Source organism: Primulina tabacum, chromosome 3 (assembly GCF_025594145.1).
Source record: "Primulina tabacum isolate GXHZ01 chromosome 3, ASM2559414v2, whole genome shotgun sequence".
NCBI lineage: Eukaryota > Viridiplantae > Streptophyta > Magnoliopsida > Lamiales > Gesneriaceae > Primulina > Primulina tabacum.
Window position 1 is genome coordinate 12,380,853 of NC_134552.1, and position 460,076 is coordinate 12,840,928.

The 460,076-nt window shown below is 34.6% G+C and overlaps 50 protein-coding genes, 2 long non-coding RNA genes and 5 pseudogenes across 110 annotated transcripts; 27 read left to right on the forward strand and 30 right to left on the reverse strand.

Moving 5' to 3' along the window:
• The first annotated feature begins 677 nt into the window (after positions 1-677).
• On the forward strand, positions 678-4,796 carry LOC142540433 (peptidyl-prolyl cis-trans isomerase FKBP20-1-like). The gene is made up of 6 exons (XM_075646565.1): positions 678-842; positions 2,691-2,819; positions 3,281-3,414; positions 3,494-3,573; positions 3,904-3,996; positions 4,506-4,796. The coding sequence occupies exons 2-6, from the start codon at positions 2,711-2,713 to the stop codon at positions 4,648-4,650; spliced, it is 561 nt and encodes a 186-aa protein (XP_075502680.1). The 5' UTR covers positions 678-842; positions 2,691-2,710; the 3' UTR covers positions 4,651-4,796.
• A 602-nt stretch (positions 4,797-5,398) lies between these two features.
• Positions 5,399-9,835, reverse strand: LOC142540434 (E3 ubiquitin-protein ligase SDIR1-like). 10 transcript variants are annotated; one of them, XM_075646574.1, is made up of 10 exons: positions 9,654-9,835; positions 8,858-8,927; positions 8,547-8,637; positions 8,372-8,426; positions 8,231-8,283; positions 7,908-8,136; positions 7,665-7,776; positions 6,829-6,874; positions 5,886-6,011; positions 5,399-5,645 (listed from the first exon to the last, which is right to left on the reverse strand). In XM_075646574.1, exons 3-10 carry the CDS (start codon positions 8,622-8,624, stop codon positions 5,520-5,522), a joined length of 825 nt encoding a protein of 274 aa, XP_075502689.1. In that variant the 5' UTR covers positions 8,625-8,637; positions 8,858-8,927; positions 9,654-9,835; the 3' UTR covers positions 5,399-5,519. The 10 variants fall into 10 exon arrangements, with proteins under 10 accessions (XP_075502689.1, XP_075502688.1, XP_075502686.1 ...); XM_075646573.1 differs by having other exon boundaries at positions 8,547-8,648; XM_075646571.1 differs by having other exon boundaries at positions 8,547-8,687.
• A 1,893-nt stretch (positions 9,836-11,728) lies between these two features.
• On the reverse strand, positions 11,729-13,277 carry LOC142538432 (protein LATERAL BRANCHING OXIDOREDUCTASE 1-like). The gene is made up of 4 exons (XM_075643754.1): positions 13,029-13,277; positions 12,592-12,836; positions 12,142-12,466; positions 11,729-11,986 (listed from the first exon to the last, which is right to left on the reverse strand). Exons 1-4 carry the CDS (start codon positions 13,275-13,277, stop codon positions 11,729-11,731), a joined length of 1,077 nt encoding a protein of 358 aa, XP_075499869.1.
• A 2,513-nt stretch (positions 13,278-15,790) lies between these two features.
• Positions 15,791-19,034, forward strand: LOC142538433 (uncharacterized). The gene is made up of 5 exons (XM_075643755.1): positions 15,791-15,897; positions 16,270-18,088; positions 18,467-18,668; positions 18,762-18,950; positions 19,028-19,034. The coding sequence occupies exons 2-5, from the start codon at positions 16,288-16,290 to the stop codon at positions 19,032-19,034; spliced, it is 2,199 nt and encodes a 732-aa protein (XP_075499870.1). The 5' UTR covers positions 15,791-15,897; positions 16,270-16,287.
• A 297-nt stretch (positions 19,035-19,331) lies between these two features.
• Positions 19,332-22,121, reverse strand: LOC142540435 (ribulose bisphosphate carboxylase/oxygenase activase, chloroplastic-like). The gene is given in 10 exon segments (XM_075646578.1): positions 19,332-19,606; positions 19,690-19,971; positions 20,194-20,666; positions 20,877-20,935; positions 20,937-20,963; positions 21,054-21,159; positions 21,293-21,452; positions 21,455-21,578; positions 21,580-21,597; positions 22,018-22,121. Coding segments are annotated over 10 exon segments (1,410 nt in total). The 5' UTR covers positions 22,063-22,121; the 3' UTR covers positions 19,332-19,490.
• A 1,669-nt stretch (positions 22,122-23,790) lies between these two features.
• LOC142538986 (uncharacterized) lies at positions 23,791-24,832 on the forward strand. Its single transcript, XM_075644283.1, has one exon. The coding sequence runs from the start codon at positions 23,936-23,938 to the stop codon at positions 24,614-24,616; it is 681 nt and encodes a 226-aa protein (XP_075500398.1). The 5' UTR covers positions 23,791-23,935; the 3' UTR covers positions 24,617-24,832.
• Positions 24,833-33,970: 9,138 nt separating this feature from the next.
• Positions 33,971-34,872, forward strand: LOC142540436 (uncharacterized). Its single transcript, XM_075646579.1, has 2 exons — positions 33,971-34,107; positions 34,204-34,872. The coding sequence occupies exons 1-2, from the start codon at positions 34,015-34,017 to the stop codon at positions 34,300-34,302; spliced, it is 192 nt and encodes a 63-aa protein (XP_075502694.1). The 5' UTR covers positions 33,971-34,014; the 3' UTR covers positions 34,303-34,872.
• Positions 34,873-39,534: 4,662 nt separating this feature from the next.
• Positions 39,535-51,537, forward strand: LOC142540437 (SAC3 family protein A-like). 4 transcript variants are annotated; one of them, XM_075646583.1, is made up of 15 exons: positions 39,535-39,968; positions 41,379-41,718; positions 41,803-42,314; positions 42,520-42,555; positions 43,645-44,091; positions 44,643-44,744; positions 45,690-45,787; positions 45,872-46,034; positions 46,542-47,033; positions 47,120-47,260; positions 47,475-47,534; positions 48,626-48,756; positions 49,579-49,712; positions 49,815-50,050; positions 51,160-51,537. In XM_075646583.1, exons 1-15 carry the CDS (start codon positions 39,912-39,914, stop codon positions 51,259-51,261), a joined length of 3,051 nt encoding a protein of 1,016 aa, XP_075502698.1. In that variant the 5' UTR covers positions 39,535-39,911; the 3' UTR covers positions 51,262-51,537. The 4 variants fall into 4 exon arrangements, with proteins under 4 accessions (XP_075502698.1, XP_075502695.1, XP_075502696.1 ...); XM_075646580.1 differs by lacking the exon at positions 39,535-39,968 and having other exon boundaries at positions 41,598-41,838; positions 41,937-41,991; positions 42,099-42,314; XM_075646582.1 differs by lacking the exons at positions 39,535-39,968; positions 41,379-41,718 and having other exon boundaries at positions 41,780-41,838; positions 41,937-41,991; positions 42,128-42,314.
• Positions 51,538-52,644: 1,107 nt separating this feature from the next.
• LOC142540439 (ABC transporter G family member 1-like) lies at positions 52,645-55,161 on the forward strand. Its single transcript, XM_075646585.1, has one exon. The coding sequence runs from the start codon at positions 52,829-52,831 to the stop codon at positions 54,995-54,997; it is 2,169 nt and encodes a 722-aa protein (XP_075502700.1). The 5' UTR covers positions 52,645-52,828; the 3' UTR covers positions 54,998-55,161.
• An 867-nt stretch (positions 55,162-56,028) lies between these two features.
• LOC142540440 (uncharacterized) lies at positions 56,029-68,695 on the forward strand. Of its 4 annotated transcripts, XM_075646590.1 has the most exons (19): positions 56,029-56,240; positions 56,575-56,668; positions 57,256-57,477; positions 59,006-59,101; positions 59,429-59,481; positions 59,593-59,689; positions 59,981-60,054; positions 60,510-60,627; positions 60,724-60,834; positions 61,204-61,280; positions 61,805-61,871; positions 65,338-65,403; positions 66,335-66,442; positions 66,564-66,694; positions 67,314-67,380; positions 67,487-67,554; positions 67,628-67,720; positions 67,926-67,997; positions 68,072-68,694. In XM_075646590.1, exons 1-19 carry the CDS (start codon positions 56,185-56,187, stop codon positions 68,433-68,435), a joined length of 2,034 nt encoding a protein of 677 aa, XP_075502705.1. In that variant the 5' UTR covers positions 56,029-56,184; the 3' UTR covers positions 68,436-68,694. The 4 variants fall into 4 exon arrangements, with proteins under 4 accessions (XP_075502705.1, XP_075502702.1, XP_075502703.1 ...); XM_075646587.1 differs by lacking the exons at positions 56,029-56,240; positions 56,575-56,668 and adding an exon at positions 58,026-58,072 and having other exon boundaries at positions 57,341-57,477; positions 67,628-67,719; positions 67,925-67,997; positions 68,072-68,695; XM_075646588.1 differs by lacking the exons at positions 56,029-56,240; positions 56,575-56,668 and adding an exon at positions 58,026-58,068 and having other exon boundaries at positions 57,341-57,477; positions 67,628-67,719; positions 67,925-67,997; positions 68,072-68,695.
• A 1,347-nt stretch (positions 68,696-70,042) lies between these two features.
• On the forward strand, positions 70,043-85,070 carry LOC142540441 (uncharacterized). The gene is given in 19 exon segments (XM_075646591.1): positions 70,043-70,267; positions 71,072-71,151; positions 71,442-71,492; positions 72,119-72,634; positions 72,722-72,979; positions 73,967-74,032; positions 74,369-74,545; positions 75,023-75,074; positions 75,149-75,262; positions 75,264-75,434; positions 77,349-77,459; positions 79,199-79,390; positions 80,138-80,413; positions 80,933-81,556; positions 82,116-82,606; positions 82,695-82,755; positions 82,849-82,917; positions 83,672-84,092; positions 84,668-85,070. Coding segments are annotated over 18 exon segments (3,570 nt in total). The 5' UTR covers positions 70,043-70,078; the 3' UTR covers positions 83,744-84,092; positions 84,668-85,070.
• A 2,028-nt stretch (positions 85,071-87,098) lies between these two features.
• LOC142540442 (uncharacterized) lies at positions 87,099-92,178 on the forward strand. Of its 6 annotated transcripts, none has more exons than XM_075646594.1 (5): positions 87,099-87,216; positions 88,855-89,200; positions 89,288-91,241; positions 91,341-91,547; positions 91,674-92,178. In XM_075646594.1, exons 2-5 carry the CDS (start codon positions 88,908-88,910, stop codon positions 91,995-91,997), a joined length of 2,778 nt encoding a protein of 925 aa, XP_075502709.1. In that variant the 5' UTR covers positions 87,099-87,216; positions 88,855-88,907; the 3' UTR covers positions 91,998-92,178. The 6 variants fall into 6 exon arrangements, with proteins under 6 accessions (XP_075502709.1, XP_075502712.1, XP_075502713.1 ...); XM_075646597.1 differs by having other exon boundaries at positions 87,104-87,216; positions 88,852-89,200; XM_075646598.1 differs by having other exon boundaries at positions 87,104-87,211.
• An 888-nt stretch (positions 92,179-93,066) lies between these two features.
• LOC142540443 (deaminated glutathione amidase, chloroplastic/cytosolic) lies at positions 93,067-97,972 on the reverse strand. Its single transcript, XM_075646599.1, has 9 exons — positions 97,792-97,972; positions 97,158-97,294; positions 96,645-96,773; positions 96,453-96,511; positions 95,284-95,396; positions 95,111-95,203; positions 94,885-94,987; positions 94,459-94,541; positions 93,067-93,457 (listed from the first exon to the last, which is right to left on the reverse strand). Exons 1-9 carry the CDS (start codon positions 97,879-97,881, stop codon positions 93,428-93,430), a joined length of 837 nt encoding a protein of 278 aa, XP_075502714.1. The 5' UTR covers positions 97,882-97,972; the 3' UTR covers positions 93,067-93,427.
• Positions 97,973-99,205: 1,233 nt separating this feature from the next.
• Positions 99,206-111,645, reverse strand: LOC142540445 (uncharacterized). 2 transcript variants are annotated; one of them, XM_075646603.1, is made up of 3 exons: positions 111,521-111,645; positions 101,227-102,963; positions 99,206-100,109 (listed from the first exon to the last, which is right to left on the reverse strand). In XM_075646603.1, exons 2-3 carry the CDS (start codon positions 102,928-102,930, stop codon positions 99,729-99,731), a joined length of 2,085 nt encoding a protein of 694 aa, XP_075502718.1. In that variant the 5' UTR covers positions 102,931-102,963; positions 111,521-111,645; the 3' UTR covers positions 99,206-99,728. The 2 variants fall into 2 exon arrangements, with proteins under 2 accessions (XP_075502718.1, XP_075502717.1); XM_075646602.1 differs by lacking the exon at positions 111,521-111,645 and adding an exon at positions 103,249-103,411.
• Positions 107,098-111,669, reverse strand: LOC142540444 (uncharacterized). 2 transcript variants are annotated; one of them, XM_075646600.1, is made up of 3 exons: positions 111,521-111,669; positions 109,502-111,237; positions 107,098-107,894 (listed from the first exon to the last, which is right to left on the reverse strand). In XM_075646600.1, exons 2-3 carry the CDS (start codon positions 111,203-111,205, stop codon positions 107,514-107,516), a joined length of 2,085 nt encoding a protein of 694 aa, XP_075502715.1. In that variant the 5' UTR covers positions 111,206-111,237; positions 111,521-111,669; the 3' UTR covers positions 107,098-107,513. The 2 variants fall into 2 exon arrangements, with proteins under 2 accessions (XP_075502715.1, XP_075502716.1); XM_075646601.1 differs by having other exon boundaries at positions 109,502-111,381; positions 111,521-111,645.
• Positions 111,670-114,888: 3,219 nt separating this feature from the next.
• On the reverse strand, positions 114,889-124,541 carry LOC142540446 (putative serine/threonine protein phosphatase 2A regulatory subunit B''delta). Its single transcript, XM_075646604.1, has 13 exons — positions 124,074-124,541; positions 122,771-123,013; positions 122,562-122,667; positions 122,293-122,392; positions 121,440-121,545; positions 121,234-121,324; positions 119,406-119,547; positions 117,851-117,998; positions 117,616-117,725; positions 116,784-116,940; positions 116,368-116,493; positions 116,105-116,254; positions 114,889-115,430 (listed from the first exon to the last, which is right to left on the reverse strand). Exons 1-12 carry the CDS (start codon positions 124,218-124,220, stop codon positions 116,114-116,116), a joined length of 1,617 nt encoding a protein of 538 aa, XP_075502719.1. The 5' UTR covers positions 124,221-124,541; the 3' UTR covers positions 114,889-115,430; positions 116,105-116,113.
• Positions 124,542-125,524: 983 nt separating this feature from the next.
• LOC142540448 (serine/threonine protein phosphatase 2A regulatory subunit B''beta-like) lies at positions 125,525-133,305 on the reverse strand (annotated as a pseudogene).
• Positions 133,306-138,035: 4,730 nt separating this feature from the next.
• Positions 138,036-139,697, reverse strand: LOC142538987 (phosphoenolpyruvate carboxylase kinase 1-like). The gene is made up of 2 exons (XM_075644284.1): positions 138,807-139,697; positions 138,036-138,452 (listed from the first exon to the last, which is right to left on the reverse strand). The coding sequence occupies exons 1-2, from the start codon at positions 139,603-139,605 to the stop codon at positions 138,397-138,399; spliced, it is 855 nt and encodes a 284-aa protein (XP_075500399.1). The 5' UTR covers positions 139,606-139,697; the 3' UTR covers positions 138,036-138,396.
• Positions 139,698-141,679: 1,982 nt separating this feature from the next.
• LOC142540449 (inositol phosphorylceramide glucuronosyltransferase 1-like) lies at positions 141,680-153,066 on the reverse strand. The gene is made up of 10 exons (XM_075646607.1): positions 152,661-153,066; positions 151,774-151,894; positions 146,579-146,764; positions 146,186-146,349; positions 145,463-145,570; positions 145,198-145,335; positions 145,003-145,110; positions 144,469-144,754; positions 144,263-144,386; positions 141,680-142,145 (listed from the first exon to the last, which is right to left on the reverse strand). Exons 1-10 carry the CDS (start codon positions 152,910-152,912, stop codon positions 142,004-142,006), a joined length of 1,629 nt encoding a protein of 542 aa, XP_075502722.1. The 5' UTR covers positions 152,913-153,066; the 3' UTR covers positions 141,680-142,003.
• A 1,274-nt stretch (positions 153,067-154,340) lies between these two features.
• On the forward strand, positions 154,341-157,933 carry LOC142540450 (cell division cycle 5-like protein). The gene is given in 3 exon segments (XM_075646608.1): positions 154,341-154,604; positions 155,166-157,341; positions 157,344-157,933. Coding segments are annotated over 3 exon segments (2,601 nt in total). The 5' UTR covers positions 154,341-154,427; the 3' UTR covers positions 157,592-157,933.
• A 2,635-nt stretch (positions 157,934-160,568) lies between these two features.
• Positions 160,569-176,237, reverse strand: LOC142540451 (putative lysine-specific demethylase JMJ16). 3 transcript variants are annotated; one of them, XM_075646610.1, is made up of 13 exons: positions 176,113-176,237; positions 168,320-168,484; positions 167,911-168,203; positions 167,749-167,820; positions 167,378-167,455; positions 166,683-167,210; positions 166,354-166,578; positions 165,553-165,714; positions 163,940-164,308; positions 162,138-163,533; positions 161,942-162,045; positions 161,516-161,713; positions 160,569-161,192 (listed from the first exon to the last, which is right to left on the reverse strand). In XM_075646610.1, exons 3-13 carry the CDS (start codon positions 168,196-168,198, stop codon positions 160,881-160,883), a joined length of 3,732 nt encoding a protein of 1,243 aa, XP_075502725.1. In that variant the 5' UTR covers positions 168,199-168,203; positions 168,320-168,484; positions 176,113-176,237; the 3' UTR covers positions 160,569-160,880. The 3 variants fall into 3 exon arrangements, with proteins under 3 accessions (XP_075502725.1, XP_075502726.1, XP_075502724.1); XM_075646611.1 differs by lacking the exon at positions 176,113-176,237 and adding an exon at positions 169,139-169,796 and having other exon boundaries at positions 168,320-168,376; XM_075646609.1 differs by lacking the exon at positions 176,113-176,237 and adding an exon at positions 169,139-169,796.
• Positions 176,238-180,517: 4,280 nt separating this feature from the next.
• On the forward strand, positions 180,518-184,346 carry LOC142540452 (NAC domain-containing protein 53-like). Its single transcript, XM_075646612.1, has 6 exons — positions 180,518-180,868; positions 181,727-182,004; positions 182,316-182,504; positions 182,887-183,396; positions 183,489-183,603; positions 183,709-184,346. The coding sequence occupies exons 1-6, from the start codon at positions 180,682-180,684 to the stop codon at positions 184,116-184,118; spliced, it is 1,689 nt and encodes a 562-aa protein (XP_075502727.1). The 5' UTR covers positions 180,518-180,681; the 3' UTR covers positions 184,119-184,346.
• Positions 184,347-184,665: 319 nt separating this feature from the next.
• LOC142540453 (malate dehydrogenase [NADP], chloroplastic-like) lies at positions 184,666-193,464 on the reverse strand (annotated as a pseudogene).
• Positions 193,465-195,126: 1,662 nt separating this feature from the next.
• Positions 195,127-197,601, reverse strand: LOC142540454 (putative small nuclear ribonucleoprotein F). Its single transcript, XM_075646614.1, has 5 exons — positions 197,469-197,601; positions 196,651-196,738; positions 196,483-196,520; positions 196,132-196,196; positions 195,127-195,445 (listed from the first exon to the last, which is right to left on the reverse strand). Exons 1-5 carry the CDS (start codon positions 197,472-197,474, stop codon positions 195,376-195,378), a joined length of 267 nt encoding a protein of 88 aa, XP_075502729.1. The 5' UTR covers positions 197,475-197,601; the 3' UTR covers positions 195,127-195,375.
• A 3,352-nt stretch (positions 197,602-200,953) lies between these two features.
• Positions 200,954-206,018, forward strand: LOC142540456 (uncharacterized). 9 transcript variants are annotated; one of them, XR_012819101.1, is made up of 4 exons: positions 200,954-201,118; positions 201,226-201,283; positions 201,370-201,426; positions 201,708-206,018. It is a non-coding gene; the product is annotated as an uncharacterized LOC142540456 (long non-coding RNA). The 9 variants fall into 9 exon arrangements; XR_012819099.1 differs by having other exon boundaries at positions 200,954-201,105; XR_012819100.1 differs by having other exon boundaries at positions 200,954-201,105; positions 201,232-201,283.
• An 84-nt stretch (positions 206,019-206,102) lies between these two features.
• LOC142540455 (SEC12-like protein 1) lies at positions 206,103-210,346 on the reverse strand. 2 transcript variants are annotated; one of them, XM_075646616.1, is made up of 11 exons: positions 210,055-210,346; positions 209,689-209,786; positions 209,287-209,419; positions 209,093-209,184; positions 208,114-208,213; positions 207,956-208,028; positions 207,734-207,854; positions 207,155-207,274; positions 206,686-206,756; positions 206,372-206,575; positions 206,103-206,277 (listed from the first exon to the last, which is right to left on the reverse strand). In XM_075646616.1, exons 1-10 carry the CDS (start codon positions 210,214-210,216, stop codon positions 206,376-206,378), a joined length of 1,170 nt encoding a protein of 389 aa, XP_075502731.1. In that variant the 5' UTR covers positions 210,217-210,346; the 3' UTR covers positions 206,103-206,277; positions 206,372-206,375. The 2 variants fall into 2 exon arrangements, with proteins under 2 accessions (XP_075502731.1, XP_075502730.1); XM_075646615.1 differs by having other exon boundaries at positions 206,103-206,575.
• Positions 210,347-213,714: 3,368 nt separating this feature from the next.
• On the reverse strand, positions 213,715-215,836 carry LOC142540458 (uncharacterized). Its single transcript, XM_075646617.1, has 2 exons — positions 215,506-215,836; positions 213,715-214,052 (listed from the first exon to the last, which is right to left on the reverse strand). Exons 1-2 carry the CDS (start codon positions 215,773-215,775, stop codon positions 213,939-213,941), a joined length of 384 nt encoding a protein of 127 aa, XP_075502732.1. The 5' UTR covers positions 215,776-215,836; the 3' UTR covers positions 213,715-213,938.
• A 320-nt stretch (positions 215,837-216,156) lies between these two features.
• LOC142540459 (bark storage protein A-like) lies at positions 216,157-218,097 on the reverse strand. 2 transcript variants are annotated; one of them, XM_075646618.1, is made up of 6 exons: positions 217,771-218,097; positions 217,594-217,661; positions 217,338-217,493; positions 217,018-217,224; positions 216,515-216,694; positions 216,162-216,432 (listed from the first exon to the last, which is right to left on the reverse strand). In XM_075646618.1, exons 1-6 carry the CDS (start codon positions 218,006-218,008, stop codon positions 216,256-216,258), a joined length of 1,026 nt encoding a protein of 341 aa, XP_075502733.1. In that variant the 5' UTR covers positions 218,009-218,097; the 3' UTR covers positions 216,162-216,255. The 2 variants fall into 2 exon arrangements, with proteins under 2 accessions (XP_075502734.1, XP_075502733.1); XM_075646619.1 differs by lacking the exon at positions 217,771-218,097 and having other exon boundaries at positions 216,157-216,432; positions 217,610-217,656.
• Positions 218,098-218,373: 276 nt separating this feature from the next.
• Positions 218,374-222,795, reverse strand: LOC142540460 (glucosamine inositolphosphorylceramide transferase 1-like). Of its 2 annotated transcripts, none has more exons than XM_075646621.1 (4): positions 222,035-222,795; positions 221,299-221,421; positions 220,415-220,582; positions 218,374-220,259 (listed from the first exon to the last, which is right to left on the reverse strand). In XM_075646621.1, the coding sequence occupies exons 1-4, from the start codon at positions 222,374-222,376 to the stop codon at positions 218,577-218,579; spliced, it is 2,316 nt and encodes a 771-aa protein (XP_075502736.1). In that variant the 5' UTR covers positions 222,377-222,795; the 3' UTR covers positions 218,374-218,576. The 2 variants fall into 2 exon arrangements, with proteins under 2 accessions (XP_075502736.1, XP_075502737.1); XM_075646622.1 differs by lacking the exon at positions 222,035-222,795 and adding an exon at positions 221,663-221,851.
• A 6,852-nt stretch (positions 222,796-229,647) lies between these two features.
• Positions 229,648-233,782, reverse strand: LOC142540461 (RING-H2 finger protein ATL38-like). The gene is made up of 3 exons (XM_075646623.1): positions 233,003-233,782; positions 232,087-232,184; positions 229,648-230,239 (listed from the first exon to the last, which is right to left on the reverse strand). The coding sequence occupies exons 1-3, from the start codon at positions 233,159-233,161 to the stop codon at positions 229,840-229,842; spliced, it is 657 nt and encodes a 218-aa protein (XP_075502738.1). The 5' UTR covers positions 233,162-233,782; the 3' UTR covers positions 229,648-229,839.
• Positions 233,783-241,520: 7,738 nt separating this feature from the next.
• LOC142540462 (uncharacterized) lies at positions 241,521-247,332 on the reverse strand. 6 transcript variants are annotated; one of them, XR_012819102.1, is made up of 15 exons: positions 247,059-247,332; positions 246,253-246,364; positions 245,941-246,053; positions 245,746-245,868; positions 245,491-245,663; positions 245,239-245,314; positions 244,786-244,872; positions 244,047-244,127; positions 243,919-243,951; positions 243,233-243,287; positions 243,060-243,080; positions 242,956-242,986; positions 242,162-242,240; positions 242,017-242,087; positions 241,521-241,924 (listed from the first exon to the last, which is right to left on the reverse strand). XR_012819102.1 is itself a non-coding variant. In XM_075646628.1 (15 exons), exons 3-15 carry the CDS (start codon positions 246,290-246,292, stop codon positions 241,823-241,825), a joined length of 1,074 nt encoding a protein of 357 aa, XP_075502743.1. In that variant the 5' UTR covers positions 246,293-246,364; positions 246,450-246,879; positions 247,059-247,196; the 3' UTR covers positions 241,521-241,822. The 6 variants fall into 6 exon arrangements, 5 of the variants coding, with proteins under 5 accessions (XP_075502743.1, XP_075502741.1, XP_075502739.1 ...); XM_075646628.1 differs by lacking the exon at positions 242,956-242,986 and adding an exon at positions 246,450-246,879 and having other exon boundaries at positions 243,060-243,101; positions 243,234-243,287; positions 247,059-247,196; XM_075646626.1 differs by lacking the exon at positions 242,956-242,986.
• Positions 247,333-248,641: 1,309 nt separating this feature from the next.
• On the forward strand, positions 248,642-256,874 carry LOC142540463 (putative sodium/metabolite cotransporter BASS4, chloroplastic). Its single transcript, XM_075646630.1, has 14 exons — positions 248,642-248,967; positions 249,081-249,171; positions 249,497-249,604; positions 249,694-249,761; positions 250,095-250,173; positions 251,222-251,280; positions 251,384-251,452; positions 251,551-251,664; positions 253,262-253,283; positions 254,015-254,082; positions 255,879-255,964; positions 256,165-256,291; positions 256,476-256,577; positions 256,659-256,874. Exons 1-14 carry the CDS (start codon positions 248,773-248,775, stop codon positions 256,731-256,733), a joined length of 1,263 nt encoding a protein of 420 aa, XP_075502745.1. The 5' UTR covers positions 248,642-248,772; the 3' UTR covers positions 256,734-256,874.
• Positions 256,668-257,179, reverse strand: LOC142540464 (uncharacterized). Its single transcript, XR_012819103.1, has 2 exons — positions 257,096-257,179; positions 256,668-256,918 (listed from the first exon to the last, which is right to left on the reverse strand). It is a non-coding gene; the product is annotated as an uncharacterized LOC142540464 (long non-coding RNA).
• Positions 257,180-257,982: 803 nt separating this feature from the next.
• On the reverse strand, positions 257,983-265,506 carry LOC142540465 (nuclear pore complex protein NUP1-like). Of its 2 annotated transcripts, none has more exons than XM_075646632.1 (10): positions 265,086-265,506; positions 264,312-264,346; positions 263,326-263,441; positions 262,403-262,598; positions 262,071-262,176; positions 261,874-261,971; positions 261,693-261,788; positions 260,983-261,600; positions 260,276-260,697; positions 257,983-259,703 (listed from the first exon to the last, which is right to left on the reverse strand). In XM_075646632.1, exons 1-10 carry the CDS (start codon positions 265,375-265,377, stop codon positions 258,089-258,091), a joined length of 3,594 nt encoding a protein of 1,197 aa, XP_075502747.1. In that variant the 5' UTR covers positions 265,378-265,506; the 3' UTR covers positions 257,983-258,088. The 2 variants fall into 2 exon arrangements, with proteins under 2 accessions (XP_075502747.1, XP_075502746.1); XM_075646631.1 differs by having other exon boundaries at positions 264,300-264,346.
• Positions 265,507-269,657: 4,151 nt separating this feature from the next.
• Positions 269,658-275,452, forward strand: LOC142540466 (AT-hook motif nuclear-localized protein 14-like). Its single transcript, XM_075646633.1, has 5 exons — positions 269,658-270,095; positions 270,943-270,995; positions 271,919-272,050; positions 274,611-274,763; positions 274,943-275,452. Exons 1-5 carry the CDS (start codon positions 269,699-269,701, stop codon positions 275,222-275,224), a joined length of 1,017 nt encoding a protein of 338 aa, XP_075502748.1. The 5' UTR covers positions 269,658-269,698; the 3' UTR covers positions 275,225-275,452.
• A 646-nt stretch (positions 275,453-276,098) lies between these two features.
• LOC142538434 (uncharacterized) lies at positions 276,099-277,664 on the forward strand (annotated as a pseudogene).
• Positions 277,665-278,418: 754 nt separating this feature from the next.
• LOC142540467 (ras-related protein RABC2a-like) lies at positions 278,419-281,085 on the forward strand. Its single transcript, XM_075646634.1, has 6 exons — positions 278,419-278,810; positions 279,202-279,270; positions 279,342-279,407; positions 279,649-279,770; positions 280,297-280,425; positions 280,631-281,085. The coding sequence occupies exons 1-6, from the start codon at positions 278,657-278,659 to the stop codon at positions 280,739-280,741; spliced, it is 651 nt and encodes a 216-aa protein (XP_075502749.1). The 5' UTR covers positions 278,419-278,656; the 3' UTR covers positions 280,742-281,085.
• A 1,265-nt stretch (positions 281,086-282,350) lies between these two features.
• Positions 282,351-286,136, forward strand: LOC142540468 (monocopper oxidase-like protein SKU5). The gene is made up of 7 exons (XM_075646635.1): positions 282,351-282,777; positions 282,941-283,050; positions 283,117-283,387; positions 283,531-284,030; positions 284,139-284,507; positions 285,066-285,322; positions 285,448-286,136. Exons 1-7 carry the CDS (start codon positions 282,637-282,639, stop codon positions 285,507-285,509), a joined length of 1,710 nt encoding a protein of 569 aa, XP_075502750.1. The 5' UTR covers positions 282,351-282,636; the 3' UTR covers positions 285,510-286,136.
• A 226-nt stretch (positions 286,137-286,362) lies between these two features.
• Positions 286,363-294,635, reverse strand: LOC142538435 (pullulanase 1, chloroplastic-like; annotated as a pseudogene).
• Positions 294,636-302,669: 8,034 nt separating this feature from the next.
• Positions 302,670-312,624, forward strand: LOC142540470 (putative pectate lyase 18). Of its 2 annotated transcripts, none has more exons than XM_075646638.1 (5): positions 302,670-303,233; positions 304,255-304,969; positions 305,043-305,234; positions 305,312-305,517; positions 312,299-312,624. In XM_075646638.1, exons 1-5 carry the CDS (start codon positions 303,094-303,096, stop codon positions 312,525-312,527), a joined length of 1,482 nt encoding a protein of 493 aa, XP_075502753.1. In that variant the 5' UTR covers positions 302,670-303,093; the 3' UTR covers positions 312,528-312,624. The 2 variants fall into 2 exon arrangements, with proteins under 2 accessions (XP_075502753.1, XP_075502754.1); XM_075646639.1 differs by having other exon boundaries at positions 302,672-303,233; positions 304,255-304,957.
• A 346-nt stretch (positions 312,625-312,970) lies between these two features.
• LOC142540469 (protein RNA-directed DNA methylation 3-like) lies at positions 312,971-323,241 on the reverse strand. The gene is made up of 19 exons (XM_075646636.1): positions 322,881-323,241; positions 321,712-321,965; positions 321,473-321,628; positions 321,219-321,377; positions 321,000-321,083; positions 320,251-320,318; positions 319,821-320,186; positions 319,670-319,721; positions 319,417-319,575; positions 319,173-319,316; positions 318,970-319,072; positions 318,738-318,884; positions 318,615-318,669; positions 318,456-318,514; positions 318,278-318,344; positions 317,289-317,325; positions 317,142-317,193; positions 313,996-316,295; positions 312,971-313,189 (listed from the first exon to the last, which is right to left on the reverse strand). Exons 1-18 carry the CDS (start codon positions 323,083-323,085, stop codon positions 314,005-314,007), a joined length of 4,458 nt encoding a protein of 1,485 aa, XP_075502751.1. The 5' UTR covers positions 323,086-323,241; the 3' UTR covers positions 312,971-313,189; positions 313,996-314,004.
• Positions 323,242-325,023: 1,782 nt separating this feature from the next.
• On the reverse strand, positions 325,024-327,868 carry LOC142540471 (uncharacterized). The gene is made up of 3 exons (XM_075646640.1): positions 327,787-327,868; positions 326,225-326,586; positions 325,024-325,726 (listed from the first exon to the last, which is right to left on the reverse strand). The coding sequence occupies exons 2-3, from the start codon at positions 326,582-326,584 to the stop codon at positions 325,574-325,576; spliced, it is 513 nt and encodes a 170-aa protein (XP_075502755.1). The 5' UTR covers positions 326,585-326,586; positions 327,787-327,868; the 3' UTR covers positions 325,024-325,573.
• An 887-nt stretch (positions 327,869-328,755) lies between these two features.
• Positions 328,756-330,265, forward strand: LOC142540472 (uncharacterized). 2 transcript variants are annotated; one of them, XM_075646642.1, is made up of 2 exons: positions 328,756-328,989; positions 329,109-330,265. In XM_075646642.1, exon 2 carries the CDS (start codon positions 329,198-329,200, stop codon positions 329,963-329,965), a length of 768 nt encoding a protein of 255 aa, XP_075502757.1. In that variant the 5' UTR covers positions 328,756-328,989; positions 329,109-329,197; the 3' UTR covers positions 329,966-330,265. The 2 variants fall into 2 exon arrangements, with proteins under 2 accessions (XP_075502757.1, XP_075502756.1); XM_075646641.1 differs by having other exon boundaries at positions 328,757-328,989; positions 329,170-330,265.
• Positions 330,266-330,871: 606 nt separating this feature from the next.
• Positions 330,872-338,098, reverse strand: LOC142540473 (protein FLOWERING LOCUS D). 3 transcript variants are annotated; one of them, XM_075646645.1, is made up of 6 exons: positions 337,655-337,838; positions 336,070-337,494; positions 334,227-334,946; positions 332,284-332,329; positions 331,427-332,210; positions 330,872-331,245 (listed from the first exon to the last, which is right to left on the reverse strand). In XM_075646645.1, exons 2-5 carry the CDS (start codon positions 337,436-337,438, stop codon positions 331,463-331,465), a joined length of 2,883 nt encoding a protein of 960 aa, XP_075502760.1. In that variant the 5' UTR covers positions 337,439-337,494; positions 337,655-337,838; the 3' UTR covers positions 330,872-331,245; positions 331,427-331,462. The 3 variants fall into 3 exon arrangements, with proteins under 3 accessions (XP_075502760.1, XP_075502758.1, XP_075502759.1); XM_075646643.1 differs by having other exon boundaries at positions 336,070-338,098; XM_075646644.1 differs by having other exon boundaries at positions 330,872-331,258; positions 336,070-338,098.
• Positions 338,099-344,822: 6,724 nt separating this feature from the next.
• LOC142540474 (DEAD-box ATP-dependent RNA helicase 40-like) lies at positions 344,823-352,014 on the forward strand. Its single transcript, XM_075646647.1, has 8 exons — positions 344,823-344,979; positions 345,605-346,981; positions 347,173-347,409; positions 348,555-348,623; positions 349,169-349,438; positions 349,534-349,884; positions 350,181-350,458; positions 350,628-352,014. Exons 2-8 carry the CDS (start codon positions 345,620-345,622, stop codon positions 351,682-351,684), a joined length of 3,624 nt encoding a protein of 1,207 aa, XP_075502762.1. The 5' UTR covers positions 344,823-344,979; positions 345,605-345,619; the 3' UTR covers positions 351,685-352,014.
• Positions 352,015-352,304: 290 nt separating this feature from the next.
• On the reverse strand, positions 352,305-355,946 carry LOC142540475 (ras-related protein RABF1-like). Of its 2 annotated transcripts, none has more exons than XM_075646649.1 (8): positions 355,763-355,946; positions 355,361-355,437; positions 354,039-354,122; positions 353,571-353,665; positions 353,365-353,470; positions 352,948-353,037; positions 352,772-352,858; positions 352,305-352,521 (listed from the first exon to the last, which is right to left on the reverse strand). In XM_075646649.1, the coding sequence occupies exons 1-8, from the start codon at positions 355,785-355,787 to the stop codon at positions 352,486-352,488; spliced, it is 600 nt and encodes a 199-aa protein (XP_075502764.1). In that variant the 5' UTR covers positions 355,788-355,946; the 3' UTR covers positions 352,305-352,485. The 2 variants fall into 2 exon arrangements, with proteins under 2 accessions (XP_075502764.1, XP_075502763.1); XM_075646648.1 differs by having other exon boundaries at positions 354,039-354,140.
• Positions 355,947-359,713: 3,767 nt separating this feature from the next.
• Positions 359,714-360,376, reverse strand: LOC142538436 (uncharacterized). Its single transcript, XM_075643756.1, has one exon. The coding sequence runs from the start codon at positions 360,374-360,376 to the stop codon at positions 359,714-359,716; it is 663 nt and encodes a 220-aa protein (XP_075499871.1).
• Positions 360,377-363,862: 3,486 nt separating this feature from the next.
• Positions 363,863-368,471, forward strand: LOC142540476 (amino acid transporter AVT1C-like). 5 transcript variants are annotated; one of them, XM_075646654.1, is made up of 13 exons: positions 363,863-363,881; positions 364,803-365,032; positions 365,332-365,627; positions 365,720-365,934; positions 366,121-366,144; positions 366,263-366,443; positions 366,665-366,884; positions 367,036-367,171; positions 367,262-367,281; positions 367,469-367,614; positions 367,807-367,850; positions 367,950-368,012; positions 368,177-368,471. In XM_075646654.1, the coding sequence occupies exons 2-13, from the start codon at positions 364,833-364,835 to the stop codon at positions 368,270-368,272; spliced, it is 1,641 nt and encodes a 546-aa protein (XP_075502769.1). In that variant the 5' UTR covers positions 363,863-363,881; positions 364,803-364,832; the 3' UTR covers positions 368,273-368,471. The 5 variants fall into 5 exon arrangements, with proteins under 5 accessions (XP_075502769.1, XP_075502766.1, XP_075502768.1 ...); XM_075646651.1 differs by lacking the exon at positions 363,863-363,881 and adding an exon at positions 363,929-364,413; XM_075646653.1 differs by lacking the exon at positions 363,863-363,881 and adding an exon at positions 363,929-364,153.
• A 7,625-nt stretch (positions 368,472-376,096) lies between these two features.
• On the reverse strand, positions 376,097-382,706 carry LOC142540478 (N6-adenosine-methyltransferase non-catalytic subunit MTB-like). 4 transcript variants are annotated; one of them, XM_075646657.1, is made up of 7 exons: positions 382,569-382,706; positions 379,261-381,733; positions 379,002-379,085; positions 378,771-378,875; positions 378,395-378,503; positions 377,196-377,347; positions 376,097-376,621 (listed from the first exon to the last, which is right to left on the reverse strand). In XM_075646657.1, exons 2-7 carry the CDS (start codon positions 381,718-381,720, stop codon positions 376,184-376,186), a joined length of 3,348 nt encoding a protein of 1,115 aa, XP_075502772.1. In that variant the 5' UTR covers positions 381,721-381,733; positions 382,569-382,706; the 3' UTR covers positions 376,097-376,183. The 4 variants fall into 4 exon arrangements, with proteins under 4 accessions (XP_075502772.1, XP_075502770.1, XP_075502771.1 ...); XM_075646655.1 differs by having other exon boundaries at positions 379,261-381,787; XM_075646656.1 differs by having other exon boundaries at positions 379,261-381,794.
• A 3,105-nt stretch (positions 382,707-385,811) lies between these two features.
• LOC142540479 (protein ENHANCED DISEASE RESISTANCE 2-like) lies at positions 385,812-397,034 on the forward strand. The gene is made up of 20 exons (XM_075646660.1): positions 385,812-386,306; positions 387,562-387,636; positions 387,730-387,783; positions 387,873-387,985; positions 388,115-388,245; positions 388,307-388,353; positions 388,444-388,544; positions 388,737-388,832; positions 388,903-388,967; positions 389,244-389,315; positions 389,457-389,603; positions 389,701-389,999; positions 390,091-390,154; positions 390,243-390,418; positions 390,551-390,652; positions 390,865-390,915; positions 391,004-391,147; positions 391,302-391,397; positions 391,484-391,585; positions 396,733-397,034. The coding sequence occupies exons 1-18, from the start codon at positions 386,154-386,156 to the stop codon at positions 391,308-391,310; spliced, it is 1,899 nt and encodes a 632-aa protein (XP_075502775.1). The 5' UTR covers positions 385,812-386,153; the 3' UTR covers positions 391,311-391,397; positions 391,484-391,585; positions 396,733-397,034.
• Positions 392,265-393,887, forward strand: LOC142538437 (uncharacterized). The gene has a single exon (XM_075643757.1). The coding sequence runs from the start codon at positions 392,265-392,267 to the stop codon at positions 393,885-393,887; it is 1,623 nt and encodes a 540-aa protein (XP_075499872.1).
• A 1,301-nt stretch (positions 397,035-398,335) lies between the features above and the next one.
• LOC142540480 (GATA transcription factor 8-like) lies at positions 398,336-403,303 on the forward strand. 4 transcript variants are annotated; one of them, XM_075646663.1, is made up of 4 exons: positions 398,336-398,623; positions 398,702-398,788; positions 401,485-401,723; positions 402,278-403,303. In XM_075646663.1, exons 3-4 carry the CDS (start codon positions 401,508-401,510, stop codon positions 402,899-402,901), a joined length of 840 nt encoding a protein of 279 aa, XP_075502778.1. In that variant the 5' UTR covers positions 398,336-398,623; positions 398,702-398,788; positions 401,485-401,507; the 3' UTR covers positions 402,902-403,303. The 4 variants fall into 4 exon arrangements, with proteins under 4 accessions (XP_075502778.1, XP_075502779.1, XP_075502776.1 ...); XM_075646664.1 differs by having other exon boundaries at positions 398,336-398,531; XM_075646661.1 differs by having other exon boundaries at positions 398,336-398,788.
• Positions 403,304-408,396: 5,093 nt separating this feature from the next.
• Positions 408,397-411,382, forward strand: LOC142540481 (auxin response factor 18-like). Its single transcript, XM_075646665.1, has 4 exons — positions 408,397-408,751; positions 408,901-410,043; positions 410,272-411,143; positions 411,231-411,382. The coding sequence occupies exons 2-4, from the start codon at positions 408,913-408,915 to the stop codon at positions 411,292-411,294; spliced, it is 2,067 nt and encodes a 688-aa protein (XP_075502780.1). The 5' UTR covers positions 408,397-408,751; positions 408,901-408,912; the 3' UTR covers positions 411,295-411,382.
• Positions 411,383-415,416: 4,034 nt separating this feature from the next.
• Positions 415,417-430,003, forward strand: LOC142540482 (uncharacterized). 2 transcript variants are annotated; one of them, XM_075646666.1, is made up of 18 exons: positions 415,417-415,645; positions 416,710-416,919; positions 417,153-417,219; positions 417,723-417,906; positions 423,949-424,001; positions 424,641-424,729; positions 424,986-425,222; positions 426,303-426,367; positions 426,660-426,720; positions 426,813-426,930; positions 427,013-427,094; positions 427,180-427,252; positions 427,323-427,384; positions 428,426-428,521; positions 428,706-428,860; positions 428,934-429,030; positions 429,525-429,602; positions 429,683-430,003. In XM_075646666.1, exons 1-18 carry the CDS (start codon positions 415,639-415,641, stop codon positions 429,788-429,790), a joined length of 1,842 nt encoding a protein of 613 aa, XP_075502781.1. In that variant the 5' UTR covers positions 415,417-415,638; the 3' UTR covers positions 429,791-430,003. The 2 variants fall into 2 exon arrangements, with proteins under 2 accessions (XP_075502781.1, XP_075502782.1); XM_075646667.1 differs by lacking the exon at positions 416,710-416,919 and having other exon boundaries at positions 415,418-415,645.
• A 2,648-nt stretch (positions 430,004-432,651) lies between these two features.
• On the reverse strand, positions 432,652-434,222 carry LOC142540483 (uncharacterized). Of its 2 annotated transcripts, none has more exons than XM_075646670.1 (2): positions 434,064-434,222; positions 432,652-433,517 (listed from the first exon to the last, which is right to left on the reverse strand). In XM_075646670.1, the coding sequence occupies exons 1-2, from the start codon at positions 434,119-434,121 to the stop codon at positions 432,874-432,876; spliced, it is 702 nt and encodes a 233-aa protein (XP_075502785.1). In that variant the 5' UTR covers positions 434,122-434,222; the 3' UTR covers positions 432,652-432,873. The 2 variants fall into 2 exon arrangements, with proteins under 2 accessions (XP_075502785.1, XP_075502784.1); XM_075646669.1 differs by having other exon boundaries at positions 434,043-434,215.
• An 8,227-nt stretch (positions 434,223-442,449) lies between these two features.
• Positions 442,450-448,551, forward strand: LOC142540484 (uncharacterized). Its single transcript, XM_075646671.1, has 14 exons — positions 442,450-442,581; positions 443,221-443,309; positions 443,566-443,802; positions 444,851-444,915; positions 445,208-445,268; positions 445,361-445,478; positions 445,561-445,642; positions 445,728-445,800; positions 445,871-445,932; positions 446,974-447,069; positions 447,254-447,408; positions 447,482-447,578; positions 448,073-448,150; positions 448,231-448,551. The coding sequence occupies exons 1-14, from the start codon at positions 442,517-442,519 to the stop codon at positions 448,336-448,338; spliced, it is 1,386 nt and encodes a 461-aa protein (XP_075502786.1). The 5' UTR covers positions 442,450-442,516; the 3' UTR covers positions 448,339-448,551.
• Positions 448,552-451,144: 2,593 nt separating this feature from the next.
• LOC142538438 (uncharacterized) lies at positions 451,145-452,665 on the reverse strand (annotated as a pseudogene).
• Between the last annotated feature and the right edge of the window lie 7,411 nt (positions 452,666-460,076).

Below are 460,076 nucleotides of genomic sequence, written 5' to 3' on the forward strand. Positions count from 1 at the left end.
CGATTACTCAAGTTAAAATTCACAGCAACAATTTTTAGATTTACTAAGTCTAGTAGCAGAAGATATTTGATTTGAGAAAAAAAAAATTGAATGACATATTTAAAATAACGCTTATTTTGAGTGTATTTGAAATCTTTTATAATTATTATTGAGATTATATAACTTTATATGAAGTTTATTTAAAATTAACTAAAATTTTGTCGATGAAAACAAGTCAAAAATTTGAAATTCATCAATCAAATTACAACTTAGACAAATGTTTTTGTCTAAATTTATTATATTGTAGACCTATTATACAAAATGTTCAAACTATTTTAAGATTTACAATGTTTCAATGAAAGCAAGTGGAGTAAAATATTTTGCATAATTTCACTTCGAGTATGTCTCATATCGACGATCTTATCGATTTATATTCAGTGAGATGAGTAGATTCGATTTATATTTATAAGAAAAATAGTACAGTACTTTGACATAATAATTAATATTTTTTCATGAATTAAACCGAGACAGAAATTTATCTCGTAAAATTGATCCGTCCGAATATTTCATATGATTTTTTTCCTGTCGCACAACCGTGGTTCAAAGTTAGAAAAAAGGAAAAGACCAAATGATGTCGTTCCACGCGCTGTTCTCTCACGTGTGGTATCTACCCTGCACTTGCCGTGAAGATTATAAAACCCAGCAAAATGGGACTGCGGAAACAAAGGCACCGACGATACAGCAGACGCTATATGGCCGGCGATCTCTATCTCAACTACACCTCCGCGCGACGATTTACCCAGTTTACCCTTCATCCTTCCTGGAATTACTGTTCTGCCCTCTACCCTCCACTTTCCTCTCAGGTGCGCATGCCTCTCCGCTTCTTAACTGATAAAAGTATTATGCTCTGTTTCACAGTATTATTTGATGATTTTCTTGAATTTGGAGTGTTTTCACTCCATGTGGTTACCGATTTATGTTGAAATTTTGAACGTGGAAGAGGAAGGGTAAGAATTGATGGGTTGCGATTGGGCGTTGTTTGGGTGAAGTGGTGTAATATATGTCTTATAAGCTTGTAGTTTTTATGCAATTGTAGTGGTTCATCGGATATTATTTGAAAAGGTTGTTTTTCTCTTGGCAATGATATAGTTATTTTTTGCTCCATTTTCTTAACCCCATACATAAAAAGAGAGGACTAAATGGTTTTTCTTTGGTTCCAAAATAATGGGGGATCTGAAAAACGAGTCTCTTTCTTTACGCCTTAAATTTAAGAAATGAGCAAAATGGTTCTTTTTCTAGCGGGTGGGTTTAAAAAAGTGGATGTAACTGCATGTGCTTCTCATCAAGTCGAGCTGTTGAGATTTTGGACCTTGAATTGACACAAGCCCACGATGTTTGTTAATTCAATCACCAATTAGAACCCTGTGGTGGCTCGAATGTTTTGAATGAGGTACAGATGTTGAGTTATTAAAATTCTTGAATATTTTTTGGAGAAAAATTCTATAAGTGATGGTTTTCCCGGTATAACTTTTCATATGGCTCTAACAGAAAAGACCAAATTTACCTTAATAAATTTCTTATTGGACTGACATTGCAGAGGTACCAAAGCGCATCATACCACCGACCAGCTATCCTTTAAACCTAAAAGAGAGGTCTTTTTTTTGTTGTGCCATGAGTTGAACGATGCCATTGGAGTGTTTGAATAACTATGATATAGCTATAAACCGTTTTGTTATGTTTTGATGTTGTAAATTGCTACTTGTGGTTGAACATAACCATTTTAACAAGTCCCAATTTTTGAAGTGGCAAGTGATTCAAGTATTGTCATTACTTGTTCAAGATGGCAAAGAGTTTTCTTTGTTTACAAGCAGTCGTGAGAAGATTTGTAGGTTATTTAACAACGGTTTTTGAATTTTCTTTCAATGCGCTGAGTTGACATTGTCATTAGCTGGATGATGTTCTGGTAAAAAAATAAATAGATTTTATTAGTTCCATTAATTTTTCCGTGTGTTTTATGTCACTATTTCATAATTTTAGTCAACAGATTTGAATTAATAGAATTCAAATATTTACCAAATCTGAAAAGATCGAACTAACCAGAAAGGATTCGTTGATACAGCGCGTGATATACATTTTATTGAAGTGATGTATAAGAATGCGTTATATTCTATTATCCATTAGCATGAGTAAAGTTGTTGAGCATTATAAAACAAAACATCCTAAATACTGGAAACCATTGAATGATATAAGACAAACTTCGTATAACTATATAAAACAAACATCAATATCTAAGTGGAAGTATAGAACAACACAAAACAAACATCATTAAATATGAATTACGATCTTATTGTTTTCACCTTGAATTCACAAACACTGCATCTAAGTTGTTTTTGAAATGTGACTTGAGCCTTTAAGACACTTGAGACGCTTTCATCACTAGCTTGCTATGCCTAGGTGCATGGGTTATGCTTCACTCTACCTTTTGCCTAGGGACACACTTTTAATAACGATAGAAGCTGGAACATGTAATCTGTGATTGGGCCATGCCTCTATTTGATTTTTTCATGTTAACCTCTATCTTAATCCATTTTGTTCCTGGGCTAAAAAAATGTACATGGTTTGATGTACATTTTTTTGGGTAAAAACAATTGTATGCTTTCTTGTGCGTTGCGCGTGTAATGCTGTGTAGCTCAATATCTTTCCACCCCCAGGCAATTAACAAAGAACAATCATGAGTGATTCTGTTGATTTGACTGGGGATGGAGGTGTCCTGAAGACAACGATACGTCGAGCGAAAGCTGATGCCATTGCTCCTTCAGAGACCCTTCCTCTTCTCGATGGTACGTTAATACAGCATGCACATAGAGTTCCTTGGTACTGTGGAGTTTGCTTTACATCTTCACTATTTTACTTAGGTTCTACATCATCTGCATGTTTTTATGAAAATGGCGTGCTTAGAATTTTTGATAAATGAAAACACATTTTTGTGAGTCACGGTGTTTTTTTTCCTGAAAATGGAGTAAAGATTTGCTACCCGTAATAACTTTTCGAACTTGAACCATGTCTCTTTGTTTACACGCAAACACTGTCAAACATGTAATAGATGGTTTCAGGACATGGACATTTGGTACTCATGAATAGAGTCGTGTTTCCTAAAACTATTGGGATGAAAAGTTTAAATAAATGAAGTTTTCTTAAACTGAAACTTCCATGTCTCTTTTCTGATGGTTAATATCTGTGACATTTCTGCTCGTACTGCTTAGAAGGATTAATTTTTTAATATCTTGGTTCTCGTTGACAGTTCATTATGAAGGCATCTGTGCCGAAACTGGTGACGTCTTTGATACTACACATGAGGATAACACTATATTCACCTTTGAATTGGGCACCGGATCTGTGATTAAAGCATGGGATATTGCACTGAGAACCATGAAGGTGAATATAACTGTATTCATGGAGCTATTATTGAACATTATTCTTCCTCAATCTTTTGTTCCTTCTCTATTTTTGGCAGGTTGGTGAGGTTGTAAAGATCACCTGTAAACCAGAATATGCCTATGGCAGTGCTGGTTCTCCACCTGATGTTCCCCCTGAGTACCTATCTCTTCTTCTTAACTTTGAACAAGTTTCATGAACAGAAGCTATTAAGATTATACTTTTGGTTGCCAGAAAAATATTTGATATCATTATAACGAACAGTTTTGTGATCCCAGACACATTTGAACAATGTTCAGCAACTTCCTTATTTTTGCTCGGCTTTTTTTTCTTTTTATATATGGTAGTTGATTTCGAGAGTCGAATACGTTTCCCAGATTATGTCTATTTATGGTTTCTAACGACACATTTTTCTGTATAATCAAAGTGATTCGCTCAAAATAATGTTTCTTGTAATCTATGCATATCATCTTTGAATTATATATGCAGTTCAACGCTCATTTTTGAGGTGGAGTTGGTAGCATGCCGTCCTCGTAAGGGTTCTAGTCTAGGCAGTGTTTCAGATGAGAAGGCTAGACTGGAGTAAGTATCATCTGTTAAATTTTCATTCTAAGCAGTTTGCATCGATTTAATTTCCCGTTAATATGACATCCACACTTATTTATTAGGGTTTGGAATAATAATAGAAACAACTTCGGAGTTTTTGGATAGTTACAGTTATAATGACACCTCCCTCCTAGCTGAACACAGTGAAATTCATGGAGAGTCCTACTTCTAAAAAACACACACTAATCCCTTTTTTTAAGCTCGTTTCTCATCCCTGTATTATCTACAACGAGAACTGTTGTAGTCATTATTTCAAACCTCGAGAGAGTTTCACTATCATTATGTTAACTCGAGAGTTGATCTAAGAAGCTCAAGATGTTCAAATAAATTGGTTGACGACGCCTAAAGTATGAACAATAAAGTTGATTAGAACCTCAAGCGGGGTCGATATTCGTTTCATCTATGATTTGATATGTGTTTTAGAACTGCATTAAAGTTTCCCAAATTTGAGAATAGATGGATGTTTATGTTACATATTTGTCCAGGGAGCTCAAGAAGCAGAGGGAATTGGCAGCTGCAGTGAAAGAAGAAGAGAAGAAGAAAAGAGAAGAAGCAAAGGCAGCAGCTGCTGCTAGGATTCAAGCCAAACTTGAAGCTAAGAGAGGAAAGGGTAAGGGCAAAGCTACATAAGCTCATTGATTGGCCTTGTTACTTGTAAAATTATTATTGCATGAACCTATTGTATTGAGAACTTCAATGGATATGCTTAATCTGAGATATTATGTAAGCAGTTATCAATGACTTAACTGATCAAATCTAAACTATTAGAACTGGTACTCTCTGTGCAATCACCTTTGATTTATTTTTCGCCGATTTAGTCCTTATGCTGCTATATGTTCGCTACATGTTTGAACTTGATCATAGTAAAAAGTTCATTGAAAAAAAAAAGAGGAAATTTGACATGTATATATATTAATAAAGTAAAGGTTTTTTTTTAAACATTTTTATCTGCAGCTGATTCAAGTGCCCCCTAACTGAACAGCACACGAATGGTCGCCTACAAATCTGTTTGTTCTCGATCGAAAGGATTTCGCAGTTGCAAGGAATTCGTCAAAATCCAAGACCTTTAATATTGTTAACCTTTTCAAGATGAACTATACTTCACCTTCTCGTCAATAAGAAAAAAATTCACACAAGCTTGCATTGACGTATACGAAATTCCTTTTTCAATGATGATATATAATATATAATCAATTAAGCTCGCAAGGCATTAAAAACTGGTATGCACCAAAAGGTCGAGTCTATGTCACAGTTCAATGCTGGACAAACTCTATGTTACAATTTCGTCTCGGGTCGAGTCTAATATCGAATGTGGCTAGCCACATTCATCTATGACTATGAGGTAGACGGGCAGTATACAGGAAAGGAAATATCGGAATCAATGCAATTAATAAATATCTTTATATTCTATTGAATCCAAGTTTTGGACCAGTTTACATATTTATACCTATATGTAATGACAAGTTAGCACATAATCTTACATCCCCAGAAATGTAAAGCTAGACCATATATGAAGCATCGTCTTCTCCTTGTCCAGTCTCAGACCATTGTGATCCGGCTCTAAATTTGCAAACTGGGCATGTCCCTTGTTGCCGTAGCCATGGATCAATGCAATTTACATGAAACTGCAAAAGAATTCATGAATAAATCGATGAATGGCCTATAAAGAAACATAGTAACCAAGTACGACCTCCAAACAAGGCAACGAGGCTGTACATCACAACATTGATTACACTGAATCATGTGAGACACAAATGCAATGCAACAATAATTAAAAGAGTGATGTATACATCCGTATTTTATAAACGGAGATACAAACTGAACAAACATATCCAACAAACGAAAAAATTGCGCTAAAGACAAACCTGGTGCAAGCATGGCAAGCTACGAATGAGCTCTCCAACATCAACTTGCTCCAAGCAAACACTACATGTCAAATCATCATCCGAGGTCTTTATTGACCCTTGTGCATTTGAAGGATCTTGCTTCTTCTGCATTTAATTTTTTTTAAAAAAAAACAGAAGGCAATTTGTTAATGATGAAATCAACAATGATCTGCCACACAAACTATACGGCAACAACAAAAATGAGGGGATATATGGAAAGACTTTTTTTTTTCTAAATCCCATTGCTTCATATAAGGAGAAAATGCAATAGCAACAGATAGAAAAAAAAATCTACATACCATATGCATAAAAAGCATTAGAGTTAAAATTTTCCTTTTGCTTTTGGAATCTCTTTAAATACCCAATTACTATTAAAAAAACAATTGCCAGATAAGCACCTATATGATCATACAGATAAAGAAAATTTATGTTTTTCCCAAAACAAAACAAAAATACAATAAATTACTCAATACATTATGAAAAAACCCATTTTCTCAAATAAACCTAAAAAAACACAGGAAACAGAATCATCATATCCATTTTCTGTCAACTTTCAATCATCTTTTTAGGCTGGGTTATTTTCCAAAAGCGTTGCACAACTGCTGATAGCTGTGTAACATAACAACAGGAGTCGTAAGACCAAACAAATAAAGTTGCCTATGTCAATTAGCATATATCAATATGTAGCACTTTGAATGTTTCAAGTTGTTTTTCTCACAATACATACATATATATATATGAAAATAAAACATGTTGAAGACACAATGGTTGACATATATTTCTGAATAGTAGTAATGATTGTGTATTCTCTCCAACACCTTAAAAATAAATTTGAATTGAAAGCAAAAGCCAATAAAATACCTAGTGTCAGCACAAAACTCAGCTGATATAAAAAATAATAGAAGGGGAAGAAGCACGGTACCTCAATTGAAGTTGAAGAAGAAGTTTGCACTACAGATGGACCAATGCTGTCAAAAAGACCAAAGAAAGATCCATGAACAATCAGCAAAGAGGTAAAACCTTATTTAATGCTGAAAATTTTCTCTCAAAGAAAGAGAAAACCATCTGTCATGCTGTGTTCCATTTTTTCCCTCATTCCCGCAGAAAAAATGAATAACATGGTCCAGGGAAACGAACAAATTGTCAAGATTTAGAAAGGAAACACTCCAACAAGCAGTCCATTCAACACTTAAATGAGAAAAGTTGGAATTACTGAAAATTTTGAACTTTAAAAACTTCAAGACTTTACCCTACAATGCAGTTCAACACAATCACCTTACAAATAAACAAAAGGTAACAAAAACAATTGAACAAAAGTAGATATCTAAATCAAGTAATACATATTTATACTTTCCTCTCTTGTTTGCTGCATTTTATAACATTGCCTGGTATGATAGCTTATCAGAATATATTGAAACATGTAACCAACTAAATGTGCAAGTCAATCTCGAAGGTTAAATGAAGGATTTCTAGAACATAACTAAAAACTAAAACAAAAAATTTCTAGAGCGACAATAGAGTGTCATCATAGAAATAAGCTAAAATCATAGTAAAAATACTACTACTGACATATCAGTGGCTAAACCAAAACGATCTAATATAGCAACAGGGAAAAGGTGCGCTAGAACTGACAAAACAAAATTATTTTTGCAAAAGTCCTATTAACAAATATATTAATTGAACATATACTATATGAAAGAATAAAAGCAAAAAGATTTTCATATTTTACTAAAAGGAAAATTTTCCGCCTTGACTAACCTTTGAGGGCCTGACACCTTGTACTTGTGAACTGGAAGAGCATTGATCTCTTCCTCGGTCATAGAGGCCGCGGGAATATTGTCAGCATCCAGTGCTCGCAATGTTTCATAATCTGGACGGTGAATAACATGCAATTTTTCATCAAATTTTTTTTAAAACTTAATTCTGCACATCTCTAAATGATCACCTACAAATAGGACACTTTTATAGCTTGATACCAGATTTTCCCACAACAAATAATACCTAAATCATCAAATTCCCTGTCCAGAAGAGCAAGCTGGAGTCTGAGACCTTGCAACCTCCCCCTCGTCGCGAGAGCTATAGATGGTGGCATGTGCAGCCGTAGTTCTGTGTGGCCAAGAAGTCCACTAGCAGCAACAGCATGAGCTTGAGCCTGTGCTTGAAGTTGCTGACAAGTTGCGTACATCCTAAGGGTGGTTGCCATAAAAAAGACACCAAGCACAAGCCAAAGCTTTGCAATGTTGAAAAGAGGGTAATGACTCAATATTTAGTATTTAACAACGGATTTATGTGAATACGCCAATTTCATAGAGAAGAACACCAACCAAAAAATTAGGAGACATTTGATGCGAGTTCAAAATCATAAACAGCAATAGCACTGCCACATAAAATGACAAATCGCAGAACAGTCAATGGGATGAACTAGCACAAAAGAAACAACATAAAATGGTAATAAGAAATAATACCTGTGACAAGAAAAGCAAGCGAGTTTGAATTGACTGGTCGTGCAGCATGAACCCGCTGCTCAGAATTAATTAAATGACAATCATGTGTCAGAGAGAGAATTATAATCGTGCAGTGAGAAAAATGAAGACAAGCCACGGTTTACAGAAGCAAAACTAGAAAATGCTAGCATATTACCACTGCACGCCGCTCAGGAATCAATCCTTGGAAACCAGTTTCTATATCTCCTCCCGTGCCTCGGAAAACAAAACTCATGGTACTTCAAAACCTGTTGCGGCACTAAACAACAAATTGTTTCCCACAGAATGCGAATTTATCCTTCAATAAAAGTAATAAACTGTAACAGACTAACAGTCATCTGACAAAAGAAATAGAAAAATACAACAAAGGTTCTGCAGATTGAGCCATGCCTATACTTGATTATAAATCAAAATTTTGTACGCATAAAAGTGGAAATACACTCAGACCCATGAACGCCAACCTCTCACCTGTTTTAGTCACAAAAATGAACTCGCCATCCTCAAATTTCATCAACTCGCTGCAAGCCCTCTATCGTATCTTAAAAAAATCAACGTGTTTGCAAAGTATCACAACCAAAAACAACTAGTTAAAATCATTAGCATTTATTCTAAATGTTCTAAATAAAGTTCCCTGTCAAAACAAGTTGTTATCCACAACCTTCTCCATGTTAGCAACTGATGAGATTCAGTAAAATATATCTCTGACATAGGAAAAAAGCAGCTATCATGCTTTCTTTGCAACAACTATCGCTTAAAGTTAATGCTGATAGTTGAAGAATCGCGCAATTTAATGAAAAAGAGAATTCAACCAACAAACAACACAGTGTTCACTTAATACACCAGCACAAAATCTAAACAATTCGATCAATCAAAGACAACTCCTCTCCAATTTTGCCGACGAAAATAACATGGACACTATTCTAGATCAAATTTCACACATTTCACCATCCCACCCTCCTGAACAAAAGAAACGAAACAACCAACAATTTGGAGCAAAATGTATGCTCGAGTTCACCTCATAACACGAGCTACAAATACAAAACATCAAATAATTTACTACCAAGCAAACATGACCACAAAATTGCAACCCCATACAATCTTTTTTGCACGCATAACATCGCCATTAAAAAACATTAATCTTCCAGAGAGAGAAATATTCGATCCCATTTCTCCTAACATTGATGATGATTGCTTCCATTAAAACAACAAAAACTCGCAATGCTACACGAGCATCCAAAATTGGAAAACGAAACAAGGTTCCTACCCAGATGGATTCCGCTGAAATTACAGGATCATATAGAAAAAAATGTGATCTTGGTTGGATTTATGTGGGTTCCGAGGCACAAGAATTGAGTTGACACGAACGCGTAGGGCTTTCTTATATTATATTATTAATTATTAATTTGAAAACCACATTTTCTTCGCAAGTTTTTGGAATTTATGTCGGAACCATGTAATCCATAAAATTTTTTCATGCCACGCCGTCATGTTGGTATTGGTTTTTTATTTTATTTTTTGATTCTGTATAATTAAATTACTTTAAGTCCTTAAACCCTGATTATTTTTCACTTCATCCCTCAAGCTTTTAATTTTTACAGTTTAACCCCTTTTGCTCCTTCGACACTCTTACATCAAATTAAAACAAAAATAATCACTCGTAGATGTTCGAGTTGATGAAGTATGTTAATATTTTGATCAATAGTTATGAGTTCAACTCTTCCTACCAATATTTTCTAGAGTGTGATTGTCTCACATGATTTGTCTATCTAGTATATTTACCTAACTAACGTGGTTTGCAAGTGACTGCATTAGTTCGAGAGTTTATCAAGTACGTATCGAAATATAGCAACTGTGGGTTCCATCGTCATAAAAAATAATAAAACAAAAATACACCGACAAATCGAATGATTTTCTATAACCACAAAAGGTGTATAATATATACACCATATTTTGTATATTGGGAAACATGTAAATGATCTTGTAACTGTTAATATGTGTGTGGAGCTTAATCCTTTATTTCAGGGTATTTTAGGTGTTTTACATATATTAATGTAGCTCTGATATTAATTATATCCGTTGGTAGCTGTCAATGTATTAGCATTCACATACAGAGAGAAAAACATAGAGTGACAAAAAAATAATTTTGAGAGGGGACATGTTCTTGTAAAATTCTCTTTTGTTTTTTTGATTTCATTATAATGAAAATTTGAAACTGTGGCAAGTTGGAGTACCTCTCACTTAAAGAATGTGAGAGAATCACTGTAAATCTTGTGTACTCTTGTGTTTATCTTTCGTCATCGTTTATCGCTTTCGATAATCAATACTAAAACCATAATTCTGAACAATTGGTATCACAGAGCATTATACTGACATGACTGGTGATGTAGATGTAGATAGAGTACTGCTAAATTTGTTTACACATTAGGTGATTATGTTGTTAGCTGAGTTTCGAAATTACAAAACTTTGTTGCACTTCTATAACTAAGGATGAGTACTTCGTTGCGAAAAAATATACATGTTTGATATCACTTCATAAGATCAGCATTGGAGGATGGATTCTAGCTCTTGAGAACATTGAAAAAATTCGCAATTCAATTGATATATATGTTAACGAAAACTGTGACAGTTGAAAATTGAAGTTGTGCGTAACTTCATTTGGACTTCTCTATTGAGGGGTGAGGAGTCGTTGCCTCTGCAGTTGGAACTGTCATTATGTTAGTAGTCACATAAATAAAAACACAGAGTGACGAGAAAATAATTTTGAGATATGTCATAGTTTTGTAAAAATTCTATTTGTTTTTCTTGGTTTCGTTATAGCGAAAATTTGCGACGGTGACAAATGGACGTAGCTCCCACATCGAGAGCTGATCACTATAAATTTCGTGTGTTCTTGTGTTTATCTTTTATCGTTTTCGGTAATCAAAACAAAGACCATGATTTCTAACATTAACTATATGTTAATTGAGCTTTTCATTAAAAAAAATTAAATTAAAACTGTTTATTTGGATTATAATTTGTTGAATAATTTCTTATAGATCGTTTAGTTTTGATTTTAGTCATCTAACCATTGTATAAATAATTTTAGTTTTATTCATTGGACCTATGTTGGGATGAAAAATTGTGCATCCAATGGGTGAGTGACACCTCATCGGTGCTCACATAGGTGTGCACGGTAGATGTATATATATAATTCTTCAAACAGACAAAGCTCAAAAAAGAATGAAGGTTTGTATATATATATATATATATATATATATATATATATATATAATTCTTCAAACAAACAAAGCTCAAAAAAGAATGAAGTTTTGGGAGTTGATTTGTCGGCCCAAATGAAACTTAGGTCTCCAACTTGAGATATTCTATGTTTGCCAACTTGCCATCCATTTTCTTGGCTAGAGTGTATCTAAGATAATCTATATATTTAACGTCATTTCTGTAAATTTGTGGGGAGCGATCATCGTCCACCATGGTTTCCACTGGGTTCAACTCAGCCTCATTGCCTGGGATCACGAATGCCGCCACGGATATTCTTCCTTTTTCTTCGTTAGTAACCGCTCTATGCTCGATGCTCTTGTATATCCCATTGCTCCAAGCCTCCATAACCAAGACAACGTATATATATATATAGATTTTGTCCATTAGAAAATCACAAAAATATATAAGGTCAGCTACACGAGAGTTTAGATATATTTAATCTCAAGTTTAGGGTAGCTAGCTTGAACTCAACCATAAAACAAATAGACACGTACCTCGAGAACATCACCTACGTTGACAACAATCGCATTTGGGATAGGCTTAACTGGCACCCATTCCCCCTTGTGCTTTATTTGTAGTGCAGTGATTTCATCTTCTTGCACGAGTAGAGTGATTGAACTAGCATCAGAATGTGGGCTGACTCCAAGTACCAAGTCAGGCCTACAACAGTTTGGGTAATAGTTCATTCTAATGCCTTGTTTCACACCTTTATGCAAATCTTTCAGACAATTTTCTTCCTTCCCCATTAATAACGACAAGTTTTTAAATATTTCATCCGTCACCCTTTGAATTTCGACCGCGTATTCGTCTACAGATTCCCTGTTAGTAAAAAGAATAATATGAAACTCATCAAAATTAATGCATGTACGTTCTCATTTTAAACTGTGTAGTATATCATGCAAATGCAAAAGAGCTAATACCATATTAAATGAAACCAAACATACTTGAAAGAGGGTATTGTGAGAGGCCAATACTTCATATTCCTCGTATTGGATGGCAGTGTCATCAAGAAAATAAGGTCATTCCAATCGAGTTTTTGATCCTCCGAGACCACGTAACCTTGTCCATATCCTTGAATATCATCCACGGCCATCGCATATTTCTTCTTCTCCGTTAATGGGAGAGCGAAAAACGCCGCTACACTTGCCTTCATGTTGGGTATAACTTCATCACAGTTGTGGTTAATTACCTGCATCCCATTCTATCATATGCTACCATTTTTCTTTTTCGTTCATATATAATGAAGGGATCCATTGAACTATATTATATAAATTTAGTCCACATATGTTAAGGCATCAGGCATCAACACAATAAATATATCTATAACTTTGGATTAATAGACGATGAATCAATAATAGTTTTGCACTTTCAACATTTTTACCTGGAAGAAACCCCATTCCTTACATGCAACATCCAACTTTCTTCTTTCGGCTTCGTCTCCATCGGAAAGCAGAGAAAGATCTATGATAGGAATATGTAAAGAAAGATGGGATATATCAGAATCTTTAGGTCTATCCTCGTCGTCTTTGATGTACTTTTCGGGGATATTCGTGGGATCATTTCTTACGATTTCTTGAACACTTGGCACAGGCAAGGAGCTTCCATAGCCTAATCCTTCATCTTCTTGCATTGTGCCCATAATTCTGACTACTTGTGAATGAATGTTCTTCCTAGTGCCTATACATTTGGTGCAATATTTATACACCAATCAACTGAGAATCTTGGAATTAGTTTCCATAGGAGATTCCAATTCAGTGTTTCATGATTTCTCTAATTGTCTAGTTGCTACAAGCTTAATAATGACAGTTCTTGGTTTTTGGTAATGTCCATAGACGATCAGATAATATTTTGCAATAAATTAATCATTTTTTATACTTTCATAATTTGGTTACTTTACATCATTAACAAGGTTTGTTTGTAGTGGTTAACATTATGTTTATACCCATCGAATGTTCATTATAGCAAAATCGATCCATACCTTTAAGCCAAATATATTATTTTGAGTTCTTTTCACTTTATTATATATATATATAAACCAAAATTATTTACATAAGTTTTATTTTTCAATGTTGAATTTTTTAGTTTATTTTTTGAATATATGTTGACAAAGATTTTGATTATAAAAACCGATTTGCCTTACTAGATTCTATATAACAATATATGTTGCTAGTATTTCGTCTTTTTTTTTTTTTTTAGAATACACTGTCTTTTTTTAAAACTACCACGTTGTAATAACGTAAAAAAATTTTATTTTTAACTTAAAATTAAAAAGTAAAAAAGATATATACGAGACCAAAGATGTAATAATTATTTTTAGTAATTTACGGTTGTTGATGAATTTTTAATAAAGATGCAATTGAAGTAGCTTAAATATTAGGCTTCGTTTTGACAAGTACTTATAATTTTTTTTTATTAAACTATTTTTTTAAAAAAAAATTTAAAAGTTATTTTAAGAACAAATATATGTTTGGACAAATATTGTATAAAAACATTTCTACAATTAAAAAAGATTTTTTTTTATTTTCATCATTGTCTTAATTTCTAAAAATATCAAAAAATATATCTACATTGTTTTTTTTTAATTATACTAATTGGGTACACTTTTTAAACAATATTTTTTTAAAACGTTTTACAAAAATCTTATCCAAACACATGCTTCAAATTTTTTTACCATATAAAACACTAAAAGAGTTTTGTCCAAACGGAGCCTTAAACTCTATCATCAATCAATTTATATTACAAAGAATACTTAAATAAAAGAATGTAATTTTTAATACCGCATGGGTATCTCCGCTATTTGTTGGATTGTCCGCGGAGAGAATTATTCTTGGTTATACCAATGGATCATATATAATTAATATTTTCTAAGATTTTGACTTTTACAACGAACATCTATTAATATTGTGATATACTAAAAAATATAATATATTTTTCTACTGCTTGACTCGTAAAATAAAATGATGATAAAAAATCTATTGGTAATGACAAAATATTTAATTGATTTTAGCTTACATTATTATAGAATTCGAGCTAAACATCGCACTAAACCAGTGTCATATCACATCCATTTTTATCTTCTTCTTTTTCTTAGCAATGGCCACCCGTAAAGAGGATAGTTGACTTTGGCTATTGATAGGTAATGATTCAATTTAATTATTCAATTTATTATTGAAGCTCAAATTAATTATAAAAGCCCAAGCCCACAATTAATTATAAAAGCCCAAGCCCATTATACACTCCAAAAAAATCTATAAATATGAGAGGATTCTCATTATTCAAATGAGGATGATTTTATGCTTAAACTACTTTTTAGCTTTCAATTAACATCTTTGAATTATTTTCTGACTTGAGCGTCGGAGTGTCTAGGTCGAGAAAACCTCGGCGCCTCTTACGTTTGTTTGTGACGCAGGTGATAACCCACAAAGATTTCTATCCACCAGCTACTTGAACTCGTTTACGAACTAACAGAATAATTCGGATAATCACAATATTTGACTGTATCAGCTACCTTGTTCTAATATTTCTTGTGCTAAATAAATTTTTCATTCAAGTCTTCTGAAAACGTGTATCACTGGGTTAAAATCATATAATCCGATATTTTAGGACCCTTTGATACAAAAAAAAAAAAAAAAAAAAGAAAAGAAAAAATAAAACAAGATACAAACTTAAATAATAAGGTTTATTTTGAGATCGGCCTATGATATATTATTTTTGTATCCATTTTATATAGTATCATTTATTTTTTTAGTTACGATAAAATAATTATTTATTGAAATAATCGATATACAATCAAACATATACTAATGTTACAAATAGAAAAATTAGATTATGTGAAATAATTTTATCAATAAAATATATACACTAAATAAATGTAGATAAATCAATCAATCAAAATAAAATAAAATAATTAATGTATACATGAGTTAAGACCATTGAGAAGAAATAATTGAAATTTCGATAGATTTTATATGAAAAAATAAATAATATATATTCTAAAAAGAACTAAATACGGGGAAAAAATTCATTATGTTTTTAGGTAATTTTCCCTCAAAATTATTGAAATATGAGGCTTTCATTTTTTGGCAAACTCCCAAAATGGACCGGGTCTTGGATAAGCCCAGATTACATAACCGGTCTATCCGGTTGTTCTTTCGACTCTTTGCCTTTCTATAAACAAAAAACCTAATTCTCCTCTAACTCGGTTTCGTTTCAATTCCCCCACGATTCTCGATCGAGTTTCACAAAAAAAGGTGATTAATTAACTTCAGTCGAGTAATTTCTTATAAACCACCACCTCGGAATTCATGTCTTTTTGAATGGCCATTGCCGAAATTAATTAATGTTTATTGGGTCTTATAGTGTTTATCTGTTGCTTTCGACTACATTTGCATGTTTGAGAATTGAATTTCTATTGTTTTTCTCTCAAGCTTTTATTTTTTGTGATAAAAAGGGTTGTTTGTTCTTCGTTTGGTTGGATTGAAATGAGCGTCTGCGTGATTCAGACTTAGGTTCGGTTTTTCGTTTCAAGATTCTCGTCTTCTCTGGCATTTTTTTTCATGTTTTGGGAGTGGGGAGGAGAATAATGGTTGCCCAGAAAGTGATTTGTGTTCTTTTCTGTAAAGGTGAAATCTTCATGTGAAATGGCTTCGGATTTGGAACCAGTAGCAGTGACTCCGCAAAAGCATGACCCAGCTTGGAAGCATTGTCAAATGTATAAGATTGGGGATAAAGTTCAGCTCAAGTGTATATACTGTGAGAAAATTTTTAAAGGTGGTGGGATTCATAGGATTAAAGAACACCTCGCGTGCCAGAAAGGGAATGCGGCGACTTGCTTGAGAGTTCTACCTGATGTACGGCTCCAAATGCTCGAGAGCTTAAATGGGGTTGCGGCAAAGAAGAGGAAGAAACAGAAGCTTACAGAGGAGACCTCTAGTTATGATAATCCAGGGACTATTGTTGTCGATCCATTAAGCAATAATTGTGATTTAAAGACTGACGTCGATTTGCTTCCCGTTCCTGAATTGCTTGAGCACAATGTGGATGTATATTCGAGTAGAGAAGACATTGTGAGCGGCAATATAGGTGGTAGAAAAAAGAAAGGGAGGATTAGGAAAGCGCCTGATGTGGCCAATGCTAATGCTATTGCTTTCAATAGTTTCCAAGCTATGAAAACAAAGAAGATTAGCGATCCAGTTTACATGGCATTGGGACGGTTTTTCTTCGATGTGGGGTTACCTGCGGAAGCTGTAAATTCTGCTTATTTTAAGCCAATGGTTGATGCGATTGCCTCTCAGGGAGTAGAGGCTATTAGCCCATCTTTCCATGATCTTAGGAGCTGGATTTTGAAAAATGCGGTACATGAATCCAGGAGTGATGTTGATAAATGTAGAAGAGATTGGGAAAATAATGGGTGCACTATTTTGGTGGATGAGCGGAATTTGAAAAAGGGTAAGACCTTTGTTAACTTTTTCGTGTATTGTCCACTAGGTACAGTCTTTTTGAGATCTGCTGATGTATCCGACACCGGAGGTTCTGCAGATGCCCTTTATGATTTACTTAAGCAGACAGTGGAAGAAGTTGGTATGAAAAATGTTTTGCAAGTAGTAACAAGTAGCGAAGATCGGTACATCATTGCCGGGAGGAGACTTTCCGACACATGTCCAACTGTTTTTTGGAGTCCTTGTACTCTTCATTGCATTGATTTAATGCTAAAGGACATTGGAGAACTTCCAAGGGTGAAGATTATACTTGACCAAGCAAAATCAATCTCAAGATTTGTTTATTCAAATCATGTTGTTTTGAACATGATGAGGCGATTCACATTTGGGATTGATTTAGTTGATCTGGGAATTACTCGCTACTCAACAGATTTTGCTACATTAAAAAGGATGTTAAATGTTCGACATTATTTGCAGTCTATGATTGCTTCCGAGGAGTGGATGGAAAGCCCGTACTCAAAAAAACCCGTGGCATTTTCTATACAAAATTATGTAAATAATGAATCGTTCTGGTCTACATGTGCCTCAATTATTCGTTTAACAGATCCACTCTTGCGACTTCAGAGGATTGTTTGTAGTGAAAAGAGGCCTGCTATGGGATATGTATGTGCTGGAATTTACAGAGCCAAAGAAACAATTAAAAAGGAACTTGCCGATACGGAAGACTATTTACTTTATTGGAACATCATTGATCGTAGGTGGGAACAAGTTCAGCATCATCCCCTTCATGCAGCTGGTTTCTATTTTAACCCCAGATTTTTTTACAATCTTGAAGGGGATGTGCATCATCATTTTCGATCACTAGTTTATGATTGTATAGAGAAATTGGTTTCTGACCCTAAGATTCAAGACAAAATTATGAAGGAAACAGCATCGTTCCAAGGTGCTGTGGGAGATTTTGGGCGAAAGATGGCTGTTAGAGCTAGAGATACTTTACTCCCCAGTGAGTTTCCTTTTCTAATATCGGTTTACATTACATTTATATTTGTTTTCACATCATCCCACTTTGATGGATCCCTCTTAAATTTGCACAATGCCCTATTCCACTTCCCTCTTAATAACTTTAACTTTTGCAACAAAGATGCTGTGATTGAGGATCGATAGCACAACACTCTTGATGTGTGGTATCAAAAGTATGTTTCTTGACAAAAAGAAAAGCCCCCCTCACGTATCACCCCCTAAGCGAAATTAGCATGAACCTGCGAGCACATTTTTCAAAAGATAATTTGTTGGCATACCATGACAATTGGAAATTTGTCTTCTTGATTGATGAATAATATGGTATTCATGAACTTATTCATATCCTATTTGATTGTTTTAGCTGAGTGGTGGTCAGCATATGGTGGGGGATGCCCGAATTTGGCTCACTTGGCTATTCGAATTCTCAGCCAAACTTGCAGTTTGTTCCCTCATAAGCTTAATCACATTCCTCTAGAACACATGCACGAAAGGAAAAATTGTTTGGAGCACCAGAGACTCAGTGACCTTGTCTTTGTTCAGTATAACATGTCCTTAAAGCACGTGTAAGTAGAATTTACAACTGATTTACTTTATTGTTAATAGATTTTGAAGTTATAGTCTGTTTCTTATTAGTTATTACTTGATATGATTCAAAGTGGAAAAGAACAGGGATGCACGGATCCAATTTCTTATGAGAAATTTGAGATCATTGAAGATTGGATAATGGAGAAAGAAATAGGCTCTGAAAGTTCAGAAACTGCCGACTGGATGGCTGTTGATCCACCCTTAGGCAATGCTACGCTCTTAGGATCATCAATTGACGATTTTGAAGCCTTGGGTTCCTGGTACTGCTGCTATATGTCGAGAAATATACATTAAAGAGTGTTACATTATACATTACTAGATCATTGCCAATTTGCAGGATTTGAAGATTTTGAAATTTTTGACTGGCTGAAAGAAAGTGAAGAAAATGGCAACGAGAACATAGCAAGCATGTAGATTCTGGCCAAGAAAATCTTCGTTCTGATGGGGAAGGTATATGTAATAAAGATTAATATAAGAGAGGTCATATTACTTAAACTATCTATTGTATGACATGTATGACTTGTTCGGAATATATGTTAAAGATTAATGTAAGTGAGGACGTACATTAAACTATCTATGTTGTATGATACATATGACTTGTTCGGAATTGAATGCTACTTGTAAATTTGGAGCATACCTGGTGATGCATCACACTTGTATATTTCATTCAATCATTTGGTAGTAAACATGCAAAAGTAGATCCAGTACACAGCACAAAACTAATTCTTACTAGTAGCCTAAACACTACTCGAATAACCTATCTCATTTCAACCCCATTGGGCAGAAAAACAGAAACAATTCTAGTTCGTGTATAGGCACGACCCATTGTCGCTCCTTGCAGTTGGATCGAAGTTAGATGCATTTCGGTCTGTGCAACCTTCAGGCACTGGAACTCCAACTTGTTGGGCTGCTTGGCCTGCCAAAGGAATGTAGTAGAACAGCAAGGGAAAATAGAACTTTCTACTATGCACAATATTAGGCAATAAACTCAGACTCTACCGTAGAATGTCCCTCTTTCGATAGCATCCTTGTTAGCATCTCCCAGGGCAGCATCTTTCAGGTATTTGTCTGCCAACTGCACTCTCTTCACATTCTCCTGCTCCTGGACCAGCATGAACCCGTATTCAAGCAATTTCTCAAGCGTCATTTTTGGTTGCTCGAACTTCGGTGGCCCTTCCCTCGAGTTCACGAGCTTCTTACCGATGCTCTCTACTCCCACTTTGCTTATCCATTGCCTAACTTCGTCATCGTATACTCTTGCCCTCAGAGCACCGAAGAAATCTGGAAGACAGCGAGGACATTCAGTTTGGGTTTCAGTAAAATTTAACTCGAAATATTTGAGAAAAAATGTTCAAAGCTTATTTTTAGATTCGTGGAGGGTAATTACTCTATAGAAATGGTAGAACTGTACAATAACTGGTATAGGACATGAGTAGAAATAAAGATAAATAAATAATTAATCATCACTCTTAAGGACGGGTCGAATAAACTGTCTGCTCTTACCTATGGATTGTCCAGGGAAGGTGTCGACCAGTTTGATAATAGCTTCTTGTGGGACATTATCAGTTCGGAAAATACCAGTGCAGACACCGATACGATCCTCACGAGTAGGAGCCCAGTAGAACTTCTCCATACGGCCATCACGAATTAGAGGGGCGTACAAGGTTGAGAAGTCGTTGCCCGTGACTATGATGGGGACTCGCGGATTCTCCTCTTTGTTGTACATACCAGGGAGCTGCACATTTGTGGGGTTGTCAGCAATGTTCATGAGAGTGGCATTCACCATTTGGTTGTTGACTGTATACTGTGTGGTTCCACCCATACGGCCGGCACCTGCATCGAGATCGTTGATGAATAGGCAGCACATTTTGCCTTTCCTGATGATGTCTGCTGCTTCACGATACCTCTGCCGGACCAGCTTCGCCGGTTCTCCGGCATTACCGCTCTCCAGTTCTCCGGCGCTCATCATGATGGGGCTGTAGATAGGTTTTTTTTGTCGGAGAAAATGGGCTAACAATATATATATATACGACAGAGCCTGAAAATTAATATCACATCGAAACTCTGTATTAATGCATGTGTTCGTGTAGAACTTCTGTCCCCTCAAATCTGCCATTTTGTATATCTAAAATATTTTTCTAAAATAACAATCTCTACATACATAGATATGTTAATACTTCACTCACTTGATTCCCATCTTGGCGAAGACAAGCTCGCACTGAAATGATTTACCCTGACCTTTGCCCTCCCCAAATACCCAAAATAAGAGGAACCTGCACCAAACATTAGTTTAAAGTTAGAAAACACGCAATTTATTTGGATGGGATAGCCTAAAAATAATGCACAGAAGCAATCAAAATCACCTTGATGTTAGGCAAGCTCATGAAATTCTTGGAAATGTGAACAACAAGCTTGTCCATGAATGCAGGAGCGATGTAAAATCCACCCATTGTGTTGTCCAAGTTATATCTGCCATCAACGATCACCATTATCAGAACTAGCTACGCCCTCGTCGAATTTTTAGTAAAAAATATTCGTATATAATTTTCCTGGAAATCAAGAATCGTGTATATAAAGTGAGATGCAGACAGAAAAAACCTACGTTTTTAGCCCAGTGCTGAGGTACTCGTACGAGCTCATGATGGCATCGTGCGTTCCCATACCGTCGGGTGCTTGGAATAGGGAATCAACCTTGCCCTTTCCTCTGGTAATATCTTGTTGATCGTCGGATATATCGTTGCCTAGACCAGCCCATCTATCGATTTTTTGGCCCCTTCTGCAGCCACAATCTTCAAATTTGAAGATGGGTTCTTGACTACAAAGGAGGAGTTCACCTTCTTCAAGCTGGTGCCTAAGAAAGAAGAACTCGGGACCGCAGCTCCAGCACCGGGATCCATGCAAGTTCAGCTGCATCATCATATGTCTAAATTCCAAGTCTTGTTGCAAAATTGAAGTTCCTATTTACTCTTCTCCAAGATTCGTACGAGTATAAAGCTAACTTCATTCAAACAACGAAGAAGTTGCCATTGATCAATTAACGAGTGATCAAGATCGTGAAGTGGAAAAAAACATAATTATATACACACGTGCATATTCATTTATAACAAAGCTTAAGACTTTTAATATGTAAAAGCTAAGCAAAGCCATGACTTTAAGTATTTTTCTTTTTTAAACTCTGAAAAGGTTTGAAGTTTGATCAAGCTAATCAAAACCAATTCAGAAAAGGCTTCGAGTATATTTCCTTCGTAATTAATGTTTAGCTAAACAAGTATTGAATCTGTAAAAGGCCGACATAGAACGTAAAACATAAAATCAAGAAGTATGCACCGGTAGATGGTTAACGACTCCGGCAGTTGAGAGGGCGGCTGCCATTGTTGTTAACCGTGACTCGACTTGGTTGTGTACAATTACAAGTTGTAGGAGAACGAACTTACTGCAAAGGGAATTTAAAAAGGGTACACAAATTTGAAAGGACTGGACTTTGCATCCTCAGTGGCCACACGCTGAAGATAACCCATTACCACGTAGTCTATGAATTAAAGGCTGAAATTGCTGAGACTCATTTTTTTTTTTTGGGGGGGGTTGCAATTATTCAACTTGGCTTTTGAGGATGGCATTTCATCCCCACTCGAATTTCTAGGTAAGATTTTTAGATTAAGAAAAATTAGTAAACAATATTGTTCGGATTGGTTTGTCGTTTTTTTCCTTTTCCTGGAATTTTTTTCCTGGGTGGTGAACAGAACTCGAAGGTGGGGTGAAATTTGTTGATCTTTCCACCAAAAAATAATAATAATTCTTGAAAGTTACTACTATTATGGTTAAATTGAAAGAATATGTGTTAGTTTGTATGGTTTCTAATTAAAAGTGCAAGTTTTTGCATGTAATTTTTAGATTTTAGTTACTATATTTTGTTTTTTTTTTTTTTATTACCGAATATCATATATTTTTCTTGTCCAAAATTTAGATAGCGTCCTACAAGCCCCGACTTCTATTTGCGTCTGGAGTTTTCTTTTAGATTTTAGTGTGAGCAGTGACACATCTGGATATTTAATATTTTTTGTATGAATGGTCTTCAAAAAAATAAAATTTTGTGACATTTGATAAAATAAAATGGTGGTGGAAAACGATTTATGGGATAGCAGTTGCATTTTATTTAGTTTTTTTTTAAATACACCAACATATAAAATAATATCAGTTGCATTTTAAATATTTTTTCCTTCGTTTTTTTACAATCAAATTAATACATTTTATTATTATTATTATTAAAAGAATGAATCAATTGCGAAGAGGTAAACACAGGTAATACCCAGATAATAGAAAAATTCAAAGGATTCCTAGATAATTTATCGAACATTTTTAGAATGTAAGATTTTTTTTATAAAAAAAAAAAAACTAATAACTTGATCAGGTACAAAAATTTATCCTTTGGTTTCACGTGTTGATCGTTTGTTGCTCTGGTTTGATGTTTTTTTTAAAAAAAATTGTAATGTTCAATTGTTGTTCCAAACCTAAATATATTTCAATAAATATTTTATGTTAGTAAAAAATTTCTTTCCTATAAAGAAATTGAGAGGAAACCATATATTCTGATCTAAGCATTCCTGACTAAACAGCTTATGCATGTATAAAGTTGATTCAAATTACTCGAAGCGAGTAAGAAATTGATAATATTGTGAACTCAATACGTATCTTTCCTTAATTTAGGCCGCAAATTGAACAGAGTAAATATATTTTTAGATTCTGTAATTATATTCACATAATATTTGTATGTTATTTTCAAATTTCATGTAAATAATAGTTGAATAGTGATTTTTCCACATAAGTAATTTTTTAGATTTTGTAATTATATATTTGTATATTATATGAGGCACGCGTGATATATGTACGTAACGACTAGTATATTTTATACGTACGAGTAAATCTCTCGTAACGGTGGTCGATATAATTAATTTTTATAATAAAAAATAATATTTTTAAAATAAAAAAATTATTTTATTATTTGAATCGAGTATTAATAAAAATATTTGATGTATACAAAAATAGTGCTAGGTAGACGGGCATGGCCGTAAATTTTAAAGCCAAAATTAAAGTGATTTTAGTTAAAAGTATATTGTCAGCATAATTTACTTATTGTCAAAATCTAAAGGTGAGAGTTCTTCATCAATCATCACGTCCCACCAACGAATTCTTCTTTCCTTTTTTCATCCGCCATTAGAGAACCCGTATCTGTACCTTCCATCAGTCCATGGAAGATAAACTGAACAAGAAGATCAAGAGCTGCTGCAAGAAGAAGCAGAAGCACCAGCACCCGAACGACCAGACAACCAGACCCACATCTGATTTCTCCTTCAAACCCAGCGCACAAGTCAAGGGTCTCAGATTTGGGGGCCAATTCATCGTAAAATCCTTCACTATCCGACGTGCCGGTACTCTCGAACTACTCCGCCTACTCTCCATTCCTCCCGCCAACTACCACAACCAACCCAAACCGCGGTTCCCTTCGACCACCGTGTACGTGCCTACCAACTTCACGATCCTCGCTCACGAGGCTTGGCACACGCTCACATTAGGTCTGGGGACGAAAAAATCCAAGGTGGTGCTCTTCGTTCTGGAATCGGAGAATATGAAGGCCGCGATGGATAGATTCTGGCCGCCGGAGATTCCCATGGGTGAAGTGAATAAGAAGCTGATCAGAGGGCTGACGGGCTGCGAAATGTCCCGGTTCAAATTCAGGAAAGGATGTGTAACTTTCTACGTTTACGCCGTTCGAAGGATTGGCAACATGGGTTTCGCTTGCGCGCAGGATCTGAAAATGATTCTGCAATCGGTGGTTGCGCTCAAGGATTTCATAGATCACACGGCGATGCTCGCCTTGCCTAACCAGAGAAGCATCAGCTACACCCCGCCGGTCGCTGCCGTTCATTAGATGAGCTGTCCGTAGCATCTTTTGCTATTCCAGAAAATGTTTCGAGGATTTGACTTAAAATATTTGTTTCTTTCCATTTTCCGGTAAAGTTTTTTTTTTCATAATTTTGTTGGAGTTGTTTATTTTTGGTTGGGGGTGTTATGTTATGTTATATTTTATTTCTTCCCGGATCTGTATTTTAGGAGTAATAACTCGAGTCAAGTGGAGTGAAGATTTTGCCAGTTTATCTTCTTATATATTTTATTGGGATTGGATATTCTACTGTGTTGAAAAAACAGCATTTTGTGTTGTGCATTTTTTTACACGAGATGATCACGTGATCATCTCATGGACACATCACATCACATGAGATAAATTTAAAAAATTGTCAGATTAAACGAGACGATAACACGTACTTGGGATGTGTTTTCAACCAACAGAATATCAAAATCCATTTTATTGTCAGTTGGAATTTATTACCATTCAGTGATTTACATTCACGTGAATCTTTAAAATTTATTGCCTTACGATTCATTCCATCCCACATTCCCTCATTGTACGGCATTTGATCAATTCTAAAATATTGTCCTAAAAAAATTTGATGGGATGGATAGTAAAATAACTTTCATCAAACATTTTTCAAAAAAAATTGATCTTCTGAAAACACTAAAATGTATTTAGAGATGATCATTTTTTAAAAACGAAAATTGACCGAGTTTATTCCCCTAAATATCCCAGAAAGAATCGAGTAAATTTGGTATGATATATGCCCGTGGAACACCACATGACACTCTCCACGATGCATTATATGTCTCTCGCTGTTAACAAAAACTTGCATGAAACGATCTCATGAATCGTATTTTATGAGACGAATATCTTATTTGGGTCATCCATGAAAAATATTTTTTTATGCTAAGAGTATTACTTTTTATTGTGAATATCGGTAAGGTTGACATGTCTCACAGATAAATATTTGTGAGACCGTCTCACAAGAGATCTACTCATCGCTGCTATGGTAGAATCGAATTATGTATCTTAAAAACATTTCTTCATTAAAAAAATCGAATTTTGGAGCAAAATGTGATTTGAATTTACTTTTAATATTATTTAAAATAATATACGAGTGAGTGCGTGTGATTTGAATTGCATGCTTAATTAATTAATCACTTTATTTACTTTCTAGCTACTTCGATTTCGGCCATAAATCTAACTACAACAAGCGTCGATGTGTAATGCATTGGAAAAGTGTCGATATTATGAAATCTGGTTGTACACCCACGATGATGAATCTTGATATACTCTTGATGAAATTGGTGAGCCAGGTAAGAAGCTCCAACGGATCAGATCAACAATTTTTAGTGTGGGAATTTTGAGTGAAGATCAGGGACGGATCCAGGAATAAAAGTTGGGGGCTTGAAGTCAATATGATAAGTTATATATTATTAAAAAAAAATTTACATTATATCGTTCAACGAAGTTGTGCCCTACGAAATTTTAAAACATAAAATTCATCAATAATAGAATTTACATCAATATGTTTAGTTAAATCTCGTTCAATATAGAGTGTCAAACAATCGGCAAGAAAGGCATCCTCCATTTTATTGCGAAGTGCCGTCTTCACATGCTTCATTGCTGAAAATGCCCGCTCAGTAGTGGCAGTAGACACAGGTAATGTCAAAACAAGATGAATCAATCTAGTCAACATAACATAAACACTTGACCGTCCACTCTCGGTCAATTGCTGACACAACTCAACAAGTGTAGAAACCTTTAAATTCTGCATCACATCAAGTTTATAATGTATCAATTCATACTCCAAAGCAACAATTTCTTGATCTGTGAAATCTCCAGGATAAAACTTCTTCGCAAGCTTGCAAATATCATCACTGTTAAATGAGTCAAATGAATTTTTAGGATCTAAAGCTGTACTAAGAGAAAGAAGTTCCACCGATGACTCATTGAACCGAGTATTTAACTCCATCAAAATGAAATCTATTGCTGCATTAAAAACATCAAAGTGGTGATGTTCTATTGTAGTTTGCCGACAGGAACGTCCAATCTTATATAGACAATCAAGGTCAGGTACATCAATTTCATTTCTTGAGCAAAAAGCTTTAACTTCCTGAAGAAATTCATTCCACCCACATTCTCTAAATTCTTGAAGGCAAGTTTTGGTAGTAGTGACAAATGTGATAGCAGTCAAAATGTCTTGAGATTTTCTTTGAAGAATTTGACAAAGAGTATCTGTTGTTCTCATAATTTTATGCATTAAGTGCAAAATAAACACAAATTCAAAGCTTGCCATGTTTCTGTAAATCCCCCGAACTTCAGCCTTAACTCTTCCATTTGGAGAATAATCACTGAGAACTTCAAAAACTTTGCAAGTTGCAGTGTACATACCTATCAAGCTTTTTACCGAATCATAGTGAGAACTCCAACGAGTAGCTCCTGCTCGTTGCAAATTACCAATCTGGTTTGCACCACTTCCAGAATCACGTTCTCCAATTGACAACATATACTCAATTTCATTTCTCTGTGCAGTATGTAATTCAGCAATGCGCTTAGTAGAAGAAGTGACAATATTAACAATATTGTCCAAATGAGAAAAGAATTCCCAAATAACACTAACATCCTTAGCTGCAGAAACCAATGTCAGTTGTAAATGATGTGCAAAACAGTGGACATAATATGCATAGGAACAATCTTTGAGAAATAATGCTTGAAGTCCATTCCACGCTCCACGCATATTGCTAGCACCATCATATCCTTGGCCTCTGATTTTCTTAACATGGAGATCATGATGAACAAGAACATTTGATATCTCATTTGTCAAATTCATTAAGGTAGTGTCACTAACACTTTTGATGGCAAAAAATCTTTCTGTCAAAATCCCATGATTGTTCACAAACCTCAATATAATGGCCATTTGCTCTCGTTTAGATATATCTCGGGCTTCATCAACAAGAATACAGAAGTATTTATCTCCAACTTCTTCACGAACCATCTGTCGTACTCTATTGGCCATAATATGTAAAATCTCTTTCTGAATTTCTAGAGCGATATATTGGGCATTTTTTGGAGCATTCTCAAGCACAACTTCATCAATTTCTATATTCATTTTTGCAAAAGCCTTCACCAATTCAAGAAAATTTCCACGATTTGATGAAGATAGAGATTTATCGTTACCTCTAAAAGCACAACCTTGAAGTGCTAGCCAACGAAGAGCTACAATTGAGGTGCTCAAACGCAGACGATTTTTCTCTTTTTCCTCTTTAGATTGTGCATTCATCACTTTATCAATATGTTGTGAGGGCCTCATCAAATTTTCAGCCCTTCTCTCACACATAGTATGAGGTGAAGAAGCTGCAGAACCAATATGGGCAAGAAAAACACATGTTTTTCCTTGGTTTACCCTTTTCCAATTGTCAAATCCTTCATTGACCAATGCCGAGATATTAGATGAATTAACATCATTCAGGAAAAGAAAACAATAGAAACAATATGCCTTATTTGTTGAAGGCGAATACTCCAACCAATAAAATTTCTGAAACCATTTTTTCTGAAAACGACGATTCTGGCTTCCAAATTTTGTACCTGGATACTCCAACATATCTGGTTGATAAGGCCCCATATTTAGATATGAACGTCTTATCGCATCTCGTACATTAACATGATATTCACATATCTATTTTCTTTTTCCTGGATCTCGTTCAATAAAAGTAGACGAAGACTGATGATCGTCTCTAGGAGAGGAACATGAATAAATTTGGATATTGGGAAATAGAAGACTTTCACTGGATTGATGTTGCATTGTAAGGACCGTAGGAATTGAATTATCTTTACTAGCTTGACGATCTCTCTTCTTAAAGAAAGAGGATATCAATGTTTTTCCTTTCTTTGCAACAGATTGATATTCCATTTTGAAATAGTTCAATTTATAATCCTAAACAAAAATAAAATAATTATTAACCAAATAAACAATTAATAGTCACTCAACAACTCAACAACAAACAATCAAGAAACCACAAATCACACACAGAGAAGCTATAAAAAACAAAATAAAAAATGTATAGCCGATTCTTACCTGGATTGTTGCCTTGCCGATGAGCAATTCGATTTCTTCAGGAGTCCGCAATTCTATTCTGTCGCTAAAGGGCTTGGGACTTGGGAGAGAAATTTTGTAGAATTGAGGTGGGGCGGATCAGAGGATAAATTTGGTCTCATCCTTGTAAATGGACGGGACTTGATTGGACTAAGACATTGATGTACGACGATTTTTGAAACAACCGTCGCTATTAGCGACGGTTTTTCAAAAAACAGTCGCTAATAGCGACTGTTTGAATAAACCGTCACTAGTAGCGACGGTGCAATTAAAACCGTCGTCGATCCAGATCGACGGCGGTTTTACTAAAACCGTCGCAAATATTAGCGACGGTTTTTGAAAAACCGTCGCTAAATTATTAAAAAAGTGCGCTGGGCTACAGCCCAGTACAGCCCTAGAATACATCCGTCTCTGAAGATAATGGCTGTGGTAGCACCTGCAAACAATGAAAAGAACTCGTGAATGGGCGCCGGAGGGGTGTCCGGCGTAGCCACTCCGATGCTAAAGTAAGGAGGTTGAAGATGGACACAAGCAATATTTGAAAGAAAATATGTGTAATAATTAGAGTTCAAAGATTTCAGAATCACTAAATGACATTAATACATGTTATTTATAGTAGAAAATGGAGTAGGTACCTCGATTCTCGTGCCACCTACTAAGTATGGTAAGTCGGCTGCCCATAATTATAGCTTCTGATGACTTCTAGGACACTCCAAGCCCAAGTTGTTCTGACAGATTAGACTGCCTGTATCGATCTCACTCGAGTATGGTGCAAGTTTCGAGATGACCTAAGTGATGACGTACCCGGGAACTCATAAAACAGCCTGGGCTCTTGACTGCCCGGGAAGGTGAGAAGCGCCGACTGTCCGGGTGGTTCAGTGAGGGCCCGGGCTATTGGTATAGAGCCCGGGCAGAGCCACAATGCCCGGGACGAGAAGCCTTGCCCGGGTCTTTAGGAAACTTTAACCGGCACATGAGTCATGATCTCGGCCATCCAAGTAACAAACCGGGTTCCAAGTAACAAACCGGGTTAATGCTGACCCGGATTCTAATGGGGTATCACCAAATCTCTTCATTCATGTTACTTAGACTATGAATGTAAATCGAAATTAGTCGCTATTAAGGAAAGTATTTTGATGGCGATGAGATCGATTGTTAATCAGATTCTCTCAAAGCTATACTATGGGTGCTCTAATCTTGGAAGAAATACGTTCAGCTTGTTCCTCTACACCAGAATCTTCCATACTTCATTGCCCTCAAACAGCCAATTTTCTGGCTCATGGATTAGCAAGAAATAGTGAGATAATGAAAATAAATGTATGTAATATGTAATGATGTTATTCCTTTGCTTATTGAGAACAATGTAATCCAGGATTTGATTTAATAGTTATAATATCTTTAAAAAAATCGGAATTTTAAAAAAATATGTGGAGTCGTTCCTTTTATGTGGCAAAATTTTATTGCTTCTCTGTAATTCAGGATTTGATTATATATTTTTTTAAAAATAGTAATCAAAATAGGCAAAAATTTGTGTGAGACGGTCTCACATGTCGTATTTTGTGAGACGAATCTCTTATTTGGGTCATCCATGAAAAATATTATGTTTTATGCTAAGAATATTACTTTTTATTGTGAATATCGGTAGAGTTGACCGTCTCACAGATAAATATTCGTGAGACCATCTCACAAAAAACTTACTCATCAAAATATTATAAAGAAGAGTAAAGATTAATGAAAGATTGTTGGGTACCACTTTTTAGTTCTTCTCTGTTTTCACGGAAATGGGCACAATCATGAACCAGTGAGTCCCATCCCCAACTTTTGTTAGCCTTCGTCCCTTGGGTTAGTTTGGTTGACATGATAAAAAGATGGTTAATCAGTAATCACTCGTCATCATACGTTTGATATAAGCATTGGTACTCTCAATTATCGTGTGGGTTCTCACATGTCCTGTGCATAGCCCGCACTGTACATATTATATGGGAGATGAACCATCACAGCTTGTCCATATGATTTTTTATACAACCCAAGACAATAATGTATAATTCATGTTTTATCTTTTAAAATAATAACTAGTATGAACTAAATTTATACATATGATTTAATAATATTTATGATAAGAATTCAAAATAAATATTAAAATATAAAAGTTTATTCAATTAAATATAATTGTTAATTTTAAAAATCGTCTTAAACCCAGCTTACGGATTTACTACTCACTATTTAATTTTTACTTATTTTTCAAATTATATTATTCAAAATAATAATAATAATAAATAAATAATAAGATGTAAAATAATAATAATAAATGAGAAGAGACGAATTAATATCAATAATAAAAAATTAAATCATTAATTATAACGAGAATAATAATTGTATAAAAAATAATTTTAGAAAATAAAAAAATGAATTTTTACTATTAATATCAGAATTTGTATAATAAAAAAAGTTAATAATAAATAATAAGAAAGAATTTTTTGATAAATAATAACAGCGACGAATCGAAAAAATAATAATTAGTAAAATAAAGATGAATTAATAACAAAATAATAAGAATTAATCAACGTATAATAAACAAAGTCATTGAAAATGGATTCATATTTAGGTAGGGTGATTATATACAAATAGTGAGGATATTTGATCATTTCAAGATAATACACAAAATTAATCCACATTTTAAAATCATACCAAACATCATATATTTTATATCACTATGTTATTTATCATTATCTCTTATTTTTTAATCACTCTAATTACTAATCTTTTATACATCAAACGGAGCGTTACATAATTGATAATCCTCCCAGCTCAATTATCTGCCTTTCTTAATCGAATGATTGGATGCACTTTACCTTGATTTCAAAAATAATATTATTTATCCAACCCAAAAAATAATAATCATTTTATTTACCCACTAAAAAATAAATGATGTTTTATGATTAAAAAAAATTAGATCATTAATTGATTGTTTTTTTCCTCAAGGATATATCATGTAATAAAACAACACAAAATTTTTCGTAATACAGTTTTACGAGTCAATTATATGAAACAAATTTTATATTTGGGTCATGCACGAAAAATATTACTTATTATTGTAAATATAAACATAATTAACCCGTCTAATGAATAAATATCTGTGAGACCGTCCCGCATAATATTTACTAAATAAAATAATTATCATGTTTTGATTGTTCTCATTACACAAACAATAATATTTCAAATAATTATATTAACTTATATTTTATAGGAATTGAATTCATAAAACATGCTACGATATCAATTAAAAAATTAGTTATTTGCATCTTCACATATATTTTAAGATATCGTATATGTTTTGTTCAGTGTGGTTTATTTAACTATGTGACTTACATACTATTATGTTGGCTCGGAGATTCATTCAGTACACACCGAAAAGATAGTGAATGCGGGTCGTCGTCATTAAAAAAAATTGATATCAAATTATTAAATATAAAAAGTTTGATAATTGTTACAGTCAAAAGAATGGGAAATACATGAAGTACGTGAAAAACGACTAGATTGTAGCAAAATCTAAAGGACACGAAGAACATTAGTCCTTTTACTTATCGACCTGAAAGCGTCATCCACTCATCCACATCCATTAAACGTTAGCGACCAACGGAATCTCAATCTTCGAAAGATTGATTCATTTTTACTTTTTATCAAGACAATTACAAATGGAAACAAATCTCACGTGATACACCTAAAGCATCCCAACAATTATTCAAAATTATGAAAATAATCTCAAACTTAATTTTCATATAAAGAAAAGCTTTAATTGTAATGGAGAGATATAACAGATTTTTTCGATCTTTTCTTAAAAAAACTAAATTCAAATGGTAAGATATAGAAGATTGAGTAAGTATCTGGTGAGACAGTTTCAAGTACTTATATTAGCGTAATGAGTTGACATGGTTCTTACCTAGAGTGAAAATTAATACTTTTCACATGAACAAATGATATTTTTCATAAATCGGGTCGAGTCGAATAAGAGATTAATATCAGAAAATTAAATCTTAAGACGTACTCATAAGAGTTTTTATGTAATATATTTACCTTAGCTGATTTATTTCAACTTTAGTGAGCAAAAATTTTGGGAAAAAACAAACGAGACGCAAATTACGTCGACGATTGATTGAATTTGGGGAAAAGATCGAGATTCAGTCAGTTGCTAACATTTAATCAACGTGGATGACATTTTCGGGTCAAGAAATCAAGACAAAAACTTGTGTAAGACGGTCTCACGGGTCGTATTTTGTGACACATATATCTTATTTGGGTCATCCATGAAAAATTATCACTTTTTATGTTGAGATTATTACTTTTTTATTGTGAATATCGATAGAGTTGATATGTTTCACAAATAGAGATTCGTGAGACCGGCTCATATGATACATACTCAGAAATTAAAGTAGGGAGATGATCATTGTAAAACGCAACATAGAATGAGAAAATTAGATATTATCCCACCCAATTTTTTTGAATTTTATCTATTATTTTCCTAACATAAATTGTTTTATGTAAATTATAATGAATCGATGATTGTGAATATACATTTAATGACGAATTATTTTTGTTAGTTTGAAGAATTAAATAGAAATTGATCTTCCAGCATGTTAAAAACTAAATATAATCGTGAACACTAACAAAATAGTAAAAAGAGAAAACCAAAAGTTTTATTTTATTAATATATTTTTGTAAGTAAGTAATTTAACTCAAAAATAAAAATATTTATTTTGGAGCTCGTGACATGCAACCAAGCGCTAGAAAACAAATATTTCCAAGGTATCATGTTAAAAGTACGTATTTTGTATTTAAAAAATAATATTTTTAATTGGTTAGATCGATAATAGATCAATCTCATAAAAAAATAGGTCTCTTGTGAGACAATCTCACGATTTTTTATCTTTGAAATGGGTCAACCCTACCAATATTCACAATAAAAAGTAATATTCTTAGCATAAAAATAATAATTTTTTTATAGATAACCCAAATAAGAGATCGTCTCACAAAATACGACCCATGAGATCGTCTCACGTAAGTTTTTGTCATCCTAAAATTGATTTGAAAGACATTTTCATTAGAGTTTTTGTGTTATATTAAAATTTATAAGTTGGATTTTAGAACTCAAAATGAGATGTAAAATCTGATTAGATTATTCTAAATAAATTAAAATTTCATATATTTTATTATCAATAATAATTTTAAAAATAAATAAAAAATATTATTTTTGTTTTTTGACATTGAAATTTTGTTAAATAGTTTTGGGGTTCACGGTGAGGAGATCCCATTCCATATAATGGAAACGCCAAAATTCGAAGTCCGGCGTCTTCTCAAGGACAAAAGATTCTGGGTCGCCTCTTTCATAATCACCTGGGCTGCAGCTCTCCAGGTTATTTACCATTTACATTCACAAATCTTCACTAATAGTTGCCCATCTGTTTTGATTTGATTCTCAATTGTTGTAATAATTATATAAAAATTGCAGGGCCATATGATGTGGTTACAGAGGCAAGATTCCTTCAAGCAGAAGTTTGGTGACCTTAAACCACAAATCGATTTGGAGAAGGCAGCTGAGAATCCATAAATTTGCTCGTCCTCTCTTGTAGAAAGATATGTTTTGTAATTTTTAGTAGAATTTGCTTTATAACCTTTATTTTAATGAGAAGATTCTATGGCGCGTTTAATTCGTAAATCCACTATCAGTTTTACTTGAATTTGGCATGTTTTGATCAGATTACAGAGTAGCTCGAATTTTGCCTTTATGTTGAGTGATGTTGCTGAGATACGGGACGGTGGCTAAGCGATTATTCTCTCAGTTGAGCTACGCCGGAACAATTTTTCGATCCCCTTCTAAGGTTCTTGTTTATCTCGAAGGTCCGATCCGAGCCTCCGAAGTGAAGATCCGACCACCCTGCCACCGTCCCGGATTTCAGCAACATCATTGAGCATTCCTGTTGGGATTGTGACAGCAAAACTGACTTAGCACAGAGGTATTAAGCACGAAGCCATAGCACACCATATATCCTTCTAACAATTTGGGTCGAATGCTGTGTAATGGCGAAATGGTGAGGTTAGGAGCTAGAATGTTTAGTGTTTGAATTGCTGCTCGACAATTTTGTCTGGGATTTTGTTGATTGGTTTAAGAAATTTGAATGTGGCCCCTTTATATGTGCTAAATGTGCATGCCATAAACTTGCTAAGAAAAATGATCTGAGCATTAAGGTCACTGCTTAAGGAGTTCGAAGTCTTTCATAGTATCCGAAAATTCAGCCGAGAGGTGTTATGTAGTGATTATAAGTTGCTTAATGTCACGAATCCCTCTTTTTCGACCAGGTTAAGTCCGTTAATTTTGATTCATGAAACAATAATTAGAGGTGTTACTGAAATATCTCGTTGTGGCTAATCAATTTGTCCATGGTGGAGCAGTTGGTTTTCAAGAAGTTGAATCATCTTCTGAGTTATTTCGGACGCGTTCATTTGAAAACGATAAAAACATCCTTGGCACAGCTGGTTGAACATTTTCTTTTCTTTCCAGCGCTTAGGATATTTTTTCATCAGTGTTAATCTATGTAATTCTTCCTCCAATTCTCTGTTTTATAGAATACGACCCGTGAATTTAGTCACACATATTTCTTGCATCTCCGAGCACAAATTTATTCGAGGTTTTTAACATCTGGTTCGAATCAAATTATGAAAAAAATGGATATTTGTATGCATTTTTCATTGTATTAGATCATGAAAACTCGTCGAGATGGAGATTGGAGAGATAGCTTACGTCTAAATGTGATGGGCTTTCTATCATATTAGATATGCTTTATCATATGTTACATACATTGTGTTTGGCCTAAAATTTCAAAATTTCTGCACACACATCGATCGTAATGTGTGTGTTATATTAATTGCTCGTGGGCACATGTTTCTAACATCAATTAGATGTTTATCGCAGTTTCGTTTTATGGTAACCTTAAATCACCGAGTGTGTACGAAAGATATATTACAATCTTAAATGGTACTTGTACAAGAAGTTGAGTAGGATTTCGGAAATTAGACTAGGATCAACTTATAATTTAGAAATTCATTTAATTAAATTTGAGTATTTTATTATTTGATGTAGAGGAGGATGATCACTTCTTTAAAAATGAAGGATGCATCCAAAGACCAAGTCGCAAGCCACTCACCTCTCCTTCATCACATCCACAAACTACTCATTTACTTTCACTAACTCCAACCAGGTGTTGGGGATCAAATTCCTCTACATTCTCAATCACCACCAGACCCAATCACATATAAATCTCCTCCATTCTTTACTCAATCACCAAACTTAACGCCAAGAGCCAAGAACAACCCTCCAGAAACGTCAATCTCCATGAACCCATCGACAACAATGCGACTCAAGTTGACGTTCTCAAGAAACAGCTGGCAGCGGCAGGCATTACGTGCGATGTACAAGTCCAGCAATCTGGGAACATCACCATCGGCGAAGCTCTCGAAGCTACAGCCCTGACGGCAGGCCATCAGCCGGTGGATTATAGTGACGCGGCTGCCATACAGGCGGCGGAGGTGAGGGCCACACGAAGAACCTACATCGTGCCCGGTGGTGTTGCTGCGGCTGCTCAATCAGCGGCCACTCGAAATGCTCGGCTTCATAGGGATGAGGATAAGACGAAACTTGGAGAAATTCTATCCGAAGCGAGTACCAAGCTGCCATGTGATAAGGCAGTGACGCGCCGGGATGCTGAGGGGGTGATCGGAGCCGAGCTGAGGAATGATCCCAATCTTTGCCCACGACCCGGAGGTGTGGCTGCGTCTCTTGCTGCTGCTGCAAGGCTTAACCACTCGAACATTTCTTCTACTAACACTAGCACTACAACTCTTACTCCGATTAATAATAACTTATAAGCAAATATTTATTAATATATATTTTTAAAAACGGAAGAATAAAGTCTATTGATATGTATGTAATCACTAGGTATTTGCTATTTAATTTGTCATGAATTGGACATCAATAGAGACCGGGCTTTGTAGCCCAGTGGTATCACCCGTCAGATTAGCTGACTTCCCCTCTCTTGGTTCAATCTCTCTCCTGGTGTGTGCTGTAATCGGAAAAAAAAAAAATTGGACATCAATATATTATATTTATGTTTTTTTAGATCTGTACGGCTGTCTTGATATCATGATTAGCCATCTATAAAGGTTGTCTTGACACATTATTATTTTGGGCATATTTTAAATATTTATAAAATTGTTTTTAAATTAAAGTACCGTAATCTGAGGTGGATATTGATTCATTTTCTACATTATTATTTGAGTTTTTTTTCCAATACCAGTTATTAGGGCATCCCACATTGGTTGGTTAATGGGTGTTAATAACACCCATTAATTTGCGCCCACAAGAATTAATAATCTTGGCTGACATGGCAGCCTCGAAATTCATCAGAATGAACGGCGTTATTTCGAAATTTGCGACGGTTTTTCGTAAACCATCGCAACTTTGCGACGGTTTTTCGTAAACCGTCGCAAAGTGAAAAGCGTCTGTTTTTTTTTAAAAAGGTCGCTATTTGCGACGGTTTTTTAACACCCGTCGCTATGTGCGACGGTTTTTCAAAAACCGTCGCTAATTATCACCAACGGCTATTTTCAAACGGCAAAATTATGCACCAACGGCTATATTCGATTATCGTAATTCGTTTTCTTTGTATTTTGTGTTTTTTTTAAAGAGATTGTGTTGAATAATATTTTAAATAAAAGAGTCCAACTTTTTTTTCATTTCTTAATAATATTTTAATGAATATTGGAATTAAGTTATTTTTAAAATAATAATACTATTTATTTTTAGTAATATTTGTTGTAAAATTTTAAAAATATTAGAAAGATATTGAAATATTAAAAATAAAAAAAATGAGTAAGTGGACAGTGGGACCCATAAATAATGAAAGTTGAAATTAAATGAATGTGATTGTGTGTTAATAATGGGGAAATGTTAATGTAATGAATATGTGGCTCGTGGACCCCATCATTTTTGATGAGATGGAGAGTTATTAACATGGATTAATTCCGACGGATGCAGATGCCCTTAGGCACACTCAGTGAATGAATCACTTATTATTTTTAAATATATATTTTAACATAAAATTAAAAGTTTATTAGTAGGGAATATATTTAATTTAAAGAATGAATGTGGGATAACAAGAATATGAAATTTAAATAAATCATGAATAATGTTAAATTGATAATAAAAAGGAGTTTTGAAATCATATTATTTGTTAAATAATTGAATGCATATAAATAATTTGCCATCATGATTTTTTTATTAATCTTATTTACATACTTAAAACGTGTCGGAATTAAATTATTCAAAGAGTCTCTTCCTTTATAGATTATAATATTATATTTTTAATATTTCGATAAATCTTTAAAGTTAGACCACATTGAATATTCAAATTTTGGAACGTGAGAATTGCGGATGAAAGCATGTTCAAGAAATCATGGTTGTGTTTTCATCATACAACATATCTTGAAATAGTTTTAGGCATTTGATATTAGTGAAAATACAATTGAAATATCATATTTGTCCACGCTCATCTCAGTGTCCATCAATGACGTGACACTCATGTAATCAGATGTATAATTTTGATATACTTTATCATATTTAATATATGGGTGTCATATATTTGGTGGGCATAGAAGTGAGTGAACAACATATCAAAATTATATATATATTCGCTAACACACAAATATCCATAAGTACATAGTATTAAATAAAATTATTGTTTCAATAATTGATTAAAAAATTGGAAAGAGAATAATGGGTTGAATGAGAGAAAAACAGGGAGAATGAAAGTAGGAGAAGTTATATGTATATTTATCAAATTTTAAAAAGTTTCATCAACACATCATTATAGGTTTTAATTTAATTTTAATTAATCATATAAATGTATTCCAAATTAAGAAAACTTAGCACAAATATGCCCCCAACCATTTCCATTTGCTTCAGTGTACAATTGTACATCAATTGTAAATTGAAAGTTATAACATACTGAAAATCTTCATTGTCCAATTAAATTATTTCCAAATGACGAAATATATATATATATATATATATATAACGACCAAGAGAACGAATTTGAGATGCTGAAACTTAAGATACTGATACAAATATTTATAAAAAGCTAAAATATAAAGAAAATATTAGCCAAAAAAATATGTCAAGATTAAATATCAGAGTGGTACGAAATGAAGTTTTCGATGAAGATTTTTAATTTTTAATTTTACTAATAGGAAGATAAATACCGATAAATCTTCCACAACAACATGTTTGACTCATTTCGAATTTGAATTATTTCGAGCTTAATATAACTAAAAAATTTAGGAGACTGAATTTGAATTTGAAGGAGATGTAAAGTTAATGAATTTATTAGTAATAGGTATTTTACGAGGCGGTCTCGTGTATTTTTATACATTGGACGAGTCAGTTCGGTCCATATCTACAATGAAAAATATTTGACAAAATAATAATATTTTTTTATAAATCAGATCAAGTTCTATATATATCATACGAAATTGACGTGATAGTATATCATGAGAGTTTGGTTATTTTCAAGGCATAAATTGGGAATAATATTTTGGTTTAATTATCATTAATTTATTCAGCATGTCATATGCTTTAGTTTTATAATTATTATAAGTAGCTGATATTTTTGAAAGAGATAAAGATATAAAAAGGGAAATATAAAATTATTTTTGAAATTATAAAAAACTTCTTCGAAGTAACAAAAATTACCTATCGAACACCGCCGAGTAATATCATATGGTCACATAGATTCTTTATATTGTAAGTCTCGATTTTGCCTTTGGGTTCACCATTCTACGTACATCTATCAAAATCATTCAACCCTTCAATCACGAGTAAACTCGAGGCTGATTTTCTGGTTACTACTCTTCTATTCGTGCTTGTTTTTGAGGTATCTGATCGGAGAGAAAGTAGGTTTTTAATCCGAGATCGATTGCGTCTGCAATTCGGTTTTCAAGCGGGTGTTTTGTTTTGCAGGGTTAGTTAGGGTTTGGAATGCGTAATTTTTCTTTTAACGTTGGATTGGAGGATTTCGGAATTGTTTTTTTGTTTTTTGTTTTCCTGAAAAAGATTGACAGGCTTATCTTGTGAAGGCGCTTGATTGAAAGTTTAACGAGAAGACGATGAATCAAGGGGAAAGCATGGAAACTGTTACCACACTGGACCGCAATTCTATCGAGGTAATAAATCACTCTCTGATCTGTTGCTAATTGACAATACGAAGTCGTTTCGTTCATGAACTTTTGTTAAAGAAGAAAGTGGTTTTGTTGCCAATGATTTTTCACGTTTTAAGAGACTTGTCTTTTTTAGCAATAGCTTGTTTTACCACTTCTGGTTAATTACGTAGGTTTTGGAAGTTATGTAAGACATGAATATTCTAAAATCTATTGTTGAGGCTTGTAAGCATTTTGCTCAATTACGAGGTGCCTCAATATTGCTTATGTATAGGGTTTCTTAGTTCCAGGCACTGGCCCATCTTCATGCATTTTAATGAACATTTTGCATACATTTTTTGATCCCTCTAAGTCCTATGTTCAATTATTGCCATTTGTACCCGGTGTCATGATGGCTTACGTGTCTCTTTCTGCAGTACCTTGTGAGTTTAGGGAAATTACTTACGTTTCATATGTGGGAAGGATAAGAGGGGATAATAGCCAAAGGTTCTGATGTCGAAGTTTCATAATGATCATTCAATCATTTACGAACCTGTTTAATTTGGAAATGGAGAAACAAATCTCAAAACCTTCGGTAACTTCCATTTACGTTCTCTTCGGTTTGGACCTGTTTGCAATCTTCCCCATGAGATCTGAGTAGCTGGAATGACTTTGTGGATCTTGTTAACCCTCTTTCTGCAGTACCTTGAGAGTTTAGGGAAATTACTTACATTTCATATGTGGGAAGGATAAGAGGGGATAATAGCCAAAGGTTCTGATGTTGAAGTTTCATAATGATCATTCAATCATTTACGAACCTGTTTAATTTGGAAATGGAGAAACAAATCTCATAACCTCCGGTAACTTTCCATTTACGTTCTCTTCGGTTTCGCCCTGTTTGCAACCTTCCCCATGAGACTTGAATAGCTGGAATGACTTTGTGGATCTTGTTAACCGCACAATGATAAGAGCCTGCATATGTAAGGTTAAAGTGCTATTCTGAAGTTAAAAAATATTCAGGATTGTTTTGGTTAACCCAAGAAGATTGAATTGTAATTAGGTCATACCTCATGCTGGTTTTGGTGTTTTCTATTTTTATGGAGAACTTTGCTATGTTACCTGATGTTTTAGCTGGATTTTTTGATCGCTTGTTGACTTATTGCTGAGTGGTTCAAAAAAACTGTATAACATTACTTGAACTTATATGCCTTGATGGTTCATGATCTCATATTATGTGAGAGGGCTGGTATGGCTTATTATCATTCAAGCATATAAGTAACGTGAAAATTATTCTCTCAAGTAGGTCTTAAATCTTTTGCTATTCCTTCCAAACCTGCTTGAACTTTACACAATAAGTTGATATGTTCCTATGGTTGGGATGAGTTCCTGAATTTGTGGTTCCTTAAAATTTATTTATTTTCCCCCTTCATGTATCAGAAACATCAGATTGTTGATCCACATCAAGCTCATACACCATATTACTCTCCAAAATGTGCTGCGGTGTCATGGAGCACGCCAGGAGAGAATCATAGCTTGAAGGAGAATGGAATTGTGACTGATTCCAACTACATTCACAGTCAGCAAGTGGAGATAACCTTGAGAAATGTTCAAGATGGGATGAATACAGCATCTGGTGCCTCCACGTCAAATTCAGGAGCCACAACTATGACACAAGGTTATAGTGGGCGTGCTGTGTATCCGAACAATGATTCCTTCGGGTATACCAGCACAGGATATGCAGCGTATTATAATGGCTACCAACAGCAACCAAACCAGTACCAACAACAATCAAATCAATATCAACAGCAATCCAGTCGATATCAACAGCAACACAGCCAGTATCAACAACGATCAAATCAAGCGTACGCACAACATGTAGGGGCATACCAAAACACAGGTGGTCAATATGAGCCTCTTTCCTCATTTCAAAATACTGGGTCTTATGCTGGGCCTGCAAGTTTCTCTAGCACTTACTATAATCCTGGTGATTATCAGACATCTGGAAGTTACACAAGTGGCAACTATGCTAGTCAGACAAACCCGTGGCAAGGTCAGCCCTATACAGCTTACAATTCTCATCCGTATCCAAATTACACGCCAGACTCAAATTCATCCTACAGTTCTACCCCCAGTGTAGCAACAAATCATTATCAGCAGCACTGTAAGCAATGGGAGGACTATCACAGGCAATCTCAAATGGAAGTCTGCTGCGCTCCTGGAACTGAGAAGCTATCTATCTCTAGTGCGTCTGTTCTGAGTTCTTCCATTCCTAATGCAAACAGTGGATACACACCTTCAAACAACCAGATGCCTATAGCATATACCCCTTCTTGGAGGCCTGAATCTGGTTCATCTGAATTGACTCCTGTGCAGGTTTGGTAGTCATTACCATTATTTTATGCTGAAAATTAGAAGTTTGTGTCTTATTACGCACTGACACTCTCTCAAGCCTTTGCCTGGGTTTCATTCATGCTTTTATTTTCTTTCAAAATCCTTTTTTTATTCTTATTACATATATGATGCTCAAACAATTTTGGGTAACGGAATAATTATTTGCATTGTTCTTTCCCTTTCTTAGAGACGGAATAGAACTATGTTGCTGATGTGGCAACAGGTACTTTTGGATCGCTAAATTTGGACAAGTTTAAGTTTATGTCTTGGAACAAGTAGTATAGAGATGGAGTCGGGCATGATCACAATGTTACAAAACTCTATGTGCAGATTTTTCTAAAGATAAGTACCTGGACATTTGGAAGAATTTGTCATGAGAGACAAATAAGCTCATTACTATGAATATGTGTCTTTCTTGGCTGCCTGAATCCTTTTGTCCCAAATAGACTCTTGACATGGAGTTTTATAATTGTAGAATTAATATTTACCGTACTGTTTCCATAGCATCTTTTAAGCTTAGTATTTCATATTGATCCCCTTTTCATTATTTCTTGATATAAATAGCTCTTAATTCTATCTAGTGAGAAAGTTAGTTTGATAGAACCCTGAATTATACTTCTGGCGATATCTGGAAAGTGGATTTGTCTAATAGTGGATAGAGGAGCACTTGAACAATCCTGCGATGCATGTATATTAGGCTGTTAATGTAGTATTGTCATCAATATATTTATATGTTAATTTACTCTGTCTACTGTATCTGCCCTGTATAGCTTGTGCACAAATAATTTTCCATAAAAGACAATAATCTTTTCTTTTCAAGTACCAGTACTTGAGGAATCATTTGATTTATAATAATTCTCAACCTCTTCTTTTGAGTTTGAAGCTTTGCCTAAGATTTCTTCGTATAACCTTCAAACCAAATTTCCATACTTGTTCAAATATTAAGCAAGGGATAACAATGGCTTTCTCAGGGACCAAGTACCATGTGAAAAACAATAACAAATTGACTGATGAATAGCTTATTAAGATGCATGGTTTGTCCTGGAAGAGTTTTCTGTCTATTAAATAGTGTAAAGCGTGGAGTTTTTAAAATAGTTGTGGATTTAGTAAAATAGTTAGATCTCGCTACTTTTTTGTTATTTGGTTTTCAGGATCCTAGTTCATGGAATGATTTTGGATTTGTTTGTCTTTTCTTTGGTGATAGTTGGGGGTGGGGGACACTAGCTCATATCTCTTAAAGCTTAACTCTCTGACAGGTAGTTGTTCTTGAGCATGAATGGTCTACCTCATTAATGTTTTTTTCTGTTGTTAGCCTGTCACAGCAAGTGGTAGTAGCGTAGAGAGTTACAGGAAACATGGGGATTTGGTTATCCAAAATTACCCACGTAATTCATTGCAACCGCAAGTTCCAAATACATCGGGTATAGTGTACACGTATGACAGCTATCAAAATAAACAAAACCCTGCATTTTCTAAAGATGCTACAACACAGTATCTATCTTACCAATTTTCTCAGAGTCACCATACATCCTCTCAACTTGTCTCACAACCTCTTGAACCATTAGATGCACGAAGAGTAAACAAAATCCAAATTCCAAATAATCCAAGAATTTCTTCAAATTTGCCTTTGAGTGTACCAAAATCTGACAAAGATGACTCTACAATTGGCACAGCTGCAAAACCAGACTATATTGGTGTTTCAGTGCAACTGCCCAATGAAAAAGTTTTGACTGATGATGCAGCTGATTCCATGCTCAAGGTTTGGTCATCTTGTCATGTTCATCTGCCTCATTTTTTCAGTTCGTTTGAAATATGTCAGAAATGATGATTGTTGAATAAATGCCATGGTATCTTCATTTCGTAAATTATCTTTCCATACGGTACCTACTTGTAATGTTGGTTGAATTTATTGCTTCCAGATCCAGAACTTTCACCTGCTTCAACTTAATGAAAAGGTTCACATTATGAAGTATGTTTTATCTGACTAGCTTGTATCTGGTTCTTTCGTGCACATCATGCAGATTTCCATAGACTCCAAGAGCATTTGCTTAGAACCTTGATAAAATTTCTACACCAGCCTTGCTTTATTGCACCAACTAGGAATGGATGGAATTAACGAACACAATCTTCTATCTTGCCTTGGTTTATCATATTAAGTTTTAAGTGTATTTTTCAATGTATTTATATATATTTACATGTCATTTTATTTGGAAGTGCCAAAGTGCTGCTATAAAAATATGAATAACAACCTCTGCCATCACAGTCTGTGTTTGTAAATACCAACTATAGTCATTGTCTTTGCTGTTGCAGCCTGGCATGTTTCCTGTGTCATTACGTGGATATGTTGAAAGGGCATTGGCCTGCTGCAAAGATGACAGGCAGATTGCGGCTTGCCAAGTTCTTATGAAGGAGGTATAGCCTTTGGATTAAATCTTGCATAAGCAATTGTAAGAAAAGAGCAGACAATAATTTACCATGACTAATATAAGCAATCTAGTATCTCGGATCTCCAGCACTGGTAGCAGTTTTTGAATACCCGTTCTTTGTGCTAAACAAATTTCAAGGTTGAATATAGTCTCTCAACCTCTTGTGCGTTGACAATTGCAAAATCAACTTCCTATATTTTTCCAAGTTTATGAATCAGTAAAGATGTCAGTGTCCAATTACTGTTGCTTGTCAAAGCCTACCTCATCCCTTGATCATCGAAAATTTGAAATGCCTTTCTTTTTCTTGAAATTTTCTTGAAATTTCAAGGTTGAATTTAATTTCTCAACCTCCCTTTTCTTCATGTTCAATTTTCGTATTGCGGCTTCTCCCAGTGTGTCGACATAATAATAAGAATTTTTCATATGTTTTTCCCTTTTAATGTTGCCCCCTGATTGATGGCACATTTGGAAAGCGTAGTGGAAATTATTTTGACAATTAATTTTCATAATTTTCACAAGTGCTAGCTTACAAATGGAAAAGTTAATTTTATGCTTTCATCTGAAGAAAATCTCTCACTATTTTTGTGTCCAAGATTACTTGCTGTTTGTACTGGAACGGAATCAGGAAGTTCAGATTTCTAGTTGATGTTCCTTCTGAATGCGACGGACCTAAAGCAATGTTTCTATCAATCAATCCCATTCCTTGACTGGTTTGGAAACAGCTACAAGAATTTGAGTACTACAAAGGCCTTAGTTTCACTTTATTTTACAGAATGTAAAATCTTTCAATGTCTTTGTATGCAACTAGGTTCATCGAAAATAAACAATGTCTATTCTATCCCCGCATGATTTTGCGAAATTTGGTAAACCCGGTCTGTGAGATTCATTGTGATACTGGATACTTACGTTTTCTTAATCAATTATCCCACAGCTTATAACAAAGGCAACTGCTGATGGTACACTATATACAAAAGATTGGGATACTGAGCCTATTCTTCCCCCTCCCAATGCTGATACAGTTAACAAGGAGTATGTTTCTTCTGTTTTGATATGTCATGCACAGATCCATTCATTCAGATCAGGGGCCAATCATATGTAATATTTATTCTGCAGGGCTGCAGAGTTTTCAATCCTAACCTCAGTAATGCCAGGGAGCAAAAAAAGTTCTACTCGGCGAGCCAAAAGTAGGTGGGCGCCTATTCTGGATGTGAATTTGGCTGAAACCTCTGCCAATCGGTCTGACAAAACTCCAAAATACGGTGGTTGGAACAAACAGGTATTGCCTTTTTTCCCTGAAATTTTTTAGTTCTTGGTCTCCTTCGAACTTTATCTGTTTATTCTGCTTCGTTGGTAGTTATGTATGTCAAAATTTATCCTCATCATTTTATTACTATGGAAATGAATGACTTCAAATCTTGTTATTAGTTCAATGGTTTCTACGAGGATTCGTCTGCCTTTTGTTATTCTGTACAATAGTCTATAAATTTACACGTGGCATTGTGTTTGATACATACTAAATTAGCACGTGTGCATGATTCTGTGATTGTTCACTTCTTAATATTGGTATAAAAACTTCTTAATATTGTCATGGTGAGGAAGGCAGTGCCATGTGTAATATTCTTTGTGTGGATAATCTCTAGATTTGACAAAAGTTTCATTCCATATTTCCATCTAACTTGATTGTTCCTGGGTCTCATGAATCATGAAGAAAAATTTGGATACTTTTTCATGAGACACTGAATGTTTTGTTGATCAAACCGATCACTCATCCATCTGTTTGCAGTTTACATATAGGAAAATAGAGAATAAGGAGGATAGTCTTGGCAATCGATTCTCTTCTGCAGATCCAAAAGTTTTTAGCAAAAATCTCACAAGACCAGCAAAGAGGCAGCGTCTTGCTGATGACCTGAATGCTGCTTATGATGTGGATGATTCCTGCGACAGTGACGTGGGACAGAGTTTAACAAAGTACTCTGTTGCTGCTGTTGCACTTGCGGATTCATCCGAAGAGAAGAAGAGACGAGAAAACCGTTCAAAGCGTTTTGAAAAGAAACATGGGAATCGCGCAGAAAATAGTAAATTTAAAGCCAACAATGTGGAATATGGAAAATTGTATGCAAGGCGAGCTAGTGCTTTAATACTTAGTAGAAATGTCGAGGAAAGTGGGAGCAGGGCTGTTGAAGATATTGATTGGGATGCTCTTACGGTCAAAGGAACCTGTCAGGAAATTGAGAAACGCTATCTGCGTCTTACTTCTGCTCCTGATCCAGCTACAGTATATTCTCATGCTTCTTCATGTTGTAATTTCATGGCAATCTACATGTCACTAGAAATTATTATAAGGCATACACTACTTTGCAGGTGAGACCTGAAGAAGTTCTGGAAAAAGCTTTACTCATGGTTCAAAATTCTCAGAAAAATTACCTGTACAAATGCGATCAGTTAAAATCTATACGGCAAGATCTTACTGTACAACATATACGTAATGAGCTTACAGTTAAGGTATTAATACAATAATACTATTAACATTTCTATGTTTTCACTGTCGAAGATCTCTTCGTGTCATCTATGTTTTGCTTATCCATCATCATAATTAGATATAAAATTCGACTCGTTCTTTTTTAGATGTTGGTTATCTCATGTATCATTCAGATTTTACTGTAGAAATTTTGGCAATTACTGTCATCTAATACTATGATTGCTCTTTTGATTCTAGGTCTATGAAATGCATGCTAGATTGTCGATGGAAGCTGGGGACTTGCCAGAGTATAATCAGGTTTGTTCTTTCAATTCTAACTGGCTTATTATATATTTTTTAGATTGGTTTTAGGTATATATGATTGGGACATTTTCTAACTTTTGACCCATCTCACTGCATGTTTTTTTTTGCTGAGATACTAAATGGAATGCAAATGCTTCCGCATATTGACACTGATTTGAAATATTTAGTGGTCATTCTGATGTTTGAATGATGATAATATTCGAATGTTTTTATTAAATGAGATGCTTAAAACGGATACTATTATGATAATGGTGAAGTGGATTATACTTGAGGGAGCAATATTCTTGGTTTTTGATGCATTGTTTATAGGTCCTGGTTGGATACTGATAATTTTCTAGGAACTTGCATAAATTTTCTGTTTGTAGGAGGACAACTGAAAATAAAAGCAAATATTGCATTCTTTTATGCGAAAGGTTTAAAATTTTAATACCAAGAAGAAATCTGACACCAGGTAGCTTAGTGAGTTCTCAGACACAGGCTGAGGGTGCATATTTTTTAACTTAAAATAGAGAACCATTCGTAAAAAAAAAATAGAGAACCAATATTGTGATTATGTTATCCCTGCAATTTTGGTCTTGTTTTACTGACTATAGTGAAACTCTAGAACTAGTGAGGTTGGGGTTTCATCATTCCTAAAGATTCAGGTAATAGACTTGAGTACATTATTCATTAGTTTTCCTAGTTTATCCGGGTTGTTATCATGTGATCACTTGTTGTTTATTGATTTCTTTTATGATCTACACAGCAAAAACTACAGGTAAATATGACATTATGACTGACAATTTAGGCATCTTATCAAGCGAAAATAAAATAATAATTATCAAAGAATTTCAATGGAAATCAAAATGTATTATTTTCCTTCTGATTTGACGGGGAGGGGCTTTGGGAAATTTAATTTTTGAAATGTGGTTTAATTTGGTGTGGATAACTATTTTTCTAAAGTTTATCTTCTTTTTTTGAGGAATTCTCAAGTTTTTTCTGTGTGTGATACTTGGTTTTGTTGACCATAATTTAACTTCAAAACAAGTACAGCAGGGGTGCGATCGCCTGATGTTGTCAACTCTTTTGTCATTTTGTTTTTGCAGTGCCAATCACAACTGAAAGTGCTTTATGCAGAAGGAATTAGGGGATGCAATATGGAATTTGCCACATATAATTTACTATGTGTAATATTACACTCAAATAACAACAGGGAGATCCTGTCAGCTATGTCAAGGTTTGTAACAATCTCTAGGTCTGGTTATTTTTGCATTGGTTCACTTCCTAGCGATTTCCAAAATACGCAACTTAAAACAAAACCCATCTCATGATTGATTACAATTTACAATGAAAAATTGATGCCTCGGTCCATCAGGAACCCTGCCTCTGCATTGTGTTTTACATGTAGTCGATTGTGGTCTGCTCTCTATTTCACTACTCCATATTCTCTTCAATTTGCTAACTTCCGAATTCATCTATGAAGCTCTATTATCCTGGGATTGGACCCTACCGATTCTTGTATTTGGGAATGTCAAGTAGGGATCAAGGATGAAATGTAATAAAAACTTATCAAAATTGTAAGCAAGCTCCAATTGTTTTCTGCAAAAATTACACTCATATTCGGTATCAGAACCATTGAACTTTTAAAATGGGACCACAAGAAAATGAAAACATGTAACTGCACCATTGCGGTTGCATCTGCTCTTAATGCCATAATCACCAAAAAGAAAATGAAAATTGAGAATTCTCAATGCGGATGAGGATAAAAATTGAGCAATTTGTGTATTAATGTGCAAAAGATGCTCTTCAGTTTGAGTTAAAATAATCGTTGAAAAAAATCGTTGAAAAAAATCTGTTGTATTTATTGAACATTTAACCTTTATGTGACCATGATCCTGGTGAAATCAGCACTACTTTGTATGTGTTAGTTTCTAGCTTGGTATGCTAGTGAAATAAATTTTCAGGCTCTAGCTGGTTGGGGTTACATGCCTGCATACTCTTGGAGTCAGTGCCCTCCATGATTTGTCACGCCGTTTTTGTCATTGAATTTGTTTCCCAGGTTATCAGCTGATGCTAGAAAACATGAAGCAGTAAAGCATGCACTTTTAGTCCACGCGGCCGTAACGTCTGGAAATTACGTAACGTTTTTCAGGCTGTATAAGACAGCACCTAACATTAGCACATTTTTTATGGGTGGGTTATTCGCATGGACTTTTTATATAGTATTTGGATAATACCTCTATCTTTTATATGATGAACAATTTCTTCCATATGATAAACAATTTCTTCCTGCAGATCTTTATGTTGAAAAGATGCGGTATGCTGCTGTAAAATGCATGTGTCGATCATACCGTCCTACTGTCCCTATTTCATATATTGCTCAAATTCTTAGCTTCATCAATGCATTGCCTACAACTGAAGCAAGTGATCACAAGGAAGTGGAAGGAGTGGAGGAATGTATTGATTGGTTGAAAACTCATGGAGCATGCCTGACTTCCGATAACTCTGGGGAAGTGCTGCTTGATACAAAGGTAACATTTCTAGTGTATTTTCCTTAAACATTTCACTATGATTTGATGGTCAGAGGGAAAAAAGAGTTGGAATTATTGTTCAAAGAGCTCATTTAGTGGTTTGGTTATTCACATGGGTAAGAGTATGCATTATTTGTGGTCGGCCCAAATAACTGAACAGTGATCATATTCCAAAAATTATCTAAACATTAAAAACATTATCCATCATGTGCACATGACATTTTATTGTAATTTTTATTGAGTGTTGTTCCTATGGCCTGTTTGTTTCCTGGAATGGCAATTTTTGGAGTGTCATGGTTGAAAATTAGAGGTGGTGATGGATAGCAAATGGCATATGCATTACAGGTATTAGGATTTCCTCCCAATTCCTTACGTTCTGCCACTTTTGTCCGTAAAATGCCTCATTAACCAATTCAGCCAGATTGTTTGGTCTTTCCCCATATGTGAGGGCTTCTAGCCTCTTTAGCGTACATCTGGCTAAGAAATCTGAAATAGTAGTGGTGCACAATTGTTGCTTGTGTTTTATAAACCAACTATATGTTTTGATCTTTCTTTTCATAGAAACCCAATTTTCATTGCTTGAACTTTTGTGATGATAATGCTTCTCGAGTTTTACGAACATTCAGTAGTACATTATGGCTCCATCCCTGAGCAGAGCTCTCATTTCCTGTCTACCTGTGATTTCCCAAACTAACACATCCTTTGCTTTCATTCTTACCGCCAAGTCCTTCTGAAAGAACACGAAAGTTCTTCAAAAATGGCAACCAGATAAATCGGTATTTAGTTCAGTTGAAGGTTCATTGTGCAAAAATGCTTGGTACATAGCTAACTAAAATATGATTAGTGAAATTGCTCTGTAACTTTTTGAAACTGCCCCACAAAGGAGTGCAAGAAAATACAGAATGGCAGAGAGAGCATGCATGTGTGCAAAATGGACTTTTGATTTTATACTGAATCGAACATTACTTTTATGTTCTTGACATGATGTAATCAAATCAAAAGAGCTCTAATATGTCTACTTTGTTTGGCCGGCTTAGCCATATTTGCTAAAATGGCGGTGTACATTCTCAATTGTTTCTCTGATTTGTCCATGGTTTTCGTACGTGCAGGCTTCTGTATTGAGTCTCTATATGCCAGAACCCGAGGACGCTGTGGCTCATGGAGATGCTAGTCTTGCCGTTAATGATTTTCTAACTCAGAATTTAGCTTAGAACGACAAATCCTGAATGATACGGAGGACTTCCAGGAAAAGGTGACATTCCCTTTGATACATGCCGATAATCATGAAATGGGAAATCAAAAAAATCGTTGAGAAACACAATTGTACTATAAATTTCTTACGGATACGATGGAAGACTGCAAGTCGTGCGGTTAGAAAATTTTGAATCCGGTCGACATCAATGTATTCCAATGGACAAAATTCTTTATCATAACATACCATTTCGTGTAATAAAATAAAAAAAGGAAATTTAGGCTCTTGTTTATAATCATGGGTTTAAAATGTATGCTGTCGTAGTTTTTGCGTATGGTTGTTGTTTTATTTATTTATTTATTATTACTATAGATACAATTTTAAATTTTAACTCAAAGAATTATTCTTCTTAAAAACTACTAGTTTTTGACAGTAACAATTTCATACCAGTAATACTGAATGTCTGAGAATTGCATAGTGATAGGAGGATTAAATTTGAAATTCTGAAATTTAAAGGAAATGAATTATTATATTCTAGACAAGTAATAACTAAATAAATCTGAGTTTGTGGAAAATTTTAAGAGGGAGATTGATGAGGTGCCACCATCTTTCAGTAAATTTTGAGATATAACTTTGGTCAAACATTTTTTGTAAAAAAAATAACTGATCAAAATTATTAACATGTACAAATCATAAAACTCATTCATAAATTAAAAATATACTCCATTTTATTGTTCTTTTGGACAGAAAAGCTCAGAGATGACTTTTATGCCTAAAAGTAGCTCAACATACAAGGTAATTAAGTTCACTCGAATTTTCAAACTAGAGGAAAAAATATATTGTATAATCGCTGCCCCTTAATTTGAATAACAGTAGATTACCATCCTTACCTACTTTAATATTTTCTTTCATGATTTCGGTTATTCAAATAGTAATACGTGTGGATAAAAAATTAGGAGGTGTAGGTCACCTCTCACATCTATCATTCAATCAAATAAATTATTTAAATTAAATATACCTACTATTAATCAAACTCAAAACCTTCTTTCGCACGATTATGTTTTCATGTTTTGATTCTATAATTAATTTACATGCGAATAAATTATATGTGTGCGCCCATTATCAAATAGTTAAAAAGTTTTAATTAAGCTAAATATCATATTCTTGATTAACTGTATGGATAATATAATTCCACCAAATTTGGGATAAAAAATCTTATGAACTTTAAAAAATAATTTAAAAATAATCAAAATATATGTGTGAAAATATATGATGAAACATTAATTACAGGGATCGCATGAAAATATGTATCCCATTTGTTGACCATTGGTGGCATAATTAAAACCATTCACATTTTTGTACATTTCTTGTTATATATCTCCCCATTCATGCAGAGTGGATTAAAAGCTCGTTTGCAAATCCAACACCTTTTCCTTTCCTAGAGAAGCACAAGTCAATTCACACAGTTGGATATGGCAATCTTTAATTGTATTTTCATTTAAAATTTCATCTGTTTTTGTTGCTCCACAACTCTTAACCTACTTGTAACCAGCTGGATTCTTGCTCTAATTTACTCCATTGATCCAATGTCGAGAGTTGCCTCTGCAGGGAATGAATTGGTTCAAGAAACCATGGAGTTTTACAGCTGTTCGGGGGAGATGTCACGCGCTGCCGCCTCCCCGACGCTGGGACAGCTTCTGAAGTGCGTCGGCGACGTGAGGAAGGAGGTCACGGGGGACGAAACGCCGGTGCATCAGGTTGTGGAAATGAGCATGGAGCCTCGCTCTCTTCCATTTCTGCTTACGTTCAGTAATCTTACTTACAGTGTCAAAGTTAGCCAGAAGTTTTCCCTCCTCCGCCGTGGAGCCGGTGCGACGAAAACCCTTCTGGATAACATCTCCGGGGAGGCTCGTGACGGCGAGATAATGGCGGTTATGGGTGCTTCAGGATCCGGGAAATCAACCCTCATCGACGCTCTCGCGAATCGTATGGCGAAGGGAAGTTTAAAAGGCTCTGTCACGCTTAACGGTGAAGTACTAGAGTCAAGAATGCTGAAAGTGATTTCTGCATATGTAATGCAAGATGATCTTTTGTTTCCCATGCTCACAGTTGAAGAAACCCTCATGTTTGCTGCGGAGTTCAGGTTACCAAGGAACCTTTCGAAATCCAAGAAGAAACTCCGAGTCCAAACGTTAATCGATCAGCTTGGCCTACGAAACGCCACCAAGACTGTCATCGGAGATGAGGGCCACAGGGGAGTATCCGGCGGCGAACGGCGGCGAGTTTCTATCGGAATCGACATTATTCACGACCCCATATTGTTGTTTCTTGACGAGCCAACGTCCGGGTTGGATTCAACCAGCGCTTTCATGGTGGTAAAAGTACTGCAAAGGATTGCACAGAGTGGGAGTGTGGTGATAATGTCCATACACCAGCCGAGCTACCGGATTCTTGGATTACTGGACAAAATGATCTTCTTGTCACGCGGACAGACTGTCTACAGTGGATCTCCCTCCAATTTGCCACTGTTTTTCTCAGACTTTGGCCACCCCATACCAGACAATGAGAATAGAACCGAGTTCGCACTCGATTTGATTCGTGAACTTGAAGGATCATCAGGTGGAACAAAGTCCCTCGTTGAATTCAACAGATCTTGGCAGACATTCAGAAGGTCATCAAGAAATTCTGAACCAATTCCCGACCCACACGGATCCGTCAATCTTTCACTTAAAGAAGCAATCAGTGCCAGTATTTCAAGAGGAAAGCTAGTTTCCGGAGCAGGCGCAAATGACACAAGTAACCCCACATCAATGGTCTCCACATTTGCAAATCCACTCTGGATTGAGCTAGCCGTACTCTCCAAAAGATCTTTCACAAATTCAAGAAGATTGCCCGAGCTTTTCATGGTCCGTCTCTGCGCTGTCGTGGTGACAGGATTCATCCTCGCCACCATGTTTTGGAGACTCGACAACTCCCCAAAAGGTGTCCAAGAGAGACTCGGATTCTTCGCATTCGCCATGTCCACAACTTTCTACACCTGCGCCGATGCTCTCCCCGTTTTCCTCCAAGAAAGGTATATATTCATGCGTGAAACAGCGTACAATGCTTACAGAAGATCATCCTACGTTTTATCCCATTCCCTAGTATCACTTCCATCACTACTATTTCTCTCCTTAGCCTTCGCTGCCATTACATTCTGGGCAGTGGGACTTGACGGCAGTTTCCTCTTCTACCTCTTGATAATCTTCGCCTCCTTTTGGGCCGGAAGTTCCTTCGTAACATTCTTATCCGGTGTCGTCCCACACGTCATGCTAGGATACACCATTGTTGTAGCCATTTTAGCATACTTCCTACTCTTCAGCGGCTTCTTCATCCACCGAGACCGAATCCCACCATACTGGATATGGTTCCATTACTTATCCCTTGTAAAGTACCCCTACGAAGGTGTTCTGCAAAACGAGTTTGGGGATATGGTAAAGTGCTTCGTACGTGGGATCCAAATATTTGACAGCACCCCTTTAGGGGCGTTGCCGAATTCTTTGAAAGTGAAACTTTTGGGTAGCCTTAGCAGCACACTGGGGATCAAGATTAGCACCAACACATGCTTGACCACGGGGGCTGACATTTTGCAGCAGCAAGGGGTGAATGATCTGAGCAAATGGGATTGTTTGTGGGTTACTGTGGCTTGGGGTTTCTTTTTTAGGGTTTTGTTCTACTTGTCCTTGTTGGTGGGGAGCAAGAACAAGAGAAGGTAAAAAAAAAAATTCAAGTACTTGGAATTTAACATGGCCCTGAATGATTTATCTGTTTCCTCACCTATGAACTGTGTTTTTTTCTAAAAAAATAAATGGGAATTTTGTATAATTTTCTAGATATATAATTAATGAATGCAAATGATGTGTTTTTTTAAGTAGTGAGATTCAATTTTTGTAATTTCTTGGTTGCCATTTACTCTGCATTTCTTTGATGATTTATGTCTTGGTGACAAATACATAATTACTCACTGTGATTTTGGTCGTCTATAAATTAAATTTTAATCTTAGTTTGTTATATTTATAATTTTAGTCTTTTTTCTATGTGATGTTTGTTATGATACCTGTGCAACGCCTATATGGCTATGAGATGACACTCACACAAAAAATCATGATTAAAAATGACTAAAATTATCGAAAAATTGAAAATTAAATACATGACTAAAACTAATATCAGATAACTTATGAGTTGAAAATAGTAAAGTAACAAACATATAACACCAAAATTAAAGTTTTGCTAAAAAAATATAATTGACGAAATAAAAATTATATCTATAAAGGACTACAAGTCAAACAAATATAACTTTGGGTTCGCTTGGTGTGTAGGATGTGATAACTGAATTATTGATAATTTGGTTGATAAATGTTTGATAGGATAAGATATATAATTTGAGAGATATATAATATCATGTGTGGTGTGAATTCAAGAAAGTGATAAAATCATGACAAATTTATTAATGACCAAAATACCCTTTAATATTTTATTTGAAAATATTTCCCATGTCTATTTACTTATCCCCAAAGCTACTCATTGTTACCAAAAAATTGGAATGCGATATACTGTGCGGTGGTCGCTTTTACAAGAAGAAAGAAGGACAATGGAGTGGACCAAACCCACTTGCAATATTTTAATTGACATTCAGGGCTATTTTGGTCATTTCACTTTCTGAATATTGTGTGATAAATGTTATCCAGCTTTAAAGCATGGATGTATACTCCAGGAGAAACAGTCAAATTTGTCTAATAAACTTGATGATAATAAGGAAAACGAAGCGCACTCTGGAAAAACCCTTAAATTAAATCATGTTGGCGAATGCATTATCTTTATAAGCACGTAGTCTCTGTATTGTGAGGACAATTAGCTATTCCGCGTTAGGAATTGAACTATAGAATCGGTTTTCGCTGACACAATGTCGTGGCTGCGATCGGCGGTGAACAAGGCGGTGGAGGTTGGAAACAAGAAAAAACCTTACTCGCACAGACGTAGCTAGAAAAATTTTTTATCCTGGACTGAATGAATCGATAAACAACATTAAATAATATAAATTAAATATTTAAAAATTCTTTCACGTGAAATTTCCAACCACTAGGAGACTAGCAGCTCTCATTCTCTTGTTTCCATTTTGGGAGGACGGCTGTAAAAGAAAATTCTCAAAAAATGGGCTAAATATTAGGCTAAAAATTGGACAAAAAATAAAAAATATAAGGCTAAAATTTAAAAATAAAAAAAACTCAATCTATGTTTCTAATCAGACACAAAAAAATAGACTGGGCTGGAGCCCACCCCGCCTTTGGGTGGCTCCCTCCCTCACAGTAAGAAGCTATGCGGATTCTGTCGTTCATCATGCCGGTCAAGCTGTTGCCGAGGGTGCCAAACTCATCCAGGATCGCATTGTAAGTTTTCTGATTTATTCTCCCGCTCTTTTATATTTTTTTCGCTGCGATTTCACATAGTAAAGCGGAGTGGATGTAGAGGCTCGTTGGTTTGTATTATTTTCGGAATGTGATGGAATGTTGAAAGCTAGTTACATATTACTGACCGTTTGTTGGGGTTTCACGGAATGTACATAGCAATGTTCACACAAAAAAATGGCAAAAGTAGAATATATATTTTTTGTTTGTGGGTATTGACTTTGACTGTTGTTGTGTGATATTATTTGGCTGTTGGTGTACTTAATGCATATAGAGTTGAGAAAGGTCTTAGTTATATTTTGTAGAAAGAACTTCTACTCCCTTATTGATTGGTCATTGGTGATGGTTTTCTTTTTGTTCATGATAGGATAGAAGATTTACTTTCTTTTTTTGGTGTTAGGATGTTCAGCGCTTTCAATTTAGAGACTAAGATGTATAGTATATACCAGCCCAATTCTAGAGGAAAAATATTGGCTGTTGCATTATAGGTGGATCTTTCTTTATATTTATTATGGCTTTCATTTTTTGGCCTATATTCATTTGGTAGATTTCCCATTTGTTCTCATCAGGGTGGTCGGAATTTCAGAAGCTTTAAACTGGCAGTGAAAAGGTTAGAAGAGGCCTCTGTTTCTTGTAGGGGAGCTGAGAGAGCTGAATTGATGAGGAGATGGCTAGCTATACTAAAAGAATTTGAGAGCAAGTCTAGGACCTCATCTGAAGACAAAGAAAAGATCAACGAGCCTAATCAACTTTCTGAAGAGTCAAAGGAGAGTCCAAGAAGACAGTCAATGGTCAGTTCAGTGATTGCACAGCTGTACTTTATTTGTTCTACTGCACTGGGCGATATCTATTCATTCTCTGTCCCAGCTTTTCTACTTTCGTACTTCATCTCACACTGAAGTCGAATGAGGCACACTTACTGCGTAGATGCCTATTGCCTAACCCTTTGAAACTTAGGCAATATGTTTAGATGGAGCGATAATTTCTGAAAGTGGAGAAACACCAAATATCTTTACTGATATCCTCCATGCTTGCATGACATACTTGGATAAAATTCAAATGTCAGCTACTTGTTTGGAGATTTGATTTCTGCCTTGACATTTGCAAATTATGAACCCTGAAAATCTCCAATAAGTGTGTTATAGATGCGAATCTTCTTTCAGCAGAAACAAACGCTCCAATACACAATGGAACCCTGATTTGGATGAGATGGACATAGGTCCAGAGCGAATATAATTTTTAATCCATTTAGGACTTTGTTCTTGTTTGTACAAGTGTTTGCACCTTCTACTTTTATGTGTTTCTATTGGACTAAATCACAAATTTTTAAAATGCCAAGGTCGTGGATTGACAATGCTATTTCCATGGTACTCTTGGAACAAGTATGTAAGTGCATTTCTATTGTACATCTTTGTTTCATAATATAAATCTTTTCATGTATAAAAAGAGGCCCGTTGATTCCTTTTGTAAGTCAGGTAGATGCTCTTCTCATACCATAATTTTAAAATAATGATGACTTGGCTGCTGTGGATTTATCTCCGCTTTTCATCTTTTTATTTGAAAATTTCAATTTATGCATTTTGTCAACCATTTTGTTCTTGCTGTACTGAATTGAAGTGGCGCACCGGACTTGTAGTCATTTTATCCTTCAGAACTTCAACCTTCCGTTGTTTCACAATTTGTTTTGCTGGTGTATGTGTTGAATATCTGTTACTAGAGTAGTTGTGACAATTAATTTATTATTTATCCGATTAATTTATTTGTCAAAGATCTTTATGGTTTACAACTTTTGAAGACTTACCGCAGCTCCTTAGCCTTGTCGTAAACGTTAAAATGGAATGTCACGCTTGTTTACTTCCTTTTTGAATGAATATAAGGGAAATTTGTAAAGGGTTGAAGGATTATTTAATATTTTGTGATAACATATAGTTATTCCTGATGGCTGGAGTGGCTGGCTATCACGACTTATTAGTACTGCAATGAGAATTGTGACTTTTTCATATAGTGATGGTGTGCCTGCTGACATGTTCAATGGAAGGTTTTTAAGATTGGAATCCAGAATCCCTTGATTCCTTATATCTGACTATATAGGCCTTGGTGTTGAAGTTTTTCTTGTTTGATCTGTATTGGAGTTGAGCAACTCATGCGATTAAAGTATTTATGAACTCAAGTGTGATTTCAATTGTTTGATTTGTTTCTAATGTTTTTGTTTGTTTTGGCAAAATTTAAGCCTTGATCTGTTTCTAATTGATAATTGTGAAATTGAATTATTAGGGTTCCAAATTTGTTATGTTGCCTAATTTATTGCAGCATTGACAGGTATTGTATTATGATTCAGTTATGGGTGGTGAGCCGATGACATTTCGTGATGTCTTTCTCTACAGCCAAGCTTTAGAGGGAATATCCATATGTATGGTAGGTGATCAAATCATAATCATTCAGTTGGTATATATCTGATGTTTTTTTTATCTGAAAATTTATTCTTTTATTCTTCATTTTAAAAAATAAGTTTGGTGCTTTTGTTGGGTGAACTGTTCATGATATGGCGCTTTCACCCTTTTGGGTTGCGAGAGATATTCAAGATAGAAGTTGCAGCAATTAATTGTCCTGGAAAATTAATTAAGTTTAAAGTTTTGAAATGTAACTTTTTTCTCGATACCCTGTGTTAATATGTTCTATTCCAAGCATTTGAGATATGTATAAATTGTAATTATGGAGTTGGTTAACTTTTATGTGATTTAGATTCTCGAACCACCGAATGAAGATGAAGTTCCTTTGCTCCTTGATTTATTTGGGTAAGTGTTTCATGATCCCAGACAATACTTTATGGGTTCCAGCTTTGTTCTTAGAGAACATGAGGTGAAATATAATTTGCTCCATCTTTCTACTTTCATTCCTTCTTTCAGTTTATGTCTCACCGGAGGGAAAGAAGTGCATAACGCAATAGTGAGCAGCATTCAGGATCTTGCAAAAGTTTTTTCCAGCTATGAAGATGAAGTATTGGTGCGGATTGATTCATTGAAACTGTTGTACCTTTTTTCACAGACCAATGCTACTAACTTAGAAGGATGACGTTTGCGAATTTTTTACCATTAAATTTTTTTGTCTCGCTCTGTGATTGATAAATCTGACCATACTTTGTGCTCCAGTATTCTCATTAAAGAAGATTGATATGAGACCTTTAATTTTGATATTAGAATATGATACCTGATCCTAAGTCATGACTTAGGAGTGCATCCAATGTCGTTTGAAGTGGTTAAGTGGTTGATGAGTACATTGTTATTATTGCGGTAGGTGAAGAGGGAGGAACTGCTTCAGTTTGCTGAAGGGGCCATAACAGGGATGAAAGTCAATGCTGATATTGGAAGGTATTAGAGAACACTCAAGTTTTTAGCTTCATTTTCCTGTACTTTTTTTCCCTTAAAAATTTTGAATTGATATGTAGTGTGAGTCTCCGGTCCATGTGAAAGCGAAGTTCTGTTTAACTTAACGTTACTTAATTTTAACTCGCTAGTATCAGAGAACACTCAGTTTATAGCTTCCTTTTCCTATACTTTTTTCCCTTGCTAATTTTGAATTTGTATGTAGCGTGAGTCTCTGGTTCATGTGAAGGCGAAGTTCTGTTTAACTTAATGTTACTTAATTTTAGCGCTCTGGTATTAGAGAACACTCAGTTTTTTAACTTCCTTTTCCTACGTATTTTTCACTTAAAAATTTGGAATTGGTATATAGTGTGAGTCTCCGGTTCATGTGAAAGCGAAGTTCGGTTTAACTTAAGATTTTTTTTCTTACTTTTTGGTTGTTTCTGTGTGCCTGCATGCAGAATTGATGCCGAAGTTTCCACCTTGAAGAAAAAACTTGATGAACTAAAAGCATCACATAGGCATGTTGGTGATGGTCATGAAACAAACTATAAAGGGGACATTTCTCTGACAATAGAGGTAAACTTGGCCACACCTGCCCATTTTTCTTTGATAACATCTTTTTTTGGACCGGAAGTTCTTATTTTTATGTCTTGGTACTTATTTTTCCTTTAGGATCTAAAAGAGGCACTTTCACATATCAGAGCTTGTTCCAGATTGGAAGGGCTCCTGCTGAAAAAAAAGGCTCTTAAATATGGAGATACTACTGAAATTCATGCTCAGAAGGTACAATGTTTGCATACTATACCTTCTGCTAAACAATGCCCGTCTCCTTTTCATAGCATCTTGTTCGTAGTGTTAGATAAGACTGAATGGGGCATCTTCTGGTTTCCATTTTTATCAGTTTGCCTTTCAATTATTTAAGTTATTTTTTATATATGAGGTTGCTCTCCTTTTTTACTTTTTTTGGTATATTGTCCCTTCCTGCACAAGTTTTTGCAAGTATATTCATTGGATGCTGCTTTACCTTGTTGCTTTTGTTGACCTCTACATGTGCTTGGAGTAATTTTTATTGGAATCTGCTCCTTGATTTCTAAAAATTCTTATGCAATCTTTTTGTCTGCATGTCTAAAGTAGTTTTCTTAGCACTGGCAGGTTGATAAGTTGAAAGTCTTATCGGAATCTCTTTCCAGCTCGTCGGGGAAATCTGAGAATCGCATAGCTGAACACAGGTTCCTCCATAAGCAAATATGTGCTATCCATTTTCTTTTTTTATATAAAAGTCCCAAATAGGTGCTGGAGGTGTTTTTAATGATTGTATCTTGCTATTCTATTAGAGTTGCTGTTTATCTATGTTTATTTCTTTCTTAATTTTTAGTTGTTTGCGTTATTGTATATGGGTTTTCCATGTTATGATAATATGATGATCAGATGATGTTATTTATAGAGGCGCAATGAGGTGTACAGTCCTTTCAGTTTTAGGGCAAGGAGCAGGAATTCAATAAATCATATGCCTAATTAATGAAGGAACATGGAATTAAGTTTAGTTTAATGTATTTAGTGCAGTAATTTTGCAATTATTGTAACAACCAGACTCTTGTTATGCTACACTCGGGGGTTAGTGGGATATGCCCCCTGATGCTATTTAAATACTATTACAGAAACATGTCAATCCCTCGATGCTTTGTTTTATTATATGGATTTGTATTATTAGTTATTACTGTCTGAATCTATGGTTGCCTTGACTTTTTCACAGAGTTCAGAAAGAAGAGGCGCTAAAATTCCGTGTGAGCAAAGCTACTGAAGTTAGTGAAATAGAAAAGGTATTTCTTCCTACAGAATGTGATTTTTTGTTTGCCGGGAAGAAATCTTGAAAATCAGAAACCCATTTCTGTCATTTAGATGATAAGATTAAAAAATACACTAGAAATGTTAGTCTTTGCATGATAATCTGACTTTTATGAACGGTAATGAACATGCTTTCAAATGCATTTGTGACACCCTAGACACCCCAGACTTAACCATGTACATGATACATATTTGAAAATTGTATGTGGACATAGAAATATATTTCGTGTATATACCATAATTACTGACTATAGCAGCTAGAATGGTTGACTTGTACAAAAGTTTCAGCAGCGTCTCTCTGTGAACTGTATTTAACCACCTGTCTCAAATCAAGTATCAAAAGGAATGCAAATTCAATAAGCTAAATTCATAAAACTCACAACTAGTATGCCCTTCTAAAACTTCCACTACATAACGTAATTTAACTCCATTCTTTCAAAACCACACAAGTACATAAAAACCATCAATATATATGTACATAAGTTCCGAAATCACTTTCTTAGTCATTCATACAACACATACATACAAACTCCTTCAAATACATTAATGTCTACATATCAAAGTACTTTTATCCCTTCAACCATTCAAGTAATTACCATTACTACATCTATTTCTTAAAACTTTACATGTATGATACAACCATTCTTTTCTTTTTCAGCATTTTGGCATATGACTTACCATCAGTTTCATTCTAACCTTTCTTGCCTGAATCACATGAAGCTAAACAAAATGAGTTTATAAAACTCAGCAAGTGGAATTCGTTTAATATCGAAGTACATATATCATAACTTGAAAAGAAGTACCCTCACTTGTACCGTGCACACCATCATTCCTTGAATGACATAAATAACAACATATTGATGATGACTTTCATACTTGATTTTTTTTCTTCATTTTATGGCATTGATAGCTCCATGTTCATTCATTCATTAAACATGTACATATTCAGTCGCATTCAGTCATTGTACATGTAAGTAGACCAACACATTACATTGCGGGTTTTCCATACTTTCAGGTATTAATTGTCATTCATTAACATATACCCATCAAGTAATTTCTCTATATACATTTTATCAAACACTTGAGATACACGTTCATTTTATAGTTTTTTCATTTCAAAAGGATACATATAATTCATTCTTTCAATTTTACTTAATACATAAATATATTATGATAGAATTTCCTGAACTCTTGAAATAATGAAAGAAGTTATACATACTTCATCAATCGTATTTAACATATGTTCATGTGAGCAACAAATGATCGAATTCAACTTACAACCGAGGAGGGACGATAATCTTAGTGCTTTGGTGGTGTTCTTAGACTGCAAATTCATAGGATAATTCATGAATACCGAAAATTTCCAAACATCATATGAAATTTCTCTATTTTTTTTTTAACTAACCCACTATAACTAAGAAAAAAATACCTACTCAAGATCACCTTCTTGTGTAGATGAGGAATCTACCTTGAATTGAAGAAGAAAATGGATGTTTGATGAAGAATTTGTGAAGAGGATGGAAGAACCCTAAGTTCTCAATTGGTTTTCTGGCTTGGAAAGGAGTTGGAATGGAATAAATTGTGTAAAAATCGAGTTATCTACCCTTTAAATGCTCACAATCGTGTCTTGGAAACACACTTTCGCAGCTGGGTATTGTGTTTCCAGAACATGCTACCAGGGTCTTGGGCGCGGTGGCACGTCTTGCTTGCGCACCGCACAGAGGCACGCTTTGTCACGTCCAAAACATTATTTTCTCTTCGAACTGGCAAAAGTGGTAAACATGAAAGTTGTAGTTCTATGTTTTGGCTTTCATTTTCAATTAGCCTTACTCAATTATCATATTGGACCAGAGAGTTATACTCATTCTACCAAAATGTGTCATTGCAGAAACGACAATACATAGGACACACTTCGGGGTTATTTGGACCCTTCTTTTGATTGGATTTAGACAAACCAAAACATAAAAGTTATAATATTATATCTTGGCTTTTTAATGGAAGTAGTCTCACATCATTCAGATTAATATTTAAATTATCATGCTAAAACCGTAACCACCGTTGCATTTTTCATATCATTTTCAGCAATTCATTACATATTTAGCTCAAGTTCAATAAGTTCCAGTCGTAAACTCGTGTTCATCATATATTTTCATATATCAAAAATATTTAACACGAGTTATAACAATGAAAGAACCTCAATATTATATAACGAGTCATGTTCGTGTGAATTTCCTAATTCTTAAACATGAACCACATTATGCAATGGAAATTTAATTCATATTAAGAATATATATTGCTTTATATTCGTAAAATAAGGATGATAGAAATACCGTAGGTAGAGCATAAGGACCTATGGACGACAGGGCATTACAACATTTTTAGGAACTGTTATCATTTATCATAAGACTAAAAGAAAATGTGCCAATCTACTGCTTTTTGGAATTTCTCTTCTGACATAAGATTTGTGGAGAAAATAAGATCCATCTAGAAAGAACTTTTACATGTCTGTATTATTACCCTTCGCTGATCACGCCATGGCATGTGATGATTTATTCTGTATTTAAGCAAGTGAATTCTTCCTGCCGGATGCTAAATGAATAATTCCTTGAAAGATTGATGGATTGCATTAGATCATACCCTTCGCTGATCACGCCATGGCATGTGATGATTTATTCTGTATTTAAGCAAGTGAATTCTTCCTGCCGGATGCTAAATGAATAATTCCTTCAAAGATTGATGGATTGCATTAGATCACACCATTAGGTTGGCATACCTGAAATTTGATGATGTTTGAAATGTTCACTTCTTTGCTTCTAATATCTGAATTTCTAGCTTAACTGATTGATGGTTGACTTTATGCTTGTGCAAAGTGTATACATTAAAGTTTTATATCTATTTAATAGGATAAGATGTTAGGATGGGAACTGCAGCTGTTGATGGTTGACTTTATGCTTGTGCAAAGTGTATACATTAAAGTTTTATATCTATTTAATAGGATAAGATGTTAGGTTTGAAACTGCAGCTGTTATGGGAACTTCCTTTGTTTCATCAGTATGGCCCATTTGCAGGATCAGAGAAGTTTTCCTTTCTTTATGTAGTGTATTAAAGTAAAAAAAAGTACTTATATGTCATTTAAGGACGTTAAATAAAGTTCCTTGGACATTAAAAAATGATGCAAATTTTTCTTCTGGCCTACTGTTGGATTCTATAGATCCATTTCTGATGTTTGATATGGCTTGGACCTTGTAATTATTTTTTTTTCCTGCCAGGTAGTAAGAGAATAAAATGTTATTGATGAAATCTAGTGTTGATCAGAAACTTTATTCTCTTGATGTATTTTTCCATGAGTTGGTTTATGTAGTGTCGGTTCTCTATCATGATTGCTTCGCCAAATTGCTTTAGTTAAGCAACTAGGCTTTTGTCTTGATTGTCCTTTTTCAGGAACTAGCAGCTGAGATATCTGGTCTTGAGAAACAGAGAACTGAACTTGAAACTGAATTGAAAAAGGTGTAGATCTTATTTGCTTCATAAAAAAAGACGCTGTTCGTTGCAAAAATGACAAGTGCATAATGTTTCATTTGTATATCCTGGCAATTTATTTTTTGCTTTCTGGTCTGCTTGTGTTCATATGAATGTGGTGGTTCCTCTATGATAACCAATAAGTGTGCTTCATGAGAGTAATATCTTTGGATCCAGAGTTGCAGCCATTGTCGTGAAATAGTTATCATTGCCTAATTTTTTTTATATAACTTTTGTTTATTGATTTAACACTGTCAAGTTGTTGGATAGCAAATTATTTTGTCGAAACATCTGTATCAACGTTTTGTAGGACTCTAACAGAGTTTTCATTTTCTTCTTTTTTTTCTCTTTTGGGAGGACCCTAGTGTGTTCTGATACTGTTCAAATAAAACCAATGCTTTTGGCTTAGGTCTGTGCAATTGTAATTCTCTTACTGTGTTTTTTTGTAAATCCATCATCCGCTACTGGAATTTCAAGGTCGCTTTCACACACTTAAATAAAGAGAATTCCTTTTCATGAATAACATTATTAAAGACCAATTTTGATGTGACCAATATTTTCTTCCTCCATTTATGTCTCTTTCATTTTTTTAAATATGTGGTTTCAGTGCTTAGTTCCCGAGGATCTATTATTTATTTACTTAATTCTCATCATATTATTAATAAAAATTTTTTCTTATAAAAAAAATTTAAGATTTGAATTCAGATGCAACTGTACTCGGGTCTCATCTGAATGATATGCTTCCCTGTTCTTATTGCCTAGGATCTCGACCATCATAAGAAATTAATAAATCCACGTGCATTTGACACCTCCATTAGGCATTATCATGTCATCTCTTAAATAACAAGACTATTGACTTTTTTTTCCTAATTTACATTTTGATTATGAATAATATGTCGGAATTATTTCAATGACTAAGGTTAATATCTCCTTATCTGCCGCGCAAGCTCGTTTTCGCAATGTAATGGAAGAGAGGGATAAATTCTTCGAAGCAAATGATCAGATTGTTGCCCATCTAAAAACCAAGGTCTACCACTCTGTTAAAAAATTATCATGTTTTCCTCCGCATGTGTAAAATTTATGTGTATACTGTTGGTTTGATTTTGCCTTCCAATTATTTGATTGGATTTGTCTTTGCAACTTTGTAGGAAGACGAGCTATCAAGATCCATCAACTCGTGTCAAGCAGAAGTAAACGTTCTTGTTACTTGGATCAACTTTTTGGAGGATGCTTGGTCTCTTCAGTGTTCATACACCGAGTCCAAGGAGAAGGATACCAAGTATGTTTCTGAACACTGACAGCATCGGATTTTTGGACCGATATCGCTACACTTAAATTTTTCCAAGCAACTCTCGGCATATGCATCATTGCATTTAAAAAAAATGATGTTAAATAGTTTTTTAATGTTAAAATATAGAAATTAATGTGAAAATATAGAAATTAAATTGAAACTAAACTCCAAAAATTATTTTTTATGAGACTAAATTATTTAAAAATGCAATTTTTGTTATTTTAAATTTATGATTTTTATAATAATTTTTTAGAAAATGTTAGGAGTGGTGTGATCGTTTTAAAAAAAATCAAAAGTATAGATAAAAATATTAATAATTTTAAATTTTTGGGAAAATGAATGAGATATGGTAGTTACAGGTGAATTAAAAATTTAATAAACATAGATTTTTATGATATTTTTTTAATTTGAGAAGAGTATTTCACCGTGACCCCAGAAATAATTACTCTAATTTCCTCATGCTTATAAGATGGTAGGTACAGGTTTTAGCTTCTGTTCTCAAACTTTTCATATTCATCATGTTTTAGTCCTGAGAGTTCTATTTTCTTTGTTATAATATTTGAACTTTGAAATTATATTGATACTAATTTATGACTTCGTTTTAAAGTGCTGAACTGGAGAGACACGAAGGTTACTTTATGAAGTTGGTTACTAAGCTGCTCTCTTCTTATGAGGTGCTTATTAGTCTCCCCTTAGATGACGCTTGAGCCAACTATATTCCCGTTCTTACAAAAAATTTCCGAATTATATACTCTTTGACACTCTTATTGTTCTATGCAGAAAGAATTGAGACATCCTATTGATCGCATTGGGAAATATGTCGAGAATTTAAAGACCCTGACTCAAGGGTACTTCCTTATGTTATGTTTGCAGTAGATTATGGTTCCAAATTCGACCAAAGTGCCTTTTTTACCTTTTCAGGTCAGCACTAACTCTTGATACAGAAATGGACAACTCCAAAATTTTGAATCCAAGGAGAAATCTGGAGGAGGAATACCTTGATTATGAAGCTAGGGTAAAAACAATGCTCCCTATATTTCTGCATCGTGTTTTCATAATCCCAATATGTAAAACTGAGAACAGCTTACCAACACTAGTATTTCTTTTTCTTTTTTTTTTTTGAATCAACCGTGCTAGGCGTGCTTTTGTAGAAAAACAGGAAGATGCCAAGACTAATTACACTTGAAATTTACAGAAGTCAAGTGTCTTATTTATTGCTGATCATAACTACTTCCAGCGTAGTGGACAACATGAGAGAGCAGTTCTATGCTCAGCAAGGAAAAATCTCCAGGTCTGATCCTCAAAATTCTTCTGTTTCCCACATTTTGTTAACCATTCTTAAATTTCCTGTTTTGGACCGTTCAGTAAAGAAAATCCCAAGGTTAAAGAGCTATTCGACAATATTGAGAAGCTAAGACAGGAATTCGAATCCATTGAGAGGCCTAATTTGGAAATCGAGAACCCTACTAAAGAGTCAGATGCATCCCCTCGGGGTAAGTCAAGAGAAAGTGTTCCACAACCCACAGACCAAACTGCAGAGGCACTTGAAGCTGAGGGCCAAAAGCCTCCTGTGAAGCCAGAGCATGTGCTTGACCCCGAAGCAGAATTGGCAAAGCTGGAGTCAGAATTTGGCAATGTTCGTCATGATTACTCGACAGAAGAAATCGGTGAGTGGGAATTTGACGAGCTCGAGAGGGAGTTGAGATCTGGGGACTCGTCTGGCAACTAGATGGATGCCGTATGCAACAGCGACAGTGTTCTGTTTTGCTCGTAGTCTTCGAATCTTGGTAAATGGTTCTGAGCTCCTCGAGCAATATTTTAGCTTTGGGAGTTCACTTTAATGCTTGCTGCATTTTAAGTTGTCCAAGCTTGTGTACATTTTAAAATGTAAAATAAATTAAATGTCTGTAGATCTCAATATGTTGTTTTTTTCGGAGCTCAAATTTTTTTAATGTTTTGAGATGACAGAGGCTTGTTTTTATTGCAGTTTGTAATTTTTATTTTATTTCTATTTATGGAATTTACAGTTTGTAATATTATTGATGTAAAATGTCTTGTTTTTATTTTTGTTTCGGATAGGTCGTCGTTTTATCTTTTTTTTGTCAGGCCCTATACGGTAACTTAAGCCCGATTCAGAGCTTTCTCGGGCTTCGGACCTGCCTTCTAACTATCTTGGTCACTGGATTAGACCCAACCCAGTAACAGTGAATAATATTCTCTTGTGCCTAAAATCTTAGAAATTTTTTTGATAAGATTGTTCTAACGACCCCTAATTAACTTATTTTCTCTATTTTAAAAAAATGCCTCGTAATTAATTTGATGAAAGTAAAAGAAAGTAAAAGATACACATTAAAATTATAGGTGAAAATTATATTTTTTGTTGTTGATTTATTGGTCTAGTGTTAATGGTTAGACTCCAAAATCTATGATATCTCGGATTCAAATGTCACTTAAGATTAAATAAATAAATTTCAAAAAAATATTCTTTAAAAAAATAAATGGCATTGGGGAATGCTTATTTTTTTTAATACTAATTAGTATATCTTTCATATGCGATACACATAACGTTATTTTATGTAATTAATTACTAAACTAGTAAATATTAGTTTTGAATAATAAGTATTTAAAATTATTGATATAATATAATGAATACATTTAAATTTTAAATATTATTATAAGAAATTATTATTAAAAAATGTTCATGTTATTTTAGATAAAGCTCAAATGAATATGACAATCTTCTATCAGTTAAATTGACTTTGTTATCTTAGCTGAGTGGAACTATGATTATTAAAAAGAATAGAAAAAGATATTTAAACATCATATGTTATTTTGTTTATCAAAAATTTAAACAATTAATAAATAAATTTCAAAAAATCAATTTTTTTTTGTAATTTATTAGATGAATAGATTTGATTGAATATTTTAATTATTTTTTAAGATATGTTCAAAAATATTTATATTAAAGTTCTATTGAGATTTATAATAATAATAGTAATAATTTACGAACAATCAATATAAAAAAATTCATGACAATATTCTTTTAAAAAGTTGAACATAATATTATACAAAAATGTATATTTTATTTAATATGATAAATAGTAGTGATACTAAATCTATAAAAATAACACAAGACTTCAAATCTAAATAATATTTGATCATCTTGTATTAAATTTAATCGATCAAATCAATAAATTATTATTATTATCAATCAAAACAAATATTATATTAACTATTTTTTATTTTTATTTTTTTATTATGTTAAGTTATTAATCTACATTTTATTATCTCATTTTTACCTTGGAACGGTTTATAAATATATAAATTCCACCGAGACAGGCATACTGTATTATTATATTACTTTTGTCCACGATGTCGTCCAGGAGTTACAGTCCATCGAGAAGCACAGCCAGCTTCAGGATGCCGTTGAGCGGCGGCGGCGGAGTGTCTAGGTTGAGATCCTCCGCTTCAAAAAAGCCTCCCGAGCCGCTGCGTCGAGCTGTCGCGGATTCTTTGTCCACTGCCGTTCCGACGAATCTCGAAGCATCCCGGACATTACGGGTTTGGATACATGCCACTTCTCGCTCAATTTTTCTTTTGCTTTCAGATCTTGTTTAATGTTCTTTGCTCGAAATAACCAGTGTTTTCTTGCTCTAGTATTTGGTATTTCGTCGGGGGGAAATTGTGATTTTGAATGTGCATTGTGGGAATTTTTGTAGGGGATGGGTTTTAGTGGGTGAATTGAGCTGGGGATTGATTCCGGGGTTGTGGATTGTATGAAGGGATTTTTTTCCCATGAAAATGTATCTGATCAAGATACCATGGGTTAATCTTTCGTGTATCTCTTATAATTGCAGTTAAAAGTTTGCTTTTTGTTGTTTTGATGCCATTTTTGTGCGATTTTTTTTCCTGTCGTAAGTTGTGTGCCCGACGAGACCGAGGAATCAATAATAATAACAGCCGAGATGTGCTTTGCAGAATGTCTAGCAGACTATTTCAGCGATGACTAAGTAAATGACGTACAGACAGCATTCCAGATTTCTGTGAAATATTTTGGTTTGAAATGAACTTATTATCCAAATCACAACACCAATCAAGCATTCTATTAAATTTCATCTATTCTTTTTTTTTTTTACCTAAACTTGCTTCATTCGGTCAAAGTATAACCCAAATGTGACTTTCCCTTTTGCTGGAATTTGATCTCTGACATTGGAAAAATTCAGCTCTAAGTTCTCTTTATTTAGACCTCACTTCATTTCGTGTCATTTTGCGTTGATTTACTTATTAGACTTACCATCTGATGGATATGTTCCAAGTGGTTAAAGGGTGAGTAATTTTATATCGGATTTCTTATTTTAATGGCAGGAATACCTGGCAACACATGCGACAGTAGACTTGGCATATGTGGTGATTCTAGAGCACACTCTTGCGGAGAGGGAACGCAGGTAGACCAATATTTTTTACGCATGCTTCTGGTTTTTACTTCAATAAACGTCTCTTTTAGCCGTATTCTGCCAGTGTCTTTGCAGTTGCTATGAATTTGTAGATTGGACTGCAAACTATGCTATTCATTATGATCATTAATGTTTTATAATATTCTTTTTTCTGTTGTTGGCACTACATGTTTCATTCTTAATCTTTTATTATATCTTGGCTACATAGCATTTTGGAGATTGGCCTTGTTAATTTTTTTATATTCATAGTGTGAGACTTATTTATTGCTATGTATGATCAGTCCAGCTGTAGTTGCGAGGTGTGTGTCACTTCTCAAACGGCATCTTTTAAGGTGATCTCCTCTCACCATTTTACAATTTTCTTCCTTTGGAGACCTTGAACATGATCATGTGATGTATTTTACAATTCACAACATAAGGAGATATGCTGTATGTACAATTTGTTCACAGTTCACCTATATTGTCGATGCAAATTAAGAGGCTGGAAGCTTTGTTTTCATATTTATGGAAATCGAAAATTGTATCTTGAAGAACGTGTATTTGGTTGGCTATATGTACAACATAAGATCAGACATGCCACTTGAAAAATAATTATTACATAACATTGCCTGATAAATGGCAAATAAATTTTTTTTTTTGTATTTACGTAATCTAGTAAAAATGTGTAATAACATTTTTACTTTTTGGTGTAAGGACCAATTATAGTATCACTACCAGGCTCATTTGATCTCTTAAAAAGAAAACAGTTCAAATTCTTTTGATGCATAAAATTCGGGTTATTGCTATGCCTTTGCCCCAATAAACAAGTACAATATCAAATTAGCTTGGTGTGGATGGTTGGCAAGAAATAAAGTGCTTCTATGATAGAGCAATACCCGGGGTTACAAAAACTTTTTACTCTGTCTCATGAAACTAATTATCTGATTATCTCATCCTAAAATCCTCTTATTTATTGCAGGTATAAACCCACTGAGGAGACATTACTGCAAATTGATCGGTTTTGCATCAGCATAATTGCTGAGTGTGATATGACCCCTAACCGTAAATTGGCACCATGGTCACGTTCCTTAAGCCAACAGTCTGGAACTGTGCCATCTATAAATGTGAATCCTTTGCCTGTATCAAGTTTTGCAACTGGAGCACTTGTTAAATCCTTAAATTATGTTCGCTCTTTAGTAGCCCAACACATTCCAAAGCGATCATTCCAACCAGCAGCTTTTACTGGAGCCCCATCAGCCTCAAGACAATTACTTCCTACATTGTCATCTTTGTTAAGCAGATCATTCAGTGTTCAATTGAACCCTGCCAATGGTAAAGAATCTCTGGAGAGCAAAGATGCATCTGTGACATCTGTTTCTGAATCTCCAATTGCTGAAGAAGTTGATGAAATTGAAGATGAAGAATTTTTAGCAACTGATGTTTTCAGATGGCGCTGGTGTGGAGATCAACAGTCATCACTTCTGTTGCCCAAAAGGTGCTATTCTTCTGTTTCCAGCTGCTGCATTAAGCTAATTACGATACATGATTCTGCTTTAATGATTTATTTAATGCTTGGGTACAGTGAATTTATGTTGAATTCTCCAGAAGTGGGTTCTCGTAACTTTTTAGAAGTAGGCGCAGCAGCTCTTCTTGTCGGGGACATGGAAGCGAAAATGAAGGGGGAAGCTTGGAGAATATTTGGGAGTGCAGACATGCGATATCTTGATCAGCTATTGCAGCCATCACTGCTCACCACTGTTACCAATTCTGCTTCAGCCTTTTCACATTTGAGAGCAATAACAGCACTAAAACGCTCTAAATCAGGATCTAACCAAATCTGGCATGTTCAATTTCTTTGATTATTTTTTGAAATGCAAAATGTGGTCTACCCTTAAATTCTCATGCTATCCTTTATATTTTTTCCATACTCCATTCGATTACATTATGCATGAGATGTATGTGCTTTCTTCTTCTCTATTATAATTTGGCATTCATAACATAGCTGTGACCCAAAATTTCAGTAATGTTGTCTAGTAAATCCATAATTGAATGATGACCTGTTATTTATTGATTGTCAATTCTGAAGGGGATATGGTTTTTATGGTTGATTATACTCAGTCGTAGCAGCACGCTTGAGACCATGAGGTCTTGTGCCCATTAATCATCTTGATGTTCAGTGAATGCTTTACGTAAATTTCCTACTTGTGTTGATGGGAGATTAAGATTTGGAGAAGCCTCTGCATTTGACCCTGTGTTATTATTCTTGCCTGTGATACCCCTCAATCTAATGGATTGCTATTATGAATTGGTGGATGTATGGGTTAAAATTTGACAAAGACTACGTGGTTTGCAGAAGGTGTGATTGTAATTGCCTGTCCAATGTCAAATTGTGGGATATGTGAGAATGGCTTTATAGGACCATGAATTGAACTCCTTTAGAAACTAAGTTTGATTATTTACACTACATACAAATTCAAAAATAGTTGCTAGTAGAATGCATTGCTGCTTGTGAGGGGTTGGGGCATGAACAACGTTTGAGTTTTACGGTGTTGGGAGTAATAATTTTTTGCATGTGTTGTGCGAGCATACAAGAAAACTAGTAAAGGAAATTTTGTTCTTTCTACATAGTAGTGTTTTGATCAATTCATGTTATCTTTTAATTTTTCACCTCATAGTCACTCCAAGTTATGTTGACCTCACTTTCAGACTAAATATATTTTAAAAGTTTCTGTAAGATGTTTGATATCTAAGTGATGCTCATATTTTTCTTATTACATGCTATCTTGAGCGAGTTTATAATTTCTATTAATTTATCTTGTCTATTCAGGGAAGATTCTCATTCAAGCACCTTCCGCCCTCGCGCAAGACCACTTTTTCAATATCGGCATTACAGGTAAAGATTGAAGAATGTTTCTTCATTTGTGTTAATGACTCGCCATCATGCTATGGGTCAACTACTCGTTGATAATATTAACACTCCTTTGTGTGCTTATTTGATGTTCTTCATATGTTGGCATGCCTACTTACACTTGTTTATATCACTCTTACTGAGAGATGTGTTTAGATTTTTGGTTCTTCAATAGCCATTTATTCCTGAATCTACATTTGTGTTCATCCACGTTCCATGTCTGTATATGTTTGAACGAGCTAGTTAATTTTTTCTGAATCTCCCTCTCTTCTTGCTCTCTCTTTCTCTCACATGCACTTCATATATTTTTATTTGTTTCAGTGAACAACAACCTTTGAGATTGAATCCTGTAGAGGTGTGTGAGGTTATTGCTGCTGTTCACTCAGAGACACCATCAGCAAATTCAAATCTCTCGACAATTTCAGCTAAGTTAAGACACAATGGAAGGCCATCGATGGATGTTGCAGTGAGCGTTCTTGTGAAACTTGTAATTGACATGTATGTTCTGATGCATTTGCTTACTTCTGCATAATCTATAAGATAAATTGGAGTATTTGTACTTCGTGCATTCACATGTATATGCGATTGTGCTTCGCTGTATGAGTGAATGTGAGTTATGGGAAAACAATTGTTCATGAGATTTGATGGGGATTAATTGTGTTACCTTTATGGAAAGATAGCATGATATTTGAAAGCTCATCTATTTGATTCTGTAAGATTAGGTTATTAATTCCTTCATTATGCTAATCCTGGAGTCGGCATACACTGTACTTTAGAATGTTGTTTATTAGAGTCTTTGATTTTTCATGATCCCTTATTTGGGCCTGATAGTTTCTTGTTGTTCACAAAGTTGCATGCAAGTAAATATCAAAAGAACCGTCTTTGACAATATTGATTGAGCATAAGCTGTGTATACTATAAATAAGGTTGCTTAGCTTGATAGTTCAGATGATCATTTCTAACCTTGTTTTGCAGGTATGTTTTGGATTCTGAAATTGCTGCTCCTCTCTCTCTATCCATGTTAGAGGTACTTCTTTCATCACAGTTAGTTATATAGTTAATCTGTAGGTATAGCTACTTATTTTCTGTATGACGGTGTAGGACATGCTAAATTCTCCTAGAGTGATGTCAAAAGCTCGAGCTTTTGATTTAATTCTAAACCTTGGTGTTCATGCACATTTGTTGGAACCTCCAGCTCCTGATGGTTCCACGGCTGATTGAAGAAGAGCTTTCCAAGGAGTTATATTTCAAAAATGGAGCTCAAATTTCCTTTATGGGAAAGAAAAAATCCAAGAATATCAATAAAAGGGAAAATTCGTCAGCTATTGACAAGTTTGAATGTTGGATTTTAGGCATTCTCTTTGAGGTTCTTCTTCATCTTGTTCAGGTTATTCCTAAATGGATCAAATCTTTTGTGCAGAACTCTTCGTATTCAAATTCATATTGTTAACCCTTCTGGTTTATATGGGATAGATCTCTTCGTATTTCCATCGATATAATATATGCGGAACTGACAATCAAATAAATTTAAATGAGATGCAATTGATTTATTTTTGGCCACTGTAATAGTTGCATAGAATCTAGAGTTTCTGTTGGTTGATGTGGGATAAATCTCTTTGTATTTCCATCCACATAAGATATGCGGAACCGACAACCAAATAAATTTAAAAGAGATGTAGTTTGATTTATATTTAATAGTTGCAAATAGTCTTAAGATTACTAATTTGTGCTACTCCAACCGCATTTGAAAGCTTATGTCTAGTTGTGCAAAGGGTGTCGATTTGGTAAGATTATACACATCATTATATTTTGGGTGTGAAGAAAATTTTGGATGATGCAAACTCCCCATACTTTGCTTGCCAAGGTACAAGAAAAGCTAAGACTGCTTCTCAGTTTTTGGACTGTTTGATAGTTCTTCAAGATAGAAAACTGAAAATGTTCTTCAAAAAAAAAAAAGAAATCTGGAAATCGCTGTTTTAAGCTTTAGCAGCATGAAGTGTATACAGTTGCTATATTATTGATAAATCTTCTTATATTAGTATTCCATCTCTTCCTCCAACCTCCACATTGCCGATACTGAACCAAATTGAATTAGCTGGAGTTAGATATGTCACTATTTCTTTTACTGATTTCTCTTTTGTGTGTATAAAAAAAGGCCTCGTTGTTATGTTAATGTTGAAATTCCCCTTCATATTCTTCATCGCAATTATACATAGAGTTGATCACGGAGCAAAGTCTTAGCTGATAGTTATGCTTGCCTTTGATGAATATGGCAATTTCTTGGTTTCGATCAGTCATGGATGTGCTTTGATGTTTATGCAAAAAATTATGTTTGATAGCTTCAACATTTTCCTGGAATACATTTATTTCTCCTAGAAAATACATCCAATAGTGGAATAAATGAATTTGCCTTTTATTTTACTGCAATTTAAAATTTTTTCAACTCTGTCATTTTATGTTATTCCTCTGCGCATTTGTGATCCCCTTGACTTTGAAATGACATGCTAGGAGCATAGTAAATTCGATTTTTCTTCTGTTATGGTTTGATGCTCTGGAGTGAAGTTAAAATTTCGTTTCTCAAAATTAAAACTATGAAGTTCCCGGTTATTTTAGAAATTTGGCTCACGAATGGAATAAGATGTGTGTAGGTTTTATGTTGACTAGGATTAAATTCTGGCATTTGCAACCCAACCTATGGGAAGCTGAATGCAAAGGTATGCATTGGTCTCCATACTGGTGAAAAACTAAAAATTTGTAATTATGAGAGACAACAAGAATCTAGTTAAATATCTTTTACTCTTGAAATTTCTGATTGCTCTATTGTATTGAGATTTATGATTTATTTCTGGAGAAGAGTCTTCAGTGGATTTTGCTTGTTTTTATCTCACTTCCGTGTGTGAATTTGTTTAGACTGCTTAGGCTGAAAATGTTCTCCAAACTTAGTACCAAGCTAATCAGATACGTTTCTAAAAATGTGGCTAAATAATCGCTTCTTGAGTTTATATATTTTTTCTCTGATCGGTGATGGGACCATATGTGTATTTGTTTAGACTGCTTAGGCTGAAAATGTCCTCCAAACTTAGTACCAAGTTAATCAGATACGTTTCTAAAAGTGTGGCTAAATAATCGCTTCTTGAATTTATATATCTTTTCTCTGACCGGTGATGGGACACCCCCCCCCCCCCCCCCCCCACACACACAACAAAAAAAAAACCCTGACAAGACCCTGACAAGGTTTTTTTATATGTTTCAATATATATACGTCTTCAAAGTTCCTCACTGATGTGCAGCTGTTTCTCAGGTTGAAGAGAAAGAAGAGTCTGTCTGGGCGTCTTCCTTGAGCTGTTTACTGTATTTTGTCTGTGATAGAGGCAAAATTCGGAGGAGCAGATTAAAAGGTCTTGATATTAGAGTGAGTGCATCTACAACCTTATTTCAAGATGTCAGTTGTTGAGAAAATAATGACAATCAATTCCATGTTCAAATCTGTGGACTGATATAACTTTTTGGTAGATGAAATTTGCCTAAATTAGTTTTTATTGAAATTCAAGTACATTTTACCTGGAACTTTAAAGAGATGGATGTTAATAGAAATTACTGGAAGAGATGCAGAATTACTAACACACAATATAAGTCAGTCTCCTATCATCTCTTGGATGTGAGATGGTGCAGGAACTAAATTGAAGAGATCCATATTTTTTTGTTGTTGCTGGAACTGAAAGAGTAAAGGCATGTTCTAGAGTTTCTGTATTATTATTAACTTTTTCCTTTTTTGTAATTGAAATATTTCTAGTTCAAGGTGAAAATTGTATAATTGGATATTTAAGCGGGGTGAAACTTGATTGGTTCCTTAATTTTCATGTTTAATTTGTTCTGCACCATCTAGTAAGAGTGTGGCATATTATCATTTTAAAGTGGTTATGATCTTAAAGTTCTTCATCTTAGAGTATGTCCTATTGCCATCTTAAAGTGATTATTTTATTTGAAGACTGTGTTCTTTTGAGGCACAGCTTGTGCAATTATTTGCGGCTAATGTTATCTCAAACGGTTCGGTCATGACTTTCTTGGTGTTTTCTTCCATAGATCAACTTTCTTTATTTTTTAGCACAAAGACTTTTGCTCATCTTCCATGGCAATGCCTTGTATTCCGGCCTTTGTCTTATTCACTGTCCTTATAGGAGCTGATCATCATGATTATTCCACATAAATGCTCAATCCCCTTCTTTTTGCCAAGGAAGCGTTTGTTCTTGTACTGTAGCCTGAAAATTTGATTAGAAAATCTTTTATTGACATTTATCACCATCCAAAAGCTGTATGGTATAATTTGTATTTTCCCGTAAAGTCAAACAATTATTACTCATATCCGCTTCTTTCATAGTGGAACTCATAATTCTAATGCGTGTGCCCTTATCTGCATAATTTGAAGGAGCACCGCAAATATCTAGCAAAATGTCACAATTTTCTGTTACCATCCAATTATCCAAATACCTTTGAAATTACTCTCTGTTGGAATTGTATTGTTAAGATATATCCCCTTATACGCATAGTTTTGAGGAGTACTTCGCAAATATCTAGCGAAATAGCCAATTACTCAAACACCTTTGAAATATCCATCTGATGGAACTGTCTTGTTAAAGTACAAAGCTATTGTCAGACAATATTACAAGTTAAATATTTTTGGGAAAATGGTTTCCGACATGGTATTAAAATTTAAATCCACAGGGTTATAGTTTCAAAATCCCAGATGCATGAAACCCCAAATACTTTACGTGAATTTTTGGATATTTATGGCCTTTGTACTCTAGTACCCAACTTACATTTATGGGTGCACCTTGGTTATTAGTTTTTGTTTCCCTGTCTCTGGCCTATATGTTATGGGCAAATCTGAGTGAAATTTTTGTTAGGTCTAACCGGATAGACATGGAATATTTCGTTATCAATGAAGTCGTATATGATATAATATATTTCGTCATTTATAAAACTTTATTTTTCATCGCTACTAGCTATGAAAAATTCTCTGTTTCTTTCTAATTTGTACTTATTTTTTCCAGTTCTCTCATTGTTGGGATTTGAGCTCTCCCTCTTCCTTTTGTTTGGGTATTATATTAAGAGCAAGCTTCTATATTTTATCTTTGAATTCTTTGATCACAGGTTATTAAGGCACTCGTACAGATCAGTCGAAGAAACTCTTGGGCACAAATAGTTCATTGCAATCTTATTTGCATGATGACCAACATGTTTTATGAAGTGTCTGAGCTATCTGAGAAAGTTGTTTCGGCTGCCCCATTGTTTATTATGAAGCAAGTTGACCTGATTGGGGGAATTGATTTTATATTTGTGGAGGTATTATTATAATCAGTTCATGGAAAATAGTGCTTGTTTGCCATGTTTGAGAAGAATGTATGTTTTAATTTTATTTTTAACATTAAGAATGGCAGGACGTGCCTTTTGGCTTACCAACCTTTCCCTAAGATAACAAGCTTAGCTTGGTCATTCCTACTTGTAGGATCTTTCATCTATGCTGTATTGAATGCATTATTGTGAATAATCCACCCTTAAGTAAATAAATTGCTGGATCTGCCTCATTTGTTTTCATCCTTGAATGTTTTTACCATAATTATGCTGCCTTTTCCTTAATGTGGTGGTCCCTCCATTTACCCCATCGCAAAAATTTTAGTGGTAATTATGTTGATTGAACGTCTGATTCTTTCATATTTGTTGGTCATGAGATCATGCTAGGTGTTCTCCATTCTTTCTTTCAACTGCACATTGACCTATAGGAATGAATTTCGAAAGAGATTGAGCTTTCCCCTTGATGCTGATATGCTGTGCTAATGACAGTTCCATGTAAGGAGTTAATGGAACAAATTCTAAATGGGAGTTATCAAAATTTACATATAACGCATGCTTTCAACCTTCCCTTTTTAGTGTGTTTGTGAATATGGCCATGAACCTACACTTTCTGGTTTTCCACTCATCCAAGCTTGTCAATCTCCTTTCATTATAAATTTTTTTGGGGGGTATTTTTGGGGCGCAATGTGCATTCAGAAATATTGCTAAATCTGTATGCCTTTTTGTTTTTGAATGCAGTTTGTGCTTTCTAATTCAAGAGAGGAAAGAAGAAATCTATATCTGGTGCTCTTTGACTATGTTTTGCATAAAATAAATCAGACGTGCATTGCATCTGGAATTTCTGAGTATAGTGATGATGAGGTTCGACCTATTGCTACCTTGCTCATGCTTGCAGATGCACCTGAAGCTATGCATATTTCTGTCAAGCTGGGTGTTGAAGGTATTGTGGAGCTGTTGAGGAGATCTGTTTCTTCCGCACTGTCCACATATCCTAATAACGAACGCCTTGTGATGGTAAACTTTGACTTCCTTATTTGTCTGCACAATCATAGCTTGATGTATTATTTACCATGTGATTAAGTACTAGGTCAAGTCTATCTGAGATTCAGTTTTACAGACAAGAAGGTTTTAACAGTGAGCTTATGCTTTCTGTTTTAAATTTCCCTACCTCAATTCCATTCTCTCTCTGTTTTCTTCCCCTTGTTAAAACATTTGATACTCAATTCCATTCTCTCTCTGTTTTCTTCCCCTTGTTAAACACTTGATACTCTAAAATGTGCAGTTCTATTGGATTGCTAAAGACGTCTTAATTTTCCTCTTTTTACACACTGCTCTTCAAACCTTTTACTAGTTTTCTGAACAAACTGTTGGACCCCTTTTCCTACATGTAATTCCTTGTGGGGGTGGATTAGGAATTTTTTTCGATTTTGCTTATATGTATATATAAGAAGTGGGCTTTGATTAAAATTAATTTAAATGAGTGGGCTTTGATTAAAATTAATTTAAATGAAGTATATATATACCCTCTTGCAGCTTTTAGAGAGAGTTGTGGAGAAGTTTGACACCCTCATAGGACCATTCACTCATCTAGAACAAGAATTTAATCAAATGATTCAAATCACAAAATCATTCAAGTATGTCCAAAGCCTTGGTGGAGGTCTTGGGAGTATTGGTGCTGTGAAGGCAAAGCTCCCTTGGACAACTTTACATTCTCTTCTACATTCTGAGCGGGATGCTTATCGTCACAATGGCTATTTGTGGCTAGGGGATTTACTCATTGCTGAAAATAGCGAGGAAGGAAATGTTAATCTCTGGTCGAACATTAAGAGCTTGGAGCAGAAAATCTCCCTTGCTGCAGTTAATGACTATTCTGCTGATTTAGATGTACCTATATCAATTTGGGTTTTCTGCGGGCTTCTCAAATCTAAAAATAGCCATATCAGATGGGGATTTCTGTTTGTGCTAGAGAGGCTGCTGATACGGTGCAAATTTTTGCTTGATGAGAGTGAAATCCAGCATGTAATAGGAGGTGATTCTGCAGCACATATTCACGACAAAAGTCGTCTTGAGAAAGCAAATACAGTGATCGATATTATGAGCAGTGCCTTGTCCTTGATGGCTCAAATAAATGAAACTGATCGTATGAATATTCTGAAGGTATCATCTATAATGTTATTTGTGAAAATATATTTAACCTGGAAGGTTGATATGAAGTTGTATAAATTAATCCAATATAGCTTTAACTGTATGACCCATCCACATTTATGTTAAGGAAGGAGGTGAAGGGCACATTTCTCAAAATGTTTGTTCAAGGCTATTGGCCATGTGGATCTTGAAACTGTAATCTCAATACCTCTTTCATAGAGAAACTTAGATATTATTACCTGTCATGGAATAGTACTGCCAAGGATATGTTGGTGAAAGTGTTTTGATGCTTGGAGAAACTTGAGATTTATTTTTTCTGCTGTTGCTATTTTATTAATGATTTTAAGGGTCAGACCTTGTCTTGGGATGTCATACTTTTACTAGGACAGAGGAAACTAGGCAAACAGATATATTTTTGGCGCTTCTTAGTACTCTGCAGATAAAGAATAATATTCTGGCAGGGATATAATAATCTAGTAGCTTGTGTATTAAATGTTAAAGTGACGTCATATGAGTATTTATTGTCATGTATACTGATACTCTGTAGTTTTCTTTTCCTGTTTATGAACAGATGTGTGATATTCTGTTCTCTCAATTGTGCTTGAAAGTAGTCCATATGCCATTTGGAGATATGAAGCACATCAAAGATTCTAGTGATTCAGATTGGAAAAGGAAGGCAGAGGGAGCAGAGCGTTTCTCCCTTAATGAGAACCTTGGCCAGGATGATATTTTTGAAAATATGAACAGCAAACATGGGAAAGATGTACATTTTTCAAATTTGGAGACTGCATCCATGGCAGCACTGCTTCTTCATGGACAAGCCATTGTTCCCATGCAATTGGTTGCTCGTGTTCCTGCTGCCTTATTGTATTGGCCTTTGATCCAGCTTGCAGGTGCCGCTACCGATAATATTGCATTGGGTGTCTCTGTAGGTAGCAAAGGAAGAGGTAATCTTCCAGGTGGCACATCAGATATTAGAGCTACACTTCTCTTACTTTTAATTGGTAAATGTACAGAAGATCCTGCTTCTTTCTCTGAAGTAGGTGGAGAAGAATTCTTTAGGTGACTTTTCAGTTTACACTCTTTGACAATAAGATTCTTACATTTTAACGACCATTTAAAAGAATCTATTTGTATGCGTATTTGGCAGGGAATTGTTGGATGATACAGATGCTAGAGTGGCATATTACTCTTCAACCTTTCTTTTGAAGGCAAGTATTTGATGTCCTTTACTGACGTTGAGGCTTGAGCTGGGAAATGTGATCGCAATAATATTAAACCTAATAACAATTTATATTTGGCAGAGGATGATGACAGAGGAACCAGAAAGTTACCAACGCATGCTTCAAAGTCTTGTTTTAAGAGCTCAGCAGGTGAACTTCTAATTTTTACTTCATATTTAATTGGATGAAACATGTGGTACTGGGTTACTTGTGTCTGGAATTTGATGTAAACGGTAAAAAAATTAGCGATCGATTCGTGGACGTCGGATAACAACATTCTTGGAAAAAGCATGCTACGAAAATAGAGGAATGCAGAACATTTAAATAGGAAGTTCAGTGTGTGCTACATCCTTTGTCGTCTAGATATATGACACTGGGTTCCTTTTGATCTGAAAATTTAGTTGAGTCTTGTTCTTGCACAAGTATCATGTGTGACGTAAGTGCAATGCATCACATACGTGCCAAGTATTCACGAGCAAGAATATGTGGAACTAACAGGGATGCCTATAAAATGCAAATGATATTTGGTGTTTGATGTCCTGATAGATATTTTCCTTTTTCTTGCTATCTCGGATGTAGTTAGGGATTGGAAGTTCGTAATGTATTGACATATTTGTTGTAGTTCCTTCTATTCCGCGGATCACTCATCCGCTTTCTATGTAATAGATTTTAATTTTTGTATAAAATTTTAGTTTCCTATCAAAATAAAAAAAAAAGATATTTTCCTTTTTCTTTCTCTGGTTTACAATCTCTCATCTTGGCTCGCTAACATTTTTGTCCCAGGGAGAATAGGGTGCATTTATTAAGTGAATCTAGTGCACACAACACAATCTTTGAAAATGCACTTTCTTGTTATGATCACGAAGCACTCTGGGTTTGATATGGGTTATACTTCTCTTTGCAGAGCAACAATGAAAAGCTTTTGGAGAATCCATACCTCCAGATGCGTGGTTTGCTCCAACTGTCCAATGAATAGTGTTTTTTTAATTTGATTGGTCTTATTTGAGGGATTAGTTGTTCACCAAAATTGACGATGGTTTCTTGCTATGGAGTAACGTGTTTTGAAGTGAGATGCGAGACGCTTATCTTTTATCATGCATCTTATGGGGTTGGCTGTATATTCTTCAAGAGTTTTTTGTTGATCAGAGTGGTGGTCAGATCCAAGTGGCACGGTCGATCTTCTCTAAAATGCTGAAATATCCAGCCTGCGAAATAAGATATGTTTTGCATTAGCCTGATATTTATGAAATGGCTGCACGTTTGCAGCAAGATTTACCTCTACAGGCTGAAATGTATCGAAGATCTGAGCTTTGAGCCATCTTCAGGTACTTACCTCCACCTTCTGTTTCCAAAAGTACCATCTAAGATTCTAAATTTTCCGTTGTAATCCAAATGTTGATTGGCTAATTTTTGTAGTCTAAAGCTTTTGGATTAAAGGTTGTAATTGGTTCACTTCCGGAAGTTATAATTGTTAATTTTTTTTAAAAATATCTAAGTGGGGTAAAGAGTTGATAATGAATAATTATGGTGTTGACATATGCAAACAATTGCTGGTGAGCCGATGAACGGCGGCCTATCAAATAAGAGAAACTTTACATTTCCATTGTAATTTTCCTACTTTTGCCACCCCCTCCACAAATACACCCGCGCTACCCCCTTTACTAAATTTCCAGTATGATGCTCATATGATTCCTTTGAGAGTTTCATTCTGGATCTGTCCTGTAGTCGAATTGGTTTCCCCTTCTCTAATGGGAAAACTCGACAATTTGTGTAGTCTTTTAAAGAAAATTATCACCTCCCACCTCCCAATTTCTTGAGTCCGCCCTCGAGTCCAAGTTAACGCGACTGCTACTTTCCTGATGATAATTGCTGCTCTTTTCTGTTTTTCATGTGGATGCAGTATTTGGTATGTGCGTATGACGAATATCAAGTCTGCAGATCTCGAATTCTTTCTGATGCCATATCCTTATTCATCCAAATTGCTGAAGTCTTCGGGCAAGCTTCAGAGCTCTGTATTTGTTTTGATGCAACTGAGAGAGGGTTGGCAACAACATATTAATTCAATTCTGGTGGCTGGAGATCCATCTGTACATATAATTTGCTTAAAATTTTGGTGGCTTTTCTTGTTCTCTAATATTTATTTTTTGAAATTTCCAAATTAGTATAGAATTACCGTGTTCTTGTTTGTTTAGTTAGCATTACAATAATCCTAGACAAAATAGAAAAATATGTCTGTAATTATAGAACATGTAAATAACTTAATTTTGTGAAAGTTTTAACGCATTCCTCATTGATTGGGTTAATAGGAGGATTGATTTTTACATGTTATACTTTATAACAGGCTTCATATTATCTATGGCTATGCATTCAAGTCACAAAATTCCTATATCGATTGATTCATGCAATTAATTCAATATTTTGCATCAAGATAGTGTATATTATTTTATTTTTAATGTATAATCTTATTGCATTCGATTGGAAAACAGGGAATTCTTAGATTTAATTTGGAAGGCATGCAAGGCCATCAAAGGGAGAGATCGGCCAAGCAACAGAAGCTGCAATCTTGTAACATATATAATATATGTTGCTTGAGAAATACTTGGTAATACAAAATAAAATTATATAATTAATTTTCCAATTTTAAAATTATTTGAAATTAAAAGTTATATATAACATTTTTATATGATTTTGACTTTTTTAACAATAACAATATGTTGATAAATTTATGCTGGCTTGTTTCTTTAAATAACATATGTTAAATCAAATAAAGGTAAATTTTCCATTGATGATATCAAAATTTTTTTATATATGTTTAATAATAAAATATAATATAATTAACCCACAATATCTTTATTGATAAGATCAAATTAAATAAAAATAAAATTACTATTATTCATACCCATAACCAAAGAACAATTTCAAAACTATAATATTATCCCAGTTTATAATATAAATATAAATAATTACAAAAACTTGATTAAAATCCAAAGAAATTTTTGAAAAAATAAAAATCATACTAGCACACAATACTAAACATTAATATATAGAAAGTGCTCTGTAGAAACTATTTCCAATTAATTTGATTAAGACCTAATGAAAAGTACAATTATATCCTCGTTATAAATGAAGCAAGAATCTTGATGATTTGTTTCCCTAAAATAACTATTTTAAAAAAAATTCAACACTATTTTTTTTTTAGCCGCAGAGGAGAGAAGATCGGTAATTGTTTCTAAACTTATTTTAGATAATTCACCATTTTTAAAATTTATTTTAATTTCTTCCTACTATGTAGCGTTAATTTTTCTTCAGATTAATTAGAGTTGTAATGTATCTAAATATTCAATTATTATATATGCTTATTTATTAATTATTTTTCAAGGTGCGTGCTCAAGTGCTAACATATAAAGGTAGATGTATAGTGTTGAGTATAGCGTACCCGATCCGATCTGATATTTTTGTAAACATATTGAGTTCGGGTAGAAACCTGAACCTGAAATATCGAGATCGGGTTGTTATCGGGTATTACTAATATTTTTTTAAAGTATAATATTATGATATCTATGTTTGTGTGATCAAACATCTAGCGCTCAATCTTTTTCTTTTCTTTCTTCGTACTTCATGGTGGCTAGGTTTCAAAACATCACTCGTTCAATCCTACTCTGCGACTGAATCATCACTATCGCCCACTCCAACTCCAAAGTACGAAAAGAAAATGCGACGTGCGAACCAGCAGTTCAACACTCCGCGTCTTTGAACCTGGACTCTTGCGTTAAGCATTCATCGGTTCCTACTGGTTTAGTATTCATATATAGTAAAAACGTGTGTGAGACGGTCTCACGGGTCGTATTTTGTGAGACGGATATCTTATTTGGGTCATCCATGAAAAAATATTACTTTTTATGCTAAGAATATTACTTTTTATTGTGAATATCGGTAGGGTTGACTCGTCTTACCGATAAAGATTCGTGAGACCGTCTCAAAAGACCTACTCTTCGTATATGTTGTTTTTGTGTAGCATTTGGGTCTGCATTGTTAAGCATTCGGGTAAGCATCCCTTATGTACTTTCTTTTTATTTCTTATTTTCATGCAATTGAATAATTTTATTGTGAAATTGATTATGAAAATACAGCCCGAGTTTTCGGGTAATTTTTTCCGGGTCAATTTCGGGTGGGCACGGGAAAAAGGGCGGGCGGGCCCAAAACAGACGCTCCATTATACGCGCGGCATCGGAATATTTTTTAAAAGTTTATAGTGATTGACTATTTTGACCCCCAACGCATCTTTATTTCCTTAATTAATTACATATTGAATAGCCATCAAATCAACATGTCGCCAAACAGATATGATTACACAAGCGTTTCTTTTTCACACTGAAAACTTTGTTCCAATAATATCTTTTCTTGGAATTTAATTAGTTCAAGAATTCCGAATTTCATCATCTCCGTTCAGTAAACTACAATCTCTTTCTACGTTTCTTTCCTGTTTGGCTGTGAGCAAATTATTGCATATAGTGTGATATGTGGAAGTTTGTTTGTTTGTTTGATGGGGTTGTGTTATAGGATTCTTGGAGTAACTGGATACAGTAATCGTGTAAGATTCACATTTTATTGATTTTATTCTTGTGTTGGAGAGTTTTTGAATTTTTTTGAAATTTTTTGGACTTATATTAGGCAAGTAGTCTCGAGCAGTAAATCTTCGTAATGACGCTTTATTTTCGGTAAAGTTTGAATCCTTTAAATTTTTTTCATCTGAAAACATGAAATGTATCATATCTTTAAGATTGCAACGGTAACTTCACTGCTTGAAGTTTATAGCACCGAGGGTGAAAGAATGAAGTGATTTGTGAGTTTTGTTTTGATATCTTTTTTTTTAAACTTTTGGGTGGAAATGTGTGAAAAGAAAAAAAGTAAATTTATTTCAGGGAAGGATTTTACATAATTTATTTTTCTTCAAAATTTCCCTCTCTTGTGCGAGGAAGAACCCAAGAATGTGATTTGGGATTTGTTGGTCAACTCTTTCTTGCAATTTGCAATAATTGAATCCAAGACCGTACTGAATCTGAAATGGGTTTTTGATTTATTGTTCTTTTCCTTTTTTTATTGGTTTGCAAATTTTTCTACAGCAAATGGTCCTTTACTTTCGGTCAAGTTTATCTTTTTCCCCTAAATTTGAGTTTTTTTTCATGGAAATGGGATAAATGGAGTGGACTTTCATGTTTGGAAGAGTTAAGATTGAAGAATATAGGAATTAAGGGTAGATGGTCATTAAAGCAAAAGAATCAGCTGACACTAATGACAGCTCCTGGCCACGAATGTTTTTCTAATCATGAATCAGAAGCACGTTGATTTGTTTTTTTTAATGGGTTCTAATGATTCTTGTTGATGGTAAAGGTTGTGAATAAGTACTGTATTTGTATAGTTTATGCGAAGCTTTTAGCATAATCATTAATGCTAATTCAGCGAGGATATCGCTAATTTTTAATGCGAAGGTTCATTTACTTGTTACAGTATCGAGTTTTGCTTTCTGATTAAATTGGCTTGTGTTGCTAATTTTTAGGTATTGTCCATGCTATACCAGGATATGTGCTCCACATAGAACATATATTGTAGGATGCATTAAAAAAATGTACATTGATCCCACACAAAATTCATTCTACTGTATGTGATACATGGGGACTATTTCTTCGATTTAGCATAGAATATAACATTTCTTGATAGGTCATTTATATAATTCCTAATCTGATAACCTGGTTGTTAAACTGGTCACGTTCCAAGAAATTCTTTGTGGTTTATAACTAGTGACCTTGATGTTCTGGGAAACTTATATTGGCGTTTCACTTGGTTTGTATGGAATTTTGCCAACTTTTCAGATGCTCTTGTTCGTATTCAGATTTCTTTATTCTAATTACATATTTGTTATATTACTGTTAGTTATAGTGCTAAAACATTGTACTTAATTCAAGAGGTTTCGTTTAGAAAACATCATTATTATGCCTGCGCTAGTATGTTCACATTGAGTTTCTACTGTTGCAAGCTTACTTACTCGTCTTTTTTTCATTCTTCTTGTTGTTGTAATTTTTTTAGCAGATCACTTACAAGTTCCATAATAGATAACTAGAGGTCGAGCTCAAGTTGCAAAAATGAAAAAGCTATTCTTTTTCAGATCCAACAATGGAAATGGTAATCAAGTCTCCCCACCATCAACAGATAAGAGAATTTATTGCGAAAAACCAGCAGAAAAGTCCAGAATAAACAAACATGATTCTGAGGATGGTGTATATGGTGACGCTCCATGTTTAAGAAGAAGCCTATCGTTCTCCTCTGGATCTTTTTATGAAGCTGGGAAAAGGACAAAGAACTATGCGAACCAAAATGGCTCTCCATGCAGTACGAGCCATCACTCTCACAAACAATCAATTCAGTCGTCCTCACGGTTGGCAATTACTATTTTCTACAATAATTTTTTAGTCTATTCCTGTTTTTGTCCTTATAAACATACGTTACAACAATTCTTGTTCAGTTCTCGTGCTTCGACTCCTGAGAGGCGAACCAGGATTAACTACTCTGATGCTGCTGTGGTTGATAATTCACAGAGAGTGGAGAAATCTAATTGTATTGTTTCCAGAGCACACTCTGATTTATCTGAGATCTCTTCTCATTGCTCCAGTAATGTCTCAAGCAAGGTCTTGGACCGTTACATTGATGGAGAACAACATAATGAAAGTAATGAAGAAAATGTGAATTTCTCCTTGAATGATCAATTGGACAAACGAAGTGTCGTGGTTAAGCGACTGCCTCCTGGTTTACCACAAGATTCCAGGAAGCAGAAACCAAATTCCCAATCTTTTAGAGAAACCAAATTGTCCCAATTTCATCCTTCTTCTAGAGTCTCAGGTGATGATGGGTTTCGCCATAAGTCCCCTCGAAAACTTGCAAGAAAAGTGGTTGAGAGACTTTCCCATTCTCAACTTTTACCTGAAATGAGGTCCAAAGAAGTATTCCCTGATAATCCTATCACCATTGAAGACATTTATAACAGAAACTATACTGATGAAATAACTTCAAAAAACCGTGTAACCAATTGGAATCGTGAGACTGGTGGATCTTATCATGACGAAATGTCAGAATTCTTGGAGAGACAGTCTTGTTCTGGGGATAAAATTGAAGTTGGAGAAAATATTGATACTTTGACTGATACAGATTTGAAGCTGTTCAAACAATTTAAGGAAGCCGAGGACCGAGCTGCACTTCTCTCAGAAGAGCTTGAACAAGGAAACTTTCTCGAGGTTAGAGGGTTTAGCTTACCTATATTGATTCAAATCATTAGGAGCTTGACAGAGGAGAAGGCAAAAATGGCCCTTGAGGTTTCATCAGTCCTGCAAGATAGGATTGCTGAAAAGGCGTTATTTAGAGAAGAACTTAAAATAGTGAGGGGGGACTTGGATTCACATACTCGGCGATTGGAGAAGGAAAAGAATGAGTTGCAGTCTGCACTTGAAAAGGAATTGGATAGGAGATCAGTTGAGTGGTCCCTGAAACTTGAGAAATACCAGGCAGTAGAACATAGGCTTCGCGAGAGGGTAAGGGAATTAGCGGAACAGAATGTGGGCCTTCAAAGAGAAGTATCTTCCTTCAGCGAGAGGGAAACAGGCACTAAAACCAAAATCGCAAACTCAGAGAAACAACTTGAGGAATTAGCAATTCAGGTCAGAGAAACCAAGGAAGAGAATGACTTTCTGCAGAAAAATCTACCTGAACTGAAAGATAAAGCTAGAGTCTTAGAAGAAGATCGAGACTGCACCAGAAGAAACTATAAGGAAAAGGTTACTGAGTGCAAGGATATGCATCAAGCTATCAGTAGACTTCAGAGAACCTGCAGTGATCAGGAGAAGACAATTGATGGGTTGCAAAGTTTTTGTGAGGAACTCGGAAAGAAGATTTCTTGTGAGAATTATAATTTTGGGTTGGCTAAGGTGCAAATGGAACAAATGAGACTTACTGGAGTTGAGCATGCACTAAGGAAAGAGGTTGAATCATCAAGGGTCGAAATTGATTCACTTCGTTGTGAGAACATTAATCTACTTAATCGTCTGAAAAACTATGGGAATGAGGGAAAGTATTCAACTTTCAAGTTGGATCAAGAACTACAGAACCGTGTTGGCTCCTTGCAAGATCAAGTTATTCCGCTGCTGATAGAGAGTAATCAACTTTGTCGGAAGCTACTCGAAAACATCAAATCAAATGCCTGCCAACTCTTGAAAATGGGATCAAATTCTGACACGGCTTTCACAGACCAAGTTCTTGAATGTGAAGTGAAACTCCAAGGTCTAGAGAGGGCTGCTGAAAACTTAACGAGCAGCATGCGAACCATTTCCAGTGTCTTGCACGAAAAGTCCACAATTTTGCATGATAAGGTGCACCCTGTTGCTATGGGTTCTCATGAATCACCCAGAAGAAAAGATGCACAATCGGAGGTGAATCGATTGAGACGTTTATTTATCTTTTTCCCACACATTAATTTTGATTTTTACTCTCTCCATTACCTGAAAACAAATCTTTGGTTTACTTTCCAGGACATAATTCTTTCGGAGCTGAAAGCTGAGACCTTATTGACTAGTTTATTGCGTGAGAAGCTTTATTCGAAGGAGCTCAGCATAGAGCAGCTTCAAGCTGAGCTAGCTGCAGTGGTTAGAGTTAATGACATTCTAAAATGTGAAGTGCAAAATGCGTTGGACAATTTTTCTTGCGTAAACCACAAGAAGAAAGATCTTGAACTTCAGGTGAACTTAATACTAATGAATTGCTACATTTTTCTAGTGCTCGTATCAATCTGGCAGTATGTATGATGTTACTATCGAACACCTATTTTTTAAATAAAATCTCATCTTCTCTATTGTTCTCTGCAGATGATGAAAAAGGACGAGATTATCGATCAACTTGAAGGTGATTTGCAAGAAAACAAGAAAGAATTGGCTATAGTAAAGGGAATACTACCAAAGGTATCTGATGAAAGAGATCTCATGTGGGATAATGTGAAGCAGTATAGCGAGCAGAACATGTTACTAAATTCTGAGATTAATGCTATGAGAAAGAAGATAGAGGCCCTTGATGAAGATATACTTCTCAAAGAAGGCCAAATCACCATATTGAAAGACAGTATAGGTAAACCTTTCGACCTGCTCGCTAGTCCAGACTCTACCGATAATTTCTGCTGGAAAGATTCATGCTAAAGCGACTGCAGAAAGAATGATTATCGTGAATATTGATTATAATTAGAGTTTTATGGCTTTTGTTTTGATTGATACTGTATCTTTTTATACCTCGTTGCATAACAAACTTAGGAAGCTTGTGATTTCTTGTAGAATTCTTGGTTCTATTTTGTGTTTTAATAAACATATAATTGTGCAGTTAGTTTTTTTCCCCAACCAAGTACGATGTGTATAATTTGAGTCAAAAGGCTCTTAGGGACTGAGCCGAGGGAGGACAAGTACAACCTTTGAGCAAATTATTTCACATTAATTTTTACAATTATATGGAATTCAAAATTATTGTTACTTGCAATTAAAAAAAATGTCACTTGTATTGTATTTTTTATTTTACTTTTTGTTAAAAGAAAAAAAACTAAAATATTCTCTGTGCAAGTTGAAATAAGTGCTTGATTTTTATAAAAATAGGACCTTAATAATGAGAGATTAAATTATTGTGCTTTGAATAAGGATCAAAATTATAATTTTCCTAATACTATCGTCACAGTAAATCCTCGGTTCTACTATATTCGTTTGTTGATACAAAAAAATTTCCTTAATTGTTATCGTTAAAAGTCAAATCGAAGAAAAAAAACCAAACTTAAGTTTAATTTTTTTTTTAAATGTGAATTCAAACTCAGTTGTTTAATTATCATCTTTTCCATTTAGTTATATATGAAGTTTAAAAGTGAATTACCAAAATTACACGATAATTATCCCGTCCCTTACGGTTAATTTGGATGCCCTTTGACATTAATAGCTAGATCGAACAGGCCAATTAAGATTAAAAAATTAGTATATATTTGGCTTTTTTTAAAAAAATAAATTCTTTTCAACTGTTTATTTTTTTCATTAAAGTAACACCTATAATGACTTTATACGTTTGGATAGAATGGTCTTCATCTGTTTTGAAACAACAATTTTCTACGCGATTTTTTATATACACAAAAAAAAGATAATGGTTGTGAGTTTCATCGTCGTTAAAAAAACCTAATTGAACATTATATTTAGCGGAATTCGTTTTATTATTAAAACAAAAACATTTTATTGTATACGACGAGCTTAGGCACATTCAGTGAGTCAGCTCCATGTTGTATAAGTATGTAGATTGCAGAGTGTATTGACACAAGTACATAGATATTGGTGGTAGTGCAGTTCAGAACCTCCGAGGACATGAGCTTAACTGCTGTCCCAATTTGTGGCATATACGTCTCGATGGAGAGATCAAACAAGACAACGAAGATTCATTAATTCGTCGTGATAGCCATCATCTATACATATTATTGTTCTTAACTTATTATCACTAGAAATGAACTGGAGAGTCGAAAAGAGATTAAGATGCTTGCCCGGTTGCCTGCCTTCTCCACGTACAACTTGGAATCAAGAATAGCACCTTCTATAACTCACAGAGAAGCTTATCTCCAGAATCCGATTGGCTTGCGATGCTGTAAAGTAAAATCAACTGACTTTAACACTTTTGAAGAAAAATCTACAGATGCAATGAACTTGAGCATGACTTGAACGACTTTGAATTAGTGAGAGTTTGAAATGCAAACAGTACACGATCAAGAAAAATTTTATAAAAGCAGCCAAGTCCAACTGGCTTGAGATGAGTATTCTTTGTATGAATTATGATATGATGGGATGACAGCATGAATTAGAAGTTTAGAACTAGACATAAGGAGCAACAGATAATTTTCATATGCAACATTAGTTCTTTGAAAAGTAAAATAAGTGAAAGAAGCACTAGCTTACAAGTCAGCATCACCCAGTGTAATATCTCTAATTATTTTAGGATTATGTCTCATTATTTTAGGATTGCTTCTACGAAGAATCCGAATTGAGACTTGAGAGGGATTTAACAAGGCTACAAAATATCTACATTTACTTGCAGTTATTTGATCACCTTTACGAGTTCCGACAATTTTGTATGGTAAAAGAATTTCTACAAATTTTTCCATTGCATACTGGCATTCAAATCTTTAAATTTGTAAGCAAACAATGAGATATTTCAACTATAAAATAGTAACATGATTAATAAGTTTTTTTTTGGGCATGAAAAAAGAAAATCCTGATGTTAGCTTAGAATGTGTTACAATTCTTCCTTTAACATAATTAATCATGCAAATCTATTGTATCTGATAATAAAATAGACACTGTTCAAGTCTAGTTTAAAATGATGAAGACCTTCATATCCCATTTTAGAGACGTAAATTCAACATTGATAGGACCAACCAGAAAATTACCCATGAATCAACCAAGTAGACTGAAAAGTAGTCTATGATTTTTTGTGCTTCGGTTAACTTAATCTAAAACCACAAATTAATTTCCACTGCCCATTCTGATTTCTGCACCAACCATGTATGCCTCAAGTGACAAGGGAATTACTTAATTCTACAAGTTAAATACAACACTAAGGTATGAGTTTGATAATACTTAAATTAACCTCAGAAATTGGCATCTTTGATCTGACAGAATCAATCAACGAAAAATCAATTTCCGCAACAATAATGCCCGTTGAAAGTCGATCTGTAGCAGCAACAAGAGGCAGAAATATCAACAACACAAATAATGTATGCCTGAATTGGAATGTCAACTAAAGTCTAAAACATTACAAATATTCGACATACACATCCAAAACATTTCAATAAGGGAAAAAACATCCACATCCAAGCAGTAAAGATATCAGCCGTTCATCTAAATTTTTAAATTTTTTTTATAAAGTTGTATGTGGAAATTTTCAGCACAGATATTCTTCAGATGAACGAGTGACCCCTACAAGAGAGAGAAACTCAAATAAACATAGATCAAATCACGCACGCTGGAAGGCTAATATCAGTCAAATTCAGAAGATACAAGAAACAGCAGTGACCTGGTAGCCGGCCAATAACTGTACCCCATGGATCAATTATCAAGGAAGCACCATAGCTTTCTCTTTCATCACTATGCTTCCCAGCTTGTGAAGCAGCTATGACCTATGTTATTGTTATTTATTATTAATATTACTACCACTACTACTATCTACTTCAAAATAATTTTGTATTCAGTGCTAAAAAAGCACATATGATATGGCATAAAAGAAGGTATAAGTGGCATACATAGCACTGAGTTTCAATAGCACGTGCACGAAGCAGAACCTCCCAGTGTGCCTCACCTGTCACTTTTGTAAAAGCAGCAGGCACCAACAACACCTACAGAACAAGAAGAAAGCATAAAAATTTGGTGGCAAGAAAAAATAACTACACACAGGGGATGTAATATCTGAGTATACCTGAGCATCATGTTTGAACCTCAGCTGCTGGTATAGTTCAGGAAACCTTAAATCATAGCAAACTGTTAGACCCAAGCATCCAAATGGGCTGTCCACCGCAACCAACTCTTTTCCTACGCCAAATAATCAGTTTATAATGTTTACTGCACCGGACCGAAGCGTGATAAAATCCCAAGTTATACTATCTAATGTACTTGAGGTGCTGTTGATGAAGCTTAACATGGAATCCACATGCATCCTAAATTATTTATTGCTGAACAATAAACAGATAACAGATTTAGAAAGTTTTAAAACTGTTTACTACTGAACCAAGCAAGGGATGATGGGATAGTTTGATAACAGGTAAGAGATTCATTCCAGGAATAGTTCACAAATATTCTTGATGTCTCAACCAAAAAGGTAAACTAAGGGTAACAACATCAACGACTACAACAACAACAATAATAGAAGACATCATAATTTCACAGAGCATTTGAAATAAAGTTGCAAATTTACAGGGAAAAATAAATATAAAAACCTAATCCAAGTCGCATCACTTGATAGAATTCAAATAGCCAATCTAAATGATATGTCAAAGACTTGAGAGCTTTTTTATTCAGTTTCTCTTATCAGCTGCTGGTCCTCATGTCTTTCTGTCATTACATTTCTTTTCCTCTAACCTTTTGTTGACTTTTCCCCGAATTCTCCAGTTTCTTTCAACCATCAAACACTAATTATTTCCTCTCAAAAAAATGCAGCAATACAAAGTCCGTCAAATCCATTGGGGCGTCCATCAAAGGCCAAAAATACAGTAGAATGAAGCAGCAACACAAAACACACTTGGCAAATAGCATTGTACGGCTCATGTCATTATCAATGCCTTTGCATTACTTAATTTTTTCCAACTTCGAAAGTGTTAAATTATGCTGAATATAAAAGCTTTACTGAATCCATTAAGATATTTTAACAGGTGCAGATTCACTCCTTTCGGGGTAACCCATTCCTTGTGCTAATAGTCTACAAGAAATTAGAGAGATTAGGGAGTCAGAGAGGTAACTTCCCGAGGATGCAAAGACGCAAGTAATCATGTTGCGGCAACACTAAATTAAAGTTTAAGAGATGGGATAGAAAGAAAGGAAAAAAATTAATCAACTATACATACAAATCTGAAGAAAATAAAAGGTGCTTACCGGCTTCAGTAAAGCTACTCTCCTTGTAAACTGCGCCTCCAGGAACATCAACGTCGAACCTTCAAATATTGACAAAATTAAATTAGAGTATACAGTAGCAATGAGTTCAGATATCAAAATTTTCATTTGCATCATAAAATCATAATATATTACTTATAATAAGGTCAAACAAAGTAAAAGTTAAAATCGCACATGTGCATCTTCCTATATGTGCTTCTAATATTCCCAGCATCATCAATCAACACATGAGTATTACTCAAGTGTGCATCATCAGAGCCTTTTTCCTGGAATCCTCCGAGGGATAACCAAATATTTGACTCCCTGCAAATAACAACAGTATGAATATTAATCGAGTTGGAAATAGAAGATGAACAATATATTAGTGCGTCAGCTGCAGATCTTTCACGTGGCAGGGAATAGACTCATGAAACTCAAGTCATCAACATGTACTTCCCACATAAGGCTTCAAGAAGAGGACATACAAACTAGTTGGGATCCACATATGAAAGTGAATTCAAAATTAATGGTTGGCTTATTATTATTATTGAAATCAGGAAAAGTTGTGAACTTCAAATTCTTAACTTCTTCAATTTTGAAAAGTGCGGATGAAACTGGAACAGTCAACATAATGAGCACCTATTAAGAAGAATCAAAGCACAAGCAATGGTAGAGGAATTTTAATTTGAAAGACACTAATTATTTTACCTTGCAAGGGAACAATATTTGTTCATAATTGGCCCATCTAATGGTTCAGCAATCTTAAGACTATCACCAGTTTTGGCACCCACATAGGAGAAGTTCTCAGGAAAACAAAGCAATTTTGCGCCAGCTGTAACTGCTTCCTTGAGCAACAACAACTTGAAAAATTAGTTCATTAAGTAAAAAAATCAAACCAGAAAAAATTAATAATGCAGTATTAGTAAGTTTACTAAGAACAAATGCAAAAAAATCGATCTTCTTATAATTGGGATTGACAAAGAATGCTTCTTTTTTAGTTTCCAGCATTTCCTAGTCTAGCGGATCAACATATCGCATCAAAACCAATGGCTCAAAGGAAAGCTTGACTCTGACAATAATCAAAGACAGTTTCGTGCGACAACGGAAAGTTTCGCCAGTACACTAAATCATGAAATCGTTCTAGCTCATACTGTTCCATTAACTATGAGTTCGGGTGGCCAACAAAATTGCTAATGTTACAGATAATTCACTTAGAATAACAAAAAATTGAAAAAATTAACTGAGTCCACGCTTAACACTGTATCCGTAAGAAAAAGTTTACAGGTCACTCATTTTGTTTAATTCACACTATTTTATGTTCCTTGAAATGGATAGCAGGTACCTTAACGAGGCGAGAGCAGGTGGCGAAATTGGCGGAAACGTCATTGATGGAGGTCATTTGAGCGGCGGCGATGCGTGCAGGATTTGCCATGATGACTAGCGATGATTCTGATAGGTGGAACTGCTCCGCCGGAGATGGGAGATGATTCGGGTGAGGAGTTGTATCGTCGATATATATATATAGAGGAAAAAAATGGCTTATTTCCTTTTGGTTTAATCTCAAAAACCCCCTTAAACTGTAATAAATATCATAAACCCCCCAATAGCATAACCCCATAAATTATATATTATATTACTTTACCCCAAACCCCTCAATCAATTATTTAGAAAAACATTATAATTGCTAGTAACCGAGCATAATGCGTGTTACAAAATTTTATATTTCAAAATTTTGATTTAATTCGTAAACCTACATAAAAATAATTATTTTTCATAAATGAAAAAAAAACCACCATGTCAATTTAAATAAAAATGATTATAAGTAATTATAAAATGAAATCTATTGTTAATTGTTAAATATGATAACTGAAAGTGAAGCAGCTAAATTGAAAGACTGATATCTTGTGAGACGGTCTCACGGATCTTTATAAGTGAGAAGGATCAACCCTATCGCTATTCACAATAAAAAGTAATACTCTTAGCATAAAAAGTAATATTTTTTCATGAATGACCCAAATAAGATATATGTTTCACAAAATACGACCCGTGAAAACGTCTCACATAAGTTTTTGCCAAATTGAAAAGAGGTTGAGGAAAATATGAGATGATAATTGAAATTGTGTGAGGTTTGAATTTTTTTTTAAAAAAAAAAGCTACAAATATCAAAGTAATAAAAAGTGACCAAGACAAAGGACGTAGAGTTGGAAAGAAATACAAAATTTTTTTATATACTAAAATAGTTATTCTAAGGTTCCAATCTTATAAAATAGTAAAGATGAACAATTTAGTTCTGTTTCTGATTGATTTATAAATAGATTTTTAAATAATTTTATTTATTTTAATTAAAAATCTTTAATTAATGATTTGATTTAATTATTTATAAATAATTAAATAGTGAAATAAATATGAAAAATTTAATATAATAATACAATTTGTAAAAATATAATATATTAATCGAAAATGTTAATTTTAACACAAATATACATATAAAATATAATGATTAATATATATAGATAATTTTGATGTAAGATCTAAAGGCCTAGTAAGATCTGAACAAGTGGAGTGTTTTGATGGAATAGACGAGGCATGGGGCGTATATTTTTCAAAATGAAATTAGATGACATCCCTTTTTAGTTTTTAATCATTTTCGGCGTTATTACCACATATTTATTTTCTCGTACAAATCACATTCATCTCATCATATTATATAAATTGGACTAGATTGTAGAAAACGAAGCACCACACAAGATCTAGGGAAAAAAAAATATTGTGACGTATAAATTAAATTATCAGCAAAAAGGGTTTATTAAGTCGGGGCTGGATTTACCAACCATTACCTGGACCAAAAGAATTTCAAAAGAAAGAAACCAAACTTGGACATAGAATACAATACATTTGAATCAATCTCAAGAAAAACGAAACGGGACGGGACGCAATTTACAAATCAAAATATCAATACATCTCGAGAGATCTCCTAATACAACAATGAGGTAGGTGATGGCAATGGTTCCGACCTTGGCGTATTACAACTCCATGAAGAACACTGATCGGACCTTAAATGCAAGTTTATGATGTTTTTTCAAATATTTTGCGACATTGTAGCCTACAATTTTATTATACCGATGAGATGTTTGACACAAGTTTTATGATACTTGTCTCTCTCAAGAAGCCATTTTATATCATGAAGAAGATTTGATGGACATACCTCTAATCTTTGGATGATGTTGAAATCTCGGGTTCCAACAGCAGGAGAGCTGGCATGTATCAAGCCTTTTCCAGCTAACCAATATCCTCACACGATCGAAGTGTCCCATCTGGATTTCTAGTCTCCCCGTGTCTTTCGTGTTTCATGCTCTTTGCTTTTTTGGCCTTCATGCGACGCTTTTTCTCATTGGCATCAACCCATGTGTAATCAGATGGTATGTGGAAAGGGTCGACTTCATCACGAAAGCTGCGGCCTTCGCTATCACTTGATTGGCCTCCGCGGCTACCCCTTATCCATGAAATCCATGATGTTGAGCTTTCTGACTCCTTTGACTTGCCATCCTGAAAATGTGCAGGGCTCGAAAGAGGGGTCGAGAACTCCTCCGTGGGTTGAAGCTCGTCGAATTTCGTAAATGTTACCAGCACACGTATTGTTGGAACGATTGGGATCGCAATCTGTACAATGACTGATTCGTTAGTCACACATGGCACAAAAACATCCAGCACGTTCGGGTGAACTCCAAGAAAGAAAGTAAAGCCGAGGAAAAAATCATTTTTTTTGCAACAGGCACAACTATCTTTCAAAGCGTGCAGTAATAATTCGTACAAGTACAACACAAGTACTCCTCAACAATTAAGCCTCAAACATCGAAACTTTAATTGTATTTTATTTGCACTATACAAGCATCTCGTGCTTCATTTCAAAACACACAAGGGGTTAACTTCAAACGTCATATAATTAGAAATTAACTCATGATGGAGCGGTATTTGCTTAAAATTTAAGAAAAGGTGATCATATTTGTTACAAAAGGCTCGACAATTCTAGACTAACAGATATAAAGATATTTAGATGGAAAGACAACAAGGAATTACGAGCAAAACATATTTGTGAGGAATGCACCATTATATATGCCACTTGTTCTTATTAGGTCAACCGTCAATGGTAACAGAAGAAGAAAACTAATTAAAAAACCAATTCAACGTCTTCATCTTTAGCTTCACAGCAGCTTGTCTGACAATAATTCCTCAGAGGCCAATATAATATCAATTCTCGCCCGAGGCAGTGACTGATGTTCCCACAACAAAGACACAGACCCACTCAAATTTTTGCATTCTACAATAATCAATATCACGATGTACTCGTAATATTGGAGACGGAGCAATCATGCAAACAGGAAAGGAGATAATCTTCCCTTTTTCTCAAGTAACTCAAAGATTAAACAAAACTAAATTCTTGTATTGAAATAAATTCAACAAGAGACAGGACTATAATTTTGGTGTTTTCAGTGTTTCCAGATAGAAATTGGGCATAGATGGTTCTGCATAGATGTCAATATATCAGCTCTGTATCATTTTAAATTTTACCATCCAATGGGGTCATCCACTTTACAAGAAACATCTATGACTAAATGAACTATTGCAGTTTTTTTCGAAAGGTAAGAGTTAATGGACCCTTTTCCAACTTACTACACCCATGACAAAGTCCAAAGCTCTGCAAACACGTGCGTGACTAACATTTGCAAAATTAAATATATCACCAACAAAGTGCACGAGAGGAGAGAATCATAAATACCTTCACAGGAAAAGTGCCAGGAGGAAGTTTGGTAGTCAGCAGCTCCCGCAATCTTCTAACAGCTTTTACCTTGTTTGCCAGAATGTCAAGCAAGGGCAACATCTCTTCTGTTTTCAAAGGGAAATCAGGTGTCAACCATAAAACAGGTCTTAAACCTTTCTTATACTCGCTTTCATTTTTGGGTTCACCAGAGGCCCCTTTCTTCTTTTTCTTCTTGCCACTTTTATCTTTTGACTTTTTAAGATCCCCACTGTCTTCCCTAAGAAACTCAGACGAAGATCTTTGACTGTCATTGGGCTTATGCTTGCTATCATCTGATGCCAATTTTGAGAATTTAAGACTCTTTGAATCCTCGGGCTCATCTCCTGGGGCCTTTGCACCTTTCTTATTCCAACCAAACCAACTTCTCTTTTCTTTGGTAACACCATTAGATTCAGAACTTTCAAAAGAACCACCACTTAAGTTTTCATGGCAGTCCTGCACTTCAGTGTCTTCGTCCTCCCCAAAACCAGATCCCGTGCGAAGCGCAGAATCTAACTGCATTCTTTCGTCAGCTGTCAATACATCATCATAATCGTCATGCTCACTTGCACTAGCCATTCTGTCATCGTCATTAACTGAAAATAGTTCCTCATCCGTCATAGCGCCTGGAACCCTCCTCGACTTCACACTAATCATCACATGAAGCATATCATAAACCTTGGCTTTCCAAGTTCCAACCATCTCAGTCCTTTCCTGTCTTCTCCAATTTAAATGGGAAACAAGCTCCGCCTGAGTGACGTCAATTCCAGGCCTGTACATGTTAGTTTGAGACATCAAAGTCACTTCATGAGCAACTTCAGCTTCTGATGGTTGCACACCAGCTCCTTCAAAAGCATTTGTGATCTCTTTCTCCTTGTGGGCAAGCACAATCAAAGAGCCAGGAGGCAAAGAGACATTGCCATCTTCTGATGAATGCCCCTCCCCAAGAAAGAGAATTGTTTGATCAGAGCGTTGAATACGAAACCCATCAAACCCAGCAAGAGTCATATCTGCCCGTAGATTAGAACCACGTTTCCATATCCGATAAGTGTCTGATGGGGCAATTCTACTGATGAATGGTATCACTGAGCTCTCAAAGTGGAAGCTAATCTCCATATAGAAGTCACGTATTCGGGCTGCTGAAGCCACAACCCTAGGAAGTCTACGGCACCATTTTGCCCAGGCCAGAGGCTGGTAATGTCTGGCAATGATCATGGCAATATTCTCCTCCCGAGTACAAACTGCCTCTTGGAGAGCACTCCATCCATTTTCGTTCTGAAGACTCCAATCAGCACCCGCTGCCATTAAAATTTCAGCTGAAATCGCATCTCGCAAACGAACTGCGAGGTGCAATGGGGTTTCCCTTCCAGGAACATCCCGCCTGTCAATCACCACGGACACAGCATCAGCATCTTGTTCAGCAGCCAAAGACTCAGCCTCCATGTTAACCTCTCCTGCCTTCGCTAACCGAGGGAGCACTGCCACAATCCTTCTCAATGCTACATAATCACGCCGCAGCACAAACAAATGGGCAGGACTATGTGCATATTTTGACAAATCCTCCATTGTAGTTTCTTCGACTAACTCCACCCCCTTACCTAATATCAGTTCTAATAAGCTGCAATTGCTTCCACTATTCTTCCGAACCACAGATGGAAACCAAATCTCTACCGCATTGTGCATAAACAATATCCCTCACCCATGATTCTAAAGAGCCTATAAATTAGAAAAACCAATAACACAATTAAACCTCGCAAGATGATCGCAGATACTCCAACATATCAAACTTTCAAATCCAATTCAACATCATACAAAAACCCCAGCAATATCTTGACAATCATTTCACTACTTCTCAGGAAATTCTGACAAAACTCAAAGCAATAAAAGTGCACAAAATTGGCACCGCACGCAGAGCTATTGTTCAAATTCCAGCTCCAAGCTGTACTTGGGCCAAATTTTACCATAAATGTTCAAATAAAAATGAATAGGTTAAAGAATTACCAGCGGAGCGAAGGCCTTCACATGTGGAAAACTGAACTGATTTTCGAAAGATGGAATGGAATCAGTAGAGCTTCAGATCTCCACACCCCTCGCTTTCTCTCTCTAAAGTGTCAGAAATTGCAGAGTAATATGGTGTGCGTATATGTATGCATAGATAGAGAGAGAATTAAATATACACACACACGTGTATATATATCGATTAGAGAAAGCTGTCCTGGTAGCTGTTTCTGGCGAGCATGTTCTCGGTTTGCCCTCCGATTTTGGTCATATTACCAGTTTGCACCACGACTGACAATTTTTTTTAATCATTATATTCGAATATTTGTTTTATGATGCCATACCCTTTTTCGAGCACAGCTAGATTAATATAATCCTGCATTGTAGGAAAATATCGGAGCTACGTTTGGATGGGTGGATAAAATAATGAAATGATTAAGAGAAAAATGATAAAAAAATGATTGAAATAGATAATGATAAAATAATAGTATGTTTGGTATGATTGTTAAGAATGAGATAAATAATAATCTTTTGATGAATTGACAAAATTGTCCTTCCAGTTTGTGGCGGCAGCCGGCGGTCGGCCGGCCGGAAGCGACGACGGTGGCGACAACGACGGCGGTATCGGCCGGCGGTCGACCGACATGAGGAGGAGGCGGCCAGTCGACGTTGGTCGGCGGTAGCGGCGGTGGTCGTCGGCGATGACGGTCGGCGGCGATCGTCCGACGGTCTGTGGAGTGAAGTGGTTGTGAGTTTGGATTTAGGAGAATGGTAAAATTGGAAAATTATGATGTATTAACAGTGAGATAAATAATATGAGTGATTATTTTATCCCATCTAATATAACTTAATCATTCGTAGGAGAGATTGATTTGGTTAAATAAAAAACGTACCAAACGGGTGATTAGGTGGGTTAAAAAAAATAAACTCACATAATCACCCCAACCAAACACTGCATAAACATTATAATGATATTTATAATTTATATTAAAATATTAATCGTCTCACAAATTTCAATCTAATTATAACAAATTTTTCTCTCATATTTTCAAAAATATCATCAGTGCCGTACCTGAGAAGTAACCTGAAAATTTGAGAGTATGAATCGAACTTGAAAAATCAAGCTCTTCGACTAATAGACCACCGTTTAAAAAATATATATATATATATAGACCATCATTTTCTATCAACAATTATTTGAAAAAACTCTAACCGGATTATAGAGAAATCATTTGATGATTTCAATATGCAAAGTACGTGTTGTTTATCAGTGTAATATAAATGTAATCAAATCAGTACCCCCAAACTATCAAGAAACTGGCTGGATTCAATACATCTGAATTTAATATAAAATCAAGAAACCAGTACCATTAACAAATGCTACAACTAGGATAATTCAAATAGTTAAAAAGAAGACCACAACCGCGAGAATCCACAACGGAAAATAAAGCAATACACCGTGAAGAAAAGTGGTGGGAAAAGAGACCACTGATCACATCAATGGAGAAATTTATCAGCAGGATGAGAGTAGAACATGTTCAATAAATTTCTTATTTAGCATCACAGACTAAATTTGGAGACACATACATCCAGCAGCTCGTCAATGAATAAAAGACAGGCGAGACAGATATAGAATCTCTAATGGTAAAAATGTTGCATGTAGCCATGGTTAAATCCTTCTCCAAAGTTATGTCCCATGTCAAGGAAAATAAGATTTGACCCAAACATCAGACAGGCTTTGATAAGAAGAAAAACAGAGCAAAATCCTTCAGCCAAATCTGCTATTTTCCAAGAAATTTCACTTCTCAATTCTACTGGTCTAAAGAGTCGCAACATAACATCAAATTGTCTCAAATTGAGCATTGCAAAGGATCATACTGCCATTAGAGTCAGAGACAGGCCAAATGTGAAAATAGGAATTAGGATATCAGAGTAAAGGGGCATGAAGATGCCATTCTTGGAGGTGCATAAATAGTCTAGTAGTAAAATATATCCTATTTGAGTCACATCTTGATTCCCAATTCTGATTTTGCAAGCAGAGATTACTAGGGTGGGGGGAATATGGTATAAAGCATAAATAATTGATCAGTTGATAACTTCTGAACAGAAAATTTATATCTAACACCAGTGGAGATCTCACCAAACAGACTCAAAATGGAGCCTCAAGCGAATCGTCCCAAATGTCTGCACTTCTGTCCGAGGCATCTTCTGCATCTTCCTCCATCGAGAGCCTAATATATTCTCTGTGTGCAAAGCGGTCCCATTCGGTCAAATTTGGATTCTCGTGCTCCTTTTCATCGAATGAAGGTGGAAAAAAAAGACTTAGGGGAGAAATCCTACCAAGCACATCCAACTTTGCCTTCTATTAACTTCAACTATGAAAAAAATTTGCATAAATTTTACCTGCCGTATTAGAAAAGGATCTAACGCCGTGAACTTATTGAGGTTAAAAAGGATATTCTCAAACATCCAGAAACATTCGTGTCTCTAAACATTCTGCAGGATACAGAAGATAAGAATTCTTATGACAGAGATAATACGTATGTGGTCGAATCATGAATCATGGATTCCTTGTCCATTGTTAAGCATGCACGTTAGAATGGGAGATGAGGCATGTGAAATGAAAGTGGTTGGACTTGAAGAATACAAGCACCTCGCCCGACGAGTCCGAAAACGCTTCCCACATCTCAACAACATCTGGCTATCTACTGAAATGCAGGTTCGTGTAATATGAACAATGTATTGATTTCTCATACCAGTGGTGGAACCAGGGGGACTGTAAGCCCATTTTTTATATATTTTAATGAAAAAGTACATATAATATTATATTTCGCTCTTCGTAAATTTTTTGAATTTTAGTTTCATCCTCTCGACGCAAATAAATTCTTCCAGACTCTGCCACTAGTTTTCACATGAAGTTTTCTTGTAGAAATTTGGTAGCATGTTGAGAAAGTCAGCTGACAGTAGTAAATGCTCATCACTTTCAATTAGGATGTCATCCATGGATCGAAATCCTACCAGCATTGGAAGTTTCACTACACAAACGTGACACGACAAACTGGCAACATATGAGGCGACTCTAGGGAGGGAAACGAGCACGAACGATCCACATATTAACTTTCGGATGGCCACCGAGGCTGATTTTTCCGTAGGAGCGTTAGGCTCGACGTGGCGTTTTCTCATTGATGGTACGGGGAATACAAGAAGAAAAGTCATGTATGGTTATTTGAGTGTTAACAAGGATAGATTTTGGTAGAGAAATCAAAATCCATGGAGTTCAGAGACAGGATGATTCGAAAATCTGAGGAACAATATCACCCTCTTTGTTCGAGAAGTCAAACATACGTGTTTCATGAAAAAGGCGGATGCATGGTACCGTACAGATGTTAGTGTATGATTTTGATCCAACTACATCAAAGTAGAAAGATATTCGTAATTAAAAGGAATTAGATTGTCCATCAGATACAACAATAAGTTGAATAATACCTCATAAAATTTTATGAAATGTTGTATTTAAGAAAATTCTAGTACTTCGGACAAGCGGAGTTTTGATGGAACAGACGCGGTATGGGGCGTATAATTTGTAAAAATGAAATTAGATTACATCCTTTCTAGTTTTTAATCATTTTCAGTGTTATTACCACATATTTATTTTCTCGTACAATTCGCATTCATTTCATCATATTATATTATATTATATAAATTGGAGTAGATTGTAGAAAATGAAGCACTACACAAGATCTAGTAAAAAATATGTAGTCACATATAAATTAAATTATCAGCAAAAAGGGTTTATTAAGTCGGGGCTGGATTTACCAACCATTACCTGGACCAAAAGAATTTCAAAAGAAAGAAACCAAACTTTGACATAGAATACATGTTTGAATCAATCTCAAGAAAAACGAAACGGGACGGGACACAATTTACAAATCAAAATATCAATACATCTCGAGAGATTTCCTAATACAACAATGAGGTAGGTGATGGCAATGGTTCCGACCTTGGCGTATTACAACTCCATGAAGAACACTGATCAGACCTTAAATGCAAGTCTAGGATGTTTTTTCAAATATTTTGCAACATGTAGCCTACAATTTTATTATACCGATGAGATGTTTGACACAAGTTTTATGATACTTGTCTCTCTCAAGAAGCCATTTTATATCATGAAGAAGATTTGATACAGACTTATACCTCTAATCTTCGGATGATGTTGAAATCTCAGGTTCCAACAGCAGGTGAGCTGATATGTATCAAGCCTTTTCCAGCTACCCAATATCCTCGCACGATCGATTTGTCCCATCTGGATTTCTAGTTTTCCCGTGTCTTTCGTGTTTCTTGCTCTTTGCTTTTTTGGCCTTCATGCGACGCTTTTTCTCGTTGGCATCAACCCATGTGTAATCAGATGGTATGTGGAAAGGGTCGACTTCATCACGAAAGCCGCGGCCTTCGCTATCACTTGATTGGCCTCCACGGCTACCCCTCATCCATGAAATCCATGATGTTGAACTTTCTGACTCCTTTGACTTGCCATCCTGAAAATGTGCAGGGCTCGAAAGAGGGGTTGAGAACTCCTCCGTGGGTTGATGCTCATCAAATTTTGTAAATGTTACCAGCACCCGTATTGTTGGGACGATTGGGATGGCAATCTGTACAATGACACATTCGTCAGTCAAACTTGGCACAAAAACATCCAGCACATACGGGCGAACTCCAAGAAAGAAAATAAGCCGAGGAAAAAATCATTTTTTTTGCAACAGGCACAACTATCTTTCAAAGCGTGCAGTATTAATTCGTACAAGTACTCCTCCACAATTAAGCCTCCAACATCGAAACTTTAATTGTATCTTATTTGCACTATACAAGCATCTTTTGCTTCATTGCATAACACATGAGGGTTAACTTCAAAACGTTATATAATTAGAAATTAACTTCATCATTATAGAGCGGTATTTGCTTAAATTTTGAGAAAAGGTGATTGTATTTGTTACAAAAGGCTCGACAATTCTAGACTAACAGATATAAAGATATTTAGATTGAAAAACAATAAGGAATTACTAGCAAAACATATTTGTGATTAATGCACCATTCTATGTAGCACGGATACTCATAAAAAAAATTTCAAAAGTATCATACACGCATACGGACACTCTGATACGCGTGTTGGATATGGCAAAATACGTGTGGTTGACTTTTTGTAAGTTTGACCATTCGGATACGTCTTGGACACGGCGGGACGAAGTTTGCTTATCTTCTTAAATCATATGTAATATTTAGTACAAAATTAATATATATACATAATATTAATAATTGTCGTATCCTAACCGTATCGTGTCTTATATTTTCAAAATTTGCCGTATCGTCGTATCTGTATCCATGCAACATAGGCACCATTATATATGCCACTTGCTCTTATTAGGTCAACCGTCAATGGTAATAGAAGAAGAAAACTAATTAAAAAAGTTTTACAATTCAACGTCTTCATCTTTAGCTTCACAGCAGCTTTATCTCAATAGTTCCTCACTGAGGCCGACATAATGTCAACTCTCACCAGAGGTAGTGACTGATGTCCCCACAACAGAGACACCAACCCACTCAAATTTTTGCATGCTACAATATCACCATGCACTCATAAAATTGGAGACTGAGCAATCATGCAAACAGGAAAGGAAATAATTTTTCCCCCTTTCCACAGCAACTCAAAGATTAAACAAAACTAAATACTTGTATTGAAATAAAATTCAACGTGAGACAGGGCTATAATTTTGGTTGTTTCCAGATAGAAATTGGGCATAGATGGTTCTACAAGATCACCATGTACTCGTAATATTGGAGACGGAGCAATCATGCAAACAGGAAAGGAGATAATTTTTCCCTTTTTCTAAAGTAACTCAGAGATCAGACAAAACTAAATATTTGTATTGAAATAAAATTCAACTTGAGACAGGACTATAATTTTGGTGTTTTCAGTGTTTCCAGATAGAAATTGGGCATAGATGGTTCTGCATATATGTCAATATATCAGCTCTGTATCATCTTCAATTTTACCATCCATTGGTGTCATCCACTTTACAAGAAACGTGTATGACTAAATGAACGATTACAGTTTTTCTCGAAATGTAAGAAATAATGGACCCTTATCCAACTTACTACACCCATGAGGTAGTCCAAAGCTCTGCAAATGCGTGCATGACCAACATTTGCAAAATTAAATATATCGTAACAAAGTGCGTGAGAGGAGATAAGCATTAAATACCTTCACAGGAAAAGTGCCAGGAGGAAGTTTGGTAGTCAGCAGCTCCCGCAATCTTCTAACAGCTTTTACCTTGTTTGCCAGAATGTCAAGCAAGGGCAACAGCTCTTCTGTTTGCAAAGGGAAATCAGGTGTCAACCACAAAACAGGTCTTAAACCTTTCTTATACTCGCTTTCATTTTTCGGTTCACCAGAGGCCCCTTTCTTCTTTTTCTTCTTGCCACTTTTATCTTTTGACTTTTTAAGGTCCCCACTGTCTTCCCTAAGAAACTCAGACGAAGATCTCTGACTGTCATTGGACTTATGATTGCCATCATCAGATGCCAATTTTGAGAATTTAAGACTCTTTGAATCCTCAGGCTCATCTCCTGGTGTCTTTGCACCTTTCTTATTCCAACCAAACCAACTTTTCTTCTCTTTGGTAACACCATTAGATTCACAACTTTCAAAAGAACCACCATTTAAGTTTTCATGGCAGTCCTGCACTTCAGTGTCTTCATCCTCCCCAAAACCAGCTCCCGTGCGAAGCGCGGAATCTAACTGCATTCTTTCGTCAGCTGTCAATACATCATCATAATTGTCATGCTCACTTGCACTAGCCATTCTGTCATCGTCATTAACTGAAAATAGTTCCTCATCCGTCATAGCGCCAGGAACCCTTCTCGACTTCACACTAACCATCACATGAAGCATATCATAAACCTTGGCTTTCCAAGTTCCAACCATCTCAGTCCTTTCCTGTCTTCTCCAATTCAAATGGGAAACAAGCTCCGCCTGAGTGACGTCAATTCCAGGCCTGTACATGTTAGTTTGAGACATCAAAGTCACTTCATGAGCAACTTCAGCTTCTGATGGTTGCACACCAGCTCCTTCAAAAGCATTTGTGATCTCTTTCTCCTTGTGGGCAAGCACAATCAAAGAGCCAGGAGGCAAAGAGACATTGCCATCTTCTGATGAATGCCCCTCTCCAAGAAAGAGAATTGTTTGATCAGAGCGTTGAATACGAAACCCATCAAACCCAGCAAGAGTCATATCTGCCCGCAGATTAGAACCACGCTTCCATATGCGATAAGTGTCTGATGGGGCAATTCTACTGATGAATGGTATCACTGAGCTCTCAAAATGGAAGCTTATCTCCATATAGAAGTCACGTATTCGGGCTGCTGAAGCCACAACCCTAGGAAGTCTACGGCACCATTTTGCCCAGGCAAGAGGCTGGTAATGTCTGGCAATGATCATGGCAATATTCTCCTCCCGAGTACAAACTGCCTCTTGGAGAGCACTCCATCCATTTTCGTTCTGAAGACTCCAATCAGCACCCGCTGCCATTAAAATTTCAGCTGAAATCGCATCTCGCAAACGAACTGCGAGGTGCAATGGGGTTTCCCTTCCAGGAACATCCCGCCTGTCAATCACCAAGGACACAGCATCAGCATCTCGTTCAGCAGCCAAAGACTCAGCCTCCATGTTAACCTCTCCTGCCTTCGCTAACCGAGGGAGCACTGCCACAATCCTTCTCAATGCTACATAATCACGCCGCAGCACAAACAAATGGGCAGGACTATGTGCATATTTTGACAAATCCTCCATTGTAGTTTCTTCGACTAACTCCACCCCCTTGCCTACAATCAGTTCTAATAAGCTGCAATTGCTTCTCCAATTCTTCCGAACCACAGATGGAAACCAAATCTCTACAGCATTTTGCATAAACAATATCCCTCACCCATGATTTAAAGAGCCTATAAATTAAAAAAGCAATAACACAATTAAACCTCGCAAGATTATCGCAGGTACTCCAGCATATCAAACTTTCAAATCCAATTCAACGTCATACAAAAACCCCAGCAAATCTTGACAATCATTTCACTACTTCTCAGGAAATTCTGACAAAATTCAAAGCAATAAAAGTGCACAAAATTGGCACCGCACGCAGAGCTATTGTTCAAATTCCAGCTCCAAGCTGTACTCGGGCCAAATTTTACCATAAATGTTCAAATAAAAATGAATAGGTTAAAGAATTACCAGCGAAGCGGAGCGAAGCGGAGCGAAGGCCTTCACGTTTGGCAAACTGAGCTGATTTTCGAAATATGTAATGGAATCAGTAGAGCTTCAGATCTCTACACCCCTCGCTTTCTCTCTCTAAAGTGATGTGCGTCGGAAATCGCAGAGTTATATGTATGCATAGATAGAGAATTGTATACACACACACACACACATATCGATCTGTATTTGTCGCTGTTTCTGGTGAGTATGTTCGCGGTTTTGCCATCCGATTTCGGTTATATTACCAATTTGCACCACGCGTGACATTTTTTTTATATCATTATTTTCGAATATTTATTTTATACCACCCCCTTTTTCGAGCACAGCTAGAGTAATATCATTCTGCATTGTACGCAAATATTTACAGTGTAATGATATTTATAGTTTATATTAAAATTTTAATCCGTTCACACAACCAAATTATAATAAATTTCTCTCATTTTGAAAAAATATCTTTTAACTTTGTCGTCTACATTGTCGTATTTGAGATTTGAGAATCTGAGTTAAATTTGAAAAATTGAACACATCGATTAATAGACCGCCATTGCCTTTTAAAAAAATAGATCATCATTTTTCATTAATAAAAATTGGTAAAACATATCAACATGATATTTATTATATCATTTTCAGTTTATAAGTCATTAATATTTTTATTGTCTTTTATCTTAGTTCTCTACATCATTATCACTCAAGCAAACAAACTGTAAGGCCCGAAATTTATTAGTCTTCATTAATGTGATATTCGAATATATGAGAATGCATGACATGTAATGAGAGACACTAAGTGAGATGGGAGTAGGAAAGACATGAGAAATTAGAGTTTTAATGCAAGGAAGACCGCACCCGCACCATGAAAGATACCGCACCCGCGGTTGACGGACAGAAAGATGGGCATTTTTACAGTAGGGTCACCGCACCCGCGGTCCAAGAAGCAGTACACCCGCGGTTGATGGCCAGTAGGTTAAGGAATTTGGTGCGAACCAAGACCGCACCCGCGGTCCACATGACACCGCACCCGCGGTCGTCGAATTGTGAAAAATGAAAAGTGGTGGCGAGAGCTTAGCGCACCCGCGGTGGAAAGAGAGCGCACCCGCGGTGCTGCATGCGAGAAATCCACCTTTGATTCTTATGTTGACACATGGCAACGTATATATACTTAGTGCATGATTCATCTCTTCTTCATTCAGCATACCAGCGGCGAGAGAATCTCCTTCAAGCTTCAAGCTTTTCCTCCTCATCTTCAACACTTGGTTGTGACAAATCCGTTTAACCGAATTTCGATCTGAGCCTAGATTTGTTCTCCTAACAACCAAGACTACAAGAGGATGTAAGTTTGGTTATGTTTCAACATGATTTAGATTCCATGTGTTGAAAGAAGTATGATATGATAGTTATTATGTGTTCTTGACATGTTGGACATAGTATAATCGAAACCGGATCGAGAAAATGATAGCATATGACATCGTTATGATTTTCAGCATGTATCGAAATGAGATATGCAGATTTCAGAAGTTATATATGTTTATGATGAAGATTATGAGTTGTTGATATTGATTATGTTGTGTTGATATGACCGGTATCGAGAAACTACGTCGTTATGCCGTCGAAATGTACCGAGATTGAATATTGCTCCGTATGTGTATCCTTTTGAGTTAGAAGTTGATATGATGCATTGTATATATGTCATTTCAGATTTGGTTTGACAGATTCGATATCAAGAATACGAGACTTCGACTTCTACGAACGACAAGAAGGTATAATTCATGTTTTGTTTTGGGAAGACACAACTCAAATGAGATTCAATTTGAGTTTCCCAACAAATCACATACTTGTTCTGTTTGTACTTTATATTGATTTATATATATGTACTGAGATAGGAGTATCATTGGTAGATACGCCAATTTTCTAAACGTTCGGTGATATCGATGCTTCGGATCAGATTCACTCCGATTGTAGATTTCGATACAGACCAGACCGAAGTTTAGGAATAAGATGTAACGCCACCCCGATTGGGAGAGTAGGTGGGAGACCTGTTACATTTTATTCACACCGGGATCCCTAGAGTTAGAGTTAGAGTTGAGTTGAGTCAAGATATGACTTGAATTGAGTTGCGTGCTTATTTTATTTTGGTTTCAGAGATTATGGAACCCATTGTTACTGCATGCTTATTTTGATTTAGTTTCATAGACTATGAAACCTATTGTTATGGATTTTATGCATGATAATATGCTTTATGATTTATATTGTGTATATGCATGTATACATGTTTTATACTGGGATTTATTCTCACCGGAGTATCGGCTGTTGTCTTGTTTTGTATGTGTGCATGACAACAGGTGTGACAGGATCGGGGTCAAGAAGATGATGAGAGAAGATGAGTTAGAGTGGTGATTCCGGACTTATTGTAGACTTGGTTTAATACTTGAAATTTAGTAGTTGAACCTTAGACTAGTTTGAATAATTGTTGTACATTATTGTACTTTTATACTGAGATGTATATTAGTTAAATTCCATTACGTTCAGCACTTACATTTTAAAAAAAAAAACAAATTTTCAGACCATGTTTATCTTAATTGATAATTAAATCCCAAAGATTATTAAGAAGATAATTAGCGTCCGGGTCCCCACACAAACCCTCTTATTCATATATTACATATTAATCATTTGACTAGGTCTGTTATCAGACGATCTCACGAATCTTTATCTGTGAGACGGGTCAATCCTATCGATATTCACAATAAAAAGTAATATTTTTAGCATAAAAAATAATACTTTTTCATGGATGACCCAAATAAGATATTCGTCTCACAAAATATGACCCGTGAGACTGTCTCACACAAATTTTTGTTTAATCATTTTCAATAATACTAACACTATATTTTTCATTCGGTTTGAATTATTTTTTTATTACCATTATCATTCATAAATAAAATAAGTCATTCAATACTAAAATAAATACATTTTCTTTTTTTAGAAAAATTAATTACCCCCCACACACACACACACACAGATATATATATATATATATATATATATATATGTATATATATAAACTCATGCTGCCAATTTTTTTCCCCAAGAAACCAGCAAATCAAATATGAAGATATGAAAAATAAATCTGAGCTTTTTTTTTTTTTTGCATAAACTTGATTTGATTTTTAAGAAAAATTATCTAGTATCAATTGATTCCATTCAATTTAATCAACCTCATATCCATTGTAAACCCCTCGATCACATACCACATACTTTACAACTCAAATCTACATAAACTACTAAACAATTCGGTGCCTAATTATCAAGTCACACATTTGCTTCTAACAAAAAGTTTCGATTAAAAAAAAGGTAAATAAAATCAAATCGGGGTTATGGAATGAAATACAAATGTAATATAAATGTCAGTACCCCCAAACTATCAAGTAACTGGTTCTATTTAATACATCTTTACATCTGACTTTGAACATAAAATCAAGAACCCAGTACCATTAACAAATGCTACAACTCGAATAATTCAAATATTTAAAAGAAGACCACAACCGAGAATATCCACAACGAAAAATAAAGCATACCACCGTGAAGAAAAGTAATAGGAAAAGAGATAAGAATTGGCTCTAAAGAAATAATTTAAGTCATATAATCCTCTCTACGTAAAGGAAAATGGACAAATCTGTGATTCAAGAATCCGTTGACTGTTGGTTGCCAATCAACAATTAAAGAGATCCCACCGAGCCTTTCCAAGACGTCCAAGCATGGAGATATCAAATCTTAGCTTGATGAGCAGGCCAAGCTCAAATTTTCCCAGACAGTCTTCAAACGTACCATTGGTATGACTAAGCGGAAAGCAGATAGCTGTTTGATGGATTGTCTCACAAATATAAAATTCAAGAGACCCCTGATCACATCAATGGAGAAATTTATCAACAGGGTGAAAGAGCTATAAAGTAGAACATGTTCGATAAATTTCTTATTTAGCATCACAAACTAAATTTGGAGCCACATACATCCAACAGCTCGTCAATGAATTAAAAACGACAGGTGAGCCTGATATACAATCTCTAATGGTCAAAATATTGCATGTAGCCATGGTTAAATCCTTCTCCAAAGTTATGTCCCATGTCAAGGAAAATAAGATTTGACCCAAACATCAGACAGGCTTTGATAAGAAGAAAAACAGAGCAAAATCCTTCGGCCCCATTTATCAACTCTGCTATTTCCCAAGAAATTTCACTTCCCAAATCTACTGGTCAAAAGAGTTGCAACATAACATCAAATTGTCTCAAATTGAGCATTGCAACGGGTCATACTGCCATTAGAGTCAGAGACAGGCCAAATGTGAAAATAGGAATTAGGATATCAGAGTAAAGGGGCATGAAGATGCCATTCTTGGTGGTGCATAAATAATCTAGTAGTAGTATATATCCTATATGAGTTACATCTTGATTCCCAATTCTGATATTGCAATCAGAGATTGCTAGGGTGGGGGCAATATGGTATAAAGCATAAATAATTGATCAGTTGATAACTTCTGAAACAGAAAAATATATCTAACACCAGTGGAGATCTCACCAAACAGACTCAAAATGGAGCCTCAAGTGAATCGTCCCAAATGTCTGCACTTCCGTTCGAGACATCTTCTGCATCTTCCTCCATCGAGAGCCTAATATATTCTCTGTGTGCAAAGCGGTCCCATTCAGTCAAACTTGGATTCTCACGCTCCTGTTCATCGAATGAAGGAGAAAAAAAAGACTTAGGGGAGCAATCCTACTAAGAATATCCAACTTTGCCTTTTACTAAACATCAACTAAGAAAAAAATTTGCCTTAATTTTACCTGCCGTATTAGAAAAGGATCTCGAGTCTCAAACGCCATGAACTTATTGAGGTTAAAAAGGATATTAAAAACACTGCCTGAGAGTTTGGCTCCTTTTAAGTCATTTAACGTAAAATAGCCCTCATCCTGCATGGAAGTAATTTAATATCATGAAAATGTCATAATGGGTAGAAATCAACAGCCCAATATCATAAAAATTTTAGCAGCTCGGGTCCTGGTCCTAGTGCGCCCGACCCATTGCCATCCCTAGGTAGGAGCACGTTGCACCAGTGCATAACAGAAAAAATGTCATTCAGAAAAAGGGAAAAGGGGGTCCTAGTGCTCAAAACTGTTTTTATAAACATGAAGTACATGCAAAAGAGATGCATAAAAATAAAAAAAATAAAAAAATAAAAAGAATTCCAAGGAAAATTCACCTCTGGATTAATCATGTCAACTATCTGACACAAAATATCCTCAAATAGCACAGGCTCTTGGGCCATGCATTCCATTCTGTGCAGCTGTTCTTCGTAAAAAAATTGCATTTCATTTCTTGTAATAGCTCCATTTCCATCTAAATCTATGCACTTGAACCTGATAAAGGATTGTTAAATTGCTGGCAGATATGGGTTTAACAGAAACAATCAACCTTCAGAAGATTTCTTTCAGAGATAGGGTGCAATATCAACCAAAATAATTACGCAAAGAGATAAATGTAAGGAAATGAGTGGCAAAGGAGTATAATATAACTCTCTTGGCTACGTTAAACATAAGCACTTACATTTTAGAAAAATAAAATAATGTCAGATACCTAAGTCCAACATGAAATGAATAGAGTTGTTCACATTCTTTCAGCTCCTGTAAAAGATTATAAGATACTCAATAGGACCAATACTCAAATGCTTTCTCCGTGAAAGCTATATTCTCCCATTAGGTGATCTATCACAAAGGTAAACTTATGGAAGTCGGTGCTTCTCAACCCATGTAGGGTTCAGAAAAAAATCAGCCTCACAATTTCCTGGTTACCCACACTTTTCCTCCACTTAGGGATGGGAAAGCAAAAAAATAATAAGCATAAAGCTCGGGTAAAATTTTAGCTCCCACACCATGCACTCCAAGTATCAAATTGAAAACTTCATTGCTTTCTACAACATAGAAATTCTGTCAAACTACAGAAGGAATAAACTCAACCTATAAGGCTATAAGGATCAGATACCAAAGTCTACCCCTTGCTTCAGTTGATTAGTTAAACACTTAAACCGCACATACCAATACTCGAGACTAGGCTCAGATGATTTATCCTCCTCTGACAATATGAAGTAAACAAAATCTTCATATCCCATCTTTCCTTCAATCTTACTCGTGAACTTTCTGGGTACCTAAGAAAAATTCCAAATATATAATATTTAGAAAGATTAGAGAAGTGTCCTGGTACAAAAACATTTTCCTTCAATTAATCAGACAGTGTGGCTGGTATAGAATAAGACACTCAAAGAACACAAACCTGAGAAAATATTCTATCAACAATCCTGTACGTAAGTGCATGGTTACCATATCTAATGAGGTTCTCTTTGTCAATCAGGAAATCATGGTCCGTGTCCAGCTCCCAGAACTTGCAATATATAACATAAAAATGCTCATAGGAGAAGTACCTGAAGCAAAATAGGAAATGAGGAAGGGAAAAGACAAATCATGGGGAAAAAGCAGGTACCAGAATTTCGCAGAGGATAAATACAAGAAATATGCAAAATAAAGCCTCTAGTTATCAGTGTTCTAAATGACAGTCGGCGGCCCCGTCCACGCACGAGGCAGTTGTTTTAAGTGGTCCAAGCTATACGGCGGTGGGCAGACGGTCGAGGGCGGTGGAGGCGGCGAGCAGACAGACCAAGTGAGGCAGTCAACATTTTTAAGTTGTAGTCAACATAAATTTTAAAAACCTAATCAAAGTCAACTAATTTTAAAACTCAAAACCTAGTTATTTATATCACACTTCTCTTTCTTTTTATTAACTTTTGGTTCTCACTCCTCACTATCAACCACTAAACCCACCACATAAATTGTCCGCCGCAGCCGCCAATAGCAAGAAGCTTTAGGTTAGGCATTGTATATTTATTATTTAACATATTTTTTAATAATATATTTCAGATTTTGTGATTTCAAAAATTCAATTTGTTTTTTTCCTATTATTATTAATTTATTGTTGAAGATTAATCGCGAAAAAGGATAAACAACCGGAGTTGAAATTTAAGCCAAAGTCTAATGATATTTTTTAGAAATATGAGGTGTTGTATAATAAAGAGAAAAAAGATTTGATCACATGCAAGTTGTGTAAGAGGCTTATCAAAGGAAGAGTTTATAGAATGAAACATCATATTGCAGGTATCGTGGAACAAGTTGAAACATGTCCTAAAGCATCCGATGAGGATTTACGTATTTATTTGCACATTATCTAGATGATATTATATTGTATGAAGCTTCTTTATGTTTAAACATTATTTAATTACACATCTTACGTAAAAAAATGATGACTATTTGTGATTATATTGCATGATTGTATATGATTATCTGTAAAAAAAATTACTTAAAAAGTTCAGCCGCCTAGGCATTGCCTAGCCGAGGCGGTAGGCGTTCCCCCCACCCCCGCCCTGCCACGCCACCCGCCATTTACAACATTTCTACTGCTGCTAAGTAAGAATACTTTTGGAAATTTAACTCAAAGCTCCTCGCATATAGATAAGTAAAGCCTCACTCCATTCCCTCTGTTCGAATTATCAGCTCCCCATTCCCTCACTTCTGCCCTCATATCGGATAATGTATGGACATTTTCAACAAGAAAATGCCAGCACTCAATGGAGAAAGAGGGAGTATTATTTCCCACAATCATTTTTTGGCAACTCGATTACAGCAAGAAACGAAACAACAGCAGGTGGGAAACCTACAAGATATGGATTAGTTCTATGGTTTCCCTAGTCCAATAATGTACATCTGACTATCATGCAGAACAAGAAACATGAAATAAAAAGTAAAAAAATTTTACAATAAGCAACTACTTTGCTTACCGCAAGACTTTGTTGATATCCTCTTCCTCATCAGCATGTTGCATTGCAGCAACTAAGTTTGAACGCCTAAGCTCCCTGAGGGTAAGATGGCCATTACCCGATCTATTCACGTAGTAAAATATTCTGTATATCACTGTTTCGGCTGGACATAGCAATGAAATGAACTGTCAATTCAACCACAGAATGTGATTTCTTTAACAAGTAATTGCGTAAAAGAGTTCAACTGGAAATCAGTAAGTCAAGGGAGTCAGAATCAGGAAACAATACCATTGACTGTCTAAAGATCAAACAAAAAATTATACACGCCCTAAGATACAGAGGTGGTGCTCTGACAAATTCATAAAACAGAACCTCAAGACTAAAGAAAATCAACAGCGTATTGCTACCATCAAACATCTCTTCACCAAATCTCTTAGGCAAAAAAACAGAAAAAGTGTAAAATAATTTATTTTAGGCACATTAAGACGCAACACTCCAAACCTAGCATCAGCTAGTTAGTTAATCATTTGGGATTAAATTACTCCATGGTCACGGTTCAAGCCTTCATTTAAATCATGATACTGCAATGAAAATTGTGAATACTAGGTGAGTTTATCAATCTTATCTTATCTTATATGTTGTAAAGAGTGGGGACGAAAACAAAACGAAATTACCTCTACATGGAATGTCGGCCCCACATTTATGTAGGACAATCAGGAATACTCAAGGCATATTCGTAGATGATACAGCAATGAAACTGTGAATACTGAGTGGGTTTCTCAATGTTATATGTTATGAAGAATGTGATGGAAAACTAAACGAAATGACACTATACATGGAATGTCAGCCTCACATATGTAGGACACTCCAATTTTCCAAACTCAACACATACTATCTGTTTAAGTTTTCTGTTCTAGCGTTACTTCTTTCAAGATAATATTTCTGTCAATAGCTACCAGCTGAAAATCGTATTCTGTAACTCTTTCAAAACAGGTATTGATACATGATGAGAAGAATATAATTTCGACATAGAAGGAGAGATATAAGAGAAAATTGTGTCAAAGAGGGCACTGAAGAAAATCATGCTATGGTAGTAATGTACATTTCGTTATATACTAACGAATAAAGCATCTACAACCGCCTTCATTAAAATTCCATGATAAATCCTCTTGCATTCCAATTTATTATTACAGTAATGATGTCCATGGAAATATATTAATATTTTTCAAGCTGGTTCCACTAGTGAGATAATCTACGGTTCAACTGGTAAAAGTAAATTCACAAAACACCACTTTTAGCCCTTTGCAAGATATAGAACAAGTTAATGTAAGAAGATAAGAACACAAATTAACGTGTGGCTAGTCTTATAATACTAGTTTTAGAATCTAAACTAATTTTTTAGTAATATTTCCACACCTGTGCATTTCTGAAATTCAAATTTACAAACAGGAAAACACAATATTAAGCTCAGGTGCAAGAAATAGAGCTTTATGAACATGAACATCAGTCTGGATCGATGACATGAAGTGTGAATACATCAGTCTGGACACTAACTGACAAGAAACATAGATGAACCACCGTTTCAAAACCAATCTCAAACATGTTGCAAGAAAACCATCTATTAATTAGTAAAACCATATCCAGGTAGGCAATAATCTGAAAGACATTTTACAAGCACCTGTAAAAGCATGGCGGTGAAAATGGTAGTTGCAATTAGATACGGTATGACTAACACTGAAGCAATAAAAAGTAGCATAAAAAGACAATCAAAATAAACCATATTCAGATCCAACATAAGTCAAAATAAATCAAACAAGCAAGAGTTTGGGATACGTCATTGAGAACATACCATATCTTTCCTGAAATTCAGGGGTACTCTGCAAGAACTCCAACCCCGGATGAGTTGCCAAAAGTTCGCGAAGCAAAGGTTTGAAATCACCCTACAGTCAGATAATATTATTCCCAGACAATGCAATGCACGAGATTAAGTAACAATCTCAACATTCGTCTTGCGAAGTTATGTTAAGAGAAAATCACTATCAGACATTGCATAACCTGAGTTAAATATTTCAGATCAGGCTGCTTCAAAATCGTGAATATTTGTGTTGCAGTTTCATTTGTCAACATGTTTCCATTGATCCAATAATCAACAAAGGCGTCCCTGCTCGCAAGTTAGATGGAGTAAGCATGTGCATCATCGCAACAAGATTGGTCAAGTACATGAGTCAAGGTGTAAACGCCAGCCGCTTGCTAACAGTAACTTATAAAAAAACGAGGGTGCTACCCTAAAAATAACAAGATTAGTCGAATTAAAATTGACTGTCAGGATTAATCTAGGTCTGTATAATTATTACCAAGCTATCCATTTGCACTTGAGTTACTTTGGTTCACTAACGTGTTGAAAAATTCAATTAAATAAAAAGTAGTCACTCCAGAAACAGCTAAACCAAGAGCTCGAGTAGAGATTTTTTGCATAACTTAAATTAAAGGCTCCGATTGAATAACATGGGGAAGCAAGATTTCCCCAAGGCAGGCAGATTGTTGTGGCACCTAGCATCAGTAAACTGCATATTAAACTTCACATGATGAATCTTTCACTGGATGCACACAAGGAGAGCGAAAAGGATGAAACATCAAAGCCTTCATGATACTTCATATGCTCTCATTATAGAATAAAACAATAATACATATTGATGAACGCTCAGTAAGCCCATCCAAGTGATAACACTGAGATCAATGTTGGAATACTGGACAACATAACATCATATAACAATTGGTGAATTACATTAATAAGGTTATGTCAATTGCTTTTCATCTATTCACACATGAATGGAAAGCATTAGGAAATGTTAAAAAATGGAAAGATCAATAGAAAAACGCAATCACAACCATAGCAACACCAAATTACCTGGTCACGATTCCAGTGCGATCATTATCTATCTTTCTGAAGAGAACAGTAGAGAAGAATGATGGGAGCTTGCAAATCTCCTTTGTCACCAGTTTAAAATCTGAAAATATGTAACATTATAAGTACATAAACATATCAGGGACTAATAGATGACATGTTTGCATTCATCATGGTCATATCAAAAATTCCAAATTGTTATAAATAACCATAATCACAACTAAAACTTGAATTTCTAAGAACATAAAATGCATATATTTCATGAAGCATACCATTCATTTGGAGTCCATCCATGTGACCATAGAAAAACTGATTCACTCTAAACAAGCATCGCTCTTTCAACTCATTTGGCGGTGGGCGGCCATTTAGAAAGTAAAACTGCAAATTTTGTACAATACAAATGGGAACTTGTCAACAAACACAGTGAGGTAAATAAAATTTCAACACTTTCCAAGAACATTTCAAGCTCAAACAATTTCACCTGAGGTATAAGCTCTTTTACAGGCTCATTCACTAATTTCAGGGGAGAGCCGAATGCAGATGGCCCAGGCCTATGTTTCATAATTCGAGGTGAACCCGATGAGCTTCTAGGTGAAAGTGGAGGTGTACTCCCACCAGGAAACATAGAAGGCAGTGCATTATTTGCTCCAACATTTGTGGTAGATGACGTACCAGCTACATTAAATGAACCACCTCCCTTGGCGTTATTCAGCAAAGATTTTACCTGCAATTCATAGTTGGATCTTTGAGAATAATAAAGATTTCTATTTCTGATACAAAGAGACCCAATAAAATAATCAAAAAGGCATTGCAACGGGCAATCGGCTGTTCGTTCAGTATCATGATCCAGTGGTGTATTGAATGATGATCTGGATATTAGGTCACTGGTAATTAATTTTTGCAAATAACTAGAAACTTTATTTTGAAAAATAAGGTGAATAAACTTATATTACGATAAATATAGAAATTGCAATATAGATGCAGATATGTAAAAACCCCATTAGGATATTTAAGCAACATCTTACGCAAAATGTCAATAGTTCCATATCTAATCTAATCTAACAAATAAAAAGGTACAACTATAAACTCGACCAAAGAGTTTGAGCTCTTAAGTTCTTTGTGATTAAAACTAAAGAGCATGGGACAATCTGGACCTAGCTTCACTTGGATAGGACTTTTACATCCCTGCCTTTTGCCTAGGACTACAAAAACTTATACAGACTGCAAGAGAGCACAAAGAAATTTGATTCCAAAGAAAGGATTTGAATGCTGGAAACTTTAATCCTATTCTTTTCAGCTAAGGCCCCATTTTTTCCCAAATAAGGGTAAAAACTGGCCAACCTATGTCAAAATTTGAAAACTTCATCGGGTTCAAGAGGGCTCAGTCACTTGAACTCAAATGACACAAAATTGTGTGGTCATCAATATCACTGTTTCATATTGGTTCTAGTCGAACCAGATTTCACACAAGCAGCAAATCTTGCTCCTGATTTAAAAAACTGAAAGATGAAGCACAAAGTTCAGAAAAGAACACTTTTCTCATGCTTTTCCTTGTATTTCCTCGTTTAAGAACATATGACAATTATCTCAATGAAACCGTAACGACGACATTTTCGTGCACACAGGTGAAAGTATATTCCCCAAACTAAACCTACCAAATAACAAAAATGAGTTGCATAAAACAAAAAAAGAAAAGAAATTTCCAGTACAGCACAAATTATTGTACGCCGATCATGAATTATCACCAAAAAACGAAATGTACAAGAAGCTCAAGAGAACAATACCAAAGAATTGGTTTCAGGAAGGGACAGCCACTGATCAAACAGATTCTCAACGACGTAATTGTTAGCTTTTATAGCCAAAGAAGACAACTCGGGAAGCTGCAGGAGTTCAGCATCGAGGCTCGCAATATCGGCATTGACAGCATCCATATCTTTATCAGAACCTCAACTTACAAATCCTAAAATCTACGAAAGCGCTTTGAAACATCAAAAATAACCTTAATAACTAAAAATGACGGATTCCGTTTTTCGTTTCTCCGAGTTAAACAACTCACGAATCCCCGTAGATTTGAAATCGGTGACACGGGCCCCAAATGTGCAATACCTACGAATCTGCGCACAAACCCACCCCGGAATTCGATTGAGGCTCAGATCGGGGAGCACGTAGATTGATCGCAAACCCTTGAGAGCACAGTAAAAAAGCGTTTATCTGTTGGCAAACTCGGATCTGTTGAAAGCAGAGCCATAACGAGGAAAAAAAAAATTTTAAGTAATATTTATTAATTAATTAATCCCTAGTATTATTTGAACTTTTTTCCAGTTTTATTTTCAGAAGAAGAATAATATACCATGATAAAAATACACATATTTTACGTGTGTTATTATTATTTTTAATTTGATCAAATAATAATAAAAAATTAATACGAAATTATTTTCATCTTAGAAGAGTTACTTATTTTAAAAAAATGTTTTGTTTATATTTTTTTTATGTAAATATAGAGTGACTTGAGGAAATTTTTAATATGATAAAAAGAATAATTATAGAATTAAAGATTTTGTCACACACTTAATAATATAATATAGATATTAAAAAAATATTACATTTAGATAATAATAAATATTAATATAAAAATTAAACTATCAAGTCCACTAAAATATCTAATAACTGTTCTACAGTTGTTCGATAATATCCAACGATATACGTTTATTTTTTTGATATAAAATGTATGATATCTTGATAAACTCCACATGTGTGAACGGATAAAGATCAACAACCCGTACCTAACAACGCTTGGACAAGTGGTATATGGTTTCTGAAGTATACCAAATAATAAATGGAAAATCGTAGCTCCCACAAATCTTTGATATTTCTATTTTTCGAGAAGAATAAATATGGATAATAAAAATTGAAATTATAACCAATATCTTATATATATTCGACAAATTCTATTTATATATTTATTTAAGATTTCAAGTTCTGATTATCAAAAAAACACACCTTTTTTCCCCTAAAAAAACATCTATCATTACGCAAAATTATTCAAATACGTGTCATATCAATTTTGGCAGATCCAACCTCTTTATGGCTGGCCCAGCTAAGCCCCTTCAAGATGCTGATTCGAATTGAGCTTAACCTTCAGCGAAAATGTACATCACCCTAACATTTCGAAAATTATTGTCTCGAATTTTTTCCTTGTAGGTTGAACTGAGTTAAAAGTAGCAGCAATGCCAACGCACGTTCAAAAAACTTTATACAGAGAAATTGAGAACAGGAGTATACAACCGTTTTCGCACAAATACAAGTAAAATCAATGTACATGCCTTTGGCTAAAACCATGTTCCTTCAACCCAGCTTTACTCAGCAACAAGTCGATTCAACGCTCGAAAGAAACCTGCCTTTCGCTTCACAAAATACAACTAATGAGACTCGAGCCTAAAATCTAAATCCAACGAAAGAAAAACGCTCTTCAAAACATATTTACATCCAAACTACTGTTTATATGAAGTTCAAACAACTTATCTGCCGGTGATTGGACCAAGAAACCGATTACATTTCATGACAACTACAGGTTAGAATTCAGGTAACTCGAAAAAGGCAACAAGCAACAAATACAGAGCGATTTTCAGAAGCACTAGAAAATAACTAAGCATTGGCTTCACAGAAATAAATAACAGTATCATTTTCCTATATCTAGGGAGAAGGAGAGAAAACGAAAAGCTAACATTTTTATCTTTGGCCGATTACTTGCAAGTCAGCAAATGGTGTGCTCTAATCAAGCCTTCTCAAATGATCATGGAATAGAATTAAGAACATTATAGCTTGCCCAAAATTTTCCAAACAATCTTCCAACATATTATCAGTGGGACTGAAAGGACTGTATCCCGTTTGGATGATTGTCCCACAAAATATTTCTACATAGCCATCTGGAGTGATACAAGGAATTCGCTATAAACATCTGCACAAAAAACCATGTGAAGTCAAAAATAACAATAGAAATATGTAGGTGTCATCTTATCAAGGCAAAAAGGTGAAAACAAGTTTCATTTGATATTAAAACCGGACATCGATAAAAACGCAAGACAGGTAGCGAAAACTAGAGTCTCTAGAGTCGAAATCAACCCAACACATCATCATCGGGATTGAGAAGTGAAACAATGAGGAGATCGGTTTTCCCCATCACCAATTCTACTCCTTTCTAGTAACATTTGCCTTTTTAAAACTTCTTGCCAAAATATTAAATATTTCCAAACCAAAACAAGACTCCCACCGTAAATAATCTCAGTATTGGGCTTTTGTTAAAAGTCGAGCTTTGTATTGTACCCCATTTTTCATTTTGCCGGAGACAAGCTAGCAGGTAAGTAAACAAGCTATCATCTGAGAATGAGGCTGAGGGGAAGAGGCACTTCAAGGTGCTAGACTTGTAGTCATGTACATCTAGCATCCTACATGAGTCATTTTTCTATTCAATTTTCACGTTTCGATGGCTGAGAATGGAAGGGTTAATCAGCTGGTACAGCATTCTTTTCGAGGGTAAACAGAATAAGCATAGTTATCATTCATCACCTTACAACTCTTGGGGTTGGCTACGTAGATCTCAAGACAGCTTTCTGTCTCAAATGAAAATCTAAATTATCTCCAAAATCACTATGGGCCCAAGTTGATTTAAAGGAGTTATCTCATATTTTGAGTCATCGATCTATATTTCACCCCATTTCCTCCAAAATGCAAATAACTGATATTATCTGCACCTTAACCATACACATCTATCAGTATTACTCTCATGTCGACTCATTGTCTCCCCGAGACTATATCTATTGTTCACATTTCACATTCAATTCAGTCTCATGTAATTGCTCATCCACCAAACTGTGACTCAGGCTATCTTTTCATGTACCTACATTAAATGACAATTAAAAGTGCGCAGCACAATAACTGGTTGTCTTGTTGAAATGTATATACATCTCAACCCCAGTAGGGATCTAACCTCACAAATTAAAAAGGAGCTTCAAGTGATTCATCCCAAACATCCGCACTTCCATTAGAAGCATCTTCTGCATCTTCCTCCATTGAAAGCCTAATATATTCTCTATGCGCAAAGCGATCCCACTCAGTCAAGTTTGGATTTTCACGCTCCTGTTCATACAACTGAAATTGCTCAAAACAGAGTAGGCCAAGCAACTCCAATAAGCACATCCAAAGTCGTAGAACACTCTAAAGAACAAATTTGCATTGATTTACCTGGCGAATGAGAAAAGGATCACGAGTCTCAAAAGCCATGAACTTATTGAGGTTAAAAAGGATATTAAAAACACTCGCTGAGAGTTTGTTTCCTTTAAAATTGTGTAGCGTAAAACATCTCTCATCCTGAAATGAAATAATTTATATGTCATGCAACGATGTGATAATTTGATTAAGCATAACAGAAGGATGCTTTAACTCACACCATCTATGCAGACATTTAAATAAAAGTGAACCAACAAAGTGTTGTTCAAATATAATAATTCAACAGATAATGCATGGATCAGTTCTCAGAACAATCTCATGAATTTCCACATTAATGAGAGCGTCAAGCAAATAATATCCAATTGCAGTCTAATCCAAGTGCAGCTTTCTTTTTAGATATCTTTTGGGAAGGAAACAACTAGTTAATATTTTTTATTAAATCGGTTAAGATTCCACTTTGCAAAATGGCGTCCTTAAAGCAGCAGGTTACATAGCAGAGGGAGACAACAAAATCATACAAGAAATCCCGATAAGCACAATGATTCTATGGTCTTCAATGAGAAAACAAGACAAGACCTGAAGTAAAAAAATTGCACAAGGGAAGATAAATAATAGCCATTTTGCTTTCTACTACTCTTTTGATCATTAAAAGCACATTAACGGAAAAGAAAGTAGAGCGTGGATTTATCACTTAAGCAGATTCACCTCTGGATGGATCATGTCAACTATCTGGCACAAGATATCCTCAAAGAGTACAGGTTCTTGGGCCATGCACTCCATTCTGTGCAACTGCTCTTCATAAAAGAATTGCATTTCATTCCTCGTAATAACTCCATTTCCATCTATATCTATGCACTTGAACCTGATAAAAAAAATAGTATTTCAAATGAAAACCAAATAGATTCAACAGATGAGTCATCTATCTCCTTGAGATTCCAATTCAGAATATGGTGGGATATTACTGACCAAAATAATGGTGAAAAGAAACAGATGCAATGAACAGCATGCTAAAGCAGCACAAGCTAATTCTCTTGGCTTGGTAAACTGGCAAATATTCAGCACATGGGAGAAAATGAAAACTAGATTTCAAGAACCACAGCCGAGACCAGAGTAAGAAAAGAACAACGATCCCAAATTCTTATAAGCTTTATTTTCCACTCCATGCATTTCAAAGAGCAATGAATTTACTTTTTTTCCTCCACGGGAAATTTCACAAAACACTATAAAGGGAAAAATTTAACCTAAGTCAAGCACACAAGTGTCTACTTGTTGATGAATAAAATCACACTTACCAATATTCAATACTAGGCTCAGATGATTTATCCTCCTCCGATAGTATGAAGTAGACAAAATCTTCATATCCCATCTTTCCTTCAACCTTACTTGTGAACTTTCTGGGAACCTTCAGAAAAAATTTCAAACATAAATTACTTGGCATAAGGAAAAATCTCAAATAATAATACACGACTTTCATCAATTAAGTAATCAAACACTATGGTTTGACAAGAAAACGACAAATAGAGAAATCAAACCTGAGAAAATACTCTATCAACAATCCTGTAGGTAAGTGCATGGTTACCATATCTAATTAGGTTCTCTTTGTCAATCAGAAAATCATGATCCGTGTCCAGCTCCCAAAACTTGCAGTATATAACATAAAAATGCTCGTACGAGAAATACCCGCAGCAAATGGGAAAATGACAAAGAATGGGGATTAGAATATGAACAAAAATGTGGATTGAAATTGGCCTCTTTAATATAAATTATCGACCACTCAATCTCTTTCGATTTAAGGAAGTGCCATGTTAAATTGAACAGTATAGATATATAGTTAAAAGGTATATGCTTTGGATAATATTTGCTGGAAGTCACATTATTAATTGTTAAGTAAATAAAAGACATTTGGATATCAAGGAAAAAACATTATTTGTCAACAACCAATAAAAAAGAGTATCCGAGCGAGTACATGATCATGTGAGATTGTTCATTGTTTTAAGAATCTCATCACACAAGGCATCTCATGAACAACCAGAAACACAAAAACTTGATTAGATTTACTGTAAGAATCATGGAAAATCTATTCCAAGTAAAATGAATAAAAAACCTTGTGTTTACCATAAGACTTTGTTGATATCCTCTTCTTCATCGGCATACTGCATAGTAGCAATTAAGTTTGATAGTTTCAGCTCCCTCAAGGTAAGATTCCCATTACCCGATCTATTCACGTAGAAAAATATTCTGTATATTACAGTTTCAGCTGGACACAGCAATGAATTGAACTGTTAACTCAAACACTGAAAGCTGATTCCTCAACAGGCAAACAAGTAAAAGAACTCCAACAGAAACCAGCAGATCACACAGAATCAATATTGACACGGCTTTTTATGGCTATAAAAAACAATCATATCCATAACTGTTCTGTGTTTCTTTATTCAACAGCAAAAATTGACACATATATTTATATACATTGTGCGATGTAGTGCTCCAGGTGGCAGTGGTAACAGCATATTTAAGCAGCAAACATACATATCATTAATCAAATTAAATTAGAGTACACCATAGGAGTTTGCAAGGAAAAACCGATTCGGACATACCATATCTTTCTTGAAATTCAGGTGTACTCTGCAAGAACTCCAGCCCTGGGTGAGTTGCCAGAAGCTCTTGAAGGACAGGTTTGAAATCATCCTACAATAAAATATCGCCAGCACAAGGAGTGATAATTGTGACAATCCTTAAACTCAACTTCCATAATTTATTAAAAGGCAATGGATGGTTGCCGTGTAACCTGCACCAAATATTTGAGATTTGGCTGCTTCAATACTGTGTATATTTGTGTTCCTGTATCTTTTGTCAGAATGTTTCCATTGATCCAAAATCAACAAATGCATCCCTGTTAACAAATCATTGAATGGAGTAAGAGTGTTATGATGTATAAAAACAAAACTGGCCAAATACACGAACCAAGGAAATATATATGTGCTGATCAGAACTAAGTCCCTAACTGATCCATTATATTGCTGGAGTTCACTTCCATACTGGCGACCACACCCCTTAGAATAACTAATTTTTGTGTGGATGGTGAAACACTTTTTGGTTTACCTAAAATACCCCCCATTATTTTTAAACTTACTCTCCTATTTTAAAGAAGTAAAAATTAATAAATATTTTTAAAATCATTTAAAATAATCCATAATTTATAATTTTATATTATTTCTTTCAAATATATGTGTCTTTTAGTAATATTTTTTTCAATTTAACTTAGATTGTAAAAAATAAAAATATGAATTAAAATATATAAATTTATATTATATCCACTATGTCACGCACAGTGCGTCTGTCTAATTATACTAGTTTGCATGAAGTACGGGCAAAGTCAACAATAGTAACACAGCAATTACCTGGTCACTACTCCAGTACAATCAACATCAATCTTTCTAAAAAGAGCAGCGGAGAAGAACGAGGGGAGCTTGCATATTTCCTTTGTTACCAGTTTAAATTCTGAAAACAAATGAAAATATAAGCATAGAAACATACCGTGACTGTTAAATGTATGTTCATGACTTCATTCCATATGGATGCTATCATAAGTTCCAAATGCATCGGTAGACGAAATAACAACAAATAAAACTGAAAATTGTTATACCATTAATGACTAACCATTGATTTGGAGTCCATTCATGTGACCATAGAAAAACTGATTGACTCTAAATAAGCATCGCTCTTTCAATTCATTTGGTGGTGGACGTCCATTTTGAAAATAGAACTAAACATGTTGCAACAATCAAGTAATCAATATCCATCATCAGAGACATAAAACAAAAGCAGCAGCATTAATTTCAACACCACTAATGCAACCTGAGGTATAAGCTCCTTTACAGGTTCATTAACTAATTTCAGGGGAGATCCCAACGCAGACGGGCCTGACTTGTGTTTAATGATTCTAGGGGAACCTGATGAACTTCTTGGCGAAAGCGGCGGTGCACTACCAGCAGGAAACATTGAGGGCAATGAGCTGGTTGCTGAAGCATTCCCGCTAAATGATGTTCCAGATACATTCAAAGGACCACCTGCTTTGGCACTATTTAGCAAAGATTTCACCTGTAATTCATCGTGGGATCATTGTGAATATCTATAGTTCTGTTTCAGTAATAAAGCGGCTGAAACGAACATTCTGAAGGTGCTGCACTGAACAATCAACTATTTTTTTTACGAACTTCAAATGCTCAAGGACAAAGAAAATGATACCCCCTCCAGATTCAGTAATAAAGATATGGGTAACTTATCGAAACAATTGACATAAAAAAAAATAACCCACCCCACTAATTTAGTATAAAGATATGGGCAAGCTAATTTAGCACGCCCAACTACTATCAACTTAATTGGCACAACAAATAACCCACCCCACTAAAATTTGGTCTATATTAAATCAGGTTTGTGCTAGCCCAATTTATTTCTTTTATTTATCTTCGTTGCTTTTTAATCAAAAACTGACAGAAAATATGATAAAAATCAAGAAATTTTATGAATAAATAACTAAATCAGTTACTTCATTTTTCAGGTATACAAATTAATAAAAAAAACAGAAACTATTAAAATAATAATAACAATTTATTTTCCCAACTTACTATCGAATGACCTGGCCTGACCATTACCCGGATAAAGAAAATAGCAGAGCGCATAATACTATTGGGTCAGATTTCACAGGTTTATGGCTCTCAGTTGACACCCTGAATTCATTTATATTTATACCAATTCTGTCCAGATTAATAACCGAAGTACAGTAATCAGTCTAAGCTCTAACTAACTTCTTGAATGTAATCTTCTTTAGACATGTGGTAACACTAACCATACACCAAGAATCTTCTACCATCAGAAAAGTATATGAAATTAAAATTAAATGCCGTAAACCAAACATCGGATAGCACACGAGTTCTCCAAGCTAATAAGCTACTGCAATTCGTTAAATGTTTCAAAGAACTGAGAAAATTCAAGAAATGAGACTGGGAGAGAACTTTCAACAAGTGTGCTGTTTCTGGAAATCCATGTTCAGCTTTACGAAACATATACTTAATAATAGATATATCATTGGAATTCTCTATACGCGGTTCCAGACCACTACCAAATCAGATAATCCACCACTCTTTTGCAATCTTAATACTCGATGCCAATCTATGTCGTCCATTAAACAACGTCATTGACTTTCAACGCCTACCCAAGAAACTGAAAAATAACATCTAACATAAAGTGAAAAGGCGGACAGAAAAATAACTACCAAGGAGTTGGTTTCAGGGAGCGAAAGCCACTGATCAAACAGCTCCTCGGCAACGCGGGGATTAGCTTTAACGGCCGAGGGAGACACCTCGGGAATCTGCAAGAGTTCAGGGTCGAGACCGGCGGTATCGCCATTGAAACACACATCCATGACTCTCTCAAATCCTCAGATCTACAGATGCTTCTTTGACCATTAAATAAAACCTCGAACCGCCAAAAATTACATAAAATGTCAAATTTCTGCAGTAAAACCTCTGTGATCTTGGCAGATTCAAAATCAGAGGAGCGCGAACAATTCCAGATGTATAGCAACCACGCAAATGCGTAAAAGAAAACCTAAAAACCGATTAAAAGTGAGATCGAAGACCGGAAATTATGCAGGGAAGAATTCCAAACCCTTGGGAAGAGTGAAGCGAGTGTTTGCGTGATAGAAATCGGTAGGGTTGTGATTGATGTATGACATCTGAAAATGAAACCAGAAGAGCAGAAGAAATGAAAACCCAAGACTCGTGGCCTTCGTCACGTGTGATTTTTTCCTTTTTCTTTTTTTTTTGCGTAGTATGGTTACGTCTATAAATTGAAATTCGGCCCACTGACAGGGATGGGCTTGAACAGTGTGATGATATAAATAATTATAATTAGAAGGTGGGATTTCTAAGCATATCCCAAGTGTCAAAACGGGTTGAGTATTGTGTGAGGGTAGACTCGTGCACCAAGCCTAACACGTTTTTTTATCACTCGTGTTTGATTTGTTTGCAGTGATATTTAACTCGCGAGAACCAAATATACCTAAATAAACAGTAAGACAAACGAGATCTAATGTCATAAATCTGAAGAGACATGTTAATTCAATCGTATAAGTGTTTTTTGATCTAAATAAACGATGACAACCATCCACGGACACCTTTAAGACGTAAGGATATCAACAAAAAAAAATAAATAAAATCGAAAAACCACTCATCCTTTCTTGAAACAGAGTCACGAGCGTTGTTGCATCACTTTCTTGGCACCCCAGTGCTGCCAAGATTTTCTAGGCAGAAGCCAGGGCGCCCAAAGTTGAGGCCCCAACGCAGCACTTACTGCTTGGAAAATCCAGGCAACCCTTTGGGGCACGCCTCTCATGTTATTTAGGAGCGTCCGTTTTCTCTTCAATGTTTTTAATTCGATTTTTCTATCTGTTTTCGCTTAATTTTTCATTCATTAAACTAAAAAATATAAATAAAAAGAAATAAACATTGAGAAGAGACGTTGATTTAAAACTAGGCAGTGAATATTGATAAATATTTTGCAAGCAACAACAAAATGAGGATATGGGAAACTGTTATCGCTAAGGCCTGAAATTCAGGTACGGGCCTGGCCACTATGCTCCATAATTGCAAAATGGACAGAGACGTGGTCTCTAAAGGAGGTAACATTTGATTATATGGTGGTATTAGACCCGTATTTTTATGCTGAAAAAAATCAATGCTAATATTTTGTATACTATAGTTGCTGCTCTCATTGTTTCACAATTAAAATAGTATTTAAATTTAAGTATTAATATTAAATAAGATGATACAAATAATATGAATCTCAACTCTAATATATTTTTTGGTGTGCATGATAATGGGTGATTGATTTTTAATCATTCACTTATAATGTGCTTGGTGTACGTGATTAAGATTGCGATAGTCTCGTTCAGCTCACACTCGGCCTGTACTGTATGTATTATTATCAGCTTGCTGGTGGTTGTATAATCCGTTGGGGGAGAAGAGATGACATGAATAATATCAATCTCAATTCTAAAGGAAAACTTTATCACAAATGATTTTTTATCAATATATAGTTGCTATTTTTATATTTTGATTTATAGTTTTACATATAATTATATAAGGTATAGTTTGGTACACATGATAGGATAAACATGTAATATTTATAATATAAAGATAAATTAAGGATAAATAAGATGTATGATATTATATTTAATGTTTGATATGATTTTTATAAGAGTGATTAAATTTATATATTAGATTGTAATGACAAAATTAACCTTATCATAATAAATTTTGTAATTTCAAAGTTGTTGCTTGAATTCATATTTCTTATCTATTCATGCGTCGACAGTGCTTGCATGATTTATTTATTTTTACCTAATTTTATATATTATATAATATGATAATTGAGACCTTGATTTTGCAAGTCAAGTCAAATATCAAATTTTAAGGTTAATCGAGTGATACTAATAATTTTATCGAGATTTATACAAATCATTTATATAATTATCTCGAGTTCATTTATATAATTATCATATAATATAATATATAAAAATAATAAAAATATTTATTTGATTTTAATAACTACCTACAAGTGAAATTAGAGAACAATAGGGTTTAAGATTTTTATAAATTGAGGGCACTTAAGTCATTTGTGGTGTTTTTATCATTAGATTAAAATTATCACACCTAATAGAACATATATTTTATCCTTATATAAAGTTATTTATCAAGGGCTCATGATATTATCATGGGTTTCTAAAAAAGTACCAAACGTGGGATAAAAAGAATTATTTATCAATCACTCCCTTATCTCGTATACCAAACTATGCATAAGAAATTAATTTAATTTAATAAATATTAAATTATTATTTGATATTAATGTAATACATTACTTATTTAATATTAAAGTAATACATTACTTAATTAATATTTATGTAATACATTACTTTAAATAATAATCAATATAAATAACTATACACATTATTTATATAACTTCATACATAATAAATATAAATTTATATAATTATTAACATTCATAAAAAAAATAAATTATAGCACATACATATATATAATAATTATATATTACATATAATTAAATATTATAATAAATTCTAGTATATAGAATTTTAATATCAAAACCTGCTGGTTAATAATAAAATCATGTGCATGACAAGCATAGTTCTCCATTGCATATTTATATTTAATATATAATTATAAAATATATAATATGCACATTATTCTAGCTATACAAAATATATATCAATGAGTTAAATTTCTGTAAAAAAAATACATATATATATAATTGAAAAGTAAATATATATGAGAAAAAACTGGTTGAAGAGTCGAGTTACAAAGTTGAAGCCTATAATCATATCTGTATTATTAGACAAAAATACAAGTTAGAGTAATTAAAATGCATAAAAAACAGTTGAAACAAATCGCTCATAACGGAGGAGAAAGCCGAAAATCGCCAAAAGATTAGGAGAGTGAGTATATAGGCAACTAGTAGAGTTTTTGGAAAAATCATCGCTAAAATTGTCGCAAACTTAGGGCGGTTTTTTAAATTTCAAATTTGTGACGGAATTTAATATAGAAATTGTGTCGCTGGTTATACATAATCCATCACTGTATTTAAGTATTATAGTTTTTAAAAACTGTCACTAAATTTTTCGATGGTTATATATAAATGTCGTTAATAACGATATTTTATAAAAATTGTCGCTACTTTTAGCAATGTTAAGATCGCTAAAATTAGTGACGATATTTATAAATTGTCGTTAATTAAGCGTTTTATTGTGATGTATTAGTTATGATATTGACTAAACCATAGTTTTACACATAACTATTTCGAAAATTATTATCTTATTAATTCATCAAAATCATTAATTTATCATATTCTCACAGTTCGAAACCCAAAAAAAAAATATGATTTAAATATATTATTAATTTTATCGAATATTAATTTGATATAATCGATCTTATAGACACTCACTGTGAGCATCGCTAAATCAACATTCATAATTAGATATGTTGAAATTTTACATCTAACATGTAAACGTCAACTCAAAATTCACATAAGTGCTCACAACGAATGCTCGCAATATCTATACACACACATAGTGTGTATATATACAAATTCTCGATAAGTGTGTGTATATATCATAGTTAAAATTTTAAAAACATGGAAGTACGTAGACTTGAATATCTCTAGAATGAACGACTTTGATATTTTTAAATTTTTAATATTTTTTAATGAAGTATGACTCTGAGATTCCATATGGCGTATAATGTGGAACATAATAGCTTATGAAATTTGAACTCGTTTACCTCCTACAAAGTCAGAAGAGTACTCATGTGGTCCTAACAACAAAATTTTAATAATGTCTCCTTCAATTCCTATCAAAGACAAAACTAATGACTAATTATGGTCAGCTCATACATTTGATATCCCTTTTCTACACTATACCATGCCATATATTCACTATTCAGTTCAAATATATATATAATTGTGTATATATATATATAATTTTACAATTTTTTTATTTACATAATTAAATAATGACTCGCATCAAAATGGGGAAGTAATAACTTCAAAAGTCATACTTGGTGTCAGTGGCGGAGCCACATGCTTGTGTATCCGGGCTTTAGCACGGATGGTTTAATTTTTTTGTTAAAAAAATTATATGTAAATTTTGTATAATTTTGGAACAATATGATATTAGTTCGGGTAGATCAATTTAAAATATTAAAAAATTCTACAGTTTAAAATTTTAATCTAGGCATAGTCATATTTTTTACTCCGCTACCGCTTGGTGTTAGGTTTCATGTATGAATTTGTCGTCCACAAATAAATATAATTGACCCCTTGAATAAGCTCTACCATATGTTAATTCATGCAGCCATTAATTACACACTCGACCATTATTTTCTTATTTGTATTGCTATAATATCAAAGCCGTCCTAATATAATATATATATATATATATATATATATGTGCTTTATCTGTGATAAATATATTATTTTGCTTATCAAATGGCAAGGGACCCGACGACACCCACGTGAAATCTTCTTTCTGTCCAAACAAAGCAACAACAAAAAAATTGATAGTTTTTAATTTTTTATCTGGAACTATATATGAATTTTAAATTTTTAAATCTTATCTTTTTTGTCACTGAGTTATTGATGAATCAAGCTAAATTTAATGTATTAAAAAAATTTAAAAATTTGACCGTCAAAATTACAGTACGAATGCCGTAACACATGGCCCCGCCTTTGCCGTACGTAAAAGCCTGTGAATATGTGTCGTAAAAAATGAGCAGCGAATGTCAGTGGGTAATTCGCCACAAGATAATTCACATGTGGTTCGTCAGTTTGACGAAGATGACCCACCCGAAGAGAATATTCTAGTTTTAAAAATTTTTTGGTATCTAAAAATAAAATATTCAGTCATATCCAAAAAAAAAAAATTAATTTTTAATATAATTTATTCACCATTAAGAAAAACAAACTGTACAAACACGTAACAATGTCAAAACAAACTACACAAACACGAGAAACGTGGTTTGTGCAAGTGATAATAACAAGTGGACACAGAGTAATTTACCAGTGTCTCAAATTACAGAGACCATTGCACAAAATAATATATTGCAAACTACGTCGCTGCATCTCAGATATAACTTATAATTGGGTCTTACGGGAAAACCCGAAGTTGCCACTCTCGAGTTCAGTTGCCACTCTCGAGTTCACTCTATGTACATTTTCACAGGAAAAGAGAGAGAGAGAGAGAGAGAGAGAGAGAGAGAGAGAGAGAGAGAGAGTACGCGCGAGGCCTGGAAAGGTGTGATTTCACGTGCCTCAGGGTAGGTCGACCGTTGATGCTGACTCTCCTCCGTTTATGATCCATGGATGCACTGAAAATTTACCCAGAAAAATAATTTATCAGACTAAGATTTACCATAGCTGTAAATTATGACTTCGAATCTTAAACAAATAATTTTCGTTTACTATGGATTCCGATTAATCTGTTATGAGAGGAGATAAATCTGAGCAGTAATTTTAACCAGAAGGAAATTTGCTTTTCTTCGTTCGCAAAAACGCAAAAAATTTTGTGATCTATGAAATCCTATCACATAATAGATATAATGTTTATTATTATTATTATTATTTTTTAGAAAAACAAACCTCAAAACCCAAAAAAGCAAAAATGAGAAAGCAAATACAATTCAAGAACCGAAACAGATAACTAAATTGCACAAACTACTTACTCAAGACTTGTTCAGCGGAGAATCTTCTGAAAACATCTCTACAGATCAACTCCCTCAACAGATCCTTCGCCTCCGCCGACACAGATCGGAAAATCTTTGGCGGAAACCTGACATTCCCCCGCATAACCGCCTCGAAAGTTTCCGCCGGTCCATCGCCGTAAAACGGCGGCACTCCCGCGAGCATGATGTACAAAATCACTCCACAGCTCCACACATCGACTTTCTCGTTGTATTCCTTCCCCATCAACACCTCCGGTGCCACGTAATAAGGCGTCCCCACGACCCCACTCATCAACCCTCCCTCGGAAACTCCAAACCACGCCGCGGATCCGAAATCCGCCAATCTCAACCGTCCCCGAGAATCGAACAAGATATTGTCAGGTTTGATGTCCCTGTGAGCTATACCCAAGCGATGGCAGGAGGCGACGGCGACGATCAGTTGTTTGATAATCGCAGCTGCTTCAGGCTCGGAGAAACGGTGACCGGAAGACACGCGGTCGTACAGATCTCCACCGTCACAGAGATCGGTGACAAGGTGGAGGTAATCGTCGTCCTCGTAGACGCCGTGGATGCGGAGAATATTGGGACAACCTGACAGAAGTTGGAGGATTTTGGGTTCTACGTCGAGGCAGAGACGGTCGGCTGGGTCGTCTGAAAGGGAATGCTTGTGTATCGATTTACAAGCAAAAGAGTCGGAATCAGCGGCTGCAGAGTGCGGATAACAGCGGTAAACGACGCCGAATCGGCCTCGGCCGAGCTCCTCGCACAGTTGGTAATATTTCTTGAGGTTTTCGCACATGATAGGAGGATTGGCAGGTGAAAAATGAGATGATGACGGTCAGTTGTCGGGTCGGGCTTATACAATAAATTGAAAAGGGAATATTCGAATGGAAGGGATTTCGGGGGCTATACGGTGTCGTGTGCGACAAGAATTGAGAGGCAAATTTTGGAAATTGGAACCTTCTACCATGCGCATATGGCGTGCGCAGGTTAACATATTTAATTTAAAAAAAAATTCAACCTTAACCTCTCCAATTACATGACATCTCAGTCACACTTGACGATTCCCCGTGCCGCATCGGTAGTCTCGTCAATTTTTAATAATTAATTCAAAATATTCAAAGAGAACGACATATTCCGACCTTTAAATATTAGAAGATATAATTTTTAGATGATTTTTTTTTTTTGGCTTAATTTTTCTCGTTTAGTTTGTCCAAAAATCAGATTTGACTATTTATTTTACCTATTTATTTTTATCTAGAATCAGACAACAGTTTGACGTTGAAATGTCGTCCAAATAAAAAAAAGTGTCACTTTCATATATAAAATAAATAAATACATATATGGATCTATTGGCGTTTTTTCAACTTTTTCGATATATATAATGCAACCACAAGAATGATACATGACGCAAGCTTATATACAATTGGTTCATTTGATTAGTATGATTTACAAATTATACATCGAAAAATAATAGACGTAGGTTTTCACGTCATTGCAAAAAGAAAAAAAATTTGAAAGTAATATTTATTTATTATTATTATCAGATTTAAATAATGTTTTTGTTTTTTTATTTATCGTTCCAAATTATTGTACAACTCACTCATTAATTTTTATAATTACGATAGAACTCTTATTTGAATATAATCATTTTAAATTACACTATGTCATTTCATTAGTTTTATAATTATGATATTACTTATTTTTTAATATAAATAAAATTAATTTTAAAAAATTATACAAACATGTGAAACATGGGTCGTTACACTAGTGGTATTTCCGGAGAAGTGTATAGATCCTCAAAATATTCATTTTCTTTTGCAAAAGGGATATTATATATATGGTACCGATATTTTCCGAAAAATTCGAATTTTGTTTATTTAATGTAAATATACAAAAAAATAAAGTTATTTCAGTTAATTTAAAATCAATATATTGAAATGAGTAGATGAAAAATAATGTGTAAGATCGGTATTTTGAAAATAAATCAATTTTCGACAATATTAACAATGAAACATAACTCTTTTTAAATAATAAAAAAAAGGGCAATATAAAACTCAATTATTGTTCAGAAGCCAAACCGACTTCAGAAACTTGTGGGTTTACTACACTCGCAAAGCTAAACTCACCTATGCATTATTATTTATGTCTCGATTTGTGCATATTTACGTTTGTCGTACGATGGAAGGGTCCATATGTCGGAAAAATCAAATCAATGGATAGCAGCTTAGTGGATATGATTCATCGAATGCCACCAAAATCATCTTATCGAGTGGAAAGCTTTTAGACAATCCATCTATGCAATTGTCTTTTCTTTTTTATTTATATATGGTCGTAATGGGTATTGAAAATGATGGGTAATATATTTATTGACTTATTTTTTGAAGACTTCATCGAACTAAGTTGTTTAGATAGATAATTTGCAAATCTATTTAATTTGAAAGTTATTTTTTTTAATTCATAACAACGGATTTGAAATACTTGTTTCGTGGAATGATTTGAAATGTATTCACTTAAATGAGTAAGACCTCAAGATTAGAGTGGTATTAGGTTCAAATAATGAGCAAGTCTCTTGTGAGACGATCTCACAAATCTTTATCTGTGAGATATGTCAACTCTATCGATATTCACAATAAAAAATAATACTTTTAACATAAAAAATAATATTTTTTCATGGATGACTCAAATAAGAGATTCGTATCACAAAATACGACCTGTGAGACACAAGCTTTTGCCTCAAATCATATCACCTATGTTTAGTTAGTTAGATTATGTTTAGATAAATCTCCGGCCGTCATTGCATAAAAAATCAAATCATTCGGTCCAAACAGAAACACAAAAGATCGACCACAAGAAATCCATGCAAAAACAGAGACTTCAACATGTATTTGGTTCCCATGCAAAATTAGAGGAATATAAACCGAATATATGATGTCAATTTACATCCCCAATTTTGTAAAAGGGCCATTCAAGCCAGGTGATCTAACAAACGTAGAAAAAAAAAAATAATTACATGGAAAACTTTGTCAAAAATAAATTACAGAGCCTTTGAACACAGTTACTCTTTACCAGCTTAACACAAGATCAACAGCTTCATCTCAGGTCAGGTTCTGGTTCCCAGCAGTATTTCATCTCTTGCTCCGTGTATACAGGCAAGCCAAGCGTCGTCAAACAATTCAATACACTGAGTCATCCAACTAGCAGAAATAACAGAAGGTCCTGTTTCTTTGCGCATCCCTCTCTTCATAACCACGGATAAACGCTCTTATCGAAAGATGTTCTGAGGCATACGTTGCAAATGAAGCCAAAACAAGGGCTCCCACAACCATTAAGCCTAACCTGTTAAACCAGATGTATCATTCACTATAAAGACTTAATAGTTAAGTTGGTCATTGGACAGTTCCGCAGATCAAATTCTATTTCACATACTGATCAGTAGGCGCTAGATTATTCACTCCCTAATCTTCATACGATTTTCCATAATTACTTCTGGTTTTTTAGCAAATAGGTAAGCCAGGAATCCAATAACTATATAGATCCAAGTTAAGTAATATTAGAATAATAGTGCATCAGCAAATAAACATTAACAGTAGGATGCTGAAAGATCATAAATTCGAGCAAGATTCATTTGTCTGATGCACTTTCAGAGAGAAACACATGAAGTAAACAGAAAACGTCAATAAGACCAGCAATAAAGGTTTCCTGGGGAAAAAATAACCTAATTAACCATAATTAAATTACAAGTCAGAATCATGGAATTAAAAATTTAGGAAATTTTTACACACTTCCACATATCATATCATTCTCTGCAAACAAATGATCAATTGATAATTTCAAACAAATGTATCATGACAACTCTTGGGGTGCAATATCTGCTCCTGTTAAGAAAACGATCGAACCGTAGTGTTTGGGTTGTTATACAATTTAAAATATTTGAGTTGCACCGTTACTATCAGCTGTAACTTTTGGTAAAACGACAAACATTCGATCATAACCTTACAATTGACATCAGAGTCGAGCTCACGTGTTCGATTCACATAAATTGAACGGAGTCAATTGTTGTGAGAGAGACTGTTGTGTGCAATAATTGTCTCCGCTAAGAGAGCGATCGAACTGTGACCTTGGGCTGCTGTTCAGTTTAAAAGATTTGAATTGCAGCATTACTATATGTTATGTTTTCGGCCAAACGACAATTTCTGCTATAGTTTTTGGTAAAATGACAATCGTTCAATCCTCCAACAACTATTAGCCAATCGCTGCTGTAATATTTTGACACAACTATTGTTCTTTATACAACATCGAGACTCAATAGTCGGTGATAAACCATCTAAATCATCACGGATTGCTGCCAAGAGGGTTCATCATGTCCTTCCTCTTTAACAAAGAGAGTAAGCGAAAATAGCACCCACCCATAGTTAGCAACAAGTTCTAAGATCTAGTTCAAACAAGCAGCTGATAAATCATGTGAACTCGAGCACATTTACGACCACTCTACGTATAATTTTATGGGCACATTATCTTATTGTATACAGGCACTATAGCGCTTCCCAAGGAAATCTGAGTTTGTGATGCAATGTACCATCACTTTCAAATGTCTAGACAATAGGACCATTTGTTAGACACTACTTCATTGGATCCAATCTTCCTGCCATATTCTGAGGCGTTCTAAAAGTTAGAAATATTAAGAATTATGACTAAACCAACACAGGAATTAGCATTTCAAATATAAAAGAATCAAACTCGAGCATTTCATCACCTGTCCTTGACAACTCAGAATTCAACACTTAGCCGTCATAGGAATCCAAAGGAAAAGGCTTGGAACCAATGACTTGAGTTTTAGAAAGGCGTTTAAAGATTGAAAACCCACAATTTAACAGATGAGTAATCAGAATAATAAGCTTCATATTTTAAACAAATCTTCACAGAGCATCATATTTCACTTGGGTCCTTAACTTCACCATATCCATCATTATTTGTCTCAAGTGATAGCTATCCAAAATTTCACGTGTCCTTTGTCAACCACTTGAAGGGGTCAATGTTTAAACGGAACTTTACGGTTAGTTCTCAAATGCTTAAAGGGCCAAAATTCAATCCAACTTCACGATTTATCTTTTTGTCCTCCACAACATTTTAACATTCACTAGAAATAAAAGAATTAAGAACTAAATCTAAAATATGAAATAAATAATATCACCATCATGAAAAACTTAACTAAGCAATTGTTTAATATCCGACATGTAAATTGATACTACAGGAATAATCCAACTCAAAAGCAGGTCAAACAGCAGATCACTGGAGACTAGAGAGCAGATAAAACGAACATCTTAGCAAGCCTAGTTCTATCTAATCAATATTCACACAACCATCAACCAAAGCTGAAATGGTGCAAAATTTAGAATTTCTTACAACTAAAGTTACAAAAGTTGAAAGATAATGTCATTAACACACAAAAATACCTTGAAAATAAAGCAGTGATCCCAAAAAGACAAGGTAATAGAGGAGCTGCCAAAGCTAGTGATGCCATCCCAAGTCCATAATACCATGCAGAGGCATCACAAGACGATATTTGTCTTAGATGACCTGAAGACAAACCAAACACTATAACTCCAGTCATATGGATACACGAACATGCTAAACTAGGTATTTCCTTGCATGTATATACCTTTTCCAGAATCATGATCGTATGACGCAGGATTAGATGAAAATGATGATGCTTGATTGGCCGCATGCTTTCCCCATCGATGGATAACATGCAGATAACTTCCAAACAGTATGAAGAAAATTGTGAAGGTCCATTCATACACAAGAAGCAAACCAGTCCATGGCATTATTTGCCGAGGCACGATCAACATCGAGAGTGCAAGCGACAAAATTGCCGCAGCGAAGCATATAACCACTGACATCGCACCAAGAAAAACAGGCACCTTATTATAGGTAGCATTTGGGAACTGTATCACAATACACCATCACGTGAAAATAAAAATCAGAATGTATAGAATACAGCTCAACAATTTATTGTTATGTGTACATCAGAGAGTATCACCAGTGCTAAATAGATTGCAATATCAGCATGCAGAGAATAGACAATGTATCTTAGTGCAGCAAGTTCCTTTTACGAAAATTGGAATTAAGGATCATCCACATAATCTTAAAAAGAATATTTCAGCATAATCTTAAGCTGGGGAGTATAACACACCTGCTGACTAGAGCTGATGGTAGAGGAACTGACCGCAGAGTAACTAAGAATACCTCCAGATCTCAACTTGTAGACGAGGTGTCTAATATGATCAAACAATGATCGTGTCTGTGTGTATGAGCAACCATTTCAAATATAGAGAGTAAAGAGCACATTTACAAGCATTTAATGAAAACGAATATTATAGCTCCGAACCTGTAAAAAGGAGCGATAATAACAGAAAACCAGGAACACAAATGGAAGCAGAATTAGAAACTTGACTACTACATCATCTTTTGGATTTTGACCCCCACCAGTTCCTGGAAGACTTGCTTCAAGCTTTACCCTAACATTCTGGGTTATATCAGCAAAAACTAAACTAGTCAACCAAGGTGATGTAGGATATACACAAGTATTGCATCCAACAATAAAAAGCAGACGAATCTCAATAATATGTCGACTTAAAATTTCAATAATTTACCTGCCAGACATCGACTGGCTTAACAAGCCAAGACGTCCACCAATCCCAAGGCTTGAGAGGACCAAGTGTATAATGAATAACACGGAGTTCTTCCTCATCAACCATCCACTACACGTTTGGACAACCAAAAAAGAGAAAAATCTGAGGATTTTCGGTAGACATGGGATAGGAGATGAAGAAATTCAGGGAGTCCGGTAACTACCGGACTTCCTCTAGTACATGCCTCTTATTGCACCTTAACATTCTTAATCCAAATGTACATACTACCGCAATTTCAACTGTTAATATCCACCACCAATTTTTAAGAGACATCGAAATCTAATGGAATATTATCAGTCCAGCTCCTGTAAAACCTATATAAAGTCTCAACTCATAAAGCACATTTTTCAGATTAAACTTCTGGTGAAGCGCATGTTAAATCTTTTCTTCGTAAATATTAGATAAATATGAGGAATAATTACGCCACCCAACCCATATACCAATAAAAAGAAGAGTGTTTGGAAACACACAAAAGTGACAAGTAAAATAGAAAGAGTCACAAATGTACTGAACAGGCACCTTCCTTGAGCCAGCTTGCCAGCCTGAAATAACTGTGTTGTAATACACGGGAGCAACAATTGACAATTACTTAACTTTTTTTTTCACAGCGTCTACTTCCTCCCTTCTAAATTAGTCACATCCGTAAACAAAAACAAAATCAGCTATGGAGCTATGAGATGTTACCTTATTGGCAAGCATGTAAAGGCCAACATCTGCATTGTATAGAGTAGAAAGTCTCTCCATTTTGGGAATGGGTCTAGATTTCAACTCCTCTGGGGATAAATGTGGGTCAAAAATGCGTGCACTGGCAAAGTCGGGGTAGTATGAGTTGAGAAATCCTTGGTCACCTGCAGAGTACGGGGAAAAGTTTGGAATAAAAAGGAGAAGAAAGAAACTCGATAGTCCTCATAACAATTATTTGAACAATTTAGCATTAAAACAATTATTCAAGGTAAACATGACATTTCCATCTTAATTTAATGACACAAATAGTCATATCAAACTACAAAGTATTATTCACACAGCATGTATTCACCAAAAAAACCACAGAAATGGAGGAACACCAATATGCTATACCTCCAGTGTAAGAATACATGGTGGTCACTTTGGTCATCATGTCATTGAACAATTCTTCTGACGGTTCAACCACCATCACTCCTGAATTCAGCCTTTCTGAATGCTTTAAGTTGGCACAAAAGTTTCGACACTTGAAAAGATCTTCGATGCTCTTAACCACGATTGTATCAGCATCAAGATACACCACTGCCAAAACACAAAGTAATAACATTAAGAACGGCCATGAACCATCGAATTATCTGTTGTTAGTCAAACTAGCGTATATCTTATCTTGTATCTTAGGCTGGTAGCGTATATCATATCTTATCATAGGCTGATTTGTTGGTTCCTATTTTTGGGGATCTTGCTGTATCCATTCCTATTCTATAGGAATTAGCTGTTAGGAATTAGCTGTACTATATTGTGTATTTATGTACTGTGTTCCTTGATCGTGTATGTGATGATTAGAATTATTCTCTCTCAAAACTTCATGGTATCAGAGCCATGGGTGATGAATCTGAGAAAACTCCAAAGGGATCTGTTCCGTTTCCCTCCTCTTCTTCTAATCCTTCTGAAAACAGTCCTATAACTAGTTTTATCATCAGTCATAAATTGACTGATAAAAACTATCTCCAATGGTCCCAATCCATGATGATGTTCATCAGTGGACGAGGACGAGATGATTACCTCACTGGTGTTGCTGTTCAGCCGAGTCAAAGTGACCCGACTTTCAAAGCATGGCATACTGAAAACAATCTTGTCATGTCTTGGTTAATCAACTCGATGACCATAGAATTGGCGAGAACTTCCTGTTGTACACTACAGCGAAGGAAATTTGGGATGCGGCCCGTGATACTTTCTCCAGCAGCGAAAACACTATTGAACTTTTTCACATTGAAAGCACACTGCAAGATCTACGTCAAGGTGAGCAATCTGTCACATTGTACTTCACCACCCTTACCCGATATTGGCAACAACTAGATCTCTTCCAGTCATATAAGTGGAAGTGTGCTGACGACAGTGTCTTCTTTCGCCAAATTATCGAGACCAAGCGCATATTCAAATTCCTTATGGGTCTAAACAAGACTCTTGATGATGTGCGAGGCCGTATCCTCGGGTCTAAACCTCTACTAGCCCTTCGTGAAGTATTCTCTGAAGTCCGCCGAAAAGAGAGCCGTAAACGTGTCATACTCAGCCAATCAGACAGTCAACTAACCATCGAAGCCTCTGCCCTCATCTCCACTAGTGACACCCTCACTGACCTCACAGCCCTTGCCTCCCGCAACAACAGCAACAATCATCCAAAAGGTCGACCTTGGTGTGATCATTGCAAGAGGCCAGGCCATACAAAAGAAACGTGTTGGAAAATTCATGGCAAGCCTCTTGATTGGAAGCCAAATCGGAACCAAGAACGAGAGGCACGTGCAAACACAGTCACACAGCCTTCCCATCATGCACCCACTCCCTTCACCAAAGATCAAATGGATGCCCTACAGAAGATGTTCACTCATGTGGGAATTCAATCGACTGGTGTTGGCCTTCATGTGTCTCAGTCATCCTCTACTCCATGGATTGTCGACTCCGGAGCTTCAGATCACATGACAGGTGACAGATCCTTATTTTCCACTTATTCTCCTTGTACCAACTACCAAACAGTGCGTATAGCAGATGGCACACGCACCCGAGTAATTGGAGAAGGCCAAATTCGTATCTCTGAATCTATTGTCCTTCAATCTGTGTTGTTTGTTCCTACTATTGACTGTAATCTTATCTCAGTGAGCAAACTCAATTGTGACCTTAAATGTGTGACCACTTTCCATTCGAATTGTTGTGTGTTTCAGGATATGAGCTCGGGGAAGACGATTGGCAGTGCTAGACTTTGTTCCGGCATCTATCTCCTACAAATCAAACCTAAACCGAGAATGTGTGACAGTCCTCAGTGTTGGTCAATCAATAAATTAGAAAGCCAATTAGGAAGTCAGTCCAATAAAGATAGTGCAATCATGTTGTGGCACTATCGTCTTGGCCATCCCAATTTTTCATATCTAAAAAAATTGTATCCTTCCATGTTCATCAATAAAAATCCGAACTTATTTCACTGTGATATTTGTCAATTTTCCAAACACACTCGTGGCATATATTCACCGGTGCCATACAAACCAAGCACACCCTTCTCTCTCATTCACGGTGACATTTGGGGTCCAAATCGGATTCCAAATATCACCGGGGCTAGATGGTTTCTCTTGCTTGTTGATGATCATACTCGTTTAAGTTGGACCTTCCTCATGAAAGATAAGTCTGAAACAATAGCGATCTTTAAAAACTTTTATGCCATGGTTCAAACACAATTTCAAACAAATATTCAAGTGGTAAAAACTGATAATGCTAGGGAATTTTTTAATACAACTCTCAGCCCTTTCTTTCAATCTCGCGGTATCGTGCAACAAAGTTCATGTGTGGATACTCCACAACAGAACGGTGTCGCGGAAAGAAAGAATCGCCACATCCTCGACATGTCTCGTTCTCTCCTCTTTCAATCTAATGTACCTAAAAAATTTTGGGGTGAAGCAGTTCTTACAGCCACATATTTAATCAATCGCCTTCCCTCTCGTGTTCTTAAGTTCAAGAGTCCATTAGATGTGTTTCTGTCCCTATACCTTAGTAGCCACTTAATCACAAAGATACATTTCAAAGTTTTTGGTAGTACGGCCTTTGTTCATGTCCATTCTCAACATCGTGGTAAGCTTGATGCTCGCTCGATTCGTTGCATTTTTCTAGGATATTCTCCATCCAAGAAAGGGTACAAGTGTTTCTGTCCAACTACGCAAAAATTTTTTCACTCAATGGATGTTACATTCTTTGAGGATAAGCCCTATTTTTCCAATAGTGTAATTCAGGGGGAGAACCACACTACTTATGAATCACACAATTGGGAATCTCTTCTTGAAAACACTGATCACACACCCCTTCCAAACACAACTCCGGTTTCTGTTCCAATTCCGATTGCCTGCTGTCACTCCTGATCCTAATTCATCCACCTTATCTCCGTGTGTTTATCCCAAACACCTTCCTCTTCCCGATGAATCAATCAAAATGTACACTCGGAGACAACGAGTAAGCTTGCCTGAACAAAACCAGCAACCGAGTCCACCAGGAGATGATCATAGTCCAGAACTTCCTATTGCTCTGAGGAAAGGTACTCGGACCTGCACCAATCACCCTATCCAGAGATTCGTGTCATACTCCAACCTGTCTACCAAATACAGAGCTTGTGTGACGGCATTAGATGAGATTTCCATTCCGAGATCTGTTCACGAGGCGATGAAGATTCCGGAGTGGAAATCAGCTACTCTACCAGAGTATCGGGCCCTGCAAAATAATGAAACATGGATCTTAACTCAACTTCCTCCAGGGAAGCGAACCTGTAGGGTGTAGGTGGTTGTACTCAGTGAAACAAAAGGCAGATGGAAGCATTGATCGTTTCAAAGCTCGTCTTGTGGCACAAGGGTACACACAAAAGTATGGTATTGATTACCAAGAGACTTTCGCACCGGTTGCTAAACTCAACACTATCCGGGTCTTGCTCTGTATTGCGGCGAATCAAGAATGGCCTTTGTTCCAAATTGACGTGAAGAATGCATTCTTGAATGGTAACTTAATTGAAGAAGTTTACATGGATGTTCCCCCGGGATTTGAATCTGAGCAAACAACAGGAAAAGTGTGTCGTCTCAAGAAAGCCTTGTACGGACTCAAGCAATCTCCTCGTGCATGGTTTGAGAGGTTCACCAAGGTGTTGAAACAGGACAACTATTCTCAGTCGCAGGCTGATCATACTCTTTTCTATAAGTACTTTGATGATGGGTGTATCACCATCATTATTGTATATGTAGATGACATCATCCTCACCGGGAATAACAATGATGAGTCACGGCGGTTGAAAGGCCTTCTCGCAAGAGAATTTGAAATCAAAGATTTGGGGCACCTAAGGTATTTTCTCGGCTTAGAACTGGCTCGGTCTACAAAGGGAATTTCTGTGTCTCAACGCAAATATGTGATGGATTTGCTCCATGAAACAGGAATGAGTGGATGTAGGCCGGTTGATACTCCAATAGGATCCAAACACACGCCTGATGCCTCGAACTGAAGAAGCCGCAGCTGATAAAGGTCAATATCAGCGCCTCGTAGGGAAGTTAATCTATCTCACTCACACGCGTCCTGACATTAGTTTCTCTGTTAGCCGAGTAAGTCAGTTCTTGAGTGATCCTTCAGATGTTCACATGGAGGCGGTATATCGTATCCTTAGATACCTCAAAGCTGATCCAGGGAAAGGCCTCATGTTTATGAAGTAACCTAACAGATCTATAGAGGTATATACTGACGCTGATTGGGCCGGTTCACCAAGTGACCGAAAATCTACTTCAGGGATTTGTTCATTTGTTTGGGGCAATCTTGTTACTTGGCAAAGCAAGAAGCAACACGTGGTTGCTAGAAGTAGCGCGGAATCTGAATTCCGTGCTTTAGCTCAAGGGATATGTGAAGGAATGTGGTTGGATCGTCTCCTAAAGGAGATGAAAATCTCAACATCAGGCCCTATTCATCTAATGTGCGATAACCAATCAGCCATTGCTATAGCCAAAAATCATGTTCATCACGACAGAACAAAGCATGTCGAGATTGACAGGCACTTCATTAGTGAGAAGATCGAGAGTAATGTGATAAGATTGACTTATGTTCCCTCACGACAGCAAGTTGCCGACATCCTTACAAAGGCTCTATTTCGTCCCAACTTTACCGAGCTAATGATAAAACTTGGTCTTACAAGTATTTATCGGCTAGTTTGAGGGGGAAGTGTTGTTAGTCAAACTAGCGTAGATCTTATCTTGTATCTTAGGCTGATAGCGTATATCATATCTTATCATAGGCTGATTTGTTGGTTCCTATTTTTGGGGATCTTGCTGTATCCATTCCTATTCTTTAGGAATTAGCTGTTAGGAATTAGATGTAATCTATTGTGTATTTATGTACTGTGTTCCTTGATCGTGTATGTGATGATTAGAATTATTCTCTCTCAAAACTTCATTATCTATATTTAAAATGACCATCAATCAATCATCAAAAAGGAAAAATTCCAGCAAGTTTTATAAAACACGTAAATTATAGAAGAATTTAACCTACAACAGATTTACTGCCTCATTGTTAATACAAATGGTGATCACCTTTTTTGTAGTCTGTCATATTGAATATCTTAAGCTTTGTGTACACTCCCCAAAACCTTGAAGGACGTACTTGATTGGGATTTTCCAACAAACTAATTGTTTTCACAATCCAGCCATCTGCCTGCATGATAGAAACCAATTATAACAATTGAAATAATTAAAATAAATAAAGAGCACCTGCACTATCATCGTTATCATCAGCATCTCAACACTTACTTCATTATCCAAAATAAGGATCAATGAACCAATGTCCCTGGTTCCAAGACTTGAAATAGAAGAATCTACCAAAGACCCTTCCTTTTGGTAAAAAAAGGTAAGGTTCACACAAAAATTTATTTAGAGCTTCAAAAGCACGGGACTGAGACCCATTGAAATACTTGTGCTGCCCATGTTAAAAAAGCAATACATTCTACACTGATTTCGTCGCAACTTAATTTCGGAGCAATAACTTCATATCATGAATTCATCAAATATACTGAACTACCCGAACTGTATCACAACATCATTTAGTTAGTAAGGTAATGTCTCAAAGATTAAAGAATTTTTATAGGAAAGTACTGTTATGGAATCTACTTGAAGTTTAATAAGGGCAAGCAACTCACTCATTACTTTGAATTCAAAATACACTTTAAATGAAAAAAATATCCCAATACTGACGAAGGAAAAAAAAAGCTACCCAAGATGCAAAATTTAAGCTTGAAATCCGATTATCCTAATCTCCACAACATATAAAGCCAGCATCGTCCTTAATCACAAAAAGCTCAAACCAAGGTACAGCCACTACAATACTCAAAACCAAAAAGAAGCATCGCATATTCGTAGCATACAGTCTGTACAATCTATCTTTGAAGCAAAAATAAATAAATAAGGGAGAAAATAAAAGAAACCTTAAGCAACTTTTTAGCATAATTGGAGACTCCATCCGAAGCCAAAGTAACCATATCCTTGGTAGAACCCGTCTCGCGAATCGACTTCCCCAAAACCCGCACGCCGAGTAGGAATTCATCTCCATAGAGTAAGGTGACGTAAGCTTCTTTCGAATTCTGAGATCCCAAAGTTTTATCGCAACTGCATACTCCAATCATCACAATCAATAACAGCGAAAGAGTAAATCCTGGTTTTAACTTATTCGATTCCATAATCCTTCGAATGGTATTTTGAGAAGGTTTCGAAAGATCCGCCGATCGAATTTAAGGCAAAAAGGGTTGGGATTTCCACAATCGTTTTACCCAGGTCTTTCTTGTCGTCTCCAACCGTCCAACGAAGACTTGTCAACTTTGTCGTTCTTAATTGATTCTAATGTATTTTAGTGATTTTAAAAAAAGTATTTTAGTTGAATTTTTTTTAAGGTAAAATGTGCAATTATTTATTTAAAATTAGTTACTCTGTACACGCGATACATGTGTGTACAGTTTTTTTATCATTATCGATAGACTAAAGTGAAGTTTGACTAATTATTCAGGGACAAAATTGATATTTGAATTGTTGAAATAAAAAATAAAAATAAAAGTGTGTGTTGAAATTTAAAAACAAAAAACAAAAATGTAATATTAGTATCATAAAAGGGTAAAATTGAAAGAAAAAGTTAGTGTCCTTCCTAAATGGTTACTATCATGTCCTCAACTTTAATAAAATATATAATAGAATAGAATAGATTAGTGAATGAAAACACGAGCGTTTTTATGATTAGAAATTAAAAGTTATTTTCATAAATTCGATTTGAATTATAACATTTACTTATATATATGAATATTAAATAGAATATTTTTATGCAAAATTGTGATGTAAATATTTAACAAAAAAGGGTATCACGAGTCAATTTTGTTAACGGAGTCTCATATTTAGATCATGAAAAAATATTATATATTATTGTAAATAGGAGCAAAATTGATCATTCTCATCGTACAAGAGATCCATTAATCATTTCAAAATTATAGATAAAAATAGGAAATGTTTTATTAATTAAAATATGAAAATTACAAAAAAAAATTAACTTAAACATGTTTTTTTTTTTTTGCACTCATTTAATTTTGAAAGGAGTCGGGATCTTGGACATGTGAATTTCCGCTTACTCTGTTGTGATTGTTAACAATGAAGTGAAAGAAATATTCTCGTTTCTTTTTTATTTCAACTAGTAAAAAATACACACGTGTTACATGTGTTATTATTATTTTAATTTGATCAAATAATATTAAATAATGAATACAAAATTATTTTAAATTCAAAAGAGTTGTTCGATTTATAAGAGAAGTTTTGTTTATATTTTTTTAATCTAAAATATCAAATGACTTGAGAAAATTTTTAATAAGATAAAAAATATAATTATAAAATGAAATATCTTGGTCGTAGAGTAGTTACTTGAAAAATCTCATATTCAATAATATAATAATAATATAAATAGTATAGATAATATATAGTTATTATTGAATCCTAACGAAGTGACTTTGAGGATTTATATGGAAATTGCCGTTATATTTTTTTTAATAAAAATATTTTGTTTTTTTGTTTTTTATATTTGAACCCATAAAACCCCTAGACAAGGATCGCCATCCTGTAATCTGTATACTATACACCCACTATCTCCTCACTTCGCACACAAATTTTCCAGCAAACCCTAGATACGGCGACAGGGGATATCGAAAATCGTTGCGAAGATGAGGATCATGATTAAAGGCGGTGTTTGGAAAAACACCGAAGATGAGATATTGAAGGCGGCGGTGATGAAGTATGGGAAGAATCAGTGGGCACGAATTTCGTCTCTTTTAGTTCGTAAATCCGCGAAGCAGTGCAAGGCGCGTTGGTACGAGTGGCTGGACCCCTCAATCAAAAAGGTAAGAGTTCGATTAATGTTACAACTTTGGTGTTTTTGGAAGTATTGTGTAATTTAGTTGTGAAAGTAGTTGGACTGAATGGAAACAACATGTATCGGAGTGAAGGCGGGAAAGTCAGATTAGGGGAGAGAGTGAAATAGTGATAGAAGAAACTGGGGAAAATTGGGGATTTGAATTATTTGGATGGAACTACTGTTGCTGATTTTAGCTGATAACACGTTTCCATTTCTTCTATGAGCCATTACGATTTTATTACTTTTTCTTTTTCCTTGTTCTTGCAAACTCTGGGAAGGGTTGATTATGTGTTATCTGATGTATGTATCCACGTGCATGCAAACTTAAGAGACTGTTAACGCTTTTGCACCTGAAAGAGTGATGATTTGTTTTTTGCTTTTGCTATAATTTCATGTATTCTTTCTTGTGTATTGTAATGCAATCCAAATTTTCCACTAGAGAAGTTTTGTAGAAGGTTTTGAACGTTATAGTCATTGTAACTTGGATTATGTGATCCATGTTTACTGTGTTAGATAAATGACACGCGTCTGTGTATGTGCTATGTAGACTGAGTGGACCAGAGAAGAAGATGAAAAACTGTTGCATCTTGCTAAGCTCATGCCCACACAGTGGAGAACTATTGCCCCGATTGTGGGTCGTACTCCATCACAGTGCCTTGAACGATATGAGAAGCTCTTGGACACAGCATGTGCTAAGGATGAGAACTATGAACCTGGTGACGACCCAAGGAAATTGCGGCCAGGAGAGATTGACCCAAATCCGGAATCTAAGCCAGCTCGTCCTGATCCTGTGGATATGGACGAGGATGAGAAAGAGATGCTTTCTGAAGCACGAGCTCGGTTGGCCAACACAAGAGGCAAAAAGGCAAAGAGGAAAGCTAGAGAAAAGCAACTTGAAGAGGCCCGACGACTTGCTTCGTTGCAGAAAAGGAGAGAATTAAAAGCTGCTGGAATTGACATCCGGAAAAGGAAGAGAAAGAGAAGGGGAATTGACTACAATGCAGAAATTCCCTTTGAAAAGAAACCTCCTCCAGGCTTTTATGATGTTGCTGATGAAGATCGTCCAGCTGAACCAGTCAGTTTCCCAACCACCATTGAAGAACTTGAAGGTGAAAGAAGAGTTGAACGGGAAGCACGTCTTAGAAAGCAGGACATTGCGAGGAACAAAATTGCTCAGAGACAGGATACTCCATCAGCAATACTACAAGCCAACAAGCTCAATGATCCTGAAACAGTAAGAAAAAGATCTAAACTTAATCTCCCTGCACCACAGATCCCAGACCATGAACTAGAAGCGATTGCTAAGATGGGGATTGCCAGTGATCTTATTGGGAGTGAAGAATTAACAGAAGGGAATGCTGCAACACGTTCTCTTCTTGCAAACTATGCACAGACATCCCAGCAGGGTATGCCTTCAATGCGAACACCTCAGAGAACTCCTGCAAGCAAGCAGGATGCCATTATGATGGAGGCTGAGAACCAGCGGAGATTGACTCAATCTCAAACTCCCCTGCTTGGTGGAGAAAATCCATTGTTGCACCCATCAGACTTTTCTGGAGTCACTCCTAGGAAAAAGGATATTGCAACTCCAAATCCCCTCTTGACTCCTTCAGCAACTCCTGGAGGTGCGGGACTTACTCCTAGAATTAACATGACACCTTCACATGATGGGTATAATTCTGTTAGCATGACCCCCAAAGGTACTCCAATGAGGGATGAGCTGCACATTAATGAAGAAATAGATATACATGACCGTGGCAGGTTAAGGCAATCTGATTTGAGGAAGGAACTGGTCTCTGGATTGAAAACCCTTCCACAACCCAAAAACGATTACCAGATAGTTGTCCAATCCTTCCCCGAAGAGGATGAAGAACCTGAGGAGAAAATTGAGGAGGATATGTCCGACAGGATAACTCGAGAAAAGGCTGAGGAAGAAGCGAGACAACAAGCATTACTTGAGAAAAGATCGAAAGTGCTGCAAAGCGAACTACCTAGACCCCCACCATCTTCGCTGGAACTTATTAGGGGGTCTTTGATTAGAGCTGATGAAGACAAAAGCTCTGTTGTACCTCCAACATTAATTGAGCAGGCCGATGAGTTAATACGAAGAGAGCTTCTATTGTTACTGGAACATGATGAAGTGAAATATCCATCGGAAGAGAAACCTGCTAAAGAGAAGAAAAAAGGGTCTAAACGTGCCTCGAATGGGAAGTCTGTGCCTGCTCCTTCAATTGAAGACTTTGAAGAACATGAGCTGAAAGAATCTGACGCATTAATAAAGGAGGAGGTCCAGTTCATTCGAATGGCTATGGGCCACGAAAAGGAATCACTCGATGAGTACATAGAGGCACATGAAACTTGTTTAAATGATATCATGTACTTTCCCACTCGTGATGGCTATGGTCTGTCGAGCGTTGCCAACAACGTGGAGAGACTCACCGCTTTTCAAAATGAGTTCGAAAATATAAGGAAGAGGATGGATGATGATGCTAAAAAGGCTCTACGGCATGAGCAGAAGATTAAAGTTCTTACTAATGGCTATCAAATGAGAGCTGGAAAACTCTGGACACAGATCGAGGCAACCTTCAAGCAGATGGATACTGCAGGAACAGAACTTGAGTGCTTCCTTACTTTGCAGAAGCAAGAACAACTAGCAGCCACACGGAGGATCAGTAACCTTTGGGAAGAAGTTCAGAAACAAAAGGATCTCGAGCATATTTTACAGAACGCTATGGTGATCTATTACCAGAACTCGAAAGGGTTCAGAATTTGATAGATTTGTACCGATTACAATCAAAAAGACGGGAGGAAACTGCTACAGAAGACAACTACCACCTATCGTCGAGTGCCGAGGTGGAGACTGCTGATCAATCCGCTGCACAGGATCTCGAGACGTCAGCACCTTCAGCCATCACTGATGAAATAAACTCTATGGAAGTTGATACTTCTGATGTCTCGAAAGACGATGCATGAAATTAATTGTCTCGAAAAATATTGGCATGTCTATTTGTTTGTAACAAGAGCTGTCGATATTTGCATTCTAGAGATGAACATGGGGCGAAAATGTCGATCCATTTGGATTTGGTTTCTACGGGAAACATGTCAGCCACCAATAATTTGTTCAAATGCATGGAAGTCATGTATTGAAGAGATTAGCTTTGTTTCTCGCGGATTCACATTTTGTTTACGAATTGTATTGTGATGATTGTTGTAAATTTAGTATTCTCAGCAACGTATTTGACGTTATCTTCCATGGATGATATGTTCTCCAACTTACACACAAAGTTACTGTATAAAAGTTATATTTTATATTAATGGTGATTGGTCCTATGCAAAAGATGTTCTGAATCCAACTCGATATTTTAATCAAGTGGTTCAACTCGATTGTAGATTTTGTTTAGTTGGAAAATTAAATTTGAAACTCAATTGACCTGCACAATCCCTTATCAGAGATCTCGTGTGTTGAGCTAAAAAAATCATTCTTATTAAAGCAAACATTAATTAAATTAAACATCAAAAAATATATCAACAATAAACCTAATGACGTTTAAAAATCCACGATAGTAACTATTAAATGTAATATTTTGTCTCTTTAAATAAATTACACCTCCCAAAAATCATACATGGGTCCGGGTCTAGTCCTAGACATAAACTTGCTTTATGTAGTATGACTTGAGTAATGATTTGGGTTCGGATCCTCCCACCCTTAGAATAAGATTTCAAGAATTTGGTCGACTTGTACTTTAATAACGTTTTCAAATTTAATTGGAACTCTTCATGAGTATTAAATGATATAACAATTCATAAAAATGTTTTTTTAAAAAAACTTGTAATTGACTCATTGTGAATAGATAGATATGGTGTTTGATTTGAATTATGAAAAAATATATTTTTTATGTTATTTTTTTTTATCTTAAATATGAATCGAACTAACATTTCTCACGAAGATATATATATATATATCTGTAACATCAAATCTACTCCAATAACCATCCAAATTAAAAGCTACTTTCTTGCTAAAAGACATTCTATGGTAAATGCGAGTTGTACACACATCTACAGTTCAGGCTCAACACATATCTGTTGGGAATATATAATAGTTTTTTTTATGTCTTAAACACTTATTTTTCAGCTACATGTGCCCTGAATCAATTTCGAGTCTAGTCGAAATATATATTTTGGAGCCAATAAATTGGTAACTTCTTGCATAATATGGAATCTATATATTTTTTTCTTATAATGACTGAATTCAAAGTCATTATTATTTAGTGTGCATTGTGTAAACATTGTGATAATACAATAGTTTATATGATTGATCATTGCTCAGATACTTAGTTACTTTACCAACTCGACATCAAATTGGATCCTTATTTATCTTTACTAGTAGTTGATTATAGCCGAACAAATAAATCCTCATTATTGTTTTGTTAAACATCAACAACTATAAATTCCATTTGGCTATTTTGAACTGATAAAATATCATTTTAATTCCAAAAATTTCCATAAATTTTATATAGGCGATAGAGTGAAATTACATGTTCGGTTTTTCGACAAGCATGTTTTCCATTATTTAGTCTTTCGTTGATCAACTTACCATCATAGTCTACTAATTTATACTTTTTTTTCGATTTTAGTAATTTTTTCAATAGAATACTGAAGTGACCTCGTACAAAATAACGATGTCACGATAAGAAAAGAAAAAAGAAATTAAAGTTGTAAAATTATGTAAATTAATGGACTGAAGATATGAATTTATCTGTATCATAACCAAAATTAAAGAACAGACACAAATCTGACTGTCCATCCACGCCAGACCGAGTTCATGCAGATGCAGGGAATTCAAGGTACCTTCCAGCAAACACCCGCTAATTCTTGTACAAAACTCACGCTTAAATACCCCTCCAAATCTCGCAGAGGGAGGCAGGCATTAAAGAACAAGAAAACAGCAAGCACCCACGGATTCAACTATTTCATTAAACCATTGGGTTCAGAGGAGAAAGAAGAATAGTGGGTAAATGAATAATCATTCCGAAGGAATTTTTTTCTTAATTATTTTATCGAATTCTGGGGTTAATTATTTGTCACACACTGGTGATTTCTCGTTATTTATCGGCATGTGTGTCAGAGTTCTATACATTTGTCAAAAACTCATTAATATATGGATTTTCTTTTATTATATATATATATATATATATATATATATATATATATAAATATGCAGCTTGATTACGAGCTCGAGCTACTCGAACTTGAGTCGAGCTAGGTTGAATTGAGCTCGAGTCGAGGTCTACTCACAAGTAGCTCAACTCCTTTATCACTAGTAAACGTTTGATAAATGTCTATACTGTGTGGGGAACATTAAGTCAATATGACGTAAAAATGCAACATAAATCCCGTTAGAAAATTTGGCCTGGCATGTGTCACATTCCCATCCCCCTCCTTCCATTGTAATTAAAAAAGGTAGTACAATTTAAAGTATGATATTTTTAAATCACAGTTACGTCTTTCCCCTTTTACACTTTACTTTTGAGAATTTATGTGTGATTAAAAAATGACAGACGATCTCACGGATCATATTTTATAAGACATATCTCTTATTTGGGTCATTCATGAAAAAATATTACTTTTTATGCTAAAAATATTATTTTTATTGTGATTATCGATAAGATTGACTCATCTCACGTATAAAGATTCGTGAGACCGTCTCACAAGAAACATACTCTCTGAAAATATATATATTTCAAGAAGTTGTCGAGTTTATATAGAGAATTGTAACTTTTCACATGGCCAATGAATGCAAATTGATACTACTTTTATTAGCTTTTCAGATTTGACTTGTGCAATATACATACTAGCGATCATATCCAATTAAAGCTATTATTTAGTGCTATTGTTTAAAAAAAAAAAAGAGTTTCATTCACCCCAAGGTGGAATTATACTTAGCTCTCGATTAAACTTCAGAATCGGATCCTATGTATACTTGGTACAAATACATGTTTACTCAAACTAGGAAATGTAGCACTTGTCGTCTCTAAAGCTCACAAAAAACATAAAGAATTACATTTTTATTCATTACTATCCCAATTAAATATAAAATGATGCTCCTTTAAACTATGCAAGTAACAAATCATGCTCTTGAGCGACTATACCAAAAAATTGTGAGAACACTATTAATGGACGATGTATGCGGGACCGAAAAATGAAGCTCAGTATTTACAAGGTTTTAGGTTAAGAACCTGATTTGAACATAGAGCTGGGAAATCTACGCCGAGCCCTCGTGAATCTTCTCGTTAAGAAGTCGGGTCACCAATCTTTGTTCATCAGTTGAATTCTCGTTGTGTAAAAGTCTGTGTAGTGTATGCAGCTCCTCCAGATTAGCCTTCTTGAAGAGGCAATTCAATATTCTCACAACCCCAGGATGGTTTTTTTCGATTTCTTGATCATTCAAGGGCTCGTACTTCAGGATGAAGGTGCCACTACTTTCTCCGGATTGGGATTGCTGAGGAATCTGCATGAGTGGCCGCGATTTCCAGTAATTTGAACAGACTCGATTTTGGTCCATAGCTTGAATAGCCTGCGCAACAAAATGCACAGGTGTGAGAGGGGCGTGGGTTATAGAAACAATGTCCCGGAGAAGCTATATTCTACGCTCTCAATCATATGAACTGACTGCGTTCAAAGCAATGCCCAACCAACTATCTCAAAGACCGGGCAGTTGCTATCTGAAGATCGAAGAGTATGGATTTGAGTCGTATCAAGTATGCGAATATAAAGAAAAAGGAAAATTAGTACGCTTAAGGTAATAGAGCCTTAATTTGATTTAACTCCGATATTTATTCAAGTTAAACGAGACACCAAAAATTGAGGGGAAAAAAGGTACTGGTTCAAAGCTCTTGCCTGCACAATTGGTGGTGAAGAGAAGCCAAACATTTCCATGCCATCCAAACTCCCAGGAGGCTGCAAAGGAGGGAGCTTCTGTCTTCCTAACTTATGTTGCTTCGTGATCTCGTGATTGACTCTTTCCCGAACCATTTCCCAGCATCTGGCAGCCGAGACATGAACAAATATTTCACTAGGACAGCGCTCCAAAGAAACCTAAAAGAAATATATTAAAGTTCATAGTGAAATCAGTCATGAAACAAGTAGGAAAGGGAACAACATCAGCTAACTACGATAATCTCAAAAGAAGTCTGAAATCATTAATTCGATAAAAAAGAGGAAGCATACACTTTTTCCCAGTCAATGGTCAAACAACTTCTATGTATTTATATTTGTACCATGCATAAATGCATGTGAATGTTTCAATCAAGAAAAATCTTGTACCATAAATAGAGGCCCATCCCGTCCAGCATCCAGAATTTCAGAGACATAATAGCACATATTAGATGGATCTAGTACATCTATATACCGCACGCGACTTCTAAATCCTGCATTCAATAAAAAAAACTCATACGATACCATATCAACAAAATCCTAAACAGAGAATATAAGCTTGATGGACGATTGGTACACATCTGACCGTTAGGATAAATGGCCCGACAATCACACCACTGCTTTCCAGCATGCACAGATCCAAATTTCAAAGGTTCAACATTGCAATTAATTCTCCTAACTACTTTCGCAATTCGAGGCCCCTTCTGGCGATAATATCTGTCCAGGTTAATCTGCGAACTAAATGGATTAGTTGACACAGTTTGTAAGTTGTCGCTTGATGTAGAATCGACTTCCAACTCCGATTTTTTATGATTATCTTCTTCATTGGATTTTCCCTTGTTATTTTGTGGGTTAAATCCCAAACATGCATTTGCCTCATTACGTTCAGCCGTCTCTTTCTTCACTGATACAAATTTACAAGAATCTGCATCATCGAAGGGCACTTTGAAACAGGGATTGCTCGGTGAGTTATCACCAAGATTTGCTTCACCTTCTTTCCGTTCTTCAGCTTTGATACACTCTGAACTAGAGCCATGCTTCACTCTGTCAAGCTTATCAGCAGGACCAACAACAGCTACTGTTGAGGATGGATTGTTTAAACAGCTCACAGGATCGCAAACTGGTTTCGACACATTTCCTCTATGTTGTTCACAATCCTCCAAAAAAGTATCTCTATTGGGTCCTTCTCCCTCAACATCAGTCAAGAGTATAGCATCTTTGTGTACATTAGCCAATGACTGCTTCCCCAGAGGTTTCTCTGTAACCACATTTTTCTCAGAAGACGCATTTCGACTACTAACTTGAGAAGGCTGAGGTGATAATATTTTTATTCTGGGAGTTGACTGTAAATTGTTTTTCTTGTGGCATGGAGAATTATGTTTTGATGCCTCATTTTCTGGGGAGGACAGGCTTGATGATGGCTTTACACTTTCCAGTGCCAATACCACCTCAGATGGCTTTTCCTTCTGGTAAGAGTTTGTGCTGCCAGTGAATTTCATTAAGTTCAAACTTCTTCCGTCCATTTGTTCTATAGAAGATAATGTAGTGGGTAGGGAACTCGTCTCTTTTGGAGCTTCTTGAGAGGTATTATGCGATGACGATTGGCCGACAATCCCAGAACTTTGCAGATTGTCTTTTGAGACATAAGAACTTAGGGCAAGTCCGAGATCAAGCCTTGCCCATCTATATATTGCACTTAATTTCCCCTCCAAAGCTTCAACCAATAAGTTCAATTCACCAATGTCGTAACGAAATAGGAAAAACTTGGCGCCCCATGAACATGAACATAACTGTTTGGCATGGTTCAAGCATGCATATTTATCAGGAGAACAATGGTGACAACCTGCAGCAGACAGGTGTAGGTCAAAAAGGCATATACTGCACTCCCTCTCACTATTAGCATCAAATGAGCTTTCCATCTTCAACGCCTGTGAGGACTTGCAAAGGAAATCCCTCCGCAGCCGCTCCATCTCAACCCGAGCCTACATTAAAGTACAATTTTCAAAAACTCTTCCAGTTAGTCTAAGAAGAAAAGCACATGTACATAATGTATTAAAATGAATAACTTTGGCAGTTAATAATAAAATAATACAGACACGATATATTAAAGTACATTAAAAAACTCTTCCAGTTAGTCTAAGAACAAAAGCACATGTACATAATGTATTAAAATGAATAACTTTGACAATAATATAATAATATAGATACTCAACAGCATGAATCATAAAAGTAATATAGGTTTCTCTTTTGTCCTGCCGTGAGATGTTCCAAGATTCACGCGAAACATCATCGATGCATTCTAAAAGCGGTTTCAAGCTAAATATTGTATTATCACTTGATTTCACATCAACCATGCATGTTAAAAAAAAAACATGTGTCCATAAATACCTTGAGTGCTTTTGATAATATCCCATCTTTTCCACAAACATCCTTCCACCTTAAATTGTTTCGAGTGTACTTTCTCAATAAGTTGTACTCCCAATTTGCCTTCACAGCTTCTCTAGCTGCGCCAAGCAATAGCTTATCATGTGAAATGGTAGATTTTCTGCCTTGCTCGCAATAAAGCTCAATAGCATTCTGCCCATGTGGCAACCAGTCAACAGGAGCAACATTAACAGCTTCAGCACAGTTAAAACCACAGTTGAACCCAGCATGATACGCTCGAGGGAACGTTAGGATAAACTCTCCTTGATTCTGTACACACCGATAAACGGGCACTCCTTCAGACTTGAGGATCGACGGGGAAAGTTGGGTGACCTGCATATGATTCATAGTCAGGGGGTGAACTTTGAATCTCGGTATCAATCCAACTCAACATAAATATCAAGCTCGTTCCATTTTCTTACTTCAGATACAATTTTTTATATCCAAGAACGCCACCCATCTAAATAGCAAGATCGCTTCATTTTCTTACTTCAGATATACCATTTCACATCCAAGAACCCCACCATCATGGTTGACTATCAAAAACGAAAAACTTGAAAGTTGGCTGCACATTTTTTTTCCATTTTTACTTTTGGAAATGCCTATTAATTTGCCTAATGCTTCATTTACAAATAGGAAAAAGTCTTCACATTTTCTTCTACCAAACTGGATTAACCAACGAGAAAATTTTATAACTTAAAAGTCTGTCCTAACAACGGCTGTACCTGGTGAACCAGCAAAATCATCATACGAATGCAAAATTTGGTGGCTAGAAAAATTAATAGCCATGGAACAGAAGAATGAATTCAGTACCCTCAAAGCAAAACAATGATAAGCGTAATTTTTAGAGTGAGAAATTTAAGGGTAGTGAAAAAGTTTAAATTGCTGGACTGATCAATTGATGGTTCAAATTTTGATTCTCCATCATCCGTAGTATGCATGTGAAGGTTTGTGTAAATGTGGATATGTATTTGTCTGGGTCATGCATGTATCGCGAAGACATGAAATCCTGATATTTAATATACTCACTTCCACATGTATTCAAATGTGTGAGCGTGTGCGTACAGCCAAGCATAGATTTAATATATATAAGCTCAAATATATTTTTAGTTCAGGACTTCCGTCTTTAAGTAAGATATCCAATTCCTGGTTATCAGTTGTTTTTATCCTTTTAATGGGCAATTGTATTATATTTTATAAAAAAAAGCCTTCGAAAATTGCTAAATGTATCAGTTCGATAGACTGATCTAACGGCTGTCGCTCCATCTGTAGGTAGCAAGTTATGCTATCAAAGAGATACTACTCGCTCAAGGAAAATCTAGAGTGTGTGTATTTATTTTTTCTGAAGAAATATCTTATAGATTATACAAAGCCAAGAGAAAGTGCTGAGCAAAAATAAAAATCTGGTTGATGTCTACGAAAACTTTTACCAATAACCAATTCTCGATGGCAAGCGAGTAAATTGTGAAAGCAGTGGTGTTTCCCAATAAAAATGTTTGATATGCAGATTTCGTCACTCAAAAGTATCTGAAGCTCAGCAATAGGCAAATAAAGTTCGATTGAAGTGTTCCACCTACCAACTTATGAAGCAGGTCTGGCTGTTCTTCAAATAGGTCAGGCAGGTGTTTCCTCATTGCTGCCTCCAATTTCACTGCATCTGATCCTGGAACACCATACCACATTTTTGGAGCTCCCCAATGCATGTAATTCAACGAGTATAAGTGGTGATCCTCAACATGCTGTAACCAATTAATATAATGTCAGGGAAAAAACATGAGAATAAGAAGTACCAATAATCATCAAGCAACTTATAACTCAAATTGGGTGATAATATAAATGACGTTGTCTTGAAATCTAAACAAACATTGATCTGTTCTCAAACAACTGTTTATAGCCAAACACACAATACAAAGTCTGAATGAACAATATAAAATAAAGAACCCAGTATCATCCAAATGATCAGTTGTGTAGCTTTATTTATGTGTAGACATTTAGTCTTCTTTATCAAACCGCCATGCAACACTAGAAAAGAAAATATGCTAATGCAAAAGCACCCAAAAAACCTTATTTATGTGAACCTTTAATCATCATAGTTGTATTAAATCTAACTTCAATTCAAAAGAATTTTCCCCGTTCAGTAATAAAAAGTATTGGAACCGTGAGTTTGAAGCAACTTTTCCTGTTACAATCAACGATTTAAAAGGAAATTTCAACTTTTCTGAACAAAGTGTGATGAGAGAATTGTTGGTGCTACTTTTGAACATTCACAAATTACCACGAAATCCAACCATCTAGGAATCAGCATATTCAATGATAATATGATCTAAACAAATAACGGGCACTATGACCAAGAAAGTTGGGATGATTTATTTCAATACCCAGCAAAATGAAGAAAAACACATTCCAATGTACAGCCAAGGAACCAGAACACCAGATATATCACTGCTCTCAAACGAAAGAACAGAACCAGGAAGCCTAGGGAAGTTATTCAAGTTCCATCCTGAATTGACATACTTCATGTCAGAAGCAGAACAAACTTGGTGAGAAGTTTTTGGAAATCCACTGCCAAATACTCCTGTTTCCAGATCAGCCCCATAAAGCACCTTTAAAGAAAAAGAAATGGTCATAACAAACAGAAGGAAAGAGAAGCTCAAATGACAACCAGAAAAATGGCATTATTAATTTACGATAAAGATTGAAATCTTACCTCAATTTCTTCTGTTGGTTTTTCCACCATCCTCCAATATTCTCCCTCAATACTCTCAATTGTAGGCTGCCACTGTTCCTCAGACATATTTATGTCACATTCTGATGCTAAGGTACTGCTATTTTTTCTAAAGTACTGAGCCACAAACTCGTCAGAATATTTTTTAAATTCGTCCATGGTAAACTCAGGACCGTGTTCAAAGCCAAATCTTTCAGCATCTGCTCGTTCAACTTCACCTGTAATCTTGACTTCCTCATCACTCTTTCTGTAATCAACTTCATTTTTCATAGATTTCCTTTTTCTTTTCCTCTTGTTATAATTCACTTGGAATATCTTTCTCATAGAATCCCGATTTTGAAGTTTTTCAATCCGCTGAACACGAGTGACAAACTTAGACCTCTCCCACATATTTTTTTCCTTAAGAGGACAAGGAGGTTTCCATGAAGCTGGAGGTACTATACGACAGATCCCATATGTTTCTGCTTTAGAGCGTATACTTGCAATGTATTTTAAAGTATCTTCAAACTCCTGGGAGTATAATATGAAATTAAATCAACATCGTCACAATATTCTTAAGATCCATAACAAACTTAGTCTCAAACCATGTCAGCATTCAGATTGACATAATTGTTGGGCAATTATCACAGTGGAGTAAAAAAAAATATGGGTGCATGCAGTGGCCGAGAAAAAAGTACCTCTTCAGAAGGATAAAACACAGGAGCCTCCTGAAGATCAGGCCTATGAGATGCTTCAGGACGCCATTTCGCAATAACCTGTTCCAAAATTCACATGAATCATCTTAGCTTTTCATACATCCGCTACTGGCAACAAAACATGCTGCTTGCCGGTTCCCAACATTAGGAAACCCTTTCCATTGTAAATTTAGCTTAGTAAATCAAAGTCCTAAGCCGTGAATAATAAAATTGGTAAATGCAAGCTTCACAACAACAGAATGTTATCATAGTTATGTGCTTTAATACATGTTTTCACAGTTGTGCGGACAAGTTCGTCCATCCAAATGCATGTTTTTTACACTATTCAAAAAGAGATAAATTAGAAGGCTGACCTTTTGGCAGCTGCTACACTTTTCACACCCACGAATAACCCCCTTTGGAAGATGGTGCCCCATGGAAATTGGCTGCAGGCATAAAGAAAAAATATAAATAAACTGAACTCAATAATAAGAGCACTAAAATGCAGAAAAAACACAATGAATAATGAGATCAACCTTCTCAGACTCAGATTCATCCCCAGAGTTGTTATCAAACTCGCAGTATTTAATCCAAGGCCTACGCCTAGAGCACCTTGAGGTTTTTAAATCATCATTACAGTTGACCGCGATTTGCAATGTCTCGGTTTGTGATTCGGTAGCAGAATCAGAGGTTGTGGATAGAGTTACTTGATTATCTTCCGCTCTATTCACAGTGAAGGGTGCAAGTGACTCAAACCCCGGTGGAATTGTTGGTAAATCCATATTATCTTCTTTGGCACAAGGTCTAACAAGTTCTGTGGCCATCACCACTGAGAGAATGAAGAAAACAAGAAAAGAAAAACAGGTGAAGTAATTACTGTAATCGAAGTGAGTAAAATTATACCCATCCTTATATAAGTAATAAAAAACAGGAAGCGAAATTTACCTAGAAATAAATCATCACTGAACTGAAATTGGAGCCTGCTGAGATGACAAATTGTCCCTAAAAGCTCAAAAGCCAAGTTAGCATGGAACCGAATTAACTCCAAATAAGTAAATTATAGGTGCTTTTCCAGTATTTCTGCTTTTCCAGTATTTCTAATAAGTTTTTCTGCATGATCAGTAACAAGAAGAAAAATGTCAGAACAAAAAAGTATCTAAGACTGGAAAGCATAACAATAATAGAGAACGAAAGTATAAACACCGGTGGTTCCATATGCAAAACGAATCAAAATTTCACTCTGAAAGCTGTAAGTTCTGAATGCGTTAAAAACCAGGAAGCAGAAGACAAATTTTTAAGATATTTGCTGATTTTCCTCTTTTTTGCTTTACCCAAGATTCACTCAAGAAAGCAAATCTTGGCGAATCTATCGAGCTAGAATCGACTCTACGCCAATTCTAAGTCCCGAATACAATCAACAATTTCAAGTGGCTCAAATATACCTTTATCTGCTCAATCAGGTCACGTCTTAATTTCGTTTCCAAATGAAGCACGAAAGGTATCAGAACGCCATATATGTTATTAAAGTTTGAGATCTGTGACTTTGTCTATAGCCACATACTTCAAATTTTTATCAGATGGTAATTATGGCTATTTAATTTATATCTCGTAATTTCAGCAGCGAGAAATCCCCTTAACAAAACCACAAAAAAAGTTATATAAAAAAAAACTAATCAAACCATCCGTAAATTCTGATATTTGCTGAGATATAGGGAAAATGCACAAGGATGGTATGGATCTACGAAAGGAAAATAATAAACTTACATATGATTCATGGATTCAAATCCACTTCTAGCAAAATCTGCCGAGACTTGAAATCCCTCAACCCACATATCCCAGAAATAAAATATACTCAGGAAAATAATCCAAGCAAAAGATGCTAGTGTATCCGGATTTGACAGATCTAACCCTAACCCAGTTCAACCCATAGAAAGCTTAATCCAGACACAAATTATCACCCTCTTAGATATTCTTTCTAAACAAAATTAATTTGCAAACAGCAGAAAACCCCCATTATTGGTACTTCGAAGATTCTATTTATGGATTCAAATCGAGATAAACCTCACAATATCCAAATATCTCCATACATGGTCTTGATAAACTACAAAAAAATATCCAAGCACACAATATCGTGACTTCTTAATCTCCAGATCCCAAAGAAAACATTGAAAGTATTTTAACTCCTTCCCCTAACAAAACTACAATTACAATTTCTTTAACAACAAAACCCTAATTACGAGAAAACTCATAGACCATGTACACATGTGAGATAAAAAAAAAAACCCCTTTTTCTTCTCCTTCACTTTTTGTATTGAATATTTCTTCACAAGGAGAAAAAAAGTATTATTTTCATCCGATAACAAAAATCAAACATGTTAGGTCAAATTATCACCTTAATGGAAATTTTGATTTTTTTTCAGATATAGTAATTACCATTATCAAATTATTATATCAACATATAATATTGAATGGACCGTTGAAAATAATATATTAAATGTTGAAAAATAATATTTAAAATGTGTGTATTGAATATTTGAATGTTGAATATTTGAGTTGTAAATATTGAAAATTAGTGTGTGATGATGTAGGTAATGATGTATTTTATTTTTGGATTATTTGTAAAGATTTCCTATAAATAGATCTCTCATTTGTGAAGAAATTTACAATTGAGTAGAGAGAAAAATATTATAAAGTGTGTAGTTTGGTAAATTTTGAGAGTTTGAGATTTTTACTTTTTACCATAAATTTTTACTTTTCACAACACGTTATCAGCACGAAGCTCTAAAATTCCTCCATACTTTTCCAAGCTCCAAACAGAAGAAAAAGATAACAAAAATAATAATATTTATTTTATTGTTATTTATTTATTGTGTATATATTTAATATATAATATAATGTTATTATTAGAAATAATAAAAATAAATTTTTCAAAAACTTGTTATAAATCCTGGGAGGATGTTAAGACGACATCTCACACTCCCGGTAAGGGATACGACAAGTATAAAAGCATATAAGATTTTTAAACAAAATAACTTATGACACATCATTATAATAATGTGATATGATATACATAATTATTTAAACATGACTAATATTATATACACCATATTATTACCATAAAATTATACAAATACATACATTTATTTTTTTGTACACCAACGGTCATAAACGGTAACAAAACGGCTAGTTTTTGCCCTATAAATATGATCTCACAAACTCTTTCAATCACTCCAACTTTCTTCTATTCTCTAAAAATTATTCTTCATCAAATTTTTCGAAGAAAAAAGAAGATGACTTTCTCAAGGTTATTTTTAATTATTTTGGTTATCATACTCACGAGTCTTTTATTTATCGGAAAATATCCTTCTCGTGCGTTTTTTTTATTTTTACAAATGCTTGTAATTGTTGTTTATCCATTACTTTGTATTGCAATATTCATTAACTAATAAAATGCATCGTAATTTTTTAGCACCACCATGTCAAATTTGACAAAGCTCGAATTTGTTGCGCTCGACATCACGGGAAAAAATTATATGCCATGGACTCTCGATGTAGAAATGCATCTTGAGTCATTGGGTCTAAGCGAGACCATTAAAGAAAATGGTATATCTTCATCACAAGAAAAAGCAAAAGCTATAATATTTTTGCGTCGACATCTCGATGAAGGTTTAAAATGTGAATATCTCATCGAAAAAGATCACATGGTTCTGTGGAAATGATTGAAAGAAAGATTTGAACATATAAGGGAAGTTATACTTCCGACCGCCCGTGATGAATGGAATATGTTAAGATTCCAAGATTGTAAGAAAGTCAGTGATTATAATTCAGCGATGTATCGAATAATCTCGCAGCTAAAATTTTGTGGACATGAGGTTACAGAATCGGAAATGCTTGAAAAAACATTTTCCACGTTTCACGCATCAAATATAACTTTACAGCAACAATATAGAGTGCGTGGATTTGCGAGATATTCTGAACTCATCGCCTGTCTTCTTGTGGCGGAAAAGAACAATGAGCTATTAATAAGAAATCATCAGTCCCGACCCACTGAATCAACAGCATTTCCAGAAGTAAATGATGTGAGTAAAAATGAATTTAAACCTGGAAACCAAAATCAAATTCAAAGACAAGGTTTTGGTCGAGGTCGAGGTCGAGGACGTGGTCGTGGTCGTGGACGTGAAATTGGCCGAGGTCGTGGTCGAGGCCGTGGTTTTGAAAACAATAGAGATAGTTATTTTTATAACTCATCTCAAAAGGGCGTCACGAACCACCCACAGAAAAGGCATCATGAGAACATGAGTGTTAATGAAAATCACTCGAAAAGATTTGAAAGTTCTTGTTTCAGATGCGACACTCCAGGACATTGGTCTCGTATTTGTCGAGCCCTGAGCACCTTTGCAAGCTCTATAAAGAATTGATAAAGGGGAAAGAAAAAGAGACCAACTTCACTGAACGCAGTGACCGTTTGAGTTATTCAACTCATTTTGATGCTGCTGATTTTATGAATGATTTCTCTGGAAATGATCAATATGTTGGTGGGATAGAAATGAACAATATCGATGCTACTGATTTTCTCGATGATTTCTCTGAGAATGAACAATATAATGGTAGAATATAAATGTACAATAATTATTTTTCATGTATTCATATAATAATGTTTTATTGTACAATTATGATATGTGTTATATTTACATATGTATTGTCAGTAATCTTATTTCATTGCATATTTTTTTTTGAAATTCAAATATGGAAAATGCTATAAGCAAAGCTGAAGTTTGCATACCCGATAGTGGTACAACGCACACTATTCTCCGAGATAAAAGATATTTCTTGGAACTAAAACCAACAAAAACAACGGTGAATACAATATCAGGTCCTGTAGACTTGATTGAAGGATGTGGTACGGCACAATTTTTGTTACCTAATGGTACAAAATTTTTGATCAATGATGCTTTATATTCACCACAATCGAAAAGAAATTTGTTGAGTTTTAATGATATATATTCCCATGGTTATGATACTCAAACAATGAATGAAGGGAATGTGAAATATATGTGTCTTATCACATATAAATCAGGAAAGAAATATGTGATTGAAAAACTACCAATGCTCCCTACTGGATTGCATTATACACATATAAGTCTCATTGAATCAAACATGATAATAGATAATTCTTCAATATTAACCAATTGGCATGATCGATTAGGACATTTTGGTTCAACAATGATGCGAAGAATTATAGAAAATACACATGGTCATCTACTGAAAGACCAGAAGATCTTTCAGAATAATAAGTTTCAATGTAAAGCATGTTCTCTTGGAAAACTTATTATAAGACCATCGTCAGCCAAAATCCAAACTGAATCACCAATGTTTCTTGAACGTATTCAGGGTGATATTTGTGGACCAATCCATCCACCATGTGGACCATTCAGATACTTTATGGTATTAATTGATGCCTCCAGCAGATGGTCACATGTATGTTTATTGTCAACTCGAAATGTTGCATTTGCAAGATTACTTGCTCAAATAATAAAATTGAGGAATCAATTTCCCGATTATACAATCAAGAAAATTAGACTTGATAATGCTGGTGAATTTACTTCCCAGACTTTCAATGATTATTGTATGTCTATGGAAATCATTGTTGAGCATCCTGTTGCTCATGTACATACACAGAATGGATTGGCTGAATCATTGATTAAACGTCTGCAAATGATTGCTAGACCAATGATTATGAAAACAAAGCTCCCTATTTCTATATGGGGACATGCAATTTTACATGCTGCTTCATTAATTCGCATCAGACCAAGTGCATATCATAAATACTCCTCACTGCAGCTTGTATTTGGTAAAGAACCAGACATTTCTCATCTGAGAATTTTTGGATGTATGGTGTATGTGCCTATTGCACCACCGCAACGAAAGAAAATGGGACCTCAAAGAAAGGTTGGAATTTATATCGGTTATGATAGTCCATCAATCATTCGATATCTTGAACCTCAGACAGGCGACGTGTTCACAGCACGTTTTGCTGATTGTCATTTTAATGAGGAAATCTTCCCAATGTTAGGGGGAGAACAAAAACATATCGAAAAGGAAATTACATGGTATGTATCATCATTGTTACATCTGGATCCAAGAACAAAACAATGTGAAAAAGATGTACAGCAAATTGTGCACTTGCAAAGAATAGCAAATTAAATACCAGATGCATTTGCAGACACAAAAGGGGTAACTAAATCATATATACATGCTGCAAATGCCCCTGCTCGAATTGAAATTCCGAAGAAACAAATTGAAAATACTCATGATGTCATTAAACGCCTGAAGCGTGGAAGGCCAGTCGGTTCCAAGGATAAAAATCCTCGAAAAAGAAAGTCATAGAGAAACACGATGATCACAAAATAAAAAATGATGTTCCTGAAGAAACACTTGATGATGAAAATGTTCTGTCAGAACCACAAACTGACGAGAATCATGAAATCTCTATCAATTATATTAATACTAGAAAAATATGGAACCGAAAAGATATAGAAGAAATTGATGATATATTTTCTTATAATGTGGCAATCGACATCATAAATGATAATGAAGATTATGAACCAAAATCTTTTGGTGAATGTAAAAATCGGCAGGATTGGATAAAATGGAAAGAAGCCATCCAGGTTGAATTGAATTCGTTAAATAAACGTAATGTTTTTGGACCTATAGTCCTTACACCTGAAGGTGTAAAACCTGTTGGATACCAATGAGTTTTTATTCGAAAGCGAAATGAGAAAAATGAAATAGTAAGATATAAAGCTCGACTTGTTGCACAAGATTTTCTCAAAGGCCTGAAATTGATTATGAAGAAACGTATTCTCCCGTGATGGATGCAATTACGTTTCGGTATTTGATTAGCTTGGCGGTATCTGAAAATTTAGAAATGCGTCTTATGGATGTTGTTACAGCTTACTTATATGGATCACTTGATAATAATATATATATGAAAATCCCTGAAGGATTTAAGATGCCTGAAGCACAAAGTTCAAAACCCAGAGAATGTTATTCTGTGAAATTACAAAGGTCGTTATATGGGTTAAAGCAATCCGGCCGAATGTGGTATAATCGGCTAAGTGATCACTTGATGAAAAAGAGATATGTAAATAATTCAATATGCCCTTGTGTTTTCATTAAGAAAACAACATCCGGATGCGTAATTATTGCTGTATATGTTGATGATTTAAACATCATTGGAACAAATAAGGAAATTCAAGAAGTTGTGTCATATTTGAAGGAAGAATTTGAAATGAAGGATCTTGGAAAAACCAAGTATTGTCTGGGTTTACAAATTGAACAAAAAGAATGTGGAATGTTTGTTCACCAGACAAATTATACAGAAAAGATCCTTAAACGTTTTAATATGGATAAATCAAATCCTTTAAGTACTCCAATGGTTGTTAGATCATTAAACATAGAAAAGGATCCATTCCGTCCATGTGAAGATGATGAAGATATTCTTGGTCCAGAAGTACCATATCTAAGTGCTATCGGTGCCCTTATGTATCTTACAAATTGTACAAGGCCTGATATATCTTTTGCCGTAAATTTGTTGGCAAGATTTAGCACATATCCAACAAAGAGACACTGGAACGGAATTAAACATATATTCCGTTATCTACGAGGAACGACAGACTTGGGACTTTTGTATTCAAAAGATGCTAATCCAAGTATAATTGGTTATGCCGATGCTGGATACTTATCTGATCCACACAAGGCACGTTCCCAAACTGGATATGTATTTACTCGTGGAGGCACTGCAATTTCTTGGCGTTCACAGAAACAAACGCTCGTAACAACTTCATCAAATCATGCCGAGATTATTGCACTACATGAAGCAAGCCGTGAATGTGTGTGGTTAAAATCAATGACCCAACATATCCAAATCTCATGCGGATTATTATTCGACGAGAAGCATGTGATACTATATGAAGATAATGATGCATGTGTTGCTCAAATGAAAGAGGGATACATAAAAAGCGACAGAACTAAACATATTCCTCCTAAGTTCTTCGCATTCACCAAAGAGCTAGAGAAGAATAAATGTATTGATGCTCGTCACATTCAATCAAGTGAAAACTCATCAGATCTCTTCACAAAGGCACTTCCTACGTCAATATTCAGAAAGCACATATATAATATTGGGATGCGCAATCTACGAAATTTGTGAAGAATTGTTCGTGTCAACATGAGCGGGAGCTTACGTGACTGCACTCTTTTTCCCTTACTATGGTTTTTATCCCAATGGGTTTTTCCTAGTAAGGTTTTTAACGAGGCAGTACAAAAACACGTAATGAAGACATCTTCGTATCATGATCATCATCACAAGGGGGAGTGTTGAAAATAATATATTAAATGTTGAAAAATAATATTTAAAATGTGTGTATTGAATATTTGAATGTTGAATATTTGAATGTTGAAAATAAGAGTTGTAAATATTGAAAATTAGTGTGTGATGATGTAGGTAATGATGTATTTTATTTTTGGATTATTTGTAAAGATTTCCTATAAATAGATCTCTCATTTGTGAAGAAATTTACAATTGAGTAGAGAGAAAAATATTATAAAGTGTGTAGTTTGGTAAATTTTGAGAGTTTGAGATTTTTACTTTTTACCATAAATTTTCACTTTTCACAACATGGACTAATATTAATCTGAGGGAAAATATTTAACTTGATCGAAGTATTTTGACTTACCAGATGGGATGGTGGTGGGGAGTGGTGCGGGTCATTTTTTCCTTTTAACAAAAGTGGAGTGAGGCGTGAGGACTGCTTCCTTTTGTTTGTTTCGATTTAGATACCAGGATCTGGTGTGGTGTGGTGTGATGTGGTTCGGTGCGGTATGGGTTCGAAAATTTTTTAATATCTATGTTATATATATTATAATTGAGCGAAAATTTTATAGTTCTCGATATCCTAGAAGTGATTATAGTGAAACCTAAAGATTGAGTTTCGATTCAAACAAAAACGTGAAAAAATATGTAGACTGATTGTTTATATTTTGGTGATACGGTGTTTGAGTTGTATTTTTTTTATATAAAAAAAGAAAACCCGCAGCCACTAATTTCTCTGTACGCTCTAGATAAATCCAAATGGTCAATGTATTAACTTGCAAAACAGGCAGACCAGATAAATAACATCGAACAAGCTTTGTGTGACATAGTCAAACTGGGAAGACAAATACAAAGAGAAATTGGGCACATGACATCTTGATATGTGTATGTCATACTCTACCATCTCTATTATCTTGGGCTAATTGTATATTTCTTGCTCATTAGATGTTATACATGATATGTGTATATAAGATATATTGTCAAAATTTTGTACTTACGACAAACATATTAGTCAGATTATGAATGTTAGAATAAATTATAACAAATCTTGTAAATTCTAAATATAGAAGTAAATAAATATTTCTAAATCGAGCTAACTTTTTATACAACATTTAATTTTCTACGTTCCACCTCTCAATTAGGAATGGAAAAAAATCAAGTTGGCCCAAATTTACGGGTTGGGCTTGACTTTTTTTTATAGAACTCTATTTCATTTAGTTTTAACATTTGGAAATAGAATTTTATTTAACTAGTTTATGGCATTAAATATATGGTAGATGAGAGTGAGACAACAAATTGTAAATAGGGCAACAACTTATTTTGCCAGCTGCTCTAAAAATAAATTGTGAATGACAAAAACTTGTGTGAGACGGTATCACATATCGTATTTTGTGAGACGGATCTCTTATTTGGGTCATCCATGAAAAAAGTATTATTTTTTATGCTAAGAGTATTATTTTTCATTGTGAATATCGGTAGGGTTGACCCGTCTCACAGATAAATATTCGTGAGATCCTCTCACAAAAGACATGTTCATTGTGAATTTAATACGAATTTTGTAAATCTGGTCTATATCACATGTGCAAATATAATACCATTTCTCGTCTATTTTTGTATCGTTTAAATTTAAATTTGTTTCTTATATCAATTTTTTTAATAAATATCATATTTTAGCAAGTAATTTATTAGAAAAATTAATTAAACTCCTTATAGAAAAGTGAGAGTTGTTTTATGTTCGCATGATATTTTGTATAATTTTTTTATGAAACGATGAAGATTTGATCATATATAATTTTCGGAAACTCGAGTTTGAATGACTCCAAAATTATTTGAAATGAGCTCAAGTTGGGAGAAAATGTCTCGGACTGGATTAGATTTTTCTTTTCTTTTTTTAAATCGACTCAACTCGATCACGTCCTTATTCTACATCTCTCTAATTTTTAAACTGCATATTTTAATTAACAAGGTATTCGTCAGATTTATTTTCTAATATATTTGATTTTTGTAGTATATTTTAACATCATAAATTAATAAACGTGCGTAATGATATTAAAAAGTTTTATTTTGTTTGATACAATGGGGTTGGGATTTACCTATGTAATATAACTAAACATTACACGCAATATATGAGATTTAATCTCGTAGGAAATTTTATTTTTTTAATAAAAAAAAAAAAACTTAAGTAGGAACACTGTAGTACATGATATATAATTAATCAGATAAATATTTAATAAAAGAGCAAAATGATTATTTAAGAGAACATATATTGCCTATTTTAAACTTAATTTTTTTACCTATTTTAATGAAATTAAATTATTATTTTGTTTAAAAAAATTATATAAAAATTTCGTAAGTTTCGACATGAATTTATAAATGTTAATATTATTTAAAAAAAATATAGTATCAGTATTGTTCTTCGACCCCATAATCCAAAAGTGATGTTAATATTCAAAAGAATAGAAAAAATTAAAAATATTTATGGGTAGCTAGAATCTTCTTCCTCGACAGATAAAATAAAAACTTTTACCCTTGCTAGTATTATGGTTCACGTTGGAGCTGACGAAGGCACTTCCGTCACCAAAAACCCATCAACATAATTGTATTTCTATTTAATCTATACCAAATTTTTTCTGCGGTCACTAATTTACCGTTGCGTATTTTTTGTTCGTAAACGCATGGTTACTAAGTTTTAATATATGAGAGTAAAGTATCGTTTCCATGATGAGTGTATTGATAAACGTATATCGGTTTTTGTGATTAGAATATTCACGACTTTATTAAGATGAATCAATAAAAGGTTTGGTTCACTGAAAATGAATTAATTGTAAATAAATATTAATATAATAATCGAATTGATAAAATATCAATGAGAGAAAATATCTAGAAGAGTGATTTCATTTAGTTTCCACGATAATTATTCTCGGATGCATTTATATTCATGAATTTCAATCATTTAATGACCAAGAACACTTAATTATTTTATTCCTCATTTTCCAAGTGAAGAATAAATTGTATCATTCAAGTTTTGATTCAAACATTCATAATAATAATCTAAAATTAAATGATAAATACAAACGATAATCTTACCCAGGCATCGCTAGAGTTATACGCATTCCGAATGATATAAACATTCAATTATGTGTCTCAAATGATCTATCATCCTAATCCATCTCCCGAGTTTTAGAATTAATCAGACAACAAACAATTTATGGCCAGTAAATTGCAAGCGATTAAAAACAAAGAAACACAATTAAACCAAAAGTAATTCAACCACATAAACAATGTAGTCAAATTATCGTATCAACGAAATTACATCATCGTCTAGAATAGAAAATTAGTTCATAGCGGAATCTAAACAAAAACAAAACATGTTCGAAGGTTTAGACATCACAACACAATAAATTAAAGGCGAATGATTCAATGCCAAATCAGAAGTGGCGTCTCTATCATCAGATTCATCGTTCTTCGTCTTCATGATCTATCTTTACGTTCCGATTCTTCGTCCCAGTGTTTTCTCTCATTTCTCGCTGCTTTTTCCTCCAAAACGGCCGTGTGTCTGTTGTAGGTTTCTTTCATTTTCTTTTATGCACTATCGGAAGCCCTAAGTCTGTTTCCGCATGCCTCTTGCGCGCGGTTGCGCGTGTTCTGGCGCATCCGCACGCAGGCTTCTGGAATATGTGCGTTCGTGTTGCGCGCGGCTGCGTGTGAACTGGCGCGGCCATGCCCGCACCTCTGCCCTTGTGCTGGACATCTGCGCATGCGGCTGCGCGTGTTCTGGCACGACCGCTTGCCCCCTTCTGCCGCGCTTCTCTGTGCGTGCACCTCTTCTGTTTGTCTTGTATCAACGCGGCTCTAGTTCATCATAAAAAATGCCCCTAATCGTTATCAGTGGTTTATCTCATGCACGACACAAAAACAGCAAAAACCAAGCATAATTCTGTTCGAGACTAACATAATTCAAATGGATTATTGTATAAAATACGTGCAATTCTTGCACTTATCATTCACACAAACTAAATTTTTTTTATGTACTCTATAAGTACACGTGTGTTTTTCGGATGAAATTTGATAAAAAAAATTGAAAATCTATAATTATTTTATGATATTTGAGTATTGATTGATTTAGATCCGGTATAAAAGATAAAATTCTGAGTATAAAATTGAAATAATTATATTAATGTAAACATGTGTTATACTGGTTTGTGTATTCAAATATCATATATTAATATTATATTTGAAAGAATTGATATTTTGAAATATCATATATTATTACAATATTTTTAATATTTTGCAACGATTTCATCCGGAAAAACACGAGCATTAATACAAATACTTGTTATACATGTATGAGTACTCAAAAATCATATATTAATATTAGATATGAAACATTATGTACTCGAATATCATATAGTATCACCCTATTTTCATCGTCCTTGTACCGATTTTCCTTCGAGAAAAACTTGCCATTAATATCGATATTTTTTATATATGTTCGAGTACTAAAAAAATCATATATTAGTGTAAGATTTGAAACATTTTGTACTTAACTATCATATAGTAGTAATATATTTTCAATGTTTTGTACTGAATTTCATCCGGGAGAACAATTTGAACTTCTTTGGGGATAATCTGCTCTTGTAAATTTGACGTTTTAGTGGTTTATTTACATATACTATAATGAAATAAATGTGTTACATTAGTTGAATATAAAAATTATATATGTAAAATTGGATGATGTTTGGTCTGTCTAACTTTTGGGATGAATCGTAAAAGATTTAATTGAAAATGTGGACTATTTATTTGACCTAATTCTGCGTCTCCACTCCTAGAAAATGGCAGCTGTCATATTGGATTAAACCTGAGCTCTCCGATTTCCTGAAATTCAAAGTTATTTTTTAGTATCAGACCGAATCGATCAATCTTAATTGTGGAAATGGAATCGTCAGGCAAGAAAAAATCATCTGCGTCTCCGAATACGCTGGCGCCGGGCTTCCGATTCCATCCGACGGATGAAGAATTGGTGCGGTATTATTTGAGGCGGAAAGTCTGCGGGAAAACATTTCAATCGGACGCGATTGCTGAGATCGATATCTACAAGACCGAGCCGTGGGATCTTCCAAGTACTGCCCTTCAGAAACCCTTGATTGCGTGGATGGGCTGATTTTTGTTTTATTATTTGCGATGTTTTTTGCTTTACATGTTATTTTTTTGGGATGGAGTAACTTGGTTGATTATGAACATTTCTTTCTTTGTGTAGGCGATCCGATGAAGGGTTTTCTGTGGATTTGCTGTCCACCAATTTTTAGAGTTTAATTCAGTGACAATGGATTATTCAGTTTGTTAATAGCAAGCATGGATCGTTCCTCATCAATTTTTCTTTTCTGATATTTGACTACGAATTGTTATAGTGATGGAATTTTTTATTTAGATATACAGAGATTCCATGTATAGAAATTTGTGGATTTATTTGGCAAGGTTTTGTTTGTGTCCACGTTTAAGCATGCTTTGCTGACGTTGCACAAAAATGTTCTTCAACTAAAAAACGATCAGTTTTTAGAATGGAGAAACCAACATTTCTCCGCTCCCAGTGGGTGAATGTTGAACTTAGCTATTTTGAATTTATCCATGCTTTGTGTATGAATTCTTCGAGTTGCATTTTAATTTTATCTTATAACTTCTATTATCATATAGATATATAATGAACTTCTCTTATTTTATTATCTACCTAGCTGGTAAGGATGTATTAGCAGATGCATTTGGATATTATGACTGAAATTACCGGATTTAGTTTACGAAAATTGGATACTCGCCATTACAACTCCTTGTTATGGTTATTCATGATTAACTGCCGAGCATATCACGTCAATGACCAATATGGATTGTTTTTTTCCTCTAGCTTAAGGCTGTTGGTCCTTTCCCTCTACTACATTATCCAAGTTTGAGATGAACTTGACTGTAGCTATTGGCCTGGTTTTTAGGCATGTCAAGGCTGAAGACTAGAGATCTGGAGTGGTATTTCTTCAGTATGCTGGATAGGAAATATGGTAATGGAGCAAGGACAAACAGAGCAACTGAAAAAGGGTACTGGAAAACGACCGGAAAGGACAGGGAAGTTTACCATAGAAAACATATTGTGGGCATGAAGAAAACTCTTGTTTATCATAATGGTCGTGCTCCAAAAGGTCAGAGGAGCAACTGGGTTATGCATGAATACAGGCTTACTGACCTAGAATTGGAGGGAGCTGGAATATCTCAGGTGGGATAGCTTGATTTCGTTTAAAATTATTTACTATTCCGCAGGACAGGTATTTTGTTCGACGGAATCTATATGTTAAATATACCTGAAACCTTAAGAATCGTAACTTGGTACTGGTCTTTTGGGAAAAATAATTGATTAGAAAAATTGATTTATGGGTATGTTGATGCTGTAGCAAGCGAAATTATTAATAGAATTTGGGAAGAAATATATTTTTTTGAATGATAATTTGGATATTTTTTGAAAAATTAATGATTATTGTTATGGATAATGCTTACAATTTATTGACCTGTTCACTTACTTGTTAAAAGGATGCATTTGTGCTGTGCCGAGTCTTTCAGAAAAGTGGTTCAGGGCCCAAGAATGGTGAACAGTATGGGGCACCATTTTTGGATGAGGAATGGGAGAATGATGAGTTGGAACCAGTTCCCAAAATGGATGTTTTGGAGGAAGAGGACTTTGGCGATGATGCATATCTGGATGGGAATTACCTTGGACAGGTTTGTCCTTGTACCATGATTGTGTTTTCTCGGATTAAAGCCGGTTAATTATGCTTGTCTGGGTGGGAATTACGTGAGACACAATGTTTGCAATCTTTCTGTAATATGTAACTTTGAAAAGGTGAATTACTGGTTTTGCTATTTTAATGCTATTGGGGATTCACAAGGTTTTCTGGGGGACTCGAAAAATAAATTGATAAATAGCATTGTTCAAAGACTTGTAGCAATATATCTTTCCTCAATTTATAGTGAATATTTCCGGGATGGCATTTGCACACCCTTCAAGATATTGAGATAAATGACTTAATATCAACTTAGTAGATGTTCCCCCATGATGATGTCCGTTTCGCAAAAATTATTTGCTAATATTTCTGTTTTCCAGATTCTTGGATCAGATGTTTCATCGGATATTACTCATCCTCAGTTGAACTTCCAATCTGCTGATGGCAGTCTTGGTGGTGAAACACCAGAATCAGTCAGTGACACCAAAAACACCCAAAAGCTCCTGGATTGTGCTAAACCATGCTATGGACCAGAGAAGTTGGATGATACAAATTTATATGTGCTGCCTATTCCTTATGATATGAACGGAAATTTAGTCAAGCATGAATACATTGGTGAATCCAGCAAATCTGGGAATTCTGAGGATGTGGATTACTTACTTGACGAACCATTTCTGGATTCTACTGATTATCTTCCATTTGGAGATGAAGGTTTCATTGAAGCTAATGATCTCTCCAATCCCGTTGAAGCGAATGCTTCTTCTTTTGACATGTTTGAGGAGTACCTTACATACTTTGATGCCAGTGAGAACTATTCTGAGAGATTCGCTCCTGATCCTTCAGCAATACTTGAAAGTGAGGGTGCTCTTCACACGTCCCTTTGTCAGAAGGTGGTTGTTTATTGTTACTATTTTATTTTTTAATTTGTTATGTTTCCGATGTCACTTGAAATGCATCACTCCAACTCGTTCTTTCATGCCAGGAACCAAATGAAGGAACAAAGCAAGATATTATTCCAAGTGGACAGATTGTTGACGATCGTAATAATTATTCTGCATCTCCATCACATAACCAAGAGTCGGCAAAATATCAATCAGGTACTTAAAGGATACCTACATTTTGCTTTGTATTTCCCTAGAGCCCTAAAATAGTGCAAATTTTGTTTGTCTAATCTAACTTAGGTTTACCTTCTTCCCCTGCAGATTTTAAGTATCCATTCATCAAACAGGCAAGTCAAATGTTGGGCAACATCCATGCACCACCAGCATTTGCTGAAGAATTCCCTCTAAAGAATGCGACCATGCATTTCAATTCCGTGCCCCAATCTTCCACTTCTGCGCATTTCACTGCTGGCATGATCGAGCTAAGGAATTTGACAGTAGGCAACAGTGGAACTTTCCCACCTTCTGGAAAGCATGAGAACCTGAACATTATTCTTTCATTTGGGTTTTCACGTGGTGAAGATGGTTCTGCCAACTTGGAATCTCGCGTAAACATACATCCGGGAAAGACTGTCTCAGCTATCACCAGGGATTTGTTGTATTTCGTCTTTCTGTTTGTCTTAGTTCTCTCCATGAGCTTTAAACTCGGAGCACATATATGTGCCAATTAAAGTCTCCGAGTGTTCTACTCTATTTAATTATAAGATCTGCACATTTATTTTATTTTGGGTCGGTATTGGATGAAAAATAGCTGGTAGGACGTGTAGGGATTTTAGACTTTGAGCAGTCCGCTTGTCTGCTATAGAGAATTCCGTCAAATCTGATTATACTAATGATACTGTTGGGATTTCATTAATGTTATTGTCAGCGGGAGAGATTCTTGCTTTTAACGTGTATAATCGTATGATTCTTCATTTTGATTTGTTTTTCATTGTTAAAAGCGGCGCGGATGCCGACAATGCCAGGTTTAATGTTTGTAATACACCATAAAAATGAACAAACGTGTCTGTGTTAGAAATTCGCAAATTTTTTTATGGGTTAAATTTTTTTTTTCCCACATCGTTTCGGCTATTCATAAATTTTTTCCAACATCGTTTCGGCTATTCATAAAAACTGAGGCAAATTTGCGGCCGCTATGCATCGTTACGAATGTGAAACTGAATTCACACATCAGGAAAACTATGTTATTCAATAACAATCAATAATTAAAGTGTGACAAAATAAAATTCACATATTTTATATATCAAGCAAATTATAGACTACAAAGTACAAACATCAGAAGACAGTACCAAGTCGAAAGATACATGAGTACGGGAGGTGCTGCGCATCGAAAGCTGAGGCATAAAAACTCAGCAGCGGAAAATGAGTTCAAAACTTGATGAATGGGATCCAAACTACCCCAATTTTTGAATATATACGTATCTACATCATCTTTTTCTAGTGACTGTAGGAAGCTTGGGACAATGGGCTATCTAACCGCATGTGCAACTAGCCGCTCTTCGGTTTTACATTTCTCCAGGAAGCATCGTGTCTCCAGGAAGATCACACACAGCAACACCCTGAAAAAAAGACATACATCGATGCAAATTTCCAGGATACGGTATCAAGAATATCAGAACGTTCTCTCAAATGCTACCAAGCCAAGAATTTAAAAACTTTGTGGAGCGCCAATAGACACAAGAACCAAGCTTTTTATGAAGAAATATTGGTGAGAATCTTACTGACAGAATAACAAAAAAATAGGAAAAGTTGAGCGAAATAATTAAATTCCGGGACAATCACCTCTCCGGTGAGATGGGCTACGCATTTCTTCTCAGCAAGAAGTTCAGCTTCTGTCTACAAATAACAAAACATACCCGTTGTATATTGAAGTCGGGAGAAATTGTACAGGCATACAAAAATACCTTCTTGATTCGACTCCAAAGGTAGTCATCAAATACTACATCTTTGACTAGTTCATAATCACCATCTCCCTGAGAACGTAAAAATTAGATTAAATGAAGCAAAACTTCAAGAAAAGAAAATCATATTAAATGACGTGGAAGAAAACTTCAGCAAAAAACTTACTTTTGATCTGCATGGCATACTGAAAACAATATTCTCTGCTATACTGTAAGGATTTCCAGTAGTATACACCTAAATTTTTTTCCATAGGATACACAATATCAAAGTCCAACCAGCATGAAATTCAATATGATATAGTTATATCATATATGTCTCCAATAATGAAGCAACTATACATTTAAAGTCTATTTATAAGCTAAAATGGAATCAGAGAGTACCCATCCTCTCAACCGAAAACAAAATAAGGTTTTCATTGTAAAGTAAAACTTAAAATGCAATCCCTCTATTTCTTAGATATTGCTTGTGTAATATGCAAGATATACAATATAGAAGCTCGTTTCGAAGCAAATAATAATATCCCCACTAAATGTGGTCTGGAGCATGAGTTAGTGGCTTTATAAAATTGCATTTAATTCTACTGGCGTCTTGGGTTAGTCAATTTTGTGCAGTAAGGAGTAAGGACGCACGTTAAATAGTTGGAAGTAGAATCCACTATGTAGAATCTCACTTATGCAGATTGGGATGTAACATATAATTTTATTAAAGCGTTCATGTGTTCATCAGTTTGTTAGTTATGGATTATTTTTATCAACACACTGAAATATGATTCCATAGACTCTAAAGTGATCAAGAATCCAACAACTTACTCCAGATGAGAACCAATCCCCTTCAGGAGTAGGAGTTACAAGAGATCTTATTGCATCTAAAATTGAAACGGCAGTGGATGCAGCCGAGGACCTTCCCCATTTTTGAATGAGTACACCACCTCTCTGAAAAATCAATTTCAAATCAGACCTGTTATTGCTGTGTTTGAAAGCATTTTACCCTTTCATATAAACCTAAGCTTATACATCTAACCTTTTGAACCTTCTCAGTGAATTCTTCTTCCAACCACTTCGTATCCTTAACAACCTCTTTCACAGGCAAACCATCTATTTTAGCATTTAAAAAGTTGGGAACCTGATTCAATATAAAGAATAATTTTGCTATAAAAAACGAAACAAAACCTTAAAACATAACGAGCTTAACGTGAAATCTGATGAATGACCTGCGTTGTTGAGTGGTTTCCCCATATGGTAACATTAGAAACTTTGTCGTAAAAAACTCCTGCCTTCAAGGCAAGCTGTATAAACCATGAAAAAGAATGTCATATTTTGAAAAGTACTACAATTATTCTCATTTGTGACAATACAAAGCATAAAAAATGCATCCCTGCAATATCACATAGAACAAAAGCATCAAGATGAGAGGTCCAGGTTTGGAAAAAAGAATCATGATTTATATCGTCGTTAGCCCTATCATATTTTCTCGAAGAATGAATATGTTGATAGTTTTTGCTCACCTGGCATTTTGCTTGATTTTCATCTAATCTAGTCAGGGCGTGGAAATTTTTTGCAGGAATATTTGGTGCATTCTTCAAACAAATCAACGCACTTTAAAAAAAGAAAATAACAATAATATTAGTAAAAAAATTAAATAAGATGAAGAACTATGAAACGAGAACACGAGAAACATAAAACTACTTAGTATTACAAGGGTTTCCCACGACAATCACTTTTACATTACTGGATGCGACAGCATTAAGGGCTTTTCCCTGCAATAAAAGGTAAGAATATAAATGTCGCTTGATATGAAATTCAGGAAGTCACTCCAAGAAAATACAATGAAATTAATCATCCATCCATAACTCTATGTTATTTCAAGAAAACGGCACCTGTCCAGCAAAAATCTGCCCGTTTATGTCTAGTAAGCCGGCTCGTTCCATTCCAGGGCCACGAGGCTTCGCTCCAATCAGAAGTGCCCATTCTGCATCTTGGAACACCTCATATGGATCAATGCCGATGCTCACTTCTCTCAACAAAGGAAACAAAGAGTCCTCTAGTTCCATTGCAACTCCTGATATGTCAAGTTGAGTTCAAACTTTTCAAGTACAGCTTGCAAACAAATCTAGCCAAATCTTAAGGGAATCAAATCTATCATAAATTTAAAGAGGAACCAGCATGATTAATTAAGATCAATCAAATCTGCAACCGAGCTTTTCAAAAGACCCCATTGTTAATATCAGACAGTGCACTTATTGGTAGCAGTGAAGCCATTAATGTAATCGGAATAGGAACACTCATACCTTCAAGAGCTTGGATAGAACGCTGGGATCCCAATAGTTTTAATGCAATTGGTTGATTTGGCCCAAAAACCTCCCCCGAAAGCAAGCTGATACACCAGTACAAAACAAGTATAAATTTTCTTGGACCTTAAAATAAGAAATTGCAGTCACGTGGAAAACGATCCACAATTTGGCCCTCAATTCAATTCGACATGCTGTCACTTGTGAATGATAATGGAGAAGAAACCTCTTACTCTGAAAAGAAGATGATTGGATATCATCCCCGCTGCACCAGAGACAGCGACATTTATCAGTTTCTTCCAAGATTGGGTTTCCTCTTCCTAAAGGGCAATAGACCAAGATCAGTGCTTTTCATGTCCGAAATTTAAATGAAAAGGTTTTTTCTCCATCCGTTTTTATGACAACAAAAAATTTCACTTTTAGTTGTTCTATGAATTTTAGGACATTTTCTCCCAAAATACATGACAAGAGATAGAAACAAGACATTAACCGGAAAACGAACATTTCATAAAAAGTAAACTTCTACTACCCAAAGAGTATAATATAGTTTATTGTTTAAACTTTAAAGCTAAACTATTAATATTTTATTTTATGGGGGAAATTTTGGAAAATTCCCAAGTGCAAAACGAAATCAAATGTAAAATACTCACAGCTTTGAGATCATAAGTGAGACAAAAGACTCCATAACATTCGGCTTTCTTCTACAGGTCATCAATCTTCACAGCCACCGGTGCTTGAATTTCACTACAAAATCCATCATAAAAAATAAACAATCACCCAAGACACCACCAATCCAACCAAGAAAACAATACTAACTATTAGAAGTCATTTGATAAAACACGTTTTATTATTAGTCGCATTTGTTCTTCTTTACTGTTGGTATAAATAGGTTGACTTGTGGTAGTTGAGTTTCGTGACTTTCATTTTACAAAATCACAATCTGATATACAGAGAAAGAGCTTTTCTCATTCATCAATGAAGTTTTGCCTCCACATTATGTCTCGCTTTCTTTCTAATATGGTATCAGAGTATTGAATCCGATTGCTCCTTTGTTCTCGCCATGGTGAAAGCTAATGTGCCACATCTTCAAGCTACGACTTCACAGAGTGGGAGAATTATCGATGATTCGAGTAGCCCGTAATTTCTCCAAAATGGTGATCATCCTGGTCTAGTGTTTGTATCTCACTTCCTTGCAAGTAACAATAATAATACCTGGAGTCGTGAGATGTCTATGGCACTTACTGCTAAGAATAAGCTTGTTTTCGTTGATGGAACGTTCGTGCGTCCTTCTCCTGAAGATTTGTTGTATGATGCCTGGATTAGATGCAATAGTATGGTGATTTCGTGGCTACTTAATGTTGTGAGTCGAGAAATAGCTGATAGCCTCGTGTATATGGCTACCGCACATAAGATTTGGATAGATCTCCGCGAAAGGTTTCAATCAAGGTAATGCACCTCGAATTTTTCAAATCAAAATGTTATTGACTGGTTAACAACAAGGTTCAATGGATGTTAGCACTTATTATACTCGTCTGAGAACTTTGTGAGATGAATTGAAAGATTTCCAGCCGGTATCGGTGTGTAATTGTGGTTCTATGAAGGATTGGGTGAAGTACCAAAATCAAGATTATGTTATGCAATTTCTGATGGGACTCAATGAGTCATATGCTCAGATTCGTGCTCAAGTTCTGATGATGGATCCGATTCCTGTAATTTCGAAGATCTTCTCATTGGTGGTTCAGGAAGAACGTCAACGAACCATACATTCTGACATTTCTGGTTCGTCATTGGATCACTCTTCACACTCGTCCCCTAATCCGAGCATAGTGATTGTCAAGGGACCTTCATATGGTAAAAATGATAAATGTAGAAAATCAGATCTGCCAACTTGTTCTTACTGTCATTATCCGGGCCATACCAGTGATAAATACTACCAATTGAATGGATATCCACCAAGTCATCCCAAATACAAGCCGAAGCAATATTCTGTAACCACCAGTAATGCATCTAAAGTTCGAGCAAACCATCTTAAAGTTGCTGATACTCCAGCCAATTCAGAGCCAACCAGCAGTGCACCTGATTCGCTAAGTCCCGACCAATGCAAGCAGCTCCTTGCCTTCTTGAGCACTCAACTGCAGCTTAACTATGGCACCACTATGGATTCGAAGCAACTTGAGGCATCTGCATCGTGTCTCAGTGGTATCTCTTCATTATCCTTTTATGATTCTTCTATCCTTAATAATCATTGGGTCCTACACACGGGAACCACACATCATATTTGCTGTTCTCTTGCGTATTTTCATTCCTATAAAGCCACAAATTCCACAGTCACACTACCTGACAATTCCACAGTGGCAGCAACACATATAGGAACTGTTTTGTTGTCCCCTGACTTGATACTCGAGAATGTGCTTTTTGTTGGCAGCTTCCATTTCAATCTTGTTTCTGTTAGCTCTCTAACCGAACATCTAAAGTGTTCTATGTCATTTTCTTCTGATTCTTGTGTCATTGAGGATATCACCAAGGAAATGAGGATTGGGATGGGTAGCCGCGTTGGTAACCTTTATGTTATGAATCCATCCAACACTTTTCCTACAGTCTGTAATGTTTCTGTTACTCATAGCCAATTATGGCATTATAGAATGGGACATCCCTCTTCGCCTAGATTGTCTGTATTAGGCCAGTTATTTCATGATGGTTCAATAAATCCAAGTGATGTACTTGACTGTTCAATTTGTCACCTAGCTAAACAAAAGAGATTATCATTTTCTCCCAACAATCTAACTTGTGATATTCCTTTTGAGTTAATTCACATTGATGTTTGGGGTCCATTTCATCCTTTGAGTGTTGAAGGATATAAGTATTTTCTTACCATTGTTGATGATCACACACGATACACTTGGATATATTTGATGAAAGCCAAATCTGATGTTTTGTGTATCTTACCTGATTTTTGCAAGTTGGTCCATACACAATTTGGTTCCAAAGTCAAATCTGTTCGTTCTGACAATGCCCCAGAATTGAATTTCTCCAATTTTTTCAAGGCCGAGGGAATTGTATCCTATCATTCATGTGTTGAACGACCATAACAAAATTCCATTGTGGAACGAAAACATCAACACATCTTGAATGTAGCTCGAGCTTTGTTGTTTCAATCACATGTCCCTTTAGTTTATTGGAGTGATTGTGTCTCTACTTCAGTCTACCTCATCAACCGAACTCCTTCTTCACGTCTTTCTGATAAAAGTCCTTTTGAGTTGTTGTTTCAGAAGCTGCCCGCTTACTCTCACCTTAGATCGTTCGGGTGCCTTTGCTATGGTTCTACACTTTTGAGCCAACGTTCCAAATTTTCTCTTCGTGCCATCAAATCCTGTATTTCTTGGATATCCCTCAGGTTATAAAGCCTATAAACTTCTCAACATTGACACCAATGAAATTTATATATCTCGGGATGTTGTTTTTCATGAGCAAATTTTCCCGTTTGCAGAACAATCATCTCCACTCGACTGTTCTTCTCATTTCTTTTCTGAAAATGTCCTTCCCACACATATTCATCTACCATCAACAGCTACTGACCCACTACCACAATCTCATTCTAAAAGAGTGTCCACCAAGCTTGGTCACCTACGTGACTATCATTGTTTTGCTACTTCCTCATGCTCACCCGAGCTGTCTACTGCTCACCCCTTGTCATTGGTTCTTAGCACTCATCGACTTTCACCTTCCTACCGAGCTTTTGTCAACAATATTTCATCCATTCCTGAGCCTAACACATTCTCTCAGGCTGTTCAGCACTCGGAATGGTGTCAGGCCATGACTGATGAGTTGAGTGCTTTAGAGAGCAATAACACTTGGACCATTGTTTCCTTGCCTACTAGGTAAACATGTTGTTGGCTACAAATGGGTCTACAAAGCCAAGTTTCTAGCAGATGGGACTCTCGAACGATATAAGGCCCGCTTGCTCGCAAAAGGGTATACACAACAAGAAGGGGTTGATTATTTTGAGACTTTTTGTCCTGTTGCTAAGTTGACCACAGTCCGAACCTTATTAGCTTTAGCAGCCATTCGAGAATGGTCCTTGATGCAACTTGATGTAAACAATGCATTTTTGCATGGTGACTTATTGAAGAGGTTTACATGTCACTTCCTCCCGGGTATGAACGAAAGGGGGAATCATTGCCACCTAATGCTGTTTGCAAGCTACAAAAATCCTTATATGGACTCAAACAAGCCTCTCAGCAATGGTTTGCTAAGTTCTCTTCCACTCTTACTCAAGATTGGCTTCGTTCAATTCCATGCGGACAGTTCCCTATTTGTTCGTACACACGGTGATGTGTTCTTGGCCTTGTTGGTATATGTGGATGACATAGTAATCGCCACAAATAATGATACTGAAGCCGAGAGTTTGAAACTTTTCTTGAACATGCAATTCAAGTTAAAGGACTTGGGCGACTTGAAGTATTTCTTGGGCACTGAGGTAGCCAGATCTTCACGAGGTATATACATATGTCAGCGTCATTACGCACTTCAGTTAGTCACTGAAGCCAGACTTATTGGGAGTAAACCTCGCACAACTCCCATGGATGCCAATTCGAAACTCAGTCAAGATGATGGCGAGTTATTAGCAGATCCGTCCATGTATCGTAGGCTTGTAGGAAAGCTACTTTACCTCACTATCACACGTCCGGACTTGGCCTATTCAGTAAACAGACTTAGTCAGTTTGTTTCGGCACCACGAACTGCTCATTTGCAATCTGTGTATTCAGTTCTAAGATATGTGAAGGGTACAACAGGTCAAGGCTTGTTCTATAGTTCGAATACCGAAGCCAAATTGCATGTGTTCTCGGACTCTGATTGGGCTGCATGTCCTGATTCACGTCGCTCAGTCACTGGATTTTGTGTGATGCTGGGCAGCTCATTAATTTCCTGGAAATCAAAGAAGCAACAAACAGTGTCTAAATCTTCTGCTGAAGCCGAGTACAGGTCCATGGCAAATGCTACTTGTGAAGCCGTCCGGATGATTTCATTGCTCAGAGATTTGTGCACGGTCGATTGACGTACCAGTGACGCTGTTTTGTGACAATCAAGCAGCCATTTATATAGCATCCAACCCTGTATTTCATGAGCGTACAAAACATATTGAAATTGACTGTCACATTGTGCGCGAAAGAATACAATCAGGCATCATTCGAGTACTGCATGTTGCCTCTCATTTGCAACTTGGAGATATATTCACTAAGGCTCTTCTTCCTACAAAGCTTCGAGCACTGATGGTCAAGATGGGAATTGAAAATATTCACTCCCCATCTTGAGGGGAAATATTAGAAGTCATTTGATAAAATACGTTTTATCATTAGTCGCATTTGTTCTTCTTTACTGTTGGTATAAATAGGTTGACTTGTGGTAGTTGAGTTTCGTGACTTTCATTTTACAAAATCACAATCTGATATACAGAGAAAGAGCTTTTCTCATTCATCAATGGATTTTTGCCTCCACATTATGTCTCGCTTTCTTTCTAATACCAACTTTCTTGAAAATACACGTACACACATAAAAACACGGCAACTTACTTGGAAGTTACGGAGCAGTAAATCTTGGAACCGTGGGATACGGAGGCTGGCCTGAGGAAAAGAGAACGACGATTGTAATGACGACGTAACGCGTAAGAACACTTTAAAGAACTGCAAAGGGCGGGTCTTTTGCATGAAGAAGATGGGTTCAACTCTGCCACCGCCGACATTGAAACGGTGGCAGCAGAGATAGTAGATGCCGGAGATTCGTTCCACTGATTGTTGCTATGCAAGCGGATATAAAGTGTGAAGCTGAAGAATCAGTGTCAAGAAAGATTAGGACATGAAAGATATAAGGCTAAGGTGATGACACTTGTCAATAAATCTCATCTCTCAAATTGTTCTTTAACCTTATCAAATCAAAATCTTAAAATGGAAACTAATGAAAAATGTGATTTTATTTGAAAATATGCAACCGGAATGCTTTTGTTCGGAAGAAACAATAAACTGAAACGATGAAAATAAAAAATAAGCGAAAATTTTAATTATATTCTTTAACCATAATGTGTTATTAAAATTTAATCACATAAAAAAGATACATTTCTCAGATAACCTGGAAAAAAGAAAAGAAAAAAATAAAATACAAATTTATTCCCATTAATTAAAATATGATATTCAAAATAAATAAAAATAGTATATAATGTCTAAAAATGTAAAACACATTTTATTAAGATTTGTAGAATGGTGTAAGATAGACTTACCCATCCTTTCAGTGGTAGAATTTTCGGTTTTAGCAAAGGATGAGACGGTACGGTATCCTTGGAAAAAATTTGTGTAAGACGGTATCACAAATCGTATTTTGTGAGACAGATATCTTATTTGGGTCATCCATGAAAAAATATTACTTTTTATGCTAAGAGTATTAATTTTTATTGTGAATATCGATAGGGTTGACCCGTCTCACAGATAAAGATTCGTGAGACCGTCTTATAAGAGATATACTCAATATCCTTAACCTCATTGTATTGGAAAAAATGGCTGTTTTCTAAAATATAATTTTTTTTGTCAAAATATAGATTTATATGTGTGTCTGTAAGAAACAAAGGGATACAAGATTCACGTGAAATTTTATTGCTATTTCACTTATCATTTATCAAGCACCACACTACAACGTTTGGACAAATTTTCATTTGATACCTAATTTGTACGTTTGCAGGAGATAAATGGCTACCGTATGTGGTTCAATAAATTTGAGCACATGATAGTAACTACCCAAGAGGACACCAACTTTTTCTTCCAATTTTACCCTTATATGATACTAATATTACACTTTTGTTTTTTTTAATTTCAACACACACTTTTATTTTTTATTTTTGTTATTTCAACAATTCAAATATCAATTTAGTCACTCCATAAATTGTCATATTATACTTTAGTCCATCGATAATGATACAAAAATTTGTACACACACGCATCACGTGTGCTTGGTAACTAGTATATAAAATACAGGAGGTGCATAACAACGTCTCAACGATGTTGGCATAGATGTACAATATATTTTCTCACTATGTCAAAACTCTATATATGGATTGTTATATTTATAGTCATGTAACTAAAAAATGTAGCTATATAAATTTATACTAATGAAATAAAATATTATTTGTTACATTTGTAAATATACAAAATTTTAATGCATCTTTCTCCTGGTAATTGATGAAATCCATCACCGTGGATAATAAATTCCAGTCTCGCTTTGATTAATATATTTTGAAGTCTACCGAATCAACATGTAAAAACTTGTACAATTTGGACATTGTAGTGGATTTTATTCTTTTAAAAAATATACATTTGATTTCTTAATATTTTTTCAAAGAAGCATAACCAAACAAAACATCGAAGTTCTCTTATTTTTCTTTTGAAAAATACAGGTTTGATCCAATCTTAGTAATAGGAACACAATCAAAGTCCTGATGTGAAGGATTTGACCAAAAATAAAAGTTTGAGTCTGATTGATTCCAAGATTCATTCCTTACAACCTCAAAATCATACATTGCCTTTAAGGTCTGCCGAGATATTGTACATATCATACACGAAGATGAGATGGGCATTCATTTTGCAAAATCCGACAAATCTTATCTAAAATACTGATAATGATGCAAATTCCCAGTTCTAAAAATGCATCAGAAAACAGGAAATGGAAAGCAGTGATACGATTGCTCCAGAAGCTACCTAATCGCGGTCTGCTTCTTCTATTTCTTCATCCTCTGGCACCCCACGAAGATAAAGAACATTATTACATCTGCAAATGCGATATACATGAGACACGGTTACTTAGTAGCAACAAACAGTGAAAAAGGTTGCGCCCTTAGTATGATCAGCAATTCAGCATAGGTAAATTTGCAATCGTAATAAAAGAGGGAATTTATATCATCACTTCATATAAGTTAAAAACAACCCTGGTTTTTAAGGCAACCTTCAACATATGCACATCTCTCGTACAACCTTAAATTCACAAATCAGTTAAAGTAGGGTAGTTCTAATTTTCAAACAATCTGGAGCAAACTTCATCAAGAGTAAACATAATATGTTTGGTGGCTTCACAGTTTTGAAAATAAGTTACCAACTTCACTTCAATGGTTGGGAAATAAGATTCAAAATAAGGACGGTGTCACGATGGTGTCGTGACGGGTCCAGATGACGAAATTCCTATACATTATGGTCACATTTTAATGGAGAGGTCACATTCCGAGTAGGAACATTCACAAATAATAAAAATGTGTCTTCTAAATAATGAAAGCACCGAGAAAAAATTAAGTGATATTTAACATGAAATAGGTCTTCATCCAATCAGGGATAAAATTTCAGATCGAAACATAGATGATTCTGTGAACTTGGGACCGTAATTTGAGGATAGCAATAGAATGAGATATTAGTTAGGTAGTTGGTAACTTCAGAAAACCAAAATAGAATTGGCTGGTTCAGTACCTAATTAAAATCTCCCCAAGACTTCCAGTGCATTGCCCATCAATGTATTCTTCAGCATTTGCAAGCTGCCAAAAACAATAATCATGACATGGAGCAGCATCGAACTGGTTTTAACCATTTAAAGAGGAAAGACTGCAATTCACTTTCTTGATTTATTTCAATCACAATCTTGTCAATTTTTACCCTTCTATATAATATTTCAAAGTTCTTATGCTCCTTGAAAATTTTTATGAGTATCAAAAGCATTAGCAATCTCCACAATGACTATCCTCATCATAGTCATTACAATATGGTCCTAGTGCATTTTGGCATAACTTGAAGTGATAGTATTAAAACACTTTCAGTTGGTACCTGCAAATTCATATATGAATCTACGGAGACGAGGAAACCTGAAAAAAAAACCCAAAAGAGAAAAAAAATTTGATCGTGATATTAACATATCAGGGGAAACCAATAGCACCAGCAAATGTCCATACACAACCAAATCATAGAACTTGAGAGCACAAGTCGCTTCATTACCTTTGTATTCCATGCCCCATTTTAGTTTTACCATTACAGGCTTCCCAGTCAAATTGTTCAAGAAAGGCTTCGGGTTAACTGGAACAGTCTATAAGCACAAAAAGTAAAAGATTTCAAAATGAAGCAATTGTTACTTGTCCAAGTTAAAGCATATACATCTAATTGCTGTAAACACAACAGCGTGAAAACTTCTGCTAACAAAACTTCCAAAGAAGTCTCCGCCTTTCGGTGTAATAAAAAAGAAAAAACGTAGACAGTGTGATTGTATGATCACAAGCCTGAACAATGTTCTCAAGCTCAATGTTGAAATATTCGACTGTTATTTGGGCAGTTTCCCATAAGCAGCATGCTTTTGACTAAAAAATAAATTGATACGGTGGAAGAGCAGGGATGCCACATGTTCAAGATCCTACATATTTTGTTGGGTCCGTTTCTACCATAGTATACAAACAAAATTAGTAAGGAGTACTGAAGAAGTCAAATACATATTTTTTTTAAAAAAACTGGCAATGTTGTTCATTGTTAACAACTATAGCAACTCAACTCTAACCATTTGTATGATATAAAAAACTCCATTTGTAGAAAAATTTAAAGAAATCAATACATATGACAAATCCCGAATTAACGTCAAAGTAAATGGCCTCAAGTTACACCAAACCAAAATACAATATCCTTTCGTTTTCAACAAACAATTACAAATAAAAATGGCCAGACTACCAATTCCTTCCCTCCATCACTTCTTCGCCGAGAGTAACACAACAATTGCACCACAAAACTGATAGTATTTGCGAGAAAAGAAATAACGGAGAGCGACTTACAGCCATCGCAGAGGTTTTTGGCAGGAGAGCTTTTTCTTCGCTCGTCTCAACGATTCCGAGAGTATAGATTGGGCTTAGGGTTTTGGAAAGCAGAAATGTTATAACGACGTCGTCTTGTCCGTCAATTTCCCACCTTTATTATTATTTTATTATTAAATAAATAAATAGGGTGACATAAGCAAATTATTATTATAAGAATCTTATAATTAGTAAACTGGCTTAATTATTACTACATGAGCAAAAATTTGTATGAGACAGTCTCACGAGTCGTATTTCGTGAGACGAATTTTTTATTTAGGTCATTCATGAAAAAAATATTACTTTTTATGCTAAGAGTATTATTTTTTATTGTGAATATCGATAGGATTGACTCATCTCACAGATAAAGATTCGTGAGACTGTCTCAGAAGATACATGCACTGCTCTATGACACTATAAATGGCTTGTCCATTTGGCTTACTTGTTGTGTATAGAACTATATATAATTATTATACATTTCCAAATATGTTTTCTAAATAATATTTAAATAATTATAATATACTTTATTTAGATTAATATATGGAGAAATGTCTAAGAAAAATTGAAATAATTTTTTTTGAAATTCATCAAATTGGCAATGTCTACAATACATGTATTTAATCAGATACAATTTGAAGGGTTTCGTAGGTTCATTGATCATGGTTTGACAGAATAACTTTATAATTTTCTAAAAATAGAAAATACAGATCGATCTAATCATAAAATTAAAATGATGGTTAAAATTTAATTGACATATATATTTCTTGGAGAGAAAAATTTTAAATTTTAAAATAAAGTTGAGGGTTTCCTTTCCCACCTAGCATGTATGATGTAAGTCTCACATCAATACTTTTCCAAGAAGCCAAGTGTACGTAATATGGATGATTTCAACATTTTTAAAAGTTTAAAAGCTCATGATCAAAATTGTGGAAGATTAACTTTATTGTAATTAGATTATGCATGAAGCTAGATCACACTCCATCCTTAAAATTTATTAAACAACTTTTATCATATATTAATTAATATTTAATAAATTTCTTTAAAAAAATCGTGAATCTGATCTAAAGTTAATAAGTATCTCGTTGAATATATGTAATGCATTAAAAATAAAATGGCATGCAACTTTGAAAAGTTGGGGCTTGGTACTATTATAAATATGGACCTTGGTTTGATCTTCTTGAACACATGAGTGAGCGACTTATATTTTGATGATTGTATTTGTTTTTTTACGATATTATTTCAATATAAATAACACAAAATCTTGTTGTTTTTTAGACTTGTTTCGGTTGTTGGGTTCACGAGTTTCGAAATGGCTCAATATTGTAAAGTGATGGGCGCTGCTTTCTTGATAATGCTCTTTGTGGACGTTGTGTTTTCAGGCAGAGTTGGAAAGGTTGTCAGCAAAGAGGAGGAGGGTATTGTAGGGGCAAAGGAAGAGGGATCAGCGCTTGGTCCGAGTTTGGGTTATGTGCATGGAGTTGGCTCGAAAAATGGGGATGTTGAATATGACGGTAATAAAGGTGGAGGAGGAGGAGGAGGAGGAGAAGGCGGTTTTGGTGGAGGGGGACAAATAGGATGGGGAGGCTTTGGTGGTGGAGTAGGATGGGGAGGTGGTGTTGGCGGTGGTGGTGGTGGTGGTGGTGGAGGAGTAGGATGGGGAGGTGGTGGTGGAGGAGGCTTTGGTGGTGGAGGAGGTGGAGGAAGTGGTAGTGGTGAACAAGAAGGTGAAGGTGGTGGTGGTTCGGGAAAAGATTCGGCTACTAGCTCCAACTATGGTTGGGGGTCGAGCGGATGGAAAGGAAACACAGGTGGATGGCAGTTGGAGTGGATCCGAGTAAGGTTTGGGTCATATGGTGGGGAAGCTGTCAGATTTGATGAACCATGATTTATGTTGATGATAATTCAATATTGAGAATGTCATGATTTTTAAATAAAATTGTTCGAGTTACCTACTTTTAAAGTTTAATTTGGTTACATATATTGGTATTTCTTTAAAAACTATAATTTATGGTTTTTGAATTTTTGCTTCAAGTATATTTAAAATTTTAAAAAAAGTATTTTTCAGCATTTATTCCATCTTCAAAATCGTTTGTATATATAAGCATAAAAGATTATTACATGTGATCAATCTATTATCAACTTAAACAAATTGGAAGAAAATAATCAAAAATTATATACATATTTTCAATGAGGCTGAATTATTTTTCTCGAGTCACATTTGACATTGGTTTTTTTTTTTTTTTTTGGACTTGATTTTAATTAACACCACGAGGTTGAGATCCAAAATTTTAACATGATGTTATAAACATATCAATATTATACCAAAATATCGTATCATTTAAGAAAACAATGTGGAAGTTTTCAGATACACATTAAACATACCAACAAAATAAGATCTGAAACGTTTTGAAATTCAATTATAATAAATATTTTTTTCAAAAAAAAAAACTACATTTATTATATAAAGGTAAAAACTTGTGTGAGACAGTCTCACGGGTCATATTTTGCGAGACTTATCTCTTAGTTGGGTCATCCATGAAAAGTTATTATTTTTTATTATGAATATCGAGATGCTTTACATATCTCACAGATAAAGATTCGTTAAACGGTCTCATAAGATACTTACTCTTATATAAAACCTTTTTTGGGGTTTTTTTTAATTAATTTAAAATAAAAAATATTTCAAAATAATTTAAAATGAAATAATTTCGCTAAATTACTTTAATATGTGCTTCGTAAACACGGATTAGAGTGAGGTGGAACATTATCCGTGTTTTGTAAGCACGGATGCTCGTTCACGTGGAGCATCCGTGCTTACAAAGAACGGATTCTCCACGTGGCACGAGCATCCGTGCTTTATAAGTATGGATGCTCCACATCACTCCACTATAATATATTATATTATTATAATATTATAATATATTTGACATTCTTCGAAGGTTACCCACATTTCTTGATTATTACAGTAAATTATATGAATATCTTTAAAATGCTTTCTCTTTGCATCTGTTTTAGTTTTATAAGACAATCTTCGATCCTTAATTTTATTTTAATGCAAGTTTTGCATTAAAATTGTATTATTACATTAAAATTTTAATTTATATTTTACTATTATATTATTTATAAATAATTTAATCAAATCATTATATCGATTATACCAAAATTGTACGATATACCAAAAAGGTACGGTATCGATATATACTGTTTTATACCAAAAAAATCGTACATTTTAAATTTTTTATAAATTTATTGATTTAAAATATTATATATTTTTAAAATTTTTGTATATTTTTTAGGTATTTCGGATTTTCGGTATATATCGAAATTTTCAAATTAAATATCGCTACCGTACCTAAATCTTCGGTATACCGAAAATTCGATAAATTCAACATTTTTTCGATACGATAATCTCGATATACCGAAATTTGATATTTTTTTCCCAAGAACATGCATTCCTGCCACTGGGCACATATCGGAAAATGGAAACGTGGGCCAGACCCAAGTTAATAAGCCCAATATACAAAATCCGAGCCCGCATCCATTAAACCCTTGAATGCCCATTAATAGGGTTTAGAAATTTTAAGCCGTCAACACCAGAGCATCGGCGATATCTTCTCCGGTGAGATTCGAGGGTAATGCATTACTGTCTCGTTTAATTTTGTAATATTTTATGAACATGTTAGTTTATTTTGTACGCTTCTTCGTTTTTATTTTCTTCTCGCTTTTTGATATAATTTAGGTGTAGGGTGAAGGTACAAGATGATAGGAAATTAAATCTGGTGTCCGCAGTGGAACAGGTAAGGGAATTTTCTGTACCGGAAAATTTATATACGTTAAATTTTGCAGTTCTAATTTTCTAAGCGTGGATATTATTTCTTGAAAGGATGATATTGGAATGGCTGCCGGTGGTCTAACAACGTGGATTTTCTGTACAATTCCGGTAATTTTTGGTTTATATATGTTCTTATCTGCCTGTTTCACGTAAATGTGGCTCAGAATTACTAGAAGTGCAAACTGAAGTACTCACTTTACCATTGTAAAATACACTTGGAATGTAAATGCTGGAGACATTTCTAACTGGACATCCAATATGTGACGTGCGGACTATTGAACAATGAAATAAAACTAAAACTCATGATTGTACAAGTAAATAAGATGCTGAATATTGCTCTTATTTTAATATTGGGGCTTAAGACTGAATTTTTTAAAATAACTTAACAGGTTTGAAACCGAATTTTTTTGGGTTCGAGTTATTTCAGTGCTCTAAAATTTGGCCTAGGTGCTAGTCAACGGTCCACCGCACCGAAAAAGTGGTAGCCTGTCAGCGTAGGCGGTAGTATGAGGAAGTAATATGGGTAAGAATGATTGTATCCGTTATAACCGTTGTCGTTGTTAGAATTTTAGAACCTTGACTTATTTCAAGTTTGATTTTGAACTTCATTTGTTTAGCTTGAAATATGTTTGCAAAATGTTGGTAAATGAGTTCATGAGCGGCTGGCAAGCTATCATAGAAGATAATTTATGCTCGAAATATATTCAAACATGTTCAAGATTGGCTTGAACTTGATGATTTCAAGTTAAAGAGTTTTCAAGTTGGCTTGAAAATCTTGCAAATCAATTCAATTTTTCTACTCCTCAAACCAACCTGAATGGAGAAAGGAAAGTGATGAATCGTGACAGGTACTTATGACGGGCTTCTTTGGTGTCTCAGATGTTTCTCCTGGTACTGCCAACTTGAAGTTGTGCTTGTACCGAGCATTTAAGATACAAGCAAACCCCTGATTATACTATTGTTTATCTGCCTGATTCCCTCTCTATCCTGTATTTAGAATTTTTCGTCATATGCTTTTTGCACAATGATGCCTTATTTTTTAGAAACCAAAACCTTATTATAACTATTATTTACCAGTTGTGGAAACTATCATGCTGTAAATTATAATTTAATAACTTTTTGGTCAACTTCAAGAAATTTTCTGATTTTTTTAACCTGATGAGGATGCGCCTGATACTTTTTTGTATATTATGGACTTGCACATAATGATGCGAGCTTTTGTGTTTTCACACCTACATAAAGATTATGACTTCAAATGGGATTACCCTTTGGGTCACAGTGAGAATGTTTGCGACTAGAAAGAGTAAATGGTTAGAATTCAGAACTTGTAATTGACCGCTTCTCTTCTGTCGGAAGACATGGATAATTGTTGGGTATTTTGTTTTGAGTAATCTTCTATCATAGTGTCATTCAAAGATGAGGTTTGGTGATTTTGATCAATCGTGATTCTTTATGTATTTTTTGCTTTGAAAGAGTGGAATAACCTGGTACACGCATACAATCACAGTGACAAAATTGTGAATGAGGTAATTTTCAAAAAAATTGAATAATCGATTGTGACTTAAGACTTCAATAAAGTGTGTAAAATAGGTAGCTAAGCAAGAGAGTGCTTTTAGTGGTTATAATGAATCTATGTATTATAGTAATCGTGTAAATTTCATTAAATCTATAAAGTTATAAACGAGAGCGAAGTAGGAAATTGTTTCACTTGTCATGAGAAAATGCACCTCTAAATGCCAATTGCATATTTGCGAAATTTTAAAAATAAATAATGTATATGCTTGCCAACCAAGTGTGAAATATGATTTGTAAAAGTGGGGATATGATGTTTTTTTTAAATATAGATCTTGATGAATTTAATAAAGAAAAATACCGATATATTGAGATTTGTGTATTGTAACAATTTTGTTCGAAAATGTGTTTTTTGAAGTTGATAATGTGAATAACCGAAATACATTAACTCTTAAAAAAGATTTTGTAAATGTGTTTTCTTGTTAAATCTTTTGGCTTAAACTTTCAAAGGTAAAAATATGATGAAAATAGTAATATGTAGGGTGAGTAAAATATATAACTAACCTTATTTTGCAAAAGTTGCTCGTATGCCTATTATATGCATTGTTTATCTCTGTTTACAACTTGCTTTAAATGCGATATGTAGAAAAGTACATGAGACGTGTATTTCATCCTGCTCATACCGGATATTATTATCTCTGTAATATCATTGTCGAAATTTTTAGCCAAAAGATTGTAGACTGTAGTTGCTTTTCTCATTTTAAGAGTTTCTGCCATTCTCTTTAACAATTTGAAAGCAAAACTATAGAACAAAACACTTGCAAATCAATGCACATAGATCAAAATAATGGTAATTTGTTATTTACTTAAAAATTCACTGAGCTCTTTATTGGCAAGAGTACAAAGCTGGCGTCCACTGCTTTTCCACAAATCATATTTACAGTTTGCTAGCAAAAATATGCAATAAGAATTTTTGAAGTTCAGAAGATGTGCAGTGGGAGTATCAGGAACAATATTTTCATTTGGGACTAGACGGAGTTTGTTGATTCAACAATGAGTATTGAAAGGCATACAGTTCCAGAGGGATATATATTTGGACTGTAAAAATCCTTTGGGAAAATTTACATTTGGTGGTTTGCTAGGATAATCTCACTAAAGTGCATTACCAATAATGGACAAAAATCAGGGTTAAAGAGGCTACTAGTGATTTGGGCTGAATCCCATAGTGTTAGGGCTAGACTGAGTTTTCTATGTTTCACCCCGTGAACTAGCAATGTTTTCAGTGAACTCAAGGGCCTACTAGCCATCATGGAAATAATCTTAGCATTGATTTTCTGAATCCGGACCAGAATTTTGTTTATAGTTCATGTTTATATTTTCATTATGAAGTTTGTACCAGGCTAAGCTAAAGTGGTCTTCTTGAATCTAAACAATCCAAGTCCCAAAAACCAAGTGAAGAAAAGTTCTTAATATCCAATACCTTATTTGTTTGAGTTTTGTACGCAAATAATTTAGGTGTATGTTTTTAATATTCAATGCCCTATTCTTCGAAGCCATCTGTTGCATGATGTTCAAAACTAAGAAATGTTCCTGATGAGTTACATGAAGATAAAGAAAATTGGAGGACATTTTAATTGTCTCTGACTTATTGGTAAAAGGTACAAATCAGAAAGATTTTGACCATTTCATAGACAACCAGTCAGGTAAAATCCAAGCAATACTTTATGGTTGAGTAGTGCGTCAGGTTAGCTCAAGTTGCAAGGCTATGTATGTTAGATTTTAGAAATTTATCTTCATTTCTGACTTAAGCATGCCTGACCATGACTTCATGAGGAAAGAGTATGACTGATCCTTTGGCCAACTTGAACTGCCCAGCTTTGGCTGTAGGTGGTCTAACAATGTGGCTTGGATATGATGTTCGCCTTGCTCATCTGATATATTTGGGTATCTATACAATCTCTCATTCACTATGTCATCTGTTCTAGTTATTGTGAGTTTGTACGTGTTCTTATGTGTTAGGTTCACCTTAATGTGGCTCATAATTATTAACTCTTTAAGAATAAATTCCTTGACGTACAGTTCCATTAACACCTCTTGCTAGTTATTTTACCTACAAATTCATTGATTTGTTATCATTCCATTGCATAAAGTGTTTACTAAAGAATTTGTATTTTCTGTGTGATTTATCAGTTGCTTCTCAGAGACAGGGTTCCTGAGAAACGAAAGGCCTGTTGACTGAGAGACCACCTTCACTTGCGTCTGGTGAATTAAATGGATAAGGCAGAGTACACACGGTCTTGGCTTGAGATTTGTCTTTCATCCACACAGTGCATTGGAACTTGTGCTCTTAACTATGTGTTTTGTCCTTTCCCACTTTTGTATTATCTGTCTCCTGCTGCTGTAGATGAAAATTTTCAGTTATCCTCATCCTCCCACCTGAGATTTGAAATCATGTTGCTGTATTGTGAACGACGAACATCACTAGGAGAATACATTGAACTCGTCGAGAATTTAACCACACCACCAACTTGTATCTCGGTTAGTCATCTGCTAATATCATATAATAGATGCTCATTGGGTAAAATCAATGACAACCATAATTTATTATTCTACATTTATCTCGTTGTTGAATATAACAATTTTATTCCATTACAACATCGCCTATAATCCAGACAAGCCGAAGAAACCAGTCATATTTACGTGATGGAATTGATAGAGCCTTTTAGGATAGATTATCTGTGGTTTTGTGCTACAAGTGACATCAACTTGGTAATTTTTCATGTTTTGGTCATACTATACCTTTTGATATGAGAGTAACCTGCGGCTACTATGCAGTTTGGTTAGTCGTCTCATTTTCTTGCGCAGTTGATGTTTGTAAATAAGTGTGTAAGCTGACATTTGTTGGCTTCCCTTTGTTTGATTTACCCCTGCAGATGTAGGCAAACTGGTCCGAGGAGGAAAAGGTACATTGCATCACCCGCAGTTATGGAGGTGATTCGAGCTTCTTCGTTACTGTAAAGTACTAGTTGCAGGGACCATGAAATAAGACTTGTTAGAACTTTTTATAGTAATTGATGGCAGCTCTGGTTTATGCGGTTTTCTGTTCTGAAAGTTTCTGTAATAAACATTTGACCTACGTTCAATTTTTATATACTACACATGCTGATCAATGAATTCATATTTATCAATGAGAACTCGTCTCTAAGAATTTATAAAGTAATTTCAAAAAACACATCCCTATGTCGTATGAACAAATGATAAAACAACCAAAATGAGCATACAATACATCGTCCTGTTATGCGAATAAACTGATAGTACCATTGACGCATTCCAAAATCTCGAACAATATTCATCAGCAAAACAAATCTCATCAGTAACACTAGAAAAACTATTACCAAATGTAGTCGCTAAAAATTAAGTTTCCTTTTGTTCCAGCAAAAAATCAATCTGAAAAATGCAGAAACATAAACTTTTATTAAGCATCTGAAAGCAAGTGGTGGATCGATCATCTCGTCATCTTCCAATCCATAATATAGACTACCTGATCACAAATCTACCGGTCCAAACGCTCCCCATTTTTGGTCATCGGACTGAGCATCACCCAGAAAAGATTCAATATTGGATCTTGCAGATTGATCCTTAGCGAGTGGAAAGTTCCAGAATGAGTCAGAATTTTGAAAGAAAATGTAAAACGCAACAACGGAAGCCAAAAATAGCCCCAACAGTAGTATATAGATTTGCCATTCTGCAATTTCAGGGACAAGAAAATGGTAACCTTTGTTAATTTAAATTAAATTTAGAATATAAAGAGGGCGGTGCTCCAGGGAGGGGGGGAAGATAGATGGACACAAGAACCTTTCCAATCGGCAGGAACACTCAGTTTAGTAATCATTACTCCCCATTCGGTAGACGTAGTAAGAATTACTCTGCAGAGTCGAGTGCAAAAGCTTAAACGAAAATAATGTAAACAATTTAAAATGCTAGGTCTGTCACAAAACAAAAGAGAAGATTAACAGCATTTTCCATTAACCAATCAACAGGTTTGTGAGGATAATCAAGTGGGCAATCTGATGGAGAAATTCATTTTAGGTCAACTTGAATTACTGATAAACCAGATGGTATATAAATTAGACATCTAAATAACAGAAGTAAAGAACTAGCAAAAATCTGGTATATTAACAGTATGTCTGAATAATTAAGAATAAATGAGAAACCGTCATTGTATAAATTGATTTGAACCACATGAAAAAATATAAAAATACTAGTTAATGGCTCGGGAAAGAGCATTCATATGTTGATTTTGATGACAGATTTTAAGTCTTACCTTTCACTGGGGCAAAAGACTAATGATTCAATGTTAGCGCCCAAGTGCAACCTCTTGCTCCAATGGCTGACTTCCATTTTTTTAATGTCTACGACACATATATCTCCATCCTTGCTCCCCCTGTAATTCGAAAGGTTGTGAAAATTTATTTGCTGACAGTAACGTCATCAATACCAAGCTAAAACGTTCTTCCAAAGAGATCTCGCGCTCGGCAAATAAAATATATTCTTGTCTGGCAATAAGAGTATCATTGACATTAAATTACCTATTGAGGTTCATATACGATCAGACTAGAATCAGCATATCAATTTTTACATTTTTATTTTCTCGAGTACTATATTGTTTTTAACTACTAAAATTCCATTGAAATGTTTCTGTGCTTCTAATGGACCTACAATATTAGACGTCCAAAATAATATTGTTTTTACAATTTTTCCTCTTTAATTTGTTTCAAAACCAGTTGTCACTTTCAGCAAAAGGTACTTCTAGAAAATAATACATATATGATTTTTTTCCCCAAAATAAACATATAAACAAAATAGAAAATGAATACAATTCAAAAAGAGGCTGGATACTTACAAAGCAAGATATTTTCCATCCAAACTCACGGACATTATTGAAGCTGGCTTTCTCAATAACCTCTTGTGCCCAACTTTCTTCCATGAACTTATGTCCCAAACAACTGTCAGTGCTTTGTTTCCTGTGTAATACAAAACATATCTCAAGTCTGAATTTCCAACAATTATTAATTTCAAGCACCTAGGTGACTGCATGCTTGGAGAACTTGTACATTTGACATACCTTTTTGAACACTGCAAAATAGAAAGGGTTTTGTCCCGTCTTTAGAAAATCGGCAAAGTTCAATGCTTTCATCCTGCGACAAAAGAAAGATACATAGATATGTTGATAACTTAAATTTGTGGAAAATGATACGCAAAAGTCAGGAATAAAGAACATACTGAGTTCCGTGTCAAGGTTGTTATAGGAGCTCCATCATTTGTGTTCCATATTCTTGCCGAGCCATCAGTTGATGTTGAAGCTAGAAATTCTGAGTCTAAGCTGCGACAGAGTAAACAAGGACTAAAACCATTAAAGTCTGTTCCCAGGATGACTGAATTGATTGAAGAGCACTAGATAATGTCTACACTTGAAAGAGAAAATACAATAATAAAAATAAAAATCAGTACCTCTTTCAGATATACATAGAATTTTACAGTCCAGCTCCTTTCGTATAACAGGTATATATTGTGAAATTATCTAGTCTAAATTTTCTTGAAGTAAAAACCACGAACATTAAGTTAGGCATATCAATAATAACGCTCACAAGATGATATTTAGTACTGATTTTCCTGTTCATTTGACTCTTTCAACTCCAAATCATGCCTTAGCATTCACAAAACAAAACTCTAAAATTAAAATGAATTTTTCTCTCAATCAAATATTAGCAAGTCCTTTGGGTATTAATTCTCTTCAAAATTTCGACAAAAAAGCAAGTTTGTGAAATAATTTAGTTTGTTTTTCTATAAAAAACTATATGCAAAGTGAGGGTACAGTCCAAAAGCCTGTAATTTATAAAATGGCAGAAACATGAACTCAAATATGACCTAAATATTGGTGCAGGTTGATTCAATGAGTATTCAACCAACAGTGGTAACAAATTTGCAGGGGTCCAACCCATTTCCAGAATGCTGATTTTGACTCGGTTAGAATTGAAACAACCAATATGTTTGCCCCACCATAATTGTAGAGAGCAATGTCAATATAAGTAGTGCATCATGAGAAAAACATAATTGTTAAATCTCATGTCAAGGCAGCATGGTAGTATTGCTTGTGTTATAAGCGGAAGACTGTTCATGATTTCATATGGATATGGGACAAAAGTAGATAATATGGGAAACAATTTCTTGTAATAGATTAAAAATCAATCAAATGTCTTACCTAAAATCCATGTCTTGAAATGACTTGTGAGCTCTTGGTTCGTCTAAAATGATGCGCATGTTTGTCCACTCAAATATTCTAAGGTGTCCGTCCTTCAAGTTTAAAGAAAAAAAGGTAAAATAATATATAATATGTTCTAAAAATCATATATGCAGAGACCAGTACAGAATGATAGTCATCATAAGAGAGCTTACAAATCCACCAGTTGCAAATTTAGTTCCGTCTACACTAAAAGCTAAGCACTTTTGCAATCCAATTCCTTGCAGTGGAAGCACCTCTTCGTTCAAAAGTTTTATATTGTCTTCCCGGCCAGACAAACTGAACCATCTGCACGTTTTATGATTCATTACTTTTTGCATCTAGCACGAAAAAGTAATATCATATCATAACGGAGAAAGGTGTACTCTAAGAGTAAGACATGCACGCCAGTGCAAACCCTTTCCTTCCTGTGTTAGTCATGACCGGGGCCAATAATTTTCCAAACAATAAATTTCCAAAACCATTCTGGAATATGAAACATTAACAATACACCCTTTAGTCAAAGATCTAGATGCATGATAAAATGAAGACTAAAACCGAACAGTCAAAACACTGACTTGCAGTCGCCAGAACTGGTTGCACAAACTATGCTATCTCCACTGGGATGCACAGCAATTGTCACTGGATTAACCCCTTCTTCAAATTCATACTTAGCCTGCATGTATGATAGACACCGGGGATCAAGTATTCATACACCATCAAATAACATTTATCAAACATAACACTGCCTTGACAATAAGCCACTGCAAAAAATTCCTTGAACCAATCTTGTGCATCAGAGATAGCATGATTACAATAAATCTGTCTGAATCAAAATGTTAAATTACTCACTCAATCTAGGGTAACAAAATTCTCACATGCAGCATATTAAATACAAAATTATATCGACACAAATAAATAATTAAAAAATAAAAGCATCCGACCTTTGGGGATGGAGAGAGAGAGGTGGTCTTCGGATCGAAGGAGAATATCTCTATAGAAAATGGCTTCGATTTTCCGACCGCCGCCAAATGCGCGTTTTCTGGCCGTCTGATCCACGTCGCACAAGTCACAACACCATCTCCCGGCACGTCTCTGGCGTCCATTTTCCGCAGTGCAAATCGATATCAAAAGAGAAAAGATCGTCGTCAGGTGGTGGCCGTTGAAATGTGAAGCAGATTTGGAAGCAAAATTTAAAAGGGGGGTTTTATACGGGGAGAATATTGGGAACACCGTTGGGGTTATTATCCCCTACATTGACTTTACCGTTTTGTACTTGTACATTTGTTGCTTTTACTAAATCACCTTCATTTATAAAATATATGTGATGTAAATTATTACACACACAATTTCAATTAAAAACAAGTTGATGATATTAATATTTGCAAAAATCGCATTGTTTTTCAATTTTAATAGTAAAATTTGTCTCATAAAACCAAATCCAAACTTTCAAATACAAATCTCAGATTCTATCTCTCACATTTTTCTTTCTAACAGTCAAAAGTCACAATCGACAATTTGACATACAATTTTAGTTTTGAAAATACGTATGAGGTTTAAATCTTTATTCATATAACATTAAATTAATTGTATATATTTCCCAAAAACTTTGAATTTAGTTTCACATTTTCATCCATTTTTGACATATATAAGTTCTTAGACGACATTTTTTTTTACCTTTATAGATAGCATATATCTATAAAGAATGCCGCATTTGATTAACTAAAGAGTAAAGAAACTTGTGGTTAATTAGCTATCATTCATTGTCTTAATTTAATTTAATAAAAAAATAATTGGTGGAATTAATTATATTTTTTTGTAAAGTTGTGATGGGTATGTAATATGCGGTGCAAATGTAGGCAATCTTTTCCCCAAAGTAAAAGTTCGTAAAAAGTCAACCGCTTCGATGATATCTACGCTATCTGGAAGGTATATGCTGCGACTATTCCGGGGAATTCTGTACAATTTTATTTAAATAAATAATTTTGGAAAAAAAGATTTTAATATGCTGGTGGATGACAATAAATCCGGGTAAAGCGGGTATAATACGACTTGGACTCGACATATTTGGGATGGATAGGAATATTGCTTATCGAATCCAATCTATGTCTGACTCGCTTCGCATGTATTTTGATTATTATTATTTTTTTCAATGGATTATTGGAAAAGTTTGTTTTTATGTAATTTCTAAATTTTATAACCTTTCATCTTTAAAAATAAAATAAAAAAATTACACCCTTTTCGATACTTGAACCATTTTTTTAATATGGTATATAAAATATTTTTAGTTACAAAATCGGGATGTCAAATAATTGACGGATCCAATCCATTACCTTTAGGTATGAGTCGGGAGGATATGGTCGTATGTCCTAATATATCAAACATACTCGACCAATTGTTATCCCCGATTATGAGTGGAAATATATCAAAAACTTGTATGAGACAGTCTCATGGGTCGTATTTTGTGAGATGAATCTCTTATTTGTGTCATCCATGAAAAGTATTACTTTTTATGCTAAGAATATTATTTTTTATTGTGAATATCGGTAGCATTGACCCGTCTCACAGATAAAGATTCGTGAGACCATCTCACAAGACACTTATTCTTCGTTGTTTTATTAATTTTTTTGGGAAAATTATTCCTTTTTCGATTATCATCATCATTATTATTATTATTTGACAGATTTTCCTTGTTTTATACGTTTATTATCGCTCACACGTTAATTGATAATAGTGTTTTAGAAACTAATATTACTGGTAAAAAAATCTTGGGCCGGACCGAGTTATTAGGCCAGCCCAATTTAAAATATCAAATTCAGGCCATCACCAAATCCGAGCCCGCGTTCGATTAAACCCTTGGATTTTGATTATGGTTTAGAAAATTCGGGTTATTATTAAATATGTCGGATAAAACGAATTAAATAAAAAAAAGGAACTACACAAGGGTTAACCCTAAAATCATCCACCATATCCCGCATACCAAACTCAGCCTAAAAATACTTTGTACCAGTATTATGTTACTTTTTTCACATATAAAAATCGTTTCTCGTACCGAATTATTTTACTCCAAAGTGCGACTGTAATATATCCTAGATATTGCAGTCACGAGTCATTCCTAAAGGAATGCATGCGTCTCTATGCGATTTCATTGGATGAACCGAGCCGATTCGCAAACTTTTCGAGCTTGTTCGAAAAATATTTAATTTGAATTCAAGTCGAATTCAAACATGTTCGCGAACTGCTTGTGAATATTAATATTTTATTAATATAATATAATTATATATTAAATAAATTTCGAATAAAAACGACAATGAGACGATCTCAAGACAGATTTGGCCAAACTCGAGACCCAACCAGCCTAACATTTGCCACAACCCGGCCCGTGGAATTGACAGTTCCAATCTGGGTTGGACACGTGAACCTGTCAAATTCATTTTTTTAAGATTCATTTTTCAAAAAATTTAAAAATTAAAATTAATTAATCATTAAATTTATTTTCAAAATTTATATTAATAATACTAATTTAAAAATATTATCACAATTTTGATTCAACTGAAAATTACATATCAATTTTTGTTTAATTAATAATTAATTAAAATGTGTAATTATATGTTTTAATATTAAATATATTTATTCATTTAAAATATTATAAAATAAAATTATGATTAAAATATTTATTATTAAATATAAAAAAGTATAATCATATTAATAATAATATAGAATTTTTAATATCTATACTATTATATTAAGTGTGACGCCCTAATAATAACCGCTCTATGAGGACACCAACTTTCTTTCCTATTTTACCCTTTTTAATTTTTTATATTTACTATTTACTATTTTATTATAGTTGAGACCCTAATAATAACCGTTCTATGAGGACACCAACTTTCTTTCTTATTTTACCCTTTCTCATTTTTTATATTATATTTTTTCTTAACAAATAATATTATATTCAACGTCATAAGAAAACCGCTCACGTGAAAAATAATATTATTTCTTCTCCAAACTAGCCACCACGAAAAATAAACTCTCTTCTTTATGTTGCGACGTCATTATGTTGTAATATCATGAATATTTAATATATTAGCCACATGTATTCAGGCGTTGCGTGTGTCACGGTTACTAGTATATATATATGTGTAAGACGAGGCTAGAACCCACTTCGGCCCGATTAGGCGGTTCTAACCTGCCACGTCCGGGTGGGTTCATTACAGAACTCAACCCATTTTCATTCTCACTTGCGAGTATTTATTTTAGAACAATAATTCGAATAATTCGCGAACATGTTCAAATCTTTCGACTAGACCTCGAACTCTAATTCAAACCAAATTCGAGCGAAATTTTTTAAAATTTCAAATCTCGAATCGAACATGAACTCAAATAGAACTAATTCGAGCCTTTCAGATTTTCATCGTATTCGACTCGATTGGTTTGTTTTAGTTACACCCCTAGGCCCAGCTAAACTAATTCATTAGAAATTTTATTTGCACGTTTCATCCGTCAGATCGGTTAATTCAACTATTTTGGAAAATTGATTTGATTCGAAATAGTATAAAGACGATAACAAACCCAACTACTAACCAAAAACACAAAGGCACTCGTTCCCAATAAGAAGCTATGGAAGTCGAATTTATCCATCGCCTCATTTACTGCTGAGATTTTCAAAGTGTAAAGTCGAAAAACTACATAAGCACTTGCAGAATTATGCAGATTACAAGAATCCGATCGTTTCTATGTGATCTAGCAAGTGGTGTACCTTTTGTGCATGAAGGGTATAGCATAGAAACCCCATCTTCAACCACTCCCCCGCCTTCTAATAGACTCATCAGATATCATCAGGATCTGTGGGAGGTTCATTATCAGATTTCTTACGACCCTTCCTCTCATTCCATCTTGTCCACGCCCATCTCAAAATGAAAAATCCCCCGATGGCGTAGACCTAGATTCAACCATATAGAACATGCATAAAATTAAAAGCAAATCATTCCACAGTAATGCACAGGAGTGTTCCTTTCATTTTCTTTTTCGTTTTTTTTCCCTGGGGTTGATCCTGGGTTGTTCCCTCATATTTCAGACCACAAATTGGTTACGGAACACGCATCAAAATGACATACATTGCTCATAATTGTTTTTTGTTCACTACAAGCACTACTTAAAGTTGAATCATGTGGGCAATGGAACTAAATCCCAGATCCACATTCATTACCCTCGTGCAGATTTAAATTTTTTATTCTTAAACAACCAAGCATGTTAGCAGTATTTTTACACTATGCATTCTTCTAAAAATGTTTTAAGGGAACTTCAGACAATTTTAGATATGAAAGCCTTGTGGCACAACAATTCTATTTTCCAACAGCATTCATACACGCATGTAATTAAATACCCCAAATTGTAGACGTTCAATTTGCAACTAATTGGCAAAAAAGAATCCTCATGAAAGGAGAATGGATGAACCATGCACTGGTTTAATGCATAATAATAACATTTGACAAATCATGAATCCTACAATGTCAGAAATGGAAATTGGAAGAGCATCCTCTCGATACTCTGAGGTAGCTAGCTTGTCTGCTGGTGGGAAGCAGCTTATCACCACTAAGGAATTTTATGATACCTTAACAGCAATAAATATACCATTGAGCCTACTAATGTTGTACCGTCCATAACCATATGCTTCCTAGGAGGATTTGCCCACAGGGTTGACTCTCAGCCCCGACAAAAGATCATCACCTATAGTACCCAGGGGTGTGCCTTGGATGGGGTAATATGAGGAAATTTGATGTACTTGAAAGAAGGAAAAATATTTTTTTTGTGCCTTGGATGGGGTAATATGAGGAAATTTGATGTACTTGAAAGAAGGAAAAATATTTAAAAAAAAAAACTACCCAAAAAGATTAAATTTTTTTATATTTTTGGGGTCCTTTGCACTGGGTCTTCCTGTGTTCAAGTCATGGGAAGAAATCATCCATCACGCACTCAAATGAAAATATTGTTCGATTACGAAAGGTGGACCCAATTCCGCTCGACAGGAGCATCTAATCACTTGAGAGGTTCGGGTAAGGCGTTGCGACGGTCCCTCACACATTAATACATACTCGCTTAATTCAATTTATATTCACGTCCTTACATCTGTGTCTCAGATACCTTATACTCTCCACCAAAGGTCTCACTCTCATGTTGGAGATGAATAATCAGGATCACCCAGGATACCTCACCAACCCCCAACAAGTGGCTGTTTTCTAGGTGCTTGAGGATCATCGATAAACCAGGAAAGTTCCAAAAATTAACAAAGTGATAATCGGAGGAATGCTATTCACGCAACATACATCCACTATAAAGCAGAAAGAGCTGAAAATCAACATGTTTCGAACTATGCAACGAGATTCACACAGTACCTGCCATAGAAGTAAAGGGTTAGTGTCCGGCTCAGCTTCCACGGAGTCAGTTTCGAGCTTCAGCGGAGTAAAACCCTGCGTTGGAAACTTCACCGAAGAAGGATTAACGCTCTCATCTTCGATCACGGTTGGCTTCTTCTCCATCGGCTCGGCGGAGGGAGTAACAGCGGCTGGCTCCACCATCGCATCATTATTCGGTAGAGGCAGTTTAATCCCGCGAAGTAAGTTGGAGAAAAATGCTAAAATAGGGTTTTCTTGAATTTCCGCCATTCCTCTACCCGGCGATATTTCCCAGGCCGAATTTGGTTTTGGGGGGGGGTGATTATTATTATTATAGACGTACTCCGCTTTCAACGTCCTTTGTTTTTTATATATAAATAAATTAATAAATTTAAATGGATGGTATATTATTTTTTTTTTACTAAAATATGATAAATTATATTTTTATTTTTTCAATAATTAATAAATATGATATGATTGATTTATAACAATAATTAATAATTTGATTGATTTTTTTATAAATAATCGTCATAATAAAATTATAAAAAAATATAAATAAATAAAGAGGACGGTTTCATTGATTTTTTTCGCGAAACAGATCAATTCTGTCTATATTTACAATAAAATGTCTTAATTGACATGCGTTTCACTTCAACTTTTGTACTCTAAACACTTGTTTGGAGGGATAGGTGATCCTCCTACAGTAACTGTTAAATATGAAATGATACCCATAGAATTCAGTCATGTAAACTATGAGTGACGGCAAAATCTATTTGGTAGCAAATTAATGAATTTGCGGACGACTTTTGCAACATTTGAAGCAGCAAGTGACCCAAATAAATCAATGGAGTTTTGTCCCTTTTGTGCACCTGCTAAGTCCGATAGCCCACGAATCACAATAACTGGGAATCCATTTGATAAACTTGTCTGCACAAACCACAATTTAGACGAGATGGCTTATATTCAAGGACAATTTTGGACGCGAAAGAGATCAGGAGACGGGGCTAACCATTACTACTGCGGTGCTCTCCATATCAGCAGATGACACCCCAAAAGTTTGAAACCGGAAGTTCCTATAAGCTCCATTATCAAGAAATATGTTGGCCGTTGAAGCCTTCATCCCAAGTACAACCTTGGGCTTATTCTCAAGGCATAGGCTTGAATTCACACACTTGTCCAACTCCAGTCCCTGTATAATTTCATTTTTACATATATTTAATTGTGATTTAACTTTACAAAGGAACTCCAAATCCTCTGTTCTATATTGTGAATTACATCTTGTATATCACGTATACTGATAAATTACAAGTCATGCACGCTAATCAAATTTAAACTCGTAATAGAACCACAATAAGCAATAGAAGATGAAACATCATTTGGAAGAGAAGATCCGAATTTCGGTAAAAAGTGCACGTACATAGATTGGACATGAGATGGGTGGTGGTGGCTGTCATGGTTGTTGTCGTCTCACAAATATATTTGGCGAAAGAGACGAGCATTAGTTAGGCTAACCTGGAGAGCCGAAGCTAATTGAAGCCAATTGCTAGTGACATTAAACCAGAGCATTTGTTGAGCAGTATCAGCCTCTCCGGACTCAGAATAGAATTGCTCTGCACTGTATACAATCATCCCTAAAGAACTATTTCTTCCCCTAGGAACATTATATTCCTTAAATTCAAGACTTGCAAAATCATTTTTTGAGACTTCGGCAGTGGGTTTCTATCAAGAAAAAACATAAATACAATGAAATAAAATTGAAGTCATATATATACAAGAAGATAGGATGAAATGTGATCAGATTATAAGATGCAGATTGGACCAATTTAAGTTACAAGCCAATCCCACAAACCAGTGTTCACGAATTGGTTCGGAATTACGACATCTCCAATGTTCATGGAAGAGTTGAGATTCCCAGAAATACCAAAGTGGATCAGCCCATGAATGTCGAAGAGATCCAGCATCTGTTGTGTTGCTGCAGCAGCATTCACCTGAACATGAATAAACAACATCCCTTTACAAAGTCAACATCTTTTTGGGGGAAAAAATTTCAGATTTTATATTTTCAAAGCCTAAAATGCAAAGATTTACCATCCCAACTCCACACCTGACGTAAATGACTTCCTTTCTTTGCAACTTCCCTACTCGAAATCGCCTACCTTTAAAAACGTATAGTTCAGAAATATCATTACACTGTTTACACAGACACACAAAGAAATCTTGAACCAAGGTCGAATATAGTTGAATCCAATAAATTCAGTGAGTTACCAGACAAATCAAGAAATGGGTGCCGAGAATCGGGCTGGAAATAACCAGTGGAAAAGAATGCATCTTCTTCAAGAGAAAATACTGTGATAAGACCAAGATAAGGGCCTTTGCTGTTGATTTCTCTTATCATTTCTAAAGATTTCAGCCTTCGTTGTGGAAATCCCAACGCATGAAACACAAGTACAGAAGATAAAAATAATTGGGAAACTGAGAATTTGAGGTGTTTGGATGCTGCCATTCGTTGAGCTGACCTCTCTCTCTCTCTCTCTGGCTCCACAAAATGTGCAATAATTTAGAAGAGCTGACATCCAAGTCTAAAGCAATTGACTTCAACCACAAATTTGAATTACTCGGACACAAAATAAAGAAGCTTGAACTCCAGCAATTCGAGCCACTTCAAGAGTTTAATTTGGTTAAAAAGTAATTTTCTTTACAATACTTTATTTTTAGTTGTTCGAGTATAACACTCGTTCGTGTTAAAATAATAACGAGTTTGATGGATTAAATAAACGTTTAATCTATTGTTAGAAGTTGAATTTTTATTTTTCAAAATTACTACTAAAATACATATGTGATTAAAAATAAATAAAATAAAATTATGAATTATTTTTAACAATTTAAAATTAATTATCAATCTTTACCATGATTTCATCCATAACAATGTACATTTTACATACCAAAACTATGAATGGCACGAGTCCTCCTATAAATATCTTTGTTTTTTTACACGAGCGTGACACACCCAATGTCTGCTTGATCTCGAGTCCTAAGTCCTATCAAACCTACATTTCACTTGACTTTTTTCGCTACACGTCCCAACCATCCGTTCGTCGGCCGAATTCGACCTTCCGGTGAGCCAAACTTCCATACATGTCAGAAAACTTCGCCAGGCAGTTACTTCTGACTCCATAATGTGCCTTGGTATTCCTGCTGATAGCAACTCCCGAAAATTTAGAGGTGTCGATCGCCCACGTGGGTTTAACATACTCGACCACACTGGACACGCTTCCATTCGCGTACAAGTAGTTCATTAATACATCCTCACAGTTGAAAAATTCATCCACCAATGCTCGACCTGATGATGCATCATTACTCCAGTACCTCTCGAATGCAACCGTACTATCGATGAAAGCTGCCCCAGTGAGAATCATGTTATACCCGTCATGTCTTCGAGCATGTTTCTCGCCTCTATACTTGAACGGGATCCCATCTACAAGCCGAGGGTAAAATCCTACAATCCTGTCAGGGTGCTCTCGCCAGACTTTGAACCCTCTTTCGATATCATCACACGTCATCATGATGTCATCATCGAGCTCGAGAACCGCTCGAGTTTTGATCAGTGGATCAGTTTTGAAACGATTGTTCAACGAGTTCTGCTTCTCTACTCGTATTCTTACAGGAACTGCGGTGTCGAAGTCTCTTGGTTCCGGAGGTATTCCTTTGTTCCACACGACGACTATCTCCCGGACCGAGGCACATCTAGAGTAATGCTTTATGTACATTTTCAGATTCCAAATCCGGGCGTCATATGTCATTGTTAGCAACGTGAACTGGGAGTAGTGACTATTTAACGGATATGGCTCATTTGCACCATTTCCACCATATATATACCCAACCCCGGTGCATGTTAGTATCGCAGAAAAAACAATAACCAAAGCCAAGATAATGATCCCAGTACATGTACTCAATTTTATGCTGGCACGAAGCGACGAGGTTGCTCGGTTCAAACGACTGCAAAATAGTCTCAGCTTCGAAGATAGTGCGCTCGACCTTTCCCAAGTCAAGAAAGTATCAGTTCTCTTACCCATATTGTGAGGGCACCAACTCAATGGGACTATACATTTAACTACCCCGAGTAGAATTCCCACAAGTACCACAAATGCAGCCACAGATACAATCGAAACTATCCCAAGAACGAAGCGCCGAACTGTATCTCCAGAGGGTACACGGTCCCCATCAAGAACGGCGATCCATTCGCCAGAACGGAGCTGCTGAATATCAAGGTGATGGCTTCGAGCACCATTCCAAGCATTTCGTCCCTTACTCGACTCTTCGACACCCAAGGGAACCTCGACTTCTTTGAACTCATTTTTGGACAGAACTTCAATTTTGAACACGCGAGTACGTTTGCCATACGTTTCACCACAATCTTGACCGATACGATAAATATTTCCATTGTATACAAATGGCCTGCCTCCATTACGAGCTCCCATGGTCTTGTCTGTGTTATATATGGGGTTCTTCTTATGAGGTTTCCATGGACCAAGAGGCGAGTTGCTGTACCAGATCTCAAGCTGCCCATTTTTATGGGTGCCAATCCCGCTATGGTCCGAACCAAAAAGCCAGAACTTTCCTTCATAAGGGATTATAAAAGCATCAACAAGCGGTTTTTTCATGATTACCTTTTCCAACGTCCATGACAAAGGAAAGTTGGTAGCACGATAAAGACGAAGATCCCCTTTCGCACTACCCTCTGGCATCATATATATCTGTGGAAAAAATGCACATTTGAAAAATATTGAGTTGAAAGAATCAATCAAGACTAAAATAATGAAAATACATCAGTTTATTTATAATACTAGGGCTTTCGAATTAAAGAAGTGACATTAAATTAAAGCAAAATCAAATGCCCATGAAATCTCACATTTCCATTATGGTTGAAGACATATGGATATGATAAATGCCAATCTTCGTCAAGGGATATACCCAAATGCTGCCATGTCGCTCCCTTATCTATGCTCCGTGAAACTCCAATGTCGCCTTGCATTGTAAACGAATTTTTTGTTTCATAGAACAGGTAGAGGACATCATCCTGAATAACAATATTCAATATCAGCCAAAGTGATCGCACAAGCATTGAACATTCAAATATGGCACGGATTCATCTTATCTAAGAGCACCATATGTGTCTCAATAACGTAGACAAACATACGAACACCGTATATATACATGCTTATGCTCACGTGCATGGTGGAAGTTTTATACATGATTCTCTTCCCACAAAAAATGATGAGTTTTTGCTTGATCTTTAGAGGATCCCCACTCAAGTTAATTATTTTAAAAAATAACACTGAAAAAAAAATTGCAATCACCTTACAATTTTTTCATTTCCCATTCTTAAAATTTTCTTCTGTCTATATGTTATTTTGTCGAGCATATTTGTTATATCCGCTGGTTCTCATACATCAAAAGGCCAGCATATGAGTAACTGAAAATAACATATAAAATATACAAGAGACAGACTCTATGAGATTCGAGGACCACTTTAAAAGACATTCTATCATTTTTCTAAATATAAAAGTTTAGTCCTTTTTTAACACAGGAAAAAGATATAAAGCATAAACAACTTGGATGAGTTTATACCATACTAACACCAAAACTCTCACAAGCATACATGCAGAGAAGAGATCACAACTCCTGAATATTTTAACATCGTATTGGACACAACTCCTGAATATTTTAACATCGTATTGGACAAACTAAGTTCAAAATTTATAAAATAAAAAGAATAAGAAAAACAGAAATTACCTGCTGATAAAGAAAAGGGTCAGCAACAAAATTACTGGGAAATCCTGAATTAGAAGGTGAAGCACAAGTAACTACAGGGTTGGCTACAGGCCATGCTGCACTCTTGTCCTTCCATATATTCATCTGGGAAAAAAAAACACGGAGGTAAGAAAAAAAATGAAATCCCCGAATTTACCTAACTTCAAGCTCAAACATATTTAAATTTTTGTACAAGAGTTAGTGTGTGTGTGTGTGTGTGTGTGTGTGTGTGTTTCTCACATATCATCTCTGCTGCCAAACTTTTCAATTTAAAGGCATCAAACACTTAAAACTCCAAACAAACGAAAAAGAAAGAAAGAGGCAATCAAGAAAATAAAAGAAAGACTTGAAAACATTAAATTATTTAAAATCCAGGCTCGGGCGAGGTGGAATGGCTACGTAAAATATCCACATAATCAAGAAATTGGAAAAATTAAAAGGGAAAATTCAAACTTGTATCTTGTCCACGGTCACCAAGCAATCATAAACACAAGAAGAAATGGTCAGCAAACGAAAATCACTCGCAAGAAATACAATTCGGGGATTGAAAGAAATACAAAATTCATAAATTACAGAAATTTATAAATTACAGAAATTTGAAAGAAATACAAAATTCATGTTATTTAGTATCGGAAATCAAATTATTTTGCAAATAAAATCACAAAAAAATCAATTTTTTAATCGAGTACTTGGAAAGAATGAAAATATGGAAACTGACCGCTTCGATGGGCATAAGAGAAAAGGGCGAGTCCCCGTAGAAAATGCCGATAGCCCAAGAACCCTCACTGTCTTCTGCGCATCCGAGTGCGGCTACCTCCGACCGCACGTTAGGGGTGAGCGCAAGCCGACCATATAAACTCCCAATCAACCCCAAAACGACAAACGAGAACAAGAAATACGTAAACGTTGAAGACACCGCACACTGCTCACTGTTACTATTTACGCCGTTTCCGTTCTTATTGCTGCCGCCGCTCTTCCCACCACCATTTGCGCTGTGCCACCTCCACCTGAACCACCCGCCGGAACCGCCACCAGAAGCCACAATTTGACTTGAACCCATTTCTGTAGACAGAAAACTGATACTGGGTCCGTAGCAGGGTGAGGGGTAGAACTCTCCGCCGCCGGTAAATTCTCACCGCCGATGCCTGAGCCGGCCTTATGCATGCAACATTTCAAGCCAGATATGAGAGTGAAAAAAGTAATAATAAACTTCACGTACGAGAACCAGCAGAGGTTTTAACGGGATTTATAGCTCTATTTGTTTTTGGATCGTTGGATTTCGTCTTTCTCTTCTTCCTCTACAAAGATTGGATCTTTGATTTGAAACCCGAAAGTGAACAACAAAACCGCGACCGGGTTTTTAAGGGGGAGACGAAGGAGAAACGTTGAAACTTTTTCTTTTCATTTCTTTTTTTTTTTTTTTTAAAGAATTGTAAACTTGTTGGATTTACAGTTTTATGACATCTATCTGTTGGTCATTACATACAGAAATATATAATGTACAGGATTATGATGGTGATGTATATCTTATTTCTCGTGTGAACGAATGGGTGTCGATGGCTTGTTTGGTTCGTGATCCAAACAAGAAATTTTGACCATTAAGGCCGCGTTTGGTTGTCTGTTTGCCGTGTTTCTTGGATTTTTCCAGAATGGTCAGTTCGAAGAAAATGAAAATGAGTGCTTCTTTTCAAATCAAAATCTATTTAATTTAATCTTTTTAATTGGCCCAAAAAAAAACGACATTTTAAAGTGATTGAATTTGTTTTTTTTTTTTTTTGGCCCAACGTGATGTTTCTTTTTATTGAATATTTTGTGGTGTAAAAGTGTATCATTTGCACGGTCATGGGAGGTAATATGGATAAAACGAAGATGATAAGATGATGTAATGAACCGAGATGGTGGTGGTGGCCACTTGGCTTTATGACAAAATAACATCCATTTGTAAGAAAATATATTACAGAATTATAATTTTCAAAATCAGATGGTTTGAAATTTCATATCCGTTGAAACAAAAATACAATTTCAAAATCAAAGTTGTCTTCTTTTTTTTAAAATTAACCAAATTCACATATCCCGGGATAGAGCGGAAGCATAATTAAGTGACATGAACCTTGTTGATCAGCGAAGGATTAATATATGAGTGACATAATTAAGTGACACGAACTTTGTTAATTTAAGTTAATTTTTATACCAAAAAATTTCATTTATTATTATAAATATGAGCATTGTTGATTACTCTAACGAATAAATATATGTGAGATCGTCTCATATGAGATCTACTATAAAAAATAAATAAAAAAAAACTATGGATATTGGCCAAAGCATATTTTTTTTCCCGAGCAGAGTCACTGTCACCTTTGGCCAATAATTAAATTCTCCTGGAATTTGGATAAGGTATTGAACTTTTTGTGAGTTCATGGAATAAAATGACATGGGTTCGGTCGACCCTACCCCTGCGGGCACTGCCTGCAGGGGTCGATCCAACGGCTTGGATTTTTTCGAGCCAATTTTTTTTTTTTTTTTACAGGGAGGTGGGTCCGGATCACTCATGTGGAGTGATCCGGGCCGTTCATTGCCCGTGCAGGCAGTGCCTGCACGGGTAGGTTGAAACAAACCAACGACATGTATCTATATATATATATAATAGAATATATAAATTGTATATTGATAGGTGATAATTGGTAGGCTTCATGACTCGTAAGTATTGGACGGATTAATTTATTTGGTTGAAATTAACTCATATTACTCAAAACATGGAGCCTTTTTTTATCGATTGTATATATGTTGTCGGATATTTTTTTAGATAACTAAGACCACAATCTTTTGGATATATAACGAGTAAACTCGGATATATGTAATAATGTAGTAGCCTACAAATCACACAGACAATCACACCATACCATGTAAATTTGCAAACGGTTGCATGCATGCTCAAGACGATAAGGTTTTTTTGTGAGATTCAAAATTAAAATTTTGTTTTCCGATTTCATACCTTCGACCAATTCAGCTACCCTAACCAGGGGTGGTGTAATGTAATGTGTCAAATCGAAAATTGTACATCGTGTATATCGTATCGAAAATTTTTTCGGTATAAGAAAAGTTTCGGTGTATATTATTAGCATGTCGATTATACCGAAATTGTGCGTTATACCAAGATTTCGGTACCGTATCGATATATACCATTTTATACCAAAAAAATTTATATTTTTAAATTTTTATATATTTTTTTAAAAAAAATTATATATTTTAAAATTTTTACATATTGTTTCGATATTCCGCTATATACCGAAAATTTCGAATTTATACAATTATCGTACTAAAAAATTCGGTATCGTTATCATACCGTACTGAAAATAATTTTCGGTAAATTCGTAATTTTTTTGATACGATAATGTTGGTATACCAAAAATTCGATAAAATTTTCCAGCCTTATTTATAATTATGTTACCAGATATTTTTTATTCTTTTATTAATATATCTCATTAGTAAATAAAATAAATGTTCCCAACAATTTAGTATTTATATTTAAACATTAATTAAATACAATCGAAAATTTATTTTTACAATGAATTTCTTTACGTTGCGTGAAAATACACATAAGTCGAAAGAATATCTATACTATATTATTAAGTGTGAGAACCTTAGAATAACTACCTTTAGGATACCAAAATATTTAATTCCATAATTACCCTTCTTATCCTACTAAAAATCTTCTCAAGTCACTCCATATTTTAAATAGAAAAAAATCAAAACAAAACTTCCCTTTTAAATCGAACAACTATTCTAAATTGAAAATAATTTCGTATTAATTATTTAATATTATTTGATCAAATAAAAAATAACATTTTTTACTAGTACGTATAAAAGAGTTGGCACTAAGTAGTATATGAGAGATTGTATGGGGATGGATTCGAGGAACAATAAGCCGCGTAGAAGGTTTGAAAATCGGTCCATTTTGGAAGGGCCGCCGGCTTTGAATATAAGTAGTGGTGGTGGCGCCGTATGTCTTGGATTTATCAATTTTGATTTGAGCACTCGGAAACAATATTGTTCCACAAATTCAAAGTGAAAATTAATTTATAATTATGTCACAATATTCACGTATCTCCGTCATTATATAATATTATCTATTTTGAACATAAACTCTCATTATTTTATTTTTCGATTTCATTAAAAAATCCTCGTACCAATTGCAATATTATTTCATCTGGTTAATTCTTGGCATTCCTCTATCTTCCAATTGAGATTTTGGTTGCATTCCAACAATCTTCTCCTCCAACAAAGTTCATTACGTTTTCTCATGGTTCAGGCCTCCCCTCAAGCCTTATTTGTCATCCAATCGAGGTCACTCTTCTTCACCGCTTTGGAGTTCACACTTTACATGAAATATCGAGAGCATCACCTATCTCGATAGCTAATCAAGGATTTTTACTGGAAGCCCTCACCAGTCACTAAGAAAGCCGTGTGCTTGACCAGCTCAACCGTCGATTTTGAATTTTTTAATCCTTATTAATTGAAATTTTAATTCACTAATTTAACTTTTTTTTATCATATAAATCGTAAATCGTGCTATTAATTTGTCCAACATGTAATGATGAAATTGCTTATTTACTATATTTTCTAAATAGAAATCATACTTTTTTATAATATATTTTCGCTGATCATTTCATATGGTTTTTGTTAATTCGTTTCATTAAATTAAGTTCGACTGTGAAACAGTCAGATATATATTTAAATTAAAAAATTAAAATTAATATTATTTTATAAATATATATCACAAAATTGATTAATGACATGAAAGTTTTGCGTAGTTTAATATATTTATATTATATATACCTATTTGGCTTTTATATTTAAATTATAGGTTTCTATTATTTAAATATCAAGGTGTGAATAGCAAATGATATTTCCAATTTTCTATGATAAGAAGATTTAAAATTGAAATACTTTCAAAACGACATTAGTTTTGATTTTTTTTATACAATAAATATTTTATATCTAGATTTAATTCGTGAGATGTGACGATGAATTGAAAGATAAGAATTATATAGTTATATTTTACCTATACTTATTGGAAATGAGAGATTTTTTACTTCCATTCCGCAAGAACATTAAGTGAGATTCATATTTAAAAAGATTTTAAAATATTGAATTGGAATTTCAATGTTTAAAAATGAAAATTTGGGTTTTTTCGCAGTTTTCCGATAGATTATGATGTAACGAAAGTGATTTGAGGTTTATTTCATCATAACTTTGTTTATTTTGAACACACGTTATTTCAATAGTAGGTTTCTTGTGAGACGGTATCACAAATCTTTATCTGTGAGATGAGACAACATTATCGATATTCACAATAAAAAGTAATACGATTAGCATAAAACGTAATATTTTTTCATGAATGACTCAATTAAGAGACATGTCTCACAAAATACGACCCGTGAAATCGTCTCACACAAGTTATTGCCTTACTTCAAATGGCTTCAATTTTAATAAATTTCAATCATTTAAACAAAAATTATACCAAGCTCTTTTATTTCTAAATTAAAAAAAAAAATTCTAATGTGATCGTCTTACTTACAATTTTAAAAATTGTTGAACATATTTTTTTCCTTTTAGTCAAAATGGGGTTAAAATTAATACTTTATATAGTCAATAAAATAAATATTTTAAAAAATACTAGACATCGAATTATGAGTTTGAATAATTTATGTTCCGATTAGGCCTAAATATCAAATATACCCTTTTAAAATAAAATAGACATTGCTACAACCGCATAGTATTGAAAATTCATTAACAAATTTTGGTTTCGTGATTCATCGTTTTATCCAATGTCAAATTTACCATTATTTGATTTAATTTGATTATTCAAGAAAGAAAATCTATTATCGTAAAATTATAAGGAAAATATTATTATAAAAAACCAAAATAATATAAAGAAAATCTATATAAATTTTTCTAACAATTATGTTTAAAAATTAATTTTTGCACAAATACTCATGTCAACTTAGAAAGGTAATATTCGTCCATTTAGTAAAAATATCGTACAAATCTACTTTATTAATTTTATAATTTACTCATGACTATGATATCTCGTCAATTTAAAAAAATCACGTGTTAGCTATGTGAATTATATATTTAATATAGTTACATGTGATCTGAATAATAATTAAAAATTATATATAAAAAATCATAAATCATTGGAAAATGTCCAAGCCGGGTTCATCTTTGGAAAATGTCTATGTTTTCTTCTTCGTTTTCCATTTGGATCTATCTTTACGCGTTTCTTCGTCTTCTATTTTGTGAAATATATAATATTCATATAATCCAATTGTCCATTATTTATCATTGGTACATTTTATTTTGATTTGATTTAAGAATTGAGGAATAGAGACCAAGAAACGATCAATTTCTGTCGTCCATTATTTTTCAATTCAATATTAGACTGAATTTGTAAATTACTATGTTAGTTCATATGTTTGACAAAAACTTGTGTGAGACGGTCTCACGGATCGTATTTTGTAAGACCGATATCTTATTTGGGTCATCTATTAAAAGGTATTACTTTTTATACTAAGATTATTACTTTTTATTGTGAATATCGGTAGGGTTGACCCGTCTCACATATAAAGATTCGTGAGACCGTCTCACAAGAGACATACTCCATATGTTTATCTAGTGCAATTACGAAAGGTCAACCCTACTGATATTCTCAATAAAATGTAATACTCTTAGCATAAAAAGTAATATTTTTTCATGGATGACCCAAATAAGAGATTCGTCTCACAAAATACGACATTTGAGACCGTCTCACACAAGTTTTTGCCTAAACAAATTGCAAATAATTTAATTTTTTTATTATAAGTTAAATATTATTTTTTAAAATTTGATTTTAGCGTTGGGTTTTGATTTTTCAATGCATTATTATTGGAAAATTGAGTGATTAAAAAAAATTCTAAAGTCTTATTCAAATAGCTACGTAGAATAATTCTGATCAATTAATATACGTGGAATAATTGAAGGCTAACTGAAATTAGACTTAAATTTCACAAATTAGTTATGCAATTAGGTTCTACAAGGTAGGTAGGTAGAACTATTTATTTTGGGTCAACCCTACCGATATTCAAAATAAAAAGTAATATTATTAACATAAAAAGTAATATTTTTCATGGATGACCCAAATAAAAGATATGTCTTACAAAATACGACCCGTGAGATCGTCTTACATGAGTTTTTGCCTTGTTTTATTTTATTTTATAGCAATTTATTAATTTTCTTATAATTTTTAATTTTTTTAAGAAAGACATAAACTTATAATTTTGCTACTCAATAATTATTTATTTTTATTTTTATTTTTAGGTTGGGAAAGAGAGGTTAGGCTCGAACCTAAGCCTAGGTCAACAAGTGACATCTGCTGTCACTTAGGCGAAAACAAATATGTATAGACTTTAATAACATTAAATTTTAAATATATTATTCATTTTTTTAAAAAATATATTTTTCTATTCACAAAGGATACGGGACCGTTTTCGTGCAAACATACATATAATAAATTTTAATTTTTTAAAACAATAAGTTTCTTTTGTGTATATAGTGTAACAACTTTGGGTAATCTTTTCCATAAAATTATTATTTGTTTACCTTCTTATTTTTATTTTGTGTTTTCTTACAAAGATAATATACTATGAGAATTATTATTCTGAAATACCCATGCTATCAACCAATCTTTATCAAATTTGAAACACAAATTTTTATGATACGTTCTCAAGAGTCAATTTTGTGAAACAAATCACCTATAAAAAATAGTGTTTTATGTTAAAAATATTATTTTTATTGTAATTATGAGTAAAATTAACCCACTTACGAATAAAATATCATAAAACTATCTCACAAGATACCTATTCGATTTGAAAAAGATTATAGAAGAAATGTTCCTTTATTAATTACTCCATTGGAATTTAAAATTCCAACTTGTGATCTAATCTATTCATTTTTAAAAAACTCTATAGTATACATTTCTTGGTAAAAACTCCTGTGAGAGTCTCACAGATCATATTTTGTGAGACATATCTCTTATTTGATTCATCAATAAAAAAATATTATTTTTTATAATAAGAGTATTACTTTTTATCGGTAGGATTGACCCGTCTCACAGATAAAGATTCATGAGACTATTTCAGAAGAGACCTACTCACGTTTCTTATGTACACGTGTGTACTATATCGGATTTTGAATCAGATTTGGGATCAAAAGAAGAAAAAGAAAAGATGTGCGAGAGAAAAGAGAGATACTTGCACTTCATGGCCATCTCTCAACTGAAGTAACAACAATCAGGAATCTAAAAGACGACAGAATATCAAAAATAAAAGAAGGAAAGAATCTAAAGCCGCCATTTATATATACAGAACAAAAACAAAAACAAAAACAAGAACAAAAGAAAAACAAAAATATCGTGTGCGACTAAGACAAAGTAGCATTTTATAGGTACACCCATTAATGGAAAGCTGTGACTCATGAGAATCACCCTCACTCATCAGAGGGGCTCCCCAGTTTCCGATCAATCGCCACGTAATTGCTGTCTCTAGCATCACCTAGAACCCCCTCGCTTTCACAACGAGCCTCCTCAATCGTACCCATCACTGGATTATCGTGTGATCTCGAAGAACGTATTTGCCCGCTTAACATGCAATGGCAATAATGTGAATTGATGGATTGCACTGTGTACTGGGATCTGATAGCTGAGCTGAACATCGGTTGCATGCACCACCGTCTCTCAGGGAGTTCACGAAGGGAAATTCGACATACGGGGCACGTGAAATGCCTGTGAAGCCAAATGTCGATGCACGTTGCGTGGAAGGAGTGGCCACATAGGGGGAGGATACGTAAGGTATCTTCATCATGGTATTCAGATAGACATACAGTGCACCTGCGGATAAGAAGTTTTTTGATGTAAACAAGCAACATGGAGCAGGAGGGCTGGTAGAAGATGATCGCTCGACTCCTCTTCAAAACTTTTCTAATAAATTTATATACTTTTATGTATTTAAATTAAATATATTCACAAAAATATGATATCCTCCCATAATTTTTAGAATTTTAGTTCATCCCACCTTCGCCACTCTGCTAGCTCCACAGCAAGCAGAAGACATGAAGATATATTTTGATACACTGAAATACAGAATCAAGCAACAAGCAAAAGCAGACCGACCAGTAGTAACCAAGCACAATTCAAGAACGAGATACGAGCACAACAAAAGAAGCAATTTCAAAGTTCGTTGGCGAAAAGATTTCGAAAGGAATTATTTGAAAATGTTTTTCAAACTAAAGTGTTCCCATCAAATATGAAAATTCAAACAATGGCTAGTGAAACAATAAAAAAAAACAATCAAATCCATCCACATAAATAGTGATTAGTAGCTTACTTCCAACTGACTACCTTCTAAAAGCCGAATAATTCAATAACATCTATAAGGTCAAATTTCCATGAACTTTCAAATTCTAGGCACAGAGAAATAAGCATTTTTGCCCTTCATCAATCTGTAACCATAAAATAAATGACCCCTACATAGTAACTAGTTAATTGGTATGTTTGGGGTGTTACCAAGCGAGTCTACTCACTTATTTTTATATGTAAATATACAATGTATATCAAGCAACAGCCTGCTTTAGTCCTTTTTCTCGGGGGTATTTTTGGATCGTCGCCGCGAGTTTATCATACAGCCCATTTCTTCTTTTTAATCATCTAAGATAGAGATAGAATTTATTTAATGTTTTTCTTCGTCATTTGAATTCACTAAAACATCAGGATTTTCATTTTCACTGAAAAAGTTCCCAGCTCATGATTTATCTGGTAAGATAATAATATAAACAACAATTTGAATAAAATAATTTGTGGTGCACACATATAATGTGTATTGCATGACTAATTTCAATAAAGGCTGCACCCACTTTCCTACTCACACTTAAGCCCCAAAGATAATTCACATCTTGATGAGCCTTCGACATTTAATCTACGATCATTTGCCTTTGATTTCATCATCTTCACATTTACAGCTTCAAGTCTTTGAAACGCACCAAGGTTAGGCTATAAGGTTGAAGCACACGCTTCATCAAAGGGCCGAGCCTAATCTTGTGTCGAGGTACAAAATGCTGAGCTTTAAGTGTGCCTAAGGGCTTTTAATAATTATGGCTAAAACAAAGTTTAAGGTCATGATCTCCCCAGATCTCACGGAGAACCTGTTTTAAATCGTTACTGGCTTTTAAAAAATTCTATGTCACACTTCAACGAATTTTTCCAGCATAGTGACAGCATATGCTTATGTTAAGACAGAGCAAAGGATGCCGCCTAATTTTGACAGATACTCTTTAAACATAGATGCTTGCTCGATTACACAGTTCTTCCAAGAAACTATGTGAAACTCCGGATGATCAAAAGCAAACAGTTTTATGTTAATATTTGTTTTATGTTAATATTTATATCTGACTTAATATTCTCAAAACTATTTCAATAAAAAAAGAGGTCAAAACAAATATACGAAATGAATTCAATTTCTACTTCATAAAGTAATAAATGGGCAGTAGTTAAGCAAAGTAAAAAAACTTCAATTTTTGAAGTATCTTCTATGACTGTAAACAACCGGTTCAAAATCAATGCAAGTGAATATCTCTCTTCAGCAAAAAGTCAACACCCATTAATTTTTTTTTTAAAAAAATGGGTTCAGCAGACCTGGCATCAAAGCTGCTCACAAAATCGTAGAAGATTGATTAACTTACAGAGTATTTTCTTTCGAGGAGAAGCACAATTCTCGATACTTCTTTGTAGGAAAATTTGATACAACAATAGGCTCAAGGCCATGAAGGCCATGCTCCAACTGTATTTAACGAGTCAGATAAACAATCACTCAGATCTGAGAATTAAAAGTGATCAAAGCTACAAATGAAGATTCTCATTCATCATTATAAAATAACAAAGTATACAATAATAAAACAACAAAAGAAACTGTTGAATCAAAATGTCTGGATGGGACTATTAATTTAGTAAAAGTTGGCTCCCTATGCTGCATAAAGACGTGGTGGAGAAGCATGTACAAGCGAAAAAGCATAATAAACAATATTCCATCCGAAAATGCTCAAACATGAGAAGAGCTTCAAAACTACTTGAGGAAACAAACAAAGCAAAATACCAAATTGATGATACATAGTCAAACTTCATTTACCAAAACTGAAAATTATGTTTGAAACACAAATATAACTACCAAAAATTATGATACGAGACAAGAAATGGTACACCATATAGTGCATTGGCTGCCATGAAACAAATTCAGTTAATGCAAAAAAATGCGAGGTCAGCATAGGATCATGTGTTTTTCATAGCCTATAACATGAGAACTTAATACATGTGGACTTGTTATAATTACGGCACCGCTACAACCTCGACCTTTTACTCACATAAATCAATCCAAGTGCCACGTTCGATGACCGTGGCTCATTGCTGGTCCGACACTGAACAAATTAAGTTATGGGTACGGTTGCACTTAAATTTTCTTGATTTATTGGTTCAAATCAGGTGGTAAAATGAAGAGTACAGACAAAATAAACAAACATGATATTATAAACAAGTTACTTCAAATCTGCATCCACACAAAAACAGATTCAAGATTACAAAAAAAGTAGTGAAACGAATGCTTACAGTGCTAAGATCAGATCTAAGAGCCCTGGAAAAGGACCGCCTCGACACACTAAATTGAATTCGAGCCCAAATGAGCCTTGTGCACACAAAGACTATGAACAAAGTACTCACCGCAAATCCAATCACAGTCATTACCAAATTTATACCCGAAGATATCATTTTCTTTCTCTATATTTCTAGATTTCCACCCACTATATCAAAAACCCAATTCTAATTTTCCTTTCCCCGTCCCTACTTTCTACGATTTCCAATGTCCCACAAATGGAATTCCCCTGAAAAGTTCAATTACTGCACCGTTGTACATTAGCCGCTGGAAATTAAAAACCTTTTTCACAAAATCTAAACACCCACGCATAAAACGACTAAGAGAGTTCGTCTGCAAACACCGTTGCTAAATCCCTCATTTTCCCACTTAAAAAACCAGATCTTTATCCTGTTTTCCCCTCAAAAATCCATTCTTTATCAGCACAAATCTCACACTCACTTCCCCTCAATATACCCACATGAATATTCTCTGTCTAGACTCACATTTTATCAAAAAGACAATAATAATGGTAGTGGAACAGAATCCAGTGGAATTGGACCAAGGCAAAATTTTTTAGGAAACACCATGTTTGGGAAACAGATGGAAGAACAAGATTAATTAAGTCGAGCATGAGAAAATTAAAAGTTTAAGCTAACACACTTGACAAAAAAAAGGGATATAGTGACAAACTTTAATCTTTTGATCGATAGGGAAAAAAAAAATCATTAAACCATAATAACAAATAAAAAGTGGTTGGAGACTTATTCTTCTTCTTTTTTAAAAAAAGAAAAAGAATGACAATGAGAATTCAGCCAGTTTCACAGAAAATGGAATCTTTGTTCTTTGTTAACTTCAATTAGTATTTCACCCACCCATGCGACATCGTGCACAGTATTATTTTATATAATTAATAATTAAAATTAATAAATATTGTGTTTGAATATTATTTAAAGTTATTGATATAATATAATATATATATATTTAACTTCTCTCAAAAAAAAAAATATATATTTAACTTTTAAATATTATTATATAAAACATGTTTGTCATTTGAGATAACACTAAGTGTTAATGAGGATTATTAATTTTTTTATATCGAGTGAAAATATTATTAATAAAAAAATATAAAAAATCTTTAAAAAAATAATATACTATTTTGTTTTTCCAAATTTTAAATAATAAATAATTTTTTTATCATTTATTAAATAAATAAATTTTGATAAAAATCTAATTATTTTGAAAACATGTTACAAAAAATTATATTAATGTTCTACTTAAGATAATAATAATAGCATACAAAGAGTAATATATAAAAAATTAACGATAACACTCTTTAAAAAAGTTGAAAAACTTGATAATATATATAAATATATATATAAAATTATATTTTATAATATATTAGATAGTAATAAGAACAAAATATATAAAAATAAAAGAAAAGTCAAAATCATAATCAAAATTAATCGAAATGATATAACTAATACAAACACCTAATATAGTTTGTAAGTCAGATAGAAATTTGAATTTTTTTAAAAAAATAAAAATATTTTACATATTTTATTTTCTATTTGTTTTCAAATATTTATTTTGCTAGATGAATACATAAATATTGATAAATATTAGTGAAAATTTTTAAATATGACCAAAACTCTGTTTTTATATTATTATTATTATTATTATTATATTAATTATAATGAATTCGGATGCATGTAGCAAACAATGTCATGAAAAACTACAGTTTTTTATAATGTATTTTTATTATATTTGGATGCAATAATTTAAAATATAGTTTTTATCGTATCGAAGATAAATTAAAAAAACAAGGACCTAAAGTACTACCTTGGGATTTTGTTGGACCTAATTTATTATTTTTATGTACTTTAAAATACTTTAAACTTTGTCCTGAAATATAATAAAAATTCCTATCTTTAAATATATTATTATTATTATTATCCAAAATGAAAAAAAATAATTTATATGATAATTTATATTTCGCTTTTTTTTTGGGTTGGAGAGTAATATTTTCTCATATTTGTAGATAAATTTTATCTGACCTCCTAATCCACTGGAAGTGGAAAAATTGCATGCGACAACAATCGAAACGAGACAATAAAAAACATATTAATTATTTTACGACAATCTTTGTTGCCTATTACTATGTATTATGTACAAAATAACACTAATAATATTAAAAGTATGTCTCTTGTGTGACGGTCTCACGAATATTTATTTGTGAGAAATGTCAATCATACCGATATTCACAATAAAAAGTAATACTCTTAGCATAAAAAATAATATTTTTTCATGGATGACCCAAATAAGATATATATCTCGCAAAATATGACTCGTGAGACTGTCTCACATAAACTTTTGCTGATAATTATTAAATGATGTGATGATGTGATTGTGCAATATGGAATCCAGTGAGATACAATCTTTGTTGGATTTGTCAACATAAAAGGAAGTAATGGTGATATCAATTCATATTTTATTATATTATTTTATACTAAAGAAATTATTTAAAATATGATATTTAAATGTAAAGATAAAGGGCAAAAATTGTAAAAATAAACAAATAATAAAAATAATTTGACCATTTTTCCTCTGTAAGTTTCCAATCATGTGGTGGGAAAAGGGGAGAGTGTGGTATCTAATCAGTGCTTTTTGGGTGCTAATCTTGCTGACTGTATTCCACAATAGGAATGTAGAAGTCCCTGAACATGCATAGGGACACATTCGAATCGATGAATTTGAAATTTATTACGGATGTCGTTTCAAATTCATATTTGATATATTTTATTATATTCGAATTTATGTGGATATATCAAATTCGTTTATTCATCCAAATACAACCGACAATGCGAGCGAGTATGAGTATATACGGCATGGAAGCGACAATTTTAATATAAAAATAGAAACGTTAGACTTACGGTTAAGTTACACTCATTATAAAATCTTTCATTTTCAAGTGGAATAGAGAATAAAAAATTGAAAGATATTTAGTTAGATTTAAGGATATTTTTTAATTTATCATTAAAATGTAAGTCGTGTGTAACCTAAAGTATATACCCATGATTTTCTTTAAAAAATTAGAAATTATTTTAATTTCTCATCTATTTCAAGAAAATATTAAAATAATTCATTGTATATATGAATATTATTATTTTTTTGAGTAAAATATATATGAATATTTTTTTCCATACAAATGTACGTATGCAACTGTGCATTATTGTTACCCAATGGCTGACTCAAGAATTTCTTAATGAAATTTTTTATAAGTAGAATTATTGAACATTTTTAAAATGCATATATATATATATAATAATAATTATTATTATTATTATTAGAAACGAAACATTATTATCTAATAAATAATCATAAAAATCATAGAAAAATTAAATTTACTGCACGTAAACTGGATTTGATGTCAAAATTTACTATACATACGACGCAACGTATTCCAAAAAAAGGAAAAAATTGTCAAATTTTTTATAAAGATGTTTTTAATTATTAAATGATAATATTCTACAAGAAATCGCAAAGTCGTGGCCAAAAAATAGTCAAAAATTATATAAAGATGTTATTAATTATTACATAATATTATTTGAGCTAAGGAATCTTTAACCAAAGTCTTCCCCCCTCACTACTTGCGTACGAGGCAACGCTGATTCAACTCAGAAGAAGACTGCACTCACATATCGTCAACGGATAAAGTTACAACTTGCATCAAACTTGAATGACACAAATCAAATATATAGATACATACTTTACTAATCACCCGATATCGTTATTTTTCAAGTTGATTTTATCTGAAATTCGCTTTATCTTGAGTCTTCATATACCATTTTTCATGTATTTGATGGAAAGCTCAGTTCAATATACTCCAACATATGTTGATTTATTGACACGCGTTTTGTCACATTAACACTATCAACATTATTATTACATTATGTTTGAAGACACGAATATTTTTATATAAGATTGAAGTATTATCCTGAAAGTAGCATCTCATCAGTCATCGATGTTGATTAAAATAATGTGTATATAGTCGAAGTTTTATGCATACTTGCAAATATTAAAATTCACAAAATTTTGTAAGATAAAAAGTTCCATCCAAACCGCTTGTAGTTGACATTAATGACTTAGTGCTTATATCACCACTTGCAGTTGCATGTTAATTAAGGGGCCTTGCTTAGATTAATTCCATATGTTGTTATAAATGTTGGCACCATAGTTGACAACATGAATTATTTATATAATTAATTAACATTTTGGTTAACACATATAATTAAATTTCGATAATCTAAACTTCAAATACAAAGAAAAACAATTATAAGATTCTCATTGTTGCTTTAAAATTCAATTCGATATAAAAAAAAAAACAGATGAGATCATCTTACGGATCAATTTTGTGAGACATATCTTCGTTCATTCCTGATTTATGAAAGTATTATTTTTATGTCAAAATATTATTTTTCATTGTAAGTATACACCAGATCGATCCTTCAGATAGATATAATTCTGTAAGATCGTTTCGCGTGAAAATTTATTCTCAACCAATTACGTTGACATCATGGATAGATCATTTATTTGATTTTAACACAGAAAAATATTCTGTCTCGTAAATAAACTATATTTATTTGTGTGACATTTAATTATCTTATATATGACAAAAATTTGTGTGAGACGGTCTCACGAGTCGTATTTTGTTAGACAGATTTCTTATTTGGGTCATCAATGAAAAAATATTATTTTTTATGCTAAAAGTATTACTTTTTACTGTGAATATCATTAGAGTTGACCCGTCTCACAGATAAAGATTCGTGAGACTGTCTCACAAAAGACCTGCTCCTTATATATTTGTCCATGTCATCAACAGCCCCAACTCCACCCAAATCATTTCTCTTTCAAGTAGAGAAAAAAAAAATTGAAAAACTTAATATCAATTCTTGAAAGATAATGGTGGCGTGCAAGAATCTTTACTGCAATTTGATGAATATTAAATATTTTTAAAAAAAAATTTTCTAAAAAGTTCCCAAAAAGTTAATTTCCACTAGCAAGCAAGCAATCACGTTAATTGTTCTTAGATATGCACTAAAATGCACCTATTTTTGGGAAGACGTGGTCCGTATAATTTGTACTCAGTTTACTTTGCTTAAAAGGTCAATTGATAATGCGATTAATGTACTTGAAATATTTTTATAATATTAATTAATTAATTCATTATGGTATATTTATTATTCTATTATCAAGAAGTTGAAATATTTTTATAATATTAATTAATTCATTATGGTATATTTATTATTTTATTATCAAGAAGTTGAAATATTTTTATAATATTAATTAATTAATTCATTATGGTATATTTATTAATTTATTATCAATAAGTTGGAATATTTTTTTGTTATAATTTAAAAAAGGTCGCTTATAAATATTTTAAAAATATTGGCGTTAGAGCACAATATTCCATAGAGAAGATTTGTCATTAGGAATTTGAATCCAACATGAATAAATGTCTAATCAAGAGTTGAATTTTTTTATCAATATGAAACATGCAACCGTATTTTTTAATACGTATTGAGTAAACACTCGTACAAATGCAGTAAGTCGTCAAGCTACGTTAATCAAATAAATTGCACTTGACAAATCATGTTCGATAAATTTGTCCGAAAAAATGTGTAGAGAGAACTGAACCTGCGAGCACCAACTAATTTTGACAAATTTCATGCTGACCCCCACAAAAAATTATTCTATTTATATAAAGAAAGGTATAATTAATCATATGCATTGTTTTGTAGGAGTGCGTGAGTACTCGATACATCAATTATTAAATAACTAAGAAGTATTGATTACTCTTCGTCACCATTTCAACCAGAAAAAACAAAATTATCCTATCCATAACATATCTGAAAAAATTTTGATTGACGATTAATTTAATTAATTCTTAGATATAAAAAAACATCAGTGAATCGATAAACGAAAATAAAAAGACTAATGAACCAAAATTCGGATATGAGCGGCGTGAAATTAAAGTCGTAAGATTAGTGAACCTCTCAAATATTTGTGAATTATTTATAGATTTTTATAAAAATGACTATCAATGGATATATGTTTGAACACAATTATATGTAATTCTTCGATATAAAAAAAAACATGCATCAATGAATCGATAAACGAAAAAAAAAAGACTAATGAACCAAAATTCGGATACGAGCGGTGTGAAATTAAAGTCGTAAGATTAGTGAACCTTTCAAATATTTGTGAATTATTTATAGATTTTTATAAAAATGACTATCAATGGATATATGTTTGAACACAATTATATGTAAGAGGTATTATGCTTGTAATTATGCTAGTAAACTTGTGATCTTACTTGTATTTTGTGTCGGCCCAAACAAAATTATATCCGTGCTGATACTTTGATTGGGCAATTTGTCGTGAGGCAGACCCATACCCGACCAAATTTGATCAACCCATTTCCAAAAAATGTGGCAAAAAGGAAATTAAATATATATACATATAAAATATTAAGTTATTTGGCAAGACAACATAAATGAGCACCTGTCGCAAGGCCATTGAACTTTTGTCATATTGACTTAACATGAGCATGTGCTCATTTATGCGGCACACTGAATGGATTAGGACTGGTTCGGTACTGTATATGGATTTTTTTTAATAATACCGTATACCGTATCGAAATTTTTCGATATCGAAAAATGAATACCGATATCGTATCGAAATCGAAATTTCGGTATGACATAAATTACACACCGTTCTTACCAGCCCTATAATGGACAACATAACATCACACACACACATATATATATATAATATATATATATAATTTTGATATGTTGTACGTTTTTTTTTTGCTATTTATGATTACTGCAAGATGTTTATATGAACATCCATAAACATTTAATGCAACATATTTTCAAAACATGAAAATGTATGTGGGAGAATGACTGATGTGATATTTTTACAAGATATTATAGTCAATCGATAAAAAAAAAAAAAACCTTTTTTATTCCCTAAATTTATAATATAGTACCGTAAATTAGCCCAATAGAAACATATTCCCTTACTAATAAGTGTTGTTATGATATCAATGAAGATGATTTGTTTTCATAGTTGATATTCTTGACTCGCTCATTAACAAGAGGAGTAGGTCTCTCGTGAGAATAAAAAGTAATACTTTTTCATGGATGAACCAAATAAGATATCAGTCTCACAAAATATGACACGTGAGACCGTTTCACACAAGTTTTTGCCAAACAAAAGAAGCAAAATTCACAATTGATATAGTGGATTACCTTATGAAAGTGAATGATCGTTTCCCAAATGCTCACATAGCTTATAAAATCTTATTGACTATCTCGTTTATTATAGTAAGTGCATAACGAAATTTCTCAATATTTAAGTTCATCAAAAAATTTTTTCGATCAACTATGTCACAAGAAAGATTGAATTGATCGACTTTGTTATCAATTTTTTTTAAAAAAAATTATTGAACAACATGATTATACAGACTGTATTAATATTTTTAACTCTGAAACTATAAAATGTGTTGTTTTTTAGTCATCGTTTTGGACATGTTTGACATTATTATTTAAATATAATAGCAATATTTTGATCATTATAATATGCTCAACTAATTGAACTTAAACTAAGTTAAAACCTGAACTGTAAAGCCAGCTTCACAATGCACCAATTCATTATGTGGTAGCCTCATTTTCGAGAGATGGTCCTCGTAGAATTAACCAGAGTGTTGAATTTTCAGGATTAATCTTTTTATACTTGGGATTATTCTTTTGTCTCATTTTCTCTTGATGTCACATTCTTTAAATATCAACCGAGCAATTATGATAAAATATTTACAGTGGGACTTGTAAGTTATTGGTAAATTGTAGAGGTTTTTCTAGGTTCATATTTGATGCATTAAAATAATTTAATAAGATCGCATATAAATCATCGACGATATATTATTAAATTAAAAAATTGGTCATCTAAGTTGGCTTAATCGCGATTTTGAAAATTTAACTAGTTAAATTTCAGATTTAATATGATAATGTTTTTCTTGCAATTATTATTTTTTCCTCCGGGGTGTTGAGATAGCGTTATTATGATGAAAAATGATTAAAATAATACAATTATCGGATTAAAACTAATATTTGACTGGTTGAAAGACTAAAAATCACAAGAGTAAGTTTCTTGTGAGACGGTCTCCGAATCTTTATCTTTGAGACGAGTCAATCATACCGATATTCACAATAAAAAGTAATACTCTTAACATAAAAAGTAATATTTTTTAATGGATGACCCAAATAAGATATTCGTCTCACAAAATGCGACCCGAGAGATCGTCTCACACAAGTTTTGCCAAATCACAATTATATGACCCGTTTTGCCATTTTCTCCATGATCAAGCATGGATCTTTCGTACTAACAGATTTTGGTGTCAATGTATATTCCTATTTTATTTAATACTAGATATTGAAGAAAAACTCTCTATTATCGTAAACTAACCAACACCCAAAATATCTCGATGTTGTCTAAATCCTAAAGATGTGAGATTTATATCTCAAGCATATTCACACAAACTTTTCAGTAATACAGTAAACTTTTCAGTGCAAGTGCTCCCCTATCATACTACATAATTAGTGGTACAATGATTAGTTCATGCATATATACAAATCTTGTGGCGAGGAGGGCAAGACTAGTCATGAAGCGAACCGTTACCCAGAGTTCTATAATCGAAAGGTCCGTGTGCTTGGCTTGCTAATGCGATTCAGCGTTTAAGATAAAAGAGGTGCTTCAATGTTTTCTACTCCATCTTCTAAATTATTGCCTGATGGGGTATCTAGTTTCAATGTCCAAGCGAAGTACAACGAAATAACCTGAATGAAATATTACGTAGGATTTGTTTCAAGACTTCCCCGAGTAGTAATCACAAGGACTGTTTTTTAAAAGTTAATACGAGTTTAGTTACCATGCTCGACGATGCAAACATAATACTGAAACCTTTGCAGTTGAAAGGTGCATCTTTTGATAGAAACCATGCTGCAGCAAGACGAAACAAGGGTTAAAAAGTTGCTAATAATGGGTTCTTGTAGGAAATGGAGCTGCTGACTTACTGGTTAGGGGGCTCATTACAACTGGTGAAATCAAGCTTGCGATGGATTGCAAACCAGCTACGAATCCTTGCGCTTTTCCCTGATTCAAGATGGCGAAGTAGAAGAAAATTAGCGGTTTTGGTTCAAAGTAGTTTAATGACAGAAGACGAAACATGCGATACTTTGTTGTTCGTGGTAGGACTTTATAATTGTTTACAAGATTATCTCTCTCTTCCAACAAGTTAGCCATTTTCTTAGGACAACGGTAGATATGAAGGAATTATTAGTGTAGTTCACTGCATAAAGTAGGACAACAGTAGATATGAACGAATTATTAATGTAGTTCACTGCATAAAATGTGACTAACGAGGACCCTGCGTGGAGCATGACAAAAAAGGTCAAACCCGATTACCCGACCAATCATTATGTTTCCTTTGTTCTCTATTTTCAGAATCTAATACGGATTCGAAAAAGAATATTGCAAAATACTTCCATGAATTCTCACAAATGATTTAAAATGTTTGATGACATAAGAATATCAACAGAAGCCCCCCGACTTGCAAGAACATGGGATTTTTGGTCATGCAAGGTATGCCTTTTGTACATAAAATGAAACTCGTGTGACTCTCATAGGAATTTCAAAGAAGCCCCGACACTCGCAACAACACAGGATTTCTATTTCACGCAAGCTATGATTTTCGTACATGAATTGAGACCAGTGTGACCATCACTTAAGCAATCACGTTATCCAAGGTTTAAGTTCCAATATTTTTCAGGGGAACGAATAATATCTTTGTCTGTACATCTCATATGACCTCAGTTTCATGCTGTTGATTCCCGTAAGAACTACGCAGTAAAAAAATACGAGTTGCTTTATTTGTTCTTAACATAAAGTATTTGCGGTAGAGTGTAGACTAACCTGATTTACCGAGTTTGATGCCTTGGATATCACAGCATAAGTCTGTAAAATACACAAATAATTATTAAAATTGGCAATAAACTGAGTAGGAGGACAAAAAAATACAACGAAATTCTTAGCATAACTTTGCACAAATAATGGTGGAATAAAGTTTATGCAATGGTAAGTGCTCACAGAAGGTTTCACAAGGACGTAAATAACTCCAAAGGCGGCACTCAAATATGGCACCTACAGTCAGCAAGAGACGAGTCAAAAAAAAAAAGACAAAATAACAACGCGCACATATCTATGAGATGATAGATGAATCTCAAATTTCTTCAACCCCATGAATCAGTTCTACTGATATGCATGCTATCAGCAACACATCCAACGAAAGATGCTCATATTTCATGAGTAATTTTTGGTAACACATTTTTGTCCGACCTTCCCCCTGGTATAGATAATATCCTATAGTCCCACCCCCTTAAGAAGTATAAATGAGGCAACACCTCCAAATTAAAGTACATAAACATATGGTCAGATTCAGCGAGAACCTGCTCAAATTTATGTTAGATCATTGTTGATATGGTTTCCATATTTAGATATCTATTTTTGAGTACCTTTGAAGTATGAAGTGGAACATTTCCACGCAACAAAGAAAAATTGAAGATATTGGAGAATGTTACACGCAAACTTGAGTATCACCTGATTGCATTTGCAATTTACATGCCCGAGTATACAAGTATGATGGATATGCTAAGATTTTTTATGTGGAGCATAGGAGTCGATTTTAGTGACACTTTCAAGTGACATTCCCATGCAAAAAACTGAAAAAGGGAAAAAATGAGCATGATTTCCAATATTTTGATGGTATACATACCCAAGATGCCCATGCCAAGCCATAAAGCAGTCCCTGCACAAACAACTCATTTTGTGAAAAACTAGTATCCATTACTGAATATTTTTCAAGCAACAGTGTGATGAACTGTATTCATCAAAGCAACTTACGTATGCCACTGATGCCAGCACGCCTAAACTGAGTATCATTTTCTCTCCGACCAACGGATTGACCAGAGGAAGAACCAACATCTTGCGACAAGCAATGTATGGGAAACAAGTAAGATGAGAAAAAAGAAAATTTAATACAGTGACATGGTAGCTGGGATAGACCCAAGATTTTAGTTGGGGGTGATATTAAGCATTTTATTTCGATTTGGGTCAGTGATGCAACTTGCACATAGGAAAAATGAGTTTGAGCATTTTCAACTTTTCATGCACACCACTACTGGGTAAAGTGCATACACGCACGACACCTTATATTATCTCAAACAGGCAAAAATCGCCTATGAAAAATTGATGACCTAAAATCTCCTAATATTTTGAATTGTTAGCTGAAACCACTGTCAGCAATTTTTTGTTGTACATGTGATTTCCATCGGCTTATACATGAAATTGCTCAAAAACAGAGTTCTCATAGTCTAAAATCTCATTCAAAATTGTTCATTATATATATTTATAAAATAAAATGAGGTTTTTAGCTTGCTGATTTTACAGATAGGATTTTAGCCTCTTTCAAAATAGAATATGGTTTTAGCTTGCTGATCTTAGTGTCTTATTTGCTCCACCATATAGCATGCTTATTTGCATGCCTGCGGTGGGTAATCCACGGTGACAAAGGTAAAATTGTTTTGATCCAGCAAATATCAGACTCCATGATTTTGGAATAATAGAACAAAATGAATGGCACCTGAGAAAAAATTGAGCCAACTCCCACCAACATCAAGATTTCTGAGAGCCGATTTTTGTCGAAACCAAAAGCTGACTTCAAATAATACTGCAAGCCGCAAGGTTGAAGGAATTTACTGTCATTCTATGAAATTAATCACCGTTTTTCTCATGCAACAGTTGCCGAGTCCGACGAACAATTTTGGAAGATACAGAGAAAAAGATTTTCAGAACTAAGAAAGTGTGTCAGGTGAAAAGTACACCTCCTGATGAACTCAGTGCATGTAACAGAGGTCTGAAATAGCATATGCAGTTAGTTAATGCAAAAAATTATTTCATACTTTTTGAAACATTACCTGACAAGAACAAAATTGCAATAAAAATGTACACAAATCCGCTAAAATAAGAATTTCCCGTAAATAACTTAATCATACTGTATCACTATCAACCTCTTCTCAAAGAGTTAGAGGCATACCAATAAGACACTGCTGATGCCAGACATTCCCAATTCATAGAAGAAGGAAACAAGCGAAATGTGCTTAAGAGTTGAGCTGAAGAAAAAATTAAAGCATTATAGCAAGTATATAAGGATAACAAATCTTTTATTTTAATTTCTCATGATGTTAAACTCTGTACCGCTTTAAAACAAAAAGTAAACAGCTCCACATGCTAGAGCGCAATAAAAATCGAGTACTTACAATAGAACTTGAAACATTATAAAGTTCACCTGCTGATAACTACATTTGCAGCATTCCTCATTGAACGATACCGTTCCTTGAAAACTCTAAGAATCTTATTTAACCAAGGGGTATGTTGGTCTGGTTTTTTTATTGGTCGCACTGTTTCTGTCAGAAACAGTATCATGTAAATAGGAACAAAGATCAATAGAGCTATGGATACCTGGAATTAGAAGTTTGATCACATTAATAAGAACACAATAGACACCAGCAGAAAAAAATTTAAGGTTCCAACACGAGCATGCCTCGAAAATGTAATCTTCAGGTAAAAACCTTGCAAGGATGTTACCAATGACATGTGAAAAAGAAAATAGACCAGTGATCCAACTAAAAGCTGCAGCCCTTTGTCCCTCATTCACGACATCTGCCTGAAGGTAGAAAAAAACATGAACTTTCATTCTAGTGGGTCCAAGTCATGTCCACTGAAAAGAAGAACTTACCGCATATGCAACAGCAATGCAAAAAATACTTCCCTGGCTTATGATATAAGAAACTGTCCGGATAGCATAATAAGCATATACAGATTCTTTTGATTGGTTGATGGCAAGTAAAGCTGCAAAATGCAATATAATTAAACAAAAGCACTACAACGAGAATCTATGTTAATAGAGTGATGCGGCGATGTTATGGTGCTTGATAAAGTATAATCATGAAACCACAAGTCATTGGGACCTAAATACTTGACCTATTTACATATTTACACATGTAGAAATTAGCACGTAATGAAATTTAAGATGTATGGATAAACTTACTGAAAGGAGCAATAGTTGTAGATAAAGTGAGAAGAAGCATTGGTTTACGGCCATACTCATCCGCCAGCTGACCTAGGAGTGGAAGAACTATAGTCTTGAATATTCCAACAACCTACAAAAGATTTACGAGTAAAATCAGTGGCGGTGAACATTGGTAGAGTTCTTAATTAATTGAACTCAAAAGCAGTGTGTTGTACTTGGCTGGTTGGGAAGGAATATGTAGCTGGGTTTTGATTTGTTTGTCACTGGAATGTTTGATTCTTAATATCGTTTACCAGCCCTCAACAGAAACTTATACTCCAGCAAAAATAGAAAAATCATATTATTTCATTTTTTATATAGACATGAATCCGATTCGCCATTCCAAGTTCCAACCAAGCAGATGCATTAAATATAGAGGCGCCAATGGCTAATGAGCGAGGGGTATGAGCGTATGAGGAGCCAACCTGAGTCAAGCCTTCTGGCGGGCCACTCAACTGTAGCTCAAAAATTTATATTATGCATTATATAAGCTTGAGCCTAAACTTTTTGTCAAAACTCACTCTAACTCATACTCATTTACAGCTCTCTCTAGCACCACCAAAACTGTCTAAACACATTAGCCCCTCTCGATTATCAACAGTTGATCTGGGAAAAAAAAAAGCAACTCAAACCCAATCAAGAAATTATTCCAACTAATGATCAAACAAAAAATTGTCATTCTTCATAAAATTATCTCGACAATCACTACCCAACCAATCAAATTCTGACTCATTTGTCAGCGCGAAATAAAAGAAGAAAATTGGAAAGAAGTAAATACTACTCACAGTTTGCTGGAATCCATTGATATAAATGGCCTGAGGACAAGTTTTCTGGTCCGGGCAAAGTGCGTTAGTGGTAACATCAACAAGCACAGACACAGTCATCTCTTCTGCAACCCAATGAACACATAGCGGCAACAGAAGGTGAATCAATGGCCGAAGCTCTCTCATTCTCACCCACCGGAATCCCACCATTGATATTCTGCAGAGAAAAAGCTTTCTTCTTTACCATAAAATGTAAGTATTTTATTCATATCCTCTTTGTCAGTCTTTAAAGTATACATTAACTAATATTTTTTCACACTTCTTTTTTTATATAATATGTGAATTATATTGACAAAAAAATTGCATTTATATAAAGTGTTTTTTAAATAAATCGTCAATTTTTGTACTTGACAACTTAAATATTTCAAACTCGTACGTAACGATGAAATTTTAATCATTAGATTATAACATATTATGTCAATTTTCAATAAAATATGACATAAATCTGTAAATGTCACCGAACCAATTTTAATAAACAAAAAACTCTTTCTGTAAATCATTATTAGTATTTAGTAAATCAATCCAATTTACTAAATCTCCACCAGAGCCCACTATGTGTACGTCTCTCTTAAATTATTGTCGCATGAAAACAATGATTGATAACGCAGGATGAAAAACCCAAAGTTGAGATGACAGAATTTTTATCAATGTTCTAAAAATCCCGTCGCTTAGGCGCTGGGCGATCCAAAACCACCCCGATTTTAGGTTAGTTGAAACTTCTAGGCGCCACCATATTAATCGACCGCCTGGCGCGAAAGCTGCCTAGGCGATTTTACAATTAAAAATCCGCCTAAGCGGTTTACACTTAAAAAAAACAAATTATGAAGAAGCAACTATGACACAAGGATGGATTGTTGATGGTGGAGATGAAGATGTTGAGACAAATGTTGAAGATGTAAGAGAACTTCACGAAGAAGAATTTGTATCGGATGAAGAGGAGGAAGAAGCCATGGGTTTTGAGTTTGAATCCGATACAGAAGAAGTATTGGAAAAATATGGAAATGAACTAGAAGAGTTAGATGTTTATGTTTAATATCAATATATTATGTTGGAAAAAATGTTGAACAAATTTAATTTTCATTGTACAACGGTTGTAGTAAAGTAGTAAACTGATGTTGATGATTCATATATAAAAATTTATTAATATATATTTATTATTACAATTTTAATTTTTATAATAATATATATTTCATATACAAACATAATACTCATGAATCACTTAATAAATTTAAGCTTTAAAAAAAAACCGCCTAGACAACCGCCTAGTCAACCGCCTAGGCCCCGTCTAGTCGCCTAGGCGCTAGGCGGTAGGCTACCGCTTTTTAGAACACTGATTTTTATGATGAATAAATATTGGATGAAAGACTCAAAATTGAGATGATCGAGATAAATCTGTCTGACACATCGACAGAAATTAAAAGAGATTGAATGTCTCGTCTTTTTGTAAGAGCTCACTATAAGCTATCATTCATACGATTGAATATTATTTTTTGATCGAAATTTATTGTCACATATTAGAGAGAGATGAACGACATTGAAAGATCCACCAAACCTTTTAGATTTTAATTAATCAATCAGCTTGTACGTTCATTTGGATAGCGTACAACACCTTGAAGCACGGGCACTCCAAATTTCAGGCTCCTCCAGCGCGCCACCTCTTCTTCGCATCCCCACGATGCCGGTGGCGCTCCAAAGCCTAACCATCCGTCCTCCAGTCGCCGGAACATCGATTTGCCGGCACTGGAGTCTTATTCCTCCTGTTTCGCATTCCGAAATTCCCCGCCGCGAGTCGAGTACCACACCTCTTACTTGGAAGCGCCGTTCATTCACGAGAACACCGAGTATTGGAGCTGCAGTAAAATGCCGTCAGGTTTTTGGGCTCTTCAGCTGTTGCAATTTCGTCGAATTAGATTCAGTGTGGCATACAAACTTGAACCGTGGTAAATTATCTCTGTGGAATGAATTGTCGGTGTGAAATTTCAGGGAGACGGCGATGGAGAATACCGAATGCCTCAGAGTTCGACTCGGGGAGAACCGCTGGCGAAGTTCTTGACCGATAATTTTCTACCATTAGGTATGCTGGAGGTGCATAGATACTTCCTTCACGTTGGATTGTGTTTTAGACTTTAGGACGTGGTAACTTTGTGTATGTGGCAACAGGAGAGTGATAGGCTGAAGCTCTCTTCTTCTTCTTCTTCTTCTTCTTCTTCTTCTTCTTCTAATGCAATTAGTGGATTTTTGGAAGTGGTGAATCAGCAACTGCCTCCCTCCTCGCTGTGCTCTTGCATTAAATTTAACGAGTTTCATCCATAAAAGAAGTTGTGATCTTGCCGCAAAATTCACTTTTTGTATTTTTTTATTTTTGCATGAAAATCTGATGTCACTGATGTCGCATGCAGCACTTGTCTCTGGAGTAGTGTTAGGTTTTGCAAATCCGACCCTTGGCTGTCTTGCTGATAGGTACTATTTATCAAAAGTTAGCACTCTTGGAATATTTCTTATTTCAGGTAAGGCTATGCCGTGATATGAATGCTATTTTATAATTTATTGCCATAATTTGGTTGGCTTAGGTGTTTTTATTGTTTCTGTTATATAGGATTAACACTGGACAATGTTGAAATCAGAGATGCTGTCGAAGCATGGCAAGTTGGACTCTTTGGGCTGGTATGACCTTAAATTCTTGTTCACATATTTCTTTTCCTTTTCAAAGCTTTCTTGTTTCGGCCACAACCGTGTGTACTAGAAACCACCTCTTTATTAATTTTGCAGGAAAGTTGGTGATGACATTATAATTTTAAAAATCCCTTTCTCATGCATCTATAAATAGTGTTATGCAGTCGAAAATCCTTGAACTTTTTATGGGCTCAAAGTCACTGTTCTTCTAGACCTGCACTTACGGAAATGCTACTTCTTATGTGAATTTCATTATGATATATAATGTTTCATGTGGCTATCTAGCAGAAACTCGATGAGAGACTAACCTTGCACCCTTTACAGGTTTCCATTTTATATTTCAGTCCACTAATTTCAAAGATCATCCTGCAGCTCAAGGTCCAACCTCAGGAATTTGTCACAGGTTTGAAAAATAGACTTGCTTTGATGTTGCGAAGTGTCTTTTGGATCAAAGTGAGAAATTCCTAAGGATGATTAGACCTTGCTTGAAAGGTTTCTCTTCTTGGAAGTTCAAGAAGTTTGGGGAGGTTACATGCCATGTCATAGAAGATGGATGAGAGTAATTTATAACAAACTATTTTTCTGCTCTATATGATCCACAAAATTGTCAGTCTTTTAAAGTGTGAACCAAAGCTCAGGTTATGAGTTACTCTTGTTAGCTTCCAGATACAATTGAATTTATTTCAATTAATTTTTCTTTCTATTTGAAATTTACACTACTTCATGTTTATTGTATTCGAAGCTCTATTTCTTTGTTGTAAAAAATAGAAGAAAGTAAATCAGATCTAATAAACATCTAGTGATCCATCTTCTCAATCGATGAACATTTTTGTCCATTATGCGGTAAACTCAAATGGTTGCATATTACCCTTTTCCTGTGCTTTGGAGATATCCTTAATTAGAAGCTTTCTATGTGACAAACTTATAATTATTGCATCATCACGATTTCTTAATGCAAGCAGAATCTGTCTTACCCTGATTCCTCTTTGTCAAATAGCATTTGTACATATTTTGAGATTGGATCTATTATGACAGTCGAGCTTCAGTTGCAACATCTTTCCAACTGTTTTTTGTTTTTTGTGTGTTTTATACGTTTTGATGTAGATCACGTTACGCCTTTTTCATTAATGATGGATTCTGTATTTGTTTTAAATGGTTGTGAATGTTCCAGACATCACTTCCTTTGTGTTTTAAGTTGGATTTTAGCTGTGTGAAGAGCATGAACGAATGGGAAATACAAAATCATCTCCAGTGATATCGGCTAAAAAGATTAGAAGATAAACATAAAGATAAAATAAATGGAAATGAAAAAATAATGTTGACCTTGATTTTCCTTTTTGAGTTAAATGATGTTTTTTTGTTAATATTATTAAGAAGAGAAGTTGAGTTGCTGGGGATTGTCATCCCTTTCCACCTTTTTTATGACCTATGGGGGGTTATTGCTTCTTCAGGAATTGCCATGTTTACCTGTATGCCCACAACATTATCTAGTGGAGTGGCACTGACTCGGGTAAAATGATGCCATGAATTTCCAAAACAATTCTCAAAAGTTTCTCAGACCTGAAGAAAATTTGCTCTTGGTTTAACTGCTGGTTTGATTTGGTGAAACACAGTTAGCTGGAGGGAACTCTGCTCTTGCCCTTGCGATGACTCTGATATCCAATTTATTAGGAATCTTCGTTGTAAGTCATCTCTAAATAATTAAAATTAGTTGTTTTTCACCCATAAAGTCATAATCACTTATAATATATGAGAAATGATTTTCAGTGTTGTGTGTCAGATTCCTTTTTCCATCTCGAAATTCATAGCTTCTGGAATAGGAGTATCAGTTCCCTCAGGGCAGTTGTTGAGAAGCCTGGTTCTTACAATTTTCCTTCCTCTTATATTGGGAAAGGTCAAACTCTACTTTCTTTACGCATGCTAGGAATTTGTTAATGTCTCTTATTTGTTGAAATTATATCAATATTTTACACTGTTATTGTTTTCCTGTTTAATAGACAGGAGATAATTTTATTTAACAGTTGGCGAAACTACGAAAGTAGGACACAATAGGCATGCATTATCTCTACTGGTCGTATAACTCAAATACGCGTCTTTAATGTTTAAAGATTCATCGATCAGGTCTCACCTCAATGTTCTTGTAGGAAAGAAGAGTATGCATAATAATTATGTTCATATGAAGTTTGCTAATCATAGTCCACATATTCTCAAAGACGTTGCAGAACAATTTATGTGACACTTTCTGACCATATGCTCTTATTTCGGGCACGAAATGTTTCAGCACATGAGAGTAATTAAAACACGTTAATTTATTAATGTAAACACGTTGATGTCATTTGTTTGAGATGAGGTTATCATGCATATTTTTCGCAGAAACAAAGGAAGATATTAAAGCTCACACCAATTGACAAGTTATCAATAAATATAATTACTGAGTTTATATTCTGAAATTAAAAAACAAAGGCATATGGGGCTTGACCCCCAATGTTATTCCCAACAGAGCTGGGGAGGCTTATGTACTGTTTGTTCTTTTATTCCATTAAAACTTCCAGTAGACTTCCTTTTTTTTCTCCAAGACCAAAACTCGTGGCCACGGTATATGTAAGGTATATATCTATTACCAACATCAATATAGGTAGTTTTCGTCATACTCTCACAAATTCTTCTGAATCTAATTTGGTCAAAGTACGGACAGTTTTGATAGAGTGATGTAGCTGCCAAAATTAATACTCATAAACTCCATCATGCAAATACTATTTTAAAATCCAATATAAACCTCGACTAACGGTGTTAATTTTTCTCCCCGAAAAACCTTGCTAAAAAGCCAGCTGAGATGAATCATGAAAATTTTCAAATTTATGGCTTGAGTTTTGATCTTATCTTCTTCAAAGTCATGCTTATCTCTTCTATCCTTCAAGGAATCAAGAGGGATAGTTTATGTCAGGGAGAGAGACTAGACTGTGTCTTGGTGATGATTGGAGCTGAATTAATCAAATTTTACTATAACTGAGAGTCACAACTGTAGGGCAGTGGTAAACTGGTACACCATTAGCAATTTGGTAATTGCCAAATACAAAGTACAGTGAGAGGAAGAGGAAATGAAAGAAATTACGTGCTGCTTCTAGAGATTTTTTCCCTGCTTCTAGAGAGTGGAGAGTGTTCAAGGACTAGTTAAAAGTGGCTAGTGAACAAGAGTGTTAGTAGATATTTACCCATGGTTCCTTGACATTCTTCTTCTTATTTCATTTTCTTTTTTATTTCTTGTATGTTGAAAACCATGAACCAATTGAGTTGAGGTTTCTGTCAACCACATCCGAAGTTGACATTCTGAGTAAAGGACACGTACACAATTGCCATTTTTTTGCATTTTCAGTCAGCTTGATCACACCACATAAAATGCGTTTTTGCACGTAAGGACTATCATATGAAAATGATACGTTTTTTAAAATTTGTTTTGGAATCCGCTTATCCATCTCTTTCTTAATCAACAGATTGCTCGAGATTTCTCCAAAGGTAAGATACCACTACCTGTCTTCAGTTAAGCTTATGATCGAAGGACCCATTCTCTTTATTTTCTTACTATATTTTATCTATGTTGGTTCCTTTAAAACAAATATTTGTGCCAGTACTCTGGTCTATTTATGTAAGGTTTGCTCAATTTGATGTTTTAAGTTATAGGGTGAGTGCAGAAATTTTCAGCTTGATCCCAAGCAAGACATTTCTTAACAATAATGCTAAATACCGTATATTAACAGCTGTAAAATTATTATTGACTGTAATCGATTACAATGAATTGATTTCAAACTAGCATATCTGGTAAGCCGTTCATAAACATTGCCTTATTATAAACTCTCAGATGTGTACAGCTTCCATGAAATAATCAAATTGGATTTGATGAATTGGTTGGTGTTTCCTCCTGTGTTCTTTTTCTGAAGACCGGCTTTGATTTTGTGTGCAGTTGACCAATCAAATAGAAAAATATTTGAATGTAGCCTTTTATGCAATGCAATCTGAAAAATGTTGCTCTCTGGCCTGTCAGTACTCCTGAAAACCTGAACTGTAAACTAAATGTTTATCGAGTCTTTCGTAATCATTTCTTCGAACTTATTGATTTGGATCTACTTGATAACTTGCTTTTATGACTTTCAATGCATTCAAGAGGATGCAAGTTGAGTAATAGTTTGTTGCTTTTGACGGTTGTTACATTCTGATGTACTTGTTATGGGATTACAAATTTGTTGCAGGATTGGCAGATTTTGCTGATAGAAATCGCCAGATTTTGGCAAGTATTAGTGCAATCCTCCTGGGCTTGGTAAGATTCAACGTCTGCTCAATCAGCATCTATTGTTTTTGGTGTGATCATTTTTTTGTAAAAGAATTATCAAATTGTCTTTTTGCTAACATCTCTAGTACTGGCCCCATTATTTCTTATTATCGTGTTAGAATGTGGCAATGCAAGTAGCAGAGTCTCATGTAGGGTCTTTCAAGATTTGTAACCACCTTTATGAGATGTGGGAATGATGCTTCATAAAGCTCAATTAAGTTATCATATGGTGCTGCTTTGTGATAAAGGGACTTGGAGTTAGGGAAGTTGAGGTGTTGGCCCTGTCAAGGGGCCCACATCTGAAAATGTTCTGAGAAGTAGGAGCATGATTGTCACTCCTTTTCCCACCTTTCTCTGGCTGACCTAAAAATTAGTACACTGCTCGGATGCATGGCATATTGGCATTAACTTGGAGTTTATAATCCTGATTACATGCCTTCAGGCAGTCTTCTCTGTCATTAAATCAGAATCTTAATGGAAAAGAATACTAATTAATAACTGTCTTATAACTGAATTAAGATAATATATTTTCCAACACCCCACAAGCTTAAGCTTAGAATATTTTATGCTTCAAATAAGACTAGCAATATATAAAGAATTTGAATGTTAATTTACGTGGAGTTAATAACTTTGTCATATATGGAATCATCCATTCGTACTCCTCGAGCACCAACCTTGTGTTATTGCTTCGTATAGAAATCAAGTCCCCAAGAGGCAAGAACATTAATATTCACTCGAAATATATTTTTTCCTGAACAGCCTTAAAGAATTGTGGAAAAGATGTTATGTTCCAAGCTAATCAACTCATGCTAATCAAGTTCCTAAGGAGGATCAATAGCTCACATTTGATATAAATACTCAATAGTTTTTATTATGGAAATATTAATTTTGTTGAAAAGGCTACTTCAGCAACTCAAAGTTGGAGGGGCACTATAATGGGGCTTGGGTAAAACCTTGTTTCTTTTTCTCCTTGGAAATTTTGAAGATGCGAAATCATGTAGGAGAAACTTGGGGAAGTACACAGTATTTATATATTCAAGATACTTCCATCAACTTTTATTGACATGTAAATGGTGAAGACGCTAGCAATATTATAGGCAGATGCGTAAAACTATAAGAAACCATTAATTTCATTTTAACACTAGGATGGTCTTGATTAAGTCCAGTTGAATGAGAAATATATATTCCACACTTGAAATATATTATGTCAATAGATGTTGAGCTTGTATTTATGATAACCAACTGTAATTATAATGGTTTCATCTTACGTGGTGGATTTTCTTTAACGGTATGCTTGGTTGGATCGAAGTGGCTGATGGAGTTGTTGGTGAAGGTACACACATCTCTTTTTAGATTTTCTGAAGGAAAGACGGAGGAAGTGGGAAAGAGGATAGGTAGGGAAACCATCCTCAGGTTTAATTGTCAACCTCCGATGAAATTGTGGAGTCAGAGGTGGTGATTGTCATTGACTCATAAACATGAAAGTGTCCCCTGTTGTTGTCTTGTTGTAACTGTACTTGTTTGTTGCATAATTTATCCAGTTTGTTCTGATAACCTTTTGTTTTTGTCTATGTCCTTTTATTCCCCGATGGATCATTTTCTGTATTTTTAAAGCTTTGAATTGTTTTTGTTTTTATATTTGCAATTTTGACTTCAGACATTTTACTTGGTTGATTGGCTGTAGATTTTACTCAGCTATTCATTGGAATACTTTTCTGAACTTATCTGATATATATATTTCCACTTGGAAAATAGTTCCATGTTTGATCTTTGTTCTTGTGTAGGTTCCTTGGATGCAAGTCAGCAAGTCAAGATCATTGCTTTTAATGGTGAAGCCAGAAAATTTTCTTGTTGCTGTTGTGCTGGGAGTGTATGTTTCTTCTTCTGTTTTCATTTTTCCTCGAATCATAATAACATACTGGTTATTTGGTATAATTTTTCTACAATTCGGACCTCTCACAAATATTGTGCCAGAGCAATTCACATTTCGTGACCTTAGAATTCATTTGATCAGCCTCACTGAACTTTGAGCTAGCTGCATCAGCTAATAGAATTTACTAATGCATGCAGGCTTCTGCATGGAATTCTATTTATTTTCAACGCTTTGGCGATACAAGTGTTTTCACTAATTTCTAATGGTAAATCAACTTTTGTGAAGAAAGAAAATGCCAGTGCTCTTCTCCTAGTCACGAGTCAGGTAAAGTACTGCGTTGTGCTTAAAATTTTGATTAGAAAGATATATCTTGTCCTTGGCATTTTAACAATCTACGGACAAAAGCAGACATATTCATTTTTAACTAACAAATTGTCGATTTATAATTGATTTTAGTGTGCTTGTGTTAACTAGAATGCTATGCGTTGTTATGTGCTGTGTGTTGCAGAAAACATTGCCTGTGTTGGTAGCAGTTGTTGAGCAGCTAGGTGGTTCTCTTGGTGAATCTGGCTTGCTGATTCTTCCATGTGTTGCAGCTCATTTAAACCAGGTAAGCCATTTACTTACGCGTGGAACGTGTTTCTCCCACTCATGGTTGCTTCATGAGCATAAATCGATTGTTGTTTTGTAGATCATCATTGATTCATTTTTAGTGGGTCTCTGGAAAAAAAAAGAGGATGCACTTGGCAATATCAAGGTTGCATAAGATTTGTTTCTATAACCTCGCGAACATTTTATACAAATCGAATTTGTAAAGATTTTAGTAACAAACATGGCATTCATTGATGTCTGGACAATTGGTGGGTATATCAAAGCAAGTCTAAAAATTATGGGCTTTTTTGTTTTATTTAATGTTATTTTTAATTTCTGGTTTTATTTTTTTCCCCCTAGCTTCAGGGCTTATTGGGTTCGGTCGACCCTACCCCTGCGGGCACTGCCTGCAGGGGTCGATCCAACGGCTCGGATTTTTTCGAGCCAATTTTTTTTTTTTTTTTACATGGAGGTGGGCCCGGATCACTCATGTGGAGTGATCCGGGCCGTTCAGTGCCTGCACGGGTAGGATGAAACAAACCGGCTTATTGTACTTGCCTTGTGATATGATCTCCCGGTGAATTAAAGAATATTTGCTATATAACGTAGCTTCATGATTCTCCATTTGGATAGCTTGATATTTCAGGTTCTTACCAATGAGAGGATCAAGTCTTGAAATTCCCCATAGGTGTCTCCCAATTAATTTTATAAAAAGTTAAATTTTGCAGACTTGCTCCTTCAAAAAAAAAAAAAACAAAACAAAACAAAATTGCAGATTGGCCAATTAAGAAAAGTTTGAATTAAAAAAATAAAATTCAACAAAATAGGAGATCAATAAATTAAAACGAATCTTTATAAATACCAAACGGTTGCTATAACAATTTATCTTCTTACCGCGGCTGCCCGGCATTATAGCAACTCGACGGTAATTTCAATTCCGTGCTTGGCAAGTGGTGAAATAGCAACTTTATTTTTTAACGAAAGCAATGACCATCTCATATCAGAAGGTAGCAAAATTTGCAACACAACCCAAACTATTCGATCCTGAAACCAGACCCGACATCCACCCCAAACGGTTTCAAAACCGCAATTAACTTACTTCTCATAAGCATTAAACATAGCAACAAGGCGTCGGTTAAACCTCTACGAACAACACGAAAGATGCAAAAATAAAGAATCCTGCTATAAAATCAAGAAGCGCTATTTATCAACACCACTTTTCCTTTTTATGTTACACGCAGCAATGAATGCATAAAAGCGTGGTCAATCACACAACGCCATCGGCTTCACATTTGATGTCAGTACCTTCTGACTAATACAAGTACTCTTGATCTACACTTCTTGCCCTCCAAAACTTCACTACTTATGAAAAATATAAACTGCAACAAGAATGGAACCTTTGTTTCAAGAACATGATTAAGATCTAGAAGATCAAATGGAGCTCCTGCAGCTAATATCTTCGTATGGATATTCATCAGTTAGTGGTACGTAGCAACCTTTCTGAAAAATACAACTATACCATTGACGTGTTCACTTCTTCCTGTTCTTATTTCTATTTGCTTTTATAAACTTTCGAGTTGACTTGTCACCACCACCACTGCCTAATGAGAAACTTCCACCAGATCCCTGAAATGGAGATGGGTTCTGTGGAGTAACTTGATTTTGTTGTCCGCCAAATGAGAAGGGATTCACTGATGATGCAGCTGTTGATCCAAACATGAAGCCAGATGGTGATGGAGAGACAGCTGGTTGACCAAATACAGGAATAGAAGGGGCAGAATACTGCACCGGATCCTCAGCCATGCTATCGTCTGTATTCATTTGGTCACCATTTCCTGGAGAAGCTGCAGAACTAGAAGGTAGTTTCCCAAACATCGGTTGGGAAATATTTGGAGGCGTTGAAGACATGGATGGAGAAGCATCACCAAATGAAAAAATAGGACCGGATGAACTGGTGGTTGAATTAAAAATTGAAGAATTAGAACTTGTAGGAGCAAAGGTAGCTGAAGCTGCACCATAAGAAAATCCCTTAAAGGGAGAAGTAGAAGTAGTAGAACCAAATACATTAGAAGGGGTATTGGAGCTTAAGAAGTTACTAGCTGAAGAGGGAGCCGAAGAGCTAGCACCAAACTTAAATACATCAGAAGCACCACTGCTGAAAGAGCTAGCAGTGTTAGGGACTGAAGAGGGAGCCGAAGAGCTGGCACCAAACTTAAATATCCCAGAAGCATCACTGCTGAAAGAGCTAGTGGTATTAGAAACTGAAGACATAACAGAACTCCCAGTAAATCTGAATAAACTCTTTGCTGGCTCACTACTGGAAGCAACAACAATGGAATCTGATGAAGAGGCTGAAGAATTAAAGCTAAAAATTTGGTGTTGAGTAAACTGAGAATTGAATGAGGAACTGCCAAAAGAAATGCTGCTATTCATATTTGAGGATGGTACAAATACAGATGAAACAGATTGTGTTGATGTGCTTTGTGAGACATTTTCAACACCAGACACCAAAAATTTATTGGCACCGGCAAAAGGAGAACCTTGAAGATCACGCGCACTTGAGTAATAGGTTGAAGTATCAAATCCCGAAGTGCCACTTCCAGAGTTGCCCGCCGCGAATGAGGCAACAGCAGAATGCTTTCCACTTGAGAAGACGAAATTTGGTTCTTTCTCAGCTTTGGTTTTCAAATCAACTAATGCTGAATCATTGGCAGTCAATGCTGCTGAAACTGTATCATTGGCAGTTAATGCTGCTGAAACTGTAGTGGTTGGATCTACAAAGGCACCAAATGCAGCAACAGGTCCACCTAAAACTGAAGGTGCCACATTTGACCCAAAAAGGTTTCCACTGATAGCGGCTGAAGTGCTACTGCCATTCCCATTAGAGCCAAAGCTTGCAATGCTGGTCGAAGGGTTACATAAACTAGAGCTAGCTGTGGATATTTGATTGGCATCACAAGCAGAAATTGCAGTTAATGACACTGCAGGGGAACTTAAAACAAGTGGCCCATTCAATGCAGTGGAAGGTACAGTATGTGATTTTCCATTTGCATCTCCAGCCTTCAGTGGATGCAGAATATCACTTTGATCTGACTTCGGAATTACCAACTGTGAGCCAGTTGCAGAAGGAAGAAAAGTAACCAAGCTGCACGTGCAGGTACAAAAATTAAAACAATGATAACATGGCATGTGCTAATGTTAAAACAATAAAGACCACGTTATCCTAGTTTTAGCTCAAATATTTCTAATTAAAAGAACCATACCTTACCAACCAGGTTGTATACAATGCGGCATCAGTCCCCATAAACCTTAAAGTTAACCACCTTACCAAATGGGGTATTGCAGTTTGTTTGCCAAGTTGAGAATGGCATCATCGTTCAATAGAATGATACCTTAATATGGTTACCAGTAAACAAGACCAGGCAATACTAATTTAAAGCTTCAAGCAAGGTTGGCTTACTTCTTCTACAGGGCATCTAGTTCCATGACCGAAAATGGACACAACAAGATAAAGGTCTCAAACTAAAGTTGGAAAAGTCGATAAATTCTTATAGATCATTTGAGCCACTCTTAGCCCAATAATTGCCATTTCAAAAGTTGGGAAAAAGCGGATAAAAATACAAATATATGAGCAGGGCATATCCAAATTCCTAGTTCTAAAAAGTGCACGTCATGGGCACAGGGAGAAAAGATAATAAATTGCTTTCACTGACTAACCCGCTGAAGTTTTCTGATTTCAACACTGTCACTCCGTTGCTTGATCCAGAAGGCAATGGGGGAAATTTATCAACAGTTCTGGAGCTAAAGTGAGACGAGGGAGGCAAATCCTTGGTTCCCTTTAGTTTGCCAAACAAATCAACTGAATGAGGATTAACTTCAGATTGGATAGCTGCACTTAAAGGAGGGAAAACGGTGCCACAATTTCCTAGTCCAATCATGTGCCCACCAAGAGTACCGTTTTCAGTTGTTTTGTTTGAAATATGCCCTGAAGGAATTATAGCTTTTGGTTGATTATTTGCTTTCAGAAGCATGGGTTCTTTGGTAACTGAGGCACCATTGTCAACAAAAGGAATGTCATTTAGTATTTTTCCTACAGCCAATTGTCCAGATGCAATCTCATAACAATCGATGTCATCATCCTGAATCATTAAAAAAGCCATCAAATAAAGAATCATAATTTCGATTTAATGAATGTAAAATAAAATGAAACTTAATTACGATTTAAGCTGTTGGAAGGTGGAACGTTACATATGTTAACTAAGGAGGATGAATATGCACAACGACAGGACATGCACCAGAGAGAAATTGTACACTTGATTTAAACTGTGAAATTAATCTCTGATTGCTGCTACATCATGCAATTCAAATGATACTAAATCGAATGAAAGTAGAATAACTAATGCATAAGTCAAAGAAACACCTACCTCTTGTGCACTCATCCTAAAAGCTCTCTCCTCAAGAGGAGGTTGAGCTACACCATTTTTAACAATAAAATGAACAGTTTCACTATCAGGCCCAGGAGCTTTTAATGACTCCACAATATCGTTCTTCATTGCAGTGGACGTATTCTCCATTTTTTGACCATCTTGAAAATTGAGAAGCAACTGCGGGGAAACAACATCCTCCTTGATCTTTACAGCTTGTCCGCCAAGCATGCTGGAAGTCAATCTAAGAGGGGATTTATCCCGCAACTTAACTAACTTAGATTCTGGTGACTTTTCCTTCGGAGTCAACTTTTCAAGATGCTGCAAAATTCTAGCAGCCACCTCACTGGATCTGGAAGGGACATGAGTATAATAACTTGCACTTGGGTTGCTGTCATCCTGATTCTCCCCAACAGTTTTTGAGACAGTATTCTTTGGTTTAACATTTAATGGTAGCTTCTGTTTTGAAGACACAAGCACAGAACCAGAACCACTTTCCACTCCACTGGCAGTAACAGAAGTTTTAGAAGCTAATAGGTTAGGTTTCTGTTTGATTCTCCGAATGGGACCAACAGATCCAAGATCATCATCCAATACTGAATTCTTCCGCTTTAAGACCTGATATACAATATTGATGACTTTATAAATAAAAACAACATACTAAAAAAGTATTACCTCCCGAATTCACATTACTACATGTCCATTCATACCAAGGGTTTAGACTCAAATTTTTCATTCTGCTCCACTAGCGAATGATATGATGACATTGATGACCCAGCATTACAAATATTAGTAAATCGAATTCCCTGAAATGACCATAACAAGGGGAAGAATGAACACCAGAAAATAAAATATTGCTTTTGCAGAAAAAAATAGTAAATTATATTGAACCTTTTGTATAGAATATGGATGAATTCTGGAATATGGGGTGCGGGCCATGCTGTAAATAGCCAGTCTTCCTTGAGACTTCGGCATTACAAAACCATTTTCTGAAACACCAAAACAAGCAGAAGATTACATCATCAATCAGATGTTCGATGATTTGGTAAAAAGTAAAACATTACAAAGCAATCATGTATAGTTCCCACCTGCTAAACTTTGTGTCCCTAACATTGACGGAGATGCTTTGGAAGGTCTACTGCCCATGTAAGCTTTTGCTAGTTCAGCAGGAGAAGCCAGATCATCCTCAATGACCTGGAGAGTTTTTATATCATAAAATTCAGACTTTGCTACCTTGAAAACTTGAAGATAATTGATAGAAGCTACAAACTTCATCGATAAACAACATAAATACAAGAGATCACCACTAGCAGGTTTTTTCGGAAAACTTTATTTAGCTAACTTGCAGCTCGTGCTACAATCTGACGTGCACTAAACACAAATAAGAATATGAATAGTGAGGTGTTCATCTTAATCTTACTCTAGAATTGATAATAGGAGCTGACACAACTCCTTGAGATATATCTCCCTCATTTATGTTTTTTTCCAATGGACCACTGGCAATTGGATGCCTTCCAGAATCTGATACCACCTTCTCAGTTCTTCGACTTTCAACTCTGAAAGAAGATTCTACAGCCCTTGATTGCAATAGTTCTATCAAATGGTCAACCTCCGACCTGCAAAAACAAAGTCACATGCTGATAGTTAGCAAAACTTTAAAAAAACAAACTAAATAGGAAGGATTACTTGAGCACTTCGTATACTATATCAGAAGAAAATTGAATTCTGCGGTAATCCCACCTGAATAAAATAAATTCAATTATTCAATTCACAAACAAAGACGATTCTATGGACTGATTCCTACACTATGAAAATTGAACCTTAAAAGCTACATCACAGACATATATATTGACAACCAACATCAGTGATTGCCATTTCACCTTAATACACCAACAGTTTCCCAGTTCGGGGATTACTGTAATACAACAATTGTTGAATCTCAAGGCAAAATTCAAGTAAAATAGGAAAAATGAGAAATTAGAAACCCAACCCACATAAGCAAAAAATAGGTAAAAAATGCAATGCTTAAAACAATATTAAACAACTAGCAAAGCAGACACGGCATCTGAAAACAATAGAAGAAGTTCGGGATTAAAAAACAGAACATGGAGAAATGAAGGAAAATATAAGATAAAGAAAACTGCAGAAAGGTAAGTGTTTACAAGAATAAATGGTGCGAGAAAAAAGTAACAGGCACTAAATGCTGATACAATCTTGTGACAATCGGTACACTTTCCACCGTGAGCAACTCTCACAGCTTAGAATGCAGAAAGCTTCAAATAGTTTGAACAACTAGCAAGTAAATATTCCTTAATCATGGATGAGAATAAACTAAAACCTTACCTGCTGAAGGTCTTCTGCTTCAGCACTTGCTCAAGTTCAGAGATCCCACTGCCACTTGAACTATTTAATGGCTGGGTTAATTCACCACCTTTAGACTTTTGTGCGCCACTTTGATCCTTCGATAATCGGAGAAATTTTATTATAGCCAACGTCAGATTTTAATACCAAAAAAGAATCGTATTATGTAGGATAGATTGGACTAAATTAAGTACATGGGAAATATTTAGTTGCTAGTGACAACTAAAATTCAATTATCCATGTGTATTTTGTGCATATTTCAAAAATAGCGCCGAACCCCAAGAGCGCACAGGAACTACACTCCCACTAAATAATGCTGCATTTTAGCATGGAATCAAATGCGTATGTTCAAATTTTAAATGTAGATTTGTATAATTAGATGTCCTGAACAATATATGTTGAAGAACTGGATCATTGGAAGTCAGAACCCACCAAGCACTAGACGCTTCAAACATTTCAACGCTAATTTCTGCCAAATGTAAACTTAGATGCTTTGGACACATGATATTTGTATAACTGTTTAATTAACTGTTTTATTATTATACAATAAATTATTGATCCTCAAATAGAATCCCTTCACCTTTTCCAGAATTGCCCTCGAGTCAGAACAGCAATAGGCAGAAACCTCTAGAGATATAAATAAATAAGGTCATCCTCTCTGGCAGAACTTGTCTCGCAGTTGTAAAAAGGTATATTAAAAACTATCAGCGGTGGCCCTTCAAAAAAAACTATCAGTGGTGAGGAGCTGAGAGACACACTGTTCTTTAAATCCATGTTCTCTGTATTTACAAAAAATTTCCACACACACATACAGAGTCACACACACACATATAATATATATTAGAATTAAAAGAGATGGTTTAATTGTTTAAATTACACATCAAATATGTAAATCACAAATATACAAACAAGATGCCATAAAAAATATTGCTTAAAAGAAAAATACATAAACTTACATTAGAAACTACCTCATGAGGCTCATCAATCAAGTCACCATTTACCTCTGTTTACATCACAAGATAAAGTAAATCAGTCAAGTTTAGCCTACATCATGTCGAACAAATGGGCATTAGTAATGGGAGACGTGTTCTTAAAGTTTTGAAACAAAAAAACTTTTGATTTGAAGGCCAACATTTATATCTATGATTCTTATACTTTAATGTCATATAATTTACATGTTTATTAATTTGATTTATTAACAATGGTTGTATATCATGTAACACATCACAGAAATTGAAGTAAATACAGACAACTCATGGAAATTGCCATATTACCAATAAATCACCACAAACAACACAGAAAAGGCATACAAACTTTTTTCCCTCTGAAACAGAGTAGTATAGCAATTTAAATTGGGACTGGATTCCTCGTTCAAATATGACACGTAAAAAAAGGAACTAAAAAATTGTATTAATCAACAAGAATAAATCTTTAGGAGACCTAGCACAAACATGTCAGTATACACCGATCAATCGCAAGCTCCATGAAAAATGCATGTGTCAACGTTACATATATGTCAATGTGTGTGTGTGTGTGTGTTCCAATGGCATGTTCTTTAACAAAATATACAGGCTTTTATAAGTTAAATATACTTAAATGACATGCAGTAATTGAATAAAATGCTGATGAATGCACAACAAAAACCCTCGATCAAAACTCGAAACCAAATACGTGCTTGTGAAACAAGCTCAACAAAAGAAAACATAAATATCGGTTAAACAAACACACAGTTGACGTAGAACCTGTAGGCTGTGGAGGATTCGGAGGAAGGCGTTTGCGAAAAACTGAGGCGAAGAAGCGGGAGGCACCGTAGTTTATAAGCTTGTATGCAGGGTCCACCACAAGCTTCGCGAACAGGCTACCGCTATTGTTTCTACCATTGTCATAACTATTAATTCCTCGCGCAGAGGCGGGGGGGCGATCGTAAGGCGTAGTTGGGCGGTGCACTCTACGAAAAGGAATTTTACGAAACTTACCCCCAGCACCGGAAGTGGCGGCAGCGGCAGCGGCTTCGGCTTCGCCTGATGTTGCCATTTGATGATTGAAGCTCGCGCAGTACAGGAAATATAGAGGGAAAAAAGTGTGGAGAGGGAAATTGAAGGCGAATATTAGGGTTCTCAATTTGGGGAAAGAGCAGGCGTGGTATCTCCCTAAATTTGAAAGTGGGATTCTTCCATAATAACCAACTTTGCTGCATTAAATTAAATTAAAATCATATTTCGCACAATTAACAATCACACTTGTCTGCTCACTCAAGTTAACTTTTATACAAACAGAAATAATATTTTTTGTTTGATTTGAAATTTTAAATTTTGTTATGTTATTCATTTTAGTTTATCGAAATCTTGTCCACCCTCCATTTGGCAATATTAATTTTATCCAAAAAAAATAAAAAGAAGTCAAATTGTGTAATCTTTTTTTTCAATTTAAAAAACAATATTTACGAATCACGGGTGTTTGCATAATCGATTCTTTTATAAAACATATTTTTTATTGTATGTTCTTATATTTGTGTTCGTTGTCCTCTCATTCAAATTTGTGTTTACTCGTACACATCTATCGATTTAGTAAAAAAATCTCTTACTTGTACGGGTTTACATCATTGCTAAACTTTTTTTTAATAAAATAAAACAAAAAAGAGTGCCATAATATTTATATCGTACATCCAACCGCCTCCACCTACCTGAACATTTTACCTACACACAAAGACAGTACGGTGAAAAATCGACGTCAGAAGTATATTGTTTCATTCACTAATAATAATTGTTGAGATTTTCTTCCGTGGTTGGTTGATGCATCTCGAAGAAAGTGGTAAGCTTTCGTTACCACTGATTCAATTTTACTCGTTTTGCTGGATTTCAGTGTCGTGCTCGAGAAATATTATATTCAGTCTCATTAGCTCAAAGTTTCTGATTTATTATCGAGAATTGAAGATCTCGGATCTGTGAACCTAGTGTTGCTTAATTTTGTTTTATTGCGTGCCACCGATTTATTTTCGACATAATATTAAATTAAAGGAATAATTTAAGTAATTCAACTTATTGAAGTATATGGAACAAGACATCGAAAGGGTATTTGTAATAGAGATACCAATCGTTTGATGTGTTATTTTGTTATGTTTTTCATGGTTTCTGGATGTAAACAACAATATGATAGAATTAGTCTCGGATAGTAGAATTGCTGAACTAAGGGGAGTGTTGTTAGTCGTTTTGCTCTATTTTACAATTGATATATATTTATTTCCACTCATTTTGTTAGAAAACCTAGAAACATGGTTTAATTGGTCAAGAGGAAAATAGATCACTCGAAAAGGCAAGTCACGTCACTTTACTCTTGGATAGAATATGGGCATTAGGGATATAAACGAATCAAACCGTTTGTGAGCTATTCGAAGTTCGACTCGATAAAAGCTCGTTTGAGCTCGTTTAATGAGGCTCGTTAAGATTAACCAAACAAAACTCAAGTTTTACAGTATTCGGCTCGTTAGCACGTGAACATGTTCGTTGGTAAGTTCGTGAGTAATCTTTTAGATGAAAAAAATAATAGTTTTGAAATTTGATTTATTGATTTTACATATTATTTATGAAATATATAGAAAAATCTATTAAATTTATTTATTATAATAAATTTACAAATTTTAATAAGAATAATATATTTTTCTTTAAATATATAATTTACTTTTTAATTAATTTAATGAAAATTTAAATGTATAATTCATATTTATTAAGCTTGTTTAGGCTTGATAAAGGCTTGAATAAGCTCGTGAGCCATGCATATATTCGTTAAATAAAGCTCGAGATCGGCTTGATTATAAACGAACTAAGCTCAAACATTCAAGAGTTCGGCTCGGCTCGACTCGATTACATCCCTAATGGGCATTAAATACTTACTAAATCTGTACTTATTTTCTTCTTTCTGCACTAAATTACCTTGGCTGCATAAATTGACTGAGTGACTCAGCAGGTTCATCCAACAAAATGTTAGGTGGTTCGACAGTGGCAGAACATGAAAAGAAGCTGCTGGCCGAAATTTCAAATTTACAAAGAATGAGCTTTTTGCCACTCAACAAGAAGTTTGTCGAGAGGTGCAACATTCATTGTTTGATTGATCTTGTTCTTTCGTTGATATTTAAACCTCAATACTTAGTATTTACCTGAAATACGTTAAATTGCCTTGCTTTCAGGTCAATACTTTTTCTGCAACAGCAAAATTGAAATCCTCCATGCTCCTTGAGAGTTAGACCCAACTTCTACTAAATTAAGGCAGATTAACTTCGATTTGCTACAATTTTCTTGAAGATTGCTTATTCTTGAATTAAACCCACTTAATCATCTTTCTTGTTTCATAGACCTCAAGTACCTGTGAGAAATTTTTATTTTGTATATGAGAAATCTGAACTTTCAAATTTTCGCTAAAGATTAGAAAATTAGATCAGAGGCCTCAGTTTGTTTGATTTGTCTTAACATCCATTCATTTTTTAAAGATATGGAGGAGCAAACTGATGACACTCGCCTCATTTCCATATAAAGTTTTATCTTGCACCTCCCATTTTTTCCCTGGTAATTTTCCTCTACAACATTTTTGTGTTGGCGTGTGAAAAAGGCTCTTTGGGGCCAACACCTCGATAAAAAGCTAGTTGCCTTCCCTACTCATTCCTCTTGAGTTGACCGCGAAGGGCTGCCAAGACAAACTAATTTCACACACTTTTGATGCATCTATTCCATCGAAAGATTTGGCAAGACGTGTCAGTATTTAATGGGGTGATATCACGTGAAAGTTTAGTTCAAGGTTTTTGGGTTATATTTTGTGAGACAGATCTCTTGTTTGGGTCATCCATGAAAAAATATTATTTTTTATGATAATAATATTACTTTTTATTGTGAATATCGATAGGGTTGACCCGTCTCACAGATAAATATTCGTGAGACCGTCTCATAGGAGACCCACTCTCAATATTATGGCTTTTAAAACTCTATTCACCCTATTTTATTGCTTTTGAAATGTCAAAATATTAAATTGTCCTTTAAGATAAATATTCGTGAGACCGTCTCATAAGAGACCCATTCTCAATATTATGGCTTTTAAAACTCTATTCACCCTGTTTTATTGCTTTTGAAATGTCAAAATATTAAATTGTCCTTTACAAATTTTTTTTTGTTTGGTATGGTTACAATTTTTGTGAATTGTTTTGTAAATATTTATTTATCTTTGTTTGTTAGGTGGATGATTTTAGGCTTAGAGATTATATTTTGATTATATATATTTATATTTTATGTTTATATTTGTTTATGAGATGTATCTGATAAAGATTATATTTTCTGGAGAAATCGTTGTTTCGTGGAGTCTATTATTTGAACATGCGATCCCAAATAAATTGAAATCGTTGGATTTACCCGCTGCCAAGATGGGTGGGATTTTCAAGAATCAACGAATTCATAATTTGTATTCTTTGATTTATGATTGGAATTTGTCTCTCACAAAGTTTAATCAAAATTTTCAAACATGCGTGTGTTTTTCTTCCCCAGTGATGTTAACTCTCGTGAGATCGTCTTACAGATTAATTTTATGAGACCTAATTCGATATATAAAAATTTTATTTTTTGTCTAAAAAATATTACTTTTTATTATATGTCTGAATCATATCGATCTTTTTCACAGATATAAGTTCGTGAGATGATCTCATAGGATACTTATTTGATTAGTATAATGCCACACATTTATTAAATTTTTAAAAATATAATTTGACATGTACTAAATTTATGCATAAAACACAATCCCATTACATTTTATGTGATGTGTGCATATATACATTGATATTTTTTCTATATCAAGTAATTTTTGTAAAAAAAAAAAACTAATGATTATATTAAGGGTAAATAAATTTATTTCTTATAAAAAAATTACGATCTTTCAAAATAATTTTTTTGATAAAGATCGTAATTTTTTTGATAAAGATTGTTACGAATTTTTTTTAAAACTAAGTGTTACGATCATTTAAACTTGGATAGCATTAAGATAGTTTTCTGTGAGTAAGTGAATTCATGATAATAAAATATATTTTAATATATAATATTACATAAAGTAAAAATATATTTGGTATATAATATTAAATAAAGTAAAAATATATTTGGTATTGGAAATAAAATCTCAAATTTAATAACTAAAATTTTAAAAATAAATAATAAATAAAGAGTCAAAAATGGCAACGATTCAAATCCAATGGCTGATAACGCACCTCCCTAAAAAGATAATCCTTTTGTTTTAAAAAAGAAAAGAAAAAAAAGATAATGTTTTAAAAAACAAAAAAGAAAAATATCAAAAAAAAAAAAAAAATCCCAAATCACAAAAATCTGCCATGGAATTCAACAATAATGACGGCAGCAGCAGCGGGTTCATCTCTTACTACCACACACAACTCCGCCACCAGACGACACCGCCGCCGCCGCCCTCCGCCGCCGCCCCCGCGCCTACGAATGGAGTTGTCGTGTCCAACAGCAATACCGGGAGTATATTGTACCCTCACTCCGTGCCCTCGTCGGCGGTTTCTTCATCTCTCGAGGGTGTGAAGAGGAAGAGGGGAAGGCCGAGGAAGTACGGCACTCCAGAGCAAGCTGCTGCAGCTAAGCGACTCTCGGCTTCTGCTTCGTCGGCCTCCCCGAGGGCGAGAGACTCGGCCTCGGCAGCTGGTCCCGGCGTTCCTACCTCTGGTTCATCTGCTCATTCTTCTAAGAAATCTCAGCTCGCTGCTTTAGGTATTCTTGTCCTGTTTCACCGGATGTATGCCTTTTGATGCACGTGTGTATGACGTCATTGTTCACACATAATATCGTTTCTTCGTGATATTCCACTGCATGATAATTTTTTTTATTGGATTTAATCGTAGAATAAAACAGAGAGAAGTTATGACGCTGAGTTTTCACTGATTTATATGTTGTCTTCGCTTTACCTCTTTGATTCGAATCCAGAAGAAATAATTTCATTACTGCAAGGAAAAAAAAGGCAATGAAATACCTCACCTACCTTTGCCCGGATGGTATTCTCAAATTTTAAACAAATTTGACGATGTAAGGTCCAGTATTGAAGTTTTGATTGGCTTTCTTTTAGGACTTGGTGACATTTTCGTTCTGAGAAGAGGATATAATTTAAAATTTTGTTTCTTTTTCCTCTGGTTGTGTGATAAGTCATACTTGTGGACTCTGGTTTCTAATGCACTGCCTAGCTGTGTAAAAACAGAAGCGAAGAAATTCAACTTAAATTTTTGCTAAAAGGATATAAATATTTAGATGAAATGGGAATTTTGGGGTGATGTCCAAGAAAAGTAGATACCTTGGGATGGATCCTGGTGTTAAACCAGTTCTGTGTTCTATAACTTCTGGTTGGTACGATCTTCTGATTTTGCCCCAAGACATTCCGTGTCTTTTGTCATTCGCAAGCGTGTTTTTTCGCCATTCGGTTTTTATGCTGGCCATACTATCTTGTAAACATACATTTTTACCGCGGAGCCCTCTTTTTTATGCGATTTAGAATTTACCAAGCTCCATTCGTCACAATGCGAAATTATCCATTTTATTCACCCCTTTTCTTATCTTGTCGATGCAGGCAATGCGGGTCAAAGCTTCAGTCCTCACATTGTTACTGTTGCTGCTGGAGAAGTACGTATATAAATGTTAATTGTAGAACCTTCTTTTCATTTTCGTGTTAGGATAAACACAAAATTCCGTTCTCTCTCAGTATTTTAAGGGTTTGCCAAAATGTAATATTATCTTGCTTTTGTTAATATTTCTGATTGTCGGCATTTTCTTCATACGATAGATGTGTGGTCACTGCATCTTGTATGTTCACAGTTGATATCAGATATATAGTTATTCCATGATTAATTCACACACTTGCTCTTTTTTCTGTTAATCACATCGAATGTGGGTTTACTTCCAAGCATGTACAGCTTTAATTTGTTTGATTTTGAATTAGTCGATCGTAAAGTATCGACTGGTTAACTAACTGAATTACATATGGCAAGCTATCAACATAAGCTTGGCTAATCCTGGTTATAGAATACGTTCTATGACTTGTTTGTATGTCATTAAAAATGGTATTTACACTATGCCAGTTTTCGTCAAGATTCCAAAGTAACACACAACAATGGATTGTAATAAAAAATTGGGAGTGTGAAATTTTGAACCTTGAGGAAAATTGAGGAAGATATTTGGAGGAAAAGGATGCTGTGGATCCACCAAATGACTCTGTCTTCCTTTCTCCATTGTTCTTGTTTGTGTAGTTTCATGCTTACTTCTTTTACTGACATTGCGAATATAGGGTCTTTTGCTGCCAGTCACTTTGGATCTTTCACACAAATCCCCTTCAAAACCTTTTTTTAAGCGTTTACTCTGCAGTTAAATAGGCTATTATGGAGTAGCTCTCAAGTTCTGCTTGTTGGACACGATGCTGTGCAATTAATGATGTTTCGGACTTTCACTTTTCTTCTTCGATTCAAGTTCAATGTTTACGTGCAAATTTTTTAACCTTCTGACGTCATATCTATAATAGTGAACCTGATGCAACTAATTGTTTCTAATAGGATGTGAATCAAAAAATAATGATGTTTATGCAACAAAATCAACGTGAAATATGCATTATCTCAGCATCTGGTTCAGTCTCCAATGCATCTCTACGTCAGCCGGCCACATCTGGGGGTAGTGTTACATATGAGGTAAATTGATACTTCAATTTTCTTTGATAAACCTTGTCCTTCAAAGAGAATGAATATACTGGTGCACTTTTTCAGTCATCTGGTTTCCTCTTCTAATTCCCAAATTTCTCAAGGCTTGGTTCCTATTCTCACATATGCATTGGATAGGGTACTCTGATGAATTCATAGCATATAAGGATTGAAGAAGTTGAATGCAACTTCCTTGAGGTTTTGATCTTCGGCATTAATTCCCTCTTGTTTCTGAGTTGACTAGTACCCTTCACAACACTATATTGCCAGAGACCAGCATGCTAAGTTGGCTAATACTTTAATTCTTATGAAATGCAATTGATGCCTTTCCAAGAATTAAATGACAATTTTTTAAACGGCATAACTCAAAAAATGAAATATTCATTCTTTAAAGAAATTCTTTAACTGACTGCTGGAGATAATGTAATGCTTGAAAGAACATGAAATAGATTTATGTTTGAAGGACTTTTTTTGGTATTATTTATATTATCTGTACATGTGAAAAGACGAACAACTTTTTTGATAACTCAACATGTATATTTTCAATTAAAAAAATAATATGATGCATAAATTTCAGGCCTCTTCAGAAATACACAAAAAGAATACAGGTTAACGTTTCCATTTACTAGAAATCAATTTTTCCTATTTAAAAAATGAAGAAATTTACTTAATTGAAAGAAATTAACTTGAATTTTCAATTGATACGGTCTTGCTGAATATTATAAGCAGTTTAAATTTATATTTACATGTGAAATAACTAAAAATCTTAAGGAGTCACATTTCATAATACAATTTAAAAAATGTAATTGGCCAAACTTTAAATTTAATACCATCATCAATAGTTTAGAAAAGAATCTACCAATTTTAATTTGGGTACTTAGCAGTTGAACTTTGATTTCTTTTTAAAATTATGCAATGTATTTCATCTTTAAAAGTTTATTATCCTCTTTGCCCAATGATGAATGTTGCCTAAATTATTTTTAGTTTCTCACATTTTATGTGCATTTTAAGCTCATTTGATATTTTGAAAGCTTTCATTGGTTTTCACGTATCTATTGTAATAAAGTTTCCATAAGAATATTTGACTAATAGTGTAAAAGAATTGTCTTTAACAAATCCAAAAATCAGGGGCGGTGTTTATGTAAGCATAAGAGGATTTAAATGCCCATGGCCACGTCAATGGATTTGTTTATAAATTATAAGAGTTTTCTTGCAGAATTTAGATTGGTCCCACAATGTTTATGAAAGCAAATGACAGTTTATTGAAGTACATGCACTACACCATGTCTTTCATAGGGAATTTTTGACATCTTTTGTTGAATTAAAAAAAAAAAAAAATATGCACCAAGAGTCATAACTTGAACAAATTGTTCCTTTTTATATATTTTCTTGTAGATAAGACAAAGGCCACCCGACTTATTGTTTATTAAATTCTGATACTGTGAAATTCCAGATAAAAGTTGTAATAAGTATGGTAGTATCATCTAGTGAAGTGATGAATTTTATTTTGGTGTACTTTGAATATAAGTTGGTTGCCAAGTTTTTATCCATCAAATTAATTAAGTTGTTGTCAGTGGAGCTAAAATGTTTCAATCACAAGGTATAAGCTGTTATACTTTTTAAGTTGTTTGCCAAGTTTTTAACCATCAAATAAATTAAAATTTATTAGTGGAGCTAAAATGTTTCACTTACAAGGTATAAGCTGTTATAGTTATTAATGCAGGCACTCCTAAATTTTGTCTAAGCTTGTTTTAGTTACTGTGCAATAAATGATAAACTAAAAGTTTAGATATAGAAGAAATAATTCCTATAAAATCCCCTTTTATGTAACTTGGAAGTACCATGTCAATAAGGGGGCCTTACAAATGATGATTTTTGAAGTGTATAAACATGTGTTCTATGAACATATGCATGCTTCTAATATTTTACGTTTATTCAAATAAGAAACCCCCGATGCATGTTTAAAGTTATTAGATTCTGTTGACATAAACAGATATAAATCGATGTAAATTCAGATTTAACAAACTAAGAAGCACCAGGTATTATTTAATTGGCTACCAACACCATAATCAACCAATGTCGAATCCTTCTCTTTATCCATTTTTTTGTGAGACAGCGTCATAGAAATAAAATCTGAGTGGCATAACCTACCATTTCTTGGCATTATAATTTCGAACAATGTTAGATTATCTGTGAAGTTTATATAGTACATGATAGAAATCATATTTGTATGCGAAACATCCATCTTCCTCCATGTAACTCCGACCACATACACTAGTCTAAGAAACATATCCTGGCATCTTTAATGAAATTTTAACAGTTCCAGGAATGCTAATTAGTTACAAGGCTTTAAGCTCTATGCCAAAGAAAAATGTCCCATGAAGTTTACGAGTACAAGCACTACTTGGAGTTGAGAATCTTTTGATTAAATTGCTTTGGCTCTAGAAAATTAGACCGGGAACTTGTTTGTTGTTATCAAGAGTATTTTTTCTTCTCTGGTCGATCACAAGTTCTTCTTAGTAAGCTCATATTATCTTGAAATTCATGTTAGGGTCACTTTGATATCCTCTCTCTCTCTGGATCTTATGTTCGTACTGAAACTGGAGGGAAAACTGGGGGACTTGGTGTGTGTTTGTCCAGTTCTGATGGCCAAATCATCGGTGGTGGAGTCGGTGGGCCACTCACAGCAGCTGGCCCGATTCAGGTTATACTTTTTTAATCTTCTCACCAATGAGTTGCCTTTACTTATTTCTTTCCATGGCGCATCTTTCGTCTTTTAATAGTAGTTTAGAGTCACGATAAATGTTATTTTTAGTCCTAAGAAATCTGTCTATTCAAGATTTAGGCAGGAATAACGATTTTTTTATGTTATGGATAATTCAGATAATCATCGGTACATTCCTTACTGACTCCAAGAAAGACAACAAAGGAGATGCCTCCTCTGGTAAGCTGCCATCACCGGCAAACTTGACCTCAATACCAAGTTTAAACTTCCGATCGCCAGTTGAGGCTAGTCATCAAATGGGGCTGGGGAGCCAATTTCTGGTGCAACACCCAAGCATGCAATTCACTCCTTCACATTCAGTGGAATGGAAGGGCAACACAGGTCATCATGGCCTGCACCAGTCTCCTGAGACAGGCGACTACGACCACATCTCCGATTAGAACAGTTTCAGATGAATTGCTACCGTAAGATGTTTTGACTTTTTAGGTTTATTTATCCGTCGAGACTTACCATTGTACATAGAGATCGCCAACTATGTTTGCATTTGCATCTAACTCCTCTTTGTTCACAAAAACACGGATCTAGCTTGCTAGAGTAAATATATTTTTGCTTCTGAAATTCCGTCCGATAAATTCAAATTTAAATTTAGTGACAATGAATTTCTCCTTTGCCGAGGAATTATTTATTTTTATTTTATTTCTCGCTACTTGTGCTTGCACATTTTCATGTGCTATATTTAGAACATAAATGTGATTTATAATTTTAGGAAAAAATTATTAATGAGATTTAAAAATTATATAGCTTCGTTTTTAGCTTCAAATTGCTAAAAGCAAAATGCCGGGCTAAAATATCTTTAATATAATGGATAAACTTTGAGTACAAATGAAAAAATATTATTTTTTATTATCATAGTATTATTTTTTATTTTAAATATATATAAAATTAATTTTTCTCACGTAAATATATTTGTGAGCTTTTCTCACGATAAACGTACTTTTGGTTTTGGAATTTCTTTTCGATCAAGGGTTTGAAATCAGGTTTAAAAAAAAAATAAAGGGTGTTTGGACATCATTGAGCTTATAAAATATTTTTTTTTTATCGATAAATATACGTAATCTAAAATGTGTTTTCCAACTACAGAATTAACATAACTTTGATGATAACTGATTGGGTAATGGGTTGTGACATTTGAGTAAAATCTTATTTACTGGGAGAACAAAACTTACCCTTCCCCAATTATAATAATAAAAAATTAGTGGACTAAAACTGTCAGTTGTTCGAATTTAAAGGACCACATTTAAGTTTCTCTCTAATATGAGGTACTAATTTGTAATTTTTGGTTGCAGTCAACAGATTTATTTTCCGGCAACATTGTAACCAACTAGGGCAAAATCAAGGCAATGGCGGGTGACCTATTTCAATATGCTTTGGGGAAGAGACTCTCCTGTTTGGTTTCATTTTCTTAAAAGGAAAAAAGTGGGCTGGAAAATAAAACCAAACATATATATAGCCAGATTCCAACTGACTAGTTCACTGATGCCAGTATCTTGTCACAGCAAATTTTTGTCAGCAGTCAGCACACATACTTGAAGATATCAGTGTGATTGCTTGATTTCTTGTTAATATCTTTAGCAGAAATGCAGCTGTTTTTTTTTTTTTTTTTTTGTGAAGAAATGACCCCAAATTTGAGATTACATCTTTGTACTAAGTGGACCCAGAATTCCCATTCCTTGTCTTCTTAATATCCCAATTTACCCATGGAATGAGCCGTTACATTCAGCCCCTAGGGTGTCTCTGTTCCAGAACAGGTGGAATTAGTATAACTGGTTGTCAAAGGTTTTGTGAAATTATTGCAGTCATCTTTTTAAGGATTCTTGCAATTCTTGCAAAGGAGAATCTTTTGTGTCAATTATTCGTGTTATGCCAATGGTTGGTCATTATTCATTTCCCTCTACCAAAAACTTTATATGGTAAAATGACCAAAATCCCATTTGAAAATTAACTATAAGATTATTGAAGTTATTCAGATGTAGTTATCAATATTTGGGAGTGTTTTGGTAGTTTGTTAAGTTGCCTAATGAGACCAAGAACCTTATAAACAGTTTACCTTGCAATATATTTCAGTTTTCAAAAGCAACAGGACGAATAAAAGATGCCACATCAAGTCTACCGGTTGCAACTGAAGGCGATGATATGGAAGAAACTATCACCCTCAAAGAAGTGCCCGAGCTGGTAAATGCAGATGAAAAGATGAATGAAGCCTCTCCTGATGCTACTTCCGAACAGCATGAAGAACTCGATCCATTTGAGCTGGATCGACAAGATTTCTCAAGTCACAGAGGGAAGCCTTGATTTCTTGTCTTGAGATTGCTGCAAAAAGATACAAAACCCCACGGTCAGACGAGTTCTTGGTTGTTTTGTTAAAATCTACAGTTAGTCTAAAAGTTTCGAGTTTTGCCCTCCTAATTTCATTAGTCGCCCTTCTCTATGGTGATCTTTACCGCTTTACGTTTTCAGGTGCCAAACCTCGATTGACATCTTATCAAAACACGCTTTTGATAATATTTCGAGATTCACAACCGGGCAAAGGCATTAGGGAACAACTGACACTTAGAAAACAAGGGAAATATGTATCTGGTAAACTTGGTGTAAATGGTTTTGAGTGGCTCCAGCAGAAGTACGCGGATGAGAAAATCAGCATCCGACGTTCTGTTGGAGGGAGTGGGGATCGTCGTGCTCAACAATGGCTTGGCATGGTTGATGCTCGCCATATTCGTCATTTCTGTGTTCGCTCTATATTACACCGAGTGATGTATATATAATAGATGCATTGTCATTATTCTTGTCCTACATTTACATTATTGGTGAAATGTAACTGATCTTGCCAAATAAATATTTACTTGAAGAATGGCAATATATCCCAATGAAGTTTGTGTTTCGTGCGTGCTTAGGATCAAATTAATATGTAAAACATAAGAAGAAAAGTAAGAACTAACTGCATTCGAACTGACTTATCGTAGGTCTCACGAATCTGCATCTGTGAGACGGGTAATCCTACCGATATTCACAATAAAAAGTAATACTCTTAGCATAAAAAGTAATACTTTTTCATGGATGATCCAAATAAGAGACCTGTCTCACGAAATATGACCCGCGAGGTCCGTCTCACACAAATTTTTGTGATTATAAAATATATATGTTTATATTTTAAAATTCTTAGATGACAAATTGAAACCATTTATTTTAATTACTTCAAATTTAAATTCCATTTTTAATTATCTAACTAATTATTGAATATATTTGTAATTCAAAAACCATTTCAGTTAAACCATTTCAAATTTAAATTCCATTTTTAATTATCTAACTAATTATTGAATATATTTGTAATTCAAAAACCATTTCAGTTAAACCCAACATATGAGCACTTTCAAAACTTTGAATTTTGTAACTATTCGAATCTTAATTCAAATTTTGTCCCAAATTCAAGATCGGTAGGGCTTGATATCGATTTTGTCCCACAACCTGATCAAGAAATTCGGGAAAAAAATTCAATTTTCAAACAAAAATTCAACAATTTCACGTAAGAAACATGTCGTGTAGTGAATCAATAATCCAAAACACCTGGTGGGTTCAGCCGCCGCGGGCTCCAAATGCCGGCGCGTGTCGATTCAAAATTTCACAATCGGCTCAATGAAAAAGAGACAGGTGTACCATGTATCTCGCGTACGCATGTTTCGAATAAAACGTCATTCTTTGCCAATTCTGCACCAACCGCAGCAGCTGGCAAGTAGCGCCAAGAATTCTTGGATTTTTTTTCTTGTTTTGAACGAAGTTTCGACTGTATATGGTGAGAGGAGTTGCGTGATCGAATCATGGGTTCGGAGAAAAACGAGTGCTTTGGCAGTAATTACGATTATTCTTTCAAGGTGTTGTTGGTTGGTGACTCAGGTGTTGGAAAGAGCAGTCTTCTTCACAGTTTCATTACAAAATGTCAGCAGCTTCCTCACGATCTTGCTCCAACTATTGGTATGCTGCTGCCTCGTCTGTGCATCGAATTTTATTTTAGTTTTTGGATTTGAGTACAAAATTTAAAGAGTGTATGTTATCTGCATCAAACCAGAAAGTTACCTTTATTTTATTTTGCCCATTTAAGTAGTTGTTTCGATTATTTGGTGGTATGCTAAGGAATAATGAAGTTTGTGGTCGCAGAGGAAGGAAGGTGAAATTTAAGCAGAATGATGCAGTTTTGAAATTAAATTGCGTTCATTATGTTTAGGGTAGTACAGAAAATTGTTACAGGGTTGCAAATGGAATGGTTTGATCCGATTCATCTGCTGCTCTTTTTGGCTTTGGCTTCTTGATTTCTTGATATGATTCAGCTTAGATTGATATTTGATGTTAATTATCTGATTTTCAGGAGTGGATTTCAAGATAAAACTGGTAACAACTGGTGGGAAAAAGCTGAAACTAACCATATGGGACACAGGTAAATCAAATTTAATAGACGGAATTGGTTTCATGGAAGTTTACATGAGTCTATATTACATTATTCTGCAGCTGGACAAGAAAGGTTCGGAATGTTGGCAAGTTCATATTACAGAGGAGCGCATGGAATAATTCTCGGTACGGCATTGCTGCCCCAAGATCTCTCTTTGATTTTGGAAATGATATCGATTCATTGAGTTCTTCATTTATTTGTCAAAGAGTTATGCGGCTTTATCTGTTATAGTCTATCCTTCCTTCCAATTAATCTTTTTCTATTGCATTCTTAACCATGGGCAGATGGCTATATGTTCCTACTGACCTTTATTGTTTCTATTTCTTGCTATTGAACTAAGTGGTGCACGGTTTACGCCTATTTCAGTTTATGACGTGACAAGACGAGAGTCTTTTACGAATCTGTCAGGAATTTGGGCGAAGGAACTCGAGCTTTACTGCACGAATCCAGATTGTATCAAGATACTGGTGGGCAACAAAGTTGATAGGGTAAGTTTTATACTACCAGTAGTTTAGTACCCCAACAAGTTACCCTCAAATGACATGTTTAAGGATGGTAAATGTCATCGAATCAATGTATGATATTCGAGTAAAATAAGAAACTGGGGGTGGGGGTTGCCACATCTCTTAGATAAGAAAATTGTCGATATATCTGTTGAGAGTCTTGATGGGGCGACAGTATCAACATGTGCCATCCATGTTACTTTCTTTTGTGCATTCTTGCTGGTTGTGAATTTTCTCGTTTAATATCTGTAATAGTTGTTAATTCATATGCAAAATGCCAAATTTAATAGCAAAGTTATCGCAATAAACATTGGGAATAAACGCTTTTCCGTCATCAATGCTTTCAATTGTGTTTTCCAATATGAAACTGAAGATTAGTCGTTAGATATAATCATTGTCTCCCTAAGCTACAAGGAGTTATTAACCGGTTCATTATCCAAATTTATGTGCCTTTTTTTTTTTGCATTCATCTGTATATTGGACCAGTTAAACCGATACATTTCATTTTCAGGACAGTGAGAGGGTTGTTGCCATGGAGGAGGGGCTGGCTTTTGCGAAGAAACACAAGTGTCTATTTCATGAATGTAGTGCTAAGACTCAAGAAAATGTGAAGGAATGTTTTAAAGAGCTTGCCGTCAAGGTATGTACTTTCTTCGACACTGTTCGTTTACTCCCTTTTCTGCACTCTCCATTACATGCAATAATCAGGATCCCGATGAAAGGTCATTGTTGTAGCAACCAAGGCTATTTATCATGTGAATCATCAGATTTAATATGATATGCCATGGTATTTTTCTGGTATTTCCCACAGTGTATGCCAAATATGTATCTAACTTGTATTACAGATATTGGAAGTACCTAGCTTACTGGAGAAAGGCTCCACACCTTTGAAGAACCAAGTTTTAAAGCAGAAGCAATTTTACCAGGCCAAACATTCCCAGAAATGCTGCTTCTAGTTATATAAAACGATGTCTGATAACGACGGTTACCACCGGATATTTCTCAATACCCAGCTTCTTGCTGTTCATAACAGAAAATTGATCGTGTGGTGATGATCCATGCATCTGATTTTTCGTTGGGAAGATGATCGTTTTGCAATTCCCATTTGTCATGTGTAGATTCATTTCATTTTTTTCCTCTTTATTCTTTTAAATCTTCACAGAATATCAATTACCTGTCGCACACAGTTTGTGTTTTTCGGTCATGTAAGAAAAATGTCGTATAAACTGGAAGTTTTGTATAAATTACATGAAGGAGATCGATCTTTGTTTGTTATGTACAAGAAAACATATGTTCTCGAGTTGCTGCGAGGCTAAAAACCAAATAAGAAAACTATATCTGTAATATTTAATATTCGAATTCTCCCTTTAATGAGACTTACTCCATGATCATCGCTAGAAATAAAGGGTTCGGTTTCGATAGGTGATATTAGTTTGAATGCAGACCTCGAATTTACTCTAGATGTGAAATCATAAAGGATACCATTAGAAGGGGGACCGAGAGGTTGTTTCGGCGTAACTCCTCCGACGCTCAAAGTCAGGTATTGAGAATAAAATAAAGAACAGTTAGAGACGCTGTTAAAAATCAATACAGTGAATGTCTAATTAAACTTTCAACCTTGATATTTATAGGAGAATAATTGAGATCCATCGTGTGCCTTCTATCTTGACTATGGATGGGCCAGGGGTCCAAAATCCGGTTTGGGCATAATCTTGATGATGAGTCAGGGGTCCAAAATCCGGTTTGGCCTGGTCTTGATGTGTCCATTCACGAGGTATCACCCCATAAATTTATTACCATGTTTTTTAATTAATGTAATTAATATTTGTAAAATCCATAAAAAAAACCCTTTATTCTTTTATTTATTTCATACCAAAGCGACAGATGTAACAAGACAACTTTCAATTTCATTTCGTTCAAAATTAGAAAGTTTTAATTTCTTCTTTTGGTTGGTATTTTGATAATGAAAGCGTGAAATTCATTAATAGGAAAACAGTTGCTTAATAAAATATTTTCCCCATCGCCACTTTGTATCATATATTTTTTTTAAGTTTTACTTTATTTAATCATAATTAATTGAACTTGTATTTTTTCTATTTTTAGTCTTGTTATAAGTCAATTTGCATTCTAAACACAATAATTTTGCAATTTTTTTTCCAATTTAAGTCTTTGGCGGATTTTGAGTTGGAAAATGAATTTAAGGATTTTGATTTTAGGTGGCTAACACGGCTTTTTCTAAATTCCACGTAGGAAATTAATATAATAATAAAAACTAAAATATATATCACTTTTAAAAAATAAAATAACCAACAAATTGCAATACCAGAAATATCCATCTGCTAAAACAAAGATAGCATAGCATATTCATTGCAAAAAAGAAAAACTACGACAACATCAAACATCAAACCATAGCCAAATTCTTTCTCCAAATCCTGATGCATTTCTTGGAGAGCAAAATTGGCTACGGAATTACATCGCGATTATTTGGAAAAAGCGTAAATTACAGAACAAAAAATATAAGTTTCGTTGATTCTTAGTATTCAATATAATGTTACAAATGGCTAGTACTTAGCTAAATTAAACCCAGCTGGCTTGACCAAGTTAAACAAGAAAAAATAACATTGTTTTTTCACAAAAAGTTATATTAAATGCCGGCTATATTATCGTAATTTCCGAATATATACCAAGACGACATACTTCTAAAACTTATAGTTTTGATCTTCTTGGACATTTCACTTGAAATTTTCAACAGAATCGCATATAAACTTACTTTATATATCAGAATTCATTCAATCAATGTGTTACATTCATATTCAGATAATCAGAGACTAAAATCTGCGAATCAATAAATATGCAGTGTTTCATGAAGTGGCTAACTGTTGCTGCGGCCATAATTTTTCGTATGGCAGAAGTGAGATGTATTGATATATTTCATGAATGGATTGTTACCTCAGAGAACACTGTTGTTCATCCAGCGTCAAATATTCAGCCTGTAAGTCATCAGACATCTACATCTTGTATATATTTCGATGACGTAACATATGAAAATTTTCGATTAATAGATCATGATCGTGTGTGTATTCGATCAGATAATCGTCGTAACTAGAGGTTTGATGGCGGCGGAATAATGTGCATGTGCATGAACTTTTTTGCAGGTGATTAAAATAAATGGAATGTTTCCAGGGCCACTTATAAACTCAACTACTAACGATATCATTCATGTTAACGTCTTCAACAATCTTGATGAACCTTTGCTCTTCACATGGTACGTGTGTGTATATGTGTGTGTGTGTGTGGCCTGAAAAAAATAAAACTGTGTTTGAATTTTCAGGAATGGCATACAACAGAGGCTGAATTCATGGCAAGATGGGGTTTCAGGCACCAACTGTCCTATTGAACCAGGGAAGAATTGGACTTACGCCTTTCAGACCAAAGACCAGATAGGCACCTACTCTTACTTTCCCTCCATCAACTTTCAAAAGGCTGCAGGAGGATTCGGTCCCATTCGTGTCAACAATCGAAATGTGATCCTCGTACCTTTTCCGAAACCGGAAGCCGAATTTGATCTTCTGATTGGTGATTGGATGGACAACTCGTTTAAGGTAACACATGGGCTCTTGCTTTTTTCTTAGCCGACAAGAACTCAAAAACTTACTTTATAGCCGAACTGTTCATTCAACTGGTATTATGAATTGTAAACAAAATCTTGATTAACAATGTTTTCTTTCCTTGGAACATTGTGCAGGATGTTAGGACAATGCTACAAGATGATTTATCTCATGATGTTTACCCCAAGGTGTTCTTAATGAACGGCAAGGCTCCTTACGGAAGCCCTGATTCGACATCACACGAGTCTTTCACCGTCTCCAAAGGCAAGACCTATCGACTCCGGATTTCAAATGTGGGGACCCTGTTCAGTTTCAATTTCAGAATTCAGAAACATCAAATGGTGCTAGTCGAAACGGAAGGGTCTTATACGAACCAGATCGCCTTAGACTCCCTGGATGTGCACGTAGGGCAGTCGTATTCGGTACTTGTGACAGCGAATCAAGATGAATCTGATTACTACATGGTGGCTACACCAAAATTATTCAATACTACTGATAGCCAATCCAATGGTTCCTTCCTCGTCGGCGAAGGGATACTACACTATGAAAATTCAAATTCAATGGCGAATGGGCCTATTCCAGAGGGGCCTGATCCTTTCGACATTGATTTTTCAATCGATCAAGCTAGATCTATCAGGTAAATTATTAAATCCTAATTTACGACACAAAAATTGTATGATGTTATTACACACATGCATGGTAAAATTTATACAACTATTTAATTTGATTGTGTGTGTTTTGTCAGATGGAATATGACTGCAGGTGCAGCAAGGCCAAATCCACAAGGCACATTCAATGTCACAAACATAACATTAACCCAAACATTTGTCCTCCATGGATCCAAGGCCATCATCAACGGTGTGCCAGTCTATACAGTGAACAATGTATCATATTCAACTCCCACCACACCATTAAAACTTGCTGATCTATTCACAAATGGTTCTGGTGTATATCAACTCGATGTGTTCCCGGTCCGTTCTGTCAAAGATGGTGCTGCATATGGTGTTTTTGTAGTGACAGGAGTTCATAAAGGGTGGATAGAGATTGTGTTCAAGAATGATCTTGACGACATGGATTCCTGGCATTTGGATGGGTTCGGGTTCTATGTCGTGGGGTAAGTTTCATTTGTTTGCTATTTCTTAAGTTACAGATTTGTCTGACTCAGGGTTATGAATATCTATAATTATCTAGGCTATTAGTCTAGCAAGAGCCATTTGTCTGACTCAGGGTTATGAATATCTATAATTAACTAGGATATTAGTCTAGCAAGAGCCACCAAAGTTATAACATTTGTATAATAATGATCTCTCCATTCTTTCGATATGATTTTTTATTTAACAAAATACCTTTTAGTATAATAATAAATACCATAAAATTTTCATATTTTAGGCACGAAACACTCATATAGCACCTTAGTACATATCAAGCTACTCGGTTGAAACATCTACATCTCATATCAGAAGAAATGTAATCGTTCCCATTCATAACAAACTCTAAAATATGAGAATCATGCAAAGAGATTATGTATTTTTATATTACATGATCATTATTTTGATTTCTTTAACGAGTATATTGGTTCCTATATTACAATCAATCTGATCTGCATATAGATTATGTATATAAATGTGATTCCTTATATTGATTTATTGTTTGAATTGCATACACAATATAGGTTTGGTGAAGGAGAATGGACACCTGCATCGCGTAGTACCTATAACTTATACGACCCGGTTGTCCGGTCCACTGTGCAAGTGTATCCGGGAAGATGGACCGCAGTGTATGCATTCCTTGACAATCCAGGGATGTGGAATTTGAGATCCCAAAACTTGTTCCATTGGTACATGGGCCAAGAACTCTACATCAGGGTTCATGATGCTGATCCCAACCCAGCCAAGGAACGTCCTCCTCCCGAAAACGTTCTCCTATGTGGTTCGTTATTTCTAACTACGCATGATTCATATTCATGCTTTACGTTTTATACCATCTGAAAGCTCGATCCACTTCGAAAATGTTGTTTCAAACTGGCATTGATGATTTGGTTGTTTTTTCAACAGGGATTTTTGATGAAGCTATTGCTCCAGTTGCTAGTGCACTAGCTCCTGAGCCAGGGTGGTGAAGTTTCCTCGTATTCATTTGATAATTCCAATGTTCTTTTGAAAAATGATTATTATGCATTTTGATTCAGCAGCCATGATTCCTATAATGGAAATATTATTTAATTTTCTTGTTGTGAATAATGATTCTTTCCTTATGTTGACTTCCCTTGCCAAAGGCCAGGATCAATCTTCTATTTAAAAGGCCTTGCGGTGTTATGTAACGACACATGGATATATTTCATTACTTTAACTAAAAATTTCTATAGACAAAAATGCTGTCTCAACTCAATCGAGATTCACATAAACAGATGTCATCCTAGTGGGTATTCTGAAACAACCTGAAGGCGAGTCCTTAACAATGTCATCTGTTGAATTCATCTGTATTAAAGGTCACACACACAGTACTACAACATGAGCCAACTATTGACAAGTAGAACTGACTTAAAGGTATGATTATAAGTCTATGTTAAGATGAATAAAGGTCACACATGCAGAGTACTACAGCATGAACCGACTGTCGAGGATATGTTCTTGTTTTAAGTTGATTGAGCAGCTAAACCAGCATGAACAAACAATTTGATACCCATTTTTGTTCACTCAAACGCTTTCTTATGTAAGTGTGCTGATTATACCAAATACTCCAAATATGAAGTCAATTTAAATCTTAGGCCTTTCTACCTACCTATTAATATATGTATATATTAGCCTAAACTACCCCTTTTCCACGTAAATAGAAATTTACTTGACAAGGGTTTGTTGGTTACTGTAAAGTGTCAATTTAAACCTTTTTTCCGAATAATCGAGGACAATATGCAACCGTATACAAGAGATAATGCAATTAAAGAATAGAATCATGAATTTAGTTGAGCCAAACCTGTGAAAGTGTTATTATACTTGTAGCCAAATGGTTCATCCTACATCTTGCATCCACAGATATTCTCACAGTAGTCTATTAAAATGATAAATATACTCAGAGACAACACCAAGACATGAAGTATTTGTGTATCATCGAGAATTATATTTACCTTTAAACTTACAATGTCAAATAAGGTCTCAATGTCATGAGCATCTCAATGTCATGAGCAGAAACTCTATCTTGCTAAACTCTATTATGCGGCTAATACCATTTGGGTTGCTTGCATAGCTCCTTCTGGGACACCCCAGAGAACAGGGTTATAGCTTTTCAGAGGTGGGTGGGGAAAATTTTGAGCCAAATGGGCTTGAGCAAATTAACAAACAGCCAAGAAACGTGGACAATTATATCCATGGCACTGGTCAAGTAGGACTGAGCGGCTAACCCCCGATTATGTCCATCAATGTTCTGTATGGCAGTGATCTTGAGCCTGTTTGAGTACGGTTGAAATGACTGAAGTATCTGAAAATCTGTTTAAGTATTACATCATTCTGAGGCAGGTCTAGAAATATGATAACATATCTCAATAACAAGAATGAAAGGAAAGATTCATTCAAAGAAAAGATTAACTATGACCAGGAAAACGATCAAACAAAAACAATGAGCTAGTTAAAGTATGTACACGCGGAACTATGCAGTTTGCAGAATTCAGCAACAAATGGAAAAAACAGTACTCACACTTTCTCCCAAATGGATTAGTAGCTAAGAGTAAGGACAGCTGAAAAGTTTGCCAAACAAATAGAGAATACCTTCTAGTGTCTTATCTTATACTTAATTTGGCCTCACATGAGCAAACTGATAGGAAAAACAGATTTAACTTCAAGTATATGCAGAAAGCAAGAAAAAAAAATGAAAATGAAATGATAAGGAATTTATTTCAATAGAAACAGCACTCTTTTACCAATATCGTGATCAATGTCCTTCAAAAGAAGATGTCTTTGAAAACATAAATAACTGAATAAATTTTTCCCTCCTCTCCCCTATTTCTGTTAGAAATATATTATTTCTCTATCCCCTTCCCCAACCCATTCAAACTCAATATCCCCCCACCATCCTTTTTTTGGATTCTTCTTGTGTAAACCTTCAATAGGTTGGTCACAAATATTTTGACTGTCTTGGCCCAACTCAATAGAACCCCAAAGCCCAAGTCCCTAACACAAACTCAGAGTTAATCAAAAGTCTTAATGTTCGATTCTTGATTCTAAATAACATAAATATCACTCTGCTTTCTCAAAATGCTGTTATCTATAATATATTGTCATAAGAAAATCCACAAATACCAAATGTTGGATGTTATTTTCAAGCTACAGTTGGACTTCATCTCAAATATTTAAAATACTAGGAAAGTGCACGTGCGTTACACGTGGTTAACAAAAGATCGATCCATAATTATGAAATTTGGATACTGTCAAAAATCGTTTGAGTAACATCGTGTTTAAGAGTATTTGTCAATCTAAACAGATGAAAACACAATAGATAAAATAACATCATGATCATAAACATATATAGTCACTTGTTCATATGACAAACTTTTCAATCGACGTGATTATGACGTAATTACAACTTTGTCAAACCAGAAAAGAATTTTTTTCATCCAAATATCATTCATAAAAGAAAAACGATAAAAATAAATTAATAGAGTAATGGATTTAGTATGACCCAAACCACATTGTACTTAAATGAAGCACACAAAATTATAAGCGATAATAAAAAAATTCTCCTAATTAATTAAAATTAAAATACTATTGTTAAAATAAAACCACTAAAATTGTTATCAAGTTTAATTCAATTGCTTTTGCTAACTTTTAACCCTTTATGGATTTTGTTTACTTTTTTATGTTTGGTTTTTAGAATTACATATTTAGATAATTAATTTTATATCAGAATACATATTTTCCAGTGGATACTTTTAACTAAATTTCATTAAAAGTTTTCTACATGCAAAAATGCTTCATAAAACAAAAATTTACATCTTATAGCTTTCTAGCAATGAGTGCAAACAAAATATAGAGATTGCTTCCTTTGACATCCATTTCAAGGGGAAAAAAGATTTCTAAAATTATTTTCAAAATAATCTCAAATTTAGCCAAAAATTCATTAACAATTGATAAAAAATGATCATATGCCAAATCAGTAAATCAACTGCTATAACTATCAAGTCTCATTACAAAAAAGCTGAATCACTTGCTATCATGAAATATTTTCATTCACATGATTGTAATATAATAGAATAAAAAATGGTAAAAAATGAAAATGACTTGAACATTATCAACTACAATAGAGCGAATTTCAACATATTTAACATCATCTTTGGGACAAAACTAAAAACTGAGTTAATATAAATATATATTCTACCTTTCTTCTCAAATGATAAAAAAAGTGCACTAACCAATAAAGAGGCATCAGATAAAAATGGATCAAGAATGTCAAGCACAATAAAAGTACTTCAATTTATTTGTATCATCAATTGCAAGCTCTCAGGAAACATTAAAGGTTAAACAAATTATGTATGTGAACAAATGAAATGAAAAACAAAAAGGAAACAAAATACTACAGTCATCATAATAGAATGCAAAACCTCTTTCGACAAACAAATACCATAAAGAGGGAAAAAAATGGTGAAAATAACAAAAAACGAATGTCACAAAGAAGAAAAAGATAAGTATAGAGAAAACAATTTAAAAAAAGTGTAGAAGAATGATAAAACAAGTGAAAAAAATACAAAGATAATAATACTAAAGGTCACAAGAATATAATAAACACATGAACTAAAAAATAAATACACAAGACATCAATTTCTACCAACATAAATACAATTGAATGATAACTATTAAAATGAATTAAATCATATTAACCTTAACATGTACAATGACTAAAATAACCATATCAATTATGTCAAAATACAAAACAAGAGGTCATAATAGTAGGCTCACAAATAGAACTCATATATTTATAGGTTATAGATTTTGACAAGGATTGAGGATATATTACAATCAACTAATGCACGTAAAATTTTGCAAGAAACAGATTAAATAGGAAGGAACAATACAGTTAACAAAACCATACCTAGATGTTTCCATTTACCCTTCTCATCATCAACACCACCAAATTGTAAGGTTGAAAGCAGATGGACGTGAGTGATACCAGCCTAGGATAACTTCTTAAGATGAAGCATTCCTGCAGAGTTCTTCAAGCAGAAAAAAAAACTCCATCAGCAACAACTACTAACTACCAAAAGTATCAATAGTTGTTTTTGTTGCCTTTAGTAAAGGCTGTGCTTCTAAACAGTTGTGCAGAGGGGCGTTTGCCAACACTGATAATTATGAGACACTAAGAGCTGTATGATTGTTAATTTTGAAAAGATCAAGAGGAAGACAAAGCAAAAATATAGGATAAAAAACTGATATCAGGTTTGAAAAAGAAACTGGTTCAAAGTTTTACCATGGAAGTAAAGGCAAGAAAGCCGCCACGAAAGTCAGTATGAACAGTATTATCATTGGCACTGCAACAAAGAGAGATAGATAACAGGAAAAAATAGTTGAAAAGTTTTTAAGGCAATGACTCTATTACATAGTGGATTTGTTTTCAATTACTTATTTTGAATTCCTTTGCTGATTCCGGAAGTCCATATAGGTACAATTATAGGAAGAGAATGAGAGAAAGAAAAACAAATCCACTTTGTTCAAATTCCCTTGCCATCACATTTGCATGTTTTGATATTTAGATTACCTTTCATTCAACAGCTCTTCAAGACTTCAACAAAAATGACTCGCAAAATCCAGGTATAGAAAGCCATAAAGTATTTTTATGAGAAGCTAGGATCATTGTTTACCTGAAATCTCTCACATGCAATTCAAAGATACTGATGTCAGAAAAAGAAAGAAGATCTGGTTTTCCATCAACCAAATCATCCCATCCTTCAGGTTTTGATGTTTCAAAATTTAAATTGATCGACAGGGTTCTCTTTCCATCAGCTGAGAGACTACACAAACAACATACCTGTGTATTTAAATCATTCACTATGCTAGTTATTCCAGAAGTAGTGTAAATAAATAAATATTTTTATATTATTTACCCCCTTGCATATGGACAATTTGCCATACATTTTTCAATTTTCAAGTTGCTAGGATGGTTGGTACACGGATACTTCATAGACATAGTAATAGCAATTCCAAGTTAATGGTCCACTAGCACTCCAAACTCCATTCTGCTCTTCTAGCTGGACAACTTCCAAATGAGCCCCACCTTCTGGTTCCCTATCTATGAGCACACGTACGTCCTGTTATATATACAGAATATATGACTGAAGTTGAGTGAGATTCGAATTAACAAGTTTAAAAAAGGGAAGAAAAGAAAAACTGGAATAATTGTGCTTTCCTGTGCAGTGGGTGCCCTGAAACGACGACTACTTTTAACCCTTAAATTCCTACTAAATTATTTTTCTTCTTTATAAAATTAGAAACCTTTAATTAAAGTCCACAAAAATCGTAAACGTATAAAAATTAATTTAACATTTTAAATTTCACGTGCATAATATCTCTAACTCGTCAATTAACAAAATCCTACGTCAATCATTAACATGATCAACACTAACTTCAAAATAAAATATAACAATCTCTAACAAAATCATTGACAAAATCGTTAAAACTTTGACTATCAAGCTAATGCGGAAAATAATGACCATCGGGAGTGTACTGCCGGACTCGATCCACTCAAGCGTCAGCGCCTCCCTCAATCTCATCCTCAACTGCAACATTCAAACCTAGAGAATCTAATGACTCAACACGTTCTAAACATGAGTAACAAATAATATATATACAGACACATGCATTAGAATCATACTTTTATTTAAAATAAGCTTGCGTAAATTTGTAAGCATAAGTAAATCATTAAATCGTCAAATCATAAAGCTTTCCATCATTTATCATTTTGGGTGAAGTTTGATCCTTGAAAGTGACTAGCTGTATCATTTGGTCGACTGATCAGTCTTAGCTCACCATTGCCCATGGGGACGGGCACTAGACACCGACGTAAATAAAAATACGATCGTTGGGCTCCCTCTGGGCCCTTTCCCGTAAACGGACTCCCCCTGGAACATTCTCCCTCACGATATTCCCAATAATCATATATCGTATCTTTTTTGTCACAGTCAATTCACGTCCTTCAAAATATTTTTCTTTTCTTTTTTATCATAAAATACCGCGTCTTTTCCAAATTCATAAAATAGCATTTTAACAGTAAAAATTGCACAACTTTATCATAAATCATAAAATCTCATATTTTCATCATAAACATTTTAAAATATCATTTAGCATGCGTTATGATTCTTCGGAACACTGCCAAGCCTTTCGTACTACCCGGGACGTAAAATGATCATTCAAGGGCTCTAAAATTCCCGATTTTTTACTTTTTCTCACTTTTATTGACTCGAAACTATCCAAAATACTTATTTAAGCTTAAATTTGATTTCTAATATTTTTATTTGACATAAACTCGGGCTTTTTTATTTAATTCCTTAATTACCAAACTGTGAAGCGTTTAAATCCCGAATTAATTCAAAACTCAATATTTTCTTTCCAAACTTTAAACATAAACTTTTCACACCTAAGCTACCCCCGTGAGCCATGAACCAGCCCCCGTGGACCCATGGTTCGAACCATCTCCTTTGACCCTAGCCAATTCGAACCCTAAGCTCTAAGTCAACCCACGGCTCCCTCTAACACCGAGCCACCCTCGAGCCACCTAGGACCAGACCCTCTCCAGTACCTCCTGGACTCCTCATGACCTAGCCTAGCCCAACACACCAGCCCGTAGCCCATAGCCAAGCCGTGCGCTCCCCTCTTTCGTTTTCCCTTGGTCGCGGCCCTCACCAACCGAGCCACCATGGACCACGGCTGCACCAAACTTATTCTCGACCCTGAACCATCTTCCCTAGACCCTATTGGACCAGCCTAGACCCCTAGACCAGCCGCGAGACTCTCCCCTCCTGGACCTAGCCGTGCACGTGCATGGGGAGAGTCCTAGGGTTTGTGGACTCTCCCATCTCTTGCGGCAGCCTGGTCCAGCCCTCCTGTTATCCCTTAACGACTCTTTTCGTAGCCCTTAAACACATTCTATTGGCAGCGTGTCCTTGGAATTCATAACGTTTTTCAAACAAGCGTAAAATCATCAAAACTTTGAAAATATTTGTTCTATCGTTAAACGGTCATTGCTTCAATATTTTTCATACAAAAATAATTAAAACTAGCATAATATGATTTGAATGTTGCGTCAAAGAAGTTTAGAAGCGTGTGTTTGCGTTAAAACGCTTGAATACGCGATCGTTGGCATGGGTTGCGAAGGAGACGAACGGGCGACGAAAACTTCTTGATTTTTCCTCTTGAAATTTTCAACTTTTGTGTGTGCGAAGTGTGTGAAATTTCGGCTGCTATGAAGGCTTAGAACCTTAGGTTTTCTTTTTATAAATTTCGAAAATTGCATGTTAATGGGTTAAGATTTTGGGTCTTTGTGTTTCGGAGAACTTGGGCGTACTAATCTTAGGTAAATTAGGCCAAATAACACATATTTAATTGAAAAATAAAAGTTTACAAAAGTTAGTTTTCATTTGGTCCTTTAAAAGTCTCTCGCTTGTCCAAAACCGGCTTACCGGATAAAATCGAGCTCGTCTCATGAAATAATTTGGGCTCCAGCATTTTTAGAACATTTTAATCATATTATTAAGCCTCAAAATATTCCATTCTCATGAAATCATACAATCTAATAATTTAATCATGCAATTAGACCTTCAATCATATAATATACATCAAATTAACATTTAAAATTAATTAAATAAAGCAACTAAGCAATTTAAATCATTTGCATGCATGTGGTTTACGTGGGTTGGCTTTTTTGATGTTACAAATCCATGGATACAATACGAAATGGATTTGGGAGAAAATTTGGGCCAAGTGGGCTATCGTAAGAGAATAATTCGTCAAGAACACCAGGCAACTGCAAGCATGTTATGGTGGTGCATTTGTCTCCAGCTACACATGAACATACATATCATGAGTCATAACTGCTCTAATGAATGTGTCAAAGATTAAGAGATTGATCAAGGGAAATAATAGCCGCAAATCAAGCAGCTAAGATCCTATCAACAGAAATAATTTTCCTAAGTTATTTCATATCTTTATGAAACACTTATTTTATGTTGAAGCTGGAAAATTCAAGACTATGTTATTTTAATTCGGTTGAAAGTGCTGATAGCTTAACAATGAACATACGATGATACATCATGAAATTTTGCTTGGTGAAATATGTCACTGAAAAAAATAATAGAGATAAGATCAAGCGGTTAAATACAATACTTGAGAATGATCAAGCTAATTCCAGATGCATGAAATGTATATAGGCTGCTACCATTGCTCCTTTGAGAAAGTAAACATGAAGCAAGTGTATTGAACTTACAGGTTATAAAAGCAACAGCCAATTGGTATTTGAGTAAACCCGCGACGTAGAGCCAGAGGAACTTGAAAAGATTTATAAATCTAATGTGAGGAAATCTTTCAATTACCTACAATCATGGATAATCAAAGCTTAATAACACTGGAATGAGTGAACCTATAAACACACAAACACATCAAGTAGCTTACATGTTTCCGAAGTTTATCGTTACTTTCTCCGAGGTCAATTTTCGCATCATAGCCTATATGACAAGCAGAGAATATCAGTGCTCCAACCCCATAAAATAAAAAGAATGTTGTTCTAGCAAAACCTCGAATTTCACCATTTGCAACAGCCAAATTAGCAGTTTTACTGCCATAAAGATAACATGAACCATGTCCACCATCCACATCCCAAGAAATTGTTGATTTAGTAACCTAAAATGCTCTAGAATACAACAAGTCTCCTGCAATACCTTAATATTGCAAGAGCACATTATCAATAAATATAAATAACTGATACCCGAGTCATTTTCGATACTTTTGTTTAACTTTGTCCTTAATAAGGATTTCCATAGAGGGAGCTCCATATACATCCAAAATGATTCAAATCCTCGTTTGATTGATTAGTAATAACCCCCTCTCTTTTTGCCTAAAATAAATTCCCATCTCAACGCCACAGACTATAAGCATATCTAAGTTTCATATAAACACACGACAACCAGAACAGTTGAAGATAAGCGTTTTCTCAAGTAAAATTGATAGAAATATACCCGACTAGAAGTACTGGATCCCCCATCAATGGCCATGGCAGAAGAGCATTGAATTGCAGGCGAATTATTGAGCCTGAAAAAGCGGCGGGAGGGGCGGCATCGACGGCGAGTCACGCTCAGCAATAGCGAGCGAGACGTGAGAGGCGAACAAGCGTTCCAGCAAGTCCTGGAAGTAGCCAAAAATGGAGTGGATGAATGAATAAGAGAGATTTCCCAAATACAGTTGAGATTCGTTATATCTTAATATATATATTTCGAATCGGGACGAATTTAATACAATTGTGATTTCATGAACATTTAATTTGACGCAAGTAACCGTTTCGATTATTAAAATTTATATTTTGGTAATGTATTTCGATTATATTATAATAATTTTGATTTATTTTTAACTTTGAGGAAACATAATCGTCTGCTCAAAATTGTGTTATATTTTGCACAAACAAATCTCGTTTACACGAACTATTAAAAATCAACACACTAAATAGTATATATAAACAAGATACAATAATAATAAAAAAAAAACGAATCATAAATTTTGTCTGTAATTTACTGTATTTTTTATATGTAGTGTTTAGTGCGTTTAATTTTTCATAATTCATGTAACTATAATTCGTTTGATTAAAGTGTAGCACGGTTTAGAACACTAAATGAAACAAAAGATTTCATCTCAAGTCATCTGATGTACTTGATGCTCCAAATTATACTATTTTTTTCTCAAACAAATGCCGTTTGCACGAATTATTAAAAACTATTTCAAACTTTTATATTACTTGAAATATTTATAAAATAAGTCAATCGAACGTTTTATCAGTAATTGATTATATTTTGTTTATATATAATGTTTGATTTTTTTGTTTAAAAAAAATTAATCAAATATTTATCTGTAATTTATTGTATATTGTTTATATATAACGTTCGATGCATTTAATTTATAATAATTCATACAAATATGTGTATGTTTCTTGTGAGACGGTATCATGAATCTTTATATGTGAAACGGGTCAAACCTACCGATATTCACAATAAAAAGTAATAATCTTAGCATAAAAAGTAATATTCTTTTATTGATGACCCAAATAAAAGATCTCTCTCACAAAATACGACACGTGAGACCGTCTCGCATAAGTTTTTGCCTACAAACAAAACTTGTTTAAGCATAATGTAGGCACGGTTTATAACACCAAATATAACATACGAGTCGTGCTTGAGAGTATTTATCCAATGATAAAATCACTAATTAACACAAACGTTGTTACTCATATTATTATAATCTGGTCAATGTGATTTTAATATTCAACGCTGAAATGTGGTGAATTTAATTAACGATTCCATTCCATAAAATTCATAAAATCCATCAGTTATTCAAATCTTCACTCTCTCTATCAATGGGCTTTAAATGATAATTTCTTGCTGGTAATACATTTATTACCCCACGTACATACATATATACATACATATATACATACACACACACACACACACACATATATATGTATATATGAGATAGTACTGATGTGTTATTTTCCAAAGAAGATGAGATCCATCTTACCTATAATACTCCTCCTCCTCCTCTCGCTGTCGACCATTTCTATACGAGCACGATCCATGGAAAGCAAAAAAAAATGTTTCGTCATGAAAAAGTTCGAAGTTTTTGTTGTCAGTAATCTCCCTGCCAACACTCCGATGTTGTCCGTGAAATGTTGGTCAAAAGACGACGACCTCGGAACCCACACGCTCGCTCCGGGTCAAAATTTTAACTTCCATTTTTGCGAGAGCTTATTCGGTAGCTTGTTCACGTGTTATCTGTCGTGGAAAGAGAAGGGCAAAACTTTCGATGTGTATAATTCGCGTTGGATTGATCCACTGTGCAATATTACTGGTCAGTGTTATTGGTTCGCGAAAGAAGATGGTATCTATTTCTCGGATACAAACCCTCCACAGAAACTAGAGAAACAGTATGACTGGTTGCAACCTGCGTGATTTCATTAATTCCTACGTTGTCAGATCTTTGGATATGATCGCAAAAATAAGATCGAATCTTCAATAATCTTTATGTTCATGGATTGTGTTTTTTTCTTGGAAAGACAAGGTCGCTATTTTTATATGTGCATTCATAATTTAGACCTGTTTGATTCAACAAGGTCTTTGAAAGTTTTTGATATAATAGTTAAATAATTATACAATCGATGCAAACACATTTGACAAAAACTTTCGTGAGACGGTCTCACGAGTCGTATTTCGTGAGACGGATATCTTATTTGGATCATAATGCTAAGAGTATTACTTTTTATTGTGAATATCGGTAGGGTTGACCCGTCTAACATATAAATATTCGTGAGACCGTCTCACAAGAAACATACTAAACACGTTTTCATGAAAATAATAGATTTTAATTTGTTTTCCTAGTCAGCTCGTCAATTAGCATTTACAAATTTATCTAAACATAGAATCTCTTCCGATCTCAAAAAGAAAATCGTATAATTATTTTACGCATTTCCTTTCCATTTAATGCACAAAATCCTTAAATTCAATCAAATTTTAACACATAATTTAGTGTCATTTCAAATGTCCTTTTACAAAAATCAACAATAAATAAAGAAATCTTTGTAAATAAAGTGAATCAACACACACGCGCGCGCACACACATATATATATATATACATTTTTGTTACGTTGCTCACCTATATGTCTACCACTCAGGTAACACTCGCTTATTGGATGTGATGAAACGTATCAAAATTATATATCCAATAAGTTAGCGTCATCTCACTGATGGGCACAAAGATAAACACAGTTGGTGGACATTATAGCAAAATTGACATATATATATATATATATATATATATATATATATATATATATATAGTTACCTCACTGATGGGCACAGAGATAGACACGGTTGGTGGACATTATAGTCACATGTATATATACATGTTACACAAATTTTGAATCATATATACAATATGGTGGATTTATATCACTTCTTGTTTTAGTTTCTCATCAACTTCATAATAATCTTTACAGTCGTCACTTTAAAATAAGCAAAAACTCTCCAAAACACTCCCTTAATCCACTCTATAAATTGAACTTTAAAGATTATAAATAGGTAAAGATCAATCCATATATTATCCAAATATGAGATTCATCTCATCAATAATATTTCTCATCATCACGCTCTCAACCGTTTTCCTTTGAGCACAATAATGTACTCTTTAGTGAACAAGTATACTGTTTTCGTCATCAACAGTCTCTCTCCCAATACTCTGAAATCGTCCTTGAAGTTGGTCTAAAGACGACGATTTTGGAAACCATACACTTGCTCCGGGCCAAAATTTCAACTTCAGCAGAAGCGCATGGGGTTGCAATATGTTTATTTTAATTTGGTTATCAATTAGCAATCTGATTCGTGAAATGATAATCTACACTATTAATTAACCAAGAAACATCGATACTTTGCTAAATTTTGGTAAAATAATATTTTCTATTCTAAAACTATTAAGTTCTTTAATCGTTTCAGACAGAAAAAAATTAATTTTATTTTATTTGTTTATTGTCTTATTTAATATAATAAGGTGTACTTAAATTTTAATATTTTATAATTATATAAATATAATTTTACTAGTTTTCATATCATATTTAATTTTTTAAATAAATATCATAACTAAATCAAAATTTTGTATATGATATTACATCTCAAAAGCCCACTCCCGAACTAAGGAAGCCCAGAAATATAGAGCCCGTAAAAGAGCGAAGCCCGTCCCATTATATTATAATTATTTTTTTTAAAAAAAAATTGATGCCATTTTTATTTTCTAACGACCATATGTTATAATAATTATTTTTATACAAATCATTTTAAATTTAATAATTAAACACACACAGAATATAAGATACCTTATTTATAGAAGAGCCGATACTTTACTTGGATTGTCAGATAAATTTATATCTAAATGTTATATTATGATGGCACGAAATTAATAATTCGAAAGCAGCAAAAATTGTACATTAGTTCATGATAGATATCTTGTGAGACGGTTTATTAATCTATATCAGTGAGATGAGTCAAATCGGTCTATATTTACACTGAAAAATAATACTTTAGGCATAAAAAACAATATTTTTTATGAGACGAATCAAATATGTGTCATAAAATTTATTAATTAGACAATCTCATAAATTTTTTTTATGTTAATTCACACATGAATCCTTTTACAAACCAAACAACATTTTGGCCCACACATTATTTTGACCCATAATTAAATATTTTGAGAGCATGTCTCTTGTGAGACGGTCTCACGAATCTTTATCTGTGAGACAGCTCAACCCTACCGATATTCACAATAAAAGTAATATTCTTAGCATAAAAAATAATTTTTTTTCATTGATGACCCAAATAAGAGATCCGTCTTACAAAATACGATCTGTTAGACCGTCTCACGCAAATTTTTGTCATATTTTAATCAATTTCCGATATTTAAATATGTTATTCAATACTTCTCTTGTCATATTCAAATTAGTATATAAAATCTATTCTAAGTTGTATACGTTATCCTTAATCGCAAACTAGAGGTAGGGTCACCCACAAAATTTTATACATTTTTTTTCTCAAACTTAAATTTCACAATACATAGGTCGAATATATTAAGCAATGGCTTGATTTTTGTGATACAAAGTATTATATTATTCGTGATTAGTCGAATAGTTTTATAGTAGAGTGAATCTAATGTGAAACGGTCTCATAGATTTATATATGTAACATAAATCAATCTTATCCATAAATTAAGTGAAAATTGATACTTTTGACGTAAAAAATAATATTTATGATGTATAAAGTCAGATAAGTGATGCATCTTATAAAATTGATTCGTAAGATATATTTTTTTTGTTGAGTAGGTCTCTTATGAGACGGTCTCACGAATCTTTATCTGTGAGACGGGTCAACCCTACCGATATTCACAATAAAAAGTAAAATTTTTAGCATAAAAGTAATACTTTTTCATGGATGACTCAAATAAGAGATATGTCTTACAAAATACGATCTACGAGACTGTCTCACACAAGTTTTTGTTTTTATTATTATTTTTTGTTTACAGTGTGTTCAATTTATTTATGTTATAAAAAATCTCTTGTGAATGTGAATTAGTGGTTATATACTTATCCATTGTTTGATACTATGCCTTTGGTATCTTTGTTTGGTAGCCCCACGTCGATACTTTCTTTCTTTGGGGGTAAAGTAAAAGAGTTACTTTTTAAAAATTTCCCCCTTTTTTAAAATCTTTTTTTCCATGGGTCTCGAGGCAATGCAAACATATACATACACACACATAAAGCATTGCTTTAAAATAAAATACATGTAGATATACCAATTGAAGCTAAGGCCTAAATTTTCTTGCAACTTGCTAAGGTTGGCTAAAGATAATGAGTAGTATCTTTTGAGACGGTGTTACAAATCTTTATCTGTGAGACGGGTCAACCATATCGATATTCATAATAAAAAATAATACTCTTAGCATAAAAAGTAATATTTTTCATGGATGACCCAAATAAGAGATCTGTCTCACAAAATACGATCCGTGAGATCGTCTCATACAAGTTTTTGTCAACATCTGATTTACGCGTTTCTTGTTTGTACATTCTATTGTTTGTAACGAATTTATCTTCCAATTAAAATTATTGAATAAGGTAAAATGACTGGATCAACTAAGTAAATACAAAATTTTTGGGAAACAATTATTTCGGCAAAAAAATCTCATATTAGTTAACAAATTTTGATTTGAGTACATGCGATACATTCCCTGGTGGCTAATTGTTTGAAAAAATTAATTAATTTTTTTTTAAAAAAATTATTTTCTCCTTAGTAAAAATATAATATGGATTGTTCATTTATGTGTGTGTGTGTTTGTTTATTTTTCGATAATTAAGGTTTTATATATTTCTGTAAAAATATTACTGCGATTTTTGCGGTATATAAAGTTACTAAAAGAAATAGAGTAGGTCTCTTGTGAGACGATCTCACGAATCTTTATATGTGAGACGGATCAATCATACTGATATTCACAATATAAAGTAATGCTCTTAGCATAAAAAGTAATATTTTTTCATGGATAACCCAAATAAGATATTTGTCTCACAAAATAGACCCATGAGACCGTCTCACACAAATTTTTGCCCAAAAAGTATATCATAAATAGTCATTTTCCTAATTGCTTCTCTGGTACGGATCATGTGATATTTTCGATTCCTAAAATATAATTATGTAAGAAAATTTTTACAAAAATATATAATACCGTTCTCTATTTTCCTATATTTCATAATTATATTTTCTTAATTCTGCGACAAAATCATTGCTGAATTTGCTTACAAAAGTCTCCATACCAATTAATAAAGTTTACTGATCATCGATTATCATAATGTTTGAGTTTGAAAATTTAATTTAACAACATTATGTTCAATTTTTTTTAAATACCACGATTATATACATATATATCTATATATGATCCGCATCTATTGTGCACACTTATATGAGTACCGATATAATAACACTCGCTTCTTAAAATTGTATATCAAATAAGTGAGTGTCACTTCAATAGTACTCACATAAGTGTGCAAGATGTGTGTATTCAGCATATCGAAATTGTGTGTATATGTGTGTGTATATATATATATAAAGGTTAAGGCCCTTAATGATCCGACTTTGTGATACAAATTAGTTTGTACGAAAATACCTTTATTTAAATAAGTAATATTTTTCATTTAATTTTATCATAACTATAATATTTAATATGCTTTAAAAATTCACATATTATCTCTATAAATTATATATTTAATATAACTTCGTTACCATTATCCAAATAATAATTAAAAATTATAATAAAATTTTATGAATCGACTCGATTTATTAATGATCATGATCATAATTCATATACGTAATAATCATTATTTTATACATGCATCGTGTGGACGTCGTTCACTACTATACATTATAATAATTGAGAGGTAAGCGGTCTATAATATGAATTATTATTTATATTAAGATCACACTCACTTTCATGCATTGATCGTTGATTCAAAAAGTCTGAATTGGATCCCAACATTAATACGCTGTGTTGACCTATTTGTGACGATGCAAGCTTTTGAAAAATCTGACATTAACAATTCATATTTTTAAATATAATTTTTAGACAAATTCAAATGTATTAGGATTTATTTGTCCGAATTATATAAATAAATTTAAAATAAATATTATTTATGTGGTCTAAAAAATTAATTATCTTTATTTTATTTTTCTCAATGACCAAAGAGCTTGGGCAAACAAGTCAGCAATGTAGTCTAGCTTTTGAAAGCAATGGTTATCTGCATGATGTTTGTTTTTTTAAAAAAAATTTATTTTTTTAAAATGGAATAAAAAACCACGTATGATAATTTGTGATATAAAAAATGTGTGGTTGAAAAAATTATTAAACGTGATTCAAACAAATATATGAGATTTTTACTTCAAAAAACAATTATTTGGGAATTTATTTGTTGAATTGTTATATTTGAATGAATATTTATATGAAAATATCGTAAAGATTTAACGTCTAATATATACAATAAATCATGTACATATTGAAATTGCATATGGTTGAATTAATTAATGTCGAAACATATAAAAATTATATATATATATATATATATCTATATTATATATATTATTAAGTTTAAGATCTTTAGATTAACTAAATTTTGGTATAATAGTATGTTTTAATAATTATATATAATAATAAAGCGTTAAAACTTTAATGTAAGTAACATGTAGTTTAGCGAACAGAGTTTTTGTTTTTTAAGCATCAGGTTATAAGTTCAATTACGGTATTTTTTTTTCTATTTATTTTTTAATTCATATATCAAAATTACAATGTAGTCCTTTCACTGTTTCTTATAATTATATTTTGTTCATCATTTAAATATAAATCAAATTAATTATAAACAATATTGTACAAATATGTAACGCGTGCATCGGTGCATTAGTATATATAAAGTTTGAAACGATGTCATATATAAAGTTGCAGAAATACACAAGAATCTATCTGTGGTTAGCAAGATAGGAATCTGTTACAAAAAGCGCAGCCAGAAACAGAACATATTCACACCAAAAACCCACAAAACACACACACACCGCTCCCATGTCGCCATAGCATCCACCCCTCCAAATCTGAACAGAGTCCCTCCCCTTTTTTTATCTTGCAAAAAACCCAAAAAACTTGTGAGAAAAATAAGACCAAAAACACAATCCCATTTTACTTAACTCGATCCCAGATTAACACAAAGATTATTCTATATAACAGACAATTTCTTGTAATGGTTAGGTATCCGAAATCCCCTGTTCAATAGTCAAGAAAGAAATCTCTTCCTTTCTTTAGTGTATCCTTCACAGAAACAGATACTAACAATTTTAACAATAGCACATCATCATATACTCTTCTTCCCCCCATTGTCCTTCTTTCTTCAAAGAATGCTTCCCCAAATTAGCATTCTTTTGGTCCGCCTCTTCATTTGCATTTCTTCTTCTTCTACTGCAGCTTCTGATTTCTTGAATCTCACAATCCCACATCAACACCCAAACCCTGAGGCCGTGGTTCAACAAGTACAGAGGTAAAAAAAATTCTGACCCTACATGTTATACACACATTGGGGGTGTTGTAATCTTGCATTTTGCAACAAGAGTGATCATGATTCTGTCTTGTTTTTCTGACCATTTTGGGGATTTTATTGTATGGGTATTTCTCTCTTTGGCAGAGAAGTTGGGATTATCTCAAGACAGAGTGTGCAGCGTTACAAGTTTCAAGACAATGCTAGCTTACATGTCTTATCTTGTTTTGTTTATTTGGGAAATTTATGACATGGAAATTGGGACATCCCTTTTTTTTTCTTTTTTTTTTTATTACAACGTCGGAGTTGTGTGGTTCTTTTTTTCTTTCTTTACTTGGTGGTGGCGGAGACATCTCATGTTGCATAGCTATTCTTTTGTTGAAAACTTCCCCTACCATGTGTTCTTTTATTAGTTTACACCGAGTTTTGAACATTGTTTCTTGATTTCTTGGTACTCAATGGCATTTCAAGAAATGGAATAGGAGCCAGCAGTGGCCTGACAAATTTGACATTTAGATCGCAAAATCATTTGTTTTTTTTTTTTTAAATGTGTAAAATACGCCTGATCCCATTTCTATGTTTTTTCCTTTTTTTGCATTATTCTGTTTCCATTTTCATTTTATCCACTTCTTGTAGAAAAATATGTGAAAAATACCACGTAGGGTCCATTTTCTGATGCCTCTAATTAATTTCCCGATTCATCCATTCAGAAAATATTTGTAAGCGATTAAATTGGAGAGCTGCATTTCAAATTAAATTACACTTTTTATGTAGTAATTTATATATATTCAGTTTTCCTCCTTTTTTTGAATTTTCTGAAGTTTCTTTCGAGTCTACATTTTTTGCCGTTTGATTGACACCAAAGTCACAGACAGAGGTGTCCGTGGATGTAAGAATATATCCATGAGACTGATGTAATAATGCACCTGGATTAAAAAAAAAAAATTGTATATATTTTAGAAAATTGTGTATAAAATTTTAGTGTCCTTGAATCACTGGCTCAATTCTTGTGATATTTGTACAGTAAACTCAACGACTCAATATCAAGAAGGCAAATGCTACTAACAGACCAACCCCAATGTCTGACTGGAAACCCCATCGATGACTGTTGGCTCTGCGACCCCGATTGGGAAGCCAACCGGCAACACTTAGCCGATTGCGCCATCGGCTTTGGCCAAGCGGCACGAGGAGGAAAAGGCGGCCGCTATTATCTCGTAAGCGATTCCTCTGATCATGACACAGTGAACCCTGTCCCTGGAACTCTCCGTCACGCGGTCATCCAAGATGAGCCCCTATGGATCATTTTTCAATCCAGCATGATCATCAAGCTCAAGCACGAACTCATTGTCAATAGCTACAAAACCATCGATGGTCGTGGGGCGGACATCCGCATAACCGGGAACGGATGCATCACGTTGCAACACATAAGTAACGTGATCATCCATAACATACACGTCTACAACTGCCAACCCTCTGGAAACACCGACATACGGTCCAGTCCCACGCATGTAGGTCACCGTGGTCGATCCGATGGAGACGGGATATCCATTTTCTCATCAAGAAACATATGGATAGACCACTGTGCCCTGTCCCATTGCACCGATGGACTGATAGACGCTATCATGGCGTCCACGGCCATCACCATTTCTAACAACTACTTCTCACACCACGACGAGGTTATGTTGTTGGGACACGACGATAGGTACTTGCCGGACTCTGGAATGCAGGCACGACTAATGGTTAATCTTATAGTTTGTACGTGTATTTTGAGTGAATTAAGTTGGTATTCTGATCCGCCTCGACATGTTATAGGTAACGATCGCGTTTAATCATTTCGGAGAAGGGCTGGTGCAAAGGATGCCAAGATGTAGGCGAGGTTACATACACGTTGTGAACAATGATTTTACACAATGGGAAATGTATGCAATTGGTGGTAGTGCTAATCCTACCATCAATAGTCAAGGCAATAGGTACACTGCCCCGGTCGACCCTAATGCTAAGGAGGTAAATTTTGCTTAGCATTAACAAATTAGCTAGACCAAATAATGGTCTTGTATATCATTGCAAGTTTCACCGTGTAGGTGACGAAACGTGTGGAGACGGACGAGAATGTATGGAGTGAATGGAATTGGAGAACAGAAGGGGACGTATTGGTGAATGGGGCATATTTTGTGCCATCCGGTGCCAGCCGGAGCGTCCAGTATGCCAAGGCATCTAGCGTCGAGCCTCGGTCTGCCTACTTCGTCAACCAACTCACTATGAGGGCCGGTGTTCTTGGCGGCCCCAGGTACATATAAATTATTTCAACTCTTGTCTGTGCCCAAACACACAGACAGACAAAATAATATTTTTAATTGTAGAAATACTCAAGATTCAAAGTGATGCAATTCAAAAAGAAAACGAACAACACTTTCACCACTAAAATAAGGCGTTTTTTTTTTTTGGTGGGTCACGATAAATGTAGTCCCTTCACTTGTAAAGGCCCACCAAACGATGACCCTTACCTATTGGGCCCATTGGACTTAATAAAAATAATTTGATCAATACATGTGGAATATCAAGTAGAATACTATTGTTGTGAGAAGTAAAAATTTATGGTAAAAAATAAAAATCTCAAACTCTCAAAATTTACCAAACTACACACTTTATAATATTTTTCTCTCTACTCAATTGTGAATTTCTTCACAAATGATAGATCTATTTATAGAAAATCTTTACAAATAATCCAAAATAAAATACATCATTACCTACATCATCACACACAAATTTCTAATTTTACAACTCTTATTTTCAACATTCAAATATTCAACTATTACTTTTTCAACATTCAAATATTATTTTCAACACTCCCCCTTGTGATGATGATCATGATACGATGATGTCTTCATTACGTGTTTTTGTACTACCTCGTTAAAAACCTTACTAGGAAAAACCCATTGGGATAAAGAGTGCAGTCACGTAAGCTCCCCCTCATGTTGACACGAACAATTCTTCACAAATTTCGTAGATTGCGCATCCCAATATTATATATGTGCTTTCTGAATATTGACGTAGGAAGTGCCTTTGTGAAGAGATCTGATGAGTTTTCACTTGATTGAATGTGACGAACATCAATACATTTATTCTTCTCTAGCTCTTTGGTGAATGCGAAGAACTTATGAGGAATATGTTTAGTTCTGTCGCTTTTTATGTATCCCTCTTTCATTTGAGCAACACATGCAGCATTATCTTCATATAGTATCACAGGCTTCTCGTCGAATGATAATCCGCATGAGATTTGGATATGTTGGGTCATTGATTTTAACCACACACATTCACGGCTTGCTTCATGTAGTGCAATAATCTCGGCATGATTTGATTAAGTTGTTACGAGCGTTTGTTTCTGTGAACGCCAAGAAATTGCAGTGCCTCCACGAGTAAATACATATCCAGTTTGGGAACGTGTCTTGTGTGGATCAGATAAGTATCCAGCATCGGCATAACCAATTATACTTGGATTAGCATATTTTGAATACAAAAGTCCCAAGTCTGTCGTTCCTCGTAGATAACGGAATATATGTTTAATTCCGTTCCAGTGTCTCTTTGTTGGATATGTGCTAAATCTTGCCAACAAATTTACGGCAAAAGATATATCAGGCCTTGTACAATTTGTAAGATACATAAGGGCTCCGATAGCACTTAGATATGGTACTTCTGGACCAAGAATATCTTCATCATCTTCACATAGACGGAATGAATCATTTTCTATGTTTAATGATCTAACAACCATTGGAGTACTTAAAGGATTTGATTTATCCATATTGAAACGTTTAAGGATCTTTTCTGTATAATTTGTCTGGTGAACAAACATTCCACATTCTTTTTGTTCAATTTGTAAACCCAGACAATACTTGGTTTTTCCAAGATCCTTCATTTCAAATTCTTCCTTCACGTATGACACAACTTCTTGAATTTCCTTATTTGTTCCAATGATGTTTAAATAATCAACATATACAGCAATAATTACGCATCCGGATGTTGTTTTCTTAATAAAAGCACAAGGGCATATTGAATTATTTACATATCCCTTTTTCATCAAGTGATCACTTAGCCGATTGTACCACATTCGGCCGGATTGCTTTAACCCATATAACGATCTTTGTAATTTCACAGAATAACATTCTCTGGGTTTTGAACTTTGTGCTTCAGGCATCTTAAATCCTTCAGGGATTTTCATATATATATTACTATCAAGTGATCCATATAAGTAAACTGTAACAACATCCATAAGACGCATTTCTAAATTTTCAGATACCGCCAAGCTAATCAAATACCGAAACGTAATTGCATCCATCACGGGAGAATACGTTTCTTCATAATCAATTCCAGGCCTTTGAGAAAAACCTTGTGCAACAAATCGAGCTTTATATCTTACTATTTCATTTTTCTCATTTCGCTTTCGAATAAAAACCTATTTGTATCCAACAGGTTTTACACCTTCAGGTGTAAGGACTATAGGTCCAAAAATATTACGTTTATTTAACGAGTCCAATTCAACCTGGATGGCTTCTTTCCATTTTATCCAATCCTGCCGATTTTTACATTCACCAAAAGATTTTGGTTCATAATCTTCATTATCATTTATGATGTCGATTGCCACATTATTAGAAAATATATCATCAATTTCTTCTATATCTTTTCGGTTCCATATTTTTCCAGTATTAATATAATTGATAGAGATTTCATGATTCTCGTCAGTTTGTGGTTCTGACAGAACATTTTCATCATCATGTGTTTCTTCAGGAACACCATTCTCTATTTTGTGATCATCATGTGTTTCTTCAGGAACATCATTCTTTATTTTGTGATCATCGTGTTTCTCTATGAATTTTCTTTTTCAAGGATTTTTATCCTTGGAATCGACCGGCCTTCCACGCTTCAGGCGTTTAATGACATCATGAGTATTTTCAATTTGTTTCTTCGGAATTTCAATTCGAGCAGGGGCATTTGCAGCATGTATATATGATTTAGTTACCCCTTTTGTGTCTGCAAATGCATCTGGTATTTGATTTGCTATTCTTTGCAAGTGCACAATTTGCTGTACATCTTTTTCACATTGTTTTGTTCTTGGATCCAGATGTAACAATGATGATACATACCATGTAATTTCCTTTTCGGTATGTTTCTGTTCTCCCCCTAACATTGGGAAGATTTCCTCATTAAAATGACAATCAGCAAAACGTGCTGTGAACACGTCGCCTGTCTGAGGTTCAATATATCGAATGATTGATGGACTATCATAACCGATATAAATTCCAACCTTTCTTTGAGGTCCCATTTTCTTTCGTTGCGGTGGTGCAATAGGCACATACACCATACATCCAAAAATTCTCAGATGAGAAATGTCTGGTTCTTTACCAAATGCAAGCTGCAATGGGGAGTATTTATGATATGCACTTGGTCTGATGCGAATTAATGAAGCAGCGTGTAAAATTGCATGTCCCCATATAGAAATAGGGAGCTTTGTTTTCATTATCATTGGTCTAGCAATCATTTGCAGACGTTTAATCAATGATTCAGCCAATCCATTCTGTGTATGTACATGAGCAACATGATGCTCAACAATGATTCCCATAGACATACAATAATCATTGAAAGTTTGGGAAGTAAATTCACCAGCATTATCAAGTCTAATTTTCTTGATTGTATAATCGGGAAATTGATTCCTCAATTTTATTATTTGAGCAAGTAATCTTGCAAATGCAACATTTCGAGTTGATAATAAACATACATGTGACCATCTGCTGGAGGCATCAATTAATACCATAAAGTATCTGAATGGTCCACATGATGGATGGATTGGTCCACAAATATCACCCTGAATACGTTCAAGAAACATGGGTGATTCGGCTTGGATTTTACTGGTGATGGCATTATAATAAGTTTTCCAAGAGAACATGATTTACATTGAAACTTATTATTCTGAAAGATCTTCTGGTCTTTCAGTGGATGACCATGTGTATTTTCTATAATTCTTCGCATCATTGTTGAACCAGGATGTCCTAATCGATCATGCCAATTGGTTAATATTGAAGAATTATCTACTACCATGTTTGATTCAATGGGACTTACATGTGTATAATGCAATCCAGTAGGGAACATTGGTAGTTTTTCAATCACATATTTCTTTCATGATTTATATGTGATAAGACACATATATTTCTCATTCCCTTCATTCATTGTTTGAGTATCATACCCATGGGAATATATATCATCAAAACTCAACAAATTTCTTTTCGATTGTGGTGAATATAAAGCATCATTGATCAAAAATTTTGTACCATTAGGTAACAAAAATTGTGCTTTACCACATCCTTCAATCAAGTCTACAGGACCTGATATTGTATTCACAGTTGGTTTTGTTGGTTTTAGTTCCAAGAAATATCTTTTGTCTCGGAGGATAGTGTGCGTTGTACCACTATCGGGTATGCAAACTTCAGCTTTGCTCATAGCATTTTCCATATTTGAACTTCAAAAAAAATATGCAATGAAATAATATTACTGACAATACATATGTAAATATAACACATATCATAATTGTACAATAAAACATTATTATATGAATACATGAAAAATAAATTATTGTACATTTATATTCTACCATTATATTGTTCATTCTCAGAGAAATCATTGAGAAAATCAGTAGCATCAATATTGTTCATTTTTATCCCACCAACATATTGATCATTTCCAGAGAAATCATTCATAAAATCAGCAGCATCAAAATGAGTTGAATCACTCAAACGGTCACTGCGTTCAGTGAAGTTGGTCTCTTTTTCTTTCCCCTTTATCGATTCATTATAGAGCTTGCAAAGGTGCTCAGGGGCTCGACAAATACGAGACCAATGTCCTGGAGTGCCGCATCTGAAACAAGAACTTTCAAATCTTTTCCAGTGATTTTCATTAACACTCATGTTCTCATGATACCTTTTCTGTGGGTGGTTCGTGACGCCCTTTTGAGATGAGTTATAAAAATAATTATCTCTATTGTTTTCAAAACCACGGTCCTCGACCACGACCACGGCCAATTCCACGTCCACGACCAAGACCATGTCCTCGACCTCGACCTCGACCAAAACCTTGTCTTTGAATTTGATTTTGGTTTCCAGGTTTAAATTCATTTTTACTTACAGCATTTACTTCTGGAAATGCTGTTGATCCAGTGGGTCGGGACTGATGATTTCTCATTAATAGCTCATTGTTCTTTTCCGCCACAAGAAGACAGGCGATGAGTTCAGAATATCTCGCAAATCCACGCACTCTATATTGTTGCTGTAAAGTTATATTTGATGCATGAAACGTGGAAAATGTTTTTTCAAGCATTTCCGATTCTGTAACCTCATGTCCACAAAATTTTAGCTGCGAGATTATTCGATACATCGCTGAATTATAATAACTGACTTTCTTAAAATCTTGGAATCTTAACATATTCCATTCATCACGGGCGGTCGGAAGTATAACTTCCCTTATATGTTCAAATCTTTCTTTCCATCCTTTCCACAGAGCCATGATGATCTTTTTCGATGAGATATTCACATTTTAAACCCTCATCGAGATGTCGACGCAAAAATATTATAGCTTTTGCTTTTTCTTGTGATGAAGATATACCATTTTCTTTAATGGTCTCGCTTAGACCCAATGACTCAATATGCATTTCTACATCGAGAGTCCATGGCATATAATTTTTTCCCGTGATGTCGAGCGCAACAAATTCGAGCTTTGTCAAATTTGACATGGTGGTACTAAAAAATTACGATGCATTTATTAGTTAATGAATATTGCAATACAAAGTAATGGATAAACAACAATTACAAGCATTTGTAAAAATAAAGAAAACACACGAGGAGGATATTATCCGATAAATAAAAGGCTCGTGAGTATGATAACCAAAATAATTAAAAATAACATTGACAAAGTCATCTTCTTTTTTCTTCGAAAAATTTGATGAAGAATAATTTTTAGAGAATAGAAGAAAGTTGGAGTGATTGAAAGAGTTTGTGAGATCATATTTATAGGGCAAAAACTAGCCGTTTTGTTACCGTTTATGACCGTTGGTGTACAAAAAAAATAAATGTATGTATTTGTATAATTTTATGGTAATAATATGGTGTATATAATATTAGTCATGTTTAAATAATTATGTATATCATATCACATTATTATAATGATGTGTCATAAGTTATTTTGTTTAAAAATCTTATAGGTTTTATACTTGTCGTATCCCTTACCGGGAGTGTGGGATGTCGTCTTAACATCCTCCCAGGATTTATAACAAGTTTTTGAAAAATTTATTTTTATTATTTCTAATAATAACATTATATTATATATTAAATATATACACAATAAATAAATAACAGTAAAATAAATATTATTACTTTTGTTACCTTTTTCTTCTGTTTGGAGCTTGGAAAAGTATGGAGGACTTTTAGAGCTTCGTGCTGATAACGTGTTGTGAAAAGTAAAAATTTATGGTAAAAAGTAAAAATCTCAAACTCTCAAAATTTACCAAACTACACACTTTATAATATTTTTCTCTCTACTCAATTGTGAATTTCTTCACAAATGAGAGATCTATTTATAGGAAATATTTACAAATAATCCAAAAATAAAATACATCATTACCTAAATCATCACACACAAATTTCTAATTTTACAACTGTTATTTTCAACATTCAAATATTCAACTATTACTTTTTCAACATTCAAATATTATTTTCAACAACTATATGAATGGGGTTCAAATAGAAGAGGCTGGATAAAATGGGGCTTCTTCTAAATTTCTATTCAAATCTCCTATTTGAAGAAGGTTGGAGGATAAAAACAAACAATTTCCAAGACTTTCAAATGTTGATCCAAACATGTTTCTTTCTAGCATAGGTCTACCCATTTGTCGCGTGCTTCTACGTTTTGAAAGAGATAGAAGACGTTTTCTAGTGGTTCAACATGTGAGGGAGGGTTTACCCTTAATTCGCATCATTCACATTTAGAACCAAGAAACTGACATTTTACATCATTATCACATAACGCAGGGACAACGGCATTAGCATGTCATACGGCGGAGGGGCCACAACCGGCGGAGGAGGTGGCGATAATGGGTCCGCCGGAGATGGCGACTGGTTGGGAATGATATTCGGGAGCGGCACCACACCTACACATTCTTCTCCACCCACCACGACGTTTTTGTCACTTCTAATTATTTTGATTACTATGGGCGGTGCCACTCACCCTCATTACTCTATCTTCTTGTTATTACTATAGATATTTAAGAAAAAATCGACAAGATTTTAAAATAGACAAGGAACGATAAATATTTTTTCAAGATTTGATCTATGGCATAGGCCCCACTTATATTTTATTCAAATTGAGTTGCAATCATAACTCATAAACAATGTCTTTTACATGCGTTCGAAAGTTGTATGCAGATCATGTTACGATGTGTTTCATTTTTGTTCCCTAAAATTTTTGATTGGACAACTCATCTGACATTAAATCGAGCACCAATGCAAAATACTTCCGATATGTCAACAAAAATTGTCCAACAAGTTGAAGTCCATCCATTGTCTAAACTCTAAAATTCTAAAGACAGTGTATTAAAGGCAAGCAATAAATTCTAAGATTCATTTACCAGAACAATAGTTAAAGCATAGAACACGGATATTACGATAAGGAGCACATTAGCACAGTAATCAGTTGAAAGCCTATGCAGAATAGCATTATGTAGAAACCAGAGAAAAAGCCCAAATGCACAAATGGATCATCTACCAGAACATTGTTATGATGGTCAAGTATTTCGAGTTCATAAAAAAATTCAACATTTTTCAAGATACCAAAATAAACAGTTTGTAAGGTAAACATAAGGTTGTAGCTTGCTAACGGTGGATGCAATACATCCACAATTTCCAGAGCTCGGTCATGTTTACCTGCAGCAAAATAGAGTGCTTTGGAAGATTGGAGATATAGACTATAGATCTAGATATAGGTAAGAACAAATTACAGAGACAGAAAAACATTTGTACAGTTGGAAACACCAGCCATGTCCTTTATTTATCCTCATACTCACACGCTCGTATCTTCAGGCTATAGTATAGCAAGGACATACTTAAAAATTCCAAGGATCAGGAGTTTGTAATTTTTCAAACTGGGTGTTTCTGTATTTATACCCTAAACTCGTGTGCTCATCTAACTGGGAGTTGTCTTCAGAAGCCCCACAACATTGTGTCATTGAGGGTGAGAATGATACTGCATAAGTTCAAAATATCATGCAATCTTGGAGGTGAGAGCTAGTTTTGGAAAATTCAATGTCATTAACAATTCAAACATTATTGATTATTTCCCTCAAATAAACTCAAATCGGTTTTGAGGTCTGCTTCTTAAGTTGCCTGCCCGCTAAGGTGAGAAAAATGTTTGAGAGCAGGAGGATTAGAGTTGTATAGTAATCCATAATATAAAGAAACTGCCTCTCGAAGGATGTAAAAGTTGAAAGACACAAGTGTAATAAGGTGCGCTCTAATTGCAGTTGGACTAAATGAACATCTCTTGACATGTCAGCATGTTTTGTATGTTGCTTTCTGACACAGACGTATACCACCATGCCAAATATGTTTATGATCACAACGGATGAACGGAACCACATTGGTCATGATATTCAAATGTACATACGATGACACATTATAGCCCAAGTCCTTCAAAAGTACAAAAGACAGAGGCATATGGGATCTGTAGTTACCTCGAGGCGTTACAACCACCCTCCTTTGCTACTTCCATCGCCCCAAGAGCTAGCTGCAGCTTTGCCCCAAGAATCAGATGGCCCTGTGTCCTTAGCAGATACTTTTGTCTGCCCTCCATCACTAGCTTCTGGCCGATTCCAGTTTCCGAATGAGCTAGCATTCTCTGGGGCAGTTTCCCTGGAGCCAACTACCGCTTTACCCCATGAATCTGATGGTTCTTTGTCCTTTGTAGATTCTTTGGTTTTATTTTCATTACTAGGTTCTGTTTTGCTCCATCTTGAGTACTCACTTTGTGAGGCAGTTTCCCAAGAAGTTGATACAGCTTTGCCCCATGAGTCGGATTGTCCTTCACCTTTGTTAGATTCCTTCGATTGCCAAGTATCCATTTCAGAGTTGCCAGATGGTTTATTCCACTCGGTTGATGGATTCTGATTTGTTCCCTGATTGTTTTCCTTATCTCCCCAGTTCCAACTGCCTTGGCTGCCACTATTTTTCCATCCCTCGGAATCACTGTTTGAACCTTTATTCCAGCCGTAGTGCTTTTCCTCCCGCAAATCACCTCCAGAGTTTTTCCAATCACCCCGACCACTGCCTCTAAAACCACCACGACCACGAAATCCTCCATCTCTGTTAGATCTCCCTCTAGCTCCAATGCCTCCCCTGTCAGAACCCCATCTGCTTTCAAACCCAGCACGATCCGTATCACTACCTCCAAAATCACCACGACCTGATCCACCTCTACCACGGAAACCACCACGATCACCTCTTCCACCGCGACCTCTCCAATTTCCACCTCTTCCCCTGTCGCCCATGTCATCTAGATTATTGCTCCTATCAGTACCATTTCCAGAGTTCCAATTGCTTTTGCCACTCCAAGAAGAGCCCAGATTACCACCAGTATCACGTGTTTCGCCTTTCAGCCAATTACTTTGTCCCCATCCAGTAGATGAACCTCCATCAACATTATTTTCACTCTTCCATGAACTAACTTGCCCATCTTTTGCTTTGTCTTGAGAAACCGAACTCCAATCAGATGACTGACCATCGAAGGAAGTGTTTCCAGTGGCCCACGAAGACTTGTTATTTCCATTTGGTTTCTTTTCTTTGTTCCAACTATCAACATTTCCAGACGATGCTTTTCCCCAATCAGATGTGACAGAATTGTTGGAAACATTTGGCAAGTTCCAACCACTGGGCTTATCATCCTCATTACGTTTTGTGCTATCCCATTCATTTCCTCCACCAGCATCTTTATTACCATCTGATCCTTGTTTCCAACCTGATTCCTTGTCCTTGCCCTCGTTTGATTTACCCCAACAGTCATCCTTCTTGCCCCACGAATGTTTACTATCCGGCTTCCACGACGGTCCAACATCAACACCAACAGGCTTGGGTTTACTCCAACCATCAGCTTGCCCTTTTACAGTAGCAATTCCACACACCATTTTAGTATCCCAGTTTTTAGTTTGACTGTCACTTATGTTGGTACTACCCAAATTAACCCACTCCCTAGAAGAACCGGCAATGTCCGCATTGTTTCCGGTAGAAGCAGACTTGTCGTTCCATTTTTCTGACAAAATCCACTGGGATTGCTCCTGGCATTTCGTAGAAGGACCTTCCAATTCAGACTCTCTGCCTTTACCCCAAGTAGACCCACTCTTTCCCCAGCCTTCCACACCATCTTTTTTGGTATCACAATGGTTTTCAGTAGAAGCAGACTCATTGTTCCTTTTTTCTGACAAATTCCACTGAGATCGCTCCTGATTTTTCTTAGAAGGACCTTCAGGTTCAGACTCTCTGCCTTCACCCCGAGTAGACCCACTCTTCCCCCAACTTTCCACACCATTTTTTTTAGTATCACCCTGGTTTCCCCATTTACATTCATCTACGACAGCAGAGTCCGTCAATGCAAATTTATCTTTCTTCCAGGAACTTGCTTCTGGTTTATTAAGTTCTCGACTTCCATCACCCCATCCCCCACTCTGTCTATCTGATGAAACATCAGAAGCACCCCAAGCTACCTTACTTCCACAGTTATCACCAGCAGAGCTCCACTTCTCAGCAGCTTTGCCCCAAGATTCATTTTTCTCTGCATCGTGAGAGTTATCATGATGTGGTTCAACAGATTTGCCCCAGCTAGCAGAAGTACCAATGCCAACAGCAGTAGATGAACTAGCTTGCTTCCATCCACTACCGGTTCCCCAACCATCAACCGGCCCAGCATCAGGAACTGTTTTCTCACCAACAGAGACTGCACCCCATGAGGAATTTTGATTTGAGATCGGCCAACCAGAATCTTCTGCACGACATTTAGTGCAACAAAAGTAAATCCAAAGAAATTATTATAAGAGGCTCTTACAAGAAGCATGGATGCTTTTTCCACCAGGATTGTATCCAGATTACCCTCAGTTAAAACCAAATCTTCAAGAAGGAAAGTAAAAACAGATACTCAAAGAAAGTTCAACCAAATAAATTAAGAGTGATTAACTATCCAGTGCAGCTTCTCAAGACTAAAAGTGCCAAGTAGCCACCAGTCTTGGCAATCCAAGCTGATGGATAAAGTTATTCCAGATTATCTTTTGTTGAATTTGGTATTCTTTTTTAACGCAACTTTTGTCATCTATAGTTATTTAATAAAGTAAGAGGGTGATCTCAGATCTAGTATCTATCTTTGGTACATCTATGTAAACTTCCAAACTTAACCCCAAGTCAATAAAGAAAAAATTTGATGAAATTTGCAATTTAGCAATTCTACTTATTCTCATATTATTTTCACAAGTTTTACCAAGCTTTAAAATTTGAAAATGACTCCCACCTTCATGGTTATTTAACTGCTTTGGGGTAATTTTTATCTTTTTAAAAACAATTGACAAATGAGCATATATGTCACGCACTGCATGTGCAAGACGCTAGATTTTATAAAACTAGAATTGGATTATCCTTTTGAAAAAGGAAATGGCTATAAAAGATCCATAGCCGCATGGATGGCATGGGATTACCAAAAGAACATGCAAATAAAACTGGTATATCTTCTACGTAAACTTTTTCTGCAAAAGGAACAGACGGGGTGTTCTTGCATAAACTACCTCTAGTTAGCAATTTAAACTGATCTGATTTTTAGGATATGAAGATGCACCAAAAATACCTTTCATGGCATCACCAGCCACAGGAACAACAGCACCAGGTTGATTTGTAAGCTGCAAATACTTATTAGTTCATCATCATTACTCATGCACGATAACAAACAGATGCACTGTCATAACAATACACAAAACCCTAAAATCAAACTAACCGACAAGTCTGATGATGGCAAAGACGACCAAGAAGACCTGCAAATGTAAGCACACCATATCGTACGTCAGTAAGGGAACCAACAATAACTAATAATGCAAACGAGGAGCCTGTTTTTCTCTCGATCATTTCCAACTTTAGCAGTGATTCCATGTAGGTATTAAATCTTCCATTTCATTAGTTAAATGGGGAATTTCTCAGAATATTTAATCGAGGTTCTAAAATTCGTTAGGCGCTAGTCGGGCGCAAGACCAGCGCCTAGAACCTAGGCCGCTTAGTCAGGGGATAGGCGTCATTAGGTAGATTCTACGGTATCAAAAGACTTGTAATAGTTCTTAGAATAGATTTCAGCCCAAACTTTGTTAAAATCCAATTGACACCTGATTCATTCCTCTTGCTTCTTCTGCTTAAGGCGGTCTGGATAATAGGCAATGCAAGAAAAATCAAAATAAAGAAAAAAAATTACACTTGAGGACTGGTTCGATTTTCTTATATGTGCAGAAGTAAGCAGATAAAGAAGATGAGAGTGGTGTCTTAGGACAGGCACAAGTCAACAAATCGTTGTTTCCCAAAAAATTAAAAGTAGAAACATGTAATTCTTTCTTATATCATATTCTGGTTTAATTGGGCTTTCAAAAATTAAAAGCCCAAAAAAAAATTCCCAAAATAACTCTAAATGCTTAGGCCCGCCTAGGACCGCTTAGTACATTTTCGGTGCGGTCGGGCGGCCGCCTAGCTCGAGTTTTAGGACACTCAATTTGATTAATGTCGACAAAAGCAACTATCCACAATTAATCAATCTGCAGTTTCGATGATTTAAGAAAGGACCACTCACTGCTTCTAGTCTCAATTCTAAAACTAAGACCATTTATCCAAAAATCATTTTTGAGAAAGAGAAAGGTGCACATTTTCAACACCACGACGATAAGAAGATTCCAGAAATTTGAAGTTTAAAAAAAATTAATAATGAGCATCAGTTAAGAGTTCAACCTTTCAGTTGATCCACCAGCATTCCAATTGTTACCTTCTGTTGATAATGTTGCCCCATCCATCCAGTCTTCAAACAGCGTACATGTTTTTGTCCATGAAACAAGTATGTGAAAAATGATTGTTATTGGACATGAAGGGAGATTAAATAAAGTGATTGAAACCATAAAATGCCCATTACCACTTGCACCATCTAGTGTTTGAAGGAAATCAAAAGGTTTCACAGCCCCTGAGTCCTCCCTGTAGAGCACAAAAAAGTTCTTCAAAGACCATGGAAAACTAAACCAAAATTGAGGATCCCGTCTATTATTTTAAATTCAGTAGCAAAATGATGCCATACCCCTGGGAGATGGCTGGATTTCTTCCGCGAACCTCAGATAAATGCTCACATTTCACTGCAACATTACAAGAGGTGTGCTTTAATAAACAGAAAGACAAAAGGATCAATATCGTTTCATCATACCCGTTAAAATTTTTTTTTGTGAGTCCAGCTTCACGGTGACACCAGAACGACGAATAGCCAATACTCGACAAAGATAACCCTTCAAAGGGCCAACGCGGATTCTTAATGATTGGCCAACAGAGAACATTCCATTTTCCTCGCGTTTAACTGCATTGAAAAATAAATTTTACAGCTTAAAAGAAGCAGTAGCTTCAGAAGAATCCAACATGAGATATAGAAATCTAAAATATACAGTTGGATTTATCATCCTTCTCTTGCCAAGATTTGCTAGGAGATAAAGGAGATTTTGGCGATGATGGTAAATCCATAAAGCTTGACGACCCAGGTTCACTACCCTGAAACCAAGTTAAATTTTGACTGCAAGTGAGAACAGTATTCTGTCAAAACAAGAAAAGCAGTTAAAATTCCTGGTTTTGTCAATTCAATAAGACAAACCTTTGCATTTGATGAAATACCGGAAGAATTGACTTTCTCACATAGCTGCCCTTTAATGCAGATATAACCATCATTCTCCTGTTCACTTTCATCACACAAAAACAATATCCCTTTGTATATCTTTTTAACAATCCCTTGTTTATCCTGCAATGCCAATTTAACAAGCACTTACGCATATTAGCCTTTCAAAACTCAAAGCAAACACAAATCATTGCATTTTCTAGTTAGAAGTTTAATGCCGGACCTTTAATGGACCTTCTAAAACCCTAACACAATCGTTAATTGATACAGTATTTGAGTGGTGGTCTAAAACAGAGAATAATTTCTTATCAAACGATGCACTTTTCAGATCACTTTCTTTAACAGTGACCACAGTTGGTCCTTCTGAGCCTTCTTTAATGACCTGAAATAAAAGAAAAGGCATAAAACCAGAGTATATCGACCTATATGAACTGTTCAATCAGCCTACAGTTTTATGAAGTGTAAAATGTTCAGACCTTGACACTATCACCCTTCTCTGAGCCAATGACAACACCAAAATCCCTCCGCCTGGCACACAGGTTAGGATCGTATCGTAAAAATGATTTTTAAAAAAGTATATATAAATAAGTCCCAAAACATGATAACAACAAGAGACTAGAGACCTACCCAAAAAAAACCAGATCATGCATAAAACTCGTTCCGACATCAGAGCTAGATGAACCCTTTGATTTCCCTCCCCCTTTGTCACCCTTTGATTTCCCTCCCCCTTTGTCCTGCTTTACATCTTCAACTTTCTGCTTCTTTTTTTCACCAAAAAGTTGAGAAAGCCACTGTACATCAGTAGATTCATCCTTCTTTGAACTCTCAAATTTCAAGAGCTCGTCTTTAGTAGGAACTACACCCCAATAGTTTAATGAGTCAATGGGTATTTTTTTGTATATATAACCATCCTTCAGCATCATCCCATCAAGAAACTCAAACATCTCATTAGTATCACGGTCCCGTCGATATTGGATAAGAGGGCGGAACTCCCTGCATTAGTAGCATGTTAAAGACCAATAAACACAGTGAAATAAAATATTGAACACTAAATTACTCAAGTTCGCTAGAGCTGATCAGTCTTTGTGCCGGGACGGCAGTCCTCTTAGCAGCAATGCCTCCACCCTACACATGCATACACAGCATATAATGAAAAATATCCTTACTAGCATCGTAAAAAATGTGATTCACAAGTGAACTTTGTGTGGTTGCAAGATCAAGTACTTAATCTCTTGGTCTACTGTGAGTTTTACTGAGGAAAATGAATACTAGGCAATAAGTGAATTTAACTACTAGTCCACCATCATCACCACCCAAAGAAAGAAAAAGTGATCAATATATTATCAGCACACAAAATTGTAATGGAGTGCAGCCAGTTGAAATGAAGGTTCAATATCATATCTGACACAGCATAACCAAGTTAGTTAGATCATGTAACAAAGTAGGGGTGTAACGGGTGTTCAAAATCAAATAATAGCTCCCAGTTTACTTATTTCAACCAAATAAAAGAAAATACTGGGGCACAAAATATAGCTTTAGTCCAACCATCAAAACCAACTCCTGAAGGAAAGGTTAAAAAGGAAAAAAGGCTACAATTCGGATAAGTTTAATCTTCACAAATGTCCTGGAAACGGTCAAAGAGGGTAATTAGTTTCAATGTAAGCTAATTCTAAAAATTAACAAATTTCAAATTGAAAAACATGAAAAATTCATCATCTTAAAGGTGTTCATTTCTTTCAAAAAATAAAATAAAAAAGTGTGAAGTCGTGTAACATTAAAAACAATATGTAGAACAAATCAACTTACAAATTTTCCAGCCATTGCTTTCAAATCAATCCTTGGAATCAGCTTTGCAGTCACCTTTTTCCGAGAATCATTCACAGCTACGACCTAGATTAGTCATTGAAACATAACAAGAGATTTTCCGACAGATGATAACAAGGATTGAATAGCATGTCGAAAAGAGATACACCAAGATAAGGAACTAAGAGCATTTGACATTTCAGTAGATGGACAAATACTTACCATAGCAAGATCACCTTTGTATTTCCCACTCTTTACACGGGCCCACATACCCTTGGAAATTCCACAAGACTTGCTCCTCACAGACAACAGCTGAGACATTTCATTGTTTGGAAGAGGTGCTGATTTAGTTGAATATACGGTGCAAAGCCCTTTGCATGCCTATAGTTTCATAAACAAATGGATCAGCATTTATTCAATCCCCACCCTGAGCAGCAAACAAGAAGAAGTTTGAGCAAAAAGAGTAGGAAGAGCACCTCGTAGATATCAGATTGTTTATCAGCTTCAATAAATATGAAGCCCTTTATATGATCAGGTGCAAATGCAGAAATTATCTGCAGCTTAGTTCCCAAACATTTCAAATCCACATATTTCTGCATAAGACAGAATGCAGAATACCTCTCGCGGCCAACCTATCACAAATATCTTTGCGATTATTTTAAAGGAAAAGAAAAAAAAGAAAGTGGTGCATGTCCCACAAGTTTACAAAATCTACCATGCATTTGACTTTCCAGATTGTTGGATCCTTGGCAGATGGCACATACATGTTTCCCTCAAATAATCTCTTGCGATCACAAGTGTCTTCTGTGTGAGTAACAAAATCAGCTCCTGATTTATATCGCTCTTCCATCATTCTTTCAAACTCTTCCTCGCTCATCACCTCCTCTTTAGGAATGAAAGAAAAGAGGGCGGCTTTCCCGGATTCATTCCCGTTATCAGGTTCCAGCGGAAATTCTTCTTCAAATGAACCTGTTCCAAATTAAGACAAAACATTAAGTATTTGAATGGGAAAAACAATAGATGATACAAGAAGAAAAAACTATCTGGATAACAATTTTATTTCAGATATTCACATCAGTCTTTGAATTAAGCCCATACAGAGAAACGACCCAGCCTGTTCGCTTCCCAAGGAGTGTGAGTGAGTTTACAAAAGATGGTTTAGTTGATAGATTTGGACATCCAGACACGATATTTTGGAAAAAGAAACTCAAAGGACAAAAGTTGAGGCAGCAAAATGCCAGCATGCTGGGTAAAATGGCGAGAACGGCTCTAGCAATTAATTTTAAGCCATCAAAGAATCAAGTGTACTTCCCAAAAGTTGAATGGATACAAAGCTATAACTAGTCGGAAAAAAGAGATCTCTTGGAAAATAGTCAAACAAATGAAGGTACAAAATAATTTCCTCACAACTTCAAGCATTGACATTTGAAGAAATGCAAACAAAAACCTGACTTGTCAAAAAAAGAAAAACGGACGGCGCTAGAAAAACAGTAAAGAGCGTTCAAGCACATAAGCATGTACCCAAAAGGAAGGCCGTAGTTCACAGGAGAGAACACCGGAAAAATGAAAAAGCACACTTCACTCATCAAAAATCTTAATCCCCACAACAATTTCAAACACAGGAAAAAATAACGGATAAAATTATGACTACCGTCAAACCCTCAAGCGCAATGTTGCAAACCAAAAAAAAAAAATCCAATTAATCACACAATAAAAACCTAAAATCAGAAACAACACAAACAAAAACCCCCCAAAAAAAACCCTAAACTAACCATTTATTCTAAAATAAAACCCACAAAAATAAAAATAAAAATTAGAACGCAGGCATAACACCACATGAAACAGGATTGTACAAATCTTAGGTTTTTTGTAACAAATAATTACCAAAATCAAACATGTCATCGTCGTCGCCGTCGCTGACATCACTATCCTTGTCGACCTCGTACGACGTATCATCGAAGAACCGCAACGCTCCGCTTCGGTTCTTCCTTTTCCGTCCAGTTTTATCATCGTCTGCTCCAGCGCTCCATTTCCTCCCCCCCTTCCCACCACTGTCATTCACTTTCTCCTTGCCTTTGGCTGACACCATTGCAATTTCTCAAATTTCTTCAATTTTTTGCGGGATTCTCCGCTACTAACAGAGGCAATGAAGCAGCATTTCGCACAATTGTTGGAGAAAAAAATGGCGTGCAGAGTGAATCGTACTCTTCACGAGGGTCTGTCAAAGTGACGAGTAGAGTTATTTTGTAGGCTAAACGCACGGACATGTAAAAATATTCTACGGTTTATTTAATTTAGGAAATTTAATGACGTTTAAAATTTAGGAACTTTCATACAATTTTAAAAAATCAAATAATATTTAATATTGATTTTAAATTTTTTTATAAAAGTCCAAATATATTTAAATTTTTAAAATATTTTTTAATTTTATGGAATTCATTAATATATAAATATTAAAATTTAAAATATAGCTATAAATTGTCAAAAATTATTTTTGGTATCCAAATATTTAGATGAACGGTTAAAACTTTTATGACATTCACAAACTATTCTTTCTATCTCTTGTCTCATATCTCTTTTATTGTCGTCTTCTCTCTTCTTGTCTATATAAATAACCCTCTCTCATTTTCGTTTATATACATTTATTTTTCAAATTTTTCATTTTCGGTTGATTATTCATTTAATAATTTTTTATTTTAATATAATATGAAATTTTGAATTCTATAATTAATTTTATGAATTTTAGTTAATTATTTATACAAATGAATATAATATTCAGTAATAATAAAAAGTGATTCAAAAAAAATAATGTAATTTAATTATTAATAGTTGAATAGTCTTGTAACAAATATTATAAAAAAATAAAAATTAGGGTATTAAGCTATAATTCATAAAAAATTTATAATATAATTGATAAAATAATTTTTTTTCCTTTATTATTTAATATTTTCATTTTTTCTTTATTTTATTAATTTTAATTTTGAAATTCTAAAATTTTATAAGATTATAATTATGAAATTTTAATAAACTTATTACACTAGATATAAGAAAATCATATAATTGAAAATAATTGTAATTTTTTAATAAATAAATTAAACTTTTTTATTACCTTGGAGAAAAATTTATTTTAAACATTATTTTTAGTATTTTAAATTAATCTGTAAACTATCGTATTTTTTTTAAAATATTCATACAATGAAAAATAATATTATCTTCATATATATATATATATATATATATATATATATATATAATATCAATTCAAACATAATGTTACAAATTAATTTAATAATGCATTTATAAAAATTTGCAAACATACTTACAAATCTACATATATATATACATATACATGTAAATATTAAATTTTAAAATAAATTTATTTAATAATATAAATTTTAAAAAATATTTCAAACCGAATATATTATCTATGTCAATTAATTATTAGTTCAAAAAAATAATATGTTATAATTAAGTACAAATTTTATATAATTCTATTATTTAAAAAAATTACAAAAGTTTATAAAAATCTTGCAAAAAAATCTACAAGAATCCACATAAAAAATTTGTGAGATTTTATATAAGTCATAAAAAAACTTTCAAATCTACAAAAGCTATCATTTCCTGACATGACAATGATATGATACAAATGCGGAAACGTGTGTAGAACTGCATCCACATTCTCTGATTAAAAAGAGCTAAAATTGCAAAAATGTAATATTAAAATCGAAATTTAAAAATATAGATAATCAAACTCGTAAAATGACAAAAATACATGGGCAACATATTAATTCGTGCTTGTGCACACGAATGAAACAACAATTTTAAACCTAGTTGATTTTTTTCTATTATTAATTATTTTTAAAATAAAGTAAATTTAAATAAGCATGTTAGTTATATCAATTTCTGAATATTTTATGAGTATAACAATTAAATTATTATCTACGTTTTGATATTTAATCTAAAGGTAGTTTTTTAAACGTATTATACGGATTTTATAATTTACCTGTGTATAGTACTGAATTTACTATAATTTAAGTACATTAACTATAACGAAGTGCATGGATTGCACAACTAAACGTGGCTTCGTTTTCATATCCCAAATTTAATTCACAAAACCAAAATAGATAGGGATTGCATCATCAGTTGATTCAAAAGATCAAAACTAAAGTCGATTAGCCAATAACATTTTAACCATCACAACTCTTGCATCATCAGGAAGGCTGAAAAAGAGGTCCATGTCCGGAGTTTTGTTCACGAGAAGCCTCGCGACGATGATCTTATCTCGCGTGGACAATCCCGGAATTTTACCGAGTTCACCATAGACTTGTTTTCGAGCGTTTGATACCTCATACTCGTGCCCCAATCGTTTAATAATTTCACCAAAACTGATGCCGACAGATTCGGAAAGATCAACAATGGCCCTCAATGGATCATCATAACTATGATCTGAAAGCTTCCTTTTCCTTGGCATTTGCTTCTTTTCTGTCTCACTTTCTTGAAGACGACACACAGATACCTCATTTTCATCATCATGCCCCTCGTTGATGCAACAGTCGAATTCTAGTGCCATTTCTTTCTCACTTTTTTCCTGAATCTGTATCTATTTTTTGATCAGTATCAGAAAAATCGTCGGTATTTTCTCTTATGATGGGATCATTTCCATATATTTGACACCAGTCGTTGTAATGTGGCCAAGCCTTGTACCTCATTGTACGAGCACCGCTGTCTATCTGAAATGATGTTTGATGAAAAACTTAAGCAATGGAACAACACATTCTACGAGTATCAAAGAAAAACCAACTGGACATATCAAGCGGAAAAATAATGATTCGATGAAACAAAAGAGAGATGAAAGCCAATAGTTCAAAGATGAGCCAAAGTATTATCATTCTAGGAAAGTATGTACACCACAAAACAATTAAATTCTGAATAAAGCATGTCCCATACTGAATCATTCCAAGAAGGGGAAAGAGCCAACAGAAAATAAAGAAAACTATGATCACCGTAAGCATAAACCACAGTCCCCAATTTTCAAACAATTAAAGTCTACGTACATCTGGAAGTAACATTGTCAATTAAATGATTTTTTTCATATGATGACTAAAGAAACCTAAGAAAACTAAGAAGGGGAAGAGACGACAAAAAAGAAAAAGAAAACTACAATCATCGTGAGCATAAACCAGAGTCACAATTTTCAAAAGGGAATTCAAAACCAATTTCAAACAAACCTTCACATATAAATCCCACGCATCATCTTGTGCCTTAATCGTGTACTCTGCTCCATTCCAATCAATTCCCCTTTGTGCCAGCATGCTTGTCAACATTTTATGATTTTTCTTCCAAACATGTAGCTTGGAATTTATGTGAGGCAAGGCCCTAATGTCAGTACCAGGAAAAGCTTTGACCATTGCCCTTTCAAGTACATGCAAATAGCCACCTCTGAAGCCATTTTCCTTTTTCCAGCCTATGGTGATAATATCTTTTAGAGCACATATCAACACTTCCTCTTCTTTTACTGACCAAATTCGTCTGCATCCTTCCAATTTTGTTCCATCCCCTTGAGTTTGTTTACTTGGTGCAGGCTTCATTTCTGAAATACCGATACAGAAAACAATAATAACAGGAAGTAGGAACATAAACTAGATATATTTTTTTAGCATCGAAGCTAGCACTTCTAATCTAAATCTGCTTATTTGGATCCAAATAAATAGGACAGTGTTTCTGCTAAAATTGGATACGACCAGGTTTATTTAGATTCAAAATTTTGTTGGTGACAAAAACTGGAATCATGAAGCTCAAACAGGAAAAAGCTCAGTGACTTGGAAATTAATCTAATCTAGCAGCCATCTTCTCTCATCAAAGATCTACGACCAGCAGACCTAGTAGATTAGCCTCACATTAAATGTAATCCAGAAGTATGTGAGGAAAACTGTAACTTTCGTTTCAGCGTCAGCCACCATTTGTCAGTGAAGACGACTGCTATCACAAACATACTCGAGCCTTCAACTCAAACTTTCTAAGTATACACAAGAATCATAGGATATGTTAAAAAATGAAGATGTTGTAACAGATATATTTTCAAGCACCCATAGGCCCACTAATGTTAAAGGCTGGTTTTTGGCTTTAATCTTCATGAGACAACTAAGAGGTTAATATTCGACCATCCTACTCTGTCCTCGTCAGAAGTCAAATAAAACATTATTATTCACAAAGAGTAGATATCAAACCTTGTGGCCTTAGGAACAAAACTTGGGCTTCAGATTGAACAACTTGAAGGCTCTACCACCTCGAGCGTGAAATTCGAACGGGGGATCTAGGAACCATGGGCATATAGATCTCTCTCAGCGCCATTGTTTCTGTTTGAAATGAATTATCACTGATCTTAGATCAGTTAGCCACAGTTACTGGATTTTTTTATACACATTAATCTTGACATCTCTCTCATTCATGTAGGCCTGCTTAAATTTTTTGTATGCATCTTTACAAATATCAATGTAGCCAAGAATCCAATCCACATCTTTTTTCTTTTTTCTTTTTTCTTTTTTCTTTTAGTTAACCAACAACAAAAGTCGCATGTAGCTCTAAATAACACATCAGTACTTTCCAAGCATGCATAGACTAACTGAAAATGAAATAAGAAAAACACTTCCAATTGAAGCCAAGAATTGATGAAAAACAGAAAGAAAACCCCAAATATGTTCCACTGCAAAACAAATTAGAAAGACCCTGGAAACCTAATATGGAAAATACGATCGGGTCTATGACAAAACAAAGAATAAAGAACAATTACCGATTTTGATTGAAATTCCACCGCGAAACTGATCGAGGATAAGTGAGTTGGTTTCGGCTTCGCTCACAGATTTTCGAAAAATAAAAATTACATTTTTTTCTTTTTAAAAAAATATGTAATTTTTTTAATTTACTCAATTTTCAACGTATTTTTTTTAATAAAAAAAACCTAATTTCCGAAGTAGTTCTTCTGGTTAGAAAATGACCCATATCAAGGAAAAAAAAACGTGTAGGAAATGACGACGATCATAACCTATATTTTTTTAAAAATAGTACATGTATCTGCTAAACTTTTAAAAATTGAGACGCGCATGCGGCTCTTTTTTTACAATCAAGCTCCCGCAATCACTCGTTGATGGTATGAGAGGCTTAAAAATACTAACGATTGAGGTCTTTAAACACACAGCTCATAAGAACAAAATACACCATCTACGGAAAGAGTTGGAGTGTTTTGAAAGTTTCAATCGGAGGAAAACAAAATACTTACAAATTTTTAGCTCTAAATAACGCTCGATCTGTTTCCGTATATTGTTTATCATGCTCATAGTTGTGTATAAACATGATTTTGTTGAAAAAAACTCTAGCACTTCTACGTCTTATGTCAATTTTCTCACACAATCTTTCAATTTAATTTTAAGAAAATATTCGTTTAATTTATTCACTCATACAAATTTTATTTTATATATATATATATATATATATATATATAAAAGATATATTCTCTCATGTTTTAAAAAATATATGCTTAAAGATTAGTAAAAAAAATAATCTTTTTGAAATAAACGACGGGCTTATCCGTCCCAAAGAACTACAATCGAACTCTCATATCGTAGTGGCATGTATTGGATCGAAATCCGGGGTAGTCAGTAAAATAATTTTTGTTATATATATATTTTTAAAATAATCTTCTCATTCGAATACCCTTAAGAACGTCAATTTTTAAAAATGATTTTTGATCAAATTTATTGCACAAACATCCCATCAAGAAATTATATGCAGCTTTGCGCTGGAGCCTTGCAGTTTTCTTTGTGAAATTGCAAATGACAAAGATATTCCAAAAGTTTCGTGTATTTAATCTCCAGATACAGGGGAAGCCACCAGCAAAATTTGTTTGGTGAAATTAGTTATTTAGTGATCAGTTTTTGCAGGTTTTTCAAATTCCATTACAATAAGCTCGTCCGTCGGATGTATGATCTATGTTCAAGTAAGATTGATTGATTGATTCCAAACGTTTGTTTTTTCTTCTGTTTCGATAGACTTTCATATGGATTTCATGATCCGCAATCCCAGTTTCTTATAAGTTGTAGCTTTTTATGTGACTAGATCATTTAAAATCATGTATTCGAGATTTAAGCACAAAATTTTCACCATCTTTTTAATCCAGCGATGGGTATCCAATATCTTCCACAAATATGCAAGAGTTCTCTGTTGTCGATTGTTTTTTGGAGGTGACAGAAGACTTGACAGACATGATAAAGTGCGTGGCAAATGAACCCTCAGTTGGGCTTTTCTATGTTCAGAAGCATATCCAAAATGCAGCGCCTAACCTTGTTAATCTCAAGAATAATGTTGTTGAAAAATCTCGTGAGACGGTATTGCATACAGAAGATTTAGAAGACTCTATGGCCATGATGAGATCGATGAAAGAATGTGGCTTCCCAGTTGCAGAAGAAATGATTGGGGAAATTAAAAAATCTCTTTCCATCATGTCAAATAAACAACCAAGAAAAGGATTACTCTCTAACTCTGGATCGGGTTATATTGGAAGAACTAGCTCGTGGTCACCAGCCACCTTTGGAAGTAACTCCATGTTTCCTCATCCGGATGGTGAAAAGAATGGGGGCTATTTGTCTGGTGTTTTCAAGTCTGCAAAACAAAAGGTCACCAACTTAAAGTGGCCTCAAGTTGAGTCTAAGGAATCGATGAAATCCGAGGACACATCCCCAAACGCAAAAGAAAGTCATTTAACTGTGCCAGAGGCCGAGGGTGAAGATTTATTGTCGAATCAAGATGGTAAACAGCTTCAAGAAGAATCACAACTTAGTACAAGCTTGTCCCACCTGGCTTTACTTTCATTATGCGAGAACTATGATGAGTTCAAAGCTGATAGAGAAGCTAAATTGGAAGAATGGCTTGGAGGGGTGGCTAGCAATGAGGAGCATCATAAAGAGAAGAACTAGGGATCAAACAGTTCAAAGAACATCTTTCGGTAAGTGGATTTTCGGGGTTGCTGATGTTTGAACCTGTATCATACGAAAGAAAGGATGAAAAGTTTGGTGATCACACATGTTTTTGAAGATTTCTTGTTGTTCCGTGGCATCGACTGTAAATGAATAAAAAACGTTAAGTTTACGTGCATGGCATATGCATTCTTAGCAGTACTTATTAATGTGGATGAAAGGTGTACATATTACAGTTCTGGTATCAACGACGGGCTGTCGGATGTAATTCGTATGCTAAGTAATGGTCTTGTTGTGTTACGCGTGTTCCATTCTTTTTCTATTTGTCTGGCACGAGTATGGAAATGGCACAGAAAAGATTGTATGGAGTTCGATATATAGACCATAATTTTCGACATAATTCTATCCTTAAATCAGATGAGATTTTCTGCATTGTTGCTCCCGGTTTTTTGAACGATCCTCATTAAAATATTTAAAATTTTAAGCTTTTGCCTTTATAGGGTCGTCAGAAAATTCAGCAACAGATGAAATCTTGAAAAAAGTTCGAAGTCCATTCTGAAAAAAATACATTTCATAGAATTTATTTGACTATGGGTATGCCTAAGAACTGCTTTTGTCAATCATTTGAATTTTTTAAGTGTAATTAATTTAACGTGATCGATAGTTCCAAACAAATAATATATTTTCTGTGTTTGATCCTATCTATGTTTTTATTAAAAAAAAATTATTTTATTTCTAAGTTCAAATGCCTAAAGAATTTGTTTCTGTGGAAATAGACACTAGTAATCTATTTCCTTGGGCAAAGACACATCACAGAAATTCAGTATCAAGTAGATCAATCCATAGCTGTAAAATTTGACACTGAACAGAAAATTTGGGACTACAGAATCTAAAATAAATCACAAGTTCTTTGTGAACGGGCTAAAGATGACAGATTTTATGGATACTTTTTTACAAGAATATGATATGTATGCATCAATAGGACGATCATTGCGGCTGGTCATAACAATGCTTGAATATCTACATCTCAAGCCACCAAAAACTACACGCTCAATGCTCTCATAGAAAAGAATGAAAGGGAAGAAAGGATGTCGCACTGCAAAAGAGTGTTGGTAAAAGGGTGCAGGAAGACGGGGAAGAACACGATCCAAATATATCTGATAATGCATAAATGACGCTTCTCAAAGGCCAATTCTGAGCTAAGGAATCCCACTACCGTTGCATAAGCTGCCTTCTAGAGGATACTAAGATCACATGCACAGTCTCCTCCTTCTGTGACCCTAGAGAAAATAACTGCATTTAGTTTAGGAGAAGTCGCTATGTGCAGAGAATAATGTAAAAATGCATCAGGTACTTGTAACAAACAATTGTTTTGAAAAAACACAGAGAAGTCCGCATCTTTGATGCTTGAAAAGGTAACAAATAAAGTTCATCATGGCGATGACATAACATAAACGTTACCTTGAAATATGGCCTTGATATTCTTGGTTTCCATTCCTAAAATTTCCCAGTAACTTGCCAAGTCCCAGGGCTTGAGCCAGTTGGAGGCAAAAGTTCATTCATGATGTCTTCAAAAATATTTTCTTGAATAGACATGCCATCAATACTATCTGAAATATCGCTGACGTAATCTTGAGACTCGACACTAGTAAAATGTGAATTTGACGGTATTGGGCTGCTACTTCTGCTTGAATTAGTCCCAACCACTGAACATGGAGGCACAGCAGAGCCATCACTGTAACTTAAATTCTGAGTGTTGGAGCCACTGGTTTCACCCAATAATTCAGTACTAACATTTAAAACCGGAGAAGACAGGTTGTTGTCAATACATAAACTTGGCGTCAAACAATGCTGACTACCATTATTCTGAGGGTTTGAACCATTTAAGTTGTCATCAAACATCGAACCACAATTTGCATCCAAACAATCCAAGTGGTTGTTACTGATTAATACTGATGACCCAACATTACAACCAAAATCTGTTCCTGAGCCATTATTGTTACCTAAATGTCGAGGGGCAGAGCCACTTGAATCACTGGCAAAATCAGAAACATTATTTGTGATGGAGCGAGCCAGATCAATGTTGCTGCTACTTGCTCCTACCTGTATATCTAAACATGGACTGGTGAAGCCATCACTATTGCCCAATGTTTTAGACTCCTCATTAATACCATTTTTAGCGATTTTAAGACCAAAATTTGCCCTTGGAATGGAAAATCTGTTGCTGCCGACAATTTTAGCTTTTCTGTATAGATATGAGGATATGCATGAGAATGCAAAGCTGTTGTTGGAAAATAAATGAAGATTTCAGCTCGTACCTGATTTGATTTTGTCTCACAGCAGCCACTTTTGACTTCAATATACCTTTCACGGAATGTAGATTATGTTAGCTTCATAATAACAATATATCCACAAAAGGAAAGAAAATACCAAGGTACACATCAAAATGGACATCACTATATGTGCTAAAAAAATTTGTTGCAATGAACGATAAAGTATTGACAGCTAACATGTTAGTTTAATGTCCATATATGGAAAAACATTAGCAGTTCTGTCGTTTATCTGAGCCGAGATTTATCTGAAAGGTTAGTTCTTTTTTATATAACAGGAAAAGTGAGCCTTTTCCTGCAACTTCATCTAAAGCTCTTACAATAGTCAGCAATCATTCCATAAAACGAGATATTTGTTGTTTTTACTTCTAATGATTCTACAACAAAGGACAAATATTACTTTGATACTCTTGAACTTACCACATGTTGAACATCATATAGCAAAGATACTTATCGGATCGGATCCAGTCGGAATCAGGTACAATCCGGAACCTGTTAAACTGGTTCGAGATTGATCTGAACCTGGCATCAAATCTTAATTGGATTGGGTTGCCTAAACCAGATCCAGTATCATTTTAATTCGGCCTGTTTGAATCCGATTCAGTAATATATTTAATTTTATTGTTATTATTTATTTGCTTCATAAATAACTTCTTTGTGTACATAGTGGTTGGAAAAGAATAAAATATCAACTCCAATTATGTTTTCATCTTGTTCAATTCGATTTCAATTTCAGATTGTGTTATACACCTAATCCAACAAATTCAATCTGGTATCCTACAAGATTGGTTTGGTTACATTATCCTATAATTCGGAACCGGTCCAATCCAGTTGCGTAATATTCCTATCCCTATAATAAAGCCCTTTTACGACATTAATAAGAATACCACCAACGCTAGACCCTAGTAAAAATACACTTTAACTCGATGAAAATATTAATAGGTTTGTGCTCGGGCAGTAACATGCAAGAGATTTACAGTTCAAGCAACCAAAATAGCAACAATCCCAACCAGCTGTTATCTAATGTCTTAACCGAATTATTTAATCTTTACATACAAAGACAATAAAAAAATTGTGTTTGCATTCAAGGCAAGAGTGTTAGCAGTTTTAGAACATCGGTTCATGGAACACTACCAATTTCTTCATGAGCATGTATGTTTTCCTCCTGCTTTGTAATTTTATTGGTATCCAAATCAAAGGATAATAATGACAGTAAATTCACATTAAATATAATATTTCGATATTTCAAATGCAAATAAACCACAAAAAACCTCGAGTGGTGACAATTAAGGAAATATTTGCAGGGGAAAACGTTAAGTCTACACATCATGTATCGCCTTCCAAGAAATTTCAAGTACATATACCTCTAGTTTATCAACACCAGTCACCACTTCTGCCATTAGACCGGTTCACTGAATTGGGCAGTAGAAGTTTTGGTTGGAATCACTAGAGCCACTTCTACATTTTCAATTTTTCCAACCATTTTCGGTTGCTCGCAAACTTACTTTAAGAAACTTGGTTATAACAGGATCTAACAAAAGATCATCACCTCCTCATAATTTTCCATTTTTTACTAGCTATGTGTAGCTATGTCCGTTAAACCATATAAACTATAGTTGCTTCCATCTCTGCTCCATGATGTTCCTTGTATATTATGTTCACCAACCATCCTCATATACAAGTACAACAAGCTCTTACAGCTGAGACCGCCACCTTAGTGCCTAATACGCTTCAGAAAAAAAACTTCATACATATGCCTTATCATTTACTGACACATAAAACACTACATTAATTGTGCTAATCAAGCATAAATAGAAAGTCACAGTGTCTTAATAACAGTATTTCGCAAGAACTAGAGAGAAAATTTAAGCACAAAACAAGCCTAACAACGCATTGCCAAGTGTACAAAAAGTTAGCCAACGTTTACCAACCAGATGATGGGGTCTTGAGGCGGCTTCTCTCAGACTTAATAGAAGCAATAACTGAATCAGCAGACGGCCCCAAACCCTTTCTTCCTACCAGCTTCACTCCAAGCTTCTCCGTGAGGTAGTTCATTCTATTCTCATCACCCCCTCTGACTTCTCTGAGATCAAGGGCTTGTTGCTTAGATAATAGGGTATAAATGTGAAACTCCTGTCTCTGATTAAAATGAGACTGAAGCTGCTCAAAAAGCAACTTGTTTGAATGCTGTAGATCTGGCTTCTTTCTCTGATTGCCAAAAGTCACCCTTAAAATGGCACTTGAATCAAAATCTTTTCTACCAAAAATTATAGAAAAGCTGCCAAATTCAATATCAGGTTCTCTGAATAAATCTGCAAGAATAGAAGCACAATTGTGTGCATTCCTTGTTGGATTTTTCTCAACTTTTAACCTTGAAGCTCTAACTCTAGCATAATGAGCCATGTTGGCAGCTTCTCTAAACCCACTGAGCAAAGCACCATGCATGGTAGCTGGATAGCGCCTAGTAGTAGCTTCCCCAGCAAAGAAAACCCTCCCATCTCCCACACTTTCAGCTATAATATCATAATCATCGCCTGAGGCCCCAACAGCAACATTGGAGTAAGAACCTAAGCAGAACGGGTCGCTACCCCATCTAGTACAAACAGTTTGGATAGGTTCTGGAACTTCAATACCTTGTGGTTCATATATACCTGCATTACCAAGGCTATCCACGTGTTAGAAAAGCTCAATTACTGGCAGTGATAACAGACACTAGCAACTAACATTCTTAGCTAAATCAATAAGACCAATTCAACCAAAAAATGGGATTGCTTTCTAATATTACAATTCATTCTCACTAGAAGCTCATCAGGTTAACAAATTTAACGGAATATAAGGTAATTTATCATCTTCATGCGAATAATGAATAAATCGGAAGCAAGAATTTAGATGCTTAAATGCAAGCTAGTGAAAGAGGGTCAAACACCATAACCTGATTGAGTACACATATCAAATAATTACTCTGCAACAATAAATGATGTTCACCCCATTGTTTCATCTCTCACCAAAGTGTACCACGACAGGGACAAGTAACTGTTTGTCTATTTTTCCCCATGGATTACTACCGTATGCATTTGAATTTCAAATTAGTCTATACACCGTTTAATAAATATAAACCTTCAATCTTTTTATCATGATTATTACCATGTGACAGTCAATCTTCATTTTCCCCTAAATACGGAACCTTCACTGTTTAATCATAAATTGTTCGTTGTAGAGAATTTTCTTGTTAACATCTCAGCCAAGTTCATGCCAAATAAATACGAAGAAAAATTATTTTCGTAGCATGTTCTAATGATAACATTGTGAATTCACCCACTTCTATCGTGTGAAATAGAAAAACAGTGAAACTAAAACACATCACACAAAAATATGATATATGATATCTCTATAAATCAGATGGAGAAAGCTAATGGGAAATTAAATTCGTGCAAAAGAACTGCAAATCACCATTTTAATGATGTAAATACAAGCTCATAAATTTCAGTCATGACTTGTTTTGCAAATAGCACGAGACAAAACAAATACAATCATGTAGACAAAACACAAATTTTTTATTTCTGCTATTTATTTCGTAAATAAATGACACCAGAGGTAAAGCATGGGCAACACATACTTCTAATTTCTCATGTAAACGGAGTCAGTATAACAATTGGAACATATTACAAAAAAAGGGCTTTAGTCATGCAAGTATTCTATGTAGACTAGTTTTTCCTAAGGCTCAAATTACAATAATTAGCACACCAGGAGTAAAGAAAACCAACACATAAGAACCTTTAAGAATCAGAAGCACCCTTGTCACAGCATCAGTAGGCTCCATGGTCTCAAACTTATGTGCAGCTTCCCCTGCTACTAAAGCAATCAAGATTGGACCACCAGCTACAGTTGCATAGCTGTAAAAAAGGAAGAATTCACCCTGAAGGCTAGGATCATCAGAGAGATGTCCAAATGTATCGAGGTCAGTTCCCCAAAAGGCATGTGAAAAGAGCATTGCGACCTTATTTAACAAGCCAAATCCCAACCTTTTTATTCCTTCAAGTTTTCTCTGAGGTAACTCAGGGATAAACTTTATGGAACCAGATTTTAGAACTCCTAGTGGAACTGTGCAAAGCGCCATATCACCATCATAAACCTGCCCACCGGCAGCAACCTGAACCCCATCACTAGTATAACGGATGGCTTGGACTGTTTTCTCATAAAGAATTGGGACATTCTCTGCCAATGCCTGGACCAGTCTTCCATTTCCACCAGGCAGAAAGCAGTGATCCCCTCCCATATCAAATGGATCATCCTGATCCCAAAATGCAAGTGAAAGCTTTGAAAGCAATCCAGCATTTGCATATTCCAAGTTTGCAAGATGCCAATGAAACAATTTCATCTCTTCTCCATTAACAGAATCACCAGGGGCCTCCCAGAAGGTCTCCAATGCCGCTCCTAGCGAAACATCCTGCGAAACATCTCCCATCATCTGCCTAAGTTTACTTACCTTATCCAGAAGTTGGTTAAAAGAAGATTCTACTTTTCGATCCAAATCAGGGTCAACAGGTCTTCCGTCTACACTGTAAATAGGACACTTGTCCCTCACCTTATGAAGTGTATATGACAATTGCCGGGCCAAAATCCCAAGAGGATTCCCCAATGTACCCGTCAACACGCTACCTCCCAAGTCGGCAACAGCTGTCCTATTCCCAACCTCCAGCTTTTTTGTGTACACCCTACCTCCAGCACGCTTCCTTCCTTCCAAAACTGTCACCTTAAACCCAAAAGTCATCAACTGCCTTGCTGCAGCCAACCCCGCAAGGCCTGCTCCAATCACTATCACATGTGGCTTACTCGGCTCCACCAAAATCCTTTCCTTTATGCCTGGTGCAACCCCAAAGTTTATATACCCTTGTAAAACCAAATAGTTATAAGCAGAATCCAGTAAAACCCCGCAATGGTTAGGAATAATATCCAGAAACATTTCCTTGGTAATCCAAGTTGAGACATTCTCACGCCACCTTGTAATTATATGATTCCGGATCAAGATATAATTTACCTGCTCGATTCCACCAACCACAGAAACCACCCCGGCATCTATTTCTTCATCAGTGAGCGAATCTGCGGGAAACCCCGACGTCAATGCAACCAAGGCCTCGGACATAGCCTCCTTATTAATCACAATTATCTCCTCCGATACGTCATTGACAACTTTCTTGCCTACAACACCACCAGAATTTAAACCATAGCCATGTTTTTTAACAGCTAAAGAATTCGAAATTTCCGTCTGGGCTTTCCTGAATTCGCCTGAACTCGAAGCCAGTGACCCAACTAGAGCTCGAGTTTCGTTGGTATTAGACAAAAAAGTTAAATCTTTTACCTGGTTCGGATAAGACTGAGGTCGACGAGGCCTGCCACACCTCCTCCTCCTAGGAATTGGCGCCAAGTTTATTCTATTCTCGTGCAACAAATTGCCATTAGAATCAGAGTTTTGGCCCAAACCGGAATTCAAACCTAGGTTTTGAATAAAACCGGGAGTTGGGTTGGCGCTAGGGCTCGAAGTGGGCAGATGAATGGTGAACTGGAGAGGATTACTGGGTTGATTCGTAATGCGAGGATGAGGTTTTTCATTCGATGAGAATTCCATCACAGTAATTCAGATCATACCATAATCATAAACAAAAAATGCATCACAGCATTTCTTCCTTGTCTTCGATTGCGGCGTGAATTGAAAACAAACGAATCATTGATTCTTGGCCCTGTGTAGAGTGACAGCGATGATCCCAGGTCGCAAATTTAGAAAAATATTCCTCCTCGCAACCGCTGTATGCCCAGTTCTCAATTGGTAAAATATGTGGTGATTTTTTAAAATAAAAATTGAAATTATTGAAACATGAAAATAAAAGTTGAAATATTGATATTTAGTGTTTGATGATTTATGTAAGGATGTATTTATTTTTTGATTATTTCAAAAGAAATACTATAAATGAAAATTATATAAAGTTTGCAGCACGTTATCAGTACGATACTCGAATGTTTTCTTTATTTTTCCAAGCTCCAAATCACAAAAAAATGTAACAATATTCAAAATTTAAAAAATTTTGTTTTACTGTTTATTTATTTTTATTGTGTATATATTTAATATATAATATCATGTTATTATACAAAAGAAATCTATGATAACTCATTGTAACAACGTGATGTATTATATTATTACACTATTTATATATTTTTATTGTATTACTTTTATTTATTGTATATATATTTGAATAATATCATGTTATTATATAAAATGAGTCTACGACAACTCATTACAATACTGTGATGTGATTATTTCATTCTTTATATATTTTTATTGTGTTATATAATGATTAAATATATATAATGTCACAATATTATATAAAAAGAGTTCTTGATACCTCATTATAATAATGTGATGTGATATAATTAATTATTTAAACAAAATTAACATTATATACATTATATTATTATTATAAATTTATATATACATACATTTATTTTTTTAAGATTTTGTAACGGTCATAAACGGCTAGTTTTTTATCCTATAAATGTGATTTTACAAATACATTTAATCACTCCAAACTCACTCTTTCTCCCGAAAAATTTTCTTCATCAAAATTTTTGAAGAAGAAAAAAATGGTTCTTTCAAAGTTATTTTGTATAATTATTTTGGTTATTATACTCGCTAGTCTTGTATTTATTGGAGAATATACACCTCGCTTTTTTATTTTAAAGCATGCTTGTACTTATAATTTATATGTTACTTTGTATTGTCATATTAATATATTTATAACTTAACTAATAAAATACATTGTTATTTTTATAGTATCACCATGTCAAATTTGACAAAACTTGACTTGTTGCGTTCGACATTACGAGAAAAATTATATGTCATGGACTTTCGGTCTCAAAATACATCTTGACTCATTGGATCTAAATGAGATCATTTAAAAAATGATATCTCATCATCACAAGATAAAGCAAAAGTTATGATATTTTTGCATTGACATCTTGATGAATGATTACAATATGAATATCTCATTGAAAAAAGATCGCATGACTTTATGGAAATGATTAAAGGAAAGCTTTGAATATATAAAGGAACTTGTACTTATGACCGCCCATGATGAATGGAATGCGTTAAGATTCCAAGATTTTGAGAAAGTCGGTGATTACAACTCGGTAATATATCGAATAATCTCGCAATTAAAATTTTGTGGACGTGAGGTTACGGAATCAGAAATGCTTAAAAGAACATTTTTCACTTTTCACGCATCAAATATAACTCTACAACAATAATATAGAATGCATGGATTTGCGAGATATTCTAAACTTATCGCATGTCTTCTTGTGACGAAAAATAACAACGAGCTGCTAATGAGAAATCATCAGTCCCGACCCACTGGATCAACCGCATTTCCAGAAGTAAATGTTGTAAGTAAAAGTGAATTTAAACCTCGAAATCAAAATCAAAGTCAATGACAAGGTTTTGGTCGAGGTCGTGGACGTGATCATGGTCGTGGTCGCAGCTGTGGTTTTGAAAACAATCGAGATATATACTTCTACAACTAATCTCAAAAGGACGTCACGAATCACCCACTAAAAATGCATAATGAAAGCATGATTGTTAATGAAAATCACTCAAAACGATTTGAAAGTTCTTGTTTTAGATGCAACACTCCAAGACATTGGTCTCGTATTTGTCGAGCTTCCCGAGCACTTTTGTAAGCTCTATAAAGAATTAATAAAGGGAAAAGAAAAATATATTAATTTCACTGAACACAATGACCATTTGAGTGATTCAACTCATTTTGATGTTGCAGATTTTCTGAATGATTTACCTGAAAATGATCAATATATTTGTGGAATAGAAATGTAAAATATTTATTTTTCATGTGCTCATATGCTAATATTTTATTGTATAATTATGATATGTGTTATATTTTTCAATAAATTACATATGTATTGTTATTAATTTTTTTCTTTGCATATTTTTTTAAGTTCAAATATGAAAAATGCTATGAACAAAGCTAAACAAGGAACTAACCCCATGGAAGTTTGCATACCTGATAGTGGTACAACGCACACTATTATCCAAGATAAAATATATTTTTGGAACTAAAACCAACAAAAACAATGGTGAATACAATATCAGATACTGTAGACTTGATTAAAGGTTGTGGTAAATCACATTTTTTGTTACTTAATGGAACAAAATTTATGATAAATGATGCTTTGTATTCACCACAATCGAAAAGAAATTTGTTGATTTTTAATGACATATATTCTCATTGGTATGATACTTAGACAATAAACGAAGGAAATGAGAAATATATGTGTCTTACCACATATAAATCAGTAAAGAAATATGTAGTTGAAAAACTATCAATGCTCCATACTGGATTGCATTATACACATATAAGCCCAATTGAATCAAACATGGTAGTTGATAATTCTTCAATATTAATCAATTGACATGATCGATTAGGACATCCTGGTTCAACAATGATGCGAAGAGTTATAGAAAATACATATGATCATCCGCTGAAAGACCAGAAGATCTTTCAAAATAATAAGTTTCAATGTAAAATATGTTATCTTGGAAAACTTATTATAAGATCATCACCAGCTAAAATCCAAATTGAAACACTCATGTTTTTTGAAAGTATTCATGGTGATATTTGTGGGCCAATACATCCATCATGTGGATCATTTAGATATTTTATGGTATTGATCGATGCCTCCAACAGATGGTCACACGTATGTTTATTATCAACTCGGAATGTGCCATTTTTAAGATTAATTGCTCAAATAATAAAATTACGGACTCAATTTGCCGATCTTACAATCAAGAAAATTAGACTTGATAATGCTGGTAAATTTACTTCTCATACATTCAATGATTATTGTATGTCAATGAGAATAACTATTGAGCATCATGTTGCTCATGTACATACAAAAATGGATTAGTTGAATCATTGATTAAAAGTCTACAACTGATTGCTAGACTAATAATTATGAAAACAAAACTCTCCGTTTCTATATGAAGAGGTGCAATTTTACATGCTGATGTATTAATTCGTATCAGACCAAATGCATACCATAAATACTTCACATTGTAGCTTGTCTTTGGTAAAGAATCAGACATTTCTCATCTGAGATATTTTGGATGTATGGTATATGTGCCTATTGCATCGTCTCAACGAACAAAAATGAGACCTCAAAGAAAGATCGAATTTATATCGGTTATGATAGCCCATCAATCATTCGATATTTTGAGCTTCAGACAAGCGATGTGTTTACAGCATATTTTGCTAATTGTCATTTTAATGAGTAGATATTCCCAATGTTAGGGGTAGAAAAGAAATATATCAAAAAAAAAACTACATGGTATACATCATCATTGTTACTTCTGGATCTAAGAACTAAACAGTGTGAAACATATGTACAACAAATTGTGCACTTGTAAAGAATATCAAATCAAATATTAGATGCATTTACAGACACAAAAGGGTAATTAAATGATATATACATGCTTTAAATACCCATGCTTGAATTGAAATTCCAAATAAACAAATTGAAGACACCCATAATGTCATAAAAAGATTGAAGCGTGGAAGGTTAATCGGTTATAGTGATAAAAAATCCTCGAAAAAGAAAATGCATAGAGAAACACGATAATCACAAAATAGAGAATGATATTCTGGCAAAAATACACGATGATGAAAATGTTCTGTTAGAACCACAAGATGATGATAATCGTGAAATTTCTATCAATTATATTAATACTGAAAAAATATGGAACCGAAAAGATATAAAAAAAATTGATAAAATATTTTCTTACAATGTGGCATTTGACGTCATAAATGAAAATGAAGATTATGAATCAAAATCTTTTGGTGAATGTAAAAATCGACAGGATTGGATAAAATGATAAGACGACATCCAGGTTGAATTGAATTCGCTAAATAAATGTAACGTTTTTTGACCTGTAGTCCTTAAACCTGAACGTGTAAAACTTGTTGGGTAAAAATGGGTTTTTATTCGAAAACGAAATGAGAAAAACGAAACAGTAAGATATCAAGCTCGTTTTGTCGCATAAGGTTTTTCTCAAAGACCTGAAATTGATTATGAATAAACTTATTTACCGTTAAGATGCCTGAAGCACAAAGTTCAAAACCAAAAAATGTTATTATGCGAAATTGCAAAGATCATTAAATGGATTAAAGCTATCCGGCCGAATGTGGTATAACTGGCTAAGTGAACACTTAATAAAAAAAAGGATATGTAAACAATTTAATATGCCCTTGCGCTTTCTTTAAGAAAACAACATCCGGATGCGTAATTATTGGTGTATACGTTGATGATTTAAACATCATTGAAACAAATAAAGAAATTCATGAAATTGTGTTGTGCTTGAAGGAATTATTTGAAATGAAGGAACTTGAAAAAACAAAGTATTGTTTGAGTTTGCAAATTGAACAAAAAAATGTGGAACATTTGTTCACCAATCAAATTATACAGAAAATGTCCTTAAACGTTTTAATTTGGATAAATCAATTTCAAGTGAAGAAAATTTTATAAAATGTGTAGTTTAATATATTTTATGAGTTTGAAATTTTTAATATTTACCGTACATTTTTTATTTTAACAGTGCTGTATTTTTTTGTTTTATATCATTTATTGAATCACTTAGTAGTTTGTGAAAATTGTAAAAATCATGTAAAAAATTTAAATTTAACACTGACATGGATAATTTAATTACGCGATTTTGGAAAAAAACATCAAAATTGTCATTGAAACATAATTATATAATCACGTTTGATTTAAAAAAATATAAAACTAAAAATGTCACAATTTAATACAAACAAAAATAAAATTGACATTTTACCTTCCCAATTTAGCCCCATCTTAACTAATAGAAAACCATGGTTTAAATAATGACACACACTTAAACACAGATTTCTCATCACTTCCTCCGGCAGCTCAAGTTCCGGTTCATTCTTCTCTTAGACCTTCATTCCTTCTTAGAAGCGCAAAAGTCCATGGATGACAAATTGATCTCTCGATTGCATGTGAATTATATTAAAAGAAATTTCGATTGTGATATCGGGGTAAATTTTTTATCGTGAATTTTTAACTTATAGAATTCCGACAAATTCAGATGGTTTGAAACATGAACTTTGCTGTTGAATGTTGAACATTTAATCATACAAAAAATTTCCTAGAATTATGTAATTTTGTTTGACAAAACTTTTAAGGTTCTTAAATTTAGAATGTATTGATTGATATGTAAATACACTTGGTATATTTCTGAAAAAAATTTGATATATTATTAATCCTTATTGACCTAATCAAATATTACTAATTAAAGTTTCAGATACCTTTATAAATACTAATACTTCTTTACACTATCTGCATATTTATACGATCGAAATAATTATTAATTATATAAACATGATATTTTTTAATTTTCAAATTAATAATTATAATCATATATATTTATTAAGAGTGATATTATTATCTAATCTAAAATTTTAAAAGCATAGTGTGTGTATATAATAATAATAATAATAATAATAATAATAATAATAATAATAATAATAATAATAATAATAATAAATAGAGCCAATAAAAAATAGTAAATTGTTTTAAGTCCCCGAACTTCATCTTGAATTTGGCACATTATAGTTTCTGGACAAACATATTTTTTAATAGATTAAAATCAATACAAAATATCGAATATATATATTATAAATATATGAATTTTCAGTATCAATTATTTTATATATAGTATAAAACATATGTTCGGCATGTAAAAATACTTAACATCTATGTATTTTATATTTCATTTCTCTTACACTAAAAATGTAAATAATGGGTATGTACCCAATTTGAGTCAATATAAAAAAAAATAAAAATTTTATTAAAAGATATAATAAAAATGATAATATTATTTGATTGACAAAAAATAATTTGTTTGATTTGAGTGATTAAATTTTAGATAAAATGATAAATTATTTTTTATTATTTTAATAAGTAATAAAATATTAATAATATTATTTATTAAATATAATATTGTAATTTAAATTTAATGATTTAAATTAAGATAAATCACTATTGATTTGATTGATATAATAATTAAAAAATGAATACATAATAAGATCGAGTAACATGAGATATAATACAATAAATTATCAAGTGATGAATTTCGTATAAAATCAAACCGTGTCTAAATATATAAATTAATACGTTGATTTAATACTTTTTAATCTAAAGTTTCTTAAATTAGTGCATTAAATTTATTACTTGTTTTGTACCCAGATATGTATAGTAAATATTGATATTAATAAAAAAATTCTAATTATATCAAAATCTTTTTTTTATGAGATCCAAAATGATCGGTACTCAGATATCATGTATTAATATAATGAGAAACAATATAATTATATATAAAAAACATTTAATTATAATTATATATAATAATAATAACAATATAAAGTTTTGTGTTGGTTTCTTTGTGCAACCAGAAAACATGAACACAACCGTACACCCGCATCAGACAATCACTCCCTTTGAACCCAACTTGACACATAAATCGCATCCTACCATCTATCCGTAATTCTGTAATCCAATTTCTCCCAGGGAGGTGAAGTTGGGGGACCTATTCAGCTTGGATTTTCAGTAAGTGTTGAGATTTGTTATGCATATATATCGCTATTTTTTTAGATTATTTGATGTTATTCGATGTTTTTTAACCGGAAAACTCCTGAGATTACAGCGGTGTAGAAAGCTGATTAATCATAATCGAAAGCTTTCTCTTTTGATTCCGAAGTCGCTGTTTATATGTTACGTCAATTCACCCCTGTTCGATGGTTTTAACGAATTTAATTCGGTGAATTTCGCATCGTGTATTTTTAAATCCAATTGGATTTGATTATTTAATAAACATATGGAGTATGTTTTTTATGATATTTTATTTCCATGGTTTCTCATGAGCTACTTCAGTCAGAAATTCAATACGGGTGTTTTGAAATCAATCTTATATATTTAATGGCGAGGTAACTGATTTTGCCACTGGAGCTAGTTTTGTACTCATCAAGAAGACTTTAGAGTGTGGTGAACCGTTTTAGGTCATTTTTTGCCCTCAATTCTCGCGACACGTGGAATTGCATCATTTATCTTTTATTATCATCGCAGGCCAACAAAATCAGTGTAGCTGCTGCGTGGTTTTGGTCACTATCTGGATCGAGCTTTAATTCCTTTTACTTTGTTACTTTCTAAAAATTAATCTCATTTTCTATTTCAGGGTGCCCAAATTGGAATGGCTTCGGTAGAGGCATCCTCCAGTACACATGGCCCCAGATACGCGCCAGACGATCCTACTCTACCTCAACCTTGGAAAGGATTGATAGATGGAAGTACAGGCGTCTTATATTACTGGAATCCTGAAACAAATGTCACTCAATATGAAAAGCCGACAGCTTTACCACCACCGTTGCCACCAGGGCCACCACCTGCAGCTCCTACCCCCAAGCTAAATCCTATACCATCAACAAGAACAGTGCAATCAGATGGTTTTCAGAACCAGAAACATACCTCGGCCCTGATGCCACAAGGGCAACTTATCAGCTCATCATCCCAGCAACACATTCAGCTAACACCACAGGTTTCTCAACATCAAGTGCCACCACCTGGTCAGGTGCAGGGGTCACACTTGGGACCCGGGATACAGCAGCAGAGTCATCTAGCACCTGAACAAATTAGGACACAAATAGTGGAGCAACCAGGTCAGCAAGTGCCATCCCTGTTGGGGCAGATGCCTACACATCCAGGTCAGCTTGGAATTTCGCAACCAACACCGCATATACCCACTCAGCCAGGTAGCCAAGCATCTTATCTACAGATGCAGCAGATCCCTCATGGTCCACAAGGTCAAATGTATTCAAACTCTCAAATGGGAAACCCACATGGTTTCCAGTTTAACCCTCACCAAGCGTCATTCGCAGTTCATCAACAGAACATGCCTCCACAGGGTCCACAAAGTTTGCAGCCATCTCAGCATTTAATTCCGGGGTCACAGTTACCTCACCAACAAGACCAAGTGACAGGACTTGCTCCGAGAGATGACTCTAAGTTTCTTCATGGAAAGCACTCTGGTTTTTCAGCTGTCCACCAGCATATGATGCAAGGGCAACAGTTTTCTCATCCCCGAGAACAGAAAAATGGAATTCCTCAAATAGATGACGTAGAGTATCAGCAAGGGAAGAAAGCTGGGTTTTCACCTGCACAGGTTCAGCAAACGGGGACTCCATCTATGCAAAACTTGTCTGCAGTAGCAAGTTCTACTCAAGCTTCACATATGAGCACTACGCCAAACCAAACTACCCTGTATGGTGGTGGCTCCTCTGTCAACATGCAACAAACCAATCCTTCACTTCAGTTGCATCAAGCTGGGACAGACTTGGCACATTCACTGCATGGTTCTAGATTTCCAAATCAGATGGACCCTGGGATGATGCATAGCCAGCAGCAGAATCTGCCTCCTGTAGCCTCAAAGATGGCCTATGAAGAAAACCATATTGGAAGAACTGGAAATGATTTTAACTATAGCACTAACAAGGGCGCCCCTGCAATGCATCAGCTGCCCAAGCTTGCACCCTTACCCATGGCAAGAAATCAACAGGTAAATTCTTTGTCCAGAAACATGGAAAATAAGACATCCTTAAATGAATATTTGAAATGGGTGCATGCTCATATGTTAATGCCAGTACTATTTGTTGAGTAATGTTCTCGCTGTTGCATATTCTATATGCTTCACATTAAGACAAAATCTTATGTTGAACACTTGATAAGACTAGTTATTTTATGTACCAGGAAATGAGGATGGGTGATTTTCCTCAAAATGTCACTCCTATTGTCCCAGGAAGATTGAATGGTCCCGGTCCTTCCGGAGGGCCTGCTTTGCATGGTGTCTATGGTAATGCTTCTGGAGCCCCGCCTTTTCCAAACAATGCTTTTCCGAGTCCTCCTTTAGCGATGATGGGACCTACAGATCCTATTCATTTATCAGCGGTAGAAATCTATCGACGGAAGCATGAAGTAACAGCCACGGTTTGTTCATTTGATCTCATCTCTGTTTTTAATATCTAAGATCCTAGAGTGATCCTAGAGAAAACGCCAGTTATGCTTATATTAGTGTAGCCAAATGCATAATGTGGCTGGATTTGACTTTGAAGGGTTATAAGGGAAAAGGTAGTTTGCTTGTTGCCCATCTTTCTTGCTACCAAAAGGACAACATTCATAATAGCTGTTGAACGATTTAAATAAATTGATGTATATGTCTACCATAAATCAGCAGAGAGTACTTCAGTTTTAGACACAGGGCAATACCTTTTTCCTGACCAAAACTATCTAGAGGAAAGTTATTAGGGTCAAAAAGATCATTATATGGGAAAGATAATTAATAGCTGTTGCTCATTTGAATTTTTATAATGTCTTGAAAGCATGGTTGATATAATTGGGCCATGAGAAGTTCATATCGTAAAGTTTTGTAAAGAGGAACTTCTTTTGAAATTACAAATAATTCTAGTCCCCCAAAGTTCATTCCCTATTTAGTTTCTTATCATATTTTGCTCCTTATGTTATAATTTTTTTGCATTGATGCAAGATGTCAAAATCGAGTTCAGTTATGCCCTTTCTCTACTTTGTGTATCAGGAAGAACTGCAACTAAATTTTTTATACCGTGCAAATGATATATGTGCATGCATTTTTTCTTGTCCAAGACGCGGAAGATCTGTCTTGTAGCTCCTAATTTTCTCACAATACTCTAGCTTTACAATTATTTAACTGAACTAATATGTCAAGCATTAAGGAAATCTTTAATTTAGAAAGATATGACCAGGGTGATAAGCTACTTCATAAGTTCAATTTTTCATGCATTTATGCATAATTCAATAGGTAATTAAACATTGGCAAAATTCACAATTGCTATCAAATGGAATAAATCTTTTGTTAAAACGGGGACGATGAAAAGTAGTTAAAGTCTCCATGGACAAGTTGCAAACATTGATTTGTACTATTGACAGCTTGTAAGTGTTAATTTACTTTTTTATTGTTACACCCGTGCTTTCTTGATCGTCTTTGCAGTGGGATTGTTTTGGCTGCTGAATTAATTATTTTTTTCAATACTTTGTACACGAGCGAATGTTCAATCATATCAAAACCGCGTGACTGATGCTTGGTTTAAATTGTTCAGGGTGAAGACGTTCCAGCTCCATTCATGACTTTTGAAGCCACTGGATTTCCGCCAGAAATACTACAGGAGGTAAGTGATTGAACCTAATTGGATTAATTAATATTTCTAAATGTACACGTTATACAGAGGTGATGTTCCTTATGCCCTGCTTAATGTTTCATCTACAAAATTCTTGCTTTTAGCTCATCAATTCTAACTTGTCGCAGGTGCGATATCTGCTCCAGAGGGGGAGCACATGTCGTACGCTGCACTGCGATGCACATTTCTGTGAACAACTATTCTGAGTGTTTGAGGGTGCTAATCGACTGTTGGAGCCTTCATTAGGCACTGGTTCTTGAGGGGGGTGGTTGGTGCCTGGTATCCAAATCACAATAAATGTGACTGGGATTTCTAGCTTATTGGCTCCGTTTCTTCTCTTTTAATTGCTCCTTTTTGTTGCATCGAGTTGCTTCAGTAAGCAACTGCAAACCCCTTGAGCAATTATATTTTTATTCGATTTTATTTCCTTCTCCAACATTAGACTAGCGTAGGTTCGACTTTAAGATCGCTTTGTCACTGCTTGGAACTTCCTTTGAAACGGTCTTCTGAAGTTCATTTTTACTTGATTTTTGCAGATGCATTTTGCTGGTTTCTCTGCTCCCACGCCCATCCAGGCACAAACATGGCCTATTGCTTTACTGAACAAGGACATAGTTGCTATTGCGAAGACAGGGTCTGGAAAAACACTTGGTTATCTTATTCCTGCATTTGTTCATCTGAGACGACGACAAAACAATCCTCAGAATGGTCCAACTGTGTTGGTTTTGTCTCCGACCAGGGAGCTCGCCACCCAAATTCAGGATGAAGCACTCAAGTTTGGTCGATCATCTAGGGTTTCGTGCACGGTTGACTTTCAAATCTTTTTCTATCTATCAAATGGACTGTTCAATTATTGCTTTAGTTGTTATAGATGAAAATTCAAGTTGTTCATTTGTTTCAGTGCTTGTATGGTGGAGCTCCAAAAGGCCTTCAATTAAAAGAACTAGATCGAGGGGTGGATATTGTTGTGGCAACTCCGGGTCGACTGAATGACATCCTTGAAATGAAGAGGATTGACTTTAGACAGATCTCTTTTCTTGTTCTTGATGAGGCTGATAGAATGCTTGATATGGGTTTTGAGCCACAGATTCGTAAAATCGTCAATGAGATACCTCCAAGAAGGCAAACTCTCATGTACACTGCAACCTGGCCTAAGGAAGTTAGAAAAATAGCAAGTGATTTACTTGTTAACCCCGTGCAGGTCAACATTGGCAGTGTTGACGAGCTTACTGCGAATAAGGCTATCACACAGGTATTTATGTAAAAAAGAAAATGTCATCCCTAAGAAATTGAATTGTCAATAATCTTATTGTACATATTCAAAAAATAAACATCAGTCTAAAACTAAGTGGCTTAAGGGCCAGGAGTGTGACTAGCGATGCTATTCCTTTTGGTGAAGATTTATTTTCGAGCATTCCTGGTCTCTGGAATCTGATACTTTTGATGCATGGAGTATTTAAGGTTGCAATTTGCATTACTTTATTGATTGCAAGGTCTCTTTTAAGTATTTGTATCATCCGTTAACAAAAAACTACTTTGCTTCAATAGCATGTGGAAGTAGTCCCAGAAATGGAGAAGCAAAGACGCTTGGAGCAAATTCTTAGATCCCAGGAACGTGGTTCTAAATGTATAATTTTTTGTTCCACTAAAAAGTTGTGTGACCAGCTGGCACGTAGTATTGGACGTAACTTTGGAGCAGCTGTAATTCACGGAGACAAATCCCAGGGTGAGAGAGACTGGGTTCTTAATCAATTTCGAACTGGGAAGACCCCAGTTCTAGTTGCCACTGATGTTGCTGCTCGGGGGCTTGACATAAGGGACATAAGGTCTGGAACTTTCATTTTTTACTTCTATTTTAGAATTCTTCGTATCTTTTGGGTTATAACCTTTATATGTCTAATTATTATCATTTCTCCTCCTTTTGACACTTCTTGTTATCGGTTTTTGATATCTTAATTTTATGCTCTCTACACCTTCGAAACTATCTTGTCACAGGGTTGTGATCAATTATGACTTTCCAACTGGGATTGAGGACTATGTCCATCGAATTGGAAGAACTGGGAGAGCTGGTGCTACAGGTATTTCGTACACATTTTTCTCTGAGCAAGACTGGAAACATGCTCTTGATCTTGTTAAAGTTTTGGAGGGGGCCAACCAGCATGTGCCTCCTGAGGTGAGAGACATAGCTTTACATGGCGGCCCTGGTTTCAGTAAGGATCGAGTTCCCATGAACCGTTATGATTCTGGTGGTGGTGGTGGCCGTTGGGATTCTGGTGGTCGCGGTGGCATGAGAGATGGCTTTGGTGGTCGTGGTGGAATGCGTGATGGTGGCTTTGGTGGTCGTGGAGGCATGAGGGATGGTGGCCGTGGTGGAACGAGGCACGACAGCTTTGGCGGACGTGGAGGGATGAGAGATGTTGGCTTCATCGGCCGAGGAGTGACTAGAGATGGAAATTTTGGTGGTCGTGGTGGTGGGAGGGATGGTGGTCCTTCAGGTGCTCGGTTGGGATGGGACAGGGGTGGACGTGGCACACATGATCGATTCAACAATTTAGATGTGAGAGGACGAGGACGTGGGCGATTTGATAGTCGAAGGGATGGCCCTGACAGAAGTAGGGGTCAGAGTTTCAGCCGGAGCCCTGATAGAGTTCGAACATGGGGTTCCAGTAGAAGCCGAAGCTCTAGCAGAAGCCGTAGCAGAGGTAGGAGTTATAGCAGAAGCCGAAGCCGAAGCCGAAGTTGGTCTCGGAGCCGTAGTCCAAGGAGCAGTCGCAGCTGGAGCCATAGCCCTAGACGCAGCCGCAGCCGCAGCTATGATAGATACGAGAGAAGGCCACCACGCAAAACTAAATTTGATCAGGTAAATGTTTCACCACCAAAAACTGAGGCAGCGCCCTCTGAACCCTTGAGATCCTTGGTGTCTCCTGCTACCGGTGGCAAGGACTTTACTGGAGTTGAGCCAGCAGAGCGGGTTCCTTTGGTAGCAGCTGCGGATCTTGGCAACCTTGTTGCTGAAGCTGACCCTTCAAACAACCCTCCTGTCGAACCCTAGGGTTGAGGATATGGATCCCCACGATACTCAGTGGTTTGGTGCGATTAGGAAGACGATTGGCATGCCATAATGCAGAAGCAAACTGGTTTCTACGTGGTGCTAGTGTTCTATATTTTCACGGGTACATGCCAGAATGCTATCCAGCGATCTACCTTTTATCTTTTACATTGTCTTGGGTATTATTTACATACCCCTCTTTTGTGTTTCACTTTCATTGCTTTCGTTACGACGATGGCAAACAAAAATTAATATCTGGAACTTTCGATGTCGATCAACACTGCAGATTTTGTTTGAATCGAATCAAGATCTATAAATGTGGTTTATAGCTAATTCTATCCTAAATTCTTTAAAGAATTGTTCGCATGGAGCAGAAGAGATGCGCAGATTTTTTTAAAAAAAATCTAATTCCAGTTTTATCGTGAATTTTTTCAATTCCACCTTTAGCAAAGTATTTTACAATTTGCAGCTGCGTGAGATCTTTGGGAATTGGGGCAACTGTAGGTGTAAGCGGCATTCATCTGGTTTTAATTTGTATAGATAATCTGACTCACATCGTTATTAGTGGTTGCCCACGACAGAGATGACAATAATATTCGTGTTAAAGTTCGTACAAAATAAAATCACACGCCAATATCACGTTTTATTAATTTCGGATATAGATGTTGAATATTCATCTTCGTTTGGGATTGTGGTCCGCACGCACACACTTGTGTATTTATCTCAAAAAACACTAGAGGTTACATAGATACAGGGAGATGGAGCAATCCGAAGTGCACAAATTGAATTCCGGTGAAAGCAAACTTACGAAGATGGCCGCGGCAGCCTCTTGGCAATTTCCTGTCCATTAAAACAAACAAAACAAAAAGATATCAGTCTGATATATGTCCCATGAAAACCGAGTCAAGTTCCACTGAACATGAAACCAAATAGCTTATGTTTTATGACAAAAAGATCATGGAGCTGAGGCTAAAAAACAAAAACATATTCAATAACATTTTGACCATTAGATGATAACATAATCGGGTGATGGATGCAAAAGATTGTATAAAAATTGAGTGTTAAAAGAAAAAAAAAGGAATATATTTACCTCAAATAGCTGGTTTATATTGTCAGCAGTCTTGGCAGAGGTCTCTATAAAGAACATTCCGTTCTTTTCAGCATAGTCATTTCCATCCTTCGAAATATACAAGAAATCTACATATTAATAAACCAAGAAAATGCCAACAGGAGAAGGGAAATCTAATGCATAATTTATGTGCTTACCTGAACTGGCACTTCTCTTTTTTCAAGAAGATCAGCTTTATTACCTACGAGGGCCATGACTATGTCTGGGCTTCCATGTTTTTGCAACTCCTATAATTTCAATGATTATCAAATGCTAACACAGGAAAAGGCAGGATGTTCTGCAGAGTAAAATCTACGACGGTGTTGTGAGTGTAGAATAAGTAATAGAAATGAGCATTGAAATAGTAATCAGGTTAAGTGAACAATACAGCTTCATATGCTAAGAACATATAATCCGTTGCTGTTTAGGTTTTAAATCTTACAAAACCTACAGTGGATACTGCAACCAAACTATAAAGCGAATTCAACTTCTCAGTGCATAGTCTGAGTAAGTTTATCTCGTTTTTTTTTTTTTTGCGAATTTGAGGAAACTCGATGTGGATCTCTTGGACATACCTTGACCCAATATTGTGCCTTGGTGAATGATTCGGGACTAGTAATGTCATACACCACTACGGCAACAGCAGCACCTCGGTAATACAGAGGCGCCAGTGCTGCATACCTGCACAGCGGCAATTGCTTGTTAAATCATTTGCACAAACTTTGTCGATCAAGAACTGGGAGAAGGGATTGGGCTAGGAGATTGATGGATAAAAATAAACCTTTCTTGACCAGCAGTGTCCCATATTTCAAATTTAACTGTAGTTGAATCCTGCAAGGCTATTGTCTGAGACAAGAAAGATGCCCCAACAGTGACCTGTCAAAGATGTACAAGTTTGGACAGATCCATCTGACAATCACATAATCCAACTTCTATAATATGCCATTCTCCGGTAGTTACAAATTTAATGAGCACTATTGGGCATTCACATCAACCTATGTCCATAACATAATTTTTTTTTAATAAGAGACGATATTTTATTAATAATATGATGAGAACATGTACATCAGTGGACTGGTGGTCCACTTTCAACAGGAATGACATAATTTCAATGTTGTATCAATGATACACATAAGCTCAATATCGCAATATGTCTAAGATCGAGACGTTCTTAAAGTCATCATGAGTGCAGATCCACATAGCAACTTTGATCTTGATTTTTTCCATAATATAATACATTAACCTTTACCTTAGATGTAGGATCAAACTGACCACGAACAAATCGAAGAACAATGCAGCTTTTCCCAACCCCAGAACCACCTAAGAGCACCAGCTGTGGAGATAATGGAAACTAATAAGGGCACAAAAGCAGATGCTTTTTAGTGCTTTCAACATTTTATCCAATACATTTCAGAAAACCCTCAAAATAAAAAAAAAATGTCATGCCTTTGGCGCAATTATACACCGAAGGATGTGAATTCAGCAGTAATCGACAACCATAATCGGGGAAAAACAGAGGTGTAAGGTGATAACAACAGCACCACTTCTATCACAACAGAAATGGTGCTGTAGGTATACAGGCCTGTCATGTTTAAAAGTTAAAATTGCAATTCGCACAGCTCAATAGATGGAACCTCATTCAATATATAGCGGAAGCTGATTGATTAAATCATAGCCCAGTGTTATTGGATTTTATTAATTTCCTTTTTTCCCTTAATACTATTCAGGTCCATACTTTCATTTCTTTTGCAGCTTGACAATGCAAATTTACTTAATGGCATCTTGTCAATGTCACCTTCTCTTCAATATATCACTATTAAAACCATGCACACTATAAAATTCCCTAGACAATATAATGAAGACTCGACTCCCTCATCCTCCCGCACGGAAAACCTCGCTGCCATGTTATCATAAACTGAAAAAAAATTCAAAATAGGGTTATTCTGTCAGGTAGATGATTCATAGACTGTAAGAATCTCTCATTAAAACCAAAGCACATCTTCCCAGAATCTTCATATATATCCGTCCCCTACTTTCCAACTTATTTCGTCCTTGAATGTGTCTGCAAAGTCCTTAGTTGCTTTACAAGGATACAGGAGTTACCACTTGGAAATGACCAGCACCGATACCCCCCAAAAAAGACTCTCATTTCCTAGTATCACCAAGTGCTACAGTGGATTCTCTTTCAATGTAAACCCGACAACTACCTACAAAGTAAGTGCTGATGGTAGCCACTAATTTTCGATACGATGTCTTCCCTTGCTAGAAGGTTTGCAAACTTTCCTCCTAATTTTGATTAACAGATTCTTTGATTTACACTCATTGCAATTGCCCCAACGAAAATTTTCTGATATTTTCTCAATTTTATTAATCACACCTGTAGTAATTTAAACTTTGATCGTAAAAGTCAATACACACGAGAATCCAACACTGGTAACAAGGAACGATCACTTGTCGTCACATGATTGCCAAATTAGCAAACCTCACTCAAACACGATGTTCTCGAGATCAAATATTTCAGCAAATTCAACACTGACAGTCTGACAATTAACAAGCAATCACAAAATTTACCTTAACTTTAAGGTTATTCACATCATTCGATCCTCCATTTTCTGCATTTAGACCTCCCAACCTTCCAGCATTTTTATCTGGTAATAAAATGTTGAAAAAAATAATAAAATCATTAATAGTATTTCAATCTTGCCCTCAATCGGATTCAAAATTATTTTTTGCAAAACGTTCAAATTTCGAAACTAGTAGGAAAAAGGAACAAGACATAAATTATCGTAGTCAATGATAAACGCCACTAGATTCAGAACCATATTAAGGAATTCGATATTTTGAAGCTTCCGAACAAATAATAATAATAATAATAATAATAATAATAATAAAAGGAAACAGATTCGGAACAATAAATTTTAATAATTAAGGTTGGGAAAATGATCTAAACCCTAGATTGATGTTGACATTCACCTGGAACAGATGACGAGCAACCCATGGCACCGGAATATTTCGGGATTGAAACCGTATCTGCGTGAAATAAATTTATCCAACTTCAGAGATTAGGGTTTGGATCCAAGAAAATGGGTTTGGGAGAAAAATTCAATCAGCCTTGGGAATTTGTGTATTGTGGAACAGTGAAAGAAGAAAAGTTTAAATAATACCAGCGACGAGTGTACAACATGATATTGTACATTATAAATATTGTTTAATCAATTTATAAAATAATATCGAACATTTATAATTTGATATGAATATTATAATTAGTGTGTTCGTACACATTATTCTGTATAACAAAAAAATATTTTTTTATTAAACTTAATTTCAAAAAAAATGTAATAATATTATGGTAGAAAAAGGAAAAATTTTGATGTTGAAGAAGAATGTAAAAAAGAAGAAATATTGATGTCTTCGTTCAACGGTTTTTTTAACCCTCTCAACTATTATAATATAGAATATATAAAATATATTTTATTTAAAATAACGTATACACGTTAAATGTGACACAATAGTTTATTAAAGGACTCGAGAATTTCTTTTGAAGTATAATTTAATTAATTTAAAAAATATATAATTTTGATATAATTTCGAATTTAGTAATTCGGATATAAATATTAAAACCGAAGTTTATTTGGTTCGGTTTCGGATTATATATGTCAAAACCGAAAAAACCGAAATAACCGAAATTTCAATAAATTAATAATTTTTTTTATATTTTTATTGATATTATATATTTTGATATGATATTTAGTGAACGAAGAACTATTTTGAACAATTTTTAGGTGATTATTGTTTGTTTAATTAATTTAGACAATATTTTGTTTGTTTAATTAATTTAGACATTATATTTAAATATTTCACTAAGAAAACATGTAAAAAGTTAACATATTATATTTTATAATATATTTATATTATTAATTTAAATAATTATATTAAAACCGAATTAACCGACCGAAATAACCGAACCGTTTTGGTAGAAAACTGAACCGAACCGAAGGAAAATGGTTCGGATATCGGATTATATATTTCTAAAACCGAAAACCGAAAAAATCGAAATAAAAAACCGAAAACATAACCGAACCGACCGATGAACATCCCTACCATTCCGCTCCGAGCTTCACATACTCATGCAACTAAAATCTCGTATCAACAAAGGATTTGGAAATTCAATCATATTTTCCAAAGTTTATGGATGTGTTGGGTTGCCAAGAAAAACTTTATGTTTTATTTTAATTTGATATGCATACGTATCGTGCTCGCTAAGACATTAGTCGATAGTGACTCGAGCTAATTTATGAACTTTTTGATTCGCTGATCATTTTGACAATCTCCGGATTGAATGTTTTACATCCATGGGGTAATTTTACTCATAAATCATGAGTGGTTCATAGTGGGTGGTTCCCATGTTCGTAGGGCTTTGAAAAAAAAGTTTAAATAATATGTGAGTGATATTCGATAGATTTTTATGAAATTCCCGGGGGATAATGAACATTTACCCGGTTTGGTAGGGGTGTCGTACCAGATTTTTAAAAACACCGTGTCTAAGATATTATTAGCATGAGTATTTCTCTTGTGAAACGGTCTCACGAATCTTTATCTGTGAGACGGGTCAAGCCTACCGATATTCACAATAAAAATAATACTCTTGGCATTAAAAATAATATTTTTCATGGATGACCAAATAAGATATACGTCTCACAAAATACGACTCGTGAAGTCGTCTCACACAAGTTTTTGTCAATTAGTTTTCACATAGTGTGTGTGTATTTGTTTGTTTTGTTTTTTTTACATGAATTTTTTATACAATTTGAACATGATATTTACAAAGTGTGAAAGAAAAATAATGAGGTATTTTTTTTTTTTGGAAAAAAGGTATTTATAAACCTAAAACGAATAATAATAGGTCTATCCTTTGCAAGTAACTGGGGTGGATAAATTTTATTTTATTTTTAAAAAAAATTGGATATTTATTTATTCATATATTTACGCTGGCAAATTTGATTTTATTTGAGGTCAAATCAACGGGCCTTTGTCGGTGTCAGATATCTCGTGCCTTAGAGACTCAGTGGGCCGAACCGAATTGAGATATTGTATGAATATGGATTCAATCTCAATAATTTTTGGTATATCAAGGGCATTTCCAACCCTGCGTCAAAATGGCGCACGGAAGTTTTTTTTTTTTTTACTTATAAATATTATTTATCTAATAATATGCTATTATTATTGTATTAATTTAATAATTAGATATATTCAAAATAATATTTTTTTATTATTTTAATAATTAGATATTTAATAATAAAAATTAAAATATTTAATTATATAAATTTATAAATATATTTTTAAATAATTTTATAATTAAACATCTAACACACAAATATTTCATAATAAAAATCAAAACACAAAAAAATTATTGATAATTATATTAGAAAATTTATAAAAATATTTCTAGTTTTTTTTTTACATTTTTAACTCTCGTAAATATTAAAAAAATAAAATTATAAATATAATACTAATATTAGCATTAATTATAATTATATTGTTAAATTTATAAATAAATAGTAAACAAATGAAATATTCTAGGAATATACTTTCTAGTGTAAGATTTGAAGTAAATGAGTTGGAGATGAATGCTACATTTGGTGCAGAAACTGCACTATTTTGATGCAGAAACTGCACCAAAATAGATTTATGGGTTGGAGATGGCCTAAGTTTTCAGATTTTTGTATTAGTACATTAACTTTTAATTTTTGGTTCAAATTGCTTAAATGACAACGAAAAATAATACTGTGACTTCGGGAAATCCTGAATTTTTAATATAACACGTCAAAAATTAGATCAAAATAGTCGAAAATTAAAAGTTAGTGTATCAAAACTAAAATTTTAAAAGCTAATAAACCAAAATTCAAAAAAAAAATCATTTTTCAAACGGCCTGGCTCTCTTTTTTTGGGCCTAGAGTAAGCCCATGGGTTATATGATATGACGTAGTTGTGAATAAGATAAGACGTAGTTTTCTCTACAAAATATTGGCGGAAATTGTTTAGGACGTGAAATCATTAAATTTGGTTGTATAATTGATGTATTTAGTTACCTTGGTCTTTGGAAATCATTGAAGTGGAATGGTTAAAACAAATGACATAAATGATCCTTACGTTTTGTGCATACTCACATGTGATTAGATTTCAAGCACTAAGACCTAAAAAAAAAAAAGAAAGATTGCGATCCCAAAAGAACAAGATTACAAAGAACATGTGTAATGATTTTGTCGATGTTTCCATTTTTTAAGATCGGATTTTGTCAATTTTACATTAATTAACAGACCCCAAATATTTTATAAAACATGGGCATCAGAAGTTGCATTACCAACTAGGTACATCCCACATGTGCGGAACATGGCATCATTTTTTTTTTTTAAATGATATATATAGTTTTGAGAGTAAATCTCTTGTGAGATGGTTTCACGAATCTTTATATGTGAGAAGTATCAATCCTATCGATATTGTCAATAAAAATTATTACTCTTAGCATAAAAATAATATTTTTTTATGGATAACACAAATAAGAGATCCGTCTCACAAAATACGACCGTGAGACCGTCTCACACAAGTTTTTGTCTAATTTGATATACGACATATTGTTGACATTTATGTAATTATCGATGAGGTAATATTCATAAATTGAATGTAAAATTTTTCTATGTTTCAACACATGCAGTATGTGAGTTTCAATGTTCACATAAGTGTGCACCAGGGCCGATCCTAACAATATTTGGGTCATGAGTCTAACTTTTAAAAATATTCATCTGAATCATAATATGTGTTCATATATTTTTTAATTTCATAGAAATTTTTCAAATTAAATCAATACGTTAAAGACAATATAACAAACTAAATGAATAAAAACATCAAACATGTCCAAAATGATCACTAAAAAACAATCCGTCTAACAGTTTTAGAGCTAAAAATACTAATCAAGTCTGTATAATCAAGTTGTTCAGTAATTTCTTTCTCAATCGATAACATAGCCAATTCATTCAATCTTTCTTGTGACATGGTTGATCGGAGAAAAGTTTTTATGAGTTTTAACTTTGAGAAACTTCGCTCTGTACTTGCTACTGTGACCGAGACAATTAACAAGATTTTATAAGCAATATGAGCATTTGGGAAACACTCATCCATTTTCTTCAAGTAATTCACTACATCAATGGCCGATTTTGCTTTTCTTAGTAATGAGCACCTCAAGAATGCCAACTCCGAAAATAGATTATCCCCATTAATATCAGAACAACCCTTATGAGTCAAAGAAATTTCAAGGTTCTTGCAAGACCTCAACAAGGTTTCATCGTCTGCACGTTGTAACCCATCTAGATTGAACAAAAAACCAAATGTTTCTTCATATTTTTGAAACTGTTCAAATCGAGCTTTCATAGAAGAACGAGCTTGATCGATTATAAATAGAAAGTAGTTAATTCGAAAAGATTCTACAGCTGACTGTATCACTTCTTCACTGTTGCTTTCACCAAATTGTTTCTTTCTTCGAATAACACGTTTATCTCGAAATACAGCTTCAATGCTCATCTCACGTGCCATTTCTTTAATGCGCATTCATGATTATACGGCCCAAGTATGTTATTTTCTTGAATATGCAGGAGTGCTGCAGTATTGCTCTTTGTATCATGGTGCTAGCAATGCCTGCTACCGCTACTTTTAAAGGAAAAAATATTCAAATTTAAATATAATAGTAAATTTTAATTGTCAAAATACATTGAATCATATATCTATTCAAAATTATTAGTTTAGCTTCCCTTTTACATAGGATTAATATATGATATAAGGTCGCATTTAGTAAAATGAACTATCATTTCAATGCATCAAGATATTAAGGATACACTTTGCAGATATATGTATCTTTTACAAGTAAATATAGATCTATCATTTTTGTAAATTTATTTGTAATATTGTCCAGCATACCATTGGTAGGCTATGTCGCTATGATAATTATCTATTAATTTATTTTTAAGTTCATTACATGTGATTACAAATTATTTTCAATCTATAATAAAATTTTGAATAAACAAAGATTTAAACTAATGTGAATATAATGTGAGCTTTTCCAGAAGACATGTTTAAATGATCAAACATATCTTGAAAACTTGGAACATTTCGCTCCAAGTGAATGAAAATTTTTATAGTTGGTTTTAAGGTATTTCACCCCAAGTGAATGAAAATATTTAGAGTGACTTCTGTCCAACGTTGAAAATTAAATTTAAAATGAATTAGTTGGTTTTGGGCTATCTAGTATTATATATAATAATTTTTTTTAAAATTTTTGGGCCCCAAAAAAGAGATGGACCTGAGTCATTGGACTCATTTGACTCTAAATAAGCACGGCCTTGGTGTCCACATTAGATGTGCAACATATCAAAAACACACTCTCTATATATATACACTCTCACACTCACACGATGAAACATATCAAATTTATACATCAACTTAGCGAACGTTGTCTCTATAATTGACACAGAGATGTACACGATTGATGAATAACATATCAAAATTTTATTATAAAGTAGAAACATAATTTTCCAAAAACGAAAGTAGGAGTAGGATAATTACGTATTCAAATCATATATAAATCAAGGGATGTGTGTAAGATAATCCTAAAATAACGAAGAACAAGTTTGGCTAATATGTGCCAAAATGTGCGTATTCGATTAAAATAACTATTGTTCCGACAAGAAAACTTGGTAGATGGAGACATTGGAGAGGACCATTATATATTTTTCTTCTTCCAAATAAATTCCCTCACTGGGGGAGCCATTTGCAAATTTTGCATGAACAATTTTTTATTTTTATTTTTGGTTTTTATAACTAAAATAAATTATATTTAAAATTTAGCAGACTTTTATACACTAATATATTAATATTGGATTCATTCTTTTATCCAATCAAATTTTTGTAATTGAGTTTAAATAATGTTAAGTAATGTTTTCTCGTAAAAATAAATGTATTACGAGGATGAAGTGTTTTGAAGTGAGAATAAATATATTTTAGGATGATTTTGTATATATTTGAATTTTATAAATTTTTTTAATACAGATCTATCTGAACATTACATAATTAACTAACTATACATCTTCTGTACCCACGCAGACCGCAGTCGATGAGATTTGAACTCAATATCGTAGTTTAGTGACATTTTATAATTAAAGTTGCTAACTACGTCTAAATTCATCTCTTTCTTGTCTAAATTCATTGTCTAAATTTTTTGTTTATAAAATTCATCTCATATTTGCAAAATAAAATGACGTTGATTGGATGTAGACATTAGAGAGAACGAGTTGATGAGACTTGGAAAATCGATCACGATAATCTGTTTTTTTCCAATCATTCTCTTACATTATGGTTGTTAACAAATCATTGTGATCTTCATTGTCGTCTTTAATTCCATTTACAAAAATTTATTTGTTATTTCCTAAAAAGAAAAGGTCTAAATATGGAACAAAATGAACTACAATCTCTTTTTAAAAAAGGAAAAAATTTCAACTTACATCTTATTCAACACTAGGATATTCGAAAGTTGAGTAGATATCTTGTGAGACGGTCTCACGAATCTTTATCTGTGAGACGGGTGAACCCTACCGATATTCATAATAAAAAGTAATACTATTAGCATAAAAAATAATATTTTTTCATGGATGACACAAATAAGAGATCTGTCTCACAAAATACGATCTGTGAGACCATGTCACACGAGTTTTTGTCACTAAGTCTAACCCAACTAAAAAAAAGAGATAAGAGCGCTTAGTTAGACAAATCATAATCATCTATTTTACTTTACCTCACTTTTATATCACAATCACCAATAATTCATCCCAACAACATTTTCTAATTAAAAATCATTTTCATTTTATTTTTAAATGGAAAATTTCATTTTCTATATTTTCAATTTCATCTAAATTGTTTCATCTACTGTCCACTGATAACCTTTGGATTCCCACTCATATGCTCCATCGGTGACAGCCACAAATCATCATGTTGCGTAATAAGTCCCTCGACTTCACGCTTAAATACAATCCGGCACAAGATTTCGATGTATTTGCAAAACGACCCCCCTAGAAAATATAGGGTTTTCAGTTTGCATGGGAGCCATTCGGAGAGTAAGGATATATTTTTTTAATATATTTTTCGGAGATATTTGCAAAAATCCCACGTGTAATTCTTATCAAAACCTCAAATTTTTCCGACTATTAGAATTATGACAAGCTTCCATGTTTCACTATAATAATAATTTCGAAAGTTGATGTATGAATTTGTCTGCGGGACGACAGTAATTCAATGATTGGGGAAAAAATTCGATTATTTTATATTTAATTTATCATTTTAAAATAATTAAAGTTTTCTTTAGTATTTAAATTTAGAGTATGTCTGTTGTGAGACGATCTCAGTAATCTTTATATATGAGACATGTCAACCCTATCGATATTCACAATAAAAAATAATATTTTTAGCATAAAAAGTAATAATTTTTCATATATGACCCAAATAAGATATATGTCTCACAATATACGACTCGTGAGACCGTCTCACACAAGTTTTTGCCTTAAATTTATTAAAATGTTATGATGGAGGAGTGTACAAATCAACATTCGTAGTAGAATATCTCATGTGTGTTAATATTATACGTAAACTAAAGCAAAGTTACAAGTAAGCTTCCCTTCCTAAAATGACATTGAAATAACTATTTATAAACATCTTTACATATTTTTAATGACTTCTTCGATGTTCCATATATTTTTCGATGTTCCATATATTAATGAAAAATCAAGATAAAAAATCGAAAATTCTTGCTCTCAAATTCGTCGTATTTTCATCGTAACGCTACTATATTATATCATTTTTTCCAACATATTTTAAATTTTCGTATTGCATCACATAATGTCACGATATACATTCGACAGAGCAAACATGTCTAGATATTAGAGTTATTTTGTGTGATTGAATCACTTCACATGTTGCTAGCGATGCATGCATCCTTCAAAGAACTCTCTGTAAATAATATGTAGTATGCGAATTTTTTTTAGATGACAGCTAGGTAGCTTGTTTTCTTATTAGCTATTACTTGTTAATAGTTTAACCTCAACCCCATGTTTGATGTTCCCTCTGATATTCGAAAATGGGGTTTTTTTTTTTCTTTTTTGAGGAAAAAACTGGAAACAAAATGTCCAAAAAAAAGGAAGAATGTTTTCCTTGGACTGCCGTTTGACCCCTTTCTATAAGTGCTTCTGTATCTCTTTTGTATGTGTGAGTGGGCAATCAAGAAACGCTGTGTAGCTACTGTGTCTAGTGTGGGTGTTTACGATTAAGGTCCATTTTTTAGTGAATCTTTCAAGATTCGGAATCAACTCTTTCTCTATGCCCTGTTTTGCGAAAATATAGGAAGAAAAAAGTTTGGAAGAATCCCGCTAGAAAAAGTCTGAACTTTGTCTTGTTTTTGGAGAAGGTGAAAAGGAAGATCTTTATCCCGCTCTCTATTTCCCACGCACTATGTGCAACCCTTGGTTGAATGACCGGAAAATTAGGTTCTATATGTAAATGGAGTTTGCCATGAGAGGCTGAGATTAATGGTGCTTAAGTTTCCTTTCTTGAGAATTAGTTCTCAGAAGTAAACAGATCGTTGACTCTTGCCTGTTGCTATTTTTGTCAATGGCCACCAATTCAACCGCAAATTGGGTTTCCCTTTTGATTGATTTTATTGAATTTCGAATTTCAAGAAATGTATCTCATTTTCTTGGAAAGAAATATACATGCAAAAGATTTTATTATATTTTGTGTTTCTTGAAAGAGATTCATGCTTCATAAATTCCATAATATTTGATGAGATTTTCTGGTTGTGCTCTCATTGAACAGCTGTCTTGAATTTCCTTGTGGTTTGATTGGAATTTTACAGTCTTGATCTTCTTATGAATTGTAATTGTCTATGAGTATATAAGGTGTTGTCTGGTTTGGATTTTAGATGATTTGAAAGCAGAGGACAGGAAAGCCGATGATGAAGAACTCGGATTCAGAACAAAATTTCTTCATTGAGAGTGAAGAAGAGGACGAGGAGAAGGCATATAACAAAGGTGAAGATGGAGAAGATGGGAATGATTCGGATTCATCGTATTACTCGAATGATAATGACTATGTCAATAGACAAAATAGCAAGCCCAATTCTTACACCACTTCTTGGCCTCAGAGTTATAGGTAACCTGATGTTCTTTTGATTTTCTTTTTTGTTTCTTGTGAAGACTTCGTGAATGGATTATGCAAATACCAGACGATGCAAGCGAGGTTTCTTGAATTTTGGAGTAATTAACGAGGAAATGATGTCATATGATTAATTTACCAGTCAAGTTCAAGTAGATAATTGTAAATCTTTGTATTAGGATGAAGATATAGTACATGGATTGATTATATCATCAATATAAGGTCAAATTATTTGTGATATTTCTTTTATGTATTCGTTTCATACTCACTAAATCCACTGAAAATACTCTGCACAGGCAATCCATCGATTTATACAGCAGTGTCCAGTCTCCAAGTCTAAATTTACTTGGGACACCATCATTGGGACATATAGGCAGCTCCTTTCTCTCTTCGACTCTCACAAGGAGACATACTCCCGAAATATTGCCATCTCTGACTAAGCCTCTTATACCTTCCGTAGAAGATGAGAAACCTCACGAAAGGCCTCCTCTACCCTCAAGAAAGCCTAGTGTGACAGTTGCCGGAAAATCCGGGGTTTCACACGACCTTCCCATTTCCCGCCAATGTTCATATGGCCAAGCAGTGTTGAACGGTAGGATACCTGAACCTAATGTAACAATTTAAGACCAACCGATCCTTCACTCTATAAAATCGAAATGATTTGTTTGTGACGGTTGTATGCAGGAATGAATGTGCTATGTGGAGTTGGAATCCTATCTACTCCTTATGCTGTCAAAGAAGGTGGATGGGCTGGGTTGTCTATATTGTTTATCTTCGCTATTCTCTCTTACTACACGGGGATTCTTTTAAGGTACTGTTTGGACAGTGAACCTGGGCTTGAAACTTACCCCGACATTGGCCAGGCAGCCTTTGGTTCTGTCGGACGTGTTGTCATTTCTGTGAGTCTTGCTGATTCTGTATTTCTCTCTCTCCAATCTAACTTCGTAATTGCTAATCAAATAACACAATATAGTCTATATAGATATGATTATTCAGCACATATATTCTATGACATAACTGTTTTCATTAAGGAAAAAAGGATGGGTTAATTAATTTCAGATGCTGATTTTCTTTCTTGGATGCAGATTATTTTATACGTGGAATTATATGTAAGTATTCTGGAAACTCGGTGAAATATGTGACATTCCTGTGTTGTATGCTTCAGACACGGTTTGCATCAACGATCTTGCATGATCCAAATATTTTTTTTAAATGTATTCTTTACAGGCCTGTTGCGTGGAGTATATTATTTTGGAGAGTGACAATTTGTCATCTTTATTTCCAAATGCACATTTGCACATTGGGATACTTGAATTAAACTCTCACCATCTTTTCGCATTGATTACCGCCTTGGCCGTTCTTCCTACCGTTTGGTTAAGGGACCTCAGTGTTCTTAGCTACATATCTGGTGAGCATCAATATTTCCTTATATTTGTCACATTTTTACCTCTTACTAGAAGAGCTTTTTGAAGATTTTGAATCTGACAATTTTGATCAAATGACCAAAAGATATACTAATTTCAATGCAAATTGAAAAGTTAAAGATTTTTATACATACTGTAGGCTAATATGATCTCCATAACCCTAACAATATTTGCTTCTTTTGTTTTTTCCTTCGATTTTGATCAGCTGGAGGAGTTATTGCATCAATCTTGGTGGTAGCTTGCTTGTTCTGGGCTGGCTTAGTAGATCAAGTTGGCTTTCAGACGAAAGGGGCAGTGCTAAACCTTTCAACTCTTCCTGTTGCTATTGGTCTCTACGGTTATTGCTACTCGGGACATGCTGTTTTCCCCAATATTTATACATCGATGGCAAAACCCAGTCAGTACCCATACGTCCTCTTAATGAGGTAAAGAGAAAAACTTCAAAATTTAAAACCTGCACTTTACCTGGATATATATTTTCTAAGTTCCATACAGTGTTGCTTGAGCGTGTGTTATAGAATATGATGTCTTCTGAATAGTCGCTTTCTTGAACTCTTGAGTCTGTTACCAATGCAGCTTTGGGCTATGTACTGTGCTGTATGCTGGAGTTGCTGTTTTGGGATACACAATGTTTGGAGAATCGACACAATCGCAGTTCACCCTCAACATGCCTCAAGATTTAGTCGCGTCTAAAATTGCTGTGTGGACTACGGTTCGTACACTCATGTTAGTCTTTTCTTGTAATAAATACACAATAGATATCATTGCATTAAACTTTTATTTATATCTGTGATTATTGCAGGTGGTCAATCCGTTCACAAAATATCCTTTCTTGATTGAATAGCTCGATTAATCCACAGTGCTGCTTCATTTAATGACCCTCTATTTCAAAAATAGTTTGTAGCTGCAAGAGATTTCAGGAGCATTTAATTTGATTTTAGATTCAGATGGGGTTTTACATCATTTAGTTTCGACTTTCCTGGTTCGTTTATAACTTAACTATGATCACATATGCATTAACCATGTCTCCCGTGGCAATGAGTCTCGAGGAATTGATTCCACCAAGCCGCACAAAATCTTATATGTATTCAATCATCATAAGAACAGCACTGGTGATATCTACTTTGATCGTGGGTCTTAGCATACCCTTCTTTGGTATGTTTCACTTTTCATTACTATGGTATTCTCGGATTTAGAGAAAAACGATCTTTATTTACATACTAGGCCATTTCTTGTGCCCTGTCTTTGTTACTTGCCCTCTTTGAATTTTTTTTCATATTCCTAAATGTAATACCTTCTTTCTGGGTAACTTTTAGCACATTGTTGTGTATCTTTTCTATGACGCAGGTTTGGTGATGGCGTTGATCGGTTCTTTATTCACAATGTTAGTTGTAAGTTCTGGTCTTAGTATAACAACTTAAGTCCCTGAAAGCAACTGCTCTACCGCTGTGCGAAATTCGGTCCTCATTACTTTTGAACTCATGTTGCAGACCTTGATTCTCCCGTGTGCTTGCTATTTGAGCATCTTAAGGGGGAAAATAAACTTCTTTCAGGTAAAAATCTTTGTCTCCTTCGTTTACACAGTTATCAGAGCCAAATACAATAATGAAATTAATGGAATAACCCCGTGTAAATTTGATATTTGTTTCCTGCCAAATGAATAATTTTTAGCTCTTAGTTAACCAAACATTTTTCTCGCAATTCCTTTGTTTTACAGGGATCCATGTGTATATTAGTAATCTGTGTAGGCATCGTATCATCGGCATTTGGATCATATTCTGCACTCTCTAAAATAATCCAAAGCTTGAGCTAACATTTCACAGGACGCCACATGCTCGCCCAGTCGCCTAAATCCGTCCCTGATCGCAAAATATATTGTCCTCAATAGTAGAAAAGTTCTACTTTTATTTTGCATCTTTGCTACAATTTTCCGAGTAGTGCTGGTCTTACAGAAATTTTGTGGTGTACCTACCTTAAATAAAAACTAAGCTACCCGACATTTTCTATTTTCATTATTAGCTTCGCTATCGATTTAGCCGAGGTCCTTTGGTTTTACTGGGTAAAAATATGATGTTTGTGGAACTAGAAAGTATGGTATGAGTTTTTGTTAATGGATTTTGGCCTCTCGCATTTTGTAAATTACTTGTCACGTTATCGCATCATCTTCTTTTAAGACTGATAAAAGACTAATGGACACAACCAGGCCATGATAAAGAGACATATGAGCAAAAACTTGTGTGAGACGGTCTCACGGGTCGTTTTTGTGAGATGGATATCTTATTTGGGTCATTCATGAAAAAATATTATTTTTATGCTAATAATATTTCTTTTTTTTTATGAATATCGGTATGGTTGTCTCTTCTCACAGATAAAGATTTGTGAGATCGTCCAAAGACAGGAACTTTTTAACCATATGAGTCTTTTTCCCAGCAAGGTCTTCGAGAGGTCCCTTCTTCACTTCCTCCCCACGGGCAGTCTTTTTTCCCAGCAAGGTCAATTCAATTCGTTATGGTAGTATACAATGTTTCTACCACAAAAAAAGCTCAAAATTGTAATTATATGGAGTTACTAATTTGGGTAAATTGCAATTTGATCCCTATCCAGAGGTTCAAATTTCAGAAAGTAAAATCATAAAAATAAATATAACATTTGTTAGAGAAATTAATGTTGCCTATTATTTTCTATTTTGGCCTCATGCATATATTATTTAATTACACAAATAAAGGTGAAAATATATATGATTATACGTATACTTCTTACAAGCTACAGGTCAATATTCTTAACAAATTAATACATGAAAATTGCTTTATGCATTTTCAAAATTTAAAAAAAAATCATCAACGCAATATTTTGGTAAAAATGTATCCATAAATTTCATGTTGAAAAAGCACTGAAATACGATTGAAAATGATCGATAATTAATATTTCATCTTGTGTTCAATTTATACTGTTAGCGTTTTACGGAAATATATATATTTTTGTTATTAATAGTTAATTTAAATGAAAAAATATTTGTTTTTCTCTCTCGATCAATTGATTTTGAACAAAGTCGACATTATCTAAGTTGTTTCCGTTCATCTAAAATGTCTTCTATACACATCATATCCCAAGTTTAGGGATGTAATCGAGTCGAGTCGAATTCTTGAATGTTTGAACTTGATTCGTTTATAATCGAGTCAAGCTCTCGAGCTTTATTTAACGAATATATTCATGGCTCTCGAGCTTATTCAAGCTTTTATCGAGTCTAAACAAAATAAATATGAATTATACATTTAAATCTTCAGTTAAATTCATTAAAAAATAAATTATATATTTAGACAAAAATATTAAATTCTTATTAAAATTTGTAAATTTATTATAATAAATAAATTCAATAGAATTTTCTATATATTTAATATGTAATGTGCAAAATCAATAAATCAAATATCAAAATTATTATTTTTCGTGAACTTACCAACGAATATGTTCATGAGCTAACGGACCGAATATTATAAAGCTTGAGATTGATTCGTTTATTTTAACGAACATCATTAAACGAGATTAGTTTATCGAATTGAACTTCGAATAGCTTACAAACGATTTAGTTAATTTACATCTCTGCCCAAATTATAACAAAGAAACCTTCTATACACAATCAAACTTTAATTTCACTTGCACTTGCAGAAGGAAATTTGAATACAAAGGAGATATCATTCCCAATTATACAATTTTGTGAGGTTTACGTTAGGATAATATTTAGAAAAGTAAATACCATCTTCTTTCGCTTCCCAGTAACAATCATCTAGAGGACACCTATTGTGATTAACATTGAAAACTTCAAATGCACGTTGCTTCGAACCGCACCACAGATGGCAGAAGAATAAAGTATCTTTGAAAGGAGTAGTGCAGAAATGAAAATGAAGGTTGTTATTTGCACATATCGTTGTATTTCCAAAATCGTCGTCTTTGGATGCACAATGAGCAATGAGTGGTTCAGAATTTGGGCCGAGATTATTAACAACGTAAACATGAACTTTAGATCCAAGAACACAAATTTTCTTTTCTAAGGCATTTGATTGGAAAATATTTGATGTTATGCATAGGAAAAGAAGTAGCAAGGTCTTCATTATTGCGTCCACCACAAAAATGGTCGAAGTCGTTCTTATATTGAGTTAATGATGTGGGGAAATTGCAATTTGACCCCTACTCAAGTAAAATTGAACAAACTACTCCATGAAAAAATGAAAATAATTTGCAATAACCCTCCATGTTTTCAAAGTTTAAATACAATTTTTATGAGCTTCAAAAGAGGATATTTATCAAAATAAATTTAGTCAAACTTTTTTTTTTTTGAAAACTAACAATCTCAAGTGTAATCTTATTTTTTTTTTAAATAAATATTTTGACCAAGATCAATTTTCAAAATCTTTCCTAAAGGAGAATAATACCCTCATTGCATAATATTGTTTGATGGTAAATTTACCATTTTCATCCGTCGAAATATTCAAATTTATCGTACTCGTACGATAGAATTCACACTACGAATTCCATGTCGCTCTAGTTTTGGCAACAATAAATATAACATGGATGAGAGAAAATATATTTTGAAAAATATAGGGTGTTTTTAACCAGATTTTGACAAAATTTCAAAATTAAAGAGGTCAAAATGCATTTACCTTCCGTATAACTTCAAATCTTATTTACACTAAGAAAGGTAAACATTTATATAATTTCAAAAAAATGCAAACCAAAAGAAGAAAGGTAAGGTAATATGATTGCACTTGCACTCACAAGCTATAAGTCAATTTGTAATCAAATTGCATGAAAACTGCTTCATGCATTCGCAAAATACAAATCCAATTATAATTTTATTCAACAAATTTTGACATTATCATGGCAAATATGTAACCATAACTTAATATATACATGTATACATACATACATACATACATACATACATATATATATATATATATATATTCTTCCATTGACTTGTAGAGATTATTTGACAACATCTTGATAGGATTTATAAGACTAAAACTAATAATCAGGAAAGATTAGCAAAATTGGTATTGGATTACAAGACAAACTGATAATCATATAATATATATTCAAAAAGTAAGTCTTACAGTATAATGTCAATAAAAAATTAAGGAGTATATTTGTAATGCCCGAATTTTGATTCTGTTAATATGATATTATTGATTATGAATTGATATAATTATATACGGGCTATTACGAGACCAGATTGGTCAAAACATATGAAGGGTGCAATTTTTAGACAGAACTATTGGCGCCCGAGCGGTAGAAAATAACCGTCCGAGCGCCAATGTTCAACATGAGCATGTTTTGGGCAGAGGATGCGGCGCCCGAGCAGTATTTTGTGACCGTCCGAGCGCCAGTGCATAATAAAACAAGCGCATGGACAGAGAATGCCGCGCCCGAGCGGTAGTTTAGCACCGCCCGAGCGCCGACCGAGATTCAAGAAAAGAGGACACGTTGTTTTAACATGCAGCTTGGTATATATATATACATATAATACATTATTCCTTCACAAGTTCGAAGAAAGAAGCGAGGAAAAGTTCGTAGAAATCCTTACGCCTTTATATTTCGATCCGTCCGTCTAATTTTCAATCCGACTTCAGTACTGTGTTCCTATCGACGCAGGCTACAACTGGACGTAAGTTTTACTACGTTTAGATATGTCTTGAAATTATGGTATTGTCAGAATCGAATATGATTCATATATGATGTTCTTGACATGTTAGACATCATAGAATCAAAGTCCGGTTGAGAAACAGATTGATTATGAAATTGTTATGATTTTTAAGAAGTATATTGATTGATATTGGACAGATTTGGATTATTGATTGATTTTAGATGGTATTGGATATTGGTTATGGATTGTAATTGATATCTGTTGATATTGTACTGACGGGGATATCGAGATTATTTCGTTATGTCGTTGATTTTGAGTTAGATTCAGAATTATACAGATATTGATTATAAACCGTGATATTGTATCTGTGATGTTGAGATTGACGGGGTTACTGAGACTGTATTGTTATGCCGTCGAAACATCAGCAAATTGATATTGATCTGATTCAGTATTGATTGAGATTGTATCGTTGTATCGTTGACATTGAACAGACTATGCCTTGATTTGCGTATTGATCATAACAGGCCTTGAATTGAGCTGTATATTGATATTGTGTCTATTCGATATTGTCATTGACAGATTGGGTATGGACAGATTTGACTTCGAGACTTCGATTTCGTCAGACCGAGAAGAGAAATGTATAAATTAATGTTGAGTTGGGATTGCACAACTCGAGTGAGGTTTGGCTCGAGTTTCCCTAAATCACATACTTTACCTTATTGTATTGATTTGATTGATATACTTGTTCTCTTGATTGATAGACATCATGTATTAGACGAGTAATCTTGTGACAGAAGTGCCTGATAGTGGTGGGATCGCCACGGGCACATTGCACGATGTCACAAGATAGTGTATTGGCGATAGTGCCAAAGTCTGTCACCGGATGTTTGGCTATCGATGTGGATAGAAATGTAGCTTCTTCTATTACTGGTGATCGGTACTGTATCGATATGGATAGAATCGTAACTCTTCTATTACTGATGATCGATATCATATCGATGTGGATAGAATCGGAGTTTCTTCTATTACTGGTGATCGATGCTATATCGATGTGGATAGAATCCGAGCTTCTCCTATTACTGGTGATCGATACCCTATCGACGTGGATAGAACTGGAGTCTTTTCTATTACTGTTGGTCGATATGGGAATGCCAACTTCTGAAAATCGGGATCCCTAGACTAGGATTGAGTCTAGTCTTAAATGTGGAGTCATGAGTCAAATTGACAGTTTATATTGAGTTACGTTGATTATGTTCCTGAATATGGTACACGATGAATTATGTTCCTGATTATGGTACATGTTTAGAATATGATTTATTCTTGATATGGATTTATATTCTGATTTGAATACATGTTAGACATATATGTTATATGCTTTTATATTGTTTTATGATTGCATGTATACATGATTTATACTGAGAATGTAATTCTCACCGGAGTTATCCGGCTGTTGTCTTGTTTGTATGTGTGCATGGCAACAGGTGGGATAGGATCAGGGTCAAGGAAAGAACGAGGCTAGACTAGATAGCGTGGAGATCCGGGCTTCAAAGCAACTTAGGATTCAGCACCGATTTATAGTTGAACCTAGTTGAATTCTTGTAGATAATACAAGATTTGTATGTTTATGTTTAATATGTAATTTGAATTGAATTACATTACGTTTCCGCTTTGTATTTAAAAAAAAAAATTAGACCCTGTTTATTATAATTGTTTGAATTATTCCTAAAGACGATTAAGGAATGAATTAGCGTCCGGTTCCCCACAATATTATATTTATTTATTTATTTTTGAAATTTATAAGCAAAATTTCAGTTTCATTCTTTTTTTCAAGAAAAAGTTGCACCCCTCACCGAATTTTTTTGGGGAAATATGATACTAGCCAAGGGAATACAGAAGCAAATTGATGCAAAGTTTATCTTTTATAAAAGTTGACAAAAATAGAGCAACGGGCTTATAACATTGGGTATGATCAATTATGAGAAAAAAAATCATAATAATACACTTGGGTAACAAATATTTGATACTTATTATGTTAATGCATTTGGAAAATTATAATTAAAAGATGATGATTTTTTTTTCCTTTTTTTGTAGTCAGTAACTTTTATTATAAGTAGGTTTCGAATCGAAAGATAATGCGAAAATTGAGATTTTGATATTAGATGAGATAACAAATATTATAAATTAATTATTAAATAATCTAACATACATATAAATATATGACTTCTAATTGTGAATTTTTCAATATACCCTTATTCATTTAATGTAGCAAATTAAATCAATAATTTTTTTGATTGGTTCTTTTATAATTTATTGTCTATCTTAAATGCCTTTGGATATTAATGCATATTGAATTTACCCATAATTTTTCTTTGTTGTTAACTAAAATTAGTGTATTTCTTCATGATTGCTAATGAATATTTAATATTTATATCTTATCTTTTTCTTTTATTTTATAAATTGATTTAACTAATAATTAAATAAATAATTACTCAATAATTTAGTGATTTCATTTATGATTCATTATGTATTATGATAATAGGTTAGATAATAATGTTTTTAAAATTAAAGTTCATATTATTATATATTTTGTTATCAATTTTCAATTGCGTTCTAAACATAATACAAAGTATGGTTATATTAGCGTTATTCTGTTACGAAATCATCATATATAATATATTGATTTGTTATCTTGTTTGTTCAACCTATTAACTAATTTCTAATTGTATATGATGAAATTACATACATAAAAAACAATTTTTTCTATTTTCTGCATATAATTAATTTATCATTATATATGATGAATTTATATATATATAAACTATTTTTCACATTTCAAAATAACAAAATTGTTATTTAACATTACTCACTTACTAAATTAACTAAGTTATGTTTACCAATTCATTGTGCATTATTACTATGCTTGCAACTTAATGAAGCATAGGTGATGACATAGAGTGGTCACCCTAACAATTAATATTTGTGTTTAAATTATTATTAGTAATTAAAACTACTTTGTGTTCGATGAAATTATTTGATTAGTAAGAATAAATTTGATTTAGAAAAATGATTTCTAAAATGTAAAATAACAACTATATCATATTTGTTAGGTGCAATAATTGTTTATGTAAGGTATAACAATCCAAATGTGACGTTTGAGTTATTTTACGATTTAAAAGATTTTAGTTAATGTTGCATCGTTACCCCGGTTATAACTTTCGGTAAATCGGAAAATGCATGATCTTACAATTGGTATATGTAAGAGTCAAAGTCATGAGATCGATTCTCATATATTGTAATTAGTGTAATTATTGATATTGTTGGAGTGCAATAATTGTCCTTGTTGGAGACATCGATCGAATCATGACGATTGAGCTACTATACCGTTTAAAATATTTGAGTTGATGTGTAATATCTATTCTATAAAAGGAAAAAGTTAAACAAAATTCGTAATGAGTTAAAAGTTAGCAAAAACACAAATGATATTTAATTTAATAACAAGTTTAGGGGTTTTATTTTAACATCATTATGATAATTTAGTTAATTAAGAGAATTTTATTTGACAATCACTATATGCACTCCATTTAAATACATTGTGATTTTGGTTTTAGTAAAATTTACTATTCTCATTTTATTTATATTGTTTTTTATTGTGAATGATATTTGGATGAAAAATATCTTTGTTAATTTGAAAGAGCTGTCATTATGTTATAATCATGCAAATTGAAAAATGTTATATAAATAAGTGAATATATTTTATTTATCGTCATGATGTATTTTTATTTATTGTGTTTTGATATATTTAGATTAATAAAAACTCATAAACAAAATGTTATTCAAACGATTTTAAAAATTATCTAAATCTCGTTATTATATTTTTCATTATTAATCAACCACGTGCATCGCACGTGATCATTCCTAGTACATATATACGTGTGTGTATATAATAGACATACACACACTGCATAGAGTACTACGTGACCGTACCTGTGGGGAAAAATGTAAAGAGCAGATATATTGAATAAATAACGTAGAGAGTAAATAATGCTACAAAAAAAATGCCATGAAGAAATAATGATTACATATTAGTTACATCATATTCATTCCACGATGTGACTCAAAATCAAAAACATCTCCACGCCCTGAGTCATACGATGCATTATATCCATAAATATCAAACATCCTATCATCTGGAGGGAAATCACCACTTTCTCGTCCTTTAAACATCTCCATAGTCGATGTCCGTGGAGCAGGAGACATGATGTTCGAGCTACTGTAGGTTTCTTGATTTGCAATATGATTTTGCGGTGAATTTACAGTAGGCCTTCTGTTGCCGGGATTTGTGGTGGTCAAGGAAATGGAAACGGATTGTTGTTGCTGCTGTTGGTTCTTCATTGGTGACTTCGGCCGGAGAGACTCGATTTCAGGGGTTGTTTGGATAAGGTGTGGTGCCTCTGGTGGAGGGTTCCTTCCTCCCACACCAACCCAAACTTTTCCGTCCTTGTCAGCAAAATTCCTGGTGTATGCCTGAAATGTACATCAGTCGGTAAGTCAGCAATAAAAGACCAACCGCACTAGGGTAATAGGGACAAAATTGCCCAAGAGTATTTTACCAAGCTTCACAAAGGGCTGCAGCCAGAAGGAATCCTGGGAGCACAGGCCACACCTGGCTGCACCTAGAGCCTAGGCAAGCCAAATGTGCTGCTTTAATGATTGTGTCTTTTGTAAAAAAAATTAAATTATATTAACATTAAAAACTTTAAAGATGATTTCACAAGATTTCTTGACAATAAATTGAAAAAACTATTTAAGTGGAATGATGGTTGTTGTTTTCGAATTTTATGGTGTTGTATACTATTTTTTTTTTATTTTTTAGATTCATGTTTACTCTACACCTGTAAATTATGGTGATAGATTATTTGGAAATCATAAGAGACAAATATATCAAAATCAATTCTGTATTAACTACTTGAACTTTGAGAAGCCAATCTTAGATCAGAAGTGCAAACAAACTCAGCCTCTTACTCTTTAGTTTCATGGAAGGCGCAAACGGTGGTGTCAAAAATGTATTCACGTGGCTCAAAATATAGTCCAGACATACCTCGGAATGGAAATTTGACGAGGATAATCCTTTGCCGACTGTTAACCAACCAGAACGTATGTTACGGTCTTCTCCGAAAAGCTCAACCCTTCTTCGTCCAAGGGCGAAATGCTCTATGATACGGTACATATCCTCAGGCTTTGCAGTTGAACCTACAAATTCATTGCATATAAAACCAGCAATACCACCAACAGCAATGAAGCCAAGAAAAGAAAACTTTATTAAATATCCGTAAAGTAATCAAGGCATCGAGTGGGTAGTGGTAACGGTACGGGGATACTTCACATATAAATAAGTTGCAGCAGAATTATGTTGCAATTCATTATTGTACCATTTTATTGCCCTATCAACCAACACATGTAAATATGCCTTTGGCACTCTCAAACCATTTAATCGCATAAATTTGTGCAAACTGAAAAAATGAAAAAAAGCAGCATGAAGACTTACATTAAAACACAATTTGAACAGAAAATGGCCAAGTGATACAGCAGCGAAGGCTGCTCTGTTTTTAGAGGCACGGCAGAAGGTAATTCAATGAACACATCCAGAAATTTTACATCATAAATTACAGGGGTACCTAGATGAAGCGAATACACAGGACGATGATGATATATTGATCTTTAAAATTGGAGCAGCTAAAGTGCGTGCATCCATATGAGGACAGAAGACCACCGACCCACACTCGGCCTCAATCACATCCTTCCTAATCTCCACTAGATTAGAGCATATCAGATAATGGAACATGTGTGCGTGTGTGTTACCGAATAAAAATAGTGCTAAAAATCAAGCTATAAGTTGATTACAAGAACAAGGGAAAGAAATGTCTACCATTTTCTAGAGCGAAAAGGCCGGAAGTTCTAAAATTTTCTATGGCATCGTTCATTCACGCAAGCACCAGTTATGAGAAAAGCTGGAAGAGGAAGGTAAACAAATAATCTCATGGCATGATTCATCATAACAACTCCATGGTAAACAAACATTATACAGAACGAAAATGGTGATGACAATCTATACTGCTATAAGATAAAACACATCTCGCAATTGTGCAAACAACAAATCACAACAGTTGACACCTAACTTAAGAGAAAAGGAACTACAAAGAGAGGGTGATTTCCAGAAGAGACTACCACAAGTGAGATATTACTATTACCAGGAAGCTACGGTAGAACAAGCTTATCGAAATACAAGATCACCCTTACCATAAGGAGGCTCCTCTGCAATTATTACGTCTGTATCAATGTTGGCATGGATAATATGACCATCTGTACTGCGACGTACAGTCCCTTTTATGCCCATCAGGCAATGTTCCTTCATCACAATAACATAAAATTAAAAAAATAATAAAAAAAACACTATTCAGGTCCTTCAGGACATAGAAATAAATTATAGCACCTATTTATACACATAAAAGCACATACGACCCAAAATGGAGCCAAGGAAGCATCATGATCTATATCAGAACACAACAATTTTCACGACATAACTCAGACTTAGTAAACAAAAGAAAAGACACCGCAGTAAGCCTCACAAGACATCGGCAACATCCATTATTAAATAGTATGCTTTCAGCCTAACCTTTGATCGCTGAACTAAAGTATGAGAATCATGACGTAAGCCAGGAGTTGCATTAGTTTTGTTAGTCTTCACCCAACATATATCTTCACATCTGCGAAATCCCCACTAAATATACAAAAGCAGATACTGAGAGTTAATTACACAAATTTTGGAATGGAGAGGAAATGGATCATTGCGACCGAAAGGAAGCAAGAGACAAAAACAAAAACAACAGATATGAGCTGGCTTCACCTTTTTAAGACATTGCCGACCTTGCTCAAGCCCAACACCAGCGCCAACCCATAGGAAGATGAAAGATGGGGTGTCAGCGATTGCCTATGAACATATTATGAAAAGGAGAATGAAAATCAAAATCTACCAAGTGACACAGAATGCGTGGAGACAGGAAATTCTTCACATGAATAAGACCAAAACAGAAGCAGCGGTCTATTTTAACCAGTGAATTTAAATGGAGCCTTCACATACATAATACAGAGAAAAAAGAAAACACCTCAATTTTTAAATTCATTATTTCTTCAAACGTCCAGTATTCCATATGTTCAGTGACGCCAGGAGCTCGATGAACATATTCCTCCCAGGGCGGGTCTACGAGAATGACATCAAACTTGGTTCCAAAGAACTCCTGAGAGAGCACCTGCTCTCGCAGGTCGCACTTGTAATACATTGGATGTGAAGCAGATTTTGCAACAATTTCATCCTTTCTCTGGATAAGATCTCGAAGCTTTGGATAGTCTTCCACAACACTAGTGAGTTCCAGCTCTCTTATAAAATTCTGAGGCCGCATGCCAGTGTCAACAAAGTTTTGAGAGTAATCATTCTGCTCCCCTCTAGAGGGAGCTCTGCCAGGTGGTCCATCAGATCTACTAGGAAGCCATCCTCCAGATGATTTATCCTGCAGCTGCCCACGAACCATTGGAGCAATGGCATTAAAATTTGGGCCAGGCATACTCGGAGGTGTTCCTTTTGCAGGCCCTAAAGAATTGAAAAGCAGAGAACTATTTTGTGGATTTCCTACATTAGGGGGAAATCGATGCACCAGCGGCCCAGAAGGAATAGGTGGGAAACCTGGTTGAACAGGTAGCATATTCATCTCAACACCCCTAGCTCCCGGCCATATAATGGGAGCAGGCTGAAACGGCGGAATAAAAACTCCAGGAGATATTGGAGGACCTGGAACAGGAGACATGTTGGGAGCCAAAGATTGAATTGGCCCATGAGGTGGAATTCCAAGTTGTCCAAAAGGTGATCCCACCAGGGGTATTGGAAAACCGAACTGTTGGCTGTTTCTTCCAGTAGGCCTACCCCTTCCGGCTCTCCCAATTCTATTTCCCCTAAAACCTTGTGAAGTACTTCTATTAAAAAAACCATTCTCTTGGTTAGCATGTGGAGGTACAGAATCAATGCTATAACCTTGGCCAACATCGCCACGATTGGACGAAACACTATTCTGACCGCCAAATTTATCTGACTGAAATTCAGTGTCATCACTCCATGAATTATGATCCTGCATTGCTAGGCAACCATCAATGATTTTATCTTTAGACTCTTCACCAGATTGTACAGATCTATGATCAATAACAGATGCTAGTTTTGCGTGAGATTGCTGAACAACCTCACGGTTTTGGGCAAAGGTTGAACTCGAATCATCTACTCCATGATCAAATGGTTTGGTACGGATTTCAATTACATCATAATTCTCATTTGATATTCCATACTTAGACGAGGTTTTCACGGCTTCAGTCCTGCTTCCATCTTTTCTACCACCAGAACGACCATATTCACCATCAGTCCACTCACAACCCCGCCTTGGCAATTCCCACTCTCTGCTGATACCATAGCTGGTTCCACTATCTCCAGTTTGCTTGTCTTGCCTTCTTTTTGAAGCATCTTTGAAATTCTGGCGGTTCCTGTTTTTGTCAACCCAACTATCCCATGACCCATTTTTTACCTGTTCCTTCCTCTTAAAAGCACCATTTCTTTCATAATCTGACTCAAAATTACCAGACTCAAACTGATGCCGCCCAATCTTCTCAGGAGTCTTGGACATATTGGAGCCCTCTATATCTCTCCTAGTGGTGTCTCTCATTACCATCTTAACATCTTCACCTTTATCTAAAGACCTTTCACTATCATAAACTCTATCTCCACCAGTGTGCTTTATTTGCAAATTATACTCCTCAAATCTCTCTTCACTTGATCTTTCTTTACTCCTTTCTAAACTAACTCTTCTCTCTTCTCCATCACGAGACTCGATAACTTCATCATTAATTGAATTCATATCTCTGATTTTCATATCAGTCGATTCAATTTCCAAATTATCACTTTCTCTTTCACCCATGCTTCCAAGTTTACAATCAGAAGACTTTCCCCTTCTGACATCGATTCTTTCTACAAGGTTATTGGCCTTAACAACAGCGTCAGATTCATCCCATCTACTCTGAGAACGCCTTCCACGTTCAACATACCCGTAACCCTTCTCTCTGTCACTATCCGTTCTCTGTGAATATTTTGAATCTTTATCTGCCACCTCACCCAAATCAAATTCATGCTCAGAGTGCTGAGTAGTTGATTTTCCTCTCTCACTTTCTTCAGCTATTCTATATCCTTTGCTTCCAGACATGTCCCTGCCCTCAAGCTTATGTTCTACTTCTCCATCTTGATACCAAGTGCTCAATCTGTGCAATGTATTCTCTTCTGGTATTTTCTTCGTCTGCTTTGAGTGTGACTGTTTCCTGTCACATTCATCCTGATCACTATCAACTCTGACTGAGCCACCCATTCTCTTTCGACTTTCATGTCTGTCAGATGTACTTGTTCTTATTCCACTACTATCAAAGCCATCAACTCCTTCAACACTCCCTATTTTCCTCGACTTGCCTGTCCTGTGCTTTCTCATATCTTCACCATTCCAGTCATCAGCATCCCTCGCCTTATCAATATCCATCTCCATAACAAAGAAGATCCTAAAAAATTGATCTCTTCACTTCATTAAAAAATGCACTTAACTAATGCAAAAGCTGCGTCCTCGGAATTTTCAAAAGATAAAATCAAGGAAAAGTAATTTGTGAACATACATGATAACCAATAAGCTGAAGCATATAACAAATAGAATTTCACAGTAAGGATGTTTTATATTCACAAAAGAAACGATATGAAAAAAAAAACTTCAAACAACTCAGGAAAACACCCATGGACAATTGAATTCAGATGTCTGTAGCAAGTAGGGGTGGGCAGAGAGGCCCGAATGCAGGAGAACCAACCAACTCCAAAAAATGAATAAAATTATATGTATATTTTTCGGAAAATAAAAAATTAGCCTCAAGAAACATTAAAGCCGACCCTGATACAAATGACAAGGTCCTTGAAGCAAAACATATCATCTTATATTAGCAAAAAAAAGCATGCATACTCTCCAAATTGGATTATTTGAAGCAAAGAGAACAAAATCACTACCAACAACTTCAACGCCCAACAGCAACCTGGACATTCCCAATTAGATTCAAGTTTAAATTAAAATCCTAGACAGTTTAAGCCAGTAAGAAATACAATAGTTTAACACGTGGAAGAAACCTTTAATCCTTTACAGATATGCCCCAAATCCATTAGTGATTAAGTGGAACTAGGTTTCACATATTGACACTAAAACATTGATTTTTTTAATTAAAAAATGCGAACTTCACGTTAGTAACTGATTAAGGAACAAAGTTCAAACCCAATTTAACCGCAAATTCAATCAAAACACAAAAACAAAAGCGTTAAAAAAAATTTCTTTGACGCCAGAATTCTCATTTTACTGACCTCGAAGAAAAGGCGAAGTTGCAGCCGCACGCGGTGATGTGGCCGCGGAGCTCGTAGGCTGTGTGTGATGGATCCGAACCGGAGATGTTTTGTGATCGGAACGGGGAAATTCATTCAACGATTACAGAACTTTCAAAGATAAATATAATACCAGTGGCCTTGCGGCTGTTTATATAGTTGAAAAATACGATGATTTTATTATTTTGAAATTAAGAATAAATATATATATAATATTAAATTTTAAAAGATTATTTAAGAAAGAAAAAAAAATTATAAATAAAGTTAAACAATAAAAATATAATTATAATTTTAAATAATATTTTATCAAATCAATTAAAAATTAGTTAATATTAAAATTTTCAACGTTAATTAATAGTTATATGGATGATCACTTGATTTTCTCTAATTTGCGGGAAATTTTATTAAAGTGAGACAAAGTGTACTACTCATATATTAAAAAAATACCATATTAAAATTCCAATAGTTTATTCCTCCGGTTGAACAAATATTTTAAAAATATTTTTAATATTTTATAAACGGAAAACAAATTAAGTATATGTTTGGATAATATTTTTGTAAAACTCTTTTGGAAAAATATTAGAAAAAATATTTATTCTAATTATAGTTTTTAAAGAAAAATTGAAATATTTTTTTAATATATTAGAAGTGAAAATAATATGTTCAAAAAAAGAAATGAAAATAAAAAATCTTATTTTTCAACTGTAAAAACGTTTTTATAAAATAATTATTTAAACACATATTTGTTCTTAAAAAACTTTTAAAACATTTTATAAAAAATATTTTATAAAAAAGTTTATAAATACTTGTTCGAGTAGATTTTTTTATAAATAAAAATATAATGCATTTTCGACTTTCCCTTTGGTTAAGTGATATTTTTAAATATTTATACTCAAATATCATATAATAATATCATATTTTTAATATTCTATATATATATATATATAGTTATTGTCATTTATAGTAGGTTTCTGTCAAAAACTTCATGCTAAAAAAATAAATACGAATTAGTGATATATTTAATAATATTCAAATATCCAGTATCATTAATTATTTTATAATTATAAAATGATAATCTTCATTATGCATCATATATCTATTTAAATATGTTGATTTTGAAATATTATTAAATATATATATATATATATTTATATATTTATATATAATTAAAATAATAATTTACATAAAAAATAACAGTACAAATATTTATTATTTTACTAAAAACAAATTATTCGAAAACTTAAATATGCATGTACAATAATTAAAAATATATAAGTATTTATATATATATATATATATATATATATTTTGTAATTCATTAAATTAAATAAATAAATAGTATAAATAAAAATAATTATTTGAAAATAAACAAACTATCTTAAAATTCGTTAAAATATATTTTTAAAGAAAAACAAATACTAAAATTATTTTTCATTTCATAATAATATGCTACGATACCTAAAAAAAATATTGGAAATCAGTAGTCTAATTAAAATGTTTATCAAAATATTTAAGAAAAATTACTCAAGGTAAGAAATTTTTTTTTACCTATACTAGTCTGAGTAAGTATCTCGTGAAACGGTCTCACAAATCTATATCCACATGATGAGTTGACTCGACCCATATATTGAGTGAAAAATAATAATTTTGATATAAAACAAAAAAATTCATGATTCGGTAAGGGTAGAAAATTAGTGCCACAAATCGAGTCATTAGACGGTCCCATTAGAATTTTTTTGAATTAGTTTTAATATTTTATTATATTTAATAAATAAAAAATATAAAAAAAACATTGTATGTATATATCAAGATTTTTAAAAGTCATTTGAGAACATATTAGATATTTTAGAAGTAAATAAAGATCTCTCGTGAGACGGTCTCACGAATTTTTATCTGTGAGACGGGTCAATCCTACCGATATTCATAATAAAAAATAATATTCTTAACATAAAAAGTAATATTTTTTCATCGAAGATCCGAATAAGAGATTTATCTCACAAAATATAACATTTGAGGCCGTCTCATACAAATTTTATCTAAAAAAATGTGGATACCATCCACTTTGGTAAGTCACCACATAAACTGAAAATCAATTGGAACGATTAAACAATCTCATATTTACAAAATTGCCTTCCAACTTACCATTATTTTCCTTAATAAAAAAAATCATTATCTATCTAAAAATAGCTTAAAAATCAAATAAATGACAAGAATAAGATAAAACAATGAGAATGAGAATGCACGATTGAATCTATACTACACCATGAATGTTTCTCTATATTACAATATCATTGGATCATGTACGTCTCACACATTTTTATGAAAGTTGACGTATATATTGGCGATAAAAAAGTTAATATTTGATCATATTATAGGATAATAAACACTTTAGATGTAACATAAAATAACTCAGAACATATAATTCGTCACAATACTGGGAGCTGATTAATGCATTTTTTATTTCGTTTTTTTAATAAAAAATTTTACTTTTGAGTTTTTGAAATTTAAAAACATAGATTAAAAACAAGGGTTCAATTAGTTGTGGATTTAATAAATTCGATTGTAAATATATAATAATTTTAAAATTTTTATAGTAAATCCGTTTTTCATTTTGGCTTACTTGACAGTTTTAATTTGATTAATAAAAAACACTAAAACTCATTTGAGATCGTGTCGCATATCAATTTTATGATACAGATCTTCAACTCGGCCAATCCATAAATTTATTTACTTTTTATGTTTGATATTTTTATAAGAATATTCGCGCTTCAAAATATTTTCAATGAAAGCTTTTTCAGTTATTTATTTTTATTATTTAAAAAATCTAAACTTACATATATTATATATATTTCTATATTTCTATAATATATCATACTATCGATAATATATTATTAAATTTAAAACAATTATAGTAATTATTTTTTGTGATATGATCTGTTTTTTATAAATTAAAAATACCATTTTTTTTGAAATCATAAAACATTTTATTTTACAATACAAATGTCATTAAAATAAAAAAAATCATTTAATACAAATTGATTTTAATATATATGCATTGTTTTGCGCACGTGAAATGACATTAATTCGACATGAATAAATAGATTAAAACAAGATAAGGGTAAACTCGTAATTTTCACGAATCGTGGACTTCCATTCAATAATAACTGTTGTCATCATTATAATCATAAATACTTACATTCATAATCCAATCTGTTCAAACGGAAACAGAAGAGAACAAGCAAACACGAACAAACAAGAAATTTTTTTTACCATACATATATTAGCAGCGCCTGAAATCCAGAAAATATACGACTTTCTTTGTTTGATTCTCTGGTTCCCTTCGGAGGAATCAGAGGATCGTCCACTGGTCTCTTCCCACCTTCCCAAAATCCTGTCAATGTTCTTAGGCTTGCATATATATACATTTTTTCGTGTATATATATGCGCAAATATATCGTATAACACGTCCTTCGAACATTATTCAAATGGGTTTTTGGACAAAAGGGAATCGTCTAAAAAAGGTGGGATTTTTTGTTTGTTTGTAATATTTTTGAGAGTCTCGGGAAAATGGGGATGGCAGAAAGAGAAGGTATGATGCGGGGGTGGCTTTATTTGATTCGTTTCAACCGTTTTGGGCTGCAATATTCCCGTAAAAGATACTTCATTCTTCAAGATAACTGCCTCAAGAGCTTCAAATCTATTCCTTCTTCAGCTACAGAGGTGCATTTCTGTTTTTAATCGTTTTTTTCCTTTTCTATTTCATGATTTCATTGGAAACATGCAAATATTATAACTAAGATGTGTGTGTGTGTTTGTGTGTTTTAAAAATGATGCAAGCATATATGATAGGTGGACCAAGAATTTAGCATGAATTCCATTTATTTTGAGCGAAACTTATAATGTCAATAAATTACATGCGAAATTTGATTTTTTTCCCCAGGCTGCTCTATGTATATGTAAGGATTATGCATCCCTTATGTGTTGATTCCTATAAAATGATTTGGCTTTTCTTGATCGTATCTCTTTGTGTTTTCTGTATCGACGTGTTGTGATAGCATAATATAGTTGTGTCTGATTTGTCCTTATTTTATTTTTTCATCTAATGATTGAAATAAAATAGTCCAAGCGACTTTCACTTTGTTGGAGTTAAATTTTTTAAAATATAATTTTCTATTTATTTGTGTTACAAAATATCTCAAGTTCTTTGTTTTGACAATTGGTTTGGTGTTACAAGGATAAGTACAATGGTTGCTGGATTACTCTTCCTATCTTTGACCAGCAAATAAGTACAAAGGAATCAATTAGATAATATTCTCAATGTATTTATCAGAAAGTTGGATATTCACAATGGACCACTTATTTGATATTAATTTCAACTGAAAGCATATCCGAACAGAGTTGATATCGATTATCTCGTGTTGTCTCTCGATTTATATTTGGGAGAACAAATAAAATTTGTTATCTGCCAGCATTTCTATAAGATTTTCTTTTGGACTATGTTTGATTATTATATAAAGATCAAGGTTTGTCAAATGTAGACAGCAAATTCGACTGAGGGTAGTTAAATAAAGGAGTTTTCATATGAGGTCGAGAATTATATATTCATATCTTCCACTTGCTATAGAGGGAAATAACGATGATTTTTATTTAGGTGAGTGAGTATCATTTCAATGTAAAGTAATTGAGAGTAAAACAAAACTGGAGGGCAAAATTTACCCTTAAAAAATTGAACATGCTAATCACTAATTTTTCCAACGTGCTTCTCTTGTTTGACTGGGGAAAGATATCGCTCTCCTGGCCACTTAGTCAACCATGCATCCTCTCGTAGTTCATTTTCTGTCCTTCGTGAAATTTTGGTGCCATGCAACAAGTTTATAGAGAAAAAAATAGTGGATACTATTGCTAAGAGTGTATATCATCTTCTTTTGCTAATCCTGATCCTTTGCTTTGTATGAATTGACCATTCTTGTACCAGGAGCCAGTGAGAAGTGCAATAATAGACTCCTGCATACGTGCTACAGACAATGGAAGAGAGAGTCATCATATGAAAGTAAAATTAATTTTGGATGTGTAGGTAATCGTAAGCAAAGAGCAAAATTTGTATTACCTTTTACACTTATATGATCTATCTTGTAATGTACAGATTTTTTTTATTTTCACCCTTTACAATACTTCTAATCATAACGATCAGCTTAAGGTGAGCTCTCCATTTGGATTCTTTTAACTCTTAGAAGAAGACAAGACAATAGTAATGGCGAATGACCTTCACATTCTAAATTTTAATAGCTGGGGGCAACCAGTTCGGAAGAAGCTGCTATGTGGATTCGTTCTTTGCAGGACACTGCTCTTGACCCTGTGACTAACTCAGATTGTTCCAAAAGGAGATGGCAGCCTTTCAGGTGAAAATTCTCCAATTAAGTTACCTATAGCTTGAAAATCTTCAATTATGGAACTTTTGAGACTAGTTTTGCCTATGTATCTTGCCATTATCCTTGCACAATCTTGTTTTTTTACCTTTGGCTTAACAGCTTAAGCGTTTCAAAGAGAATCGCAAATAAAAGGTCTATCGACTGGACTTCAGCATCTTCTGAACATGTAAATGCCATGACTTCGGATGTAATTGGTCCTTCACCATGGAAAATATTTGGCTGTCATGATGGTAATTACTTGAATGTTTGGTTTTTTAAAGCAAAAGAAATTTTCTTATATTGCCTCTTTAGGATTGCGTCTCTTCAAGGAAGCAAAGGACAGAGATTCCAATGGAAAGGTGGATTCCTTCTACTCATCTATGGTTGATCCTTTAGAGTTCATGACATGATTCCATTCTTTTGATTTGTTTTTGAATTTTTGTATACAGCATTGGGACGATCACCCTGCCATAATGGCCGTTGGTGTGATTGATGGAGCTTCGGAAGTCGTTTTCCATACGCTTATGTCTCTTGGTACTTCAAAATCTGAGTAAGGCTCCCATATTTTTTTTCCTTTTAGGAAATTCCGCTATAAACATGAAATATAAAGTTTCTTTTAAACATTCTAAAAAACACTTTATGAGATTGAAGGCGACTAAGATTTACCTATCATCTTCTATTTTTTTGTCTAATGGAATGTAGGCTAATTTTCTTGAGTTTTACTTATTAAATGCTTTTGCAGATGGGATTTCTGTTTCTACAGGGGAAGTGTGATTGAGCATCTTGATGGTCATACAGATATAATACACATACAACTATATAATCATTGGTTACCATGGTCAGTCTTGTAACTTACAAGAATACATTTTAAAATATAATGCTATCACTAATGACATTTCCTTTTTCAGGGCAATGAAACGAAGAGATTTGCTGCTTCGCCGTTATTGGAGAAGGGAAGATGATGGAACATATGGTGCTCCCTAAATCAGAAACTGATGTTATGAAGTTGATAACTGTTAAAGCTGTAATTAAAGTTAAAGGGTTGTACCGATTATTATCATTTCGTGTCCATATTCTTGTATTGTGTCAAGTTTATGTTATTATACACATGAACTTGATAAAAGTTAAAGCCATAGCTAAAGTTAAAAGGTTTATAACTATTAATTTCATTTTCGTGTTCATGTTCTTGCATCTTGTCGAGTTTATGTTAATAGACATGGACTTTATAATTCTGTTGTTTTTGTTGCAGTGATTCTTTACCACTCTGTGATCCACAGAAAGTGTCCACCACAAGATGGATATATTCGAGCTTGCCTTAAAAGTAATGTATGCCTTGAATTGGATTTGATGCAATATATGGAATGTGTGTCATCTAAAATCGATAGGTTGAGAACGAAAATGGATATCAAATCTTTGTATGTATTGATCATTTCGGTGTTTTTGTATTTTGTAATTGAGCAGGGCGGTGGATATGTGATAACTCCTGCAATACAAGGTAAAGAATGTGTCATAAAACACATGCTCACTGTCGATTGGAGGTTTTGGAAATCCCGTTTCAGGAAAGCATCTTCAAGATCAATAACTATCCGGATGCTTGGGAGGGTCGCAGGTGAAGTGCACATCTTGTGTACATTTAAGCAATACTTCTGAGTTCTGATTCTAAGTGGGTTTTCTTAATGGACAAGCATCGTTTTCTCACAATGCAGCCTTGAGAGAGATGTTCAGAGCTAAGGTAGGAAGTGCTACAAATGAGTTTTTATTGGGAGGGCTCGCAATGGAGGCTGGGATTCCTCAGAGTGAGAAGGAAGAGATCAAAACTGAAGTAAACCTTAAAATGGTGGAGAAGATAATAGAAGACGAGGGATTGAAACCTCTTTCTGAAGCTTCAAGTCTTAAGGGATTAAATGATGCTGCTGATGAATTTTTCGATGTTCCTGAACCATTCTATGATGAGACATCAGACAATGGGTGGACTTCTGACACATCCCCAGAATTTTGTTACGTGGTATGTTATACACCTGTTCCTCATCTTGTTTTGAAAAATTTTCATTGGTGAAATATATTTGTGACATGTTCTTTCAATCCGAAATGCTCAGGACATCTACCAGCCAAAATTGTCCTCTGCTGCTAATTTTGTGAAAAAATTGCATGAACTTGCAGGTTAGTCCATTTTAGAAGCAACTTACCATAACAAATATATGTGAAGTTTAAAAAATTAGAAATGACTTGAAATACATAATGTTTGCAGTCCAGAAAAAGGGCTATGTCGACTTGCAAGAACTGTCTTGGGGAGAAAATGTCTCATGCTATTATGGAGCCACACTTCCAAAAGATTCATGCTTCAACATGCCCTCTAGTTGTGCAGCTGCTGATCCTTCATCCTTCCTCGTCCGTGGTGATAATTATCTCGAAGACCGTCAAAAGGTCACATCTTGATATCTTTTATTCACTTCATTCGTATTACTCTATTCTAAGATCATGAAATAGTTGTATTTATATAATTTCATTTCACATGATCATGATTAAAATCTCCTGGAGAACACTTTGTTTTGTTAGATTAAGGCGAAGGGCACATTGATGCAAATGGTTGCTGCAGATTGGCTAAGATCCGACAAGCGTGAAGACGATCTTGCTGGTCGTCCTGGAGGCATTGTTCAGGTTTCAGTTATAGATTTTTTTATCTTCTAATCTTGACTCCTTGAACTTCTGAATTGTTTATACTTGCAACACAAACTTTATAAAAACGATAATCTAATTTTGGCATGAATGGTTCATAGAAAGGTGCCTTTAACCCTCGTTTAGTAAACACTCTAACACATACATGTATAAAGAGAAAGTCTAACATCAAATTTTAATTAACAAATATGCAGAAATATGCAGATAGGGGAGGTCCAGAATTCTTTTTTGTCATGAACATACAGGTAGATCTTACTTCTTTTCTTTGATACTTCCCATGTTCCTGATTATCTTAAATTTAAAGTATATGTGTTCCATCTGCTACTAAATCAGGTTCCTGGTACAACGATGTACAATCTGGCGTTATATTACATGTTAAAAACACCCCTAAATGAAACGCCCTTGTTGGAGCGTTTTGTCAATGGAGACGATGCTTTTAGGAACTCAAGATTCAAGCTTATACCATACATTTCAAAGGTTCTTTTCTAGCGATGCTGCTTTTCTTTTTTAAGTATTATACATTTTTTCACCTTTATCCTTTAAAGTCAAATATTTTGAATCTGTCTCCCTATAAAACTTTTTCTGCATGATACAAAATAGGATGAGGCTTACATTTGAAGTGATTCTGCAGGGATCTTGAATAGTTAAACAGAGAGTTGGTAAAAAATCTTGTTTGCTCGGGCAAGCGCTTGAAGTGAATTATTATCGAGGAAAAAACTACTTGGAGGTATCACATACTAAATGAGGATGAGCCTTTTGTTATGTTGAATTAAAAACATCCACATCTTTAAAATGAAATGTTCAAATTTTCAGCTGGATATCAATGTTGGCTCATCGACAGTGGCAAGAGGAGTCGTTAGCCTCGTTCTTGGTTACTTGAACAATCTTGTGATAGAAATGGCATTTTTGATACAGGTAAAGCAGCAGTACTGAACAAACTACAAATTATGACGAAACATGTTACTACTTAGTACTTACTAGTTACTAGGTTTATGTTAGGAAGCAACAAAGGTCTCCAGTGTCTTGCCAGCCTCTCAATACAGGAGTGATCAAACTGTGATCTCATGCTAATATATGTTTTATAAGATTTGAATATATTATCACAGTGATTTAGTTATTTTTAGTACAACAGCATTAATTGTCTTACGGTTTATCTTATTACTTAGTGCACACACACCTCTCCCCCCCCATGTTTTATAAACCTTAAGCACGAAATCACTCGCCGTTTCCCTGGATCAAATATCTGGTTTTGCCCCTTTCATTTTCTATGAATTTAAGGCAGTCTATGATAAAAAGGAGGGTTGTGCATGATGTTATCATGCAAACATATGATGGTGGATCTTATTCTTTTTGTGCAGATTCTGTGGTTGACGCTTTGTTACGGATATTTAGGCCACATATATGGGTGGCATATATTTGCATATATTTGATTTCCTTAGATTAGGCTAGATATATGGGTGGCATATATTTTGATAGGATTTTTCGGCTTTCTAGCATGTATAAATATTGATAACAATGAATGAGAAAAACCAACACAGATTATCTAAAATAACATGGTATCAGAGCCAAATTAAATCCAAATCTTTTCGGCACTATGGCTGCCGCCACTCCTTCACCGCCGCCTGCAAAAATCGACTCCAGCTCGCTATTTTACTTAGGGTCACAAGATCGCCCTGGCGATTTCATTACTCCTATCCGTCTAAAACTCGATAACTTTGATGATTGGTCTCATGCTATTCGCGTTGCTCTTTCCTCTCGGCGCAAATTCGGCTTTCTTAACGGCACAATCACGGATATTGTTCCTCCCTGTACGAATGATGATTGGGTAATGATTCAGTGCATGCTTGTCTCATGGCTCATGAATACGATTGACCCCGAGGTACGTTCTATGCTCTCGAATTACGATAATGCAAAACGCTTATGGGACGATTTGCATGAAAGATTCTCGGTTGTGAATGGTCCACGTATTCACCAGCTTAAGGGCGATATTAATCGTTGTGAGCAAACAAAAGTTATGCCTGTTGCTGTTTACTTCAGTAAATTGAACGTTTTATGGGATGAACTTGATAAACATGAGCCTTTGATTTCTTGCAAGTGCAGTAACTGTACGTGTCAGGTCGGTAAGCAACACAGCCAACGACGTGATGATGACAGGTTGCATCAATTTCTTCTTGGCCTGTGTTCTGATTATTATGCACAATTGCGATCGACTCTCTTGTCACAGGATCCTCTTCCCACGTTGAATCGGGCATTCCAACAAGTCGCTCAAGATGAGCGGGTTCGGGGGATCACACGCATCACCGAAGAGAAACCCGATGCAGTTGGTTTTGCTGTGAAAATGGAGCCTCGATCCAAACCACGCCTCGACAAAACGACGAAGGCAGCCTTGACTTGTTCTCAATGCCACAAATCGGGTCATGATATTACAACCTGCTTCGACATACATGTCACTCCAGATTGGTACTTGGAAAAATATGGTTCTACCCTTGAAGGAAAAGGAACTTTGAAAGGCAAACCGTCAGCTTCTTCAACTAGAAATTCGGCAGGTCATGGTCGTAATGGAGTTCGTGCTAATGCTGCTATACCCGCAATTCCTCACAGTACATCTCCTACCACCTTGAGCCACGCCCCTGCTACACAATCCTTTCCAAGTTTCTCTGCCGAACAATGGGCGGCACTCTCGGCTGCGTTTGGTTCTACTTCTCCTTCTTCTAACAGATTGCAGGGTAAGTTAAGTATGGCTGATTGGATAATTGATACCGGCTGCTCTCATCACGTTACCGGTAACGAATCATGTCTATTGAATATTAAAGCAATTTCTTCATGTCCCGTGCGTCTTCCAGATGGTCAGACACTAGCTGCCACTGAAGAGGGTGCCGTGCAACTAACGGACACCATACGGCTCCAAAATGTGCTTTATGTTCCTAATTTACAATGCAATTTAATTTCGGTCTCACAACTGATTGATGATATAGATTGTTGTGTTCAGTTCGATTCTAACTCATGTGCCATACAGGACCAGCGTTCGAGGGAGATGATTGGCACGGGTGAGAAAAGGGATGGACTTTACTACCTACGGCAAGGATTAAATGTGCAAACGGTTGCGGCTGTGGATGCTGGTTCGAAGACCTTGGAGCTATGGCATCATCGTTTGGGTCATCCTTCCGAGAAAGTAGTGAAGTTCTTCCTTTTTTACATGAATCTAGGGGTACTTTAGATACCGGCTGTGACGTCTGTCATCGTGCCAAACATTCTAGAAACAGTTTTTCATCAAGTGAAAATAAGTCAACTCGGATTTTTGAGTTAATACATTGTGACTTATGGGGTCCATATGATGAAATATCCTCTTGTGGTGCCCGTTATTTCTTGACTTTAGTGGATGATTATTCTCGTGCCGTATGGGTTTATTTATTAATTGATAAACGAGAGGTATTTAAGATGTTTATGTCTTTTATTGCAATGATTGATCGTCAATTCTCTCAAAAGTTGAAAATTGTACGGAGTGACAATGGCACCGAGTTTGTCTGCATGAAAGAATACTTTGTAGCAAATGGAATATTATTTCAAACCTCCTGTGTGGGTACCCCTCAACAAAATGGCAGGGTGGAAAGAAAACATAAATACATTTTGAATGTTGCTCGTGCATTACGCTTTCAAGGAGGCTTGCCTATTTCTTTTTGGGGGGAATGTATTTTGGCCGCTGCACACTTAATAAATCGAACTCCTTCTAGCGTTCTTCTCAACAAAACTCCTTATGAAATTCTCTTTGGTTGTGCTCCTTCTTTCAGCGAACTTCGCATCATTGGATGTTTAGCTTTTGCACATAATCAACGAGCTAAGGGTGACAAATTCGCTACTCGAAGCCGTAAATGTGTTTTTGTGGGATATCCGTTTGGTAAAAAGGGTTGGAGTTTATTTGACCTTGAGAAAAAGGAATTCTTCGTATCTAGAGACGTCAAGTTCTTCGAAAAGGTATTTCCTTTTTTGATTGACAAAGGCACAAATCTCGCCCCTGTTGAAGGTCCAGTCCCTTCCACTGACGAGTTTATTATTGATATGGATGAACATGGGACGATGCACGAGGGTATCCTTAGTAGCACGCCAATAGTGGAGCCTTCCTCTCCGGATACATCTCCCGCCGGCTCGGGAGAGGAACGACTGGGTCGTGGTTTTCGGGATAAACGCCCATCGGTCATCTTATGCGACTTCGTCACGAGCACTGTTATCACCAAATGTCCATCCCTTTCTCATCCTACTCAGCCATCTCAAACTCCCTTAGCTGTAACTGCAGGGATTGAGCCACCGTCTTTTAAGGAAGCTGTTAAGGACATCGGCTGGTGTCATGCTATGCAACAAGAAATTCGTGCTTTAGAGGATAATGGAACTTGGACTATGGAACCATTACCTCCTGGAAAGAAAGCTCTGGGCAGTAAATGGGTGTACAGAATCAAATATCACTCTGATGGCAGCATTGAAAGATTAAAGGCCATATTAGTTGTCTTTGGTAATCATCAAGTCGAGGGAATAGACTATAACGAGACCTTTGCTCCAGTGGCAAAAATGGTGACAGTCAGAACTTTCCTGGCAGTCGCAGCATCGAAGAATTGGGAGTTGCATCAAATGGATGTCCATAATGCATTTCTTCACGGCGATCTACACGAAGAGGTGTATATGAAACTTCCACCATGTTTTCATTCTACTGACTCCAACTTGGTCTGTCGTTTGCGCAAGTCACTGTATGGTCTGCGACAGGCACCTCGATGTTGGTTTGCTAAACTCGTGACAGCTTTAAAAGGTTATGGCTTTCTTCAATCCTACTCCGATTACTCCTTCTTTACTTACACTAAAGATCTCGTCCAACTCAATGTCCTTGTGTATGTCGATGATTTAGTGATCTCTGGCAATGATTCCGCTGCGATTACAAGTTTTAAAGCATATTTGAGCAAGTGCTTTTATATGAAGGATCTTGGTGTGCTTAAATATTTTCTTGGCATTGAGGTGGCTAGGAGTTCGTCTGGGTTGTTTTTATGTCAACGCAAATACGCCCTTGATATTATTTCTGAGGTAGGATTATTGGGTTCAAAGCCGGCTTCATTTCCCGCTTGAACAAAATCATCAATTGACGCGCATCATGGGGCCATGCCTCTCCGATCCAGAGCCCTATCGTCGGTTGCTTGGACGTCTTATCTATCTGTCTGTTACCCGACCTGACTTGGCTTATTCGGTTCATGTGCTGTCGCAGTTCATGCAGGAACCGAAACAGGCACATTGGGATGCTGCACTACGGGTGGTTCGTTACTTAAAGAAATCACCGGGTCAAGGTATTCTTCTCCGCTCAGACAGTGAGCTATCCTTGACTGGCTGGTGTGACTCAGATTGGGCCGCATGTGCTCTTACTCGGCGTTCTCTTACTGGTTGGTTTGTGTTTTTGGGGCATTCGCCAATTTCCTGGAAAACTAAAAAGCAGCATAGTGTCGCTCGCTCGTCAGCCGAGGCCGAGTATCGTTCTATGGCCTCTCTTACTTGTGAACTCAAATGGTTGAAAGGCTTACTTCTGAGTTTGGGTGTTCATCATCCAAAGACGATTCCTCTTTTCTGTGATAGTCAGTCTGCTTTGCATATAGCGCATAATCCGGTCTTTCATGAACGAACGAAACATATTGAAGTTGACTGCCATTTCGTGCGTGATGCCATCCAAGAGGGTCTTATTGCTCCGTCTTATGTCCCGACATCTGTTCAACTGGCGGACATATTTACCAAAGCTTTGGGAAAAACTCAGTTTGAACTTCTTCTCGACAAGTTGGGCATTCTGGACTTGCATACTCCAACTTGAGGGGGGGTGTTACGGATATTTAGGCCACATATATGGGTGGCATATATTTGCATATATTTGATTTCCTTAGATTAGGCTAGATATATGGGTGGCATATATTTTGATAGGATTTTTCGGCTTTCTAGCATGTATAAATATTGATAACAATGAATGAGAAAAACCAACACAGACTATCTAAAATAACACGCTTGGTTTAAATTGTTTGATGGTGTTTGTTTTGAATTTACAGGGTAATACTAAGAGGAGTTGCCGGAAGTCCTTCTTGGAACGTGCCGACTGAATCATCTAGATGCAGCAAAGTCGGTTTCGACTGACTCTATACGTATCATCTAGTCGAGCCACATAAAACTATGAAGGTGGATGAAGGAAGAGAGAACCTCAAACTGATTCATATAGACCAACGTATTCTAATTTAGTCTCATTAGTTTGAGGCATTGGAGTCATAGGCGGGGGGCTATATTTTGTAGTGAGAAAATGATTCATGAAGATTTCATATTAATTCTTATTGTAACTAGGAAAAAACTATTGATTCTTTATTTAAATAAAATAAGATATTGTAATTAACAAAAATAATATTTTATTGTATCTACGTATGAATGTTAATATGAATCATCTTATTTTATCAGTTTCTATTCATATATTATTCATTGATACTCGTTATCTTATTAAAAAGAGGCAAGAACTTCTGTGAGACGGTCTCACGGATCGTATTTTGTGAGACGGATCTTTTATTTGGTCATCCATGAAAAATATTACTTTTGTATTACATTTTATTGTGAATATCGGTAGGGTTGATCCGTATCAGAGATAAAGATTTGTGAGACCGTCTTATAAGAGACATACTCTTAAAAAGAATGTAGATAGTAATATATTCCTAAGTTTTGATTTTTAAATTTTTTTAAAGAATTTTGATGGGTATATTTTCAATTGATCATAGAGTTGAAAAAATAAATTTTTTTTTATATTATCTTCTATCTAAAATAAAAGGTACGAGCTAATCGATTCCTCCTCGTTTGATAATGCAGGCGAGCCTTGCGCCGTGGAGTCCTCCTGTAATATTTATTTTTAAAAAAAATTGTTATTTTATTTTTAAAAAAATATGACCAAATCAAACGATAATTAATAACAATTTTTTTAAAAAAATTAAATTAAATTAATAATAAAATATTTTTTTAAAAAAAATAAAAGAGTGAATAAGTTGATTTGACTGTTGTTGATCAATGGTCAAGATCATCTTAGCTTTTAAAAATTTAAAAAAATAGAAAAATCATTACAAAAAATTTAAAAATAAAAAAAAAATTGCATAAAAATCTTCAATGGATAGTAATGGCTATATTCTTCGATCTCCTATAAATTCACTTCACAACAGCTTCAAAAATCAAACTTCTAGAACTTTCATTCTAAAATCAATTCAAAATTTTTTTTTCATACGATTAAAAAATTTCACGCACAATTTGTTTCAAATAGTGTACAAGAGTTCTTTTATATAAAAAGAACTTGATCGAATATATTTAGAGTTTACGTGATGATGAATAATTAATTATATATTTTCTCTTAATTATGTGTGTTTTTATATTTATATATGTTATTTTTAAATTATGGGTGTTATTTTTTTAACAGCGTTTTTAAAATATGTGTAAATTTTTAAATTTTAATTATGTGTAATTTTAAATTGTTTCACTTATTTACAATTTTATTTTGTGTTTAAATATTTATATGTTTAATAAAATAAAAAAATTAATATTTCAACGATATCATCTCACCCTCACAATCATAAAATAAAAATATCCCTTATCCATTTCATCACATAAACGTCCTCAGACCAGTGAATATTTCAAAGCTCTTATCCAAGGAGACTTGAACATTACTACTGACTACAGTGAAAAGGGTGACGGTAAACAAATTCCATTGCAAATAGCAATGAAGCAAGAATTTTAACCCACCAACCATGGAACCTCTCTCATTAATCACTTCCCATTTTCAAATTTATCCTCTCTGTGTACAGTAACTCAATAAACAGAATCACAGGTAGACACATTGTGCACATACATACACCCTACATCATACATGTAACTGTAGAGTTTCAGAGAAAGTAGTGATGGAGGAATAGTAGCATAGAGGTTTTGGACTTCGGTTCTTTTTTTTCTTTTCTTTTTTAACCTTTTCTGCATTTTGGAGTGCTGCGTTTCTTGTTTCAGACCTGCCCTTTTGGCTTTCTTGGGAATTGTGGAGTTGACAAAGGATTCTGCACATTTTCTTGGGCATTTTGTGGGGTTTGAGCACAGGTTCGGCCCTGTATTTGTCTCTATTTTTTTTAATCTAGGTGCAGTGACAAAGTTTATTACCAAACTGTAACGCTCTGAAATTTGGGATATGATTGGCTTTTTATGACCAAAATTGTCAATTTTTGTGTCCTCTCTTCCACTTTTGGGTTTTCGTTGGCCACCCTTTTGCTGGCAGAGTAGAAGAACGTTGAGAAATTGGTGAATGTGTGGATCTTTTTGCTCTTTTCTCAAGGAATTGTTTAAAGTTTGAACTTTGAATCTTTATTATCGCAAGTTATTTTCGAAATGAGTCGATTCAAACTACTCATCTTTTTTTGCAGTTTCTTTCCTGCGAGTTACCTTTCTTGATAATTGTCATATTTAGCTTAATTATCACTTGAATTTTGCTCTAATTTACCATTTTGAGAATTAATTACTTTAAAATTTTCCTGGCTCAGTCCATTGTTCCTGTGTTATTAACTTACCATCTCCATCCCATTCTCTAGCAGCAAATTAGTCTATTATATTCTTAAACTAGGAATGATCACGTGCGATGCACGTGGTTGATTAATAATGAAAAATATAATAACAAGATTTAGATAATTTTTAAAATAGTTTGAATAACATCTTGTTTACGAGTCTTTATTAATCTAAATATATCAAAACACAATAAATAAAAATACATCATGACGATAAATAAAATATATTCACTTATTTATATAACATTTTTCAATTTGCATGATTATAACATAATGACAGCTCTCTCAAATTAACAAAGATATTTTTCATCCAAATATCATTCACAATGAAAAACAATATAAATAAAATGAGAATAGTAAATTTTACTAAAACCAAAATCACAATGTATTTAAATGGAGTGTATATGGTGATTGTCAAATAAAATTCTCTTAATTAACTAAATTATCATAATGATGTTAAAATAAAACCCCTAAACTTGTTATTAAATTAAATATCAATTGTGTTTTTGCTAACTTTTAACTCATTACGAATTTTGTTTAACTTTTTCTTTTTATAGAATAGATATTACGCATCAACTCAAATATTTTAAACGGTATAGTAGCTCAATCGTCATGATTCGATCGATGTCTCCAACAAGGACAATTATTGCACTCCAACAATATCAATAATTACACTAATTGCAATCTATGAGAATCGATATCATGACTTTGACTCTTACATATACCAATTGTAAGATCATGCATTTGCCGATTTACCGAAAGCTATAACCGGGGTAACGATGCAACATTAACTAAAATCTTTTAAAATCGTAAAATAACTCAAACGTCACATTTGGATTGTTATACCTTACATAAACAATTATTGCACCTAACAAATATGATATAGTTGTTATTTTACATTTTAGAAATCATTTTTCTAAATCAAATTTATTCTTACTAATCAAATAATTTCATCGAACACAAAGTAGTTTTAATTACTAATAATAATTTAAACACAAATATTAATTGTTAGGGTGACCACTCTATGTCATCACCTATGCTTCATTAAGTTGCAAGCATAGTAATAATGCACAATGAATTGGTAAACATAACTTAGTTAATTTAGTAAGTGAGTAATGTTAAATAATAATTTTGTTATTTTGAAATGTGAAAAATAGTTTATATATATATAAATTCATCATATATAATGATAAATTAATTATATGCAGAAAAGAGAAAAAATTGTTTTTTATGTATGTAATTTCATCATATACAATTAGAAATTAGTTAATAGGTTGAACAAACAAGATAACAAATCAATATATTATATACGATGATTTCGTAATAGAATAACGCTAATATAACAATACTTTGTATTATGTTTAGAACGCAATTGAAAATTGATAACAAAATATATAATAATATGAACTTTAATTTTAAAAACATTATTATCTAAAAATCACTAAATTATTGAGTAATTATTTATTTAATTATTAGTTAAATCAATTTATAAAATAAAAAAAAAGATAAGATATAAATATTAAATATTCATTAGCAACCATGAAGAAATACACTAATTTTAGTTAACAACAAAGAAAAATTATGGGTAAATTCAATATGCATTAATATCCAAAGGCATTTAAGATAGACAATAAATTATAAAAGAACCCATCAAAAAAATTATTGATTTAATTTGCTACATTAAATGAATAAGGGTATATAATAGTAATATCTCAAGATTTGTTCCATAATTCTGCATTTTGGCATTAATTTCTCTATCTTGTTTGGTTTTTGCTGAAAAATAACATTTTTTTAGCATGGCGCCGTCTATGCAATCCCTGTATTCACATTTACGTCAGATGAACTGTATGTATTTAATCTCATTTTCCAACTTTTCATGTTTATTTTGCATATTATTTCAATTGTCCTCAGTTGTGTTTTTTGTTATTATGGACCAGAATCCAAAATTGCTTTACGCCTAAAGCTTATCCTTTCTGCTAATATGCGCCTGGGACCCAATCTCCCCATAAAGCTGGCAAGTATGATTTGGCTAGCTCGTAGCGTCATCACACCAGCAAAGTCCCCTTCATGGCCCCTCTAATCCACATCATGCGCACACTAGCATCGAGCCCCATCCCTAAATTTTCGTGATCATTCCATGCATTTACTTGGCTTAGAATATATTATATTACACAGCGTGTATATTCTTGTATAAGCTGTATCCCAACTTCTTCTCATCTTCATTCCTTTTTTTTCCAGAAAAGTTCTGTCAGAGTAGAGTGATGGAATCAAATTTCATGGATGAGATTGACTGCACAACCTTCTTTGAACAAGTTGATGAATTGATCGAATTCCCACCTGAAAATGAGTCCGGTGGTGTGAATTTCGAAACTTCTTGTGATTCCAAGGATATCCCAAGCATCTGGAACAGCGCTTTGCCGGAGAAAACCGATCGTTGCACCGCCCCACCTGACCTCTCCGCGGAGCTCTTTGTTCCGGTGAGCATAGACCTTATTACATGATTTTTAATGGATCTTGAAATGGCATTCTGGGACATTCTAGTCCAATCATGTGTGATATGTGTTAATGAAGCGAACTTGTATTATTACCATGTTGATTTTACATAAATCCAACGACAATTTTTTTTGGCAAATTGTCTTTGTCAGGATGCAACATCAAGCTGAAATCTCACCATTTTATGTACTTTATCTCTGACCTTGTTAAATGGTGGGACGTGTGTGTGTTAAGTTTGAAGATAAACAAATACACGTACAACCATGTATAAAAGTTTCAAATTTGTAGTTTAGATTAGCTGATCCACTTAATACAGCAAGATTACATTTTGTGTGGTGAATGTTTATTACAGGTATTGTATTTGAATTTTGTGACAATGGTTTAGAACGAATAGAAGCTGAACAAAGTGAGTATAGCTTCTTAGTGAAGATAAAATGGATTGACTATTTTTAGTTTTCGCCACCTTTTAGCTTGTAAGGTGTTTATGCATTATTACATGGACAGGATGTTTTTTCTTGAATCTACTCTGATTTCTCAGTACGAAGACATTGTGCAACTTGAGTGGCTTTCAACGTTTGTGGAGGAGTCGTTTTCTGGTGGAGGCGGGTCGACCATGGGAAAAGAGGTCTCGTGCATCAACACCGGGCCGCCGCATAACCATTTCCAATCCCCTAGCCCTGTTTCTATTCAGGATAGCTGCAGCTCTTTTTCTGGGGAGGAAACTACACCTCCCGACACAAATCACCGTGGTACACAACGAGCTCGAACCAAACTCCCTCGGCCTGTGACTTCCAATACAAGGGCCGCCATTCGACTCATCTCCCCTGCATCCTCCTCCACCGAGTTGACACCGATGAAAAGGGTCTTGAAACCTGTTAGATTGGAACCGAACCGAAAACAGAAACCAACAGATGCACATCAGCAGTTCCCTCCACCTGCAGTACCAGTTAAGAAATGCTTGCATTGTGAAATCGCCAAGACTCCTCAATGGAGAGCTGGTCCCATGGGTCCGAAAACGCTTTGCAATGCTTGTGGTGTTCGCTACCAGTCGGGTCGTCTCTTCCCCGAGTACCGACCGGCTGCTAGCCCCACATTCCTTCCATCTCTCCACTCAAATTCCCACAAAAAAGTGATGGAGATGAGATGCAACGTCGTCCCATAACACATAGCAACTACAAAAACTGCTACTAATCTTGTTGCTCGAAAACGCGAGCTTGTTCCTGATTGTTTGGCATAGTATGCCTAGGTTCAGTCAGTTCTTCATGCTCGTTTCGATCGATTTCTTGGACTATTAGTGATTTGTTCAGTAATGTAATGGATATTTGAGTGTCGTTTAGACGTTAGAAAGAGTGTAGGCAGTTGGGGTTTTATAGGCCAAGGTTAGGAGTAGTTATGAAGTTTATAATTGCAGTTCTTCTCTGCTCGGGTCAGCTTGTCTTTGCAGTCGATGCTACTTGTAGGGATTCTTGAATGGTGATGAGTATGAGTCTGCTCATTTCATTTGTTTGATGCTTAGATTTTATAATATATGATATTGGAGAGACGGGAAAATGATTTTTCTTGACATACTTTCTTTTCCGAGTTTGGGTTTTAGTCCAGTTTTTCGAAATTTGGTTTTGGTACACTCATCTTTAGTTTTCGGTTATTCTAGTCCAATTATTGACTGATAAGTCAACAATTTTCGATGTCACGTCGAAAATTTTTCGATGTCACATCATCAATTTGATCAAAATAATTTAAATTAAAAGTTAGTTATGAAAATAAAATTTTGAAAACTTAATCGACTAAAATCCAAAATTGAATAAAGCTCAGAACGAAAATTATTCCTCTTGTGAAAGTTCAGTGGACTCGTCATGACATTGAAGAAGCTACTTGGGAGACTGAATCAGATATGAGACAAGAATTCCCAGAGTTATTCCAAACAGTGCTTTATATTATGTTATTTTTTACTTGAATTTCTATTCCGAGAACTATAGCTCCGTCATCGAAACAACTGAGGTATGTTGTATTTTTATGGGATAATTTGTGTCGGATATAGCAGTAGCTATTTTTAAATTTTAAGATGTGTGGGACATATAGAAAACTTTAAGCACAAAAACTCTTAAGAGATCGTCTCACGTGTCAATTTTGTTACAAAGATATCCGACTTCACTAATATATTAAAAATGATTAAATTTTATGTCAAAAGTATTATTTTCATGATAATTATGGATCGAATTAACTTATCTTATAAATATAAATTAGTGATATTGTCTACGTATTCGTTTTAAAAAATAAGGTTATCGAACTTGTTATAAAATTGAGATTTTTTATATAAATAACTAAAAGTTAGTACATAAATTTTAATATATTTACGTGCTGGTCATTCGTTCCAGTACCGGATCAAATCCAGAATTTGTTGTCACGATTATGGGCCATCCAAGCATGATATGGCCCAAACTTTAGGCCCAATATTTCTAGCTTAATAGACATCGCGCATAGTGAAACATCAAAATGTTCATTTAAATAAAAATAAGTCGTTATTAAATTTTTCCATTCAAACACGACCTAATATTATCTTCTATGTATCGTTCCTCCAAAAAAATATACAAAAATTGAATAGTATAATTTTTGTCTTTTAATTGGACCTTATTGCATTTTATCCTATCCAGTCGCTAAAAAAAAATTATAATTCTGATGATCCTTAATTCAGGGAAAAAATTTGTGATTTATTATCTAGATTTGAATTTCTTGGTGTCGTCTATAACATACTCAATCATGTATTTTTTTCCCCAATTTTACTTGTTTTACATTGAAATACTGACATGATATCTGAGACGTAAATTGAGAGACAATATTACAAAAATTAAATATATACAAGTTACATGTGTCATAAATATAATTTTCTCTATTGAAATATGTACGAGCGACTGAAAAATAATTGTTTTCGTGGTTTGGGTCAGAGCTACGTCTCATAAAAATTAACATGTGAGACGATCTCGTTGGAGTTTTTGTGCACGATTTCAATCGGTAGCAGGCTCGGATTTAATTGAGACTCGGATAAACTCAAGTATGATCTCGATTTCTCGACTCAATCTCAAACAACAATATGCGATTCAATTAAATCTGCCCATCATATAAAATTTGTGAAGACACATGACAAATAAAAGTGAAAACAAAAAAAGCAAAAACTTGTTTGAGACGGTCTCACGGGTCATATTTTGTTAGACAAATATCTTATTTGAGTCATCAATGAAAAATTATTACTTTTTATGCTAAGAGTATTACTTTTTATTATGAATATCAGTAAGATTGACTCGTCTCACAGATAAAGATTCATGACATCGTCTCACAATAAACTTACTCCAACAAAAAAAAACTATATAAATGCAGTTAGTGTGCAAGTGAGGTCATAAATTCTCGACCACGTGTGTTTGGTAGCACATCACACTCTATGTAAGTTTTGGTACTATTACATATTTAATGCATAAGACATAACATACTTGTCAAAAGTGACATATCGAGTGTGACATTTGATATTTCATATTTAAACTTTGTGCATGTGCAAGGTTTGGTACCTATGAGCCCCCAAAATTAGACTTGCTCTTATTGTGCTAGGATAAGATTCATAAATTTTGGAGCTATATAGCCTTTTTATAATCTTAGAATTAATAAAAATAACATTAATAATAATATAAATAATATATTCCAAATTAGGATAGAATATTTGTATTTTTCCATTAGAAAAGGCTCACACATGTTTTGCATTATTTTGTGAATACTATGTCGACGTCGTAAATTTGTAAAAATGATTTTTTGCAATAGTAGCGTTGCTCGAACAAAAGATTCAATCACGGACATAAATGGTTCGATACGATGATTTGATTTTATATTTTAGCTAGCTTGATTATCAATTATAAAAATGATGAACCCGATAAAACTTATCAATTAATTTATAAAAATTTGATGTAAATTTAAGCAGGGATTGATAATTATCGTATTTGAATTCGATATCTCGTCCTAAATTGGAGACGACTTTGACCTATAAGGCCATTTCAAAAATCAATATGATTTTTTTTAAGGAAAAAATGACCTATAATGCCATTTAAAAAATTAATATGATTTTGTTTTTAAAAGGAAAAAAATATTATTAATCACTAATCAGTACATCTCAAACAGAAATTTTTTAGATGGGCCCAAGTTTTAATGGAGGGCCCAGTAAGAAATAAAGCGCTTGCTTTGGTTGTTGGAGGAGTTTGAAGATAGATGGGCCTACCATGTCTTAATCCTTACAATGTTCCAACACAACAAGTATAGCTATAATGTCCCTGTCCAATTTTTTTCTCCTAAAAGTTTGTAAAAATTCTTATAATGTTCGATCAATTTTGACAACCCATTTCTTTTTTCCACCACGATTATTATTTTATTGTTATCTTTAAAGTGTGGAATAAAAATAATTTCATGAACAAAATATCATTTTTATACAGTGACAGATTCATTCTCGAGACCAAACGCGATTGCATAATGAACTCCTGTAACAACTATCACTGCTTCATGTTCAGTCCCATTTATGAAAACCGGTTAACTAGAGATATCACCTAGAGCCAAAATTAGACCAACTAGTTATATAGTTGTTGCATTAATTGTGTGACACAAAAAGCACACACATATAATTTAAGGGCTTCTTTTAAACTTAATTACTTCCACAATTTTGGACTTTAAACTAACATAACTTACTAGTATTAGACACGGCCTTTTGATAATTACATATATAAAGCATTGGTTTTTGCTCAAAAAAGTGTTGAGCAAGTACTATGAATCTTGTCCATAAACTCAAATCTAATTGCAAAGAAACAAATTGTGATCAACAATGTTAATAACGACCTTAAACTTTATTTAATGTGTCCGTTATACGGCAACGATTTACTTAATCGTTGTATTATATTAAATCAATTATATCACTAAGATTTTCTAGCTTGAAAATTACAATTAAAATGAATTGGTCCTTAGATTAAGTTAATCGAATGCCGATTACTTTCGACTTATCTTAAATTCCTTCCTGATGGCCCTATTGATGGGTCGTTAACTAATATAATTAGGTTCAAAACTAATTTAATATTGTTTCCCCTCAACCTAAGTATCCTCTCTCTCAAACAACTTCTTCTTGCTAAGTCAACTTTCAATTATTAATTCCAAAGTATCGTGCAAAGTATGTGGGTGTGATGCATTGAATTTGTTTTTACTATGAAGTTACATAATACAAAGATACTTTGCTAGCGAATTCGCAAGGGAGAAATCAACAAGTAAAGTTCGCACGAATACTATTTTATCGAACTTCATGATATTGACGATACAATTCGAATATTTTGAACTATATAACAATTGATAAATATCATTTATTGATCGTTGTATTAGTTAATAATTTATGGGTTTAACTATCTCATTTTAATATATGTATAATTTTGCAACCGATGAAAATTGGATGTTATATATAATCTAAAGCGAGTGTTACTAATATATATGGATTTATATTTGATTTAATCGATAGCATATACAATTTACAATATATTGGACATACAAATCACAGGGGTCGACTTTTTAATAATAATAAAAATAAATTATTTTGATTGGTTTATCAATTTTCGTTCATCTATAAAATAATATAGGTTTCTAAATAAAAAAATAAATAAATTAAAAGATCGATCCATTTTCTAGTTTTTGCTTTGGAAGAGTACAACTTACTGACATTGTAGGGTGAATTGTACATTCTCCGTGTCTTAATTTTGATATCTTAATTAAAATATAATTTTCATGAAGTTTAAAATTTTATAATTCACTTAATTTATGTTAAATTATACAAATATGATATTTATCTCAAGGTTTAATATGTTCATACTCAAATAATAGGTATATATCTCATTTTACTTACTTAGAATGGAAGAAACACCACATAAATCATATAAAACCATTAATTTTTTTTTAAAATAATATATATTTTAGACAAATCGATATCAATTAATATTTCATATTATTGTTCGAAGTTTTTTTTTTTTTTTTGAAGATGAGGACATATGAAACAAGAAGTTTGGAGAGTTAAGAATGCGGAAAAAATGTATATTTATTGTTTTGAACATATGAAATATTTATTGTAATTGAGTTTCGAATTCAGGACTTCATCTTAGAATTTAAAAAAAAATGTATTTTATAATATAAATTCTCTTCATATCAAATATATAGACTTGTCTGCTTTTCACACATATTAAAATATTCATCGAAAAAATAAAATTTACAAATAATCTTCTTATTTTTTCTGATTTAATTTATTAAAAAACGGTCATACATTTCTAGACTTTAATAAGAATTTATTAATAAAACATAATAAAAAATTATTAAATATAAGAATTAGATTATATTATTTGGACAACCAAAACAAGGACGGTAAACTTATACTTAATCGTACATATTTATATGAAAATCGATGATGTGACACTCATTTATTGAAGGTATAATTTTGATATTTTTCATTAAATTAAATAAGTGAGCGACACTCGTCAATACTCACATAATTTTACTGTGTGGGTGCGTGATATATCAAAATTATATATAATTTTATTTATTTTTAAAACAGTAAATAAGCAACACTCAACACAGCACAACATAAATTGGACTTTTGTGTGTCATTTGTCAAAATCAATTCCCTCTGCCACCCTCTGGTCGGCAAACGAAGCTTCAACTTCAGGTGTCTCCTCAATCCCCCACCCTCCAATGTGTGTTCTCTGTGTGTTTTATTTGTCTCTTGTCTCTGGCTGTCCCCATCTCCCATCAAATCTCCTCCTGCTTAAATACACCTCATAGATCACTGGCAGTTTGTGTAGTGCAAAAGGTGTACACAGACCCAACATCACACGCCCATTTGGTTTTATTTCTATCAGCTGGAGTGGAATGATCTGTTTTTTTTTTCCGTTGATTTGATACGATAAAGGGTCTCAAGAAAGGGGATTCACAGGAGAGGGAAAAAAGCTCGAATCTTTTGGTGGGTATGGTGTTTCTTGATTTCAAAATTTTACCACTTTGGATTTGTGTTGAGAAGTTGCAATTTCTGGTCATGATTTGGTTGCCTAAAGGGGTACTGGATTTAGTTCTTTTATTCCTGATTCTCTTTTTATGTTTTTTTTTTGTCAGAATTTTTCACAGATGACTAATGTTATCCAGTCCTTGAACAAACCCATGAATCAAGTGGAAAAAATCTTGGATCCTCAGCTATGGCATGCCTGCGCTGGTGGGATGGCTCAAATTCCACCTATCAACTCCAGGGTCTATTATTTTCCTCAAGGTCACGCTGAATATGCTAATAAAACCGTGGATTTTGGTGGATTTTCAAGAATCCCACCTCTTATACCTTGTAGTGTATCAGCCATAAAATACTTGGCTGATATTGAGACTGATGAAGTTTATGCTAAAATTAGACTATTCCCTTTGAGAGGGAATGAATGTGATGTTGCTGATGAGGGCAAACTGTTGGGATTTGAAAAAGATGAGGAAAAGGAGAAATCCAATTCCTTTGCTAAGACTTTGACACAGTCTGATGCTAACAATGGAGGGGGGTTTTCTGTGCCGAGATACTGTGCCGAGACCATATTTCCTAGATTGGATTACTCGGCTGAACCTCCTGTTCAGACAATCTTGGTTAAGGATGTCCATGGTGAGATATGGAAATTTAGGCATATTTATCGAGGGACTCCGCGGCGCCACCTGTTGACAACGGGTTGGAGTAATTTTGTTAACCAGAAGAAGCTTGTGGCGGGGGATTCAATTGTGTTTTTAAGGGCGGAGAACGGCGATCTTTGTGTCGGGATACGAAGGGCCAAAAAAGGGATTGGTGGGGGAGTTGATGTTGTGTCATCTGGATGGAATACTGGTGCTGCAAACTGTGCAGATTCTTTATACCGAGGCTTCTCTGGTTTCTTGAGCGAAAATGGGAATTTTGGCGCTGGAAACGCCAAGAAAGGTGGTGAAAATGGTGAAATGGGATTGAAGGAAAAGGGTACTCTAAGGGCTGAATCCGTTGTTGAAGCAGCAAATCTTGCTGTGAATGGCAGGTCGTTTGAAGTTTTCTATTTTCCTCGGGCAAGCACACCAGAGTTTGTTGTGAGAGCTTCTGCAGTGAATGCTGCCATGAGATTGCAATGGTGTTCTGGAATGAGGTTTAAGATGGCTTTCGAGACGGAAGATTCATCTCGAATTAGTTGGTTCATGGGAACCATTTCGTCTGTACATGTTGAAGACCCTGTTCGTTGGCCTAATTCGCCTTGGCGCCTTCTTCAGGTATCTGAGCACTACTCCATTTCATCTATTTTGTAAATTTCATCTATTGAATTCTTAGTTCTATTGTGCCTTGAAAGACTGGATAGATTCACAATTATAAGCTTAACCCCCCAAGTAGAGTGAATTCCTTGGTCCCTGCGAAATACTCATTAGAAACGTAACTAGTGTGTGTACATGAAGTTAGAATCTTGATTGTTTTTGACATTGTTTTGATGAAATCGTTTGAAGGTGGTATGGGATGAGCCTGATTTACTACAAAACGTGAAGCGAGTCAATCCATGGTTGGTTGAATTGGTATCTAATATACCAGCTATCAATCTCTCTCGTTTCTCACCACCAAGAAAGAGGCCAAGGTTTCCACAACATTCAGAATTCCCTTTTGTGCATCTTCCGATGCCACCTCTACTCGGCAACCCCCTCAGTCCAAGCAGCCCCTTGGGTTTTTTACACGAACACATTTCTGCAGGCATACAGGGAGCCAGGCATACTGATTTTGGATTATCTTCATCAGATCTCCACTTCAAGAAACTGCAGATGGGACTGCAATCGATGGATTTCAAGCATCTCGATTATGCTAGTCCGCTGCCCAAAATTCCCACCGGGAACTGCCCCTCGGCACGAACAAAATTTGATGCATTGCAATGCACGTTGAAAACGGGAAGCTCTTCTCAAGATTTTAATAAAAAGAATGAGGCGAAGAAACCTGTGTTTGTTTTGTTTGGACAGCCAATTCTCACCGAGCAGCAGCTCTCTCAAAATGATTCAACAGACAGAAACCAAGAAAACATGGCCAACAATTCGAACGGATCAGGATCAGCTGTCATTCAGAATTTCCCACCAGAAGCCTCGTCAGATGGAGAGTTCCCATTGTGGAAAGACCAGAAACTCGAGATTGGGTTCGGTGTCACTGGACATTGCCAGGTGTTTGTTGAATCTGAGGATGTTGGCCGGACCCTTGACCTCTCACTACTTGGTTCGTACGAAGAACTGTACAAGAAACTCGCCTTCATGTTCAACATGGAACAATCCGAAATGCTGACCAATGTAGTTTATAGTGATGTAACCGGCACGACTAAACACATGGGAGACGAACCCTTTAGGTAACTCAGACTATCAATCACTTCCATTTTTTCCTTCATTTAACCATATCTGTATTTGACAGATCTTTGTTGCCATCATTTCTGCAGCGATTTTACGAAGAAAGCGAGAAGGCTAACAATCTTGATGGATTCAAGCAGTGACAATCTTTGAAATTAAACAAGAACACTTTGTTTTGATATTTTCATTGTACAGTTCCAATTTAACTTTCCGAGAAATATATGCTCAAACTTGAGCACAACCGCTATCTGTTTCTTCTTGTGAAGAAGTTACATTTCTTTCTGCAAATCATTGAATCTTTTGGCAATCAATTGTGATTTCTTTCCAGTCACATTCTTGCATCCATCACAAATTATTCATATGCAAACAAGATTTAAGGAATTTCAATGATCCAACTTTTTTCTTTTAACAATTAACTTGTGGTGGCCACACTTTGAAATAAAGATAGCATATTTTTACCCACGCATATTTGTCATATTAAAGTAACTACTTATATTCATTCAATTTCTTAATATACAGAATATGCAGTGTAAATGTAAATAAATAATAGAGAAGTAAAATAAATGAACGTTATAATAAAATAAAAAAGTTGAAGGAAAACAATTGTTCCGACATAATTGCACTCTGTACAGAAATTTTATGTACTTTTCTCGAGATTTATTGTATGCATATGTGCTTATTGTGGTCCAATATGTACTAATTTAGATAATTTCTAAAAATCCCATAAATTTTTTTTAAAAAAAATCTCACGGACACACACTTTTAAATCAAGGGTTATTAGAGTATGTCTTTTGTGAGACGATCTCACGAATCGTTATCTGTAAGACGGGTCAACCCTACCGATATTCCCAATAAAAAGTAATAATATTAGCATAAAAAGTAATATTTTTTCATGGATGACCCAAATAAGAGATCCATCTCACAAAATATGATCCGTGAGACCGTCTCACACAAGTTTTTGTCGGGTTATTATTGATTGCATGAATTGGTTTAATCTAAGTTCATTTAATTAATTAGTTGGTATACCACATAACATTAAGTGATATTAGTTGTGTAGTATTTATTCAATAACTAGAGAGCAAATTGTACATGTGATGTTGAACAACAGATTAAGTGGATCTAATTAATGTAACTAAATAAATAGTCTCAACTCTTACATAGTAATTGCAAACATCAATGAACAACCTTTCTCAAACTACTTAACATGTGTATTTCATAATTGTATGTCCTTGAATACATTTTTAAATATATATAAAAAGGTAAAACTAGGACAATCGTGAATGCTCGATTTGTTTAATGTATTTGAAAAAGAGGTTTTTGTTTCTAGTTACTAATAGAGCAATCGAAGCGTGAAGTTTGAGTTGTTTTTACAGTTTAAGTTATTGGAGTTGTACGCTCAGTCTCATATTTATCTTTATATATATATATATATATATATATATATATATATATATATATAATGCACTGAATTTAATAAGCAACGTAGTCGTAAATTAAAGAAACGCGCAAGTAATTTGACTTTAAACTCAAATACCAAGTGCAGATCGAGAAACCATTAAAAACCAGTTATGGTGGCGCAAGAGTGGGGGGAAATCAATTGGGATTTGAGCAAAATAATAGTATATTTAGGGGCTGAAATTAAGGATTAAGAAGGGTGGACATGGACCTAATCCCAAGTATAATGTTTAATACTTTGTCGGTCAAACAACACCAACGAGCAAAGATTTATGGAATCAATTCAGTATAAAATATAACCCCTTTACCATGTTCATTCAAAGGTACATTGATGGCTTTTAGGATTATATATATATTTTCATCTCATAAATCAAATTAAGTTCCAATATTTTATCTAATTGAAGTCAACATATATTTTGATATTTTCTTCTTGAACAACATTTCTTTCTCTGCTCAAACTTTTAAGGTATCATTTCTTTTTTGACATTGTTTGTTTAAATCGAGAAAAAAAGGTTTTTTCATATCGATGTAGCTAATTAGTTTTTCATACCTAAAGATACCATGTAAGATTTGATCTTTCATACAACTTCTATGTCCGTGCTTGGAACTGTTAAACAGTTTAAAAAAAATTAGAGTTTCACGGTTTGATAAAACGGGAAATGTTGGATTATATATAAAAGTAAATAATTTTATTCCATAATAGACTCATGGTTGTTAAACTAAATTGTTAATTAGACAATTAATAAAATGAAAACTGGGCTCACGTGAGGCGGCCTCGAGAGGTCAACCCTCGAGGCCCAGAAACAACGCTCGCGCCGTGTCGATGCTTGGGCCTTTCTCAATTCGTATATAATATAATAATAATATCAATAATTAAATTATTGATAAATAATCCCATGAATTATTATTTTTATTATTTGTCATAATGCCATAATTAATACAACTTGACATAAAGTCAATTTTCCAACCGTGCACACTGTCTCGATCACAGATTTAATTGATTTTTTCTTCTTTTTTTAGAATAAAATTAAAAATAAAATAAATCCTTTAGCATATTTTTTAATAAATATGTAGATCCACGACAAATAATCCTAGAGTGAGCTGGATAAGAATACATAATATCTGTGATTCATAGTCAAATATTGATTACTTAATCGGCAGGCGCGTTCGTGTGCATGCAATTATCATATTTTCAAAATATTAACTTATATTTTGATAATCGAGCAAAACACATGTTTAGTATTGGTGAGCGTCGAACCAAATGATTAGATGTTTTTTATCAATATTTTTTCGATCCAATATGTCATACATGATTTGTCTAGTATAATTTACCCGACTTGTATAAGTTACATCGTTATGTTTGACAGTTTATCATGTATATATCTGAAAGATAATAGGAAGATTCTCAGTCAACCAAATAATTTTTTTTAAAAAACAAATCTTCAAACCGGAATGTTATTGAGATGCATGGTGCGTGAATTTATAATAACACTGCCTAGAATTAAGTGGATGGAAAAATGTGATCCAAGAGAAAGCGTTCAATGTGAGAAATTAGTGCAAAATTTCATGGCTATCGGGGTTGACAATATAAATAAAATATCCCTCATATTTTTTATGAATCAAGAATACGCTGGGTAAATTCCGAACTAACGTATTAGTCTGCAAAGTATGTTAATCAAGTAAATCACATCAATATAAATAAAATAACAATTTTTTTTTTAATTTCCCACACATTTTTTATGAACCAGGAACATGTTGGGTAAACTCCGAACTAACGCGTTAGTCTGCAAAGTATGTTAGTCAAATAAATCACATCACGCAAGCTTTACGAGACAAGCTCGTCTAAAAAAATGTTGATTGAGAGAATCGAACTCTTGATTAAGGTTAAAAATTCAGCTATACAACTAATTCGGAGACCTTAAGGCATATTCATGTCAAATTTGCAATAATTATTGTAGTCACATATCTAACCAAGCTATATTTTTTTATTTGATTTTCTAATTTACGCTAAACACACGTTGCTTTTTGAGTAAATTTTCAAAAGCAACAACCACTAAATAATAATAAAAAAGTAATTAATATCAAATTGGCAATACGAAATTTAATTTGTTAACCTTCGAATTTTTTTTAATTCACTTATCGTACTTTCATTGCATATCAATTTTAATATAAATTTTCAATTTTTTATGTTAATATTTTTCATATAAATATAACTAGACAAAAAATTGTATGAGACGGTCTCACGAATCGTATTTAGTGAGAGTGATATCTTATTTGGGTTATCCATGAAAAAAGTATTATTTTTTATTGTAAATATCGGTACAATTGACCCGTCTCACAGATAAAGATTCGTGAGCTCGTAGATTTACTCCATGGCGTAAGACAATGATCCTAATTTTTTACCCCAAAATAAAAAATTTGTTCGTCTTACACATTTAGTATATTTAAATTTTTTTGAATTCTATTTTAAAAAACTTAATTAAAAACCATGAATCTTAAATAAATTTAATAGTGATTTTTTATTTTTTTTATATAAAAAATCGAGTACAAGGACGTACAGCGGTCACAAAATATCTAATATAAACTAAGTATACGTACACTGAGATCGTTTAAGCCCAAACGGCCCAATCCCAAATGGCCCAATTGTTTCCAACAGCTGCCCATATTGATTTGGCCCATATGTTTTTCATTTTCATATTTTATATTCTTCACAGTCATTTTACCATTTTGGACAAAGTTTGATTTCTGTAAGGCCAAAATCAATGGGAGTAGCCGAGTAGGCCTCATTAGACCGCCGGTCCGTCGTTTTAGCGGGTTGGCAAATCCATTTTTTTATACGACGGTTTTGACATCACTCACTGTAGTGTTGTGATTTCGAAATCGTGTTACACTTTTGGGGTGCCAGAAAATCTTACCAACCACGTCGGACGCTGAAATCCTCCTACCGTTCCACGCCACCGCTGCAGCTCAAGTCCTCTCTTTCTCCGCCACCGCTTCTACTCCATCAAATCGCAAGGATTTTTTTTTTAATTTGTTTGGAAAATGGCAGGTACAATCGCATGTTGTTTACTGGTTTAATCGTCCTATAGCATTCCTTTATATTCATGTAGTTCTAGTTTTGTTGTTTTTGTTATGGTGTATTCGCTGATGGTAACTAAAGCAGAATAAGATTGAATTGCGTAGTTGGTAGCAGACATGAGATTTTTCTCTTTGTTTGTTCAGCACGATCTATTTCACAATTGATCGTTGACCGCGTTAACGAATTCATAAGTGAATTCATAAGTAAGATCTTTTTATTCGTTTTAGAACTTTGAGTTGATTTTGAAATGCGGAGATGTACGCTGCAGAAGTTCAGTAGGTTCTAACTGACTGAATTATGTGGTTTGAAATAGCTCATGTGAAGAAATTGAAGGAAAATGTGCTCATATTGTTCAATTGATGTGATCACGAGGAGATTGAAAATTCAGTACCGTCAAGCTGTTTTTCCATCTGGTGTTGGGCTTTATGAAACTTATTTCTCGACTGTTCTTTGAAGATTTTTTTTTTGTTTCTATCTTAATCGAGATGCTAAATTAATCAAGTTTTATTGTTCTTCGAAATTATTAGCATCATAACTTTTATTCATCCGTGCTTTATTTCAATATATAGAGAAGAGGAACTATCCCCCATTCATACTGTTCTCCACCTTTTCTTTCTTGCTTATGTTTCTAGTTTTTTCATCCCGCTGGTTGCATTTAATTTACTTTCTAAAAGTTGTTTATATCCTTTTTTTTAATTTCTTGTTGATGTTGAATGATTGAGGAAATTGTTTGTCACCACCAAATTTAGGGAACGTGACTGTTTATGTTATGTTGTTTTACATGTATTCTGATTGTTCAACTTATAAATTAGAAGAGTTTGTTTCTCAAGCCTTATACAAGCAGTGCAAAAATATACATTACCCCATTCCCAATCCCAGGAACGGCATCAGGGGAGGGAGTTTTGGAGAAATACGATGGTCCCTTTGAGAAACTAAATTATATCCTTGGAGCTTAATGATAAATGTCCTATTTTTTGTTAAGCTCTTGTCAGTAACAACCCTAATAGTGATGTAAATTTTCAATTTTCATGCAGCAATGTCAGGGAAGTTTGTCCAACATGTTCTGGTAGCACATTGCTGCCAGCAGGATAGGCATTTAAGCACCCAAAATCGCAAGGACTGTTGTACCCTTTATAGGCTTGAGCCTCTTCCCCTCATAAGAGGGAAATTGGCATGGACAGGCATCCCTGCCAATCAATTACGCACGCTCTCGAACTTTAACCGTGGAAATGTTTATTGCAATGGTCTGTTCTAGAATCTCATTATTCAGTTTGATATTTGGTTTTAGTCTTGCCATTCCCAACCACAACCTTTGGAGAATGGTTTAGTAATTTAAAAGTTGAATGTGGATTTCTGTTGGCAAGCATTTATATGTTCTTTTTCAAAGTGAGGATCTACCATATCACTGTGATGAATGATGATGTAGCCAACCACAAATCACTTGTGTTTGTAACTGAACCTTTCTTCTTTACCGCAGCTGCTTCACCCACCACAGTCATACCATCTACAGACAAAAGTGCTTTTCTTAAGCTTCAAAACGGAAGGTATGGAATGATATCTATTAGCATTTGTTTTCTGTGCCCTTCTGGGTATGTTCACTTTTTATGTGGTACCATATATGCTGTTCAACTTGCAATCCTTGTTTCTCGAGTAATTTTGTTTAATTAGGGGCTTGTTGTTTGTCGGGTTACGTCCTCTGACAATGACCCCCCACATTACAAAATATAATAGGTTGGCTTGTAGAAAATTCTGATAGCCTTCTGCAGTTGTTTTATTTTATTCTCTGATTAACCTAAGAAATTATTTATTTTTCCATTGTGTTCCTAACTTCCTGAGGAAATACATCCTTACACGTGTTTTTGAACTTTCATAGCATTATATGAATTGTTGTTTTCAGTTTTGAAACCTGGAAATAATTTTCTGTTTCAGAGTGTCTCATGATGTGCGTTCAGGAAGTGAGGATCATTTAAGTTACTTGTGTGATGTGATCCTGCAGATACATTTGACATCTTCTTGACTATTTGTTTTATCTTTTGGAAATTAACAGTGATATTCGTGGTGTTGCTATTGATGGTGTTGAGGGAGAACCTATTAGCCTTACTGAATCGGTTGCACAAGCAATTGCAGCTTCTTTTGCCTCATGGTTACTGGAAAAGAAAAAACCCGATGTATCTAAACGGTTGAGAGTTTCCATTGGCCATGATTCACGGATATCTGCACAGAAATTACAGGTATCAGTTCAAACTCATGCCAAAAAAGGGGTCCTTATAGTGATGTCATCACAAAAGTTTATTTTTTTCCTGTAAACTACATCTTCATTATTTTGCTTGCTCGGAAGAGGATTTGAGAGGTCCTATATTGAATTTTTTTTATAGCGGCTATGTGACTGGTATTCAAAGAACTACATTCACCAAAAATAGTTAGAAGATTAATTTGTTGATTAATATGCATAACATTATTAATGTCTTAAACTAGAAGAGAAGCATGACATGCACAGGAATTAATGTGAGTGTTATGCATATACCTCGTGATACTTTGCATCAATAATCATTTGAAAGCATACTGGAAAATTCAACATACTTTCCATTTAGACATTTTTAGCTAGGAAGATAAACAACTAAATAGTTTGTTTCCTTGATTCTGATATTGAATAAAACTCTGTTACTTACACACGGTTGGTGGTTTTCAATCTTTATTACTGCAATAAAAGTGGTTATATTTGTCCTTCCTTTACGAACGGGTAGGTATAATGAACTGTTGAAATTAGTATTTGTTAGGGTGGTATGGTTCGAGTTAGCCAGACTGTGGGGCCCTTAGCTCCTAATCGTTATTACAATGCACTCTGATTAGGGTTAACTAATTACGAGCGGAAAACGAGTTTAAAATTTCCTTTACAATGAGCCCAAAATATTTCTTCTATAATTTAAATACTAAAAATAGTATTTCATCTCACATCATAAACATGCCCACACGTAATCAAAACCAATCATATACAAACATCTCATATCCTCGGGACATGCCCCGGTATATAGATACATATACATATATACTTGGAACAAGACATAAACATAAAACCTCAGCCCAAGCTGTGGCTCCCTCCAGAAGTACCCTCTCCGGTCTCCTGATATCCTGGAGTACCTGCCATTGTCCACACACAAAGACAACAACAGCCCCCCTTGGGGGTGAGCAAAGCTCCGTATGGAACAACCATCATATATACCACAAGTATCTAAACAATGATATATGGTATGCAATGCATGTATGTCGTGGAGGTATCGGGTAATATGCCCATCCACTGAGCACATGTCAGAATCAAACGAATCGCTATCAAATCAATGCTCGAGCTGGCACACCGGTCTCAATAAGGGATACTCGTATGATAGCGTCGACGAAGCGCCATCAAATCCCAAATCTCATATCAATCGTCGGGGCCACAAATGTCTATGTTTTAAGGGTCATGTAATACCAAACATAGCATTGTGTTCACAAACCCCAGAATCCAATCAAATCATATCAGGGTATCCAAGGATCATAGCTCAACGTGCATGTCATGTATCGATGTATGCATCAAACGATGTGTGTTAACAAAATATTTATTTTATACATCGATATCTCAATCTCAATGTCATGTATGCCACATAAATCAACAAATAAGGCATATAGACATGTATTCTCATTCCAATCAATCAAATCAATCCAACATATATCATATAATACAGATACATGTCGTATGTTACCCGGTCGCAACATACCTCAATTCTTCGTTTCCAATTGATGTAGCCTGAAGATATTGATATTACACTTTATCTACATCAATAACATACTCATTTCAATCAATAACATACTCCAAAATCATTAATATGAGTTTCAAATATCATTTGAAACTTAAAAAATTTATATCAAATCCAAATCATATCATAATTCAATTCCGACTTCGAATACGAGTTTCTTGTCGGTTATTCTATCACATATAGGAATCTCGACTTCAAATACATGCTATTTCAGCACTTTCATATTTAGAGGTACTGAAACTAGAAGAAAATTACCTCAAAAGGAAGCTCTCGACGCTAGGATTCCGAATATATAATTTGTTTTAAGTTTGGATAACGTTTCGAGGTGATTTCATACGCTTGAATTCGATTTTCTTATGTTTCTTCGAAGAGGGAGAAGAGAAATGAAGATAATTCTCACCAAAACCGTCCATAGCAATCTTAAATACCATACAGCTGAAGCGGCGTGCGCATATGCGCGCCAGAAATCGCGCATATGCGTGATATGTTCTGCCCCCGCGCGCGGGCCTGTGCAGGTTCGCGTCTTGTTCTGTCCAAAACGCTATTTTAGGTTCCGAATTAGCAAAAATGGTAAACAGAAAAGTTGTAGATCTATGTCTTGGCTTTCATTTGCCACTGACCTCACTCAATTTGGATATAGGATGCGAGAGTTATGCTCATTCTCCCAAACTGTGTCATTGTAGGAACTACAACGCACACGATACACTTCGGGATGATTTTGCCCATATTTCCAAATGGATTTGGACAAAACTCAAAACATGAAAGTTTTAGTATTATGTATTATCTTTCTAATGAAATTGGCTTCATGTCATTTGGACCAATACTCTGTTAATTATGCTAAAAACCGTAACATGTGTCACTTTCTGTTGCGGTTCATCACATGTTCCAAATACAAATCAATTTCTAATATAATCTTTCATCCTCACCACTTATTTTCTCACTTTCATTGTCATGATATACATCATATACATAATCACATGACTAATTTCATGAATTATCGATAATCAGCATAGGATTTACGATAATACGATACACGGTCCTTACACAGACAGCCCAGACTCCTAAGAAAGGGGTAAGAATTGAGAGAGAAGAATTCAAGATACAAAATTTTTGTATCGGCATATATGTCGAATGATTACCAATGGGTGTATTTGTCCTATTTATATCTTTTGGTACTACAATAACTATGATAAACCATTTTTTTCATTTTTTCTTTTACAATCACATGAAACTAGACTAACTTGTTTAGCCTTCGAATCCTCTTATTCTTGACTCATATGTGCCGCACTTGTATCATTACCTTCCCCCTCATAAACACCTTGTCCCCAAGGTGGAAGTCGGAGTATGTGCTCCAAAAGTTGCAATCGCATCCCAAGAATTTTCTTCCACCGGCAACCTGTCTGGCTTGCATCAGTATTTGAGTGATCAACCGCCATCCCTTGTGTGTATTAGTCGAAAGATAAAAATGGAGAAAAAAGTGAACATGGTTTGATTTGCAAGTGGAGCCGCTGACAAGGAGAATATTATAACTTGTTTTTGACATTTAAATTTAGCAATATCAGCTGAAACAATAAAATTTTTGAAAGTTCCTTGGCTTAGTAATCGTGCTTCACACCCCTTCGGCACCATTGCTTCCAACAAGATCTTCATGGGTGAAGTGGGCAGAACACTCACAACCTGATGAGTTAAGTTCACAACAATATTTTGAAAACTCTCAGCAGTCGGAAATATAATTTTGACTTGCTTTGTAACCCGATTCCCAGAAGTTATTGGCGAGAATTGTAGTAGGTTAGAGCGTATGAAATCGGCCACTGATTTTTCTTATGTAATTATCCTCTCGCACCTTGTAGCTGTATTTGTCATCCGTATTATGCATCAAGGCTACCATACTTTCAGCCACTAATTTCATGGAGATGTTCATCAACTTTGTCTTCCCATCAACTGTATGCCACATTTTGTTTGCAAGCTCACACAAGTAAGCAATCATGTCTAGGCTATGATGCACAATACTTCCCACACGCAGTCCCAATTTATGTGATATCAAGCCATCTCTGTTATCGAGTGACGTCTCATTCTTAATTTCGCCCGCGTTAGTTTCTGCTTCACTATGGTTGGATCAGTGTTCTAAACGACGGTTGAGACGGTCGCCTATGCGGTAGGCAGTCCTCGATTGCCCCGCATTTGTCTAAGACAGTCTCTATAGGTGGTCTGAGGCTATCCGGCGGACGAGATGGTCTGGCAAGCGGAGGAGACGATGGAGTTGGCCGAGACAGTCAATGATTTAAAAATTTTAGTCAACCGTCAAAGTCAATTAATTTAAAAATTAGTCAAATAATTTAAAAAACTTAGATATAATAAAAACACATCTTACTCTCTTTTGTATTTATTTTGGATTTCAAGTGTCCTCCACCCGCCTCAAACCGCATCCAGCCATCGTCGGCATCGGCCACCACCTTAATTATCTTGTTAGTTTGCATTTATATATTTATTTGCACTTTGTCTAGATTGTATTATATTTTATGAAGCTTTTTTATGCATAAACATTATTCAATTGCATATATTACATAAAAAAATGATGATTATTTGTAATTACATTGCATGATTATATATAAGTACCTATAGAAAATTGCTAAAAAAATCAACCGCCTAGGCGGCTGAGGCGGTAGGCTGTCACTGACTGCCTCGCCACCGCCTCCCGTTATTTACAACATTGGGTCGGTCTTTCCCTCTTGGGAGGGTTTTGGAATCCATATTGAAACTTGAACTCCCACTTGTAGGCTCGGGATCACCAATATTCCTTTGGGACAATTGATCGAATTGGTGGGGTTGGTCATTGATCGAATAGGTGGGGTTGGTCAAATCTTCCTGTCGACAAGGGCTTATTTCCTTTTTCCAATTGATTTCTTTTACTCCTCTTCAGCCATAACTAAGATATTCTGTTTGCTTCTATGCTGTATCCACCTATCTGTCATCTTCAGAAATGTTGCTTGAATTGTGATAAAAAACCTCAAACTCACATAGACCAAATATCGTTTTTCCAATGCAATTAAGAATTTCTTCCAATGGTAATTAATTGATTTCGACTCATCAAATCATACCAATCCAAAACAACACCGTCCAAATGAAAATAAGCAATCTCTAAGCGTCGCAAATCTGCAATACTATAGAAATCGAAATACCTCTGAATGCGAGCAATCCAAGCCGACGAATTTTCGTCAGAATTCGTGGGACATCGGGTCGTACAGATTTTAGTTGATTGGTGGAATCGGGAACCATAAGTTGCCATGACTTTTGATGACTAATGCGACTTTTGAAGATTAATGCTCGTCGATGAAGGCGGTTGCTGTGCCGAAGGATTATGTGGAATTCTGCGAATGTGCCGCTCCAAATTTGCATTTAGATTTGCTTCTCGATCTGGATCTCATGGTTTTCTTGTAATGCAGCAACTTTTGATAAAATTTCCTCTAATTGGGTTTCGCACATTTCTTCTGCCATGATCGAGGAGTCTATCAGTGCAACGAGAGCACAAAATGTTAGGGTGGTTAGTTCGAGTTAGTCGGGCTCCTAAGAAAGGGTTGAGAATTGAGAGAAGACCTCAAGATGCAAGAAATTTGTATTGGCATATATGTTGATAACAAATGAGAGTCTTTATCCTATTTTTATCCTTTGGTACTACAATAACTATAATAATCATTCTTTCCATTATTTCTTTTACAATCACATGAAACTAGACTAACTTGTTTAGCCTTCGAATCCTCTTATCCTGGACTCATTTGTTCCGCACCTGTATCAGTATTCCTCTTAGAAAAAAGAATGTCAAATGAATTAGAAGAAACCCTTTTCCAGCTAGACAGTTTGATAGCTGAGGATCGTAAGTGAAAGTTATTGGAATCAAACCTATGCATTTGATTAAAATCTGCAATTCTGCATACAAGAAGCAGTCTGGCGTCCATCTTTTAAGTAACTGGGGTGCTGAAACGCAACTCTGCAGTCAAATGCAAAATGCATGTTCGGTAAGTTGAACTACCTAAAAATTTTGTGTGTAGATCCACTGGAGATGGGAACAAGTGATATCTTAAACTCAGCTCTGGAAATGCTTGTAATGATAACCTTTTACTGAGCTTGTGGATTACAATCATTTCACCATTCTACGCGTCCTGGGTCATCATTTTATTGACAGATCACTTCGTTATAACTTTAAAACTGCAGGAGGCTATATCACTTTTTTCAGCGTTTTTCTTCTAAGAATTAAACAAATAGATGACCATTGGTCTTCTGAAACTATGATATACCTTTTTGTTTTTTGTAATAATTTGTTTACAATTTAGATTTCTCTCTTTTAAGCGGAGGGGGTTACATAGTTTTATTCCGTTCAAATATTTGATCTTTATCATTTTTTTCCCTGTCAATTTAACTTATGTGGGTTTAAAGGTCGAGAATAATTTATTTAATTCCTAATACAGAATCTTAATGCAATTTCAGGATGCTGTATCTCGAGGTCTAGCTGGGGCTGATTTTCATGTTATTCAATATGGGTATGTGATGCTTCCTATATGTGCTAGTTCAAATCTGAGACAGATGCAAAAATTTACTTTTTACTTGATCAACAACTTCAGCAGTGGAGAAAAATTCTTCTTAGACACATTGAATTTAAAAGCATGGTTGTTTCACATATATCTATCTTCCCAAAAACAATGCAATCTTATAATTGGAAGATTTGCCTCTACTGTAAGATGTAATATAAATTCAATCATCCACATTGCACTGCCATAGCAAAGGACACAGAATCACATGCTTTGCATTGTATATTATCCATCACTTGGTGATATAATCAACTCATGATTTTATGAATGGAGATGCTGTTGTGCTTTGTGAACTTCAGTTCTCTGTTCGTCCTGATCCATCACTTGTTGATATAATCAACTCATGATTTTATGAATGGAGATGCTGTTGTGCTTCGTGAACTTCAGTTCTCTGTTCTTTCTGGTCAACCACTGTCTAGGCATTTAGTTTTTCAGGAATTATGTAAGTGCAAACCTCGGTGGCCATGCTTTTGTGTGTGTGGTTTAGAAAACAGACTTTCTTCTTCGTGTTACCTTCCATGTAAGCACTCTTTGGTTGAGCCATCACTACAGCAGCATGATATAATATTTATAACATTTCTGCTTTTGCAGATTAGCATCCACACCAGCAATGTTCAATAGCACTCTCACCAGTAATGAAGACGTTCAATGCCCAGTTGATGGATCTATAATGATTACGGGTCAGCCGATTAATTATATGCTTCTTTTGATCTAACCTATAACAAACTTAATATTATAACAACTTAAATAGACCTGGGATAGCCAGTTGTAGGCTAGACTTACGCAGACTGTTGAACAATCTGTTTTGCTCAAAGAAGCTCGATTACAATTTCAAATGTTGCAGTTAAAAAGGCATGTTGTACCTGCTTTAGAATTTTAGTTATATATCGGCGTTTCAAGCTGGAATAGTTGTGATTCTGTTTTTGTCTGGAACAGCTAGTCATCTTCCCTACAACCGGAATGGATTCAAGTTCTTTACCAATGCTGGCGGACTTGGGAAACCCGATATCAAAGTTATATTGGAGCGTGCTGCTGAGATATATAAAAACATCACAGATGAAGATTTGAGGGATGCAGAAAGGAAAGCGAAACAAGCTGTGAAAAAGGTGGACTACATGACTATTTATTCATCTAATCTGGTAGCAGCAGTTCGTGATTCTGCAGGGAATATAGGTATAATATCGGACATAATCCTTGGTATGTAGATCGTAAGACACTGCATTTTTTTAGGAAAAAATAAGCAACTTTAGATTAGCACTCACATTCCAGCAGTAAGCGGTGCTTCTCTTTATACGGATGAGCAGAGGCAGATCTACATCACCCCAAATTCTTTTAATTTTTTTATTACTATACACAAATATTTTTGTCTAGTATATATATATATATATTAATAAAATATTTTGAGTGATTTCCATTTTCAAGTTTGTTTTAAAACTTGTGCTAGAAGTAATTGGTTTGATTATTTGATAGTCCTCATTTCCATTTTCGTTTTTTAAAACTTTTTAAATTTATTTGTTCTTGTTCATTTTTTCAATTAAACCAATTTCAATATCTATTAATTGAACTCAAATTGAACATTTGTTTAGGTGACTGAATTTTTGTCTTTATGATATATTGGCGTTAAATGTGGGCATCTCCTATGAAATCAAAACCTGACTTTTTTAATTTTATTGTCACTCATTTTTTTTGTATTGAAAATGATTTAAAAATTTGTTAAAAGATATTTCTGAACTTTACATTAAATTTTAAAATTAAGTTGTAAAATTACACCAAAATAAAGAGAATGAAAAAAAGAAATGAAAGTTCTTATTGAGTTAAAATTTGATTTCGCTAGTAGTGATAGATCTCCGTGACCCCCGAAAATTTTTAAAACCATATTGCTATATAAAAAACATTTTTTCCTAGTGTGTGTATATATATATATATATATATATATATATATTGGATAAAGCACATACCACAACTCTGAAGAGGGAAATCGATGAGCCCCGCTGAAAATTGGTAGCTCCGACAACGCCGCACAATGCGGCTCTTTCAAACATAAAATCTTGGATCCGCCCCTCCGAATGATGTTATTATGTTCCTATTATTGGAGTCTGTCGCCCCTCTTCCCCCAACCCCCCGACTGTTTAATAATGGAGCATTCCTATTGACCTTACGTGTGTCAGTAATTACCGTGTTGAAATCCACTTCATGATTTAAAAGGCACGTAGATCTTGTTCATCGTTATTAATTATTTTATCTCACTTTCAGAGAAGCCCCTTGAGGGACTCCATATAGTTGTGGATGCTGGAAATGGGGCTGGAGGATTCTTTGCCGTAAGTATGGACTGTTTTATTTTTTTTATTAATTTTAATTATTTCTTGCCTGTTTTCTACACACATTCTCCAAAGGTGTTAGATATTATGAAGCATGAGTAATAAAATAGGAGTGAGTGGAGGATCATGGAATCTTTAATAGCGTTTCCTGAAGTAGATTAACTAATAACGAATGAGTCCTCTAGGATATTTGCAATCTTTTTGTTGTAAACTTGTGCCAAAAATGATGTCGCTCTTTTGTTAAAGAATCTCCATGTAGCTCCCTTAATAGTTGTTGTCTCCGGCGTATCAGGGCAAGGTTCTTGAGCCTCTTGGAGCTGTTACTTCTGGAAGTCAGTTCCTAGAGCCAGATGGTAACTCTAAATTTGAAAGTTGTCATTTATGTAAATGTGTCATGTGCACGAAATGTTTTTGGGAGCTGATGTTATATTTATACCTATACCAGGATTATTTCCGAATCATATTCCTAACCCGGAGGATAAAGAAGCTATGAAAGCTATCACACGGGCTGTCCTTGAGAACAAAGCAGACTTGGGAATCATCTTTGATACGGACGTTGACAGGTACGGGTTGCTGGTCTCTTGTGTTCCTTGGAAACACCTGCTGAATTTTCTGATGAAACATGATGTTAGATCTTTTGTTCAGATCTGCTGCTGTAGACTCCAGCGGCCGTGAGTTCAATCGGAACCGATTGATTGCCCTAATCTCTGCTATTGTTTTAGAACAAGTATGTTTTTCTCAATGACGTGTTCGGTGTTTCTTGGTTTCTCAAAGAAAGCTTTTCCTAATTTTTTTGTATTTTTGTGTAACAGCATCCAGGGACAACAATTGTCACTGATAGTGTCACGTCAGATGGATTGACTGCATTTATCGAAAAGAAACTGGGTAGGATAAATAGTTTCAGAATGATAATTTTTTTGGTTATCATGAAGCTTACACTAATTAATCTTCTCAGGTGGAAGACACCATAGGTTCAAAAGAGGCTACAAAAATGTAATTGATGAAGCTATTCGTTTGGTAAGTAAAGAATAATATATTAATATGAGTCTGGACCTGCTGTCTCTATTTGCAATTCTGGGGCTATTTGGTCACTATCACCTTGAACATTACTTTTGTGCTTGTTTCTGAATATCTTAGTTCTAAAACTAATTATTATTTTTGAATATATCCCTTTTCTATATACACCCCTCACCTCCATATCACAGGTTCTGATTTCAATGCAGCAAAAACGTCAAAAGATATTGATACAAGTGTATAGAGAGTCATCAACCTGATTGACTAGTTTATCTTAGAGAAAATGGCTGGGGGAAAGAATATTGTATGTGTTGGTTAAAGAAACATGCTCACTTGTTAACTGATACAGATTCACCATTCTCTTAATTTTCTTATTGTGAAATGGGACACATTTTCAACTTAGGCATCGTTTAGTGCGAAAGATAAGATTTTGTTTCCTCGCCTCATCCAGCACCAGTCAGAGTTAAACAAAGTTAAGTTATCTATGTCTTTAATTTATTTATCCTAATATCATACGTTATTATCATCTCATCACATGAGGCAAGCGATGTCTTAGTTTATAACACACCATTATTATCCTCCATGAGGCACAACACATGAGCTATCACGTATCCCGACTCGATTCAATAATTAAGATGGGAGTTTGAACCATATGATCGCAATTTCAATGTCTGATAGTAATTTTTGTAATAGTTAAGTATTTAATTCAGGGATATTATTTCGTTCCTCATTTTTCCATTTCTATCCAATATCCATATACTTAAATTAGTTTCTCGTGTCAGGTTTTATGCGAGTGGTTGATTTGGCCATCTCTGGTGTCCTTTTTTTTATTTTTGAGTGAGAGAGAGAGAGCGAGGGGGATCGAGTGTTGGGGCTGGGGCTTTTAAAGACTTTCGTGGTGCATAATTATGGAAATATGAAATTCAAACACAGCCGACTGTCATGACTTTCATACAGGGTCATCCAACTGTTTTGATATTTCAAATATGTTTATATAAGCTTAAAGGACTTAAAGGACTAATGCTGCTGGTTAAATTGTGGCAGAACTCTGTTGGAGAGGAGTCACATTTGGCTATTGAAACGAGTGGTCATGGAGCTCTTAAGGAGAATAATTGGCTCGACGACGGTGCATACCTCATGGTAGGTTCTTGTCATCCCTGTTATTGATTTTTAGTCATCGAAGGTCCATCCCATATTTGCCTTCTAACCTGCTATGAACAAAGGCAACCGCTAATTCTTTGTTTCCACGAAAATTTATAGCTCAATAGTTCCTTCAATCTCGATATGAAGCATTCCTTTTTGTTTTGTACTTTATCGGTTGTAGGTCAAAATTTTAAACAAACTTGCATCAGCTAAAGCTTCTGGAGTTGGTGGTGGCAGCAAGGTTTTGACAGATTTGGTGGATGGTCTAGAGGAACCTGGTGTTGCTGTTGAACTTAGACTCAAAATCAATCAGAATCATGAAGATCTTAGAGGAGGGTGAGCTTCGCTACACCTTACTGTGAAACTTTTCTCCTGTGATTCATTAAACATTGATATTGATGCATTGCAGATCGTTCCACGAATATGGAGAGTCAGTGCTACATCACTTGTCAAACATCACTGATTCAGACCCAAACCTTCAGAAAGCCCCTGTTAACTACGAAGGAGTAAGTAGTTGAAACTATTGGTTCTTTAATATCTCAGCTTATGTGTTGTTACTAGAAAGGAATATCAATTCTAAGTCAACTCTTGACAGTTCTATTAAGTTATGTTTGTTTCACTTTAGTGCATTGCGATTACACTTTAGCTACAAAAATGATCTCATAATTGAATCACAATCTTGCTGTAATTTATCCTCTAAATGTAGTCGTCATGGAACAAAATAGTGAGATCACGTAATTTGATCATAGAATATGTTGATCCCTACTATATCGCATTGGCTTGATTGCAAAGAACCGTGCTTACATTTTCAACTGAAAACCTTGGCAATGCCGTGTTTGGTAATGCTTGCACAATTAAACAACTCAAAATTTTGTTTTGTTTGTTTGTTTGTTTTTTTCATTTTACAATATTTGTGTATATATGATCTATGTGGAATTGGGGTTTGTGTTTTGGTATATTCCTTTAACAATATGTAGTTTCCACTTTCTATGAAAAACAGGTACGAGTTTCGGGCTATGGTGGATGGTTTCTTTTGAGGCTCTCACTTCATGACCCCGTCTTGCCTCTAAATATTGAGGTGACTGCACCATTCCATAAAGAAGCTACATGGTTTGCTTAAAATGCCTGTGACCATACTGATAATAGTAATTCTTGCAGGCAACAAGTGATGAAGATGCCGTTAAACTTGGTCTTGCTGTTCTTTCTGCTCTGAGAGAGTTTCCTGCACTTGATACTTCCACTTTAGACAAATTTGTCCAAGTATGATCGACAGATTCCTTAGTGGCTTTTGTTTTGCTACACATTCTCTGCATGTATAAAAAAATGCGGTAAAAGACAGACGTCAAGTGATTCAAATCCGTGAAGTTTTGCATGATGTGTTATAATGTCATGTAAAATCTGTGGCATACAAATCTATGACTACAAATATTAAACGTTACGTCGAGGAACATGAATAAATTTTACTGCAATTTTGGTTGATCTGATATGTGAGACATGCAGGTTGTTCAATGTTATACATTACATATATACATGTATGCACATGACTTTGGTTTGATCTTCACAAACTTGAAAAAGTTGTTCCGAATAATCATGACTTTGTCTATATATTTTACGTATTAGATTAAGACTTGAAGGATCTGTAATTTGAGAACTGACTCAAAAGATCTTAATTTTTCATGTATCAGAAAACCTAACATCCTTAAATAAAACTTTTTTTTTAATTAAAAAAAAAACCCTGAGATCCCAAACAAGTGGAACTAAATGGCTGTCTCCCTGTAACAATGGTAACAACAAAGTTTAATTTACATGAACTGTACAATTCAATTCTTTTGGTCCTGGATCAGTCCATGTGTCTTTGACATCCGTAAAAAGGGTAATCGACATTATACCTACACCGGTGATCTCTTCTGTGGCAATTGCTTGCCCTCGTCACAATCAAAACCATAACCTTGGCTCCCGGATCGCCAGTAAAACCGACGTTCTATCATTGGGCTCAAAGACCACAGAATTATGAGTAGACCTAGAAGAAATACATTTCACAACCTGCAACTTGTCAAATGTCCATGTACACAAATATTTACGCTACTTTCTGTTTTACGGTTTAGATGCGTATTATTAGTATCTTTAAATAAGTTTCGTCATGAAGTTGAAGTGCATGTCAGGTGAGGTTTTTGGCTGAGGCCAAGTTGCATTTTCAGGCACTTTAAATACATTTGAAGCCTAGACTTGCATATAAATTTTTTACTCCAATGTTTTGTACGTCACAGTTTGCAGGACATCCCCAACTTCTGGCTTTGGCCTCTGCTTTAGCTACTAGCCTTTTTGCTATTTCCTGTCTACGGTAGCTTTCTCGAACAGCAACGTTTGGATATGTATGCAATACCTTGTCTATACACAATGACATCATATCTCATTCTGACCAATAATCGGATTTATCAGTGATATAATTCAAAGATTAGGTTCTCGAATTAAACTGAGATTACTGTAATTATAATGTATTTTTATAACATTATTTTATTTTGATTTAGTTTGCACGAAAGATTTCCTACCATATCCATCCCAATATATTTTTAACCATTAAAAGATGAGATGAGGGTAATCTAAAAACAGTGTTTTGACACTCCAAGACTTTATGTTGTGGATATAGTTCTTCACGGCCAAACCACACAAGTTTCAGATTTTCTTGGGTTCTCATTCACTACACAACGGCCATAGGAGAGTCAAAGGTATAGAACTTTCACCATGATTTTTTTTTTGTTTTTTACTTCCAATGTAAGATTAAGTACTAAAAAATGAGAACTAAATCCTACCTTATATGAAGAAGGTCATTTATTGGAAGAAAATCAGCAACATGTTGGAAAGGTTGTCTTTATGAATGGAAATTAAGTAAGAAAACGAAGGAAAACTCGAAACGATAGCATCGGAGAGAAAATCGAGCTCAGAACGTGCGGCCCCCCCACCAGTAAGTCTGCCTGGAAATTTCTAGGCAGAAAGGTGTGCGCTTTTGGCAGGCCCAGCTCCCGGCATACATGTTCACAAACATGGATGTTCAGTTTCAAGTTTTTCAAACGCCCCCCATTCATATCTTATGGACCAAGAGACACCCGCATGAACGGAAGAAAAACATGTCCCTTCAGAATAACAACATTAAATAAAGATGCTCAAATCTTTTAAATATAATATTTGGAGGATAATTCTGCAAAAATATTTGCATTTATATTGAATGTCTTCTTCTTTCTTCTAGACGAGTTTATATCATTTTATGGTTACATAACTTGTGATTTGTAGTTTTACTATAACATATTTGTATTTTTAGAGATGATTGTCATATCCCGTGAGCACCAAGTGCTGGGCAAATTCTTTCCAAAGAGAAATAAATCTATGTTGTCTCGACTTAAAATTTGCTAACATTTATTTTGAGCATTGCTATTTTCAGATTATAGATCCCGTGAATGGTTTATTGGAGAATTCACACAAACAATGTCCACGGTCAACTTCAACTAATATAGAACTCTTTTAAGAAAAAGCTTCTTTATAGTATTTGACTAAATATAAAACTCTTTCGATTCACTTGTAGAATCTGGGAGGTCTGGGGCCTGCAATAATACCTACAACTTCGCTTAATTCAACTAAATCACAATGTCAGTGCCACATCATCTTGGACGTTCAATTGTTTGAACGTTAAAATATCAATTAATGTGTTTAATGATTGGCTAAATTGGTAAAAGAATATAAAATAATACATAATTTCATGCAATTGATCCCAAACTGGGAATGATCCTGATTCTAAATTGTAGATATAAGAACAATATTTTGTTGTAGCACATAATATCAAATGTAGGATTACTGTGGTAATTGCTCTTCCGGAGTCAACGATATCAAGACTTATTAAACTATAAATTAAAATCTGGAGAATATGACAATCTAATACCCTCAGCCCTCAGGGATATGCCAAATGATGTACAAGTATAGAACAAATGCTCGATCATCACTTGTCAATCTTGTGGTTAATAGTACTCCAGTTGAAGGCATGGAATTCAGAGAGAGAAGTCCCAGAAAGCAACAGTAATATAGATAAAACAATAACTGGTTATATATCATATATCCATGATCCCGAGCAACACAAATAGAACAAAGTTGATCTTTGATGCACATTATTTAGCGCAAAAGTTTGACTCAAACACAAATAGAACAATGTTGACCTTTGATGCACGTTGTTTAGCGCCGAAGTTTGACTCAAATGTATAATTAATTCCTTCAATGCCCTCAAAGGCAAGACACAGAATAACATAAGAAAACAGGAAATTTCTACATAGAGTCATTTGAATGTTCTACAAATATGGTGCACATCACAAGTTCTTGAAGGCAGACCCATGAGCTTGCTTTTGAGGGGTCAGTTTTGCCAATAATGCCTTATTGTGGCAGTGCTCCACATCAACAAAATAGAGACTACCATTAGCCTTGAACGTCACAAAAGGCCTTTTTGTCTCTGCAGGTCGAATATCTGCAAACTTGATGGTTCTTGGTAAATGTGTTGCTAGCCATGATAGCATCTCTACCTCAAAGCTGTCCGAACCAGGTTGCCATCTCAGTTTGTGGATGTAAGGGCTCACAAACCAGTGAAGGGCAGCAGTAGTAGAAGCACTAAGGAATATAACAGTAGATGCCACTGCCCCCTTTAGAATAACATTCATGTCAGGTGATGTCATGAAAGTGATGACGGGTCCTAATGAAACAGAGAGGCAGCATGTGGAAAGGGAGAGGAGCTTCACTTTCTTGATAGTGTTTGATATGGGACCATAATAGACTACACCTGTGTCCATTTCTTTATTTTCCTCTTCTTTCCTGTTCTGAGGTCCAATACTAATCTTGCTGGTGTCTTCAGATGTTGAAGCTCGAGATAACATTCGCTTGTAAACTTGGACAAACTTCAAGACAGGGGTGGTGTCAATTTTCGAAGCAAATGTTTGTGGGCATGGACTAAACCTAGCAACTACATGAAAATAGATATTAGTCTCAATCAAAATGTAACAGCCAATATTAGTTTCTGGTAATTACAAATAAACTGCCAATGTGATTATTGAGCTCAAACCAATATTTGTTGCAACACAAGTTCATCACATGATAATTTGTCACTATTTGCTGACCAAATCTTTCAAAGGGAAGCTATTTAGAGTCAGTAGAAATTTAAAAAAATTGAATCAGTAGAAATTTAAAAAAATTATGATTGTACGTATAACCAATTACCAAAATTCAAAGCGAGACCATTATATCACAAAGTGCACGACCGGACGCAGTAATTGCTTCAGTTTTTAACGGAAGTAGAATCATAAAGTCAGACATAATAGAAATAACTTGCCCACCCAAGATATGCTACACTGAATTATTAGATTTATCTCATGATCAACCAATAAAATAAGCACGCATGAAGATATCAAATCCTCCGCAAACGCCACTCTGTATAGATCGCCAATATATGAAAATAATCAGAAAACGAAAATGTTTAAATGAAGCTCACAACAGAAATGCATGAGATAACCTGAAGTCAATGTTCTTGCTTGAGATCGCGCCAAATGAAGGAGAGCACCTCTCGCCATTTTTCTTCACCTCACAAAACTAAAACCCCAAAATGTTGCAATATTTAGGGTTTTACTTTTCCATTAATTATACCCACTCGATGTCCTTACCCATTTTAAACCATAATAATTCAAACTGTGTAATAGATATAATTTTTCTTAATTTTTGTATTTGATAAAAATAATAATTATCTAATTTTTTTACAAAAATAAAAATATTATGAAAATATATAAGAACCACTACCAATCCGTTTTTGTACTATCATTTTTATCATCAATTTAATTTATGTTCAAATATTTTTTTTGAGACAAATTTATGTTCAAATATAGATAATATTATTATTGTAAAAAATACTGAAAAGCTCGTACTGTCATTTGAATTGATTATATTTACATGATAGTCATGTCATAATTTTGAAAATTATAAAAAGGCTAATATACAATTTGAAGAGTAGGTCTCTTGTGATACGGTCTCACGAATTTTTATCTGTGAGACGAGTCAATCCTACCGATATTCAAAATAAAAAGTAATAATTTTATCATAAAAAATAATTATTATTCTTCGATGACCCAAATAAGATATTTGTCTCACAAAATACGACCCGTGAGACCGTCTCACACAATTTTTTGCCTAATTTGAAATATTGAAATAAAAAATAAAACAAAATAAAAAACAAAAATGTAGTATCTATATCATGTGAAGATAATACCTATGTAAGTAAATATGACAAGAAAATGATTTAGTATTTTGAACCTTAATTATTTTTATAATATGTGAAAGTAAAATTTTTACATGGCTGTAATAATTAAATCATTTAAAAATTTATTTGTCCCAATTTCTATTATCAATTTATCAAAAAAGAAAGTTGTTAAACAAAATCTTTTTACAAGGGAAATAAATCCCGAGTTTCTTTGTGCAGCAAAAAAAATCTATATATTAATGCATATTTGCGCGTGTTTTGTGCTTATAATTTTTAAAATTAATGATAAACTAATTTGAAATATTTAAAAATAAAACCAAAAGAAAAAAAAAAATATGTATAGTGATGTCAAAGCGACTTCTCAAAAAAAAATTGACGACACTTTTTCCTTGAAGGTGTCGTTGCAGTTCTCTGCATTTCGATCGGAATTCAACCATCCAAACCTTCCAGGTTCGTGAATTCTTCGTGTTTAGTGATGAATCAACTCATAATTGTGTGATAAAAGGTGCCTGTGTGTGTCGTGTGGCGAAGTGCTACAGTGTTCCGGCTCTTTTCCATGTGTTATTATGTTGTCAATTACGTAACTCAAAATGTTTTGAAACTTCCGTTTCACCAATGGCATTTACTAGCTTGGATCTATGTTTCTTTTTTTATATTTAAAACTGGGGGTGGGGTGGGGAGGCAAAGGGTCTTTAGGTGGGTGTTTTGATGGTGGAACTGTACGTGGATAATCAAGTACTTGTAAGTGGGTAGGTTTTATGATTCATGACTTTATCCAGTTCAAATTTGAGGTAATGATAGAATAAATATACGATTTTCAAGAATCTGATGACTATTTTTCTATTATGGAACTGTGTAGGTACAATGGAAAACAAAGTGAACTCAGAAGTGAATCAGCTTCCTGAAGCTGACTCATTAACTGATGGATTTGTTGAATCCTCGTCTCCAGAACATCTGGAGCAGGAAGTGACTGATTATAAAGAGGAACAATTATTGCAGCTTGATTCTCGGTCAGATGTAGTGGTAAACTGATAGCGGTGGCACATCTTTCGGTGAATTTGATGACAATTTAGGGGATCAAAGAGATAAAGTAATTAGTGTGGCAGATCCATTGGCAGCCGAGGCAGCTCCTGGAAATGAAAACCATGATAGGGAGAAATGTGATTGTTTTTACATTATCATGAGGATTTAGTTTTTATCATGCAGATTTAAGTGGTGTGGTTGATTTTTTTGGTCAAATAGTTTGATAAGGAATAGAACCGAGTAAAATCACTAGTATTGTTGTAAAATGGGTTTCTTGATCATAAGCTTTAGAGTGTGTTTATATAGAGAGAACTATAAAAAATGGTGTTTGGTTGGTACAAAAGCACTCAAGAAAGACCCGAAGTAGACATTCAGGCTTACAGGCTTCCACATCAGCTTCTCATTCAGTAGACAAAGCTTTTTGAAAAATCACTTTCGTTCTTTTATCCAAAATAAAGTTTTTTATTTTTTCATTAATAAGGCTTCGAAACCTTATGTCAGGTATTTCTTTATCCAAATTGACATTAGTACGTGTTGTTTTACCTGTCGATGCATGATAATTGGATCATGGAACCAGAAAACATGATGAACGGATGCAATTTTCCCGATTCAACATTTCCATCAATTGCTTGGTGGAAAGAAAAATTATAGATGATCAAAGACCTGTTTGTTGATGAATAAACTTTATTAATAGAACTATGCCCCATTTGTTGACCGCAAATTTTTCTTTCATGTTCCCAATTTCCTTTAATTCTTTCATGGGTCGATTCCATTTGACCGATTCACCGTTGGTAAAAGTAGCTGGAGACTACTCATGTGTTAAGACGACATTCAATATACCCAATACAAATACCCCATCACATTATCGAAATGCTATAACCCTTTAACTTTCAAACTTCATAATGCCTTGACCTGGGGTAAATAGATGCATGTAACCAACCCTAGAGCTTGCTTTTAGCTCAGGGATAGAATTACTCCTGATGCAATCCGGTTTCATTGGCGTCGTCCGCGGGAAATTGAGCTCAAGACGTAGATATGATTTCCATTCAAAAATAAGTCCGACCAACTCGGTACTCAAATTTTATCAGTGGATTTTCATATGGGCTCGAACTTCGGCAGCTATTCCGGATTGGCGTGGAAAAATATTTGATATGCACTCAGTAGCATACAACTAAATTAGTCACCTAATTTAGCTCAACTAGAGAAGTTTCACTCTACTGAAAATGAATTCGGATTCAGTATTTCCAGGTTAGTGATTTGGTTTTTAATAAAACTAATATAGCAGGGAAGCAGAAAAGTTTAAAGTTTGGGAGATATGAGGGCCCGACACCATATTTAAAGTCCGGGAGATATGAGACCCCGAAACCGTATTTAAAGTTTGGGAGATATGAGGTCCCGGCACCATATTTAAAGTCCGGGAGATATGAGGCCCCGACACCATATAAGTCCAGGAGATATGAGGCCCCGGAATCATATTTAAAGTCCGGGAGATATGAGGCCTCAACACCATATTTAAAGTATGGGAGATATGAGGCCCTGGCCATTCTGCAAGTCCAGGGATCCGTAGCCTGGCTCGGAGCTCCGCACCTTGACCATTCTGTAAGTCCAGGGATCCGTACCCTGGCTCGTGGCTCCACACCTCGACCATTCTGTAAGTCCAGGGATCCGTGCCCTCGCTCGTGGCTCCGCACCTCGACCATTCTGTAAGTGGTTCGGTGATATAAACTTCTCCCAATAGGAAATAGGTCTAAGTTCGATAAAATAAAGAACGCGATATACATTTTCTGAAATTACGATTTTCATAAAGATAAGCTGTTCTTAAATGGAACTAGCTCGTAAATTTTGAACAATAATACACAAACAATCACTTGTACGATTTAGCATATTAGTTCTTGACTCGAATTTGAACTTGGTTTGAATAATTCAACACATGCATAAAAGTCAATCTTGCATTTTCTTGATTATGGACTTGCTGCTGCGTGAATATGATAATTAGCTTTTTGTCATTTCCTATTTGATTTATTCACAACCCATTTGCCAAACGAATAAAACACATGGTCTCCGATGCTCATTTAATTCCAAAGTGAAAGATTCCAATAATACTTCTAAAGCTTGTGATGGACTTCCAAGAAAAATCATACAAAAAAGTATAATCTTTACACACACACACGCATGTAAAGCATGTAACATGTTACATGCCCGAGACCAAGAGACGATTACGAATCAATTAATTTTTTAACGCCATGCAAAAGTCAAAAGTGGCAACATATTGTATAATAATGTATTCATTTATACAAATCTTTTCCCATGAGACGAGTCAAACCGGTTAATACTTAAGCTACGTTTGGTACGAGCGATTAGGTGGGTTTATAGTTTTTTAACCCACCTAATCATATGTTTGGTAGGATTTTTATTTAATCAGGTCAATCTCTCCTATAAATGATTATGTTATATTAATTGGGATAAAATAATCACTCTTCACCCCCTAAGATTATTTATCCAACTCTTAATTCATCATATTTTTCCAATTTTACCTTTTTCCTACATACAAACTCAACACCACTTCTCGCCACCGACTGTCCACCGACCGACCGCCGGCCACCACACCACCGTTGCCGCCGAAGTGGATGAGCAATTTTGTCAATTCATCAAAAGATTCTTAATTATCTTATTCTTAACAATCATATCAAACATAATATTATTTTATCATTATATATTATATTTCTACTTCAATCATTCTTTTTATCATTTCTCTCTTAATCATTTCATAATTTTATACTCCAATCAAACGTAGCCTTAAAGTGAAAAGTAATTCTATTAGAATAAAAATCATAATTTTCATGAATTAGATCGGTTTTGATATATGTATCACAAAATTAATATGTGAGTTGAGCTCACAATAAAAATTTTTTGATTTAATTGTGGATTTGATGAGGGCAGTAGGCTACAGATGCGAGAAAATGTGATTTCTGATTGGGAAGCATTTTCAATGTGACTGACTTGATTCCTGATTGGAGATGCTGGTGAGTGGTCAATGGCTTAGAGTAGGTCAACTTGCGACATTCATCCTGATCTGGATAATGGAGGATGAATGAGACCCTTGGATATTTAGTTAAGAAGCACGAGCCCCTTGATTATTTTGTGCTTTTTGGATGGTCTCCAACCATGTCTGACAAGGTTATGGTTCAGCTAAATACCTTGAGAGAAAATTCATATTGCTTGCTTGTAGACACTGGTTATTCTAGTATCAAGTACTACTTTTCTATCTTTTTTAATATTTGACTGCTTATCTGTGCTTTATGTATTAAGGTATTTATCGCTTACCGGTTAGTTTGTTTGGCAATTTGTTATATCATCTGAATGAGTCTTGTGACTTGGCTTATAAAGCGTTTATTTGGAAATTAATTCCTTACCCTTATCATTCTCGATATTTGTGTTTGCAGGGATACTCCTCCAATTCCTACAAGAGTGCTGTTTACTGCAAGGCACAGAAGTAAATACATTGAACATGAAAATGGGGAAGCAATTGACTGGTCAAACTTTGTTGACTTGGACTGGCTCTCGTCATCTGCAAATTCGTGTGAAGAGGAGTTGTTGGAAAGGTAATATTTCCAAGTTGATTATTTTGCATTATTATCTTAGAGGATGAGTTACAGAATTCAGTTACCTTTCACAAGCTGAGCACCTGGGTTTTGTTGTTCAGACAAACAGTCTCCAGATTCTTTTCTTCAGATGTGCAGTGGGACTTATTGGTTACTCATGAATGAACTCTATGTAGTCACTAGGGTTCTTTGTATTTAATCTTGCGTTTCTTACTTTTTACTTCTATTCAGAGTCACAGACTTTCCCTTGCACACACGCAAGGACATTGAATGAATGACAATAAAGTTGTTGATAACGGTATATTTTGGGATTCCTTGGGGAAGATTTTAATGTTTTTGTTTGCTGAGGCTAAGCTTGTTTACTTTTTGATTCGTAGGTCAATGCTATCAGCCTCTCCAACTGCTGTACTGTCGTCAGACAATGTTATCGATGAAATGGCTAGAGAAACAACTTCGTCCGCCAGTGAATGTGGATATAGCACAATGGTTAGTATATGTTACTATCCATCTTTTAGTCCTTGAAAGAAAGTGAGATACCAACGGTGCCATTTTTATTCCAAAAATTAAGGCATAAATTAGAATGTATGGAAATAAACAAGATATTATCCTTTCCTCGTGCCTTTTTATTCTCATTATAGTCCCAAGCATATTTTAGAATTTATTTTGGTGGTACAATTCTTAGTGTGGATTCTTTGATAACTATTCCGTGCCAATTCTTGATACCATGCTCTGTATATGCAGGGAAGAGAGCACACTGGATCTTATTTGCGCTATGGTGAAGATCGTAAAACTGAAGTTGTCGAGGGATTTTCAGACATTTTTGTGCATTGGGTAATGAATGGCGAAGCACTGTGCCATTGAGGAGTTCCGCCACCATAACTCTAAAGCAATAGGCTCTAGGCCAATTTTTTGAGAGGTGATGCTATAATTCTGGGGAAATCAACGTGACAAGGAGAAACATAATGTTTCTGCTCGGTATTCTTTGGATAAAAAATTTCCAAGTTAGAGCCACCCTCTGTTCTGCGGTATGGTTTGTAACTTAAATATCTTCGATCTTTCCGGCCCTTGTACCACTAACGAGTACATAGTCCGTTCTGGCTCGCTTTTTCTCTTTTCCATTTCTTTTTGGCTTCTCTGTTTTAGTCTTGTCCTTGTATTCAGCTGTCGTCCACATGATGTTGTCTCTGAGGTTCTACTATGTAAATAGATATATAGATAATGATTGGAACTCAACTCTTGTAGAGACTTCTTGTAATAGGCCATTGATTTTTTACGTTTATTTTGCAGCTTTAACTTTGTGAAAATAGTTGAATAAAAAACTTTAATGACTCATGGTTACCATTAGGGATAATTTTATGGTTCATCATCAGGAAAAGCTTTTCGATCTCAATGAGCATTTGTGATCCTGGTTGTCTTTGAGGACGTTATGCTCCATTTATTATCGGAAGGAAAGCACCACCTCAACGTGTCCAAATAGGACTATTAATGACGAGCCTATATGAACTACAAGCCGATTAAAGCTAAATAGTCAAACAAAACAAACAAACTTGGTTGATCATTCATATATTCCCAAAAAAAAAATGAAAACAAATTAAAAAACTGAGAAAAATATACTCGTACCAAATCAAATGCTACAATACAAGTTCTAGAGTGTTTGAATTAATGAACTGAAACTAATCCTTAATAAAAAAAAAAACATACAAATTAATAATTTTTTATGATATTGAAATTAAATTAGATAATATATACTGTATATCTTGTATTACTAAGACGTATGAAATTAAACCGTATGATATGACAATTTTAGTTTAATTAAAAAAAATGGATGACAAAAAGGAACCCAAAATACCTAGAACTGAGATGATAACAGATAGATAATAAAATATTTGTCAAATGATTCCTATAAAATTTTATAATTTGATATGACAAACTAAATTGATTGTTAATATTAATAAAATACACCGTAGCAAACGTAAATTGCATGGAGAAGATTGTTACAAATAATACACAAATTAGTAATAACAATTTAGTATCTTTGACGACCGTGAAAAATCATATTGTTTTCTGATAGCATCTTTGCTATTGATTCAGCGGCATCCTGACTTGCAAGCTTTTGAGAAACAACCTCCTTGTGAAGTAGTTCCAGTGAACGATTTGCCTCTTCACCAAGTTGTCTTTGCTCCTAAGAAAGGGTTGAGAATTGAGAGAAGACCTCAAGATGCAAGAAATTTGTATTGGCATATATGTTGATAACAAATGAGAGTCTTTATCCTATTTTTATCCTTTGGTACTACAATAACTATAATAATCATTCTTTCCATTATTTCTTTTACAATCACATGAAACTAGACTAACTTGTTTAGCCTTCGAATCCTCTTATCCTGGACTCATTTGTTCCGCACCTGTATCAGTATTCCTCTTAGAAAAAAGAATGTCAAATGAATTAGAAGAAACCCTTTTCCAGCTAGACAGTTTGATAGCTGAGGATCGTAAGTGAAAGTTATTGGAATCAAACCTATGCATTTGATTAAAATCTGCAATTCTGCATACAAGAAGCAGTCTGGCGTCCATCTTTTAAGTTTTACTGGGGTGCTGAAACGCAACTCTGCAGTCAAATGCAAAATGCATGTTCGGTAAGTTGAACTACCTAAAAATTTTGTGTGTAGATCCACTGGAGATGGGAACAAGTGATATCTTAAACTCAGCTCTGGAAATGCTTGTAATGATAACCTTTTACTGAGCTTGTGGATTACAATCATTTCACCATTCTACGCGTCCTGGGTCATCATTTTATTGACAGATCACTTCGTTATAACTTTAAAACTGCAGGAGGCTATATCACTTTTTTCAGCGTTTTTCTTCTAAGAATTAAACAAATAGATGACCATTGGTCTTCTGAAACTATGATATACCTTTTTGTTTTTTGTAATAATTTGTTTACAATTTAGATTTCTCTCTTTTAAGCGGAGGGGGTTACATAGTTTTATTCCGTTCAAATATTTGATCTTTATCATTTTTTTCCCTGTCAATTTAACTTATGTGGGTTTAAAGGTCGAGAATAATTTATTTAATTCCTAATACAGAATCTTAATGCAATTTCAGGATGCTGTATCTCGAGGTCTAGCTGGGGCTGATTTTCATGTTATTCAATATGGGTATGTGATGCTTCCTATATGTGCTAGTTCAAATCTGAGACAGATGCAAAAATTTACTTTTTACTTGATCAACAACTTCAGCAGTGGAGAAAAATTCTTCTTAGACACATTGAATTTAAAAGCATGGTTGTTTCACATATATCTATCTTCCCAAAAACAATGCAATCTTATAATTGGAAGATTTGCCTCTACTGTAAGATGTAATATAAATTCAATCATCCACATTGCACTGCCATAGCAAAGGACACAGAATCACATGCTTTGCATTGTATATTATCCATCACTTGGTGATATAATCAACTCATGATTTTATGAATGGAGATGCTGTTGTGCTTTGTGAACTTCAGTTCTCTGTTCGTCCTGATCCATCACTTGTTGATATAATCAACTCATGATTTTATGAATGGAGATGCTGTTGTGCTTCGTGAACTTCAGTTCTCTGTTCTTTCTGGTCAACCACTGTCTAGGCATTTAGTTTTTCAGGAATTATGTAAGTGCAAACCTAGGTGGCCATGCTTTTGTGTGTGTGGTTTAGAAAAAAGACTTTCTTCTTCGTGTTACCTTCCATGTAAGCACTCTTTGGTTGAGCCATCACTACAGCAGCATGATATAATATTTATAACATTTCTGCTTTTGCAGATTAGCATCCACACCAGCAATGTTCAATAGCACTCTCACCAGTAATGAAGACGTTCAATGCCCAGTTGATGGATCTATAATGATTACGGGTCAGCCGATTAATTATATGCTTCTTTTGATCTAACCTATAACAAACTTAATATTATAACAACTTAAATAGACCTGGGATAGCCAGTTGTAGGCTAGACTTACGCAGACTGTTGAACAATCTGTTTTGCTCAAAGAAGCTCGATTACAATTTCAAATGTTGCAGTTAAAAAGGCATGTTGTACCTGCTTTAGAATTTTAGTTATATATCGGCGTTTCAAGCTGGAATAGTTGTGATTCTGTTTTTGTCTGGAACAGCTAGTCATCTTCCCTACAACCGGAATGGATTCAAGTTCTTTACCAATGCTGGCGGACTTGGGAAACCCGATATCAAAGTTATATTGGAGCGTGCTGCTGAGATATATAAAAACATCACAGATGAAGATTTGAGGGATGCAGAAAGGAAAGCGAAACAAGCTGTGAAAAAGGTGGACTACATGACTATTTATTCATCTAATCTGGTAGCAGCAGTTCGTGATTCTGCAGGGAATATAGGTATAATATCGGACATAATCCTTGGTATGTAGATCGTAAGACACTGCATTTTTTTAGGAAAAAATAAGCAACTTTAGATTAGCACTCACATTCCAGCAGTAAGCGGTGCTTCTCTTTATACGGATGAGCAGAGGCAGATCTACATCACCCCAAATTCTTTTAATTAGTATATATATATATTAATAAAATATTTTGAGTGATTTCCATTTTCAAGTTTGTTTTAAAACTTGTGCTAGAAGTAATTGGTTTGATTATTTGATAGTCCTCATTTCCATTTTCGTTTTTTAAAACTTTTTAAATTTATTTGTTCTTGTTCATTTTTTCAATTAAACCAATTTCAATATCTATTATTGAACTCAAATTGAACATTTGTTTAGGTGACTGAATTTTTGTCTTTATGATATATTGGCGTTAAATGTGGGCATCTCCTATGAAATCAAAACCTGACTTTTTTAATTTTATTGTCACTCATTTTTTTTGTATTGAAAATGATTTAAAAATTTGTTAAAAGATATTTCTGAACTTTACATTAAATTTTAAAATTAAGTTGTAAAATTACACCAAAATAAAGAGAATGAAAAAAAGAAATGAAAGTTCTTATTGAGTTAAAATTTGATTTCGCTAGTAGTGATAGATCTCCGTGACCCCCGAAAATTTTTAAAACCATATTGCTATATAAAAAACATTTTTTCCTAGTGTGTGTATATATATATATATATATATATATATATATATATTGGATAAAGCACATACCACAACTCTGAAGAGGGAAATCGATGAGCCCCGCTGAAAATTGGTAGCTCCGACAACGCCGCACAATGCGGCTCTTTCAAACATAAAATCTTGGATCCGCCCCTCCGAATGATGTTATTATGTTCCTATTATTGGAGTCTGTCGCCCCTCTTCCCCCAACCCCCCGACTGTTTAATAATGGAGCATTCCTATTGACCTTACGTGTGTCAGTAATTACCGTGTTGAAATCCACTTCATGATTTAAAAGGCACGTAGATCTTGTTCATCGTTATTAATTATTTTATCTCACTTTCAGAGAAGCCCCTTGAGGGACTCCATATAGTTGTGGATGCTGGAAATGGGGCTGGAGGATTCTTTGCCGTAAGTATGGACTGTTTTATTTTTTTTATTAATTTTAATTATTTCTTGCCTGTTTTCTACACACATTCTCCAAAGGTGTTAGATATTATGAAGCATGAGTAATAAAATAGGAGTGAGTGGAGGATCATGGAATCTTTAATAGCGTTTCCTGAAGTAGATTAACTAATAACGAATGAGTCCTCTAGGATATTTGCAATCTTTTTGTTGTAAACTTGTGCCAAAAATGATGTCGCTCTTTTGTTAAAGAATCTCCATGTAGCTCCCTTAATAGTTGTTGTCTCCGGCGTATCAGGGCAAGGTTCTTGAGCCTCTTGGAGCTGTTACTTCTGGAAGTCAGTTCCTAGAGCCAGATGGTAACTCTAAATTTGAAAGTTGTCATTTATGTAAATGTGTCATGTGCACGAAATGTTTTTGGGAGCTGATGTTATATTTATACCTATACCAGGATTATTTCCGAATCATATTCCTAACCCGGAGGATAAAGAAGCTATGAAAGCTATCACACGGGCTGTCCTTGAGAACAAAGCAGACTTGGGAATCATCTTTGATACGGACGTTGACAGGTACGGGTTGCTGGTCTCTTGTGTTCCTTGGAAACACCTGCTGAATTTTCTGATGAAACATGATGTTAGATCTTTTGTTCAGATCTGCTGCTGTAGACTCCAGCGGCCGTGAGTTCAATCGGAACCGATTGATTGCCCTAATCTCTGCTATTGTTTTAGAACAAGTATGTTTTTCTCAATGACGTGTTCGGTGTTTCTTGGTTTCTCAAAGAAAGCTTTTCCTAATTTTTTTGTATTTTTGTGTAACAGCATCCAGGGACAACAATTGTCACTGATAGTGTCACGTCAGATGGATTGACTGCATTTATCGAAAAGAAACTGGGTAGGATAAATAGTTTCAGAATGATAATTTTTTTGGTTATCATGAAGCTTACACTAATTAATCTTCTCAGGTGGAAGACACCATAGGTTCAAAAGAGGCTACAAAAATGTAATTGATGAAGCTATTCGTTTGGTAAGTAAAGAATAATATATTAATATGAGTCTGGACCTGCTGTCTCTATTTGCAATTCTGGGGCTATTTGGTCACTATCACCTTGAACATTACTTTTGTGCTTGTTTCTGAATATCTTAGTTCTAAAACTAATTATTATTTTTGAATATATCCCTTTTCTATATACACCCCTCACCTCCATATCACAGGTTCTGATTTCAATGCAGCAAAAACGTCAAAAGATATTGATACAAGTGTATAGAGAGTCATCAACCTGATTGACTAGTTTATCTTAGAGAAAATGGCTGGGGGAAAGAATATTGTATGTGTTGGTTAAAGAAACATGCTCACTTGTTAACTGATACAGATTCACCATTCTCTTAATTTTCTTATTGTGAAATGGGACACATTTTCAACTTAGGCATCGTTTAGTGCGAAAGATAAGATTTTGTTTCCTCGCCTCATCCAGCACCAGTCAGAGTTAAACAAAGTTAAGTTATCTATGTCTTTAATTTATTTATCCTAATATCATACGTTATTATCATCTCATCACATGAGGCAAGCGATGTCTTAGTTTATAACACACCATTATTATCCTCCATGAGGCACAACACATGAGCTATCACGTATCCCGACTCGATTCAATAATTAAGATGGGAGTTTGAACCATATGATCGCAATTTCAATGTCTGATAGTAATTTTTGTAATAGTTAAGTATTTAATTCAGGGATATTATTTCGTTCCTCATTTTTCCATTTCTATCCAATATCCATATACTTAAATTAGTTTCTCGTGTCAGGTTTTATGCGAGTGGTTGATTTGGCCATCTCTGGTGTCCTTTTTTTTATTTTTGAGTGAGAGAGAGAGAGCGAGGGGGATCGAGTGTTGGGGCTGGGGCTTTTAAAGACTTTCGTGGTGCATAATTATGGAAATATGAAATTCAAACACAGCCGACTGTCATGACTTTCATACAGGGTCATCCAACTGTTTTGATATTTCAAATATGTTTATATAAGCTTAAAGGACTTAAAGGACTAATGCTGCTGGTTAAATTGTGGCAGAACTCTGTTGGAGAGGAGTCACATTTGGCTATTGAAACGAGTGGTCATGGAGCTCTTAAGGAGAATAATTGGCTCGACGACGGTGCATACCTCATGGTAGGTTCTTGTCATCCCTGTTATTGATTTTTAGTCATCGAAGGTCCATCCCATATTTGCCTTCTAACCTGCTATGAACAAAGGCAACCGCTAATTCTTTGTTTCCACGAAAATTTATAGCTCAATAGTTCCTTCAATCTCGATATGAAGCATTCCTTTTTGTTTTGTACTTTATCGGTTGTAGGTCAAAATTTTAAACAAACTTGCATCAGCTAAAGCTTCTGGAGTTGGTGGTGGCAGCAAGGTTTTGACAGATTTGGTGGATGGTCTAGAGGAACCTGGTGTTGCTGTTGAACTTAGACTCAAAATCAATCAGAATCATGAAGATCTTAGAGGAGGGTGAGCTTCGCTACACCTTACTGTGAAACTTTTCTCCTGTGATTCATTAAACATTGATATTGATGCATTGCAGATCGTTCCACGAATATGGAGAGTCAGTGCTACATCACTTGTCAAACATCACTGATTCAGACCCAAACCTTCAGAAAGCCCCTGTTAACTACGAAGGAGTAAGTAGTTGAAACTATTGGTTCTTTAATATCTCAGCTTATGTGTTGTTACTAGAAAGGAATATCAATTCTAAGTCAACTCTTGACAGTTCTATTAAGTTATGTTTGTTTCACTTTAGTGCATTGCGATTACACTTTAGCTACAAAAATGATCTCATAATTGAATCACAATCTTGCTGTAATTTATCCTCTAAATGTAGTCGTCATGGAACAAAATAGTGAGATCACGTAATTTGATCATAGAATATGTTGATCCCTACTATATCGCATTGGCTTGATTGCAAAGAACCGTGCTTACATTTTCAACTGAAAACCTTGGCAATGCCGTGTTTGGTAATGCTTGCACAATTAAACAACTCAAAATTTTGTTTTGTTTGTTTGTTTGTTTTTTTCATTTTACAATATTTGTGTATATATGATCTATGTGGAATTGGGGTTTGTGTTTTGGTATATTCCTTTAACAATATGTAGTTTCCACTTTCTATGAAAAACAGGTACGAGTTTCGGGCTATGGTGGATGGTTTCTTTTGAGGCTCTCACTTCATGACCCCGTCTTGCCTCTAAATATTGAGGTGACTGCACCATTCCATAAAGAAGCTACATGGTTTGCTTAAAATGCCTGTGACCATACTGATAATAGTAATTCTTGCAGGCAACAAGTGATGAAGATGCCGTTAAACTTGGTCTTGCTGTTCTTTCTGCTCTGAGAGAGTTTCCTGCACTTGATACTTCCACTTTAGACAAATTTGTCCAAGTATGATCGACAGATTCCTTAGTGGCTTTTGTTTTGCTACACATTCTCTGCATGTATAAAAAAATGCGGTAAAAGACAGACGTCAAGTGATTCAAATCCGTGAAGTTTTGCATGATGTGTTATAATGTCATGTAAAATCTGTGGCATACAAATCTATGACTACAAATATTAAACGTTACGTCGAGGAACATGAATAAATTTTACTGCAATTTTGGTTGATCTGATATGTGAGACATGCAGGTTGTTCAATGTTATACATTACATATATACATGTATGCACATGACTTTGGTTTGATCTTCACAAACTTGAAAAAGTTGTTCCGAATAATCATGACTTTGTCTATATATTTTACGTATTAGATTAAGACTTGAAGGATCTGTAATTTGAGAACTGACTCAAAAGATCTTAATTTTCATGTATCAGAAAACCTAACATCCTTAAATAAAACTTTTTTTTAATTAAAAAAAAAACCCTGAGATCCCAAACAATTGGAACTAAATGGCTGTCTCCCTGTAACAATGGTAACAACAAAGTTTAATTTACATGAACTGTACAATTCAATTCTTTTGGTCCTGGATCAGTCCATGTGTCTTTGACATCCGTAAAAAGGGTAATCGACATTATACCTACACCGGTGATCTCTTCTGTGGCAATTGCTTGCCCTCGTCACAATCAAAACCATAACCTTGGCTCCCGGATCGCCAGTAAAACCGACGTTCTATCATTGGGCTCAAAGACCACAGAATTATGAGTAGACCTAGAAGAAATACATTTCACAACCTGCAACTTGTCAAATGTCCATGTACACAAATATTTACGCTACTTTCTGTTTTACGGTTTAGATGCGTATTATTAGTATCTTTAAATAAGTTTCGTCATGAAGTTGAAGTGCATGTCAGGTGAGGTTTTTGGCTGAGGCCAAGTTGCATTTTCAGGCACTTTAAATACATTTGAAGCCTAGACTTGCATATAAATTTTTTACTCCAATGTTTTGTACGTCACAGTTTGCAGGACATCCCCAACTTCTGGCTTTGGCCTCTGCTTTAGCTACTAGCCTTTTTGCTATTTCCTGTCTACGGTAGCTTTCTCGAACAGCAACGTTTGGATATGTATGCAATACCTTGTCTATACACAATGACATCATATCTCATTCTGACCAATAATCGGATTTATCAGTGATATAATTCAAAGATTAGGTTCTCGAATTAAACTGAGATTACTGTAATTATAATGTATTTTTATAACATTATTTTATTTTGATTTAGTTTGCACGAAAGATTTCCTACCATATCCATCCCAATATATTTTTAACCATTAAAAGATGAGATGAGGGTAATCTAAAAACAGTGTTTTGACACTCCAAGACTTTATGTTGTGGATATAGTTCTTCACGGCCAAACCACACAAGTTTCAGATTTTCTTGGGTTCTCATTCACTACACAACGGCCATAGGAGAGTCAAAGGTATAGAACTTTCACCATGATTTTTTTTTTGTTTTTTACTTCCAATGTAAGATTAAGTACTAAAAAATGAGAACTAAATCCTACCTTATATGAAGAAGGTCATTTATTGGAAGAAAATCAGCAACATGTTGGAAAGGTTGTCTTTATGAATGGAAATTAAGTAAGAAAACGAAGGAAAACTCGAAACGATAGCATCGGAGAGAAAATCGAGCTCAGAACGTGCGGCCCCCCCACCAGTAAGTCTGCCTGGAAATTTCTAGGCAGAAAGGTGTGCGCTTTTGGCAGGCCCAGCTCCCGGCATACATGTTCACAAACATGGATGTTCAGTTTCAAGTTTTTCAAACGCCCCCCATTCATATCTTATGGACCAAGAGACACCCGCATGAACGGAAGAAAAACATGTCCCTTCAGAATAACAACATTAAATAAAGATGCTCAAATCTTTTAAATATAATATTTGGAGGATAATTCTGCAAAAATATTTGCATTTATATTGAATGTCTTCTTCTTTCTTCTAGACGAGTTTATATCATTTTATGGTTACATAACTTGTGATTTGTAGTTTTACTATAACATATTTGTATTTTTAGAGATGATTGTCATATCCCGTGAGCACCAAGTGCTGGGCAAATTCTTTCCAAAGAGAAATAAATCTATGTTGTCTCGACTTAAAATTTGCTAACATTTATTTTGAGCATTGCTATTTTCAGATTATAGATCCCGTGAATGGTTTATTGGAGAATTCACACAAACAATGTCCACGGTCAACTTCAACTAATATAGAACTCTTTTAAGAAAAAGCTTCTTTATAGTATTTGACTAAATATAAAACTCTTTCGATTCACTTGTAGAATCTGGGAGGTCTGGGGCCTGCAATAATACCTACAACTTCGCTTAATTCAACTAAATCACAATGTCAGTGCCACATCATCTTGGACGTTCAATTGTTTGAACGTTAAAATATCAATTAATGTGTTTAATGATTGGCTAAATTGGTAAAAGAATATAAATAATACATAATTTCATGCAATTGATCCCAAACTGGGAATGATCCTGATTCTAAATTGTAGATATAAGAACAATATTTTGTTGTAGCACATAATATCAAATGTAGGATTACTGTGGTAATTGCTCTTCCGGAGTCAACGATATCAAGACTTATTAAACTATAAATTAAAATCTGGAGAATATGACAATCTAATACCCTCAGCCCTCAGGGATATGCCAAATGATGTACAAGTATAGAACAAATGCTCGATCATCACTTGTCAATCTTGTGGTTAATAGTACTCCAGTTGAAGGCATGGAATTCAGAGAGAGAAGTCCCAGAAAGCAACAGTAATATAGATAAAACAATAACTGGTTATATATCATATATCCATGATCCCGAGCAACACAAATAGAACAAAGTTGATCTTTGATGCACATTATTTAGCGCAAAAGTTTGACTCAAACACAAATAGAACAATGTTGACCTTTGATGCACGTTGTTTAGCGCCGAAGTTTGACTCAAATGTATAATTAATTCCTTCAATGCCCTCAAAGGCAAGACACAGAATAACATAAGAAAACAGGAAATTTCTACATAGAGTCATTTGAATGTTCTACAAATATGGTGCACATCACAAGTTCTTGAAGGCAGACCATGAGCTTGCTTTTGAGGGGTCAGTTTTGCCAATAATGCCTTATTGTGGCAGTGCTCCACATCAACAAAATAGAGACTACCATTAGCCTTGAACGTCACAAAAGGCCTTTTTGTCTCTGCAGGTCGAATATCTGCAAACTTGATGGTTCTTGGTAAATGTGTTGCTAGCCATGATAGCATCTCTACCTCAAAGCTGTCCGAACCAGGTTGCCATCTCAGTTTGTGGATGTAAGGGCTCACAAACCAGTGAAGGGCAGCAGTAGTAGAAGCACTAAGGAATATAACAGTAGATGCCACTGCCCCCTTTAGAATAACATTCATGTCAGGTGATGTCATGAAAGTGATGACGGGTCCTAATGAAACAGAGAGGCAGCATGTGGAAAGGGAGAGGAGCTTCACTTTCTTGATAGTGTTTGATATGGGACCATAATAGACTACACCTGTGTCCATTTCTTTATTTTCCTCTTCTTTCCCTGTTCTGAGGTCCAATACTAATCTTGCTGGTGTCTTCAGATGTTGAAGCTCGAGATAAACATTCGCTTGTAAACTTGGACAAACTTCAAGACAGGGGTGGTGTCAATTTTCGAAGCAAATGTTTGTGGGCATGGACTAAACCTAGCAACTACATGAAAATAGATATTAGTCTCAATCAAAATGTAACAGCCAATATTAGTTTCTGGTAATTACAAATAAACTGCCAATGTGATTATTGAGCTCAAACCAATATTTGTTGCAACACAAGTTCATCACATGATAATTTGTCACTATTTGCTGACCAAATCTTTCAAAGGGAAGCTATTTAGAGTCAGTAGAAATTTAAAAAAATTGAATCAGTAGAAATTTAAAAAAATTATGATTGTACGTATAACCAATTACCAAAATTCAAAGCGAGACCATTATATCACAAAGTGCACGACCGGACGCAGTAATTGCTTCAGTTTTTAACGGAAGTAGAATCATAAAGTCAGACATAATAGAAATAACTTGCCCACCCAAGATATGCTACACTGAATTATTAGATTTATCTCATGATCAACCAATAAAATAAGCACGCATGAAGATATCAATCCTCCGCAAACGCCACTCTGTATAGATCGCCAATATATGAAAATAATCAGAAACGAAAATGTTTAAATGAAGCTCACAACAGAAATGCATGAGATAACCTGAAGTCAATGTTCTTGCTTGAGATCGCGCCAAATGAAGGAGAGCACCTCTCGCCATTTTTCTTCACCTCACAAAACTAAAACCCCAAAATGTTGCAATATTTAGGGTTTTACTTTTCCATTAATTATACCCACTCGATGTCCTTACCCATTTTAAACCATAATAATTCAAACTGTGTAATAGATATAATTTTTCTTAATTTTTGTATTTGATAAAATAATAATTATCTAATTTTTTTACAAAAATAAAATATTATGAAAATATATAAGAACCACTACCAATCCGTTTTTGTACTATCATTTTTATCATCAATTTAATTTATGTTCAAATATTTTTTTTGAGACAAATTTATGTTCAAATATAGATAATATTATTATTGTAAAAAATACTGAAAAGCTCGTACTGTCATTTGAATTGATTATATTTACATGATAGTCATGTCATAATTTTGAAATTATAAAAAGGCTAATATACAATTTGAAGAGTAGGTCTCTTGTGATACGGTCTCACGAATTTTATCTGTGAGACGAGTCAATCCTACCGATATTCAAAATAAAAAGTAATAATTTTATCATAAAAAATAATTATTATTCTTCGATGACCCAAATAAGATATTTGTCTCACAAAATACGACCCGTGAGACCGTCTCACACAATTTTTTGCCTAATTTGAAATATTGAAATAAAAATAAAACAAAATAAAAAACAAAAATGTAGTATCTATATCATGTGAAGATAATACCTATGTAAGTAAATATGACAAGAAAATGATTTAGTATTTTGAACCTTAATTATTTTTATAATATGTGAAAGTAAAATTTTACATGGCTGTAATAATTAAATCATTTAAAATTTATTTGTCCCAATTTCTATTATCAATTTATCAAAAAAGAAAGTTGTTAAACAAAATCTTTTTACAAGGGAAATAAATCCCGAGTTTCTTTGTGCAGCAAAAAAAATCTATATATTAATGCATATTTGCGCGTGTTTTGTGCTTATAATTTTTAAAATTAATGATAAACTAATTTGAAATATTTAAAATAAAACCAAAAGAAAAAAAAAAATATGTATAGTGATTGTCAAAGCGACTTCTCAAAAAAAATTGACGACACTTTTTCCTTGAAGGTGTCGTTGCAGTTCTCTGCATTTCGATCGGAATTCAACCATCCAAACCTTCCAGGTTCGTGAATTCTTCGTGTTTAGTGATGAATCAACTCATAATTGTGTGATAAAAGGTGCCTGTGTGTGTCGTGTGGCGAAGTGCTACAGTGTTCCGGCTCTTTTCCATGTGTTATTATGTTGTCAATTACGTAACTCAAATGTTTTGAAACTTCCGTTTCACCAATGGCATTTACTAGCTTGGATCTATGTTTCTTTTTTTATATTTAAAACTGGGGGTGGGGTGGGGAGGCAAAGGGTCTTTAGGTGGGTGTTTTGATGGTGGAACTGTACGTGGATAATCAAGTACTTGTAAGTGGGTAGGTTTTATGATTCATGACTTTATCCAGTTCAAAATTTGAGGTAATGATAGAATAAATATACGATTTTCAAGAATCTGATGACTATTTTTCTATTATGGAACTGTGTAGGTACAATGGAAAACAAAGTGAACTCAGAAGTGAATCAGCTTCCTGAAGCTGACTCATTAACTGATGGATTTGTTGAATCCTCGTCTCCAGAACATCTGGAGCAGGAAGTGACTGATTATAAAGAGGAACAATTATTGCAGCTTGATTCTCGGTCAGATGTAGTGGTAAACTGATAGCGGTGGCACATCTTTCGGTGAATTTGATGACAATTAGGGGATCAAAGAGATAAAGTAATTAGTGTGGCAGATCCATTGGCAGCCGAGGCAGCTCCTGGAAATGAAAACCATGATAGGGAGAAATGTGATTGTTTTTACATTATCATGAGGATTTAGTTTTTATCATGCAGATTTAAGTGGTGTGGTTGATTTTTTTGGTCAAATAGTTTGATAAGGAATAGAACCGAGTAAAATCACTAGTATTGTTGTAAAATGGGTTTCTTGATCATAAGCTTTAGAGTGTGTTTATATAGAGAGAACTATAAAAAATGTGTTTGGTTGGTACAAAAGCACTCAAGAAAGACCCGAAGTAGACATTCAGGCTTACAGGCTTCCACATCAGCTTCTCATTCAGTAGACAAAGCTTTTTGAAAAATCACTTTCGTTCTTTTATCCAAAATAAAGTTTTTTATTTTTTCATTAATAAGGCTTCGAAACCTTATGTCAGGTATTTCTTTATCCAAATTGACATTAGTACGTGTTGTTTTACCTGTCGATGCATGATAATTGGATCATGGAACCAGAAAACATGATGAACGGATGCAATTTTCCCGATTCAACATTTCCATCAATTGCTTGGTGGAAAGAAAAATTATAGATGATCAAAGACCTGTTTGTTGATGAATAAACTTTATTAATAGAACTATGCCCCATTTGTTGACCGCAAATTTTTCTTTCATGTTCCCAATTTCCTTTAATTCTTTCATGGGTCGATTCCATTTGACCGATTCACCGTTGGTAAAAGTAGCTGGAGACTACTCATGTGTTAAGACGACATTCAATATACCCAATACAATACCCCATCACATTATCGAAATGCTATAACCCTTTAACTTTCAAACTTCATAATGCCTTGACCTGGGGTAAATAGATGCATGTAACCAACCCTAGAGCTTGCTTTTAGCTCAGGGATAGAATTACTCCTGATGCAATCCGGTTTCATTGGCGTCGTCCGCGGGAAATTGAGCTCAAGACGTAGATATGATTTCCATTCAAAAATAAGTCCGACCAACTCGGTACTCAAATTTTATCAGTGGATTTTCATATGGGCTCGAACTTCGGCAGCTATTCCGGATTGGCGTGGAAAAATATTTGATATGCACTCAGTAGCATACAACTAAATTAGTCACCTAATTTAGCTCAACTAGAGAAGTTTCACTCTACTGAAAATGAATTCGGATTCAGTATTTCCAGGTTAGTGATTTGGTTTTTAATAAAACTAATATAGCAGGGAAGCAGAAAAGTTAAAGTTTGGGAGATATGAGGGCCCGACACCATATTTAAAGTCCGGGAGATATGAGACCCCGAAACCGTATTTAAAGTTTGGGAGATATGAGGTCCCGGCACCATATTTAAAGTCCGGGAGATATGAGGCCCCGACACCATATAAGTCCAGGAGATATGAGGCCCCGGAATCATATTTAAAGTCCGGGAGATATGAGGCCTCAACACCATATTTAAAGTATGGGAGATATGAGGCCCTGGCCATTCTGCAAGTCCAGGGATCCGTAGCCTGGCTCGGAGCTCCGCACCTTGACCATTCTGTAAGTCCAGGGATCCGTACCCTGGCTCGTGGCTCCACACCTCGACCATTCTGTAAGTCCAGGGATCCGTGCCCTCGCTCGTGGCTCCGCACCTCGACCATTCTGTAAGTGGTTCGGTGATATAAACTTCTCCCAATAGGAAATAGGTCTAAGTTCGATAAAATAAAGAACGCGATATACATTTTCTGAAATTACGATTTTCATAAAGATAAGCTGTTCTTAAATGGAACTAGCTCGTAAATTTTGAACAATAATACACAACAATCACTTGTACGATTTAGCATATTAGTTCTTGACTCGAATTTGAACTTGGTTTGAATAATTCAACACATGCATAAAAGTCAATCTTGCATTTTCTTGATTATGGACTTGCTGCTGCGTGAATATGATAATTAGCTTTTTGTCATTTCCTATTTGATTTATTCACAACCCATTTGCCAAACGAATAAAACACATGGTCTCCGATGCTCATTTAATTCCAAAGTGAAAGATTCCAATAATACTTCTAAAGCTTGTGATGGACTTCCAAGAAAAATCATACAAAAAAGTATAATCTTTACACACACACACGCATGTAAAGCATGTAACATGTTACATGCCCGAGACCAAGAGACGATTACGAATCAATTAATTTTTTAACGCCATGCAAAAGTCAAAAGTGGCAACATATTGTATAAATAATGTATTCATTTATACAAATCTTTTCCCATGAGACGAGTCAAACCGGTTAATACTTAAGCTACGTTTGGTACGAGCGATTAGGTGGGTTTATAGTTTTTTAACCCACCTAATCATATGTTTGGTAGGATTTTTATTTAATCAGGTCAATCTCTCCTATAAATGATTATGTTATATTAATTGGGATAAAATAATCACTCTTCACCCCCTAAGATTATTTATCCAACTCTTAATTCATCATATTTTTCCAATTTTACCTTTTTCCTACATACAAACTCAACACCACTTCTCGCCACCGACTGTCCACCGACCGACCGCCGGCCACCACACCACCGTTGCCGCCGAAGTGGATGAGCAATTTTGTCAATTCATCAAAAGATTCTTAATTATCTTATTCTTAACAATCATATCAAACATAATATTATTTTATCATTATATATTATATTTCTACTTCAATCATTCTTTTTATCATTTCTCTCTTAATCATTTCATAATTTTATACTCCAATCAAACGTAGCCTTAAAGTGAAAAGTAATTCTATTAGAATAAAAATCATAATTTTCATGAATTAGATCGGTTTGATATATGTATCACAAAATTAATATGTGAGTTGAGCTCACAATAAAATTTTTTGATTTAATTGTGGATTTGATGAGGGCAGTAGGCTACAGATGCGAGAAAATGTGATTTCTGATTGGGAAGCATTTTCAATGTGACTGACTTGATTCCTGATTGGAGATGCTGGTGAGTGGTCAATGGCTTAGAGTAGGTCAACTTGCGACATTCATCCTGATCTGGATAATGGAGGATGAATGAGACCCTTGGATATTTAGTTAAGAAGCACGAGCCCCTTGATTATTTTGTGCTTTTTGGATGGTCTCCAACCATGTCTGACAAGGTTATGGGTTCAGCTAAATACCTTGAGAGAAAATTCATATTGCTTGCTTGTAGACACTGGTTATTCTAGTATCAAGTACTACTTTTCTATCTTTTTTAATATTTGACTGCTTATCTGTGCTTTATGTATTAAGGTATTTATCGCTTACCGGTTAGTTTGTTTGGCAATTTGTTATATCATCTGAATGAGTCTTGTGACTTGGCTTATAAAGCGTTTATTTGGAAATTAATTCCTTACCCTTATCATTCTCGATATTTGTGTTTGCAGGGATACTCCTCCAATTCCTACAAGAGTGCTGTTTACTGCAAGGCACAGAAGTAAATACATTGAACATGAAAATGGGGAAGCAATTGACTGGTCAAACTTTGTTGACTTGGACTGGCTCTCGTCATCTGCAAATTCGTGTGAAGAGGAGTTGTTGGAAAGGTAATATTTCCAAGTTGATTATTTTGCATTATTATCTTAGAGGATGAGTTACAGAATTCAGTTACCTTTCACAAGCTGAGCACCTGGGTTTTGTTGTTCAGACAAACAGTCTCCAGATTCTTTTCTTCAGATGTGCAGTGGGACTTATTGGTTACTCATGAATGAACTCTATGTAGTCACTAGGGTTCTTTGTATTTAATCTTGCGTTTCTTACTTTTTACTTCTATTCAGAGTCACAGACTTTCCCTTGCACACACGCAAGGACATTGAATGAATGACAATAAAGTTGTTGATAACGGTATATTTTGGGATTCCTTGGGGAAGATTTTAATGTTTTTGTTTGCTGAGGCTAAGCTTGTTTACTTTTTGATTCGTAGGTCAATGCTATCAGCCTCTCCAACTGCTGTACTGTCGTCAGACAATGTTATCGATGAAATGGCTAGAGAAACAACTTCGTCCGCCAGTGAATGTGGATATAGCACAATGGTTAGTATATGTTACTATCCATCTTTTAGTCCTTGAAAGAAAGTGAGATACCAACGGTGCCATTTTTATTCCAAAAATTAAGGCATAAATTAGAATGTATGGAAATAAACAAGATATTATCCTTTCCTCGTGCCTTTTTATTCTCATTATAGTCCCAAGCATATTTTAGAATTTATTTTGGTGGTACAATTCTTAGTGTGGATTCTTTGATAACTATTCCGTGCCAATTCTTGATACCATGCTCTGTATATGCAGGGAAGAGAGCACACTGGATCTTATTTGCGCTATGGTGAAGATCGTAAAACTGAAGTTGTCGAGGGATTTTCAGACATTTTTGTGCATTGGGTAATGAATGGCGAAGCACTGTGCCATTGAGGAGTTCCGCCACCATAACTCTAAAGCAATAGGCTCTAGGCCAATTTTTTGAGAGGTGATGCTATAATTCTGGGGAAATCAACGTGACAAGGAGAAACATAATGTTTCTGCTCGGTATTCTTTGGATAAAAAATTTCCAAGTTAGAGCCACCCTCTGTTCTGCGGTATGGTTTGTAACTTAAATATCTTCGATCTTTCCGGCCCTTGTACCACTAACGAGTACATAGTCCGTTCTGGCTCGCTTTTTCTCTTTTCCATTTCTTTTTGGCTTCTCTGTTTTAGTCTTGTCCTTGTATTCAGCTGTCGTCCACATGATGTTGTCTCTGAGGTTCTACTATGTAAATAGATATATAGATAATGATTGGAACTCAACTCTTGTAGAGACTTCTTGTAATAGGCCATTGATTTTTTACGTTTATTTTGCAGCTTTAACTTTGTGAAAATAGTTGAATAAAAAACTTTAATGACTCATGGTTACCATTAGGGATAATTTTATGGTTCATCATCAGGAAAAGCTTTTCGATCTCAATGAGCATTTGTGATCCTGGTTGTCTTTGAGGACGTTATGCTCCATTTATTATCGGAAGGAAAGCACCACCTCAACGTGTCCAAATAGGACTATTAATGACGAGCCTATATGAACTACAAGCCGATTAAAGCTAAATAGTCAAACAAAACAAACAAACTTGGTTGATCATTCATATATTCCCAAAAAAAAAATGAAAACAAATTAAAAAACTGAGAAAAATATACTCGTACCAAATCAAATGCTACAATACAAGTTCTAGAGTGTTTGAATTAATGAACTGAAACTAATCCTTAATAAAAAAAAAAAACATACAAATTAATAATTTTTTATGATATTGAAATTAAATTAGATAATATATACTGTATATCTTGTATTACTAAGACGTATGAAATTAAACCGTATGATATGACAATTTTAGTTTAATTAAAAAAAATGGATGACAAAAAGGAACCCAAAATACCTAGAACTGAGATGATAACAGATAGATAATAAAATATTTGTCAAATGATTCCTATAAAATTTTATAATTTGATATGACAAACTAAATTGATTGTTAATATTAATAAAATACACCGTAGCAAACGTAAATTGCATGGAGAAGATTGTTACAAATAATACACAAATTAGTAATAACAATTTAGTATCTTTGACGACCGTGAAAAATCATATTGTTTTCTGATAGCATCTTTGCTATTGATTCAGCGGCATCCTGACTTGCAAGCTTTTGAG

Excerpts from the sequence above, each read along its gene's own strand:
- LOC142538436 (XM_075643756.1), bottom strand. The coding sequence starts at position 360,376 with ATGGCACGTGAGATGAGCATTGAAGCTGTATTTCGAGATAAACGTGTT.
- LOC142540479 (XM_075646660.1), top strand. The coding sequence starts at position 386,154 with ATGGGGATGGCAGAAAGAGAAGGTATGATGCGGGGGTGGCTTTATTTG. Across the intron at positions 387,986-388,114 it reads AGGAGATGGCAGCCTTTCAG|CTTAAGCGTTTCAAAGAGAA; the intron begins GTGAAAATTCTC and ends TTGGCTTAACAG. Across the intron at positions 388,833-388,902 it reads TATAATCATTGGTTACCATG|GGCAATGAAACGAAGAGATT; the intron begins GTCAGTCTTGTA and ends TTCCTTTTTCAG.
- LOC142540442 (XM_075646594.1), top strand. The coding sequence starts at position 88,908 with ATGAAAAAGCTATTCTTTTTCAGATCCAACAATGGAAATGGTAATCAA. Across the intron at positions 89,201-89,287 it reads TCAATTCAGTCGTCCTCACG|TTCTCGTGCTTCGACTCCTG; the intron begins GTTGGCAATTAC and ends ATTCTTGTTCAG. Across the intron at positions 91,548-91,673 it reads AGAAAGATCTTGAACTTCAG|ATGATGAAAAAGGACGAGAT; the intron begins GTGAACTTAATA and ends TGTTCTCTGCAG.
- LOC142540454 (XM_075646614.1), bottom strand. Across the intron at positions 196,521-196,650 it reads ATGGGGCATGGAATACAAAG|GTTTCCTCGTCTCCGTAGAT; the intron begins GTAATGAAGCGA and ends TTTTTTTTTCAG. Across the intron at positions 196,197-196,482 it reads ATTCATATATGAATTTGCAG|CTTGCAAATGCTGAAGAATA; the intron begins GTACCAACTGAA and ends TGTTTTTGGCAG.
- LOC142540439 (XM_075646585.1), top strand. The coding sequence starts at position 52,829 with ATGTCGAGAGTTGCCTCTGCAGGGAATGAATTGGTTCAAGAAACCATG.
- LOC142540465 (XM_075646631.1), bottom strand. The coding sequence starts at position 265,377 with ATGGCAACATCAGGCGAAGCCGAAGCCGCTGCCGCTGCCGCCACTTCC. Across the intron at positions 263,442-264,299 it reads CTCATGAGGTAGTTTCTAAT|GATCAAAGTGGCGCACAAAA; the intron begins GTAAGTTTATGT and ends CGATTATCGAAG. Across the intron at positions 261,972-262,070 it reads AGGGACACAAAGTTTAGCAG|AAAATGGTTTTGTAATGCCG; the intron begins GTGGGAACTATA and ends TTGGTGTTTCAG.
- LOC142540446 (XM_075646604.1), bottom strand. The coding sequence starts at position 124,220 with ATGGATGCTGTCAATGCCGATATTGCGAGCCTCGATGCTGAACTCCTG. Across the intron at positions 122,393-122,561 it reads GGATGGACTCCAAATGAATG|ATTTTAAACTGGTGACAAAG; the intron begins GTATGCTTCATG and ends ACATATTTTCAG. Across the intron at positions 117,999-119,405 it reads GATATCAACAAAGTCTTGCG|GTACTTCTCCTATGAGCATT; the intron begins GTAAGCAAAGTA and ends ATTTTGCTTCAG.
- LOC142540449 (XM_075646607.1), bottom strand. The coding sequence starts at position 152,912 with ATGGAATCGAATAAGTTAAAACCAGGATTTACTCTTTCGCTGTTATTG. Across the intron at positions 145,336-145,462 it reads AGCCAGTCGATGTCTGGCAG|AATGTTAGGGTAAAGCTTGA; the intron begins GTAAATTATTGA and ends GATATAACCCAG. Across the intron at positions 144,755-145,002 it reads CCATCAGCTCTAGTCAGCAG|TTCCCAAATGCTACCTATAA; the intron begins GTGTGTTATACT and ends ATTGTGATACAG.
- LOC142540469 (XM_075646636.1), bottom strand. The coding sequence starts at position 323,085 with ATGGTGTCAGCCAAAGGCAAGGAGAAAGTGAATGACAGTGGTGGGAAG. Across the intron at positions 321,966-322,880 it reads CGATGACATGTTTGATTTTG|GTTCATTTGAAGAAGAATTT; the intron begins GTAATTATTTGT and ends AATTTGGAACAG. Across the intron at positions 318,515-318,614 it reads AATCCAGCCATCTCCCAGGG|GGAGGACTCAGGGGCTGTGA; the intron begins GTATGGCATCAT and ends TGTGCTCTACAG.
- LOC142540462 (XM_075646624.1), bottom strand. The coding sequence starts at position 247,247 with ATGGTGGGATTCCGGTGGGTGAGAATGAGAGAGCTTCGGCCATTGATT. Across the intron at positions 245,869-245,940 it reads GCATTGCTGTTGCATATGCG|GCAGATGTCGTGAATGAGGG; the intron begins GTAAGTTCTTCT and ends TTCTACCTTCAG. Across the intron at positions 243,288-243,918 it reads GCTTGGCATGGGCATCTTGG|GTGCCATATTTGAGTGCCGC; the intron begins GTATGTATACCA and ends TGCTGACTGTAG.
- LOC142540480 (XM_075646661.1), top strand. The coding sequence starts at position 401,508 with ATGGAATCAAATTTCATGGATGAGATTGACTGCACAACCTTCTTTGAA. Across the intron at positions 401,724-402,277 it reads CCGCGGAGCTCTTTGTTCCG|TACGAAGACATTGTGCAACT; the intron begins GTGAGCATAGAC and ends CTGATTTCTCAG.
- LOC142540445 (XM_075646603.1), bottom strand. The coding sequence starts at position 102,930 with ATGCACAATGCGGTAGAGATTTGGTTTCCATCTGTGGTTCGGAAGAAT. Across the intron at positions 100,110-101,226 it reads CTGGCACTTTTCCTGTGAAG|ATTGCGATCCCAATCGTTCC; the intron begins GTATTTATGATT and ends GTCATTGTACAG.
- LOC142538437 (XM_075643757.1), top strand. The coding sequence starts at position 392,265 with ATGGCTGCCGCCACTCCTTCACCGCCGCCTGCAAAAATCGACTCCAGC.
- LOC142540468 (XM_075646635.1), top strand. The coding sequence starts at position 282,637 with ATGCAGTGTTTCATGAAGTGGCTAACTGTTGCTGCGGCCATAATTTTT. Across the intron at positions 283,388-283,530 it reads GGATGGACAACTCGTTTAAG|GATGTTAGGACAATGCTACA; the intron begins GTAACACATGGG and ends AACATTGTGCAG. Across the intron at positions 285,323-285,447 it reads CGAAAACGTTCTCCTATGTG|GGATTTTTGATGAAGCTATT; the intron begins GTTCGTTATTTC and ends TTTTTTCAACAG.
- LOC142540466 (XM_075646633.1), top strand. The coding sequence starts at position 269,699 with ATGGAATTCAACAATAATGACGGCAGCAGCAGCGGGTTCATCTCTTAC. Across the intron at positions 270,996-271,918 it reads TTACTGTTGCTGCTGGAGAA|GATGTGAATCAAAAAATAAT; the intron begins GTACGTATATAA and ends TGTTTCTAATAG. Across the intron at positions 274,764-274,942 it reads CAGCAGCTGGCCCGATTCAG|ATAATCATCGGTACATTCCT; the intron begins GTTATACTTTTT and ends TGGATAATTCAG.
- LOC142540473 (XM_075646643.1), bottom strand. The coding sequence starts at position 337,921 with ATGGAATTCTCATCGAATGAAAAACCTCATCCTCGCATTACGAATCAA. Across the intron at positions 334,947-336,069 it reads GGTGCTTCTGATTCTTAAAG|GTATATATGAACCACAAGGT; the intron begins GTTCTTATGTGT and ends TTGGTAATGCAG. Across the intron at positions 332,330-334,226 it reads CCTCAAGACCCCATCATCTG|GTATATTGAAGTCAAAAGTG; the intron begins GTTGGTAAACGT and ends ATTCCGTGAAAG.
- LOC142540481 (XM_075646665.1), top strand. The coding sequence starts at position 408,913 with ATGACTAATGTTATCCAGTCCTTGAACAAACCCATGAATCAAGTGGAA. Across the intron at positions 410,044-410,271 it reads CGCCTTGGCGCCTTCTTCAG|GTGGTATGGGATGAGCCTGA; the intron begins GTATCTGAGCAC and ends AATCGTTTGAAG. Across the intron at positions 411,144-411,230 it reads ATGGGAGACGAACCCTTTAG|CGATTTTACGAAGAAAGCGA; the intron begins GTAACTCAGACT and ends TCATTTCTGCAG.
- LOC142538987 (XM_075644284.1), bottom strand. The coding sequence starts at position 139,605 with ATGTGCGAAAACCTCAAGAAATATTACCAACTGTGCGAGGAGCTCGGC. Across the intron at positions 138,453-138,806 it reads CTCCGCTGAACAAGTCTTGA|TGCATCCATGGATCATAAAC; the intron begins GTAAGTAGTTTG and ends GTAAATTTTCAG.
- LOC142540443 (XM_075646599.1), bottom strand. The coding sequence starts at position 97,881 with ATGGCAAATCCTGCACGCATCGCCGCCGCTCAAATGACCTCCATCAAT. Across the intron at positions 95,204-95,283 it reads GGTTCAAACATGATGCTCAG|GTGTTGTTGGTGCCTGCTGC; the intron begins GTATACTCAGAT and ends CTTGTTCTGTAG. Across the intron at positions 94,988-95,110 it reads CTATTGAAACTCAGTGCTAT|GTCATAGCTGCTTCACAAGC; the intron begins GTATGCCACTTA and ends ACAATAACATAG.
- LOC142540484 (XM_075646671.1), top strand. The coding sequence starts at position 442,517 with ATGCAATTTCAGGATGCTGTATCTCGAGGTCTAGCTGGGGCTGATTTT. Across the intron at positions 444,916-445,207 it reads GGGCTGGAGGATTCTTTGCC|GGCAAGGTTCTTGAGCCTCT; the intron begins GTAAGTATGGAC and ends CCGGCGTATCAG. Across the intron at positions 445,479-445,560 it reads TTTGATACGGACGTTGACAG|ATCTGCTGCTGTAGACTCCA; the intron begins GTACGGGTTGCT and ends TCTTTTGTTCAG.
- LOC142540476 (XM_075646654.1), top strand. The coding sequence starts at position 364,833 with ATGATGAAGAACTCGGATTCAGAACAAAATTTCTTCATTGAGAGTGAA. Across the intron at positions 367,282-367,468 it reads GTGGTCAATCCGTTCACAAA|ATATGCATTAACCATGTCTC; the intron begins ATATCCTTTCTT and ends AACTATGATCAC. Across the intron at positions 367,851-367,949 it reads CTTTATTCACAATGTTAGTT|ACCTTGATTCTCCCGTGTGC; the intron begins GTAAGTTCTGGT and ends CTCATGTTGCAG.
- LOC142540458 (XM_075646617.1), bottom strand. The coding sequence starts at position 215,775 with ATGGCGGAAATTCAAGAAAACCCTATTTTAGCATTTTTCTCCAACTTA. Across the intron at positions 214,053-215,505 it reads ACCCTTTACTTCTATGGCAG|GTCTACGCCATCGGGGGATT; the intron begins GTACTGTGTGAA and ends GGTTGAATCTAG.
- LOC142540470 (XM_075646638.1), top strand. The coding sequence starts at position 303,094 with ATGCTTCCCCAAATTAGCATTCTTTTGGTCCGCCTCTTCATTTGCATT. Across the intron at positions 304,970-305,042 it reads GAATGCAGGCACGACTAATG|GTAACGATCGCGTTTAATCA; the intron begins GTTAATCTTATA and ends GACATGTTATAG. Across the intron at positions 305,518-312,298 it reads GGTGTTCTTGGCGGCCCCAG|GGACAACGGCATTAGCATGT; the intron begins GTACATATAAAT and ends CACATAACGCAG.
- LOC142540452 (XM_075646612.1), top strand. The coding sequence starts at position 180,682 with ATGGAATCGTCAGGCAAGAAAAAATCATCTGCGTCTCCGAATACGCTG. Across the intron at positions 180,869-181,726 it reads CGAGCCGTGGGATCTTCCAA|GCATGTCAAGGCTGAAGACT; the intron begins GTACTGCCCTTC and ends CCTGGTTTTTAG. Across the intron at positions 183,397-183,488 it reads ACACGTCCCTTTGTCAGAAG|GAACCAAATGAAGGAACAAA; the intron begins GTGGTTGTTTAT and ends CTTTCATGCCAG.
- LOC142540463 (XM_075646630.1), top strand. The coding sequence starts at position 248,773 with ATGCCGGTGGCGCTCCAAAGCCTAACCATCCGTCCTCCAGTCGCCGGA. Across the intron at positions 248,968-249,080 it reads CTGCAGTAAAATGCCGTCAG|GGAGACGGCGATGGAGAATA; the intron begins GTTTTTGGGCTC and ends GTGAAATTTCAG. Across the intron at positions 251,453-251,550 it reads ATTTATTAGGAATCTTCGTT|ATTCCTTTTTCCATCTCGAA; the intron begins GTAAGTCATCTC and ends GTTGTGTGTCAG.
- LOC142540460 (XM_075646621.1), bottom strand. The coding sequence starts at position 222,376 with ATGGGTTCAAGTCAAATTGTGGCTTCTGGTGGCGGTTCCGGCGGGTGG. Across the intron at positions 221,422-222,034 it reads CTCTTATGCCCATCGAAGCG|ATGAATATATGGAAGGACAA; the intron begins GTCAGTTTCCAT and ends TTTTTTTCCCAG. Across the intron at positions 220,583-221,298 it reads ACCCTTTTCTTTATCAGCAG|GATGATGTCCTCTACCTGTT; the intron begins GTAATTTCTGTT and ends ATTGTTATTCAG.
- LOC142540433 (XM_075646565.1), top strand. The coding sequence starts at position 2,711 with ATGAGTGATTCTGTTGATTTGACTGGGGATGGAGGTGTCCTGAAGACA. Across the intron at positions 3,574-3,903 it reads CCACCTGATGTTCCCCCTGA|TTCAACGCTCATTTTTGAGG; the intron begins GTACCTATCTCT and ends TTATATATGCAG. Across the intron at positions 3,997-4,505 it reads GATGAGAAGGCTAGACTGGA|GGAGCTCAAGAAGCAGAGGG; the intron begins GTAAGTATCATC and ends ATATTTGTCCAG.
- LOC142540436 (XM_075646579.1), top strand. The coding sequence starts at position 34,015 with ATGGAAACGCCAAAATTCGAAGTCCGGCGTCTTCTCAAGGACAAAAGA. Across the intron at positions 34,108-34,203 it reads CCTGGGCTGCAGCTCTCCAG|GGCCATATGATGTGGTTACA; the intron begins GTTATTTACCAT and ends TAAAAATTGCAG.
- LOC142540461 (XM_075646623.1), bottom strand. The coding sequence starts at position 233,161 with ATGATATCTTCGGGTATAAATTTGGTAATGACTGTGATTGGATTTGCG. Across the intron at positions 232,185-233,002 it reads TTAGATCTGATCTTAGCACT|TTGGAGCATGGCCTTCATGG; the intron begins GTAAGCATTCGT and ends CGTTAAATACAG. Across the intron at positions 230,240-232,086 it reads TCCTCGAAAGAAAATACTCT|GTGCACTGTATGTCTATCTG; the intron begins GTAAGTTAATCA and ends TCTTATCCGCAG.
- LOC142540444 (XM_075646600.1), bottom strand. The coding sequence starts at position 111,205 with ATGCAAAATGCTGTAGAGATTTGGTTTCCATCTGTGGTTCGGAAGAAT. Across the intron at positions 107,895-109,501 it reads CTGGCACTTTTCCTGTGAAG|ATTGCCATCCCAATCGTCCC; the intron begins GTATTTAATGCT and ends GTCATTGTACAG.
- LOC142540474 (XM_075646647.1), top strand. The coding sequence starts at position 345,620 with ATGGCTTCGGTAGAGGCATCCTCCAGTACACATGGCCCCAGATACGCG. Across the intron at positions 348,624-349,168 it reads CGCCAGAAATACTACAGGAG|ATGCATTTTGCTGGTTTCTC; the intron begins GTAAGTGATTGA and ends TGATTTTTGCAG. Across the intron at positions 349,439-349,533 it reads CATCTAGGGTTTCGTGCACG|TGCTTGTATGGTGGAGCTCC; the intron begins GTTGACTTTCAA and ends CATTTGTTTCAG.
- LOC142540483 (XM_075646669.1), bottom strand. The coding sequence starts at position 434,121 with ATGGCGAGAGGTGCTCTCCTTCATTTGGCGCGATCTCAAGCAAGAACA. Across the intron at positions 433,518-434,042 it reads TTATCTCATGCATTTCTGTT|TTGCTAGGTTTAGTCCATGC; the intron begins GTGAGCTTCATT and ends ATTTTCATGTAG.
- LOC142540437 (XM_075646583.1), top strand. The coding sequence starts at position 39,912 with ATGAATCAAGGGGAAAGCATGGAAACTGTTACCACACTGGACCGCAAT. Across the intron at positions 44,745-45,689 it reads GCCAAGTTCTTATGAAGGAG|CTTATAACAAAGGCAACTGC; the intron begins GTATAGCCTTTG and ends ATTATCCCACAG. Across the intron at positions 47,034-47,119 it reads CTGCTCCTGATCCAGCTACA|GTGAGACCTGAAGAAGTTCT; the intron begins GTATATTCTCAT and ends ACTACTTTGCAG.
- LOC142538986 (XM_075644283.1), top strand. The coding sequence starts at position 23,936 with ATGGAAGATAAACTGAACAAGAAGATCAAGAGCTGCTGCAAGAAGAAG.
- LOC142540434 (XM_075646575.1), bottom strand. The coding sequence starts at position 8,624 with ATGAGTTTTGTTTTCCGAGGCACGGGAGGAGATATAGAAACTGGTTTC. Across the intron at positions 8,284-8,371 it reads GCTTGCTTTTCTTGTCACAG|TGCTATTGCTGTTTATGATT; the intron begins GTATTATTTCTT and ends TTTATGTGGCAG. Across the intron at positions 6,875-7,664 it reads AAGGTGTCAGGCCCTCAAAG|CATTGGTCCATCTGTAGTGC; the intron begins GTTAGTCAAGGC and ends TCTTTTTGACAG.
- LOC142538433 (XM_075643755.1), top strand. The coding sequence starts at position 16,288 with ATGGCTTCGGATTTGGAACCAGTAGCAGTGACTCCGCAAAAGCATGAC. Across the intron at positions 18,089-18,466 it reads TAGAGATACTTTACTCCCCA|CTGAGTGGTGGTCAGCATAT; the intron begins GTGAGTTTCCTT and ends TGATTGTTTTAG. Across the intron at positions 18,669-18,761 it reads AACATGTCCTTAAAGCACGT|TGGAAAAGAACAGGGATGCA; the intron begins GTAAGTAGAATT and ends TATGATTCAAAG.
- LOC142540440 (XM_075646590.1), top strand. The coding sequence starts at position 56,185 with ATGTCGTGGCTGCGATCGGCGGTGAACAAGGCGGTGGAGGTTGGAAAC. Across the intron at positions 56,669-57,255 it reads AACTCATCCAGGATCGCATT|GGTGGTCGGAATTTCAGAAG; the intron begins GTAAGTTTTCTG and ends TGTTCTCATCAG. Across the intron at positions 59,482-59,592 it reads TTGCTCCTTGATTTATTTGG|TTTATGTCTCACCGGAGGGA; the intron begins GTAAGTGTTTCA and ends TCCTTCTTTCAG.
- LOC142540467 (XM_075646634.1), top strand. The coding sequence starts at position 278,657 with ATGGGTTCGGAGAAAAACGAGTGCTTTGGCAGTAATTACGATTATTCT. Across the intron at positions 278,811-279,201 it reads CGATCTTGCTCCAACTATTG|GAGTGGATTTCAAGATAAAA; the intron begins GTATGCTGCTGC and ends TCTGATTTTCAG. Across the intron at positions 280,426-280,630 it reads TTAAAGAGCTTGCCGTCAAG|ATATTGGAAGTACCTAGCTT; the intron begins GTATGTACTTTC and ends CTTGTATTACAG.
- LOC142540455 (XM_075646616.1), bottom strand. The coding sequence starts at position 210,216 with ATGGACGCCAGAGACGTGCCGGGAGATGGTGTTGTGACTTGTGCGACG. Across the intron at positions 206,757-207,154 it reads GTCTTTTGCCCCAGTGAAAG|AGTAATTCTTACTACGTCTA; the intron begins GTAAGACTTAAA and ends TCGACTCTGCAG. Across the intron at positions 206,576-206,685 it reads TGTTCCTGCCGATTGGAAAG|AATGGCAAATCTATATACTA; the intron begins GTTCTTGTGTCC and ends CTGAAATTGCAG.
- LOC142540482 (XM_075646666.1), top strand. Across the intron at positions 426,931-427,012 it reads TTTGATACGGACGTTGACAG|ATCTGCTGCTGTAGACTCCA; the intron begins GTACGGGTTGCT and ends TCTTTTGTTCAG. Across the intron at positions 427,253-427,322 it reads ATTTATCGAAAAGAAACTGG|GTGGAAGACACCATAGGTTC; the intron begins GTAGGATAAATA and ends TAATCTTCTCAG.
- LOC142540459 (XM_075646618.1), bottom strand. The coding sequence starts at position 218,008 with ATGGCAGCATCCAAACACCTCAAATTCTCAGTTTCCCAATTATTTTTA. Across the intron at positions 217,662-217,770 it reads CCCATTTCTTGATTTGTCTG|GTAGGCGATTTCGAGTAGGG; the intron begins GTAACTCACTGA and ends ACGTTTTTAAAG. Across the intron at positions 216,433-216,514 it reads AGAGCACCGCAGTAGTAATG|ACAAGTTTATCAAATGGATT; the intron begins GTTAGCCCCGTC and ends TGGTTTGTGCAG.
- LOC142540451 (XM_075646610.1), bottom strand. The coding sequence starts at position 168,198 with ATGGCCACAGAACTTGTTAGACCTTGTGCCAAAGAAGATAATATGGAT. Across the intron at positions 164,309-165,552 it reads CAGACCTGCTTCATAAGTTG|GTCACCCAACTTTCCCCGTC; the intron begins GTAGGTGGAACA and ends AATCATATGCAG. Across the intron at positions 161,193-161,515 it reads CTTCACCACCAATTGTGCAG|GCTATTCAAGCTATGGACCA; the intron begins GCAAGAGCTTTG and ends TTTGTTGCGCAG.
- LOC142538432 (XM_075643754.1), bottom strand. The coding sequence starts at position 13,277 with ATGCAAGAAGATGAAGGATTAGGCTATGGAAGCTCCTTGCCTGTGCCA. Across the intron at positions 12,837-13,028 it reads AGGAATGGGGTTTCTTCCAG|GTAATTAACCACAACTGTGA; the intron begins GTAAAAATGTTG and ends AATGGGATGCAG. Across the intron at positions 12,467-12,591 it reads CTCACAATACCCTCTTTCAA|GGAATCTGTAGACGAATACG; the intron begins GTATGTTTGGTT and ends TTTTACTAACAG.
- LOC142540478 (XM_075646657.1), bottom strand. The coding sequence starts at position 381,720 with ATGGAGATGGATATTGATAAGGCGAGGGATGCTGATGACTGGAATGGT. Across the intron at positions 379,086-379,260 it reads TAATGAATTTAAAAATTGAG|GCAATCGCTGACACCCCATC; the intron begins GTGTTTTCTTTT and ends ATATGTTCATAG. Across the intron at positions 378,504-378,770 it reads CTTTAGTTCAGCGATCAAAG|GAACATTGCCTGATGGGCAT; the intron begins GTTAGGCTGAAA and ends ATTGTGATGAAG.
- LOC142540475 (XM_075646648.1), bottom strand. The coding sequence starts at position 355,787 with ATGGGTTGCTCGTCATCTGTTCCAG. Across the intron at positions 353,666-354,038 it reads AGTTTGATCCTACATCTAAG|GTCACTGTTGGGGCATCTTT; the intron begins GTAAAGGTTAAT and ends CATCTTTGACAG. Across the intron at positions 352,522-352,771 it reads ATATAAACCAGCTATTTGAG|GAAATTGCCAAGAGGCTGCC; the intron begins GTAAATATATTC and ends TTTAATGGACAG.
- LOC142540471 (XM_075646640.1), bottom strand. The coding sequence starts at position 326,584 with ATGAAGCCTGCACCAAGTAAACAAACTCAAGGGGATGGAACAAAATTG. Across the intron at positions 325,727-326,224 it reads CGTGGGATTTATATGTGAAG|ATAGACAGCGGTGCTCGTAC; the intron begins GTTTGTTTGAAA and ends ACATCATTTCAG.